We start from the raw sequence: 576,716 nt of genomic DNA, 5'->3' as shown, positions 1-576,716 counted from the left end.
GAGTATACAGAAAGGTAGTCTCTTCTGTCTCTAAAACTAAAATATTCCACTTCTCTCTCAGATTGTTTTTCATTTGACTTAAAAATGGAAACAACTTTCAGTAATAGTTATCCCAGCTGTAAACGTAGAGAATTTCACTCAGTTGCATTCAATGACTTTTCCTGATTTACAGTTCTGTGTTTCTTGATTTTATAAATAAACTTAAAATTTATACAAGTTCTGTGGCACCATATTCCATATTTATACTTTAAAGAATATTTGAAGTCAACTGTCTTTCCCAAAATCTAAGAAGTATAGTAATTCTATTTTAAAAATCCCTGTAGATATAAACTTTCATATATCTGTGATTTTCATTTGCTTGCTTTATTTCTATTCTTGTTAATTTTCTATTTTGTTGGAAAATGAGTTTCTTTTTATGTGCTGAAAATAATTTTTAATAAAAATATTTTCCTGTGTAATAACTTGTAACTGCATTGCAGTTTGCTGCATATTATACCATTCACTCCTTTATTTAATCTTTATCACAGTCATGTGAGATGAGCAGGAAATGATTATATTCCCATTTTAAGTTTTAAAAAACTGGGCCTCAGTCATTAGGGACATAATGTTAAAAACTGAGTTAATTACATATAAAACCAAGGACTTAGAGCTAGGTCTAGTTGGATTCTAACAGACTCATGCTTAATAAAACAGAATATGATACTTGACATATTTTTTCTTTCAGTTTAATTCAACTTAAATAAAATTACTAAATGCTTACTAGGTTAAAGTACTGTGATGAGTAAAACAGTTGTATAAGACAGATTAAAATAAGAGATAGGAAAATACATGATGTTACAAGTTATGAGAACATTACTAACCTGTAAGAAAACAGTTTTAATAGAGAGTAGTGATAGAAACCAGAATTCAGGAATTAAGGAATAAGGGAGATGTGAGGGTGTTGAAGCATCTGGGTGAGGACTGTCCTCTGGAGAGGTTTAGGTTGGGTAAAGATGATGAAGGGACTGAGAATGCATGCACAACCGAAGGACAACATACAAATGAAGGGTGAATTGAACACATTTGCCAAAAAACATGTAAGAACAAGGCAAAAGTGATTGAGAATTAACAGAGTTGAGAGCCTAAGAAAATCAGTAAAGGGGTTAGCCTGGGAAAATATTCAACTCAAGGAAATATGAAAGAAGCAAAACATTCTTTCAGTAACAATAAAAGCTCAGAGTCTTCATTTTGGAAGATGTTCATTTCTTAGCAAGTGATAGAACTTTTGTTTTCCCTGCAGTTTGATAATCCTGAAGTATGGAAAAGAGATTGAGGGAGAATGGGATCAAGTCCTTAAAATGTGAATTTTAAAATTGCCAGAAATCAGTAATAAGAATTTTTGATGGAGTGAGTCAATACAATCTTTCCATATTTTCAAACAACAAGTGGCAGCCCATGAACAGTACACATATATGCAAAGGGTTGCTTGATTATTAGGGCTTGGAAAGACTTGAAAAGCATGAAATACCAAGCTGGACAAAGCTAGTTTCAAGAAGAAGGGTTACTTTACATTTATCGTGCGGTGGGAAAAGAGCTGGAAACACCTGGTTAGAATCTTTGTGCTTGTGGAAATGGCCCTTTTTAGAAAAGAGAGGTGACAGGAGCTAAACCAAGGAAGCAGGCAAACCAGTGGTGCCAGCATCAGCCAGGGCCTTAGAGCTCTTCCAGTGAGCTAACTTAATACTCCTGAGCCTGCTCTCTGCCATGCCTCCAAAGAGAGAAGGGGGAAAGTCACCATGGCCACAGCCACCAGAGGCAGCAGGGAGACAAAAGGCTTGTCTCTCCCTCCTCGCTCAGTGTCAGACAGCTAAACATGGGCAGAACTGGGACTGAATCTGGCAGCCTGGCTCTAGAGTCTGTGCTCTTAATACTGTAATTTTTGCCTTGGTGGAGATCATATGCATTTGTTTTATAAGTACAGTATTAGTTTTTAAAAATCGTAAAGGGTGGCTTGAGAACTATTTTCATTATATTCTAGTTTTTTGCATTGTTTATATATTACTTATCTTTTTTTTTCTCATAAATGAAGACATAAGTTCAAGTTGGCATCTTGCTTTGAACTGGTACAATCCTGTTCGTAAACTCAAATGGTTACCAGAATGTGTGGAAATTGTGCATATCTTATTTTGATTGACTGTTTTCTTAATTTAGAAGTGAGATTCTTCAGTTTTATTTTTATGATACCAGAAATCCAGCAGATTCTCTCAACTCTGTCAGACATTCAGTTAATCACCAATGTTTAATCTACACTTTATCAAATAACCAGATCTAATGCTTAATTTAGCTGACTAAATGCTTTGATACTTTGCATCTCAGTCTTCTAATTCAGATATTTTTAACATGTAAAATTAAAAAATAAGATACAGAGAAGATGTGCATTTATCCTTAACCTTTTCATTATTATTTTGCTTGTTATTCTTTTTTCTTGAAATAAAAGTAAAATAAAGAAAAAAACCAACAAAAAGTTACCATAAAACATAAGAAAACTAACCACTCTTTAAAAATATACAACTTCTTCATTAGAATAAAAATGAAAGAAGTTAATATTTTATCTGGTTAGTTTATACAGTGCTTACAAATTTACAAGATTTTGAAGAGTTCTAAAATGAATTAATTGTGCTAATTATGGGAAGCATAATGGGTCACAATGTGGAAAAAAGAAAAGATAAAGTGATGTCTGAATAATGGATGCAAATCTCTTAGATTTGGATAGACTACAGTTGTGTTGTTTGTTTTACATACTATAACTATGACTTTTGGCACATAACCTCCTTTTTTCTTACATTTTTGGAAAGCAACCAGTACCACTAGGTCACTTTTCTTTCACATAAAATATTAGATTAGAGGAATTGGATTAGTATTAATATCCTATTTCTTACACAGAAGAACAGATGTCTCAAACACTGATGCTTTTGTTAATACATTTTCAAAACCCTTTGGCTATATTTATTGATATTCTTCAAACAAGGTTCTGTGTTATGTGTTAAGTTGATTCTTCTTATTTATAATAATATGGAATAATGAAATAGTCATCCATTTTTCCTGAATATCTTTGATATCTTGACATTACATATAAAAATGAGGACATTTTCCTTCAGATGAGATGAACAAAATCTATTCTTCAGTGATTTTATTTTTTTGAAATCAATACATTGAATAAAAGTGAATACTAACCAAACAAAATATATGAAATCATGACACTGGAAATCTGATGGACTTTGCTTTTCAATTGGTTTAATGTATGTTATATTTTACTTATAGTTTGGTTGTTTAAACTTTGGAATCTATGTTTTTCATAGCTGAAGATTCAGATATGGTGGGCCAGGTTCCAAGCCTAATTCAGATAACCCTGTTTCATACAATTGCTGATTTCATTTCTAAGACTTGTTATTTAACTGTATTAGGGTTCTCCAGAGAAACAGAACCAATAATATATGTGCCATATATGTGTGTGTGTGTGTGTGTGTGATACTATACAATCTGCAGAACCAAGAAAGCCAGTGGTGTAGCTCACAGGCCTGGGAACCCGAGAGCTGATGGTAGATACTAGTCTGAGTCTTAAAGCCTGAGAACAGGGCACAGAGGGCAGGAGAAGGTAAATGTCTCAGCTCAACCAGCCAGGCAGTGAGAGTGGATCTTCCCTTTCTCCACCTTTTTTGTTGTATTCAGGTCCTCAACAAATAGGATGATGTCCATCCACACTGGAGAGGGCAAACAGCTTTACTCAGTCTATAGATTCAGTGGCTGCTCTCTTCCAGAAACACCCTCACAGACACATCCAGAAATAATGCCTAACCAGATATTTGGGTACCCCATGATCCAGTCAAGTTGACACATAAAATTAACTTTCTAGTAGACAACTTGGAAAAAATATAATCAAACACAGTTTTTTTTTTTTTAAAGTGTGTGGTCAACTAGTTTTGATAAATGTATACACCTATGTATAACTACTATCCTAATCGAGATATATAATATTTTCATCCCTCAAAAATGTTCCCTTATACTTCTTTGTGGTTTTTCCTTAAATTGTTTTCTTCCAGTTTTATTAAGATATATTTGACATACAGCACAGTATAAGTTTAAGGCATACAACATAATGATTTGATTTACATACATCATTGATTGTCAGTAATTTTAGTGAACGTTCATCATCTCATACAGATACAAAATTAAAGAAATAGGAAAAAACAATTTTTTTGTGATGAGAACTCAGGATTTTCTCTCTTTTAACAACTTTCATATGTAACATACAGCCGTGTTAATTATATTTATCATGTGTAGTACATCCCTAATACTTATTTATCTTATAACTTGAAGTTTGTATCTTTTGAGCCTTCATAAAAGTTAATTTCTTTCCCTTTTTTGAAAACAGAAGAAATTCCACTTTCCTTCACTTTTGCTCCTGTAAACTCCACTATAATCCAAGGTGTGGACACCTGCTGCAGCCCCAGTTTCCACTTACTTCAGAGCCTTGGAGCATAATATGGGTGATGATAGGACATGAGCTTTACTTGCACTTTTCAGTTAGTGCAAATTATTTAAAATACCATGAATCTGGTGTCACATTTTAGTTTGTTGATGAATAAAAGATGAATATATATTATTGCCTAAGTAGGCATAATTTTGTGTACAGAAAATTTCACCAAAAAACCTTGATTCAAAATATTTCTAAGTTTAACAGATATTAATTTTTCTTTTTTAATAACTCCATCTTCATACAAAATATTACTTTGTTTAATTTGTATTAGTAAAGAGAGAGTTGCCTGATTTTTGGAAGACAGACATTTATCCTTTATCTTACACAAACTATCATTCATGTAACCTCACCCAATTTTGATGCAGAAGCACATATCTACATTGCTGTAAACACCTGGGGAACACTGTTAAAATAAATCAAATCTGTTCATTTGCAATGATACATCAATAGACTAGAAAAGTAATATAGAAGAGTATGATTCAAGAATGAAAAAAAAGTTGTCAAAATTAAGTAACATTTTAAGTCTGTAATTAAAAGTAACATTAAAGAGTATGTCTCCTCCATAATAAATGAGATATTCTACCATGTGAAGCTGAGCCTCTTGCTGCCTCACAGCAGGGTGCAACAAAAAGAAAATCACCCCTAGATTTTACTTGACACTATTCTAATAGACTTCTCTCTCCTGAGTATGAACAAGGAATTTAATATAGTTTATTGGTCAGCACTTGGAACATTCCTTTTCTCGGATGTCTTGCATCTTTTGCTTATGACGCTTGTCGAATGAAGTGTTTGTGAACATCTCCTACTTTTGAATACTTACAGTGGCATGAGCTTTAAAAAAGCTTTAAATATTTGTTTTTGACATATATATTCTTCTGACCAGTTTGTTTTCAGTTTTGTCTTCCATTGACTCACTTTACCTGAGTTTCTAATTCTGTCTGCCTGTAAAATGCTTTCTTATCTTTTTATTTTTTAACTTCCTCCTTGGGAACGAAAAACTGTTATCAAGATCACCAGTCATCTCCATATAACCCTACTTATTTTTATTTATTTATTTATACTTTATTCATCTATACTTTATTTTCTTTTTTTGGAGTATAATTGCTTTACGATGGTGTGATAGTTTCTGCTGTATAACAAAGTGAATCAGCTATATGTATACATATATCCCCATATCCCCTCCCTCTTGCATCTCCCTCCCACCCTCCCTATCCCACCCTTCTAGGTGGTCACAAAGCACGGAGCTGATCTCCCTGTCCTATGCGGCTGCTTCCCACTAGCTATTTTACATTTGGTAGTGTATATATGTCCATGCCACTCTCTCACTTTGTCCCAGCTTACCCTTCGCCCTCCCCGTGTCATCAAGTCCATTCTCTTCATCTGCGTCTTTATTCCCGTCCTGTCCCTAGGTTCTTCAGAACCATCTTTTTTTTTTTTAGATTTCATGTATATGTGTTAGCATATGGTATTTGTTTTTCTCTTTCTGACTTACTTCACTCTGTATGACAGTCTCTAGGTCCATCCATCTCACTACAAATAATTTCGTTTCTTTTTATGTCTGAGTAATATTCCCTTGTATATATGTGCCACATCTTCTTTATCCATTCACCTGTCAGTGGACACTTAGGTGGCTTCCATGTCCTGGTTATTGTAAATAGAGCTGCAATGAACATTGTGGTACATGACTCTTTTTGAATTATGGTTTTCTCAGGCTATGTGCCCAGTAGTGGGATTGCTGGGTCGTATAGTAGTTCTATTTTTAGTTTTTTAAGGACCCTTCATACTGTTCTCCAAGGTGGCTGTATCAATTTATATTCCCACCAACAGTGCAAGAGGGTTCCCTTTTCTCCATACCCTCTCCAGCATTTATTGTTTGTAGATTTTTTGATGATGGCCATTCTGACTGGTTTGAGGTGATACCTCATTGTAGTTTTGATTTGCATTTCTCTAATGATTAGTGATGTTGAGTATCCTTTCATGTGTTTGTTGGCAATCTGTATATCTTCTTTGGAGAAATGTCTGTTTAGGTCTTCTGCCCATTTTTGGATTGGGTTGTTTGTTTTTTTGATTTTGAACTGCATGAGCTGCTTGTAAATTACGGAGATTAATCCTTTGTCAGTTGCTTCTTTTGCAAATATTTTCTTCCATTCTGAGGGTTGTCTTTTCATCTTGTTTATGTTTTTCTTTGCTGTGCAAAAGCTTTTAAGCATATAACCCAATTTAAAACTGCTTCAAAACTTTTGCCCTAATTAGTTGCTGAATATAATATAATGTAATATACTGTAATATCGTATAATATATTGTAATATCATATGATATATTTTCTTATCTGTTTATTATCTGCCCCCGCACACCTAGAATATAAGCAGTTTTCATGGGAAAATAGCAGCTTTGCTCTGTTTATCATGTATTCCCATCTCCAAGAACGCAATGCCTGGCACATGTTAGGTGTTCAATAAATACTTATTGAGTGAACCAATCAAACAATCAATTAATCATCATTAGGAATTATAACAAGCAGTGTGGCTGTGCTGGTACCTGTGTATTATTAAAGAGTAAAAATCAAAATTTCTTTTGAACAAGTCTTTGCTATTTGGCCTAGTATTTTTCGGTGGTCTGGGAAGTGATGGTGTCCATTCTCAGAAATAGAGTGGAAAGGCAAGGAAAAGGAAGCTGTTATCTACTGGATATGAACGTCTACTAAGTGGCAAGTACTGGACTGTCACTTTCATGTATATTTCCTCATTTCCTTCTAACTACAATCTTGTCAGATAGATGTTGCTATTATCTTCATGTTGCAGATGAAGAAAGAGGCAAAAAGAGAGATGAAATAGCTTGTCCAGGTTCACCCAAACATGAATTAAGCATGAGGATCCCATGCTGTTTTACAATTTCTTTACTGCTAGATATTAAGTGCTATAAATTCACAGAAAATTAAAGGAACTGAGCTGATAAATGTCAGTTTCCAAAGTAAAATACATGTTCATCTTAAAATACGTGTGTTGTTTTTATTGTCAAAGGATATCAAAATGTCTCTAAAGTAAATAAAACAACAGAAAGCGATTTTATTGTTTTCTTTTCCATGTATACTCACAAGAGGCTTATAACCATTACTCATAGGACTGTATGAGTAGCTGTAGAGTAGCTGTCGGCCTTGGGGAGCCAGGTAAAATGCAGGATGCATCACAGTAGTGCACATTTTGTGCCTTGAATCACTTTGAAAAGTGTCTCAGAAAACCTGAAGAGTCAGTCCTCTTCTATCTCCACAAGAATTTTATATGTATTTATGAAAATGATTCTGTACCCTAGTAAATCTTTTTCGGTGTGGACTAATTTGTATCTCTTCATAGTCATACCCTGCACGATCTGTATATAATGCATTGAACTTAGAGGTGTGACCTTAAATTTAACTTTTTAAAAAAAACCAGGAGGTCAATAAAATTTAAACTGCATAACAACTATGTATACAAAAAAAAAATGCAGGATGTCCTGCTAAATTTGAATTTCAGATGACACACAAATAGTATTTTATCCTAATTGTGTCTCCAGTATTGTATGGGAGATACTTATTCTTAAAAAAAGTATTTATAGTTTATTTGAAATTCAAAGTTAGTTGTGCCTCTGCGTTATTTGCTAAATCCGGCAAAACTGCATGTGGCCAAGTGCTCCCTAACCCTCCCCATACTTGTCCCATCGCTCTGCCAGATGGGTTTTGTTGAAGAAGTAAGGACAGAGAAAAGAAGGGAAACTTTGAAAAATCTTTCAAATGATAAAAGCCAAACGACTGCTCCTGTGGTTTTTCAGAGTGAGGGGCTGGAACTACTGTAGAACACGGTTCAGGATACACTATAGTTACCTCCAGACCCTTCTGAGCCCCACCCTCTGTCTTTTATGCCTTCTCTCTGATGGTCAGAACTTGAACAACTGTGGACAAATTCCTTACATTCTCTAGCCTCAGTTTCCCCATCTGAGAAGCATAGTATTCTTAAGTGTTAGAAAGAAAACAGGTGATGTGATGTGACTGACTTTTGTAGATATGGTGGTTGGTCAAGACCTCCCTGAGGCTTTCTAACAGAAACTGGAATGATTAGGTGAAAACAGTCTATTGAGAGGGAGGGAGGGAGGGAGGGAGGGAGGGAGATGTGGGGAGAGAGAGAGGAAGAGAATGTTTGTATCTGCAACTACGATAGGGCCAGGTGGCACAGCACATACAGAACGTTTAATGGGGACAGAGGATTCCATACTGACCTGTTTTTCGTTTGTTTGTTTTTTTAAATTTCAGCATTTGCTGAGGTAGAATTGACAAAATTGGTAGATGTTTAAAATATACATCGTGTTGATTTCATATATGTACACATTGTGAACGGATTAATTAATTAATACATCCATCACCTCATATATTTATCTTTTTTTGTGTGTGAGAACATTTAAGTGCTACGCTGTTAGCAAATTTCAATTATAAAATACAGTGTTTTTTGTCTTAATGATCAGGGAAGGCTTTGGGGAGAAGGTAAAGTTAGCAAAACCCCTTCCAGAACAAAGGAGATGAAGTAGAATGCATTCCTTGCAGTGCCTTCATACAAGCAAAAGTCTGATGTGAAAGTACAAGGGATTCACCTTGAAGAAACTAACACCGTGGATACAAGTTGAGGGTGTGCATAGGAATTGGATGAGGTTACAATAAAATTATGCTCTTGGTTCTTAACTGTAGAAGGCCTGGACAACAAACTATGGAGTTTAAATTTTATCTGTTAGATACCAAAGAAAATTAGGAACGGGTTACTGGCATGACCAAACACAGCAGGACCCAAGTACTAAATGGGACTTTTTATAGTAATAGCAGCCTAAATTACAGTGATTGCAGTGAGATAGAAGGGCATATGTGAGAATATTTTGATAGAAAAATCAGTAGGACTATCCTCAGAATTTGGTAAGGCAAGAAAACAGATCAAACATAACTTGAAAGTTTTGAGTCTAGATATCTGGGAAAACAGCACACTCTTAATTGAAATAGAGAAGTCAGAAACAGGTTAGGTTGGAGAATCATGAGATCAGGTTTCACCATTTGAAACAAGACATTCAATGAAGTGTATCAACAAGAAGTTAAATATGTGGACTGAGAAAGCATGAGAGAGGTATAAGGTGAAAATAAAAGCTGGTAGCTGATGTCTTTTTCCTACCATTTTAATTTGTGTTAATGAGTTGTGCAACACCAATTAAATAAATCAACTCATTCTGAAAAGAGCTACTGTGTAAAAAAAAAGACAGTAAAACATTAGCTGACTGAAGTCTGAGCTAATGTGCACAACAGTAATACAACTGAATGACTGCTTCGTTTGGTGTCTTTCCATCCAGATGTTGCCTACTGTGCTTGGCTTGGCATATATAATAGGCAAGGTCACAGGGCCCAAAATAAATGAAATCCATGATCTAATTTCACCAGTGGTTTCATTTCTGTTCATAAGTATCAATACATATTATTTACATGTTTACAGAAATGGCAAAGAAGGCAAGCCCACTAAAGCACCTATATTGATTTGGATAGTAGAGGAATTTTTTGTAAAAGCCATTTTAACTCCCTTTGCCTCAGTTTGCACTCCCTAAAATGGGGATAATTATATTACCTGTTGCAGTCATCGAGTTGTCACCGTAAATAACCCGCCAGATCATAATATGGTTGGAGTTCATTTTTCAAGGTTTAACTGACACTAACGTCATTCTATCATATGCTCTTTCTCTATGTGCTTCTAATCTAACCTAATTTTTATAGTTGTTAAATATGGCCATCATATTTTTGTATTTTTTAATTAGAAGCCGATCTTCTCCTCAAGTAAATAAGGACAATGAGAAAAGTAGAAATCCAAAGAAGCTTCCTTGAACAAATTCATAAACATATTATGTTTACAAGAAGAAAATGAGTATAGTAATAAAATGTCTCTGGATAAGTAGCCTGTGATCATTTAGAAATTAATAAAATATTATGATTTAAAAAGAAGTATTCTTTATATTTATCATGCCCCATGTGGGTCTATTAAAAGACTTAAAGTGAATATGGACTCAACACAAAATTGCATTAATGAAAATATTCACAGAGTATGGGAGAACTTATTATCTTGAATTTGCTCTTTCAGTGCTGGAAATACCTATTTGTGGTTCACTGGGACTCTGGTATTTTTTTTCTTCTCAACCAATTGTTTTGTTATTTTGCCTTAGTAAAATTCACTACATTTTTTTCTATGACTATCTTATTATTATGTACCCCAAACACTTTTTTAGATAAGAAAAAAAAAGACACTTTCTGTAATGTAATGGTTATTAAACATTCCAAAATGTTCTATCTGAAAAATGGAGTTTTTAGCTACATTAATATTACCAAACTGTTGAAACCAATTTCTATGTATTCTTTATTCCGAGATATTTAGCTCTTAAGATGGTTGGTTAGTGACTGAATCTGACTGGCTGCTTGGATTCATTCCTCATTGGGAAGTGAAATAAACTGATACCATTGTAATGATATTAATTTTAAACATCCCCTTGTGTGCTCCTAGTGAGTGTAGCAGAGCAATTTAAAAGTTCAGTTTTAGAAACAGACCTATTAGTCTTTTATCTGCCATATAAACAGCTGGGATCACCTATTTGGCATGCTTCTAACCTAAACCTCAACAGTTCATATGTGATTAAATGAGGTAAATTTGAACAATAGTTGGGGCAGAGTAAATGATCATTATATAGCAGATATTCCTTGAAGAGAAGCCATTTATCACTGGCCATTGCTTTTTTACTATACAGATAGATGCTTTCATTGGCTAACTTTCTTTGTTTTTTAAAATATTTTTTTTGTTACTGTTTCAGAGACATAACACAAGCACAAAATCAGTCCTGATTTTTATCATTTATTTTATTTTTGGAGACTATTAGTTAAGAAGCCTCTACTCATATTTATCTATTTGTTTAAAACAATGACTTCTCACTTCAGTTTTCTGTTTCTTACATAAGCCCTGGAAAATTCTCACAATTGTATTGCCATGTTACCATTTTAGATTAATAAAATTTTATTGTTTTTAGATTAAGGATAGCCCTTAGGTCTGATTCACAAACACCTGTGTTACATCAATAAATATAAAGTTTTATAAGTCCGTGTAGGTAAATATAATCAAACATAAAACATACACAATACAGATATTTATTATAGTATATATTTCTTTAGTGTGTGCTTTAAGATAATCAAAGAAAAATAATTTACTTTTCAACAGGGTTTCTTGGTAGTAAGCCAGGACCTGAGGTTTTCTGTGATTATAATATCTTTTAGTGTGAAATAAAATATGTCAAAATATTTGAAGCACCCACAAATTCCACCTGAACTACTTGAGTTAGAAGTTTGCCTCTCACAAACTAGTCTTGGGAAAATTCTCAGTCTCAGGAAATAGCTATTGTCTGTCATGTTCCCACTAACTTTATACCCTCTCCATTGATAACAATATGTTGCAGTAACCAAATGTATGCATTCATAAGTCTCTCCATGTCATTTGGATAGGTCATAGGTTGAGAATCACTGATACTGCTTGTTGCTCAGGATTCTCAACTTTAACCATGTTAAACATTCTAATACTAGAAGCATATTATTTCATATATATAAAGGCTGTCCTAGAGGTACAGTGGACGTAGGATTTTTATATGTAGAACATTGTCTCAATAATAGGGAAAAATGCACCTTGAGTGCCTTTTGAAACCTGACACTCCCTTTCCCCTGTTAATCAAATAGCTTTTCAATTAATTTCTTTTCATTTTTTCACTTATTCATTAATTCATTAAAAATGATTAAGCACCTACTAGGTACAGATTTTGATAAGAGCAGTCATTGTGGTTAAGGAAGCCATAGGTTATAAAGAGAGTGCTATTGGAGCATGTATTTGTTGTATATTACAGCAGATATGAGAAAGATATATACTATGGAATTCTCAACCAGGGAGTACTTACCAAGCCTAGAGGGAATGTAGGTTCTAAGGAAGATTTCTGGTAGTGGATGAGGCCTGATTTTTGAAATTCATAGGATCTAGCTTAACAAGAAGAAAGTGCATTTCAGATAGAAAGAAGAGCTTGAACTATACCACAGTGTTGAAAAATCTCACTGTGTATAGATGCCTCTAGCATATACCAGATTTAACTCTGGAGAAGTTACTCTCTATTGACTTAAACATTTTCATCTATCAAATAAAGATAAGTTTGTTGTAAGGATTAAATGAGATAATTTGTGTAAATGGTTTGGCTTTATGTTTAATGCATAATAAAAACCTAGCATTTTTTTGAACCCTTACTTTGTGCCTGCAGTTCTAAGTGCTTTGTGTAATTATGCAGTGAGTCTCACTCCACAGTCTTCAAGCTTAATCACTAGATAAATGTTAACTGGTATTGTGTATAGAAGTGATATATTAAAACAAAGTGGATGGTAACATTAAAATGAGTTTTAACATAAGACAAAGTATTTGTACATACTCAAGCTATAACTGTGTTCTTACTGGACAATAATTGGAAGTGAATTACATACTATAGATGAGATTTGTTAACTCAACAAAATTGAATACTGCAAGTATTTTGCCATAATGGTAAGTCTGATTTTTTATTTGTATTAAAAATATTCTATCTATAATATGTGATGTTAATATTTTCATTGATAAAATGAAACAAATTTGTCAGTATATGTATTAGGAAATACCATATTAAAAAATAAACAAAGCACCTCCCTAAATAAAGCTAGGGAATGTTTTCTTGCCTCAATTATATAGCAAAATCAAACAAAAAATATACTTGTTGTATATCATTTTTGACAATTCATTGTTTCCTCCTATAACATTTCACTATTGCTACACTACATAGGATACATATACTGTAAGTTATTTTTTTAAAATTAATCGTCATAGAACTTTTTTGGTATTGTAGGTAGGTCACTAGCTTGTTAATTCCCAAGTGGATCTTTTATGTGCCTTTTAAAAATTGGTAAAAAGCACTCTTTTCTAGTCATCTAAAATTTAACTACTCTCCCACAAGTGTTTATCTATAAAATACTAATTGCAGTGAGAGTTCCTCTTCCAGTTCTTTAGCACTCTCAGGTGGATAGTTTTTCAACTGACCTACAACCATTAAGCTTGCTTAAGTATCCCCAGCTATTTGGTCTCTTTTTCAATTGTCAATTGTTGTACTTTCACCACTTAGGGTAATTCACCAGAATTACCCTAAGTGAATAGAATGCAGTTTAGCAGGGATGACTGCCTTGAAGTGCAATCCAGGTGGAAATAACTATTGTATATATGAAGGTTTAGAAAAAATTGACACCTAGAAGAAACAACAGGGTCATAATTAAATAAATACAGCCTGACTCTGAGAGAGAGATATATATATCTATTGTGTTTAACAGTGCCTGTGAAGATGGCATGTAGAGATAGAGCTTCCCACTGCAAATCAAAGCCCAGATTTAAGACCATTATTGAGAACAAGATATTAGAAATTAAAAAGTGTTCAAAGGGAAAGAGCATAAAATATTTATGATTAGGAAATACTGACTTTAAGGGAGCCTAAAGAGATGTGGACTGTAAAGGTTTTAGAGAAGTTTCAGTGTGATAAAGGAACTGCCTTTAGAGAACTCTTTTACTGTCCTTGGAGCCTAGTGGAGGAGAATGGGCTTTGGAGAAGGTGAGCCTGGGTTAAAATTCTAGCTCTGCACTTAATAGCTGTATGATCCCGTGTACATTTCTAAGTCCCTCAGCCTTTTCATTTATAAAATGAGAAAAACATTATATATGTCATAAGATTATTGTAAAGATTAAAAGAAATAATATATGTCAAGTACTTCATACAGTGCCCAGTTTTTGTTAATTATTAATTTTAATAACTATAACTATTTAAAAACTATTCCTACAGAATAAGTTAATTAGCTACATTCTCCTAAATAGTTTTAAGCAAATAATTTACTCATATTGAGTATCTAGCATTCTTACTTTTATCTGTTTCTCTGTTAGTGGAGAACAAAAATAAAAGACAGTGCCACTGATTTATTCACTGTTCTGTGCCTAGAAAATGAGTGCCTGAGCCTGACCAGATACCTCATAAATATTTGTGGAATTAGCGAAAAAATGAATGATATCATTTGAATGATCTAAGGCTAGATGAGTTTAGGGAAGTGACTGATATGGAGAATTTTGATTTATTTCTTCTCCAGGTGTTATGGGTTATTTTGCATTATTCCACTAAGTTCATCATTTATGATTTTGTTTTGTTTTGTTTAAATAACAATAAATTTCTTTATATGTTGCATGAGAGAATGGCAAAGGGGCCACATATCTCCATTTGTTGTGTTCTGAGTGTGTCCTTTATTTTCAAATAGTAAATTAACTAAGAGAAAGGAAAGGTTTCCCAGTCTTTGTAGTTTCCCAGTATGTCCCAGCATACTGTACGTTGAAAGGTGTCTTTCTTTCATTCAGTCTCTCTTGCTCACTCTCACATTCTCACCCTCTTTCTCTCTCTGTCCTCGGCACTGCATTTGTAATCTGATAAGAGTGAAGATGACAAGTGGTTTTCAGATGTACCTAAGTATAAATTCTAAGTGTCATCTATTTATATATCTTAATTATTTCCTCTTAAAAATGCCCACCCAGTTTTTGTAAGCATTTAAAAATAATATGTGCAAAGTACCTTGGACATAGTAGGTTATCATTAAATATTACTTTATTTTCCTTTACTTTAAATAAATGTTACCTGATAATACTAACATTTTAGGCTTTACAGACAAACATCAAGGTCTCTACACTTATGTGAAAGGTAAGCGAATACACCACATAAAAAGATAACTTTCTAATAAAATTAACTTTTTATGTTACCAAGCCAGACTTGGGTCCTCTTGTCCTCCCACAGTAAAGCCAATCTAATGACCCTGGGTTGTGGTGAAGGAAAGAGCCTTTTGTGAGGCTCTCACCTCTATTGTGAGGTGCTGTGCAAGGAGCCTGGGGCAGCTAGTGCTCAAAAAGCCCTAACTCTGATGGGTGTCAGGAAAGCATTTTTAAAGGCCAGATGAGGGAGGGGAGACTCAGGGTATAGGATCAACTTGTGCACAATTCTCTGGTTGGCTGATGGTGAGGTAACCAGGTAGTGTCACAGGGGTTAACATTATTAATCCTTGAGCTCCAGGAGGCCTGGGGTTAAGTGCTCATGGTCATCAAGTAGTTAAAGTCTTCCATTTGGTGAGGGTTTTAGCATCTGTAAAACAGCTCAGGATATGTGCATCAGATGCTGTTATCTGAATACTTCAGAGAGGAGCTAAAGCAGAGGCTATGGGGGAGGGGTCTGTCTCAGGAAGGTCCAATAGGGTCCTGCTTAGTTACATTTAGACTTAATATTACTTTGAATGTATTAGTCTAAACAAAAAAAGAAATTATTCATCAAGGAATCCTGAACAGAAGCAGAATAAATAGCATAATATATTTTCAACAGTTAACATCCTACTCAAGTTAATCAATACGTGTATACTACCAGACTTATGATAATAAGACAATTCATTCATGTGTTTGTTCTGTCAACAAATAAATATTTATTAAGAACCTACCATGTGCCAGGCATTGTGTTGAAAGTGCTTAGGAAATATGAGTGAACAAAACAGACCTGCACTGAAGAAAGTTATATTCCAGAGAATTCTAGATTCTTTTGAAACATAGGAGCATATTAATTCCAGAATGGGTTTTTTTTTTGGCTTCACCTTTGAGGTGCAGGGCATCAGAATTTTACTCTGTAAAGTTGTAAAAATCACCTAGCTTGATATATGTAGAATTTGGAATGTCTTAACATTTTCTATTAATTCAGGCCCTTTTATTTTTACTTCCTGAGATGATTTTGTATGCATCAGAAAGGAGATTTTTTCTCCTTCTCTGAGAGTGTAGAGGTTGGGAACCTTACTAGCCCTGAAGGGTAAGGATTTGTCACCCTATTTCACTGGTGATCAGATGACCCGTATCATTTTTACTTCAGAATTTGATTAGTTTCCCATGCCAGCCCTCACATCCCAATACATATCATTTATTTAATTCAACATTAGATAAAAACAAAAGCAGAATGGACTAGTAAAGGTCAATGCCACTTTTATTGTCCTATTCTTCCCTCTGGTTGCCCAGGGGAATTTGATTTGCCTATTTCATGAAGGTACATTCCTGCTACTGCTTCAGCTGTTAACTTCTCAATCAGCTTATTTCTACGAAGCAGAAGGAGTCTGGAAGAACTTGACTCAAAGTTGGTTTCTCTATTGTCCATATTAGAATGTCAGTAACTTATTACAGGATCTTATTGGATGGTCTTTGTCCTGCTTTATCACTTTCCCGGCAGAGGTGCAGGTAATAAAAATCTCTATGACTGGGACCTTGGATTTGGATAGTTCAATTAGTTGTGCAGGAAGTCTATCAAAAATGTGACTCCACATCCCTGAACTCCAGCGTTTTCATTATTAGAGTGAAACGTTAGTGACAAACGAGGTATGATCGTCTAGACACCTCATCAGCCTGCTGGCTTGCTGCCTGAAGTGAAGGGCCAGTTCTAAAAAACGCCAGGGCTTTGATGGGGTTCTAAGCGTGTGATTCAAAACCAAAGCCCATGAAAAATTGGGAACATCATACATTTGGAAACAGTAATAAACTTTCATAGTTCTCTGAAATTCCGCAGCCAGAATCAAAGCTGAATATGAGTTTCAGTATGTTGATAGTAAGGTTTAAGATATGAGTTTTCTTATTAGCTATGGTTGTAAATACAAGGATTATTTTAAGAAATGATTGGCAACAGTTTAGGAGTAATGAGAGTAAGAGAACTTATCTTAATGGATTTTATTAAAATTTTATATTTAAAGCAGTGATGAACAAATACTAATATTTACTATTTTAATAAATTTCATGTGTATGGATAGACATCATCAAAGAAAGTTTGTGCTAAAGTATGTGTGATTCATATATTTACACGAGTGGTTCTCCATGGGAATTATACTGCCCTCTAGGGGCAGTTTGGTAATCTGTGGGGTAACTTTTTTTTTTTTTTTGGTACGCGGGCCTCTAGCTGTTGTGGCCTCTCCCGTTGCAGAGCACAGGCTCTGGACGCGCAGGCTCAGCGGCCATGGCTCACGGGCCCAGCCGCTCCGCGGCACGTGGGATCTTCCCGGACCGGGGCACGAACCCGTGTTTCCTGCATCGGCAGGTGGACTCTCAATCACTGCGCCACCAGGGAAGCCGTGGGGTAACTTGATTACCAGGATGTGGAGGGTGCTAAGAGCATGTAGTGGGCAGAGATACAAGACCTACAAAATAAAAAATTCTTCTGCCTACAGACTACATTCCCCTGTTTCAATGCCCACTCATTTAGCAGGAAAATGTGTTTGATTATCTGAGCCTAGACCCTAACTGTATTTTACATGTAAACCCAAAGTGTGTTTTGTATAGTTAAAATACAGACTGACTTTTCTTTAGTTACAACTATTTTCTAAAGTTAGAGAAAATGGTGCTTTATTATGTTTGAAAGTTTACCAACAGCTGTTTTCCATTTTGTAAGATCACATTTCTAACGGCAATGCCAGTCATGGTTTTTAGTCACCAGTTCAACATATTGTATATTTCTTTATTTGGAGCTATTGCATTCATGGAGATTGTTTGTGTATTTACAAACATATGACTGCTTCATTATGGAATACACAGAATTGAAAATTTAAATACTTATTTTTAAGTTAATTTTTCTTAATTCTCCTATATATATGACATAGGAACTCACATTGAAGTCTTGCAGTCAGCTACATTACATTGTCTATAAATTGCATTTCAGATAATAAAAGGAACAATAAAAAGTATGTTGTGAAAAGGATCTGAGTTCACTAGAATTGAGAATTATTGATTTATGTATATGGAACATCTGGCTGGTTGTCCATACAGCCAAATACAAATGCTGGAAGTATCAAAATTGTTGGTAGTTTCTTTGGTGGAAATATGTGGATTTAAAAGAAATTTCTTGGCAAATTCAAACTTATAAATGGGTAGCAAAATTTTGAGATGAAGGCCTGAAAGTAATCCTGAAGTCAGCATAATTAATTCTCTTTAAGAAATTCAACTGTAATATATATATTAAATGCCTCATTATGCAAGACACCTTGCTAAATGCTGGGGAGACAAAGACAAATATGAAATAATTTACTCCTCCAGGGAGTATATATTCTATTGGGAGGGACAGACAGATATCTAAAGAATATTAATGCAATATAAATACTAATAGAGTTATTTTTACAGTTCTATAAAAGACTGAAGGAGGGAACTGAGAGAGAACCTGGTGGGAGACATACTTTGAAAACTGTGTAGGGGCTCATGTTGTGGAAAGCCTTAAATATTGTACTAAAATAATGTCATAAGAACAGAGAGATGAAAATAAAATGCTATTTAGAACAAGCAAATAACATCAAGAAAACTTATCTCAGCTGTTTCTGTCTTTGAAGGTATCTGATCCTGTTGTAAAAGAACACACTTGTTGGTCACTGTTGAGTTTCTTGGAAGAATAAGATGATGAGCTCAGTGAGAAAAAGAGAAATCAAAATTCCTCTCCATAGTTAAATTTTTTTTTGAAATTCCAAGGAGATCACAAGAAAGAAAATATAGGGGGATAAGAACAAATGGAGGAAAATAGGTAGATATGATGTTGGTTATGTAGTGGTGGAAGAGAGAAGACCACAGGAAGTAGATAGACAAAATTTAAGAGATCATGGAATTGGAAAGAAAGGTACCCATGACTATGTAATTCTATAGGAGTCTACAGAAGTTCGGGTAAACACTGTACTTCCCATAGTTTTTGTAAAGAGAATGGAGGCAATTTTATTTAAATTCTAAAGAGAATAATAATTGCCAGTGTAAAGAATTTAGAATATCCAACAAATCAATATAATGATTTTATTGCAGGCTCTAAAAGACTACTTTTTCTTTTAATAAATTTATTTTTATTTATTTATTTATTTATTTTTGGCTGTGTTGGGTCTTCATTGCTGAGCACAGGCTTTCTCTAGTTGTGGTCAGTCGGGGCTACTCTTCATTGTGGTGCGTGGGCTTCTCATTGTGGTGGCTTCTCTTATCGTGGAACATGGGCTCTAGGCGTGCGGGCTTCAGTAGTTGTGGCATGTGGGCTCAGTAGTTGTGGCTTGTGGGCTGTAGAGCACAGGTTCAGTAGTTGTGGCACATGGGCTTAGTGGCTCCGCGGCATGTGGGATCTTCCTGGACCAGGGCTCGAACCCTGCATTGGCAGGTGGATTCTTAACCACTGTGCCACCAGGGAAGTCCCTAAAAGAGTACTTTTTTTGCATAGCTCTGAAAGATTCAGTTTTCCTTTCTCAATCAATCATGGACGAATGCTTTTTTTAAATAAAAAATCATGTGCCTCAATGTCACAGCAATGCAAATATTTCCATGTTTATCTGCTGGTGGGATAGTATTGTCCTGTTTGTAAACCACTGCTGGTTCAGAGGCTATCCTTTGAGTAGCAGTGCTCTGGAATTGAGCAGCACGGGTCTGTATTTTAGCTCTCACATATTATTATGAACTTGTGAAAGACAATCTCTCTCACTTAGTTTTCTAATCTGCAGTAAAAATTGTATCTATTTTGTATTTTTTGGGTAAGAGACATGAGAGAAACTATCACAACATTGGTTCTCCATTTTTTCTTAAATAATAGAATTCCTGATTTTTGGTTGGATACCTGGAATAAAGTCTACTTTTCTCAGACTTCTGTTGCCAAATAACTTGGTTCTGGACAATGTCTTTTAAGAGGAGATGTTTTGTGCAACATCTAGATTGTAACTTCCAATGTTACTTCCTGTACAGATGGAATGAAGATGTGCTATCTGGTGCTTCTTGGGCCATGAGCTAGAACTCATACTGAACTTCATACCATACTGAAGTTGGTTGATCACCAAACTTGAGTCCTTTATGCCATGGATCATTATACTAGCCCTGGAGTGTCTCCCTTCAGGCCCCTTCTAAGACAGAGAGAAGTAAAATTCCATCTTATTTACTTTAGATTTCTGTCACATACAAAACAACCAAACCCAACTGATCGATGGATACATGAGAAAAGACATGTAAAGCAGTGCTTGATACATAGAAAGCACTCAGTAAATAATAATGTCAATTATTGAGTAAGTATAGTGAAAAAAGTTCTTAATTTATTCAGTAAGTATTTAATAACAATCTTTTGTATGCCATTGTGTTTTGTAATGGTGACACAAAGATGGTTACGTTAAATTATTTGCACATAAGAAGTTATTTTCTTGAAGTTACAATGTGATGCTGAATCATTAACAGTTTGTTAATATTTTTCAAATGATTTTCAAAGTGGAGAGTTTGACATATACCACATTAGCATTACCTAATTAAGAGGAAAATTAGGTAAGTTTAAGTGTCTGACAAATATTCTCCTTAATAAAAGTTGCTGATATGAGGTTTTAGGAGAATATTAATGATAAAGAGTTAACTCTGTAGGACTAGTTATCATTATTTGTGATTTCTAACATGTATTCTGTAATTTGCATTTTGCCTGGAGATTCCAAAAGTCAAATACTCAGAGGTAATCCCACTATTAAAGTTTACGACTATACTTTGGTATAATACTTATCATTTATACTTTGTACTATCTGTAAATACAAAGTTATTTGGGGGAATTGCCTAGATAAAGACATTCCATCCTTAAAACTTGTAAATGAAGAATATATTCAGGACTTCTAGAGAAATATTAATGGAAATTCATTCTTAATTGGTTATTAAAGTAAGCTGGCTAAGCAGATTTACCCAGTTAGGCTGGTATTTTTTACTTGGGTTCTCTGCTTAGAATCCCATAAGGCTGAAATCAAGATGTTGTCTGGCTGTGTCCTGATCGGTTGGCTTGACTAAGTAAAGATATACTTACAAACTCCTTCAGGATGTTGACAGAATCTGTTCCTTTGCAATGGAAGGTCTCACCATTTACAGGCCACTTTCACGTCCTTGCTCTGAAGCCCCATCAATTTCAGCAGTGGAGAAACTCCCTCTTAATCAAATTCCTCTCAGTCTTCAAATGTCTGAATTCTTCTACTACCAGCCAGAGAAAACTCTGCTTTTAAAGAGTTCGTATGATTAGGTTAGGTCAACCCAGATAACCTCCTTGAGTTAAATTCAAGTGATTAGTCATTTTAATCACATCTGCAGAATCTCTTTTTCCATATAATGTAACATAGTTACAGGAGTAACAACAGAGGACAGGGGTCATGGGTGCCATCTTATAATTCAGCCTATAAATTAATCTTATCAAAGTGAAAATCAGTTCATAAAGTATACAAAAGTAAGAGGGCTTCTGAGTTGTTTATATTTTAAAAATCCCTTCTTTTGAATGTGGTAAAAATCATATTGGCTATTCTTATTGCTACTTGGCATGCGTATTTTATGTTTATAGAAGGTTATTTTTTAAGGTCATCTTTGAAGGTATTTCTTTCATTTAGTTTTGTTCTATATTATCATTTGTTTAACATATTATTAGTTATTTATCATTTAATGAACAATTAAAAAGCTTAGTTTTATTTTTCCAATAAATTATTAAAGTGGCCTGCTGTGTTGACATTATTATTTCTAAGAATTTGCATTAATACCACATTAGCAATTTTACTAGTTGATGCCATGTTAACATTCCAATTTGATACTTATTATCCTTTATATAAACAGCTATAGTTTTATAATCATAGCCAAATCCACTACATAAGCATCCCCCCATATCCAAATATCGTTTATAGAATATTACATCTTGAAATATATTTGAGATTTTACCTTAGGAAAGATGTTTGGGTATCATATTTACAAATAAATCTTTTAGATAATGCTTCACTCTGTTTACTAATACTGCCATAGTTTACATTATTTTCTTATTATTTTATTTACTATGTTAATATCTTAAATAAAATACATAAATATATCATAATAATGGGCTGACATTATTTATTAATTACTATATATGTGTTTGTTGTAAGTTCCTTTAGGCAATGTGCATAAATATTATATTATTTAGATTCACATTAATAACCACATATTACTCCACTTGAATATTAAAAATAAATTTTAAATGTTCGAGATCCAGCTTCTGTGTGGGATCACTCAGAGATAGAAGTATGCTGAAAATCAAACCCAGAGTTGTTATTGATTACATTTTGATTTGCCCTTGACTTTACTTGTTTTGAAAAATTTTGGATAGGTTTTTTTACATCTTTTTCTCTTTTCATTATGTAAAATAGTATGAGTCCAATGTTCTAACTTACAAGGGGATGGTAAATATTTCACTGTTTATCAAGAATTCTGTCTCTGAGTGGGCTGTAACCAAAAAATGTATATATATTTAGATGCATGGGAACATTTTTTTAGGGTTAACTTACTAGAAATTGGTTCTTGGCTAGCCTACAAAGACACCAATAAATTGAATTTGTAGCTGTAATAAAACAGTTAACTTTTCTGTTTCTGTTCATCTAAATAGTAGATATTGAGAAAGAAATGCGTTTTTGTGGAAACTGGTACAAAATGAAATCTTCTAATGGTTTTCTATTTGAGATGTTTTCTGTCATTAGACATCTCAGCAGAATCAAATGAATCCTTTATAAAATCTTCAACCATTTATTCCCTATCAAAGTGGCAAACACATGTAAATGACATAGTTATTATCATGGGTGAGTAGGTCATAACTCTGCATTTTCACATTAGTGGATTGAGTCACATTTGAATTCACTAAATGAATGCAACACATTTCCTTTCACTAGTCAAAAATCCAATAATGGTTTTTAAGATTGTTCCATGAAAATTAGATTCCTCAATTACTTTCTTCTACCTTACACTTTGCCCTTATACAAAGACATTTATTCTTTTAGCCAATTTACTCACTGAAAAGGACAAGACAGAAGAAGTTTTGAGTTTTGACATGCCCATGATATTATTAGCAGAAATACTGTGCATTAATGCAAAGTTGCCTGGCCCTATAGTGGCCATGTGCCCTGCCTTCAAAGGCTTTGAGATGTTGTAATTATGAAATAAGACATTGAGTGGTAAATTTGTATTGCATATTATAGAGGAATATTGAATGCTTTGATGATATGACCTTCTCTTCACCCTCCTTCTCTTTTTGTTCACTGAATGATCATTTTCTTGGTCATTTATTTCCACAATCTGTTATAAATGAAAGCTTGTTCAGCTCTTTGTGTTTTATTTGGTGTTTCAAACAGCACTAGCACCAGTCTATGTTATCTGACTTTACAGGATTATATAGGAAGCCGCTTCAGTGGTTTGCTCTCATGAGTAAACCCCACTATACATATTGGGTCAGTTCATCCATTATTGCCTCAGAGAAAACAGTTTGTGTTGTTCATATTTATTGACTTAAAAGTTTAAAATTATTCTCAGAGTCTTGGATATTTTTCATACAGGAAGCTCACAGTTTTGCATCTTATTGTGCCTTGTTATTTTCAATTCTGACTTGGTATAGTAATACCAGCATAGCAGTCAGTACCTCCAGAGAAAAAGTGAAAGTGAAGAGATGGGACGAATCCTAAGTGTCCACTACTTTTGTGGTAATTGGCATCATGACTTGGCCCTTAAAACTCCTCACAGGATGCTCTTCTGTTGTGGCTTGGGCACCCGACACGATATCTGGAACACAGTGGACAAGTAATAAGCAGTTGTTGAATGCATGAAACATGAAAGGGGAGAGGGTAAAGGGAAGGAAAGATAGAATATCTATCTTCCTTCTTTAAGGATATTTGAAAGCGCCCTGAGAAAGCCTCACATTCTTATCTTAAAGCAGCATATATGCAAAACTGGGAGGAAAGTAGTCAGCTTCTTCCTGTACCCTAAGGCCACTTGTATTTCAAAGGCAAGATGAAGGCTTTCTAGCCAGAAATTCCTGATAATAGAGCAAAGAAATGTTAAATAATAATGACAGAAAATAGGTATCTTAACATTTTATAGGTAGGTAATAGAGCAGAACAGAGGCTGGCGTGTACCTCTCAAAGTGAGAAAAGTGGTGAGTGATGACATATAAAGCATATTTAATCCACTAACACATTTAATTGAAAGCACCATATGGGCTTTAATGATTTGTTAGACTTTCTTCAATTAATGAATTTTAAAGAAAACCTAGAGTGCGTCTATATGTAAAATAAACGAAGCACAAATTTTGGGGGTAACGTAATAAACTCATTTTGGATCATATGTGTTCATTTAGGCTTGGATGCAACTGTATTAAATTAATATACAATTGTCATTAAAGCAATATATAATAGATTGATCAATTGAACTATAAGAAAATACTGTTTTATTAAGTAACAGCTAATTAAAGCAAGTTAATCTGTAAAATCTCGCAGTTCATTCCTTCACGTATTTCCATGAACTGCTGCCATGTTCCAGACATTACAATTGCTTTCAAGAAAATCAGGACATCCCAAATTATTTATGTGACAAATGATATAAACAGTTTATAAAACATAAAATACAATTAATGATTACATTTTAAAACCAGTAGGTTAAAAATGTATATTAATATAATACTCTTTAAATTGTAACTGATAACTATTATTAATGTTGTTATTAGTTCTTAGTTGAACATTCACAGTAATGAAAATACAAGAATAGAAAGAATATAAAAGTTCATGCTGTATTTTTGAAATGTAAATATTTTTGTGAGTTATTAATGATTAAATATAATGATTTTTTACCACTCTACTAAAAAACATAATAAGTCATATGACTCCTAGCTCTGCACGTGTACTTTTTGGAGGTTGATTCTGTAGTATATTTACAATCAGTGCCATAACTGTAGATAATGAAGAAGACCCTAATAACTGACCCCAACATGACTTTTAGTTTTTAAAAGTTAAAAGAAAAAGTTTTAAAAGTTTAGGGGGCACCCATAATGTTGTAATTAGTTCAGGAACGTGGATTTTATTTAGTCAGGTTAATATACAGGTATTAAGTTGGAATTTAAAATGTTATGTTAAAATATGCTGATTTGAAGTGCTTTTACTTTAAGAAAATTTTCAGTAAATCATTTTTTTGTAGCTTGTACCAGCCACATTTTGAAATGTTGGTGATGAACAGCTAAAATTTGTGCATGTGTCAAACTGTGTTTGGTATTGCATATGTTATAAGAGAGGCCCATGATGTATGAGCATTTGAACAAGAATAATGAAAAACAAAAAGTCTCCATGAAAAGTAGTGTTTCTTTCTGAACCATTCACTTAAACATCTACCTTGTGCCTACATCTCAGAAACTTGACAGAAACGTGTCTCTTTTCATGAAACTTAAAATCACCGTTCCTATCTTTCATATCCAATCAATCTGTACTGAGGCATTCAGTAGCTACTTCTGTATCTTAAAAAGAAACATTAGCCTTTCAGAATTGCTGTTTCTTGTAGAATTACAGTCTATTATAATAACACTGTTCACATAATGAAGAGTGCTCAGGCCACTTTCCATGGTGCTGCTAATGTAAGAAATATGGGAGATGGTCCAAAGTCCTCTACAAACTGCTTGTTTGATTTAGTACCAGTCCCTTAAAAATATCACTATGGCCTATGTACCAGACTTTAAAATCAAGGTAGACAACTTCTCCTTTTATTACTTCATGTTTGTAATCTCAGTTAAATAAGCAGATTCAAAATCACTATTAAAACTGCAATTATGAATATTCATATAAATTGTTTTCTGTATTAAATATCTGTCGAGTCTCTTTTTTTTTCCTACCGTGAATTACATGTATTCTTCATCCCAAACTAGGATCACTCCATTTCAGTGATATAGCAAACATCTTTAAAAGTGTATGAGAGTGTTTCTCACTTAAAATTAATTTGACACTCTAATGATGCATAGAGCTATAATACGTTCTTTTTGAAGAAAGGTTACAAAACATTGTAAAACATAAAATATTATTCAGGGATGTTTTAAAAAGGCAGTGCATTCTGTTGACAAGATAAGGTAAATGGTCATAGAGTATATGCGTTAAGCGGAGTCTGGTCTAAGACAAAATATTTCCATGCTACAAATCTCCTCTTATACCACTCTCTTTGCATCCCTCACCTTCCACTTTCCACTCTCTACCATAGTTACATGCCCCACTTTTATAATTCTAGAGGTCCAGAATGTTCCTGGGTTGGCATATCGCTGCTCTACCTTGTTTACCTCACTCCGATTCTAGGACTGAATGACATTTTAACACCCCACTAAAAAAAATGTAGCTGTTGGACACCACAATCAGAATCTATGCTCCTTAAATGCAGAGGGTTTCCTGAGGGACAGAATTTCTAACCTCCATTCCATGTGTAAAATTGTACGGCTATTGTACTATTTCTGTGTCATTACTGCCTTTGTTGTAGAAGTGTATCATAATGATTAAGAGCACAAATATGGGAGCTACCTCTACGGTTATTAACTGAATGACTTCGGACAAGTTACTTAATCTTTTGTGCCTCAATTTCCTTGTCTGTAAAATGGGGTTAATAATGATTCTGACATCAAGGAGTGTTGTGAAGATTACATAGAATAATGAACATAAAGTGCTTAGAATAGTTAAAATAGTAAGTGCTATATAAATATTAGCTCCCATTATTAATAAATTCATGATTCTAAAATGGAAATTTTAAATAAGTGATAGTATTCAAAGAAAGAAGATTTTAAATTCCAGTTTATTTTGCCAAGATTTTACATGAGTCTATATGTCTTAGCTGGGTATGCTTGCCAGCAGCCAGGGGTTGGTTTGCAAGTATAACCAATGCTTATTAAGAGTAAGAAGTTAGAAGTCTGAATAGGTTGGATAAATTGGATAGAAGAAAAAAGAGTCTAAGTTCCTTATTACTTATTTCAATTATACTAATGGGACTGAGGCGAATAGTGGCATGTAATTCTAAATTGGCAAAGAAGCAAGTTAGATGAAACTGTAAGTGTAAACTATCTAGGTATCTATCTGAAGGCTCATTCTGTTAAAAGCAGATCGTCTGATAATTTTGGCCTCACTGAAAGCTTTACTTTTCAGAGAGTTGAATAAGGCCTGCTATTTTGGATCTTATTCTATCAAGGAAGCATCAGTTGGCAAAGTGGAAGTGACAGGAATCTTGGGAGAAGGTGATGATATCATCTTTTGCAATAAAGCAAAGGAAATGAATGCTTTGTAGAGTCTAATATCTTCCCTAGATTTTAAGCAAATCTGAACAAAACAAGTTCATGGCAAAGATAGGAGTGTTCACATGCTAAAAGCTCTGAAAAATGAAATCTTTATTACAGTCTCACAGATTTTCTAATGAGAAAGAAAGCAAATAGATATCTAATAAACTAATGCATCTGTGTAGAGAAGGAGCTTTCTGTTGGGAATTAGCTTTTTTATTGCAGTATGTGTAAAAGGTGGGAGAAAGCACAAACCGACAAATACATTGTAAGAAAAATGAAACTCTGAAACATGGAAAGAAGGGTAGGGGAAATTTTTGAGTACAAAATATATTGTGCTTATGCATGTTCTAGAAAAACAAGAAAAAGTAAGGTTTACTACTTAGGTCACTGATGAGAGATAAAACAGATCTTCTCAATTTGTATTTTCCTTCCATATTGCCCATTTACAAAAAACTAAGAAATGGCATAAATATAGAAAGAGTTGAAATAGAAATCTAAGATAGGAGAGGAGAAAGTGTTACAAATTAGACAAAATATTTTCCTCTCACAAAGATACTCTTGTCCATGGAATATAAAACCTATGTGCCGACATGAAAACTAAAGCAGTACTTTGTAATGCTCTAGGATTACTGAAGCATAGAATTTAAGGATTTGGAAGAACCTTAGCTGTTGCTTTGACATCTAATGCTTCAATCTTCTGCCCTCTTCTTCTAACAAATTAATACAAACAAACAAATATGTTGATTTTCAAAAGGTGAAATGGTTAGTTAACTAATCTCTAGATCTTGATGTTTATCCTTGGCAAAAAGGGAAAAGTGAAATAGATGAGTAATCAAGTGGTCTGTGAATGATAAGACCAGAAAGAGGCAAGCCCTAGAAGCCTTACAGGTTCACAAGGAAAAAATCCCTTCTAATGTCACTGTAATTTTACAATGTGGCTAAATATGGATAGATTTTGAAAAGTACTATAACCTTAATATGTCTTGATTTAACTGAATTATTTAAATGTCTGTCATTTTCTCTTGTGGACAAGACATAGAAATGTGTGTTTAATGATGGTAGAATTTATGAAATTGTAGCTAGTTGGGAAATCACCTAAGATGGTCTTTTAACGTATGGTTGTTATCTGGAGTAATATCTTTAATGGCATGGATAGGCTCACTACTTATTATTTACTGCACTACATCTTTTCAAGAAGCTTTAGAAAGCATACTAATCCAAAAACAGGCATTAGTATGTATCGACATTTATTTGATGTAGCACTTTATTGTAAATAAATGGAGAAAAGAAGGATTACTCAGAAATGCTGAGAATAATTAATTTTTAGGAATAAAATAAATTATATCCTAACTTCACATACACCAAGATTAATTTATATATGAATTAAAATATTTAATTATTAAAGTTCTATAGAAAATACAATTTGCTAACTAACCTTAAATGTGTTTCTCATACTCAGTGCTCTTAACTGAGCTCTATGCCCCAAAACCCACCTCCGTTGGACATGTCCATTTTGTTGTCTCACACACATAGCAAACTCAACAGACCCAAACTGAATTAATTAGCATGCCTCATATTCTCCTCTTCCTCCTGGAGTTCCATGCTAAGAAATGGAAGCATCATATACCCACGTTTTCAAACCAGAATCCTGCAACTCATCTTTGACCCCCTATAATGTATTCCCTAAATCATATTAGTTATCAAGCCAGATCAGGCGTTTGACCAAAATTCTATTCTAGAAATATTGCTTTGACAGTAAGTAAAAGAAGGAATGAATGTTCTTAAGTTTCTTATTGAGAAACAACACAAATTATAACTGGGTTTCAAGCACAGTAACCCATTTAGTCCTTTATTAAATAAGTATTTATTAGCACCTACTGTAAGTAGAGTGAGAAGAATTTAATTTTCTGTAATATAAGGTACATGTGGTGCCTGACATTAAAAATAGCACAAACCTGAGTGAGTGTTGTAGTATTTTAGATAGGTGGCTTTGGTGGATTAAAAAAAACAACTTGATATTGAACAGATTGGAGTCAGAATCCTAGCTTTGATTCCAGTTGTATACTCCTAGACATGTTACATCTGATCAGGAAATGGGGATAATGAGGTGATGAAAATTAAATGAAATTATACAGATAGTTCGTTTGGTACAATTTCTGGCACATAGTAGCATTCAATAAATAAACATAAGTTACTTCTCCCGTTTTTCTCTCTTCCCCAGAAAAGTTAAGATCATTTCTGGCTAGAGAATCAAAGAATGTGTCATAGTAAGCAAAGTGCTTAATTTGTTCTGTAAATGTGGATAGTACTAGAATAGGAGGAGACAAGAGTGAGAATATTTTTGGAGGTACAAAGAAAGATTTAAGTAAAGATGTATAAGTGGGAAAGGACAGTGTCTCTTTAGGCAGTAGTTAAATATCAATTTAGATGGAACATGGGATACACTTGTCCCAATAAAATAGATAATCCATACAAGAAGGAATCACGTCTGTTTTTGTTTTCAGTTATATACAAAACACCTAACAGTGCTTGACACTTAGCAGCTACTTGACAAAATATTTTTTGAATGAAATAATGAATAAACGATTGTAGAGCAAATGGAAATTATTCTGGAAAATCTTTGCTTACTGCCTCACTTAAAATGCAGGAAATTAGACCAAGAATGCTTCTTTGTTTAAATTCTGGTCTGCTGTAGTGATTGGTGAATAGTTAGGAAATCAGGGAAGAAGCTGGAGAATAAAGAATCCCATTCAGTGATGCATAGCACACCTAAAACTTGATCAAAAAGGTCAAATAGCATCAATTTCAAATGGTCAACCTATGTAATCAACTCACATCTGCTTTTCCAATATCCTACGCAAACTAGAGGCACTGCCCCTTTCTCTTCTTGTCTGAGATGTGATCTGTCTTCAATTTAACATTACCAGCAACAGTAAACGAGTTTCATGTTTATGGTATGTTCTATAGTAGTTTTTGATAACTATTAACTGTCAAGTAATACTTTAGTAAGATATTGAAAGCTGTTTTTCCTCCCATATCTGTTCAGGGAAGCAATCTGATTTTATAGAATTAGAAGGTAAAATTTTCAACCCAATGATATTTTTCTTTTCTTTATACATGAAAATAGCTGCTTTCTTTTTTTTTTTTTTTTTTTTTTTGGACTGCATTGGGTTTTCATTGCAGTGCGCAGGCTTTTTATTCTTCATTATTCTTCTTATTCTTTGTTGCGGTGGCTTCTCTTATTGCGGAGCGTGGGCTCTAGGCACATGGGCTCAGTAGTTGTGGCTCGCGGGCTGTAGAGCGCAGGCTCAGTAGTTGTGGTACATGGGCTTAGTTGCTCTGCCGCATGTGGGATCTTCCCTGGCCAGGGATTGAACCTGTGTCCCCTGCATTGGCAGGCGGATTCTTAACCACTGCACCACCAGGGAGGCCCAGAATGGCTGCTTTCTTAATTGGCATAAAAGAAATGGACATTTTCTTAAAATATCTTTTGTTATGCTGATAAATGCATCATAATGTACAGAGTATAATAATAAAAAATTAGAAAGTATGATACCTAGAATGCATTTCTTTACTTTTGAACTAAAATGAAAAAAAAAATTAGGTGTCATAGATGTGGTTGAGCAAAACTAATTCTTGTAATCACAAAGCAATTTATGTAAACAAGTAGATTGACTCAAATGGCCTGTCTTTTGATGCAGTTGCTAAAGCAGTTAATCCATACTGGTTAAGCTAAAAAAGACTCAGGTTGAAAACCAATTCTACCTACCATAAAGTGGGTTCAGCTCCAGTGAAGTAATTTGGTTGCTCCTGTCTGGGATCACTGAGTATTGATTCTAGAGAGTCAATGAAGTTGCAAGTTCGTTGGATTTCTCAGAGTCTTCAGTGAAAATGTTGATTATAACTGAGACTTGGAGTTTTTCTGGCCCATTGAAGGAAGAGTGAAATAAATTAGCATTGTCTTTGGTAAATAAAACTTTATTTTCTTTCTATAAGAAAATTCAGATTCCCAATATTTAAAATAATAGTCTCAATTATCTACTTATCCAATAACATAACTTAGTTATCAAAAATTTTAGCTGAGTTTCTTTCTAACTAAAGCATAATTTCTGCTTATAAACGCGGATATTTAATCATCAGTATTTATCACTTATTTATTAAATGTGAAGTCATAGGCCATCCAAACACAAGAAAAAGTCAGTATAGAAATAAAAGCATTTGGGCTTCCCTGGTGGCGCAGTGGTTGAGAGTCCGCCTGCCGATGCAGGGAACACGGGTTCGTGTCCTTGTCCGGGAGGATCCCACATGCCGCGGAGCGGCTGGGCCCGTGAGCCATGGCCGCTGAGCCTGTGCGTCTGGAGCCTGTGCTCCACAACGGGAGAGGCCACAGCAGTGAGAGGCCCGTGTACCACAAAAAAAAAAAAAAAAGAAATAAAAGCATTTCACTTTACAAAATGGAGTTGTAAATTGTTTCTGGATTTCTTTGCTAACTGAATAAATCTCAATATGAATTTATGTTAAATGACTTGCTATTAAAAACAAACAAATTAAAACAGAAACAAACAAATAAAAAACCCCTCCAGGAATAGGAAGCCTATCACTTTATGTGACCTATAACACACAAAATAAGTGAACTGAATTTTGATCCCTACATAATAAATATGTATATTGCTGTTTTGGTCAAGTGCCTGCCAAGAAATTCTCCATCCCATTACTAATATCCTTTGGTTTAGCTATCCATTAGAATTTCCCCTTTCAGTATTTCTGTACCCTTGGCCAGATTAATCTGTATAAAATATGACTTCTCCAAGCTACTCTCCTTCAAAATAACCTAAAATGAGTCCCTGTAACCTGGGACCTCAGATCCAAATAAATCATTCATCTTGCTATTCAAGATTCTGCAAAATTTACTCTTAAATTATTAATCTAATCAGTATCTCCTATGATTCCATTTGACTCAGCAAACAATCATAACATTTATTTTATTACCACCACTTGTAGGGAATAGTACTGGGCGAAATGGGTATAAAATGTTCCACAAGATAACATCATGTCCTCAAGAAACTCAGTACCTTGTAAGGATACACATACAGACACACACACACATCACACAACTAACTATATATTTAAGGTGTGTATGTATGTGTATGTGTTGTATGTGTCACATTAATGGTAGACTAGTGATATTTGTACAAATTTGTACACATTGCTATGTGAACATAAATAGAAAAACAATATGAATTCTGACTGGGACTGGGGCAGGGGACTGATGGAGAAGAGAAGAGGAACTTTTATAAAGGAACTACTTTGTACCAGAAACAATTCTTAGATTTTTGCCTACATTCCAATATTTATTTTACAAAGCAATTTATGATTATGTATCCATATCCACATTTTCAAGATGAAGACATTTTGAGTCACTGATACCTGTAGCACCAGCTCTATGTGACTCCAACCCCCTTTTCAAAATACTATTTTAAATTCAGGGTTTAGAGATTAAATGATTTGAGGGAGAGGGAAAGGGCAACAGGTGAGCAAAAATGCAGAAGCAAGAAGTATGGAACATAGGGAGTTTAAATTGCTCTGGTTTGGTTGGTGGTTAGGAGCCATGGAGAGGATGGAGTGACAGGAGACTAGAAAGACAATTTGGGACAGATCACACAAGTCTTTAGATGTTTAAACTGAGCAAGTGATTTGTTTTACTGGTAATGAGAAGCATTGAATACACTTGGTCGAGAGTGTGTTGTGATTGAGCCTCTTATAACCATCCACTCAACTACCTAACACATTTCCACTTGTATTACTCTTCTATTGATGAGTAACAGATTAGCTAAAACTTAGCAGCTAAAAAAACAAAAAACAAAAAGAAACAAACCAAGTATTTATTATATCATCACTCGTTTGAGTGAGGAACCGAGGAGAAGCTTGGCTGGGAGCCTCTGGCTCAAAGTCTCTCCTGAACTTGCAGTCAAGTGGCTTCATCAGAAGGCTTGAAAAGGGATGGGGGCACTGGAGATCCATTTCTTGGCTGACTCAAGTGGTTTTGACAACCCTCAGTCCTTCACCATATGGACCTCTTCATGGGACTGCCTCAGACCCACGCATTTGACTTTTTTCAGGGTGAGGAATCTGAGAGAGAGTGAGACCAAGTAAGAGAGCATGCCAGGACAAAAGCTATAGTCTTTTTGTAACCTAATTTTGGAAGTAGCATTCCATTTTTTATGCTGTATTCTATTTATTAGAAGTGAATCTAAGTCTAGCCCACACTCAAGTGAGGGGAATTAACACAAAGGTGTGAACACCAGCAGACAGGTATCTTTGGAGGCCTTCTTAGAGGCTGCTTACTGTACCATCATGTTTATGTCATTCACCTTCTAGACTATTATTTCTATCTAGACTATCACCTTCTAGACTATTCAAATTCAGTAAAAATATTTCAAGGACTACCTTTTTCTATGATTCATCCTCTGACATAGTGAATTATGCTTTTCTTAACTTTCAGAAATTAAAAAAAAAAAATTGCCTTCACCATGCAGTTGGAGGCATAATTTTTATTTCTTTGGTAAAATCCAGGCCATGTGCTATGCCTGTATCCTCAGAACACTTAGCAAAGTGCTGAGTATAACATATGCCCAGTATAATTATATTGGTCAGAGGAAATCTATTGAAGACATTTCTTCTATGAGTATTATCTTTAAAGGTTCACCCTTACTTTTACTTTCGAACCCCTGATTTTGATTGATATCTGTTTGAGTACTGATTGGGTGGCTTAAAGAGCATTTCCTAAAGTCAGTTATGCAGGATAAGAGATTCATTTCCTTTTTGTTTTTTTTTTTTTTTGCAATTTACTGTTTTGGCATTTCTTGGACTGCTTAATGTGCTAAAGTGTATAAGATTTCAGAAGTTCAGAATTTTCAGAAATTCTATATATGTTAACACTTTTCAAACTAATTTGACCACAAGACCCTTTTGGAAAATGCTAATAGACTTTTCTATACCACAGAAAAAGGCATTAGGTAAACAGTATAAGACCAAAATGATGACTCACCATTCATTCATTTTCAAAATTGATCTGAGAATTTTGCATTTGCCAGACTCTGTTGAGTGTTGTAAAATAAAATGTAAAAACCAAAATGAATAAGACCCTTTATAAAGGGTTTTAATACCCTTAGACTCCTTTGTTATATTCAGTTTCCAATTTACTAAAACCTCAAAACAATCACCACAACAACAATAAAACAAAGCTCTTACTCTTTCAAGCTTATCATAATATTGAAGCATGAAAATATGAGTAATGATAGGATTAGAGCATTTAAATCATTAAACACAGTGAAAATTGGAGATGTGGCATGCAAGTAAATAAAATAATAATTACAACTTTAGGGATTATAACTTACGTACTAGCTTAAGCTTAAAAGAAAAAAAAAGGCTAAGGATTTATACGATCTGAAGAGAAACCAGAATATATAGCTTAAGCTTTTAGATGATGTGTAATTGGATATCCTAGCTTTGCCACATTAAGATGAGCATAAAAGGATATTTTAAGGTCTACTAATAGTTGTGAAAACTATCCTTGAGTTTAGCAAATGATAAAAAAGAAAAAAAAAAGGATGAGAAAAAAAGGATTTTGAAAAGTCCTCTTTGAGGAAAAAAAAGGATGATGTTACATAGAACTTCAATTTTTATTTCCTATTAATGGTTTTCCTTTTTTTCTGTCTTTCAGTAGTACCTGGGATAATACACTCCTCAACAATGTTTGCATCCTATAACACTCCATTTTGTCTGTTGATTATAAACATAATTGCTACATAGAGAAGGTAGGAGGGAAAAGTGTCATAGCAATTGTGGTCTCAGCTACTTTTTTAAGAAGCCTAATTTTTTCTATCCACGGGAAAAGTTATATTGACACCCACCCACTGAACAGTAATATAAAGTTGCATGGATTTTTTCACCACTATGAATGGCATTTCATTGGATTCATCTTTGACTTAGATTAAGCACACAAAAATTAATAGAATTTAATGGAGCTAAATTTACCTTCATTTTGTTGTCATTTTCTTTATGTCTTTACAACATTTTCTCATACTTTTCTTTTATAAATCATTTGCTTTTAAACAGATTTAAACCCATTTTTACTTAGCCCATGCGGAGTGAGTTAAGGTGTTTCTTTGTAAGAGGCGCCAGGCTATTTTAGTGATTGGTATAAAACAAGTGTAAGTAATAGTAACATAGGGTCTTTTAGCAGAACAGAAGAAAATGTTCCCAGTTCAATTTTGATGTTTCTGTAGTCTTGAGGTGCCAATAGAGATGAGCCTTGGATTTGGCGGGTGCAAGTGAATAAACAATCAGTCATATCAAAGCACAAAGATGTTATTTCACGTCTTTGAAACAAATAGTAAATTATTCAGAACCTAGTTCATCTATCTATCAAAAATTTCACTGAATAAAAAGGCGGGTTTGAATACTAATATATTATACAGAAATAGAAAGGATTAGGACATTTAAATCATTTAACACAGTGAAAATTGGAGATGTGGCATGCAAGTAAATAAAATAATTCCAATTTTAGGGATTATAACTTATGTACTAGCTTAAGCGTAAAAAAAAAAAAAAGCAAAGGATTTATACGATCTGAAGAGAAACTAGAGTATATGGCTTAAGCTTTTAGATGATGTGTAATTGGATATCCTAGCTTTGCTGTAAGAAAAAAAAAATCCCAATAAAAGAAAAGCATCTACTGGTGTTTTGTTGACATTTAATACAATTTGCAGTGAATAGAAGCTCTTGAATTTAAACACTAAAATAATACATATAGCTCATTTTAGAGAAGAAATACTTTTATATATATTTTTTTAATCAAGGGCAGCAACTTTGGAAAAACCTGGTGTTAGACTTTGTTGTTAACAATTATTCGTGTTCATAATTAGCAGGAGCTTTATGACTACCCTGTACCTGTGCAACCTAGAAAAAATAATATATTGTATCCAAAAGAAGCAAAAAGTCTAATCAAAATATAAACAATACATTTATTTTCATGTATTTTTTCTATGTGATCTATACATGAATTCATCTTGAGACTGCCTTGCAGTTTGTTGTAGTGTTTTTTCCTAAGTAGGAATCTATTTAATTTTCTACTAATTGTGAATAATTAAAGAGGGTAACTTTAGGAAAGCTAATTTATTATTGAATAAAGGGGGTAACATCAGGAAAATTGATTTTACTTATACACATTTGTTTTCTTGAATAAACGTGAATAAATAGGACACTCTAGACAAATGCTTTTATTCCTAATGGAGCAGTTCTTTTCAGGGCAAGTTTTATATGGAAATTAATAGTCATATTTCAAATTGATTATTTGGTCATCACAGTTTCATAAATTGAAAGGAATGTTTGGGAACACAAAATGGTAGAAGTAGAAATACATTATTTGTAAATTTTTAAAAATAGCACTGTTATAAATATTCTTGGAGTATGTCGTCTTATCCCTTAAGTAGGAGAGGGGGAAATTTGTAAAAATAGAGAAAGTGAGAGAAGTTGAGAATGCTTCTTTGAAAGGATCCAACGGAGTCTGATTTACACTGAAATACATGGAATCAGCAATGTTTAGTATATTGTAGTCAGCATCCCATCCTGTTCACTTTAAATTTGCAAATAATTTCACAAACAGGAGTAAATATTGAAAATGGGCCCTGATAAGTTGAATATAATTTTTTTAGTGTTCTGTCATTTTGTGTATGTTTACATGTGTACTTAATTTTAAAGAATAATAAGTTTAAATGCATATTAAAACAACTTTAAATTGTATGACTACTGATTCAGCAACATGTAGAATATATTCATTAACTTCTCTACCAATCTGTTATTGAATGCGTATTATGTGTGGACATAACTAAGCTAGACTTACATTGATATATATAAGTCCCTGCATTCAAAGAAACCCTAAGTAAATAAGCAATTGTCATGAAAACAAATAGTTTCATAGCAGTGTGATAATTGTGACAACAGAGGCAGGAACTATTCTTGTCTTAGTCTAAAGATACTTAGGCTATATTTTTTTGTGAGTATTAAGTGAATGTAGTTCCCTATATGTTTATTTTAGCTTTTATTATAAACAGATATGACTGCTCAGTTTTAAGCCTTTGAAACAAGATTTCATTGTTGAGGTACTCTTCCATCTAAGAATTAATATGACCATAGTTTTATTCCTTTTATATGAAAAAGAAGAGGGATCATCTGGCTTTTACATATTTGCACGCTAGTCTCCCCACAAACTATAAGCTCTTTTTATTTTTATTTTTTGATATTGTTTTATGTGCTTTTGTGTTTATTGTTTTGCGCCACACCCCAATTTTGTAGCTGTAAGGCCTAGTACAGTGACTGGCATACATCAGGGGCTGATTTGTAACACAAAATACTGAGAAAATCTGTCTTCAATTGTACCTATGGGATTGGTTTCAAAACAGAGACAAAAAAAGTCAGGATATCAACTCTCTTACTCTTCTCTCCTCTCTCTCTCTCTCTCTCTCTCTGTCTCGTGTGTGTGTGTGTGTGTGTGTGTGTGTATTTCTGTCAGATAGGTGATGTATCTGGTATGTGTGAAGCAGACAAGAAAGAGAAAACATTGCTACCACCTCACACTACATTCATTTTAGGTCAATTATGGTTTTTAATTTCCATCCAAATGGGAAATATTGCAAACCATTCATTTCTTCTACTCTTTAGGCTATATTGACTTTCTGACTCTAGCTTGTAACTGATTGACTACAGCTTAAAAGTTCTTTCTGTTCCCTTTATACTGGCCTTGGTCTAGAAGAATCTTGTATGGAATTGTCACTGCACAAGCCAACCTAGGACGGGCTCCCTGTTCAGTGACCCCTGGCCAAGCTAGTTGGTGTAGGGGACAGAGGTTGGGGAGGTAGTCAGGGGACATGACTAAAAGAAGACAAGGAGATGTGTGCAATTGAAAAGGCAGATATCCAATTTAGGAAGTGTCTGGTTTCTGGAGCTGAGGATTCATGGAAATTAGTGTAAACTAGATAATACCCTGCTAGCAAGGATACAAGGACTCAGTAGAATCTGTAATATAATCTTTTTGCTTCCTAAACACTTTCTAAGAGACCAAGTACAATGCAAATGAACCCATCCAATCAAGGTGTTGCAAATGACTTTGCTATCACTAAATCAAACCAAGAGTGTAAGATCCTGAGGGCCTTGGTGCTGGATTTGTCCCTTTAAAAATGGTGTGATTTTTGGTGCAGTCTCTACCAGGATTAAGAATGCTAGAGTCTGGGCTTCTCTGGTGGTGCAGTGGTTGAGAGTCCGCTTGCCAATGCAGGCAGCACGGGTTCGTGCCCCTGTCCGGGAAGATCCCACATGCCACGGAGCCGGTAGGCCCGTGAGCCATGACTGTTGAGCCTGCGTGTCCGGAGCCTGTGCTCGGCCACAGGAGAGGCCACGACAGTGAGAGGCCTGCGTAAAAAAAAAAGAAAAAGAAAGAAAGAAAGAAAAAAAAGAATGCTAGAGTCTGAAAGATGATGGAATAACAGCAATGATTCTTCTGCACACAAAATGATCTATTCCTTCAGATTGTTCAACAGAGCAGAGATCTTGGACCAGGAGAGAAAGTTCTCTAGCACTTTCTCACTTTCAGTTAGGTGGGAAAGCAAAGATCCATTATAAGTTTACGTATCCCAAGGTGAAGCTTTGTCTGGGCCTCAAAACTTGTACTAGTGAGCCAGCCTTGTTGCAGTATTGTTTTTGGTTTTTCTTTTCACAGAAATATGAAAGAAACTGACTTTCTTTGTAATTTATCCTTAGATATTCCTAGCAACCCATAGAAGTTAAAAATCATAGAAATGATAAATTATGTTAACTTTACACTTAAAAATAAATTAGATGGGCTTTAAAGTACTTGACTTTCTTAATTCAGATAATATTTGAAAAGTTAAATGTATAGCAGTTTATTTTTCTTTACTTGATGAAATTCTTTAAAAAAATTTGACATTTGTGTTGGAATGTTGGAATCAAGAATATGAGTTTAAAATGGGCCATTTTGGGCTTCCCTGGTGGCGCAGTGGTTGGGAGTCCACCTGCCGATGCAGGGGACGCGAGTTCGTGCCCGGTCCGGGAGGATCCTGTGTGCCGCGGAGCGGCTGGGCCCGTAGGCCATGGCCGCTGGGCCTGCGCGTCCAGAGCCTGTGCTCCGCAACGGGAGAGGCCCGCGTACAGCAAAAAAAAAAAAAAAAAAAAAAAGGGCCATTTTATTTAGAATATCCTAGATTTTTTCCCCATTCATGTTTCACAATACATTTATTTTAACCATGAATTATTGCACATTAGTGGTTATATTTCATTTACACATTTAGAATGTTAATATTGAACATTTTAACATATAATTAATGTAATTTATCATTAATCCTATTTAATGTTAATCTCATATTCATGTTCCTTAAAAGAGTATATATTGTCTTATAATAGGAAATTAAAAAAAATATAACCTCTTTCACCCACAGATTTATAATCTAGTTGGGAACATTATGTAATTAACATAACTACACTCTTTGAACTTAGAATTTATATTGCTTCCAACTGATATAAGTGCTACTCAAACTCTCTTGATCCATTTTTTTCGATTTTCCTGGAGAACTGTATTTGGAAAAAACCCACTGGTCTCCTTTTCTTATTTTATGTCATTATCCACCTTTCAGATGAATTCCAATGTCTGTTGATTGGCTCACTTGATGATACTTTTTTCTCAACCAATAATTAGTGAAGCTATATCAGTCTGAGTCTTGAAATCAGTTGGAAAGAGAATAGTATTTATAAAATTAAAAGTTAGAAATAAATACTTTGTAAAGAAAAAGTCCTAGCATTGGACTAATTTCAAATGAAGGAAGGCTCATGTGTTAGACAGAATAATGGCTCCCAAATATATCCATTTCTTAATCTCTGAAACCTACAAATATATTACCTTAAATGGCAAAAGTGACTTTATAGATGTAATGTAAAGATATTAAAATGGGGAGATTATCATGGTTTAACTGGGTGTGCCCAGTGTAACCACAGGGTTCTTCTAAGTGAAAGAGGGAGGCAAGAGAGGCAGAATCAGAAAGAGATGGGATAATGGAAGCAGAGATTGGAGTACTTGTTTTGAAGATGGAAAGGGCTGTGAACCAAGGAATGTGAGATGCCTTTATAAGTTGTCAAAGGCAAGGAACAAATTCTGTCCTAGAACCTCCAAAAGAAATGCAGCCCTTTGGGCACCTTGATTTTAGCACCATAAGACCATTTTGGAATTCTGACCTATAGAAGTATAACAGAGTGAATTTATGTTCTTTTAAGGCACTAAATTTGTGAAATTTGTTTCAGCACAGTCACAGTAGGAAACTAACACATTTCTTTAGAAAAAAAAAAAGAGTAGGGAGTGTTGAGCAATTTTACTCTATTGAATATCATTACCAAATATAACAATATGTCCCTCAGTAGCTACAGACATGTACTTAGGCTTTATCCATTTAGGAGTACTGCTCCCAAGTATTTATTTTTCTCTCCATGCTAGACAATAATTCTTGAGGAATGTATTTATGTGTAATTTATTATTACCCTAAACTCTGACCCAGCTTGTAGACCCTGATAATTTCAGCACTTTTTCCTAACAGGCCCAATAGACCACTTTTTGTAAAGATAGTATAATGACAAATATTGAATTATATACAGCAAATTTTATAGAAGGAAATGATTTGTGGAATGGAATGGTCAGGGAGAATTTCTAGAGAATACTGGTCTTGGCAATGCAAGGTATGTAGAGACATAGAGTTGGGGAGGGGAAAGGTAGAGAACATTCCAGGAAGACAAAACATAATATGTTTCGTTGAGAAACTCATAGCTTATATTTTAAATATTTCCGGAGTTGAGAGGTTCAGGTCATGATGGTGGAGTAAGAGGACGTGGAGCTCACCATTTCCCCAACAAACACATCAGAATATATCTACATGTGGGACAATTCTCACTGAAAAGGAACTGGAAACTGGCAGAGGGACTTCTGTACAATCAAGACTGTAAGAAAGATACACACAGAATTGGGTAAGAAGGGAAGAAAAGAGATCAGCTTGGGACCTGTGTCCCTGGGAGGGGACTTGGAGCAAAAGGGAGATTACGTGGGTGGAGACCCTCCCTGGGGAGAGAGTGGTTCAAGCCACAGATTTGGTGTCCCAGTCCTGGGATCCTACATAGGGGAGACAAGCCCCCTTGGCAAGTTGGAGGACTGCTAACAGAAGGGTTGTGGGAAGCCTGGGCCCCTCTTGTGAGGCAAGGCAGAGAGAGTTCTGTTCTAGTAGCTGCCAGATTTCCTGCAGTTACCTCACCATGAGCCCCAGCCCAAGCCAAGCACATGTTTTGGCCCTGGTCACTCCATGTCACAGGTTGGCACTGGAAATGGAGCAGCCACAACCAGGGAAAAGGCTTGACCATGGGATTCAGAGATGACCTGGTCTTGGTGTGGAGCCTGGGTGAGGGGGTGGCAGTTGTTGTTTGCACTTACTCAAGTGGTGCCTCAGAAGCAGCCCAGATCTCTGAAGGCGGCTGCTGTACCACAGCTCACCCCCCAAGATATGGTAAGAGGCCATGTGGGCCGTGCCTGTTCTGTGTAGTGATTCCACAACAGGGCAGGGGTAGTGGAGGCTGAGGGCAGTGATCAGCTGTGAGGAACAAAGGGGATGCAACTGAAGCTGCATCTGAGTGGAGCCACGGGTGTGTGCACAGGCAGCTCATCGGACCTCTGTCTATGGCTGAAACCAGCCAAGAGACCACATGGGCCCCACGTGGGCACCGCTTGCTTCAGCCCTACCCCACTCTGAGACAAAGTTCCTGCTGCCAGTAAAGGGAAAACACACACTCAAAGGGAATAGAGCCAGCTCAGGCCTGATCCTTAAGGCTTCTGCTCCAGCAACTTAGTGTCAGACCTTGCTCCTGATAAGGCAGTGATGGTTACTGAGCAAAGGGGAAGCCCTGCCTTACAACCAATGCCAGCTCTAGCTCCTCCATCTCTAGCTTCATTGCCTGCCAAGGTGATAGTTGCCAGCACGCCATGAGGAAAGACATGACTTGTGTCCATGTCAAATTCAGCTCTCTCACCAAAGGCATTGGTTGCATGTAGTATATTTGGGAACACTTCGACATAAGATCACCCCTTCAAGACCTTCATGGGACCCTATTTCACCTAAATTCATAGAACAGAGAAAGTTAACCAAATTAAAAGGCAGAGGAACTACTCTCAATTGAAAGCAAGAGAAAACCCCTGAAAAATAAATAATGAAATAGAAGTACACAACTTACCAGATAAATAATTCAAATCATTGGTAATAAAAATGATAACTGAATTAGGGAGAATAATTGATGTACACAGTGAACACATTAACAAGGAACTAGAAAATATAAAAAAGATCCAATCAGATATAAAGAATTCAGTAGTTGAAATATAAAATACACTAGAAAGAATGAATAGCAGACTAAGTAATACAGAAGAATGTATAAGTGATCTGGAAGATAGAATAATGGAAATCACCCAATCAGAAAAGCAAAAAGAAAAACATTAAAAAAATAAAAACAGTTTAAAAGATCTCTGAGATAATATTAAGCATACCAACATTTGCATTATAAAGGTCCCTGAAGAAGAAAGAGAGAAGGGGATCAAAAATGTATTTGAGGAAATTATGGCTGAAAACTTCTCAGACTTGAAGAAAGAAACATATATCCAGGTACAGGAAGCACTGAGGTTTCCAAACAAGATGAACCCAAACATATCAACACCAAAACATATCATAATTAAAATGGTAAAATTTAAATAGAGAATTCTTAAAGGCATCAAGAGAAAAACAGAGTCATATATAAGAGTTCTCATAAGGCTATCACCAGATTTCTCTGCAGAAACTTTGCAGGCCAGAATGGGAGTGGCATCATATATTCAAGGCCAGAATGGGAGTGGCATGATATATTCAAAGTGCTGAGAGGGAAAACCCTGCAACCTAGGAATACTCTACCCAATAACATTATCATTTAGAATAGAAAGCAAGATAAAGGACTTCTCAGACAAGCAAAAACTAAAAGAATTAATTAATCAACATCAAACCTACCTTAAGAGAAATGGTAAAAGATATTCTCTAAGTCTAAAAGAAGTAAGAATCTATAGAAAAGGGAAAATTCAGATAGGAAAGGAAAACATATAGTAAGGACTGAGGATCAAGCACTTAAATAAGCCAGTATGAAGATTAAAAGACAAAAAATTGTAAAAGCATATATAACTACAATAAACAGTTAAGAGATAAGCATGAAGATGTAAAATATGACATTGAAAACACAAAATGTGGCTTAAGGGAGTAAAAAATGTAGATCTTTTAGAAAGTGTTTGAACTTAAATGACTACACCCCAAAACAGCAGAATACATATTCTTTTCTGGTGCACATGAAATGATCTCCAGGATAGGTCACATGCTAGGCCACAAAACAAGTCTCAACAAATTTAAGAGGAGAGAAATTACATCAAGCCTTTTTTCTGATCACAGCTGTATGAAACTAGAAATCAATTATGACAAGAAAAATGTGAAAAGAATAAACACATGCTACTAAAACATCAGTGGGTCAATGAAGAAATCAAAGAGGAAATCAGAAAATACCTCGAGACAAATGAAAATGGAAACATAACACTCGAAAATCTATGTGGTGTAGCAAAAGCAGTTCTATCAGGGAAGTTTATAGCTACACAGCCCTTCCTCAAGAAACAAGAAAAATCTCAAATAAACAACCTAACGTACTATTTAAAAGAATTAGAATAAAGAAAAGCAAAGCCCAAAATCAGTAGAAAGAAGGAAATACTAAAGATCAGACAGGAAATAAATAAAATAGAGATTACAAAACAACAGAAAAGATCAGTGAAACCAAGAGCTGGATTTTGAAAACATAAACAAAATTGCTAAACCTTTAGCCAGGCTTACCAAGAAGAAAAGAGAGAGGACCCAAATAAATAAAATAAGAAATGAAAGAGGAGAAATAACAATCAATACCACATAGATGCAAAAAACTCATAAGAGAATACTCTGAACAGTTATATTCCAACAAGTTGGACAACCTAGAAGAAATGGACAAATTTCTAGAAACATACAACCTACCAAGACTGAATCAAGAAGAGGCAGACAATTTGAACAGACTGATTACTAGTAATGAAAATGAATTTGTAATAAAAGCAAACAGAAGTCCAGGACTGGATGGCTTCAAAGAGGAATTCTACCAAACATATAAAAAAGAACTAATATCTATCCTTCTCAAACTATTCCAAAAAGTTAAAGAAGATGCAACACTCTCATATTCTTTCTACAAGGCCACCATTACACTGATACCAAAAACAGACACTACAACAAGGCACTACAAAAAAAAAGAAAATTAGAGGCCAATAACTTCGATGAATATAGATGTAAAAATCCTCAACAAAATATTAGCAAACTCAATGCAACAATATAAAAAAAAGATCATACACCAAGATCACGTTGGATTTATTCCAGCAACCCATGGTTGGTTCAATATTTGCAAATTAATCAATGTGATACACCATATTAACAAAAGGAAGCACAAAAATCAAATGATCATCTCAAATAGATGCAGAAAAATCATGGGACAAAATACAACATGCATTCATAATAAAAACTGTCATCAAAGTTGGTATAGAAGGGACATATCTCCACAAAATAAAGTCCATTTATGACAAACCCACAGCCAATATCTTACTTAATGGTGAAATGCTAAAAGCCTTTCCTCTAAACTAAGGAATAAGACAAGGGTGCCCACTCTCACCTCTTCTATTTAACATACTATTGGAAGTCCTATGTACATCAGTCAGACAAGAACAAGAAATAAAAGGCATCCAAATTTGAAAAGAAGAAATAGAACTGTCATTACTTGCAGATGACATGACACTTTATATAGAACATCCTGAAGTCTCCACCCAGAAACTATTAGAACTAATAAATGAATTCAACAAAGTTGCAGGATATAGGATTAATGTACAGAAATATGTTGCTTTTCTATACACTAATAATGAACTATTATAAAATGAAAGTAAAAAAAGCAATCCTCTTTTATATAATGGAATATTACTCAACCATAAAAAAGAATGAAGTTCTGCATTTGCAGCAACATGGATGGACTTAGAGTATTATGCTTAGTGAAATAATTCAGAAAGAGAAAGACAAATACTGTATGATATAATTTATATGTGGAATTCAAAAAATAATACAATTGAATATATATATCAAAACAGAAACAGACTCAGAGATATAGAAAACAAGCTGGTAGTTACCAGTGGGAAAAGGGATGGGGAAGGAGCAAATTAGGTGCATGGGACTAAGAGATACAAATTACTATGTATAAAATAGATAAGCAACAAATACATATTGTACAGTTCAGGGAATTTTAGCCATTATTTTTTTAATAACTTTAAATGGAGTATAAACTATAAAAATACTGAATCACAGTGCTGTACACCTGAAACTAATATAATATTGTAAATCAACTATACTTTAGAAAAGAAAAAATATTTCCATATTGTTTGTATGATTAAATAAAGAATTTGACATGTTAATATGTAGAAAGCAACCTTATATGACTTCTAGCTCTTAAATCATGATAAATGCGGGTTCTATATGAATATTAACAAATACAATTTGTACCATAGAATTATAAAGTGAAAAATGAGTGAACATTTTGTTACAAATCCTCATTTTAAAAGGGCCTCAGGAGCTTTCCTGGTGGCGCAGTGGTTGAGAGTCCGCCTGCCGATGCAGGGGACACGGGTTCGTGCCCCGGTCCAGGAAGATCCCACGTGCTGCGGAGCGGCTAGGCCCGTGAGCCATGGCCGCTGAGCCTGCGCGTCTGGAGCCTGTGCTCCGCCGCAACGGGAGAGGCCGCAACAGTGAGAGGCCCGCATACCGCAAAAAAAAAAAAAAAGAAGGGCCTCAATATTAACATAATTCAACTTCTTAAGTATGATCTACTTTTTAATCCTGGTCAAGTATGTAAAGGTGAATAGATAGTAGCGTATTTTTAGGTAGACCTCAGTACAGTCATAGAAAAATAAATTGTATATATGTGTTATTTTTTCTGGGATAAATGTCTGCCCATTTCAAATGTTTGTTTTAAATTAAAGGGGTTTGTATACTCGGGTCATAAAATGTAACAAAGTTAGATACTAAGAATACCCATTTATGAAATGAACTACAAGTAATAACTGACGTAAGCATAACTTTATGACTTTATATAGTTCTGTGTTTAAATTCAATCCTATTTCACATACCTTTACTGAATTATAGCTAAGTTATATCTAATAGGAATAGTATGATTTGTATCTCCTATTTACCAGTCTTCCTCTCTTCCATATTTAATTCCAGTCAGCATAATAATGCAAGCATCTGTTCAATCTTTAATAAAATATTCTTAGTGTTTTTGGTTGCATAAAAGTCAGTTACATCTTACTCTTCATTTGGTGCATTTCAAGCATTCTTGTTTTCTGATTTCTAAATTGATACTACAGAAAGCTACACAGTGCTGGGACATAGTTTTCTATCTGTCAGTGTATAATCTCTAAAGTACCAGCTACAGTTGTCAGCTTCCTGGTGAGTTTTTCCTTCTCTAATCTTTGTGATGTTTCTCTCTTATTTCAATTTTACTGTGAAGACATGAAGAACTTTGCAACAAAAATTGACTTCTAGGTTAGTACTCTTGAAAAAGTCTTAAGGTATTCAGAAATCACAAAATTCTAGGCTATTTCCTATGTCAGTGTTCCTAGTTGTAGCAACCTTTCCATTTGCTTCAATATTTCATCCACTAGGTGTTGGCTAAGTAAGGAATGTGAAAGTATATTTAGTTTTAACATTTTTAAGTTACTTTAATTTCAGAAAAGAAACTAGAAACATTGCTAATATTTTTAAACTTTAGCTTCAGTTGATTAGTTGACATAATTATTTTGCTTATGAAAATCAGAGCTTACTAACACAACCCTCTGATTTTCTTTAATAATTCAAGATCACTTATTATCAAACAACAAATGATATTTGAAAGAAGAAACAAGAGTATAGGGATATGAAGGGAAAAGAGTGGGAAATGCCCACCAGATAGTCCTACCTAGTTATCTTGAGGCATTTATATTCAGTGCTATTTCATATCTCCCTTATTGTACTCCAAATCATGTTTTATTCCCACTGTCTTCCTCAAGATACCATAGAACATGAAAATTTCTTTTCATTTCTTCTGCATAGTCTATATCATTTAAGTTAATTAATTTAAATTATTCTAAGATTTCCTGAAATTACATTGGACTCTTAAAAATATCCATGTTTAGACAACTAAAATTCTACACAAGTGATTTGGATTAGACATCTGTGGCTATGATGTCTTTAAACACATTTAAACATAATTTTTTTTTTTAATCAGTGCTGTTATCTAGTCTAGAATCTAGTTTGGGAATTGTGCATATCCCTTGCTGATAATCTTTTTTTTTTAAATTTTATCATCATTGTGGACTTTTACCGTTCATTAACACCTATATTTGGAAGTGAACACAGTAAATAAATTGATCTTGATTTCTCAAACTAGGCCTTCTTGTGATTTCAGTAAAGGGTTTGGTTGGAAGAGCAATTATATGAGATTCTTAGAAAAATCCATGAATTTCGGTTTACAGTATTTGCTTTTTACCCCAGTCTAGGGCAAGGAAAGGAAGGAAGAATTTAATGATAGATATAATAACAGTTAGAAATGGAAAAAGATAATCAGATGAGATAAAAAGAGTTGTAACAGAGAATAGAAGAAAAAAAATTTTCCTGACGTTTTCCTCCTATATAACATTGTAGCATCACTTAGTCTTCTTCTTGATACTATATTTACCAACACTGCAGAGTTACATGTTGAAAGTGATGCTTTCGATATGAGTGTTTGATCCAATTAAGTGTAAAAATTTCCTTCCGGAATAATTTTTTAAATCTGATCTTGAAAATGAATCCATAATCTCATGAAAGAAGAACATCACTACCCTAATAGTCTTTTAAAAGTTGAAAAAGACTTTAGTATAGGATAAAATGTCAAATCAATCCTCTTCCAACTCAGTTTCTATGGCATTTGCATCAGAGATTGTTCTCTTTTGGGGGGATTTTTTTCTCTGCTTTGGGTCATGTTTTTGTCAATGCTCATTTGAAGGCAAAGAACAGATACCTGGTAAGACCAGCTCAAGTAAAAAGAGGTTTATTAAAAGGACACTAGTCAATTTTAAGTAACTTAAGGAAAGAAGACATAACTGTATATCACAAGGACTGGAGATGAGCAATAGAAAGCTGTCAATGACAGATTTTCTCTATGGATCAACATGGATGCTAATCTCTGCTTCTTTGGCCAAGTCAGTGTGATTCTATTCTATCTCTTAAAGCACATCCCCCGGTCATCTCCCTGCAGTGATTTTTGACTTTCTCATAGTCTTGGCATTTCTTTGTAGTGGCACTAATTAACCTTTTGATTTCAGGACTCTCTTGTCACTGACTGAAATCTCTGAAATTTTAGGTCAAAGCTTTACAACAGAGAGAGATTATGCCTCTCTCATATTTAACTACAACTACAGAACCAACTTTATTTTTCTCCCCTCCATTGTAAACTAGCTCTTTCTCTAGTGTTACCAATCTCAGATTGATGATCCTGTAATTAATGTAAGATTTATCTTTACTACTGACCTTCACCACTCCTAGTTTACCAAATAATTTTGATTCTGCATTTATAATTCTTCTGTGATCTACATACCTGCAGTCCTGTACAGGAATTAAGAGTGAGGATTCTGAGCTAGGATGCCTGACTTCAGATTCAAACACCATCTGTTATATTGGGTATGGGACAATAATCCATAACCTCTCTTTGTCACAGTTTCTTTCACTATAAAATTGAGCAAATTATTATATTTATCTCATAGGTTGTTGTGAGATTAAAATAATTAACATTTGTAAAGCAGTGAAACAGTCCCATTTTAAGCACCATCTGGAATTTAGATAGTAGTCGTGATTTTCACTCTAACTACAACTGCTGTGAATTTAATCCCCCTAGTCTGTGGTAGTAACCTACTTATAGTTTTCCCTGTTAGACTTATCTTTCTAAATCATGAGTGGAGTTATAATTTCCATACTAAAACATGTTTGTGTCTCTTCCACGCCATCCAAATCAAAGTACACATTTCGCACATCATTCAAAGCCCTCTTCAGTCCCCCCTGATTTATTTTCCCAGATTCATAGTTTTATTACATCCTTCCACAATCACTTTGCTTTAGTCACATGAGATTTCACATATTTCCAAGTGTGCAAGCCTTTGCTTAGGCTGTCCACCTTCCTCAGTTCCAGCCTTACATTCACTTCAACTCTTGTCTGTCCATTCAGTTTTTTGTAAACAAAAACTTTTGAAATTTTTCCCTCTTAGAATAAAATGATAATTTCTTCCTTTGTTTTCGCACAGCATTTTCTAATTTCTTCTCAGCTATATCGCTGATATCCTGTTAGTAGTTCCTGCTTATATGTTACTGTCCCCTATTGAAAGTAAAGAACATCGACATTTTTTGTATACCTATAATGCATGGCAAAGAGGCTTATGAATAGTAAATAGTCATTTTCAAAATTGATTAATATATGAAAGAACTGAGATACAAGTTTGAGAGTAGAGCTTGGGTTTTGAGTTACTTTGCTGGGTTTTTTTTAGAGTCCTTATATGTGCAAGCTAGGAACATTTATCTTGGAATTGATGTCTTCAGTAACTTCAGTACAGGCAGTAATTTTTCTGCTGTTTTGTCCACTAATAGCTCTTACATTTGTATTAATAGTCTAATTCCATTAAATGAGAAAAATGCTATACAAATAAAAGTCAACATCAACTCTGGCTTGAAAATAGTATCACAGTTTGTGTATACAGATAATATTTCATTGGTGTTACTATAAGGTGCTACCTGTTTTGTAATATATTATGAAGTAATTTAAAATGTCATTTTTTCTTAAAGAAATAATGAATTTATCTCTGACATAATAGAAAAGAATTGTCCAAAATAAATTTAGTTTAAAAGATAACTTTCCAAAACTTTTACAAGCTGGTCATTACTTACAGGGACTTCTTCCTTGATGTCAGCAGAAAGTTAGTGCAATCTCTTAAGGGTGAATTTTAAAATTATTTGAAAAGTTTTTCCTTCTGTTACATTAAAACATTCATAATTTTTCATTAGTATCACTCCATTTGTTGAAACCCATTAAAACTCTGAGTTCTATATATTTCCCATTTATCTTTACTATTTTTAACTTTCTATTTATTTTTTCTTCTAACCCTTCCCCTTCCACTTACAGATAGAAATATGTTTTTTTTTCTACTTTTCTAAATTGTTGACTGGGACCCCTGTAACAAAAGACAGATTAACATGAGAAAGCATATACATTTAATGTAAATTTTACAGGACTTAGGAGCCGCACAAAGAACACAAAGATATGGTTAAACCTGAGTGTTTTTTTGGCTGGACTTGATGAAGAGTGGAAAGTCATGTAAAGATATGATAGAACAAAGTAGTATACTGGGGAAACTTTGGCAAGGTCTGTTTATTCAGATTCCTACCTTTGTTCCTGCATCTTAGGAGATAAGAATGCTCATATCCTCTGGGTATAAGGAAGACACCTTTCACATTAGGTTTTATGACCTATTTCAGGAAGTCACAAATTCCTTCCTGCACATACTGTTTCTTAAATTCTTTCAGCTCGAAATATTCAATATGCGAAGATGCCATATTTTGGGGTAGTGTGTCCTAAACCCCGTCATGCCCTACCTCTCCTCTCTTTCCTTCTCCCTTTCCCCAGTCTGTATCCTACTGTCTTTTTCTTCTACACATCTGTTCTGTATTTCAGGACTTTCCTTTTTCCCACTGACACATTCTGTTGATCTTTATACAATTTTAAAAATTCTTGCAGAGGTTTCTGGAGAGGACAGCAGTGCTATTTCTTTAGTTCAGGAATCAACATTTTAGTTCTGGACAAATACCTCTCTGTGTAAAGTAGATGGTTTGTTATATTTCATTTTTGGACTTGTCTGAACTGTGAATCGACTTTGTCTTCTGTACTGTACCAACACCACACACAGAAAGAGGGTTCATCTTTGTTTTTGGAAGTAACTTTAAATGCTCAATCACCTGAGGAAGTCTCATCCTCACAAAAGCCTTTTTTTCATAAAAGCTTTCTGTGCAATAGTAAGATGAGCTCCAGGAATCTTTCTCCAAGAAAAAAAGAAAAAGGAGAGTTAAGAACCAAGATGTTTCACAGAACAAGGGACCCTGTGTACTGAGAGCCTATTTTATCTTTTATTCTACTGAATATTATCTGTCAAGGTCATTTTATCATCGATCTTATATGTATTTAATACTCTGTAAAAATAGAAAGTATGATCATTTCTCTATTATTGTTATAGGACATCATACAATTTTTTGTGCATTTGTTTTTCCCCATTTCTCTTATACATGAACAGTCATATAGAGTTATGATTTATAGAAACTCTTCACTTCAGATAGTGATAACTAGGTAATAGATTCTATTAAATTTAGAAAGAGAGAGATGGCACTAGTGCCATGTAAAAGTATGAGAGCAAGAAATCTTTCTCTTTTGCTGCATATTTTTAATTTATGCTTATTTTATTGTTTTGAACTTTATTTTATATAAAATATTTGGGGTGTGTTCTGTTATAGTTCAATACCATAAAAACATTTTATCACTTTACTGGATATGCCAGATCACAAACTGAAATAGAATACAAAAGTCATTGTCCGAGTTTTGCAAATAGTAGGATTTTTTTTATGTTTTCTTGTAGTCCCGTTTGATAATGAAACCTGTTGAATTCAAGAACCACTTGTATCCCATCTGCTGTTTTCTTGCTGGTTTACTTTGTTGTTGGGAATGAAACCTTTTAAGAGGAAAATCTCAGCCAAATCGGGTACAGAGTGTTTATAAATAGAACTTGTATTTTGACACCTGTCATAGATGTTCATATCTTATAAAAATACAGACATTCAAGTTGCTGATGTCCAACTGACCAGTTGATATGATGTGCCTAGTTCCTCTCTACTCAAATTGCCATTCATTGACTTCCTCTTGTTTTCATTACCTCGTTCCTGTTTTTTTCTCCTTAATCCAACCTAATAAAGCATTTGTTGTGATATAAAGGAATGAAATGTGATTACCACTGATATTTTCAAATGCATGTTTATTCTGTGTATTTAGAGTCTTCATGAGAAAACAGGGGTGGGAAAGATGAAAGGGAGATAAATGTTTTTAAATCCTTCAGAGAGAGATTCAATATATGAAAAACTATAGAACTCCATGGTAAACGTGGCCCCAACTTTTTCAACCTTTGCCCCTACTTCTTACCCACACTGTCTCTGTTCCAACTAATGTGGTCTGTTTACTGCTCTATCAAGTGTGTTGCACTTTTCCAATGTGTTTCATCCTTTAGTTCTTTTTTTGCCCCATGTTAAAAACCTATCACCTGATGCCCAAGGCAAATACTACCATTCCATGAAATCCTCTCTGAGTACAAAGCAAATGTTTGCAAATCATCATGCATCTCTTTATAATATTTCTTAAATCATTATTTATCTCTTTGTAATGATGCCTTATTCCCCCCTTGGTTTGTGAACTCTCTAAGATGTCTGGCCTTCTGGCTCGGTACAATGCTTTTCACCAAAGGGGACTGCAAATTTAACATTGTTGAGTAATTCACTCTTTTAGGAGACATTTATTTCAAAGTCATAGTTTGAGGTTTGCAGGATCAGAGGAAATTTATACAATAAATTGGGAGGTTCTAGTGCTTAGTCCATTTGTGCCTTCCTCTGAAGTGTCACAGTAAGGGATCAACTTAGATTCAACAGAGAAGAATGAAGCAGAAACACAGGTTGAGTGGAAACTAGTAGCATCCAGATGCCCCACACTGACAATAGGGATTTATTAAATTATGATCACTGTTCTTGATAAAAATTCTTAGAAAAGACAAAGTAAAGTGATACTTATTTATGATTTCAAGCATATGTCTTTTTAAATTACTTGCATTGAGAATATTTGCTTGTTTGATTTAGAGTAGTTTTTTATTGAATTGATCATAACTTGTGAATGCTGCTCAGTGCTTAATATACTGTTTTTCATTGCCTCTTTCCTCCCACAGCTTGTTGTGCACAAACGCACACACACAGTCATACAGGTCTACACTTACACTATTTATTCAGGTGAATACTGCTTACTGCTGTCTTAAAGGACAGACCATTTGTTCTACTTCTGACAGTTTTGGTAAAGCCTAAATATTTAAAAAGGATTGTTTTAATACTAGAGGATGAATCCTTTTGAATTTTGGGTTATTGTATCATTGATATGAAAGAACTATATATTTACCTCTCTACTTATTTTTTAAGAGTTTTACCTGCTATGATTTCCCCAATTTATACAATAAATTGTCAGATGTATTGAGCATATTAGTATATTTGAGCATATACTAATTTTAGAGCAGTATTTTGGAGTTGAGGGTTAGAGTCTCACTCTTGTTCTTTGGTTTCAGTGTAGATATATTAGATTTGGAAGTCCTTAATGTGCTTAAATACTTAAAGACCTTGAAGCAGCTTTCAATGCTACAAGGTAAAATGGGAAGTGAAAAGAAGTGATAAGAAAAAAAAGGAAACATGGTCAGCATGTAAATTTACAATGTAATAGAATTTGGCTGAAAATCAGTTAAATTTTTTTTTCTCCCTTGCTTTCAGGATTTGACTCATGAACAAGTGCCCCAAAGCATTAAATTTTCTCAGTAGTCCTTCATTACATAAATGCAGGAGAATAGAATGCAGTAAATCTGCATCCAGCTACTTTTTAACTATTGTAGATCTAGTGATTAGGTAGTAATTTGCAATAATTTTGCTTTACTCCAAAATATTAGTGCTGTCCCTATATATCTTCCTAAAATTGTCATCAGCTTAGACATATTTCACTCTGCATTGCCTGATAAAGTAGTCTGTGTTATGCTGTGAGTAAACCCATGGTTGAATAAACTCATGAGTAACCTCAAGTATCTGAATTAATATGTAGAAAATGTATGTTATAATAGACATGGAATGTAGCTTTTAAAATATATTTCTTGTGGCAGTTTTTATTATAAAAATGCAAAGCTTTGGAAGAAAATGCCATCTAGTTTTATCCTATGTTAGTGGTGAGAACAATATCAGAGTCAGAATATCTGGAGGTTCCTCCACAGTTTAGTAGCTCCTGTGTAGGCTTTACAGAGGTACTAATTAAGTCACTGTTAATTTACCAATTATTTGATACTTTTACCTGAAGCAAGTTAACCATTTAGTCTTGCTCTTGGAATGCTAAATTGATGGAATAATTATGGTAGAATTTTTGCCCATTTATCAGTTTAAAGAACTCATGAATCTTACTTCATGTGGTCCTTTTAAATATTTACATGTTTCACTGGTGTGCATGACCTTGGTATCTAAAGAACCATTATTTTACTTCTGGTCTGTCCCTTAGTTCCTGTGTCACTTTGAGCAAGTTCCTTTTTTCTGGGCCCTAACATCATCTTTATATTCCCTGGAGATGTAATTTTCTTGGATACTACTGAGATTATATACAACTCTCTCTATAAAAGATAACTTTCCTCTTATCTACCCAATTCATCCTAAGCACAAATTTCTTTCCAGAAGTCTTCGCCAATTAGGCAAGTTATATGTAAAGAAGATGCATTATCTCCAGAGCATCAATGTTGGAAACAGTATTACCTTCCCATTAAGTATTTACCAGACATATAGAGAATCCATGGGATATAAATTATCAAATCCTTGGGAATTTATCACAGTGGGAGATGGATAAATATTAATTCATTTACAGATGAGAAGCTTATATAATTTAACTATAGAGAAATCCAAACATAAAATTAGAGATATTCTAATACAAAATGGTACAGAATGCCTTTTTATAATGGCAAAACAATAAAATAGGTTACCTTTATTTTAATTAAGTATAAGAAAAGTGTGTGGATTTTGCTCTGTTCTGATATTGAAAATTTTCTCACCTCTAGTATTTATATGGTCTTTAGTGCTTTGGTCAGAATAATGTGTGATTTCTCTAGGAATTATATTTATTTAGGTAGAGATGTATATACAAAAAATTCTCCTATAACTTACATGACATTTTCCCTAAAGTTTCAGAAGAAAAAGCAAAAAGTATCTTCAATAAATGCTTCTTGGGACCCTCTTATGCTCAAGGCAGAGTAATAAACAAAGATTCTATTCTTAAGGAAGATATAAGTTGTCAGAACAAAAAAAGTACCATGCTACAATTCTTTTCCATAGTTTTGTTTACCATGTCTTCTTTCTCACACAGCTCTCTTTACGTTTCCCATTACGCTTTATAAATATAAGCCTTTTCCATAACGTATAGGAAAAGGGACCATTACAATCTTCCTGACCTTTCTTCCTTTGCTTACTAAATAGCAACTTAGTCTCACAAAAAATAAGAAGCAAAGAGCATTTTATTTATGCATTTTTGCATAACAATTTTATTTTATTGCTAAACATCCAGTAAGCTTTATTACTTAAACTATTCTCTCAGTAGTGTTGTGGACTTCCACATCAGCTTCAAGATGCAGTTGCTTCAACTCTTGTCTGTTGTAAAATAATCCTCACTCTCCATTGATTGTATGTGGATTCCTGAGGCATAGTCTTACTCCAGACATCAACGATTCAATTTCTTCTTAATGAAATTCCTCCACTTGAGTTTCTGACCCAACAGTTCACAGGACGGTATGATTTCTACTTTTAGTACGTCTCTTCCTAAGGCTAGGCCAATAGTATGCTTTTACTTGGCTCCATCTTTATTTTCTGTTGTCCTGGCCAGCCTCTAGTGACTAGGACTCTGATACTTATGACAATTACCAGCTTGCTTAGATTTCTGAATGTCTCTCTTCTGGGTTTCCCATCAGTATTTAAGGCATAAATTGGAAAACTGTATCAGATAAGATATTTTGTATAGGCAATGCCAGAAAAAACAAGCAAAGAAGCAAACAAACAAAAACCCCTCAAACTGACTTGAATAAATAAAGAAATGTGTTGGCTTAAAAACAGAAAATCAAAAGATAAATCTATTTTCAAGTTTGATGTAGAAATTCAGCAACACCATCATCCCTGGCTTCTCTCATTTTCCTCTGAATTCCAGGATGTTAGCTTTATCCCAGGAGCTCTCATAATCTCACAACCTATTGTCCAAGAGCAGAGAGAGACCCTTTTTCTGAAGCCTCTGCAAAGTCCTGGGATTTACCTCTCTGGTATCAGTTGCATTTGTGTCCATCTCTAAACCAATTATTGATTTTTAAAGCAGGAGATGCACTGAAATTTTAAGCCATTCAGAGTCCTCTGCTGGAGCTAGGGTGGAATCAATTCCACAAAAATTTTAAGATTTTCTTCTAAGGATTACCAGACAAGAAAGAAAGGTGGATGCTGCAAAAGAAGTCAACCAGTGTTCCTTACAGACATTCCCAGGAACCTCATATCCTAACACTGAGCTTCAACTGTTTGCAGAATATGATTAAATCACATGCCTTTCTAGGCACTTCGGCTTGCCCACTGAACTCGATGACTGTTAATATTTCATCCAGCAGGGAATTCACCCCCAAAACAGGTCCTGATATAGGAGGCAAGTCATTATCATCTTCTAACCCTCTTTTGCATCCTGCCTCAGTTACTATAGTTAAGGCATTAGGATCAGTAATGAGTATATGACATTTCAGTACTCATCATGAATGAGGACATTAGTTCAATTCAAAATAATAACAAAACTAGTGAAAGAATATCTCCAGACATTCACATGGACCAAGAAGGAATTCTAGAGATGTGGTGCTAGGAATGATACACTTGCCCTTAATAGGTATTAGTGAATCTAAACCTTAGCTGTTGAAGTGATACTGTGAGAAGTAGCAACTGAATATTTCTTATGGAAGCTGCCTCCAGACTTTGTTTTTGAAAAGTTCAATGCTTATTTTTCAATATTCATCTTTAAGTTTTTGAGAGAACTCCTGCCTTATTTCTCATCCCAACTATTTGTTGGTTTTGAAGTCTCAGTACTTCAATAAGAGAAAGTTGCAGAAGAGCATCCTTTATTTTCCAGTAGCAGCAGTAATTTAAACAGGTATTCAAATACATATTTGAAAATATGTATATTTATTGATAAAATATTCTTAGAGATAAGTGATTTTTTATTTGTAAAACTGAACTTCATATTGTATCAAATTAAATATAAATTATTCAGTAAGTATCTAATATTTGATGCTCACAGAATGTTAATTATAAGAAAATTATTTTTTCATTCGTTTCACTAGAAAAATGGAAAAGTATTTGTTTATTCTTGGCAAACACACCTTTGCATAAGGAATGGACAAAACAAACATATAGACCATATGTACTTCAACTTGCATATATATTTAAGAAAAAAACATAAATATTCAAATATAATAGAAAATATATTGAGAGAATAAAATATGGGTGACATCCTGACCAGGCTTTAAAATAGTTGAGATAAAAACAATTATTAAACTATTTCTACTAACAAAACAAAATGAGACATACGGATTTTAAATCATATAATTTTTTAAGAGTTTAACTTATTCCAAAGCAGTAAAAGAAAACTAGTAGAGAAATTAATTAAATAAAAAACAACCATTCTTCAAACAATGTGAATTAAAAGGCAATAATCAAAATATAAATTCCTATGGAATGTATTTGTATAACTATTCTAAATATACCTCAAGTGAGATTTTTGAATTTTAAAATAGTTAAGGGAATTAGTCCCCCCAGAATAGGCTGCTTCACTTATAAAGTGTAAAACTTCCAAATACTAATAGGAAGTGTTTAGAAATAAACAAGCTGGAATCAATGTTCTCTTTTTCATCTAGCTTTCTTTTCAAAGTTGTTAACTAAAATACATATACTATGACTCAGTTTTGTAGCTCTTTTTGACACTTGTTCTGACCTTTCTTTGCCTTCAGTGTCAGGCATGATACATAGACATGAACAGCTTCTACACTTTCAAATACACACTTACACTGTACTATTATGACTTTTGACATTCATAGCCATTTCAACATTCTGATAACTAAATAGTTCAAAGGTAACAGTCAAAAAGCATGAACAACACTTTGATTAACTATGTCTTGAGGTTCTGAAACCTAATCTGAAATATCCTTCATTATAACCTATATAGGCAGGGGGGAGAGAAACTTCAATAGCCACTAGACAGTTTGGATGACAGCCAGATGAGCCAATGTTCTAGGCGCTGTCAGTGACCTTGGAGTGAATTTTGCACAGGTGCAAATTTCTCTGTCTCAGACAGGCAGCTCTGTGATTAAGTAAGTAAGCACACCCACAAAGCTATAGAGCTTGGCAAACACATGTTACCTGTAAACAATATCCTTTCTCTAAAGGATTTTGAATGGAATGCTGAATATGGAACCAGATTTATAGTATAATATAGTATACTATTATACTATAAATACTACTTACATATGAGGGTTACATATAAACCTCATATGAAAGTAGTGCTCAAATAACTTGAGTGGATTTAAGCAACTTAGATTAAATAGTGAAAAACAAAATCAGACCTTATAGCTTGCCAATCCCTTGAAGCAAGATATAATTCTTTCACTTTTCTTTAGTATCTCTTCTGTTGAGCAATATTCTCTTTTGACTGTATAGAAAAAAAACAAGAGATGGACACAGGAAGCAAGTACATTTGTTTATGTGTTTGTCTAAGAAGAGTTCTCATTTTCCTTGGATATTTGAGGTCTGTGACAAGCATAAAATGTCTTGAGTAGAATACTAAATAAATGCATGAGTGATTCTTAGCCAAAGACATGTTAAAGTGAACAAAGTTAAATTATCTGACAGCTGTATAGTCATGGATATAGGATTTAAAATTCTCATGGGAGTGAGGGGTATTGTGAGTGGGCATTTTAGTATATCTGTGAGGAGAGGTAATAAATGCAGTATATTTTTATTTAAGTGAGTTTTTCATTTGGTTCTTTTTGATACTCTGACAAACGTGCTAGACCACAGCACAATATGGGCTAGATTTTTTAGACCACTGGTGTCTAATGGGATGCTTGTTATTTGATAAGCTTATACTAAAACATATACCAAATATACAGATTATGGCAACTGAATATGTAAAGGGCTTCATTAGGTACAGTGTGTATTGTCTATGTATAATCTCATGTGTGTTCATATGTTGTTGCAGAAATTGGAAGAGTTATGTTTAGAAAAGAGATAGCAAACTTACAACTTTCAGTGGCAACAGTATGAGTTTCATCTATGTCAATTCTCTTTTTAACCAATACATGTTAAAACTGCATTTTAATATTCAGTCTGGTAATGAGCATAGAATAAAGTACACATTAAGTTAGTAATTAAGTAAAGATAGAGAAGATGCTGGAATAAAAACTCATAGCACTTACTCTGACTCCTACAGAGTTATTACTGTTATTGATTGCTATATGAAACTGGTTTGTTACAAATACAACTAACAAACCTACTTTAAAACAATGGCTAGTTAAGTAACTGTTTAGAGAATTGAAGAATTAAATCCAATGAATATCACAATCGGTGGGCATATCAGATATTGCTTTTTAGAGATATGTCCTTAGGCAAAATTTATTCAATTATGTTATCAAAATATGTTCAGTAAGATATAGAATGATACCACTTTGGATGCCACTGCGAAAATCTAGACAGAGAGAGCTAGGATTTCTTGGGACTTTGAAACACTGGAGGAATGTTACATAATCAGTGATTCACAAGGGATAGTGTGAAAATAGCTGACTAGGCACAAATCACCTTGGTCTGAAACCAGTTAATGTGAATAAGCAATGTGATCTTACTGAAAACTCTGAATCATATGCATTCTGTTTCTTTACACAATGGTATTTGTTCAGTCTATAACAAACAACAACAACAAAACACTTGAATGTTCTCCTAGCAGGATGACTGCAAGTATGTATTGGAAAACAAGTCTCAGTTTGAGTAAGAATGAGTGTGCAGTTTAATTCCCACTTTTCAAAACTGATGGGATGGACATGTGTTAGACTCAGAGATGCCAACTAAGATGATTAATGGCCTGGAAACCAGGACCTCTGAAGAAGGGTTCAAAGAGTTACTGTCACTTAGTTTGAGAATAGAAGGTAACTCTCGTATATAAAAGACTATGGTTATAAAAAAGATTCCCCAAATAAAAAACTGTGACAACCAAGACATAGGATTAAGTAAAAATAAGAGAATTTAGACTAGCTGTAAGAATTTTATAACAAGATTTTTTTTAAGGGTGTAATTTTTATTGTTTAACCATAGAAATAGGAAGTCCCTTATCTGTATTGATGCCAGTAATGCCTAAATAATTGACAATATGAAGAAAACTCCTTCATTGCTCATTCTCCATGATTTATCAAAAACAAACAACAATGTTTACATCCTTTATAATGAAGAACCCTCTCTGATGATTCTGTGAAAGTTAACATACAAACTACTTAATGCATCATGGAGTACTTAGTGTCTTTATTTTGCTGCAAAGATCTCTTAATTATTTGCCATACTAAAGGAATATAATGTGTGTTTTGCAAGACTAATGTAACCTGCAGGGTGTGGACGTGTCAGAGTCCTGAGAGTTCTAAGGGCCTTAGTGGCCTTTAATACTATCTTTGAAAGGACAGCTCATGAGTCAGTTTAATGAAGAGTTGGAAAAAGACACAGACCTTTTCATGGCACTGAAAAAGCTCATCGAGTGCACCTTGTGAGAAGCAAGATACCAAGCGACTGGAAGATGGTAGAAGGAGATAGACAACCCTAAAGGATAGGGCCTACCCCTGAGAGGAAATATAAAATATTTATGTGGAACATGTAGTGTAGGGTCAAACTACCTGGGTTCAAACCCAAATCTATCAGTTAATTACATGCTTTATGCTTTATATCTGTGAAATGACAGTGATGATGATATGGACCTCATTGTGTTGTTATGAGAATTAAGTGAAATATTGTTACTAAAACACTTAAACCAGTGGCTGTTACAGTACATAAAAACTATGTAAGGGTCAGTGATTATCATTAAGAATTATTCCTATGAGATTGATATATTTAAATACTCTTCTTGAACCAATGAATTTAGAAATAGTATTTTAATATCCAGACTTAAAATGACCATTTGGGAAAAGGTAGTACTTATTTAGATGAGCTAAGCTTTTTTTTTTTTTTTTTTTTTTAAAGGGAACTTTATTATTTTTATTTATTTATTTTTGGCTGTGTTGGGTCTTCATTGCTGCACGCGGGCTTTCTCTAGTTGCGGCGAGCAGGGGCTACTCTTCGTTTCGGTGTGCAGGCTTCTCATTGCGGTGACTTCTCTTGTTGCGGAGCATGGGCTCTAGGCACACGGGCTTCAGTAGTTGTGGCTCGCGGGCTCTAGAGCACAGGCTCAGTAGTAGTGGCGCACGGGCTTAGTTGCTCCGCGGCATGTGGGATCTTCCAGGGCCAGGGCTAAAACCCATGTCCCCAGCATCGGCAGGCGGACTCTCAAGCACTGCGCCACCAGGGAAGCCCGAGCTAAACGTTTTTTTTTTGGTATGCGGGCCTCTCACTGTTGTGGCCTCTCCCGTTGCGGAGCACAGGCTCCAGACGCACAGGCTCAGTGGCCATGGCTCACGGGCCCAGCTACTCCGCGGCATGTGGGATCTTCCCGGACCGGGGCACGAACCCGTGTCCCCTGCATCGGCAGGCGGACTCTCAACCACTGCACCACCAGGGGAGCCCCCGAGCTAAACTTTTTTAGTTGAAGATTCTAAAAAAGAACAGAGAATTTTTTTCTAATAGTATTCCTTTTTCCTAGAAGTGACCCTTTTCAAAAGTAACTATTTTTACTCCTATGTATATTTTATGTCGTATTTTCTTTTATATCTATTGTGAACAAAAGAAAGGATTTCATTTTCCTGTTAGTGTCACTTCTGTTATTTCCTCCTGTGTGTGTGTGATACTCTTTACTTGGCCTGGTCTGTGCTTTATACTGTAACTAATGGGTATATCCCCTGTGGAGAGGACAACATTATGCAGCCAGAGGCTGTGTCTAAGGCCAGGCCATGAACTGCAGGCAGAGCAGATGATGGCCATCAGCCGTTAGTGCTGGCCTTCCCCTAGGGGTCTAGACCTCAAATACAGGCATCAGACTGGCCTTCTGGCTATTGGCTGAGCTCCAGTAGACATAATATATGCAAATGAATGTTAAACATTGTTCTGCCATTTTGGGGATATTCAATCTATGCCTATTGTCACTCCTAAAAATAAAAAAAAAATTTAATTTCTCCGGCAGACACTGCTCTAAGCACTGGGAATATGGTGAGGAAACAGGTAGAGAAGGTCTCTTGCTTGTATGACGCTACCATTATATAGACAAGTAACTAAGTAACTAGTGACCATAACTTCAAAAATTTTAAATACTGTTACAAAAAAAAAGATAAATAGATAAAGCAATACAGAGTAACTGGGGTGGAGTGTGCTATTTTAGATAAAGCTGTAAGAAAACATCTCTCTGAAGAGACATTTGAACTTGAATTAAGTGAGGGAACCTGCCATGTGAGGATCTGGGTGACAAGTGATGAATGTTCCAGACAGTGTGAAGAAAATGAAAAGACCTTGAGTCAGAAAAGAGCGAGATGTGTTCAAGGAGCAAAAAGAAAACCTGTGTGGATGAAACAAGGGAGTTAAAGGTAAAAGTCTTACAAGAAATTATCATAGAAGTACTCAGGAACCATTCATGTAGTAATCTTACAACATGTAGTATTTAATTTCATTCTAAGTGTAAATCATTGCAAGAATTCAAGTAGTGAAATGGCATTGTCATGTTTACATATTTTTTCATTATTCAGGTTTTGCATGGAGAATGCACTGTAGAAGGCATAGGTTTTTACAAAACTCAATGAGGAGAATACTGGGTTATCTATTCCAAAGATTATGGTGGAGTGAAAAGGATGCTATCTGTGGAGATGGTGAAAGGAAATCAAAATTTCTTTTGAGGATAGACATCTTGATGGACTGGTTGTGAATGTTGAGAAAAATGGAAATATCCTGGATGTCAGGGACTGCTTTTCTCTTTTGTCTTGTCAAAGGAGAGCTGAGAAGAAATCAGTTGTTTATGATTTGAAGCTAAGGTAGAAGTCAGTTCAGAATATGTAAAATTAGAAGTCACAACATACAAATCATGTTTAAAGCCTTGAGAGTAGGTGAAGTCATCTATGAAGAGAGTATAATATAGAAGAGTAGAGGGCCATAGACTTAGCTCAAGGGCCAGTAACACTTAAGAGTTGATTGGAGGAAGAAAAGCCAAGAAATGTTACTCATAAGAAGCAGCCATTGAGGCAGAATGAAAAACAGAAGGCTGTTTTGTCCTGGAAGCCAAAAAGCTATATTTTTGGAAGGAGAGAGTAGTCAACTACGTGAAATCATGCTGAAAAGTTGAATATGTTGATAAAAAGGATTAACCATTGGATTTAAGCAAGATAGAGGTCTGTGGTGACCTTTGCAACAGAATTTTAGTGGGAGTAGCGGGGCAAATTCCCAACAGGAAAGGGCTTGAAAAGAAAAAGGGTTATGTGTATGGCAGGGTGGGGGATTGAGATCAAATGGAATTGACAAATATTGATGATCCCTTTTGGGATTTTTTTTCTGTGAATGGCAGTAGAGAAGCACAAGAGGAACATTATATCAAGAGAAAACTTAAAAGAAAAAAGATACAAATAATGCAAAGGTGAACGCTGATGATATGAGAAAGAGGACACATAACTTCAGGACCTAAAAGGCTCGAGTAGATTAGAGATGATGGGATCCAGAGTACATGTACATTAGATGCTTTTAGATAAATGTACAAATACTTATTAAGTTCAGTAAGGAGGTCAGATGAAAGCTTATAAATATAGGTAGCCTGGCAGACCTGGTGTTGGGAAAAAGATCTGTTCTCTTGATTGCTTCTCTTTTTTTCAAAGTATCTGTCAAAACCATCAGCTGAGAATAGGCGGACAAGTGTTAGAGGTTTGAAGACCAAGATATGATATAATGATCTCAGGGAATGGAAATGAATAATAATGAGTTGGTGATATGCAGAATACACCAGTGCCTCTTTGCTTTTGGTTGGGATTGTGTTCTGTACGTATTTGGAAACTCACATGAGCCATTTTTTTTGTTGTTACAACATCTGTATTTTAATGCTTGTTAAATAAATTTTTATGTGAAACCAGATAGCCTAATAGTTAATAAGTGTGATCTTTTGAGACAAATAGCCCTTACTTCAACAGGATAAATTCCTTAATCCTATAAGCCTCAACTTCTTTATGTACTCAATAGGGATGATATATTTCCGATAAAGAACTTGAGTTCAAATCCTGACTTCACTGATGACTAATGCCTCTGGCAATTCACTTATATGAAAAACTGTCTGAAAAATTAGAATAAAAACAGTTCCTGAGTCATAATATTATGAAGATTAAAGAGGATAAATCCTTTACAAATGTCCAGTCTCTTAATTGGACAATGCTCATTGAAAATCATCTATCAATAACAATGGTAGCAGTATTAGTACTACTCAGAATCCAGTAGTTGATATTTATGGCCTTGGAGGTTTATTTTTACTTACTATATTTTAGTCAAAGTATTTAGTCTTATTCCAATGTTAGTTGAGTCCATAAGTGGTAGACTTAACCTACATAGATTGAAGCGCGGTCCTATACTTCAATCATGTGTGAAATTTAGCATATTATTTTAAAACTCTATGTTGGATAGCAGCAAAAGAATGGGGAAATTTGGTACAAGAACTCCAATCTGAAAACAAATATGGACTATTTAAATTACTCTTTCTAGGAGGACCAATAAAAAATAGTTTTGATTTAATTTAAAAATTTTAGGTCCTTTAAATAACAGCCTGTTAAGAGGCCCACCAGCAAAAGAAAACATTTTGATTGTCTACTCTAGGGACAGCTTTCTAAAAAATACATGGAATTATTGGGAAAGGTCAGTTGCCTATACTAGTTAGAGAAAAGGTCATATCTTAAAATATCGTTCCTTCCATCTATTCATAAACAAACAGGTAGTGATCTTTCAGTGGAGATCATTAAAACCTCCAATAAAACCTATACTTTCAAATGTGCACCAGCTTCCCTTTATAATATTACCTCCACAAATTGTTTTTATATAACCTATATTCTTGTCAGACTGGCCTTGTGGCTCATTCTCTGACAGGTCCCATTTCACATTTACTTGCATGCCTTTGCTAACACTGTTCTTTATTTGTTAATATTTTCCCCTCATTCCCTCATGTTAAAATCCTATTTATTTTTATAGTCCTAAATCAATACAGAGGGATTTTCCCCAATACTTCCCATATGCAGATGGCCTCCTCCTTTCTATATATTATTGTTTTTGATTTTTATCATCTGTCTCTAAATAGTTACTGTTGAGTTAATTAAGTATATTGATATCAATGTACTTAATGTTAAGAGTAATATTATGTATATTCTATATGTGTACATATGTATTGTCTATGCTGTCAAGCTCCTGGAGAGAGGAACTTGTATTAAAAGGCTTGGATTCCTCTACTAATAGTAACTTATACATAGAACGTGTTTAATTAATATTTGAAGAAGCAAGTTTTATGGATGCTGCACTGTACCAGCACAGATCTCTCTTCAGGACTGAAAGAATTCTTCTCCTAGCTGGTGGAAAGATTGTCTAGCCAAAAGCTGTCCTTTTTGGGAAATGCTTAGGGTGAGATAGCACTCATTTAGGGTTATTTCCACATCCAGTGACCAGTCAGCATGGGAGCAGAATGTCAAAGCCCCTTTGCCCCACCCTAGCTAGCCTCAGATCTCCCTGAGGGTTGGCCTAGACCTTGTGACTGCACCACAGCTTTGCCTAGAGCTCTGTCCATTCCTGTTCCTTCTCCTTGTGCACCTGAAATCAGGTACCCTAATAAATCTCCCACATTGACACCTGCATTTCACAGTCTGTTTCCTGGGAGACACCAACCTATGGCAGCCAGGAAGAACTGTTGCAAACTAAAAAGCGCATTTTTATGTTATGCTCTCTTTCAAGCTTTTGAATCACATCTGCTATTAGGCAGTAATATTTTGAGCTTAATTTGTTCTTAAAAAATATACAGATATCTGTGAGTCCACTTGATCATGAGGTTCTAGATGATCAAGTTTTGTTGTGACTAACATTCATTAAAAAGACAGGTTATTACACTAATAGGATGCAGTAGTCTTTAGGTTTCATGATGCTAGGCAATTGATTATATGGAGAAGTGGTTAAATTGTCCTTATTAATTAAATCCACTATATGGCAACTCTACATGAACCTATATTTCATGTATTGAATGAATGCCCATTTTAACTTTATTTTATACTGGATCCATTATTATTTATCGAAGCTTTGATCACTGCAAACCTTAGTGAGAAAGAAAAAGGTTTTCTAGAATTGGTTTTCTGTTTGTCTTACGCTAGAATGTATTCATGTTAAATAAAGATCACATTATTTTCTAGTTTTTATGATATAAATTATGATTATTCTTGTGTGGGTTTTTATAATAGGCAGCACTGATTAGAGTAGGAAAGTAACAACCACCTATTTATGCTGTTTCACTGTATTTTCAGATTTTCATTCTGTGTTCTGGTTTCTTCATAGCTCTGTTTAGTCAGATATAAGAAAGAGAATTGATATTTTTATGATACAGCATTCATGATGAATAGTAGACAATTCCTATGTGGTCTAGCCCATAGCCTCAAGGAGTTATTGAGGTCAAAAGTGACCAAATATTTTGTGTCTAAGTGCTACTAAAATGCAAACTTCCAAGAGTCTGTCATGCTGCATACCTTGACCCTTATTCTGTGTCAGTGGTCCTTGGAGTGTGAGGGACACTATGTGTGCATGTGCTTTGGTGGCAACTGCAGGGCTCACAGGGAAGGTCTCATGAAATATGAATAGACTAATTCCTCCACTACCTGTACCTTCTCCTCCTTCTCTTCTCTCTGTCAAGAATGCACAGCTGGTGAGGAAAGATCAAATATAACTAGGAACTGAAATCAGCCACTTCCTCAGCCAAGGGTCCTAAGAAAGGTATCATGTCATTGAAATCAAGAAAATGCCAAATTCCTGACTATTACTTGAAGAAATAAGATAGAATTTAAGCTTTCTACATAACAAATGCTAAGTTTTAACGGTGCTTCTATGGTACTGTCCAGGCTGAGACGAACACTAATCACTTACTCTGATTAAAAATATTAAAGCCATGTTATAGTGAGTATATTTATATCTTACCTTTCTTCTAAATAGATTGAGCTTTAATGTAGATTCAAATGAATACTCCTTTAAATGCAGTAGAATCTTTAATCTTTCACTTTATCCTAATTCCATTTCCTTGTTTAAATGAAAAGAATATTTTATATCTTTTTATTTTAGAAATTCAGTTTGTCAAAATTGACCTCATTAATATTTTTGCATAAACTTCTTTAGTCATCTGTGTATATTTTCATAACTCAACTTCAGAAGATGAAATATGATGAAATCATAAATCGTAGTGATTTCCTACCTGTGTGATTTTTCCTTGAAAAAGTCATATATCAAGTTCTCTGTCTATTTTGCTCACAATTTACCCTCACTGCCTTGAGATCCATTCATATTTGTTGAATGAATAAAGACTCTCTAAAGAAGTAGGTAAGACAGGGGATACTTAAATTGTAATGCATCTAGGTATGATTGCTATTTTTTTCTGATACCTTAGGGTCTTTTTTAAAACAAGACTAACACTAGGGGATTCTGTCTAGTCTCCAAGACCTTGCTGTTCTCTATTTCTTCCCAATTCTGAAAAATATCTTACCTTGTCTCCATGTCTTCTTCTCACACACTATTTCTCTTTTCTAATGAGCGTTAGTAAGTTCCCTACAGTGTTATTGAGGTATTGTGTTATACAAGTATGGGCTGCTTGGTGCTAGTAGCTGAAAAGTACTCTCAGTAGATTTTGAGTGGATATAAAATTACAAAAGCTTTTTTCCTCCTTAAATCTAGGTAGGTTACGGGAAAGCATCAGCTTTGGTAGGTTACAAGAAAACATCAGCTTTTATTTTAGCTGTTGTAACAATCTGTAACCTGTACTGAACTAGAGTGAACTTTATAAAGGTATTTTATTCTTGTATTCAACAAATGTTTTATATATTATTCTAGGTTCTAGTCATTGTTGTTCTAAGTTTACAATTAATGGTAGAAGAAAGAAATATAAATGACAGAAAGAAGGAAGGAAGAAAAGAAGGAAGTGAGTGATAGGTACTATGAAAAATAAGACAGAAGAGGAAATTTAATAAGGCAGAGTGATATGTTTGTTGTAATTTTGTTTAGAATGGTCACAGAGGCACTTACATTTTCTTTTTTTTAATGAGTAGAGATGTGAATTATGTGAAGGAGTTAGCCATAGGATTATTGAAGGAATAGCTTTTTAAGAGAAGGAATAGCGAGTGCAAAGACCCTGAGGCAGGAGCATGCTTACTCCTGTTTAAGGACTAGAAAGGGGGCTAGTGGGGGTTACAACACAGTGAAAGAGGGAGAGCATTGGTAAATTGGACCAAATTACAAGGGACCTTGAAGGGCTTGAAGCTTTGTATTTTAGTCTGAGGTTAGAAAACATTTTGGGTTCTAAACAGAAAAGAGACATAATGTCATGTAAATTTTAAAAGAGTCACTCTGGTTGCTGAGTGGAGAATGGAAAGTAAGAGATAGAGTAAATTCATGTTGTTCTTATTAAAAAAAAAAAGATTTGAGGCAGTAACTTTAGCATGGTAGGGTGGACACATCAGGGAACCAGGCTCCTTAGATCTTTCTCCCCCAATATCCTCTGCACATGGCATCACCTCAAAGTCCAAGATGGATGCTTGTGCTCCAGCCCTCATGTCCATATTCTAGCCTTTCCTTTAAAGACTCCTTTTGTAATTTATACCTGACAATTTAGCACCACATCACTGGCTAAAATTAAGTCCCACTGTCTTGCCTAGCTGCAGGGAGGCTAACAAATACATTCTTTAACCTGGCCCTTCATTTGCCTCGTCAAAAATTAAAAACAAACAAAATAGGTTTTTAAGTTGTTTTCTTACTGAATGATTAGGGGAGCATCCCAAATTTAAATAGCTGAAGCTCAAGCTCAGTATCTTAGAATTTGTTCTTTGGAAGTCTAGTGCTCCCAAGTTCAGAGTATGGACCCTCTTTCATCCTTATCTAACAGCTCACATTTTCTAGCCAGCCCTACCATGTCACACACATCATTTTTGCAAATTTTAGAGACTCATACACTTCTTCAAAGGAGCCTTCTCTAGCCACAGATTAAATCATTACACCTTGTATTACCCCCAGTTAGCATCTATCTTTTTCTTTATAGAACTTAACACAATTTGTATTTTTATACATGTATAAGTATTTTGTTAATATTTGTACCTCTCACTAGGCTCTAAAAGACATGAAAGGGATCCATGTCTTCTTTGCCCATCATTGTATTCTCGAGTACTAGCACAATACCTGACATGTGATTGTTTGTTAGACATTTGTTGAGTAAATGAACATCTGAATAAAAGAATTCACATAGTAATTGTAGTAGAAATCAAGCCAAAGGAATTGGATTTAAAGGTCTTAATGCTAAAGCCCAGGAGACTGGAAATTCCCTGGGATTATTTTAATAAATATATCAAATCTATTAGAAGAATTTGTACATAATACATGTTGCTTGTGTATGTATAACAACCATTATAATATCTCATTACCTCTTTATAACACTTTTAAAAAATTTGTGAGCTTGGAAAGCTACAGACTAAGTAGCAGAACTTGATATCATTTTATAGACCTAAATAATAATTCTTATAATGTTTGGAAATATATTAAGTAGTCTTCTGAAAACAAAGCACCTGCTCATACTTTCAATCTTACACTAGTTTTCTTGTGGTTTTAAATTTATATAATGAACTAAGATAAAAATAAAGGTAGTGTCAGTCATCAGTATATACACGTTTCTTTGTTAGAGATTTAAAAATTATAGAATACTGGGGACTAATTTCAGATGAAGGTCACAAACGTAAAAGAAAATTACTTGGATAAATTTGAGCATTATTTTTCATTAAAAATCAGTACCCAAGCTCATTGTTACATGCATTGTTAAAAATACATGTTATGAGTAAGAATTAACAAAATGTATTTGGAAGTTTTCACTGATCTTTAAGCAGAGCCGTTGCTACTATTTAATGAAGCAGAGAGCTTTTCTGGTGTGTGAGGCAGAGTATTTTTTTGGAGTCCTGTCAGCCATGCAGACAGCTGATAGCTTCTCACAGCCTGACACTTCTAGGTAGAGGTTTACTGTAGCATACAAGAAACAATGACCTGGGATACAGCCAAATGACTGCTAAAATGATATAAAAAGAGATTTCAACTCTTTATGGCACTACTAATGTACCTGAAAGTTAAAAAGCGCATTTTAGTAGTTGCAAAAGGATCCAGATAGAAAGACCAGCACCCTCACTTTATCCACTTCAGCTCAGCACAGAGAGGCACCCCCGATTGCTATCATCACTTGTAGTGGAAGCTCAAGGGATGTACAAGATTGCTTTATTCTAAATTTAATCTTGGCCCTTTCTGTGTGATCCTTGCCTCTCTGATAAAATTTAAATTTAGTGGGATTCGGGAGAGAACTTTTATTTTCATATGCACTTCTGTAGATACTGACCTGGAAAGAGATTGCCATTATATGCCTAAGTCATCCAGTTTGCATACTGATTCTCTTTCATTGAAAGCTTCAGCAACATTTGACTAGTGAGCTCCAGGAGTTAGGTTTCATTGCCTACTGTCAATGCAGGTAATCCTCGGATTTATAGAGGTACATTCTCCTGGAAAAGCTATTATAACTTGAAATAACATTAGTCAAATTAAATTTTCTCCCAGAAAAGAATCACAAAGAGTGTTCTTTTTAGAGACCTATAGTCAACTTCTTATAGATAGAAAGAAGACACTTTCACAGAGGATCGGGATTCTGTCAATAAAGGGGTTGAATGGAGTGATATATCTGTACAGCACAAAATGTTCTAAAAGTCATATGTATGATTTAAAGAGTAATGCGGGGCTTCCCTGGTGGAGCAGTGGTTGAGAGTCTGCCTGCCAAGGCAGGGGACACGAGTTCGTGCCCCGGTCCAGGAAGATCCCACATGCCGCGGAGCGGCTGGGCCCGTGAGACATGGCCGCTGAGCCTGCGCATCCGGAGCCTGTGCTCCGCAACGGGAGAGGCCACAACAGTGAGAGGCCTGCGTACCGCAAAAAAAACCCAAAACAAAACAAAAAACAAAATAAAGAATAATGCATTGCTAATCAGAGAAAAATGTATTCAATATGATTAAAAATAATTATTGTGTACCAAAGACATGGTTTCATATATTGCAATGGTTCTGAATAGCTGCTGACCCTAAAAAGATAACTTCATCTCTCTTATCATAAGTGACATCTATTAATCTGGTTAAAATACTTATTTCACAGGTTGGTTTTAGGTATAGAATATCAGCTGAGAGTTAAGTAAGATAGAACTGGGTTTGTATCTCAGACCTATTAATTAGTAGATGAGACCCCAGGTGATTGACTAAGATTCTTGAAGTCTGATTGCTAATTGTCCCCAGTATTCATTCTCTTACTCATTTTTGGTAATCATTCACCTTCCCTTGGACCTAGGGAAAGTCGTATGACTAAGTTATGGCCAGTGGGGTTTGAGAGGAAGTGATGTAGGCAGATTCTGGTTCTCACCCTTTTAAAGTACCTCCTTGCCCTCCAGTGCTCTTATATCCTTCCAGTAGATTGGAATGTGGACACTGTGGTGAAGAGCTCACTTCAGTCATACCAATAAAGGCAACACCCCAAGGATGGCAGAACCACTAGATGGAAGGACTCTGGATCCCTGATGATCTTGTGGAGCAAAGTTGCACTCCTTATCTGACTGGAGCTCTGAGATGAGAAACTTATTCAAGCCTTTGTATGTTTGTGTCTCTTTATTATAGCAACTTCGCCTGTAGCCAGACAGTGTTGACTTTGAAGAAAGGAGTAGATTCCCCAAAGCTTCAGTTTCACAATCCATAAAATTGAGATAGTAATAGTACCTATTCATAAGGTTATTTTGAAGACAAAATAGTTACTGTATAAAAATCATTTAAAATAGCAGCTTGCACATAATTAGTATTCAGTGAGTGTTAGATGTTTATTTTATTTTTTGAATTATTAATTTAACTGTTTGTGTACTTAAAAATATTTGAAGTGAAATATTTTTACCTTAGTAAAGCATAATTAGCAATACTAAAAAAAAATTGTGGAAAAGAAGACCTTTAATTTCAACGCCATGAAATCGAATAGTTTTTATTTTTAACTCCAAAGCATTTTCAAGAAAGTTCCTGCAATAAGTTTCTGGCATTTTTGAGAAATTGATACACAGACTTCTGTTTTGCTAGTATTGTATGTGTGTGCATGTGTGTATAGGTGTGTTTTGCATTACAAATTTTCCTCCAGCACATCAAGTGCACAGGCATCCCTCTGCCTTCGAAAAATATATCTTTTGGTTTCCAGAACTGCCATTCCATCAGGACTGGTAGTTATATGTTACCTTAATGCCACATGATTATCCTAAACTGTGGCTCCCTTTTACACTTCACTCTTTTACAAAAAACAAATTTCCATGGCTTCCTCTTGAATGCAGAACATTTTCCAAATTCCTTAGCATGGCATTGAAAATACATTTCCATTTAGCAACTAACTAATTACAGCAGTGAGCATTTATCCTGGTCTGAGTTTTCTTAGGGCATTACATATACAATAGCCATTTTTCTGTATTCATAAGAATCTCTATTCTTTACCTTATGTCACATTTTATTTTCAAGGTGTGTTCTTTAGAATAGTACTCTTGACAGTCCATGAAAATTGCATTCTTTTGTCAAGAAAAAGTATGAAATACTGTGGATTATGTTCCTTTTTTGGAGACATCCAACATACATTAGCTATTAAAGGCTCTAAATAGTTTTAGGAAAACAAAACATATTTAGGTTTAACCCAGTTCCTCCAAACATATTACAGAGATACTTTATTTATAAAGAACCTATTAATCTTGGAGAACTGGTTTTGTGGATCCCATTTTGAGAAACCTTTTCCCCAAAGATTGCAATCACTAGAATCACAAGAAGTGCTATTATACTTCCCTCATCACTACAGACACAATCACTCCCTTTCCTTTGTTCTGTTAGAGCACTCTTACTTCATTGTGATTCCACACTCTGTCTTATATTTAAAATTCTTACGGATGCGTTCCTCCCTATGTAGACTGTGAGCTCATTTAAAGTAGTACTGTATTTTTTCTTCTTGCTATCACAGTACATTGCCTAATATAGCATATATGGTCGGTGATTAGTAACATTTTCTGTATTTCATCCTTTTTGTTTGAGTGAGAACATAATGTTTTATGAAAGAAAAAGTACATTAAGACTTAACCAAATAAGTGGTGTCTTTCACATGGTCTAAGCTGTTGCTTGTCCACATAATTCCTCCATTGGTTACAACTGTCATGGAACTTTATTAGACTCTCCATCTGCATGATTCAGTTTCAGAGAATGGAATCCACTTAACTATTTTAAATAAACAGGGATTTTGGGCAGGTTGTTAAATGCCTTGGTAGAGTTGAAGAAACTGATTGAGCTCTCAAGAATGAATCAAAAAGCCACCCCACTGAACTGAGCTACGCAAGGGAGCTAATGCTTCTTCTCTGATGAGAAGCCACTGGATTAAGAATCACTCCACAGAACCATGATCCACATACACCCCCAGTCAGGCAGCTACTACACTCAAGAGACCTCTACCCTTTAATATTGCTGAATTCAGAACCGTAGAAGACTTAATTCAGAAGTTACCAGACTTCCGGACATTGGGAACTTAGTTAATGCTGTTGAAGAAAAAAATAGATGCCTTCATGACCATGTTTGCAAGTAAAAACAAAAGCACAGCCTCTGCTGCACTTTCTCCTTCCAAACCTTCTTTGATTCTATCTGATTGGAAGACTATAACTATCATCGAAAACCCTAGCAGCAAAGGAGCTTAGCAAGTGAATGATATCCTCTTCCAGCCTCTACTGTACAAAAAGACACACAGAAGGTGGGTGAAATGGGTGTTGGAGCCAGTCCAGTATCTAGCAACAGTACCTGTGCATCTCCTTGTCATTCATATGGAATACTCTCCCGTGTTCTAATGCTTTCTCACCTTTCTGTTTACCCCTCTGTACTTGATTTCCTGTCCCCTCCACTTTTTCTCCCTGCAGTCAATGTAGCTTGAGTCAACAGTGAGAATTCCACCTCCACCTGTATAAAGGAATTTTATACAGCAAAACAAGAGAAGCAGTGGAATGCTTTATCTAATTGTTACATGGTAGGTGAACTAAGAGCCTTTCATGAAAGGATAACATTATCTTAGACACAATATTGCATTTATCCATAAACAATACTCTGTTCCACAACTCTGTGTTGTAGCTATTAATCTCATTTTACTAAGAACAAAACCAAGGTACTTTGAAAAATTATTTATCAAAGATCATGCATCCTGTAAGTTTGGAGCCCGTGGTCTCTTCATAATATTATGTAGTCAGAGATCGCCGGCAATTTGAAGCAAACTGAACTCCATTTTCCCACATTCCACCTGGAAAATAAAAGGAGAGAATTTAAATTTTAGCACAGTGTGCAAAAGCCCGTATTACTGTTTCTGTCATGGGACCTGTTTTATGGTCAGCAGCATAGTCTCACTGATGCATATACATCAATTCTTACCTTATTGAAAGGTGATGCTACATTCTCTGAACCTTAGCATCCACTGCAGCCGTTGCTTTAGTCTCCAAGGCTTCATATTGTTGGTTAATTTACATGCTCTGTCAAGTCATACCAGAAAAATCACCTACTCATTAGTTCAGCACAAAGGAAGTTTATATGATCTGCAAGCAGAATATTCCTTCACTTTTATTCACTTGTGTCACCTTTACTTGTTAAATATCCATTCTGTGTGATAAAAATCCAATCAAATGAAATGACAGCTAGTATAATCTATAATATTATGAATCTGCTTCCATATGTTTCTGAATTATACTAAACACCAATAAGTATGGACATTGAATTGTGGATGTTTAACTGCTTTGTAATTCCCTTTGAAATGCCATTCTGGGGTCAGTTGAAAGAATAACATAGGAGAAATATCTTTTGAAACATCAAATCCATTTCACAGATTATATTATAGTTCCCTAGGTTACTAAGTTTTGGAAGTCATTTAACAAGCCCATTTATATCTTTTCACTTTATCTTATTTTACTTATGGACCCTATGCTCATAATGTAGTAACTGTATCAGAAATATTATCACAAAAATGTAACAAAAATAAACATCTCTTTAAACCAGCATGAACTTTTGGTGAGAGTTAAGCATTTTAAGACACTTGTCTTTGCTAATTAAATGTAAAATATAGTATACCAAGTTTTCTACCCTCTTTTACAGCTCATATTTGTACCTAAAATTGAGTAAATCCCTAATAATAAAAATATATCATGTACTATCAATATTATGTAAATTAAGCGATTAGTTAATATCACGATTTTTAATCATTTTCCGTAAACACAAATTAAAAAGTTACAAGATCCTAATTATCTTAATTTTAATTTAATATGTCTGTTTTAAAGAGGTCACAATGACATTATTATCCATTTAGCAATTACTGAGGAATAAAAGAAAAACCCAGTTTTAGAGGATAAAATTTAAGGTATAATTCAGAGTTTACATATGATGATAAACAAATAATCTTGTCTTAGTTATACGTACAGTTGCACAGGCATTTATTTTTTAAAAATTGCATAAGCCCTGCTACATGTCATATACTTTTAAGTGCTGAAATAACTATATTGAACAAGAAAGTCACGGTCCCTGACTTCTTTGAATTTATAAGCAAGCAATGGAGAGATATATTAAAAATAATAAATATAACTATTAATTTTAATTGCGTTAAGTGCCGTGAAGAGGCAGTACAAGGGCTTTACGAACATGTAAGTGGCCTGGATCCAGCTCAGTCAGGGCAGAGGTAGAAGTAACCACGTAAAGCCTCTCTTTATGCTCTGACAAAAGAATAGGCAGGAGTTAACCAAGATAATTGGCTGTGAGGACAGGGAGAGGGAGGGATGGTGTTGGCTGTGGTGGGAGAGCATCTGAAAACGAAGCGGAATGGCTAAGGCTCCACAAAATGTCAGCAAGCCGTGGTCCTGGGAGAGGAGACTGGCGGGATCTAGATTATATAGAGTCTTGCAAGGTATACTGAGGATTTTGAAGAAACTCATCAGTGAACCTTTTAGTAATCTTTTATTGGGTATACTTTATTTGTAGAGAACTGTGGTATCATTGACAGAGAATGCTACTGTGGTGCCCCTTATTTGTAATGTTCACTGACAATGAAATTATCCCATACACAAAATAGGAATTAAAGAATGCATTGTTTCTCAGGGTGTACACATTTCTTCCAGAATTTTTCAAAATACCCTGGTCTTGTTTGGTCTTGTCAGAAATTCTTATTTGAAAATATCAATTCAGTTTCCTAATCTGTCTGTTATTTAGAGGTAAGCAATGGTTATTTCATGTTCATTCTAGTTTATATGGAGATTGAGCTTGGGAAGACCAATCTTGCCTGTAAGGCTATGGAGAATTTTCTTTCTAAATCCCTCCAAGATCAGTATTATCCTGCTCTATATCACATTTTGGTAAACCCTGAGTTGTCATTAGAATCAGAATTATTAAACTCTCTTCTTCAAATTTCTCAGAATATTTAGGAATTCCTACAGCAGTGGTTCTCAAATTTCTGTGTGAAATTTGATTCTGTACTCTGGGGTAGAGTTCAGGAATCTGTATTATTAGCAATACCTTTGGTGAATTATTTTGCAGGAGATTTATAGATTTGCACTTTGATCATTTCTTTAGAAGCAAAAGGTTTGATCAAGAAAAAGAGTCCCCTGGACTCAGAAAAACTGCCAGGTCTGTGCAAGTAAATTGAGCCTCAGGTTAATCATCTCTAAATGAGAATAGTAAATTCTATGTATCTGCCTTTCCAGAGGTCTATGCTTAAAGTAGACATCCTGATGTAGCAAACTAAAAGTACACGTTCCCACAGTTCATCCTAATTATAACTAAAAACTTGTTGTTGTTGTTTTCCTATTTATCCTTCAGAGGGACTTGAGCCTTTTCAGTATACATGAGCCCAGGAAACTGCCCTGTGATTCTTGTTTCTGCAACCCAGAGTTAGCTAGAATACAGCTAGCAGCAAAATACTTAGACTACTTGGTAGGGTTCTGATAACTTTCATTCTTTTCTGTAACTTGAATTATTTTTTTCACATTAAAATCTTGGACCAGCAAAGGGGCTTAGTAATTGTCAGATTAATCACTGGCCTCAACATATGGCATCCCCTGTCAGAACTGTCAGCCTCCACACTGTTCATTTCTTGTGTCCAAGTCTAGAAAATGATTTATGTCCACTACAAAAACAGAATTCATTTTTTAAAGCTACTAGTGTCATTAGGTGTAAAGGATATTTGTTAATGTATGCACTATGTTTAATAAATGAGTAACTCTGTAGGTAAATTGTCACACTGAAGATAATTGAAGAAAATTAATCCCTGTCATGTTGTAGGAATGCCATATCATCCCATAAAATTAAGAGATATGTCTTTAGAAGCTCAGATTAAAGTTTTTATTCCTTTTAGATTGGCTGAGGGAAAAATAACTGGTATGTATGTGCGTGTGTGTGTGTTTAATATTTTATCACCATAAAGATTAGCTTTCAAAATGTGTTTTAAGAGTACTATGTATGATGTAGGTAGACTCTTTATAAAGTAAATAACTTCTGTGAAATACTGGGTCCTTTTACTCTTACAAGATATCAATATGCTGATATAGGAAGATTAATCACTATATTGTATGTTTTAGGTCAAACCATGAGCCCAAAGTTATGGTACTATATAGTGATATTTGCTCATTATCACTCAAAGAATCTCTAGTAGTTATTTTCCTTTAATACATGAATTAAAGAATTAGTGTGGAATACACACTTCCCACACACACACCACCTTCCCCCCACACCCACATGGGTGAGTGTGTGGGCATAGGTGTGTGCTTATGTGTGTGTTCTAGAAGAGCATTAAGTTATTAAGTTGCATATTAAAATTGTTAGTGTCAATTAGAATTTATTTATTGCTGGTTCTTAGTTTTTATAATTAAATGTCTGCTAAAAACTGCCTGGGGAGAAAATGTGCTAGCAGTAAATGTTAGCACTTCATGTTGAAATATTGCCCCATCCTTCTGTAAGAATCGTTCTTTCTACTTTTATAGAAAGACAATAAAAAGAAAGAGGCTCTGGGACTTCACAGCAGTCCAGTGGTTAATACTCCGTGCTCCCAATGTAGGGGGTGTGGGTTCAATCCCTGGTAAGGGAACTAGATCCCACACATGCCATGTGGCACGGCCGAAAAAAATAAAAATAAAGAGGCTCTGCCACCTACATGTGGGAAAAAACAAAACTTTAGGGTGTTAAAATGAATAATGAGGGCTTCCCTGGTGGTGCAGTGGTTAAGAATCCGCCTGCCAATGCAGGGGACATGGGTTTGAGCCCTGGTCCAGGAAGATCCCACATGCCGCAGAGCAACTAAGCCTGTGCACCACAACTACTGAGCCTGCACAGCTAGAGCCCGTGCTTTGCAACAAGAGGAGCCACCGCAGTGAGAAGCCCGTGCACTGCAATGAAGAGTAGCCCCCGCTCACCTCAACTAGAGAAAACCCATGTGCAGCAACGAAGACCCAATGCAGCCAAAAATAAATAAATGAATAAATAAATAAATAAATCTTTTTAAAAAAATGAATAATGAGCTGAACTCACTGTAGGAGTATGTAAATGAGGGTAGAATATTAGTATATCCCTGAACAGAGCTAAAGAAAAATTTTTTCTGGGTGCTGTAGAATTTAATTATGGAAGACATAGGGAAAAATATGTGTGAAGTTATCTCACATTCTGAGTGGGGAATTATATGTGAAACAATTGCATCACATAATTAAGAAAATGTTTGCAATATTGAAAGTTTGGCTCAACCAGTAACTGTTAAAAATTGGAATAGATTGCTCAGTGTGGACCTGAGAAGTGTTTATGTAAAGACTAGATAAGTCTGTATCAGAGATATTGAAAAAGAGATTCCTGCTTTGCATGGGAGATTCTTACAATTGTGTTGAAATATTTTTCAGTTCTAAGGTTCTGTGTTTCTAAGCATTTATCACATTTGCCAGTACTGTCTTGACTTCTTTTCTTTAAGTTACCTGTTTGATCTAGATGTTAAAAAAAAAAAATCTGGGGCTTCCCTGGTGGCGCAGTGGTTGAGAATCTGCCTGCCAGGGCAGGGGACACGGGTTCGAGCCCTGGTGTGGGAGGATCCCATATGCCGCGGAGCAACTGGGCCCGTGAGCCACAACTACTGAGCCTGTGCGTCTGGAGCCTGTGCTCCGCAACAAGAAAGGCCGCGACAGTGAGAGGCCCGCGCACCACGATGAAGAGTGGCCCCCGCTCGCCGCAACTAGAGGAAGCCCTCGCAGAACAGAAACGAAGACCCAACACAGCCAAAAACAATTTAATTAATTAATTAATTTTTAAAAATCTACTAAATACCTAATTTCCCCCTCTTTTCTATCCCTATTGCCTAAGTTCAGATACTCATTCCTTTTAAATTTTTACTAATGTGAGAACCTCAGTCAGTCACCCCGTCTCCAAGTTTTTCTCATTCAAGTCCAAGTCTGCTTAAAATTGATCAGTGTCTCCCCATATGTTGAAGAGGGAAATATTAGATCATTAGCACAATATTCATGGATCTGATACTGCTTTTCTTGTTAGCCTCCCCTCCTAGTGCATTCCTTTTTAAAGGAGATTTTATGGACTGAATTGTGCCCTCCAAAATTCACATGTCGAAGCCCCAAGGCCCAATGTGACCATATTTGTGGTAGGGCCTTTAAAGGGGTAATTAAGGTTAAATGAGGTCATAAGGGTGGGGCTGTTGTCCAATAGGGCTGGTGTCTTTTTAGAAGAGGAAGAGAAACCAGGGATGTGTATGCACAGAATAAAGGCTATGTGAGGATATAGTGAGAAGGTGGTCATCTGCAAGCCAAGAAGAGAGGCCTCAGAAGAAACCAAACCTTAATCTTGGTTGGACTTCTAGCCTCCAGAACTGTGCAAAAATAAATTTCTGTTGTTTAAGCCACCTAGTCTGTGATATTTTATTACGGCATCCCTAGGAGAGTAATACAAGGAGCCCATTTTATATTCTCCCTGCAAATGTCCAGACAATTTTGTTGTCACAACTCCAGGGATGCTGCTGGCACCTATGGGGCAGAGGTAAGGGATGCTGCTAAACATCCTAAACACGCGACAGCCCCACATGCTTAACCATCTGAAATGCCTCCCCTTCTAATCTACACCCTCATCCCAGTGTTGAATTAACAACACGCAGCTCATGTTCTCTTCTCAATGAAAAGTTTTTCATCACCTCAAAACAAACAAACAAACAAGCAAGCAAACAAAAACCTTTCCTGCTCACTTCTACATTCACTGCTGTTTTATAGTTTTTAAAAAATCTACGATTACATTTTATTTATCAAATTTTCAGTATTAATTATTTGTCTTCCAATGCCTTCTATTCAGAATGTCTGTGAATTTTTTAGTAGTATGTTTTCATGACTTGTTGAAATATATCTTAAAGATATATTTAAAGATCATCTATTATAATAAAGATAATCTATTAAAGATTATTTTAAAGATAATCTATTCTCATCATTTTGTAGGGAATCATAATTCTCAGTGAATTGACCATTTATCCAGCTCTTAATTGTGATACCCAAACTCTTACCTTTCTTTTTTTTTTGGAATTTTATTTTATTTTTTTATACAGCAGGTTCTTATTAGTTATCCATTTTATACATATTAGTGTATATGTGTCAATCCCAGTCTCCCAGTTCATCACACACACACCCCGCCACTTCCCCCCCCCCTTGGTGTCCATACATTTGTTCTCTACATCTGTGTCTCTATTTCTGCCCTGAAAACTGGTTCATCTGTACCGTTTTTCTAGGCTCCACATATATGCGTTAATATACGATATTTGTTTTTCTCTTTCTGACTTACTTCACTCTGTATGACAGTCTCTAGATCCATCCACATCTCTACAAGTGACCCAATTTCATTCCTTTTTATGGCTGAGTAATATTACATTGTATATATGTACCACATCTTCTATATCTATTCGTCTCAAACTCTTACCCTTCTTTCCTATTGATTTCTCCAAAAATCATTTCATTTTACTCACGGAAAATGTTTATTTTATTGTATGTATAAAATGTAAGTTAATATCAAAAATTAAAATGTAACTTACCTTAAGGTGCAATTGTTAGAGATACTTGAGAAAAACTTAGTAAATTTCTATTGGATTAGAAAAAAACATTCTACTTTTTATTATAAATTTAAAATAATAAATATGTGAGTGAGTGAGTGTGTGTGTGTGTGTATGTGTGCATCTTAATCAACGTCCTTTTTGGAACAAAGTCAATGTTGAAGATTAGGTTACATTTGGATGCCTCTATCAAATGACACAAGCCAAGTTTTTTGGCCAAAATATGTTGCCTTCATTATCTTTCATTTTCATATGATCTTTATATGTAAATAATGTTTTGACTGTAAATGGATAAATCCTATATTTCCTTGTTATACTCTATATCAATTAGGAAACTTATGTTACTAACAGAAATTTGGCTGTAAGAGCTTAAATACAGGAGAGTTTATTCTCTTGCATTAAAAAAATCTAGCAGTTAGCAATCCTAAATTGATAAAAGCATCAGGAAACATGGTATCTTATATTCTACTAAGCCATCATTAGTACATGGCTTCTATCCTCAAGGTTGAAGATGGCCTCGATCTCCAGCTATGACATCCTCTTTTTGAACAGGAGATAAGCACTGGGAAAAGGCCAAAAGGGCATCTGCCAGATACCTTCTCTCTCTTAATAAGCTCTTTAATAAGCATCATAATAACATCTACTTTTATCTCACTGGCCACTCCTAGTGTGAAGGGAAGCTTGAAATGTAGTCTTTTTGGTGGAGACCTTGTCATCTTTAATGAAATCAGGTCTTTGTTACTATGTAGAAGAAAGTACGTATTACCTAGTCAGCCATCAGTCTTTGCCAATGTATGCTTTATTATTATTTTGCTTCTCTTTAGCTATTTTCAACTTGTTAAGGAGACATGTTCATAAGGTCTATCTTGGTATAATTAAGGTGTTTTAATCTTTGGTTACATACTGTACTCTTAACTCTAACATTTATTATTGAGCACACTTGGCACTTGTCTCAAGAAAATTAATGGAAAAAATGAAAAATATTCCATTTTATTTCTGAAAAAGGTCATGTAAATCTGAGGGTGATACATAGAATCTTTACATATAAATCAGTGAATATAATACATAAATTCTTGTTTTCATATGTGTAAAATCTAGAACACACAACAATTTAGAAAGTGATTATCATTTGAAGAAATAGTGGTAAAAGTCATTGGTGTATGATTGGCCATAAGGTCAGATTATTTTTTCTGCAGTTAACATTAATCATTATTTTTTTTAGGAGCTTAATTGAATGTTGTGCAAAGGATGTATTGTAGTAATTAATTTTCTTTAAATACAGTTTTCAAATGGACTATGTATAATTTTATCACATGTGACAATTTTAACATATCTAAAAAAAATCTTCAGGTTCCTTCTCAAATGATTTTTTTTTCTCACAGTTATCTGATGTTCAGAGTTGCAAAAGAGTATCCATTTGCAGTGCATGATTTTTGTTCTATGAAGAATACAATTTTGAGTCTTAAGTTACAAAAGCAAAAGGAAAAGGGGATGAAGGAGGCAATGTTTTGAGTGAGGCAGAGATATTTTCATGCTGAAGACCCTTTCACTAAGTCTTAGCCCTTAGTGTTTCAGTCGTAAATAAAGAAAGGTTGAATATGGGCTTCTTTCAGATAAGTAACGCTGGCAAGGTTTATGCCCATCCAAGGTCTGTTAAACCCTCTGTTCAAGGTGGTGAATATTCTATGTGTATTTCTCATTTTGCAGTTAGGCTGTTCATGCATGATAATAGAAAGCTAAAGGGATTAAGACTCCTTTTTATGCCTTCTGATCCTATATTATTGTGTGTCTACCCATCCGTATATTTCATCAAACATTATTCTTTTCTAAGGGCATTGGCAAATGACTAGTATAACTTTTTGTAAGTTTTTTTTTTTGGCATAAACAACAGGAACAAAAATCTTTTACCATGACTATTACACTAATCTAGTAATTTATACTTTCTCAAATAAATAGGTAGACATAATTAGTTGAAGTTATCAAATATTATATATTTGAAATTGATATTGATATAATTTTATAGTTATTTCTCATGCTGTTTAAATATAATTATCTTAAATTTCAAAGTGATGAAAATCTTCAGAGTGATTGAAATTCACATTAAAATTTTCAGCACAACATTGTAAAATAAATGACATTGTAAATTTTTTCTGTATCATGATTTTCTAAATGCACAATTATCTTTCTGCACTCTTATTTTTTAGAATATTTGAAACCAATTTTTCATGTATTTTTCACTGTCTACAATTTTACTATTGGGCTTTTGTTCTTCAAACATAACTTCTACATTTGTCAATAGTATATTAGGATATTTGGATATGTTCTATATATTGATCTAAATGCGTTATACATATTTTTTCGTATTACAATTTCATATATGCTACAAGGGCATATGTAAAATTCATTGAGCCATACACTTAAGATATGTACCTTTTATAGTTGTATATATGAATAAAATTTTAAGATACATAGAGAAGTTATTTTTTGTATCATGTGATAAAATTATCTCATAAAATGAATGATATATTATTATTGCTAATTTTTAATTTTAAGTATAAGGACTTTTATGTATTTAATTTTGGTATTCTTAATGCCTAGTACAGTATAGAAGCTTCATAAATGTTTACTAATTGAACGAATGAAGAATCCATTGTAACAGAAAAGTTGTACTTTTCATTATTATCAGTTTACAGATCTATATATGACAATGAATCATGTTCAGACATGATTATTGTCCTCAAAGGACTTACAATTATACTATATTATTTGTGTAAAGCTCTTATTTTTTTCTTAGTAAATATTTTCGTTAGGAATTTGGGGTTTATTGATACTCAGATCACTCTCCTAATTTTTGTTAGAATGTTACTTTTGAAATAATATTTTTGCAAATTCTCATTCGCTTAGGGTCTTTATTCTCTTATTATCATAAATTTAAATCTGAAAAGGCTTTGTGCTTTGAATGATAATTTTACAAAATCAAGACTATGGAAAACACCTATTTATGTATTATCTATATTTTTATCTCATTTATTTTCATAAATAAGTACTCAACATCTGTTTTCACATATTACCTCATCTATAAAATTACCACCTGAGATTCAAAAATAGGCTTCACAAATTCCCTTATTATTGTGTATACATGTTACTGTTAGTAGAACCCCTAACAATTTTATTCAAAGTTTATTTTCTTTTCAATAATAATTTGAAGATGTTTAATAACTTGGTTATTAAGCCTATGTGATTAGGTAGCATAATCTTGAGGTAGACCTGGAAATGTATGTGGAAAGACACAGTTACAAACTAGAGAGGGCAGTACACATCATATATGATGAAGGGGAAAAAGGAAAAATGAGAAAGTTGGTGACCTGGAGGGTTGAAAGTAGGATTGCTTAGGATGAGGAATTGGTTTTGTGGAGAGATTCAGGTCTTCATCTTCAAAGAGAATGTGGATTAGTGCTAAAAGAAGTGATAGAGAGTGGGGCTGCTTAATTTCATGGAGGAGTTTTTCAGCAGAATAGAAAATAAAGGTCTTCCAAGCGTTTTGTAAAGATAAAATGAGATAATTCTCCAAAGTGTTTTGAAAACTGAAGGTTATATAAATGTCTCTTTTCCTTTTTCTCCTCCCCCTTTTTCTCCTCCCCCTTCTCCTTATCCCCCTCTCCCTTCCCCTGCTCCTCCTTACACTTCATTGGTGAGATTTTGAATTAATATAATATCTTGCTTTTAATATATAAGTAGCTTGAGATATGTTGTGATTGTAAATTTTAATATATTCATGATGACTTTTGCTCATTTTACCGAACTTTTGAATAGTTCCAAAGAAAATGCCATGAAAGCACAATTCGCAATAACTACAGAGTCGGTTTTAAATGCTTCTTTTCTAGAATTTGGATTGACTTAGAAGTATTATTTTAACCTTCAAAAATGGCAATTTTACGTGATTCTATTCAAAAATGGCCATTTAACGTGATTCTGTCTTACAGATCACTCTTAGCAGTTTTGCAAGCATGGGTTTGTCAGACTATCTCAAAATGCTATCAAAGCGCTAACAAACAAGTGAAAAAGAGAATTCTGTATTGTTTCCTTACTAGGTATTTTTATTTAAAAATTTGAACAAAATGACCTATAGACTTAAAAGCCAACTAGTAACAGTCTCTGAATATTGAGGTGAATCATTTCAAAGATTAAGAATAGGAAATACATTGTTTTCATTTAGATGTTTTGACTTCATTTAAAATATTTATTTACGTAATTCCACGTTGTTAAATTAAAAAATCTGCAACTTCAACTTTCCTTCCTCCTATTTGTAATGGTATTGGTAATAGGGGGAAAAATGTTTGTTTCACCACCAAATTAACGTTTTCCCTCATGTTTCTTAATATTAACAAACAACTATCTGGACTTTACCCAGAGTATGACCTTTATTTGATGTGATTTTTTTATGATATCAATTTGTACATCGATGTCACATTTCAACAAACTGAATTTAATTCTGTGGATTTGGATAATAATATGTTTCTAAGATATTCATTTAATTACCTTCAGCTCTATCACTATATTATATGTAAATTTATAGTCTCAAGACATTTTTAAAAGCTTATTTTCAAACTGATATGAAATTCCAACTTGGTTAAACATTTTAAAATGCACGTCCATATATGATTATTATTTACAACTACGTAGGTGACTATCTTTTCTAATTTTAAATGTAATGCATTTTAATATGAATGGCATGTCATCTAGTCAGGCAAGTAACATTCATGAATTTATCCTTTTATTTTTAAAGATTTTAATAAAATTAAGTATATATGTATAAAATTCTGAGATTAACACATTTTTGAATTGATAATGTTATATAATATTTATCATTAAAAATATAAAATGGGACAGTAATGTGAAATATTTGAAATATCTTAGGAAAGTCACACCTTAGTATTTGTTAATAGTCTGACATTACTTAAAAAGTAAGAATTGTGATATATTTGGGCAACTAGAAGTTATGTCTGGAATTCCTTTTACTAATTCAAGTTACTATTGATCCAAATGCAGTGGAAAATAGCAAACCGGGTGCCAAATATGATCCATGTGAAAGCATTTTCCCCTGGAGAAATATTTTTCTCTCTTCAAGGGTAGCAGTAAAGATCTTGATCTGGTGGTCTGAGCTATGTCATCTTTTTTTAAGATAGTTTAAAAGTCATTTGCTTTGCTACAAAAGTGAATTATGTGGTGTTAAGTACTGCAGTAGCACCATTAAACATTATGTCATCAATCTTCTTAAGATGTGGAAAGGTCAGTGTCCAAAAGGCCATTTTTTAATTCCCATTTTAACTCCAAGCTGAAGGCAGTTTTCACTGTCTTCCTTTTTTTCTACAACTGCTATAATCCAGCAAAGAATAAAAGCCTCCCAGCACTACCCAGGCATATTCAGCCAAAATCCAAACATTATGGAGATTGTCTTTAAAATATAGACAGAGATTCTTTATGTTTTTAATTTTTTTAAGATCCACCTTGATTTTCTTCTTCTTCTTTTTTTAAGTTAATTTTTATTGGAGTATAGTTGCTTTACAATGTTGTGTTAGCTTCTACTGCACAGCAAAATGAATCAGCCATACATATACATATATCCCCTCCCTTTTGGATTTCCCGCACATTTAGGACACCACAGTACATTATGTAGAGTTCCCCGTGCTACACAGCATGTTTCCATCAGTTTGTCTTTAAAATATCGACAAGCAGATGGAGCTGTCTCCAAAGTTGAATAGTAATATTAGCATAAGGTAGCTAAGATGCAGCCACAATATTAAAATTTCCTGGAATTCTTTGGATTTGTAATTAGCAGAAATATATTGTGAAGTTGCTTGTTCAAAATAATCTCTCTAATGTAATTTTAGGAATAAACATAATATTGAATTTTGTATTCTCTTATAGAAATTATAATTTTTGTTTGTTTGCCCAGATACCTTTTGGGAGAATTGAGGAGGAGAAAAATAAATAGAAGAAAGAATTTATTTTAGTTCTAAGTCAGTCAGTATTCCAACCAACCGAAAAATAAATTTTCTGCTTTGAGTACTACCTTTAAAAATAGACTATATTTAAAGACATCCTGGTAGAATTGATCTTTTTTCTTCCTATATTGCTTTAATCAGTTAAAGAAACCATGTCACAAAAGAGATATTCCTGGGGTTTTGTTATTTTCAGTGTGTGTGTGTGTGTGTGTGTGTGTGTGTCTGAGCTTTTCCAATTCTTTTTTTCATGTTTGATATAATCCTCTGGTTGAATTTTTTTTTTTTTGAAAAATACTGTCAAACTTACAAAGTAAGAGACAAGAAACAATAGTTAACATAGATTGTTGAATACCTTTTATGTACTTTAGTTTTTTAAAAAACCTGTTTCTAAAAACTCTAAATTGTAAATTGACATTTTAATACCTGATCATAGAAGCATTTCTTGTTTTGAAAATGACAGGGCTGGAACATATAATTTAAATATAGCATTAGGGATGTCAGAACTGGCAATGTCTTGCTAAAAAATTTAAGATATTTAACAAATGCAAAAGTGTTTAAAGAAAAGGGGTAGGTGATGGTGAAATCTAAGAAGTAAAAAGCAGACAACTCTATACAAGCCATATTAATCTATTCACTGTCCTGAAGCTTATTTCTTTCTCTTAAATTCATGATATTATCCCTGCTTAAACTTCCTGTCTTTTATCTAAATATCTATGGACTTCTTGTCTCTTACATATGCCTTCCCTGCTTAAGCCAGCTATTGACTTGGATCTCAGTTTTAATGTAGATAATAAATAATATTATAGATCCTCCTCTTTTTCGGTTGGACAGCTGTAGGTAAGAGGAATTTAGAGACCTATACATTTATAATATATGCTTTGAAAATGAGAGGGTTTGAACAATATTTTGTTCTGAGTTCATATGTTTATCTTAAATATCTATCACTCAAGGTATTTATAAACTCTATATGTTATATTAATTTTATGTTCTTTTTAGTCCCTAGACTAGGGATGTAACCATTGCAAGCACTCAAGGATACTTAAATAAATGGGAAGAAAGGCATGGCATAAATAAGATTAAATTCAAATACTGAGTACCCCTGTCCTATGCAAAAAGGGCAAGATACAATGACGGTAAGGCATCAATATATAAACGTAAAAATGAAGGTAGATTTTAGGCTGCTGACACTGTTAAAAGACATTATTTAAGGGTTTGAATTGGAAAAAGAAAAAGAAAAGAAAAGCTGTCATTTGGTGTTAGTAATCATTATTACATACTTTAAGTGACTAGAGATTCTCTAGTTTTGATATTCTCTAGTTTTGATATTTTGATATTCTCTGGTTTTGATATTCTCTATTTTGATATTTCAACATAGATATTTTGATTTCAGACATATGATATATATGTGAAAATAAGTCATAATTTTTAGATCTTGCCTAATAACTACAGTGATTTAATTTTATGCAGCATTCACTGACAGTTGTGCCTGATGAGCTATTAAAAATGTATAAATCAAACAGGCTTATATTTAGAAGTACTGAAAAAAATGACAGGGCAAACATGTTAACATTGCAAATATGGCTCTAGGATTGAATACTGTTGGTATTAAATTCAATCAGGATTTCCCTTTGTGATGTCTTCCTAGTATTATTACGAATATGCAGGACTTAAAGGGACCGCTGCCAGGAACATGGGATTAAGTTGCATATATACACTCCCTAAGAGACCCTTAGAGATGATTTTCAAGAACAAAGGATTACCTTTGAAAGATTGGTTAGTGTCCATTGAACTTTCCCTCTCAAAATTTATATTCATCAGAAAGAACTTTCTGGGAAGTCTCTCTTCCTTAATAAATCCAGATTCATCAACTACTTTATATAATGTTGTAGTACTCACAGTTGAATTGTTAATTAGTATGTGGGAATACTGTTCCCACCCAATAGATAGGACTGCAAACTAGATGTTCTCCTTTTTTGTACTTGGTCTACAACTAGGATATAGGGTTACCAAGTCAGCAAGGAATATGCACTTTGTATGCAACTTGCATGACCATGAATGAACTGAGATAGTAAACAATAACTTATGTGCACCCAGCTAACTCAGTTGGTAGAGCAGGAGACTCTTAAACAACAATTTATAAGTGTTTGTTAGGGTTGTCATAACAAAATATCACACACTGGGAGACTTAACTAACACATTTTTTTTCACATTTTTGAAGGTTTCAAGTCCAAGATCAATGTCATCAGATTTGTTGTCTTCCGAGGCCTCTTTCCATGGCTTGCAGTTGGCCACCTTCTTGCTGTGGCCTCAAATGTCTTTCTCTATGTGAATGTGCATCCCTAATGTCTCTGTGTCCAAATTTCTTTTTCTTAGGACACCAGTTAGATTGGATTAGGATCCACCCTAATGGGCTATTTTAACATACTTCTTTAAAGACCCTATTTCCAAATATAGTCACATTCTGAGATATTGGAAGTTGGGGCTTCAACATATGAATTTAGGGGAACACAATTCAGCCTATAACAATAGGAAAATGTTTCCCAACAGACTAGGTCAAATTCTTCTGTTATATGCTCTTAAGTGACCTCTAATTCTCTATATAATTAAGTACAATTGTATTTAAACAGTTACACACTTTGGTTCTTAATGTCTATTATGCTTAAACAAACATATTTTTACTGTATCCCTAGCACCTTGTATATACCTTGCACATAGTAAGAGTTCATAAATATTATAGTTGAATGGACAAATTATAATTGCTATAATTAATATAACTTTTATTTGCATTGTATCTTTAACAATACTCTCTCATATGCCATATTATGTGATCTTCAAATAAGACTCTAATTAGGTAATACCAATACCCCATTTATATATATAAAGAAAGAAAAATAATATTCAATAATTGAGTAAGTCAGTTAAGGATATCTGTGAATTAGATATTTGATCCTGAGTCTCTGACCCCTAATACCATATTTTTCTAAAACAGGATTTAAAAATTCTACAGTTATACTAACTAGGGAACTGGCATAGCAAAGGAAATGTCAGTAAGGAAGACAACAAAAATAACAAAAGAAATTAACACAAAAATACTTAAAAAGGAAGAAAGAAACAGAGATAACGTACCTAGTAAAGCAACCTAAGAAAGCACCTGTGGGATGAGAAATAAAAATAATGGAGCAAGGAAATAAAGTTATAAATGAATCAATGTTGTGGATTTACACAACATGCTAAAATAATAGTGTATGCAAATGGGAAATACAGTAGCACATGTATCAATGAGGAGGGCATATAAGTTGAGGAAGAAGTTTACCTTGCATGGGTATGGTTTAGAATTACAATGAAGAATTTTTATATTGCTGCCATTTATAATCTGTTAGAATTAGTGTCATAATCATTTGATACTTGTAAGCATCCATAAACAAAGTATTAGATGTAATGGGAAGACTGTCACCTTCAGTATGTAACAGTGGAGAAAAAAGTCTAGAAAGGCATGAAGCCAGATCAGCTGTTTATGGTACACTGGGCTGTCAGCACTTTGACATGATGCTTGGGTCACTCTAGGCCAGATCTAGACACAAATTATTTCCCAAGCGTTTCCCATGTAATAGCATGATGGTTAAAGTCCTAGGTTGAAGTCTTAAAACACAGAAAAAATGATTTAGATCTGAATAATGGCCCCACTTTTTATTAACTGAAACTGTGCTTGATTACTTAAACTTTCTTAGCTTTGGTTTCCTCATCTGGAAATATAATGGTAACCACAGTGCCCATCTTGAATGGTTGTTCATTGGTTAAAATATATAATGCATATAAAATTCCTAGCTGTCACCTGATTCATTAATTATTGTTACACAAAAGGGAAAAATAAGCATTATTCTTCTAATGCATTACCTATAGCTGTATTACAGTGTTTTTATTTCATGCAGCATTGTGTCTTTAAGAAATAATGTGCCACGTCAGTCATAAGAACTGAGCCCCTGAGAAATGTACACAACACACACTGTTTCATTCAATTATTGGGAGGATTTCCCAACGAATCCTATCTCTGTCAATCGTTTATCTTGTGGATAACTTCTGGTCTTGTAACGCATTGTCTTAAAAGTTTAACATATGTTTATAATATTATGCTAAGTTTATTGCATATTAACCATATGGATAACATTTTGTTATTTCTCTGTGCAAGTAATTGATTTGTACCATAATCTCTGAGCAAAATGTTTCTGCTTCTCTCTTGAATTCTTGAAATCCCACTTCAGTGTAAAAATTGCATATAAATATTTAAAACCTATATTTTACCATGTAGATTTTTGTTTTCTTTTAAATCATGTATTATGTTTTCATAGCCAAGATTTAAACCTGGGCACTCTGTCTCCATGGTCAATGCCAAACATGTATACAATGAAAACCATCTTGTCTCTTTTAGTGCTGCATCATACACTAATTTTTATGCAGTCAAATGTGCCAATATTCTCTTTATAGTTTCTGTTTTACCCGTCTTGACCTAAGGTTAAAATTCTCCTGTTTTTCTTCTACTCACTTTATAGTTGTGCTTCTTAAAAAAACTGACTTTATTTTTTAGAGTAGTTTTAGGTTCATAGCAAAACTACAGTGAAAGTACACAGAGTTCTCATATACCCTCTTGCTACACACACGTACAGCCTCCTCCACTATCAACATTACCTGCCAGAGTGATACATTTGGTACAGATAATGAGCCGACATTGATGTATCACCCAAAACCCGTATTTTACATTAGGGTTCACTCTTGGTATTGTACATTCTGGTGATTTTGACAAAAGTAAGGCAAAGGTGCATTCATCACAGAGTATCAGGTAGAGTTTCACTGTCCTAAAATGTTCTGTGCTCTTGCTATTCATCCTTCTTTCTCCCCTAACCCCTGGCTAGTTTTGATTTCTATGTTATAAAATCTTTACACTATCCAGGATGGTATCATAATCATTGTTCTTGCCAGAAAATCCAATGATGTTCTTTTAGGTGTGTAGTCCATTGCAACAATACCATTTATTGTGTAATTAATTCTATATCTATTGCATTGAAAAACTACAATTTTCAAATTAAGTTCCCAGTAAATACTTGGATCTATTTGTGAGCTCCCTGTTCTTTCCTACATCTTTTTTTTTTTTTATTCTTCTGAGAATGCCATATTGTTTTGGTTATAGTGCCTTTAAAGTAAGTTTTTAAAACAGGTAGAGAAAATGGCTCCATAGTATTCTCTGCTTGTAAAGTAGCTTCAACATTCTTTCTCATTTGTGTTCCCAAGAGAACTTTAAATAATACATTCTAATCCCATCACACACACACATATACACACACAAAGCCATTGATATTTTGTTTGGAATTGATTTAAAATTAAACATCACTTTTGGAGCACTGACATTTAGAGCTTTCTGCTCTGATATTTTGGGTACTGCCACCAACAGTAATGAGATTTAATTCTGATTCTCATTTTTAATGCATATATGTAATAAAATACATATACACTATATGCATAGGTTTATACATACATATACCATATTCATACAAGTGCCATATTTCCGTTTTGTATGTAGGTATCTATGTTTTGGATGTCATTTGAATATTAGAGGTGAATATCATGTCACCATAAAAATGAAATGTAATTTTTATTTCTTCATTATTAATACTTATGCAGCTTGCTTTCTTGAGTTGTTGGATTTGATAAAATTTCCCAGAGTGTTAAACAGTCATTAAAGTCTAGCATTCTTATGTTTGTTATAATTTGTTCGGCAAAGCTTTTAGTATTTTGAAATTTAACATGAATTTTGTGTAAGAATTTAAAAATATATATATAAATATTTTTATATTTTAAAAATCTCTTTTAGAGTTTATTAAAATTATGAATAGCTGCTGAATTTTATCCAATATAAAATATATTTGTACCATTATAGCTTTTTATATTTAAACATTGCTGCAATAAAATATATTCAGGGAATCCTTTAATATGGACATGCCCTTGCATTCGGGGCTTAAATCTATTTGGTTCTGTTGCATTATTCTAATGCACTGCTGGAATGATTTTCTAATATTTTATTTGGAATTTTTAATCTATATATATGACATTAACCTATAAATGTTTTTCCCTCTATTTTATTTGCTGTTTTTCTTAGGGCTTTGCTAGCTTTGTAAAATAATTTAGGAATCTTCCCACCTTTTAAAAAATAATCTGAATAACTTTGACTGCAATGAGGCTCACCTCGTCTGTTTTTTTTTTTTTTAACATCTTTATTGGAGTATACTTGCTTTACAATGGTGTGCTAGTTTCTGCTTTATAACCAAGTGAATCAGCTATATCTATACATATATCCCCATATCTCCTCACTCTTGCGTCTCCCTACCATCACCCCTCTAGGTGGTCACAAAGCACAGAGCTGATCTCCCTATGTTATGTGGCTGCTTCCCACTAGCTATCGGTTTTACATTTGGTAGTGTATATATGTCCATGGCACTCTCTCACTTCATCCCAGCTTACACTTCCCCCTTCCTCCGGTGTCCTCAAGTCCATTCTCTAGGTCTGCATCTTTATTCCTGTCCTGCCCCTAGGTTCATCAGAACCTTTTTTTTTTTTTTTTTTTTAGATTCCATATATATGTGTTAGCATACGATATTTGTTTTTCTCTTTCTGACTTACTTCACTCTATATGACAGACTCTAGGTCCATCCACCTCACCTACAAATAACTCAATTTTGTTTCTTTTTATGGCTGAGTAATATTCCATTGTATATATGTGCCACATCTTCTTTATCCATTCATCTGTCAGTGGACACTTAGGATACTTCCATGTCCTGCCTATTGTAAACAGAGCTGCAGTGAATATTGTGGTACATGACTCTTCTTGAATTATTGTTGTCTCACGGTGTATGCCCAGTAGTGGGATTCCTGGGTTGTTTGGTTGTTCTATTTTTAGTTTTTTAAGGAACCTCCATACTGTTCTCCATAGTGGCTGTATCAATTGACATTCCCACCAACAGTGTAGGAGGGTTCCCTTTTCTCCACATTTAATAAACCCTTTCCAGCATTTATTGTTTTGTAGACTTTTTGATGATGGCCATTCTGACTGGTGTGAGGTGATACCTCATTGTAGTGTTGATTTGCTTTTCTCTAACGATTAGTGATGTTGAGCATCCTTTCATATGTTTGTCGGCAATCTGTGTATCTTCTTTGGAGAGATGTTTATTTAGGTCTTCTGCCCATTTTTGGATTGGGCTGTTTGTTTTCTTGATATTGAGCTGCATGAGCTGCTTGTAAATTTTGCAGATTAATCATTTGTCAGTTGCTTCATTTGCAAATATTTTCTCCCATTCTGAGTGTTGTCTTTTCGTCTTATTTATGTTTTCCTTTGCTGTGCAGAAGGTTTTAAGTTTCATTAGGTCCCATTTGTTTATTTTTGGTTTTATTTCCATTTCTCTAGGAGGTGGGTCAAAAAGGATCTTGGTGTGATTTATGTCATAGTGTGTTCTGCCTATGTTTTCCTCTCAAAGTTTTATAGTATCTGGCCTTACATATGGGTCTTTAATCCATTTTGAGTTTATTTTTGTGTATGGTGTTAGGGAGTGTTCTAATTTCATTCTTTTACATGTATCTTTCCAATTTTCCCAGCACCACTTATTGAAGAGGCTGTCTTTTCTCCTTTGTATATTCTTGCCTCCTTTATCAAAAGTAAGGTGACCATATGTGCATGGGGTTATCTCTGGGCTTTCTCTCCTGTTCCATTGATCTATATTTCTGTTTTTTTGCCAATACCATACTGCCTTGATTACTGTAACTTTGTAGTATAGTCTGAAGTCCCGGAACCTGATTCCTCCAGCTCCGTTTTTCTTTCTCAAGATTGCTGTGGCTCTTCGGAGTCTTTTGTGTTTCCACACAAATTGTCAATTTTTTTGTTCTAGTTCTGTGAAAAATGCCATTGGTAGTTTGATAGGGATTGCATTGAATCTGTAGATTGCTTTGGGCAGTACAGTCATTTGCACAATGTTCATTCTTCCAATCCAAAAACATGGTATATCTCTCCATCTGTTTGTGTCATCTTTAATTTCTTTCATCAGTGTCTTATAGTTTTCTGCATACAGGTCTTTTGTCTCCTTAGATAGGTTTGTTCCTAGGTATTTTCTTCTTTTTGTTGCAGTGGTAAATGGGAGTGTTTCCTTAATTTCTCTTTCAGATTTTTCATCATTAGTGTATGGGAATGCAAGAGATTTCTGTGCATTAATTTTGTAACCTGCTACTTTACCAAATTCATTGATTAGCTCTAGCAGTTTTCTGGTAGCATCTTTAGGATTCTCTGTGTATTATATCATGTCTTCTGCAAACAGTGACAGCTTTATTTCTTCTTTTCTGATTTGGATTCCTTTTCTTTCTTTTTTTTCTCTGATTGCTGTGGCTAAAACTTCCAAAACTATGTTGAAAAATAGTGGTGAGAGTGGATAAGCTTGTCTTGTTCCTGATCTTAGTGGAAATGGTTTCAGTTTTTCACCATTGAAAACGATGTTGGCTGTGGGTTTGTCATATATGACCTTTATTATGTTGAGGTAAGTTCCCTCTATGCCTACTTTCTGGAGGGGTTTTATCATAAATGGGTGTTGAATTTTGTTGAAAGCTTTTACTGCATCTGTTGAGATGATCGTATGGTTTTTCTCCTTCAGTTTCTTAATATGGTGTATCACATTGATTGATTTGTGTATACTGAAGAATCCTTGCATTCCTGGGATAAACCCCACTTGATCATGGTGTATGACCCTTTTAATGTGCTGTTCGAATCTGTTTGCTAGTATATTGTTGAGGATTTTTGCATCTATGTTCATCAGTGATACTGGCCTGTAATTTTCTTTCTTTGTGACATCTTTGTCTGGTTTTGTTATCAAGGTGGTGGGAGGCTCACCGATCCCTTAAACATTAATTAGGACTCTGCCATGAAACCACAGAGAATAATTTTGGCTGTATGCCATTGATAGATTTTTCCTTTTTGTTCACTGTTCCATAGTTTGTAACTTCCATTTTGTTTTACTTCTTCATCTGTTAGAGGCATAATTTTTAATTTGCAAGAGCTTTTTAAATTTATTTTTATTTTATTCCATGATCAAATAATATAACTGAAAGTAGGTAATTTTAGGAATTATTTAAAGTGTGTGTGTGACTAAATAAGCAGTTTTTCTACTAAATGTTTGGTGGTCATAAGGCCATAAAATTCTTAGTCCGTTTTCTGAAAATAGCAATTGAAAGAAGTTTTTAATTATTATTAAAATTCTGTAATTTTACTTTTATTTAAAAAAGTGAAACACCACCTTATATCTGGGTGTTTTTATCTTATGTATTTCATTATTATATTTGAAACAAAACAGTAGTCATTTTTATCTTCTTTTAGAATTATACCTTTTGTTATTACAAACTGCATTATACTTTGTTTTTATTGACTCTGGGCTTATACACCAAATTACCTGACACTAATATCACCACTTCTACTCTCTTTCACACCTTTTTTTTTTCTACAGTTGCCTGATGTCATCATCATGCTTTTATTGTCATTTATCACTTGTATTTTCAGATGTGATTTTACAAATAGTCAATGGCTATATTTTGACTTTGAAAGCAATTTGGGCCTTTATTTTTAATAAGGTTACTTACAAAATTTTATTTAATGAAAAATAATATTTGCTGTATTCCTTTCATCCTACTATCTTTAAGAAAAAAATTGCTTTTTTCCTTTACTTCTTCTGTTGGTTCATCAACTTTGTTTATAATCACTTTCATTCTAACAGTTATATTTGTCTAGATTTCTGTACTTACATATAAAAGTGAAAAAATTCACTTTGCCTATTGCCAAAATATCTGAAATGCTCACTTCCCTCATCAAGATGGAAACATTAGATGCCTCAATCCTGACTTTCTTTTTCTACTTCTGAGTTCTGTTAAATAGATTTAAAATAGAGTTTTACTCTATTATTAAGTCTTCCTAGAAAATTTTAAGGCATGTTTATGATGTTTTATAAATTCTTATTTAATATTTATGTTATGGATCTCAGTCACATTCTCATCAATTTATATGTAACTAGGGATTATATAAAATTTATTGCTCACTCCTCTTCTTGTATTCATCATTTTTCATTATCTTAATCTAATTTTTGTTTCGTGGAAATAGTACTGGATTATTTACCTTAAACACGGTTAGGGATGGTATATTTTTTGTATACATTACACGCAAAAAATGTCCTTTTCCTTTCATGAAAGCGATGTCTTGGCTGGTGTGCTGAATAACTTTCCTTTATGAATACCGCGTACACCTTTTTCTTCTTTGCTCTGTGCCCTGGAAAGCTGTACTATATGGACTACATTAATAGGATTTTGCCCTTTGGCTTCCTGAGGATTTTGCCAAAAGGGAGGAACATGAAATCAGCCTATTTCTTCTCTTAGCTTTATCCCTGTGGGGTCACTGTAGCGTGGCTACATCTTTTGACTGAAGATTATAGCATCGATAATGAGACCCTCTCCACAGGGTTCTCTCTTTCTAGATTCCAGGAACTACTCTCTCGCATTACTCCTTCAGACCTGGGAGGTAACCATGCCCTAGGGTACTGAACTCTGCTTTGTTGTTTTTCTTATATCTGCCCATACTTTTTAAAGTAGTCCCTTCCTCATTTTTCAGCATTTGTACCATTTTTACCACTTAAGTTTACCTTATTATTTTTGCTTGGCCCTTGACTGATAGAGCTGATTCTTCTTGTAGGCCTGGCTGTTAGGGCCTATTGGTGGATTATCAGGCAAGAGAAAATAATGTTGGACTGAGCATGGTAAATAGACTCCCAGGCTGTCAGGAACCTCTGTGTTGAAGTATGAAGGAAGGGAAAACAAGTAATGTTCTGGTTTCTCTAGGTCAGGATATGGAGGGGCAGGTTCAGCCTGGCACCATAATTCCTCTCTAGTGTTACAAAATAAAGTAGGGGAGCAATCCCCATGTGTTGAAGGCATTCATCTGTGTTGTATGTCTTGCTGCTGGCCCCTACATTTGGCCACCATGAGACTGAGGGTTTCACTTTGGGCTCTGCTGGAGTGGCAACCCTCCTCATAGTGTTTCCCACAGTGCCTGTTCCTACCCTGTCTTTCTGAAACCTTAAGTCTCAGTTGTATCCAAAATCTTCTCCAGGTTTCAACAGTAGCCTATGGTTAGCAGAGGCAACAGGGCAGAATATGACCATGTAACCCCACAGTAAGCAATTCCCTTGCATTTATTTGATGACAGAGGAAAAAAAGCTGTAATGTTTTCTAACTACAAGGCAAGCAGATATCGCAAGATATGATGTGTGGGCAAATAAAGAGAACAGATGTCTTCTTCATCTCATTATCTGTGGGGACGTTGCCCTGGTTCTGACACTGTCGTCACCAGGCTCCTTTGTTCCAGTGGGAGAAACTTAGAAATAGAGCCTCAGTATAGTTTTGAATCAATAGATATGGTATTATTGCTGTACATTTCTGCCTTATTAATATGCAAAAGCTTGTGTGAATCCAAAAGAGATAGAAGAATAATTCAAGTAAGAAAACACAAGACTTCCCTCAAAGATCGAAGAGATAGCATAGAACGATTTATTTTTGGCTACCTATTTTGAAGGTAATATTTGTTGGCAAAGAAATATCAGGGTCTTTTTTAGGGACTTTTTCTGCCTTGAAGGATGCTCTGATTTGTTGGTGTTTAAGTCCTCTTAATGTAATGGCATTTTTCCCCTACAAAATTTAAGGGAGAGAAAAACAGAACAAATAATTGGTGGCTGTTAAATAAAGCTGACATTCTGTTTCTGATTTTATAGTGAGAATTACAATTTGGGGAACTCAGTATCACTTTGTAACCAAAATAATGTGATGCAATTCAAGAGTTTTCCTGGAGTCCCTGCTAGATATTACATGTTTTGTTATATCACAGAGTTTTAACACATATATAAATAAAAGCCTAATAATAGATACAATGGTAAACATAGCAAAGATGGGGAAGAAAATCCGTTATTTTGATGTCATTTTTGTTTTATCTTTTCCTAACAGTTGATACTCTTCCTAATAGTAAATAACGCATATGTTATAAGAAAAATTTGTATCTCCAGTAGTTCAGATATGTTTCACACCAACCCCTGTCCTTCTTTGCATCATGACCTTTCCTCTGTCTATGCCATGTTAAATTCAGTGTAAAGACTTTCAGAGCATTTTATTTTTTACTTCCATCTGGAACCCAGTCACCTGTTAGCCTTAAGTTGGCATGAATGAAAATAGTTACTCGTATTCCATGTAATGCTAAAAAATATAGAGCAGTAAGATTTTGGTGTATTCATTTCTTAGGGCTTTGTAACAAAGTAATACAAACTGGGTTGATTAAACAACAGAAATTTATTCTCTCTCAGTTCCGGAGGAAAGAAGTATGAAATAAGAGGTTCACAGGGCTACATTCCTTTGAAGCCTCTGGAGATGGATTCATCTTTTCCTTTTTCACCTTCTGGTAGATCCAGGCATTGCTTGGCTTGTGGCAGCGTCACTCCAATGTCCGCCTCTCTCTGCACTTCCCTGACTTCCTTGTGTCAGTGTCTTCACTTGGTGTCTTCCTCCCTGTGTGTGTTTATGCTTAAATTTCTCTCTTCTTATAAGGACACCAATCAAATTTGATTAGGACCCACCCTAATGACCTTGTCTTAACTTGATAACATCTACAAAGTTTGTTTCCAAAAAGGCTGCATTCATAGACACGAGGGGTTAGGTCTTCAATAAACATTTTGGGGGACACAATTCAACTCGTAATATTGATTCTTAGCTTATCTAGTTTGTTTATTGACAGATAATTTCATTATGCTATTAATGGAAGTAAATCATATGGCAAAATAGTCTTTTTAATTATTTTATTTTTATATAATATTTTTCAGAATGGCTTTGATTTGGAGATAAACGACTTTTGCCCAAGCACAAAATAGTTATAGTTTTAAGGATTAAAAGTATAACAGAGACTAATACTGGCAATTTACAAGCTGAATGCCAAATTGTTTATATCATATTTAAAAGAAAAAAGCTGTAGAGATTACTGTAGTTTAGTTTGGTTATAAAATAAAAAATAAAAGGTTAAATTATTAGATGATTTTTATATGGGTACCTATTAAAACAATAATAGCAAGTTTAGGATATGAATTGTAAGAAGTATTTTTCTTTTGTGTGAGAAATTATTTCTTTGATTAGTATTCTCCTGTAAGACAGCTTTAATTCTGTATTCTCTAGTCCTAGCTAAATTGAGAATTGGGGAAATGAGAAGGCAAAAGTTCCACGTATCATGTAACTTAATTAATACATTAAGATTGCTCTGTGAGTTTGTAAATGCAACTGCAGTTTATTCATAAGTGTCCTAGTTGAAATCTGTTTTGTAAAAACACAGAGCCAAAATTTAATAATTTAATAACAATTTTGGCACTATTGTTACTAGGGCAGCCATTAGCATTTAAGACGAAAAACTTATGGAAATAATAATTTACATTACTCAACTTTATTTGGTCATTTGTTCTTGTCTCCAGTCTATTACTAATACTAATTTTAGCTAATATTTCTTCTGATTTTATTATGTGCCAAAGCTATTCTAAGCTTTACATATATTAACTCATTTATATTCCAGGTAAGTCTGTGAGGTGTGTACTATTATTATCTTCATTTTACACATGATAAAACTGAGAAACAGAGATGTTAAGAAATTTGTTTGTTTATACAGCTTATAAGTACTGGAGTACAGTCTTTTTAAACTATGTTATCATACCTCTTTTACCAGATTGCCATGTGACTTTGGCAAGTCTTTTTATTTCTCTTGACCTTAACTAATTTGTTTATACAAAAATTAAATAAATAAGGAATGGAATAAATTTGCAATTCTCATTTTTTTCTGAGACTAAGGCTTCTCTTTTAGATGTTCATAGGAATGCTAGAAATAATGAACTCTGATCAAATACATTTGGGAAATACAGACATCCTTCTCTTGGAGATTCTCAGAGCATATTTACATTGGCTGTGAGCATTTCTGTAGCAAAAATATTTCTTTCATTTGAAGCAGTTTTCACATATTTATTTGATCAACAGTTTTTTAAAGGAATGCCGTACAACCATACACCTATTAAAATGGCCAGAATCCTGAACACTGACAACAATAAATTGCTGGTGAGAATGTGGAGCAAAAGGAACCCTCATTCATTGCTGGTGGGAGTGCAAAATGATACAAGCCACTTTGGAAGACAGTTTGGTAGTTTCTTACAAAACTAAACACATCTCACCATAATGAGCTCCTTGGTATTTACCAAAATGAGTTGAAAGTTTTTTTGTGTGTGGACAAAACCTGCATCTGGATATTTATAGCAGCTTTTTTCATAATTGCAAAAATTGGAAGCAGCCCAGATGTCTTTCAGTAGGTGAATAGGTAAATACACTGTGACACCTTCAGGCAATGGAATCTTTTTCAGCACTAAAAAGGAAAGAGTTTTCAAGTCATGAAAAACATGGAGGTATCTTAACTCCATATTACTAAGTGAAAGAAGCCAATCTGAAAAGGCCACATACTACATGATTCCAACTATATGACGTTCTGGAAAAGGCAAAACTATGGAGAGAGTAGAAGAATCATAGGCTATCATGGGTTGTGGGGGAGGAGGGATGAATAGGCAGAGCAGAGAGGATAGTTAAGGCAGTGAAAATACTCTGCATGATCGTATAATGGTAGATACATGTCATTACACACTGAGGATATCTAGGGCAGTGAATATACTCTGCATGATCGTATAATGGTAGATACATGTCATTACACGCTGAGGATGTCTAGGGCAGTGAAAATACTCTGCATGATCGTATAATGGTAGATACATGTCATTACACACTGAGGATATCTAGGGCAGTGAATGTACTCCGCATGATCGTATAACTGTAGATACAGGTCATTACACGCTGAGGATATCAAGGGCAGTGAAAATACTCCGCATGATCGTATAATGGTAGATACATGTCATTACTCATTTGTCCAAACTCATTGAATGTACAACACAAGAGTGAACCTTAATGTAAACTGTGGATTTGGGGAGATTATGATGTATCCCTGTAGGTTCATCAGTTATAAGAAATGTTTTACTTTGGTGGGAGAAGTTGATAATGGGGGAGGGTATGCACATGTGTAGGCAGGGACTGTATGGGAAGTCGTTGTGTCATTTGCTCAATTTTGTTGTGAACCTAAAACCGCTCTAAAAATAAAGTCTATTAAAAAGATCACAAAAACCTTATCTTCCCCACGGTGAGTTGGGGCTGTGGGGGGAAGGTGAATGGGAGAAATACCTACTGATAACATGTATTTTGAAGACACAGTCTGGGAAATTCTGAATTTAGATCCTCTAAAATTCTATTAATCTGTAAAAATCCAATTATCTGGTATTTTAAGGAAGGTAATGTCCTCTTAGTGGCTACCTCTAGAGTTTATCCTTATGTAATTTTTTGGGAAGTCTTTTTCTAAGCTTTCAAATTCTCTCTTGTTTTCTTTTCAATTCTGCAAATCATATTTGGGATTCTCTTTCTCTCTCTCTTTCTTACACACACATACTTAAAGAAATCAAAACAAAGTACATTTTCATTATCCGAAGAGATTCCATTTACTCTCTGTAAAACTGAAGGATGATTTAAGATTCAATTTTATATAAAATCTTTATTAAAAGAACTAAAAACCTTCCTCCTACATAAGGAACTTTTTTGTAATATATAACCATTGGAGACTTGTGTTGTCCTTATCTATATTACAGGATTATATTAAGTGAAGCAGTAATAAAATTATTTTCACCTATTGCTCCCAACTTGACTTAAGTGCTCTTCCTCCAAGCTCCGTACTACCTTATGCTGACTTTTTTCCTAGTATTTATCTTGTTTGATAGTTGTATAATATTTAGATAGGCAGAGAGCAAAGGCAGGGTCATTTCAGGAAAGACAATAAATAAACATGGATAAAGGTCCAGAGATGAAAATAACTATGACAAATGTTGTGAGACATAAAGGAATGCAGTTTGGATAGAATATGGTATTTCAAAGCAAAGAGTCAACTATTATCTCTAGAACCAATCATCTTTTTATTCTTGTAGTCACGAGAACTCATTTTTCCTGCATATACACCAAATATAGTTCTAAGTTTCAGGTTATATGATCACCTCCCAATATCTGTAATTGCCTTAAACATTTAAGATCAGAGTTACTTTCATTTCATTTGATTCTGAAGGAGCCAAATTGATTATTATGAGTTTGGCTTACAATGGGAGTTTCTTATCTAATTTTTTTCTGTGTTATCTGTAAACTGTGAATACAGATGATGTGTTTCAATTGCTTATTTTCAGAGGACTTGTAAGGGAAAGAACTATTTGGGCAACATATGTCAGTTAAAGTTGCTATGCATTTATACTTTTACTATATTTTCTTTCAGTGATGACTATCTTAAATGTGATATGCAAAAATTCCAAAATGTATCGAATAAGTATCAGTATCTGCACAAGTAAAGGAGAAAAATTAAATAAGCAGAGGAGACAAGTAGTTGTAACTATAGAATATTCCTGAAATGAAGATTTTATACAAATAGTAAAAAGAATACACTAGCAAAACAGATGGTCATGAGACATGGGACAATTAATTTCTCTTTCTCTCACACACACACTCATTCTCTCTCACAATAAGATATATTGTAAATGAGTGTACAGACAGAAGTAATAAGACAGGAAAAAGAATCTTCATGCATGGGGATTATATCATTACAACTTCAAGTTCTCTCTTAAAGACAGTTTTTCTGCCTTGTACTTTTATCTAAATGTTTACAAATTGTGGTACATGTGTGTGTTTATATTATTGTGTGGACAGCAGCTTTAAATGAACTATCTTAAATACTGTGGTAAGTAGAATAGTGGCCCTGAATATGTCCATATCTTAATCCCTGAAACCTGTGAACATATTACGTACATGCAAAGGAACTTTGCAGATATAATTAAATTAAGGATCTTGCCCAGATTATCTGGAGGGTGGTAATCACAAGGGAGAAAGGGAGGCAAAAGTGTCAGAGCAGGAGAGAAATTTGAATATGCTGCACTGCTGACTTTGAAGATGGAAGAAAAGGCTATGAGCTAGGGAATGTAGTGGTCTAGATACTGGAAAAAGCAAGGAAACAGATTATCCTCTAGAGCTTCCAGAATGAATGCAGCTCTGCTGAAGCATTGGTTTTAGCCCTATAAGACCAATTTTTTATTTCTGGCCTCCAGAACTGCAAAATAATGCATTCATATTATTTTAAGGCACTAGTTTTGTGGTCATTTTTTTACATCAATAGAAAACTAATACAAATATTAAATATTTTATTTGCACCAATGAGATATAAAGTAAAACTGGAATTTCTTCTTTTGCCATAAGGTCAGCATAGACAATTATACTACCTACAAACATTTCACCACAGTAGTGTTAGAGAATAAAGAAACATCTTTAGGGGATAGCAAATTTAAGAAGATAAATGATCTAACTGTGAAAGGCAGTTTCCATCCTGGAAGAAACCTTAAAGTCAAAGAAAAGATAAACCTTTTATCATTTCCTTATTGCTCTATTTTTGTAAAACTTAAGTTTATAACCAGGGCCAGAGGCCTGTATAAATGACTTACAGGATGAATGTATGAGAAATAACTGAAATGTTGGTTTCAGTCTTGGGTCTACATTACGCAGACTATACTTTTGAGTTCACAGACCATGAAAGTACTCTAATGCAGAAAAATGCACACATGCTAATAGAGGTAGAATTTTGCAAATGACTGTGAAATAGTTTTCACTGTTTCACTTCTACATTGGCCAACACCTAGGAACTAATATTCTCAGTTGGATAGAATATAATATTGTTGAGGCAATAATTTATTCTGGATTAGATGATGCAAAAAGTTAGTCACTCAAAGGATGTCCTAGTTGAGAGAATTTTGGTCAAATACACTTATAAATCAGCTAGAATGCCAAAGTGAATTTTCCTTAGTTTCAGCAATTTGGAAGTGTATTCCACGTAGTATAGTTGCGTGAATGATTACATCATTTCAGCAAGAAAACACATTCTTCCAAAATACTACTATAGAATATTGTTCAGTTATCTCCTCAAAACATGGCATTGTGTTAATATATTCTCATTCATTCCCTTTAGGATAAATATTTTGAGAGATAGCATTCCATAGTACTTAGATTTAAGAAGTCTTGTTTTCCATGACTAAAACTTTGAGCCAGTATACAAATTAAAATAAGTATTAATTGGACCATAGAAGTGTAAAATAATCAGCAAAAAATTAGAGCTGCATAAATAATTCTAAGGTAATCTATTCTCAACTAACAATACTGCAAATTTACTAGAAAGGGGTATGGAATAAAGTTTGTTAAAGTCCTCTCTAATCCAAATATCAGTTTAGTGTATATTCATATAATCCATGCAGTAATTAGTGAGATATAGTATTATATATGCATTTCACTTTGTGGGGCTACTTTACGAAAGAACTTGATTAGCCTTCTCAATTATTTCAAGGAATCTTAGATTCTTAGATTTTAAAGGGACCCCCACAATTGACTTATAGTCTAAAGAGCAGCATTTTCTTTGGTTATATTCCTGATAAATGCCTATCCAGCCCCAGATTGAACCATTTTGTGAATAATCTCTTCCTTTATCTCACTGTCCAGAAATAAGATAAAACAAGGTATTATTTTGAACTTTTATTTCAAAAGAGAGATCAAAGGATCAAAGAATGAAGTGAATTTAGGTCAATGGGAGCTAGTACAGGTAACAGGAAATCTTTTTAATTTAGTTAATATCTATAATATTTTTACTCTATAATATATTAATTATACTTAAGTCCTAGAAATGTATATCACTAACGAAATAATTAGAGATGCTAACAGATATTAATATGTAAAGATGCTCATTGCAGACCTTTTAGTAATTAAAAATTAGAAAACAAATATTCAATAATAGAGAGTGATTAAATAAATTAGGGCTTATCTATACCTGGGAATGCTATATATATGTATTTAATTTTTCAGAGAATATGTAATAAAGCAGAGCAAGTTTATGATAAAATAGATTCAGAGTGCTAAAAAACTATCAATCCTTCATGGTGATAACATTAAAAAATAAAATATAGTAAAAATGGCATATATCCTTATTAGTACACACAAGCATAGAGACTGACGCAGTTGTGATACAATGAAACATCGTGAAGGAAATTCAACTAATAACAAAAGAAATAATAGTGCTTATTTGAGTGACAGAATTGTGCACTAGTTTTTAATTTTCTTATTCACCTTTTATTGTTTTTTTCAGAGTGTCTATATTAAGCATGCATCAATTTTTGTTTCTCCTCAGGAAGATACTAACTAAAAAGAAGCAAATCTCTTTTTCTAATAGTAATGTGATGAAACAAACCTGATGGCTCTTCTGCAGAAAATTCTTTGCTATTAGTGAAGGACTAATGGTAATTCCACTGTATCCAACAAAAGAACCTTAAACTAAACCCAGGAGTAGTAAAGCCAAGTACATCAAAACAGTGTGTGTGTGTGTGTGTGTGTGTGTGTGTGTTTTGCTTTGCTTACATTGCCCTTTTGATTTATGCTTGAAAATCAAGTATGAAAAGAAACATTTCTATGTTGACAGTTTTATACTCTATCTTCCTTTACCTCATCTCCTGCCATTTGTTTGTACACTCTATTATTACAGAGTCACATTGATACTGATCAGGGTTCTTGGCCTTCCTCAATCAATAGAAATTGATTAGAAGGGCAGACAAGAAATTCAGGCAAGGCTTTATTGGGGCCCCTGCTCCAGCTGCAGAAGGGAGCAAAAACAAGTAACAGTTTCCCTAGATCGCTCCCCAAGGTGGGGGGCGAGCTCGTTCCTTATAGGGGGTGAGGGTTGGGGTGCATCCAGGGGTCGGGCGGAAGGGTGGCTTAGGTGGTTTGCCCACCCCTTTGTAGTGTTGAGTGCCCGGAGGGCATGCGCAGTGCCCGGCTTTTGCTCCCCTATACCCAGTTTTTGCTCCAGGCACTTCAGAGATGGCAGTAGGGATTTTTTGTCTTTTGTATTTTTTGGGTCCAGAATTTGCCCCAACTGCAGCATGCACAGAGTTATTTATAGTTCCATATAGTTTCTTTGTATTTTGTAGCTCGAGGAGACATGTGTCCAGGTGCAAGCGTTGCAGCACTGCAGCAAAGAGTCCCAGGTTCCAAGCCTGTCTCAACATCAGCTTGCATTTGTAGATAGGTTTGACCCAGTCTCATTTATTATTTCTGTTTCATGCTTTCTTGCATCTATAAATGTGTTGGGCAGTTTATGTTGTAAATATATAATAATGCCTATATCACAAGTTGTAGTGAAGAATCAACTTAATAATATCTATAAATTCCCCAACTGACACATAGCAGATATTCAAAAAATGGTGATTCTGTTCTTTTTTCCCTTGCAAAAATACACACAGTATTTCATCTGATGGAAACAGAATTCTGTTACAATTCCTCAACATTAAACATACTTTAAATCAGTTATAATGCAACTTCATGTTTCCTATAATTGTGAATGATAGCTTAAAGTATTTCATATCAAGTTTAATATTTGCCTTAACAATTGAAATTTGAATGCCACTTATATCTCTAAAAGAGCTTATAATTTTTTGAAAATGTGTTAATTCATGTTATGGTCTTTTTTAACTACAGTTAGGTGTTTTCATTTTCATGAATCACAGCACACTTTAAGAATTTTTAAAATGTCAATCTACAAATGACTTTTTGTCATTTTTCACATTGGCAGTATTTTTGGTACCCCATAGATTATCAAAGTCATGAGACAATTATAGATAAAAAGCTATCTATAAATCAGATTCACAGACAGTCTTGTGCATTCTTACCACAGTAAGAAAAATGGACAGTTGGAGGTATCATAGTAACAGTTTATATTTCTGGCTGAAACCTTATATTCACATAATTTCATATCATAAAATTCTCTGGAGCAGTAATCAAATCTTTTTAGTCCACCTGATACAATATCTAGAATAAATTAAGGTGTAGGTGTACTTAGTTACTTAATCAAAAGTACCTATATTTATGAAGCATTTAACTGCCCCTGAATACCTTTACACAATTTCTGAAAATAGCATTTTAAAATTAGAAATGTAGATTTCTTATGTACATATATCTTTTAAATAATAAAAAAAACAAAAGTTTTTATGTTTTTTCCATATTTATTCCTTTCTTCTGACTCTAGTATACATGAATTAGAAAATGATATTTCTGTGGTTCTGTACATTTCCATGCCCAAATTTCCATGTTTTTTAAAATTTCCATTATTATCAATAAATTAATTCCTTTTACTACTATTCTATTTTGCATTTTGTATGTTTTGCATGCATTTAAACATCATGTAATGGGAAATTTCATTCAATACCAAAACACTGAGGTAAACTGAAACTTATATGGAGCCATTAACTCCCAAATTTACTTATATGATGCCAAATACCAGAGATTTATAACAAGCAAATTGGCTCAGTTTTCTGTTTATCTCTAGAGGTCCAGGATTATATTGACATAGCTAAAACGATTCAGGAAGTTTGACCAATATGATTTTTACCGTGACCCTATACCAATTAAAGTAATTAAATTTTAGAATATCGTTATATTTTGAGTAAGACATAAACTGCTGACAATAAAGAACAATCACATTTAAATAGAACGTATAGGTAAACTTCAGTTGTTTGCTGCCTAGAATATCCTGTATATTAAAAACGATATATATCAACAGATCTTCACCTTGGAACATCTGTATAATCTCCATGTGAACTCTAATAAAATTATTTTTAATAATAGCTTATTAGGTAGGCTTCTTTCAAATGAATATATCTTTATCATATGACTATCAGCATTTTTTATGAAAGAAAAGTATTCATTACCAATGAGTGAAAAACATGTTAGTTTGGACATTTAAAAATGTCAGTTTGATTTACCACTGTAATATAGATTACAAAAACATCCTTACTCAGTGAAAATGATCTGCCAAGGCAGATAAATCAAAACAGTGTAACAGGTTAACTAAAAAAATTCTTTCCACGGGAGGACTGTAGTTTTGGTGGTAGAAACTCTCTTTCCTGAGAAAATAGAAAGGTATTTGGATTCAAGAATTAGAGTAAACAAAATGATATAAACATAGAAATGCAAAGTCAAGTCTATTTTAATTATAGCATTGCTACTGTGATTTTATATGTAATATTTCAATAGCAATCATCAATATAGCATAACATCTTTATTTTAATGAGACAACTTCATGCAGTGATTTTTGCTTTCTTAGCCAAGTGGAATTATATACAGTGATGTTAAGATCACTAGCAGGAGATGAATGAAAACTTGATTTATGCTGTGCAGGTACACAACTCTTTATAAATAATCTTGCAACCTGATACAGAAAGTGACTATAATTCTGGCATGTTTGACATTCCCATTCAGTCCAGCAGCTCGTTGACATATACTTAATTTTCTACTTCTTGAAGGTGTTGCTTGAAGTTCCCTTCTACTTGGCAGGTGCCTGACAGTTCAGCCTCACTTTGAGGCTAACAAAATGGGAAAGGAATGCATTAGCTAAAACCCTGTGGAATATCCATTTTATGTCATTTTATGACTTTGATAATGTTGAAGACTAAGCTCAGTTCCTTTAGATATTGACTAAGGTACACTTTTTTTTTATTGGCTTTTTTAGATATTTGTATATACCTTCAGCTTTCAATTGGACTTTCTTGAACTGGTAAATGCTGTGCCCTACAGTTCTCAAACTATAAGTGATGATTAAAATATGGACATGTGAAAGAAATTAAAAATACCTCCCTTGGCTCCCCACCATTTATATATTTTAGCAAGATGCAAAAATTTTAATATTTACAATACAAATAGTGTTCTTAGTGTCTGGCACCTTTGACAAATGCTTTCAGATGTTTTTGGTTTGAATACATATTTATATCCATGCAGACTTCTCAGATTTCTCCTCATAGTTATTCATTATGATGGATATATATACACACTTTTAAAGACAGGAGCATACGATGCTTCAGGCCACCATATGATTATCAAACTGGATTTCCAAGGGAAACAGACATTCTTTGGTGAAAATCTGTTCAGGTCACCAACATGCATATGATATTGTGATATCCTAGGCATCACAATGAAAGGTTCTTTGTAACGGATCCCACCATATATTTCTAGCCTAATTAATATTCCTCCTATGCCTTGGGACACATTTTGTATTATTATCTTCTTTTATTGCTACTTGACTTTTAGATTAAGTCTTACGTTACTTTTGATGTATGTAATAGAGACCCACTGGGAGGCAGAAACTACACAGTAATTTAAAAAGGGAAAGTTTACAGAATAACTAGATAGAATATTGCAGTAACAAAGGGTTGACTAGTAATAATTAAAGAGGACTCAATAGAATATGGGGATCGCAGATATAAAAAGCAGCCACTCCTTCTAGAGTCGAGGTGTTGTGCCCAAGGAAGAATCTCCACACCTCTTGCAGGACTGATATCCAGACTTTGAGAGGATACAGCCATGGCTCATGGGATAATGGATGAGTCACTGAGGTGCTGCACCAGCAGAATTTGCGAGAAATCTTCCATTTCAGTGCTGAAGAAGCCACTCATAGGGAGGACCCTAATTAGCACCACTCCTCTGCAAAGCCAAGGAGGCGCCAGTTTTCCACTGCTCTGCCATCTGAAGGAGTAATGTGAAAAGCCATCCACAAGATGTTGCATGTTGTTAAACAACCCAGGGGGATGCTGGTGTCAGCTATTTACAGGGAAATGTATGACTGGTATTTACCATTAGATTGCAAAGTCACCGTAGCAGGTTTTCAAGGAAGACTTCTACAGGGAGGTGCCAGGCCTTGGAATTCATTTTTAAGCTACTCAAAAGCCTACCAGAAGGAGTTGCTGGTTGCTGGGTGCTTCAGGCCACCATGTACTATTGAAGCTGGGCACTAGAGAAACTGCAGTGCAGAAGCCTGGTGAGAGGAGCACACTGGGACCAAAAAGGGAAACCTTTCTTCCTCCACTGTCCCTCTAGTACCATCTACTGACAAAGCTTAGAAACATGCAAATTGGCAAAGGAAAAATATTTTTAAAACCCATCTCCATTTTTGGAGAGCAGGCAATGGAGGGTGGATTTGGATCTTACAAGCAGTGTATTTGAAATTAGCACAGTATACTTATTTAGTGACCCTTTGAACAAATGAGAATTTCTTAGAAGAGAGAAATTGCTCCTTATCCTTTGTTTTATGCCCAGGAATAGTTGTTTCCATACAAATGGTAATCAAAAACATCTCAACTAAATTTTACCACTTTCAACCACTACATTCTTGTAAATATGATATAAATTCTCTGACATTTTACATGCAAAAATATGTCTCATCACCATCAAAGTTTTGCATAAGTGTATATTCATTTTGCTTAGTATGTATGGAGGCATGTGTGTACATGTATGGGTATATAAACTTAACATCTAATTAAAAAGTATGACTAATCTCCAAATTAATCAAATGAGCTTGCTGAAAGTTAGAGGAAAACTATTTTGAACCTCAGAAAGATAAATGACAAGTCTTGATATCAGCTAGTTAAAAATATAAATTTCCAACCTTCAAAGAAAAATGCTACACATTGTTTTTCTATTAATTTTGATAAAGGTAAGTATAGGATATTTTTTAAAGTTTTTATATTTAATCACTATAAAATGTTTACTAATATTTTATCAATATACTGATGCCTGAAATATATCAATCTTATACCTAAATAATAATTTTAAAGTTCATTTTATTGAAGATTTAATTGTCTCTAATTTAGTTGCATTAAAAATCTACTACTACTAATACATTAAAGCAGGGTTCCTTGTCAGTTTGTTGACTTACATAGTGATGTCCAAAATCCATCCGGGCAAAATAAATATCAGAATTTAGTAAAAAGCTTCTATAGGGAGAAAGAATGAGTGTTTGGATATGAAGCTTGAATATGCTAAAATTACAAATAATTTATATAAGTATATTCTAAGGAACAATGAATAAATATTTGATACTAAAAGAGCTTAGACACTTGATTCAGGAGTATAGATTGAAATACTATTTTTATTCACCTGCTATCTGGAAAAACAACTTATCTTAAAAGCTTAGATACTTCTTCTGAAAAGTAGAGATTCTACTAATATTACCTTTTGTGGAGTGTCTTTGGATTTAGTGAAATATTGCATAAAACATTTAACTGAGTAACAGCTTACAATGCTCTTTCTTGTGTTTAGAAATGAGGACAAATAACTTTACAATGAATAAATATTAACTATCAAGATAGGTAGAGACATAGTATACCTATATTTTCAAGTTATTTCTCTCTTTTGAGGCCCGTAAGTTTGTATGCAACCTAGCTGTTGGTTATGTACCTTAGAATTGCATTTATTATCTTTCCCCTAAAACCTCCTCACACTTTTTAACCATCTTTGGTCATGTTTCTTACTTTCACCTACTTATACAAGTCAGGGACTTGGGAGTCAAAATGGACCCTACATTTACCCACATTCAACATCTAATTGGTCACTAAATCAATTGAAACTATCTCTTCAGACACAATTTAATATATTTCTTTCTTCCTATTCACTATTCAAACTATTTATTTCTAAATATTAATAATAATGTCTTTTTTGCCATTTCTTAACTGAACTTAATTAATCTCCACAATATACAAACAGCTCATGCAGCTCAATATCAGAAAAACAAACAACCCAATCAAAAAGTGGGCAGAAGATCTAAATAGACATTTCTGCAAAGAAGACATACAGGTGGCCAAAAAGCACATAAAAGATGCTCAACATCGCTAATTATTAGAGAACTGCAAATCAAAACTGCAGTGAGGTATCACCTCACTCTGGTCAAAATCACCAGCAGTCAAAAAGTCTACAATCAGTAAATGCTGGAGAGGGTGTGGAGAAAAGGGAACCCTCCTACACTGTTGGTGGGAATGTCAATTGGTACAACCACTATGGAGAACAGTATGGAGGTTCCTTAAAAAACTAAATATAGAACTACCATAAGATCCAACAGTCCCAATCCTGGAGATATATCAGGAGAAAACCATAATTCAAAAAGATACATGCACCCCAATGTTCATTGCAGCACTATTTACAATAGCCAAGACATGGAAACAACCTAAATGTCCATCGACATAGGAGTGGATAAAAAAGATATGGTACATATATACAATGGAATATTACTCAGTCATAAAAAAGAATGAAATAATGCCATTTGCAGCAACTTGGATGGACCTAGAGATGATCATACTAAGTGAAGTAAGTCAGACAGAGAAAGACGAGTATCACATGATATCACTTATATGTGGAATCTAAAAAGATGATACAAACGAACTAATTTACAAAACAGAAACAGGCTCGCAGACTTAGAAAACAAACTTATGGTTACCAAAGGGGAAAGGGGGTGGGGGGAGGGATAAATCAGGAGTTTGAGATTAACATATAAACACTACTGTATATAAAATAATCAGCAAGGACCTACTGTATAGCACAGGGAACTCTACTCAATATTCTGTGATAACCTATAAGGGAAAAGAATCTGAAACAGAATGGATATATGTATATGTATAAATGAACCACATTTCTGTACACCTGAAACTAACACAACATTGTAAATCAACTGTACCCCAATATAAAATAAAAATTAAATTAAAAAAAATTATAATCTGATCATGTTACTCCTCTCCTGAAAACTTTTTATGCCATTCCCCCAGTAACATCCTTCCTTTCTTGCCCAGAGGGTAAAGTCCATACTCTTTAGGATGATATACAAAGCCCTTGAGTTCTAGCCTCAGCCTCGCTTTCTAGCCATATTTCCCTTTATTCCTCATAAATATCTAATGCTTAATCTCTAATAAATCCTAAAGTTTCCTTGAAATTGCCATGATTTTCATGATTCCATATTTTTGAAAATCCTGTCTTCTATTTAGAATGCTATCATAATAATGTTTGACTTGTATAAAAAAATCTTTTGATTTGTTGATGGCTTATCATATGTTTGATAATCTGCTAAATTCTTCTAATGTATTTTCTAAATTCTGGAGCAATTTGATGAGGAAACAGGTACAGTGAAGTTACATATTATATTCACGTTACAGAATTATAAACAGTAGAGCCTAGTTAAGGATATGATTGACACTAGCATCTGTACAATCAAAAGGTTGTTGCAGAACTACTTTAATCATATTCATCTGTGTGAAATCTTTTCTGACGCATCTACACATGAGACATTGATAATCATGCTGTCTTGTTATAACTAAATCCAAACCTGTTTCTGTTATCTCCAGCATCGCACAGAAATTCAATTTTGTTTTTTGCCTGGCGTTCCCATGAGACTGATGTAGGGCAAGGATTTTGTTATTCTGTGTTATTCCTCCATGTAGAGTTAGTGCTCCATAAGTTATATTTGAATTCATGGGTGAATTAATGATACAAATTCTGCCTTCTATTTTGCATTCTAATTAGCTAATGCAAGAGATACTGGAAGTATCTTTAGTTCTGCCTGTTACCTTTGCATTCATAAAGCATTTTGGAAGGAAAATGGCACCTGAGATAACATGTTAGAAGAAGATGATGAGATTTTGACAGGGGGAGGTACAAGGAGAAAAGGCAATACACACAGAAGGCCCAACCTTAAGAGCCATTTTGTCTATTCTAATGGACAGTTAATCTTGTGATTCAGTGTACTGCTTGCAAATGATCTTGCTCTCAGACTTATTAGCTGTTTACTTAGCTTTTAGGATATGGGCAAGTAGCAAATATATATAGAAGTCAGAGGAACCTTTCTCACCATTAACCTGATCAGATGTTATCCCATCGGAATTCCTCTTTCCACCTAAAACCAAAGAGCCTCCCTGGAAGTACCCGTTCATTCTTTGCATCCCTCCTGACTGTGAGAGGCTCACATGAATCTTATACAAGACACATCTTTAAACATTGAATTTGTTTCTGCCTATGGACAGCTACCATTTTGTAATACATATTTGAAGCATATTTTTTACATAAACGTCTTTGAAGCCACAGCACCTATATATCTGTGGTTTTACATGCATTATTATATCCTTCACAATAATTATGCAAGGTTCATTTTCTTTTTTTTTAATGACGATATTTATGTTGCAAGAGTCTCATTCTCACTATATGTAGCTAATTAGTGTGATACATTGGCTATTCAAAACCATTTATTTCTGTTTTACACCAAAGTCTTTGCTTTTTCAACCAGGGAACTCTATCTCTCAGCTTAAACAAAGGTTCAGAGGGTAGGAAAGCATATTGTGTATTCTGAGAATAATCCACAAAGTGGGCAATTTTGGCCATATCTGAGATTCTCAGTGTTGTTTGTGCATTAGAATCACCTGGGGAGGTTTTAAACTTTCTGCTCAGATTTCACCACAGTCCTCCATCACAGACAAATCAAATCACAATCTCTGAGAGAGGAACCCTGCAATGAGAAGATTTTTTAAGTTCTTGGGTGGTTTTTCTACGTAGCCAATACTGAGAACCACTGCACTGAAATAAAGGGCATGTGTACAGGGGCACAGTGTTTTAAAAAGTGACTATTAGAATCAGGTCTGCAGCTTAGAATCCCAGCTGCCTTATTTAGTAACTCTGTGACCCTAGGCTAATTATTAAATCTCCATTTATTTGCCTGTAAAATGGGAATAAACTAAAATATGTAAAGTGCTTAATATATGGAGTAGGCTTAATTAATGATAATTCTTACTAGTTATAAAGAAATAGCAAATAAATTGGAAAAGTGACACTAAGATTATGTTGGGAAATACCTGACTAAGCACAGGAGAGGATTATCATGAGTGTAGATGACAAAAACAAATTGGATTAGAGATATATTTTTTACTCAGATGCTTATGATTGTTAAACATTTCCTATTTACATATCCTCTGCAGTTAGTAATCCTTGGTATTAATTACATACAGGTTTTAATTGGCATAAGCTTATAAATTCTCCATATCTCATAATGATGAGAAAGGGTAAAAGAGTGTCTGGTTTTGATAATGTATGAATAATGATAATTATGGTGTTCCTTGTTTTACTAAGCATCATATATTTTTCAGATGAATGGAATTTTAGATGTCTCAACTAGTAATTGCATAATACCATTTATAGTCTCCTTTTTTTTAGACATTGCTTGTCTTAAATCACCTAGAGGCAACAAACAACAATGAAAGTTTAGCTGTTTTACATATTAAGACACTGTCACATTCAGTTTTCATTTGGTTCTCACAAGCCCCAAGACAAGAGAATGAAGAACCTATATGTGGTTAAATGGCTTGTAGGGAAAGGGCTACAGAAAGAGCCCTTCCCCTCTAACTCTTAATCTAATGCCTCTTTTATAGCATACACACTTATTTGGGATATGTTGAAAGTCTAGAAGCTAAGAATGTTTTGGCCCAGTTACGAGGACAACCCTATGAACTTGGTGTGACTAGATCAGAGGAATATGGGGCGTCATTCTACTTCTTTGTACGTCTAAGCTGAAAGTCAGAGAATCAGTCAAGATACTAGAAACTTTAAAATCCTCAAAGAATCAAACAGGCAATGCTTACTCAACCAAAGTCCAGATGGTTCAAGACATTGATGCCAGGAAACAGAAATAGAGTGAGGAAATACCACTATGCAACTTCTGGTCTTACTATGTAAGACATAAGTAGTCCGGGCTACAAGGGAATTTATAGAAAGCCTTTGGCTTAAGGAGGTGTCAGAATCCTTATAAATATCCTGGAAATAGTGGATGGTGTGAATCATCTGCAGTTTCCTTTCAGTAGGTAAACTTCTTTAGTTCTGTACAGAATGCACCCTTTATACTATAGTTGATGTTTTAGGAAACAGCAACGTATATTCAAATATTTCAACACTCTATTCAGTTCAGATTCAAGGTTTACTGAAAGTGATATCCATTAAAAGTATTACATTGTAATTAACCATTTTATTGTAAATTGTACAAAACTCTTACTCTCTTATGTTAATCTAGTATCAGTTTATGTGTCTAACGTTTCAAATGAAGAAGATAATCTAGATGCAATACTAAATTAAATTCTCTAATATATACATTAAAGATAAAACAGCTAATTATAGCCAGCTATTATATGTGGAAGTATGCATAAGATAGTCTAAATTTGACTTAACAAAATGACAAAGAAATTGACAGATAAGTTTAAGTACACGTATATGTATGAAAAATTTGAAACTTATATGTCTGCTTTAAAAAATAGGTATTTTTGAATTGATACATTTAAGTGCCTTAGTCCAACAAAATTTAAAGCAGATGTGTTTTTAAATTTTTTTTAAATTTCTAAAGCAGTGGGTATTCCTTGTAAATAATACCAGTGCAGAAGTATATAGAGCAAAATATGACAGTAAGAAGTTCAATACCTCTAGCAATGAGAGAATGGGATTAGAAGTGGGAATAAAGGGGTCAATAACCTTATTTGTAATGCTTAATTTCTTTAACAAAAAGGAAAGGTAAAATGACAAGATGGTTCCATTGACAATTACAGATAATATATACAGAAACGTTAGTTATAGTATTTTTTAATTTCTCAATAATCTTTGAAGATTTAAATTAGACTTTATTACTAGGTAATTGAGCTTAATTTAACTTCTTTAATACCTTAGAGACATGTGAACTGAACTTTAAAATAATTTTTTAAATTCTAGAAGCATTGATTTCTGCATTTGTTAATTTAATACCAAAAAAACAGATCGTTCTACTGTGATCACCTTCCAAAATGTGCTGGATTTCCTTCCTATACACAAAGTCTGAAGACATCCAGAAAGATATTCTGAGTAATGCTTCCTCAAACATAACAAAGCAAAAAAGCAGTGCTTTCATTTTTCATTATCATGTAATTGGTCCTCAAGTTGAAGCAGACCTGCGGCTGAAGCCATGTGGTGATTCATAATATGTACAGCCACTTAAATACTTTCTCCCCATCCCTTACATTTCACTGCTAGGGAAGTTAAGGGTGATTTGAGTTAGAAACAGAGAAAAAGCTAAACTAAGATCCTTATTGCTGAATGACACTTTCCTGATTTATTGCCATTTAGATCTGATGTAAGCCATGCATAAATTAAGAAAATGTCATTAAAGTAGTATACCAATAAAATAAAGTAGAAACCTCAAAAGTATAACAATACCAGTAGAAAAAATATAAAATTAAGAAAAATTAATAGCCTTTTAAGAATTTTATATAGGCAACTTGGAAGGAAATCAAAAATGAAATGTTTGCTTTTTTGTAATTTATAAGCAAAAGCAGGATTAAGACCAAAGTGAGTATAAAGTTTAATGGAGGATATATTTGCTTCTAATAAATAATCAAAAGTAATACCATAAAGCTTATTTATATGCTCTTTATATAATTATAAGCAACTGTAATTTCTATGAGAATTTTTTTTCTAATTAATCTCATTAAAATAAATAAAATGCATGAATTACTTTTCTGTATAGTCTAAATAGTCTATTTAGACTATTTAAACTCTAGTGAGTTTAATGGCAAAATGTAAAATGTAGTAACATGAAAACTTCATGACACCAGTATAACCCTACTACCCATTTCAAAGTCAGGTCAAAATAATCATTACAAATGAATAGATTTGGTTAAATCTTATGGAAATAATAATAAGTTGACTAGACAAATGAAAATTAATACTCTTGATTTATTCCAGTAGAAAGCATAATCTTAGCTAACAGAGAGGAGACAATTTTCAAGGAGAGCCACATGATTTAGAAGAAAAAATCCTAAGGAGGTAAAAGGGAGAAGGGTAGACAATATTAAACTTGTTTGCTCTCTCCTAGTTACTTATGTTTACCTATGTATTTATTCTTTAAAAAATATATTTTTTAATGATGTGGTTATCAGATATTTAGTTAATAATGACTTTATTCCACATATCACTCATCCAAAGTAATATTAGGTAGTTATTTGAACTAAGGTTGAATTTTTAAAAACTTTTAGTTCTAAGTAAGACTCTTTCCACAGGTAATTCTCATGTGTTATTCCAAGTAAGTTACATGGTCAATTTCAGATTAAAGAAAAGGCATGAGATTAAAAAAAAATTAAATTGGTTCTGTGTTGCAGGACTTCTCAGAGACTTTAATAACTTGATGTGCTGTGTTAATCTTTAAAAGGTGCAAGCTGTAAGCAACAATTTATAGAATTGTATTTCTATGGATTCTTTTTTTTCCATATCATCTCTCAAGAGTAGCATTCCTTAGAAAATATTTTGAGAAGTATTGAACTTACTAAAGGGTAACAGAGATAAGTCCAAGAAAGGCAGCTAGTCAGAAATTAGTTTCTGACTGTTTAAGAGGCCAGATACACATCCCCAAGTAGATTCAAGGCCAGTGTACATTCAAGAGGGTGTATTTTAAAGAAACAGGAGAAGGTAGTTTGTTCTCATTATCAATTTAAGCCTTGCTTGTATAAACCACAATGTATTAGGAGTTATAAATTGCATGTTTATTTTCTCTAAATCTGCCAACAAAGCGATAATTATGCCATTTTATAGATGATGAAACTGAGGATCAAAGCACTGAAGCAACTATTTAAAGCCCGTACAGATAGTAAGTGGCAAAGCTAACTCAGATGTGGGTAGGAAACAGATTGTTTTCCATCATACTTTTTCTTTGTACCTAAAACATTTATCACAGGTGGTTAAGATATTGGAGACATATAAAACATAGTTCGGTTATAGTATAAGCTGTAAGAAAATGCAGCATAAAAAATATAACCTAAGGCTCTAGAAACATTACTTATTAGAAAGATAAAACATAAAGGATTAAAAATAATATGACTAAATATAATTTACACTAAGAAAGATGTGGAGGACTTGATTGCTATGAGAATTCTGAAGTTGGTGAAACGATAATAGGTAATTTGTAGGATTTGAAGTATATTCTCACAGGATAGGTTGAACATCAATAACAGGACATTAATAAGTAAAATAGAAAGATTTTAATGCATAAAAGTAAAAAATGTAGGCATGGAGTGGAACAGTTTCACTAATAAAGAGCCTGTGTGTAGGGAAATACTGAGGAAGGTAAGAATTAGGTAGAAAAATATCTGAGAGCAGGTAGAATAAATTTCCCTTTAACCTTTACGAATCATGTGACTTTAAACTCTAAGATAAAGTCTGTTAACAGGAAACAAAATATGAGGAGAACAAAAGAAGTTGTCTATTGCTAATTGGAACACAATGATTAAAGTTAGGAACTGTGAATATTTCATAGAGAAAATTTTAATAATATGTGAAAACAACAACAATAGTGTGGCCTTTCATATGGCTAAAGAATATAAACTCTTGGAGAGCATAACTGTTTTCTTTTGCACTGTCAGTCCCTAGCACCCAGAGCAGTGATTAGATCATAGTTATATACTTGACTTATGGCTCTGAGAAGCAAAATTGGCCATCCACACTCACAGATAGAAAGATTGGAATACAGATAGGAAGACAGGTCTGTTTGACCAGAAAACTCAAATTTATCCTTTTCCCACCAAAGCCATGCTTTATATTTATTAGGAGCAATCACCCAAAAGTTTGGTAGAATATGTCTAGATCATGGTACAATAAACTACATCTTACATCTTGCTTGAATTACACTTAATTTTAGTGTAGCCATCATATGAATAAGATTAATTTATTGTTTGGTGAAGGGTATGAGCCTTATAAACACTGATATCCTTCTAAGCATTTTATTTATTACCTTCCCATGGATACAACAACAAAAAATCCTTGGTTCATAAAAATATATAAAAGTATGTGGCTGTGTTCCTAGGATCAAATATTGTCTATCCCAGTGTTTGACAGGCCATAATTTCTGTGATGACTCCAGGGACATAATAGTGATTCCCACTGACATTGACCATAAAGGTGAGAGTACACACTGGTGGTAGTAAGAACAGAGATTATGTCTATGATGGTGTCTAATAACTAATACTATGGAAAATACTAATAAGAGGGACTTGTTGGTCTTGTTGGTAATTCATGAAAAATCAGATAAAGAGAAATGTCTCTGAAAGGTCTGAGGTAGATAATCAGGGGTAGGCTGTGTAAACAGGAGTTTGAAGAGTGTGACATGTGAACCAAGAAAGACATAGAATGGAGACAGTTTTGTCTTCTTAGGCATCAAGTAATCTGTCTTTTTAAATAGAATGTATAAGCTACTTTAAGTCCTTGACTTTGGTGAAAGTTATTGAAACCTATTATTTTGTGCAAAATATGTGATCTTCTTTATTATACAGAAATGTTTAAGCCTCTGTTGTGTAAGAGCTATGATTTTCTTTTCTGGCTTTTGCATGTTTGTTTCTAGTAATTCTTTTGCCAGGCATTGTTTAATACCTGAGACCCTCTTTTCTGTTAAAAGTCTTCCTGTTTGGGTGCTAGCCTCATGGCAACGATTTTATATTCTGGAAAGAATAAGCTCATTATTAACATAAATTTCTGAAGAGGAGCATTTCATTGTTTTATTCAGTAACTCTCACTAGATCTTTGTATTTGATGCCCTTTAAAGGATGCAAAACAATGTCGGTGCTCAGTGAGTGAAAAAATGAATGAATGAATTGATGTATGAATGGATGGATATAAACATTTTTATTTTTAATTAAAATAAATATCATGCTTCATTTCATGTTCAAAACACTTAACATAGGGTTTTGTATATTGCTGACAGTTTTCATTCCTTGTAAAGCTTTTAGAAGTATGCCATCAAGTCATTTGTTCTGTATAGACCTATGTCTAAGTAACCAAATTTGACAGCAAATTTTGAATGGTGACAATGTCTAGAAATAGTTCCCCAAGTTATCAGATTAACAAATATCTAGAAGTTCCCCTTAAACATTCAGATTTCTGAACTTCATGACAGCTTATTTAACTTGAATCTCCAACTAAGTGACCTAGGTAACTGTATCCCCCATCAGGTAATTTGGTAATGTTGGTCAAGAACTGTATCTTAAATGAAACCCACACTTATTGTATTTGAACTGCTAAAATCAAAATAAGATTATTCTGATTTTTCAGTTAGTTTCCACATCCTCTTTTATTCTGCTACCAAAGGCACTGATAACCAGATTTTATTAATTTTTAATTAAATTTATACAGAATTCATAGTGATTTTACTATAGAATTGTGTGGACTATATTTGCAGGTAGGTAGATAGATGGATAGATACAATTTTGCTTAATAGAATTAGCTAACTAAATTGATAGCTTCACTTGGGTTGGGTGAGGACATACAAAAAAATGTTTAACTTATTTAAGAAAATTCACTTGATTTAAGTATTCTACCAGGGCATTTGCATAGAATATGCTAATTATATGTGTCTCTTATCTGTTCATTGAAGTAGCTCTGTCAGAACAATTATTTAACGTTTGTTTAATAATTTGTGTTACTTTATGGGCCTGAAGGGAATAAATTCACATTTGCTTATGAATACCCTACATTTCAAACTTTTAACTAATTAAGGATGATAACCTTTTCACCCCAATTAACTCCAAATTAATGAAGTTTTACATTATATGTTCTTTTTTCCTTCTTGTTTGATTTTGTAATAGGTAAACAACATAAACGAACATTGTTTTCCAAGATTTACTAGCCTATTGCTGTGCTCTACTTTAGTACATGCTGAAATAGGAAACACTTCCATATTTTCTAATGTAATGCTCATAGTAGCACTTAATTCCTTCTAAGAACAGCAAACTAAGGCTAAGAAATATAAGCTATTTGTCCAAGATCCTGTAGTAAGTAGGACAACTGGGATTTACATTGTCTAGTTCCAAAAATCCTTATTTTTAATTCTATTTTAAAATATTTTTGTGTTACTAATAAACTAACAGAGCTAAGCCTACATTTTACAATGTGTAATCTATATGACATAATTATGATACTTATCAGTCAGTATGATACCACTTTGTTTTATATTCCAATATATTCACTGTCTTGCAGACATTTTATACATTATTAGATAACCAACAAGGACCTGCTGTATAGCACAGAGAATGATGCTCAATATTCTGTAATAACCTAAATGGGAAAAGAATTTGAAAAAGAATAGATACATGTACATGTGTGATGGAATCACTTTGTTGTACACCTGAAACTAACACATAATCAACTATGCTTCAATATAAAATATTTTTTTAATTAAAAAATAATTCCTCTTATTTTAACATACTCTTTGGATAACTTTAGTATTAATAAATAAATCAACTATATAGCTTTAGTATTAATAACCAAACTTTATTTATCAAGACATATTTTTCTTTCTCATTTAAAAAACACCTTGTATCAGCCATAAGTTAAGTATGGGTTCACAGCACAGACTTGTTATGGGCAGACCCTGGGAGGTACCTTCTGCTGAACTTACTAAGAGATCCCTCATAGATTCTTTTGAGTTGTATTTTTTATAATTTTGTGGTTTTATTACACTCATTTAAAATAAAGCAAAAATCTTTCTTCTCGTAGATCTACAATCTCCTTCACTTTAAAAAGAGAACACGGTTATTCAATTTAAAGTAGCATGGATTGCAACGGTTCATTGTGTAGCTACAGAACATATCATACAGCAATCATCTGACCCTTCTTTCAGAGAACCATTTGAGACAGTCTCTTTCTTTCTCAGGCGGAGGTAGAGTGATTAAGCTGTCATTATCTCCTAGTGTCCCTGAAAGGACATGAGTTTCAAAGCTATATTGCCTGATACTTAAACTCATACCTTGAGATACTGAGAAAGAGGATGGATAGGGGAAAGAGAGAGCCAGCTTTAAAATTCTGTTGCCCTATAGGATGATTTTAGAACTTTTGCCCACACTATAATTTAACTTGCATTTCCTGTAACAGAAAAAGACAGAGCACATAAAATGAACATCATTATTTTATGTCTGCTTCTTTACATCACTGCAAAAAGAAAGTAATAGAAATTTACTCAGAGAACCCCAGGGTTGTGAATGACTTTTCAGAGAATGAGTGTGTATGCTTCACAGAAAACCAAAGGGATGTTCTCCTAATTACTAATGGCTGGTCTGAGAGATAAAAAAATGACAGTGGGACTGAAAAGTTAATGTATAACTCAAGAAAAATTGCTGAACTAAGCGCTGGGAAATCCAGCTCCAGTCAGAGGTAAGTACTTTTATTCTCAAGTCAGGAAAGCCTGGGTTCAGATGCTAGCTTCACTATTTACTAGCTTCATGATCTTGGGCAAGTTAACTTGCACAAGCCTTGTTTTCCTTATCTGTAAAATGAACGTAACAACTGTCACCTACATTTTAACGCGGCTGTCACGATTAATAATATAGTGCACAAAAAGAGCATTAGACAATGATTGGTGTATAATAAGACTGCAATAAATATTAATGGTGGCTATTAACTCTCTACATTGTATATATTAAAAAGGATTAAAAATAGGTATTTAGAGAATAAAAATATAAACAGTTATTTATGGAATATTTTGTGGTGATGGTTTCACGAGTGTTTACTTATCTCCAAACTCATCAAGGTGTATATATTAAATATGTAGAGCTTTTTGCATGTCAATCATACCTCAATAAATTGGTTCAAAAATTTTAATAAAAAAAATATAAGCTTAAGAAAATTTGAAAAACAAGGGAAAGAATAGTATGTAAAATTTAATTCTACTTAGTCCTAGAAGTTGGCTGCTCTTTTTCTTTTAGAATCCAAGTGGACAAAGCAATGAGTAAGCATGAGCAGTTGCAATGTTCATAGTGTCCATTGGAAGAAAACAAGCCAAATTAGTTAGATCATAGAGAGATCTCAACTGATTTTAAAAGGGACACTGAAAGATGCAGTGGATATTATCCTAGCAAAATCCCTAGAATAAATTTAATAAGGGATGTCCAATAGCTGTCTCAAAGCATGTGTCAGTGCAAGCCAAAGGCATAAAGATAATTCAACAAAGCAAGTACAGTCCTAAGAGGGCCACAGCAATGCAGGCTAACTAGTCATAGTTCTTTTTTTTCTTCCCAGTTTTACTGAGGTATAATTCACAAGTAAAATTGTAATATATTTAAAGTGTACAACATGATGATTTGATATACATTTTGAAGGAATTCCCACAGTCAAATTAATGAACACATCCATCACCTCACATAGTTACTCTATTTCTTTCTTTTTTCCTTTTATGGTGAGAACAACTAAGATCTACTGTCTTAGTAAATTCCAATTATACAATACAATATTATCAACTGTAGTCACCATGCCATACATCAGATCCTCAAAATTTATTCATCTTGTAATTGAAGGTTTGTACCTTTTACCAACCTCACCCTTTCACCTTCCCAACATTCTACTTTCTGTTTCTATGAGTTCTACTTTTGTTCTTTCCCTTTTCCTTGTTCTCTTTTTTTTTTTTTTTTTTTTTACATTCCACATATAAGTGATACTAGGCAGTATTTGTCTTTCTTTGTACGGCTTATTTCACTTAGCATAATGTTCTCTGGGTTCATTCATGTTGTTGCAAATGGCAGAATTTCCTTCTTTTTAAAAGCTGAGTAATATTCCATATATCTTCATAAATACACACACACACACATACACTTTTTCCATGCATCCATCAACAGACACTTCAATTGTTTCCGTATTTGGCTATCATGAATAATGCTGCAATAAACATAGGAATACAGAAATCTCTTTGATATAGTGATTTTGTTACTTTGGATATATATCCAGAAGTGAGATTGCTGGATCATGTGGTAGTTCTGTTTTTAATCTTTTGAAGAACTTCTGTACTGTTTTCCATAATGGCTGTACCAGTTTACATTCCCACCAACGGTGCACAAGGGTCCCCTTTTCCTTGCAACCTCACCAGTATTTGTTATATCTTGTCTTTTTTTTACCATAGACAGCCTAACAGGTGTGAAGGGATACCTCATTGTGGTTTCGACTTGCATTTCACTGATGATGAGTGATGTTGAGTATGTTTTCATGTATCTGTTGGCATTAGTATGTCTTCTTTGGAAAAATACCTGTTAAGGTTGTTTGCCCATATTAATTGGATTATTTGTGCTTTTGCTATTGAGCTGTATGAGTTCCTTGTATATTTTCAATATTAACCCCTTGTAGGATATGTGGTTTGCAAATATTTTCTCTTATTCCGTAGGTTGTCATTTCATTTTGTGGATGGTTTCTTTTGCTATGCAGAAGCTTTATAGTTTGATGCCAAGCTACTTGTTTATTTTTGCTTTTGTTGTCTTTGCTTTTGATGTCAAATCCCAAAACTCATTGCCAAGAGCAACCTCAAGAAGTTTATGTCCTATGTTTTCTTCTAAGAGCTTTATGGTTTCAGGTCTTACTTTCAAGTCTTTAATCCATTTTGAGTTGATTTTGTGTATGGTGTACGAGGTCCAGTTTCATTCTTTTGCATGTGGCAGTCCAGTTTCCCCAACACCATTTATTGAAGAGACTACCCTTTTCCTGTGGTGTACTCTTAGTACCTTTGCTGCAAATTAATTGACCATATATGTGTGGGTTTATTTTGGGGCTCTCTGTTCTTTTCCATTGATCCATGTGTCTGTTTTTATGCCAACACCATACTTTGTTGATTACTACAGCTTTGTAATATAGCTTAAAATCAGGGAGCCTGATGCCTCCAGCTTTGCTTGTTTTGCTCAAGGTTGCTTTCAATATTCAGGATATTTTGAGGTTTTATAGGAATTTTTAGGGATTCAGTGTAAATCAAGGGCAAAATTTAGAATATCAAGGTATGTCCAGGGGTAAAAAGGTTTAAAATGAGATCTTTTGAGAAACACTTCATATTATACCCTTTCTATTTTTTAAAATAAGCATTAACATATTTACAGGTCTGAGAAGTAGAATTTTTTAAAAAGTCAATTTAATATTTTAGACGTCTCCAAGTGTGTTTGGCTCTAGAACTATTTTTCTTCCATGTGACCTAATGATATCCATGAAACTAGTATTTTCAGAGCGCTAGGAGATACCCATATTAAATCATAGTATTCAAGTATTTATTAAGCATAAATATTGCTTATTAAAAGTCAGATTTTGATAAAAACCTCAGAGTTAAGGTATTACAAGACTCTGGGGTGTATTGACACACATGATTCAACCATAAATCCCACTGAGGGCCTATTAAGAATCAATATTTCTTCTTTTATCCAGTCATATTAGTGGCAGTATTATTAGTAAGCAAATTTACCATTTTTAGCCCTAGAGCCCAGGGAGATTTTTGCCTTTATCTACTTCATATTTGTTCTTTAATTCTGTGTAGCAATTTACCTAGTATTTTTAAAATTCAGATAAGTAACTATACATGCCCTATAACTAATGCAGGTTTTAATCCTCACATAAACCACTGTATATGAAGAATAAAATGTTTCCCAGTTTTAAAGGACTGTCATGATTTACCTTAAGCTAAAATAATAAATATACTGAGGGCAAATTTTAGTATGGATTTTTATTAGCTGCATACTGATAGGGATGTGCTGTTTTGAAATTCTTGGATGTCAAAAAGGAATAGTTTTAGGCACCAGGTTGTTGCTTAGCCTATTGGCAACTGTGGTGACATACTGCTGCAGGGCATTTTCCTCCTAGAATTTTACTCCAGTTACTTTCTATTGGATGATAATCACTGTTGAGAAAAAACCAACACACGTTAACTTCTGCAGGAGCAACCATCATGAAGTGAAAACACCAGTGCTTTTATTTATTTATTTGTTTATTTCACATAGTTTATTGAAGTATAGTTGCTCTACAGTTTTATGTTACAGGTGTAACAGTATAGTGATTCACAAATTTTAAAGGTTATACTCCATTTTTATAGTTATAAAATATTGGTTAAGGTCGCTGTGTTGTACAGTATATCCTTGTAGCTTTATTTTATACCTAATACTTTGTACCTCTTATTCCCCTCCACTTGTATTGCCCCTCCTCCCCATCACTCCCCCCAATGGTAACCACAGTTTGTTCTCTATGTCTGTGAGTCTGCTTCTTTTTCATTATATGCACTAGTTTGTTGTACTTTTTGGATTCCATATATAAGTGATATCATACAGCATTTGTCTTTCTCTGTCTGACTTATTTCACTTAGCATAATGCCCTCCAAGTCCATCCATGTTGCTGCAAATGGCAGAAATCCATTTTTATGGGTGCATAGTATTCTATCGTGTGTGTGTGTGTGTGTGTGTGTGTGTGTGTGCATCACATCTTCTTTATCTATTCATATGTTTCTGGACACTTAGACTGCTTCCATTTCTTGGCAATTGTAAATAATGTTGTTATGAACATTGGGATGCATGTATCTTTTCAAATTAGTGTTGTTGTTTTCAGATATATACCCAGGAATGGAACTGCTGGCTTGTATGGTGGTTCTATTTTTAGTTTTTTGCGAAACCTCCATACCATTTTCTACAGCGACTGCACCAATTTACATCTCCACCAACAGTGTACAAGGGTTTCTTTTTCTCCACATCCTCACTAACATTTATTTTTTTTTGCTTTGTGGAGAAATTTTATTTAATGTCTCACGCAAAGACATAGTAAAGCCAAATTTTTTGACGCCATAAACATTTAAAATCTTTCTGTTTTCATTTGATTTTGTATTTATTTAGGCCTTAAATATTGCCATCATTTGGCATTAGAAAAATGGAACATTGTCTATAGGTGATCTCCACATTCTGGCATAAAGATTAACCATTTTATGAGATGGAGGGTTGAAGGAATGGGGAGTTTTAGTCATTTAATCAGGCAGTATATAAACATCTTTTATGAGCCAACCACTATATTACTGGGGATATGGTAATGAGTAAAACAGACCCTGTTTATACCCTCAAGAAGAAGGTTCCATCAGAGAAGAAAGACATTTAGCAATTCATTTCCAATAACTAAACATATTGTTTCAAATGTACAAAGGGCTTTAGAGAACTACTTGGTTAGAGACAGGTTAGAGAGTACTAATGCATCTTGTATGCTTTCTGGACACTGGATTTTCTCTTAATTAGGTCTGCAATTCCCACTGAGATCTGTGGGGCCTTAGCGATGGTATGGAGAAAAAAAGGAGGGCATGGAAGGACGTGTGCAGAATGTTCTGGGAATGAAATATAATAAAACATAGCACTTGGGAATGTATTAAATAAAACTGCCCTGTCACTTTGCATTGGAAATATGCAATGAAACCACTTCTTTCAAATGAGTTAGCATGGGTTGAAAATCTACAGAGTATCAGAAACTCTAACACAACAAAGATTTAAAGGCCCTACCCTGCTCAGAGCTTGCTTTAATGGAGAGCTAGGTCAAAGAATCACATAATTACAACATGCTAATACGAAAAGGCAGTGCTCAATGACAACTACAGTTGGCTGTGAAGATAAAGAAGAGTGGTTGAGAATAATAAAGAAAAGATTTAAAGAAGAGGTGGCTCACAAGGATAAAATTTAACACGTGAAGATGGGATTGAGGGTAAAGAAAGTATAAAAACAAAGGTAGGAAGATGAGAGATAATCTAAACTTTCTAAGCATGGAGTAATACTTTTTGCAGGCTACACGAGAGAATAAAGAGATTGGGAAAATAAAGTAAGATGAGCTAAAAATATACAGCAAAAGATAAACAGGCCTGTAGGAAGCATTATAAACAGAGGTAGCTGAAGATGCCTAGAGAAATAGGCTTGGAGCTACAGATACATTTAGTGCAGAGGAAATGCTTGTTCAGGAAATTTTGCAGGTAATGCTTAGAGTACTGCTTCTCATACTGACTGTACATTAGCTTTACCCACTGCCTCCTGCATTAGAGTTGTCTTAGATCCTATTGACAAGGCAGATTTCAAGGGCTACTATCTGACATAGGACGACTTTTTAAAGTGAGACTAATTCCCTTTCCCCAACGTCCAAATAACCCTGAGGCTCACTAAAATTTCAAAATAATTGGTTGAAAGGCTGTGGCAATTTCCTTCCAGTACATTTCTTAAAAGTTTGCATACATAGATGTATGCATACATACACATCTGAAGAAAGAGAAAAAGAAATGGTATTGAGTGTACATATTCTTGCACAATTTGTAGAGAGTTTCCATACTATCTTGTTGCTCATCGTCATTCTTTGAAATGACTACATGGTATTCTGTAAAACGGCTGTCCCATTAATAATTTAATTGTTCCTGCATTCATAAACATTTACATTTCTTGGTCTAATTTGTGTAATTGCAAACAATGTTGTAATGGATATTCTTAAGCACAAATCTTTGGAATATGTACTTGTATTTCTGAAAGGTAGATTGGTAGAAGCTGAATATTTTGGTCAATAGAAGGGTTGTGGTGATTGCATTTCATTATATTACCAAAATGGTCATTGTTTTTGTAACTGACACATTATAACCACATGGCTACTAAGGTCACATAAGCCAATTTCAAAATATAACTGGTGTTTGCTAAAACTATTTTTCAAAATAAAAAATGGAAAATATCTTATGTTTGAATCTTTTGTATCATGCAATATACTGAAAACTAACATTAAAGTAACAAGGTAAATTATAAGCATTGATATGATTCCAAATTCAAATAGAATGCCTAAAGATTATAAATAAATAATAAGACCATGACATTAACTATGTATTCCATAGATTAGCATTCTGAAGGATAACATTCTCAAGGATAATGTTACTATCAAAGTCTAGTAAGACTTAATAAAACTATGGAAATATGTAAAATCCTTCCTATTCAACCAGGATTTGTATCCATAAAAAATGTCTCTATTCCTATATGAGGACAAGATTCTATACAGATAAAAAATGGTTCTAATTCAGTCTGCTTAGAGTCTATAACCCTCTCATAGAAGTCATGATTTGGAATTTAACATCAGAGATCCTAGCGTTTGCTGTCCAGAGACTCAGGCCAAGTTAATGAATCCAAGTACTTTGAAATTGAAGTGAAAATACATTCCACCTTTAGAATCTCTGACTATGAGATAAGTAATAAATTAGCGGAACATAATAGAATTTACGATGGACTAGCAAATTACTTCTTTTAAAAATTACTTCTTTTAAAAATGGGGGGGGAAGACTTTACTCAAGATTCATGATTTTTAAAAATTTAACAATTAAAATAAACAATTTAGATAACACAGATCAATTTTGGCAAAAATTCACTTTATTTTACTTTAAAGCACAAATACACAAAGTTTTTCTAAGCATTATTTTATGCTTTGATTTACGTATAGTACAGAAAAGAGAACTCTGTAGCCCAAAATGGCTTTCCCCATCTTGACTATGTACCGGAAAATATAGATATTATTTCTTTATACTGTGTTCCGTGATAGTACCGAGGCCCTCCTCCTGGATTGAATGCAGTAGTTCCCCTTCCCACTTCATATCATCTTTCACTGGTTGCCAGTATAACAGGGATCCCAATGTACTATGTCTGGTTTTCCCTTTAGATGACTCCTTGAAAATAGCATCCCAAGGGTTCATTTGAGTTCAGGAGCCTTCCACAGTGGTTTTTAAATTCATATACTCAGAACCACTTTTACACCCTTAAAAAATTAGTGAGGACCCAAAGACCAAAGAGGTTGACAAAGTGTGGCCTGCCGGCCAAATCCAGCCCATCTCCTGTTTTTGTGAATAAGTATTATTTGAGCAGAGCTACCCCTGTTTATTTTTATATTGTTTATGTCTATTTTCTCTCTGTAATTGCAGCGTTGAGTAATGTGACAGATGCCATATGGCTTGCCAAGCATAAACTATTTACTATCTTTTCCTTTACAGAAAACATTTGCCAGCCTCTGGTTTATGTGGATTATAGCTAGTGATTTTTACCACATGAAAAATTAAGCTTAGATAATTTTAAAATTGAGAAATACATCACAAGCACACTCTTCATGAGCCACCAGAGCTAATAGTCATGCAGCCTTTGGGAAATCACTGTACATTCATGAGAAAATGGGAATGAAAAAGGCAAATAACACCTTAGTATTACCATGAAAGTAGTTTTAATCTTCTTTGAGACCCTAAATGTGTATAAGGAATGCAAGAGGTCCTCAGACCATATTTGAGAGATGCTGGAATACTATATGGCAAATAGTAATAGCTACTGAATAAATACATGGATGAATAAGCAATAGCAACAAAAGAGATCAAATATTTCCATAGTGCCTTACAATTTACAGAGAACTTTTATGTCCATTTCTATTTTAAGAAAATTTAAGGGGGCAAAAGTATTAAAAGGGTTTTTGTGTAGGAGATATTAGAGGATATTTGCAAGCTGAGGAGAAAGAGGGACTTATAGCCTATTGAACATGATTAAGGACATGATTCTGTATATAACAGACAGAAATAATTAATTTAAACTGGACCATATAAAGGAACTTAAATAATTTATTTGAATTTTTGATATGGTGCAGAAAATGGTATAATATAGTCCTACAGTGAGAAAAATGAATATGTTGTACTAAAGTAATATGTGGGGAAATAGAAGCGGAATCTTAGAAAGAGCGAAGCACAAATCATCTTCAAAAGAAAATCTTCAAAGGAGGGTTGCTTTAGGAAACTTTACAATGGAAGACAGACTGCCTTAAAGTTACAGAAGTTCTCAGTGTTAGAGTCTTTCTTAACTTATCCTGTATCTGTACCCTTCACGTAAATTTTTAAAAACATTTTAAATTTATTCTGTGACCTCCTGTGTAAGAAAAATTAAAAACAAAAAACTTCAAGAAGAAATTTAAATTTATCTTGGGAGGAGTCAGAAATAGCCAAAGAATATTTCAACACCTCTTTGAAGGTAATTTAAGAATCCGGTACACATACCAGATACCAGAAGTGGCTTTGCCTTTACATGCTCTGTTCTGTGAAAGTAGTGGGATTTGGACTGGCATCTAGTTATTCTCATCACCTAGGTAACTGCACTCAAACGTACTCTCCATTATATATTAATTACAATCCAGTTGTTGTGGTTAAACAATGTGTGATAGATATTTGAGTCACATAAGTGAATTAGGATCTTTATTCAAGTTTTTGTGGGAAATGGCTTCTTTTATGTATATTGCTTAACTATACACTTTATTCCTAGGGAAGATATCAAAATGCTGCACAGTATTCAACCATTCTATTGAGAGAATGTTTAAAAGAAAAAGAGAGATCAGCAATTATGAGCCTAAACCCATCTAGAAACAGTTTGTTCTATTATGTTATTGAAAACAAACTTCAGTAAGCCGTAGTGTTTTACCTCCTTCAATAGTATATTTACATTATTTGCACAGCAGGATGAGAAAGTAATCCCTGAGGAGATATTAAGGAAATCATTTATTTTTCTGTTAAATACACAAATGTGTTACTGTATATTATACCATACACATAATAGCTTTTAATTGGGAGACATGAAAATTGAATATCACTACCATGTGTGACATGTGAATTATGATGTGATATTTATAAATATTTTAGTAGTTACCGTTTACCAGATGGAAGTAATGTGTGTTTTTGCAAGTCTGAAACATCTTTTTTATGATAATAGTCCACACTTGAGGTAATTTATTCTGTCCTTGCAGTATGGATGTAAGTTCTCTTCACTTTACGTAGTATTCTAAGCTTTTAGCAAATCAAACAATCCTAAGCATGAATACACATCAAGATGAATAACAATTCATTTGACTAATGATTGTTAGATTGAAATGTTTTCTCTCTGTACGTGCTATAATTTGAAATAAAAGGGCTGAACAAATTTCCCATGTGCATTTTTGCTCATCACATGTAACCTTGGAAAAATAACTCTAAAGGTGATATTTCAACATGGAGGAAATGACATTAAAGTCTACATTCTATTAGACATAAAACTTTATTCCCAAACATTAGAATGTTATTGCCTATTTTCAGATGGTAAATTAATGTCATTTTCCTTTATCCGTATTTTGTAATCCAGAAGAAACACCTGCTAGAGATTGCAATTTCTGTGGAAGAAGCTTTCCCTCCTCCATTTTTCTTTCTCTTTATAGGTTCCTTTCCTCTACTCTCAGACTTCTATCCCCTCTATCACCACCCTTTTAAAGTACTGTGGATTTTTTTTAAAGCCACGTAGACTGGGCTTGATGTGAGTTCTGTAGTTACCAGTACTAACAATAGAAATAAAGCATTGTATTGTCACTCTTTCCTTTCCTACTGATTGACTCCATGGCTTACCTTGGCTGGCACCCTGCACATCAATTGGTGTGTCTAGGAAAGCTATGGCAGTCAAATTGTGAGCCTTTCAAGCAAGCATGTGTAGCATTTGATGCATGCTTGAAGAGATGCTTTTCGAAGCTTTCAATCATTTTAATGAGGTATCTTAGTTTGATTTACAAATTTGGTAAGCACAACTTGGTGTTGTTATGTTTAGACTTTGGTTATTTCATAATGTGTGTTCTGAGAGTCCTTGATGCGATAGAAGGATAAAGAATCTTCATCTTTTTCCTCCTAGTATATCTACAAACAGAACAGAAAAGAAGATAAAGCAGAATTAGAAATGACTTTTTGGGTATCAAATAAGATTAAAAGGTTTCAAGTCTCTTAGGATAGAATATTGATCATAGCAAGGTACACACACACACTCACCACAAACACACAACTCTGAAACAAAATAACATTGTTTATTAACCAGTGGTTAACAGGATTGTGGTTAAATCTGAGACTTAAAATAATCTCCTCACATTTGAATCCATTTGAAGCTCTACATGAGATCTTACAGTTTTAAAGTGTCCCAGGGAAACATATATCTTTAAGTAATGTGATGGAATTATTAAAGTGCTATGAACACTTGCAAGGGAAGCTAAATTAAAGGCACAAAATTTAAAAGGATATATTATTTCATACATAAATTGCCAGCATCTACTTTATAAATGGGAATTAGATTTGTAGTCTATAAAAATCCTTAGGTAGCTGTGATTTACATTTTTCTGTTGGTTGTTACGGTTTAATAATTCTGCTAATGCACTGAAATTTGTTCATGCCACTTTTTGAGAGGCTAAAATGAAAATGTTACAAACAGGAATACATTAATGAAAATGTTACAAACAGGAATACAGCAAGAGACATAATCAGGTAGCTCAGCATCTTTGCAAGACTGCAATAGTGGGGAGCTTAAGGTATTTGGAATTAATAGCTTCTCTCCCTTTTCTAGGTGGCCGTTTGCCTGAAATAGAAGAATCGGGGGAATAGATTATGAATATTCAGTTACTCTTAGATTATGTTATTCTTGGCATTAGATCTAAAGGAGCTCTATTTGGTGGAATGCTGCATAGGGTCAGTAAGGTATAATTAGTGAATAATGATTTAAAATTAGGAGACCTAGTTTTTCATTTCACTTTAGTCCTTAATAAACTCAATGATCTTTTACAAATTATTGCTTTTGTGGTATCAATCTGTTGCTATCTGTGAAAATAATTAATTCCTGATCTTCTATACTGACACAAATTATTTCCTGAAAAAAATACAGTGTTTTCAAATTGTACTGTGCCAATAATAGTCTAGCTGGTTGTGAAAAAGTTATATCCCCAGCTGCCATTTCAGAGCTCCTAACTCAGTAAGTCTTGGGTAGTTTCCAGGAATTTGACGTTCTCATTTGTACCCATGGCAGGTAGACCACATGCCACATGTGTACCACATGTTGCAGATGGGGGCACATTTTTTGGGCAACCTTAAAGTGGTTGGCTAAGCCCTTACTTACTCCCAGATTCCAGTTGGGACAGTTTTTATGAAAGCCAATGACTTACACTAATTCTTCCTAGTAAGTACTAGAGGCAAAATGTTACTTAGAGAGATACTATTTGGATATGTATAATTCTTTTCCTTAAGGAGTTGTATGTGCTAAAAGCCTTCAGTGAGCAACTCCTTCACTGAGTTATGTATATCTTCTCTTATTTTATTCTACAAAGCAAAATAATTGATACTAAAGCCTTATGCAGCCTCATAAGTAGTATCTCTTCAAGTGAAAATCACGGAAGTAGTTTAAAGAAATGTTTGGAAATCTGTTGCTCCTACTGTACCATTCCTACATTTGAAAAACAATGAAAGTAATATTTTTGCTTGTCTTTGCACACTGCTTCTCTAAATGAGTAATCTAAACAGGCTACTCTTTCTTGCCATAGGGCCTCAGATTTTGTTCTTCATAACCAATCCAAATGGGAAATGAAACTGAAACCCCAATACAACTAGTTTCCCAACTAATCCTGATTCCAAGGTCTGCTCTTATCTAATCAAGTAGAATTAAAGTATGGATGCTTTATATGGGTTGACACATGGTCAGCTTGTAATCTTCCTACCAACTCCTCTCATTAATCTAGGCTGTACTTAATAATTGCTTTTCCCACATAATGGAACAAGTTAATTGCAAAATTATGCTTCCACTAGAACTGTCAGGTAAACTTTTCTGGATTAAAGCCAACTGAAATTTTCCTGTCAGAAATGTACTCACCTGTTTTTCAAAACATGTAAACTGCACATTTTAAAATATTACAAAATATATAGTTTTTCAACAGACATCATATATTTTTCAAGATAATGAGATAGCTGATGACCTGTGTTATCTTTCCACAGTTATAATCTCACATACGCAGAAATAGAGGATAGGAGCTCATTTGGTAAGCTGTTTATGTCTCTCAGTTTGCATCTGATATTATTAGATTGTTTCATTTTCAGATCATAGGACTCATTACTATATACTCCACACTTAGAATGAGGATTAGTTTATAAGCACGTAAGTAGTAAATAATATTAGTTTACCTACAAAAAGTATGGCGTTCCAGATGCATTCTTTTCTATACAAAAAAGTACAGGATTGCAAATAAGCTAGATTTGGATGCCTGATTTCCCAAAGATTTTCTCTATGGCAGTACAGGTCAATTGAAAACCAGAAGTTAGCCCAAAGGAACCATTTGTAGTTCTCACTTCATTTTTGTACCTTATCACTTACATAATATGGTACTCAAACAAACATGTGTGTGTGTGTGTGTGTGTGTATATATATATATATATATAAATTTTTCCTTTAGCAATTTTGACAACTGTGAGTTTTCCTCTTGAGGAAATACATAAGAATATCATCTTTAATTTTATTTTCCTTTTATCTTCTTTCTTTCATACAAGCCAAGGACTGTGAAGAAAAAGTCAAAGTGCAAATAGGCAGGGCCGCAGTAAAATGAATAAAGCTCCTTAGCTGGCAGTAATGAGATGCTTCTGGAGAAGTTGCTACCAAATTACAATGTTTGCAACTTTATAGAAACTCTTAGGAAGAACCTAGGGGTCATCTCGCTAAATATCATGGTTGGATTTTTAAGAAGGCTGCCTCATGTTATGCTCATAAACTCGTTAGAGTGCTGTAGCCTAGACTTTCTCTAGGGATCATTAATAACATGCTTTAGGTGTTTGGCCCTACTGGACAAAAGGTCTTACCCTGCTTGCCCACAGGTTATTTGTTTTACTTAAAAGGGCTTATGATACTTGGGACCATAAAAAATTTGAGGTATAATGATCACAAAGAAAATGTGGCACACCTGCAATTCTTATGGTCGAATAAAAGGATCCAAAAACCAGTAAGCAGCTTTTTATGTAACAGTTTCTTAGACCATTCATATTAATAAATGATATTTTCTGGGTGCTGATCTCAAGTATCTTAGTTGTATATGAGGAAATTCCCCATGCTTAATAAGGGAAAGTTTATGTACTCGTATTAGGTCATAATTTAGAAATGTTACTAAAATTTGGGGAGACGATGTAATAAAAATCATTAAATTGCAGCTACCACTCAGCAATCTAGGTCAAATTGTACATCATCTTGTAGATAACAGACATGTGGGCAGGTGCTGAGCAGTAGTATCTTCTGTGCTGGGCTAGAGGAGCCATCTAGAAGCTGATGATCTGCAAAACAAAGAGCAAACTGAAGCCAATGCCAGGAGTCACAAAACTACATTCGAGAGCCAACATCAAGTATCAGGGGCAGTGAGAGATCTAGCAGAGGGAGACATTTAAGGCATATGTGTTAGGAAAGATGAAGCTATAGATAAGAAATCAGAACCTGAAGGGAGTAAAACCAAGTGAAGAAGCTGAGCATGACATAAGATAAAGCAAAGATTTCATAAAGTCAGCCATCAATAGCACAGGTCCAGTTACTGATTCTTCTTGGTTGGCAGTTACATATATTAGAGGAGTTGTTCTCAAGATTTTTGAAATTAGGGACCCTTTGCACTTATAAAATTAGTGAGGGCCCCACAAGCTATTTTCTGCATGAGTTATATCTATTGATGTCTGCTATATCAGAAATATAACTTAGAAAATATTAAAATATTTATTTAAAAACCATACTATTAAATAATAAATACATTGCATGTTAACATAACATGTTTAATGAAAATAGCTATTTTTCAAAAAGAAAACAATTTCTTCAGAAAATATTGTTTTACATTTGTACAAGTCTATTTTATGTTTATCTCATTGGAAGATTCTGTATTCAACTTGTTTCAGTATTTTGTTTATGTTGAAATGTATGAGGAAAATCTAGCCTCACACAGATATATAATTGGGAAAGGAAGGTGTTTTTAGTAGTTCTTCCAGTTAATTGTGTATATTTTTCTTTGATACTACACGAAACTCAACAAATGGGAGTTTCTCAAGTGCTAGTTTCAGTGTGGAATCTTGAAATCATATCAATGAACTTTTTTACTCTTCTAAATTAAAATCCATAGGTCTAGTGTGCTCTTTGAATTCATATTTATCCATAAATGATCTTGTAAAATGCATTGGTTATTTGGAAAATACTGGCTCACTGAGTTACACAGATTTCCCAAATGTTGACGTATGTCATTATATAATATCAAAACATCACATTTATTAATATTTCCACTGATTTCATCCTAAAACCATTTAAGTATTGGCACCCAGTCAAGTTCAGCATGGTCGATACAAGTTTTTCAAAGTTCTAATTTTGCTTTGAAATTTTAAGTTACCAAGTAATATGATTTGTTCTCCTTGAAGTGACAAACTCATGTCATTCATTTTTGCGAAAATGTTTGTCAGGCACTGAAATCTGAATTACCATTTTTTTTGTCAGTCATTCTTCCAAGTACAGATGTTTGATGAAAACACATGGCTAGTTCAGCTCATATCTTAAACAATAGCACAAATGCTTTATGCAGATATCTCATTTTGCCATATAAGACATTAAAAAGGTCCTCAAGAGTTAAGATTCAATAACATTTGTATTATTTTTACTGCTTTATCAAGGACATTCTTAAGTGAAACTGGATTTGTACATTCATTTGTTCATTCATTCATTTACCCTATCTATCTACCTACATACTTATTAATAGTGAGTTTGTGGCTGTTACCCACTAACTAGTACAGTGCAGTGTCACTGACTTAATTAAATCTAAGGCACCAACAGTTTTACCCAGCATTACTTTAACAACATCACTGCAAATGTCAATACAATGAAAAAGGGAAATAATATCTCTGATAATATTATGAAAATTGTTTTGATTTAGATGACTCCCTAAAAAGGCCTAGGGGACTCCCAGGGATCTTATACCACACTTTGAAAGCTGCTGGTTTAGAGGCAGTTTGATTGTTTTTTAAAAATGCCATGTCTTGAACCTCTTTTTATTTTCTTGATTTTTTTTTTGGTTTGTTTTTCTTGATCATTTTCATTAACAGAAAAAGCAGCAACTCTGTAATAATTTCCTGTCCTTCCCTACGTAACTGAGATTTAGCCTAAATCAAATTTTAAGTCACTCGATCATTCAACAAATATTTATTAATGGTTTACTGTGTCCTGAGTATTGTTTTAGGAACCAGACACCCCCTTTTTGTAAACATGACATGAGGGTAGAAATTGTTTTTCTTCTCTCCACCACTTTTGCACATGTAGGCAAAACTTGGTAAACATGTTGCCCAGCTGGCTTTCTGCCCACTGCTTCTCCTCCCTGTCTTGTCTCCCCATCTCCTTATTATAATCTGTATCAGTGCATTAAATATCAGGTTCAACTTGGCAGTAGCCACCCAAATAAAAGGGAATTTTTTTTGGTTGTAGGTGTTTGTTTTTCTTTACAGCTAATCCTTTGGACAGTATTTCCCATTTTATGGAAACTTTTGAACTTTGATCCCTTCTTCCACCTAACAGTCCATTTCTACTTCTCAACCCCAGAGCTGTTAATGTTCTTTACCTCCTTTTTAGTCACTAGAGAAATCTATTCCTTCTTAGAGTGTTAAATCCATCCCCTTTTAATATCTAGTTAAACTTACTGACTGCATAGCCACCACCTTTACCAGTTTGGCCTTCATTCCTCCAGTGGGGAGGGAGGGATGCCTCTAGTGTTCTTCTTTTCTTACTGTTTGATTTTTTTAGACCTTTCTTTTGGTTGTACATCAAGCCTCTTACTCTGGTTTACATTAGTACCATCTTGGACTCCCATGCCCCTATTTTTTTCTAACCTCCTGCTGCATCCCATTCTCTATCCTACTTATTCATAATTCTTCCACTTGGGTAGATGAGGTGAAATGAATTCTGTATTCACCCTTTTGGCCTAGGTTGCTCTCCAGTTCAAAATATTTCATTCAGCTATCCACACAAAAATACTTGAAATAAAGATATCTAAATTTATTGTGTGCCTTACATGTATTTAATCATCAGAGTAATCCAAGATGTAGGCACTATTACCAGTTCTATTTACAGATAAAGAAACTGAGTCATAGAAGTTTCCTGTGTTCCCAACAATGAGGCCTGGGTCCCAAGCAGATAATTTGTCTTCGGTGCCAGCACGCTTTAGTACACAGTACTACTTCCCACCAATCTGAGGGACTCTCCATGGTCTCTTTTCAACATTTAAAATGTCTGGACACCACGTTTCCATTTTCTCTCAATATTATCTTACCTTTTCTGTCATCTACCAATCCATGGCCATTTTAAAGGAATAAAATATTTTGCTGAATATATGTAAACTCTTGCTACTTGTCTCAGAACTTAGATTTTAGCCATTGCCAGGGTCTCTAATAGACAACCTTCTCCTTTCCTAATGATGCTAATGCCACTGCTTCCCTTGGAGCCTAGCCTAAATTTTTGCTGAAGCATCAGGTAGACACAACCAGGTCAAACTCTGCAAAATCTTGACCTCCAGAACTTCTGCTCCTGGAATTTCCCATGGCTCAGTCATTCACATTTGCTTATAGAATGGCAGATCTCTGCCACAGTTTTCTCCTGGGTCAGTTCTGCATGCCACGCTTCAAGAGCTGCTGCATGATTTAGGTCGTATCTTCCTGTCCTTCTCTTCCTTTTCCTTTCCTTTCTAATCTTCCTAGGCTGCATTTGTACCTTTAAATAATAAAATTCATTACTTTGAAATATTAAAATGCCTGTTATCAATAACATAATGTGATGTCTTATACTTCAGATCTCTTTGATTTTAAATTTAACTGTGTTCTTCTAACCATAGCTATACTGATGAGTTTATTCATATGAACTTTATAAGATATATCCCATCTCATATTTATTTATTTTTTTAAATGATTGTTGCCATTTTATTTATTTATTTATTTTACTATTTATTTGGTTGCACTGGGTCTTAGTTGCGGCACACGGGCTCCTTAGTTGTGGCATTTGAACTCTTAGTTGCAGCATGCATGTGGGATCTAGTTCCCTGACCAGGGTTTGAACCCAGGCCTCCTGCATTGGGAGCATGGAGTCTTATCCACTGCACCACCAGGGAAGTCCCCCAACATATTTAGCCCTTTGTCAAAAACAGAATGATTTCCCATGGAATGATTGTTTTAGGGAATGGAATTGAACAGAATGTTCTGTTGTATGATAGAGGGCAGCCAAATGGTAAATGAAAGAACAGTGTTTCAATTATTTTCTTTTTTGAAATTAAAATAAACTAATACTCATGTATAAAAGTTATCTATTGATTTCTACCTGTTGGACACAATTAGCTTCATGTGCATTAATGCATTCAGTGTATGTTTGATAAATATATGTCTTTAGGAAGGATCTTTTTGTCTCCATATCAGTGGTCAAAGAACAAGGTAAATAAATCAAAGATTATCACTTTCTATTTATCTTACTAGATTTTACTATTATCTGTCCTCTTGAAGTAATTTACATCTGTATTGTTTGTGAATGGTGGAAATAATGATGTGCTATTGTTCATCTCTTCCCAGTTCTGCTTTCATTGATGTAATAATAAAAACAACTTGAAATCAGCCTTGACAGAAGTATTTACACCACAGAAATGAACAAACACTTTGAATCAGGATGGTGTTTTTTTTCTTTCTTCATGGAGAGCCAGTGTTAAATTTTTCCAGCACATAACTTGTTTTAGGCCTGATGTAATCTACAGATACAAATTAGGCTTTCAGTTCTCTCTTCTCTCCCTTTCCATCCTTCTTTCCTGCTACCCTTTCATGACTCACTTACTCTACACCCCTTTCTCTCTCTCGTTCCATCCTTTCTTCTTTATCTCATTCCCTATGTGTGAGTGGTACTTATTTCCTCCTGCCAAAGACAGATTTTCTCCATGTAGCAAGAGAAATCCAAGCAATGAATCATTATCCTTAGAGTTCCATGATCCCCAAAGTAAAGCTCCTTCTCTAACTCCATTTTGCAAAATACATATCAGAGGATTTGGAGTAGATTGTAATGGGTCATATGTTTACACCTAGAAAAATCCCTATGGCAAAGTTAATGGGTAACTAGGATGGTAGATCTGCATCATTACCACCTAAGAGTTTAATTTAATGAAGAGGGCCACTGGGATTTGGAGTCACACCAGAATCATTTGATTTGGAGATATAGGACAGTTCCACAAAAGGAGTTGGGAGTATTAGATAGACAGAAGCAAAAAAAAATGTTTTAATTCTAAGTCCCAGTATGTTAGAAACAGAGTAAATTATTGCTTGAAATTAATAATTATGAATTCTTTATCAGGGGTTCTCATACTATTTATCTTTATTTGCTATACTTCCTTATTAAAATGATAAATATAGATAGATAAATATAGTTTCTTAGCAATCATTGTCATCTTTTGTTTTATTCATGATTAACTCAGCAGGAATATGGGGAGAAAATGAGATTTAAATTATAGCATTTTAAACATTATTTAATACATACAAAGCATTTAGTTCAATGCCTAGTAATAGTTGTCATTGCCAATATTATCACAATTGTTATAGTCAGTACTCTGTGCTCATTTGAAAGAATGAGACACATGGAGGGTATATTCATATTTTTGTTAAATGCATTCATATACATGTTTATGTATATATATGTACATAAATAAATGTGGAATTATATACTTGTGTATGCACATATTTTTATATTAAATGAAGAAATCTGTATCGCTTTACTTTAGAGTTAATGATTATCTGTAGGAATTTTAGATTTTGGCAAACTTCTTTTTGCGCTGCACCCTTTTCAATATTGTTTAAGTATTATAATGAGTTTGCTTTTCTTTATTGTCAGAAATATACATATATAATATCTTTTTGGAGATGGAATTATTTTGTGTGCTTATGATAATCTTTTTATAAGTATCTGCATTTTATAATGATTCTTCATTTTAATATATTTAAAACATAAAAATATTAATTAGTTGTACCATAAACAATTAATTATAGATACAGACACAGTCATACATTTTTAGTTCAATTATTATTTAAAGCTTAACCATTTCTTTCAAATGTTTACCATGACATTTAAGCCTAAATTTGTTTTATTGTGTCATCACAAATCCTTATAAAAATATCCCCTATCTGTCTTGTTGAGAAATTCGTTATTATTTCCAGAAGAATCCCCAGTGCTTTACCTTCCTGAAAAGACAGAGTTATGAGAACATTGCGCTGGCGTGACCAGCCCACTGGGACCTGAAGAGCTAGTAGGCAGGTATTTTCTCTGTTGTTCCATGAGGCTACATAATCTCTTCATTGGGATTTGACTATTTAATCTTCTCCTATTGTTTCCACTTTCGAATGGATTTATTTTTTCATGGTGATAAAGGCATATTAATTAGAGTTCAGTTAAAATGCCTTTTACCATTTAACTATACTATGTCTTTGATCAGCTGTTGGATTGTCATGTTCCAATGCAGACTTTCAGGGCAGGGCATGTGTTTAAAACAGTGACTGCTGGGCTTCCCTGGGGGTGCAGTCGTTGGGAGTCCGCCTGCCGATGCGGGGGACGCGGGTTCGTGCCCTGGTCCGGGAGGATCCCGCATGCCGCGGAGCGGCTGGGCCCGTGGGCCATGGCCGCAGAGCCTGCGCGTCTGGAGCCTGTGCTCCGCAACGGGAGAGGCCACAACAGTGAGAGGCCCGCGTACCGCAAAACAAAAACAAAAACAAAACAGTGACTGCTAGTATGTACTTTAAGAAGTGGGCATGAGCAGAGCAGGGGAGTGGACTAAAAGAAAATGTAAACACAGGTCTGATGGCACTTTATATAAAAATATATAAGAGAAAAAGCCCAGGCCTTACCAAAAACAGAACCAAAAGCACAAGGAAAATGAGGGGAAAAAAACCTCAGCTTAATGTCATCCGACATAAAGGTATCTAGTAACCCCCCCACCTAATTTTGTAAGTTGAAATCTTAATACCCAGTACCTCAGAATGTGGCTTGTTTGGAACTACAGCCCTTAAAGAGGCAGTTAAGTTTAAATGAAGTCATTATGGTGGGCCCTAATCGAATTTGACTGTTCGTCCTCATAAGCTGAAGAAATTTGGACACACAGATAGAAACCAGGAATGTTATGTACACAGAAGAAAGACCATGTGAGGGCATAAAAAAGGTGGCCATCTGCAAGCCAAGGAGAGAGGCCTTTGAAGACACCATATATGCTGACAACATGATCTCAAACTTAGAGCCCCTAGAACTATGACAAAATACATTTCTGTTGTTTAAGCCACTCAGAATGGTACTCTGTTACAGCAGCCCTAGCAAACTAATATACTAATAGCTTTTGCTTTCTAGGGTAGAGAGAATTATAAGAATCTACCTACCTCAGGCATTTGGTTGAAACTGAGTGATGTAATCGATGAAGAAGGAAAGGAGGTGTTTCTAATTTTATATTAAAATGTGATATCAAGCTTGAAAATGAGTGCTACACTTTACTTGTCAAACGGCAGACATCAGCAGATACATCCTTCCTCAATACCTGCCTTCATCTATGTGGACCAGTTCTTCCTATCTTGGTAGATGTGGCATCCATTCTTTTAGGTGGCGTGTAACAATTGGAGCAGTGTTCTGCCTGCACTGCACTCTATTTCCAAAGAAGAAAGTTTGAGACCTTGTTTTGAGGGAGTGGGGGGGAAAGTAGTTGTCAACAGAAGGTAAAGGTTGTGCGTTGGCTAAAATATGGAGGCAACTGGTCCTGTAACAAAAAAATTAATTTCAATAAATAGTTGTGGCTTTTCTTGTGTCTGTTAGCCTTTGGTCTACTCTTCCCATTTTCAGCTTCTAGCCACTCCTACCACTCTCATTTGCTTAGCCCTTCAGCTCCACCATTCTCTACCTTCTAAAATCTCCCTACTTTCCTATAGTTTAATAAGTAATCTCCATTTCAGTCTAAAAGTGACTTCTATTTTCTTTGATATTACCAAGCCATTATAGTCTTTACCTACTTTATTCTCCATTGTACTGTACATAATTGGCTTCTAACGTGAAGCCAGATAATCTTTTCAATATTGTAGAGAACTAACACTTTGGGATAGCTATTTACTTCAATATTCATCTTTTATAATATTTGTACTTTTTTTCTGGATTCATGGTGATGTTGCTTTAATGATTGAAATTTCCAGAAATCTATTTGATAGTGGGTTATTACATGTAAATTTAATTGCAAAAAGTAACAAAATAAAGCAAAGCAAATAAAACAGGGATTGTAGTATTTTTTATATATTTCTGCTTGAAAAAAGGGAATTGATCACATGATATGCCAAAAGTCCTAAATCTTATAGAAACAATTATATATATATTTCTCAGAACATTTTGTGCTTTTCAAAAATGCATTGTTTAAACTTCAAATATTCAAATTGCAAGCTCACTGCAGACGATTAAACTATTGAAAGAGCTGTAAAGTTTATAAGCATTAAGTGATCATTTTTCTAATAATTTATTTACTTGATGTGTTTTTTAGATTATTACAATATAATTATTTGAATAAATCCATATAATACACATTGGTGTTATTTATATATCTGTTGAAAGTAAAGACTTTTTAATAACCTATATTGTATTCTAAAAATGATTATACTTCAGAACAAATATTATAGTAATAAATATATAAATATTACTATAGTAATAAATATGCTTTATTTCAGATGTTATTATTTGTAAAACTTTTTATTTGTAACATTCATTTCTTGGTGATAGTTGGGCATTTTTCACAAATTATAACAACTAATTTTGGTTTAGCAAACACAGATAGGATACATTGATATAGATATGGTTTTATTTGCAATATTTATACATAAACTTGCAAGATTCCAGACATTAATTATCAGTATTTTATAAACCCAGATTGTACCTATAATATCTTATCTCCTGCCCATGTATTTCAGTATTTTTCCTCTGAATGAGCTAGCCACTTGTGGGAAATTCAAGAAAAGTGAATCTGAATTCTCAAATGATACAAACAGGTCAGTTATTTTATTACAATATAGCAAAGTGTTACAGATGTCAGTGGCCAGTTGAAAAGGTTGAAATGCGGAGTTGTTGAATTGAGACCCACAGTAACCCAAGAGCAAACTACTTCCTTCAGATACCTGAGATGTGTTCAAAATACCATTTGAGGTATTAATTTCTGAAGTTCCAGAGACTTGAAAGACTGAATTATTTTTTGAAAATTTTTCATGCACTGGCTTTGTTTTGGGCCCCAATAGGAAGACATTACAAATATTTCATCTAGCAACCATTTCTTTGCTACAGGTATCTGCCCAAAAGTCAAAAGAAGGGAGAGGCAGATGACATGATAATTTAAAAATAGTCAAATGATTTTAATTAATGTCATTGACATATTTTAAATCTGCAGAAAACTCAACTGTTACTGCAATAGCAAATATCCTTAATGATATCAGATCAGGTTTCATGATCTTTTAATATGATGTGATAGTAACTGGAGCATATACTTGTGAATTACTAGAAGACCTAAAATACTAGCAAAGCAGCCAAAATAGTTTACGTAAAACTTCGGCAGCTCAAAACACTTGCTCTTGAGAATGTATGTTTTTTTTTCTCATCATGGTTGCTGGAATAAATTTAACCTAGTAATTTATCCATTACTATTTCACCAGGAAAATATTTCCATTAAACAAATTGGACGAATAAAGTGAAGATAAATGTAACCCATCCAAAATTCGTAGTAAACCACTGAGAGGGTTCAGTTTATATTTTTATCGTAGTTATTTAATTTTTGTTTAGTGTTACAGAATTATTTAGAATAACGTGTCTAGTTTGAAGTTTAATAACATGAACCATAATTTTAAACAGTTTTTCCTTCTGTATAATCAGATATTATTTAAGAATCTAAAAATGTGATTAAGAGATAATTACTCAGGTAATGTTTAATATGCAATAGGTGCACATCAAACATTAGTAAACCTACACTTTAGTCAATAAAAGAAAATTTGTGCTGCATAGAACTTAAAATATGCATCCAAACTTTCTAGTGAATCAGTAGAATAAGTAGAACTAGGACCAAGTTCATAATTTCATGCTTTCCATCATAGGTCATGGGAGCACATGAAATGGCCAGATGAGTAGCTATTAAGGTGAGGCCAAGGTGAGGTCTGAAGTTCCCACCTGCAGAGAAATGTGTGTGGAAACGTGCATAGACTTTGTAATGATCATTTACAAAACAGGAATGGGTTACAAAATCAGTATTTTTTTTGCAAAAGAATGCAGAAATGCTCATGAGGTCACCTACAAATTTTTGAAAGGCATCAATTTCTAAAGATATGGAGTCTTTCATGTAAGAATTTGTAAAGGGTAGTAAGTATTTAAGGCAGTTAGGTCTGTGCAGATGAGGAAGATCCAGGCTTTCATTTACATCCTTAGTTGCATGAAAAATATTATTAAAATATTCAGTGCAGGCACAATGATAAGCAAAGTAAAGATTGAATGTTTAATAAGAGAGGGACACTTATGTTCTGTGTTTGTGTGTGTGTGTGTGTGTGTGTGTGTGTGTTTGTCCCTTAAGGCAGGAGAGAGATGTGTAAGAAAGATTTGTCAATCAAAAAATCATATTGAACAGAATTATTCATATGTATCATGAGTATGAATTTGGTCTATAACAATTGGAAAGAAGAAATATCCTATTTTATTTTTCATAAGCAGATAAATTTGGCCCTAGTTCTATTCCAAATTCCATCTCATGTACACATATGAGTTCTTTCTCTCTCTAGGATATACAAGATTCTGAGGAGGGATTTATATGGTATATGGAGGGGAGTTTTTAGTCTATCGTGACCACTGCTAAGATGTGCATTGTCCAAGCTCTGTTAGCCTTTTTTGGGGGAGGTAAACTCCTTTCATTCAGTGCTAAATATGGCATTAGGAACTGTCTTTAAAGTCACACTATTTGTGTTTTCCTACTCCTTTCTCTCTCTCTCTCTCACACACACACATACACACACACACACACACACACGCTCTAATTATTCATAAACCAAGAGGTCCTATGCTTTGACTAGCTCTGCTTTCACTGGTGCAGGTTCCAGTCTGCAGTTGAAATGTCCACTGCTCTTCCTCTCCCTGCATTCTTCCTCAGTATTGGATTCGCACTTTTCTCTATCTTTGGGTGGCTTTGGTTCCACCTAGTCCACTTGTAGCACCAACCTTTCATAATCACCCTATCTACCCACAAAAGTCTGCATGCTCGTACTTTATAGTACCTTCCCGTATGGTGGACCTCATAGAATATGATTGTCTTTGCCATGCAGAGGAGGAAACTCTCTACTCTTCCTGCTCACCTTAAGACTGAGGGGGCGCACATCTTTGTACTCTTACACACCATTGTAAGCACACACTCAGCATCTTTTCTTCCAGATTCTAGCGTCTGTCTTTGGAACGGCAACACAGGAGCTACGAGTGGTAAAGTCTGTACTCAGAATAAAAAGCTTTGTTGTATCGAAGTCAGTGGGAAAAAAAAAAATCCTTTTACTCATTATCTCAACAGTGAAAACAAAGACCACATTATTGTTTAAGTCAACTAACATTCCATATTAGTATATTTGCCCAACAGAGTTTTTGTACAATAATATATTTATTTATTTATTTATTTAGGTTGTGTTGGGTCTTCGTTGCTGTGTGCAGGCTTTCTCTAGCTGTGGTGAGCGGGGGCTACTCTTCGTTGTGCGCGGGCTTCTCCTTGCAGCGGCTTCTCTTGTTGTGGAGCGCGGGCTCTAGGCATGCGGGCTTCAGTAGTTGTGGCACATGGGCTCGGTAGTTGTGGCTCGCGGGCTCTAGAGCGCAGGCTCAGTAGTTGTAGCGCACATGGGCTTAGTTGCTCCACGGCATGTGGGATCTTCCCGGACCAGGGCTCGAACCCGTGTTCCCTGCATTGGCAGGTGGATTCTTAACCACTGTGCCACCAGGGAAGCCCTGACATCATTTTTTCTCACAAAATTTTTTAATTCTATGAAATAAATGACATGGCATGACTCCCTTTTTTTTTTTTTTTAAAGCAGTGACTACCCTGACACATAGTAGCTACTTATTATTATCATCTATTTCAATTGTAGCATGGTACTGAACCAGTTACAGTTAGGTTTGAGAGAATATAACTCCTACCCCTCCCACACATACAAAATATTAACAGTGGCTTAAGTAATATATAAGACTGTAAGTGGGCAGATCTGGGGTGGTGTGATGGCTCAGTGGTGTCAGGGGTCAAGATTCTTCTTTCTCCTCTTTTCTCATCATGCGGCTTCACCTCATGGTTTAAGATATGCTGGGGCTCTAGACATCACACCTTCATTCCAGCCAGCGAAAAGGATGGAGCAGGAAGAAAGGTCAGCTTGGCCTTTAAAGTTGCACACAACACTTACCTAGCAGTCACACTCAATACTTATGCTTATATCTCAATGGGGGGAAATTATTATTATGGTCATACTTAACTACAAGGAAAGGTTGAGGATGTAGACTTTATTTTGAGTGGCCACACACTAAAGAACACAGGGAAACACATGCAAGGGTAGAAAACTAGGAGTACTTGCCAACATGTAAATAACAACAAAATAATTATATTATTATGCTGCATTTCCCAGGTGCCCACAAGGACAGTTAGCCCAATGGAAGACTTATTACTACTTCTTTATATTTAGGACAAACTGTGTAACTGTCTCCTTCTTCCCTTCCCTGAGTTTTATGGTATAGAACTATGAAAAGATAACTCTAAGGGCAGAGATATCTACAGAGAGAGCCATCAGAATTTTTGCTTATCTATGCCTAAGAACCATGGAGTGATATTCTTATACCTCAATGAAAATAGCTAATTTAATGATAAGTGTTTAGAGCATTTAAACTTCTGGAGAGAAGTTTTGCATGAGTGTGTGTGTGTGTGTGTGTGTGTACTAAGGTAAATAATTTTTATCAAGTTAGAATCTAAGTAAACAAAATGATATAGAATTCAGGTAAATAAAATCGAAATAAATTTTTAAAAACTAATCTCAAAAGAGCAAATATTTATAAACAAGGAGGTAAAAATAGGCTTCTAAAGTATTTCCTAAGTAAAATACATGAGTTTTGAAAATTAATATCAATAATAAAATAAACTGGAAGTAAACAACTAAATCCAAAGATTGAAACTTTGTACTTCATGGAATATCTTACTTTTTGCTGCTTTGTGTGCCATAAAGAAACTGCGTTTTTGGCTTAGCACTTGCTTGGAATACCCATTCTGGAAAAGCAAATTTTTTTGTGTGTATGCTACATCTTGCTTAAAAGATAAAAATTCAAATAAAAATTACACTCATCAAACCTAGTTTCAGTCAATAAAACTTCTGGCATGTCTATTATTTCCACTTTTAAGCTATTCTTTATAAGAAGCCATTTTGAAACTATAACCATACAGGATTGACTATAAGCTTTTTGTATGTCCCAAATCTAGCACTGTGAAACTACTTCTTAACAGCTACTTAGTGACAGAATGACAAATGAATGTCCTCTTCATTGTAGTGAAAGATGACTGACTTAATGAGTCACATCTTACTTGTCAATTAGGTTTCTTCCTCTGTATGTATGTCTCTTTATAGATAAAGCAATTCCTTGAAACCACAGTTATAGGTAAGATAAAGAAATATATGATCCCTTTCTTGCCTTCAAGGAGAATAGCCCTCCACATCAGATTTAAAAATATTGAGTGTTCAAAATTACTGTTTTATTATTAAAAGTATTTATGTATGCCATATGAGTGTATATTATACACTAATGTGTTCATTAACTTCCCTTGACCATGGTTTTCTATGTTCCCTTTATTATTTTATGAATCAGCATCTGACATGTTTTACTTAATTGCAGTCATTTGGAATCTATCATAAATATTGTAATTCTGTTTTCCACAAATAAAACAAAATCCATGTTAGAAATATCCACACTTCAAGTTAGTATAATGGTCTTGGGGATACAGATCACAGAATGGTGGTCAGTTAGTGGAAATTGAAAAAACACTGTTCTTATTGTTTTAGGTCTATTATAAAGTTTATTAACACATACTTTTTTCTTAATAACTGATTGATATGTTCACAAACATAATTTTTTTTTTATTCTGGAGAGAATTTCTTGTTTGGACATATTTATCATCATAGAGATGGATGGAGTGCAAGATGGTACATAAAATAAACCACTTTTTAATTTTAAGTACAGAAAATATAAAGTGATTATTTTTACTCATTATATATTGATAGTCTACGCTTTTAAGATCATATCTTACCGCATGAAGTTTCAAACTTACTGCATTTGAAATATATTTAAATATCACAAAGGAAAGCCTCAAGTAAAAATGATATTTTAAAACTCCTACTAGAAAAAATTAGAGGAGTCTTTTCCCAATTTACATTTTCCTCCACTGACCTTCAGCTGGTAATATACACCTCCATTCCTATGTCGATTTCTTTGGATGGCATTAGATCTTCAGAGAGTTCTAGGCTCAGAAACAAGCACTAGATTTGGTTCTTTCTTCTTCCTTACTTTTTTCATCAAATATCTAACTGTAATTTTTTTCTATGATCATATCTTCATTCCTGTCCTTCTCATCCTCTGAATTCTTATATCTTCTATTTCATATCAGGCCATTATTTCCCACAACTCCTACCTTTCTTCCCAGAGCTTCCTCTTACCATTGTGTTTGATCTTTCAGTCGTTAAAAGCTTTGTTGAGAGTCTGTGCGACTGAGGCCATAGCTATTGTGGTAAATGCACATTATGGAAGAATTATCGGGAGAAAAATAAAGTAAAGCTGTGTGTATGTTGCTCTTGCACTCTTGAATACTATTTTTTCCTACAAGGATTAGTTCTAGGATCATAGTTGATAAAGTCAATCGGTAACAATCAGGTTACTAATTTACTTAAATAATTCTGTGCTATTGGTATCAATGAAGGTTTTTCTACTGGAGTTTAAAGGATATCATCATTAAGAAGCAGAAATTTTCTTACCAGAATCATCTTTACCAAATTGGAGATATCTAGAAAGATCAGCTTTTCTTCTTCAACATTTTGTAGAGTAGAGAGCTATGTTTGTGTACAGAAATTATTAACTTCTTACGTGTATTCCATTCTTTTAAAGAATTAACCCAGAGTTCCAAAATGCACCTCCCTTCTTCTTTCCACTCATCCCCTAGAACTGAAAATTACAACCTGAGATTCATTTCTTAGCTCTCTATTTGCAGGTTCACTTTGTAAAATTTTAAACAATTGTAGGAGACAACTATACACAAATAAGATTGAATGACACGTTAACTGGATATTGTGTATCTTTACAAAGGGAACAGAGCTTTGTGAGGAACAGTTCCAGGCATTTAAAACAAACATTTCTGCAGATAGCAGCCATGTGCCTGCCTAGACCAGAGTTTCTCAATCTTGACTCCATTGACATTCTTGGCCAGAAAATTCTTTCCTGTGGGGATTTGCTCTCTGCATTATCACAGCTTTAGTAGTATCCCTGGCTTCTACCCACTAGATGCCAGTAGCACCTCGCCATTCATGGCTAACAAAAATGTGTCCTACCTTGCGATACGTCTCTTGAAGGCAAAATTTCCCTCAGTTGAGAACCACTGGCAAAATAATGGATGGAGTAATAATCATATCAAGTACTTTATAAATATCATCTCATTTAGTTCCTGAAACGAACCAAAGAGATGACATTATTTGCTGAACTAAGATCTAGGGAAGGTTTTTTTAAATTTAGGGTTACAGACCTAACAAGTGGCAGAACCCAGAAATCAGCCTTAAAATTTACACTCAGCAGCTGTGCAAGTTGAATGGAAGGAAAGGAGGTGACAAACATGCCCACCTAACAGTTTTGCTGAGGGCCAGTACTGGTCAGTTTTCTCCTCCTTACTGTCAGTTTTTAGGATACATTGCTTACTCAAGTTATTGGTCCATGTATAGGATTTTAACAGTGATTTAACTTTATTTCCTATTCTGTGCTCAGAGCTTGGATTATGGTTGTTAGATTAGGATTTGTGAAAGTGCTTTGAAGCCAGGAAAAAGAGTCTTACTGTTACAGTGATTGATTTGATGGCATTTCAAAGTAAACATTGCCTATAAAGAGAGTAAGAGCATGCCAAACCTGGGAGATCAGCTATAAACTGTCAGCATTTTTTTACCTTTTCTCCCAAAATTTATCTATGAAGTGCTAACTTCTAAAACCTTCAGTTAAGGAGTTGCAAGTGAAAACGTGATTAGTCCATTTACCCATTCATTTATTCATTCATTCTGTCAACAAATATGTAATCTTCATGAGGGTAGGACCTTCATTTTGTCCCTATTTCTCCCTATTTTGATGGCTGTTTTCTCTGAAACTTGTATCTGGAAGATGGTTGACAATATTAAATATTTATCAAATGAAAAACAATAGCAATGAATACAAGTTTTTCTTATGCTTAGTATATGTATCAGAAAATGATCTAAGTACAATGACTTCTTTAAAAAACTGTTAGTCTGGGCTTCCCTGGTGGTGCAGTGGTTGGGAGCCCGCCTGCCGATGCAGGGGACGCGGGTTCGTGCCCCGGTCCGGGAGGATCCCACGTGCCGCGGAGCGGCTGGGCCCGTGGGCCATGGCCGCTGAGCCTGCGCGTCCGGAGCCTGTGCTCCGCAGCGGGAGAGGCCACAGCAGTGAGAGGCCCACATACCGTAAAAAAAAAAAAAACAAAAAACTGTTAGTCTAAGAAGGTGTGTGTGGCAGAGTAGATGAGGAATGCATGTATATATAACAAGCAATATAGACTTACTTAGACTTGCTTACTGCACTTATGAATTTATGAGAGTACAAAGCATTTTAAGGCTAAGTAAATAAATTTTTCTTACTTATCACTTCTACCTATTTCAAGCCAAAAAATAGCCTAAATTATTAAAATATGACCCTACCCAATCTTAATTGAGCAGGGTTTATCTTTACTATCCACAATGGTATTGGTTTTCTGTTGCTGATAACAAATTATAGCACATTTAACAACTTAAAACAACACCCATATATTAGCTCGCAATTTTGTAGGTCAGAACTTAAGAGTAACTTATTACAAATCAAACCATATTACAAATTGAAGTGTCAGTCAGGCTGAGTTCTTATCTGTAGTCTCTGGGGGAGAAATCCACTTCTAAGCTCATTTTTTGTTGTTGTCAGAATTCAGTTCCTTGTGATTATAGAAATGAAGTCTCTGCTTGCTGGCTGGCCATCTCCTGGAAGCCACTCAGCTCCTAGAGGCCGTCCACAATCTTTGATTCCTGGTCCCCTTCCTTTCGAAGCAAGCAATAGGGTGTCAAATCCTTCTCATCCATCCAAGCTCAGACTTCTTCTGCAACCAGCTAGAAAAAAGCTTTCTTTTTAAAGGGTCGTGTCAGGTCCATCCAGGTAACCTCCCTGTTTTAAAGCCAGCTCCGCCATATGCATAAACTAAGCACAGGAGTAAAATCCATTAAGTATACAGTCCTGTGGATTATGTAGGGCATACATGGGGGTGGGAAATTTGCAGGGCCATTTTAGGATTCCGTCTACCAAAACAACCTTCCTTTTTTTTTTTTTAATACCTTTTATTTGACAATGCTTCCTGTGTAATATAATATACCAAATACACCAAATATGCATCATTAAGTATCTCTCTTTGAGATGCTTCAGGACAATATCACTTCATTTTCCCTTAATAAAATCCATTTCCTTTCCTCATAATTTTTTTTTACATCTTTATTGGAGTATAATTACTTTAAAATGGTGTGTTAGTTTCTGCTTTATAACAAAGTGAATCAGTTATACATATACATATGTCCCCATATCTCTTCCCTCTTGCACCTCCCTCCCTCCCACCCTCCCAATCCCACCCATCCAGGTGGTCACAAAGCACTGAGCTGATCTCCCTGTGCTATGCGGCTGCTTCCCACTAGCTATTTTACATTTGGTAGTGTATATATGTCCATGCCACTCCCGCCCTTTGTCACAGCTTACCCTGCCCCCTCCCCATATCCTCAAGTCCATTCTCTAGTAGGTCTGTGTCTTTATTCCCGTCTTACCCCTAGGTTCTTCATGACATTTTTTTTTCTTAGATTCCATATATATGTGTTAGCATATGATATTTGTCTTTCTCTTTCTGACTTACTTCACTCTGTATGACAGACTCTAGGTCCATCCACCTCACTACAAATAACTCAATTTCGTTTCTTTTTATGGCTGAGTAATATTCCATTGTATATATGTGCCACATCTTCTTTATCCATTCATCTGATGATGGACACTTAGGTTGTTTCCATCTCCTGGCTATTGTAAATAGAGCTGCAATGAACATTTTGGTACATGACTCTTTTTGAATTATGGTTTTCTCAGGGTATATGCCCAGTAGTGGGATTGCTGGGTCATATGGTAGTTCTATTTGTAGTTTTTTAAGGAACCTCCATACTGTTCTCCATAGTGGCTGAACCAATTCACATTCCCACCAGCAGTGCAAGAGGGTTCCCGTTTCTCCACTCCCTCTCCAGCATTTATTGTTTCTAGATTTTTTGATGATGGCCATTCTGACTGGTGTGAGCTGATATCTCATTGTAGTTTTGATTTGCATTTCTCTAATGATTAATGATGTTGAGCATTCTTTCATGTGTTTGTTGGCAATCTGTATATCTTCTTTGGAGAAATTTCTATTTAGGTCTTCTGCCCATTTTGGGATTGGGTTGTTTGTTTTTTTGTTATTGAGCTGCATGAGCTGCTTGTAAATTTTGGAGATTAATCCTTTGTCAGTTGCTTCATTTGCAAATATTTTCTCCCATTCTGAGGGTTGTCTCTTGGTCTTGTTTATGGTTTCCTTTGCTGTGCAAAAGCTTTGAAATTTCATTAGGTCCCCTTTGTTTATTTTTGTTTTTATTTCCATTTCTCTAGGAGGTGGGTCAAAAAGGATCTTGCTGTGATTTATGTCATAGAGTGTTCTGCCTATGTTTTCCTCTAAGAGTTTGATAGTTTCTGGCCTTACATTTAGGTCTTTAATCCACTTTGAGCTTATTTTTGTGTATAGTGTTAGGGATTGTTCTAATCTCATACTTTTACATGTATCTTTCCAATTTTCCCAGCACCACTTATTGAAGAGGCTGTCCTTTCTCCACTGTACATTCCTGCCTCCTATATCAAAGATAAGGTGACCATATGTGCGTGGGTTTTTCTCTGGGCTTTCTATCCTGTTCCATTGATCTGTCTTTCTGTTTTTGTGTCAGTACCATATTGTCTTGATTACTGTACCTTTGTAGTGTAGCCTGAAGTCAGGGAGCCTGATTCCTCCAGCTCCGTTTGTCGCTCTCAAGATTGCTTTGGCTATTCGGGGTCTTTTGTGTTTCCATACAAATTGTGAAAAATTTTTTGTTATAGTTCTGTGAAAAATGCCAGTGGTAGTTTGATAGGGATTGCAATGAATCTGTAGATTGCTTTGGGTAGTAGAGTCATTTTCACAATATTGATTCTTCCAATCCAAGAACATGGTATATCTCTCCATCTATTTGTATCATCTTTAATTTCTTTCATCAGTGTCTTATAATTTTCTGCATACAGGTCTTTTTTCTCCTTAGGTAGGTTTATTCCTAGATATTTTATTCTGTTTCTTGAAATGGTAAATGGGAGTGTTTTCTTGATTTCACTTTCAGATTTTTCATCATTAGTATATAGGAATGCCAGAGATTTCTGTGCATTAATTTTGTATCCTGCTACTTTACCAAATTCATTGATTAGCTCTAGTAGTTTTCTGGTAGCATTTTTAGGATTCTCTATGTATAGTATCATGTCATCTGCAAACAGTGACAGCTTTACTTCTTCTTTTCCAATTTGGATTCCTTTTATTTCCTTTTCTTCTCTAATTGCTGTGGCTAAAACTTCCAAAACTATGTTGAATAAGAGTGGTGAGAGTGGGCAACCTTGTCTTGTTCCTGTTCTTAGTGAAATGCTTTCAGTTTTTCACCATTGAGGATGATACAACCTTCCTTCTTTTTTTACATTTGTTTCTTATATGGTGCTCATTGGCCACTGGACTAGGTTAGTCAGTGTTGTCAGAGTACTTAATATGGCCTTGATCTTAATAATCACCATCTTTATTATTGTTGCTCTTTTACATTTTCTGCCTTCCTTTTTAAACTCTAGATATGGTAATGGCAAGGCCTGATCTGACTTCATTGCAACTGCATGTTGACTATTTCTGGTACCTAATCCTTTCCAGATGACACAAAATAGATGCTCAATAAATGAGTTGAAGGAGGAAACAAAAGCAAACACAAGAGAAATAATATTACATGAGAGTCTTCCAATCAGCCTACTCTGATCCTTATTCTCATTCTTCAAGTGTCAGGTCAGATGTTACCTTTCCAGCTAATTGCTACATTGCAGGTGGCCTCCCCTACAATGTCATTAACCTCTTTATTTACTTCCCATCTCATCATTTTCTATAATGATGTTTTTTACTTTTTTGCTTACCTGTTTATTGTCTGGTTCCCACTAGAACAGAAGATTCCAGAAGATAGTTAATTTATCTTTCATTCATCATTGTATCTCCAGAGTCTAAACTAGTACCTGGTTCATATTGGATACTCAGTAAATACTGAAAGAATGAATTATGGCCTGGCAGAATTGTCCTACAGAGCTTGGATATAATTTTTCATAGCACAAATGATAACTTGAACATTTAAAACTCTTAAAATGCATTGCAGAAGTTTTCCAACATTTTTTGATAATGATTTCAAACTTAGCCAAGCTACAATCTATAGTCTTCACTCTAATTACACAGTACATTTACCTTTTGCACTTTGCTACCCGTCAAATCAGGAATGTTTTATGCAAATTAACTTAGCAATTCAAGGTGAATATGGGTAAAAATTAATTAGGGATTTAAAAAATTTGTTCCAATAACAGCTATCCTCAAAAGGGGGAAGGTAATAGTTACACCAAGAATTTCAAATAATCAAAGTGCTAATTTATGATGTAAATTTACTTCATCTGGACATACATACTTCAATGTAAATTGCATTCATTTGGACATAATCATTTTTCACAAAGTCCTTGTGTTTGGCCTCTAATAGTTGCCTGTGTTTTAATTTTCAAACTTAGATTAGTCAGCATCTTTCTGTGTTCCTCCTTACGTTGTGCTGAAGTCCAGAGTAAAAACAATATGATATGTATCACTATTTAAAAAGCTTTTTGTGCTTCCCAGAGCTTCCTGTGCCATCATCAATTATAACTCCAAACATGTTCTCCTATTTCCATTGTCACAGGGAAAGTGACAGTTTCTGGTACTTTATAGCTTGATAAACTGTCTCCTAGACAATATCTTAATCAGCATAAATTTAGGTTGCTGTGGGTTCATTTTTTATAAGCTAAATATCCTGATGTAATTTTAGGTATCCTAAAATGTAATTATTTAGATAGGAATGCCAAGTAAATAAATCCTTGATTCATTTTCTTTTAAATCCTGAAAGCTCAGTGCCCTAAATACTAGTTTGGTAGGAAAATCATTGACAGCTACAGACTGCTGCCACTTGAGACAGATTGATAACAACAACTTAAAAAAAAAATCGCCTTTCGTTATTTACCAGTAATTATCTTCTACTGGCTCTTCTGTCAACACTTACTCATTTAGTCTATCAAATTAACTGATTAATGCTAAATAACTTTCTAAGGCTTTTGCTTAAAATAGTAAAATTTTAGATACTATTGTGGAAATATATGTTATGCAGAATCTTGGAGTTTTCCTATCTTATGAAAAATGGCTGAATTTTCATTTATCTTTTGATTTAGGCCTTTGTTTTCTTCCAGCATGTACACTTCTACATCTTTCCTCCACCCTCATCATTTGCCCATGGTGAGATAATTGTCTTTTAAATGCCACTGTCTCAAGAATGATCTCGTACTGTCCTCTTTGTGCCTCTTCTCTACACTGTATTACCTTTTATTATAGTCCCTATAAAGTTTTAGAATAATCACTTCCTCACATGTCTGTCTAATCCAGCCTATCCTTTTCCTCTAGTTTATAAATTCAGGCAGTTAGAATGACCACGCTAGACCTCAGTAAGTAATAAAGGCAAATTGGCCAACCAAGAGTAAATCACAGCAATCTTCTCTTCTATTATCCAGATACTCTTTAGCCCTTATTCTGAATTTCATATTAGCTTTTAACCAATAGAGTGAGCACTTTTTGAGAGGCTCTCTCTATAAGAATATTTAATGGATGTCTTCACTTTAACCATTGTAACTATGCTATGAAAACTATATCTTCATTTTATGGCTCTGACATATGTTGGGAAGTGCAGGTGGAAATCCAATGTCTAAGGGCTTTAGAGTGGATGTTTCTAATGGTTTTGCTATTGCTACGTCACCATGGAAGGAAGACTTTTGAAGCCAGTCAATGTAGCTATGGTACCCTGAAATCACTGCACTCTGGATGTTATATAACAAAGATCTATGACCCCAGTCATAGTAGAAATGACTCACCTTCTCTCAATTTCATAAGCGTAGCGAAGTCTCAGTCTTTCAGTTCAAATGATCAAAGAACATATATAAGATGGTTAGTATTGAGACTCGTAAATACTTGTTTCTAAATGGAGACTGTTGAGATGAGCCTCAAGATGTTTCCAACTAATGAGACAAATATTGTTGACCAGCTGCATAACATTTCTATTCACAAATTATCGAATTCAAAACTAAAGTATCAGACAACCAGTGTTTTACAGTAACAGGCATAGCTGCCATTCAACATAAATCTAGGTTGACTCTGAGCCCAGCCAAAGATCAATGTATTGAAGATCTTTTTTAAAAGTCTGATGAAAGGAAGTTGGGCTGTTGACCAAAACTTCTTGGTAACTTCCCATGGGAAAAGAAGTTCTTTTGGAGGACAGTGCTGAAAAGCTTGGCATGTGCTGACACTTTGTTACAGTCTTTTCAATAGCAGAATCATTTCCAGGCCACCAGACACAGTGAATAATTCCTGAATATGCTACATGTGGTGTGGCCAAGATGACAGTACTGCCATCTGGAATAATAACAAAATTTCCTGAAAACAGACATCCTTTATGGACAGATAACTCATGCAGAACATGTGTCAAGGGCTTGATTTCTTCAGACATTTCCCCGCTGGACTTTGCAGTCACAGGCAGAAGTACATTTATAGCAACAGAACATTACAGATAAGAACTACATAAATCACACTCCATTGCCTATTTATATTTACAAGTATTAGGAACGGCACAGCATCCACTCGTATTTAGAAAGAGGTATTTACTTTTTCCATTAAATATGAAGAGGTCACATTGTATTTTGGCATGGAAAAAGAGAAAGTTCACCAGTGATTGGGACAGCACATACTACAGAGAAGACAATGGTAATAACCTGGAGGAACTAAGAAATCTTATCTAAACCTGTGTCACCAAACATGAATACAGCAGTTAGTTCAGCACAAATCCTGAATTAATTCCACTTACAACAGCATTATTTTATTGTCTCATAACTAGTTTACCTCTCCTCCTGCAACCCTCAAGTTTAATTTATATCCCCCAATTGATTTTTCTTTCATATTCTCTTTATTAATTAATTCATTATTTAGTGATTTTTGAGCATTTTGCTAAATTAACATGGTTTCTTTATATTCAATTATCATAGAAGTTAAAGGATCAAAATATATAAAATATCTGGTTGATTAAATCAAGAGTGAGAGGCATGGTTCTCTGACAGGTTGGAATGGTTATTATCATTCCTCAGATTATCTCCACAGCATCCTTAGAGCTCCAGCTAGCCATTTTCAAGAACTTCTGCCTTTGCTGTGATGATATTTATTGAGTTACTTCTTTTTCTCTAGTGAAAGAAAGAAATCCTGTCATAAAATTTAATTCCTTCGATGATGTTCAGAGACAGTATTTAACATGGATGTTTTGAACTGGGCTATTGAAATAATAGAATACAAAGTTTGTTTCCTATTTATAATCAATTAAAATGAAACAAAAGTTGAATGAAAGAAAATGTGCAGAAGCCTACATGAAGGAAAAATGTGAAATTTAGTAATATTCTTCAAGTTGTCAACAAGTATCTTTGGCTGTACCTTGCCCAGTTTATATATATGTTAAATATATGTGTGAAATCTGGCCTTTAGACATACATGTCTGATCCTTTCATACTCTCTTTTATAGAAGTGGTCTTTAATATTGTGTCTAGATTGAATATGTTGTGACTCTGTTAGTACACAGTTTCATTCTTTGACCTACTTGATGTACCAGAAAAAAATAGGATGCTATATGTTTTTCTGGCTGATGGAAACTTATCTTGAGAGCATTTATGAGCTGAATATTCAACCACCATCCCTTTTCCCTGTGGCAAAGGTCTCACTGATAATGAGGAATTCGATCTAAACAAAGTTGTGAAAAGTTCTGAACAGCATTAGTTTATATAGAAAACATTGTGCATTAGCATATAAAGAATATATATAATAAAAGAATGATAAATTTCCACTTATTAACAATTAACAATATACTAGTTGATCTCTATTTCAATAACTAGTTACTTGATACAATAATGTGAACTTATACATGATTATATATTATAAATTATCATAAAATAGTAGTAATTTGTTATATTAACTTTAATAATATGTAATAAATATTTATTAAATGCTTTGGCTGCTAAGTTTTGAATTCGTACAGATTGATAGAAAGCACATGACAAACTGTCACTGTATTAAACGAATTCTGAAGGAGTTATATATATATCTGCTTTAGTATTGGAGAAATGGCATTTCATTCATTGAATTTCATATAAAATACAAACGCATTATCATGTACCGTAAGTCCTACGTGATCTGGCTTCTTCCCAGACTCTGATTTCACCTCATGATTTTCTCATTTATTTCTCAGGTTTTAGCCATCCTACCTATCTTTACATTTCTTGGACAAGTAAAGCTTGATTTTTCCTTCTCTATAGATATAACTTCCCAGTCCAGATCTCCATATGGTAGGTCTGAAATTAAATTTTACCGTTGCCATTTGGTCTTCACTGAAAAATCAGTAATTTAGTCTTTCCTAGAACTCATTTCTATCCCATTCTTATATTTTTATTATTTTGGAAATTACTAGTTATTTTATATTTTCTTGTTTATTTTTTTCCCTCCCACCAGCATGTAATTTCCACAAAGGCAAGAACTTTATGTGTCTTATTCAACACTCTGTTTACCCTTATGCCAAGAATAGTATTGGTAGAAAGAAGACATTCAGTATATTTCTCTTGAAAAAACTGAGTAAATAACTGAATGAATAAACACATTTTGGGGCCATAAGCCATCAAAAAAGGACAGGCCAAAAATATTCTTGCTTGAAAATATGCAGTACACACTGTGAGACTAACAAGACAATCTGCAAAAATAAAACATCATTATCATACACTAATGTTAATTTGTTACTTCAAATTAAGAAAAGAAAAATTATAAGTTCAAAACAGCATTAGTGGTAAATTGATTAAAAAATGATAGTAAATGTAAGCTGTTATTCATCCATAGAATCAGAGACAAGATATGCTTGAAGGACTCTCTTTGTCTGCCAAATTTTGAGGAATACTGCACTTGTGTTTAGGGGGTTGGGGGTGGGATAGTGAAATATCCTGAGGAAGTATTGGCAGAGCTTCAGTGGGGTTTTACAGTCCATCATCACTTGAGTTGCTGATACAGACATGGATGGTCTTACTTGGCTCTCTGACACACTCTTACCCATCAAGCTGTTGCTTCTTATTCTCTCATCCCAACATCACTTTCTACAAATTTTAGATATTTACATATTGCATTTAGTGTATCTGTTTACATATCAGCCTCTCCCCCTCCATCGGGATCTATCTAAAAGTAAGAATTTTTCCATCATTTTTCTTGCCCTGCTCCATGCCTAGGAACTAAGTGCCCTATAGGCTTCAGTAAACTAAGTACTTAGTTTTTTATAAAGACAATTTTAAGAACCAAATGGCGTTAGGAATCCCTCAACGTCTTCCTTTCTTTGATAGCTAATTCACATACTGTTGTGCATGTTACCATACCACGTCAACATCTAGAGATTCTGTTTTTTAAAAGCTGTAACTAATGGCTCCTTCAATTAACCTTTGATGTACATCATGTTATCATATGTTCCCTCAGTGTTCCTGTAGATATTTCTTGATATCTTAGAGAAGTAATGCAAATGGCTTCTGATTACATTTTAAGAAATTTTTAAATATTGTATTTCCTTACTTAAATAGGAAAAGCATCATGGGTAGTTAAATTTTTGATTAATGAGGGATGAATTTTTGAGCTCAAGTGGTTTAGCCCATTGTGTCTTATAATTCTTCAGAGTAATAACCTTCCTGAGTGGTAGTGGAACAGTTTATCAATGCAAAATCATTGATGAAGAGGGCTATTGATTCTCCTTATCTGCAGTTAATGAAATGCTTTGTTCACTAGCGTCAATGAGGAAAACTGGAGTTAAATATGTCAGAAGTCAGCAAGAGCAGTGAGCTCGGCTGCCGCATCTAAAGACAATATACTATAAGCAGAGAAGACAGTATAGTCCCATACATTAAAAACTAAGAGTGCTGATGCTAATTTAGCCCTCTTACTCCTGTCACTCAAAAACGGGAATCATGAACATATATTTGAGTAAGTGATTCTTGAACTCCTGAATGGAAAGAAGTTTAATTGAATTATTTTTTGAATCCTAAGGCCTTAGAGAAGAATAGTAGTTAATATATTGGTAAAACGCTATCAATAAAATGGATTTTTAAGGCTTTATAACTGAATAGAACTTCCAAAACTCCCCATGGTCTGGAATCTGGGGTTTCTGTCCTACTCCATTTGTTATTATTCAGCTTGTTGAAGCTCCATTTGTACAAAACTAACTAAATGTCTTGCTAGATATGTGCAGGAAGTACTCAAAAATGTTTAGAATAATCTTCATATAAAATAGACAAGCCATAATATGTTATGTTAATCACTAGAATGATTTAACAGATAAGGAAATTGTAACCCAAGGGATAGTGATTCTCAAAATTCAGTGTATATCAGACTCCTAGGCCGCATTCTCACTGTTGGTTGAGAAGGCTGATTGGAAGTTGGACCAGATGATTTGATGTAGGTGGTAGGGAGATGATACTTGGAGGTATATGTTTAATGTGCAGAATGTAAGTCAACTATTAACTAGTTCAATGTAATTCTGTTACTGCATAAATTTTGAATATAAGACATTTACAATCTGTTAGCTCCACTACTACTTTCAATAGAACTATTATAAAAGAGTGTTAATTTTGAATCATGGGGCTCAGGTACATAGAATTTTTATTGATCAAAGTCATTTGGAAAAACAAAATACCCCTGCCCACCCTTACACACCAATGCCACAACAAACCTAGCGCCCATTAAGTTACATAACAGTTGGTTCCCTGCCAGCTTCAGCTATTAGAGAATTTGGTTATTTGGCTCCTACATCTATTTACTACAAAACACTTATTCTCTAAAGATTTCATTCTTCTGCCAATTTAAAATTCTAGTAAAATAGATGAGTGGAAGGTTAAAATAGAAACAACTAAGCTATTCTTTCTCCTTTAAAACATCAAAGGCAATCAGTTAGTTGATATAATTTGTGACTCGCTTCTAAAATGTGTCATCTTTACAGTAGTTTGTATTTTATCATTTGATAAATTATGTTTGACACGTAGATGTAAGAGCAGAGGAAAGCTACATTTTACTTAGTGTGTGCATGTGTGTGTGCATGTCTCTGTGTGTGTGTGTGTGTGTGTGTGTGTGTGTGTGTGTGTGGTGTATTTTAGAACAGAGACTCCACTTCACGATGGAGTCTGGTGAAACATCCTGCTAATTTTATGAACTACCTTCTAAAAAACATGTCAAAAATAGATTGTCAGGTACATCTTAACATTTATCAAGAGCAATGTTGCTGGAATATCTTTCCTTTTATATTGCTTGAAAGATGTATCAAAGTTGTTTTTCAAATGGGGAAATGTAAATCACAAATTCCAAATTATTTAACTTTTTTCTAGGTTCCTGTATGACATCTAAATTAAATATTAGGATGATAGGTATGCACTTTTCTGTGGCCTCTGAAGAAAAGAAATTATTTTTAAATTTTATATAAGTGTGAGAGCAATATGTGTAGGTTTTCTTCCCTCTCTCTTTCTCTTTTTCTCTGTAGAGGAAAAATTTTCATCTGACAGATTAAAAACATTAGATTACATTCTAGTTACACTAATTACAGCTTACTGGTGACACTGTCATTAGCAGAGCACTCGTAATGCCTAATTTATAGCAGTGTCATGAATGATTAATTCAAGATGAACTTGATCGAGTGTAATGATGAAATGGGTTTGTATTCACGATAGAACCTTTTGGCAGCCATTAAACATGAGGCTGTACTTAAAACAATTTAAATAGTTTTGGTTAAAAAAAACCCCAGCAGATTGTGGTTTAAGCAGATGCTAAGTAAACTGATTGAAGTTCTCTATCAGAAATGATCAAAGAAACTAATACTTTGAGGGTTCCTGTATGCCTTCAGTCTGAAAAGGGCAGGGGTCTAGCCCATCTTTGTGTTCTTAGTGTCCAAAACATGAGAGGTCTAAACTGTTTATTTTTAAATGAATACATGGAGGAATGAATAAATGATAATTGAGTTACCCTGCCTTCCAAGTCTCGGTAATATCTCACCCTGACAATTTGTGACTTTCTCTCGAGTCATTGCTCATCTCAACCGAACTCCAGCCATGCCAGTCAGCTTTCCTTTCCTTGGATATGCCAAGTTCCTTGCCATCTTTCATATGTCCAATTTTCTCTCCCCAGATATTCTGAACATGGTCGATTCTCATTATTAATTCTCTCCTACTCAGAAAGACATCCTAACTTCAACTATCATCTGAAATGTGTGTGCATTATATATTGATTATATATTGTATATTTACTACATACACACACACGCGCGCGCACACACACACACAGAGTTTATTACCTTCCTCTTCCATCATGCCCAAAGTCCTTGAGAGCAGGAACCTTGCATCATATTCACTCTTTATGTAGAACAGGGCTTGGCTTATGTATGCAGGTGCTTCATAAGAATGTAGTGAATAGATAAATGCTACAAAAGTATTTCATAAATACTTTCTTGAGTGCTTCTGATAGGTTACTTTTACAGAGAAAAATTAAACATTATGAGTTTGATATATATTTATCTTAGTTTATTATTTTTAATAAGGAAGAAGCAAAGTTAACAGGAATGGTTTAAAAAGAGAATTAACAGAGGGCATTCCCTTTAAAAATAATATTTCATCTTTGATAGTGGGGAAATAAATGAAGTCTTTTAATGCTTGGAAATTGTATATATTACATATGATGAAAGGAAAAAAAAATAGTAACACCAAGGAGAGGGGAAGGTAATCTGCAGTGGATTTTGCAGTTTATTACAGGGTACCTAAACATATGTGTTGAAAGGTGTATGTGTATAATTGTGCTCAGCTTATCACTTTAAATTGTGAGAGGAAACAATTTAAAATCATAGGACAAACTTGTGATAACATCAGCTGCAAATAATCCCCAGTGTTTTTTGACAATTTAGAAGTACTGAATAAAAAATCCTTTTAAACTTTTACCCCCTCTTGCAGTATTTGGTGAACAGACAGTATTTAGATAGGAAGAAATAGAAATAAAAAGCATTCTGCCCTGGCATTTTGATGTTTGGCTTCTCATCCTGTCTTAATCATTATTTGTTACTTAACCTTCAGACATAAGGGTTTTTTTACATGTAAAATAAGAAGCTTGACCTGGATGATCCCTAATATGATAAAATCATATGATTCTATTATTAAATATAGTTGTGTTCATTGATGAAAATTTATTTCAAGTTAGTTTTCAGAAGTTTCAAAACCATGTTCTAATATTTAATTTCTGCCAACTGTACCCTTGGGCTCCTTTTTGTCTGTTCTGTGAATGTGGAGTACTGACCCCAGTGAATCAGAGGGGCATGCTTTATATAGCCTGGGGAAGCTGATATAAGAAGCCAATAATTTAGAGGATTTGATTATTTATACTCTCCTTTAGATAGTGACAAACATGAAAGTTTTATTTTTTAATTTAACTCTCCAAGGAAATACTTTTCAGGTTACAGACTCCAATGGTTTAGAGAAACACTGCAACAAAATGTATGAAAGTGGTCCTGGTTTCATTCTGTAAAAGACTCAGGGGGAATAATATTGCCTAATGTTTACTATGGATAAAATGGTTGCTTAGTTGAAATGCAAAATGCATTTGACTGCCATGAGAGGCACTTTCTCTTTTGATTTTCTCTGCTATTTTGGGGAGAGAAGATATGTAATATTAAATTAAATTTGTAGTGGGATTTTTGTGTAAAAGAAATGCTTCAAGAAATCCATGGTCAATGGGGTTGCACTGTGTGTGTGTGTGTGTGTGTATGTGTGTGTGTGAATATTAACTTTTGCATTTTGGTTCTTAAGAAAGCAAGATTCTGAAAATCGATCTCAAAGGAATTTTCACTTGTATTAACTTATTTTTCAATAGAGAAATTACACATGATTCCTTACCATAATTATGTTGAATAATTTATTAGGATGAAATGAAAATGTATGTGAAGTTCCAATATTGCTTTCTCCTTATTAGTATTAATTTTTTAATATACTTAGGAATATATTTAAAAAGTAAGAAGAATGTATAGAAGGCTGTTTGTTTAAATGTAATATTAAAGAAGACATAAAAGACAGTTTAGTAAATCAATGAAACTTTTAGATCTCATCTTAAAAAGAAATTAGCAACATGAAAGAAACAAAAAGTAGATTTATTTATGTGAGTCTCCATAAAGGAGGAACAATTCATAATTTCATGGTTTATCTGTGGTAAGGAGAAATCTTTTTAAAAATTTTATCTAAAAATTATTCAGAATTGTGGAATTGCATGATAGAAACTCAGAATTAATTAGTTGAAAGTTTAAAAAGAAACATGTTTTTCTAAAATTTGAAAAAATATTAATATGGCACCAAAAAGAGTGACTATAATATTGAAACAGTATTGGATATACACAAAAATAAAGAAAAGTCTTCTTTATGGGATATGATAGAGAGCTCAAATTTCATAAAATGAAATTTTGTTTGGTTTGGTTTGATTTTGCTTCTTTGGGTTGTATGTCCTGGATTATTTTCATTATTTCATTTTTTGTAATAATAATTATAATACAGAATCATTTAGATTTTCAACTTATTAAGCTCTTTAATCCTATTATATAATGCAGTTTTCACACTCAGTGAGGGAGCCATAGATTTTATTTACTTTACGTTAAGGATAAAGTGTTTGAAACTTAGAGAAATCAAGCATCTTAGGGAACCTAGTAAATTGAAATGCCAAGGGTCAACCCAACTCTTTTTATTCTAAGTCCAATTTTTTTACATAACCACAATTTTCAAAAAATAATTTAACTGTCATATTAATTATTAAAAATTTGATTTGAATTCTAATCTTATTCTAGTTTATACTCAACATTCAATTCTAATTTTTACCTCTAGGTTTGTATTAGATATATAGAAGATAAGAATTTAAATACATTTCCATTGTCAAATGTCTTATTTACCTGGGGCTGAAATTACTTCTGATTATCTGCAGACAAAAGAGAAGCGTAGAAAGAATTGTTGTTGAATCTGATACTAATTTACCTTCCTCTAGTTCTTTTTATTAAACAGACCTGCCTTAAAACTTCTACCACCCCCCTATTCCTCTTATATCTGGGAAGTGGAAGGAGCAGGAATTGACAAAATGGGAGAAGCTGTTCTCAACTGGGAATTTTCAATCTTTGTCTAGATTTCCTGCTGCATTTATCATTGATATTGTCACAAAATTTGTCACTTTTGTAGCAGTCTGTGACCGATTTAGTCTAGGTTGCCTTATTTATTGTGGCTTCAAATATTGCAGAGTCTCGCAATTAGACTGCAACCTTTTCATGAACATGAGATTGAGGGAGTTTCCTTAGTATTAATCAGAAGCCATGTACTCAAACTTGTAGATTAAATCAACCAGGCTAAAACGGGATGATTAAGAAAGCATCCTACTCATTAATATTTAGTTCATGTGAAATAAAATACAATATCTTCTGTGTTTTTAAATATGAGTGTCATGTCTATTTCAATAATAGTAAAAAAATAGTAAAAAAAAAAAAGTTAAAATAGGTTCAGTATGACTTTTATGACACCATTTTAAACATCCAAAATTTATTCAGTTCATTTCATACTTTCAGTTATTTTTGAAAGCAGATTTGTAATATCAGAAAACTTTAAAAAATAATTATAGCACCTGTGTATATGAATAATGGCTAGAATTTAAATATAGAAGCTACAGATAATATGTCTCTTTTTTCCCATATGAAAAGGTTCTAGACCGATCTCCTGCACATCATGAGGATTTGGGGGACTTTGCTTGAGATGCTGACTTGCAGATGTAGAAAAATCTAATTAGAGTTGCTGTCAATTGAGTTACAGTGTTACTCAGAAAATTTCATACATCTTTAAACATTTTTTTCTAAACACTGATTTATATATTTCAAACCTTTTTTCAAAAGCTTTCTGGTATATACTTGAGGCTTTTTTAAAATTGATGCTTATAAACATGGAAATAATTTTTAAAACATTTGGCTTCAGGCAAAATTCAAATGTATATCCAAAAAATGGACAGCATTTTTAAATTGTAAAATAATTGGACTTTATGAGTTGTAAAACGTTGTTCAAAATTAAGGTAAAATTTTGTATATGCCAAGAAACTAAGTGTACTAAAAAAAGATAATTCATAACACCGAACATTCATTCAAAAAGCATTTTTTCACAAACAAGCTTGTAAAACAAAGATTGAGTATAACCTGATATTTGGTAGTGCAAAAGTGAGGATTTGAAAAAGTTTAATAAATGTGTGTTAATTTTACTGAATTTTAGAAATATATAGCTAGCACTTTGAAATATTATTTTGAAAAAATGTTCAGAATAATATAGGTGGCATACATATATGTCACAATATATGTAGGTGGGCTGAATTTTGACAGACACGTTTTGAGTACAACATATTTATTTTATAGATGAGGAAATTGAAATCTAGAGAAGTTCAGTGAATTACCTCAAATCAAATAATTTCAGGATAGATATTTAAATAATGTAAAAAACAAAGAACATATCTATGTAGAATAAATGAAAATGACACTTTCGGACAGTAATCATTAAGCATTTACTGAGGACTTAACATGTGTTGTGGCGTGTTATGATGGATACAAAAAAAAGATCACCTTCTAGGGCTTCCCTGGTGGCGCAGTGGTTGAGAGTCCGCCTGCCGATGCAGGGGACACGGGTTCGTGACCCGGCCCGGGAAGATCCCACATGCCGCGGAGCGGCTGGGCCCGTGAGCCATGGCCGCTGAGCCTGTGCGTCTGGAGCCTGTGATCCGCAACGGGAGAGGCCGCAACAGTGAGAGGCCCGCGTACCGCAAAAAAAAAGATCACCTTCTAACCGTCCAGTCCTGTTACAGACAGTTCTTGCCGTAAAGGCATTTGAAATAGTAGAGAGTACCTTTACTGGGGCAAGGGACCGTTTGGTACGCTGAAATTGCGTCCGCGTATGTACAGTGTTCTCTTACCAATATACCCTGTAGTACTTTAACTTTCATTCATCCTCCTTTGCATCTAACACTATAAAACGGAAATTCTAATACGTTTGGCTTGTTGCTTGAAAGTCATTTAACCCTGTCAACTTGCAAAGGAATCCCTTTGAAAGGTTTAATGCTTATCACCACGTGTTAAAATTATGCTTTTTGGCAAGATATGGATTCTCTGTTTTGGACACTTTACAAACTATCAAAACCAATTTTTTTCTTGGTTATTGTTTACAGATCAACCATATCAAGGCACACTATATCTACTAGGAAAATCTGGTAAAATGCATATTCCAGTATATTTATCACCTGAGATTCTGATTCATTACGTTTTATTTTTTCAAGCAGGATGGGGACTCTATAGCAAGTAATTCCAGTGTTGGTGGAGTGCTTTGAGAAATATTGATAATAAGTTATTAAATATGGAGGCAAAAGTGGACATTGTTGAATTAATCCGTTGAAAACATGTTTGTGAACTTTATTCAGTGCTATTCTTATTGCATTTTTCCAGGTAAAAGAGAACATCTTATTTCAACATCCATCAAGAATGAATTTTTTTTTTGCATTTGAAATATCTTGAGTATGCTCATTTATAAGAAACAAAGCAAAACAATTTTTTTTAAATTCTCCATTAGAATACATCCATGCTGAACTCCAGCAACTCAATCTAAGTATAGAGTCATATATATGTATATATATATATATAGAGAGAGAGAGAGAGAGAGACACAGAGACAGAGAGACAGAGAGAGAGACAGAGAGAGAGAGACAGAGAGAGACAGAGCGCTTAAATTTGGAGGAAATTAGAAACAATTTTGTCTTCTTATTCCTTGTTACACAGTCCAAGGTTAGTATACTCTATCTAAGGTAGGGAGTTGCATATGCAGTTTTCAAAGGTTCATTCTACTTCCAGGTGATGCTTTTCTATTTGAAAGGAATAAGAGTAGCCAAGAGCAAAAATATTCATCATTCTGTTTTCTCTAGAAAGAGAAAATCTCAGTATTTTCTGTCTCCTTTATTGAATGTGGAAAATTTTCTGTCTCCTTTACTGTATGTGGAGAACATGTAGCATTGAAGTAACTTTGCAACTGTGCTGAGTGGGTGAAAAATGTACACCAGTTGAATAATGAGGATGAGCAAAGCATCATTTATTAAAGAAAAAAAAAAACTTCAAAATCTTGTCTTACTTCACACACACATTTTTATGTAGAACAAGGTAAAGAGGATTAATAAGTTATCCAGTTCAGCACCTGCCCAAATTATTCTTTTATTGTCGCTACCTCTCGTCCTTATCAGAATTTCCCTAAGAAATCCATTAGTGTGTCCTATCACTCTGAAAACTTATTTAGACCTGCAAAGTGGCTCTAAGTTCATGTTGATAGATTTATGCCACACCTTCAGGGACAAGGATCAGACGTCCTTAGCTACCTCATAATTTGGAGAATGACTTAAGATTTAAAGATTGGAAAAGCTTTTTATATTTTGCTCTCCTTAAGCTTTTAATCCTTTGCTCAATATAGTCACTTCTTTTCAGATGAATTTCATAGACTTGGAGAACAGAAAACAAAACCATCTGGTGCTTCGTGCTCCTCAGATATTTCTAAAAAGCTCAATAGTTTGGGTACAAATACTTTATTTTTATTATTCAAAATAAAGACTTAACATTTAGAAATTGGAGGAGAAATATAGAGACAACATGGCAGTCTTGATTGACGTAACTGGGTTAAATTCTTCCACAGGGAAGAGTTTTTTAAGAAGCAGCTAGATACCTGGTTGCACAACTTGATTTTAACTGGGTTGTCACTCAAACAAAGAAAAATTTTCTTCCTACTCTTTCTACAAGACATTAATTTTTCTAATAAAAATGTTTATTAGTTTGGTATTAAGAGGTCGTTTTACTCAGTCATCTTTCAAATATTTGCATCACACATGTCCTCCAAAGGACTGTGATGGTAGGTTGCAAGAATCCAAAAAAGCAAATATTTTGGAATGATTTAAATATAGCTCTGCAGTACACTTTATTTATTTCAGTAAGTTTAGTTTCATTGTTTGTTTAAATAATATTGGTGTCCATTGTTCATACTCTGACTGTGGGGGTAGGGGAAAAGAGAGAATACCTGGACACTGGTTTGAACTTTAACATTCCCTATTATTAAGATGAGCTCTAGGATGTTTTTACTTCTGTAGGATGTGTTGTTTAATGTGTTAATATTTCCTAGTGGTTTTTCTTTAAAGCAAAACAGGCACATTGATTTTGTCTGCACATTAATAAATCTCTTATACGGAATTGCACTTGTTTTTCTACTTTTAATATTCATGTATTCATTTTTAGCAGATATTTATTGAATTCTTAATTTATATATGATATAGTGATGTAGGAAACACTCCTTAAGCTCAACTTTATAATCTAGTTAGAGAGATGACACGCATATAAATAAAGCAGAAGGAGATAACATATCCTTTGAGTTCATCAAATGAGGATGAACTCACTTTAGGCAAAATTCCATTATTATAAGCTCGTGTGGCTATCCAAATTCTGTTGGTGTACTTAATGTTGTTTGGTGCTTTGCTGCTCACCAAGCTCTGGGGGAAATGGCATTATATTAAATTAATTACCCTTAAAATTAGTATAACGATTCTCTGGCTTTCTAGCACTTTATCTTATTTTGACATCAAATTATTAAAAGGATACAGAACTGTCTGTATGTACATTGCATTTGCAGTTTTGTTTAATATAAATGTGTAGGGACAAAGACTGGAAGGAAGGATATAAAATATCATTTAAATTTCAAAATTGTCAAAGATGTTGTATTTCTAGGTATATATATGTATATATATACATACATATATTTAAGTAGAGAATGTAAGTGTTTGCTATCTTGGTTTCTCAATCAGATAAGACAGAATGATTACTGACATGACCCATTTTGTGGTTACTTGACACAAATAAAATGACATCCATAGCAGTACTTCTTCATAATACTGAGAATTAAAGGGAAAAAATGCAGAAAATAGCACCACACCTGGTACAGTATAAGCCCACAATAAATCTTAGCCTTAATAATTATTATTGATTTTATTAGGTCCATAGCATTCTACAGACTAAGTGAAAGGGCAAAGTTCAGCTTGTTTTCTGTTTTGTTTTCTGCCATGAAAAATAGTGGGACAAATCTCAAATATAACAGTTAAATTTGTATATTAAAATTAACTGCATCATTGTAAGGAGGGGAAATGCAACTACACTCAGTAGAGATCCTCTGAGTCTTGATGGTAATGGAAAGCCTGGCTGCTTCTTTCTGTTCTTTTCAGTGCATAAGCAGATTAATCCCTAGTTGCTAGCACATACTACCACATTCTCTCTATGGAGATCCTGGAATATTTTCCCTAATCATAAGGCTTTGGAAACTAAGCTGGATCATTTTCTTAAAGCTAACTGTGTCCTTATATTTACCTTATGGCTTGACCGAATTTCTCTACCTGCATACTCACATTTCTATACCCACTTGGTCTTCAAGGCGCTAAGCAACCTTTTCAGTGTACAGACAGATAGACTAGTAGTGGTGTACATCCATACAGTTGAACCCAGAGATTTTCAAATCTTCTTTGTGCTGGAAGTGTTATCTCCCTCCAGAAATCTATCATATGCTAGCTTTTAAGGATAAGGAACAATGTCAGTCTTATTTATAATGATATTCCCCAGGTCTAACTCTGTATTTGGCACAAAGAGAACTTTAATCATTGTCAGATCAACCACTTACTTAATTGTTAATTTTAAAACCTCAATCATAAAAAGAAAAAAAGCTTTAGTTATATCTGGATGTACAGATTCAATCTGAAAGAACAATTAAGTAAACATTGTGCCCTATTTCTCAGTGTCAACCTGTTCTATGTGGGTCTGTACTGAAATACCTTCTTACAGAGAGTAAAGCATGCAACTGACCTTCAGCCGTTGCTTTTGTATCTCACAATACAATGAACTAAGCAATCCAATAGAAATACTGTAGGTAACAGCTTAAATATAATAATAAAATAAATTTATATATCCTTTATATTTAATAAAAAATTTTCTAAAACAGTTTTACATGTAAGAAAATCCAAGGACTGATTTTTAAACATTTTATGTTCAGTTTACTGGTCCAGAAATTGCTTAGAGAACTCATAATTCCAGACTGTAGTCAAGGAATCAGGATCTCAAGTCAGGCCAAATTCCCAAGTTGTGATTATCCCCATTCAGTGATACTGCTACCTTCCCAAAGCAACTCAAGATTACTGGCTCAGTATTGGATTCTTGAGCAGTGAGCAGCCTAACCTGAGTTCAGTAACACTATCACAGATGTTCCACCAAAAACATTTTGTTTTCATCCTGGTCTATCCACTTATAAACTAACACAATATTGTAAAGCAACTATACTCCAATTTTAAAAAATAAATAAAATAACAAAGATTTTAATTGAAAAAAAAAAGAAGCCAATACTGAGAGACACATGTTGTGTAAAACGATAGATAGTTGTATTGAGGAAGCTGGCAGTCTTGGGGAGAAGGTGGACTCATGTCCCAAAGAACAAATTCTTCACTTCCCAGGTTTTGCTTGGAGATTATATAGGGCAAAGAAGAAAGGGCTACATGCTGAGGAGGGGGTAAACATCTATTTTCAGAGATGACTGCCTCTATCGCGTGATTCCTAGTAGCTGTCTTGTCTCGCTTGTGATTGGAGCATTATCTGAGCCATAAATCTCTGATCAGTTAGTTCTTCTGGCTCCAACCAGTCTGGGGTTGTCATGCTTGTGGTCAGCATACAGTTGACTTCTTCCACCTGGTGGGAGTTGCAGTATCTTCAAAATGGTTTGAAAGATACGGCTCAAAATATTATCTATAGCCCTTGAGGAAGAACTGAATGTCCTTGATTTTGTTTAATGGCTAAACTATTATTTTGTCTGCTTGACTGTTTTCCTTTGCTTCTGTATTTTATCATTTCTCTGATTAAATTTATTCTTTGGAACTCGGGGAAGGCCTAGGAGATTAAAGTTTTTCTATGAACAAGAAGCAGGCAGAGGACATATTTGTGGGCGGGGGGGTGGTCTGTCCCAGGAAAGCCCCATAGGGTTTTGCTTGGTTACAGTAGCATTAAGAACCTTTTGTACTTGGTTACCTATTACTGCTCTTTGAGGGCTGTAGGTTTGGGTTCCTATAAAGTTGATGCAAATGTTTAATCTGTTTCATTTTAAGTATCTTTAAGAGACAATTTAAACCATAAACATTCTAGATCATAATATTTTTCTCAAAGAGTAACTTCCTCTAACCTCCTGACTGGTTTAGATTTCAAACACTAAAGCTTAATTTCCACTTTTATTATCACAAAGGATGAATAATGAGCGATTATAATTATCTGATTTTATCTACTGCTGCACTTAAGGCAACTGAATTTTGAAATTTTGTCATTTAACTATATCTCATGGAAAATGCTTTTCCATTTCAATATATTTAAAATTCATTTCTAAGGTTAACAGTTAATACAAATGTATTTCAGGATGTTAATATGCCTGTTTAGTACTCTTTAGCCATGGAGATCTGCTTCCCACTTTATTCTCTTCCTTCCTTTCTTTTTTTTCAACAGTAAAAACTCACTCACTCACTCGCACTCAGTCACCATTATGATGAAATAATCCTCAGAGTTCTCTCCCTGTGTGCTACTAAACAATCAGCAAATGATTATTTTCCTGTGTCCTTTCTTTCATGATATAGTTGTCTCCTCTTGATAATGCCTGTATTACTTTTAGTTTTCACTTTCAAGTCAAGAAGCTATGTATATGTCAATCAAATTATACACTGAGCTACCAGAGGGCTCTGAATGTACCCACAAGATAGGAAAAACTAGTGCAATATATAAAACTGAGGAAAATTTTAGTCTGCTTTTTTTTTCTGAACCCATAGTTGATTTGCTTTACAACATAGGTCGAAGTGTGAAATCCTGTATTTCTGATTCCTTTCCCCACTTATTTCATTGAGATATAATTGACATGTAACATTGTATTGGTTGTAGATGTACAACATTATGATTTGATATATGTATATATTGCAAAATGATTAACACAATGAGTTCAGTCAACATCCATCACCTCACATAGTTATAATTTTTTTCTTGTGATTAGAATGTTTAAGATCTACTCTCATAGCAACTTTAATATATACAACACAGTATTGGTTTTCAAAATTATTTTAATAGTTTTTATTGAAGTATAATTGACATATAACATTGTATTAGTTTCAGGTACACAACATATTGATTTGATATCTGTATATAATGCAAAATGATCACCATAATGAGTCTAGTTAACATTCATCCCCATATATAGTTACACTTTTTTACTTTTTTTTTTTTCTCCTCATGAGGATTCTGGTATTTTTAACTATAGTCACCATGCTGTACATTACATCCCCAGAGCTAATTTGTCTTATAAGTGGAGGTTTGTACCTTTTGGCCACTCTCACCCATTTCACCCTCCCCCTACGTCTGGCAGTTATCAATCTGTTCTATCTATAAGTGTGATTTCTTTAAATTCTACATGTAAGTGAGATAATGCAATATTTATCTTTCTCTGTCTGACTTATTTCACTTAGCATAATGCCCTCAAAGTCCATGTTGTCTCAAATGGCAAGATTTCCTTATTTTTTAATGACAGAGTAATATTCCACCTTTTCTTCATTCATTTATCTCTCAATGAATACTAAGGTTGTTTCCATGTCTGGGCTATTGTAAATAATGCTGCAGTGAACATGGGAGTGTAGGTATTTTTTCCAGAGAGTAATTTTGTTTCCTTTAGGTAATAGAGGAAGACAAGAAGATGATATCTGACTGCCTCCCTGGTCTTTGGAGAGGACTGTAGTCAGCCCTTAGATGTGTGTTAAAGAAACCTGACTCTCAGGTCCCATCTTTTAAGACATACAGATGGTCAGAAAGCACATGAAAAGATGCTCAGCATCACTAATTATTAGAGAAATGCAAATCACACCTACAGTGAGGTATCACCTCACACCAGTCAGAATGGCCATCACCAAAAAGTCTATAAACAGTAAATGCTGGAGAGGGTGTGGAGAAAAGGGAACTCTCCTACACTGTTGGTGGGAATATAAATTGGGGCAGCCACTATGGAGACCAGTATGGGGGTTGCTTAAAAAACTAAAAACAGAGCTACTATATGAACCAGCAATCCCATTCCTGGGCATATATACAGAAAAAACCATAATTCAAAATGATACATGTACCCCAGTGTTCATTGCAGCACTATTTTCAATAGCCAGGACAGGGAAGCAGCCTAAATGTCCATCAAGAGAGGAATGGATAAAGAAGATATGGTACATATATACAATGGAATATTACTCAGCCATAAAAAAGAACAAAATAATGCCATTTGCAGTGACATGGGTAGACCTAGAGATTGTCAGACTGTATGAAGTAAGACAGAGAAAGACAAATATCATATAATATCATCTATATGTGGAATCTAAAAAAAATGGTTCAAATGAACTTATTTACAAAACAGAAATAGAGTTACAGGTATAGAAAACAAACATGGTTACCAGGGAGTAAGGGGGTTGGGAAGGGATAAATTGGGAGATTGGGATTGACATATACACACTACTATGTATAAAATAGATAACTAATAAGAACCTGCTGTATAGCACAGGGAATTCTATTCAATACTCTGTAATGACCTATATAGGAAAAGAATCTAAAAAAAGAGTAGATATATGTATATGTATAACCAATTCTCTTTGCTGTACAGCAGAAACCTACAACAGTATAAATCAACTATACCCTAATAAAAGTTTTTTTTAAAAAGACCTGTGCATTCACCATATATAAATTATACTTTAATAAACAGACCTATTTATCAATTTTTTAAAAAAATATGCAAATAGGCCCCTTGGGGCGGAGGGGGGTGTGTCCCCTGCATAACAACCACAAAAGCCAGAGCACCAGGTGTGTGCCCAAGCTCTTTCCAGGGAGATACCAATGACCTGGAGTACGGCAGGAGGAGAGTACAAAGATGACACCTGCGAACCTCCTGGAGAGGACTCCGGAGAGGACTGCAGTAAACCTCTAGAAGTGTGTTAAATTAGAAGCCTGATCCTCAGGCTGCAGCTTTTAAGAGATGCAAATAGGCCTCTTTCAGGAAAGCACTGGGTATTTCAATCTGCTGCCTGTTCATCTGAGACCTGGGAGGATAGCCTTGAGCTGTTAAGAGCTGGGTTTTGTTTGTTTGTTTTTGTTTTTATATATTTACTATAGTATTGTGGGTCTCCTGGATGCAAGCCTTGTTGGCTTTGAGAGCTAGGTGTTTGGGGTCTTGTCTCTCAGGTGGAAGACTTAAAAGTTGGAGTACTAGATGTTGGGTCCAAACCCTTCACTCCTTGGAGCCTTTACTATATTTCTAATTCTATCTCTGTAAATAGTTAATAGGACTAGATCTCGATTATAAAAATAAAAGGTTGCAGTGCTTAATTAGACAGTCTGAAACGGCTGTTAAAACTGTTGTTGTAATTATTATGCAAATGACATTATTTTCTAGGTGGTGTTTTGTTTTTAAATAGGAAAAGAGTGCTGGGAACAACCCTGCCTCTCAAATAATGAGATGGAGAGACAGAATTCACATGTCGTTGAAATGTTTTCTGAAATAAAAGTTTTGATGTGATGTGCTAAAACGTGTAGGATCATAAGCAATCACCTTTTTAAAGTCCTTACAAAATATTGTTTCAAAGATTGGAGAGGTGGTTTAAATAACATGGCTAGATAGTGTGCAGGAATGAGATTCATATACATTTCTTGAAAACAGGCATTAGTATTATTTATATACTGGTCTCTTAAAAAGTCCATATGTCTATTATATTTTCGGTTTTCACCCTATGCTGCTAATATTCTTAGGAGACATATTATTTACTAAGAATTAATGCCTGCAGAGGTGGGTGATGGCTCTTAAGAAGTGCCCAGATTCAACTATTCTTTTTTTTTTTTTAACATCTTTATTGGAGTATACTTGCTTTACAGTGGTGTGCTAGTTTCTGCTTTATAACAAAGTGAATCAGTTATACATATACATGTATCCCCATATCCCCTCCCTCTTGCGTCTCCCTCCCTCTCACCCTCCCTATCCCACCCCTCTAGGTGGTCACAAAGCACAGAGCTGATCTCCCTGTGCTATGAGGCTGCTTCCCACTAGCTACCTATTTGACATTTGGTAGTGTCTATATGTCCATGCCACTCTCTCACTTTGTCCCAGCTTACCCTTCTCCCTCCCCATATCCTCAAGTCCATTATCTACATCTGCATCTTTAGGACAGAGTTTTGGTAGGACAGAGTTTTATTTTATAAGCAAGGTGAAATTTTTCATCTTTAGTTCTGCTCTTGAAATAGTCTGCCAGATTGATGGAGCCTCATTTAGGGCTCACCAGAAACCGTGAACACTGCACTATGATTTGATTATAGTGCTAAATATCAAGCAACACAGACAAGAATACCATTTAGCCAGGTGTGGTTTATGCATACGGTGAATAAAAAATATTTTATTCAAAATTTAAGAGAATTCGTTTTGCACAGAAAGCATAGTATATGGGTCTTAGACAGCAAAAAAAACAATATATCATTGTAAATTATTCTGGTAAAATATTTTTTTATTAAAGAGACATTAGTAACAACTCCCTTAGAAATAAGACAATACTGGATAGTTAGTTGCTCTCACATTTTCTTATTTCAAATGCCCAGAGCTGTTTCAGGAGTCTTAAGTTAGAAAAATGCTTTGTTAAATAAAAATAAGCCATTTAATTTCAGGTGAGGCTTATGAGAGCCTTCACCATGCTATACACCTGTGTCCAATGACTACCGAGAAAGAAATCTACATTTGATCAGAGAACCTTTAAATTTGAAATATCTCACCCACTATTATGTGAAGGTTAAAAATACCTAGGAGTCACTAATCCATGGATTACTGCTTCCATTTTACAATTGTCCCATGTCTTCACTCCTTTGCTATATTTAAAGTAAATAAGCACATATGTGACCATTGTAAAGAGTAATATAAACCTTTGGTACTGTTATGATAGCATTTTTTTCCCCTATTGTTATCACTGTTGCTGGTTCCCAGTGCTATTTCCCATCCTGGAGGTCTAATATCTCCTGAGTGGTGGTGTAGAGAGAAAGCCCAGCTGCACAATGTTGGGATGGCTCTGAATCCTTAAATAGAAGACTCTGAGAGCAAGTTTCCTCCTTTTTCCAACTCAAGGTACCTAATTTCTGAAGTTTCTTTTCACCGAGCTATGTGCCTGATGAGTTGCACAAGCAAGACAACAGAGCTTTGCATGTCTGAGTGTTTTGTTTAGTTTTTACTTATTCTGGATTGATGGAAGATGGTAGAGGAAGCAGCAGGTCAGAGTTCTCTTGAGAGTTCAGTCTCTTAACACATATATGTAGAAGTCATGTTCTTCCTCTTCATCATGCCATTCATCTTCAGTGGCGCAAACCCCTCTCAAACTCTTCAAAACATTTTCTCTCTGGTTGGAATCAACTAGATTCTGACAGACTCTGCCTCAAATTGCATGATGGTTTTCCTGTTACAGTGCCATCGTAAGGTGGGGTTTCTGGGGCTAAGGCCACTGTGAGTGGGATATAAGCAGTGCAGTTTGGGCTAAGATCTTTAACTATGTCCTTAGATTTCTCCTGTGTTTTTGTCTGCTCTTACTTTTGCAGGAAGGGAAAATATTGAATAAACCTTTCCAAAGCATTCCCTGTGTTATTTTGTCTCTCTTTTTCCCCCTAAGATCTGACTCTGTCCTCAAGGTCTGGCTAACCTAGACATTTTCGAATTTTCTAACTTATTGTCCTTATTCCTTTCTGTCTGACTAAATACCACATTCTCCCATTGATCAGTACTTCCCATTTGATGCACACACTATTTCTGTCCATCTATCTCCCAATGCTTCTCACGAAGAATAGTACCTAGACCCTTTTATACATGGTTGAATGAATAAACAAATCAATGAGTAAATGAATGAATGTGATAGCATCTATGGAACCTAGGGTTCTAAGGAATATGATGCAGCTTATACAGTGTATGATGAACCATCCAGGGTAACTCTTTACAGAAGGAGTTATATGAAAAGAATTGAGTTATTTCCACTTCAGTTTTAACTATAATCAGAATTTTATCAAAGACAATTATTTTTAATTGATATAGTGATACTTTTGAATGCATTTTATTCTACATTTTACTCTGAATAATCACCTATGATTTTGTGGCTTCATAAGCTTTCTCTACTGACTTTGCATATCTGATAATAAGATAATCATCTCTAAGTTATATATCACATGCACTGTATACCTGTATTGTGGAGATTATATAAGATATAAGTAGATTTTGGAATTGGAATCATAGATAGTTCACATTAATTTGGTGGTTGTTTGACTGTATAAAAGTTGCTGATAAAACTTTTTTATGTGAGTTAATCCTAATGCATTGTACAAAATGCTACTGAATGAGTATAGTGTAAGTATTGATTGATGAGTTTCAAGCATAGTATAGCTAATCCGTTTTAAGAGGAGCTTATAGTCTTTGGGAAACCCAATTTCTGGCTCAGGTTTTAAAGAACTGCAAATGCAATTTTAAAATGAAGCAAATTAAAAGACATACTGGAATTAAACAAAAAACATTAGCATTGTGGAAAGAATGCCTCGCTCTCATTTTTTGATGTTATCTACAAAATTCTGTATGTTCATAAATGTTAAATAGAAAGGTCTTTCCAGTTTTATTTTCGTTTTGTTTTACTTCACTTTTGTCTAAAGGGCAGAGAGAGGGGCATTCTTGTTGTATGATTCTGTAGAGATGCTGTGTGCATTTACAGCCTTTGCACTTCAAGTCTCCATTATATTCTCTATCTAGGATGTAGCATCCCCACTGCCTCTGCTTTCCTAAAACAGTCTTCAATGGCGACAGAGAGACACAGTGAATAGAAGAGCTATGGGAAATAATTTGTTAACTTGACAGCCACACTGTGCTCCTTTATATCACTACAGTGCTAATGAAGTGAGTTGGTTATAAGAACACTCTCTTCAAAGCACTTTTTCTCATTTTAAAAGACAATTTGTAAAATGTGTTTTCATTTATGGATTTATGGCATTTTTAGGATCTTAAATACATCTCTACCTTTTACTAGTCATAAAAAAGATTTACATTTCTTAACATTTATTTTTGTCTAAGATTTTTACATCGACTTTAGTCACTGCTTTATATATTTTTAAAAAGTAAAAAATAGGAAAGTGGAAATAAGTAGTTTTAAATACATAGACTATTTTGTCTTTTTATATCTTAGTTGAGGTTTAGTTTGAAATGAAATGTTCTTTTATAAAAAATATCGTTCTAGAGAAATATAGGAAAGATATTTTAATGTTACATATAACTCAACTTTCTGGTATCAAACAATCTAGATAATATCTATAGTTTAAAACTGCCATTTTTTTCAAATGATTGACTCAAGAACATATATTGAATTTACATATTAGAGATCCAACATCTTAGGGTAGAATGAGGAGTTAAGATTTCAGGGGGGGAAAATTTACTAAATTGAGGATCTAGTTAGAAAATAATTTTTCGGGCTTCCCTGGTGGCACAGTGGTTAGGAATCCACCTGCCAATGCAGGGGACATGGGTTCGAGCCCTGGTCGGGGAAGATCCCATGTACCGCTGAGCAGCTAAGCCCGTGCACCACAACTACTGAGCCTGTGCTCTAGAGCCCATGAGCCACAACTACTGAAGCCCACATGCCTGGAGCCCGTGCTCCACAAGAGAAGCCACTGCAATGAGAAGCCCATGCACCACAACGAGGAGTAGCCCCTGCTTGCCGCAACTAGAGAAAGCCCGCACACAGCAACGAAGACCCAAAACACCCTAAAGTAAATAAATAAATTTAAAATAAAGAAAAGAAAATAATTTTTCATCGAATTATTTGGCTATTCTTGAAGTTCATGGTCTTCTGGATTTTGCTAGCCAAGCTCAAATAAACATATTTTTGCTGACAATCATGCATGCTAAACATTGATTTGCTTAAAAGTATAATTGAGGATGAGTATATGATACTATCAGTGTTTTGTGGTGATATTCCCGGGGGAAAAACAACTAAACCTCTCTTTCAGTAGACACATGTTTAATTTCACACACCATTTAAACATTTGTACTATTCCAGGTGCATGGAAATTATGTAGAAAAATAGAATGTGTATATTTAATGTAATAGAATTAACTTTAAAATATAGTATTTTTATTTGATGGTGGTTTGATGAAGTATTTTCATTTGAATTTTTATGCTTCAAACATTTTTATAACATATTTTTCTTGTACCTTATCTAGCTTCTGTCAACCATATAGTCGTCCATTTATCAGTTATTTGTTATGCAAATGAGTAAACACTTCTTACTTACTAGCTTACTTGGAATGAAAAGAATGAAAATTTATATTCCATGATATGCATTATCTGCATACAGGCTGATACATACATTTTAAGTGTCAATTTTATTGTATTTTGAAAAATGCTGATTTTTTTTTCATTTTTTTCTCTACCTTAGCCTTTTGTTTGTTACCACTTTAGAATCAAACCTGGATTGCTTTACTGCATATTAATGCAGGGCAGGCAAACCAACATGTTAGTAGATGGCTTGAACAGATTCTTTATCACTCCCTTGGGGAAACTATATTGCTGATCTCACTGAAATAAACTTTTAAGCATAGAAAAAGGTTCTAAAGAAAGTCCCTTTGACCATTTAAGTGGTAAACTTTACCGCTTATGTTTATGTGAATCTCAGCAAATACGTTCCCCATCATAAAGAAGCAGAAGTAATAATAGTATTGCACATTCATTTTCAATTCTAAAAATGTGTGAGCACCTATTATGTTCCAGGAACTGTATTAGACACTCATGATACAGAATAAGTTGGAAATTAGACATGATCTCTAGACTCAAATAGCAGACTCAAAGCACAGAGAAAAGTCCTGGGTGAACCACATGACTGTTTAATCTATTATCTGAATAAGAAATGTGAAGTGTTTTGGGAAAGAAAGGGAAAAGTGCCACCTTTTTCACTAGGCATCTGGTTGTCATCTGGGACTGAACAGCAAAAAATTTTTACGTTAGCAAATGTACTAGGTGAAAACAGCCTATTTTCTATTTCAGTAAGCTAGAACATAGAAAGGAAGGATGTAAAATTTTTCTACAGTAGGTTCAGTGTAAGCTGTAATTTTTACAGTCCGAATCTGGGACAGATATGCCTATCTGAGAAGAGATTGTTCCATCAGAATCGTAAGAGTCATAATTATCAAGGGTGCAGAGTACAGAGCCCACTTCTTAAGTCACACTTGCAGACATAATGATTTTCAGTTTCTAATATATATAATATAAAAATGCCCATTGAACTCAGATTTTCAAGAGCAGTTTTGTCCTGTCTTTTGAATATTGTATAAAGTATCTGAAGATGCCCATCATTTTGCCTTTCAAAGTATACCTCTTACATTTTGTTTTACATGCAAAAGTAGCATTACACACACACACACATGCTCACTTTGATCATATTTGATTAAGAGTACATAATCATAACAGTTTCATGCTGGTTACAAACTGTTCTTTTAAAAGACTGGGCAAGTTTATTCAAAAAGGTAAAACAAGTTGTTTTAAGATAGAGTCTTCTCTTTAAAAAATTGTTCTTAAATATATGTTTTCCTTATTATATTAGAAATTCATTGTGCAAGCTATATGATTATATTGTGGTAATAAGAAATGTATTTTCTCTAAAAATGTGACAGCTCATTCTTCATTCACAGTGCTGGTTAGAAATGTTAGGCCACAAATATTATATACCACGTTCATTAATAGCGTCAAATTGCCAGTTCATGACCCTGAAACTGGAGAAATTAATAAGAAAGACATAAAAAATTTAAAAAATAATTAATAAGAAGGCCATTTTGGGGAACAGCTACCATGTTTAAGTTCTAACCTCACTTGATCAAGAAATTCAAGGATAAGGACTTGCCAAATGATCTGTTCTTTTACTGTAAAAACAATAGATTATTACAGATTTGTAAAGTTGTTGAATTGACACTTTAAAAGTAATTTCATTTAGTAAAGAGAACAGAAATTTACTGGCTGATATAAACTATTAAGCATAGGGTAAAACAGTATCTATAGTATTTCATTTACAGTAGGCAAGAAATATAAATTCCAAAGTAAGAAAATATGAGAAAAATGTATTCCTTCTATTGCCTGAGAAGGCATATTAATTAAAAGTATCAGTATATTTGAAAATAATGAAGGAGACCAGATACTTAAAAAGGGATGTGTGTCCCCCCTTGGACTTTGAACTACTTTTATTAAAAATGTTCAGAAGTTACCGTGTGAATATTATGTCCCAGTAAATTCTGAATGTAGACCTTTTTCTGATTTTGGTCCCTGTATTACTCATCTCTAAATGCCATTGAGTTTAAAGTAGTGACTAGCAGAAGTGAAGGCTCAGTGACTGGAAATAAAACAAATACATGGTTGGATGGATAAATACAGTTAACCATCTCCTTCTTCTTCACTCCCTCAGAACTTGTTATTCTGTATTTATTGGGATATAACCTTTCAATCAAGGAGTGGAGTGGCAAGTTAGCAAGGGATCTGAGTTGACAGAAATCCTGAGTGCCATGTGCTGCCTCTGATACTTTCTAGCTATTGGCCATTAGACAAATCACTGAACTTCCCTGAGCCTATTTCTGTAACTGCAAAATGAGGAGTTGAAATAGAATGACCCCCAAATTATGGTTCTTTGGTGTCATAACAGTATACTGGCCCATGTGGAACTTTTCTTTCTCTTATTCTTTAAAGTCTAACAGATTTCAGCTTTGTGCTTTTCTTGGGTTTAGAGAGATAATTCATTATTACTGATTAAAAGATTTCCTACTGTGCCACAGCTGGTATACATGAAAGAAATGAAGAGAGCAGTGGCACTATAAGACTCCATCACCTACTCTGCTTAATTATAGAAGTCAGAACTTGAAAATGAGATTTACGAAGATAAGGTGAAATGCAGATAGTATGTTTCAGGATAATGTAGGGTTGATGATGTGCTATTTTGGAATATTAAGTTTTCCAGTTCGGCATATGTGAAGAAGGATAGTATCATAAATCTAAAAGGGAAAATGGATCCTCCAGTCTCTAGACCAATGAGTTTGATGTTGAGTCGATCAAAATTCTAAATTTGTTGATTAATTACCTAGAATGTGTGCAATGAGAAAATGAATTACTAGGGCTAACACGAGCATTTTAAACAACTGTACCAGCTCAAGGGACTGTGTAAAAATAATGGACTTTAATTTATACAAAGACATTTATTGTATTTTTTTCCGTATGGTGGAGAATATGGACTAATATACGTTTGTAACTGGTTGATCAGACCTACCCAGGCAGTGTTAATTAATACATCAGTATAAATCTAGAAGGAGGGTCTCCTTTACTGTGTGTGGCCTTCTTTAAAAAAAAAAATAGGTTTCAATGATTGAATGGTTATTTGTTTATTAGATTCTGGATGGATATGATATTTTCAAGTTTCTAGACGATGACTTACTGCTTAAATTTATGTAAAATGTTTAGTATTATCTTGACTAACAAGAAGGATACATTCAACTAAGTAAGATTAAATTTTACAAGGCTGAGAGTTTTACATTACTTTTAACTTTAGAAAACAAGCTATATAAGTACGGAATGCTGAGGAACTTAGCTTGGTAGTGTTTCAAATGAAGAATATCAAATTGGTTAAAGAAATCTTGGATTTCATTAATAGAAATACAGATTTTAGACAAAAACAGGTAATATTCCTGCTCTACACTATTGATCAGACTTCATGCCAAGCATTAATTAAAGAGAGTATGTTTAGTAGAACAATTGTTTAACTGAAATTAATCCAGCAAAGTAATTAAATTTGTGGAAGTTCTCAAAACCATACGTAGTAGACCATGGTTGTTTTTAGCACCCAACATTACTCACCTTTCTACTGGTAACCATAATTCTGTCTTCCTCCTGGGAATCTAGACTCCTTCCATTCTCATTCCTTACTTTCAGGGTGAAGTTAACTCTACAGTCTGCTCCGGGGGCAGGTCAGGGAAAATATTTGAAATAGAATTAAGGTCAGCACAAATACACTCTGCAGCCATAATTGTTGTTTATGGCCCATGTCTATTCTGATTGATGGGCGTTAATGTTCATTCTGATTAGCTTATACCCAGTGTGCATGTGTGTGTATGTGTGTGTGTGTGTGTGTGTGTGTGTGTGTGTGTGTGTGTGTATATATATATATATATCTCCCATATGCAAGTTAATCTGTTTGCCCTGCCCACATTAATTTCATGATTAATGAGAACTAGGCTGAGGTTATTTTCCCTTTTCTACTAGACTCAAAGTTGTGAAAACCTCTCTGGAACTATTTTAACATTAAATTGGGAAAATCTGTGAAGCCAGTATGGTGTAGGTGAGGCAAGTTTTGAAGATGGCAAAACAAGGTTTGACATAATTTGAGCCCCTGGATCATTTTAAACCTGAACTAAATCTACTTCAGTACCTGGGTCCAAAAATTAGTCAAGTTTTGCTTTAGCCAGAGCCAAAAGAGCCCTAACTGATTCATCATGTAGGAAACAAACCCTCAAACCGAAACCTGAAGATGTTTACCTTATAAGAGAGAAAGGGAAATATGTATGTATATGATATATGTATATGATTGATCTGTTGTCAGATATCTCTTCATTACTTAGAGAGCATCAAAGGGTACACAGAGATAGAAGTTCCAGGTAGACTAATTTGGCATCAATGAAAGGAAGAACATCTTCGCAATTTGAGTTATCCAGTAATGAAATAAGCTGTTGTCTGTAGTAATAAGGACTAAAATAGAGTCTAGATTATAAAGAATATTATATTTAGCTGAAGGATCTACTAGCTGTTACTAAAATCCTTAAAATTTATTGAATAATTACTGTGCTGGACACTGTATTAGCCACGTCCTATACATTGCCTGAAAAGTCTGCACTGTAACTAAATGAAGAAACTAGGGAGCAATGAAGTTGAATAACTTGCACAAGGAAAAAAAGCTAGGAAGAAGCAATGATGGGAAGGAAACCCAATGTATCTGACCTTAAAACTGCGTCTCTCCACTAACATTATAACAGTGCCTGGATTTTTATGGATTCAAAACAATTATAAAACCCTGCATTTTGCCAGTATTTTAGCAATGGTTTACATAAAAAGAAAAATGTACTAATGTAGTTTGAAAATGAATTATCTTTGATTTATGGACAATAAGGTTTTATGGACTTTCTAAAAATACACTAAAAGCACTTTAGTATGTAAATTTCATGCTGACTAAAAGGTGCCATACCTATGTAAGTGTAATTGGAATGTGAGCTTACATAAATCCATAAATGCTAAAAGAAAAAAGTCAAAACACATTTAGTTATAAAAATGTAAAAGCAAATATGTTATAATTTCTGAGAAGGCCTAACAAAGGTCAGGCAATATGTATTCAAGGACTAAATAGCCACATATTCTGCCAAGGGCTGTAATTCAACGCTAATTCTCTGAGAATTAAGATATAATACACAGAAGAAAAACTTTCTGCTCTAAAATGAGGCCCTGATAGAAAGTGTACCAAGGAATTTTTGTTGATAATTACATTGCTAATTTATTGCCTCTCACCACATCTCTAAAAATAAAGAAAATATCATTGCATGGTCACTCAAAATTTTTTAATAGTGCAGGTAATCTGATTTTTTACTAGTGCAGGTAATTTGGTAGCAAGATTATATAAGCATCATTGTAAGACCTCTGTTGTTTGAAGTCGTATCTTATAATATGAGAAATATTATCTACTATAGATTGTAGGACTGGTATAGTCATGAAAGCACTTTACCTGATGTAACTGCTGAACCTGAATTCATTTTCAGCATAATAATATCTCAATTCTTTAAAAAGCAGAGGTTTAAAAGCAGATTCATTATGTAGTTTATTAGTTCGAATGTTGTGGTCAAACAGACTCAGCTTTTAATTATGACCCTGCTATCTGTTGGGCAAATTTCTTAACCTTTACAAGTGTCTGTTTTTTCATCTGATATTGGGAATGCTAATGTTTACCTACTTCAGAGATTATTAGTGGAATTAAATAATGTAATCTTAAACTTATCTGCCTGCCTAGAAGGGTGCTGAATGGACAATACCTACCTTCCCGGCTATTTCACTCCAAACCCGCCCCCTGCTTCTCTAACCTACCTTCAGTAATCTCAAAATTAATGAAAAACAACTATCTCCTGAACACAAGTCAGTTTATAGGCCTATGTTTTGGTGTACAAGCTATAATAGGAAGAGTATATTTATGGGGAAAAGGCGGAGGTTGCTTAATAAAGAAATTTAGAATGAATGGGAGTCCATTTTAAAATCAAATTCTATTTCTTCTTTTTACCATCCCACTTTATTTCAGAATCTTCCTATGCTCCTTCCAGAGTAGTCATATTATCTGGGTGCCACAGCTTTTCTTAGTTATATTACAGAGTAGTTATTTTTTATACACAAAGTTTTTCACTGCTAAATTTGAACTGGGAGTATTCAGTCTTCCCTAATTTGGAAAAGACACTCAAGTGCATAATTACACAGGAAACATATTACCTCCTAGGTATAGGGTGCCTTGGAACTGTCACTGGGACACAAGGAAAAAAGGAAATTAAACCAAACCTCATTAGCTCAGGCCCTAAATATTTTGTAAGCAGATAGCAGTTCCCTTGAAATGGGAAACTGAGAAAAAGGCCACAAAGAAATTAAATGACTATTTTTCTAAGATCATATAGAGATAAAGTGAAACAGTCATGAGCAGGACCTGAGAAGATTTAGGATGTCAAAATTTTGGCTAAGCAAGCATACGTACTTTTCCAGCTTAGGAAGAGCTTTCTTATAGAGCTACACTTTCTATTGATTTTGGTATCCACTGCATCTAAAAGTTTTGTAGAGTAGAAGAATAAAATTTGTAGGACATATATATGAAAACACAAAATAATTTAAGTCCACATATTTATTTTTATATGCTTTCATTATTACCCATTGATTATATATGTTGAGTACACAGGGGATGAATCAGTGCCCTGGTGACATAAGAAAAAAAAATCAGATCAACAGATCAAAAAAAAACCAGATCAATCAGATCAAATAAAAAGATGCATATCCATCCTCCTTTCCCCATCCCCAACAAAATGAGAACATAAACATTTAATTCCTGAAAGTTTCAAAGTATAAGGAAAGCAAAGGAATAAAGTTATACACCTTTTTGTTTTTGTAACCATGTATGGGATCTACCTGTGTGACACTTGAAATGGAAAACACTAATTTTTATCGATGTTTTCTAGCAGTAAACCATGAAATACAATTTCATTTTGCTATAATGCCGATAGAAGATATTGCATGTCACCACCAAGCATACAGTGTATATGCTAGTGTCTTCAAAGTCTATTTTCTTAGCTTAAACCCTGAGCTGTTAAATGTAGCATAAAACTTCTGTGAAGTTCCACTGCTCTGCAGTAGGGGGAAAAATTCTTTTAATTGGATGATTGCAGAGAGGGAGAGGAAAAAGGAGAGAGCTTTTAAAAGTTTGGGTAGTTCAAATAAGAAAAATTCTGGATGCTTCAGCAAAATTGCCAGTCCTCTGAGATTCAGCTTTGACTATTATTACTAATGTAATGCTTTCAGTGTACAGCAAATTAGATCTTGAACACATTATGCGCCAAATACTATTCTTTTATACTCATTTATAACCCTTAACAGGTTTCAACGGGAGATGTGGATGGTTAGTGGAAAGCGGCTTTCACATTAATTTTTTACCCTGAATCTGATACATTGAAGGCAATTGGGAAGAAATATGTGTAAAAAATTTAATAGTAATAATCCCTTTAATTTGTATAACGCTTTGCCAGTTACAAAGATTTATACCACGTATCATTTTATTATATCGGTATAATGAAATAAATTTAATTATATATATAAAAGTGTATTAGAGAGTCTTCACAATCAAAATTTAATATCAGAGTTTCAAAGAAAAATGACTGCTTGGATTTATGTTTAACACAGCAGCATGTTGGAAAAACTAAAATTTTGAATTCAATTGTGTCAAATGTCTAACAGGCTAATACTAATAACAGGAGTAATTTATTCTCTATAAAATCTGTAGACACTATTATAATTGTAAATTACTTTTTATTCACTTCTTTTCACATTTATAAACTTTTCTTTTTGCTTGTTTACAGGTCTCATTTTTAGTTTTATTTACTTCAGTTTGTTTTCATTTTTTGGTTCATTATCTTGGAAAGTATTCACCAGGATCCAGGCTTCCAACAAGGGATACTCAGAGGTGGAGTCGTGAGTCACTGTCATGGGTGGTTGAATTTCTGAGAACTCACATCAGTCTTGAGCTTCTTCTATCATGCAAGCTAGGCTAACCCTCCTGCTTTCCAGCTACTAAGTAGGACTTCAGGTTTCCTAAACCTCTGTGAGGATACATTTACTGATTTAATAGAGTTCACTACATGCTTGTTATTTTGTTTTATTTATTTATTTATTTGTGGCAAAGGCAGATTACTGTGATCGTCAAACCAAACAACAAAAGGGATTTTTAAAAAATTGGATGCTACTGTGCAAAATGTAAGCCATCAATAGAATATTTGGAAAAGGGATCTCATTCATTCTTTTATTCAGCAGAATATTTATCGAACTCATACTCTTGTGTCTGAGATGGTGCTCAGTGCTGGGAGTATATAAGTAAAAAACAACAGTAACAACAAAACAAAAACAAGAATGACCCCTACCTTTGTGGAGGAAAGTGAAAGAGAGAACAATAATAACAAAACATAATGAATAGGTAAACTTTATAAGCTGTTGGAAGATGGTAAAAGCCATGGAGAAATAAGAACAGGGTCAGACAGGTCAGGAACATGTGGGAAAGGGGAGTACCATTATTCCTAATGAGGTAGGTGTATTTAAACTAAAATTTGAAGCAGGTGAGGGAATTAGGCAAAAAGCTATCTGTGAGAGGAGTGTTTTAGAGATTCCGTGCAAGGGACCTAAATTTGGGACTATGCCTGATGACTTTCAGGAAGAGTAAACCAGGAAGAATGTAGAAGGAAGTGAGATCAGAGAGAGAAGGGCAGGGATAGGGGATTATAGGTCATTGACAACTTTAGTTCTGCATTAGATGGGAAGCTGTAACAGGTTTTGAGCAGAGGAATGACACAAAATGACTTATTTTAACAGGATTACTCTGGTGGCTCTTGTTGAGACTAGGAACCAAGCGCAGGGGCAATTACTTAACATTTTAAGAGAATAAAAAGAAGGAACTTCCCTGGTGGTCCAGTGGTTAAGACTCTTCCCTCCCAATACAGGGGGTGCAGGTTCGATCCCTGGTCAGGGAACCAAGATCCCACAGGCTGCATGGCATAGCCAAACAATTAAAAAAAAAATTGAACAAATAAAAAGAAGATTGAAATAGGAGCATGCACTCAGGGAGATACTTTGGGTTCTTAGCCTTATGTAGAATTGTGAAGCAGGTAAATTAATCTTCAGTATTCCTAGATTTTCTTTGTATCACCTTTTTCTTCTCCTCTGCACCTTTCTCCTCATCAAACTTGATCTCAGCAAAAGATCCCATGACCATACATTAAGGTAAGGATTTCTGTTTGCCCCTTCAGTGAATTACCTACATTTTAACCAGGACTAACCTCCGGGAACAAATTTCAAATGGTTAAATTTCAAGCCTTCAACAGTAGGAAAAGATATTTTTGGTTGGGGAGGAAATTTAGACCTGTAGCCTAACCTCAGTCAATTCTGGCTCTTGATTTGCCATAAAAGTTTCTCTTCTTCACCAGACAACTAAATGTAAAAAATTTTAAATGCCCTACTTTTTATTTGAGGCAGATTGCTGAATCTATATTAATTTCTCTGGAAATGTTCATTGAATTATTATAGAGAAAAAAATTAAGTACCAGGCAAGAGTCAAAGCCCTAGAAATAAGATCTGAATGAGACACTGCACCTGCCTTCCCTCAAAGTGCTCAGAGTATGAAGCAAGGACACTAGAAGTGTAAACAGTGACAGGTGGTGGTGAACAAGCTGTTGCAGAGGAAAGTGCCTGTGTCTATGAAGCTTATGCAAAAGTCCTTCTCCTCTGCTACTTCTTTTCAATCCTCACCACCATTTACCTCAATCCAATTTCTTTTCTTATCTCCATGAACAGCACCATATTTTCTGAGTCACATAGGTTCTTAAACTTGGAGTTGTCACTCACTTTTTCTTTTCCTTCACCTTTAATATTCTTTCATGTAGGGCTGTGTCCTACAGATGCGGGTCCACAATGTCTCTAACATCCTTTCAAACTTCCATGCACCCATTTGCATTCCTGAGTGCCCCTCCTTGCAGACTCTTAAATTTATTATTAATTGGACTCCATATCTTCAGCCACTACCTGTTTCATTGTGTTCAAATAAAGCTACAGCATATCTGTGATCATACCAACCTCATGTCAAACTAGTAATTAATGTAACAATAACAATAGAAGCTTCCTGTTTACAATATCATTAGGTACAAACTGCTGTGTCTGACATTCATGATCTTCTGTGACTGACCCTAACCTACTCTTTTAAGCCACATCATTTATTATTTTCTCACATGTCCTGTGAGCTATCTAGATCAGCTTATTGGCTGTTCCCCCAACATGCTGTGCACTTTGCACTCTTTGTGTCTTTTCCTATATGCTCCCTCTGCTGAAAAGAAGTTTCCCCCTTCAACTGTAAAAGCCCTACCATCCTTCAAAATCTCTTCCTCATAAAATCTTTCTTCAAACGTGTATCTTTTTCTCATTAACTCCATGATAACAACGACTGTGGCGTCATCATTTTTTGGATTTTAGAATTATTCCTTGGACTTGAATAAATATATATTCAATTAAATTGAACATAATATTAATGTTATAATGTTACCTTTTTCAAAAAATTTTCACATATTATTCTGATTACTTCTTTATATTCATGTTAAGTTTCAGTACATTACTTTGTAATTTTGTACAGGTGTATACCCAAAGATGGAAATATTTCTAATATCTTTTTACACTAAATGTAAATATTGCCTTGACATTTGTTTTGCACTCACAGTTACTATTGATTTAATGACTTAATGTAGAGCATCCTTGCTTTCAGCAGTGGTTTGGATATTAGTGCTTCTTTTTGCCACAAAAGAGTACATGTGCATTTACCAACCAGAGCATACAACATGTGGAGTGACTACAACAGTCTGTCTTCTAATATAAAGTAGATGTGACAGTATACAGGGAAGAAGGAGAAAGCAATACAGGGAAAAATATAATTAGGCAAAATCTCAAAAATAATGCTCAGTATAAATTAGTTGTGACAAAGTGACAGGTAATAAAACTTCAAGAGGCAAACAAATTAGGAAGTGAAAATTATAGGTATAAAATAGAATCAGCTCAGAGGAGTGGTGACAATGGACAGAGTGAAATAAAGAGGATATTTATGAATTGCAGAAAAGGAATTTTAGAGTAATGAAGGTAGACAGGCTTCATCTTGTAAGCATATGAATTGAGAGGAGTGGTCTGTAAAGCTTTATGACTTTAGCGTGAATTCTGGTGGAAAGAAATACTATAGTAGATCATGTTAATTTAATGTTACTATGTAAAAATGTAATGGCTTTGAACTTGTTGACTGAACAATACAAAGTGATGTTTTTTTAATCAACATAGGCACTCTGTTGTGATCATTTTTGAATATTGAGCTAAGAACTGGTGATACTTATTTGAAAAAACTGTGATATAGAGCTTTTTCTAATTTTCCAACATACTTAAGGAATTATATTTATTTTATCTAAAGGTTCAATTTTCCCATTGTGTAGTAAATCTTATATTAGATGATGAAGTGGACTACTGAAAGCTAATGCCACTCAAATTCATAACTTAGTCCATTCCCACCCAAGACAAAGGTAGGTACTGAATTTCAATTCCCACGGAATAAACTGATTCCACCAGTTGCACAGATTAACTCCAAGACCTTTAATAACAGTTTAGCTATAAAAAAAACCCAGTGTGGCCCTTCTTTATAAAATACAGTAACATTAACTTCCATATTTTTCAAGTGATGGTTCTGAGAATAAAATTAGGTAATGTATTGAACGGTTTAAAAATTAGCAAATGCTAGGCGATCTGTCAACATTAAAATAGGATTGAATTTTTCAACAAAATTTTCTGTGACTTTGGGAATGTTTATAAAGAATAGTTTGCTGCCCAATATGGTAGCCACAAGGCACATATGGCTACTGAACACTTGAAATGTGGCTCATGTGCTTAAAGAAATGAATTTTTCTTGTATTTAATTTAATTTATTAATGTAAATTAAAATAGGCAACTGGGGTTAGTGGCTACAATGTTGCACAGTACAGATGTAGAACTATCCTCTTAAATTTGACTTGATCATTTAGTAGCTCAAGCTTGTAATTCGTATAGCTGCTGCAAGGTTTCACAGTTTATGCAATCAGATTTTTTCCCCAGGGTTTACCATAGAGATTTCCGATAAGCCATAAGCCAGTCTTTTTTAATGATAAATTATTAATTAACATATTACTTTGACTATCAACCTAGCTCTACAACTAAGTTTTATTTATTTGTGTTACTTTATTAAAATCATAAACACTAATTCTTAGTTTTTTCAATTACAATTGGTTAGAAACAGTAGATGAAGATTTTAAAAAGTTAATTCATCTACAAGTCTTACAATGACAGGTGAATAGTATGTGTTCATTACATATTAGCTACTTTTAATCAAAGCAAACATTATAGAAAAATAAACATAGTTAGGCCTTATTCCGAGCAAGGAAGTATTTCTTAATGGCAATATGATTTTACATGGGGATTGGACAATATAGAGAGCTAGGGCTTCCCTTGAATCAGGATTGAATCAGGATTAATTAAGGACAAATCCATTCCTAGTATTCTTGCTATGCTTTGATGTTTGTGCTCTTGGCAAGGTTTTTACTAGTTGACTCATCCCTAAGCTTATTTTTAAGCCTTCCCAAGAATTCTGCCACTTCTGAGTTGAGCTCAGGGCCAGGGGAGAAACTGGGTCTTAGTCACCTTGCTTGAAAGAGCCTTTCATGCCTCTCAGACCGACAGTTAAATCTTCCTTAACTCTGTATGGTATTAGAGAATGTTCTAATTTCATTCTTTTACATGTAGCTGTCCAGTTTTCCCAGGACCACTTATTGAATAGACTGTCTTTTCTCCATGGTATACTCTTGCCTCCTTTGTTGTAGATTAGTTGACCATAGGTGCATGGATTTATTTCTGGGCTATCCGTCCTATTCCATTGAACTATATTTCTGTTTTTGTGCCAGTACCATACTGTTTGGATTACTGTAGCTTTGTAGTATAGTCTGAGGTCAGGGAGTCTGCTTCCTCCAGCTCTGTTTTCTTTCTCAGGATTGCTTTGGCCATTTGGGGTCTTTTGTGTTTCCATACAAATTTTAAAAGATTTTGTTCTAGTTCTGTGAAAAATGCCATTGGTAATTTGATAGGGATTGCATTGAATCTGTAGATTGCCTTGGGTAGTATAGTCATTTTGACAATATTGATTCTTCCAATCTAAGAACATGGTATATCCTTCCATCTGTTTGTGTCATCTCAAGTTTCTTTCATCAGCGTCTTATAATTTTCAGAGTGGAGGTCTTTTGTCTCCTTAGGTAGGTTTTCCCTAGGTGTTTTATTCTTTTCAAAGACCTAAATGTAAGACTAGATACTATAAATCTTATAGAGGAAAACATAGGCAGAACACTGACATAAATTGCAGCAATATCTTTTTGGATCCACCTCCTAGAGAAATGAAAGTAAAAACAGAAATAAACAAATGGGACCTAATTAAACTTAAAAGATTTTGCACAGCACAGGAAACCATAAACAAATCAAAAAGACAACCCACAGAATGGGTGAAAATATTTGCAAATGCAGCAACCAACAAGGGATTAATCTCCAAAATAAACAAACAGCTCGTGCCGCTCATTATCAAAAAAACCCCAAACAACCCAACCATGAAAATTGGCAGAATATCTAAATAGACATTTCTCCAAAGAAGACATACTGATGGCCATAAAGCAGATGCTCAGCATCGCTAATTATTAGAGAAACACAAATCAAAACTACAATGAGGGATCACCTCACACAGGTTAGAATGGTCATCATCAAAATGTCTACAAATAATAAATGCTGCAGAGGGTGTGGAGAAAAAGGAACCCTCCTACACTGTTGATGGGAATGTCAGTTTTGGTACAACCACTAGAGAGAACAGTATGGAGGTTCCTTAAAAAACTAAAAATAGAGCTGTCATATGATCCAGCAATCCCACTCCTGGGCCTATATCCAGAGAAAACCATAATTCAGAAAGACAAATGCACCCCAACGTTCATTGCAGTACTATTTACAATAGCCAGGTCATGGAAACAATCTAAATGTCCATCGATAGATGAATGGATAAAGAAGATATGGTACATATATACAATGGAATATTACTCAGCCATAAAAAGGAATGAAATTGGGTCATTTGTAGAGATGTGGATGGACCTAGAGTCTGTCATATGGAGTGAAGTAAGGCAGAAAGGGAAAAAACAAATATGTTAATGCATATATGTGGAATCTAGAAAAATGGTACAGATGAACCAGTTTGCAAGGCAGAAATAGAGACACAGATGTAGAGAACAAACATATGGACACCAAGGAGGGAAGGGCAGTGGGATGAATTGGAAGATTGGGATTAACATATATACACTATTATGTATAAAATAGATAACTAATGAGAACCTGCTTTATAGCACAGGGAACTCCACTGTACAGTAGAAACAAACACAACATTGTAAAACAACTATACGCCAATTAAAAAAAGAAGAAGAAGATATGGCACATATATACAATGGAATATTACTCAGCCATGAAAAAGAATGAAATAATGCCATTTGCAGCAGTGTGGATGGACCTAGAGATTATCATATTAAGTGAAGTAAGTCAGACAAAGACAAATAATATATGATATCACTTATATGTGGAATCTTAAAGAATGATACAAATGAACTTATTTACAAAACAGAAACAGACTTCAAAAACAAACTTACGGTTACCAAAGGAGAAAGGTGGGGGGAGAGATAAATTCAGAGTTTGGGATTAACATACACACACTGCTATATATAAAATTGATAAGCAACAAGGATCTACTGAATAGCAAAGGGAACTCTACTCAATACTCTTTAATAACCTATATGGGAAAAGAATCTGAAAAAGAATGGATATATGTATATGTATAACTGAATCACTTTACTGTACACCTGAAATTAATACAATATTGTAAGTCAACTGTACTCCAATATAAAATAAAAATTAAATTTAAAAAAATCTTCCTTAATTCTGGTGGCTTGATAAAGCTCTCTTGATCTGTGTGTCCTTTGACTTTCTAAACTATATAGACACTTACTACTCCCAACCTCAGAAAAGAAATTTCTGGGACTTTAAATCTTACTCCAGACAAAATTCCCTGGCATTTTCATCTGTCTTCTTTATGATTTAGATTAACCTTAATTTTACAGCTTTACTACTTAAAAAGTCTTGGCCTTGAACTAGTAGCATGGCTTCCCCTTGGAGCTTGTTAGAAGTGCAGTATGTCAGGCCCCACCCAGAATCTGCATGATATGATTCCTGGGTAGTTCACCAATGGGTACATAAAGAGTAAGTATTCTTTCATAGCACACTCTCTCTCGTTTGCTCTGAAAAAACAGGGAGTTGTTTTATTAATTGAACTCGTCTTTAAACCACTTCCTTCAGTGAGCCAAACTTCATTATCCTCAGCTGACCTATGCCCCATTTTTCCATGTATAGCCTCTATATTTACCTTAACCTCAAGCAAAAAGCATAGGATAAAAGGATAGTTTGTTCTTTTCTTTTGTTGGAATCCTAACCCTCTTATATCTGTTAAATAAAATAAAATAGTTTAATTAAATTAAAAAGACATAAAAATAAGGCACTAGCCATGCTCATTGATAAAAATCTTGTATTATTCACCTTGGATACCTCATATTATAGTTTAAGCCTTTTTCATTTAATGCTGTCTTTTGTGGACCAGTGTGAATAATTGAACAACAAAAATCTTAGTCAAAATCTGGCTTAAAGAAAAGAAAAGCCCTTTTCCCAGCATTTCTCATTTTGATTTATCTACTTCAAAAACAACTGCCATCATAGATTAGCAATTGTTTTATTTAAATAACAAAATTTTAAAATTAAAGAATAAAACAGTAAATTAAAAAAATAAATTTTACATTTATTTTCCCACTTAAGTTAGTGTTCTGTGTCTCCATAATATCATTTCTGCTTTGATTTACAATTGCTTTTTTTGACATTAGTTGTTGATCTTTTCTCATATTTCTGAAAGTTTCTCTAATATGTCTGAAATAAACGTCTCAAAAAGCAGCAAGTAAAAAGGTACACATTACATTTAAATTTATTAATAATGATAGTGATTTTATTTGTTGTTTCTTTAATTGGCATTTCTGATAAACATATTTTGGCTTAGTTTTGCTCAGAAAATGGATTGCTGAATAGATTTTAACTCTGATATTGAGAAAAATTTTATTATTCTATGTAGAACTATATATTGAACGCCAAAAGAAAAGAATAAGGGAGATGAGAAAGTAAAGCGTAGAAGAACAAAACTACTATTATATTTTTCTTTATTATTGTGATATTCATCAAAGAAACATTCTAAGCACTGTTTAAGTTTATGTATAAGTAAGCTTCTCATAAGCTCAAATGTGTTATATTCTAATATACTAAATATATTTGGCAATTGACTATTGATTAGTCAATTTAATGTAACTCATTATACTTTAGTATAGCTCATGAAGCGTCAGATGCTTGTCCTATATGATGGACTCAGAGAAAACAGAATATGAAATAGTGAATTTAATTTTGAGAAACAGTCTACTTCACACAGGTTATATGAAGGGAACTTTGCATTGAACACATTGAATTATCTTAAAGTCCAAAGGGAAGCTGTTTCTTAGCCCATTCCATATGATTTTGTGGATTTGTTCTGAGTCCTGTATTTGAATTGTATGATTTTATTTAAATTCTTAAAAATAATTCTGGAAGTTCTGTGTAGAATCAGTAGACAACCCAGATTTCTTTGAAGGGTGTGGGTAAGAGATAGCGGACTGTGCTAAGGCTTTGTCAAGGAAGAAAGGTGTGGTGTTGCAGAGAAATTTCAAAAATTGGGGACAGTCTACTCTGTCAGACGCTGCGAGTATGTGTTTTGTGAATACCTGTTTGACCAATTCGTTTTATACCAGTTTCTGATATAGTCAGTACAGTACAAATAGAGTACAAACACTGCCTTTGGAATATTAATCTGTAACATGCCAAATAATGAGGCTATTCTTTCTCTTGTATTTTCCTTTAGGTGTAAGTTTATTTTTTTCTTTCACTATTGTATTTATTCATTCACTTAACAAATACTTTTTGAATGCCCGCAATATGCCAAATAGTGCTAACTAGATGCAGTGCCCATTTGTAATAAAAATGGTGTATTTTGGAAAGGACCATACATTTCATACAGGTATTTTAATTAAATTGCTCTCCCTATCCTCACTGCTAAGAATTTAGAAGGCATTTACTGTTTCTGGAGGACAAGTTAACTGTAGGTGTCAAAAACATTTAAAGTGTGCAACACATAATGGTTATTTATTTCTACAAGTAGTTAGGTATTGCTGTGGTTGCTGAAGTAGTATTCATACCTTGTGTATTTTGTATTGCTAGATAACCCCTATAAAGCAAATGCTATGGCAATATTGAATGTATATCTCTTTTTTCAGTAGAACAAGTTTATACAGATATTCTTGGACTGCAAAATAACTGCTAGTATGTCATGGGGGAAATATATTGCACAACTAATATATTCCAGCCAAGGATCCTTTATCAAACTTACTACCTTTTATACACAACTGTATCTCTAAATCAAATAACCTTGGTCAATAAATAGAGGCCTGCTTTTGTAAGTATTGGCAAAGAAATACCTTTTTTACAAAAAACTATTCTTTTTAGTTTATGTGCATTTAGAATAAAAATGCACAGCAACGATAAACCACTTGTGGTACTAATTCTTAGGGATTATAACATAGTATTAAAAATAACCAAATGACTTTACACAGGCTTCTTATTATTCCTCTTTATGAATGCATACCAATTTAGGGTATAAAGATATCTAGTTTTACCAACATGTTACTGGCCCAGATTTTATATTAGTGAAACAGTAATAATAAACTTTTATCATAAACAATGAAAGACAGTATTTTTTTCATGTTTGCTATACACTTTACCATATCACTGCTAAAAGTAAAATGCTTTCCTGAAGAAGTTTCACTTAGTATATAGAGGATGTTCTATTTAATCTCCTTGGCGTTTTTCACAGTAAAATCTGAAATCACTTTACATTTTTAAAAGGATATATAGTTTTAAGTTCATAGAAGAGAAGAATATACTACACATGGTGTTTTGCTGCTCAGCAGCTAAAAGGTCAAGAAGCTAAATGAATATGCCCTCAAGTCTACGAGTGAAAAATAGATCTTGTAAGCAAGAGAGACAATATTAAATTTGAAACAGGTAGCATTTTGGAACCTCAGTTGCAACACACCATTTGTAAAATGCATTTTCCATATGGTCTGTTGGTAATTTTTATGCATTTTAGTTACATAGGTAGTGGATTGATATATACAGAAAGGATGTATATTATTTTAAATGGACCTCAGTCTAGAAAATAAACAAAATGAGATGTTATAGTCATTACTGGGTATAGTGAAACAAACAAACAGAAAAAAAAAACATTTATGTCAGTAGAGTTAATCAACTAATCCTTGAATATGAAATATCTTCATATTATTTCTGATTTTTAAAAATTGATGATTTTTTAAAATTGGAGTATAGTTGCTTTACGCTGCTGTGTCAGTTTCTCCTGTACAGCAGAGTGAATCAGCCATAGGTATACATATCTCCCCTCTTTTTTGGATTTCCTTCCTATTTTGGTCACCACAGAGCACCGAGTAGAGTTCCCTGTGCTATACAGTAGGTTCCCATTAGTTATACACATAGCAGTGTATATATGTCAATCCCAATCTCATTGAGTGGTGTTTAAATTTGACATTATTTCTTTAATTGTAAAGCCATTGAATTGCAGAGACATTGAATACAAACTCCTTTAGAATTACAAATATAGAACTATGATTTCTTAAACTTTGAAAAACAATGAGTATTTCCTCCAGAAAACTGTACATACTCATATTCATATAAAAATTAACAATTTAGTGAGAATCAAAGACTAGTTTTACCTACACACAATACCCGTAGCTGTTTTTGGAACCTAGAATAGAAACTCCTATGGAAGTACAGGAGATTTGGTTTGCTTCCTTATGTACAAATAGAATATTGATTCTTACTTAGATTCATTGAAGAGGATGACTTTGTGACTTAAGACTATATATTGATAGTGAATAGTTATAAACATTAATAAAATATATGAAAATTACACCCCGACTTTAAAATTTCTATTGATTTCTTCATTCGTAGCACAGTAAAAATAATATTCCACTTGAATGTATATGAAAATATTTTGTTTCCTCAGAATACGTTTTATAAGAATCAAGTTTGAAACAATTCATAGACATTTACTGCTTACCCTATCACTTTGGTTCTATGAACAGAATCGTCTGGAAAATACGTTGCAAATTTGACTTGCGTAGTACAAAGGGAAAAAATAAAATATGACGATTAGGGGACTTGAGTTTTAGTGCTACCCTGGGCTCTTCCTCCTCCGCTTTTATTTCTTCTTCTTCTTCTTCTTCGTGTTATTATTATTATCAACTTTTTTTGGCCTTATTTCAACTCACATTTTCCAGGTCTCAGTATGTTCACCAAATGGCATGCACATCTAAAAACAATACAGTAAATGTTGGTTTTATCTAAACTCCCTTATGCTTTATTTTGCTTTCATCTTTCTGGGAGCTCCATGAACTCGTCCTGTTCTTTTTCTCTGGGTTTTCATTTCATCCATGTTCTTTTTCTCTGGGTTTAAGTTGTGTAGTTTGCTATTACTTCGTGTGTGTCCCTACCAAAATTGTAATACTTGAAAACAGAATCGTGTTTGACACAGTTTTGGACCCATAGTAGAAATTTAGCCCATGATGAATCACTTACAGATTGAGAGAGGTAATTCTCTGAATTAAAAAAAAAAAAAAAAAAAACAGCAAAAACAGAATGAATAATTGTTTCATTAAAAAGTCACTCCAGGGCTTCACTGGTGGCGCAGTGGTTGAGAGTCCGCCTGCCGATGCAGGGGACATGGGTTCGTGCCCCGGTTCAGGAAGATCCCACATGCCGCGGAGCGGCTGGGCCTGTGAGCCATGGCCGCTGAGCCTGCGCGTCCGGAGCCTGTGCTCCGCAGCGGGAGAGGCCACAACAGTGAGAAGCCCACGTACAGAAAAAAAAAAAAAAAGTCACTTCATATCCCAAAGTTAGTAAATAAAATAACTCATATTCTGTAAAAGGAAATTTCTCCCCCAACACAAATAAATAATTATCCCTATTTAGCCACACTTTCATCAGAAATTGATGCTGAGTTATGCTTATGAATGTAGAATTATTTTTTAAATTATCATTAGCAAGTCTACTCATCATCCATAGCATACTGAACTAGAATGGCATTTTAGAAGTAGAAAAGTGTTGACCCCAAAATATATATAGTTAATATGGATTAAATTAGTTTTCTTAAAATACAATGAGCAAATATTTACAGATTTTATATCTACATTCTGTTAGAATCTGAATATGTGCTGCGTTTTCTTTCCACTATGCATTAAATAATAAAATTCTGGATATTTAATAATATGTACTTACAAAGTTAAAAAATGTCAACAGTATTTTTCCTTATGTGAAACTGTCATGTGTTACAGTAGATTATATAAGGAAATTTTTACTAAATAGTCTACTGGGCAAAATACTTAGTAGTAACTTCCCTTGCTGTGTGCGTAATTTGTAAAAGTGTAAGTTTCCCTTCTTATACCATGTCTTTATTTAATACTTGGAAAATATTTCTATTTTCTTCAAATGTCACCTTTATTCTTTGGAAATATGATTCATCATTTTATTCTCAGCTGATGATTCTGAAGCTTAGAAAGTATCTTTTGTCTCTGTGTTTCTAGAGAATATAACAAATTTTAGGCCCCTTTAATGCAAAATTGACTGCTGTGCCCTGATTTGCTATTTAAAAATAAAATATACTTTTCATAGAAACATTACAAGAATATTCTCAGATACCGTCTATGAGATAGCCAAAAATCTAATAACAACACAATTGTACCTCAACAGGAGAATAAATATATTACTTGTAGCGTATTGGTATAGTGGAATACCACAAATCAATGAAAATGAATCACAACTACAAGAACATGGATGAATCTCACAAACATATAAGTGGAAGAAGCCAGACACCAGACAATGCATTCTTTATGATTCCATTTGAAAAAAAATTAAATGGCAAATTACTCTCTGGTGTTAGACATAAGAATAGTGGTTTCTCTGGGAGGAGTATAATGACTAGAAGGGGGTACAAAGGATTCTCTGGGGTGGTGGTATGTTCTATTTTTGATCTAGGTGTTGCTTATGTAGATACTTACTTGTAAAAATATCATTGAACTTTACAACATGAATTTCGTACTTCTTTTGCGTGTATATACTACTTTCTTTAAAAGTTTTCTTAAAAACGAATATATCAAAAAAAAGGAATGTATCACCATTTTTGTACTTTGCATTTAAGCTTAATATTAATGCAATATAATAGTGTTATATATTTAATTACTGAGTATTAATCTTAATGTATGTTAAATCATATTTATATATAGAGAGATATAGTCTATTTTTACTTTCTCCAATGGAACACTCTCAGTGTTTAATGACTATTATTGCCCTTTTTAAACAAAAAAAAATTGAGAATTAGTTATATTTGATATATCATGAAATTATAGAATAGCTTATCAGTGATGTTTATGTTTTTGGTCTTTTCCTGTTAATGAAGAACTAACAGGTTTATTCTGATAGTTTAATAAACTTTTTCAATACCAAATGTATTTTCAGAAAATTCTGTAAGATATTCCACCCATAATTTTTAAAACATTGCTTTCATTTTTGCTATTTTTTGAAGTTGCAAAACAGTCGGCCTCAGATATTTTGAGAAAGATGAAAATTCAAGCGAATTCTGCTAATACCACATTTTGTTAGAACTCAGCAAAAAAATCATTGCTTTATTCCTTAGAAATAATTTAGAATGCTGATTTCTCTTCTGCCATTTTTTCTGTAACAAAAGTCAATAAAAATGGCAAAATATATTAGGAAAAATACCCCAAGACATAGCTGCAAAGTTAAATAGGTTCTGTAACTACTAAAATACTTCGGCAATACAAAAATAGTAGATGATCTGTAATTATGGATAGCCACTTGGATATTTACCACTGTAGCAGTTAATGAGCACTTCTGCAGCAGTATTAAGGAGACTGTAACACTAAAATAAACTTAACCAATCCACTAGAATGACATAGAATGACAGTGTGCTGATTTTACTGTGGATATGGAAGGAATTGTCACAGTTTCCAAAATCTTAAATGTGTGTGTTGAAGGGAAAGTATCTCACATTTTTAACATTTAAGAAAATTCATCTTCCAGAACACGGCCACATGGGCGAGACTTAGAGCACTAGATTTTGAAGATAGATATGTTCACGCCATGTTGTTGCATGAAGTTATACTTTCCTAGCTACACTCATTGCATTAAAGCCCTGAGGGGGGAAAAGAAGACAAACGCAGTGTGACAAAGTGTGCCATCTCTCTGAAACATGTATCTCTGGGATTCTGAAGAATTTAAGAGGTTCTTCACCTACCCTCCTTTCTAGCCTTTCTTTTTCACACTTATTAAAATATTCTTCATGTGGCTTCCCTGGTGGCACAGTGGTTAAGAATCCACCTGCCAATGCAGGCGACATGGGTTGGAGCCCTGGTCCAGGAAGATCCCACATGCCGCAGAGCAACAAAGCCCGTGCATCACACTACTGAGCCTGCGCTCTAGAGCCCACGAGCCACAACTACTGAGCCTGCGTGCCACAACTACTGAAGCATGTGCCCCTAGAGCCCACGCTCCGCAACAAGAGAAACCACGGCAGTGAGAAGCCTGCACACGGCAGTGAGAAGCCTGCACACCGCAGTGAAGAGTAGCCCCCGCCCGCGGCAACTAGAGAAAGCCCACGTGCAGCAACGAAGACCCAGTGCAGCCAAAAGTAAATAAATAAAACATAAAAAATAAATAAATAAAAGAAAAGAAGATAGTCTGCATGGCTTATTACAGCACATTTTTGCCTGTTATTATCACAGCTTTGAAATAAGATCCTTTGTTGGGGCTTCATCATATTAGTGTGAAAGCTTCTTATTGAAGCTGGCATTCTACATTCTGTGTTGCTCCTGAGCTGCTTTACTGATTTCCTTTTTCTCGTGTCTGAGCTAGATAATGTAGAACAGCCTTCCCCCAAATTTAAGGAGCTCTTTCTTTTAGGCAGGAGTCTTTCCACATTTTTAACATATGACTTTATTTTACTAAAGATTCAAAATTAATTACCAAGCATGCAGAGTAAACAATAGACACATTGTCTCTATTCAAATTAAAGTTTCCTACCCATTCTTGAAGCATTGTGAGTAGAATCCATACATACAAAGAAATGACCTCACAATTAAAAGTGACTTTGAGTAAAATCTGATTTATTGTTTAATCCAGGCACATGATTCATATTCCCTATCTTCCGTGTCCCTCTCTTTCTGCATCTCACTTTGCTCTTGCTCTCACACTCCCTATCTTTCACCTCTCTCTCTCCCTCCCTCCCTCCCTCCCTCCCTCCCTCCCTCCTTCCTTCTCTCTCTCTCTCTCTCTCTCTCTCTCTCTCTCTCTCTCTCTCTCTCTCCCCCTCCCCTCCCACCCCAACCAGGGAACTTTAAAAAAGTAAACTGTAATGCTGAGATTTCTGTGTCAAGGTTAAAAGGAATCACTTTAGAAATCAGAAGTGTCACTCATGTTGCAAAACTTTATAAGAGATCTCTGGAGGCATGCACCAACATATTAGCTTAGTACATAGAAAAATAAATTGAAAAAGAAAAGCCCTGCAGTAATGAAGCCTGACTATATCTTCAAAGCAACTGCCATTTTTAGAACATAATTTCCTTTATCCACAAATAGAAGGTAAAAACTGGATGTGTAACAATATGTTACTTTCTTTATTATATTTCCACATAGTTTGTGCAATCCAAAGTAGATCAAATAACTAAAAAATAATATTTGAGTAAATTCTTTGCAAATAATATGTAGCTTTTTATTTGTTTTGTTTGTTTTGCTTTGTGGCTAGAAACTAGGTGTTGATTCCTAGGTATAGATTAAGAAGTCAACATATACTAACTTGGAATTCCTATCCGTACATCCACTTGAAAAGCACTCATATTTTTATTTGATAGCAACATGTCAGGAACTTGTTCTTTATTTTAACTTGGGAAGTTCTGCTTTCTGTTTAGACTGATTTCTTTCCACATCACTCCAAGACACCCTCAAACTTCTTCATTTGAGTTATGACATTGTTTTTATTTCATTAATTTCACTAGCACAGGTTCAAAGAGTTGAGTCAGTTTTAGATATAAGCTATCAAAAAGCTCTGTTTTTTGTGTCTTTATAACATCAGTGTAAATAGTGTAGACGTTTTTCTTACTATGAAATTAGAGTTGCAACATCAACTGTTGTCTGAGAGTATATTTAATTATGAACAAGGAAAACAGCAGAATAAGATTTTAATATTTCAGATGGTGATATTAAAAGGCTTTAGTTTATTAATTGACGTTTTTAAAACAGGTTTTAATGATGTAGATTAATTGTGCCCCTCAGGTATTTTTGTGCAAGTAAATTAGAAATGATTGATGTTCCCTCTAAACAAAGTAACTATAAGGAAAATGCAGTGGTTTCTTTTATCTTGTTAATGAATATTTTGAAGAAGGTTAATTTGTGGCTAGAAATATAAGACATTCTGCAATACCTGGAGGTTAAGTAACATGTTTTATACCTATGAAAGCTACTGTTTTATAGTGATGATGTTGGGTTAAGTAACAGTAGTAGTTACTAGACAATAGAATGGCTAGTAGTAGTTCATCATGGCAATTATCTGTTGCTGTAAGAGATTTCACATATTCTTTGTTTGCTAATGATTTCTAAACAAGGCCTATAGATTTGCAATATATCATATCACATTATTAAGGACATCCAATATACGTGATGAAAAGAGTCCATTGAATAAAATAGTAAATGGATGATTATCAACTTACAAGGCTTTTTCTTTTTTTTTTTTTTTTTTTTTTTGGTTAAAATTTATCTATTTATTTTTGGCTGTGTTGCGTCTTCGTTGCTTCATGGGCTTTCTCTAGTTGCGGCGAGCGGGGGCTACTCTTCGTTGCAGTGCACGGGCTTCTCATTGCGGTGGCTTCTCTTGTTGCGGAGCACGAGCTCCAGGCACGCGGGCTCAGTAGTTGTGGCACGCGGGCTCGGTAGTTGTGGCACGCGGGCTCGGTAGTTGTGGCACGCGGGCTAAGTTGCTCCGTGGCATGTGGGACCTTCCCAGACCAGGGCTCGAACCCTTGCACTGGCAGGTGGATTCTTAACCACTGCGCCACCAAGGAAGCCCCACAAGGCTTTTTCTACCACAGAGTTGTTTATCTGATGAATTTCAATGGTTTGGTATTGTGACTGTATCCCAGCTCAGCCCCCACCTCAGCCCCCAAATCTAATACCTACCTTATAGGACATTTGAAATAATAAAATGAGATAATGCATTTAAAACATCTTTTCATTTCACTTGGAAATAAATCAACACAATCCAAGTTGATTAGAGCTCATGTTCAGGAACCATCCTATGCCTTGCATTAAGGCAAGCATTTCTTTATAGTTCCAAAGAAGTTTCTTAGCAAAAGAGAAATACAAAGAATACTACCCCTATTGTAGCTGTTTGGGGAACCTGTAAAGAATTGTGAAGAGTCTGAGGTTTTATCCTACTTGCTAGCTTACAACCTCCCCTGCCAGTTTCATGGATGCTAGCAGAAGATATGAGACTCCTGGGACAGAAACAAAGCACTTTATTATTTACAGGAATCATAGCCAGAGTATAAGCATTTTCTTGTATGAGTTCCCAAGCTCCAAATCTCACAGGATAGGTTGCATTTCAGGAGAGGAACCTTGACTGTAGGGACATAAATCTCTTACAATCAGGAAACATGCCTACCCTTGGCCCTGAAGAGAGACATTATGTTTATTGTTCTGCACAGTAAGCATGGCTGCACTTTGCTCCAGAGGGAGACAGTGTTTCTATCGTCCAGTGTTGTTATACATTTGAAAAGATATTTCAGAAGAGAAGGGCAATCAGTGCTTTACTTGCAAGACAGGCAGAAATGTAAGAGGTCCACAGAGCATTGTCTTTCGACAGAACCCATGCAGATGCAGTATGAATGCCACCTATCTCACTACCCGCATCAATTCAAACCAACTATAACCATTTAGGACAATCACTTCAGCAGCAGGTAACTATAAATGGAAACTTAACTAAGGAGTAAAAAAATAGAGGATTGAATTATGTGCATGCATCAGTACAATCATTATATAATCTTTGATTTAGAAAGTTTTAAGTCAATTTTTGATGTTTAGAAGTGAATGTTTAAGAGGATTTGGTCAACTCAAAAATAATCCGATAGATATATTGTACTGAGTTTCCCATGCATATTTTAGGTTCTCATACATGAAGAATTAAACACAAAGAAATAAAAAGTGAGTACAAAGTTTGCAGAAAATATGCTGAGCCAATGTTATGCAGTTTCATATATCTCTAAATTTTCTTGCCTTTATTGGATGTATGTAAATTATCCTATCTAACATTTACTTGAAATTCTTGTGATTTAATTAAAAGAATGGTATTTGTGGCAGAGAATTGGAAAGCAATATTTAGCTTTAGTAGATAATTAGCCACTGATCTAAAGGTCTGATCATTTTTCCGATTTCACACTAAAATGAAAACACTGAACAAAACAACATAACAGGAAGAGATTATTTCCATTTCATGGTAGTAAAGTTTCTAATGATTTTGTCATTTACAAAATTCTCCTATGGTTTGTGCAGACATTCAAAATGCAAAGTATTTGATGCAGTTAATTCTTGAGAATCATCTATGGCAACATATAGCAATGTTTCACTTTTACCATCTAGAAATAGCAATAAACCAAAATAAATTCACCCCCCACCCCCTAAATAAAGCTCAAGTTAAATTGTTCCCTCTACATTAGGCATCGTACTGAAACGTATCTGTTTTGCTTAGGCTTAATTTTGAATACTAAATCAATGTGATCAAGATATCTTTCTATTTCTTAATCAACAGAAACAGAAAAAGCATACTCCATATAAAGCCTTAATCTTTAAAGAAGCTATAAAAATATCAGCTTTAAAGAACACTTTTATTTTAATAAAGTAGTACTTATTAATATTATTTTATAATGAATACAACTGTCACATCATACTCCTTGTCTAAAAAGTTTTTGATTTGAATGAAGATTGATAAACATTCTTTGGATACCTATTTTCTTACTTCCTTTCTTCATACATTCATAATTTTCTTCCACTTTATTCCTTTTACATAACACTGAGCTTTTGGTTTTTTAAAAAAAGGAATTCTTACTCAATAAACAATGCATTCTACTTAAAAATAAAACCACTAATTTATAACAAGAAGAACAAGTAATTTTTCTAGTTGTTCAGTTATAATATTTTACCTATAGTACTTGTATGATCAGCATGGCTGCATTTTTTTGTACCACGGAGTTGACAAAAAAAACATAGTGATGAGAGAATAGGTTGTGTGGTATAATGTAATTTATGGACTAAATCAGTGTGTAAAAATCATGCTAACATTTATCTATTTGATAAAATATTTTTGAAGAACTTTGAAAGCATTGAGAGTACAGGTAAAATTCACAGTTTAAAATTGAGGTGGTTTCTTATCTAATGAAGATATGCACTTGCAGTCCAAAAACGTAGGTTAAAATCTTGCCTTTGCCACTTCCTATGTGAAATTTTTGAAGTCTCTTAACCTTACTTTTACACAATTCATAGGTTTTACTTGTTAAATAAGGTTAATGTGTAAAAGCATTTGGTACATACCAGTTGTTTAATAAATATCTGTTAAATATAAGGTACTTCTTTTTACTTGAATCTGGGTTTTACAGAACCATAGTATCTTACATTTGAAATGAACTTTAGTGTTCTTGTTTAACTCAATAATTCTGAGAATTCTATTTCAGTATTTGTAAAGAATGAGTAGATAGAAATTTTCTACTGAGAGAAACTATTTGTATTGAAAAATGTTACACAAAAGAAATGTAGTTGTAAAATTACAAAATGTGTTTTCTGTTTTCTTCTGATTGTGACTTCTGTTTTATGATCTTCACAAATGAATTGTTATGAAACACTTTTGATACCAGTATGTTCTGTTTTCATAATAGTTCAAGTAAATAATAACCAAGTGAGACCTCATTGACTTACAAATTGATTAAACATTTGTATAGTTTAAAAATAGAAAATAAATAAATAAATAAAAATAGAAATATTTTACACTAAGGCATCATCTGAGATTCACTTATAAACATGAGTTATGCCATTAATTATGCTGTTTCCTGATAATAGAATTAAGGGTCATTTTTTATTTGTATTATTATCAGATATTTGCAACATGAAAACAAATAACCCAGAAGAAAAAACAGCAACAAATTTTCCCATTGTGAAAAAGTTTGCATGAAACTACTGTCTAGTACCTGATAATATAAAATTAGTAGATTGTGATTTCTCATCTTTCTGAGGTAATTACTTCCTCTTTTTCCAACAAACTTCAAAATTGACTTTGTAAGTCTTTTTTCTGCCATTTGAGAGGACAGTTCATTCAGGATTATAGTTCTGTCTTAATGTCATAGTATCATAATATCTTGAATTATGAGATTTAAATATATATATTTGAGCAGAAAGGACAGATTTTTCTCATATACCTCCTGTTCCCATACACGAATCGGCAGACTCCCACATTATTAACATCCCCCACCAGAATGATGCACTTGTTAAAATTGGTGAACCTACGTTGACACATTATAATCACACAAAATCCATAGTTTACATTAGGGTTCACTCTTGGTGTTGTGCATCCTATAGTTTTGGAAAATTAAGAGATTTTTTTGAACACTACTTTATCCATTTTTCTGCCTCTGGTCATGATTGTACATAAACCTTTGAAGATACATTGTTTTATCCTCTGTCTTCATTGAAACTTAGCCAAAAATATGTGTGTTTTGTTTTTTTGTTACAGTTGTCTTAGAGTATGTGAAGTGGTATCTCATGTTGTTTTAATTTGCATTTTCGAAATAACTAAGGATGTTGAGTATCTTTTCATATGTTTGTTTATCACTTGTATATCTCATTTGGAGAAATTTCTACTCAAGTTCTTTGCCCATTTTGAAATTGTTTCTGTGTCGTTGAGTTGCAAGTGTTCTTTATATATTCTGCGTAGGAGACCCTTATCAGATATATGATATGGAAATATTTTCCTTCATTCCATGAGTTGCCTTCCACTTTCTTGAGATATAATCCAACTTATCTATTTTTCTTCTGTTGGTTGTGCTTTTGGTATCATATCTAAGAAACCATCACCAAGTCAAAGGTCACAAAGATTTTCCCCGTGTTATCTTCTAAACGTTTTATGGTTTCCTTGCTTATATGTAGATCTTCTATCCATTGTATGTTAACTTTTTAAATGGTGTGAAATAGGATCCAACCTCATTCTTTTGCATGTGGCTATCCAGCACCATTTGTTGAAGAGACTGTTCTTGCACTATTGAATGATCTTGGCACCTTTGTTGACAGTCAGTTGACCATAGACACTTGGGTTTATTTTTGGACTCTCAATTGTATTCTATAGATCCCTGTGTTTATAATTATTCCAATATCACATTGTTTTGATTACTATGGTTTTTAATAAGTTTTGAAATCAGGAAGTGTGGACCTTTTTTTCAAGATTCTGTTGCTTTGGGGTCTCTTGCATTCCATATAAATTTTGTGAACAGCTTTTACATTTTTGCAAAAGAACCACTGGGATTTTGATAGGGTTTGCATTGTGTTTCTAGACTGCCTTTGATGGTATTGCCATCTTAACAATATTAATTCTTTTAATCCATGAACATGGGATGTCTGTCCATTTATTAGGTCCTCTTTAGTTTCATTCTGCAGTATTTTGTAATTTTCACTGTATAAGTCTTGCATCTCCTTGGTTAAATTTATTCCTAAATGATTTATTTTTTTCATGCTCTTATAAATGTAATTATTTTCTTAATTTATTTTTTGGATTATTCATTGAAGGTGTACAGAAGTAAAACTGATTTTTGTGTTTTGATCTTGTACCCTACGAGTTTCCTGACTTTGCTTATTAGCTCTAATAATTTGGGGGGATTCCTTATAATTTTCTGTATGGAGTATCATGTCATCTGCGAACAGATATAGTTTTACATCTTCCTTTCCAATTTCATGCCTTTGACTTCTCTTTTCCAGCTTAATTACTCTAACCAGAACTTCTAGTACATTGTTAAATTACAGTGGCAAAAGTGGACAACTTTGTCTTGTTCCACATCTAAAGAAAAAGCTTTTCATTTTCACCATTAAACATGATGGTGGCTGTGGGTTTTTCATAAATGCCTTTTATCATGCTGAGGAACTTCTTTCCAATCTTATATTTCTAAGTGTTTTTGGATGAAAAACTGTTAGATTTTGTTCAGATGCTTTTTCAGCATCAAATGAAAAAATTATGTTCTATTTTCTGCTTCATTTTATTAGTGTGGTATGTAAATTACATTGATTTTTGAATGTTGAGCCAGCCTTGCATTGCTGGAATAAATCCTACATGGTCGTGGTAAATAATCCTTTTAATATGCTTCTCTGGATTCAATTTACTAGTAATTTAGGAGGATTCATAAGTTCCTTTTTATTGTTTTTTTTTCTTATTGATAACCAAAATCTTTTTTGTTGTCAATTTCTCTGGTTTTTGTTTCCCAGGAATTTCAAAAGAATCCTTATAAATAATCTTTCTTTTCCATGAAGTCAATTTCACATACATTTGGATTATTTTTCATAAGAGAAATAATTATTTTCCTGGTACTACCTATTAGTTCTATTTCCAAATCTCTTTTAAATTGAGATGGCTAAAGCACAGTACAATAATCATCCAATATTTCATAATAACTATAAATGGATTATAACCTTTAAAAATTGTGAATCATTGTATAAGCATAATTCATATAATATTATACATCAACTATACTTCATTTTAAAAAAATAATCATCCTAGTTATTTGGTGTCAAGAGTAGTGGGAGGAATATTGTCAGTCTTTCTGATATAATCCATTAGGTTTTTTTATCTATATCAGTGCATAGACTTTGACAGTTGTTTTATTTGTAAATCACATGTTTTTTCTAGAAGTCATGAACTAATCAGAATGTAGAACATACAAAACTTAACCCTTTGGAGGTTACTGTCAATTTGCAGGTACTAATGCATTGATTATAAAACACTTATACATGGGAGTCAGGTACTTGAAGAATTTCTCTTTGAAAGATGTCATATTTGCCTCTATTCATAGACTGTATTAAAACTATGAGTAATTGATTTTGTTTATATTGATTCTTCAGTTTCACTTATCAATGAGGAATAGTTGAAAATTTTTCTAATTAACTTGAAATTAGAGTCTAACTTCTTCTATTAAGTCATTAATTCATTAAACATGTTTTCTAATATTATTCTTTGGCTAGTGTACATCCTCAAGTAATTTCCCATGTGATTATCCATATGAGATATAATTTTGGGTCCTTACATATGTGAACAATATATGAAAATTGTCCCAGGCCTTTTTAAAAGAAAGAATGCTTCGTTTTTTTGTTTTATTTTTCTGTTTTGAAAAAGAGGATCTGAACTGACTGCCGTTAATTCTGTTAAGGATAGTGGAGGACTGCAGTTGATGGGAATATTTTCAGTTGATCATCTTGTTTTCAGCCTTTTTACTGCTTGCCATTCTTTGATTCATCAAGTCTGCTTCCCAACCCTCTGAAGAATATTTTAGGAAAGATTTGTGCCTCCTTAACTTCAGTCCTCTCCAGAAATATTTTTGGCTGCAACTACCTGCACTGTGCTTTATGAATCAATACCTTTCCACCTGCCATCTAGAAATGTGTTGAAATGTCTAGTTTGCTGATGACCTACCACTTGTTCTCTTCATTTTTATGCTTTATGACTATTAAAAATGCATTTAGTATCATAGTTTAGGTCTCTCAGAGGGGAGAAAAATAATTACATTTTCCCAGTCCATTTTCTTCAATCAAAAGTTTTCTTATAGCAATTCACTGACACATGATATTTGGGTATATGAATAGATTTTATTGAAGCTTTGGAAAATGGGAGGTCCTGCTGCTTGCAATTTATTCTTATTTTGCCATATTCTTGTTCCCAAAAGACATTTGACTGTTTTTTCTATTACTTATGCCTGCATTCTTAACTATTCACTCCTCTTTTTCCTATTCCATTGCCTAAAATTTCTTTATATTTTCATACAGATTATTTTATCTATTTTTTCTTGTCTCTTTCAGAATATATCCTCAGGATTTCATCTTCTTCTCAAGTAACTTATCCAAGTGTTTTCCTAAATCCTTTTTTTCAAAAAGAGAATTCTAGTGATACCTGTTATTTAAGTTGTTTGTTTTAACACTGTTTGATATAAACTCCAATGCTTTGCTTATACTACTATGCAAATTCTACTATATAAGACTCAGTAATATTGGCTTTAACTAGTTGTATCCAACACTGGATACTCTCTCATCTTCGACACATAAACTACTATCTGCAAAGGAAAGACCATACATGAGTTGGACATAGTAAATCCCACAACTTTGTATACTTTAGAGCTAAGGTTCTCAAAATTGAACACTCATCAGAATCACCTGAAAGACCTGCAGAATCATCTGAAGGATAGGTTTCTGGGTCACATCCCATCATTTTTGAAACAATATGTCTGTATGGAGCCCAATAATTTCCATTTCTATTAAGCTCACAGTACTACTGATCTGGGGACTATAATATGAGAACCATTGCCTGGAGACTCACTATTCCACTGAAAAATAGTATAGCTCAAACATTGTGAATGTCAGAGATAGAAGGATTTAGAGACACCAAAATATATCAGTAGTTTTTGAAACTATTACCTTGTATAATTGTAACATTTTAATACTTTCAGTAGGTATTCAATAGCACAGAAAGATGTTTGAGGAGGACATAGCAAAAAAATTAGGTGTTTTCTGTGATTAGTAGTTTCACACTCTGGTAAAATGAGTCAAAATGCACATAAGTTTTAAACTCCAGCTAATTGTTGCAAATATGGGAACTATACAAAAAAAAAGAAATTAAAATGGACGTCATCCTCTTGTCAGCATTTGTCTTTTATATGTAAGCCCAATATTTATGAGTTTTTGTGTACTAATATGAAAGAAATATTTATTAAAGGTAGGGTTTTTAACAAAGTATGAAATGCTCCTCCTTACCTAGAAATCATGAAGTGTGTGATAATGGCTGAAATAAAATCGGAATTGCTAGTTTCCCATTTTGTAGAGCAATAACGTGAATGTTCCCTGTGGAATAGTAAAGCTACAATATGAAAGGATTTGTACTATTAAAAAGTGAACTTCCAAAGTCTCAGATTTATATTTTTTCAACAACTGAATATATCTCATGATTTAACTTTAAGATAAGTTAGAAAGTATGAACAAATGTCACTTTCTGAGAAGATATATAAACTTATGAAAAACTGCTTTATGAATGTACAGAGACTTCAGGTATTCTTTAGGGTGTGTGTGTGTGTGTGTGTGTGTGTGTGTGTGTGTGTGTGATGTAGTCAATGCAGAACATTTTCCAAGACTACTAACACTATAAAGGATGCATTAGAAAGTCTGTCTTCTACATCATATTTATCAGCAAACTTTTACAATTTTATCGGATGAGCTATGTTTTTGGTTGATTACTTCCAGTGTGATAATAAAATGAAACTCATGCTCTTTGTTCAGTTTAATTACCTTTTGTAAAAAAATCATTTAACATTATATTGTCAGTATTTTTCCATGCCATCAAACATGCTTCTGAAACATGATTTTTAAATCTTCAAATAGCATTACACCATATAGATGTGTCATAAATTGAGCATGTCTCTCTATTGTTGGGAATTTCCTTAAAATTGTTTCCTGAGAGTGGAATTGCTGAGTTAGTGTATAAATACATTCATGACTCTTAATAAATTTTTTGCAGAAAGAATGCAGCAACTAATACACCTACCTGCAGTGAAAATGTATGTTTTACAGCACCCTTGTAAATAAATACTGCATTTTATCATTTTTCTTTTTGCCAATTTGGTAGGTAAAATCATGTGTCAGTATAGTTTTAATATGCACTTTTGTAACTTTGTGTGTAATAGATGGTTTCTAATATGCTTTAATCCAAGTATCTTCTTCATTTTAAAATACAGCTATATTTTAGTGAGTATAATATATTATATAAATGCAGGACAAGGATTACTAAGATTATGGAAAGATTACTTTTATACTATTTTTCTATTTTAAATCTGGAATTCTAAGGTAAATATATGTATGATTTCTATAGCTGATTTTAGAATATAAGAATTACAGATTTTTTTTCTCTTTTTTTTTTCCTTTTTTCCCCTCTACTTTTTATGTATAAGAAAGTTTTATTTAAACTCATTTATCACATCCAGAATTAGGGTATAGCTTTATGGTGAAGAAAAACTACAGCTCATATGTGGTCCAAAGGGTGATATATGAAAGATATATTGCCTAGAGTTAACACTTTTAATTTTTTAGGTAATAAAAAACATTATAGGGGCTTCCCTGGTGGCGCAGTGGTTGGGAGTCCGCCTGCCGATGCAGGGGACACGGGTTCGTGCCCCGGTCCGGGACGATCCCACATGTCACAGGGCGGCTGGGCCTGTGAGCCATGGCCGCTGAGCCTGCACGTCCAGAGCCTGTGCTCCGCAACGGGAGAGACCACAACAGTGAGAGGCCCGCGTACCACACACACACACACACACAAAATATATATATAGACTATATGAGCATGTTTTTTTCTTTGACAGTTACCCAAATCAAAATAATTTCTTTTGCAAATTGAACTATGATGAATTAATAAAACCTTTAAGAACACAAAGGGAGCTATCACAAGAGAATGAAACCTGCCGGATTTAACCTTCAGATTTATTCTGTCACTTATTCTAGGTGTATATGAATCAGCTGGAAAATAAATGACTACTTTCTAATCTGGAACTGATATGAGATTTTATATATACATATAAATACGTTTTCCAGGAAGGAATGCATTCATTCCAAACAACTCATTACTAAACATGCTGTGTGGGTGTTTGTGTGTGGCAGGGGGAGGACGTGTGAGTTTGATATGCCTTTTCTCAGCTAACAATATCAGTCCTGTGAGCACGTGACATATGAGAGGACCACTGGAAAGATCTGGAGATATCATTGTTATATAGTTAGACAAAGAAAATAGTGGTGTGTGTGAAAGAGGGAGGGGATTTGTGGAGTAACTTAAATACTTTGGATGGGCTCCATTAAATAAAACTAATTTTTGAATTAATAATTATTGAATATCTATCTAAATATTAGGCACAAATTTAAAAATGAAAATAGAGCATAACATTTTAGCAAAATGATTACTGAATGAGAAGGTAAAATAGGCTTTACTACTTCAGAGGTGACTGAATTTTAGTTTATGATTGGCTCTTTTCCAGCAGGAGAATTGACAGAGTTCTGATAGGGAGCTAAATGCGACTCTGCTAAGAAATTGGAAAAAATAGAAAAAGTAATTGCTTTAGCAATGATCTAGTTTGGAAGTGATGGATTCTTTTAGGTAGAATTGGTAACCTTTCTGTCCCTGGCACACTCTTCTGAGCACTCTACTGAGGTCAAATATCTCTGTCTAGGAAGGTGGAAACTATTCAGAAACCTGCTAGCATCCAAAATATTGCAGCTGAACTAATTAATGTTAGTGTAGTTGTGCACTAAGGCTTGTTATTCTTTGTGTCCGTGAGCATGAAGTGAAGAGGAACTATCTCCTAAAGGTTTTTCTATCTGATACTCTTCAGGATCTAATGAGATCAGTCAACTTCAGATAAACATCCTAATGCTGAACCTACAACTGGCCATCTCCCTCCACTAACCCATTTGTCTTGAGCTGTTCTCACAGAGGGAATGGCAATGTATGTTTAGGGCAAAAGAAATGCCTATTTTTGTATGACGATTTGAGAAAGGAAAGACAAGTCAATAAAGATTTAGCAGAGGTTGGCTTTTGGATTTGTTCTCTTTTGCTCTGACCAGCTGCACATGTTTGGGAAACTAATCATTTATTTTGAAAGACTTATTCTGCATCGCACCTTCTACTGAGTTTTCTGAAAAAGCAAAAAAGTGTTTTGTCCTCTGGCATTCACACACCAGGTGGTCTAATTTTTGACTGTTGGCTCACAATAGGTATTTGGAGGTTTTCTCCCTGACCTGAATCGATTCTCCAACTGACAGAGCAAAGTAAATCTTGGACAAAAACAACAAAGAATATGTTTCCACTAGCAAGGTCAGTGTAAATTATGGAGGATTTATGTACTAAGGTGATATACTAGAATCCTATGAGTGCTTTCGTTTGAAGAGAAATATCAAAATATCAAGGCATGTTGACTTAGATACGTGATTCTTTTCAGTCCAGTTTTGATAATTAGTATTTCTTCACTCTCCTGGTGCTTCATTAGTTGCACAACTGGGACATGGGCAGTTTTCCTGCTCCAGTCCCTGAAGAAACAGGGTTAGTCGCAGATAATTTTTCCTAGCATGCTTCCTGTGAAAGTGGCACCAAGCAAGCATGGCAGTAAAATATGTTTGTCTTCCTAATCATTGGCCTCAAAAGTTGGTCCTTGATTTTGGTTCTGATTTCCTCTGTTTATATAAACCTTTGATAATTTACTTAAGTTTTATAATTTTGACATCATTTGAAGTAATGTATACTAGTAAAACATTGCCTTCTGGGTAAATTATACTGTTTTTCTTTTCTTTTTTTAAACTCTGGTACCTAATTGTATTTCAATTAAGGAATGCCCCCATTCTACTGTTTTGAGAATTACTTGGCAAATCCATATTCAGTTATTTAAACTGATCATGTTTTTATAGATTTTGTTCCTATTCACTTGGAATTTTTTCATTTCATAGTATAAAAACCTAAGTATTTTTCTCTATTCTTCTAAAATGAACTGTTTTACTGTTTAAACCATTGTCTCTGGATGCTCCCTCATTTTCTTACCTCTTTTTGCAGATAAAAACTAGAACCGCATTATTAGAGGTATAGATATTCTATGGATTTTACCATTATGGAGATAGGTTAATGTTTTCCAATGTTTTCGGTACTCTTTTGATTATTCCCATGGTTTTCATCACTGGAACAGAATTATTATTAAGTTTTTAAACTGTTAGATATCTAAGCTCACCAAGTGAAAGGAAACTTACAGCTATAGATTTTATGGTGTGCCTTGTAAAATACTTCTCCAAAAAATAGAAACAGAAAAATGTGTTTTATCTTTTAAATATATAATGTATTCGCATATTCATATTTTAAAAAGCATGAAGCCCAGTGATTTGTTTTCTACCTACCGCTGCAGCCAAATCATCCACTTCTTTTTGTAGAGATAGGCAAGCAAATCCTAATCTCCTATACCTTTTATTCAAACTGATTCATACTACACATATTATATTGCACTTTGCTTCAAGTACTTAGTGTGTTTTGGATAACATTCCTTTATTCTTGAAGAGCTCCATAGTCTCTTTATGGCTGCATACTATTCCATTGTATGGGTAATTTATTTAACCTTCGCACTATTGATAGACAAATAAGATTTACCCAGTCTTTTTCTACTGAAAACAGTGATTAAGTGAAATGTTGTGTGCATATGTCCTTTCACGTATGTTCAGCAAAGTAGAGGATAAACTTTTAAAAGTGGGATTCCTGGATCAAGGGTAAATGCATTCATATCATTGACCTATTGACAAATTGCCCTCCAGAGGGGTTGTACCAATGTGTACTTAACCCAGCAATCTTTGACAACACTTGTTTTCCTACATATTCATTAAGAACAACAAATGTTTAGATCTTTATCAACCCGGTAACTGAAAATGTTTCTGTTTTAAATGGTGCTGAGTATCTATGTATTGTATTTTCTATGAACAATTCATGTTCTTTACTCATATATTTCATTGTGTTCCTTTTCTTGTGATTTGTAAACAAACTTTCTTCACTAGGGAGAGTAGATCTCTATGATTTACAAATATCTGATCCTATGTGATCTTTCCCTTTATCTTTATTATGATGAGTTTTACCATTCAAGAATTTTTGAAAATTTGTTTGGCATTTTGTGTTATACTTACAAGGCTTAACGTATTCCAAAAATAATGATCAATTTTGCTAATTCTGTTCAATTTTTCACTTTAAAATTTTTTATTTTTAACATTTAAATATTTTATCAATTTGGAATTTGTTCATATAAACTGTGAATGACAGATAGTATTTGTCTTTATTTCCAGATGACAATGAAAGTGTTCCAGCATAATTTATTGACTACGCTAACTTTTCCTTAACTTTATCATTTATTAAATTCCCAAAGGTTATGTGGAGTTTCTGTAATTTTCCATCATAAACTTGAAATTAGTTTGTTTACCTCAAAAAATAAGAATGCTATTGACATTAAAATTGCATCAAATTTATATAGATTTAGGGAAATTTCATATCTTTATAAACTTGATTGTTCAAACCCAAAAAGAGGGTACACCTTGGCATTTACTAGTCTTCTTCTGAGCATTTCAACTTTCTCTAGTATAGATATTGAAATTTTCAGGTATTTTATTTATAACAAATAAAATGTTTGTGATGGTTGCTGGCATTGCTATTGTAATTGTTTTGTCATATATATATATATATATATATATATATATATATACTGCTTGTTTTTCATATTCTGTGAAAATTATAGTTTGATAATTTTGATAAATCTTGTACCATTCAACCCTACTGATTTGCTAATTGTCTAGAGTAGGTTTTCAGTGAATCTTTTGTGATTTCCAGGTTTTTGAACACATCATTTATGAATAATCCTGTTATCTCCTACTTACCAATTTTCACATCTCTTATTTTGGTTTCTAACTGGCCAGTGCCTTTAGATGAAAATGGATTGCTAGTGGTTAGAGTACTTATTTCTTCCTGTTTTGAGGAATAATGTTTCTCTTTCCCCACTAAGCATAATGTTGACTTTTAGGTTGAGACAGATATATTTTCCTGTGTTGATAATGTATCCATCTAATTTTATTTTATTTATAAATTTAATCCAGAAGGATGGTAATTTTTGGTAGATGCCTTTACAATCTGAAGAGATGGCCATATTTGTTTGTTTGTTTTATATGATGATGAGTTTTAGCAAGCAGTCTTCTACTACAAAACTGTCCTTGCCTATTTGGAATAAACCCCATTTGTTCATCTATTTAATGAGTTACTGATTTATGTTTGCCAATGTTTGATTTGGGATTTTTGAATAATACTCATAATTTAGAATCCTTATTATTTATCTTTATGTGCATTCTTTATCAGTTGATGGTATTAATATTGTGCCTGTTTAATAAAATTAACTTTGGTGAATAAAAAGAAATTAAAGATATTAAAATGTAACATTTTCATAAGTAGTTGAATTGTCATTAAATGATCTCTTTATTAAATTTTTAGTGAATTCCCATATGGAATTTTCTGGACCTGATCAATTACTGTTGTTATTGTTATTGTAGTTTTGAGGGTGGGGGAGAAAATCTCAAAGTTTTCTGTTTCTTCACTGGTAATTAGTGCTTAGAATTTTCTGTATATCCTAATGTTTGTTCTGTTTTTCTAGAAATGTCTTGTTTCTCCTAAGTTTTCAAATGTATTTTCATGAATTTGAACAAAACACATTTTACTATTTTTATAATTTTCTTTGTATGTGCTTACTTCCTCATTACTATTTCTTTTCTTTGAACTGAGATAGAATTGATATATAACATTATATTAGTTTCAGGTGTACAACAATATGATTCAATATTTTTATATATTGTGAAATGATCACCACAATAAGATTAGTTAATGTCCATCACCACATGTAGTTACACTATTTTTCTTCTTAAAATTTCTCATTACTATTTCTTATTTTGTTTATTTGTGCTTTCTCTATATTTTTATTAAGTTAGCTGTCAGTATTTAGAATTTTATGGGTTTTTGTTTTTAAAAATTAGCTTCGAATTTATTCTGCTAGTTTTCTGATTTCTAAGTTATCAATGTGCTTTATCTTTACTAATTCATTTATTTTATGTATATTTGTCATGTTTTCATTTTGAATGGACAACCTAATTTCCTTATTTGTATTTTTCTTATTAATATACATAAGATTTTGGTTTATCTCTAAGCACTGCTTTAGCTGTACCCTAGAGGTTCTGAGATGTGATGTTTAGATTGCTGTTATCATTGTTATTTATCAAAAAGTCTGCAGCATTTAATTTCCTCTTTGAAAACTTCCCTTAGAGTATTTCCTTCTTTTTTTAAAATTTATTTTATTGAAGTGTAATTGATCTACTGTATAGTGTTAATTTCTGCTGTATAGCAAAGTGATTCAGTTATACATATGTATAAATTCTTCTTATTCTTTTCCATTATGGTTTATCACAGGATATTGAATAGAGTTCCCTGTGCTATACAGTAGGACCTTGTTGTTTATCCATTCTATATATAATAGGTTGTATCTGCTAATCCCAAACTCCTAATCCATCCCTACCCACCCCACCCCCTTGGCAACCACACTTCTGTTCTCTTAGAGTATTTCTTAATACCCAGGTTGTAGGAGCTCTTTGTTTTCCAGTTCTGTCAATTTCTAATTGTATTGAATTGTGCTTAGGTAATTTAAAAAAATAGTAATTTATTGGAGTTTTTTGTAGCCTAATATATGGCCTTTTTTGTGATTATTTCAGGGACCCTTGAGAAGAAAAGTTTTTATATATGTCCTATAATTATAATTTTATTTTAATTTATATTCCTATTTTTATATTCTTTATATTCTCATTTACTTAAGTATATGCAGTGACTTATATTATACATACTTACTTTTATCAATTTCATCTGTTATGTACTTCCTCTTCTATGTACTTCTTCATTCATTGGTGACAATATATCATAATTATTATTCTATATTCTTCTTGAATCTTCTGAAATTTATGCTATTAGAGCTCTATTATGTCTTACACATTTTTACATTAAAACTATATTTTTGCTTCATTTAATACCATTCGTTATAAATTGGAAATTATTTGCAACTGATATTATAATTCCTTTCTTTCCTATTTGCCTTTGCCCATTCTTTTAATAGTTCTTTTTTGCTATTTACTTTTTATATATCATAGACTTTAGTTTTACTTTGTGATCCCATTTAAAGTTTTTGCTTTAATAGGTAAATTACCAATTTACATTTATTTAGGGGGCAGATATGCTTCTGGAAATGCCATATTATTGATTTAAAAATTATTCCTTAGGTTTGTGATCTTAGGATTTTCAGGAGAGTTAATGTACCTTTCTCAATTACATTATTCTACTTTCTTAAACATGTTCAGAAATTACAATCCAAACACGAATGATTTTAGATTATTACACTAACTCACATTATTTATGCATAAACATATTATACTGTATTCGTGCTTCTTGACTCTGTAGTCATCTCTTTTTTCTGCTTCTGCAAGAAAGTTCCATAGTCATGTACAATTTTATTAAGATGTGATTGGTACATTTTTGAAGAAAGTTGTGGATAATTATGAAATCAGTGATGGCAAAGACTAGCTAAGCATAACTCGATGTCATACTCTGTGTATAGTACAATCTTCGAACAAACCAAGCAGGATTCTCTCTCTCTCTCTCCTGCCCATTTTGGACTCCTCGTGTTTTGGGCTGTTCTTGCCATTGTGTTTTATTTTCTAATTCAGTAAATCCTGCACTTGAGTGTATTCATTTTCTAAGACTGCTGTAATGGAGTACCGCACGTTGGGTTGCTTGAAACAACAAAAATTGATTGTCTTATAGTTCTGGAGGCTAAAAGTAAAAAATCAAGATGTAAGCAGGGCTATGCTCCCTCTGAAACACGTTGGAGAGAATTCTTTCCTCTTCCTAGTTTCTGGTGGTAGTCATCAATCCTTAGCATTCCTTGGCTTTCAGCTGTCTCACTCCAATTCCCTACCAGTCATATTGGATCCTTAAGAAAATCATATGGTAAGAGTATGTTTTGTTTTGAGGAGACTACCAAACTGTCTTCCAATATGGCTATACTATTTTGCATTCCCACCAACAATGAATGAGTGTTCCTCTTGCTCTGCATCCTCGCCAGCATTTATTGTTGTCAGTGTTATGAATTTTGGCTATTCTAATAGATGTGTCATGATAGCTCGTTGTTTTAGTTTGCATTTCTCTGATGACATATGATCTCATGTGCTTATTTACTGTTTGTATAACTTCTTTGCTGAGGTGTCCATTAAGGTCTTTCACTCATTTTTGAGTCAGGTTGTTCATTTTCTTATTGTTGAGTTTTAATCATTCATTGTGTATTTTGGATACAAGTCCTTTATCAGATTTGTCCTTTGCAAATATTTTCTCCCATACTGCAGCTTTTCTACTCATTTGCTTGACAATGTCTTTCTTGAAGCTGAAATTTTAAATTTTAATTAAATCCAGTTTATCAATTATTTCTTTCATGTATCATGACTTTGGTGTTGTACGTTTGAAAGTCATTGCTATAGCCAAGGTCATCTAGTTTCTTTTTTTTATGTTTTCTTCTAGGAATTTATAGTTTTGCATTTTACATTTAGGTCTGTGATCCATTTTGAGTTAATTTTTGTGAAGGGTGTTAAGTCTTTGTGTAGATTTATTATTTCTTTTCTGCATGGGTATGTCCAGTAGATTCAGCACCATTTATTGAAAACACAGTCATTGCTGTATTGTACTGCATCTGTTCCTTTGTCAAAGATCAGTTGATTGTATTCATGTGAGTCTTTTTCTGGGCTCTCTATTCTGTTACACTGATCAATTTTCTATTTTTTCACCAATACCACACTGTCTTGATTTGTGTAGCTTTATAGTATATCTTGAAGTGTGTAGCATCAGTCCTCCAACTTTGTCCTTGTCCTTCAATATTGTGTTGGCCATTCCGGGTCTTTTGTCTCTCCATATACACTTTAGAATCAGTTTGTTTATGGTCATAAAATAACTTCTTGGAGTTTTGATTGGGATTGCATTAAAACTTGAGATAAAAGTGGGAGAAACTGATGTCTTGACAATATTGAGTCTCTCTGTCCATGAACATGGAGTATCTCCATTTATTTAGTTTTTATCAGATTTTCATCAGATTTTTATAGTTCTCCTCATATAGATGTACATATTTTGTTAGATATGTATAAGTATTTCATTTGGCACGTGCTAATTTTAATGGTATTGTATTATTAATTTCAAATTCCACTTGTTCATTGTGGGTATATAAGAACGTGATTGATTTCTACATAATAATCTTTTACTCTGCAATATTGCTATAATCACTTATAATTCCAGAAGTTTCTTTGGTTCATTCTTTGTGATTTTCTATATGTATGATCATGTCATCTGCAAATAAAGAGTTTTATTTCTTCCTTCCCAATCTATATACCTTTCATTTTCTTTTCCTGTCCTATTGCATTAGCTAGAACTTTCAATACACTGTTGAAAATGACTGGTGAAAGAGGACATCCTTGCCTTGTACCTGGTCGTAGTGGGAGAGCTTCAAGTTTTGCACCATTAAGTTTGATGTTAACTGTAGGATTTTGTAGATAATCTTTATCAAGTTGAAGAAGTTCCCCTTTATTCCTAGTTTACTGAGAGTTTTTATCATGAATGAGTGACGGATTTTGTCAAATGCTTTTTTCTGTATCTACTGATATTGATCATGCCATTTTTTTCTTTTTTAGCCTAATGATATCTTGAATTATGTTTATTGAATATTGAATCATCCTTACATAACTGGCATAAATCATACTTGATCATATGTATAATTCTCTTTATACATTTGTAGATTCAATTTGCTAATATTTTGTTGAGGATTTCTGCATCTATGTTCATGAGAGATACCGGTCTGTAGTTTTCTTGTAATGACTTTGTCTAGATTTGGTATTAGGATAATTCTGGCCTCACAGAATGAGTTTGGAAGCATTCCCTCTGCTTCTATCCTCTGAAAGAGATTGTAGAGCATTGGTATAAATTCTTCCTTAATTGTTTGGTAGAATTCACCAGTGAAACCCATCTAGGCCTGGTGCTGTTTTGGAGGTTATTAATTACTGACTCAATTTCTTTAATAGGTACAGCCCTATTCAGATTGTCTCTTTCTTCTTGTGTAAGTTTTGGCAAATTTTATCTTTCAAGGAATTGAACCATTATCTAGTTATCCAATTTGTTGGCATAGAGTTGACATAGTAGCTTGATATAGTATTCCTTTTTTATCCTTTTAACATCTATGGACTCTATAGTGATAGTTCTCCCTGCTTTCATTTTTGACATCAGTCATATTTGTCCCTCTTTCATTTTTATTAGCTATCATATCTAGAGGTAGCACTTTTATTGATCTTTTCAAAGAACCAACTTTTGGTTTTGTTGATTTTTTTCAACTGATTTCCTGTTTTAAATTTCACTGAGTTCTACTGTAAGTCTTATTATTTTTCTCCTGCTTACTTTGGACTTAATTTGCTCTCTTTTTCTACTTTCCTAAGGTGGAAACTTAAATTATTGATTTCAGATCTTCTTTTCTAACATACAATCAATGTTGTATATTTCCCTCTAAGTAATGCTTTTGTTTTTCCCACAAATTTTGAAAAGTTGTGTTTTTATTTTCATTTAGTTCTAAATACCTTAAAATTTCTCTTGAAATTTCTTCTTTGACCCATGTGGTATGTAGAGGTATGTCATTTAATTCCCACATATTTTGAGGTTTTCCAGTTTTCTCTCTGTTATTGGTTTGTAGTTTAATTTCATTGTATTCTGAGAGAAGACATTGTATTTTTTTTTATAAATTTACTGAAATATGCTTTATGGCTCAGAATGTGATCTCTCTTGGAGTATTTCCATGTGAGTTTGAAAAGAATGAATATTTTGCTATTGGTGGATGAAATAGTCCAAGGAGGTGAATTATAGCCAGTTAATTGATGGTGTTGTTGAGTTCAACTTTGACCTTACTGATTTTCTGACTTCTAGATTTTATTTCTGAGGGAAGGGTGATGAAGTCTTCAGTTATGATAGTGGATTCATCTATTCCTCCATGCAATTCTTAGTTTTTTCTTCACATAGTTTCACACTCTATTGTTAGATTTACGCATGTTAAGGATTGTTATGTCTTCTTGAACTGTTGTCCACTTTATCATTATGAATGCCTGTCTTTATCCCTTACAAATTTCCTTGCTTTGAAGTTGGCTCTGTATAAAATGAATATAGCTATTTGTGCTTTGTTTTGATTAGTGTTACCATTTAACTCTTCATCTATATGTATTTTTGTATTTTAATTGTGTTACTTGTAGACAGTGTAGAGTTGGGTTTGGTTTTTAAATCCACTCTTGGCATACCTATCTATCTTTTAATTGATGCTTTTAGACCATTGATGTTTAAAGTAACTATTGATATAGTTGGATTAATATCTACTACATTCATTACTGTTTTCTGTTTGTACCCTTTTTCTTTGTTCTTATTTTTGTCTCCACACTTTTTCTACCATTTGTGGTTTTAACTGAGTATTTCATATGATTCCATTTTTGCTCCTTGCTTATCAGCATATCATTATGTTTATTTTTTACTTTTTTTAATGGTTGCCTTAGAGTTTGCAGTATACATTTACAGCTAATCCAAGTCCACTTTTAAGTAACACTATTCCACTTTACAGTAATGTAAATATCTTACAATAACCAAATAATCCTAATTTCTCCCTTCTGTCTCTTGTATCATTACTGTTATTCATTTTTACATACATATACACACAAGTGTGCATTTATATTAATACATTGTTGCTATTATTATTTTGAACAAAGTGTTATCTGTTAAATCAATTAAGAATAAGAAAAGTAAACGGTTTTCATTTTACCTTCACTTAGTCCTTCTTCACTGTTCTTTCTTTCTTTATGTAGATCCAACTTTCTGACCTATTTCATTTTCCTTTTCTGTTAGGATCTTCTTTTAACATCTTTTGCATGGCAGGTCTATAGGCAACACATTTCCTAGATTTTTGTTTGTCTAACAAGGCTTTATTTCTCCTTTATTTTTGAAGGGTAATTTCTCAGGGTAGAAATTCCATGTCTGTTTTTTCTCTCAGCACTTTAAATATTTTACTCCCCTCTTTTCTTCTCATTTGTAAGATTTCTGAGGAAAAGTTGTATATAATTCTTATCTTTTTGCCTCTATAGGTGGGGTATTTTTTCCTCTGGCTTCTTTCAAGTTTTTTCTTTATCTTTGATTTTTCTACAGTTTGAAAATGATATGCCTAGGTGTAGTGTGTTTGACATGTATCCTTTCTGTAGTCCTGGATCTGAGTTTCCTGGATCTCTGGTATTCTGTTCTTTTGTTTCCCCCCTCCCCACCCCACCTTTTTCAGTTTTTGTTCTCTTTGCTTTTGGTTTTTGAGGATTCTATTGATATATCCTCAAGTTCAGACAGTTCTTTTCAGCCGTGTCAAATCTACTAAAAAGCCCATCAAAGGCATTCTTCATTTCTGTTATAGTATTTTTTTTTCTCTACCATCTCACTTTGGTTCTTTTGTAGGTTTTCCATTTCTTTGCTTATATTGCCCATGTATTCTTGCATGTTACCTACTTTATCCATTAGACCCCTTAGCATATTGGTCATAGTAGTTTTAAAACCCAGTGTAACAGTTCCAGCATCCCTGGTGCTGATGCCTGCTTTGTCTCTTCAGATTGTGTTTTATGCCTTTCTTTATATCTTGTCATTTTTTTCCTGATAGTCAAACATGATGCACTACATTGAAGGTACCTGCTTCTTGTTTCACAAAGGCTTTTATTTGACCTTAGTCCCCCCCAAAAAGATGTTAGAAAAAATGTATTATTGCTCCACAGTTTCAAAAGTGAAAAAAAAAAGTATGCATGTATACAAATGCTAAGGTGCCTACACAAACATGATAATGACACTTCAAAGTATTATATTACATGGAGTTGTTTTTAGTACAAAAATGGAAATTATTTTTATTTATATATAAAATAAATGTTTATTAATCACTCAATATGCACCAATTAATTTATTCTAGGCACTTCTAGCATACAGAAAATAGTCAAAATTGCTATTCATAAGACATTTACATTCTAGTTATTTACTGTAATTTTTTTCAAGTTTTTATGCAAATAAAAGACGTTATATTTGTAATGTTAATTTAATATGTAAATAATTTGTCTAAATTTACACTATTTCTGAATACGTAATATATATGGAAGTAGACTAGTAGCTTCACAAGCTCAAGAACTGCATATCATCACATTCAAACCAAGTTGGTTCAAACCAACCTGGAGCACCACTGGAGGAGCAGTGCAGTGTTTGGAAACTGGCTCTGCTACTTGTCTGTTTGGCAAGTTATTTCAACTTCTTACAACCTCAGTTTTCTATATGTAAAACGTACATAATAGTAGAATCTACTTCACAATGTAATGTGAATTATTTAGTCTATTTAAAACATAGAGAACAGTGCCTGGCATGTGGTAAGCACTATGTGTATGCTTGTTATAATCATTCTATGTGTGGGGACAGAACTGCACACCAGACTCTGGGCCAATGGTTATTTAGCTTGCTTTGAAAATTGTGTCGATAGCAAGGCATGGCACTTGTTAATGACATAATACTAAATGGATTAGGAGAGTTTAGAAAAGACATTAGCATATCCTGGATATAGCTTGTGTGTATGGGTTTTATACATATATAGTCTGTGTTCTCTTTGGAGTGAAATGGGATAGGGCATATATCCTCCTTTATGACTGTTTGGTTTCTCAATTTCTCTCAACTCTCAACTTATTACCATGCCACCTACCTCATTTTGGCTTTGGCAAAGGCAGTTTCAAAGAGGGAAGCTGAACAACCACAATATTTAATGACTAACAGTTATTCCTACTCCATTTGGACATACAAATGGCACATATAATTTGTGCTTTTCTGCATTCATAAGAAAGATTAGAACTGTGGATAGAAAATTTTTGTTAAGCCATTCATGAAGCAGAAAACATTGCCAAATATTTAACTTTCATAGTAAGTTTTACTGGTGGCATCACAATTCCAATTTTTTAAATCAGTGAAATTGTACATAGTAATTACAATGTAATGTAGATGAATGTATTGGTGATGATAACGGATTTTATTTTCTTATAATGCTTGACTAATTAAACATTATTAGAGACATTTTTTAGACATTCTTCATGATAGGAATTTATTTTCTGTAACGTTGAAATTAAATTTCTTTTAAGAAGATTGTTTCTTTAACCTCTTTATTGATATAAAACTTGCATAATACAAAATTCACTTGTTTGAAGTACATAATTTAATGGTTTTACTAGATTCCCACGGGTGTGCAATCATTGCCACATTCTAATTTTAGACCACCCTCATCACCCCCAAAAGAAACTCCATGATCATTAACAGTCACTCTTTATCTCCCCCTACATCAGTACCCCAGCTCCGGACAGCAACTAGTCTACTTTCTGTCTATATAGATTTTCCTATGATGCATTTTTCATATAAATGGAATCATACAATATGTGGTCTTTTTGGCTGCCTTTTTTAACTTAGCATTAGAAGGAACTTCTGGGATTAAAAAAACGTTTGTTCTTATAAAGGAAAAACATGTTCTTAAATATATATATATTATATGAATTGTATATAATATATATGTATGTATATATATATTCAATCAAATGCCATTATCTGAAGAAAACAATTAATTTTTATTGTTTGGCCATATCATATTTTGATCCTTTTCCGTGTGTTACAAGTATAAAGCTATATTGGCTATAAAACCAGTTTTTTATTACACTGAACACTTGATTATTCAGACTAATAGTGGGCAAAGGTAGCATAGCTAATATACATTTACCTTTGGAATGTACTTTGTGTGTTTTCAACAGCGTGTTTGCTTGAACAACAGGGTTCACTGGAGTAATTTCAAAATTACTTAGAATTCCCCTAGAATATGCCAACTAGAAGCAGATAGAGATGGATGTGAAGTGTCATGTCAAGCAGAAGTCAGCCTGAGATTAAAGCCTCCTTATCATCCACAGTGTGATTATTCCAACTATAGATAAATAATTTTGACTGCATGTTGTATAACTGCTTTATTAGACATAGAAAAACACAGACAGTAACACCAACTTGGATGGAAATTTTAATCTTGAATTAGTGATAAGTAATGATTTTTATGGTGATTTTGTAATTAAGAGAATGTTCTTTTTGGGATCTGTGTTATATAATGAGGTCTTTGTGGAAAAACATAAAATTAATTATCCAGATGGAATTAATAATAGTAATGATGATGATGATAATAATAATGATATAGCTAACATTTACTGAGTACTTACATGTCCCACGCACTGCTCTAAGAGATTTATATACATTCATTAATATATTGCTCACCACAACGCTATGAGGCTCAAAGAGAAGAAAGTGTATTGCCTATGGAACCCCACAGGCATTGATAGCTGTACCATTTTTCTTATTTTAATTCTATACTTTGGCTTTCAGTGTGTTTTTGACATAGGAAGATTGAATTATTAACAATTATTTTCACCAGTGAAAAATGCTACTTTTCCTTGCGCCCGTAGAACTCTTTATTTCCTTTTGAAAGAAATATGGATTTCATGAGGAAAAGATCAGAAGAGTGGACAGTTCTATTCCAATAAAGATACTTATTGAAACATAAAATACTTTTGAAACTCTCTTAATGTAGAAAATGTAATCTCAGTCAGATATTTTTAATCCTGATTTCTATTAATCCTAGATTTTCAGAGCTAGAAAAAAAAATTTTTTTTCTTAAATTTCTAGTCAAATGCTTTCATTTTCAGCAGAGTTGGGGTTGGTTTGAAATCTTTTTTTTTTTAATGGCTCAGTATTGCTCAATCAAATAAAAAATGTATGACTAAGAAATATATTTGACCTTGAATAAGAATGCCATGGAGTGCAAAGATGTGGTGGCAGCTGAGATTCCACTTACCCACAAAGTTATGGATCACCTAACACAAATTGTATGTCTGTCAGAAGATTTTCACACTTAGCAAGAAGTGCTCCCATTCAGTCTATCCTTATTCAGTTCTTGTGTCACCAAAACAAAATAGAAGAATATATGTATCTTTTAATAAATATTTGATTTACTATGTATATATTAATTTAGGTAGAATACAATACATTTATTTAATAATAATTCATATATTTTATGATAGCTGTGAAAATAGAACACCTGAAACTAAATTTAAACTAATTAGTCTATACATCCACATCAAGCCTGTTTTTTTGTTTAACATATAAGTACTGAGAGCAAATCTTTAGAATATGATATCATAATGACCTAAATTTTGAAAATTACTTGACATTGATATTATTCTCTAAAATTACTAATTAGTGAGAGACAATAGTTAGAAATAATTTTGTTGAATTCTATTGGAGCAATGGTATAGAGCTAGCTGAAAGAATTATTTCCAAATATTTCTCTTTAACCAGAATCTGAGTTACAATTCAATAACAGACAAGGAATCATTGGTAATGAGAAAATATTTACCAATGAATACCATTTCATAATATTGCAGTGCATGTGAAATTGATAAAGTACCCATTTTATATTTATGTGTTTCTTATGACATATAAGTAGCATAAAAAATTAATTAATTCATATATATGTATGTGTTATATGTGTGTGTGTGTGATGTTTGTGTATCGGTAAAGGTTTTAAATAAGTAGCACAGAAATTACGAGTTTTAGGACATATTAGTTCAGTTGCTTCACAATCAAATCCTAGATAACAGCATGGAGTCATAAGGATATGGTTAAGTAACTTGAAATTACCAGCTTTTTAAATTGATAAGGAAAAGATACATTTTAATAACATTTAGAGAAATATAGAAACAAGGAGTAAATATTTTATTAATTTGGAAAATACAAATTAAATATATAAAATATGGTTTATGAATAACATGGATAAACATTATTATAACGTGAGTTTGTCTCTTGTCAATGAAAATATGTCTGTATCCAACAGTAACTTAGGAATGAATATGCCTACTACACTCGTGTTTAGGAATATCATATAGGGATATACTTAGGATAAATTTTCTAGTTCTCTTAGGAAAAAAAGTTATTCTCTCCCATGGAGATAGAGGGGCACTCTTCCCTGGGTTTCCCTGTATACCATGATATTTGGGTAGAAAAGAAACAATAAGAATGTATCAGGAAGCAGCTGGATTTGGATCCCAGACACGCACTTATAAAACAGGATAAATAACATTATGATTGACATTTTTAAAATGACAACTATGTACAAAACATTTTGCTCATTGCTTTAAATACCTTAAATCAAAAGTCAACCTCACTGAAGAGAATCCAATTTCATAACAGATGGGTTAATTCTATTCTAGCTTCATTATTTATTAATCAATAAAGAAGAAGGAATTAGCTTATATGGCCGTGAATTAAGTTTTGACTGGATCAGAGTATAGGAAGATTAAATGTATTAGAACGGTATGCGGGCCTCTCACTGCTGTGGCCTCCCCCGCTGCGGAGCACAGGCTCCGGACACGCAGGCCCAGCGGCCATGGCTCACGGGCCCCGATGCTCCGCGGCATGTGGGATCTTCCCGGACCGGGGCAGGAACCCGTGTCCCCCGCATTGGCAGGCGGACTCTCAACCACTGCGCCACCAGGGAAGCCCAGATACTTTGCTTTTAACACGTTAATAACTGGTTCATAATATGTATATAGTCTGATGTATTGAGGCAATGGAATAAAACATTTCTGTAATGTGAAACATCATACTCCAATACAGCCTTTCCTTTCAAACCAGTTTTGAGAATTTAATCATAGCAGAAAGCTCCTGGCAGGCAGCATTCAATTTTTTAACTTACTGGAATAGACCAGATAACTTTGGGTCAAAATTGACTTGAAGAGGGTGTCTAATAATGTGTAATGACCACAATATCAGTATCATTACTTGTAGGTGGCAGATGAGTAGTGATCAATTATTTCTGTCATCTCACCTTTCATTTTGTCATGTGAGGAAATTTCTATGGACTTATTTTACAAAGTAAATACCTTTCACAATCAGTATACTATTATTAGTAACAATTTGCTTGCAATCAGTTTCACAAGTGAGGACGACACAGCAGCATATCAAGAGAGCTGAACCCAGCTATTCTGATGTATGCATCTAGGTTACAAATTATTGTTAACAAAATTGGATAATATCTAGATTACACGAAGTTAATATTTATTTAACAGAGAACTGTGGAGTGTTCTGATAGCAGAGACTTGAACTTCCTGTCCTGCTCCCTGAGGCGTAGATGGCCTAGTTACAAACTGAGGAGAAGTAAATTTCCATGACAATATAAAATGTTTATGTCTTTACTCGTGAACCACATACAACTGCTCTTTCTTAAGCCAAACTTTACTAAACTAATGCATTACCTGATTAAATGATCAAACTACACATATATAAATAGAGTATTCTTTCAGTTACTATCATTTGACTATTTAAGTAGTGATTTGATAAAGTGAAAATAAAAAAGTTAACTGACAGCAAATCTCTCTATAAACATAAAGAATAGACATGGATTAAAATACAGATTTGTAAAGCATGAGCATAAACAAAAGATGGCACTTTTTAAAAAAGGAATGCACACTATGAATTTAAATGTTCTTTTATAGTAACATAAGATACATATGTAAGACATTTCTGCCTTTACCTATCATTTCATGGATAGTGAGCTACAGAACTAGAAGTACACCTGAACTTCAGTATAACTGATCCTTGTTGTTGTGTCTATAACAATATTGTATTATCTGAATGTATTTAACCCTTGATTTTATATATACATATATATATATATATATATATATATACCTTTTCATGATCAATTTTAAGTTTCATTCTTGGATATTTTGCCCTAAACATGGAGTACATTTCTGGCATGCTTATCATCATTTCCTGACTTGCCTAGGCGCAGAGACTACAAGGCAATTCAATATTGTCAAAGCAAAGCACAATTACAAAAGTGCAAAATCTGCCATTCGGTATTATCTCTATATTCCTCCCTACATTAGCAGACAAAACTGAATTGATGTCTATTGCTGACTCTTCCAGAATTGTGGTTTCAGCATAACTGAGTGATTTCATAGATATATTAGCCAGTTGGCATGAATGTTTTATAGTAAATAAATATTACTTTTGTCATTATCCATTCTCTTACCCAATAAAAATCAGAAACTCTTACATGAAACTCTCATGTGAAAGTGGGAACCCATGATATGATGCATATTTACCTCATGAAGAAACTGAAACTCACAGGCTAGCATCCATGACTGACTTAAGTACAGTTTGTAAGTAGCAGATCTAAGAATAGAACTCAGTTCTTTCCACACTCAGGCAAATCATTCAATAATCAATCAATATAGCAAGTCTAATATGTGCCAGGCTCTGGGAAACCTATTTGCCTATTATGAGAGTCAGAGAACTAAAAAGTAAGCGAATAAATAAAGAAGATAACTACATATTGAAATATTGATCTGTGAAAGTGTAATTGACAGGAGAGGTAGTCGTAATACTGATCTAAATAAAATGACAAGAGTTTTCTCTAAAGAGATGACATTTGATGTGAAAGCTGAATGACAAAAAGGAGTCAGCCATGAAAAGAACGTGGAGAGAAACATTCTACAGAAAAGGAACAGGAAATGCAAGGGCTCAAGGTTAAGAAAAAACTTTGTGATTTCTAGAAACAGAAAAGCCATTAACATAACTGGTGTATTGTGATGGGGGCATAGTAGGAGATGAAATGAAGAGGTAGGCAGGGGCCAGATGTTTATAGCACTTTACGCTTTAGTAAAAAAAATATTAGATTTCATTCTAAGTGAAGTGGGGATCCTCTAAAGAATCTTAAGCATACATTATCCAATTTAACTTTCATAGAGAACATTCTGACTGCAATATGAAGAATCCACTGTAGAGAAACAGGAATCAAAACCATTGCTATAGTTTAGGTGTGAAACTATTATGATTTGGACTAAAGTGTTTGTAATGGAATTGAAGAGAAGTGGACACATTCAAAATATATGTTTGGATTTAGAATCAATGGAATTTGCTGATGGGTTGGATAGGGATAGAAAAAGAAATGTGGAAATCAAGGATGATACCCACATTTCTAGTCTGAGCAGTTTTATAGACTATGATGCTATTTATTAGGATAGAAAAGGCTAGGCAAGAAATAGAAGTAGGAAGAGTAATTAATAAAGAATGCTTTTCACAGTATGTGAAGTTTGAGATGCCAAATATATAGTCAAGAGGAAATTTCACTTAGTCACCAGGAAGATCAGAGAGAGAGGGAAATCTTGGCATAAGTTATAAATTTGGTGGCATTTCTGGACATAGGCATCAGCAAGATAGCCAAAGGAGATTCTACATAGAGAAGAGAAGAAGGTTCAGAATCAATCCGTGGGCGCTTTAATTAGAGTCTGGCTGTAGAAAGAGGGCAGAGGAGAGGAAAGTAAGAAGGAGTAGCTAGAGATGTGTAGGAGGAAACCAAGGAGCATGACTTTCATGGTAACCAAAAGAGAGAAACATTTGCTAAAAGAAGAAAGGGCAATGATGTAGACCACTGCTACTGGTTAGAAAACCTCTATTATAAGTAAGGGGGACCTAGTAATTTGAGGGGAATAATATATGTTTTAAAATATTCAAACTCAGTGCCTGCCATGGACCTCAATAGTGCTAGAGACTTAGGGTGCTTTCTTTTTAAAATGAAAACTTATAATAGCTGAGTTCATTATCAACATCTCTGTACATAAAGTCAAACCTGTCTTTTTTTTCTAATGCCATGATCATCAAAAACTTTGATTTGCTCAGTTTATAGACTTCAGCATAAAACTATTATGTCACTGAGCTCTGACATACCCATTTCATAATGCCAGATGCTCTAAATGGTTTCCTTCGTTGACTTTCCCTCATTGGCCTAGAACAGTTATTTATGCATAAACTTCTACCACAGTTTATTTCCAACCCCCATCCCTTTCTTTCTGTTCAGTCTCTGCAAGAGCCCTGATAACAGGAAGTACAAATTATTCTTGCTCATTGTCCTAATTCCTCTGCCAGCCAGTGTCTGGAACATAATAGATGCTCAAAAACAAAAAAAGCAAAAAAAAACTTGGTGAAGGAACTTATTTCCATTCCTACTTGGCGCTTTTACTCCCACTTTGCTGTTTTCTCTGATTATCCTGTTTCGAGATCTCCAGTGGTCTAGGCTTCAAGGGCCCCCTCTGGATTATCTCATTTCCTTAGCAGGGATAAAATAAATTATGGCTGCTATTATTTTAGGACTACACTTCAACAGTAGCACCTAGAGTCCATTTTTAAAAAGAAGGGAGGGATTTAGAAGAGAACACAGCCCATCATTACACCACTAAAATGTTAATCATTGTTCTTCTTTCTAACACATAAATTACTTTATAACTGTGCTGTCCAACATGATAGTTGCTAGCCACATGTAGCTACTGAGCATTTGAAATGCGGTTAGTACAAATTGTGACGCTCCATAAGTATAAAATACACCAGATTTGAAGACAGTATTAACAAAAGAATGTAAAATACATCATTTTTCAATGGTATATTGATTTTATGGCTGAAATGGTAATACTTTGGATATATTCGTTTTAATAAAATAAATTACTAAAATTGTATCTTTGAAAAAGATTAAGTGCATATTAGAAAATGGTAAATCATATATGTGGCTCCCATTATATTTCCTTGGACAGTGCTGTTCTATAATTTTGATACACAAAGCAAGGACCTTAGACCATGGCATAGATATCACTAAGGATATTGGTAGACACGCAGAATCTCAGGCCCCTTTTCAGACCTATGAATCAAAATCTGCTTTTTAACAAGATCCCCAGGTAATTTGTATGCATGCTAAAGTCTGAAAAATGCTGCTGTATTTATTGTTGCTGTGTCCAAAGAGCAAGGTATGATTGTGCCATTGAATAATGACACATCCAACCTCATTTCCTATGTAATTCAGACTGAAATCTAAAAACTGCAAATCCTACAGTGATGCACAGAAAGGTTAATATCAAGTGTGAACCCAGCTTGCAAACCATAAGTTTTGCATTTTCCACTAAAAAGTTTCACGTGCCACACTTTGAAATTAGTGCAAGCAAAAGCCAGCTCACTGTGCTTCTGCATTTTGTTACCTAGAGAGATTTGCATTTAGGAAATATAGCTCAGCTGGTACTCATTCTGGTACCATTGCCAGAGTGCCTAAGAAATTTAGTCCTTTATACAATACACAGAGTGGTCAGCAGGAATGCTAGCAGGCAACATCCCATTTCTAGAGTTAATATGCTTTATAACAACAGTGTAATTTAAAAGAGCTTTGTCTAGCAGGAATCTGTTTTTGTTTGTTGGGGCTGTGATTTTTTTCAGGTTATATGTTACTCCCATACCAATTCTTACCTTAAATATATTATGTTGACTTTGATAAAAATATGATTTTCTCAGCATGTTAATTACAATACTGTTATGATAACAACTAGAACCCAATTTTTTGACTACTTGATCTTTACATTTTATTTAGTATTTTTTTATAGACTCTTGATTCAGATAGGGTTGGGGAGAGTAGTAGCTTTTTAAAAATTTTAAATGGTCTGTGGACATAGGTCATTTAAGTATTTGCACTTTGTAGAGGTTCAGAAAATCTTTATTTAATAAACAGTTTAAAATTACATAGTTAATTAATTAATTGGTGTAATACTGTTTCTCTAGAAAAGCACTGAAAGTAATTTTTTTATTATATAGACCATATATTCCCATTTAAAATCATGCAGTACTTAGGCAACAAAAGCAGCATTTACATACCTCCTTATTTTCAAATTGAATTATATTGAAATAAATGAAAAAAGTTATAAACACAACTCCTAGAATATGCACCAATTATATATTTGTTATCATGCTGGAGAGCTTTGCATTCATCAAACACCCTCTTTAAGAATCAGAACTAGGGCTTCCCTGGTGGCGCGGTGGTTGGGAGTCCGCCTGCCGATGCACGGGACACGGGTTCGTGCCCCGGTCCGGGAAGATCCCACAAGCCACGGAGCGGCTGGGCCCGTAAGCCATGGCCGCTGAGCCTGCGCGTCCGGAGCCTGTGCTACACAACGGGAGGGGCCACAGCGATGAGAGGCCCGCGTACCGCGAGAAAAAAAAAAAAAAGAATCAGAACTAGTTTTTAAGAGTCAAAGATTTATTTGCTTTGTTTTTCACAGTATCACCAATGTGCAGAACAACTTCAAACTCCTAGAAAAATAAAATCTTACTTTTCATTCATACTGTATCAATGATAATATAAACACTGAAAGTATCAGAATTTGTGCAATTAGAAAAGGGTCAAAATATTTCAAACATAAATTTAATCAAAACACTATTAAGGAAGGACAAATAATGTTGTATTTGAAAATGAGGTCATTTATCCCAAAATACATAGGTGGTCATCCAGTTTGTGTTCTTTGCCTCCAAACAAGCAAGACACTGTTCCCACCTTATTTTACTTACTTTTTTTTTTTAACATCTTTATTGGAGTATAATTGCTTTACAATGGTGTGTTAGTTTCTGCTTTATAGCAAAGTGAATCAGTTATACATATACATATATCCCCATATCTCTTCCCTCTTGCATCTCCCTCCCTCCCACCCTCCCTATCCCACCCCTCTAGGTGGTCACAAAGCACCGAGTTGATCTCCCTGTGCTATGCGGCTGCTTCCCACTAGCTATCTATTTTACGTTTGGTAGTGTATATATGTCCATGTCACTCTCTCACTTTGTCACAGCTTACCCTTCCCCTCCCCATATCCTCAAGTCCATTCTCTAGTAGGTCTCTGTCTTTATTCCCATCTTACCCATAGGTTCTTCATGACATTTCTTTTTCTTAGATTCCATATATATGTGATAGCATAAGGTATTTGTCTTTCTCTGTGTTAGCATACAGTATTTGTCTTTCTCTTTCTGACTTACTTCACTCTGTATGACAGACTCTAGGTCCATCCACCTCACTACAAATAACTCAATTTCGTTTCTTTTTATGGCTGAGTAATATTCCATTGTATATATGTGCCACATCTTCTTTATCCATTCATCCGATGATGGACACTTAGGTTGTTTCCATCTCCTAGCTATTGTAAATAGAGCTGCAGTGAACATTTTGATACATGACTCTTTTTGAATTATGGTTTTCTCAGGGTATATGCCCAGTAGTGGGATTGCTGGGTCATATGGTAGTTTTATTTGTAGTTTTTTAAGGAACCTCCATACTGTTCTCCTTAGTGGCTGTACCAGTTCACATTCCCACCAGCAGTGCAAAAGTGTTCCCGTTTCTCCACTCCCTCTTCAGCATTTATTGTTTCTAGATTTTTTGATGATGGCCATTCTGACCGGTGTGAGATGATATCTCATTGTAGTTTTGATTTGCATTTCTCTAATGATTAATGATGTTGAACATTCTTTCATGTGTTTGTTATCAATCTGTACATCTTCTTTGGAGAAATGTCTATTTAGGTCTTCTGCTATTTTTGGATTGGGTTGTTTGTTTTTTTGTAATTGAGCTGCATGAGCTGCTTGTAAATTTTGGAGATTAATCCTTTGTCAGTTGCTTCATTTGCAAATATTTTCTCCCATTCTGAGGGTTGTCTTTTGGTCTTGTTTATGGTTTCCTTTGCTGGGCAAAAGCTTTGAGGTTTCACTAGGTCCCATTTGTTTATTTTTGTTTTTATTTCCATTTCTCTAGGAGGTGGGTCAAAAAGGATCTTGCTGTGATTTATGTCATAGAGTGTTCTGCCTATGTTTTCCTCTAAGAGTTTGATAGTTTCTGGCCTTACATTTAGGTCTTTAATGCATTTTTAGCTTATTTTTGTGTATGGTGTTAGGGAGTGATCTAATCTCATACTTTTATATGTACCTGTCCAGTTTTCCCAGCACCACTTATTGAAGAGGCTGTCCTTTCTCCACTGTACATTCCTGCCTCCTTTATCAAAGATAAGGTGACCATATGTGCATGGGTTTATCTCTGGGCTTTCTATCCTGTTCCATTGATCTATATTTGTTTTTGTGCCAGTACCATACTGTCTTGATTACTGTAGCTTTGTAGTATAGTCTGATCAGGGAGCCTGATTCCTCCAGCTCAGTTTTTCATTCTCAAGATTGCTTTGGCTATTCGGGGTCTTTTGTGTTTCCATACAAATTGTGAAATTTTTTGTTATATTTCTGTAAAATGTGCCAGTGGTAGTTTGATAGGGATTGCATTGAATCTGTAGATTGCTTTGGGTAGTAGAGTCATTTTCACAATGTTGATTCTTCCAATCCAAGAACATGGTCTGTCTCTCCATCTATTTGTATCATCTTTAATTTCTTTCATCAGTGTCTTATAATTTTCTGCATACAGGTCTTTTGTCTCCTTAGGTAGGTTTATTCCTAGATATTTTATTCTGTTTCTTGCAATGGTAAATGGGAATATTTTCTTAATTTCACTTTCAGATTTTTCATCATTAGTGTATAGGAATGCCAGAGATTTCTGTGCATTAATTTTTTATCCTGCAGCTTTACCAAATTCATTGATTACCTCTAGTAGTTTTCTGGTAGCATCTTTAGGATTCTCTATGTATAGTATCATGTCATCTGCAAACAGTGACAACTTTACTTCTTCTTTTCCGATTTGGATTCCTTTTATTTCCTTCCTTCTCTGATTGCTGTGGCAAAACCTTCCAAAACTATGTTGAAGAAGTGTGGTGAGAGTGGGCAATCTTGTCTTGTTCCTGATCTTAGTGGAAATTGTTTCAGTTTTTCACCATTGAGGACAATGTTAGCTGTGGGTTTGTCACATGTGGCTTTTATTATGTTGAGGAAAGTTCCCTCTATGCCTACTCTCTGCAAGGTTTTTATCAAAAATGGGCGTTGAATTTTGTCAAAAGCTTTCTCTGCATCTATTGAGATTATCATATGGTTTTTCTCCTTCAGTTTTTTAATATGGTGTATCACGTTGTTTGATTTGCATATACTGAAGAATCCTTGCATTCCAGGAATAAACCCCACTTGATCATGGTATATGATCCTTTTAATGTGCTGTTGGATTCTGTTTGCTAGTATTTTGTTGAGGATTTCTGCATCTATGTTCATCAGTGATATTGGCCTGTAGTTTTCTTTCTTTGTGACATCCTTGTCTGGTTTTGGTATCAGGGTGATGGTGGCCTCGTAGAATGAGTTTGGGAGTGTTCCTCCCTCTGCTATATTTTGGAAGAGTTTGAGAAGGATAGGTGTTAGCTCTTCTCTAAATGTTTGATAGAATTCACCTGTGAAGCCATCTGGTCCTGGGCTTTTGTTTGTTGGAAGATTTTTAATCACAGTTTCAATTTCAGTGCTTGTGATTGGTCTGTTCATATTTTCTATTTCTTCCTGATTCAGTCTTGGCAGGTTTTGCATTTCTAACAATTTGTCCATTTCTTCCAGGTTGTCCATTTTATTGGCATAGAGTTGCTTGTAGTAATCTCTCATGATCTTTTGTATTTCTGCAGTGTCAGTTGTTACTTCTCCTTGTTCATTTGTAATTCTATTGATTTGAGTCTTCTCCCTTTTTTTCTTGATGAGTCTGGCTAATGGCTTATCAATTTTGTTTATCTTCTCAAAGAACCAGCTTTTAGTTTTATTGATCTTTGCTATCGTTTCCTTCATTTCTTTTTCATTTATTTCTGATCTGATCTTTCTGATTTCCTTCCTTCTGCTAACTTTAGGGTATTTCTGTTCTTATTTCTCTAATTGCTTTAGGTGCAAGGTTAGGTTGTTTATTCAAGATGTTTCCTGTTTCTTAAGGTAGGATTGTATTGCTATAAACTTCCCTCTTAGAACTGCTTTTGCTGCATCCCATAGGTTTTGGGTCATCGTGTCTCCATTGTCATTTGTTTCTAGGTATTTTTTTATTTCCTCTTTGATTTCTTTAGTGATCACTTCATTATTAAGTAGTGTATTATCTAGCCTCCATGTGTTTGTATTTTTTACAGATCTTTTCCTGTAATTGATATCTAGTCTTGTAGCGTTGTGGTCGGAAAAGATACTTGATACAATTTCAATTTTCGTAAATATACCAAGACTTGATTTGTGACCCAAGATATGATCTATCCTGGAGAGTGTTCCATGAGCACTTGAGAAAAATGTGTATTCTGTTGTTTTTGGATGGAATGTCCTATAAATATCAATTAAGTCCATTTTGTTTAATGTATCATTTAAAGCTGGTGTTTCCTTATTTATTTTCATATTGGATGATCTGTCCATTGGTGAAAGTGGGATGTTAAAGTCCTCTACTATGAATGTGTTACTGTTGGTTTCCCCTATTATGGCTGTTAGTATTTGCCTTATGTATTGAGATGCTCCTATTTGGGTGCATAAATATTTACAATTGTTATATCTTCTTCTTGGATCGATCCCTTGATCATTATGTAGTGTCCTACTTTGTCTCTTGTAATAGTCTTTATTTTTAAAGTCTATTTTGTCTGATATGAGAATTGCTACTCCAGCTTTCTTTTGGTTTCCATTTGCATGGAATATCTTTTTCCATCCCCTCACTTTCAGTCTGTTTGTGTCCCTAGGTCTGAAGTGGGTCTCTTGTAGACAGCATATATATGGGTCTTGTTTTTGTATCCATTCAGCCAGTCTGTGTCTTTTGGTGGGAGTATTTAATCTATTTACATTTAAGGTAATTATCGATATGTATGTTCCTATTACCATTTTCTTAATTGTTTTGGGTTTGTTATTGTAGGTCTTTTCCTTCACTTGTGTTTCTTGCTTAGAGAAGTTCCTTTAGCATTTATTGTAAAGCTCATTTGGTGGTGCTGAACTCTCTCAGCTTTTGTTTGTAAAGTTTTTAATTTCTCCATCAAATCTGAATGAGATCCTTGCTGGGTTGAGTAATCGTGGTTGTAGGTTTTTGTCCTTCATCACTTTAAATACATCCTGCCAGTCCCTTCTGGCTTGCAGAGTTTCTGCTGAAAGATGAGCTGTTAACCTTATGGGGATTCCCTTGTGTGTTATTTGTTGTTTTTTCCTTGCTGCTTTTAATATGTTTTCTTTGTATTTAATTTTTGACAGTGTGATTAATATGTGTCTTGGAGTGTTTCTCCTTGGATTTATCCTGTATGGGACTCTCTGTGCTTCCTGGACTTGATTAACTATTTCCTTTCCCATATTAGGGAGATTTTCAACTATAATGTCTTCAAATACTTTCTCAGTCCCCTTCTTTTTTCTTCTTCTTCTGGGACCCCTATAATTCGAATGTTGTTGTGTTTAATGTTGTCCCAGAGGTCTCTGAGACTGTCCTCAGTTCTTTTATTCTTTTTTCTTTATTCTGCTCTGCAGTAGTTATTTCCACTATTTTATCTTCCAGGTCACTTATCTGTTCTTCTGCCTCAGTTATTCTGCTATTGATCCCTTCTAGAGTATTTTTTATTTCATTTATTGTGTTGTTCATCGTTGCTTGTTTCCTCTTTATTTCTTCTAGGTCCTTGTTAAATGTTTGTTGCATTTTGTCTATTCTGTTTCCAAGATTTTGGATCCTCTTTACTCTCATTACTCTGAATTCTTTTTCAGGTAGACTGCCTATTTCCTCTTCATTTGTTAGGCCTGGTGGGTATTTATCTTGCTCCTTCATGTGCTGTGTGTTTTTCTGTCTTCTCATTTTGCTTATCTTACTGTGTTTGGGGTCTCCTTTTTGCAGGCTGCAGGTTCATAGTTCCCCTTGTTTTTGGTGTCTGTCCCCAGTGGCTAAGGTTGGTTCAGTGGGTTGTGTAGGCTTCCTGGTGGAGGGGACTAGTGCCTGTGTTCTGGTGGATGAGGCTGGATCTTGTCTTTCTGCTGGGGAGGTCCACGTCTGGTGGTGTGTTTTGGGGTGTCTGTGGCCTTATTATGATTTTAGGCAGACTCTTTGCTAATGGGTGGGGTTGTGTTCCTGTCTTGCTAGTTGTTTGGCATAGGGTGTCCAGCACTGTAGCTTGTTGGTCGTTGAGTGAAGCTGGGTGTTGGTGTTGAGATAGAGATCTCTGGGAGATTTTTCGCCGTTTGATATTATGTGGAGCTGGGAGGTCTCTTGTGGACCAGTGTCCTGAAGTTGGCTCTCCCACCTCAGAGGCACAAAACTGACTCCTGGCTCTAGCACCAAGAGCCTTTCATCCACACGGCTCAGAATAAAAGGGAGAAAAAGTAGAAAGAAAGAAAGAAAGAGGATAAAATAAAATAAAGTTATTAAAAGAAGAAATAATTATTAAGAAAAAAATTTAAGTAAAAAAAAAAACAAAACGGACAGATAGAACCCTAGGACAAATGGTGGAAGCAAAGCTATACAGACAGAATCTCACACAGAAGCATACACATACACTCTCACAAAAAGAGGAAAAGGGGAAAAAATAATAAATCTTGCTCTCAAAGTCCACCTCCTCAATTTGGGATGATTATTCAGGTATTCCACAGATGCAGGGTACATCAAGTTGATTGTGGAGCTTTAATCCGCTGCTTCTGAGGCTGCTGGGAGAGATTTCCCTTTCTCTTCTTTGTTCGCACAGCTCCCGGGGCTCAGCTTTGGATTTGGCCCTGCCTCTGCGTGTAGGTCGCCTGAGGGCATCTGTTTTTACGCTCAGACAGGACGGGGTTAAAGGAGCAGCAGATACGGGGACTGTGGCTCACTCAGGCTGGGGGGTGGGGGTGGGGGTGGGGCACGGAGTGCGGGGCGGGCCTGCGGCGTCAGAGGCGGCGTGACGTTGCACCAGCCTGAGGCGCCGGCCGGCGTGACGTTGCACCAGCCTGAGGCGCGCCGTGTGTTCTTCCGGGAAGTTGTTCCTGGATCCCGGGACCCTGGCAGTGGCGGGCAGCACAGGCTCCCCGGATGGGAGGTGTGGAGAGTGACCTGTGCTCGCACACAGGCTTCTTGGTGGCGGCAGCAGCAGCCTTAGCGTCTCATGCCCGTCTCTGGGGTCCGCACTCTTAGCCGCGGCTCGCGACCGTCTCTGGAGCTCCTTTAAGCAGCGCTCTTAATCCCCTCTCCTCGTGCAACAGGTACGTGGAGAGTTTCTTGCCTTTTGTGAGGTCTGAGGTCTTCTGCCAGCGTTCAGTAGGTGTTCTGTAGGAGTTTTTCCACATGTGGATGTATTTCTGGTGTATATGTGGGGAGGAAGGTGATCTCCGCGTCTTACTCTTCCGCCATCTTCCTAGTTGTCCTACTTACTTTTTGTAATGTCTCCAAAAGAAGTATTTTTATCTCTGTATGAAAGCTGAATTTCAGAGAAGTCAAGTAAATTACAGGCAACTTAAACAAAATATACTTAATGTCTGTCTGATTCCAAGTTTTATGATTGGTCCATTAACAGTGCCTCAGTGACGTTCAAAGCTCAGTATTTCTTTAGCTTTAGCATCATTTTCTTAATCCTTCAAGTGAACAGTTTTAATTCAGCAACTTTTTTCCATGGTTTTGTCTGAGCATGTATGTATGTACATGTTTTATATTACTGAGAATACCAATGGCATAATAATTATTTAGTTCATTTTTCATAAAATGTGAAAATCATAGCCCAAGTCATTGATTGATGTAAACACCTTGTGTTCTCATAACCACTGGATCCCACATACATTCAAGTTAATATCTATGTATCATTGATAATTATTTCATTGTAACACTAAGAGCCATTGTTCATTTGTGAAATTATAATGAGATGTATTCTGTTTATAAGTATGGAAAGAATCGATAATCCAAAAGTTTTAATCGAGGGCAGAAAGATTAAATCTATAGCTAACCCTCATTCCCAGGGGCTTTTTCTCTTTATGTTGTATCTTTATGGATTAAAATTTAATGCAGTTTCTCAGTGTCTGCAGCAAAAATAAGTAATACAAAGTGAGCTGAAGTTGGATTTATAGGAACAATTACTGTTGCTTATATTTGGTATATAAATACATATGATAATTGCCAAGAGTTCTGAAGAGTCATGGTCTTAATGATTCAGGAAATTATTGGGAATATATTCTCTAAAAACACACCTAATCAATACAATGCATAGACTAATAAAATGAGAAACTTGTTTTCATTATTCTCACTTTAACTCTTTGTTCAGCTGTGAAAACACACATACATGCAAATCGACAGCTGTAAATTGTTTAAATTGTGCAGTTTGGAAGTAAGCTTTGCTGACTTTGTCTAGCCCAGACAATGCTGATATTGGGAAAGTTTAGTTTATTTCAGTTTTTACATAAAAGTATATTCACAGTGTAAAGTACTGTTGAAAAAGGTGACACAGGAATCAACACCTCTAGGTGGTAAGTAGGAGTCTCATTTTTACTCTATTGGCCTTTCCTCTGTTGGATGTCATAATGAACTGTGAAATGGTCAAAATGAGAGAGAGAAAGAAGAATGTGGCTAATTCCCAAACTAGATAGTCTCAAATTCAGATTTTCTACAGTAACATCAGCTGTGTTAACATTTAGTGATGAATGTCTGATATTGCAAAATATATAATACTCTCATTTCTATGAATGTACTAATATAAAGATTACATATCAATTTCTTATAAAGGTTTAGGTTGAAAAATTTGAGGTGAGTTCAAATTAATCTACGAATATGTAATTTTAGCAGTTATTATGTGAGTGATTAGGAAATTACTCAAATTCCTTTGAGTAACTTAAGGGCTACAAACTTCGGAATCATTCTTGACACTCCCATTTTATTATTATTCACATCTGCTTTGCTCCCACATCCAGGTTCTCTTGTCATTCTCACCCTCAATGCCTTATTTCAGTTTATCATCTGTTACTTGACGTTCTGCTATAGCCTTCTGCCTGCTTTCACATTTTCTTTCCTCATTCAGTTCTTCACATTGCCTCCATGGTTATTTCTATTCCATGTATTGTAAAGTTTGCTATATCATAGTTCTTTGGCCAAAGTCTTGTGTAGAGGAATAAAGTAATAATAGATGTTAAGGAGAGCCTTGTAACAAGGCAGCAGATAATCGAAAAACAAATGCCTTCAGTTTTCAATTTGACAAAGGCTCATTAATTAAGACTCTTTAGTTAAGACTCATTAACCTTTTAGGAATACAAAATGTTATAGTATACGTCCTCTTCTGAACACCTCAAAGCAGACAAGAAGCATGTATTCTCAGTTCTAGGAAATGTAGGCTATGGGGTCAGCCCGGTTCATCTCTGAGAATGGAAAGCAAAGCATCTCCTCAGAGATAGGAAGTGAAATCTCCCATCTGTGAAAAGTAAAGGTGGTTTCAGGTTTTATACAAGAGTCCACGGAGAGGAGTATATGAATGGAATAAAGTGATTTATTTAACACGCAAAATAAAGCCGTGCTGACATGAATAACTTGCTGTGACAAAGGAAACTCAAAGTAGTACTCCATTTAGTTCTGATTTTGTAAAGGTAACCTCACAGTGCATTTACATTGTTTGCTATGTCTTATCAATATTTTTTTATTGAGAATCATCAAATAGTTTTTTTTATATAGGGCAGGGTTACTTATGAAAATTTCTTATTTTATAATCAAATATAGTCTTGCAAGCAAGAAGGGATAATTTAATCCAAAATAAGAGGGAAAATATTTTATATGGTCTTCTTGATCTACATTCAACCTTTTTCACTCCTCTTTTTTCCTAGAAGCATGCCCCATGACCAGAAAGAGATATACTTGTCTTATTTTTATTTCCAAAATGAATAAAGGCAATGTTTCTTGAAAACTTTTATCTTCCATGTAAGTGTTTTCAATATCCAAAGTTGAACTGCAACATTCCAACATATTTGATAAATATTCCACTTATGAGTGACTCAGTTGTTGTCAACCATGTTGTCTTATAGAGTTTGAACTTCCTATAGAAGTAATCTGTCAATTATAGAAGTTTAGTGAAATAGTACCATAGATTATATATGTGATAATTTCTACATCTGAGAAGGAAAGCACCCATAATGTATTTTCATTAAAGGCTCAAAATACCATCTGCTTAATCCTTACATCCATGCAGATGACTTATGCACAGTTTTCAAAGTATGAAAGAAAAGTAAAAATGTAGCACAGCCAAGGCGTGCATTGATGAAGCAGGTAAAACTGATTTTTATATTTGCCTGGGGATGTGGTTCACTTCCCTGAATCTGGTTTGCATTGATCAGTGTTGATGGACTATGGATTAAATGTCATATCTAAGCCCCAATTTTCAAATCTCTTATCCTCAGGGGAAAAGACTATGTTTATAATCCATGCCAATATCAAGATGGAATTTGACACATTCCAAAGTAAGGAACCCTAAGGAGAATACTATTTACATTAATAAGAGATAAAACTCTTTCAGATCAGAGTCTCATAGAGGTATATGTTGGGGATTAATTCAGCCAGTAATTCAAGTAGTTAAAGATATGTATTGAGGGTGTACTTTATGCCTGTCTTTCTGGGTATTGAGATACCGCAGTTAACCAGACAGAGTCCCTATACTCAAGTATTAATTAAGTACTAATTGTGTTATGGTGGCAGAAGAACAATATAATAGAGGAACAATATGAGTTTCCAGTGATTTAGAAAGAAAAACAAGTACATGTGAGAGAAATGGAAGGATAACGATGTTTGTATATGTGATTTAAACTGGTTTATTGTGAAAGTAAATTATCACACTAAATTTTGGTCCATTATGGAAAAAAAATATTCACAACACTTTCATTAACTAGAAAGAGACCTTATAGAATATCTAATTAAAGTTTCTTATTTTGTAGATGAAAACCCTGAGACTCAAAGAGGTTATATGCCTTGCCCAAAGTCGCATGTTGAGTTATCAGAAGATAACTCCAGTCTATGTCATCCCCAGTGATTGCTCCCTTCTTCACATCTAGTTTTGTTTTCTGAAAGGCCACAAAAAGACCTCTCTTATCATTGACATAAACAGAGGTCTAGTGGAAAAGCCTTTCTACCCCATTTTTAGTGTGCCTTTCTAGCACAGAGACTAATTGGCCAATATGAGTTTCAATAGAGAACAAGGCTTGTCTCATTTCTACTTAATTTATCTATATAGACACTAACCAGAGAAATATTTCAATGTTAAAAAGGCATAGTTGAAATAAATATAGAAGAAAGTATTATCATTAGCATATACCACTGTAATAATTGTTGCAGATAAAATCTAATGGATGCTGACATTAGTGGGCAAACATTTGAGGAGAAAGAGGATATGAAGATATTAGTAGAATCTCAAAGTATCCACCCCCCAGATATATATCAGGTAGAAAAAGAAGAACAGTAGTGTCACAGTGGAGAAACCTGTCAAAGAGTTGGTCAAGGTTAATACCATTAGTAATAAAACATATTGATATCATCTACCCTTGAGAACACAACATCACTTCTGTGGTATTTTCTTGCCAAAACTGCATAATCTCAGTTTAATTGTGAGCAACTAAAATTGAGATAGATTCTATGAAACAGCGAACCACTACTTATCAAGTGTCAAGATCATGAAAGAAAAGGGGAGGCTGAGGAATTGTCATGGGTCCTGGAACAGAAAAAGGACATATGGTGAAAAATAGGTGAAATTCAAGTAAGGTCTGTAGTTTAGCTAGTAGCAGTGGTATACTGGGGCAAACTTGAACCAGTGAGCGGGAGCTGATTCTGTGCAACTTCATGTCTAGTAAAATTTTGTTGGTAGGTTGAAGTAGGCCATGGTAGAAGTAGAAGCACAAGGAAATTGGCAAAGGCTGTAAATCAGGGCTTCCCTCGTCCCATTCCTGGAACCCTGCTTTAGCAGCACACCACTGGTTAATGGTGGTGTGCCAGTGTTCATTTCCTGGTTTCCAAAATTGTGCTAAGATTATATAAGTTAACATTGAGGGAACTGAATGAGGAGTGTATATGAATTCTTTGTACTATATTTGCAGTTTTCTGTAAGTCTAAAACTATTTTAAGGTAAAAATTTTAAAGAAAGTAATAGAGCAAGCTAAGTATTGTGAATACTGTAAAAGAGTAAAATAATCTGCATGTCTAAAGCCCTTATAGATAAGATAGAAATATAAAGATAAATAGAGTCCCTGTCTTCAAAGATGCACTGTTTAATGTAGTATAGAGTTCTTAGAAGATCTGGGGAACCTGGTGAATTGACAGAAACTTTGAGTGGTGTTGGGTTCTTTTTTTCTACTTCCTTCCTCCTCCTTTTCCTTCTTTTTTTTTTTTTTTTTTTTGTCATGAATCAAGCCCTAGAACCTGAGATTTTCCAGGAGTTAATCATAAAATAATATATGCCTTTGAACAGACTTAACTGAGTAAAGCTTCAAACTAGAGTCTGCAAAGAATGAAACCTTTGCGAAGATATTTTCATGTCTATTTAGAATTGATTTATTTTAGTTAACATTAATCACTGATTGTGTGCCAGCTCTCCTGGTTCTGAAAAGAGAGCATTATTATATTTTATAAATGAGGAATCTGAATCTCTGAAATATTGAAATTTATCCAAGTTTTTGGTAATAGAAAATGACCTAAGACTTGAGCTTTCTCGTTATTAGAAAAGGCATAGCCAATGTTAATAGTCACAGCACAAGACATGGAGGTAACTCCGCATATAGTGTCTTCATTGAGAAATTATAGTCTAGCCTTAGTTCTGTGCACTTAATGGAATTGACAGAACTGTGAGGTTCCCCTCCCTCCACAGTTGTTGTTAATAATAAATCCTATTGCTATTTTATATATGTATATATACATATTATATATGTATATGTATGTATGTGTATGTATACATGTGTGTATGTATATACATGTTTATTAATGATTGAATTTAGACTTAGATATGAAATGGGTTTTTTCCCCAAAAATTAAAAAAAAAAATACTTCTAGAACTTGGAGAATTCCAACTCCCTTTAATTGAAACTGTGTTAAAAATCCAAATACTGTATGGTACTAAGAAAGACAGTTATAAGAGAAGGCCATGTTTAATGTCATACTTGCTAATATCACATAAAGCTTACGATTTGTTCTTCATCTTGAGATGATTAAGATATTTCTGCAATGAGATGTTTGTTTTGGAGTGCATATTGTGTTACAGACTTAAAATTTTACATTAATTGGCAACTCAGTTCATTTGCTGAGCAAATATTTTTATTGGTTATCCATGGTAGTATAACACATTACTCCAGATGCAGCAACTTAAAACAATGAACACTTATTCTCTCACAGGTTTTGCGGGTCAGGAATCAGGAGTGGCTTAGCTGGGTGCCTCTGGATCAGGGTTTGACCGAAGGCTACAATCAAGGTGTCAGTTAGGGCTACAGTCATCCCAAGGCTCCATTGGGAAAAGATCTACTTCCAGGCTCACTTAGGTAGCTGTGGGCAGGTTTGGTTTCTCATGGACTGTTGAACTAAAAGCTTCAGATCTTGCTGACTGGTGGCTGAAGACCAATGAGGGCCTCTCCATAGGGCAGTTCACAACATAGCAACTGGTTTCCATCAGAGCGAGCAAGTGAGACATCAAGAAAGGGCAAGCAAGACATAAGCCAGAGTTTTCTTATAACCTAATCTCAGAAGTGGCATCCTATTACTTCTGCTATATTCTGTTTATTAGTAGCAAGTCACTAGATCTAGCCTTCCCCTGAGTAGAGGATATTATAGAAACAGAAATCAGGTATCATTGGGAGTTATTGTAGAAGATGCCTGTCACAGTATTTATTAAATTAAACTGCATAATCCAATTTTTAAATAACACCAGAAATAAAAGTAATCATTTTATCTAACAGCTTATGTTATGCTCCCTATTCTAGATATAGTCAAAATCTCTGGACGGTATAGAAAAGTAAAATGACCAATTGTAGCAATAATGTGATAAATAGTATAGCTGTAGAATGAACAAAAGGTCACAAAGAGCCCATAAGGCATTCACTCTACTTGAGAGCTGTAAAAATGTTTATAGTGAAAATGTATAACTAATATATGAAGAGAAAGCCTCATAATTAACATCTAGCTATTTTGCAATTAGCCTGAATAATAACATTATTAAATATAACATTTATCTCTACATCGATTTGTAAACAATTAGCTTAAAGTACATATAAAATTCCCATAGCTATTTTATATGTGTAGATATGTATGTAGGTATGTATGTAAGCATATGTGTGTATGTGTATACACATAAAATATCACACAAAAGAGAATGAGAGGGATGTGAGGATAATGCAGCCTTTATGAATCATATTGTGACAACTTTACTGTGATGGCCTAACACATAAATTAGACTTTCTCAAGGCTTTCAAATTTCAAAAAAAAAAAATTTGATGGATGTTAAGCTATGGAAGTTAATGCATAGTTGGTATTTAATGTCTTTTTAATAATTATCAACATGGCTGCTCTGGTCTGAAATTTTGATCTCATGTCAGAGCTGATTTTAATAGGAGGTGACCATTTTATGATTCCCAAATAATTTACACACCAGTGTCAGCACCTGCTGTGCAAGAGTACCATAATATGAACCTGATAACCTTTGAGCCAGAGTCTTTCACACAATTCATCATAATTTATTTTGGTGACATATACTTGACTTACAGGTGCTACATCTTTGTACTGAATAATATATTGTTTTATCAGTTGAGCTAAAACAAAATAAACATTCTATGTATTTTATTCAGTTTATATTAAAGAAATATAGAACATGCTTCAAGATTACAGCTGCATTTATGAAAAAGTTTTACTTTATTAAAGAATATGCATCAGGAACTAAAAGATGAAAAACGTAGATGACAGAAATTTACTGAAATCTCCCTGTGCAGAGAGAATGTAGTACTTGTTTGGCTTTGGAAAATACTTGCACAGTAACCAACCAAAATAGACATTTGATAATAAACACCTGGGAGTGGAAATAGGCTAAGTTCTTACTTTAATCTTTTCAAAAGTAACCTTCTTAATGGTGTACAGCAAAGATATGTAAATCCAAAATTCAGTGTAGAAATGATCTTAAAAATGTTTTTCTGTTATATTAAACAGAAATAATGAATCTCAAGTATGAATATATTCACATCTCAAATATTACACTCCAAATCATGATAATTTGAAACTACAAAATAAAACTAAATGACGGCGAATTATAGTACAGACTCAGAGTGTATGTAAATGTCTGTGGCTTAACTGAAAGAATAGTAGCTGACAGTCCTAGAAATGGGTTTGATTATGGATACTAAAAATATACAAACATTGTTTTCACTGCCTTCCATAGACATAAAAAATAAGACAGAGCAACAACTCTCAAAAAGACAAGTCTGAATACATTTCAGTTCAAATTATTCCAGCAAAAATTAAGGAATACTGTAATAAAATGACTATTATGAAGAAAAGGGTAATAATGATGATAATGATAACCATACTGGATGTCTATTCTGTGCTGGAATTATGCTAAAATTTTATATATTTTTCATTACTGATAACAACTTTGAAATTTGAGTATTATCTTATTTTTATAGTTTAAGAACATCTGAGACTCATAAATAATAAGCAGTAAGCCCAAGTCACACAGGGTGGGGGGGAACCCCAGCTGTCTAAATTTAAAGGTCAGAATCTTTCAGTACTCTTAGAATCATAGTTTGTAATACTAATGACTGTATTTGAAGAGATAAGAAACATTTTTGTAGAAATATGCAAATTATCAAGACTCTCTAGGTAAAAGAAAAAGTAGGCAAAAATTACTATATGCTATATTTGTGAATCTTAGATAAACCTATATAGTAAGCTATTAAACTGACAATAAACATGAAATCAAGAACTGGAATAAATGTGGTGTAAATTAGATATCATTAACTTATGAATCCACACCATGGAAATTAAGAGAATCATCTCCATGCAAATGATTAATGCTGTTTAACCACCCAAGGGGTAAATAGAATAAGGTTCTAATTGCTCAGGTTGGTTTTATTTATGAGCAGTAAACAAAATTAAAGGATGTTGCTAAGTATAGGGTAGGCAACAATTATAAAATAGATGAAATGCTTTTCTTAGATTTGCTACACATTTGTGGATCTGGGATTCTTAAAAGGAATTTTAGAGCTTGGCAAAGGTGGTAGAAAGTGAATAAAACTTAATTCAAAACAACCAGAATGTATCAGGAAAATGAGAGATGCACCTGCAAGTAATTTAGGTCTGAGTACAAATACCCAAAAGTTAGAAATTAAATCTAAATGACATTAAAAAATACACTCTTAGAAACAAACAGAAAACCTTTATATTAGAGGGTATGTAGACTATTATGTTTTTGAGGATCTTTGTTAAAATATAAAAATGTACTTTTCCAATATTCTATACCAAAATCTTCTGTGAAGGGAATAGGAGGTATGTTGGCAATGGTAAGTTGTATTCTAGTCTCCTAGTCTTATACATTTATAAGGATAAGGAAGACTCATCTGGGATGCCCAGTTATGATGACTCCTTTCCTGTACAAATGTATTAGGTAGAAGAGAATAAACTCAGTTTAAAGAACTGATTACTTTTAGACCAAGTATCTTTACATTTTTATAATTTATCAAAGGATGAGCCTGTCTCCTAAGGTAAATGTGGAACTTTTCTGAACCAGTTTTGTGAGTGGTACAACTGTTAGCTACAAAATGATTTAGGACATTTCCAGTGGCACCTCTGAGAGTGGATGATAACCACTGCTTCATGACAGCTTCATATTCGCTTGCCATACCTTCTCATCATTTCTAGATGCACAAATAATGTGACTGTCCAACTATGACCACTTGGGTCCCAAATGTGTTGATTCTTCATATAACAATTAAGCACTCATTTTTTTATGGTTTAGTGGTAGTATCTGGAATGTGTTTTATTTCCTTTGTGGTATTATAAAATGAAATCTATCTTTGCTACTTTTTCTCATTTTCAGTACCACATTTTGCAACTACATTTTGTGATTTCTGTATAGAAAGGAGTAATTAATGCACATTAGTGAAACTCATCTTTATTGTCAAAATTTTTATTTAAGCTTGGATTGAACATGCTTATGCATGACTGCTTATGATTTTACCTGCAAAATGATGATTTTTGTGGTCCAGTGAGCAATAAATGCTTTCTACCTCTCTTCCGTATTTACCAGTAGGTAATAACAAAATGTCACAGATTTGAAGATCATTAAACTTATATTTGAGATCCCTTTCAGAATGTGTCACCTTTCCTGCTGCTGTGTGCCTTTTCTCCTCTTTGTTGTACCTCATAAATTTTTATGACCTTTTTGCGTTAGAAATCTGTAATTTTCCCCAGAGCTTCACTAGGTATCTTCTAGCAGTAATAAAACTCTTGTCACGTTCCATTGCACCTACTTTTAGAGTAAGGCCTACTGGCTTCACTCTGCAGCATATTAGATAGAATAATCAATATGCTCAGGTTGAAAAATTAAATGTAGCATTTGTGTAGCCATTGAATTACTGTGCTTTGAACTTGGAACAGTTGGATTTTTAGGAGATTTGCTGAGTTTCTTGAGAGTGGGTATTCTTTTCCCTCTTTTTGTATCTTCTTGATTTTGCATCTTAAAAAAAAAAAATTACCCAAGACAGTTGGCTCATCTCAAAAAACAAAACATTGTAACTACTGAAAAACAGTTGTAGCATTTTCAAAAAATTTCCTTAGAAATTGCCTTTACCTTTTGAGAAAATTCTGGGTTTTTTTTTTTATTTTTTATAGTTGTGACCTTTATATGTATGCTCATCTCTACTCACCTCTGTTTCTTAGTCTATATGGACTTACAGCGTGGTTGTAAGATTTCTACTACAAAACTACATTGCCTATTGAGAATGTAATGGAATTTTAATATTATGAAGGGACGTCCATGTCCTTTTTTTCTTACCCAATACCAGTTAAAGTTGACATTGAACTCCATCTCTGTCCCCACATTTCTCCTACAGCCTGATGCTTTTCTAGAATGAGAAAAATATTTCTTAACTATCCCAGTTCAGTGTGAATAATATATAGTCTCTAGAGTACATTCTTTACTTAGGCAATTTGGAAAAGACTTGTTAGGCATTTAAGAAAATGATTGCCTCATTGTTTCCTCATGGATCTCAGTTCTTGATTATTCTGTGAAATTTTTACAACCCCAAAGACCATAGAACATGGAATTAATTCATTTATTCAACAAATATTTGTTGAGCGTCACTGTGAACTAGGTAGGCATTGTGCTGGATCCTAGATATAAAGTACTTTATAAGATATGCAAGAACTTGCTAATCATAGTTTTGTTATGATTTAAATATGTTGTGCATTAAATGTAGGTTTTCTTGTTTCAAAGTAATTTTCCCAAGGTAGCCCCAGTAAGGATCTTTAAGCTGTAAACAGTAGGAAATTTAACTGATTTGATTGTCCAATCAACATGTTATTTTAGGGCCTGGTAGAAGGAAATCTCTGCTCTTTTCCCAAATGTCTGAGGACACAATGAGGTTGTACTTGTAACTTGAGGATGGTTGAAGACACATCCTTTGCAGTTTAAAGGCCATGGAAAACAATCCAGAATTGCATTTAAAATAAGGAAATCAGAGTATATGCACAAAGAGAAGGAGAAGAAAGCAAATTGGAACCTGGCCAGTAATGCATCACAAAGGAAAGTGTAGCTGGATAAATAGATTTTTAATCTTAAATTCCACTTTGATTTATAAATTCAGTAATTTTATTATCAGATAATAATGCCTAAGAAGAATGCAAGTTATGTTTCACACTTTAAATTTTCATTATTAGTAATTTTTATATTTTATTGGAAATGCCAGCTCTCATCTGATCTTCAAAAAGTGTAACATATGGGACTGGGACCCAAAATTGATTAATAACTCAAGTTGATTAAAGGCTGTGTTGTAAAGCCAAATGGCACACAACATTTCACATTGGTGCCCACAAACCATTTTGGTATATCCCCTGGATGCAGCCAAGTTCTATGGTTAGAATCCACTGAATGGTTCCTGGCACAGTGTATGCTGGAGCAAGCCGCTCTTGCAGGCTCAGGAGTGCATTTCTCCCAACTCTACTATTGGTGAGTTCACAGTGACAGCCAGCCATGGTGGGAGTATTTACACCATAGACATTGGCAAATGCTGCAATCAGTTTATTTCTCCCAGAAAGTCAGTCATTAAACATTATCCAGACACAACTGGCCCTGGAGGAATGAAAGATCCTGGAGGAATGGCCCTTTTGCATCCTCTGTAGGTTCCTCATAGGAATTGCAGCCAAGCTTAGCATCTCAGCACTCAAGTCTGAGCATCGCCTCTGGACCAGAGAGCTCTTATCCCTCCCAATATAAGCAAATTCTATGTTTATCAATAGAGGTGAGAAAATTGTTCACTCACTTTTCCTCATAGGGAGTGAAATCTCTTCCTCTTTATCTCTCTCCCTTTTCTACCTTTCCCCTTTCATATATGTACATACAAAATGCGTATGTGTATTTTTACTTATTTTTTGAAACTCAGACCACATCATTGTGAGAATAGCTGACTTCCAAGAAAAAGAGGTTTAATTTATTAACATTTGTCTATTTAAAGTTGGAGAAGTGATTTTAACAGAAGTGAAGTAATAAGGCAGGTTCTTGTGTAAGCAAGATTTATATAATACCAAAATTCATATAATACTATAGTAATATACAGTTATATGTAATACTAATAAAAGTTTAATACATTAAATTGCTTGGTTCTCTGAATGATATATGACGTTTGCTTTGGTATCATTTCATGTCACCTAGAAATTATTCTGCTATATGCTACAATATGCAAAAATATCTCTGTATAATGAACAATTCTAGCATTTTCCCTCTCTTTTAGATTTCTGGCACAATGCTACAATAAGCAAAAATATATGGGTATTGGACGATTCTGGCATTTCTCCTGTCAGATTTCTTGCTTTTGGAAAACTTAACGGTCCACTGATATCATTGCTGTTAAAATGTAATAACATTGACTTTGTCATTAAGAAACATTAATCTTACTTCAGTGTTTGCTATTAAAACATGTATTCAGTTATTTCTTTCATATAATATATCGTGTCATAATATCACAGAAGACCATGAAGCTCAAATCTGAGTATGGGTCTGGCACCTGGGGAAACAAGTTAACCGTACACTGCAGTGTACATTCCCACTGCATTGTACATTCTCCAAGTGTCTGGAGGCTCATCCCACAAGTTGGAGATGGGGAATGAGAAGCCAGGAAGTCTCAAATTCTTTTAGATCACTCTCATTCCATCTAGTAAATTACCTTTCTCTGAGATATTTTCAAGGTCAGAAATGATAATGTACTTACAAGAGGTCATTGTGACTTTTGTCCACTCATCAGAGTAGGTCTAATGTAGTGTAGCTAACATGAAAGTCTAAATGCATTTCTGTGAGTGTCAAGCTGGTAGTAAATGCACTCTGCCTCTCCAGCTGACCATTTCTGCTCCTGTCTCTCACATTCTTACCAGATGGACAGTCAGTGAACAGGTTATTCTCTCCAGAGGATTATCTTATAACAGATGTGACTATTTTAAAAAGCCATGCTGCAAAGATCTTAAAGATTTGAAAGAGGCTTATCCATCATACCTTAGCTAGCATTACTGTCTTGGTAATTATAAACTAGCCCCCCCCCTTGTGTTTGATATCTTATCTCTTTGAAATAATACTTCTATGTTCTTTTAGGTGCTATGCCTTTTAATATTGGGATGTACTGTATGACACAACAGGAATTGTGTAGCAACAGTTAGACTTAACAGTATCACAATAAAACCATTATGTATCAAGGCAGTGAAAGAGCTCGTGTGTTAGGAAGCATTATCCCCCAAGTGAGAGGAGTTAATAACAATCTACTCGTAATGTGTTAGCTGAAAGTTTGGTATACTCAAAAGAGTAAAATACAGGGGCCCAAAGATCTGGGCCCTGATCCTAAGGCCATACCTATGTCTATGTAACCATGTGTGAGAAAATTACTTGTGATGGAGAGGGAGGTTAGAAGGGGGCTTCCCAGTTAGGTCAGAAACCCTATTGTAGAGATCCTTAAAATTATAAATTGTTCACTCATAAAAAGCAAGGAGACTTATTATTTTATCCTGATACTGTTGAAAAGAAACAGCTTTATGGAAGAAGTTGTTATATGTAGCACATTTTTAAACCTCAGGTAGCTGAGGGAAGTTGGAGAGATTATTAATTGTGGCTCAATTGTCTGAATGAAAGCAGTGGTCTGACCTCCGGAGTGAAGGCTTGAGGGTTTGGGGAAATACTTTGTCACTCTGGCTATCAGTTTCTTTTTCTATAACATTGTGGATTTGAAATAATTTTATAGGTTCCAGAATCAGAAGACCTGCATTGAAATTTCAGCTCTGTCACTTACTAGTCATGTGATATTAGCACAGTAGTTAAGACCCTTTCTGTTGACAAATAGCAGGAAATCTAACTCTCACGGGCTCAAAGAAAAAAAAAAAAAGGCAAAAGACCAAAATAATGGAATTTATTTATTGCTCACATATTATGGACTCCAGGAGAAACTTGTCAAACCATATCGCTAGACTTCCCTTCCTTTGTCGTGGTGGCTACTAGCAGCTATGACATTACTTTGAGTTCATATACTTTGGAAGAATTAGACCAACTTGAGTCACATACTCCCCTGAGTGAATCCTTATAGTTAGGTAGATTCGCTGGGCTGACAGATCATATTCTAGTCTAATACTCTATACCTTACTCCCTTGAAATTAATGGAGTTGGGCAACAACTGCAGTTACTTTTTAATTTCTTGTAATGAAATCAATTATTTAAAATGATATGTTACATTAAAAGTATTTAGTAATCATGATAACAATCATGCCTTGATTTTCTCTCACTGGCAAACAATACTGCTTAATTGTATTTTGAACTGTTTTCATCCAATGTAAGGAGAAAAGAGTCTTATTCTTTACGTCAAAGTGAAGTAAAAAGTCTGAACATGTTATTTCTGTATTTCCCTTGTGTTTCGAATTAAAGCATAGTGCTTTGAAATTTAATTGAGACCCTTGGGACCAGAGGGTCTTTGCATTAAGAAAGTTAGGTTTCCACATGTGTGCAGTTTCAGTTCATTGCAGTGTTGTATGAAATATGTGTGATGATACATTCAGAAGAAATTTAATTTTCTTTGGCATGTTTCTGGCAAACATTTTCAGTATTATTGTTCAATAGCTGAAATTATTTACAGAATTTATATATATAATATATATAACAATATATATTTAACAATATTACAGTGATTAAGAATTAAAGTATGAAATGATTTCTTTCTTTTAAAATTTCAACTTTTTGCATATAAGTGGCAAATAAAATTGTAAGATACTTAAAGTGTACATCATGGTGATATGATATATGTATACACTGTGAGAGTACTCCCTTCATCTAGTTAATTAACACATCCATCACCTCAGATATTTATCTTTTTTGGGGGGGGTGGGGTGAGAACATTTAAGTTCTACTTTTTTAGCAAATACAACACCACTTTATCAACTATAGTCACCATGTTAAACATTAGATCTTCACATCTTACTCATCTTATAACTGAAAATTTGTACCCTTTTACCCTATTTCCCCCACTCCTGAAATTTCTTTTTCTTCTAATAACTTATGAACTCATCTTAGAAGATATTTAATGGCATTGCATTTATATGAAAAGTGAACATCTTTTTTTAACTAGCTGAAATATTCTTTTACATAAGTTTTCATTACAATCACAATCATTTTATGGTAGAGCAGTGCCTAGATTTAAAATTTCCCTCTTAGAATTTACTTTTCAGACTCACTCTTATATAGTGATGAATTACAAAATATTATAATCGAGCTTGACATCCTTATTTTAAATGTTCTTTGTGACAGAATACTTGGCTGGTCATTATTTTATTGGTGTCAATTCTTGTTCAAAATTCCAGTGTCTTTTTAATGTATTTTTCCCATAGAAAATGAAAGTTCATTATATAAATTTTTAATATATAGAAAAGTAAAAAAGAGGAAAAACAACTTCCTTATTTTAAACACAACCTCTTTCAAAATTTGTGTACATTACTCTTATGCATATGTCTATGCAATAAAAACATGTATGATATTTTAATTTTACCATGTTTAGAAAATTGTCTTCATTTATTAATTAATTTGTCAAACATTTGTGAAGTTTCTACAAAGTAGGGTGACCAAAAATTCCAGTTTGCCTGGGATCTTCCTGCCTTTATCAATGGAAGTCTCAAATACTGGGAGATCTGACAGTCCCTGACAAACTAGCATGATTAGTCACCCTACTATGAAGAGATAAATGAATAACAATAGACTAAGATAACATTGAGTTTAGTGTGGAAATGATAGGATATATTCTGAAGTTGCTATATCTTAAACTCTTCATTTATTAGTATTTTTTGTGTTGCTGAATAATTTTTCAGTTGTACTTTTATAGCAAACTTCTGTTGTGTGGATGTAAAATAATTTTAGAAATCTGTTCCTTTAGCTTAGCCTTTTGAATCATTTCTCAGTTTTGTTGTTGTAGACAACAGTGATGTGAACATTTCTGATTACAACTCTTTTATGTTTATGATGATGTCTTAAAGATAGAGTCTAAGATATGGAATTGCTGAGATGAAGAGTATAAATTTTTTAGGTCTCTGATACATGCTGCCAAGTTGTTCTCCAAAAATATTTTAACAATTTACATTTCCATTTATATTTCTCATCCAAACACTAAATTTATTCATCTGGAATAATTTTCCTATAGTTTATTGGTCAAACAATATTCACCATGGTTTCCTGAAAGATAACTCTAAAGGGCAGTAAAAGGAAGTATGCTTACATTGCCATCTGCAAGTTTTAATTAAATGTAACAGTCTTATTGAGACCCCAAAAATCTTTATGTCCTTAGGCTCCAAAAAATGGATTTCCACTTGGGATTTTAACAGGTAGTCGTATTAGAAAAATTATCAAAGTTAGAAGGGTTAATAACACTGTTAAGATTTAGAAACCCTTTACCTTACTTTAGGAGATGATACATGAATGAGTGACAACAGTAACTCATTTCCTTTTTGACTGGAGGCTCTGTTAGTCAAGGTCGTGAATCCATCGTCACATAAAAACTTTTTTAAAAGATCTGATATCAAATTTTCAAACTAAGTTTAAAACTTGTCTGAGAATTATTTAATACTGTGTGTGGAGCTGTAGGATAAGGATTCTGATAGAACTCTCATTTTCCCAGGAGAGAGAAGACTCTAGTGATCAAATACAGATATTATCCTTTGGCTCAAAGTAGCTTAGTAACTTAGAAAAAATAATTTATTAAGATGTTCTTTAACACAGTTCTTTAGCACAGAAGAATAAACTTTTTTTTTTGAGAAAAAAAAATTTTTAACATCTTTATTGGAGTATAATTCCTTTACAATGGTGTGTTAGTTTCTGCTTTGTAAGAAGAATATTTGTTTCCTTTCTTGTTAAACCATAATAAATATTGCCAACTAGTTTTTAATTTTCATAAACTAAATATTCAATTAACTTTGAAAATGCAAGACCAAAATGGTTTTACTAGTAATTAAACACTTAACACAGGATGAAAACATATTTACTTTGGTTTAGTAGTTTTATGCTAGCAAGTGTATGTTTAATATTACATAACTATTACAAATTTTTGCCTCTATATTCAGCATACACTTTAACACTAAATTAAAATTGACTCATCATGAGAATGTGAGGCCAGGACAAAAGCTATTTTAAAAAATAAAAATTTTATGGGTTAGACATACAAGTGTATTAATTGTCTTTATTCTTTTATAATATAAAACCACAATAAGCCTCATTTTGACATAAGCTCTCCTTTCTTATTAACGATTGATGGTACAAGCATATGATAGAGCAAGTAAAGGGGAACCAAATGATTCAACAGAGCTAAAGAAATTTAGATAGAATTCATATGTAAAATGAATTGTCATATAAGAATCAGAGTTTTACTATCTGCTAAGTAACATCTGTAAGAATAAATAGGATGTTAAAAGCCTTTGCATAGTAGTGAACATGTTAATTGTTGAAATTGCGTAAATGCAACATTAAAAGTTTCCTGTATTTAATTGATACTTTAGAAACTATATTTAGTAAGGATTCAAATTATTTGAAAAAGAACATCGTCTCCAAATGAATGAAAGTCATACTAAAGGAAAGAGGAAACTTTCTGAGAATCTATCATATTCTACTGTGTGTTGTCAGTAAATTTACTCAATAATTCTATGAAGTGTCACTAATCCCAATTCATTGACAAGAAAACAAAAATTCAGAGGGGTTATGCAACTTTTCCAAATTTACATGGCCAATAAATGGTAGAACCTCTCTTTAAATTGATGTCTATCTCCAAATCCATAATTTCATCCACTGGATCACACAAATATTAATGGTAGACACTAGGATACTTATTTTTAGAATGTTTATGAATTTTTCCATCTTTCAAATAGTGCTCATTTAAAAATCTTTGCACACATGTTTTTGTGCAAGTATGTAATTAATTCTGTAGGATAGATTCTAGGAGTTAAAACTGAACAAAGTGAATATTTTAACTCGATATATCTGGTACTGCCAAATTATTTTTTCCACAGTTTTAGAAATTTTCAATACACAGTGTAGGAGAGTAACTGTTTTCCTCAACCTTGCCACCAATGGAAATTATGATATTTTTTATAATGATTTTCTCTAGTATATGTGAAAAATAGTATATAATCCAAGAAGGTAATCTCATTAAGCATTTTAAGGAGAATTATTTTTTTTAATATTTATTTATTTGGTTGCATTGGGTCTTAGCTGCAGCAAGCGGGCTCCTTAGTTGTGGCACACGGGCTCCTTAGCTGTGTCATGCAAACTCTTAGTTGTGGCATGCATGTGAGATCTAGTTCCCTGACCAGGGATCGAACCCCGAGCCCCCTGCATTGGGAGCATGGAGTCTTAACCACTGCATCACCAGGGAAGTCCTAGGAGAATTATTTGTAGTATACCAAAAAATTTTTTTTAATTTATTTTTACTCCAGCGGACAAAATTAAGTTTAACCATGGTGTTCCATGATGATTTAATCAAAAAGCATTAGACTGAATTACTTAGAGACAAAGACATAGTGTACAATAGCCCCCTAAAAGCTAACATTAACATAGTTGTTGGAACCAATGACTTCCTTACAGCCATGATTTTTCTGTTTTTTTAGCTATCTATCATTGACATTAAATATTTGCAGAGCTAACCCTTCTTGATTTCATAAATTCCTGGAAATCAGGAAGTAGTTTTTTCCATCTTCAAAGAGTAAGCTTGGTCAAAAGAGAAAATATCCCATTAAGCAGATGGAGACAATTCAAGGTAATCTCTCCATCTCAAGCAGCTTAACTTAATCACATTTGTAAATTCCCTTTTGCCGTATAAGATAACATTCACAGGTTTCAGGGAATAGGATATCTTCTGGGGAAAATTATTCAGCCTATCATAAAGATACAAATCACCAATCATTAGTATTATTTATTGTGCATTTTTATTCATTGTTTTTATGCTCAACTGAAGTGCACACTTTACAAGATAATTCTTTCAAGAAGAGTAAAACTTGTGAATTCCTTAATTGATTCATTACTCTTTTCAGCCATTTATTCAGAGATGCATAGTCATTTGAACCTTTAGATTTCTTTAATGTAGTATGGTATTATATAACTGTATAGCAGACTAACGCAAATGGTCCTACTGAGTTCTCTTTGTTACCTACTTCTATCTAAATTAAGAAATATACAAAACACGATTAAGTACATTCAATTTCCATGGCTGTGGTCACACAATTACTGGATGCATTTTATCTGGGAAAAGCTTGCATATATTTGCGCAGTCGCTTCCTTTTCTAATCTGTCTTCCCTATTTTGAGCAATCTCCATCATGCTCTTCAACCCTCATGTATGGAAAAATTAATCTGGACATGGTAATAGTGGTGCTAGGGGAAATACAAAACAAACTTGAAAAAACATTTCTTTAAGAGTTAAAGATAAATAGCTGTGTCTTCTCGGAGTACTTATGCTAATGTACATTAGTAATCTCCAAGAAAGTAATTTTAGTATGTGATATTTCCGTAACTTTAATTAATCACAGACATTTTTTGTACTTGGAACCTCAATTAACATCTTCAGCAACTAATGAATTATGGAAATACTATACATTTAAGTATCCACAGGCCTTTATTTACAATGGAGAAATCTGAAAAGCTCTAAAAACTAAAAGATAGTTCTTAACTCATTTGGAATCAAAACTAAATGAGAATGATGAGGAGTCTTCTTTGTGTGTTTGTATGTCTTTTCATCACATATATTGTGGCTCTTGATACCTTTGCTACAGAAATATGAATCAGCTTGATTTTGAGGTGCTGCTGCAGACCCCCCTGGCAATGTTATATAAAACATGGTATATGCACGATATTGCCTCCTGGCAGTGTCATTTAAAACATGGTCTAGGGCTTCCTGGTGGTGCAGTGGTTGAGAGTCCGCCTGCCGATGCAAGGGACACGGGTTCGTGCCCCGGTCCGGGAAGATCCCACATGCTGCGGAGCAGCTGGGCCCATGAGCCATGGCCGCTGAGCCTGCGTGTGCGGAGAGGCCACAACAGTGAGAGGCCCGCGTACCGCAAAAAAACAAACAAACAAAAACAAAAAAAAAAACATGGTCTATGTACAATATTGCCTTTCTAAATCCCCATTCTCGATATTTAGATGTATCACATTCAGGGGTTGCTGATAAAGAGTTATAGACCTGTATTTTTTTTAAACTGCATTATTTCACAGATGGCAAAAAAAAGTCTTTTTTTCTTTAAGTTGGTAACCTCAGATCTCAAATGCATCCACATCCCCACCCAAGAATGCTACTATAGTTTTTTAGAGTTCTTTGGAAATAGAAGCAATCAGTAGAGGCTTGCCAAATTTTCCCATCACTGACACTACTAACCTAGCTGCATGAGTACCATGCACACTCTGTTTAACTTCTGGGGCAGAACTTGAACTGTCTTCATGCTTACTTAAGGCCACTCTGTGATCTCATCTGCTCACTGCTTCCGCAGTCCTCCCAACAACAAGCAAGTACAGTAAGTCCCCTATATATGAACCTTCAAGTTGCATACTTTCAAAGATGCGAACGTGCATCTGGTTCCAACAAGGAACCACCAGAATCTGTGCCATCAACGTCAGGTGTGAGTGAAATTGCAGCTTGCCTTCCGTCTCCTATTGCTGACAATCCTTCAGCTCTACCATCTCCCACTTCCTCTCCCTCCTCCAGTCAGTAACTCTTCTTGCCTGTTCACTCGATGCCAGCCCCTGTATGCCAGCTGTTGTACTGGACTACTGTACTTTTCAAGGGACTGTACTGTAAGATTAAAAGTGTTTTCTTCATTTTTTGTGTTTGTTTTTTTAGTGTATTATTTGTGTGAAAAGTATTATAAACCCATTAGAGTACAGTACTATATAGCTGATTGTACTAGTAGGGTGCCTAGGATAACTTTGTTGGACTCATGAACACGCTCTCAGAATGGAACCTGTTAGTATGTAGGGGACTTATTGTATGTGAATGTGCACACACCCATGAATCTTCAGTTTCTCCCTTTCTGTGTCCTCCTTCCCAACAGGAGGCAAACATGCTGTGGTACATTACATTGCTGTAGTACAGTACATCTTCTATTACATACAACACTCTTAACTCTCTAAATACCATGCACTCCCTTCCATCCTCTCCCCTTTAGAGCAAAACTCCCAAGTAAGCTGTCCAAACTCACACTCTCTACTCCTCCATTTGCTTTTCTCTTTTCAACCCTGTCCACTCCTGTCCATTGAAATTTCTCTTACTAAGTTACTAATAATCTCCATTGTTACAATTCAGTGGTCAGTTCTCTGTCCCCGTATTACATCATACTTTGACCCAGCCAATTTGTTACTCAGTTTCAAAGGTAATTTTTTACTTTGCTTCCAATTTTAGTAGCTTTATTTTTTACTTTCTGTCTACTTCAAGGCACTTTCACCGGTATCTCTTCCAGACCTCTAAATGATCTAGTGGCCCAGTATTTAGTTTGAGGACTTTGTCTCTTCTCTGCAGTAACTGCATGTGATTCCATCTATCCCGTGGCTTCCAAATTTGTAAATTTACCACAGTGTCTCTGCTGTGCTCCAGACTAGTTTATTTATTGTCTATCTCCAAGGGAATGTCTAACAAGAATTTCCAAGATTGATGTTTCCAAAACAAGAACTGTTGATTTTCCTTTACAAACCTATTGCTTTCCTACTTTTAAAATAATTTTTAACATCAGTAAATTATGTCATTCATCAAAATGCTTAGTCCATAAACTTAAGGGTCATTCTTGAAAGATAATTTTTCTTATACCTTCAAAACATTTGTCCAATTCTGTCACTTTTCACCATGATTCCTTCCACTGTCCTAGTCAAAGTTACTGGAATATCTCAGATTACCCCCAAAGCCCCTATCTCCCTACTTTCTATCTTTTTTAGCAGCAGCAAACCTGAGATTTTCAAAATGTAAGTTAGTTCATGCCTCTTTTATCAAAACCTTCAAATACCTTCTCACCACATTCAAGTAAAAAAATTCTTACACCCAATAGAATTGAAAACAGGTATTCAAATACTTGTACATGCATATTCATAGCAGCATGATTCACAATAACCAAAAGTGGAAACAACTCAAATCTCCATCAACTGATGAATGATAAGCAAACCATGGTATGTACATACAATATAATATTATTCAATCATTAAAAAATGAAGTGCTGATTCATGCTACAACATGGATGATCCTCAAAAACATTATGTCAAGTGAAAGAAGCCAGTCACAAAAGGCAACATGTTATATGATTATATTTATATGAAATATTCAGAATAGGTAAATCCATAGATACAGATAACAAGACCCCTAATTAGCCCTTCAACCTCATCCCTACCACTCTCTCTTTATATCCTCTGTTCTAGCTACTCTGGTCCCGCTTATTCTGTTTCTTAGCATATTCTCACTCAGTTTCTTTGTGATTGCTTTTTTCTCTGGTTGAATATCTCTTTAGTCAAATCCTGAAATGGCTTATTCTGGTATCTTCTTAAAATATCACTTCCTTACAAAATATCACCTCCACAATAGCTCATCCAAAATTCCCATAGGATAATAGTTGCTTCCTAAATTCAGATCTCCCCAAACATCTTCCAAAACCCATGTAGATTGTAAGTAGCATAACTAGCCACACACAAAAAAATCTCTAATGTAACTAGTATACAGGAAATACAACAAACTTAAAATTACCTGAATGTAAGGAAATAAATTCCTGTAGCAGCAGAGTCTGGCTTTGGAGCCCACACTGAATTAGGGAGACAGACAGAGACTGTGAAACAAAAGAGAGGAAGTGGAGGCCTAGCAGTGGCTGACCACAGATAAAATAACCCCCAGAAAGAGAGGTACTGAAAACAAATCCAAGGAAATACTGAGAACAGGTCTAAGAACAGGTGAGGAAAAAATGGTGCTTGAAATTATGTGGGACTAAATGTAACAGTCTTGGGAAGATACTATTTCTGAGCAAGAAAGGGCAGATTAGAGGGTGTGGAACGTTCCTTGGAAGCTCTGTACTTAAGAGAAAAACAAGGAATCAAAAAGTTGAAATTAAAAAAAGAAAACCTACAGAAACAGAAGAGAATCAGTATCAGAGAACCCCAATGCATTAAGAAGAGATACCCTCAATAAAGAAATTTCTTTTCACTTTAACTGTACAACACAGTGTTCATCAACATAGAAATGTGTAAACCACTAAAATTCTCTTTGACCTCTCACCAGCTATTGCTTGTTTAGGAAAAAAAAGAGTTATTTCAAAATTAACAGAAAATTATTGACAACATTTATACCAATCTACTATAAAAAGAAAAGAGATATTGAGTATCAAAAAATTTTAACTGATGAAAATTCTCCCCACCCTCTCACTTACACATACACAAAAACATCCAAGAAACAAAGGAAAACTGAAACAAACACCAACACCTTAATTAAATCTTTTAAAAAATCACTTGCAGATATGAAAAAATACATTTTGAATAAGTGACTCTCAAAAATAGAAATGGACAAAATATAAAAGGATGTGAAATCAGAGTTGAGTAGATCAGAAATGAAAGAGAAGAGATGGGAGAAAAAGACCTCAATAATAAAGATTCAACAGAAAGTTGCTTAAGGAAGAATAGATTCTCAAGGGTATTTGTTTTTTAAATAAGTGCATTGATGAAGCGAACGTGTGGAGAGCAATGAAAGAGTCCAAAAGACAAAAACAAAGTGAAGAGCTAAAAATAATTGTTGAAAAACATGGTAGATAATATCTAAGAAGATACAGATTTCTTAAAATTGGAATCCCTAAAGAAGAAAACCCAAACATTAGGAACAGAAAAAAAAAACAAAAAACTTAAGCCTTAACTCAAGAGAGCTTTTCAGAAATAAAAGATCTTCAGTTACATATTGAAAGAGCACATTTCATTAATTCCTAAATAAACCCTAAAAAAACTTTTAGCCCTTATGGATATTTTTTGAAAGTCTTCTGCGTTTCCAGGCAAAGAGATGAAGTTACTTCCAAAAAAAGAGAAATCACGTTGGCATCAAACTTCTCCACAACAATATTCAAAACAACAGTGGAACCCTGTTTTCAAAAAAATACAAAGGAAAGACTATGTGAGCCAAGCTGTCTTTCATGTGTCAAGGTTATTAAACAATAGTATCAAACCTGAAAGAATTTAGAGAATTCTGTACTCACTAGGAGCTGAGCTTTTTCCATCTTAGTGGTTATTAAATTCTGACAAAATGATGGACAGTAATCACTGAATATATTTAATTGTAGACTAAGACTAAAACAGAGATGTGAAAAGGGATAGAATAATAGTGGTAAATATGGTCTAACAAATTAGGAATCTTGCAACTTCAAATAAATGGAGGATAAAGAAGAGAAAAATGGAAAAGAAGGTAATAATTTTCATAAAGGAGACAGACATGGGACAAAAGGTAACATTTAAAGCTTAATTAGTAGCCTAAATAAAGAAAAAAAATGGACTAAGCTTCATTAATGCTTAACTCTGTCTCTCAAAGAGCTCAAAATTTTTCTAGGAAAGGTGGAACATATACATTCATGATTTCTCTTACAGCTAATTTCTGAAAAAGTTTTTTAAAAATAACATTTAAAAAAGTATGTCTAGATGCTAGGAAGGAATTTCTAAATAATGAAAATTCTATTTTGAATTTAGAAATGTGAATTTATAAGTCTGCTGTTTGTTGGTTAAAATGTACAGAAATATAAAGATGCCTTTGCAAATGAAGTAGCAGCCTTTGAAATATCCTTAGTTTAATTCTTATTCTGTTTGGAATAAGCCAAAATTTCTTTCTTTCCCTTCCTTCCTCCCTCTCTCCATCCCTTCTTTCCTTCCTTTCTTTGCTCCTTTTCCTTTTTTTCTTCTGAAAATGAATATATTTTTGAAACTATTCTTGTAGATTGTATGTGTGGGTGGGTTTTATATTTTAGCTTTTATTTTTTTCTCTTTTTGTTCTTGTTTGTGTGTTTTGGTGGTGATCATGGCAGCAGTGGTACTGATATGTCATGTAAATCATCTACTTCCAAATGCATTTTGAAACATAGTCTGTAGCAATTTTTGCTTTTGTGTTCTTTTGCATCAACTATAGCTAGCTGTTTTCAATATTTTTGCTTAATGAGGTCAAAAGCAATATAAACAGAATTTCTCCTTGCAAATGAATCTCATACAGCTGCATTCAACTATGAAAGAGCTCTCAGAAAAGACTACCCATTAATTTTCATTTCAAAAATATTTTGTAAAGTGGTTCCTGGGCCTTTGTTAATGGCTTGCCTAATGTCCTCCGGATCACCATATGCTGTCATCACAAAATATCAGGTCTATAGAGAAATGGCCCTCTGATTTTTTTTGGAAGTTGGGAAAATAACACCAAGTCAAATCAGATAATTCCATTTCCTTAATCAAGTACTTCTGTGATTTTATGGCATAAAAACAGAATTTTTTAAATTCCTTATACAACTTCTAGAACTTGCAGTAGATGAATAAGACAATGTCTGAGTGGACATGAGTGAACTAAAGGAATCTACTGAATGAACTGGGTGACCTTCCACATTTCCTACTCCAGGAGAAAACAATATGTAACTAGTAAGCAGGATGATGTCTTAGTGGACCATCGTCACCCTTGTTTAAGCTGGAGCAAATGGCTGCTCTGTACAGGGGGAAAAATAATCAGGGTTTGGTGAAACGATAGACAGAGGGATGCTAAACACCAAGGACTTCATCTTCAGTAAGGAGAGCACAGTCATTCCTCTTATAATGAACCTTATAATGAAAGAATAAAGCCAAAGCTGGATAAAACCAAAGGGCTGTTCCAGGAGAAAAGTCTGTCTTATTCTCTTTAATATGTGCTGTTTGTATAATCATCTTGCTATTTCATTCTTCTTTGTCAGGGAGAAATCGGTAGCTTGAATTAGATCTTTTATTTTTTGTAACGTAAGGAGGTAAATTCTGTTTGATTCCCTTTCCCACAACAGCTGAATTTGGTTCTTTTTTATTACCATCTTGAGTCAGAGAGCTTGGTTTCTCTGCTTTTGTTTACAATTATTTCTGGAAAATATATACTCTGTTCTCACTTCTGAGATACTGTTAATTGTCATGTATTAGAATTTACTCTTGTGGTGGGATACTCAAAGCCTTTGCAGCCATTCCCTGAGTTCAGCATGGTGCCCTGTAAATCTGTGAGGTTCTCCTTCCTTGCTAAGGTCTCTCATTTCAAGGATTTACCTTTAGTTTTAGCCAGTGCTCCTTGTTCATTCCTCTGCACCCCTTCTTTCTAGTTTAGACGATATTAGTAAGAATTATTCCACACATATTATTCCACATTTTTGGGGGGTTAGGGAGTTTTAATAGTTCCCTAGTGCAACTTTTATAATTTCTTTTCATTCCATTTTTTCTTTTTTATATAAGGGTAAGGCAATTAGAACACCACTTACTTTTGCATTTTCCTGTTTGTCTTCTCTTCCTTTGTCTGTCCTTCAAACTCGAGAAAGGCAGAAATGTGCTTTTAGTCAAAACTATAGTTTCACATACATAACTCGTATACAGACATACACACATATGTTGCTAAGCAACATATGTTGCTAAGATCTCTATTTATATTTTGATCATCCACACAAAAGTCAGAGCAATGAAAATAGCTGAAAAAAAAACATGGTTAGTCTACTTAGGCCTAATGGAACATGGTTCAAATCTACCTACATTTGGTAAGTGCAATAACTTATTGCCACATGATGATCCATACATGTATCATCCAGGGCTTGAATTTGGAATTGTTTCTGTATCAGATTAACTAGTAAGGCAAGATGGCTGTTGTCTCTGAAGAAAAATATACTTATTATTAAAAACTGAAAAGGCTACTGTAGTAATTTAAAAAATCTTTTCGCTTTTGACATTTCTAAAAATATATAGTTGTGTTCAAATATGAGAATTGTATGAGACTGCCTTAAAATAGCTGGCTTTTTTGATGTGCTTATCCAAGATTATACTTATTATGGAGAAATAAAAACTTTTTTCTGAAGAAATGAGAATGTTATAGCTGAGCCAGACCTTACATACGTATGTGTGCATATGTGATTATATATATATATATATTCATAAATCTATATCACATTATTGTTAAGCGTGAAATTGAAATAATTAGATAGAAGTTAGAAGTAAAGAAAGCACCTTTAACAGTTAATATTCTGACAACTTTGCTGAAATTCAAATGGAAAATTTTGTATATAATTGCTTATCTGGCAGGATTGATGTGAGGATTACTATTCATGTGACAGAAACATTTGTAAACCATCTTGACCTTCGCAAAGAAAGGTTGTAGCAGTGATTAGAGAATAACATCTGCTTTCCTTTTCACCCCTATCTGAAATCAGATTACGTTTCACAATGATAGAGAAAGTTAGTACAATGAAATGGATTCTAATAAGTAAGCAGATGGTGTTGAGAGATGGTGTGGGTGATCATGAAAAGAGTTTTATAGCCTTCTTTGGTTTGTTGAGATTTTTTTTAAATCTGTATTTATTATGGATAACTTTGTTTATTGGCACCATATGCTAATACTAGGTAAATACAGGATGTCTACATATTTAGTTAATATTCCATACATTGAACTTCTCAGTGAGTTAAAAGATTTTAAATAAGTCATCCTACATCATCCATATATTGCTCATATTTGAGATTTTCAGCAAGGGTGCTAAAAATGTAATGGTTTTGACTTGCCATTTGAAGAAATATATATATATATATATACACATACATATATAGTTAAATATACTTGTTATATGTGTGTGTGTCACATATTAAAGACTTTCTGTATTGGAGGTTTTTGCTTGTTTTCAGTCAATGTTTTTCAGTGTATATGTATGTATTCCCTTTACTATCACTAGAAATTCATATTTTGTGGCTGCCTATAAGTAGGAGATGTTGTATAGCCTACCTGTTCAATCTGTATCAGCACAAAGGTTACTAGATATTTTGATTACTTCTTAATCATTCTTAATCATAAATTATTTAATTCATCCATTTTTGATATTTAAAAGTGGAGGATAAATACCGTGTAATCATTTATTTTATGCTTTTTATTGAATTGTAATTGACATACAATATTATATTAGTTTCAGTTGTACAACATAGTGATTCAATATTTTTATACTTTGTGAAATGGTCACCATGATAAGTCTAATTACATCTGTCACCATACAGTTATTACAATACCATTGACTATATTGCCTATGCTGTACATTACATCCCCATGATATTTATTTTATAGCTAGAAGTTCTTACCTCTTAATCTCCTTCAGCTATTTCTCCCATCCCCCCACCCCCCTCCACTCTGATAACCACCAGTTTGTTCTCTGTATCTGAGTCTCTTTCTGTTTTGTTTTGTTTGTTCGCTCGCTTTGTTTTTTAGATTCCATATATAAATGAAATCATACAGTATTTGTATTTCTCTCTCTGACTTACTTCACTTAGAATAATACCCTCTAGGTCCATCCATTATTTGAAGGGTAATTATGAGCCAGCATTTTATAAAGCATATGGTGAGTCTAGGGGGAAGAAGTGGAAGGGAGAGTCAAAAGATGAGTAAATATTGACAAATCTTGATACAGCTCCCCAGAAGATCAAATTCCATGGTAAAGACTGGATCCAAGATAAATCATTATAAAATAATATATACCATAATAGAAATATACATAATGAAAATGTTTGAGCACTTTGTGAAAAGAAGTGGGATAAATTAATTCTGCTAATGTATCAATTGAAAGGCATATGGGTTTTCTACATGCCAGAGGTAACTGGGCATTCTAAGCAGAGGGAGTTGTATAGAAATAATAATACAAATAACACAAAATTATTTGAAGGTAAAAGCAAATCGTTTTTAGGGACAGAAGCTAGAACTTCAAAAACCAGGACAGTAGATTGAGGCCATTGTATGAATAATTATTACATCAGGACAAAATAAGCCCCTTATAGAATTTCAGCTAGAGTAGTCACATGAGAAACTTGTGTTTTAGAAAGGTCAGTTCTGTAGACAATATAGAGGATGTTCTGAGAGATTAGTAAGGGAGAGTTTATGTGATAGCCAGTATACTCTTAATTAGCTTTCTATGGAAAACAATTTGTGGTCAAACGTAATTGGGAAATCCTCAGTCAACATATATAAGCATTTTCAAAAGACTGACTAATGGATTACTTGTTATTTTAATATGTTAATGTTCACTGTGAAGCATATACACATAACACACACCTATGAACTTAATTATGCCTCCATCATTAACTTATTCAGCTATAGGAAAAATATACATAAGTTGCTCAAAGACACACAGCTAATTAAATAATGGAGCTGGGAGTCTGGTCCGTATCTGTTTAACTCCAGAGCTTTTAATCACTACGCTAGACTCATTTCACTGCGAAAAAAATGCTGTTTTAATGGCTATTCATAGGCAATGGCAGAGGGATGGGAAGGGGGAGACAACTTCAAGAGTGATGGGAATATAATACCAACAGAATCGTTTATATGCAGAATATTGGGTTCTTAACAAATAGGCTTCACAAGGTAAATTAATCTCTCTGCCTCCATAGTTATGTATCACCATATTACCACGAATCAAGGTGGGTTTTCCCTGCTTACTTCCTGCTGAGAATTCCTTGCTGCTAACTCCATCTATTGAAAAGAATAAATACAGTATTTACTGTTAATATGGAAATTAAAACCAAAAACCAAGTAGTTATTAGAAAATGGCACACCCTACGTGCACCCAGACATGACACTCGGCTGCTTTTTTCCTACTCTTTCAGTCCCTTAGCAGTTTTATAGAACATTTTCTTAACTGTTAGTTAGCAAATGAGTTATAGAAGTTGTGTAGGATAGGGCTTTTTTAGGGATTATAATCTAACTACATAACAGGCAGAGGACACTAACAAAATTTTATTAAACATCCTACAGTTTTCACTGTTCAGTATAAATTATTATTTTCTTGAAGAAAGACATATAATCATTGGCTATGAAATGTTGGAGAATACTAAAGGATGTTTCACCATTTTATTGAGAATAATTATTTCATATTATTTTAAAATACCAATGTGCTTTGTTAAAAAAAAACTACAAGAAAGTTTCTGTTACTCAGGGATTAATTAGTTAGCTGGTCATTTGTCTAGATAATACTTTATTCTAGGTTTGCTTTTAGCTTTCACTATAGTGGTGTCATTGCTCACTATCGTTTCATCTTGAGTAGAAATAGAAAGAAAAATGAAACTAGTTAATATTAGCTTGTTTAGCTCTGTGTTTGGTGAGAGAAAATGTTGACACTGGATTAAAGTAAAGCTGTTATTTATTTTGAGTTGTTATTTATCCATCACGAGTTTTCAGTAATGAAAAGTTAGCTGTGGTTTACCCATCAAGAGATAATTCCATTTTAAGAGCTATTTATAAAGCTTGGAGACAACCATGAATATAAAATAGTACAATTCATCAGGCCTTAACAATGGACAACCAAAATGGACTAATCAAAATTTAATTTCACCACTGACCCAAAAAGAAAGTTAAGATTTCCCAGATCCTCTTTTTGTTGGATTAGGTCCCTGCCCTTCTTACTATTCTTTGTTTTCCTCTATTGTGTCTAGCACAGTGGTATAATGTCAAGGGAAAGCTAAAAATTCTAGTAAATTGTAGGAGAGCATTGACATGAAGAAGCTCAGGTAAAGGACAGACTCCAACTCTATACAAAACTTGCATCAAAGGTAAAAAATCTAAACAACATTCCTGTAAGTTCTTATCCCCAAAGCAGAAAATGCATATTTAATTTTGTTTTGTTTCACAATATATGAGTTACCCAGCTCAAGAAGGAGTTAAGTGTATATCAAGTAATATCGGAGAATGTGGAGAAAGCCCTACAGTGTCCATCGTGAAATTCTTTATATTGATCATTGATTTCCAGACTGAGTTCCAATGTATATGTTCAGGGATATACCGGGCTCCATGAGATTTTACTTTTAATTATTTCAGTGAGTACACACATATTCATATAGACTCAAATGTATATACATACACATACTGGAAGGACAAGAACTCAATTTTTTAGCTAAGTACTTTCATGCATTTTTTTAACCTACATTTGCTTTTGTGCTGGCACCAAGTGAATAATAAGTGTTTTTGTTTATTTATCCGTTTGAGTTTCTCAGACTGGCATCCCAGAACATATTCTTGGGACCTGAAGCTTTTTAACTTCAAGAAATACTGGCATAGATGACCCTTAATTAACCAATTGCTGCCATAATTTCTGTGATGGTAGTAAAAACTGGGTGAACTGCTGAACATAAAACAGCAGGAAAATGATCGGCATTTGGGTTATCATCATACTCTCCATGTTCATATCCTTCTCCTTTCATAAGATATAGTCTTAAAAATAACTTAAAATGGCAGAGCACAGCCAGCCAAGCTGGACTTGACCTGGCTTTCCTAGCCTCATGCACACTGCAGCTGCCTCTTCCCAAATGGCCAGGAATACAAGCTCAAAGCCTGAGAGAATTCTCTCAAATGGTTCCATTGTCTTTACCTCCCCTTCCTCTTATCAGCTCCAGATGGTCTCTTTTCTTGTATAAAATCCAAAACTTGGTCATTGTTTCAAGAGAGACATTAAAGGGTAGTAAACATAGTGTAGGGTATATAATTAAGAGCATGAATTCTGGAGCCAGCTTGCCTGTGTTCACATTCTTTGCTCTGCCATTTAATTGTGTGACATTAGATTTACAGAACATATTATTAATAATTTAAAGTGTTAAATATTAATCATATTTAATATTTACCAATAATTTAATTTGAAACCAAAATTAAAATTTTCTTAAGGTGAAGTTTGAGTGCAATGTCATATTACAATTATGACCATGTCCTCATGATAAAAGTAATGGTATGAGGTTAACTAGGCTAAATGGATGGTCTGATCTAATATCCCCATGACATTTTTTCCTTTCAAGCCGACATGTGACTTTTAATTCTATTAGGCATAAAGTGAAACCTTAAAATTCTATTTAAAATACAAGAGAATCCTCCCGTTTGCATAAAGATATTAATCAACAACATCATTTTACCTCAAGATCATTAAAAGTGCTCATGCATATGCTTTTGTACCACATGGATTCTCATTACCAGGGGAAAAAAAACAAACTAATAAATGATCAGGAATTTAGTTTTGTATAACTTTGCTGATAATGATAGTTAAAGATGTCACTGTCAAATGTGGGTTTAAAAATGGAATTGAGGGCTTCCCTGGTGGCGCAGTGGTTGAGTCCGCCTGCCGATGCAGGGGACGCGGGTTCGTGCCCCAGCCCGGGAAGATCCCACATGCTGCGGAGCGGCTGGGCCCGTGAGCTGTGGCCGCTGAGCCTGCGCGGCCGGAGCCTGTGCTTCGCAACGGGAGAGGCCACAGCAGTGAGAGGCCCATGTACTGCAAAAAAAAAGGAATCGAATGTATTACTACCAAAAGAAATCTAAAGCCGTATGCAGCTAACCTTTTATATTCAGGGAAAAACTCATAAAACATACGTTTTGTGATAACTTTTTTATTATACATTTTTATTTAAATTGTTTGTTTTTAAAAGAAAAAGTTTAATAGAAAATAAATCATTAATAATCCTGTATTTAAATACAGGCCCATTAACTATATTTGAGGTATTTTTGTAGTCTTTTATACTTTTAATTTTACACATAAAACATGAAATTTTGAAAAATAAGGTTTACATTTTTATTAGTAAAAATTACTAGAGCATCCTTTTAAAACCTTCTTATATAATGTTAAAAGTCCTATTGGAAATTTCACGGATGCTTGTCTAAAACTATTTCACTAGACAATGGAATGAATATCTTAAAAGGGAATTCAAATTCAAAGAACATGTTAGTAATTGAAAACATCACAAATTTAACAGGATTATTTAATATTTCTATTTCTATTATAAAGAAGATAGATATGTAATAAAAAGTATTTATGAAAGAACTGAGGTTTACTTCTTTTTAAAAATAAATAAATTTATTTATTTATTTCTGGCTGTGCCACCCGGGAAGTCCGAGGTTTACTTTTGATAGCCATTTGCAAAATAGAAAAGAATTAGGAAACTTGGTTGGTTCTTTTTTCTTAAAAAAAAAAATCTTTAAAAAGTTTCTGTGTTTTCAACTTTGGATGAAGGTATTTTGTTTACATAAATTTTATACTTCAGAATTTAAATTTACAAGCAGGAAATAAATGAAATATATTAAATGGATGACATCCTAATTATTCTCTTTGGCTATAAGGTTTTTATACAAAAGAAGAATAATCCTACGGACAATATACATAGCATTGTTTTATCCCCTTCTGTTTTCTTCTGAGAGATGAATTTTTTTTCTGAAAGTACGAAGGCAATAAAAGATAATAGTAAGGGCTCAAAGTTAAGGAATATTGGCTCAGGCTATGCCAAGTAGTTAATTAAATTAATGCAGTGACATAAAAAGCGAAATGTAATTTATTATCAAAAAAATTAAAGCAACCTGTTGATGATGATTTTTACCTTATTAGAATGGCTTTTGAAGGTTTATCATCCAGCAATGTTTAGTTCTTTCCCTTAAATTAAAACTAGAATGAGAATTAATTGTAAATTAAGATACCAGTTATCAGACTTAAATGAGTACATCTCTTTATTTTGAATGAAGCACTGTCTTTTGAGATTATTATTAAAACTCTCTTTTTAAAAAAGAGATGAAAGAAAATTACCTGTTTTGCTGTTATTTTGGTAGAAGAAAAATACCTACAGTTTGCAAGATAAGTGGAAGAGCAAAACCTGAACTTTTTTTGCAGAAGATACTATGAGTGTGTGTGTGTGTGTGTGTGTGTAAATTGACACAATCTAAAAATGATTTAAATCAAAGATACTTACTTGTAATAAGAAGAGACATATAGATATATGTAACCTAACATGAGTATAATTTCCAGATCAGCTATAATGACATTTGTGGCTTAAACACCAATAATGACTTAAAAAACAAAATTAAAAGTGATTTTTACATCAGAAGACAAGTGAACTTTTCATGAAATGTTGCATTCAGGCTTGTAAATGAATCATTTAGCTTTTGGGAAAGTTCAGATGATTTATCTTACTTAATGAAATTAGCTCATAGTGTTTTTCAACTGGCTCTAAGGAAAACTTTCTTTAGCTAATTTTTCCTTTCTTTTATTTTTTTAACCCTTCATTTCTTGGTCCAGTGTTATGAAACCATGACATCTGCTTTTACTTTGTTTACTACAGGAAGATTCTATAAACTTCCTTATCTTAGGCATTACATCCAAGATATTTGGTCATTGTTTGCTTTATATTGTGTTCTTTGATATAATAATACTTATATTTTTAAATTACTAGCAGCACAGAAATATAGAGAGCATTCCTTCACTGCAACATCATCATTCCTTCTCTGCAGAAATTTATGCATCTTCACATAAATTTTATGTGAATGCCACAGCAAATGAAAAAAGTGTATGCGTATTTGTGTGTATGTATGTGGGCATGTGTGTATATGTGTATAGATAGATATAGATATGTATATGTTTGCTTAAATATATGCTTGTGCATGTATATATGAATTCATATATATGCTTATATGTTTGCTTAAATATTCATATATGGACATATAGAAAGTCAGTTCTTTCTTTTTAATACACCAAACATATGATTTTAAAATTTTCTTTCATAACAACTCTAATAGATCCTTATCCTTCTATAAATTTAGTCCCTTGTATATATGCTCCATAATTTATTTTTCCAGTCATGTATTGCTGAACATTTAGGGTTTTTTTTTTTTTGGATTGTCTTGGCTTGCATTCTTGCTATTATGAACAATGTTGTATTGAATGGGTTAGACCAAAAATCTTAGCAAAATTTTCCTGTAATACATTTTTAGTCAAGAAATACCTAGTTAAAGAAATTGTGCCTTTAAAATTAGACATATTTTGCCAAATTACCCTCTAAAATTTTTTAATCAAAATGCTTTCACAACCTTGTGTTGAAATTTACACTTTGTCAACATGACCATTTCAAAAATTTTAACTTGTCTTAATCTGCCTTTCTTTAATTGAATAGGTTGCTAAGAACAATTATTATTTCCTTTTTCATTAGCTGTTGCCCCAAGTCTTCTATTCATTTTTCTTATTTTGTGCAACTCTACTTAACTGATTTTAAAAGCTATTTATACGGTAATGAATTTTTTCTTTGCTTGCTATGTGTTTTGCAAATATTTCCTCCAACTGGTCATTTAAATTATTTTTCCTTTCCGGTGTATTTTTCAACTGGGAATTTAACATTTTGAAAACATATTTTTAATACTCAGTATTATGTCATCACACAACTACAGTCAAACACAAAAGCTAACAGATATGCTGATACTATTTAGGCGTAAATAATGAAACAGTGCCTCTTTTTAAGAACATTTAATTAAGAAATTAAATTGTATGTCTCAGAATCGTACGTATGTGTGAAAGTGTGTGTGTATTGTATCTTTGGAAAGCAGCAATTAGTTAGTAGGTAGAAATAGCTGTTTTAACATCTCTATTGGTATATTGTTGCTTACAGTTTCTTTAATGATGTTTTGTATGAAGGAGTTTCTCCAAATGTTAATAACTATTCCTAGAAAAAGAGAAGTCAGTAACGAAAATATTTAGGAGAAAACTGCATAACATACTCATCTGTTAGAGGTTCACAATTGGCCATCAAAGACCTGTAGAAGGCTGACAGTGAGGAAATGTGTTTCATTTCATGTTTCTCATGTCATTCACCCACATACCCTTTCCCTGTAGAACACTTCTAACAATTCTCTGAGTGGAAATTCTAGCAGTGCTAATAGTGTGGTCTTTTCTGACAAAGGTGTTAAAATCTGAAATTTTTAAAAGAGAAGTAAACAGCATACCAAATATGAACCATAATTTTTAATAGATTATCCTAAGGCTTAAAAAGCAGTGGTATATGCCTTTAAAGGGGGATTAAGACAGTGATATAATAGCCCAAATATATTAAACTGAGATACTTTTACTCTTCCTTAAGTCAAATAAGCTAAAGTATATGAGAATATGAAGTATGGTACTTTTGCTTCTTGGATGTGGAGAAGTAAAGGGTAAAATGAAATTTAAAAAAATTCAAATATATTTACCTTATTCTAAACAAAGGAATAATACTCTATTGTTGTGTTTCTATAGCACTCAGAAAGCTTTAACTGTTATACTTCACTGAAACAGAATAAAATCCTAAAAAGCATTAATCTGTTTTTTTTCCTCTGAGTTTCTTCCACCAGCTCATTTTCTAGTGGGAAAAAGAAAAAGGAAAAACTTTCTATCAGAAACAATTTACAAACCATTTCAATTAAGTCTCTTACTTTAAGTAATCCTATTGGCACAAAACAGAATAAAAAGCCTGGCTCAGAATTATATTCTTTGCCTCATTAATTCAAAACCTGCCATTTCTTTTTATAAATGCCATAATTTCAACACCTACTAAGATCATTTTAGTTCCCTAAGTCATCTTTAGTGAGACTCCAAAACATGTTAAGCAAACATGGTCTAATCAAATGAGACCTGAATCTTTCTAGGAGACAAATATATGCCAATTTGTGTTTATGGGTATGCAGTAGATTTACAGAGATTTTAAGGTCAAGGAATGCTCTTGATTCTTAGCTGTCTTAAAATATAGCCCTAAAGACATTAGTTATATACTTATATCGTACACTTTATTATAGAACTTAAAAAAATACATAAGGTTACTTAGCTATAAATTTCTTGACTTCTAAGGATTTAAAATTCCCTTCTGAAGTTAAGAAAATTTGTCTATATAATTTATTACAAATTTAAAGTTTATAGTTTAGCATAAAACATGAAGATTTTCAGAAGACAGGTTTTAACCATTGCAAAATTCACAATACAATGGTATTTCACACTATTTTATGTTTTTTAAAGTTCCTTAATTCTATAGTTTGATTGGAGTGGTGACTTCACTGGCAGAGGCAATTGTCAAATTAATAAACTAAACACGTAAGGGTTCTGTATATTGTTGTATATAAATTAAGCCTCAATTTAAGCCTCAATATTAAGCCTCAATTAAGCCTCAATATTTCTTACTCAGTATAGAATGAAAAGTAAGGAAAATAAATAAAATTCATTCAAAAACTCCATTCTGAAATCTTACTGCCTTTCACGAATAGAAGCAGTGTATTAGCAAGAAAATACATGTATTTTTGACTGACAAACTGTAAAAAAAAAGTAGCTTTTCTTCCATTTTTCCATAATTACTATCTTCCCTTTCATCAGTTACAATCAATTAGGATTTAACAGGGATTTATGATCCTAGTTATAATCTGTTTCTGCTTTATTCAAATGCTTTCTGAGATTTGCTTTGTAGCTTACTGTTATGTTTTTACACATAAACTCATTATGAAATGATTTATAGGGCACATTTGGCCTCATAGTCTACTTTAAGCATAGGACAACATATAGATCATCAGGAAATAGCTATTCTATTTGAAGATAAACATGTCTCATATATATAGAATCAAGGACATATACTTTGCACATGAAATATCCCTGTATCCCTGGCTTGGCTTTATTTCTTAACACCATGAATATTTGCCATTTCATAATGTATGTCCAACGTGGCTAAGTATATTTTAAAGTTTGAAAATCAGTTACATTGTACTCTAGTCCACAAGCACTTTGAGATTTACTTTGATAGTACAGAAGTAGAATGGTGTAGAAAAGGGTATTCAGAATAGAGTTACAGTGGTTTTGTGTATATGTTTGAGTGTGTGTGTGTGTGTGTGTGTGTGTATATCTGTTTTCCAGAATTCTAATCCTTTGAAACTTATCCTCCAGCCATTGCTTGTCCTTGCCTGCTCGGCATCTTGAGTTTTTGATACTGGTTGAAGCTTATTTATGAATACCTGAGGGCTTCCCTGGTGGTGCAGTGGTTGAGAGTCCGCCTGCCAACGCAGGGGACACGGGTTCGTGCCCCGGTCCGGGAAGATCCCACATGCCGCAGAGCGGCTGAGCCCGTGAGCCATGGCCGCTGAGCCTGCGCGTCTGGAGCCTGTGCTCTGCAACAGGAGAGGCCACAACAGTGAGAGGCCTGCGTACCGCAAAAAAAAAAAAAAAAAAAAAAAAAAGTATGCATACCTGAATTTAAGAATGGGTTTTCTAAAAGTTTTTATAGGAAATAACATTCAAAATTTTATATCTGGTACTAGTTGCTAAGACCAAATGAAATTTGTAAATTTTTTCATTCATTTATAATTTTACACTTGAACGTGCACATTTTAACTTGCCTACTATTTGGAAATACAAAGAAAAGACAATGACCTGAAACCATCCCATTTTTACTAGGTAACACCAAGAATAGGCAGGCCATGAAAATGGAAAGGATATTTGTACAGATGTGAAGTGCAGATGTTACTCAGAATTGAAAGGAAGAAATGGGGAGAGTGAGAAAATTGCCTCTTGAATGCACCCTGGCAAATCAACTGAGGAATGCAACCAACGATTTTTTTTGTTCTACATATAAACTCATTTCTTTTCAGTTCTTCTGAAATTTTATATATATGGCAGCAGTGCTTTTGTTGTAAGGGTGATTTCTTTGTTTCCATTAGGCTACTATTTATTTGGGATGACATTATTAGCTATTTGTCAGTGGTTAGAACAGTCATAAAAATTCTTAGGGTCAGTGTGCCCAATGTCTTAGTTTGATTCACTAATGCATAGCAGTTAGACACTCTATTTTTCACATTTTAGTACTAACTCCAACATTCACAAAGGAAGCATTGAAGAGAAAATTGAGGTGGGATAGTACAATTTCATAGCATGCTTAGAAAATAAAAATCAAAATAAGTACTAAGTATCATTGGGCAAAGGATGAGTATACCAATGGTCGTATATGTACTGAACAACTCTCTTTTTCCTGGACTCTACAGAGGATATCCACTGGCATGTTTTATTACTCTTTCCTACTAGTGTTGTATTTTCACAATGATAATGCTCAGCAATTCAAAGCAAGTCCATATATTATTGTCTTATTTCTGGAGATGAGGGGAAGATTAGATAAATACTAAAACATGCAGTGTTTTTACAATGAAATTCAGAGTTTAATAAACATTTTTCTGTCTTCAAGTTCTTTTTATTGAGGTTATATAACAAAATACTTAAACATACATGATAACTTGTATTATTTTGTTAAAAGAAAGAACTAAAGAACACATTTTAAAACTTAGGGCACAGTTTTTATTTTTCCATGGCAGATTGTTAATGCAAAAATTTCAGGAGCACAACACATACCTATTCATAAGAATGGAAAATTCTGGGCTTCCCTGGTGGTGCAGTGGATAGGAGTCTGCCTGCCAATGCAGGGGACACAGGTTCAATCCCTGGTCAGGGAAGATCCCACATGCCGCAGAGCAACTAGGCCCGTGCGCCACAGCTACTGAGCCTGCCCTCTAGAGCCCACGAGCCACAGCTACTGAGCCTGCTCTCTAGTACCCGCAAGCCACTACTACTGAGCCCGTGTGCCACAACTGCTGAGGCCTGCATGCCTGGAGCCCATGCTCCACAGCAGGAGAGGCCACTGCAGTGAGCAGCCCGCGCACCGCAATGAAGAATGGCCCCCACTCGCTGCAACGAGAGAAAGCCCGTGTGCAGCAACGAAGACCCACCGCAGCCAAAAAAAAAAAAAGAATGGAAAATTCTAATCCAGATCTAAGTCATGTAAGTTACTATTTGATTGGTAAGATTAAAATAATAATATTGATAAATGTTTTTAAGTTTGGTTATCTCCGTTCCTCATTTTTTTTTTTTTTTTTTTTGTGGTACGTGGGCCTCTCACTGTTGTGGTCTCTCCCGTTGGGGAGCATAGGCTCCGGACACGCAGGTTCAGCGGCCATGGCTCACGGGCCCAGCTGCTCTGTGGCATGTGGGATCTTCCCGGACCGGGGCACGAACCCATGTCCCCTGCATCGGCAGGCGGACTCTCAACCACTGCGCCACCAGGGAAGCCCCTCCGTTCTTCATTTTGCAACTAGGAAATTAGAGGGACACAAAGCCAGTGTAGTACCGAATTCACACTTAGAAAGATTTCTGTTGCATACTTTCTTTAGAAAGAAGAGAATCAGGCTCTTCCTTAATTTATTTATCCAACAAATATTCATTTAGTACCTATAATTTACCAAGTACTATTCTGAGCATGAGAACAATGAATGAATTTGACAAAGCCCATAGACTCATGATGATTATAATGTGTTAAGGAAGATAGAGTACACCAACAGACGCATAAATATATCAGAGATCATACCAGGTAGTGACAGGCAGTGCTGGTTTTGCTAGAGTCTTTAAAAGAGAAGGCCTTTGGAGCAGAATCTTGAAAGAACTAAAAGTGAATTCCTCCAGAAGGGTTGAGGATAACACAGGAGACAACGGAGTGCTTAGCGTGCCCATGAAACAGCAACTCTCGCACTGCTGGAAGACAGTGAGTGCCAGGGCAGTAAGACATGAGATTGGAGAGGGTTGCCAAAGATGATAGATCACTCCTCCTTTTTCAGGAGGAATGACATGGTGAATCATATTTTGTAAGACAGAACATGGCACCTTGGAGTACTGTGATAGCAGTGGATATGCAAAGAAAATCTGATTTGGGAATTAGTTTGAAAGCAGAACCAGCTGTATTTGCTGATGGATTGAGTGTGACTATGAGATAAAGATAATTTTCTCTGATGATTTCTAAGGTTTAGGACTTGAGCAACCCGTGGGGTAAATGGAAGTATAAGGTTTGTCAGAGTGAGGAATAGGAAATCGAGTCCTATTTTTTCTTTTTTGGTTGGTTATATTTTGATTTTTTTTTAAAGAACCATAATTGTAATAGACTAAGAAGGCAATTGAATTTGGAAGTCAGGGAGACATTTTTACAAGAAAAATTATGCCAGACTGAGTTAAACAGGCAAGGAAGATTTTATTGAAGCCTTTTACAATTGGGGTCAAGACTATTGCAACAGGAAAGAGACACTGAGCTCAACTCCGTTGAAACAAAAGGATGAAGAATTTTTAAACATTGGGTGAATAGTGGAAAAGTAATGGAGGACATTAGCTGGGAAGTTGGTCAGTGTGATTAGGTCACCTGTGTTTGCTAATTGGTGCTCATGGAAGCTAGTCTCCAACTGGGAGAAGATTAACATCTCAATGGTGCAGAGAAGAATTTACAAGTGTTCTAAAGTAAATGCTCTAAGAAAAGGGAGATCAAGGGCTTATGGTTGGGAAGAAACCTATCTAAAGTTTAGTCTAGCTGAAGGGAACATTAGGGTGCCATTTTGGTCACATCCCAATCTTATGATTATACCATATTGTGACAATGTTTGGTTTTGGTGACCCATTCAATTAAAACAAAACAAACAAAAAAAAAAAAACCCTGCAAACTCCAAAGAAAGAGAAACTTTTATCAGAGGAATTTTGAATTACAGGCATCTTTCAAACCTTTTCTTAACTTCATATCTCTCTCCAGCTACCGTTCTACTTCTCTTTCCTTTTTACATCTATTCCAGTTCTTTTTATTTTCCCTTCTATCATCTTACAAACCCACTTCAATCACACTTCCACACACCCTATCATCAAAGCTAATCATTCCAAGTCATCAGTGTTTTTATATTATTAAATGTAGTGATCAATTTGCAGTCCTCATCTTAATTACCTGAAATATTTGAACTGATTTATATCTTCCTCCTTCATATCTCCCCTCTTTTTTTTTTTTTAATTGGCATCTGTGGGCCACTCTCTCCCAGTTTTCCTCTACCTGATTCCCCATTCTCATCACCTTTGCTTGTTTCCCCTCTACTCCTTAACCTCTGAACACTGGAGTGTTTTCTACCTAGACTCATCTCTAAGTCGAATTTGCTTTCACAGCTTTCAGCACTATCATATACTGATGAGTCTTATGTTTATAATGCCAGTCTCAGCCACGCCCCCCAAATTCCATACTCATATGTCTAATTGCCTATTCTAAATCTCCACATGCCTACTCTAAATCTAAACTGTTGAAGTCCTAAACTGAACATCTGATCTACACCCTCTAAACTTGGTCCTCTCAGATGAATTTCAGCAAAGGTAACTACTTACTACTGCTTGCTTAGATTAAAATTCATAAAGTCATCCCAGACTTTTCCTTTTCTTTACATTACGCATCCAAATATCATGGTATTTTAAAAATCTCAACCAGAATCTGGTTATTTCCCAAACCTTCACTACTAATTCCCTGATCCAAGACTCCATCTTCTTCCTGGATGAAGACAGCAGCCTCTTAACTGTTCTTTTTTTTCCCCCACATCTTTATTGGAGTATAAATGCTTTACAATGTTTTGTTAGTTTCTGTACAAGTGAATCAGCTATATGCATACATATATCCCCATATCCCCTCCTTCTGGAGCCTCCCTCCCACCCTCCCTATCCCATCCCTCTAGGTCATTACAAAGCACCGAGCTGATCTCCCTGTGCTATGCAGCTGCTTCCCACTAGCTATCTATTTTACATTTGGTAGTGCATATATGTCCATGCTACTCTCTCACTTCATCCCAGCTTCCCCTTCCCCCCGTGCCCTCAAGTCTGTTCTCTACGTCTGGGTCTTTATTCCTGCCCTTCCACTAGGTTCATCAGTACTGCTTTTTTAAATTCCACATATATGTGTTAGCATACGGTATTTGTTTTTCTCTTTCTGACTTACTTCACTCTCTGTGACAGATTCTAGGTCCATCCACCTCACTACAAATAACTCAGTTTCATTCCTTTTTATGGCTGAATAATATTCTATTGTATATATGTTCTTTTTCAATCTATCCTTGTCCTCCTAGTCTATGAAAAAACATGAGAGCCAGAACAAACTTTGTAAGATATGAGTCAGGTCTCTGTCATCTGCCCTAAGTCCTCCAATGGCTTCACTTTTCACTCTAACAGCCAAAATTTATAAAATGCCTTCAAGATGCCTTCAAAATCACATAAGTAATTTCTTCTGTAGCTTTCTGGTCTTTTATCACCCAGTGCTCTCTCATTTGATCCATAACATTCTAGCCATAGCAGCTTCCTAGTGGTTCCTCCAGCAAGCCAAGTACTGTCCTGTCCCAGAGACCTTTAAACTTTCTCTTCTACTTGGTTTGCTTCCAGCTATCCACACAGCTGTCCTCTCCTCCTTCAGGACTCTGCTTCAGTGGGGTCTGTAAGTGAGACCCTCCTTAGTACCTATGTAAAATAAAAATTCCCACCTGACTCCAGAAATTCCTTTTCTTAACATACTTTCTTTTTCTCTATAATACTTTCACCACCTGGCAAACACTCTACTTATTTATTTGTTAATTGTCTCCTACTTTGCGCCCTTCCCACTAGGGTATATGATTCATGACAGCAACAGTATGAATCTCTTTTGTTCATTGTAGTATCCCCAACATTTAGAATAGGGAGGGACTAGTATTTAGTGGTTGCTTGAATGTACTTGTAGAATGACTGAAGAGAATGCATAGAAGTTGTGCTTTATGTTGGATGAATAATCTTATTCTCATTATATTACATTTAATATTTTCTGTCATCATCTTTGTTTCTTCTTTCTATATGAAATTGTATCCTAACCCTAGCTCAAACATTCTTCCCTTCCATTTTGAGTGATATGTTATTCTCTTGGACTCCTGAAATGTTTCAGCCTGAACTACCAACTAAAGAGTATATGCTAGGCAACTGTCAAGTGGCTGGTATTGTTGATATACACAAAGTCCTTATTAGTAAGTCATTTATAAATAATAGGGGAAAACACCTAAATCCATTTAAAATTTCACAGTTCCGTCATATAATTTGTGAATAGAACACCCATTCATATAATCATTTCAGCTATTAAATAACATCTTGCAGTCCATGTGAGAGTTGTATGATATGATCCCTTGTCTCCCAGCTATCCGTTTCTCTCCTCCTTTACTCTCTGCCATGGCTGGTTTCAGGTGTGTGTGAGACCTGTGCAGTCTCACTGAATCCCACATTTAGGAGGCCCCGTGTTTGATTTAGTGCTCTACTGTTACTGCTTGAAATTCTTAATAGTCTTTGCTCTAGAGGCCCTCATTTTTATTTTAAAGTAGCCCTTAAAATTATGCAGTCGGTCCTGCTCTCAGCTCCCACTTAGAGAATCTCCAGCAACAATAACACATGTAAATGATGCAGTTAAAAAAGAGTGACTATCAGTTTCTGAAGCCCAGAAAAATTATGAAGCCATTATTTAAGGAAGAATTTCATGCACGTAAATATAATTAGAGCAGGGAGAATAATGAGCTAATACAGTGATCTTATGTTGTGAAGAGATTTACTGAGATGAGTGGAATTTCTCAAAATTTTAGATTAACGTTGTGTTATTAATCTTCATAAATATCACATCCTGAGTTCCCATCAGGTGGAGAAGGAAGCATTTACAGATGATTAAAATGAGGCATAGAGCAAATAAATTATGAACTCTACAAGGAAGCACCAACTCATAATTTTAAACTAAGAGAGAGCAAATAGAAATAAAAAGAAACTTCGTTGTTCTTTAAACTTCAAGATATAATTCAAGATTTACTACCTTCAGTTTTTTCTCGAATTAGAGCCTACACTTCTCTCTATGAGTTATATACTTTATAAATACGTTTTTACTAATATGTTAATATAGTAGACTCATTAATACATGTTGATTTTGAAGTGAGCGTATACTGAACATTTCAAATGTGGCTTTTTAGTTAACATGAATATTTTTTTCTCTTCTGTTGGTACTATACGGTAATCATATATTTTAATACTACATGTAATTATTATACTGTGATTGTGGTAATATTAAGCAGTGTTTGTTTTTAAAATAAGTCATCTTTTAAAAGATTCAATGTTTATATTTCAAGATGAGAAACTAGGATTAATGAAAGCTGTTTTATTAGAAAAACAAGAAAAATAGGAATACAAACCATGAATAATTATTTTACAAAAGAGACCATTGTTTGTCAATGTTTTCAAGTGTTTAATTGAAGTTATCAGATTACTTTCATGACAAAAAGTGAGTTATTCGAAACGTTATTTTATAAAAATTACCTTACTCCTTCTGCCCACTCTTAAAAAACATTAACTATAAGTAGCTTACAAGGAGGGTATGATAAAGGAGAAACATGTCTTATTCATGTACAAGGCTGCTCTTCCTTAGAGATGCAAATAAAACTGCATGTGAACTAACATCTGCTCTTAGAGCACTGCATGTCCCAGTCTGCTAAGGGAACACAGCTGCAGAAATGTGTAGAGCATTGTCATCTTTAAATCAAACACAAAATAGGAAGGCATTTAGTACTACCTATGTAATACCATTGCTATTGACAAAGAAGAGTTTCTGTTCTCTCTCCATTTTCTGGCACCCATTTTAAGCTATGGCTCAATGTTCTTCAAATGAAAGGTTATAAAATACATAACTATTTTGTGGCATTTAATCATGAATTTTTTGTAATTCAGACTTTTATTTTCTTCCTTATTTTTCTTCTTCCCTTCCTCCTTCCCTCCCTTTGTTCCTAATAGTGTTTCTTTAGCATTTATCAAGTTTTACGCCCTGTTCTGGATCTTAGGGACAATGTGGTGAATGGTTGAAGACACTGCTCTCATGGAGCTGACAGTCTAGTGGCCAAACGCTTTATAATTCAGGGTCATCATACATGTACAAACTGACATTTTAATGATAGACATATGAAAATTCATAAGATGAAAAAACTGCAGCACGAATGAGAGAGAGGACAGGGAGAAAGACAGGATAAGAGAGAGTTAGGAGAGGAGAAGGGTGGAGAGAGGGAGAGAACTAATTTATTTTACACCTCTTATACATTTGGGGGAGATGGAAAGGCAGTTGTGGAATTCCCCATTATGAACACTCGTTGTCATGGAATTTTAATGACTTAAAAAATCCTGCTTCCAAATGATTTATGTGATCCACTCTCCTATGGATATAATTTAGGATCTACAATCCTGAGAACTTCAGCACTCAACATGTCTTCCCTTGGGAGCTGTAGTCAGCAGCTGACACCATGGATATCCTGGTTCTAAGTAGACTAAGGTTGTACTCACTTTAGGGAGAAAAATACTGACCTCTTCTAACTATATAAATCTTTGTGTACCATTTAGAGAGTTGTTATATAAAATTTGCAAGCAGATTCTGTGGCTTTCAATCTAGGCATAATTCAAGAGTAGCAAGTTTTATAAAGAGGTTACCCTAAAGCAATATGAGGAATTCCAAGAGTTCCAGTAGTCTATAATTCAATAAGGACGTAAGGAAAGCACAATCTCATAGAGATAAGAGAACTGCCTACAACACCTCGGTAAAATTCAACCTACCTCACAAGTCCTGTCATAACTGTAGCTTATGATTATGAATGTGGGGCTATTTTCAGCTACAGAGTAGCCCTGATAATTTCAACTCATTTATAAGTTATACTTGGAACATTAAAATAGGAAGATTCAGAGGTCAGGGCCAAAACTAAAGGATGATTTTGAACTAGTTTACAGGAGTCTTTGCAAAAGAGAGACGATAGAGCTAAACCAGTCCTGCAGGTTTATCATGGGCAGGATCACATACTTGAATATTAAAACACTATTGTAAGGGTACATTTCTGTGGACATTCATATTAATAGCAGATATTTAAAGAATTGAAAAACATGACTTCGAAACAAATTTTTGCAGAGCAACCTCAAAGCATTTTCACACATTGTTCTTAAGTAATTATCTCTTGCCTCTTATTATCCTAATGGAAAAAATAGATATTTCTCAACTATTACTCATACTGGCTAACTTTGCTTGGGAACTGTGTTTCTGTGAAGCAATCTGGTGCAACACTACATTTAATGTTTGCTTTTTTTTTTTTTTTGTATAGGTACAATACTAGTTTTGTTTTCTCTTATTAAGGAGATATCCATAGAAGGAAAATGTTTTATAATATTTAGGCTAAAATATAGAATAGATACTTCATGTAATTTGGAAATAGAATACCACTTCTCAGAAATGACCAAAAAATTAAGCCAAAAAGTAGGCTAGCACCCATGGATTGAGGAACAGCTGCTATAGCCACACTTTCTATTAAAGAACAAAATCTTCCAGAGTTCAGCAGCTCTTGTGGGTCATTCTGTTCTGAAGGCCACTACAAGTCTTATTTTTGTTATAAAATATGACATTTATATTAATTACAAAATCCTTGGGACTTGTGTGAAATGAACAAAAAAAAGTTATGTGGCACTGAAATATTTTCACCCAAGTATCTGTACACAATATCACACACATACTAATTTGCCCTTGTGGAGAGCTATAGCCAACTGTGAAGTTAAAGGGAAGCACCGTCCACATAAGACCATCCTCACTTCTGAAATCAACTTCAAATTCAGGATATTCCCCAAACCATCTCAGGTTTGATAATTTGCTATAAGGACTCCAGGAAGTGGTTTACTCATGGTTATGGTTTATTACAGGGAAATGATACAGATAAAATCCTCCAAAGGAAGAAAGTTTTAGGGCAGCGTCTAAGTACCAGACATTGAGCTTCTGTTGTCCTTTCTCTGTGAAATCTGGGCAGCCTTACATTTTTGGCATTGATATGAGGTAATGTACTCAGAGAATTCTTATCCAGAAAAGCTCACTGAAGGCTTAATGTCCAGAATTTGTATTAGGGCTTTATTGTGCAGGCATGATTGATTGTCCCTGTCGTTGATCACAGGAGGTCTAGTTGCATGGACCAAAGCTCTGGCTCTAAATCATATTATTTCTGGCACGGTCAGTCCCCACCTTAAAACTATCTGACATGGCCAACACTCACTCTAAATCATATTGTCAGTCTATACAGCGTGACCCAGAGTCCCCCAGGAAATCAAAGACATTCTAATCAGTTATCGCATTCCCGAGTCCTAGTGATCACTTCCACTAACTGGGGGCAAAGGCCATACTTCACTTTAGGAAAGGATAAATTCTTTATTATAATGGCCCCAAATATCAATTTCAGCCAACAGGGTAAGTACCTTGACTGCTAGTTTAAAAAGATTCACAAAATATTAGACTGCATTAATTGAAGTAATGTTCACTCTAATATGGTTGATAAGACCATATCTGGAGCTGTAGTTGCCATACCTTAGGAAGAGAGAATCAAAGGATTTGGGGAAGAGTCTAGAAGTTTTATGTCATTTATTTATTCATTCATTTGACATTGACTCAGCCAACATGTTTGGGGAAAATTACTGTGTGCCAATACCTCTGCTTATTGTGATTAATATTGAACATAGACTGACACAGTCACAGAATATGGTCAGTAGTGTAATGGGAATATGTACAAAGTACCTATGCAAGATAAGTGATCAGTTCTGCCTTGAGGGCTTGGCTTCACAGGGGAGAAAACCTTTGAGCTGCCTTTGAGCAGTCTTAAAAGAATGTCTAGCCGTCTGCACCACTGATGCTGTGTGGGAAGGTGTATAGGGATGCCCACGCAGGGGAACAGTAGAGGAAAAGAAAAATGAAGCAACATGACACATTTTTTTTTAACATTTACCATCAAAGCAGATTTAGACAGATAAAGAAAAAAAGAACTCTAAAGCCAAAAAAAAAGAAAAAAAGGAAGTAGTTTTCAAATAATAGAAGGCAATAATAGGCATGGCAGTCAGTCTGTCCTGTGTTGTTTCAAAGTTGTTTATACTTAAACTCTGTGTGTCAACACTGTATTTTTCTAAAATCAATCTTCGGTGCTACACACTTGAGGGATTAAAAACTGAGAATAAACAAGCCAGCAATAGTAATAACCCAATCCTTGGTATAGAGTAGAACAGTATTTCACTCTGCCTGTGAAAGCTTTCACAGTTGTTGCATTGCTCATTGAGAACAACTTTTATACTGCATGACTGTTGGGCTTGAACTGTTTTCTGTCCTAACAATGCTCCCTTATATACTCACCAAAAGTATCCTGGTAAATATGTGACCTTTATTTAGTGCAGGCTTAACATTGTATTACATTTCTTATTTCCTCTATGGGCAAACTCTGTCCCACTGAACACCAAGGCATATAACTCAGTCCAATATTTCAACAGAAAAGATCTCCAGAACAATGCATACAGAGTATATTAAACAAACTCAACTAAGAACATAAGGAAAAATGTATCTTTATTCTGGTGTCAGAGTCTCTCTATAAAATTTATTCAGTTGAGTTTATCTTCCCTGCCCTTCCATGAAAATATGGCAGCCTCCATGCTTTCCAGTTTATCTTTAGATAGTATACATTCTTGCAGTCATTTTAAGAACTAATAGAGACACCATTCATTTAAAAAATTCCCAGTACAAAACTAGATATAATGTACAATATTTTTCCTTTCCCCATCTCAGATCTAGGTGTGAAAGGAATCCTAAGTTCTTCCCCCCTTCTTCTCATCCCATCTCTTTAGGTCTCCTGGGCATGGGGACAGTGGAAGACAGTATAAGACAAGTTACTTGAACTAGTTTCCCATAATTTGTTTTTATCCCTGCATTATTTATCTATTATTATGTAACATGTTACCCCAAACTTTAGCAGGTTAAAACAACAAAAATTAATTATCTCATAGTTCCTGTGGCTTAGAAAATTGGGCGTGGCTTCCCTTGGTCCTCTAGCTCAGGATCTCTCCCAAGTCTGCAATCAAGGTATCTATTGGCTGAGCTACTGCCATCTCAAGGGAATTATGGGGATAATTCCCTTCCATACTCACTACCACAACTGTTGATAGACTTCAAATACTCACTGGATGAAACCAAAAGCAGTTCCTTGCCACATGGGCCTCTCTGTGGAACAGCTCATAAAGTGGCCTCGGGCTTCTTTCACAGCAAGTAAATGAGAGAGGGGAGTCTGAAACAGATGCCATCCTCTCTTTGTAAATTAATCTCAAGAATGACATCCCAGGGACTTCCCTGGTGGTCCAATGGCTAAGACTCTATGTTCCTAATGCAGGCGTTCCCGGGTTCGATCCCTGGCCAGGGAACTAGACCCCACATGCCCCAACTAAGAGTTTGCATGTTGCAACTAAAAGACCTTGCATGCCACAACTAAAGATCCTGCATGCAGCAATGAAGATCCCCATGCTGCAACTAAGACCCAGCACAGCCAAATAAATAAATAAATAAATATTTTTGAAAAGTGACCTCCCAACAATCAGTATTCTATTTATTAGAAACAAGTTGTTAGGTCCAGCACTTTCTCAAGGGGAAGGGATAACAAACGAGCATGAATACTAGGACATGAGGATAATTGGGGGCCATATTAGAGGCTACCTACCATAACCCTTCTGGCCTAGGAATCTTTTAAAGGATGATTCTTTGCCTTCTTGGGGATCTTTGCGGGCTTTTGGGAGATTCCTGTAACTAGAGACCTTTTACCCGTGGTTACTTTGACCAAGCAACACATCTCTATTTCAGGTGGTCCTGACAGGCTCCTTTAGCCTCTTAGTCAAGATGGCCTTAATAGCCTTCTTAGGATCTAAAACACTTTCTCTCCTCCTAGTGATGTATATCTGGTATACCAAAAAAATCTTCTATATCTTTACAAATAGTCGGAGTGCAGATGATGCACGTTTACATACAGCACCACATAATTCAGTCTCCTGCTGTCCTGTCACCTACTTGTGTCGTGTCTATTCTTATGTCTCTTGGTAAAACAATCCTTATTTAAAAAACAAAAAACTGATGTATTTTACTATAGAAACAAATACCCTAGGAAAATTCAGTTATATACTTAATTAATGGAAATCAAAATCATTTATAATACAATCACTGTCTTCAGGGAAAACTATTATCCTTTATTATTTTCCAAATAGTCATAAAGGGATAAGGAAATTAGCCAATAAAGACAATAAATTAACCAAAATATATAGCATACATAGCTTTTAGATGCCCTTAGTTATCACCAAAACCAAGCACAATTTACTTTCTTTTATTTATTACTAGCAATACTTCTTTCATATTTCTCTCTGGTTTCATATTATTGGGGAATTTCTACATTCCATTAGGCTCTGATTATTGTGTAGTGGTGTTATAGTTTAACACTTTCGTAGTATGGGCATGAAATTATACTAAATAGTAGTGGAAAACTGAAAAGGACATAGCTCTTCTTCTGTAAGAAATAAGCAACTTGGTATTTGTTTTACCTAAACACTTGATAAAATAGGATAAAATTTGCCAATTTAAATAACTAAAGCTTGTAATGAGTAAAGAATTCACAGTAGGAAAGGTACAAAGCACTACGTCTATAATTGTTGGTCCTAAAGTATATAGCTCTTCTACTTTTTGCATAACTCTTGAGGATTCCTTAGTTTTTCAGAACAGTTTATAAAGAGAATATAGATAAGCATTATGATTTTATTTTAATTTGAATATCAGTATTTATTTGAGCATCTGCAAAACACCAACTTTCTCAGCAACTTAATTTCCCTATTTATATAAGGGAAAGATAGAATTTGATGACCTCCCAAGCCCCTACTACCTCTAGAATTCCAAAATTGTATTAAAAGTGCTGGAATTGTCAATTCTTGGGAAAGGAGAAAGAACAAAAGAAGTGCATTCATGAACCCTCTCCATTTAGGTTAAGGCATTAAAGAAAATATCACTAACAATGAAAGCAGTAACTAAGGAACATAAGGAGTTTTGAATGGTACAATCTAAGATTTGAAAGATAATTATGGGCCAAGATGGTGACAGTTATTTGGGGACATGAATTTGGCTTTGAAGTTTCACAAGATTCTAATAAACAGAAGTACATCTTAGAGATAGTGCTTTTTCCAATTCCTCTCCTCCACACCATAACAATGTAAAGCGTACCCAATTATTATTAGCAGGAGCAATTAGACCAGAACTCATCAGAATGGATATAGTTTTCATTCTGTCCTGACTTACTGTGATAACTTAAACTTTTTGTATATTTTCACTTGATTGATGAGCCAATTTATGTATTTTAACAAAATGTCAAAATAGTGTTATGTTGAGAATGAGTACTTTAGAAATATTACACATATAAAGTCGTTATGGTTATTAAGTTCAGTTGTTTATTTCTCTTTAGAAAGCTGCACTGTATCTGTTATGAAATTTTAAGTAATTTTTGAGGTTGGTATAGTTACAAGTGACTACATGTATGGTATCTTTGTGTGTCCTATTTTCACATTAAATTTTTCTGGCTAAGTTTATTAGGATCTCCAGCAGGAGTCAGAAGCATTGTAAGAAATCATATGAAAAATCTGATATGTGAAATAAGGGTAGAAAACTAAAAATAGAGATTGTAAAATTAGGAACAAAAATCAGGCTTCACACAATTGAATTTAAAAGTTTGAAATAATAATTTTCAGTTTTGAATAAATGAATGAGTTATTATTAGTGAAGAAAGTTAAGAGTTTGACATTACCTTGATGAATTCAAGGTAGTTTAAATTAGCAGTCAGATTTTGTCAGTACACTGAAAGTGTATCATTCAGTAGGAGACTCAAGTTATCTCAACTCTTAAGAGAATGACGTGTAAATCAAATTGTAAAAAATGCTGCTTTGGATAACTTGTAAAGCACTGCTTAGGTATTTTCTCATGATTCTCCCTTAACCACATTTTTCAGAATGACAAACCTCTCATCCTTTTGACTAAAATATTCCTTCTTTGTACATGTGAGTATCATTAATTAAATTAGTGTCAAATATCACTGGTATAGGAGTCATTCCATCTCTAGAAATTAACATTGCACATTTATGACTTAAACCATTGGTTTTTAGTTTAAATTACACAAGGGAAACTTTATCTTTAATTCTTAGAAGGAACCTCCCAGATGTCAGTCGCCATGTATAAATTACAAAAACAGATTCATGCTTTAAATGACGGAAAAGTGAATGACCTAAGACTGCTTTGGCATATGTTTTCATAAAAACTGTTATTGTTTTCAAAACTCATGAGGAAAGATCTTATTTTACATAGTCAATAATGAACTAAGTTGATGTTTGTATTATCAAATATTCTAATATGTTAAGAATTGAGCTCAACAGAGCCTTACCTTCTGTATGGAATTGTGGGGTAGACAGTCATTCATCTAGAGAAACTCTACCTTTATATATTTTTCATAATTTAAAATTTTGATTTGTCTAACTCTACCACACATTTCTAAGATTATTTTCATAGTTAAAATATAACTGAAGTGGAAAAAAACCTAGATGTTTATATGGCCAAGTTTACAGATGCAAAAAAATTTAGTTTACCAAATCTGATAATTCTATGATTTCAATTTGAAACTTTAAACAGGGAGATTCTAGAAAACCCTCGAGAAATATATATCCAATAAATGATGAAAAGTTTGATTAGATTATAGGAACAATAATATATTCAAGAGAATGTAAGAACATGTATTCAAGGGAATTTAAGAAACAAGTATAAATAAGGTAAAAATGATAGTTAATTAAAAGGCAAATTAGAAATCTGTTTCTTCAGAGATGAGAGAAATACATGGAATTATTTGTGCTTATGTCCCTTTCTTACTTTTACCTGAATCTTTTACATACCTTGTTCCCCTGTTGGACATATAAGATAACTTTATAGAATTTTCCATTTACAGAAATACGTCATCAGTTTATTAGGGAAAACATGACTTGTGTTTAGCTAACAAGTTGTTTGCAATGTCTTATATAATTTTGTCATGAGGAAAAGATACATATATATAAAGTAGGAGAAATCGCATTCTGAGCAACTATTTTAGCCCATCAAGATCCTTCATGAACAAACCATTGATGCTTTTGTTCCCACTGAAAGAGATCATGGCATAACTTTGCTTCACATTTATCCTAAGAGTACAGGAGACATCAGGCCAAGTAGCCACTCTTGGAGGGAGAGCAAGTAGGCAAGAAAGAGACCTTTCTTACTTATTGTTGCATAATACTGGGATGGCATTATGAGGTCCTGTGCTATAGTCCTCTAACATATTTTAGAGGAGTGAGACAAGAAATACAATGCTTCTGAGAGTCTGATTACAAAAGGTAATAATAATTATCCATCCCAGAAGACAGTTCCTTTTTCTTTGCTGGCCAGGATGTCAAAGCCTGTTAATGAATAGCTTAGCTGGAGTAATAGATTCAAGTATAATGACTCAGCTTTTTAGACTAATTTATTATAAATGATTATGGATTTGACAATTACGTGTCAGGTAACATTCAAAATTATTCAAAAATCAAACTGCAGATTCTGTAGGCCACAGTAAAATGATTTTTAAAATTCAATATTTACTTATTAAACTTCTACCATGTGCTAATTAAAGTTATACAGATTAAAAGACTCTGTGTCCTCAGTAAACTTACAGATCATAGGAGAGAGACAGACAGACACACAGATGGTCTAATGCCTCATACAAATTCATTACACAAAAGGTGGAAAGGTAACAAAGAGTTAGTAGCACATAAGCCACTGTGAGAAGATAGGGGCTTCACAGGCTGTGATTGGGCCCCCTCTGAAAGAAAGAAATACTGCTCAAATTTACTGCTCAAATAAGGGGTGGAGGAGTGTTTATTCCAGGAAGGGTAACAGCATGTTCGTAGAACATGTGAGAGGCTCACGTAAAAGAGCGTGGTTTGTTTTCTTGGGAGATGAAGTTTAAAATGAGGAATGATGTGGAAAAAAAAAAAATCAGATCATAGGTGTGTGAATGCTAAAAAGGCTGTTGTCACTACTCTTAAGTAACTTATTTTAGAAGAAAAGAAAACCTTGCATGAAAAAGTGATTTAAAAAAATGATAGCATGAGAAGACTATTCTTTTACTTTCGAGAGTTACTTAGATAACTCCAGAAAACCAATAGGTCACTTTCTGTCTTACACTTCTGTCCTCAGGAAGTGTCTCCCCAAATGATCCTTTGTTTTGACATGGGAAAAAGCTTCCTTGAGTTCAGATAAAATGTCTGAACTCAACCTCTTCAGTTTATCTACTAGTAAGCATTGCACAATTTTCAAGAACAGAAACTTAGAAATAAATGTTGGTATATCTATTGATAATATCTAGCAACTGGATATTTGAAAAGAAAGAGATGTAGATGAGGTGCAATCTTGTAAGAAATCATCATTTTTCTTACCAAAAACACTTAAGCTTAAGGTCACTATTGTCCTTGGACTTAGAAAAGAGACCTTGCAAAGAACCTCTTTCAAATATAGGAATGAAGAAATCTTTTGAAAATCATGTTCAATAGGCATTATAGGGAATAAACGTTCAAGTCAGTCTTTAGTGAATCTAAAATGATATTTGGTTTTGCATTATCATGTTAATGTTGAAAAATCAAAGAGAACATTGAAGTTTTGTTGTTGTGGTTGTTACTTAAGCATCCTGGTTAATTAACTCATTATTTCTTGTATATACCTTACTTTCTGAGATAACCTGGGCATGTTTACAAGGCACATTAGTGATCATTTAAATATATTCAAGCCATAATCATGTATATGATAAACTTGTGGCTTGAAAGAGCTTCTGTCAACTTTGTGTGTGCTCCAGGGCATTTCTGATCACTGCAAGGTATCATTAGTGTCACAGGAAGTTAGAACATGCTGCATGTATCCTAAAGACGTACATTAGTAGCTTCCTGGGCATCTTTAGGACACTAAGAAAACAATTTTAATTAAAGAAGTGCTAATGAAGATTGAAAGAAAATAATAATTTAAGTAACTGCACTTCCGTATTTATAGTTATTGAAAGACTGTATTTGCTGTTTCTAGTTTCATGCATTGAATTTGTCTGTAGGCCATGTAGCTGGTACAGTAGTGATATTTCTGTGATGCTGTTGCTGCTCATAAGGCAATATACACAAGCTAAAGAAGATCTGAGACATTGCAGATTTTGACTGTGTTTAACTCTTCTGCATGTTTATAGGTATCTGTCATAACTCTAAGGCCTCACACACAGCCCCACAGAAACACACAAAACCAACAAGGTGATTGTGATGCTCCAAAGTTATATCTAGTTAACCTTGTCTATATGTCTTCTTTGTCTTTCTCTATCTTTTTCTTCCTAGTGCCTCTAGCTTTGACATGCTGTTAAATCTGCTCCTATGGTATCTCTCTTGGTTCCCCCAAGTTCATGGCTTGACACCGCCATTATATCACAGGGATTCAAAACTTCAATTAACTAACTTCACTTTGTACTTAGAATCATTTATTGTGCACTATGCACCATCCTGGGTCTTTCTCATTTCTCACTCCAACTTTAAAAATCAGGAGACAATTCTATGAATGGTTTCTGCCTACCAATTTATTATCTAAAATGTTATTCTCTTTGGTTCTCCACATTCAATATATATGTATTGATATAGACTTTATGAATAAATGAAGACCATACCATGAACTTCATGTTATGAATAGATATTTCATAAGCCAGAAAGTTCTGGGCACTGCATAATGCCACAGTGTTTTAGAATTTATTATGATAGCAGTAAAATAAAATATTTGCTTTAGTAGAACAGGCTTATTTCCTCAGTGCCTTAGAAAAGTATCTGTTATTTTATTTTTTTTGAGTTGAATATTCTTTTTTTTAAAACAACTTTATTGGAGTATAATTGCTTTAAAATGGTGTGTTACTTTCTCCTTTATAACAAAGTGAATCAGCTATACGTATACATATATCCCCATATCTCCTCCCTCTTGTATCTCCCTCCCTCCCACCCTTCCTATCCTACCCCTCTAGGTGGTCACAGAGCACCGAGCTGATCTCCCTGTGCTATGCGGCTGCTTCCCACTAGCTATCTAGTTTACATTTGGTAGTGTATATATGTCCATGCCACGCTCTCACTTTGTCACAGCTAACCCTTCACCCTCCCTGTGTCCTTAACTGCATTCTATACATCTGCGTGTTTATTACTGTCCTACCCCAGGTTCTTCAGAATCATTTTTTTTTTTTTAGATGTCATATATATGTGTTAGCATACGGTATTTGTTTTTCTATTTCTGACTTACTTCACTGTGTATGACAGGCTCTAGGTCCATGCATCACACTACAAATAACAGAATTTCGTTTCTTTTAATGGCTGAGTAAAATTCCATTGTATATATGTACACGTCTTCTTTATCCATTCATCTGTCGATGGAAACTTAGGTTGCTTCCATGTCCTGGCTATTGTAAATAGAGCTGCAGTGAACATTGTGGTACATGACTCTTTCTGAACTATGGTTTTCTCAGGGTATATGCCCAGTAGTGGGATTGCTGGGTCGTATGGTAGTTCTATTTTTAGTTTTCTAAGGAACCTCCATACTGTTCTCCATAGTAGCTGTATCAATTTACATACCCACCAACAGTGCAAAAGGGTTCCCTTTTCTCTACACCCTCTCCAGCATTTATTGTTTGCAGATTTCTTGATCATGGCCATTCGGACTGGTGTGAGGTGACACCGCATTGTAGTTTTTATTTGCATTTCTCTAATGATTAGTGATGTTGAGCATCCTTTCATGTGTTTGTTGGCAATCTGTATATCTTCTTTGCAGAAATGTCTATTTAGGTCTTCTGCCTATTTTTGGATTGGGTTGTTTGCTTTTTTTATATTGAATTGCATGGGCTGCTTGTAAATTTTGGAGATTAATCCTTTTCAGTTGCTTCATTTGCAAATATTATCTCCCATTCTGAAGGTTGTGTTTTCGTCTTTTTTATGTTTTCCTATGCTGTGCAAAACCCTTAAATTTCATTAGGTCCCATTTGTTTTTGTTTTAATTTCCATTTCTCTAGGAGGTGGGTCAAAAAGGATCCTGCTGTGATTTATGTCATACAGTGTTATGCCTTTGTTTTCCTCTAAGAATTTTACAGTATCTGGCCTTACATTTAGGCCTTTAATCCATTTTAAGTTTATTTTTTGAGTATCGTGTTAGGGAGTGTGCTAATTTCATTATTTTACATGTAGCTGTCCAGTATTGCCAGCACCACTTATTGAAGAGGCTGTCTTTTCTCCATTGTATATTCTTGCCTCCTTTAACAAAAGTAAGTTGACCATATGTGCATGGGTTTAGCTCTGGGCTTTTTATCATCTTCCATTGATCTATATTTCTGTTTTTGTGCCAGTAGCATACTGTCTTGATTACTGTAGCTTTGTAGTATAGTCTGAAGTCCAGGAGCCTGATTCCTCCAGCTCCCTTTTTCCTTCTAAAGATTGCTTTGGCTATTCGGGGTCTTTTGTGTTTCCATACAAATTGTGAAATTTTTGTTCTAGTTCTGTGAAAAATGCCATTGCTACTTTGATAAGGACTGCATTGAATCTGTAGATTGCTCTGGGTGGTATAGTCATTTTCACAATGTTGATTCTTCCAATCCAAGAACATGGTATATCTCTCCATCTGTTTGTATCATCTTTAATTTCTTTCATCAGTGTTTTATAGTTTTCTGCATACATGTCTTTTGTCTTCTTAGGTAGGTTTATTCCTAGGGATTTTATTCTTTTTGTTGCAGTGGTGAATGGGAGTGTTTCCTTAATTTCTTTCAGATTTTTCATGATTAGTGTATAGGAATGTAAGAGATTTCTGTGCATTAATTTTGTATCCTGCAGCTTTACCAAATTCATTGATTAGCTCTAGTAGTTTTCTGGTAGAGTCTATAGGATTCTCTATGTATAGTATCATGTCATCTGTAAACAGTGATACCTTTACTTCTTCTTTTCCAATTTGTATTCCTTTTATTTCTTTTTCTTCCCTGATTGCTGTGGCTAGGACTTCCAAAACTATGTTGAATAAGAGTGGTGAGAGTGGGCAACCTTGTCTTGTTCCTGATCTTAGTGGAAATTGTTTCAGGTTTTCACCATTGAGAATGATGTTAGCTGTGGGTTTGTCATATGTGGCCTGTATTATGTTGAGGTAATTTCCTGTATGCCTACTTTTTGGAGGATTTTTATCATAAATGGGTGTGAATTTTGCCAAAAGCTTTTTCTGCATCAATTGAGATGATCATACGGTTTTTCTCCTTCAATTTGTTAATATGGTGTATCACATTGATTGATTTGAATATATTGAAGAATCTGCGTTCCTGGGATAAACCCCACTTGATCATGGTATATGATCCTTTTAATGTGCTGTTGGTTTCTGTTTGCTAGTATTTTGTTGAGGATTTTTGCGTATACGTTCGTCAGTGATATTGGCCTGTAGTTCTCTTTCTTTGTGACATCTTTGTCCGGTTTTGGTATCAGGGTGATAGTGCCCTCATAGACTGAGTTTGGGAACGTTCCTCCCTCTGCTATATTTTGGAAGAGTTTGAGAAGGATAGGTGTTAGCTCATCTCTAAATATTTGATAGGATTCGCCTGTGAAGCCATCTGGTCCTGGGTTTTTGTTTGTTGGAAGATTTTTAATCACAGTCTCAATTTCAGTGCTTGTGATTGGTCTGTTCATATTTTCTATTTCTTTCCAGTTCAGTCTCGGAAGGTTGTGCTTTTCTAAGAATTTATCCATTTCTTCCAGGTTGTCCATTTTATTGCCATATAATTGCTTGTAGTAATCTCTCTTGATCCTTTGTATTTCTGCAGTGTCACTTGTTACTTCTCCTTTTCATTTCTAATTCTATTGATGTGAGTCTTCTCCATTTTTTTCTTGATGAGTCTGGCTAATGGTTTATCAATTTTGTTTTTCTCAAAGAACAAGCTTTTAGTTTTCTTGATCTTCGCTATTGTTTCCTTCATTTCTTTTGCATTTATTTCTGATCTGATCTTTTTGCTTTCTTTCATTCTGCTAAATTTGGGTTTTTTTTGTTTTTCTTTCTCTATTTGCTTTAGGTGTAAAATTAGGTTGTTTATTTGAGGTGTTTCTTGTTTCTTGAGGTAGGATTTTATTGCTATAAACTACCCTCTTAGAACTGCTTTTGATGTATCACATAGGTATTGGGTCATCGTGTTTTCATTGTCACTTGTTCCTGGGTATTTTTTAATTTCCTCTTTCATTTCTTCAGTGATCTCTTGGTTATTTAGTAGCATATTGTTTAGCCTCCATGTATTTGTATTTTTTACACATTTTTCACGTAATTGATGTCTAGTTTCATAGTGTTGTAGTCAGAAAAGATACTTGATATGGTTTCAGTATTCTTAAATTTACCAAGGCTTGATTTATGACTCAAGGTATGATCTATCCTGGAGAATGTTCCATGAGCACTTGAGAAGAAAGTGTATTCTGTTGTTTTTGGATGGAATGTCCTATAAATATCAATTAAGTCCATCTTACTTAATGTGTCATTAAAAGCTTATGTTACCTTATTTATTTTCATTTTGGATGATCTGTCCATTGGTAAAAGTGGGGTGTTAAAGTGCCCAACTAGGATTGTGTTACTGTCAATTTCCCCTTTTATGGCTCCTAGCATTTCCCTTATGTATTTAAGTGCTCCTGTGTTGGGTACATAAATGTTTACAATTGTTATATCTTCTTCTTGAATTGATCTCTTGATCATTCTGTAGTGTCCTTCTTTGTCTCTTGTAATAGTCTTTATTTTAAAGTCTATTGTGTCTGATATGAGGATTGCTACTCCAGCTTTCTTTGGATTTCCATTTTCATGGAATATCTCTTTCAATCCCCTCACTTTCAGTCTGTATGTGTCCCTAGGTTTGATGTGGGTCTCTTGTAGACAGCATATATACACGTCTTGTTTTTGTATCCATTCAGCCAGTGTATGTCTTTTGGTTGGAGCATTTAATCCATTTACATTTAAGGTAGTTATCGGTATGTATGTTCCCATTACCATTGTCTGAATTGTTTTGATTTTGTTATTGTTGGTCTTTTCCTTCTCTTGTGTTTCTTGCCTAGAGAAGTTCCTTTAGCATTTGTTGTAAAGCTGGTTTGGTGGTGCTGAATTCTCTTAGCTCTTGCTTGTCTGTAAAAGTTTTAATTTCTCTGTTGAATGTGAATGAGATCCTTTCTGGGTAGAGTAATCTTGGTTTTAGGTTTTTCCCTTTGATCACTTTAAATATGTCCTGCCATTCCCTTCTGGCTTGCAGAGTTTCTGCTGAATGATCAGCTGTTAACCTTATGGGGATTCCCTTGTATGTTATTTGTTGTTCTTCCCTTGCTGCGTTTAATATTTTTTCTTTGTATTTAATTTTTGATGGTTTGATTAATATGTGTCTTGGCATTTTTCTCGTTGGATTTATCCTGTATGGGACTCTCTGTGCTTCCTGGACTTGATTGACTATTTCCTTTCCCATATTAGGAAAATATTCAATGATAATCTCTTCAAATATTTTCTCAGACCCTTTCTTTTTCTCTTCTTCTTCTGGGATGCCTATAATTCAAATTTTGGTGTGTTTATTCTTGTCCCAGGGGTCTCTGAGACTGTCCTCACTTCTTTTCATTGTATTTTCTTTATTCTGCTCTGTGGTAGTTATTTCCACTATTTTATATTCCAGGTCACTTATCCATTTTTCTGCCTCAGTTATTCTGCTATTGATTCCTTCTAGAGAAGTTTCAATTTCATTTATTGTGTTATTCATCATTGTTTGTTTTCTCTTTAGTTCTTCTAGGTCCTTGTTAAACATTTCTTGTACTTTCTCCATTGTATTTCCAGGATTTTGGATCATCTTTACTATCATTACTCTGAATTCTTTTTCAGGTAGACTTCCTATTTCCTCCTCCTTTGTTTGTTCTGGTGGGTTTTTACCTTGCTCCTTCATCTGCTCTGTGTTTCTCTGTTTTCTCATTTTGCTTAACTTACTGTGTTTGAGGTCCCCTTTTCACAGGCTGCATGTTCATAGTTCCTGTTGTTTTTGGTGTCTGCCCCCAGTGGCTAAGGTTGGTTCAATGTGTTGTGTATGCTTCCTGGTGGAGGGGACTGGTGCCTGTGTCCTGGTGGATGAGGCTGGATCTTGTCTTTCCAGTGGGCAGGACCTTATCCGGTGGTGTGTTTTGGGGTGTCTGTGACCTTATTATGATTTTAGGCAACCTCTCTGCTAATGGGTGGTGTTGTGTTCCTGTCTTGCTAGTTGATTGGCATAGGGTGTCCAGCACTGCAGCTTGCTCATCGTTGAGTGGAGCTGGGTCTTAGATTTGAGATGGAGATCTCTGGTAGAGCTTTCGCTATTTGATGTTCCATAGATCCAGGAGGTCTTTGTTGAACCAATGTCCTGAACTCGACTCTCCCACCTCAGAGGCACAGGTGTGATACTTGGCCAGAGCACGAAGACACTGTCAGCCAAATGGCTCAGAAGAAAAGGGAGAAATAAATAAATAAATAAATAAATAAAGTTGTTAAAATAAAAAACAAAAAATTATTGAAAATTTAAAAATTAAAAGTAATAGTAAAAAAGAAAGAAAGAAGAGAGCAACCAAACCAAAAAGCAAATTCACCAATGATAACAAGTGCTAAAAACTACTTTAAAAAACCCCAGAAAAACAACAAAAAAAATGGCAAAGACAGAACCCTAGGACAAATGGTAAAAGCAGAGCTATACAGAGAAGATCACACAAAGAAGCATACACATACACACTCACAAAAAGAGAAAAAGGAAAAAAATATATTTGTTTATATATTTTAAAAATTAAAAAAGAAAGAGCAACCAAATCAATAAACAAACATACCAATGATAATAAACTCTAAATACTAAACTAAGATAAACATAAAACCAGAAACAAATTAGGTGCAGAAAGCACACCTCAAGTCTACAGTTGCTCCCAAAATCCACTGCCTCAGTTTTGGGTTGATTTATTGTCCATTCAGTTCTTCCAGAGATGCAGGGTACATCAAATTGATTGTGGAGATTTAATCCGCTGCTCCTGAGGCTACTGGGAGAGATTTCCCTTTCTCTTCTTTGTTCACACAGCTCCTGGGGTTTACCTTTGGATTGACCCCACCTCTGCTTGTAGGTCACCTGAGGGCGTCTGTTCTTCACTCAGATAGGACGGGGTTAAAGGAGCAGCTGATTCAGGGGCTCTGGCTCACTGAGGCTGGGGAGAGGTAGGGATACGGAATGCGGGGCGAGCCTGCGGCAGCAGAGGCTGGCATGACATTTCACCAGCCTGAGGCACGCCGTGCATTCTCCCAGGGAAGTTGTCCCTGGATCACAGGACCCTGGCAGTGGCGGGCTGCACAGGCTCCTGGGAGAGGAGGTGTGGATAGTGACCTGTGCTTGCACAGAGGCTTCTTGGTGGCGGCAGCAGCAGCCTTAACATCTCATGCCCGCCTCTTGGGTCCACGCTGATAGCCGCGGCTCGCACCCACCTCTGGAGCTCATTTAGGCGGTGCTCTGAATCCCCTCTGCTAGCGCACCCCGAAACAATTGTCTCTTGCCTCTTAGGCTGTTCCAGACTTTTTTCCGGACTCCCTCCCAGCTAGCTGTGGCACACTAGCCCCCTTCAGGCTGTGTTTACGCAGACAACCCCAGTCCTCTCCCTGGGATCTGACCTCCTAAAAAGCCGGAGCCTCAGCTCCCAGCCCCCGCCCGCCCCGGTGGGCGAGCAGACAAGCTTCTCAGGCTGGTGAGTGCTGGTTGGCACTGATCCTCTGTGTGGGAGTCTCTCTGCTTTGCCCTCTGCACCCCTGTTGCTGCACTGTCCTCCACGGCCCCGAAGCTTCCCCCCCTGCCACCCACAGTCTCCTCCCACGAAGGGGCTCCTAGTGTGTGGAAACCTTTCCTCCTTCACAGCTCCCTCCCACTGGTGCAGGTCCCGTCTCTATCCTTTTGTCTCTTTTTTTTCTTTTTTCTTTTGCCCTACCCAGGTACGTGGGGAGTTTCTTGCCTTTTGGGAAGTCTGAGGTCTTCTGCCATCGTTCAGTAGGTGTTCTGTAGGAGTTGTTCCTCATGTAGGTGTATTTCTGATGTATTTGTGGGGAGGAAGGTCGTCTCCATGTCTTATTCCTACACCATCTTGAAGGTCTCCGTCTCGAGAAATATGTTTTAATTGATAAAAGTTGGCAAACAAAGATACAAACACATGTAGCATGCTTGGAAGTCTTATAGAATATAATGTAGGCAATAGAATGGGCACTGACATTTGTTGTACAATATATTTGAAGCCATGTAATAAACAGTCACTGTCATGAACGTTACATAGGTAAATAAGATTATCCTGTAACTGTCAAATTCTCTTCTAGTATTTGAAGTTTCATACTTTTCTCTTTCTTTCCCTCACAGTATTACATCTTTTACACATTTAAGCCATGACCAATGATGACCAATAACAATCTCTGTTAGTCATTCTTTAGGTATACAACTTTTGTAATAAAAATGCCAGGATTCTCCACTGAGTTTCTCTTAAAGTTCACATCTTTCTTTCACCTAAAGGGCAATGTAGAGTAAGAGAAATAGTGAAAGGTTCCAAGATAAAAAATGAATGCTGAAGCAATTTCAACATTTGAGATTCTCATAACTATTTTAGCCACCTTCCTTTTATATTTTATATATATATATATACATATACACATGTATATGTATATATATATTTAGCAAGTTTATAGAAACTGATTTAATTATTTATTTTAAAAATTTATAAATTGTGTTCAAGATTTCTTTTCATTCTGAAAGAGTATTCTGAGGAGTACTCTATATTATTATTTTATTTAGAGCAGTTTTCAGTAAGAACAATCCATTGATTTTCCTCACTCTTTCTATGAGGAAACACCTGCTCATCTCCCAAGTCCATCCTTCAGGGACATGTGGTATTTCTGAATCAGATTCATTTAGAATGCACCATGCAAGCATTTTCATACCAAGTTAAGTCATTTAGCTCTGTCTGTTTGCCTTAAGTCTTGTAATGGAATCTATTAAAACTTTGTTGCCCAAATTTAAAATAAATACCTATGAGTCCATTCTGTTAAATAAATTGTTGAATAAACTAATGGAAGAGGAGAGACAAATTTCTGAAACAGAAGAATCCTAAATAATTTTGTTGCTACTCCACCCTCAAGCAGAGAGTATAACTCCCCGATCCTGAAGTGTGTGCGGTACATAGTGTCTTCCTTCCAAAGTCTAAAGTATGGAAAAGAGTAACTTTACTGTAGAGAACTTGACAGACACTGTCTCAATCAGGTGATCAAGGCCAATATTAGCAAGTCATAAATTTCATTAATAGTGTGTACACTTGGTATGATAATATGATGTGATGGAAATGACACTTTACTTCTGGTCTCCCTTCATATCCAATAGTCTTATCATGAAAAAAACCCACCAAATTCCAGTAATGAGGCATCTTACAAAATACCTAATCAGTACCCTCAAAACTGTCAAGGTTATCAAAAATAAGGAATGTCTGGAAAGTTGGCAAAGCCAAGAGAAGATGAAAGAGACATGGCAACTAAATGTAATGTGGTATCCTGGTTGGAATCCCGATACAGAAAAAGACATTAAGCAGAAACTAAGAAAATTTAAGTTAACTGTGGACTTTAGTTAATAAAAATGGGTCAGTATTTGTTCATTAAGTATTATAACAAATGTGTCATGCTAACCCAAGATGTTAATAATAGCGGAAACTAAGTGTGGGACGTATGGGAACTCTCTATACTATCTCCTTAAAATTGCTGTAAATCTAAGTTCTAAAAATATAGTCTTTTAAAAAGAAAAGATATGTAGTTGCTTATGTAGCTATATATTTGAACTGCAGTGGTTTTGTACCATTGCTGACAATAATTCACTATATCTTCACCCCCCAGCTCAGAAACAATCAGCATTACTGTACTCACCAGAGTTTTAGTAAAATTTTAATCAATACAAAACAATATTTAAAGACATTAGTTCCGTGTCATTACAGGAAACAAGCAAGTTCACTTTTTCCCAGATGGCCAAATCCTTATTTAAATCCTCTTGATAACTAAAAAAAAAATCTTTTCCAATGATTTTTACTACCAAACTTTATGGATGACCCCAGTTGACTATTCTAATTTCTTCCCTGGAGTATTCAGATGTATCTTTTAGAAAAACTAAAAATTCATCTGTCTTAAGGAGAAAATGATTCTGGGACCAAAAGACTTCTCCAATTCAGCTCAGAGGTGAAGTTCTGGGAAAGAAATGGAGTAAAATTTTTTTAACTGGAAATCAAAGTCTACACATATATGCTGATATAGGCTAATAGGTTAAACAATATGTGCTTTCCAATAAGGGGTGTTTGCTGCATATGTTAGGTGACCCACTTAGGATGATGGTGCCCCTTGTCGTTTTCAGTAAGTCACCTGTGTACCACTCTCAGCTGGCTAGAAGACCATGTCAAGATTCAGTATCTGTGTGCCAGCCAGTCTCTAGTCTGAATTTTTGGCCCATACAGGAAACACTTATCATCATTTCACAAGCAGGAGAGAAGTTCCTGTCCCTCTTGTATGCAGCACTTTTCTGCTTTCTAGTGTACCTGTGCCTTTTCAGTTTTAAGAGTTTCCCTCATGACCCCTTTCAGAAATGCTTCCGGCACCCGCCAAAATACATGTGTGTGTGTGTGTGTGTGTGTGTTTGAAAATCTTTAGAAAAATTTCTTGGCCACTTATTATAAACCTTTCCAACTGAGAGGAATATAGGGGAGATGAGATACTCTTCAGCATGGTAGTTAAGGGAAGAGAAAGCAAAGTCCTTTTTTTTTTGAAGGAGACTTACACTCTGCAGTCTTTGTTATGGAGAAAGACAGTTATGAATTGGAGGAAGCCTTGACATTTTCTTTTGTGAAGGATAGTTTCATCTGAAAGCAATTAAGAAAGAAATAGGAAGAAAATTTTGATCCACTAGCATCTGGTATGATGGAGAAAATTTAAACTTATTTCGAGAAATTTTAAATATGGCCCTTGGGTCTATTAAAAGGCCTTGATTTCCTTGACGGCTGCTGGCTAAAGCAGAGCACAGCATCTGGGTAGAGACCTCTGTATTACAAGGACAAGTTAAACAGGGCAACATCTCTAATGATAGTGATGTATTGCAACACTAAAATAGTGGGAACTAAAGGCTTACAAAGTAACTGTGGAGTGAGACTTTTCTTTAAATCCCGGATTAAAGTAGCATAGTGTGTAACATTATGATTGTTTTACAATGAGTTATATTTTTGTTATGTGGGAAACTTAAAACTACAGGGGATTTCAGAATAATATATGAGTAACTTGATTTTGCCTCCAGCAACTTTCTCATTTAGCTCTAGAACCAGTAAAAACATAAAACCCTCATAAGGCAATTACATCAAATTATCTAGGGTGTATACGTATAATTCAGTCTTGTTAAAAATAGCAAAAGATCACAAATTATATATATTTTATTTTGATTCCCTGTTTTCCTTGGCCTTTTCATTAATTGCAATTCAAAACATTATTTTGTTGACTTCTACTTTGTTAGTATCAAATTAACAAACGAGAATCTCAAAATCGTCTCTAAAAAACATTAATGCCTTAATATGACCTTTAGAGCACAAAATTTGTCCAAAGACAAAAGCCCCCAGCAGAATAAAATAAATATTTATTTTATTTATTTTTTAAATAATAGTGTTTATTACTATTACATAGAAAACAAAGTATTTATCTTTTTAGAATTATATCAAGGGAACTGAGGGAAATGAAAAATATTATGACTTTTAAGTGATATAATTCAAAATATTTTCTTCCAGTATTTCTTTGCTCACTAATATAAACATATATGATTCTTTTAGTTCTTTTACATTTTCTTAAATAGTAGGACAACACACATGCCCAAAGTTGGTCAAAATTGTACAGTCTTACCCGGTAGAGTTCCATGTTTCCACAGAGTTTTTGTCTTTCTATTTATGCTCTGGTAATCACTAGTAATTATTGTACTTTCTCTTTCTATATTACAATTGGTAGAATAAATCCATGTGAACTTAAAAAGGCCAAGGATAAGTGACATTTAATTTCAAAGAGCATCCTTCCTGAAAGTACATTGCATGATTTCAACAAATTATACTGCACTAAATATTTTTATTCTTTTATCTTAATCCAGTCCTGGAACAGAAATATGCATTTATTATTTTTTGAAAGCGGGGACATCATTACTAGAAAATAAAAATTGTCTATATAGTCTTTGTAGTTAATAGTGTACAGCCTTGCAAATTGCAGAAGTTCAAGATGGTAGCGGCATTTTCATTTAATATTGTTGCAATAGCCAGTCAACCATTAAATAAAAGTTTCTGAAATCCTGGTATATCCCCTTATTCTTTTATTTTTAATTAAAGCTACAAAGAATCATTGATTGAAATGTCTTTTATCTTCTTATTGCTTTAAAAAATTTTTTTAACCTCAGTCTTTTATACTCCTCCTTAATCATGAATGCAAATAAAATTCACAGTGTAATCAGCAGCTGCTGAAAGAGAGCACTGAGCCCACTGGGTTGCCATGGTAACCGTGAAGTCAGCCCTTGACCAAAGGATAATACCTGGCGTGTGTGTGTGCCGATGCTTAACAACAATTCACAAAGAAACACTGAAAATATGTCAAGGTTTTTTCCCCCAGCTAAATTGTTCATTTTTAGATATTTAGGTTAAAGGTGAATGAATTCAACTATTGCATTAAATTAGACGTTATTTCTCATTTGAGACTGGATAGTCCTATCTTGGATGAAGCTACAGGTATGAAAGTGGTACTATTAGACAAGAACTAAACATGGTAAATATTGAATGCCTTCAGTTGCAAACAAATACACAATTAACATAATTATTTGGCCTATTATTGCTGTCAGTATTCTTGCCTTCATTTCTCCAACAGGTGTTGCAGCATTTTAATTTTTTTTTTCTCTAGGGAAAGAATTATCTCCTACTCTAAGCTGCTGGGGGAAAGTATTGTTAAGCTTTTTAAATGTTGAATATAAAGGTCATACCACTGAGGGATTTTTCAGTTGTGAGTAAACACATTCAGAAAAAATAATGTTCCAAGTCACTGTTAATGCAGCAAATGTAGTTTTAAACTGACAGCCTCAATGTTTGAGTATCTTAATTTGGCGTGAGTAATGACCATTGCTGGAAATAATATCATTAGACTCCAAATGTTAGAAGGACTTTATTAAAACTTATTAATAAGTCTGTGTAAAAACTAAGGATAGTTGAATTATGTGGCTTTAGATTTATTCTACATTGTCAATACCTTGGGGAAGAAACATATTCCTGATTAATAAGAAATGAAAGCAGTTATCTTTGCTGGTGGAGAACCTGAATTTAAGTTTGGGATGCTTAGACCATATACCACTTGCCAAAGGCATTGGGAAGTTTGTTTTATATTTCCTCTCTATCCTCTTTGCCAAAAGGCAAAGATGCTACCATTCTTTTTGTACATATCACCTCCTGCCTGGACGGTGCCTCTTTTTCATCTGGTGTGCTCTTCATCAATCCTCAGCATGGGTCATTGTGATTCTCTCAGCTTTACACCTGAGAAACCATAAGCATAGAAGGTTCAGTGACTTGTCTAAGATGACTGAGCAAGTTATTGACATGGGAGAAATTAGAATTTACTTCTGAATGGAGTGACTTGGTGACTTTCAAAGAAGGTTTTACTTTTTTCCTGACTTGATAAATTTGGAATTAGTGTAGGGGTTGGCAAGAAGACTACCAACTGAAGTTAGTAGAATATAGAAAAATCATTGCTATCTTGTTGTAACCGAAAATGCTTCAGAATCATATCAACTTGAATGTTAAAAGAAATGTCATTCTATATTGCATTACATATCAATTAAAGAGTAAGTGCACTACCAACAGTTGCCCTCTTCATGAAGCAGATACAGTGATAAATAGAATTTTAAATATTTAATAATATTTTTAGCATAATGATGTAATTCCAAAGAGATTAAACTATCCTACAAACAATAAGGCATTAAAAAATTTATCATAGTCTATTGAAATCTAGAAGAGAAGTCTAGTAAGAAATGAAATTGCCTGAAAAAATCAAAAGAAATAAAAAGTTTAAATTCCAAAATCATAGAAGAAAAAAAAACTTTGCTTTTATCTTAAAACCAGAACTTTCTAAAAGTTTTTTAATAGAATGATTTGACATTTTCTCCTTCATTCTCTCATTTTTAGCCTCTTATACACACATTGAGACAAGTAATATATCTTTTTAACTTTTCAATATTTCCAAGAGTGTGGTTGGACATTATTTATTTTGTTAATTTCCTCTTTCTTAGGGTGTAATTGACATATAAAAATTGTAAGATATTTAAAGTATACATTGTAGTGACTGGATACACATATACACAGTGAAAGGATTTTTCTCATGTAGTTAAATAACACATTCATCTCCTCACATTTATCTTTTTTTATGAGAACAGTTAAGTTCTACTCTCTTAACAAATTACAGTTATACTACACAGTGTATAGTATAGTCATCCTATTTTACATTGATCCTCAGACTTTATCCATCATATAGCTGAAATTTTGTACCATTTTACCATCCTCTTTCCCTATTTCTCCCAACTCCCTGCCCCTCACCACCACTTTTCTACTCTCTGTTTCTGTGAGTTTTGACTTTTTTTTTTAAAGGTTCTGCTTATAAGCAATACCATACAGTATTTGCCTTTATCTGTCTAGCTTATTTCACTTAGCATAATGTTCTCAAAGTCTATCCATGTTGTTACAAATGGCAGGATTTTCTTTTTCTCTTGATTAAATATTATATTGTATATGGTATATCTATATCTATACCTCCTCTATCTATTCATCCACAGACAGACACTTGGGTTGTTTACATATCTTGGCTATTGTGAATAATGCTGCAATGAACATGGGAGTACAGATATCACTTCAGTATCATGTTTTCATTTCCTTTGAATAAACATACCCCAAAGTAGAATTGCTGGATCAAGTGCTGGTTCTATTTTTAATTTTTTGAGGCACCTCCATACTGTTTTCCATACTGGCTGCACCAATTTACATTCCTACCAAGAGTGCACAGGGTTTCCCTTTTCTCCACATTTTCCCCAACACATGTTATCTCTTGTAATTTTGATGACAGCTGTTCTAACAGGTATGAGGTGATATCTCATTGTGGCTTTGATTTGCATTTCTTTGATGCTTAGTGATGTTGAACACCTTTTCATGTAGCTGTTGGTCATTTGTACGTCTTCTTTAGAAAAATGTCTATTTAAATCCTCTTAGAAAAATGTCTATTTAAATCCTCTTCCCTTTTCTTTAAATCAGATTGGTTCAGCCTCTGAACCAAGTCCTGAGGGTATAGCCACAGCAAGTCTTCATGAGCCAGTTAAGAGCTGTTTCTTTGTTACATTCTTACTGGCCTCATGGATGCAAGCTTCATTGTCTTTCAGAGCTTGGCTTTTTGGGGGTTTGCCCCATACGTGGAAGTCTTAAAAGTCGGGTTGCCAGTTGTTGAGTTCAAACCCTTCACTCTTCAGGGAAAAGCTGGGAATTCTGATTGTATGTCATTGTGCCAGGTGTGGGATTTATGGTGAGAGTGTGTCTCAGCCTTTCCTACCCATTTCAACATGGCTATTTTCTTGTTTGCTTGTTTCTTGTTTGCTGAGGAGTTGCTCAGCAAGTTTCTTTATTTCTTTCAGAGGGAATTGTTCCACGTGTAGCTGTAGATTTGGTGTACCTGTGGGAAGGGTGAGCGTAGTTACTCTCTTTGTTGCCACGTTGGAATGAAATACCCACTATGTCTCTGATTGTTACTTAATATTGGGTTAATGTTCCTTGCTCTGTGTTATGATCCATGTAGCTAAAAACAGTTCGATATTACATTCTTATGGTTCGATATGTTAATGAGTTTTGAGATATACTTTAATAGTTTATTTTCATTTAAGATGTAGATTTATCATTCCTTTTTGTTTTTATTTTTTGGCTATTTCTGTGAAATAGAAGAAGAGTTTTGTGAACCATAGTCAAAAGAGTTACATGGAATCATAATACCTTTATCACACAAGGTTCTACCCCTCTCTCCATGGTCTTGCATTGCTGAGATTATTAGTGTTGATAACACAGTTCTGGATTTTCCACACTATGATTTTCTATTCATAGGTCCTTCACTTACCCTCAGAATTGTAAGAAAAGCTTAGAAAAAATGATGATAAATTGGATACCTTACCCAATTTCAAACTTAGTATTTCTTGTACCTTTTTCCCCACACAGAAAAATATAATGCATTTGACTTAAAACAACTGACAGCCTTGAATGGTTCACTCTAAATTTTAAATAATTTTACTAAAAGAATTAAATTCTAAGTGTTATATTTGTCCTAGGGAGTTAATAAACAACAATCAAAGACTTTCTTTGGGATAATAAAGTTTTAAGACTTTTTGATTTCAAAAGAAGATAAATGTCATATGTATTCACTGAAGTTTCTTGCTTGTGTTAGCTACAGGCTGCCCTTGTAACTCATTTGCAGTATAAACTCCTTTCAGATAGGATCATGAAAGAGCCCTGTTTATGCTTCTCTCATCTACAGCAGTCACCTTTTGAATTCACATTCTTAATTTACAACATGCTGCTTCTTTTAATCCTTTGTTGCTATAATGATGCCATCATCTTCTGAGCTCATTAAGGTCCCACATAGGTTTATATGTGTTGCAGTGACATCTTTATCTTTCAGAGCAGTTTGGAAACCTGCAGGGGTGTGGAATTACTACAGGTGGACCGTTATGCAAATATATCAAGCCTTCCCCAAACTGAAAAGGGAAAGTATTCTGGAATGTAAAAGAGACATATGTTCCAGCCAGAGATGTTGGTCTATGGAGGTCAGATCTGCACATTAATTGCTTTCTGTTAACAGCTTAGAGGTGGCTGACCATAAGGACTTATTTATGACTTTAAGAGGTCTCAAAGAAGAACTGTGCTGGTAATTTACTTGATTATAAACCTTCTATTCTTGAAGGAGGTAACACAGAGATCAGAATCAGCCAATGCTTGATTGAAATTGGAATATAAATGAAAGAAAATGGATAATTATAATACTGAGCAGACTGGAAAACAAACCATCAAATCAAAGAGTAGCACATCCAAAGAAACCACTAACCCTGAATCATGATTTTCTAAATGGAATAATCTGATCTTTCAAAGTAAACAATGAGGAAAGTGACCTAGATTCCACAACTCTCAATTTATAAATACCCTTTCCAACTATAACTATCTTTTTTATTCTTAGTATATTATTCATTAAAAAGTTTATTTATTTTCAGAAGTTCTAACTTATAGGATTAACTGAATCGGGAACTGAAAAGTGGAAATGTCACCCATGACTAGTATATAGTTTACAATGGAGCATGAAGACTCAAGTATATAAACAGCTCAAAAGTAATTAGGGGAAATAATGGCAGGACAGAAAGAAGATTGAGCTTCATGGCGCCATACTAGTAGTTCTAGTACTAATTCATTAGATAAGCCAATAATAAAACATTCTTTTTATTATCACTGACACATCCATTTTAACAAACATAGTACAGCAAGCAAAAAACACAGAGTAGGTGTGCAAAGGAGCCCAGAGAGAAGAAATGTTCAATCTTACAAAAATTATATTTGTGTCTGTGTATTTGTCATTGATGTCTAACTTACTGGGCAAATTACTTTTCCAGGGTCAAATAAGGAAATTATAAAGGAAGCACAGAATTTATTGCCCTCAAATTTCCCATCTGTTGCCTAGCTACTGAATCTTTTTGTATTTGTAATAGCTTAAATTCAAGTATTCTATAGTGTAAAAATTAGAATTGGAGCATTTCTTTCTTTTAAATTCTGTGAGATAAAACACAGGTATCTGCTACCAGGATTGATTTTTGTAATAGAAAGTTGTTCTGGGGTTAACATATTAGACATAATTTGTTAAATCCTAAGAAAAAAGATATTTCTTAGTTTTGTGAAATGTTGGTGGCAATATTAAGAATGTAAATAAAAACAAGAAGGAATTAAAGGAGGTTAGTTCTGTATAACTCAAGAAGACCTTGAGAAGATACCAAAGGACACTGGGAAAGTAAATACATATAGAAAGAAGTTTGTGTGTGTGTGTGTGTGTGTGTGTGTGTGTGTGTGAGAGAGAGAGAGAGAGAGAGAGAGAAACATCTCTGTGCATGCCTTATTTCTTTTACTAACCTTCTAGAAGGCTTCTTTCAGTCTCATTGACTAGAATTTTGTCAGTGAACTCCCATAGCTTCAGAGTAGTCTGGGAAGAAGAGTATCTGTTTTTTTTTTATATCTCAAATGTGGAAGATGCGTAAGGAAGAAGAGTTGTTGGGAAGGCACCTTAGTGTCCAATGAACAGGATCTGCCATAAATCTTACCTGCATTTAATATAAATTTTGCACTTCACCTATGCACAGAACTCACAAAGGATTGCTAGGCAAGGCCATTAAAGTTTACTTCTTGTCAGATAGGCATGTTCAGAGTTGAGTTTTATTCCATTCACTTTCTCCTCTATTTTTAGGAAATAAAATTACACTGAAAGTTGATGTGTATAGCCATGTTGTAAAATTCAGATTTTGCTGATTTCTTCTTTCTCTTTAATTTTGCATATTCCGCCTTCAGTTTTATTCTTTAGAGTATTCTCTCCCCAAAGAAAGAAGGTTGTTAGTGTGTTGCAGTGAAGCTAGTGCATTGAACTGCCAGACAATGGGCTCTCAAATAAAGATTACATGAAATTTTAAATTTCATAATATGAATAACTGAGTAAAAGCTAACAACAAAGCTAGGTTTAATGATCTCTTCTCAGGCCTATGTTTTCATAATCAGAAGCCAATTTTTTAAGCATTTGCTGACCATTGTTATGAATAAATTAGTAAGGACCATATCTACACTTCAAGTAAAGTGGATACATTTTTTACACTTTTCTCAGCAATAACCTTCATGGGAATATTTTACATTAATTTTTTTCCTACTCGTCCACTATTCACTACTTTCCTACTCATTCAACTTTAAAGTTGGGCAATGTCTATATTTGTCAATATTTGTTTTTATTTGGACTTAGAATAATGCAACTACTAAGATTTGCCAATAAAATCTTGCCTCTTTTTTTGAAGAGTAGTTCTTCAGATCTGTTGGATTGGTAACCAGCAAGCTGTCCACTTTGTGTGCCATTACATTTGGCTCCACGGATTCAACCAACTGTGCATCGAAAATATTTGCGGGAAAAAAACCCTCTAGAAAGTTCAAAAAGCAAAACTTGAATTTGTTACAACTATTTACATGTACGTAGCATTTACATTGCATTTACAACTATTTACATAACACTTACACTGTATTAGGTGTTATAAGTAACCTAGAGATGACTTCAAGTACCTGGTAGGATGACCAAACCAAGGCTTAATACCTAGCCTAATTGAAGCTTCAGCCTCCCTTAGAAGGGGAGCCTTAACCAGTCAGTCGGGAATTTGCTGGTCAGCACCAATGAGGTAATCTGTCACTTAGGCCCTCTCCAACCCCCAAAGGAAGATGAAGTCATCTGCCACAAAGACCCCTTTCTTCCCCCATAGGTAGGCATCTAAGCCTGAAATAATCTTTTTTTGTTTTTTGATAACTTCCTTGTCCTACTATTAAAAACCTCTCCCTTTCTGTAGCCCTTTGGAGTTCCTCTCTACTTGCTAGATGGGATGCTGCCAGATTCATGAATTGTTGAATAAAGCCAATTAGAGCTTTAAATTTTTTTTTAAAGTATGTGGTAGGATGTACAGTAGGTTGGTTACATGCAAATACTACACCATTTTATATAAGGGACTTGAGCATTCGTGGATTTGGTATCTGCTGGGATCCTAGAACCAATCTCCTGAAGATACTGATCATATTGCTTAAATCATGATCCAAGTTAGAATCTTGTTTAGTTTAAGAAAATAGAAAAGTTCCCTGAATCTCTCAACTTCTATATTGTACAAATTTTTCTTGCTAGTACATACTGAGTTTTCTTAAAGTCCATTGTATATGTACAGTTTAATACCTAAAATTATTTTAAAATATCCTAGTTAAAGGTATCTTTCATTTGGCTCATTTCAAATATGTGTTTCTCTTCATCCATGAATTTAATGCAAGGTTAATATATTAAAATAATTCTATTATAAAAGAGATTTCTAGTGCTCAGTTCACTTTGGTATCAGAATGTTAGCAATGCTCTTGCAGCAAAAAAGGCAGTGTATTCAATCTGTCCTGACACCATATAATCATTTGTATTGCACTTAATCACACTGTAGAAAGACAGTCATCTTGCAAAATCTCACCAAAAAATACATTCTATCTCTAGAAACACTAGGAGCTCTCTGTAATTTGAGCTTGCTAAGTGGCAAGTACATATAACGCAAGTACATCAGTCAGGTTAATGAAAGGAATACACTTCCATTTGATAACATTTGAAATGCATGTCTGAGATGCAGAAACAATTAAGGCAAATGAGTATAGCATGTTAATCTTCCGATCTAGAATAGAAAAAGGTATGTAGATTTCTCCAACTTTTACTAATGATTGAAATGAAAGTCAAATTATCTGGAAAAATGAGTTGTTTCATTTCATACTAAGATGGGGTTGCTTAAATTAAGCACAATTCACATCTAGACTGGAGGCTCAGTTGTTGTGCGTGTGTTGAGAGGACGTCATGTGTAGGATATTGAACAGCGTCTTTAGCATATTCTCTTGCTGCCGGGAACATCCCCCGCATCCTGATGTTAAAAAGAAATGTCTACAAACACTGCCAGATGTCACCTGGCGTTCAGAGCTGCCCCTAGTTAAGAACCACTGGACTAATGGCTGAATCAAATTATTTCAATTTTATGTTGTCCAGTTTGGACATTTGAATGTTATGGAACATATTAAGAATAGTACGTTTTTGGTACTATGGATGTAGCAAATATTAGTTTGGTTAACATTCGTCTGTCAAGAAAAATAATTAAATACATATTTTATGCCACATACAAAGATAAATGAGAGAAACTGTTCTGTTGCTCACAGAGTTCTTAAACTTTCCTCATTCTGTTTTACAAATAAAAGAATTTAAAAAGTATTTTTAAATTAATTAATTTAATGTTTGTTAGTTTCTGCTGTACAGCAAAGTGAATCAGTTATACATATACATATAGCCACTCTTTTAGATTCTATTCCCATTTTGGTCATTACGGAGTATTGAGTAGAGTTCCCTGTGCTATACAGTATGTTCTTATTACTTATCTATTTTATATATAGTAGTGTGAATGGATAAAGAAGATTGCATATATACAATGGAATATTACTCAGCCATAAAAAAGAATGAAATAACACCATTTGCGGTGACATGGATGGACCTAGAGATTGTCATACTGAGTGAAGTAAGTCAGAGAAAGACAAATATCATATGATATCGCTTCTATGTGGAATCTAAAAAATTGGTACAAATGAACCTATTTACAAAACAGAAATAGAGTCACAGATGTAGAAAACAAATTTAGGTTACTAAGGGGTAAGTGGGGGAGGGATAAGTTGGGAGATTGGGATTGACATATACAGACTACTATAAAAACTATTCTTATAAGCGTGTTTCTAAACTATTTTCTTATCATTACAAAACAAGATCACTAATGTATAAACCTGCTACTTCTACCTATTATATTGATAGCTCATTTTTTCAAATTATCTAGACGACTGTCATCTTTAATATTTTCCATGTAGAATTCAAAGTGCCCACAAACTGGCACTTTGTAAGTAAACTTTTTTTAATTTACTCTTTTCTCAGAGATCTGTTTCTTTGTCTGCCTGTAGTTTAAATTAAGACCAATAGGGAGTCTATGTTTAGTCAAAGCACAGCTAGATATTTTGATGGAGAGTTTGCTTTGGCATGAAATGCTGCTGTTTATTTGTAAACCTCTCTGTGTATGTAATTTGACAGAATTTTAGATTCCCCAGTTAATGAGGCTAGCAGCAGCCTCTATCCCCTGGGCCCAGTCAATTTGATACCGTCTCCGTGTAGTTTGTCATAGCTATGTTGACTTCATTTCCTGTATTGAGAAAATAAAAATCAGATTCTTCAAGTTGTAGGAAATAAAATTTCTTACTTATCTTCCTCTGATTTCTCACACCCTTATAGAGAGTAGATTTCTGACTACTTGCTACGTACATCTCTAGAGAGTAATGTGTTGAATAGATGAAAATATTAATCAGTATTTCTTTTTGAATGATCTATATATTTCAATAGATATATTTCTTTCCAAAAGTCACATATTTTCAGTGCTAGTATCAACCTCTCTATATAAGCATGATTACATAATGAAATGGAGCAGTATTTATGTTAACTTGATGACAATTGTAATTGCACGAGATCGTAAGTGCTGATCAGATGAACCAGAATAGGCAGGAAGGATTCGATCATTGTAAATTCTCAATATATGTTTGTTCAACAAACGTGTTTTTACCCATGCCATCATTTTTTAAATGTCTTTAAGTTATTTTGTTTGTTCAAGAGTAAATTTACAGAATTTATAGAAGCCAGTTGGCTAGTTAATTGAATGCAAGTTTGAAGATTTAATTGTACAGTACCGACAGAGTGAAATGCCATTTTAGAAATATTTATTTTAATGCTTTGTGTTTGTCAGATTTCTCCTATTTTTGATGAAGTCTAACAAATATCTCAAAATTTTAGGGGCTTACAACGAAAGCATTTTTCTCACTCAGGTCTGTGAGTGGACTGGAGGGACTCCAATTCAGGCTGTATGTAAGGCTCTTTTTATGATGGATACAGGAAGCACCATAGACCAGGCCCAAAGCATAGCTACTAGCATTCCATTGACTTTGACAAATCACATGGCCAAGCCCACGTCAATGGGCAGGGAAATAAACTCTGGCAATTCCAGTGATGGACGCTGCAACATCAGTGGTAGGGATGTGCAATTCTATTAAGGAAAAGAGTGAAGAATTGGGAACTGCTTGTACCACAAAGGACTGAATTGTCAAAGCAGACAACCGTCTCACAAGTATTACTCAACACCGACCCTTACTAATGATTGGCAAAGAATACAACCAAAAACTAGGGACAGATATAGGAGTCCTCTCTGGAATGGTCCCCCAACCTGTCAGACGCAACTTCTGAAAGTACCTTTTTCTACACTGGAACACAGTTTGGTTTCAAAGGAATAGGTAAGCACCCACGATTTGTATGGCTTCTTAGATACTTAGATATCACACTGAGGTAGAGAGACAATATGTTTTATTGATTTTAGATCTCTCTTTTCTAATATATACATTCAATGCTATAAATCTCCAAGCACTGCTTTCACTCCTTCTCACAAATTTTGGTAAGCTGTGTTTTTATTTTCTTTTAGCTCAAAGTATTTTTAAATTTCTCTTGAGATTTCTTCTTTGACCCAACTGTTCTTTAGAAGTGTGTTGTTTAATCTCCACATATTTGGGGATTTCCCAGTCATCTTCCTGTTACTGATTTCTAGTTTAATTCTTCCTGTTATTGATTTCTAGTTTGAGAGCAAAATTGTGTGATTTCTTTTTTTTTTAAATTTGTTAAGATGTGTTTCGTGGTCTATCTTGGTGAATGTTTCATGGGAGCTTGATCAGAATGTGTATTCTGCTCTTGTTATATAAAGTAGTCTACAGATGTCAATTATATCCAGTTGATTGATGGTGTTGTTGAGTTCAGCTATATTCTTAATGACTTTCTGTCTGCTCGATCTGTCCATTTCTGGTGGACAGATGGTGTTGAAGTCTACAACCGTGATAGTGTATTCATCTATTTATCCATGTAGTTCTGTCAGTTTTTGCCTCATGTAGTTTGGCGCTCTGTTGTTAGGTCCATACACAGTAAGGGTTGTTATGACTTCTTGGAGAATTGACCCCTTAATCATTATGTAATGCCCTTCTTATCCCTAAAACTTTTCTTACTTTGATGCCTGCTCTGTTCAAAATTAATATAACTACTCCTGCTTTCTTTTAATTAGTATTAGCATGGTATAATTTTCTCTAACCGTTTACTTTTAATCTATATGACTTTATATTTAAAGTGAGTTTCTTGTATACAACATACAGTTGGGTTGTGCTTTTCAATACACTCTGACAGTCTCTATCTTTTAATTGGTAAATTTAGTCCATTGACATTCAAAGTGATTATTGATATAGTTGGGTTGATGTCTACCATATTTGTTACTGTTATCTGTTGTTACCCTTATTCTTTGTTCCAATTTTTGTCTTTCAGTCTTTCTCTGCTTTTTCTGGTTTTTCTGCGAGCATTCTGTGTAATTCAGTTTTCTGTCTTAGCAGATACATTATATTTATTTTTTTACTTTTTTTTAGTGATTGCCTTAGATTTTAGAATCCATTTACATCTAATCCAACTTCACTTTCAAATAGTACTCTACCACTTCATGGGTAGTGTGAGTACCTTATAATACCAAAATAATCTTTATTCTTTCCCCCATCTCTGTATCATTAGGGTCATTAATTTCACTTATATATAAACAAATATATATATATATAATAAACATACATAATCATATACTGTTGTTATTATTTTGAAAAGAATAAAAATAAAAAGTTTTGATTTTATTTTCATATGTTGCTTCTTTGATGCTTTTACTGTTTTTATATAGATCTGAGCTTCTGACCTCTGTTATTTTATTTCTCTCTAAAGGACTTCTTTCATAATAAATCTATTGGCAACAAATTTCCTCAATTTTTGATTGTCTGATAAAGTCTTTATTTACCTTTCACTTTTGAAAGATAATTTCTCACAGTACAGAATTCTAGGTTGCTGGGGTTTTTTTCTCACAATACTTTAAATATTTCACTCTACTCTTTACTGGAGTGCATGATTTCTGAGAAGTCAGATGTAATTCTTATCTTCGTTCGTCTATAGGTAAGGTATTTTTGCCCTCTGGCTTCTTTCAGAATTTTTTCTTTATTTTTTTGTAACTTAAAAATGATATGTCTGGTTGTAGTGTTTTGGGCATTTATCCTCTGGTGCTTTATAAGCTCTCTGGATCTGTGATTTAGTATTTGACATTAATTTGGGGAAATTCTCAGTCATTGTTTCGAATATTTCTTCTATTTCTTTCTCTTTCTTCCTCTTCTAGTATTCCCATTACACTTATCTTATACCATTTGTAGTTCCCCTACAGTCCTTGGATAGTCCATTCTATTTTTGTTTGTTTTTATTTTGTTTTGTTCAGTTTTTGTTCTCTTTGCTTTTTGGTTTTTGAGGGTTCTATTGATATATTCTCTAGTTCAGGGATGTTTCCTCAGTCATGTCCAATCTACTAATAAGCACATCAAAGGCATCCTTCATTTTGATTACAATGTTTCTCAATCTCTAGCATTGCATTTTGGCTTTTTCTTAGGATTTCTGATACTCTGCTTACATTGTCCATCTTTTTTTGCAGGCTATCTGCTTTATCCATTGGATCCCTTATCATACAAATCAGTAGTTTTAAATTCCTGGTCTGATGATGCTAACATACCTGCCATGTCATATTCTGATGCTTGCTCTGTCTCTTCAAATTGTGTTTTTGCCTTCTTGTATGACTAGTAATTTTACCTTGATAACCAGACATGATATCCTGGGTAAAAAGAACTGCTGTAAGTAGGCCTTTAGTAATGTGATGATGGTATAGGAGGAGGGGAAGCATTCTATAGTCCTATGATCAGGTATCCATCTTTTAGTGAACTTATATCTCTGCATTGTGAACTTCACAAGTGTTTCTCAGTTTTTCTCCCCACAAAAATGGGAGAGGATGGCTAGAGCAGGCTAGAATTGGGTATTTCCCTTCCTCAGGTAAGTTAGGCAATGATAATACCCCAGAAAGTTAGGCTCTGGTTAAGTAGTATCCCTTAATGATAGGCCTTGTTAAGAGGAACAGAGTGCTGTGGTATATTTCAAAATGGGTCCTTTTCTTGTCCCCCTGCCAAAACTCAAAAGGATTTTTCTCTGACATTTACTGCAGGAATGTGGTCAAGCTCCTGGAAGCAAGTCTCACAATACTGTGGCATCCCTCCCATGACTGGGACTCCTTGGAGTTTTTAACTCTCAAAGTTGTCTGCCATGACCCTCCAGCAATTAATCAATTACAATTCAGTTTAGTCTACTCAGGCACTGGTTTCTGGTGGTTTCCCTAGTGAATCCTGCTCTGGTAAGCTGGTCAGCTGTGATGACCTATATTTGTCTGTCTTTCTCTCCATATCGGAGGCAGTGGTTTGCCCTCTTTCCTCCTATCTTATGGAACCAAGAAAGTTTGTTGACTTTTCAGTCTCTTCAGTTTTTTACTCATTGTTAGGACAGCATGGCCACCCCCAAGCTCCTTACCTGCAAAACCAGAAACCAGAAGTCCAATAGTATTCTTTAATGCAGTTTTGGCTTATGGTCTTCTCATTTATATAATATCCAAATCTCATAATTCTATCTTTAATTTAGGAATGAGATTGGATAATATGTTCAATTAAAGGTGGGAATTGGGGTGAGTGTTATTTTCTTTTCACACTTTATATTTACCAAAATTAAAGTAAGGGAAGGAGGAAGAAGAAAAGGAGGAATAATATACCAATTACAGATGAAGTTATCCTTGGATCCATACACAGATCTAAAAAATATTATACATTTCTACTTCTTGTGTAATGTCTTTCTGGCTAGAAGCTGAAGATAACAGTTGACATATTCACCAAAGATAATTTCTTAACATAAATATGAGATGTTCTCCAACATCTCATACTGAACACAGTATAAACACAAATATCACACATCCTCTTGGACTCTAATTCCTCCTGATATTTTACTCATTGGTCTAATCCCTTCATTCATACTCTTCAGAAAATGCAACTAGAGTCTGTCAGGGTCACTTCAGGACTAAAAAGAGATGTCCATTACACATTTTTAAAAAATAAACCTTTAGGTGGTTTCAGACTCAGTTCAGTACTTTTGTACTCTTTCAAGGGAACAAAGGTAGACTTGATGCTATAAAAATATTTTCCCTTTTCAGAAAAGGAAGCAGTTTCCATATCAGTGCTCATATTAGGGGAGTGGTTGTTTCTGACTTACATTATTTGCATCGAGGTCATCACTGTCTTTAAAAGAGCAGATTAAAATTCCATGTATCTATCATGAAACAGGTTGCTGGAAAAGAGTTTACCCTAATACAACAGTATCTGTCATGTTGGATACGTTATTATTCAAAATGAGCAAGCCCCCAATTTATTGTACTAAGATAACTGCATTGTATTTTAAGGCTTTTATTTATCAGCAGTGATATTCTGATATTCCCTTCACTTTTCTTGTAAGGCAGAAAAAATGGAAAAATAGTACAGTAAAATTCAACATTTGAAAATCATTTGCAATTTGGAATTATGATGATCTCATTTACCTTTAATTAAAAGAGATTGAGGGACTTACCTGGTGGTCTAGTGGTTAGAATTCTGTGCTTCCACTTCAGGGGATGGGGGTTGGGGACTGGGATCCCACATGCTGTGTGGCATGGCGAAATAAATTTAAAAAAAAGAGGTTAGCACCAAGAGTGTATATGTTTTCACTCATATCTATTAATTAATATTATATACCAAGGATTCTGTTTCAGTGCACAATTTGATCCACTTTAGCCTAATCCTTAATGGATATTCCATAAAGAATTATGCGCAGAAGATACATACTTGATAACAATCGAATTTTACAACAAACTTTAGTTTTACTCAGGGCAGCAAATCTGTAATTAATTCCTCCTAACTCTTTGTAAACAAATCTCATTTTCTACCCATTTAGGCAGCCTAAACATTACTGTATTCAAATTTATAGAGTGAAACATAAGAAATGATCTTGAATGATGCTGAGGATATGGCTGTTGGTTTTCTGTGAGTTGTGAAAATTGCAGATGCTAAGGTTCATTTTTCTAAAATGTATTTTTCTGTTTGGGAACAAATACAATTTCATTTTATACAGTTTTGCATTTCTGAAACCAATGCATAACTATCAATTAATAGCTGCAATAATAGCTTACATTGTTCACATATTATACTATTTCCAAACTTAATGCCTATAAGCATTAGTACCCTCATTTTGCAGGTGAATAAACTGAGACTTGAAAATTTTATTTCAGAAGTTACATATCAAAGCTGCGTTTATCCCTTCATAAGATGTTTATATAGAAGAATTGTATTTTATTCACCAAAGTCCATAGTACAGCTTCTTAATATATATTTGCTTCAATCAAATTGAATTGTCTTTTCTCAGTGTCCCATGGTATCAAAGGTTAAATAATATAAGTAGTACATATGTGTGTATATATAATATAGAGTATATATTATACATTTAATATATTAAACACAACAGTATACAGTATATAAGAATATAATATTATAGCACTCATAATATTATAATACTACTTATTCATATATAAGTAGTATATATACTTCTTATATTTTTTCCATCACCAGTTACAGAGAATAAAATCAAAAATAACATTTTTCTACATAATTCTCCTGTATGCATTTATTTTTCTGCTTTGAAATAGTAATGTAAGAATGCAACCATAATGCTTTGGGCTTTGGAAATAGAAGCTAATTTTATAATTTTATAAATTATAATGATAGAATTGTAATTTTAGAAATATAAGCTAATTTTATATCAGCATTCACTAGCTCCTTAGGACATATACTAGTTAAATTCAAGAGCTCCAAGAACTATGGATTGTTGTATTTCTCTCTCAATGCCCAGCTGCATTTGTCTAAGCTGTTTCTCCCAAGTGTAGTCTCCCTAATAAGCAAATACAAAGCCTGTATAGACTAGCTGGCCCTAGATTGGGTTGATCAAGGTAGAACTTACTGCTGAGAATCACTATTTAAAGAATGGGTTTACCCAAACTTCCAGGCCTTTTCCCCTGAGCCAAAGATTGTTGTCCTTTACATCCAAAACTTGAAAAGAAATGAAGTCAACACCATTTCCCATTTTCTGTTGCATCCCAAGTCTTTGGTGTCAGTCTCCTAAATACATTTGCATACATTTAAAGACATTTCACTTTAATGATTTAGTTTAGTTTGTTTTAGTCTAGTGATCATTGTTCTTAAAATTTCTACGATGAATCAATGGAACAATAAGTTTATCCCAAGTTGATTTGCTACTTATTTCTATTATACATTTGGCAAATCATTGTGTTCTTGTTTTATAAATGGAAATGATGATCCCTTAAGCTAATTGAATGTTTAAAGAATGGTAATTGAATAAGATATAGATTATCACATGTTAGCGTTTTTCAATACAAAGTTAAGAAAGAGGGAATATAGGCCAAAAAAATGTGTCAAACTTTTTTAAAAGATTTTTTAAGATAATAGTACATTTTATTTGCATTTTTCATTTAACTTTTGGGTAGAGAAAGAATGCTGTGAGTTCTAAGAATCATAAGAGCATCTAAACCTAGTTTTAAAATGATGTAAACCAAGACATTATATTTAAAGGAAGATGTCATTTAAATTCTGATAAAAAACTAGTCACTGTGGGTCATTGACATTGGTTTCTTTTCAGCACAATTATACTGTCTTAGCAAGATGTTTCGGGGACATATGCATTTTGTACAAGTTTATTTACTCACAATGAGAGAACATTTCAAGCTGATAGCTTTAATTATTTTAGCTGATTTCTATGATTGCATTCATGGAAGGGCCAAAAGAGGTGACTGTCTGTGGGTAATCACTACCAGTCATAACGTATGTGTAGCTCTAAGGCATGCCCAGCTTGGAAAACTGGTTTGATCTCCTACAGAAAATTCTAGTAAAAGAAACCACGTAAGAAATATAGGATGGGAACATTTCCAGAATAGTTAAAAAACTAAAATTCAGAACTGTAGCTTGAAATGCAAGAAGGAATTTCATGGAATCTATAATATTCTTGAATTATAATATTCAAACACAGCTTTGCACATAATAGGAATCCAGTAGTCATTTGCTGCATGGATAGTGACTTGAAATTTTCTCTACTACCTTACTTCATTTTCCTTTGTTTTTTAAGCTCCTGTCTAGCTATATCCTATCTGCCCTTCCTAATAGACTAGTTTATAGCATCCCTTCCTGAAGTCTAGTCTGTTAAAAATTCAAATTTAAAACCATTGTCTAACTTTTACTGAGCACTCACTGTGTATCAGGCACTGCCCTAAAATATATTAACTAATTTAATTCTTACTAGTATATATTCATATCATTTCCACTTTAGTGTTAAGGAAATATGACCCTTACAGGTTAAATAACTTCCCTAAAGTCTTACAGATAAAAAGCACAGGTCCTGGAATGAAAACCCAGGCACTCTAGTTTCAGAGTACACATGTAACCAGTGCATTTGAGTTTAGATTTTATTTTGCCCTAAATATCTTTCAGATGGTATTTGTGCTATCTCTGTATTATACATTCCATAGAAAATCAGCATGTACTGGTACCAAGATATATGGAGAAGAGCAACATAGTGACTTGACTACATTTGTTTCTTCTCATTACTATGAAAGCTTTACTCAGTAAACAGGGCATTATCTGAAGACGATGAGAGTGATTACTATTGCTATTCTTGGGTAAACACGTGCCTGGAAAAATCGTTACCTAATCAGCAGTTCTCTCTGCCTGACACATACATGACTACTCCTCTATGGCATTTACAAGTCCTAGTACTCTAAAGTTTCTCCTCTTAGGCTAACACTTGGACAAACCACTCTGATTGCTGCACTATAAGTTGAATTATTCTCAGTGAGGTTGCCCAGGAGTCTAGAGATGGTATACATGTTTTGAAATTAGAGTTCTGTTGCTTCTTGAATTATCTCTTTTGCCATATTACTTATGAACCTTCAAATAAGAGGAAGATTGTGTCACAGTGGTCTGGTATTGCTTTTCCCAAAGGAAAAAGAACCTCATTATTTAGATCTTTCCTCCCTCCACATTCCAGGATACCATTCTCCTGCTTCCTCAGTTATCAAGATCAAACTCTCCTTCAAGATCCATCTTATTTTTGGTTCATCAAGTATTTCTTAAGCATGAACTCTGTGCTAATAGAAAAATGAATAAGAACATGGTACCCTTTTATGGGCCTTAAGAGTTATTGTTCTACTTTAGCAAAAAAATTAACCAACTAGTTCAGGCAAAATTGATGCAGCTCATAATAAAATGTGTGGCCTATTTGAACCCAAATAATATTTGCATACTTAGTAATATGGTTTTTTTAATTTATTTTTTAACGTTTTTATTGGAGTATAATTGCTTTACAATGGTGTGTTAGTTTCTGCTTTATAACAAAGTGAATCAGTTATATATATATATATATATATATATATATATCCCTATATCTCTTCCCTCTTGCTTCTCCCTCCCTCCCACCCTCACTATCCCACCCCTCTAGCTGATCACGAAGCACTGAGCTGATCTCACTGTGCTATATGACTGCTTCCCACTAGCTATCTATTCCACATTTGGTAGTATATGTATGTCCATATATACACTACCATCTCTCACTTTGTCCCAGCTTACCCTTCCCCCTCCCCGTGTCCTCAAGTCCATTCTCTAGTAGGTCTGTGTATTTATTTCTGTCTTCCCCCTAGTTTCACCATGACCTTTTTTTTTTTAGATTCCAGATATATGTGTTAGCATATGGTATTTGTTTTTCTCTTGCTTACTTCACTCTGTATGACAGGCTCTAGGTCCATCCACCTCACTACAAATAACACAATTTCATTTCTTTTTATAGCTGAGTAATATTCCATTGTATATATGTGCACGTCTTCTTTATCCATTCATCTGTCAATGGACACTTACCTTGCTTCCATATCCTGGTTATTGTAAGTAGAGCTGCAGTGAACATTGTGGTACATGACTCGTTTTGAATTATGGTTTTCTCAGGGTATATGCCCAGTAGTGGGATTGCTGGGTTGTATGGTAATTTCATCTTTAGTTTTTTAAGGAACCTCCATACTGTTCACCATAGTGGCTGTATCAGTTTACTTTCCCACCAACAATGTATGAGGGTTCCCTTATCTCCACACCCTCTCCAGCATTAAATGTTTATAGATTTTTTTGATGATGGCGATTCTGACCGGTGTGAGATGATATCGCATTGTAGTTTTCATTTGTATTTCACTAATGATTAATGATGTTGAACATTCTTTCATGTGTTTGTTGGCAATCTGCATATCTTCTTTGGAGAAATGTCTACTTATGTCTTCTGCCCATTTTTGGATTGGGTTGTTTGTTTTTTTGATATTGAGCTGCATGAGCTGCTTGTAAATTTTGGAGATTAATCCTTTTTCAATTGCTTCATTTGCAAATACTTTCTCCCATTCTGAGGGTTGTCTTTTAATCTTGTTTATGGTTTCCTTTGCTGTGTAAAAGCTTTTAAGTTTCATGAGGTCCCATTTGTTTATTTCTGTTTTTAGTTCCATTTCTCTAGGAGGTGGGTCAAAAAGGATCTTGTGCTGTGATTTATGTCATAGAGTGTTCTGCCTATGTTTTCCTTTAAGAATTTGATAATGTCTGACCTTACATTTAGGTCTTTAATCCATTTTGAGTTTATTTTTGTGTATGGTGTTAGGGAATGTTCTAATTTCATTCTTTTACAAATAGCTGTTCAATTTTCCCAGCACCACTTATTGAAGAGGCTGTCTTTTCTCCATTGTATATTCTTGTCTCCTTTATCAAAGATAAGGTGACCATATGTGCATGGGTTTATCTCTGGGCTTTCTCTCCTGTTCCATTGATCTATATTTCTGTTTTTGTGTCAGTACCATACTGTCTTGATTACTGTAGCTTTGTAGTGTAGTCTGAAGTCAGGGAGCCTGATTCCTCCAGCTCCGTATTTCTTTCTCAAGATTGCTTTGGCTATTTGGGGTCTTTTGTGTTTCCATACAAATTGTGAACTTTTTTGTTCTAGTTCTGTGAAAAATGCCAGTGGTAGTTTGATAGGGATTGCATTGAATCTGTAGATTGCTTTGGGTAGTAGAGTCATTTTCACAGTGTTGATTTTTCCAACCCAAGATCATGGTATATCTCTGCATCTATTTGTATCATCTTTAATTTCTTTCATCAGTGTCTTATCATTTTCTGCATACAGGTCTTTTGTCTCCTTAGGTAGGTTTATTCCTAGGTATTTTATTCTTTTTGTTGCAATGGTAAATGGGAGTGTTTTCTTAATTTCACTTTCAGATTTTTCATCATTAGTGTATAGGAATGCCAGAGATTTCTGTGCATTAATTTTGTATCCTGCTACTTTACCAAATTCATTGATTAGCTCTAGTAGTTTTCTGGTAGCATCTAGGATTCTCTATGTATAGTATCATGTCATCTGCAAACAGTGACAACGTTGCTGCTTCTTTTCCAAATTGAATTCTTTTATTTCTTTTTCTTCTCTGATTGCTGTGGCTAAAACTTCCAAAAATATGTTGAATAAGAGTGGTGATAGTGGGCAGCCTTGTCTTGTTCCTGGTGTTAGTGGAAATGGTTTCAATTTTTCACATTTGAGGACAATGATGGCTGTGGGTTTGTCATATATGGCCTTTATTATGTTGAGGTAAATTCCCTCTTTGCCTACTTTCTGGATGGCTTTTTTCATAAATTGGTGTTGAATTTTATCTAAAGCTTTCTCTGCATCTATTGAGATGATCATATGGTTTTTCTCCTTCAATTTGTTAATATGGTATATTACATTGATTGATTTGCATATATTGAAGAATTCTTGCATTCCTGGAGTAAACCCCACTTGATCATGGTGCATGATCCTTTAAGTGTGCTGGTGGGCTCTGTTTACTAGTATTTTGTTGAAGATTTTTGCATCTATGTTCATCAGTGGTATTGGTCTGTAGTTTTATTTCTTTGTGACATCTTTGTCTGTTTTTGGTATCAGGGTGATGGTGGCCTCGTAGAATGAGTTTGGGAGTGTTCCTCCCTCTGCTATATTTTGGAAGAGTTTGAGAAGGATAGGTGTTAGCTCTTCTCTAAATGTTTGATAGAATTTTCCTGTGAAGCAATCTGGTCCTGGGCTTTTGTTTGTTGGAAGATTTTAAATTACAGTTTCAATTTCAGTGCTTGTGATTGGTCTGTTCATATTTTCTATTTCTTCCTGGTTCAGTCTCGGAAGGTTGTGCATTTCTAAGAATTTGTCCATTTCTTCCAGATTGTCCATTTTATTGGCATAGAGTTGCTTGTAGAAATCTCCCATGATCCTTTGTATTTCTGCAGTGCCAGTTGTTACTTCCCCTTTACATTTCTAATTCTATTGATTTGAGTTTCTCCCTTTCTTTCTTGATGAGTCTGGCTAATGATTTTTCAAATTTGTTTATCTTCTCAAAGAACCAGGTTTTAGTTTTATTGATATTTGCTATCGTTTCCTTCATTCCTTTTTCATTTATTTCTGATCTCATCTTTATGATTGATTTCCTTCTGTTAAATTTTGGGGTTTTTCTGTTCTCTTTATCTAATTGTTTTAGGTGTAGGTTTAGGTTGTTTATTTGAGATGTTTCTTGTTTCTTAAGGTAAGATTGTATTGCTATAAATTTCCCTCTTGGAACTGCTTTTGCTGCATCCCATAGTTTTGGGGTTGTCGTGTTTTCATTGTCATTTATTTCTAGGTATTTTTTGATTTCCTCTTTGATTTTTCAGTGATCTCTTGGTTATTAAGTAGTATATTGTTTAGGCACCATGTGTTTGTATTTTTTACAGATTTTTTCCTGTAATTGATAACTAGTCTCACAGCATTGTAGTCAGAAAAGACACTTGATACAGTTTCAGTATTTTTAATTTTAGCAAGGCTTGACTTGTGACCCAGTATATGATCTCTCCTGGAGAATGTTCCATGAGCACTTGAGAAGAAAGTGTATTCTGTTGTTTTTGGATGAAATGTCCTATAAATATTAATTAAGTCCATCTTGTTTAATGTGTCATTTAAAGCTGGTGTTTCCTTATTTATTTTCATTTTGGATGATCTGTCCATTGGTGAAAGTGGGGTGTTAAAGTCCCCTACTATGATTGTGTTACTGTTGATTTCCCCTTTTATGGCTGTTAGTATTTTCCTTATGTATTGATGTGCTCCTATGTTGGGTGCATAAATATTTGCAATTGTTATATCTTCTTCTTGGTTTGATCCCTTCATCATTATGTTGTGTCCTTCTTTGTCTCTTGTAGTAGTCTTTATTTTAAAGTCTGTTTTGTCTGATATGAGAATTGTTACTCCAGCTTTCTTTTGATTTCCATTTGCATGGAATATCTTTCTTCATCCCCTCACTGTCAGTCTGTATGTGTCCCTAGGTCTGAAGTGGGTCTCTTGTAGGCAGCATATATACGGTCTTGTTTTTGTATCCATTTAGCCATTGTATGTCTTTTGGTTGGAGCATTTAATCCATTTACATTTAAGGTAATTATCGGTATGTATGTTCCTGTTACCATTTTTTAATTGTTTTGGGTTTTTTATTATAGGTCTTTCCCTTCTCTTGTGTTTCCTGCCTAGAGAAGTTCCTTTAGCATTCGTTATAAAGTTGGTTTGGTAGTGCTGAGTTTCTTAGCTTTTGCTTTTCTGTAAAAGTTTTAATTTCTCAGTCAAATCTGAATGAGATCCTTGCTGGGTAGAGTAATCTTGGTTGTAGCTTTTTCACTTTTATCACTTTAAATATGTCCTGCCATATTTAATGGCAGAGTTTCTGCTGAAAGATCAGCTGTTAACCTTATGGGGAATCCCTTGTATGTTTTTTGTTGTTTTTCCCTTTCTGCTTTTAATATTTTTTCTTTGTATTTAATTTTTGACAGTTTGATTAATATGTGTCTTAGCGTGTTTCTCATTGGTTTCATCCTGTTTGGAACTCTCTGTGCTTCCTGTACTTGATTGACTTGTTCCTTACCCATATTAGGAAAGTTTTCAACTATAATCTCTTCAAATATTTTCTCAGTCCCTTTCTTTGTCTCTTCTTCTTCTGAGATGCCTATAATTCGAATGTTGGTTTATTTAATATTGTCCCAGAAGTGTCTGAAACTGTCCTCAATTCTTTTCATTCTTTTTTCTTTATTCTGCTCTGCAGTAGTTATTTCTACTATTTTATCTTCCAGGTCACTTATCCATTCTTCTGCCTCTGTTATTCTGCTACTGATCCCTTCTAGAGAATTTTTAATTTCATTTATTGTGTTGTTCATGATTGTTTGCTCTTTAGTTCTTCTAGTTCCTTGTTAAACGTTTCTTGTATTTTCTTCATTCTATTTCCAAGATTTTGGATCATCTTTGCTATCATTATTTTGAATTCTTTTTCAGGTAGACTGCCTATTTCCTCTTCATTTGTTAGGTCTGGTGGGTTTTTACCTTGCTCCTTCATGTGCTGTGTGTTTCTCTGTCTTCTCATTTTGCTTAACTTATTGTGTTTGTGGTCTCCTTTTCTCAGGCTGCTGGTTTGTGGTTCCCATTGTTTTTGGTGTCTGCCCCCAGTGGCTAAGTTTGGTTCAGTGGGTTGTGTAGGCTTCCTTGTAGAGGGGATTGGTGCCTATGTTCTGGTGGATGAGGCAGGATCTTGTCTTTCTGGTGGGCATGTCCACGTCTGGTGGTGTGTTTTGGGGTGTTTGTGACCTTATTATGATTTTAGGCAGCCTCTCTTCTAATGGGTGGGGTTCTGTTCCCTTCTTGCTAGTTGTTTGGCATAGGGTGTCCGGTACTGTAGCTTGCTGGTCGTTGAGTGGAGCTGGGTCTTGGCGTTGAGATGGAGATCTCTGGGTGATTTTCATTGTTTGATATTACGTGGAGCTGGGAGGTCTCTGGTGGACCAATGTTCTGACCTTGGCTCTCCCACCTCAGAGGCAAAGCCCTGACGTGTGACTGGAGCACCAAGAGTGTGTCATCCACACAGCTCAGAATAAAAAGGAGAAGAAAAGAAAGAAAGAAAGAAAAAGATAAAGTAAAATTATATAAAGTAAAATAAAATTAAAAAGTCATTAAAATAAAAAACAAAAAATCAATAGTAGGAAAAGTTTTTTAAGTGATTACTATATAGTTTCTTTTAAGTAAACATCTTGCCTACTGTTGATTAATATTGGGTGGCTTAGACTATTTAAGGCAACCATAAGCTTCCAAGGAGTGTGGACACATTGTATTACACTGCTGTTGTATTCCTTTGGGCATGTCCTTAATAGGTGATTGAATCAATGATTATAGACATTCGTCTCTAAGTAATTATAATCTTTAGTAATCTGTTACCTCAAACTATACTTCAGGTTACTTCAAGTAAAAGAGTAGGGTCCTGTGAATAAGTGTGATACAAATTATAGTACTGCATTACTTTGCTGTTAAAAAACGACTTTCATGGTCAGTCCTGGTGTCTGAGTGATACCCTGGGCCCAGCACAGGGACCAACTTTCCAGATCAGTGACATTGGATGCCTTCCCTCCTCCTCTGTGAGTGGTGGCTTGGCATGAGAGCCCTGAAGACAAGGGGTAACACCCCAAAATATGGACTCGTTTTCCACTCTACCTTCATTGGCCAAGCAGCTGCCAAGAACAAAGGCTGCATCTCCTGATACCTGGCAAACAAATGCAGTGTTGCCTCACGAATTGATTGCTTCTCTAAGGTACCTACCAGTGTATTTGGAGAGAAGCTTCGAGAAAAAGTTGAGGAGCAGCTGTCCTTCTATGAGACTGGAGAGATTCCACGAAAGAAACTGGATGTCATGAAGGAGGCAATAGTTCAGGCAGAGGAAGCAGCGGCTGAGATTACTAGGAAGCTGGAGAAACAGGAGAAGAAACGCTTGAAGAAGGAAAAGAAAGGTCTGGCTGCGATTGCCCTGGTGTTTTCAGAAAACAGCGGTAGTACCCCGGAGGAATGTGAGGAGACAAGTGAAAGACCCAAAAAGAAGAAAAAGCAAAAGCCCCACGAGGCTCCTCAGGAGAATGGAATGGAAGACCCATCTGTCTCCTCCAAACCCCCAAAAAAGAAATCTTTTTCTAAGGAGGAGCTGGTTAGTGATCTTGAAGAGACAGCTGGCAGTGGAACTCTTACCAAGAGGAAGAAATCTTTCCCCAAAGAGGAACCAGATAGTGACCCTGAAGAGTCAGGAAACAAGAGGGTCCCCAAGAAAAAGAGGAAATTCTCTTCCAAGAAGGAGCCTCTCAGCAGTGGACCTGAAGAGGCTGCTGCCAGCAAAAGCAGCAGCTCCAAGAAAAAGAAAAAGCTCTGAAAGCTCCTCCCAGGAAGATTAGAATGGACATTTCCCTAGTAGGGCATAACTTACAGAGATATTTCCCAACCCATCCCCTATAGCCCAATAAAAATAAAAACAAGTTCACGAGTCAAAAAAAAAAAAAAAGAAAGAAAAAAGAAAAGGACTTTCACATACATGTTTTCATTTGTGATTAGCAAAAGCTATATGAGGCAAATTGGGTATACTGATCACCATTTGCTTTATAGGTATTTCTGAAGGTAAAAAGAGATTTAAAAACAATGGCTTTGAAATGAAATCTCTAACATTATGGGAAATATCATTATATTATTACCAATGTGGATAAAACATTTGTTTGCAGTTGGAGCCCCAAAGTCTCATTAAAATAATCTCCCTGGATATCATTTGTGGGAATAGTTCAGGGTGGTATGACAGAGAAGGTGCTATGAAGTATAAAACACTGCAGTGTTTCATGGAAAGACATAGGAAGGAGACTGTCATCATAAGAAATGGTATTTCTAGAGATTTCTTCTTTGATATAAATCCAAATGAATCCTAATATCTTAGTCTGTTTTGTCTCTGAAAAATGGAAAATTGTCCGTAATCACAATATTATGTTAGAACATTCCCTTTTCTCCTTTTTTTTTTTTTTTAAACATCTTTATTGGGGTATAATTTCTTTCCTTTTCTCCTTTTTTTATGGGGGGACAGGGGGAAGAGGGAAGAGAAGGTGTTAAATTTAGTGCTCTGTCTCTATGTATATATGTTAGATTCAGAAGAAAATGGTTCTGTTACAAATAGTTAAACCTTTCTTTGAAAGAGTTGTAAACCCTTACACAGTGGAAAAAAATTTTTTAATGCTGGGGCAGTTTAAACAGGCATATGTAAATAAAAGCCATTATACTCTTGTCATTTTAAGCTTGTAAGAGTATTCGGTTTACAAAAGCTCCCAACCCCAACATGGAAACAGGAAAACAAACATGGACTTAAAATGAATCAAAACAGAGGTATGTAAAGCCAACTTTAAGAAACAGAAAACCATTTTCTATTTCTAGGTCAAAATGCAACCAATTAAGTTAGAATGTGCCAACTAGAGGGAAGATTGATCAGTAATAGAAGCAAGGAGAGAGAGAGAGAGAAATATTGGTGTGATGTCTCTTGGGAAACCATCTAGTCTAATCACCACCTTTAATGCAAAAAGAAACTGAAACCCAGAAAGAAAAAGTGATTCTTGTCCAAGGCCGATCACTGATTCATATTTGAACCAGAACTAAAAATCAGGATTCTTCACATATACCCTAGGTTTCTAAATTATAGAGCCAACACGTTTCCCCTCTCTGAAAGCAACAGTTTCTAGGCAATAGCAGAAATGCAGCTGGCTGGGCTTCCCTGGTGGCACAGTGGTTAAGAATCTGCCTGCCAATGAAGGGGACATGGGTTCTAGCCCTGGTCTGGGAAGATCCCACATGCTGCGGAGCAACTAAGCCTGTGCACCACAACTACTGAGCCTGCACTCTAGAGCCGGTGAGCCACAACTACTGAGCCCATGTGCCACAACTACTGAAGCCCACGTGCCTAGAGCCTGTGCTCCAAGAAAAGCCACCGCAATGAGAAGCCTGCGCACCACAACAAAGAGTAGCCCCGGCTTGCTGCAACTAGAGAAAGCCCACGCACAGCAACGAAGACCCAACACAGCCAAAAATAAATAAAATAAATAATAAATTTAAAAAAGAAATAAATACAGGATGCTTATTTGGTTGTTTTTGTTGTTGTTGTTATTTTTTCATGCTGGTATCAATGATTAGGAAGATTGTCAGGCCAGCCTAGTGTTTTGATTTTGTATCTTCCCTTGGAAGAAACATTATCTTTGTATGTTTAAGTAACTTGCACACAAAAATTATCATCAAAAATTTAAATACAGGCCTTTCCAATAACTTTCACAGTGCTGCTTAAAAAAAAAAACAAAACAAAAAAAACAGAACAAAAAACCTTATAAAAGAGGCCATATGACTTAGTGAGAAGCTGTCTTTTGAAAAAGTTGCCACACATTTTATTCCATGCTTTTCAGGAGTTATCTCCTTTCACTTCATAATTGCTGCTAGCAGTGGCCAAGCTAACTATTAAATAGTGTTTTTGACCTTATGAACTGTTTCATAGTTCTGTAAAGTACATAGACATTTTTTCCCCAGGAATAGAAATGCTTCTGATACTATGTTGAAAGGCATTATTAGTGAAATTAGAATATGATAACAAACTGCAGATGGTAAAAGATTACTTCCTGGCAGAGAATAAATCCAAGTGCATTTTATGCTAAGTGACATGTGATTATCCATAAATTGTAATAGTGGTGATAGATTCACAAATGGAAAACTGCGATCTAGCTGCTGTTGCCAAATATATGTCTGAATCAGATCAAGATAAAATCACATATTAAAGATTGAGAAGAAAATTAGTTTTGCAATTAATTGGAATACATTACATTAGAAAATTATGAATTTTCATATTTGCTACAATAAAGCATACAATTAGCCATTTTAGTTCACTTAAAAACCATAGGTTCTGTTTAGTTTAAAATCATCTGAAACATACACATTATTAAAATATTATTTTAGTCATATTAAATTTTTAAATGAATGTTTATACACTAAAGAGGTAACAGACTGGATTTGATGTATTACTGCTACAGAAGCATCCATGGAGAATATTGTTTTTAAAGACATATTAAATGTTCTAATCTATTACATATTGTATTGTATTCATGCTTTTAAGAAGTATTTACTGAGGTAAATATCTACTGAGGTTCCCTATATGCCAAGAACATCTGAGTAAAAAAAAAAAAAAAGTCACAACATCTCTGCTTTCATGGAACTTATTTATGCTAGTCCTATTACAAAGGAATATTGATGTTTCTAAATAGTGCATGTAGGGAATGCTAAACAACACCTTTGTTATGAAGGACAACTTCTTCTCACTTTTCCCCTGCTACTTTTGTCAACTCCATTTAGGATTCTTCTTTATCAGCAAGAGTAGACTGTTTCCATGAAACAGTCAGACTTTGAGTAACATTAATGTGCTATGAAGACTAAAAGTAGTAGTGTAATTTGTAGTGTAAGTAAGCTACCTTATTTTATATCCACTTTGGAGATCAGACTGCAACTATACCATTCATTCAATTATTCATTCATGCAATTCATTCATGCAATTCATTCAATGCCTATGTAGACTAATCTTTGTTCTAGGTTTTGTGCAAAGGAGACAAAGCTCCTGCTCTGTTGTAGCTTATATTTTCTTGGGAAGAAAGACTGAAAATATAGAAACAAATAGGTGTGTAGTAAGATGATGAAAAATGTTAAGGAAAAATTAGAGTCATGAGATAGAGAGTAACAGGGATGCTATTGAAAGAGAGGCTGCAATAGCATAGGCTTAGCATGAGGGAATAAGATGAAAGAATATATGAGTAAAAAGCACCCAGGCAAAAGAAACAGAGTGAAAAGAGGCTGCACTGAAGAGAAAAAAAGCCCTGTGTGGATAAAGTAGAATGAGCAAGGCTGAATGTAATAGGGTTAGGTTCAGAGTTGTGACCAGGCGTGAGCTTATACAGGGCCTAGGGGCCTTAGAAAGTTCCCTTAAGAGGAGTGATTTATTTTTTATTCATACAGTTAGTGTGCCTGAATGTCACTGCTGTCAAGGAATAAAATATTAGTAAAAGAAATAAAATTATTCCTAGGGATAGTCAAAGCAATGCACTCTTTCTAATCCTTAAACTCTGTCTAAATGTAATTAACAAACTATGATTGAATTTACAAGATTCTAGGAACTGGGTTTCAAACAAACATTGGAGAAGACAGTGTCTAAACCCAGAAGACTGGCACACAAATAGGTAATTACCCCAGATGTTGGAACTGTCAGAAAGAAGCAACAAAAATAACTGTACTTAATATGCGAACAGGAAAGGTGAATAACATAAATGAATAATAGGGGAAATTTAGCAGAAAAAGTTTAGACGAAAGCAGTACATTAAAAAAAATGTAAAGGACTAAATACCTATATTAGAACAAAAGAAAGGTCTAAAATTTGTGATCACAGATTCTACCCTGGAAAAAGAAGAGCAAAGTAAACTCAAATTAAGCAGAAAAAAAGGAAATTATAAACATCAGAGTGGAAATCAATGATATAGAAAACAATAACAAAAAAGCAACAGAGAAAAATCAACAAAACCAAAAGCTATTTAAGAAAATTAATAAAAGTAATAGTCCTCAACCAGTCCCTCCCATCGGGAAACTTGCAGAAGCCTCTTAGATAGCCTAATCCACCAGAGGGCAGACAGCAGAAGCAAGAAGAACTACAGTCCTGCAGCCTGTGGAACAAAAAACACATTCACAGAAAGATAGACAAGATGAAAAGGCAGAGAGCTATGTACCAGATGAAGGAGCAAGATGAAACCCCAGAAAAACAACTAAATGAAGTGGAGATAGGGAACCTTCCAGAAAAAGAATTCAGATTAATGATAGTGAAGATGATCCAGGACCTCGGAAAAAGAATGGAGACAAAGATCGAGCAGATGCAAGAAATGTTTAACACAGACCTAGAAGGATTAAAGAACAAACAGAGATGAACAATACAATAAATGAAATGAAAACTACACTAGAAGGATTCAAGAGCAGAATAACTGAGGCAGAAGAATGAATAAGTGATCTGGAAGACAGAATGGTGGAATTCACTGCTGCCGAACAGAATAAAGAAAAAAGAATGAAAAGACATGAAGACAGCCTAAGAGACATCTGGGACAACATTAAGTGTAACTACATTCACATTATAGGGGTCCCAGAAGGAGAAGAGAGAGAGAAAGGACCTGAGAAAATATTTGAAGAGATTATAGTCGAAAACTTCCCTAATATGGGAAAGGAAATAGCCACCCATGTCCAGGAAGTGCAGAGAGTCCCATTCAGTATAAACTCAAGGAGAAACACGCCGAGACACATAGTAAACAAATTGGCAAAAATTCAAGACAAAGAAAAATTATTGAAAGCAGCAAAGGAAAAATGACAAATAACATAAAAGGGAACTCCCATAAAGTTAACAGCTGATTTCTCAGCAGAAACTCTACAAACCAGAAGGGAGTGGCATGACATATTTAAAGTGATGAAAGGGAAGAGCCTACAGTCAAGATTACTCTACCACGCAAGGATCTCATTCAGATTCGACGGAGAAATCAAAAGCTTTACACACAAACAAAAGCTAAGAGGATTCAACACCACCAAACCAGCTCTACAACAAATGCTAAAGGAACTTCTCTAAGTGGGAAACACAAGACAAGAAAAGCACCTTCAAAAACAAACCCAAAACAATTAAGAAAATGGTAATAGGAACATACATATCAATAAGTACCTTAAATATGAATGGACTAAATGCTCCAACCAAAAGACGCAGGATTGCTGAATGGATACAAAAACAAAACCCATATATATGCTGTCTACAAGAGACCCCCTTCAGACCTAGAGACACATACAGACTGAAAGTGAGGGGATGGAAAAAGATATTCCATGCAAATGGAAACCAAAAGAAAGCTGGAGTAACAATACTCATAACACATAAAATAGACTTTAAAATAAAGACTATTACAAAAGACAAGGATGGACACTACATAATGATCAAGAGATCAACCCAAGTGGAAGATATAACAATTATAAATATATATGCACCCAACATAGGAGCACCTCAATACATAAGGCAACCGCTAACAGCTATAAAAGAGGAAATCAACAGTAACAATAGTAGTGGGGGATTTTAACACCTCACTTACACCAACAGACAGGTCACCCAAACAAAATAAGGAAATACAAGCTTTAAATAACACAATAGATCAGATTTAATTGATATTTATAGGACATTACATCCCAAACCAGCAGATTACACTTTCTGCTCCAGTGCACACAGAATGTTCTCCAGGATAAGTCACATCTTGGGTCACAAATCAAGCCTCAGTAAATTTAAGAAAATTGAAATCATATCAAGCATCTTTTCTGACCACAGCACTATGAGATTAGAAATCAATTACAGGGAATAAAACGTAAAAAACACAGACACATGGAGGCTAACCAATACGTTACTAAATAACCAAGAGATCACTGAAGAAATCAAAGAGGAAATCAAAAAATACCTAGAGACAAATGCCAATGAAAACACGACAATCCAAAACCTATGGGATGCAGCAAAAAGAGTTGTAAGAGGGAAGTTTATAGCAATACAAGCCTACCTCAAAAAACAAGAAAAATCTTAAATAAACAATCTAACCTTACACCTTAAAGGAACTAGAGAAAGAAGAACAAACACAGCCCAAAGTTATAAGAAGGAAAGAAATCATAAAGATCAGAGCAGAAATAAATGAAACAAAGAAAACAATAGCAAAGATCAATAAAACTAAAAGCTGAGTCTTGGAGAAGATAAACAAAATTGATAAAGCATTAGCCAAACTCATCAAGAAAAAGAGGGAGAGGACTCAAATCAATAAAATTAGAAATGTAAAAGGAGAAGTTACAACAGACACCACAGAAATACAAAGCATCCTAAGAGACTACTACAAGAAACTCTATGCCAATAAAATGGACAACCTGGAAGAGATGGACCAATTCTTAGAAAGGTATAACCTTCCAAGACAGAACCAGGAAGAAATGGAAAATATGAACAGACCAATCACAAGTAATGAAATTGAAACTGTGATTAAAAATCTCCCAACAAAGTCCAGCACCAGATGCTTCACAGGTGAATTCTATCAAACATTTAGAGAAGAGCTAACACCCATTCTTCTCAGACTCTTCCAAAACATTGTAGAGGAAGGAACACTCCCAAACTCATTCTATGAGGCCACCATCACCCTGATACCCAAACCAGACAAAGATAGTACAAAAAAGGAAAATTACAGACCAATATCACTGATGAATATAGATGCAGAAATTCTCAACAAAATACTAGCAAACAGAATCTAACAACACATTAAAAAGATCATACACCATGATCAAGTGGGATTTATCCCAGGGATGCAAGAATTCTTCAATATATGCAATCAGTCAATGTGATACACCATATTAACAAATTGAAGAATAAAAACCATTTGATCATCTCAATAGATGCAGAAAAAGCTTTTGACAAAATTCAACACCGATTTATGATAAAAACTCTCCAGAAGGTAGTCATACAGGGAAGCTGCCTCAACATAATAAAGGCCATATACGACAAACCCACAGCAAACATCATTCTCAATGGTGAAAAACTGAAACCATTTCCTCTAAGATCAGGAACAAGACAAGGATGTCCACTCTCACCACTATTATTCAACATAGTTTTGGAAGTCCTAGCCATGGCAATCAGAGAAGAAAAAGAAATAAAAGGGATACAAATTGGAAAAGAAGGAGTAAAACTGTCACTGTTTGCAGATGACATGATACTATGCATAGAGAATCCTAAAGATGCCATCAGAAAACTACTAGAGCTAATCAATGAATTTGGTAAGGTAGCAGGATACAAAATTAATGCACAGAAACTTCTTGCATTCCTATACAATAACGATGAAAAATCTGAAGGAGAACTTATGGAAACACTCCCATTTACCATTGCAACAAAAAGAATAAAATACCTAGGAATAAACCTAACTAGGGAGACAAAAGACCTGTATGCAGAAAACTATAAGACACTGTTGAAAGAAATTAAAGGTGATACCAACAGATGGAGATATATACCATGTTCTTGGATTAGAAGAATCAGTATTGTGAAGATGACTATACTACCCAAAGCAATCTACAGATTCAATGCAATCCTTATCAAACTACCAGTGGCATTTTTTACAGAACTAGAACAAAAAATCTTAAAATTTGTATGGAGACACAAAAGACCCCGAATAGCCAAAGCAGTCTTGAGGGAAAAAAAGGGAGCCGGAGGAATCAGACTCCCTGACTACAGACTATACCACAAAGCTACAGTAATGAAGACAATATGGTAGTGGCACAAAAACAGAAATATAGGTCAATGGAATAGGGTAGAAAGCCCAGAGATAAACCCACTCACCTATGGTCAACTAACCTATGACAAAGGAGGCAAGGATATACAATGGAGAAAAGACAGTCTCTTCAATAAGTAGTGCTGGGAAAACTGGACAGCTACATGTAAAAGAATGAAATTAGAACACTCCCTAACACTATACACAAAAATAAACTCAAAATGGATTAGAGACCTAAATGTAAGACCGGACACTATAAAACTTTTTGAGGAAAACATAGGAAAATCACTCTTTGACATAAATCACAGCAAGATCTTTTTTGATACACCTCTTTGAGTAATGGAAATAAAACCAAAAATAAACAAATGAGACCTAATGAAACTTAAAAGCTTTTGCACAGCAAAGGAAACCATAAACAAGATGAAAAGACAGCCCTCAGAATGGGAGAAAATATTTGCAAATGAATCAACAGACAAAAGATTTATCTCCAAAATATATAAACAGCTCATGCAGCTCAATATTACAAAAACAAACCACCCAATCCAAAAATGGGCAGAAGACCTAAATAGACATTTCTCCAAAGAAGACATACAGATGGCCAAGAAGCACATGAAAAGCTGCTCAACATCACTAATTATTAGAGAAATGCAAATCAAAACTACAATGAGGTATCACCTCACACCAGTTAGAGTGGGCATCATCAGAAAATCTACAAACAACAAATGCTGGAGAGGATGTGGAGAAAAGGGAACCCTCTTGCACTGTTGGTGGGAATTAAATTGATACAGCTACTATGGAGAACAGTATGGAGGTTCCTTAAAAAACTAAAAATAGAATTGCCATATGACCCAGCAATGCCACTACTGGGAATATACCCATCAAAAACCATAATTCAAAAAGACACATGCACCCCAATGTTCACTGCAGCACTATTTACAATAGCCAGGTCATGGAAGCAACCTAAATGCCCATCAACAGATGAATGGATAAAGAAGATGTGGTACATATATACCATGGAGTATTACTCAGCCATAAAAAGGAACGAAACTGGGTGATTTGTAGAGATGTGGATGAATCTAGAGACTGTCATACAGAGTGTAGTAAGTCAGAAAGAGAAAAACAAATATCATATATTAACACATATATGTGGAACCTAGAAAAATGGTACAGATGAACCGTTTTGCAGGGCAGAAATTGAGACACAGGCATAGAGAACAAACGTATGGACGCCAGGGGGGAAAAGTTGCACGGGGGTAGTGTTTTGATGAACTGGAGTCTGGGATTGACACATATACACCAATATGTATAAAATGGATAGCTATAAGAACCTGCTGTATAAAAAAATAAATAAATAAAATTCAGAAATTCAAAAAAAAAAAAAAAGAAAGAAACACCTGAGAACCTTGTTAAAAAAAAAAAAATTCTCTAGCCAGACTGATCAGGAGCAAAAGAGAGATGATACAAATTACAATATCATGAGTGAGAAAGGCAGCATCACTACAGATTCTGTAGATATTAAAAGGATTGCATTATAATATTATGAACACCTTTATGCCAATAAATTTGACAACTTAGATGAAAAGGGCAAATTCCTTAAAAGACACAGACTGCCGAGGCTCACTCAAAAGGAAATAAATAAGCTGAACATCCCCATATCTGTTTTAAAAATAGATTTTACAGTTTCAAAACTTTCTCGAAAACAAAACTCCACTTCCAGAAAGTTTTTCTCTTGAGTTCTACCAAACATTAAAGAATAAATAACACTAATTAAACACAGATTCTTCCAGAAACTAAATAGTTGTTACTACATTCCAACTCATTTACTGAGGCCAACATTATCCTTGCAAAGCTGGTTTAACATTCAGAAATCAGTCAATGTACTTATCCATATTAAGAGACTAAGGAGAAAAGTGTAATTATCTCAATGGATGCAGAAAAAGCTTTTGACAGAATATAACATCCATTGCTGATAAAAACTCTCAGCAAGCTAGTAATAAAAGGGAACTTCCTCAGCTTCAGAGAGATCATGGTCAAAAAAATGTTACAGTTTACATCATATTTAATTATCAAAGACCAAATGTTTTTCTCCTAAGATCATGAACAAGGAAAAAGTGGCTGTTCTTACCATGTATATTCAACATTGTACTGGTACTAGCCAGTGCAATAGGCATAAAAAGGAAATAAAAAGGTACACAGATTAGAAAGGAAGAAGTACAAATGCCTTTATTTGAAGATTACATGACTATCTGAATCTACAGAAAAAGGAAACTAAAACTAATAAGTGAGTTTAATATGATTCTGTAATGCAAGATCAGTATGCAGCAATCTGTTGTATTTCTGTACTCTAGACATGAAAAATTAAATTAAAATTTAAAAGTTTATTTTTCTGTCTAGGTAATAAGTATTTTTATTGAAGTACAGTTTCATTTACAATAGAGTATAAATATAAAAAATACTTAGCAGCAAATATGTCAAAGGAAAGGAAGACCTATTTACTGAATACTACAAAATATTGCTTATAAAAAATTTGACTGAATTAAATGAAGATATATACCATGGTAATAAATCAGAAGACTCAGTATTGTTAATATGTCAAAAAAATTATTTGTATAGGCTCCTAGACTGCTGGAAAAATAATAGAAATCATAGTATAAATAGCATGGCAGTAGGAGAATGTGTGGAATGGCAGGCAGATGTGATGACAAAGAACAGGAGAGAGGTAAACATGCAACTGTAGACTGGGGCCAGATCTTGAAGGGCTTTGTACACCACGCCAAGAGCTTAAGCTTTCCTTAAAGAAGTTGGAAGTCACTGGCTGTTTTATCTGTGTTTTTTAACTTTCAAGTAGTTTTAGATTTATAGAAAAATTGCAAAAATAGTGCAAAGAGTTCCTTTGCATTTCTCACCCCCTTCCCCTGATATTAATGTCTTACCTAGCCATAGTACAATTATCAAGAACAGGCAGTCAACACTAATACAATATTACTGAGTGAGCTACAGACCTTACTCAAAATTCATCAATTTCCTTAATAAGTTTTTTCTGTTCTAGAATTTTATTCAGGATCCCATATTGCATTTAGTTGTCATTTCTCCTTAGTTCCTCCAGTCTGTAATAGTTCCTCAGTCTTTTATTGATGGCCTTTAAGACACAGAAATGACTTAGTGAGATCCAGAAAAAATAGATAATACTTGTTTACAATGTGGATGATTGGAGAAAGGTTAAGCTGAAGGCTATGAAATCACACCAGCTTGGAGATAGTTTTAGTAATTGTGTTAGTGGTGATATAGATTGGACTGAACACATAGTTCATCATATTTTTTACCAAGATCTTATTCTTTTAATGTTTAATTTGCTGGAGTATATTAATATTCTGTCACTTGTCTTGAAAGAATCAGTTCTAAATCCAAGATGTGCCATATTATAAAAGAATAATAATTTTAATAACTAGAATATAAAATGATGGAAAAAGTTTCAAAGACAGACATATAGTATAATATGGATTATTATTCTTGTCACAATTGTGTTTAATCCTCACTCTTTGTTAGCTGGGATTATGCAGACAAAGATCAAATTTTACCTGTATCAACTAAATATAACATTCTGCACTCATGTAGTTTCTTAAAGCCCTATAGCTCTCTTTCCGGGAGTCCTAACTTCTGTCAACTGGTGATCAGTCATAGGGTATAGGATGGTGAAAATATTGTTTTAGATAAATTTATCATTTTATAAGTCCATAGGCTGTGGGAAGAAGGCCTTTCTACACGTGATATTAAGCAAAATATTCCCAAAAGTCAAAGATTGACCAATTTGATTGTATAATAATCTTAAATCTTCTAAACTGTACATAGATTTAAAATACAGGAAGAGTAAAGAGAGGTATTTTAACATATAAATAACAGATAAAAGGCTGATACTGAAAATATGTGACGCTTTCCTTCAGATTAATGACAAAAAGACAAACCCATTCAAAGGTCACATTTGTTGCCTATCCTTCCATCCTCATCTTATACCACTCTCCATTGTGGTCTCTGTACTCTAGCTACCTGCTTCTTCTTTCTGCCTCTTAGGTAATACATGGTCTTTCTACCACAGCATCTTTCTGTGGCAGAAAGCATCTACCACATTATATTTCTTCTAGTTGGAAATATTTTCTTCACCCCTTTTCATCAAGGTAACTCCTTTTCACTACTTATTCTTCATATTCCCAACTCATAGTCTAGGAAAAATGCTTTTGAGCTACTATAGACTAATGACTCCTTTTGATCTAACCGCTACTTACCACATCATTATACATTCATGTGAACATCTTATGTCTCTCCCATTATACACTTACCTATTTTTGACCCTTTCATCCTGAGTAACTGACACTTGCCTGGTATAGTGTATACATTTGACATATGCAACGTATAGATGTCTATGTACATAAACTTGTGTTCATTGCATAATTACCAAACTAACATTAAAAGGAGAGGGGACTAATCTGCATTTTTATAAAATTTTTATAAAATAGGAGGTTATGGAAATACATAATTGAAAGGTTGTAAAGTACATATTAATATCATAAAATCCAGGTTCCAGCCTTTTCTCCACTACTTACTGAAAACGTAAGAATAAGACTCAATTTAGTGTTCAGTAAATGAGGATAGGAATTTATTCAATATAATCATATCGATAAAATGGTAAAATGAATATTAAAACATTTTGTAAGTTCCAAACATATATACATAGATAAAGTAATATTTAGTCAATATTTTTTGTCATTTTTATCACATCATTGTTGGTAAAACCACTGTAGGACTTGACTGGAATTATACTTAATATTTCATTGTTGCTTCTCAGTAGCTTTTCTCATCCTTGGCCAAACATTTTGTATATAATCTGCATATTTGGAGCTGAAAGTATAGAGGTAATGCCCTAATCCCAAATCCAAAAGGAAAAAAGAAAAGAGAATGTTATCAAAATCATTATACTTTCTCTTTTACATCTGGGAGGCTGACATTTTCTGAATCTTGTAGTAAGACAGAGTTACGTGTCTTCCAGTTATTTATATGGGCCTTTACCTTTAAAAACAGCTATTTTCTACTTCTTATGGCCCAGGCATTGAAGTCTGTGCCAGGTCTGAATCCCAGCTCTGCCATTTACTAATGGTATGAATTTGGACCATGTATTTAACTTCATACATTCAAACTGAGTCAGTTTATTTACTTCAAAATGAGAAAAATAAAACTCTTCTATACAGGGTTGTTACGAACAGTAAATGGAAAAATAAAATGACTTATAGGAGGTCCTAGGTTAAATGTTTAGTCCATCTCAGGCTTAGATTATGAATTATAACTAAAGGTTCGTGATGGCAATAGATGACTGAAAAAATAGTTGACTGAAAATTGTTCAGCTGAGTTCATTTGATGACTGGTAATCGACCATTTTAGCCATTTATATTCTTTGTAAGAAAAAATTGTCTTAATGCTTTTTAATTATAATTAAATGAATTTTTCCATATTCTCTCTTCCTAAGTAGATAATTATGATTAAATTGGACCTTGTAACACTATATATATAAAGACCATCTTTACTTAGAAGAATCTGTTTCAAATAATTGTATTTTTAGCAAACTACATTAATCATATGTCAAATTAATCCCACCTTTAATATGTTGCCTATCCTTCCATTCTCATCTTATACCAGTCTCCATCGTGGTCTCCGTACTCTAGCTAAATTTAGATAAATTTATCATTTTATAAGTCCATAGGCTGTGGGAAGAAGGCCTTTCTACACGTGATATTAAGCAAAATGTTCCCAAAAGTCAGTATTCCCAAAAGTCCCAGATGGTTGCTGAAAATCGTAATTTACGAAGAATGCTAAATATCTGGACAGGCTGAAACTGGTGTGTGTTACTATACTCTTACAACTATAAAAGCAAAGGTCAGGTGTGTTTTGGTAGATGAAAAAGGAAATAAGCAATTATAAATACTATGCTTGTGATTCATTAATGAATGAAATAGAGAAAAAAGTTAAATTAAATTCAGCTCTTGTAGAAAGAGTACAAATCTTGCTTATCTGCCATGGAAGCTTACATTATTTTCTCATCTATAAGAGCTTACTTATTATAAAATTCAATATTGATTAATGATTTTTCAAGAAAAATAATCCATCATATTAAATGCATTGATCAATTATGAAATATGTCCTGATTTCAGATATTATAAAACATATCTGAGAAACTGCATACATTTTAGTTTTTTAATTAATTTTTATTGGAGTAGAGTTTCTTTACAATGTTGTGTTATGTTCTGCTGTACAGCAAAATGAATCAGCTATACATACACATATATCCCCTCTTTTTTGGATTTCCTTCCCATTTAGGTCACCACAGTGCATTAAGTAGAGCTCCCTGTGCTATACTGTATATTCTCATTAGTTGTCTATCTTATACATAGTATCAATAGTGTATATGTGTCAATCCCAATCTACCAGTTCCTCCCATTCCCCCCTTCCCCCTTGGTATCCATACATTTGTTTTCTACGTCTGTGTCTCTATTTTTCCTTTGCAAATAAGATCATTTATAACATTTTTCTAGATTCCACATATATGCGTTAATATATGATATTTGTTTTTCTCTTTCTGACTTACTTGGCTCTGTATGACAGTCCACCCACGCCTCTACCAATGACCCAATTTCCTTCCTTTTTATGGCTGAGTAATATTCCATGGTATATATGTGCCACATCTTCTTTATCCATTCCTCTGTTGATGGACATTTAGGTTGCTTCCATGTCCTGGCTATTGTAAATAATACTGCAGTGAACATTGGGGTGCATGTATCTTTTTGAATTATAGCTTTCTTAGGGTATATGCCCAGTAGTGGCATTGCTGGGTCATATGGTAGTTCTATTTTTAGTTTTTTAAGGAACTTCCATACTGCTTTCCATAGTGGCTGTATTAATTTACATTCCCAGCAACAGTGTAGGAGGGTTCTCTTTTCTCCACACCCTCTCCAGCAATTACTGTTTGTAGATTTTTTGATGATGGCCATTCTGACCACTGTGAGGTGATACCTCATTGTAATTTGCATTTCTCTAATAATTAGGGATGTTGAGCATCTTTTCATGTGTTTGTAGCCATCTGTATGTCTTCTTTAGAGAAATGTCTATTTAGGTCTTCCACCCATTTTTTGTTTGTTTTTTTTTTTTTTTTGATATTGAGCTGCATGAGCTGTTTGTATATTTTGGAGATTAATCCTTTGTCAACTGCTTCATTTGAAAATATTTTCTCCCATTTTGAGAGTTGTCTTTTCATCTTGTTTATGGTCTCCTTTGCTGTGCAAAAGCTTTTAAGTCTAATTAGGTCCCATTTGTTTATTTTTGTTTTTATTTTCATTACTGTAGGAGGTGGCCCAAAAAAGATCTTGCTGAGGTTTATGTCAAAGAGTGTTTTTCCTATGTTTTCCTCTAAGAGTTTTATAGTGTCAGACCTTACATTTAGGTCTTTAATCCATTTTGAGTTTATTTTCTTGTATGGTGTTCGGGAGTGTTCTAATTTTATTCTTTTACAGGTAGCTATCCAGTTTTCCCAGCACAACTTATTGAAGAGGCTCTCTTTTCTCCATTGTGTATTTTTGCCTCCTTTGTCATAGATTAGGTGACCATAGGTGCATGCTTTTATCTCTGGGCTTTCTATGCTGTTCCATTGATCTATATTTCTGTTTTGTGCCAGTACCATATTGTCTTGATTACTGTAGCTTTGTAGTATTGTCTGAAGTCAGGGAGCCTGATTCCTCCACCTCCATTTTTCTTTCTCAAGATTGCTTTGCTGTTTGGAGTCTTTTGTGTCTCCATACAAATTTTAAGATTTTTGGTTCCAGTTCTGTGAAGAATGCCATTGGTAATTTGATAGGGTTTGCATTGAATCTGTAGTTTGCTTTGGGTAGTATAGTCATTTTCACAATATTGATTCTTCCAATCTAAGAACATGGTATATCTCTCCATGTGTTTGTGTCATCTTTGATTTCTTTCACCAGTATCTTACAGTTTTCTGCATACAGTTGTTTTGCCTCCTTAGGTAGGTTTATTCCTAGGTATTTTATTCTTTTTGTTGAATTGTGTAAATATTATATGTTACGTCTGAGTCGGAGAAACGTGAAAGAATGAAATCTTCTTAGTTTATTGTAAATAGAAAGAAGATAACGGTCACTTTTTGAGATACTTTTATTCTTATTAACTCTGTGTATCCTCTTTTCCTATACCTCATCCCCACTCACAAACTAAGAAAATTAGAAAAATAGGGAAGTTCTGCTCTCCAGTTATGGTTATATTGTCAACAATGTTATTGGGAAAAAGTAAAGGAAAGTCAACGAATATTAGATGTTCTGCAACAGTCACCTCAAAGAGCATTGCAGTTACAATCCACTAGACTTATGTGTTCCAGAAAGGGTTACACATCGGAACTACTCAGATAACATATCATAATGCAAATACATGACTACCAGTAGAACCTCTAGGAGTGAAGTTAGTCATCTGTGTTAAATCTCTACCTTGAATTCTGTTGCAAGAGAGATTTTGGAAACAATATGGTAAGTAGATTGGGAGCTCTTTGAGGATAGAACCTGCCATATATATTATCTAGCCTCCAAAGAAGTTCCTGGCCCATTGTTGAAAGTTGATAATTAAGTGTTGAAGAATAAGTCTATGAATTGAATGTGCAAAAGTCCTGATGTGACTTAAAATCATTAGAAGATGTTATATCAGGACAAATTGGTCAATATAAATAAGTCAGAAGAAATATCATAGAGGATAAGTGTATTCAAGAAGGATGGTGCTATCCAAAATTATTTACTGAGTTCTCATTGAATATTGAATAACATATAATCAGTTTCAAAACCCTTGATAGATTTTATTTTAATCTTATTTTACTTAATAAAAAAATAAGACAAACTGATTAGCTTCAGAAATGAAAAAATAGTGCACATGAACATCATTTAACTTAAATTTATATATTTAGACAGAGAACTTCATTTCCATAACTGCCGAATGACAGAAAAGGGTGAAAGTGTTGCTAATTGCAGTTGCTATTAGAAAGAAAGAAAAAAAGAAAGCAAAAAAAGGGAAGAAAAGAGAAGGAAAACAAGAAAGAAAGAAGGAAGGGAGAGGGAGGGAGAGAAGGAAGGAGGGAAGGAAGGAAGGGAGGGAGGGAGGGAGGAAAGAAAGAAAAGATAAAGAAAAAAGGTATGCTTTCAACAATTAATACAGGCTACAAACATCTTTGATAGTGTTACAATTTCAGACAGCTGGAGTCACAAAACCAGCAAGCTGTTCAGTATCCTCTATATGTTCGGAGGTGTGTGAGTACATGCATGCATAATTTAAGTAAATCACAGGGCTTGAAGTAATCAGTGGGAAAGCAGCATGCCATTGAGAAATCCTTGGCTTGGATTCTTCTAATAAAACAGTGGTGGATACACACATAAACATGCTGATATTTCAAATTCAGTTTCCACCCTGTATGTAATGAATTAATGTGTGCATTGTATGTAACTAAAACTCTAAATATTGCAGTCCTCTGACAGTCAAGACATGGAATTCTTATACTAGAAGATAGACTGCTTCACTAAGCTTTGCTTCTGTTCTTGGTATAGCCCTTTATTTCCTCAAATCTGTCTTCTGCTGTCATGAGTCTCTTTTTTTATACTAACTTTTATATAGGGCCCTAGGAAGGGTCGATGCCCAGAGGAAATAAATTTGTTATCTTCTCTGCTTCAACCAACATTTTATATTGGTAAAATGGACAAAATGGGCATCATATATAGCTCTGACAGGTTGCCTTGCAGACCTATTCTTAATGTGTCCAACTGTCAACAAGTACCAATCTATTTTAGATGTGTGAGCTCTTTTTTTTTCTCTGTATATTGGGACTACTTCTTTTTACAAACATGAGGATAGGCAATCTCCATTGAGCTTTCCCCGATGGACAGCTCTGTCTTTTCTTTGCCATGTAAAAATTTAAGTTTGTTAAATATCCCTTGCTTGCTATAGTGAAAAGGCTATTGAACAATGAGTTAGAGACCTGCTTCTTTTTTTTTTCTTTTTTTTGAAGCGTGGTGTGTGTGTGTGTTCTTAACGACTGTAAACCATTGAAGGTTGGGGGCACTATAAGAGGGATGCATGTCTATGACTTGTAGGCTACTACTCTCCCAGTCTCTTCCTATGAGAAATCTAACACGATGATATTGCTACTCTTTTTGAGTCTCCGAATCCTTCTCCAAACAGTGTTCTAGGATGCGAACATACTGACAGTCATGGTTGGCATTGCAGTTAAAGCTGATTTTCCATTCTGGACTACATGATCTCTAAATTACCTTTCAGATCTAATATTATATGGTTTTCTGATTGCAAATTTGATGATTCTTACTTTGATTTTTTGGGGAAAATTCAGTTATTCTTGCTAGTATGTGTAGCAGGATGGATAATACCAAATAGCACATGATCTTAAAATAACACATTTTGCTTATATAATTGTTTTCAGTATTTGCTCAGTTTGTGTTCTCACTAACAGAGGTTAATAGAACTAACATAGGTGATAGGAGTAAATCACAAATTATACACTAAAGCAAATTTGTCTGTTAAAGAATGATGAATATATGACTCTTCAGAGTTTATCTTTCTAAATCTGAAGATTAAAATAGATAATTTTCATGTATTATTATATGTGACAGAATATAATACTGAAACTGATTTTTTCATCTCAAACCTCTATTTATAACTAACTTTTGTGGTAAATTTATATAAAATATTACATTCATTTGATCACTTTAAATTATTGTCATCTAAAGATTGAGTTCAGCTGTGTGTACCTTAAGGCACTTTTCTTATTTTGATATTAAATGCTAAATGAGCCAAGTTTTTAAGCAAAAACTTTTTGAAAAAGTGAATTTCTACTTGCTTATATAAACAAGCGATAGTCTTGTTTACCTCTGTAGTGAAACAAACTTTTGACCAGCGTTTTTGCATAAATTCATTGAAAGTATAACTATAAATCTGTATTGCTTCCTATAAATGTTGAATTCATGAACATGAATAGGTTCTATGTGTGATTTTTACTGAAACTTCACCTGCAATCTGTTATGGTCTAAGAAGCATTGATCCCTGATGCTATCTTTCACGATTATTTGAAATCATATTACCTCACTCATGCTTGAAAATTATGTCCCTAGTAATTATTAATTTATTTTGTATGTGTTGGTTGGCTTAACATTAATCATAATAAATTTATTTGATATTTATATGTGTGTCACTAGTATAGTACTTCTAAACTTTCATTTTGCCAGCTTTCATTAACTGGCCAATTTATCACATGGAGGTACTTATCGTCTAAATTTTCTTTCAAATTTTCCAAGAATTATGTGCAATCTATAATAAAGTTTGAATCCTGAGAATGTTATATCTAGAATGCATCAAATCGAGAATTAATACTGGAACAATTATGTTGTCTTATCTTCTCAAATGGAATTAATTTTGCCTTGACTCTTTCTAAATTTACTTTTGATTTTATTTCTAAACTCTTGACTTTACAGATTGGCATTCTGAGATATCACTTCTGAACTCTTTTTTTCTATATATGCGACGTCTTTATGTTTACTTATAATTTATATTTTTTCTAGTTTTAAATAGGTTTTGAAGTAAGAGTATATGCATACACAGAATAGTTAAAATGAAATTAAAACAGAGATCATAAACCGTATAGTAGAAATTAGAAATTCTTCAGTTGGAAACCAGAATGAGATAGTTTCTGAAATGTACACCATGAGTTTTCCCTTTTGATTTCACCATGTTTTCTTTTTTCTTTTCTTTTTAAAGATTTTTTTTTCTGATGTGGACCATTTTAAAGTCTTTACTGAATTTGTTACAATATTGCTTCTGTTTTATGTTTTGGTTTTTGGCTTCGAGGCATGTGGGATCTTAACTCCCTGACCAGGGATTGAACCCACACCCCCTGCACTGGAAGGCGAAGTCTTAGCCACTGGACTGCCAAAGAAATCCCATGAGTTTTCTGATAAACAAGGAAAAGAACAAAAATATTTTCATTTCTCCAGTTTAGTAGGAGAGACAAGTGTCATCAAAGTTTTAGATACCAGAATGGCTCTGTTTTCTGTGGCTAGAAATTCCTTCCTCAGACTCTTCATCTCCCCCTTCATTTATTTACCAGTTTGCATATTGTCTCTTTTCTTAAAACCTTGTATTATATACTCAGTAAAGAATACCTTTTCCCTGAATGATACACTGAAAATTATAAAAGTATAGCTATCACTCTAATTGGATGCCTATCACTCGAGAGACAAGTAACAGACACTGAATTATCTCTCATCCACACAATAATCCTGAAAGATTCATGCTATTTTACCCTCTTTACAGGTGATGAAAGTGAGACCAAAAAAAGCTGAGAGATTTGCACGAGGTCAAATAGCTAATTAGGATAGAATTCTTGATCTGTATTCCAACAGCACTTTGTAATGGGAGGATCTCCTCATGTAGAATATTCCTTTAAAAAAAAAGGTTTCCATAGTTGTAGAATAGCTGTGTAAGCTTTATTCACTGTTCCTCAAAAAGAGAAAATATATGAAACCTGTTGACATTTGAATATTACTGTGCTTTCTTTCAGCCTGTGAACTCATGAATCAAGGCATCTTGGCCCTGGTCAGCTCCATTGGCTGCACATCAGCTGGGTCCCTCCAGTCTCTGGCAGATGCCATGCACATCCCCCACCTCTTCATTCAGCGCTCAACAGCTGGGACCCCAAGGAGTGGCTGTGGAGTCACCCGGAGCAACAGGAATGATGACTACACTCTCTCTGTTAGGCCACCTGTCTACTTAAATGACGTTATCCTGAGAGTGGTCACAGAATATGCCTGGCAGAAGTTAATTATATTCTATGATAGTGAATATGGTGAGTGTTTGTTGCTGGTATGAGTTTTGTAAGCTGGTATTTGCATGGCAGGTAACTTTGGTTAAAATCTTGAAAAATTGAAGGAGCTTACTTATTATTATTTGTGGTTTTCATGTCCTGTCACATTCTTCTTACAAATCTAGCGGCAACAACAGAAAACTTTGTTAACACCTCAAGTTCAATCTTTTGTACATATCTCGATCTTTGAAATAATGGAAAGTCATAAAAACAATACTGTCTTTCTCCTCTTTCAGAAAGATTTATATCTCTATCTGATAAGAAAAAATCATTTTGGACAGATCCTGGAACACTTAAAAAATTGCCCATTTCTATTTTTTGGTTCAAAAAAAAATCTGAAGTATCTTGCCTACACCCTCGTTGTAGACTTTAGTATCTACTTAGTACTTAACTCTTTGAAGGTCACTGAAATTATATCACTTTATATTTATCCTGGCATATTGTCTACAAAATGAAATCTCACACAAATACTGAGTAGTATAAAAATACTTATTTTATTTAACTTTCTAAAGTAGAACACAAAGCGTTTTACCTAAATTTGCCATACTTTGAGAAGACACTTTCTCTCAATATATTTACCTAGTTACATTAAGAAAACTAAGCAAAAATAATATTATTTTTGTATAAGTATTTTTTCCTGAATTAATCTACCTGCTTTCTAGCTGACTGATCCCAGAGATTTTCAAATATAGTTTCTCTCTTTTTTTGTCATTAGGAAGACAGGAAATGGAGTAGAGATCTATACGTTCAAATGAGAGGAAATAAGCAAGATTCTGATAAAGAACATATATTTTGAAACGTGTTTCCTTAGAGATTTGCCTTAAGAAGGAGTCTTAGAAAAAAATTTCTATTCAGTATGGATGGGCCTAGTTTTTACATTTTTATTTTAAAAAGTTAAGAAGATTTACACTCTACAGTGCAACTTATTTTTCTTGCAAATAAATAGCTATTTAAAAATGAGTTCTCTTGTCCTAATCTACTCAGCATTTTGAACTATATTAGAGAACAGTTAACACAGGAGTGGGCCAGAAAGTGGCATCAATAGAACTGAGCACAAACAGGTTGGCAGAAATCTGGGGAGCAGCAAATAAGAGTTCCTGTGGACTCCCAGGGAGGGAGAGCGAGTGACAGTTACATTAGCCCTAAATATTCAAAGGTCACATGGGGTTTTGGAGGCTGAGTTCCGTTAAACTTGATGGGTAGGCTTCAGACAAAAGTCTGTGGCACTCTCTAAAAGCACAGTCCTTTGTCCCCAGGACGGAAATCCTTATTTTGTTGCTTAATTCATATTATTTAGGGGTCACAGAACAAAGACCAAGAGACTGAAATGAATAAAATAAACAAAAAGGAAATAAAAATAATTGGCTCATCAGTAAAAGTAAAGATGGAACACAAATCTGATAGTCACTGATAGGATTATTTAGTGAATATAGTAAACTCTAGCTCTGGAATCAACATACTGAGTGTGCCTTTGTCAATTTTTTCTAGTCAGATTATCTGTGGTTTTTATAACCATAATGATATTCTTATGACTTCTGCCCAACATACCTTGAAATAATGAATTTTTAAACACTACATCTTTCTTTAAAGGGAGAAAACACGTTTTAGTTAGTCCTATCAAGATAGTCTTGTAAAATAAAGAACAGAAAAGTGACTTTTGATGAAGATGTTTTTACAACATTAAAATGAGAACTTTACTCTTTGATTATAAATGTCCATGAGGAAAGAAAATTCCTTGTTAGCTTGTTTCCAAGTCCTACATGGATTACAGTTAGGAAATTCTTGTAAGAGAAGAATTTTAATTACTGATGAAGTAAAGATTTTTTAATGTACACTAAATTCATAGTCACACACTCATTTACATACATTTGAAATTCCTCATTCTCTTTTCTTTTGTTTTCCTTTGACTAAATAAGATGCTATAATCACAGTATTTGTATCCTCTGTTAGAAGCAGTGTTTGTTTTAGGAATAATGAAAAACATTTTCCTTTACTCTGATGATAAACTTGACTTTAATTCATTATTTAATTTAATAATTCATGAAAAAGTACCCTGCTTGTACTTTTTAAATTATTTCCAGTAATACTCTTGTTCAATGAAAGAAAATTTTCCTTTGATACTTACAATAAATCTTGCTAGTAAAGAACTGGGCTAGAGTCCAAAGTAAACATCAAGCTATCCAAATACCTTGTGCCTTGAAGAGGGCTACATGTATTTACATATCCATTCATCAATGTCCTCATTTTAAGTTCAAACATCAGAATTATACTTGACTTTTATCTTGGTTATCAGGAATTACTTTCATTAAGGAATGGATTAAGCATCATCCATGGATGGAATCAGGCAGCCTGCTGGAGCCAAATGTTATTGAAGATGTATTTTGCTTAGAAAAATATACTTAAAGAAAAAGATTAGGCTTCTTATCCAGTTTATTAGAGAAACACTTATTTCCAAAGCAGTTAATTATGATTAAGAGCACAGTGTAAAAGTCTACTTTAAATTCCTTAACAAAGAAAATTCAAGCCTTTGATTCTAAGTAAATGGATAAAAAGAGGGGGAAAAAATGAAACTTTATTTGAATGGATTGATGCAATACTTTTTTTAAAGGCTTGAAAAGAGGAAGTGTTGAACTTTTAAAAATATGTCATTCAGGAAACGTTCATAGCTCACTTGCTTAGTGCAGATACAAAACATGAGATAAAAAGTTTTACAGAATGTAGTCTTTACTTTTAAGAAGCTTACAATTAACGAAAGAGAAATATTTATATGACTCTCTTAATAGAGAAAATAGTGTGTTGTGTCATGAATGATGCAAACTGAGTGCTAGTGGTGTGCAATGAAGAAAGTGTTTAATTTAGGCAGCAGTGATCAAAGAAGGCTTCACGGGTGGACTTTGATCTTGATTATTGCCTCTCAGAATCCTACCTAACTTTAAGTGTGTGAGAGACGGCCATTCCAATAGACAGTGTGAGCAAGTCTTGCAGCAATAAAAATATTAAAAAACTAGTAGCTCTGATCATTTTCATTCAGGCAGTAGAATAAATATTTTACATTGTATCATTGAATTTTCTCAACAGCTATGTGAGGTAGATAATATTTACAATTTTACAAATAGGAAAACAGAAACAATTGATGGGTAACTTGTTCACAAAACATAGCTAAGAAGCATCAAAACTGAGATTTAAAGTCTGATCAGAGCCTATCTATACTCCTAACCATGTATAATGAGTATAAAGAGGTTGCAGTGAGCTATCACCCAAGAATATAGCAAGGGATAATCTTAAAGAGAACATGTATTGTATCCCAAGCTCTGTTCTAAATGCTTTACATGTATCATCTCATTTAATCCTCACAGCAGCTCTGTAAGGTAGATGATGGTGATGATGCTGGTGATGGCCATGATTATATCACAAATGAAAAAAGCTAAAGTAGTAAGAGGTCAGGTGACTCAAAAGTAAGTCCAAGAAGCCTGAATTCAAACACTAATATTCTCCCCCATAGTCCCTGCTCTCAACAACTGGACTCTTTTGATACAATAGAAAAAGCATAAGAGTAATTTCTGACACTGAAAATTTTTTAAAAGTTTACAAATGACATGTATAGAATCATTTTTGTTAAAGAGAGATAATGTCTGACTTTAAGCTTGCAGATCTTCAACATGTTAACATCATTCAAGGAAAAATACTGTATGTCAATTCGGATGGTTTTGTTATCGTTAGAAACGTGGAAACAGGGCAGTCACTGACTCAAAGTAGGCTGACCCCTCAGCAGAAATAGCCGCTTGCCTAGGCAATATATGTTCTCCCTTCTAAATTGAGAGAGCAATAGTTCCAGTTGAAAAACTATATTCCCTAGTATTGCTTACAGCTGGGGGTTGTAATATGATACTGTCAAGAACTGTGAAGGGTCTGAGATTTTACCCTACTTGCAAGCTAGCGAGTTTGCCTGCCTCAATTTCATAGATGCTGGCAGAAAACACTACGCTCCTGAATTAGAGAGAGAGATCTTCAATACTCAGGGTGCAGCAAGCAGCGCGGGCCTTGTATTAATTAAAATTTTCTGCTCATAAAAGACACCATTTAGAAAATAAATAGGCAAACTACAACCTGGGGAATAAATTCCAATACCTATATCTGAAAAACCTATGTAAATACATAGGCTATATAAAGAGCTCAGAGAGTTAAACAAAACTCCAGCAAAGCAACAAGACACCAATAAAAGTACACAATTGAAAGTGCGCAAAAAGTTTGTGCAGACAATTCATATAAGAAGATATATAAATGGCCAATAAACACAAGAAGAAGTGCTGAACATAGTCCACAGGTGTGTGCAAATTAAAACTAGATACTGGGGAATTCCCTGGTGGCCTAGTGGTTAGGATTTCAGGCTTTCGCTGCCGTGGCCTGGGTTCAATCCCTGGTCAGGAAACTGAGATCCTGCAAGCGGAGTGGTGTGGCAAAAACAAAACAAAAAACAAAAACAAGCAACGAGGTATTAATCGGTACCCACTAGACTGGCTAAAGTCCAATACTACACATAGACAAGAATGTGGCAAACTGAAACTCTCCTACTTTGTGGCTGGATGTAAAAATGTACAACCAGTATGGAAAGCTCTTTGGCAGTTTGTTACAAATTTACGTATGCATCTACCACGTGACTTACTCATTTCACTCCCAGGTATTTACCAAGATAAATGAGAATGGATATCCTCACAAAATCTTATGTAAGAATGCTAGTATTGGCATTATTCATTATGTCCAAAACTGGAAACAACCCAAACGCCCATCATTTTGAAAATGGTTCAAGGAATTGTGGCAGGTCCCTACAATGGAATACTATTAAGCAATAAGAAGAAATGAACCACTGAAATACTCAACAACAAAATTTTGAGTGAAATAAGCCTGAAAGAAAAGAAGGACATGCTGTATTATTCCTTTTATATGAAGTCCAGTAACATACAGAACTAATCTTGGTGATCCAAATCAGAAAGTGGTTGCATCTCTGGACCAGAAGTGGACTGTCTGGAAAAGGACACAAGAGAAACTTCTGTGGTAACAGAAATATTCAGTATCTCATTTTGAGTGGTAGTTATAGTGGAACACAATAAATGTTCTTTAAACTACACATGTAAGGTCTCTTTATTTTATTGTAGGTAAATTATATCTCAATAAAAATTTAGAAGACAGAACAACCTATTAGATATCTGAAAAGTAAAAAGAAGTAAAGAGAAAGAAAAAAAGGAAAAAATCAATTTGCCTATCAGAATTGTAAACTAAATATCATCATTGAATCATGATCACTTAGCGATTATTGAGTCATAGACAAAAGGTTAGAATTGAGTGTAGTGGACACCTAGAACCCAAATTTGGTAGTAGATCAGAATTACTAGAAGAGCTTTTTAATCATCATCCTACCTCAGCTCTATCACAGACCCCTGGAATCAGAATTATTGCAAGGTAGGCCCTAGCAACATACATATTTTAACACCCCCCAGTGTTTCTGTTAAGGCCAGCTTTGTTCCTAGATAAGGCATTTGGAAACAAGAGATTTCAGCAGGTATCTCCTTCAACATCTTTGATTGGTAGCATTGTTTCCCCTGACAGAATCCTCCAAGCAAGAGAGAACTCACTGTACTCTGAAGGAGCCTGTCTCATATAAGGATACCGGACATTTCTAATTGGCAGAAAGCTCTTCTCTATATGAAACTTAAAATATATTGGACAAAATGATCTATTTCTAGAATAATATAAAATAAGTAATGCTTTTGCTTGTAACCATTTATCAATAAGTAAAGAAATGATTACACCCCATGAACTCAGTCTTCTACTGCCTAAGAATTTACCATTTTCAACCCGATACGTATGCTTCTTAGATAATCCACCTTTCTAAATGCCTTTATCCCTATCTATTTTACTTTTTCAATATTTCTGTATACAGTCTGACACATTTATTGGTTACACAGTACATCTCATGCTATCTTATTGCCTTAGAGAGGTGAGACCTTTACCTCTTTTTAGCAAAACAAAAGCCACTTGTATCTTATTGTGTTTTCTCATAATTTATGCCTTTTAAAAATTTTATGTTAAATCTTTATCATATTACTCATTATATTGCCCTACCCTTCCAGTTTCGCATCATCCTCAGTTTGCTTAGCCTGCTGTCTATGCTTTCAACCAAGTCTCTGAGAGGAAGTTCGGTCAAGTAGGTGGAATACAATATCCAGGAAGGCTCATTAGAAGCAGCTGATAGTAGTCCAGGCAGGCTCACTATCAGAGAGGTCTAAGCAAGGAATTAGTTGGGCGTAACAGCCAGCCACTAGATTCCAGAATCAGGGCGTCTTGGCACTGACAATATACAGAAGCCAGAAAGTTATAGAAGTGGGTGATCTTTAAAATAGAATAAAAACATATAGATTTCTTTAATGGGAGGTTTCTGTTCTGAGAATACTGAAAGAAAAGTTGAATTTCAGGGATGGATGGGCTGAATAGAACTGATTTACAAGAGTGACATAAGCAGAAAAGTTGATGTGCATTTCACCTAAAGAGCTATTGGGGTTATTTAATTTCCTTTGCCTAAACAAATATTGGTTCCACAGCTTAATATTGGAATGAACCTATTTGTAGATTTATTCTATGGGTGCAGTTATGGAGCCTGGAGGGGTAATTTGATGATAGGGATCTAAGCAGCTTGTAACAGTAATGACATAGAGACAAGAACTAATTGAAAGTAGTCAAATATACCCTCTTACCATAGCCTCATCTCTACTTCAGTTCATGTATGTGCTTCATTCTCAAGCTAGACAGATGGCATTGGTGACTTCAAGCATATTTTTACAGATTATTATACTAGAAAAAGGCCCTTTCCCTTCTTTGTCCATACATCAATATCAGACATATGGCTATTTATCCACAAATAAAATCTCAGGCTCTCTTTGGGTCCTGTGCTTATTCTGGAACCAAATAATTTGTTCAGGGGCATGGTGGGCTCTCTGGCACCAGCCTGAGTTACATGATGACCCTCTGGGTGAAGGGTAGGCATACGTGGACACATGTGCTTTCCTTGTCAGCTCGAAAGAAACTTTGCTTATAAGAAAAAAATATGGATTAGATTATTTTAATCTTATTAATTTAATTTTTAAATTTAATAGTATTAAATTATAATTTAGATGTTTAAAATTATAAATATTTGTCTATAATTCACCATTTTAAACTGCTTTTAAAATATACTCTTCATTAGTTCAATTTGTTTGTTTTTGTTTGCTTTGGTCAATTTAGACTTATTTTATGTTCTTAGCCTTTCTGACATTTTTCTTAAGATTTCAGAATAGTCTTTTCTATTTTACAATAAGACTTTTGGCCATATGTAAATATCAACTATAATTTGTTAAACTAGGTATTTCTGAAAATCAGAGACCTAAACATACATAACAGGTTTTGATAGAATATCTTAGCATGGAAAAGACTAAATGAAAATATATTTCTCTTTATATACAGAAATATTTACTTTTTGACATCCATATTCACGAAAACAAAGAAATAAATTTAAGGATTAATGAATGGATTATATATGGAATCCATTGCATTCTGCAAGCACTGATTTAATGATCCCAAATTAAGTGTCAGTACATAGTTGAATGACCTGAAGTACTTAAGCACTACCCTTCAGTACATCACCCTTTCCTTACAATTAAATTGTCATATGGTAGAACTCTTTGAAATGAATATTGGATGGACATCAGCATGAATGCATTCCTAGGAATCACAGTATTTATTCCATGCAGACTTGATGTAGGTTTAATAAAATGGACACATTCCTCTTAATTTATTGCAAATGTTTATAATTACCCTGAGGGTGTTTTCAAATGTCTGATGACTATAATATTATTAACTGCCTCTCTAGATAGTCTTAAAGTGATTTATTCCTCATTTGGCTACTTTCCAGCTTTCAGTTATCTCATTCACTTCAATGTACATCAGTAAGCATATAATTAATCCAAGCATCTTATTGAACTATTTTGTTTTCATTAGTATATATTATGTCAGTAGGTAAAAATGCTATATTCTACTATTTTGGATTTGTTCATCAGTAAAATGTTCTAAAAATATTGATTAGCATTACTGTAAAAATGACTTTCATGATGTAACATTATGATCTAATGTTAAAATCACAAGTTCTTATCAAATGGAAAATCTCAGTGGATCCCTATTGCTGGACTGTGTCACCTTAAAATCTCATACAACACATTATTATCATTATTTTCTAAATACATCACAAATGTCAAGGAAATAATTAACGACTCAAATCCCTTTAGAAGTAAGGGTTCTTCTGCACAAAAATTTTTAAATCACTCCATGGTTAAAAGCCTTTTTTCCCCTGAGGAAACAAGGCAATTGTAGATTATGCTTTGCCATTCATATGTTGGGAAAGTCCATTCAACTTCATGATGTATCTCATGCGTCCAGTAGTGTGATGTATTTCTTTTTACCTAAAAAAAATTCACAAGATTCTAAATATTAATTTAAAGCTTAGCATTCTGTCATAATTTCAGAAACACCAAGATTGACTGAATGAAGTACTGAGGTCTCCTGCTAAGTGAGGTTTTCAATGCATTAAGTGATCAAAAATGATTAAATGTGCCTGATCTACTCAAATGAGGGAGAGAGATGAGTAGAAGGAAAAAAACTAATCAGACCTACAAAGCCTCAGTGACAAATCTTTTTTCCTACCAAATTCAACATTTTAAAAGTGTCATTCAAATACAATGATCAGACTGAGAATTACTGTTTGATGTATTCCAGAGAATGCCACTAAATTTAAGTTGCAACGACAGTTTGGAAAATGAGTAGTATTGTAAGATTCTTCTATCTGTAATAGGGTCTATGTTATCACCATATGTGTAGATAACAAGCTCATTGAGGGCAGGGATTGTTTTGCTCATGCTTGGCACATAGTAAGCAGAGACTAGATTCCAAAGAGATCTATTTAGATGCTGACTACTGATTTAGGATGAACAGTAAAATATCACATGTCTGGTTTGGGGTCTGTTTAGAAACGTGCTTATGCATTAGATCCTAATATCGCCTAGGAGTTTTCTACCTTAATCTATTTACATTATAAGCCATTTTCAGTAGAGATATTAAATTTAGTCTTACATTAGTGATCATAATAAAGTCATTATTCTACACAATTTAATAAAATGAATCATTGTGTTTCAATCAGCCATTACCTCTTGGGAGAGCAGTTGCAGGAAGTTGGTCTAACTATGTAACACAAATCAGATATCACAAAAATTGATGGTTGCTAGAATATCAATTTATAAAGGTAGTACCTAGATCAACTTTTAGTCCTTATTGTGACTTTTGTCTGTTTGTTTTCCATTTTTCCATAGAAAAAGAGAACAGAAGAAAATTAAGAACAAGTGGGACAATTGACTGGGTTAATAAAGTCTTGATAATGAAAATGCACATTGCATAGAAATTTGCAGTTTACAAACTGCTTTAATATTTCACACCCCTTATTTCCTTTTATTAGAACAACCCAGTAATTAGGTGATATAATTTTCTTTTTGCATTGATAAAGTGTGATTAGCTGTTTTCCTAAGCTTCCATTCCTTTGTTACATTTCTTTCATTGGCATTAATCACATTAAAACAATTACTTGTTTAAATTGTTATTCCCTCCACTAAACTGGATGTACTTCAAGAACAGGAACTGTGCCTTCACCTTCATTCCCAAACTACCAGATGTTTATTCAAAGACTATGTATTAGTCAATACCCTTTCTCTTGTGAGTGACAGAAGCTCATTTCAAACTAGGTAAGCAAAAAAAGAAAAAATGGTTTTTCGATTGACTCATGTAGTTGGGAAGTCTAAGAAATAGCTGCCTGGCCTTTGTTTCACTTCATTTGTTGGCTACGTTCTTAGCTTCTCACTAGACACACTGGCTCTCTCAATTCCAAAACTGCATCATTACAACTTGTGATACAAAAGAATAACCATGTCTTTTTCATTTTCCATATATCAAATTTCAGTCTTTCTTTGAATCCTGTGACTATCTGTGAACTAATTACTTAGGCCAAAGATATGGAGAGCTCACATTTAACTGTCCTGGGACACATGACCATCCGGTAATGAATATAGAAGGCTGTGCACATGTAGAACACAGAGAGGGCTCCAGGTTTGTTTCTTAAATGAAAAATGAGGTTTTGTTATTTGAATAAAGGAGAAAAAATACTGGGAAGGTAAAAACGACAGACATCACCTATGAAATTGATTCTAAGTTCACACGGCTATGTGGGTAGCAAAGTAAGGATCCAAACCTGGTTCTCTGACATCAAGTGTAGTATGTTTTCCCCTAGATAAAAAGTTGTTTTAAAAAAGAAAGATGCCCCCAATAATAAAAATAAAATAATTTTAAAAATAAAAAAAATAAAGATGAGATATTGACTAGAAATGACTTATAAGACTTTTCATGTCAAATTACCCTGAAAATCAAAACAATAACCTTTGACTCCATAAATGTAAGGAAAATTTCCAGTGCATTCTGTCTTGTGCCACCCAAATTCCCTCAGCTGAAGAGAGCCATGGACCAAAGTGCAGGTTTATAAAACCCCTCCTTCCACTAGCCCTAACTTGGGATAACACTTCCAGAGCTCTGTGCAGTCCTCTGTTAAGATATGCATCACAGCTCCCTCTCTGCTGACCCTTGTTCCCTTCCCTTTGTTGCACAAGTGTTGTTTCTTAGAGTAGTCCCTAATAAACTTCCTATTCTCCAGTCTCTAACTTAGACTCCACTTCCCTGGGAACCCAGTCTTCTACAGTTTACGATATTTTTCTTGGGCCTGAAAGGCAGCTAGAGTTAGTCTAAATAATAGCTGAAAGTACTTAAAGGTTATCAAGGAAGGTATTTATAAGTTTCTTAATATTTTTATTTTAAATGTTTCTCTATTTAAATAAGATGTAATACACACTACTAGTTAACATGTTGAGTATCTATACTCTACCTTCTTATATAGAATGGATAGAAAAACAACCATTACGGGCAGTGACTATACTACTTCAGGTTTTCCAATAACACCCTTAAGGGAAGCAAACAGATTAGACCATAATCTAGGCAGTGTGCAGAATGTTTTGGGTATGTACATTTACTGGAGAGAAAAGGGATCCATAATGTTCATGATTTTCTCAGAGGACACTGTGACAGAAAGGTTAAGAAATTGGAGCCTTGGTTCCCAAACTGATCTCTTAAAAATTATTAGGTGCTAAAATCTCTGGGTCTTATCATGAGAATTTCTGATTCCATAGGAATGGGATGAGGCTAAGAAATCTTCCTTTTGGACAAGTTCTCCAAATGATTCTAAAATAAAATTCAGTAGACAATACTTTGAAAAATGCCAGCCTAAGGACTAAACTGTACTTCTCTATTAGTTTTCTATTGCTGGTATAATGAGTGACCACAAAGTTAGAGGCTTAAACAGTACAAATTATTACTTTACAATTCTGTAAATCAGAAGTCTGACATGGGATTGCAGTGGGCTAAAGTCAAGAAGTAAGCAAGGCTGTGTTCCTTTCTGAAGGTTCTTGGGGAGAACCCATTTTCTTGCCTTTTCTAGGGACCATCCACGTTTCTTCATTCAAGGTCTCCTTCTTTCATCCACAAAGCCAGCAATAGTCATCTCTGAAGTTTCCCAAAAGGCTCAGCACATTCTTCAGTAGTCAGCTCTCCCTTCGACTCTCCTCTTGTGCCTCCCTCTTTTAAGTTTAAGGACGCTGTGATTACACTAGTCCCACCAAAGTAATAGGAGATGTCTCCGTGTCTTAAGGTCAAGCGATTGACAGCCTTAATGTCATCTGGAGCATTAATTCCTCTCTGCTTTGTAACCCTAACCTATTCATAAACTCCAGGGATTAGGACTTGGGCACCTTTGGGAGGTTGTATTCTGCTACCACAAGTTCCTTTATAGAGCCCAGGGGAAAAAAAGACTTCTGCTTTTTGTCCTAATCTTGTGTTTAATAACTTAGTTAATGAGTTAACTTGCTGTTATTATAATTATCTGGTCAGTAGAATTCATAATCACTGGGAACAACTGAAACTTCTATTTAACTTTCTGTTACCAATGAGTAACATCTAGTAACACCCACAGGCCTGGAAGATTTATGATGTCAGGTATCATCCCTTATCTTTTTACTTTCTGTAACCTGTGGCATTTTACTCATTTTTTCCAACTAACAGTTAAGCAGGTAATGTAGCTGAATAATTGTGATAGTTGATCATACTCATGAACTGACAAAGCCAAAGACCCACTCTCTCTTTTAATGACTTTTCCACAGTGCAGCTAATAGCATGATTCAGATCCTTTTCACATCAAACTTAAAATTGCTGTATATCATGAGTGTTTGGTGTTATTCACAAATAAGCAAAACTATTATTGTTTATTTAACTCCTGCATTCCAAGAGCCTAAAACATTATGCTTGCTATTTTGGGTAACTGTCCATCAGTAAATTTTAGGCAATTCTGTCCTATTGGTGGGGGGAGGAGTGGGTGGACCCTTAACAGGCAATTGTGCACTATTATTAACAATAATAGCACCTACCATGTGTTAGACTCTACAATGGATTTCCCATGCAGACACACACACCATCACCCTCACTAATTAATCTTTCAAGACATCTATAAGATAAATATTTCTTCATTTGTAGATCAGAAAAATTTTCAATAATCACTTATCTAGGCAGTGATAACCAGAACTGCAGACTAAGGAAGCAAAGACATAATAGCAATCTTTTATCACATCACTTTTCTGGCCAAGTAACAATACATATAGTACTTAATTTCTGGTCAAATATAAAAGCTAAAAAAGTCATGCTGTTTTAAATGAAGGGAAAATCAGTTACAAGCTCAATTTGAATGATCACATAGCCCATCATCTACTTAGTCAGATCCTCTACTTAAAACTTTCAAGAGATTAAAACTGTATTTAGGATAAAATCAAAACCTATTTCTGTGTCTCACCAGGATCCACATGATCTGAAGTTTCTCCACACAGCTTCACCTAACTCTGCCCTCCCCCTGGCTAGCTGGACTACAGCCACACAGAAATCCTTTAGGTACTTCAAACACAAGCTCTTCACTGCCTCGGGGCATCTTCCCTAGCTGTTGTCCTCTCATCCTATCCCCTTTCCTGGGCAATGTCTCCTTATCCTTTAGATCACACTTTAAATGCCAGTTTTCCAGAGGAAACCTCCTTAAGTATTCTAACTAAAATACGTCCTTCCTCCCACCCTGATATTCTCGAGGAGCACACCCTTGTTTCCTTTCCAGCACTTAGTGTGAATTGTATGTGTTACTTTGTTTACCTGTTTATTGCCTTTCTCAATGTGGGGAAGGGTATTCACTGTTGAATTCTGAGCATATAGCATTGGTGACAGGCAATAATTTCAATAATTTGTTTCAACAATTTTTTTTGAAACAGTTTCTTTTTTTTCTCAAAGTTAAGAGTGTAAGTAATTTGGAGTCTTATGCTCTGGTCACACTGTGTTTTCTGAACATCTCTATTTCAATTTATTTTTGTTTTTTTCTGTCATATTTAGCTGCACTTTTAAGTGACTCATACTAAAGAAACAACAGCTTACAATTCAAAATCAAGGATCTGCTCTGACACATAGTTTAAAGGCATACTGGTTCTGGGGCAGGGTCCAGGCTTCTGCATTTTTCATACGATTTCCAAGCTATTCTGATTCACAGCAAAGTTTGAGAAGGCATGCTTGAGTGCGAACATAGTCCTGTTATATGTCTACCTGTATCTGCTAAATTTCATCAGATCTAAACCTTTGTTTAATGCATGCTTGAATACCTTACATCCTTAGGAACTCTCTGACCTGGATATTTAATGAGTACATAATACCTTTATTATTCCAGCTCTTTTATCTCTTGTTCTGCTCTAGATGAGTCTTTGTTCTTTTAAGCTACTGTGATGCTGACATCCTGGGTTTATAATTTAATTAGGAATAAGGAATATAAGGTAGAATTATACAGTTATCTATTCTGAAGAGTTTGAGCATCATCAGATAACTAGACATATAGTGTTCATAGTAATTGTTTTAGAATAAAACAGATCATAAGAAGAAAGCAAATTTTAAAATTATTAGTATTAATTTATAAACTTTGGTTATGAGCAAATGTTAATTTCTAAATTTGTGACTTTCTTACTCTATTGGCTTATATATTGCTTGAAAAACACATGACCTTGTTATTGTCCTTGAGAGGTAAATTTTACATGCCTGCGGTCTTGCACATTAAGGAATTTTGAGATATAGTCCATTCATAATAAGCAACCTACAATTTCATTCACTCCTTATCTTTCACTAGTATTTTCCCTTTTAACGTTTTATGACATGAGCATATACAGAAAAATAAACAGTACTTTATAGTCAAAGCAATCTGCTATATTAAGATTGTATTGTGCCGGGTACATCTTCCAATCATATTTATCAATGTTTAGATCCCTTCTTCTATAAACAGCCAATGTGGCGCTAGGAAAAATATTTGTAACATTTCAGGCACTTATTGTTACTTAAATATACATCAAAATACAAGTTTATAAACATTTTATTTAGACTGTATTTTACCATCCTTATTTAGATGTGAAATGGACACAATTTTTTATTTGATAATCTTTCAGAAATTTTTTTATTTTGGAATGGGTGTGTGAATATTTTATTAAAATTTATGTTTTACACACAAAGTACATTCCCATACTCCTGGAAAAAAGCCAATCTCTACCAAGTTGGCCAGATTTGAGCTAAGGAGGTAGTACTCATAAAACAGGCAAAAATGTAGCTGTTTTATTTGTGGTCTAAGTGACCTGAGACCCTTCAAAAATAACCTCTCAAAACCATCTTTCAAGTAAGATTGAAAATGTCAAGTTTAGTGATATCGTTGCCTATTTTAAGAAATGGTAGTAATCTTGATTCAGATTCATCAGCCATAATGACATTCATGTTTTGCCTGAGGTTAATATCACTCTTTAATACTGAGGAAAAATAAGGAATGTACTTTCTTATGTCACATTTGCTTTAGGGAAGTGAGGATCTTCCCCATCACTTCTCTCTACTCTGTTCTAACATCTTCCAGAGGTGAGATAATTTAGAATGCTCAGTGGAGAAAAATTAATTTAAAAAATAACAATCCCTACATTTTTCGCATAAACACCTTAAATCGTCTTTTCTCAACCTTAAACATATTTGAGAGTTCCATCAGCTCCTCAATTAGAAGTTTTAACAGCCTACAATGTAGAACAATAAACTATTATGATGTAAGTGAAATAGCTTTTCTCTCCCTTCTGTGCTGTAATTCACATTTTGATGGGCTTTTGATGTTCCTAGATATCCGTGGAATACAGGAGTTTTTGGACAAAGTGTCTCAGCAGGGGATGGATGTTGCACTTCAGAAGGTAGAAAACAACATCAATAAAATGATCACCACTCTCTTTGATACCATGAGAATAGAGGAATTGAATCGCTATCGAGACACTCTTAGGCGAGCCATCCTTGTTATGAATCCTGCCACAGCCAAAGCCTTCATTACTGAGGTAAGTAAAAATTGTCATGGGCTGGGAATAGGGTGTAAAATTTAAATGTTTTGGAGTAGACTCCACAGAGGAGATGAAAATTGAGAGCAGCGTGAGGGAATTAACTACACAACTCTCATTAGCACTAATTGAGGTAGCACAGTGAATTCCTTGCTCATCACATTTACCCCGTACTGTCCAGTTAATTGCTAAGAATGCTTTGTATTTATATGTATTTAGTCACATAGCCAGGATGATTTTAAGAAATCTTATGGGGATTTAAAAGTGCTGTTTACCTGAGTGGATTTAACAAGTTGTCTAACTAATACTTAAAATTTTTATGCAAGTTAAAATTTTACTTCTGAGAAAAGATTTACTTCAATTAAGCTATTGTTGCCTAAACATGATTCCTTTTACAAAAACATATAGCATATTTACTTCTGCTCTGTGAACTCTGTACCAAGACAAATAATTAAAATTGTCTGAAACTCTGCAAAGTGATGACCACTGTACATTTTATGATGCTGGATCCTCAAAATTTTAATTGTATCTGTTCATTTGGCCAGAAGCTCTGAAACTTTGTGAAAATACAATTAAGACTTTTTAATCTCTATATTCTAAAATCTTTGGTGCTGCCTTACAAAAGATTATTGTTAAGTAAGTTTGCCTTACTTCAAATTTTTAATTTTATGTAGTGCTAGAACTGATCATGACATTACATACTTTCACATGGGTTTTATTATTAGTTTTAAAATTTTTCATGACTTCATTTCACTAATACTTTTTTCTTCACCTCTCCATTATGCTTTCTTTAGCTCGCAAAGTACTGCTGTAAAGCTTCCAAATTAGGAATGTGTTAAAAATTCTTTGACACTCTATAATATAATTGGTATCAGGGACATTGAAGCAGAATATAAATCACTAATAAGAATAAAACTTTGGAAAATATCAATGATACATTTTTAAAATTTTAATTGAAAACTTTGTTATGCAGTTTAGGGACAAATATAGAACTTTGACCTTTCTAAGTCTAGCAAATAACTCAGAGAATCTCATTGAACCACTGGATTTTTCCACAATAGAAAGAATATTTTCAATTCTACAGGAGCTTGTTCTTTCCTTTCAAGAAACACAAAATCTGCTGGAAGATTGAAGGCAAATATACAAAGAAATGTAATATAAGTTGGAATCTTAAAATTACAAGAAATAAAGTTGAAGCATCTATAGTCATTTTTGGTTGGAAAGATCAGAGAAGGCTTCATTGAGAAGGCACATTTGAACCAGACTTAGTATCATGAGTAGGAATTCACAAAATAAATGGTATTTAACAGACAAGTACAAGTCCATCTCAGCCACTTTCTGATCACATGATGTCAGCCAATTACTTAACATTTTTGAGCCTCCATTTTGTCACCAGTAAAATGGGAATAATTATTGATTTCAGCTTATTATATTTGTAACACAGAATAATGAGATATAAAAAGGCTTAAAGGGGTGGCTGGGGGACTATCACCTAGTAGATGTTTAAGAAACAGTAACTTCTGGATCATTTTTTCTAGTGCATAGTGTATACCTGACACATAGCACATGCTGTGGCCCCCATCCTTGACTCTGAACTTTGATACTTGTAACAATCTACTGCTTCCACTTTGTTCTCAAACACATAAATCTATCTTTGTGATTTTCCTGAGAGACTTATCTCCCTTCCTCTACCAAGCCACCATTTTTTCCCCCATTCACTTTGTCTTTCTGATTTTCTGTCTTTAAACTATGGACTAAGTTTATTTTATGGTCTCAAGCGGCGAGGAGGAATGACAGAAAGAATGTGAACCCACCTGCCTTCCCTATCCTAAGCTGGCTATCCTCTTCTCTGACCTGTGTAGTGGTTCCTGTTGCTCCATTAGCTGTTCTCAAATACTTCCCAGCTTGCTTCTGCTCTCCCATGAGTTCTAGGAACATTTCCCCACTTAGAGAATAGGCTGACCGCTTAAGTCCTAGGTGCAGTTCATTCAAAGGCAAGCAGCAGCAAATCCAAAAGACAGACAGCACCGGAGGTCTGGAGACGTGGAGTAGTTCCTGACTTAGAGGATCACTTAGTTTAGTGGAGGAGGCAAGCATGTAACTAAATAATAAAATATGAAAGAAAAATAGTATGATAATGACAGGCGGATGATGCTCTGGAATCCCATAGGAGAACTGACTAACTCTGCAGGAGTTTGGCTGGCGTCAGGAAAACTTTCACAGAAAGTTTGCTTTACCAGAATCATGAAAAATGAATAAGACTGTATTAGGCAGACAATGATAGGCAAATAAAAATTCACTGTGTGTGCACATGTGTGTGTGTGAGAGAGAGATGGACATAGTTTTAAAAATCAAATACAACCGAGGGTTTTATAATGAAAAGCAAGAGTCCCTTGGTCCACCTATTTCTCCCTCCAGTTATTCTTTTCAAAAATAATTACTTTTTTTTAAAGGGAATTCCTTTATTTTTATTATTTATCTATTTATTTATTTATTTTTGGCTGTGTTGGGTCTTCATTTCTGTGCAAGGGCTTTCTGTAGTTGCGGCAAGCGGGGGCCACTCTTCATGGCGGTGAGCGGGCCTCTCACTGTTGTGGCCTCTCCCGTTGTGGAGCATGGGCTCCAGACGCGCAGATTCAGTAGTTGTGGCTCACGGGCCCAGCTGCTCCGCGGCATGTGGGATCTTCCTGGACCGGGGCACGAACCCGTGTCCCCTGCATCGGCAGGCGGACTCTCAACCACTGCGCCACCAGGGAAGCCCTAATGTTTAAAATTTAATTGGTATTTAGAATACACTATGCATTCACATGATTCAAGATTTAAAAGGTTCAGAAGGATAACCTCCTGTTATTGTTCCTTAAGCACCTGATTTTCTTCTCAGGAGGCAATGTGTCTTGTGTGGCATTCCAGGTATACACCTACACATATACATGTACATGTACATGTACATATACATCTTAGCTCCCCGACCAGGGATTGAACCTGCACCCCTGCATTGGAAGGCAAAGTCTTAACCACTGGACTGCCAGGGAAGTCCCTCAGTAATTTATTTTAAAACACTTTTCTGATGGCTTCTGTCCCTTTTTCCTCATGGTCGTTGGTTTATATATCTGTTCATTCCCTTATATTGTATTGGGGTTTTGGAGATGATCCCGTTTGACTTTTTTCAGTTGGAAGTTCCAGGATGTTCTTTCAGATTTTTAGAGATTAACAGACAAAAGATACTTTAAAGAATGATTGTTATAGTTTTGAAGAAATAATATATCGAACCATGACATTTTAGATTTGGAAAGTACAACGTATAACATTTTGTCTGAATTCCAAATTTACAATTGAGAAAATTAAAAGCCTCCCTAGCTCTAATCAGTATTATTCCCTAACTTCCTCCAGCCACGTTCAATATCTTTGCAGCTAGTGCTGATAGTGGACGGTAGAGGACGCTCAAAGTTTGAAACTGATAAAGTAAGTTGGCAGCCGGTCAAAGGGGTACGTGATTGTCAGGTCCTAAGATATATAGAAATGACTTACAGTGGATTACATGATGGATAGAAAGACAAATGAAGCTAGAAAAGAACTGATGGATTGGGATAATGGGAAAGAGAGAGGAACTAAAGATTATGATGAGGTCAAAGAGACAGGTTCTGTAAGCACCGAAGAGAGGGAGAGGAGGAAGGGAGAAATTCTGCTCAAAGAGAGGGAATAGCAGAATTCCCAGCTTCACTGCTTCCTACATTTTATAAGTTGGCATGGAAAGTTTTTAAAATATTCGAGGGAAATATTAAGTCAAAAGAATGAGTCTTAAAAAAGAAATTGCTCACTTAGCATTGTTATTTAATTGCTAAGGGGAAAAAAGGGGCATGTCAATTCTGTTTGCCTCTTTTTTTCTGTCCCTGGAGCAATTATGTGGCATTGAGTTAATTATGTTCCCTTTCAAGTCTTAGAAATTTAATATATTACATGTCTACAGTTAGTTCTCCGCCCCTCATTCAAGATTTCAAAGCTTTAAGAAAAATACTGCAGTTATGTGCAACTGAGTAAATCAACCTGCTGTGATATCGGTGGAAAATTGTTATCACAATGTACCCATAAGTGTCCTTGAAATGAATACGATGAAAAAAGAGTGCTCACATGGTTTGATTTAAATATGGATTAGGATGATATTTTGGAAAACAATATTTTTTGTATAGGAAAATGTTGCATTGGATGCTATGTCAGTTAAACCATTTCCAGAAAGGCTATATGCATTAGAACTTTTGGGTCTTAACTTTTAGTTTTCCAGTTCGATAAGAAAAATCAATTCTTTGAAAATGGCAAGTTTTATTACTTATATGATAATAAATATTATTGCCTATTTACATTTTTTCAAATTTTCAGAAAGGAACCCTACTGTTACATGAAATCCTTTTATTCTGCAATAAGAAAAGGGTATTATCTTTTATTCCTTAAAACATACTTTATGAAATAGCTTTCATTCCATTGTACTATATCCCAGAGAACTTTGATCCTGTCAAACAACAAAAAGGCAAAGTACTTCAAATATGTAAGCAGCTTACCAGAAATAAGCCTTTAGGAAGGTTTAGAAAACAAGTGAAGTTATCTTGTCTCAAGGGATATAGAAAGGTTCCTAGTCATCAAAAGAGAACTTTGAATATTCAAATTACTATGATAGTTATCAAGTAGCTATCCAAATAACCCAATTTTTACCAAAATAAAAGAAATTATTTGGAGACATTATGCAATGTACAGTTGTTTTTGTTTGTTTGTTTGTTTTTGCGGTACGCGGGCCTCTTACTGTTGTGGCCTTTCCCGCTCCACGGCATGTGGGATCTTCCCGGACAGGGGCACGAACCCGCGTCCCCTGCATCAGCAGGTGGACTCTCAACCACTGCGCCACCAGGGAAGCCCTGCAATGTACAGTTTTTAAGATGAGGATAATGTAATAATACTAGACAAAGGAACATATGACTATAATTTTTTCCAAAATATATTCATTGCATGAAAGTCTCTCTAATAATACTGTGTTCATAGATGATTGATATGCATTTTAAAGTACACTTTTTATTGAAATGTAATGTACATAATTATAATGCACATAACTGTACAACGCAACAAATTTCCATGCATCCAGATCAAGAGACAGAACATAACTAGCGTTCCCAGAGTCCCCTTCCAGGCAACACCCAGTTGTAACCTCCTTGAAGGTATAGCCATTATCTTGACTTCTAACACAATAAACTAGTTCTGATTCATATTAAACTTTATGTGAATAGAAGCATACTGTGTATACTCAGATCCAACTCACCTCTTTCCAGTGACCCCTGACTTGGGTATTGATATTGGTGAACAGTTTGCTACTAATTTCTCCTAATAATCTAAAGGTCATTTAACAGTGTTTGCCTTTGAAATGTCTAATTTGCTAGTTTTCCTTTTCTATCAGGTTTTTGATGGGTTCAGCATTTTCATTCTATTCTATTTATTTAAATGAAGTTAAACAAGGAAATAACCTGAACATAAGTGAAGGTTATACTCATATTTGAAATCTAAAATCACAGTTGCTTCAACCTTCAAGACAAGGGAATTGAAATTCTTCTCTAATCCAGTAGTCATTTATTCATTCATTCAGACAATATGTTTAAAGCTATTCTGTGCAAGACAATGTGGCTAATGTTGCTAGGAATACAATCATGAAAGATATATGGGTCTAGCCTCAAAGAACAAACAGATTAATAAGGGGAATGTTGTAAACATAGAATGTACAAAATAATAAAACCACAAGAAAATAAACAGGAAAGTTACTCTTCTCAACTCCCAAATGGAATTGAAAATCAAGAAAACAAAGTTCCTATCCAAAACTTAATCAAATGAAGTTTGTAGATAATGCATAAGATTACACAGACCTAAAAATAAAACAACATTTCTTTTGTTATCAGGTACTGAGAAGTCTTAGCTACTTCAAGAAATTCTTTCCATAATTTACTATAGTCTTATCAAAGCACGTCTGGAATGTGATTGAATCCAAGAGTGATTAAATTTATATTGAGTTTTCCCTCCATGAAGTAATATGGACAAAACAAAAACAAAGAGATTAGTTAAAATAGACCTAATGATAAATTTGAGGATTAGAATTTGGCGGTGTTTTTCTATTACTGCTTAGAAAAGAAAGACATCAGACCTAGAAGGCAAGGACTTGCCAACATATAAAAGTATTCTCTATAGTATGCCGGGCACAATTTACCACGCCGTACTGTGGTCTGAGTGAAATAATTTCAAAATTATGCGCCTCCTTGTTTCTGTTCCCATTCTCAACATCATCTTTGGAAGCTAGGAGAATGGTGAGCCCCTGAATTTAATCACTAGAGAGATATGTTTGTGGCAAACAAATAAATTAGCAGTTTAATCAATATGCCAGTTTTTAGTCAATTTGCGTAGTATATAAATGGCAAAATATTGCGGCAGTACATGTTACAAGTACCATTATTTTCCATTTCCAGACCAAAACATAGATCACTGCACTCTGCTCTGCTGCTCTGGGCAGCCGTGGCAAATGCATCTTAGTTAGCACTGGAGTCTAAATCTATTTGCCAACCTGGGTTAGTGTGAATCACTTTCCCAGAACTTAGTCAATTCCTTAAGTGCTTACTGACAAAATCAGTAATTTAGGTTTGCACAGGATCAGATTTGAAGGTGTAGCCACCCTATGGAGCTTTGTTGAAAAGTAAGCAGGTACCCCTAAGTTACAATTCTGTTCAGACTTTTTCTCACTTTAATACAGATAAATAGGAGGGAAATAAACTGTTTAGGTAGAGAACATTAAGATTCTAGCAAACTCTATTTTTTAATAGAATACACAAAACTGTAGCATAAGAGGATTCAAATATTAAACTTATGTGTGTCCACCCAACACAACACTAAAGTTATATGAACATGGGTCCATTAATTTCAAATATGAAATACTTTAAATATGTATATTACTTGATGAGGCAACATCTAAGTCAATACTTGAAACCTATATTTAGGATTTGGATTTAAGGCAATTTGGTAGACAGGCATCCTTCCATGATGAAGAAAAGCATGCATAAAGATACTGAGAAGGAAAATTAAAAGGAGCTGAATGGGACAGGGGACATGGGCTAAAGGTAGTAGAATTTTAGGATGCAAAATCGGGAAGTAAGGTTGTACTAGACTGGTAAGTGAAAAATTTTGAATGTCACACCTAAAGAAGGGGGCAGGCTACAAAGGCAGCATGAACATGGAATTTGGATTCAGTTTTTGCTTAACTAGCTGTGTATCCCTGGCCAAGCCACTTAAAATCATTTAGCTTTATTTTCCTCACCTATAAAATGGAGTAATTCCTGAATCACAGAGTTATTTTGAAGGCTATATTTGGTGTAATGTATATACAATGTGTAGAACAATGTTCACATCTAGTAGAAAGTTTGTAAAGCAGGATAAAGAAGAAAATGCAAATGATGTTAATAGACTTGGGAATTGATTAGGTGTGTGAAATGAGGTTGAGATACGGGAACAGAGATGGACCCTGTTTCAAGTCTGAGTTTCAATGATGTTAATGTTATGAAATCAGAAACATAAGAAAATGAACAGGTTTTGAGATAATACAATAAATAAAATTACAGTCATAAATTTGATGTTATTCTGGAACATCTAGATTGAGACATGCCTGTGTTTGGTGGAAATGAAAGAATGGAACCCAGTAGTCCTAAGGAAAAGCTATCGTATTTGTCAATGTGATGATCATTGGTGAACTTTGAAAAAACATTTTTATTAAAGTAGTGTGAGGAATAAAAAAGGTTGTAAGGAAATAATGAAGGGGTTGTTAGCAAATAAACAGAGTAAGAGTAGATGGGGGCATTAAAATCATCCCTGGTTGACAATCACTGATATAGAACTATTCAGTGTTGGAAAACTAAATTTTGTTCTCATGGAATTTTTATTGCTGGCAGATGACACCTGCTTTTTACTTTTCCCCTAATAATAGCTAGTCAACATTTACTGGACTCTTTTCAGGTGTCTGACACTGTGCTGATCACTCTATACGTTATCTTGTATAATCCTCAAAAAATCGATTGAGATGGGTATAATAGTTTCTTCATTCTACAGATAAAAAATTAAAGGAATGACGTATAGTCATTTGTCCATCTAGATTAAGTAGATTATTTGCATTTTATTTTCTGTTAACTTAGTCATCATTTTTTACATTTTTACTGTTTTCTAATAGTGTTCATCATTAATTCCTTTTGGGGAAGAGTATAATTGGTTTTCAAGTAATACCTCTCTAGTCTTCAACTGGTAAGTTTATATTATAGTCTTTGGACATGCCATCAGAGAGGCAAATCAGTTTGCCCAAAATTTTTAGCACAGAATAAATGAAAACACAAAAAAGCAATTAATTGTATACATAAATGATAAGGCATAACTAATTGGAGGCAAGAAATCCGAGTTTGTTCTGAACATTGTAAAGTAGTTGCCATCAGCAGTAATTAACATTTATTGAGTTTTTCTTATGTGCCAGACACTGCTCTAAGCATGTTTTACATATTAACACATTTAATCCTCATACCAAATGTAACAGGTAGATGCAAGTGTTTGGCTTCATTTTACAAAAAAGGAAAATGAGATACAAAAGAGATTGTGAAAGTAGCCCCAGGTCACACAGCAAGGAAGAGCAAAGCCAGGTCTAGACCATTCTTAAGGAGTGGGCTATGCTATATTACCTCTCCAGGCACACAATACATGTGAAAAAAATCATCCTATTTTTGTTTATGACAGAGAAGTAATTGGTATGCCTAACTCCCATTAAATCATTTTTAAAGAGATTTTGCACTGGGGTGAGCTAGGGAAGAGTACTGGAGGACAAGGTGGGGAGTTCGGTCAATGTGATTAGGCCATCTGTGTTTGGTAATTGGTCTTTACCAAAGTTACACTCCTACCTAACCACAGAGATCTGGAGATAGAGACTCTATCTTCCTTGATCATTACATCTCAAAGGGATGGCTCCCAGGTCCTTGAGAAAGACATTCTTGGGTTGTAAAACTAGCTAGAGGCTGGAAGAAGATTTACATCTTAAGGGAGCAGAGAAAGAATTTACAATTGCAAATGTTCTAAAGTAAATGCTCTAAGAAAAGGGAGCTCAAAGGCCTAGAGTCAGAAAGAAAAGTGTTTAAAGCTTAGTGAAGCTGAGGAGAATGTTAAGGTTGTCTTGGGTCAAGCATAGACGGGATATTTGGACTAACTAGATTTAGTTTTACTGTGTGTGCTTATGATAGATATAATATATATATTGAATAATATATATATATTTAATAATCATTGAATACATATTCAAATGTATAGGTTGCAGAAATGTATTATCATTATCATGTAAAGGAATGTTTGGAATGAAAGGAATTGTTAGAACTCCAGTGACTCACAAGATAGTATTTAATTACTGATATGACAAGACCACTAGATATGCTGAATGTGAACTTTCAGAACAAAAGAGTAATGCTGATTTAATCTAAGAGGTTCAGGTGGTCAACCTCATATGGGACTTGTGGAGGAAACGGATGGCAATAATGACTACCCATTGCCAAATTTCATCAAGCAGGGCTAAAAGGGGTCAGGATTAGAAGGCTGGGAAACATGGGGTCCAGAAAGGGGCATGGACCTGACTATATTTCATAACAATACAGGTTGGCCTTTGCTGAGGGTCCTGGAATAAATTTTCAGCATGATCCAAACCCCTTCTTGGTGCATCTGACCTGAGCTCCCTATAGCTACAAACAAAAACTTCACAAACTTTCAGTACAAATGAAATCACAATTTCCAGAGACACAGATTTTGATGGGTAAAGTGCATGTTTTACATCTCTATGACTGTTTTTAGAATTGTAAGCCTTAGAGTATTTCTAAATTCTCTAGCCCCTATTCTATGAAGGTTGCTCTATTTCAAGATAAATTGGTTTGAAAACAAAGACCATAAAATAAACCCATCATCCTAGCATTTTGAAAATGTATGTATGCGTTTAAAAATAAGATGAAATTTTTGGATATTTCACTAAATTCCAGATCCACCGACTCCTTGAACTCAGGTTCACTTGACTCCCTGAAAATAAATTGTTTTTCATGAAAGTGCTTAAATTGATAAAAAGTTACTCTTACCGTCCTAAGCCCAAATAAAATTTGAGAAGTACTGGGCCTGGGCCTATCTCTACAGTTCTCAATAATATTTCCATCTTGTAAGTGCCAGAATTGCCATTGACTAAGACATATGTGATCAATGACCAGCACTAAACATACAATTGTGCACTTTTATATAAATGATGTTAATTATATTTTTAGATTGTGACGTACTGTGGCTGGTTAAAAACATGCATATTTCTGAAGAGCTATTTGTCCATCCATATTCAATGTTAAATGCATGCAACTTTTATATCTATGGATATATGGATCTGTCTATGGGGAATTTCAAAAATACCTTTACCTAGATCCCATCCCAGAACCCTAAATCATAACTTCTGCGGTGGAGTGCAGGCACTGGTGTTTTTAAAAACCTCCTTGGGTAACTGGCACACAAAAGTCTGTGGAAGTAGAGAACTGCTCTTGACTACTGCTTCTCAAGCTTTAATGTGCACACTAGCCTCCTGGAGACTTTTGTTAGAATGAAAATTCTGTTTCTGTGGGTATGAGCCTGAGATTTTATATTTCTATCAGACTCCCAGAAAACATTGGACAGAGCATATGTAGAGTATTTCCATCATCACAGAAAGTTTTGTTGACCAGACCTTGAACTTATATTAAATATAAATCTAAAAAACATTTGTCTGAAATTCAGAATAATAGCCATTAGGAGAATATAGAAATTTGTTAACAGACGTTCCCTAACAATATAAATAATTTTCCAGTGTAAGTAGCCGAGAATTTTAGTAATTAATCCATATACCTAATTGCATTTCAAACTGTAACATGTTTCTTGGCCCACCTGCCTGAGGCACATTAGTTGTTGAAAATAATAAAAGTTATTTTCTTGCAAGCCCCACCAGTTAAACTATTGGAACACTGGTTCCCTCTAAACTGATAGTGCAAGATCCCAGGGTCTCTCAAAACTCACCATTTCCTCTCACCTTTCCACAAGTTTCTGGTATCAAGGTGTGTATGTTGATGACCCAGTTGCTCAAAATGTAAGTTGGAGACTTGTTGCTGAAATTCAGCCTCTGTATACCAGTGCCAGATTAAATCTCAGAGACAGAGTTTTGGGTGAAGTAGAAAGAAATAGCTTTATTGCTTTGCCAGGCAAAGGGGGCCACAGCGGGCTGATGCCCTCAAGACCGTATGTCCCGCCCTCGAGGCTGTAGTGAGGAGTCTTACAGCGTTCAAGGAGCAGGGCATGATCAGCTCGTGGACAGTCTTCTGATTGGTTGGTGGTGAGGTAATCGGGGGGAGCCAGCATCATTGACCTTCTGTTTCCAGCCAGTCTGGGGTCTATGTGCTTGTGGGCAGCATATAGTTAACTTCTTCCACCTGGTGGGAGCTTCAGTATCTGCAGAACAGCTCAAAGGACATGGCTCGAAATATTATCTATAATCCTTGAGGAAGAACTAAAGGTCCTTGACTTTGTTTAATGGCTAAAGTATTATTATTTTGTCTTGCTTGACTGTTTTTCTTTCTTTCTGCTTTTCTCACACTTCTCTGATTAAATTTCTTCTTTGACTAAAGTTTTCTACAAACAAAAGGCAAGCGGAGGACATGGGTGGACGTCTGTTCTGGGAAGGCCTCCTAGGGTCCTGCTCAGTTATAGACTAATGCTACTACCAGGAAAATTCACAAATCACTGTCACACTAGGCTTTTGCTAGCATCATTGTCCAAGGTCTTGCCACAGCAAAATATCTCCTCCAGCCCAACAGCAGGATCCCACACTAAACCTTACTCCCCTGAGGACTGAGCTCTCAGTTGAGTCAAGAGTGGTAGTATATTCTGTTCTCTTAGTAAAAACTGTGGTGACCTCGTATTTATTTTATCTATTTTTATTACATCTCCTTCCTCTGTGGTGTTTAGCACTCAGACACATGGACCATAGCAGAATGTCTCTCAGAGCAGTAATGCCTGCAATTAGACTTAAGGGCTAGAAACACCAAATCCGGGTGCTCCATTTTACTGTCCATTGAGGTTGGAGGTTGGACCATATCCCCCAGAGAACGAGAGGATCTAACTAGGGCATCTAGCCGTCAGTCCCTAAATGTCCAGGTGTCTTCCCTTATAATTAAGGAGCTTAAGCAAATAGACCACTGTGTTCCCACCTTGTCAGCCTTTCAGACATAAAATGAAAGCTAAGATGGCTGAAGCTAAGCCATGCTGGGGACCCCAGTACAAGACAAAATTGCTCCTTAAAATATAAATGCACTCGGGCTTCCCTGGTGGCACAGTGGTTGAGAGTCCGCCTGCCGATGCAGGGGACACGGGTTCGTGCCCTGGTCCAGGAAGATCCCACATGCCGCGGAGCAGCTGGGCCCGTGAGCCATGGCCGTGGGGCCTGTGAGTCTGGAGCCTGTGCCCCACAACGGGAGAGGCCACAACAGTGAGAGGCCCGCATACCGCAAAAAAAATAAATAAAATAAAAAAATATATATATATATAAATGCACTCAACACAATAATCACTTCATATTTACTCTGAAAAATAAGAATTCTGATAACAGAAGAAACAAAAAAATAAACAACTAAAAGCAGCCCTTTAAATTTCCCTATAGACTAACTTCGAGGTTTTTTCAAGCTTTGTTTAAGGGACACATATCTTTGTGAATTTTGGATCTTTTAAAACATTCACCAGCATTCTCATTATTATTGTTCTCCTTCTTTAGATTGTAAGCTTCATGCGTTTAAGGTTTTTTATTTATTTAACTTTAAATCTCACATCGTATGCTAATATATTGCATATAGCAAGCTCAAAATAAATGGTAAATTTTTGAGATGAAATTTGATTTTGGTTTTGAGGGTTTTAGACATCATATAACTGATTTAAATAAGAACTAAGTACTATGTACCAGGATGAACCAAACATTTTCCTTCTTATCTAATTGCATTCTTTCCCCCTTCCAAATGTATATATGTGTGTTTGCCTCATGTTGAATTCAATCTTCAAGTCCCTACATTCTAACTAACCAATAATTTCTTGAAACATAACTGAAAGTAAGTATTTCTTTTCAGCAATGACCCCTCCCCTCCTTAGACTATCTTTTATCACTTCTGAGTGGATTACTAGAATTTCTATGAAGAGATCAAATTAAACAATATTCAAAATTCAGTCTAATCCCTTTTTTTTATAATTGGGGGAGGTTAAAATAGCTGGTAAAACATGGGTATATTTATGTATGTATGTATGTATTTATTTTACGGTACGCAGGCCTCTCACTGTTGTGGCCTCTCCTGTTGCGGAGCACAGGCTCCAGACGCACGGGTTCAGCGGCCATGCCTCACTGGCCCAGCCGCTCCGTGGCATGTGGGATCTTCCCGGACCGGGGCGCGAACCCGCGTCCCCTGCATCGGCAGGCGGACTCCCAACCACTGCGCCACCAGGGAAGCCCCTTTATTTTTAATATTGTTGTTTTAATTATCCAGGTTGAAAACTAGCCTGGTTTAAAATTAGCATAGGATATAAGATTTGAGACAGCCAGTTCTCATCTCTGAATAAGTAATCCTTGTTTTGTTCTATAGGGGAGAAAAACAATCTCTTCCTCTACCCACCTGACGTCCCAAGAATCAAACTGATAAAAGAGATTAACAACAGGAAAAAAAACAAAAACAAAAACAGACTTAGTCACAAACTTTAGGGGAAGAAAAAAATTTTTTTCCTTCTATTCTTGTAGGTTCTTGGCTGGGGCCCTGTAAGAAAAACAGGTTAACAAGAAAAACAAACAAACAAGTTTATTAATATGTATATCTCATGTATACATAGGAGAAATTCAGGGATGAGTAACTCAAAGAATTGCCTAGAACTTGTGCTTAAATGCCATCTTCACCTAATACGAAGAAAGAAGGGTATGGGGGAGGCAAGTTATAAGGAGGTGACCAGAAAAAGTACAGTCAACAAGGGTAAGGTTTGTTATGCAGATTTAAATTGGTACCGTCTCCAATGATAAGAGGCTCTTGTGATTTAGTCATCCCTCTCTTTTTATACAGAGATGTGACTCAAGGAGAATTTTAGGATGTAAATGCCATCTAACAAAGTGTGGAGAAGAGGCTAGACAAAGGAAAAGGGGTTGGGGGCTGCTGAGAGGGGAGGTGGCAAGTACGGGAAGCTGACTAGAAAAAGTATGGTACATAAGGAGTGTTTAGTAAGGTTAGTTTTGCACATTCAAGTCAGTGTCTCGTCCATTGAGAAGATCTGTTAAGTGTCATCTTCATTTCACTGGTACAGGAGAGAGAGACACCTTTACAAATGAAAATTTTCTTCATAAGTGTAAATTTACTTTACAAAAGGGAAACTTATGTTCTGTTTTTAGTATTTCCTGTATCTGCTGTTCCTCAGTTGCCTTCAGCTCAGAATAATCCTTATGCCAAAGTGGTGTATTTGGGGGTAGCATATTCTGTTCCTCTAGTTCTGTTTCCTCTGTGTGCAACTAGCGTTAGAGAGCTGCAATCTAGGAAGGTCAGCTGTTTGCTTGGACAGGGCGTCCTAGAATGGCATTTCTCAGTATTGTTATATTCAGTATCTGATTCCAGGCACTTGCTGTTTAGTTATTTATGACCACCTCCTTCTAAACTTAACTGTGACCACCACAAAATTGACTGGAAACTGATACCCAACAAAATGGTAAAATATAATTTAAATATCAAGACTAAGGAAAGGATAAATTAGAAAAAAAGGTTACATTTTAGAAGAGAAATTACCACATCAAAATATAGATCAGCATGTTGCATAATTTCTCCCAGTAAAATGGTTAAATCCTTGAGGTCAGGGGCTATTATACATTTCATATTCTCATCAGTATTTGACATAGCACATACACGTAGTTGATGCTCAATAAATACTTAATGGTTTGTTTTATTTCATTTATTTGTGAAAAGGCAAAGCAGAAAAAAAAACTGTGCCTTACATATCATGAAAACAGTTTCTTTTTTATTGATGAGAGCCTGCCCGAATGAGAACCTTAACACAATGGTAAAGAGCTAGGGAATTCTCAGATTGCATCACTCCCTCGCCAATTGTAAACACCTGGAGGAGTAGACAGTTGAAAATCCTTTGTGGTGTCTGCAGCTAAGTTTGAGCACACAGTCTCACAGCTCTCAGCGTGGACACTAATTTCCAAAATTTAACTTGAGGCCTTGAGGGATGAAACTGGCTCAACTGCTACCTCTTTAGAGGAAGGGAACTTCAGGCTAACATATATTCACTAATTATTATTATTTCTTAATTATCTCAAAACATAAAAGAGGAAAGTCTAAAACGTAATTCTAGTTGGCAAAGGAATTTCATACCAGGAAGGCACCACTTGATTAGCAGCTATGTAGGCAGAGGGAGGGTTTGGGGGTATGGAAATCTGGCTAAGAATTCACATGGACAAGTGCTCAGGGTGTTTAGGAATAGCTCAGTCAGTACTCAGCTTGCTGTGAAAGCGCTCAACTTCCGCATATTTAAATGAGTTGAGAGCTTACATTTTAAAAGTGCTCAATCGGGAGTGCTCAAGCTGCGGGATCTATTAGTTGAATGCTAATTAACTTCTTTACATATGGTTCACTTCTCAATTAAGCAGACAGACAGTTTTGCTGGTCACCTTTTCAGGTTGAACCTGGACTTTCCAGGAGACATTGAGAGATCTGCGTTTCTTGGGGAGAAAGCAAGGATCCCACCAACCATTCCCATGGCTTTCTTTGGCTCAATTATATTGTCTCTCTCTCTCATGTGTCCACGTTATCCTCCTCACTATTTCTGGGCTTTATTGTCTTGGTTTGAAGCTATTTTGAAAAGACTAAAATAGCAGAGCTTGCTGTGTTATTTTATCTGATATCTTTTTATTCCTGATGAATGGGTTTGGTTTTTCCCAAGGGCCTTTTCAATCATTTTGATAACATTTGCTTCTCAGAAATGGTTTTGAGCCTTGAGTTGAAGGAATTGGATAGTTTTGTATAGTTCCATAATGTCCACTTTTACTTTTGGTTAACTTATTAGTATCTTTTTAAGTAGGAAAGATGAGTCCCATAATATGTTCTGTATTAAATAAATACCTCCATTAAATAATTTGCTTAAGATCAAACTTGAGCTATATATTTTAAGAATGCACTTTGGGAAGAAGATGCTATGTCTTTTAATCATTTCACTATTGCTATAAACTGAGATGAATACTTAAATGGAATTCTGTTTTCTGTGATGACTTCAAAATATCACAGGATGATGCACTGATGTGTGAGTACATTTTTTTAAACACATTCAAATGATGTCATGTATTCATTTTGCAAGTACTTCATTATGCATTAAAAAAAAACCTTTGAAGTATATATATTTATGTGGTTACTGTTACCAAACCAAACTTAGGTTCACTTGCCCATAAGAAGTAGCCAATCTACTGACATTTTGAGGCAAGTAAAATAACATTTTAATTAGCGTCTAATGCAGGATTAATACATTAGCCTCCTAACACATCTCCCAGCCAACCTCCCCAAGGCAAAAGCACCTTCCATCTATAAATGTCATTGGAAAGGCAATGGGTTTTGGTGGAGATATCAAGACTTCTTAGGCTGCAGCCATTGAAAGTGTGGATCATCAAACTCCCCCAAGGTTCTCCAAGCAATCTTCTGATTTTAATTGGCTTCTGTATTGGCTCACTGTGTAGAAAGACTAAGTTGGTCAGACTAATACATTGTTCAGAGAATGAGTTAGTCAATATAAAGTTTTATGTCAATTATAACTCAATTTAAAAAAGAAAGAAAATGTGTTACTCATCTTCCTATATGTGTGAAAGGGATATGAATCTCACTGGAAATTAATACATCAGGGCTTTCTATCACAATCTGAATTTCGCTAATGTGATTCTGGACTGAGTGATGGGATAGTGCCCAGTGTTCTCTTAATAGCCACTTTCTGAGTCTGCAGTGCTAATGGCCTGACCTTGGATGGTGATGAATTTTCTAAGGTAATGACTATCACACCTTGAAGCCTCTTTTGAGAAAACTTGCTGGATGTCAAAATCACATTTAGAGTTTTTTCTCTTTGAATTTCTATTGAATTTATGTGATGTTTCCACAATAATGCCATGCTCAGTTTTGTGAGCACAATGAACATTATTTTTTTTACCATTAACCTGGTATTCAAAACTACAAAACTTAGGCATTCCAATGAAAATTAAATTTGGATAATTTTAGCAACCTGGGGTAGCTTATAATGATAATACCCAGTTAGGAATATCTTTTTCATAAAAAAAAAAATGAAGGAATTTGGATAACAGAGATTTCTTCACAAATTCTGCCCAGTGGCTACTAAGAGGCAGCACCGTGTTATTGCTTTGCTCTAAAATGAAGTTAGAAACCTATGCCCTGTTGCCCCTTGCTGTTTGGCATATTGAAACTTGTCTATTAAGTTACCCTTTACATTGTTTCACAATGTTCTCTCTCTTTCTCTCTGAAAATAAAAGGTAATTCAGCTTTCTTATCTTTATGATAGAAAAAATAATGTCTAGAGTGGGGGAGTTCACCATGCAATGATATATTCAAGTGATGTACTTACTTTAATAAACCAAGAAGGTATTTAGGTGGTTTGCATCAATTTTAAACAATTATCTTTTTGTATTTACTTGACCTAGTTAGATAATGATTTGCAAACAGATTTGATTCAACAAAACGTTAAAATGTTCAGTGAAGTCTTAAAACAACTGCTTTTAATATTCCTGAACAATACGAAGCTCGAGGCTCGAGGTTCAGCCTGCTGTGAGGTGCGGGGGGGGGGGCTTGTTTGCAATCAGCTCTGACATTTTCAGATATTTCCACTACAAAGTTCTGTTTTGAAAACACTTATTAGAGAGCAGCTGAATGTGTGTCCTCCATTGAGCGCTACTTCTTTTTGTTGTTGTTTTTGTAGTTTTCAGTTGTTGTTGGCCAAGATTAAGAAATGATTGAGACGGCATCAGGGTGTGTCATTTGATTGCTATACAAGATAATATTTTTTTTTACTTTTTAATATTATCTTTTCCAAATTAGGATTTTGTAATGCCTTATTACTGTGCAAATGCTTGTTATGACTGTGTTTTTCCTCTACTGTATGAACTGCTTTCCAACTGAAAATTAATAAGGGCTCTCAACTGGTCCTAAAGTTTTCCTCAGTATGAGCAGATATAACTATTGTTTGTTTGACTGGCGCATTTACTTTGAAAGATACCATCTGAGTTTGAAAATAAACTAAGCCCTAGTCTTGTTTTCATACAATAGTATCAGGAAACTATTTTGTTTTGTTTTGATTTCAGTGGTAAACCAACGGTAGTTATCTGATCATTTTTAAGGATGTGAATTTCAAAAAAAAAAAGGAAGTCATGCTTGTTTTTTGTCATATCAGTGTCCAATCAACAAGAGCAAAATGCTTGTTAAATGGGGGTCAAATGACAATGCATCTATAACAGTACATTTTAAAACCATGTGGTATGCTAAAATTTCAATCATTTTATCCATTTTGTGAAAATTGAATCACTGCTCAATTTTTCAACAGTGCCACTGTTCAAACCAATTACAAGTTCTTTTGAACATCATAATACCCCTATAGGATAGATACTATTATTATCCCCATTTTACAGATGAAGAAGGCAAGGTACAAGAAGATACGTAGCTTTTCCAATGTCACACTGTGGGTTATAACCCAGGCAACCTGCCTCCACATTTTGTGCTCGTAATTGCTATACTATGCACTGTTAAAAATTCCAAATGTTTTCATTATTCCCCTCTGAATGCTAGCCTCTGGATGTTTATGAGTAAGCCCTTGCCTTAATGGTAAGAAAGTGGACTTTCCAACAGTAGTCTTGTTATTCTTCAACTGAAAGTGTAGTCCAAGCTTCTGAAGGACATACATCCAAAAGAGAGGGAGGAGGAAGAAAGCGAGAGGCTCACAGGTTAGCTATTGTCACACCAGTTCTGAAGATCAGTGGGAAGAAAATGTCATGTTAGCCAATTTATTTCATTTAATCCTAAGGTTAAAAAATTTCAATGGAAACGAATCATTTAAAAATCTTAACATATGGTGTAAACACTGATTGCAATATTCTTGTTTATCTTACGCATAGCAGAATAAATTATTTGAATAGATCATGCATAAAAGTTGTATGCCATTATAAATGCAAGACAAATGGAATTCTAAAGGAAAAAAACTGGGAGAATCTGCTTGAGGAAAATTTACTTGTTTAAAGATATTTTATTTTTCTATAACCAACTATAGTACTAAATGAATAAGAGTTCATTAAATTTATAAGCTGTTTCCATCAACTGACCAAGACTTCAAGGAGTTTAAAGGACCAGTGATTTCCAGGGTATAGAATACTGTATGAATCTTAAAGGCAAAGTAGCTGCTTTTATAACATCACCAAAAACAATAAAGTCTTTAAAAAATGGTAGATAGACGCTAGATAGATAGATAGATGACAATAGATAGGTAGATAGATAGACGATAGATGATAGATGATAGATAGATAGATAGATAGACAATAGATGATAGATAGATGGATAGATAGACAATAGATAGATAGATAGATGAGGATAGGTAGATAGACAATAGATAGACGATAGATAGATAATAGTAAAGGAAGGACGATATGTCCTCTTCTGCTGGATGGTTTATAACCTAAGGCTGATAACACAGACAAAAATTAATATAAGAATGTAAATACATGCAGAGAAAATGAAATGTGTAATTGTTTAAAATCTCAGACTACACACCCATTACTTGAAATTCTCAGCGGTGAGATTTATAAGTGGCTGATAAATGTTGCCACTATAGCCACTGATACTTGGCAGAGCGCGCTTAGCCCTTCTAAAGTTTCCACAGGGAACTGACATTTTGTAGTTTGTTCATTATAGGCAGATGGCTATAGCAAAACTCCAGCCTGAGTTTATTTGTCCCTTGAACTCCTTGAGGAAGGTGCAACAAAAACTAAATGCAAAATAAAATAAACCTTCGAATTATTGGAAAACACTTTTATAGGCATTATGATCATTACTATGCAGAATTATGCCTTGCCCTTGAGAAATTTGCATTTTACATTAAGCAAACTGCCAATTTACAAGACTGCTGCTTGAGCAGACACAAATATACTACAGACACTTTGTCCTCTAGGCCCAGAAGGAACCCACAGAACTGCTCTGTCAGTATCATTCCTGCAAGTGACAAATAATGTCAAACCTGTTTAGTGAAGCAAGTAAACAGAGTAAAGAGGGTTTGATGACAAAGAAATAGTAAATGGATGCACAGATGAGGCTGGGATATGGTTTGAGATGACAGTGAGACATGCAATTTAGGCTATCTTGCTCTGTTTTGTATATTATCTAATAGTTATGAAATATACTTGAAACAAATGAGTTTCATCTCTATGACAAAAAATGTCATATGGATGTTTTAATTATATCATCTTTAATAACATTTTATCATGAAACCAAAACATATGGGACCACTGAAGAGTCACTCTGTTTTATATTTATTTACCTCAAGAGTAACATTTTAAAAATTAAAACACAAATTTAATATAATTAGAAAAATAAGTGCTTTCTGAAGCCATTCACCTACTTTATAATTCACATAAAGTTAGCTTTCTGATATTGAACATGAAGCATACCAAGAATTTCTTCTTAATCTAGCATATAAAGGCATTTGAGTTTTGTTTTTGTACCACATTTATATCATAATCCACACACTCAATAATATTATGCCTAGATGTAGAATATTTATGAATAGTCGTGCACATATTTGAGGAATAGGTAGGATGAACTCAAAATTGGAAAAACATTAACAGTGCTGGCCATGAAGACTTGCAAGAAAGGTAAGATAGAGGGGAATAAAAGGGAACCATTAAGAAGAGTTATTATAAGGTCCCTTTTTATGGAAGAGGAATCTAAACTCAGGTTAGGTTGCTAACACAAAAATCACATGGCTAGTAAATGAGTGAACAACCACTTCAAATCATCTCACTGAATACACACACACACACACACACACACACACACACACACACACCCCTAAGTTGTGCCTGACATCATTCTCAGCATTGAGGATACTATAGTAGTAAAGAAGAGAGACACTTAATTCTTTCATTTATTTTATTTTCTAATGCATGACAGCAGATATAAACAAGGTAATAAAAGATTTGATATTAGTAAATGCTCTAATGAAATAAGATAATGGGGAATTTCTTTCAAAGAAGGTGATTTACTTTTGTAACCCAATAAGTATCAATATTCTATAATGTTCCTCTTTGCTATTAGGAACACTTTGCGAAAATAGTCCCTATGTTATTTATTGTGCTGTAGTCAGACTTCCTGGGCTCTACATACATTTTATGTGTGACCTTGAGCCTGTCTGAGCCTCAGTTTCCTCACAGGCAAAATGGAGTTAATAATAATACTTACCAACATCTTATAATTGTTAACAGGAATAAAGAATTAAATCTGTGTAAAACACAACATAATGCCTGATACCTAAAAACTCGAATATGTGCTATTCTTGTTTTTTTCCCTGTGTTTGCTTGTGATTATTATTAACCACAGTTTAAAATACTGTTAAGCCATAATAGGTTTTCATGTTGGTGGACTCTTGGTGCAGTGTCACAAACACTAGGTAAATTAGGGTTTCAGCACCTCTAAGAATATCTCAAGTGAACCTATTCACTGCAACTGAAGGTTCTCTCTGGATTTGATATGCTTGAACTTTAATGGATAACACTTTTATACATCTTAGTCTTATTTGCTTTCCAATGAACTCTTATTGATACATTATGCCCTTCATGCTCTATTACTTATGTTTACCACTTCTAATTGAACCAGTAATACTTCTTCAAATCTCTATATTGCTACATTACAGAATGTCCAGCCAAAATATTTAACCCAGTAAACTGCTTCTTATATCCTAACCTGAAAGCTACTCTGACATGTTATGGTCAAATTGACTCATGAATCTTCACTTTGGATGCTATTCTATCTACTTTCTCAGTTAATTAATTACACTCTACTCATTCAGTTATCTAAGCCAGACAACTGGGAGTCAACTTCCCCTCACACCTCACAGACTTTGCTGTTCTCCGAGCTCTCTTCTTCTCTCCATCACCATTGTCATCACCCTTCTTAAGATATATGTTAACCCTCAGTTTCTCTTGCTGGCTTGTTACTTTAGTTCTAAATTTATTGGCATCACATATAGAATATAAAATTTCACAAATCATTTATATGATGGAAAACCAAGCATTAGGAGAAAATAGTGTTATGAAAATGGAAGTACATAACAGATCCTTGCTCTCTAATAAAGTATAAATTTGAACTATGCAGACAAACTTATGAAACAGAAGTTACGACAAGAAAAATGTCAGGCGGGGGCTTGATGAGCTCTGTGGTCCCTTAATCTCCATAAGATTCCATGCGATATTTGACACGGGCAATTGACATTTGCTCAATTTTATGTAAACGCAATAAAAAAGCAACCTCATATATCTCCTCAATCCATATTACCAGCCCTTACCTTCATGTACCTTCTGTCAGGTAAATTCTGAAGCTACCATTAGAAATGTAACTGATATATTACCAAAATAAATCTGGATACAATGAAGATAAATACACTAGAATTTTGTATAGTCATGGATGTTATAAAATATGTCTTCTCTGAGCCAAATTTCCCAGTACTTGAAGAAAATTTCAAAATACTGAAATTTAAAGGTCTAAGTCACTTAACACATTTCATTTAAATAGAGCAAGATCATGCTCTAGATTCCCAGAGTAGGTAAAATTTTATGGCTAAAAATTTTAGAGAATATTAAGGTAGTGTTGGTTTTGCGCTGAAACACCTTTCTACTTCTAGGGATTCTGGGTGTTTCAGTAAGGTCACAGAAAAACCTCAACTCAAATATAAAATTATATCCATGTCACATTTTGACAAATTGCTTTCATCTCTGGAGAACTGTCTGCTTGTTTCATTTACAAAGTTTTAGTGCTTCTACTGGGGAAATTGCATTTAAATGTTCCTATTTCCACAATTCAGTTTATTTGAAGCAAAGTTTAATTTTATATTCAGATTTCTATATTGATAGGTTTCTGTTATTTCTTGCTGTCTGTAGTTCTATTTATTTTCTATTCTTTTTTTCTTTCCTTTGTATTTTCAAATTTATTTTTCATTCTGTTTTAATTAATAGGTATCTGAGACTGATTTTAGATTTAAAACTACACATGCAGTCTTTCAATTTCTTTTTTAATCTTGAGATGAAATTTATACACGTTGCATATGAGCTACTCATGAACAAAAGACCTTTAGTTATGTGCAGTGGCCTGGAAGCCAGCTACACTAGGTCCTAGATCCTGATATCCTGGTAGTTACTTGAACTCAGATAATGAGCAAATATGACCAACGTGTAATGTCAAGCAGAAATTACAGAAGAGATTCTTAAAGGTTTTTGCAAACAAATGAGTTCTGTTTTATTTGAAATATGTGTTTAAATTATTACAAAAATTATTTATTTACAAAAATAATTTATTTTTGTAATAATTGAAACAATACATAAATGTCAAGTTAACACAGGCCTGGTTATAAAAACAGTGGTTTTGGCAAACTTCTGTGCAATGGAGATTTAAAAGGTGTTTCGTTGCATTGTATTATATCATGAATAGAGTTAGTGTTTCCTACAAGTTTCAAGAAGCCTCCTTTGAATTTTATGCCTATAACAAGGAATTTAGACAGTTGGTAAGCAATATTTGTGATTCAATATTTTAAGCAAAATATCCACTGCTTCTTTTTTCAATTTTCCCTATCAGTTCTTTGAGAGATGTTTATTCATTTATTTATTTTTGGCTGCGTTAGGTCTTTGTTGCTGCACACGGGCTTTCTCTACTTGCGGCAAGCGGGGGCTACTCTTCGTTGTGGTGCACAGGCTTCTTATTGCGGTGGCTTCTCTTGTTGCAGAGCACGGGATGTGGGATCTTCCTGGACCAGGGCTTAAACCCATGTCTCCTGCATTGGCAGGCAGATTCTTAAACACTGCACAACCAGGGAAGCCCCTGTATATTGGGTTTTTGTTTTTTTTTTTTGCAGTACGCGGGCCTCTCACTGTTGTGGCCTCTCCCGTTGCGGAGCACAGGCTCCGGACACACAGGCCCAGCGGCCATGGCTCACGGGCCCAGCCGCTCCGCGGCATGTGGGATCTTCCCGGACCAGGGCATGAACCCGTGTCCCCTGCATCGGTAGGCGGAATCTCAAGCACTGCTCCACCAGGGAAGCCCTATGTTGGTTTTTAATGTTTACTTTTTAAAAATTTTTATTGGAGTATAGTTGATTTACAGTGTTAGTTTCAGGTGTACAGCAAAGTGAACCAGTTATACATATACATATACCCACTCTTTTTTTTTAGATTATTTTCCCATGTAGGCCCTTACAGAATATTGAGTAGAGTTCCCTGTGCTATACAGCAGGTTGTTATTAGTTATCTATTTTGTATATAGTAGTGTGTATATGTCAGTCCCAATCTCCCAATTTATCCCTTCCCTCCCCCTTATCTCCTGGTAACCATAAGTTTGTTTTCTACATTCGTGACTCTAATTGTTTTTTTAAATAAGTTCATTTGTACATTTTTTTTAGATTACACATATAAGCAATATATATGATATTTGTCTTTCTGTGTCTGAGTTACTTCAATCAGTATGACAATCTCTGGGTCCATCCATGTTGCTGCAAATGGCATTATTTTGTTCATTTTTATGGCTGGGTAATATTCTGTTGTTTATATGTACCACATCTTCTTTATCCATTTGTCTGGTGATGGACATTTAGGTTGCTTCCATGCCCTGGCTATTGTAAATAGGGCTGCAATGAACATTGGGGTGCACGTATCTTTTTGAATTATGCTTTTCAGTGGGTATGTGCCCAGTAGTGGGATTGCTGAGTCATATGGTAGTTCTATTTTCAGTTTTTTAAGTAACCTCCATACTGTTCTCCATAGTGGTTGTACCAATTTACATTCCCCCCAACAGTATAGGAGGGTTCCCTTTTCTCTACACCCTCTCCAGCATTTACTGTTTATAGATTTTTTGGTGATGGCCATTGAGAAATATTTAAATTGCTATGGGAGTTATTATAATAGTCAATCCTGACAGATATGTACCTGTGTAAATCAGATTCATTTTAAAAAAATATTCAACTACATCAAAATACAGAAACAGATTGAAAGAGTTGTGAGGCTCAAATATGACTGTGTTTGTCAAATGTGTATCAAGAACTGTGAAGGATCTGTACGCAAGCTGAAAATTTAACCTGAGACTATTTCATGGGCAAAAGCAGAAGATACAGCTTTCCTGGGTCAAAACCAGAAGATTTTATTACTCACAGTAATGGCAATAGGCTATTAGCATTTGCATTGGTCCTATGTGTCCCCCAGGTTACACAGGGCAATGTGGAAGACTCATAGAAACTGTACACACAATAGGCTTGCATCATAGCTGAGGAACCCACACTTAGGGAGCCCAGATCTTTTATAATAGGCTGCAAGAAGGCATGCCCTTTGCCCCAGAGGGTGGCTTTATCTTTGTTATATTGATAGTAAACAAATATGCCCTTTGCTCTGGAGGCAGACATTACCTCTGTCTCCCAAGGCTGTTTGCTATACAAACATCCTTGCAAAGATAAGCAAAAGGACAGTTGGTGTCTTTCTCATAAGATGTGCAAAAATGCAAGCAACCCGTGAAGAATTGTCTCTGACAATGTGATATTCAGTTTCAACTTTTTCATTTTTATCCAAGGAAACGTAATTCCCTTTGATTGAATTTAAAGTAAGAATAGATATGCATTTGAACTGTAAGTGATATAAATTTATGCTAATATTGGTTGAATCAATCTTGCATACTTTTGTTGCTTGCGAGATTGCATTAGGTAAAAAATGTTCTGCTAAAAAAATATGTTAAAACCACTGGTTTAGAACAGGACACAAGGACAAGCTACTTAGATCAATTTATCCTGCATTACAACTGCAGATTTTACTCTAAATTGTCACATCTCTTGTTAATCATTTCATGAATATACCAGACTTTGCACAAAAATCAAATATTCTAGTGATATACCCAGATGTGAATATGTTCTGCTGATGCAGCTTATGTTACCATCCTTATATAGGAAGCCAATATGGCATGGAATAGAGGATGTAAACTACACGTATCAAGTGCAATTGTAAAAAAAGGCTTCTACCATGTTTCATGTAAATCCTAGTTGCTCCTTCAGCCCAAATTTTGAGCTTTGATAAAGATGACAGTTTCATATATTTACTATTGCATTGCACTTTAAAGTGGTATATCTGATTTCTGAGTTTATAAAAAAAATCCTGTATATAATTAAGTTCTACTATTTCATTTTATGGCTAAGTTTTCATGTTCATAAGACTTGAATCCAGTGTGAAAACTTTGTAGGAGCAACTATGCCTTTGACTGCTCTGAGAGTTTTCAGAAGATTATTCTAACATCTGGATACAGCTAGAGTTATCTCTGGGAGAAAAAAATGCATTTTGTTTTCTGTTATTTACATTGCATATGAGCTTTGTCTTAAACATAAGTAATTTTGTTTAAAATAACTGTCTAGGAATTTTTTAAAGGATATTACAAATTTCTGAGCTACTCACTCCAGTACAACCGAGGAATTTAATTATGAACAATTAGGGACAAACATAATAATGTAATAACATATTTCCTCTAATGCTACATTAGCATGTGTCCAAATCACCAGGATGGTTTGGAAAAACATAAATTCCTGGGTCTCACCCCAGAGTTTCTGATTCAGTAATGCCAGATAATTTTCATTCATCAGGAGATGCTCACTGCTGGTCCAGGGACCATACTTTGAGAATCATTGCTCAAAAAAATAAAGGTATGTAGATGATGGAAATGAAAATGATAAAGATGAGGGTAGCAGGTAATGAATACTACATGTTGTCCTGGTGCTTAGAAATCTGCTAAATTCTTTACATATATAAACTCATTATGGCTTATGATTAATTTTCCTTAATGAGAAAACTGAAGCTTAAGGAAGTTAAATGGCCCAGGATCACAACATTGAAAAGTACAAGAGCCAGTCCTTATACTAAAGCCTTTCTGACTCTAACTCCTTCACAAAGAGTAGAAAATGTGCCCACAGAAGAGATATAAATTTTCACACAGGAGGAGAAATAACTGTAGAGTTTGTGAAGGCCTTTGGAACTAAAAAGTAGATGTGAGAAAGGCACTGTGACTCAGGAGAGCCAGATACAACCCGTGCCTTCTGGTAAGGGGTGAGGAGAAGTTTCTTGTGTGGGAATTAGCACTTGGGATCTAACCCCTTTAATGAGTCAGAGACTGCTCAAGGTCGTGAGAAGTCCAGAAGCAACCTGTAAATGACAAGGGGGAAAATAAACACCAAATGAGGTCAAACCAGGGTTCTTCCATAGTTTTCATATTCATAAATAAATGGCTTCTGTTACTTAGAGTAAATAACAATATTTCTTCATCAAAATACTGGAGGGCTTCCCTGGTGGAGCAGTGGTTGAGAGTCCGCCTGCCAATGCAGGGGACACGGGTTCGTGCCCCGGTCCGGGAAGATCCCACATGCTGCGGAGCGGCTGGGCCCGTGAGCCATGGCCGCTGAGCCTGCGCTTCCGGAGCCTGTGCTCTGCCACGGGAGAGGCCACAGCGGTGAGAGGCCCGTGTACCGCAAAAAAAAAAAAAAAAAAAAATACTGGAGACTGAAATGGCATACTCTCTGTGCTTCGTGCCCAATAAAAGTCTGAAATGATGTATGTGTTAGAGTACCCATAAAAAGCACCATTAATCGTTGCAGTGACAATGGTGAAGGCAGAGTATCGGGGGAAGTGGGAACTTGGTGGATAAGCCTTAAAATCTGAACGATAGGCTAAAACAAAAATATCAGAGCCTCTCCTACCTTTACTTTACTGACCTTATTTCTGTTCCTTGAACACACCAAGCTTGTTTCTCACTTACAGATATTGCAATAGCTGTTTCCCCTTCCCAGAATGCTTATTATTCTAATTTCCATAATGGCTGGGTCCTTCTTGCTATTCAGATCTCACATGTTTCAACCTCAGGGGGATCCATCCCCAATCACCCACATCCCATAACACTTATCCACATGTGTTGCGGCATATATTTTAGTTATTTATTTGCAAATTATCTTTCTTTCCAGTCACTATAATGAAAGCTTTGTTAAAAAGGGAATTTCTGCCTGTTTTTACTACTATGTTTCTAGCATATAAACAGTGTCTAGCACATATTAAGTTTTCAATAATTGTTAATTTTTTGAATAAATGAATGAAGAAGGGAAGGAGGAAAGAGAGAAATAAGGAAAGTATAGAAATTGGAGTACTTGAACTTGAATGGATTAGTCACCAGATTTTCATGCCTTAAATCTGCACTGAATTCCTAAGCTAGCAGCTCTCCACACTCTTCCCTTTATGGTCTTCTGTGTGCAATGATGAGCGAATGTAATGTAGTTATGTGATTATAGGCTCTTTGATTTCTACCTCCCCCCTTTTCCCTCAACACTCAAGATAGATAAAGGGGTATATATATGCATAATAACTTTGAAAACTGCAAACAAATTCCCAGTTCAAAATCTGATCAATTTTTTAATTAATCACTTGAAAAATAATTCACTCAGCTCCAGAAGTAGTATGAATTATGTAGGAGACTTAAGACTAAATATTTTAATTCTACTTTTCCCCTCTGTCAGGAAAACCCCTTAAAAGCCCAACTGCATGCTTATATTCTTGTAATCAACTGCAAACTAATTTTATTCATGAAGTCATATTTAAACTAATAGTGACATGAGAGTTAACTCTGTTTGGTAATGTATTTAGATTTTCATTTGTTATGGAATTTAAATCAAGGGATTTGGAAATAAAGTAGACAGCAATTCAATTCTGATAAAAATTGAGTCAAGGAAGAAAGCAGCATCCTGTAAGCTCTAATGTAAACCCAGTCTTTGAAAAATAACATGTGCTGGGAAAGAAAACTTTTTCTTCTCCCCTTCTAGGTTCTTTGGCTGGTCTGATAGAAACACAAATTTAATTTCATACATATAGGAGCTCCATAAATATATGAGACACAAGGGCAAGTCAGGTAGTTGAGGCTTATATGCCATCCTGAGCTAAGGAATGGGGTAGGGACCTGGGGTTTCAAAGGGAAGGAAAGTAATTCACAGGATAATAATAACAACAGCTATTTGGTAATTAGATGTTTGCCCAGCCATACAGATAGGTCCTTCAGATAAAGATTATCTCTGGTAATAGCTCTGTCTCTCTTAGCCAGGCTCCATATATAAATTATTTTAGGTAGTTAAAGGAAAGCCAAAAGTTTTTCTTCAATCTGCTAGGTCTGATTGCCTTCAGCTCAAAATAATCTACATACCAATGTGGCATATTTTGGAGTCACATATTCTGCTCCCATTCACATGCATGGTACTTGAAGATGCTCTGAAGAGTGAAAAATTTTCATGTGTGATCTCCTTAAAACAGAATTTATGTTCAAATTTTATGGATCATTGTGCATAAAGAGTGGTAATGAATCCCAAGATTATTTCTAGATTGTTGAGTGTGTGTGTGTGTGTGTGTGTGTGTGTGTGTGTGTGTGTGTGTGTGAGAGAGAGAGACTAAGTCAGAATAAGAGAGAGGTTGAGACAGAAAGAGAGAGACAGAGAGAGGAAGGGAACTACCAAGAAAAGACCCACTAGGGCTTCCCTGGTGGCGCAGTGGTTGAGAGTCCGCCTGCCGATGTGGGGTACACGGGTTCGTGCCCCGGTCCGGGAGGATCCCACATGCCTCGAAGCGGCTGGGCCCGTGAGCCATGGCTGCTGGGCCTGCGCGTCCGGAGCCTGTGCTCCGCAAGGCGAGAGGCCACAGCAGTGAGGGGCCCGCGTACCGCAAAATAAACAAAAAAAAAAAAGAAAAGACCCACTACACATAGCTAAGAGATGGTATCTTTTAAGAAACAATTGCAGATTTATAAATATTATACTATAGACTTATTATATAAATAGAATGTTTTGTAAAACTTGCTTAGCCACTATGATTTTTCATTCGTAAGAAGGAGGGAATAATACAATAAGTTTCATTTATGGCTTTTAACTCATTTATTCACACTATTAAAAATATTTATTGAGTATCTACTATGTGCTAGTTGCTATTCTGGATTCTGGGAATGCTGTAAAGCATTTAGTTTTCTAACCCATATAACTTTCTAAGCTACAAAGAAGAGCAACTTGTTCTTAGGTGTAGAATGATTGAACACACAAAGAGATTGACTACAAATGTATTCTGTAAAGGTCTATGCCGTATCTCTTCAGTTTAGCATTTTATTATAATGAAATTTGACGACTTTCAAAAAACAAAAAACAGTCAATTATGATTTTTTTAATATAATTTAGAAAAACAGCCTTGGACTAAAGATAGAGTTATAAGAAAAGTGATCAGAGGCTTGCACATTTATATTGAGACCTATAGATATTATCAGTGTGACAGGAGATGAAGTTTATAACCTTCATATGGAGATGTATTGCTAGTAACATACTTTTTACTTGTAGGAAAAAATGTAATCTAAAAGTGAGCTATAGATGTAATGCCTTCCATTCTAGAAAAATGGCTAATGGATGCTATATAAAGTGTAAGAAAGCCTTTTTCTGATACAGGGAATATACACATTCTGAAAGATTACCTGTGGAGTAATTTATGCTCATCAAATATTTTCTCTTCTACCTACATGATACTTGACACTTGCTATGAGAAAAATTTGTACCCAGATCAAACATAATCTCAGAACAATCCTTTTAATGTCAGAGTTTTGGAAAAGCAAATGTAATTCATTTTGCAATTTAATGCTTATGGAAAAACAGAAACAGTGAAACTAGAAATGCTGATCACTTCTTGAGGCACTGCTGCTAGGACGTGTGGGGAGAGAAGAGGACATTAAAACTGCCTGCTTCATGCTGGGAGCCATTAGCTGACTGCTTCAGGCTCTGCTACCCACAGTGGAGCAGAAAGGGGGGTGGCCTGGATGCAGGGGAGGAAAGACAAAAGACAGATTTATTGTCTTCTCTATAGGATCTTATTTCCATTCTACTCTTGCGCTCTTTTATAAAGACATTAAATAAGTTTCTTAACCTTTTACTATTTGTACTCTTTGCAATCTGAAAAAAATGCAAGGCTATTTATATTTTGACTTGAAAAATCATTTTAAAATGCTTTAAGTGTTCATCACTTTATACTTATGAATTTTAAGTATAGCTTCCTAAAGACAAAGTCCTGGGAACTGGATTTCTCTAAAGAGTGATTTTATGAGTTTGCTTCACACTGAATGCATTTCTAGTGCTTAGATCATGTACCATGTACCATGTGCTTAAGTGCTCAGCAGATATGTTACCTGAATGAAGAGCTGTAATATGGAAGGATGGAAGCCACTTTATGCAGAATATTGTGCAGAGTACTAAGTGAGGGGTGTAATTGCCCAAGGTCCGAATGCTTAACTCATATCCATGCATACCATGGTTTTAAACCCAAGCTCTGACACTTACTGTCATGTGCCTCTGATAAGTGAGTTAACTTCTCTAAATGTAAGTTTTATCTATTGCAAAGTAGAAATAACACTGCTTACCAACTTCACAAATTGCACATAAAACAATGCCAGTCACACATTAAGCCCTCAATATATGTCTTATATGTCAGTATAATTATTTTCAGTGATAGAACATACATACAAAGAAAAGAAAAAAAATAATGAAATGAAAGTGGAAGAGACCTGGTAGGAAACAAAAATCAAAATGCTTTACATATAATAATCAGCTTACAAACCTTATTCTTCTTTATATATTTTATGAAAGTAACTTCTACATTCTCAATTATAGCATATTGATGTATTTCCAGATTTAGTATATTATTGAGGTGTGACTTTAAGTGAAGAATATTTAAAATGCACCAAGAAGCATTCCCGTAAGTGTGTTTAGTTGACCTAATGTGAACATAAATGGGCTAGTTTCATTTGTCAATATCTGTAGTTATAAATAAACTTACATATAATGGCTTGAATGTAAACTCCGCAAGGGCAGGGATTTTTGTCTGTTTTGTTCACTGCTAGTCACCAAGTTTTCTAGGGTACATCCTAAATATGGTCCAGATATAATAAATATTTGTTGACTAAAGCAGTAAATGTGGTAGCATTATATATATTTAGATCTTTTGAAATAATGTTGACACTGCTGTTCTAAATCAACCTCATGCAATCCCATGATGAAAGAATGTTCTGTATCTTTTGCTTGGGCAAATGGCACCATCAGTTTATATCTTAGTAAGAAGTAGAGGAAGCAGTTTTTCTTTTCAGTGCTGCATTCCCTTGGTTGCCAATTCTATACAGACCTGAGGAAATGATGCCACTGGCTTGCAGCTCCTCAGCACCAGACCCTGTATGACATCCCTGTGCACACAGAGGAGTACACACACAGTACTTAGGCAAAGCTTTTGGATCAACAATGCATATGAAATTCAAAATCTTCATTTCCTCCCATGGGTACATAACAGCCAAAAGGGAAGCTAGGATACCAAAGAATCTGAAGATTGTCTTATAAGTAGCAACCTGGATGTTTAGCTCAGAGAAGGCTTTTATAGATGTAATAATATTCTTCAGATAGTGATACCCTGTCATGAGAAATGTCAATTAGATAATTTTGCACTGTTACAGAGGGCAGAACCAGGATTATGGGTAAAATTCCTAAAGAAGCCATTTTTAATTCAGTACCAGAAAAATATTTTTAAGAGCTAGTGTTGCCCCAAATTGAATAACTTACCTGGTTAGTTAATGTGCTAGTTAATTCTCTGTGTGAAAGTTTTCAGGAAGAGACAATTGCACATACTCAAATGTTGTGGAGGGTTTTGAGTGGAAAATTGACGGTGATGACGTTAAGATTACTTTTTTAAAAGGGCTATGGTATCTGGCTATAGTACACAAAAAAATTAACCTACATATATCAATTATTTATTAGTGGAGTTGCAAACATTTTCACACCATACTAAAATACACAAAACAGAGGCAATAATTATGTAATTAATGTAATCTTTTTAGCAAGAATACATCATATAAGGTAGGAGTAGGAAAAAGATGGGGAGGGAGTCTCTCTAAATTTGCCATTACAGTGCTTCTGGTTGAAATAGTCTCTTTCCTTATAAATACTCACTACCACCACCTCCAACCCCTCTGAAGGGCACCACATAACAGCATGGGCTTACTCATTGTTTTTGACACTTGGGGAGAGCTAAGGGGCCAAATGTCTGGCCATTCTGCCCTTAGAGACCACAGAGATGCAACTGGTTCCATCTGGCTTTTTCTTATTGTTTGTCCATGACTCTGAAGTTTGTGCTCATTTGCCCTTATTTGGGAAGTCCCTGCAAATGGCGGTCTCTTTGTCTTGAACCTTGGGCCTCTGGCTTTCTCAGAAGCTTTGTGTCTTGTTAAGGGACCTATAGAAACTTTCGAACCCCTGAGTGTTACCCGTAGAAGATGGCCAGAAGCATTGCCTCAGGCTCATCTTGATTTCTGCCCTCTGTGCCACCATCAGGGTACTTAAAGTTTAAGAGGTGGATATAGAGCTTTACATAGAGGCTTGAATCTGAGGTCTAGTATGCCTGGAAAGAGTGCCTCGAGAAACTCAGATCCAACATACGAATACAGCTGTTCCTCTTGGCTTGCCCATCCTTTCCCACTTTCTTAGCCTCAGGTTTCCACCTCAAGAGGAGAAATATGAAGACACGTAACTTTGATATCACTTCCTACAGTGGTCTCAATCTTCTCACCAGCAACCAACGCAGAAACTGGACACTGCCTTATTTACTTTAAAACCCTGTGATCAAGTCATCCAGTTCCTGATCGTAACAAGGTTAACAAAAATTATATTAAAACAACATCCCCCGAGTATTATAGTTATGATACCCAGGAACTATGAATAGAACAAAAGATTAGAACAAGTGTGATATAAAACACATTTAATTTCATAATCTGAGCCCTTTGAAATATGTCACTGTTAAAAAATGAAGAAACATCTCACTTCTATATTTTCTATATAAAACTACAATGCCAGGGGACAATACTAGCTCTGGAGAAGGAAGAGTTTTCATCTCAAGATGATATTTCAATCTGATAATCACATTAAATGGGCTTGTTTTATATGCCTCAGTGTACATTAAAATAAAAATTTGTGTTTGAGTTTTGAAACTCTTGATTTAAGTTTGATAAAGTATGCATCAGATTTTAATAGATATGAATCACCCTCAGTGTAAACAGATTTCATATAGAATTCAGGCTGTTTAATGTATTTTGGAATGCTCAAGTTTTACCTGGTAAAATAGAAAGATGAATACTAATCTCTAAAGTGTGAAAGGTACAATAGTTCAAGGAATAGCACAAAGGACTTCAAAAAAGCAATTCTCTTTGTTTCAGTTTACAGATTTGGAGTGAAAATACATCCAAAATAACAAGATAATTAAGTCCTCACAATTTAATCGTAAAACCGTAAGATGCTATCTTTAAACCTAAGCATTTTTCATATGAACTAATTTTTTCTTTGCCATTTTTTGTTTGTTTGTTGTTGTTGTTGTTTTTGCGGTACGAGGGCCTCTCACTGTTGTGGCCTCTTCTGTTGCGGAGCACAGGCTCCGGACGCACAGGCCCAGCGGCCATGGCTCACGGGCCCAGCCGCTTCGAGGCATGTGGGATCCTCCCAGACCGGGGCACGAACCTGTGTCCCCTGCATCGGCAGGCGGACTCTCAACCACTGCGCCACCAGGGAAGCCCTGTTTGCCAGTTTTAAAGTAGACTTTCATCAGGTTTGATATTTTACTTTATGAACTAGAATGGAAAAATAAGCAGGGCAAAAAAAAAGAAAGAGAAGGAGAAACCTACTTTAAAAAATATTTGGCGATGATAAGCAAAGGTAGTTGTTTACCCTTGATTAAAAAAGCTGAAGACAAAAATTACAGAATTGCCTTTCCAAGAAAAGCATGAGATGAAACAAACTTGAGATATAATTTCACTAAAAATGAAAAAAGGATAGAATATTTATAATTATCCACAGCTCTATTGAACAGGTGGACACATACTGGTTGGCATGTGAGCTCATTATATATTTCAAGTTTGCTAAGCTATTTGTTGCTGCTTCAGGCCTGCTTCTAGAACAAAATGGTGTTCGATATCAGCTATTCATTGTCACCAGCCGTGATAGTAGCAGATTGAGAACTCCCTTTGTGTGGGTTATTCTGGTAGAAGAAATGCTGCCTCAAAATGAACAATAGTAAAGATCTAATCAGATGTATGACCTATAGTTTAGAAAATATTTTACATGTTTCAGAGAAGGAGAAGGGATGATTTACGGACAGGGAGTAAATGACTCAAGAATGTTGGGCAGTTGTAAAATATAACTCTGAAAGTGTAGTTGGAAATATCTCGATGAAGATAAAAAGAGTAACATGATCAAAGAAACCAACAGTTGTCCACATTTTTGAACATTTACCTGGTGAAAAACTGCTGGGAAAGACAGTCTCACATGCAGTCTTTCAACCTCCTCTCTGCCACGTAAGAGCGCACCTTGGATCTGAACACTCCCTTACCAAGAGATAAAGAGCCCACTGCCTGTGTGAAGCTGATCGCCTTGGGTGGGAAAATCTTTTCCTGTTTCAGTCTTAATAAGCATTTGTACTACTTTTTTCTGCTTAAGCCAACTCTCGGTATGTCAGACTCCACAGGTTGGAGTCCTTCTGCTACGTCACAAGAGGTGTGCATGCAGGCTGTTGGGATTCAGGAGTGGGGACCCACTGGCCTTGGGGGATCAACACACACCACTGGAGTTGATCTTGCTCTTCTCTATGTGGATAAAAGCATTGTTCCATCCAGTGCTCGACCGCACTGTGTTTTCCTTGGTGACTCTAATACCAAGATGCAGTGGGCAGAAGTGTTTGAACTTGTATTCCCGGTCGTTGGCACAGTGGTGATCTTTGCTATCCTCCACGTAGGTGGCATTGGGAACTGATGCCGGGTGTTCTGCTCTACAAAGGTTCTATAATGTTATTTTATTCTGAATCTGTCCCGTTGAACATTTTTATAGATAATTTTGATGAAAGAGAAGAAAGCCTAAATATGAAATTAGGAAACAGTGCCTGAAAATGATTGAATGCACTTTGAATAGTAATCAATGTCTAATTTATTAAGGTAGATTGAAATTAAAGATTCAAAAAGGACTAGAGGTAAAATTAACAAAAATAAATATAAAATTCTGGACTCCTGTTTCCTACAGCATGATGTATCAGAGAACTGGAGTGATATTCCACTTAAAATAGCTAAAAATGGTATGTAAATTGTTGAAAATATCTTCATAAATGCTTGTATAAGCTGGCAAAACCACCCAGACCAAAAGCAGGTGGGTCGCTGAATCTAGCTTTCATTTTGAGGGCATATGTCAAGCCAAGTAAACCTGAACATTGGTTTTTACAAGTTTTCAGGCCTGAGGGGATAAGGAAAAAAACCCAGAACCTGCTTTTCCTACTAGAAAAGTGACAGAGCTGAGCTATTTGCTCACCAATTTAGTTTCTTTTTTAAAACACAATGGAAGACAATATTTCCCCACCTCTCTTGAGTTAGGTAAAAGTCATGCAGCTGAATTCTGGCCAATGTGATGTGAATGAAAGTGTCATATATTCTTTGTAGGCCAGACTGTAACATGGTCTTCTCCTTTCAACAGGCACTGTGGCTATGTGTTCAAGATATCAGTGTCCCAGTTTTGAATGTAATTGGATCACTGACTCAATGCACAGGCAAGAGCCACCCAGGAGAGTTGTGATTCTCCTTAATACATCCTTAAATATCTGATTTTAATGCTCTCACTTTCCATGTGAAGTAATTGTGATTCAGGTCCCCTAAGACTCTTCTAGACCTAAAGTTTTATGATTTTTTTTTCTAAATGCATTATGAAGAATTGGAAGATAGGAATGATGTTTTCTTTCATACTAATGTGGAAACTACCTTGTATGACATCTGGCATAAGATGGGCACTTATTTTGAATGAATTAGTGAACAAATGATTCCAAAACTGCTTTTCCTGGCAAAAGTGTCCTCTGTAGCAACTATCCTTACTTTTAGTCAAAATTTGATTCTTTCAGTGTTGCCATCTCATTTAGGCACAAGTTTTTAGAAAAATAATCATTGAACAAATTTACACTCAGGAATAATGATATGAAAGCTACAGGAGGATTGATATTCAGATGCTTTGCACTGGTATCATCTACACAAGTTGTTGAAGTATTGAAAATTCCTATAACATTTCATAAATATCTGAAGCTCCAAAAACCCTCCAGAATGCCCACCCTCATAACCTATTGGCCATCTTTGCCTAGGTTTCTACAGGTTCCAAAAATTTTACCGTTCTTATTTTTCATTATTTCTCAATACCTGTGTAGTCTCAGGGATGGGCCTAATGATCTACCTCTTAGACGAAACTTGAATTTGTATATTCATGGTCAACTTCTTTTCTCTCTGACTTACTTTATTCAGTTATTCACCAAAGCGTCTTAATTCCTTTTCCTAAATATCTCTTGAATTGGTTCTCTTTCTTCATTCGCACTGTCACACATAGGATGATTCAGCTATTCTGAACTGTATAAAATTCCCCAGCACGTCCTGTTTTCTCATGCCCTTGCATATTCTATTTCTCCCCAGAGGATGCCTTTATTAGCTTCAACACTCTCTTCTGTCTTACAGATGCCCCCTACTTATCATTTTATGCTCCATTCATCAGTCACCCTTTTGTGGATCTGTCCTGACTCCTGCTTTCCCCTGGAGAGTCACTACGTCTCTATTATTGCACTTAACACATTTTACTGTAATACATTCTGAACAGAGCTAAAATATCCCAGACTTCAAACCAGTCTATCAAGAAGGCTTACTGTAATGATAGTGCAACTGAACAGTTTGCCAACGATTCATTCAGGTATTCAAATAGCCCAGTAAGGTGACATAGGGATTAGCCTGAATAGTGATAGCTAGAAAAATACTGGAGATGTGTGTACAAACAATAGAGAAGAGAGCGGTGAGCAAGTTTAGGAAATTTAAATAGCTTCATTTATCCTAGGCTTAGGTCAGAGCCTAGGATACAAAGGGGAAAGGCAAAATGTAAGTGTGGAGAACAACACAAGAGACTTCACCTGAAGATACTTGTAAGAAAAAGATGCTGGACGTTTTTAATTGTGTCTGAAAGAGGTAAGGAATTATTAATATGTTTTGTTAGCAGGGAAGTGATAAGATCCAATCTGCCTTCTAGAAGTATTACTCAGGCAGCAAGTATAGTGTTGGGATAAATTGAAGGGGCATGATAACAGGAGCAAAGAACAATAATCCAGGTCAAATAGATGGGTGAGTGCTCAAAAATCGTGGAGGATAGAAAGGAGAAGACTCGAAGGATTTTAGGAGGTAACATTGACAGAACATGGTGTTTGATTGGATGTGGAGAGTGAAATAGAGGAAGGGATTAGGATAAGCTGGAGATTCTGCTTGGATGATTGGATCTAACAGAGCTATTAACTAAAATGGGAGAAACAGAGAAAAATATTTTGACAAGGCTGGGTGTGGGTAGTTAATTATTTTGATTTAGATCTAGTAATTTTGAGAGGTATACAGGGGATGCAAGAGGAGATTTGCAGCAGTTAGTTGAATGTATGAACTTAAAACATAGACAAGGGTTCTTGGTCTGGGTAGATAGGTTTGAATCTCCTCAGCCTATCAGCCATAGTTAAAGCAACACTCTACCTTTGCCTTACTGATTACTAAGGATGGATGAAAGCAAAAGGAACTATGGTCACCCTACTTTTACCCTTTGTTTCTATGTCATAATTTTCAGCACAAGTAGTTAGCTAATAGAAGGAAGTAACACAAGTAAGAAAGCTATGATAGGGTTCCTCAGTCATCCTCTGTCATCTGTGTTTCTTAGGATGCTTTCTATCTGCATTTGAAGCAAATTCTGGTTCAAATGGAAAGCCTTTCAGGGCTGTCGGTACCCCTGCTTATTCAGTCATGGATGTAATACACTTACCTTGTACTCACTTTGCAACTTGCTGAATTCCCATGTTCCATGAGTACACCAGAATTACCATGTTCATGGGGTATGGCAAATGTTACATGAGAACAGGGCAACAAGGAATGATGGATACATATATCACATGTTTATGCTTTGCTCAAGCTCATGCTTCATTGTCTCCCATCAGATGTCATTTATAAAACCCAAGTTCAAACATAAAATTATTAAAATTTCAAGACAGCGACAGCAGAGTATTAAACTAAACACAGGGCCTTTCTGAGAATGGGGGCACATGAGACCGCACAGTTTGTATGCCCGTGAAGCTGGCCCTGTGTATAATCTCTTATCACATGGCTTCAGCCTATAACACGGTGTCTCAACTTGGAGGTCATTTGGCTGACCAGTGTTTACCAGTAGGAGAAATGGCAATGATTATAAAGATACGTGGTAATAATAGTGTGGAAAAAATGTCACCCCTCTTTCTTGTCTCTTCAGTTGTGTTCTTAGTGTTATCTTTGGCCATAAAGAAAACTATATATTAATAAATATAGTCACCCTCTGTTACAAACCTTTATCATTCATCAAGAATTTTCTTTAACATGGGATTGAAGGATGTCAGTTTTGTCTTGATTTTGTTTTTTTACCTTTGACTCACACTTTGTGAGTCACATTCCTTCTATGGGCTTTTCTGCCACTAGAGGGAAAAATAATTTGTGTTCTGTGCAATTCATTATGCAGGGGCCAGGGAAAGGTAGAGAATAATGTGTGTTTGTATAGAGAGATGAAGGAGCAAGTGATCCTTCATGAGATGTTTTATCATTTTAGATTTATCCCTGATATGTGCCTCTTTATACGTGGAAATTTTTTGAAATAGATGAAGGCTTCAACAATACCATTATCTAAATCTGTATTTGCTTCTGTCATTGTCACATAATAGTTTTTCATTTACTGGGATGCTGAGGAAAAAGAAAGGAGAAGGTTGAATCAGTTTACTAGGGCCAGATGCATATGTGGCTTTTATAAATCTTTCAGAGTTCCTACTGTACTATCTTACATTGCAGAAAAGATATTTCCATATCTAAGTCATATTTGCATTTTTTTTGTAATTCTGAACTTCTATTCCCTGTTAAATAAACATCTATGCATATAGCCATCTACAGTCTACCAGCTCTAGATTTATAATTCGGAAAAGCAAATATTTGTCCCCCCATCTTTGGCAGAATGTAGGGATATAGGTAGTTTATTTTATAAAGTGTAAAAATTTCTTACTCTGTGTCTTAGACTAGACATAAATTTGGTATAAACTGAATAAAGAGTTTTGAACACACAGATTTGCCAACCAACAGATGACTTGAAAAGGCTATATGTGAATTAAATTTAAGAAATGAATATGAGCAATTTTTATACTATCAATATAATATTAGCGAATGAGACCTAAATACATATGTTTTTGAAAAATATCATTAAGTATTTTCGTTTTTTATTCCCTAATGAGGCATAAAGACATTCTTTCATACTGCAACTCTTTCTAGTTGCATTTTATATAACTACTTTTTGGTAATTAATATAAATATAGATGAGCACACACACTCACTCACATTTTAGTGACCTTCCTGAAAACATCGAATTAAAACAGAAGTGAGCACTTCAAATGATAACTGCAGATTTCTTTCATTCCAAGACTTTTTCAAAAGAATAATTTTCTCTGAAATTGGAATAAATTTTACATATTTGTATATATTTAAGATAGTATATTTCCTTGAAAAGCTTTTATTAAATGGATAATGTGTTTTACAAGCAAAGGTTCCTTAAAACTGAGGGAATACAAAAATAGCTAAGACCTAAAGGTGAATTTACATGATCCAGGCATTGTGTGTGATATATTTTTCAGAAATTATCTCATTTGATTTTCAGATATTATGAGGTAGGAATTATTTTTATCACCACTTCCACTATGAGAAAACTGAGACTTACAGGAATGTCCAAGATAATGGTGCTATTAAGTTGAGCTTAGGCATCATTCCAGACTGACTTCATATATTCAAAAACCACTCTCCTGTTTTGCTTTCGTACAAAGATTAATTGGCTGTTATTGTCTCCTGAAAGAATTGCACTATATAATTACTTGGCAACAATATTTTAACGATACCACCTGTTTCTGGGTGTTTTTCCCCCCCAGCTAGTGGCTGAGCCCATGTCTAAATAAAATCACTCCCTGCAAGCTGTGTTTCATTCTCTGGCAGTTGCTTGTTCTCCACTTGTGCAGTAGAAAAGAGTGAAATGGCTGGAGGAAATGGATAATTGCACTTGAACTGGTCAAATTACTAAAGAATCGATAAGGCTGTCTCTGTAAGATTATTGACTAGGAGGCTCATCTAAGCCCACAACTTTACTTCTTGCCAATATTTCAAGGAATACTAGATGCAGGACTATCTGCAGAACCTAAGGATCTTTGTAGCGGTGAGGAAAGTAACACAGGATTATTCTATTACAGTTGATTGTTTTCGAACACTCTGGTCATTTTATTGTATTAAAGGTATGATACTCCTTCATCATATCTTTTCTGTCTCTACTGCTTTTGGAAAGGAATCCAGTATGAGCAATTTGCCCTTTCCTGTACACTTTAATTTATCTTACTTACCAATTTTATAGCAGGTTGCTATGGTAAAAAAAAGACTATTAATACCAAAGAGGATTAGCCACTTTGAGACTTGGAGAAGACTAATTTTTTAATTTCATATTTTTTATTCTAAACACTTAAGTATTTGTTTTGTTTTCTGTGTTTAACACACTACCAGGGATTAAATTCTTATCACAGGCATCTTCTATTTGGCATCACCAGTACAAAAAATTAGGTGCTGCTGATAAAATTGAATTTCGAGTTACAAAAACAAAATGACCTGTAAGGAAAAATAGGATAATTGTACAAAAATAAGTAGAATTAATTATATTATTACTTTAAATTATATAGTGATTTATATAATATAGCGCTATACTATATAATAATATAAATGCTATAAATAATATAAATATAAATAATATATAAATGCTATAGCCATTTTATTATTAGAAAGTTAAAAAAATTGTACAATTTGATATGTATTCTCATTCTCATAGTAACTAGTCACAATTCAGTTGTTATCCCAGTTAACAGAATGTGTTTGAGCTTAGTTATTCAGTGTGGAATGAGAATAGAATGAGTGTTCTGTAGCTAAGAGGATATACAGATAATCTTTGACACATTTTGCCAAAATTAATCACTGCTAGATAAAATACATCTTCTTTTTCTACATGGGAAAACTGTATGATCATTGTTATTTGGGTTGACAAGTAGGGAAACATAAAGTATAATACAAGTCATTTTGTTTAATAATTAATATTAATGAGGTAAAAATCATTGAATACGTAAGGCAAAATTGCATTTGAAAAATCCCAAGTGAAAAATACAAAAAAGAAAGCTCTTTAGGTTGTATTGTCTTTAAAAAAAAAGTTTGTTTACTTTAAAAGACAAAAAAAAACAAAACAACAATAGCCGAGTCTACTGTAATTTTGTGTTCCCTTTACCATCCTGAATCCAATTTCTCTGAATGATGACAATGCTAGAAAATTGTGCTGTCAGGGAAGTTAGTGTTTTATGACCGTAGACTCTCCTTTTTTACCCCTGGATTTTGGTAAGGATACTCCACCTCTCCTCCAGGAATCCATAGCCCTCATAAAGATTCCAGGACACCACTTTAGGGTGACTCCATTTTATTGTCTCCAATTAGGATATTTATCAGCCCTCTTTAATGGAATAAAATATCATGGACTTATTCTGGATCCTGTAGGGATCTCTTCTCTGATAGAAGCTGTTAATAAACTGTGTGCTCATAACTTAATGTGCGTTAGTGTGGGCCATGGCCCAGATATCAGCCTCACCTGGGAACTTGCTAGATATGCACATCCTTGGGCCCCAGCTTGATCTATTGAACCTGAATCTTCAGTTTAACAAGATCCCTAGGTGATGTCTATACACATTAAAATTTGAGAAATACTGTTGGGCTACACCAAAATGGTAACACTGCTAGATGGCCAAGAAGAAAATCCCCCAGCTGTAAAAACCGTCTCAGTCAAAAGAAAGGACTCATATGCTAGCAGTATCAGGTGCCATGGCGGGACAGCCTGTGAGGGAAATATTATGGGGCAGGTAAGGCTAATGGCTATTTTGGGAACAGCAGCACTAGTATATTGAATAGTTACCATGTTCTTAGTCTTTACAAAACTTTCTCCTTATTTTACTGGGAAAAGTTCACATGGCAAGGCAAAAGTTAAAAGAAGAGTTACAACCATTTTGCAATTGAGGGAGGGAGGGAGGCAATGAGAGAGAGAGACATTTTTTTAAGCACAGCAGAACTTTTGACCTCTTAGAAATAATATAATATAGGTACGTCTTTGCCTTTAACTTCTGAGGTTAGAGCAGAAACCTAATTTTTCACCTTTAGTCATGTATTTGACATTTCCTGAATTTCTTCACATCCTTCATCATTATTGGAGTTGAGAAATGAGCATAGCTCACTGCTTTCTGAGGGAAGACTTTGCCCTATGGAAGAAATTTGAGTTCCCAATTACTAAATTCTTTTTATGCCTTATTTTTTATTATAGCTGTGTCCTAACTATGTAGTTGTTAAATACTTAGCTACACATGGGAATTTATATGTTTAACAACTTACTGGGTGATTAGGACTTAACGTGGTCCTTGGTCTATACACTTTGTAACGCTGTGAAGACTAATCACTAGATTCACTCCTAAGATTTTGGAGGTAAAAAACAAAACAAAAAAAATGTGTAAATCATGTTTTTTATGTTACTGAAACTTTGTTGTCTATCTGAAACTCCAGTTTACATTATAGGTTTTGTTTTTAAAGTTGTAGAAATAAATTCCTCCTTTTTGCAATGTTAGTAGGGTAAATTGTACTTACTAAGGCTGAAAAATGTTTGTCTTCACCAATTCTTCCCTTCCTTCCTTCAAGTTTTTCGCATTTATGCCTATAGTTATTTGTAATTCTTTTAAAATTATTTTTTAAAAACTGCCTTAATATTAGCTTTTAAGACATTTCTATTTTTATTTTGCCTATGACAGCAATTTAACTAACTTCTAATATATTTTGGTAGAATAATCTTCCTAGCATTTCTAGGGAAGATTTACAATACTTTTAAGTTTTCTTTGCAACAGGTTTGTTGGTATTTTTCTCATGATGACTACATTAGCACCCTCATAATAGAAAATAACTCATTTCAAGTAAGCCCTCCTTATTTTTTGTTGATTTTAAAAATTTGGTCTCTAAATATTCCAGAAAAAACAAAAAAACAAAACCTTAGGCAGACTGATAAAGGAACAATTTTATCAGAACTGTAAAGTAATCATTTTATCATGTATATACACTGAATATAAAGGCAGTATTTCATGAAATTTTATTTATTTACATATATTTCTTTTGGAAGTATTGGTTAACTAAATTAGTAACAACTTTGGATCCTTTCTCTTGGTGACATAGAAACTCCTTTAAAATATAAGAAACATGCCAGCTTACCAAACAGTAGTTTCTTCAACGTGTTGAAATTTAAACACGTGTTAGAAGAATAGAAATTCTGTGCTTCAGCTTATGAACTTTCTGCTTGTGTTTGTAGATTCCTTTTAACTTATTTTTATGGTCTTTAAAAATACTGCCTGTAGACGTAGAAACCCGTAGTTTATTATTATGCAGCTGGACTAATGAATTTATTTAATGGGTGCACCCTCAACCTTGTATTATTTTGCCTGTTACACATAAGCCTCGCCTTTAGAATTCCTTAAAATGTTCTAACATTTAACATTCGCTGTCTGGAAAAGGCTACACTAGAAAGAATGATGACTTTACCAGTAATTAGGAAGATGAAAGAATTTGAAAGGAAATATGAGGAGTTCCATCTTCATCATGGTCAGATAAGAAAGCTGATGGAATAGCCAAAAGGCAATATGAGACAGCTCAAGACACTAATATTGAACTCTGGGCAAAGATTAAACGAAGAGAAGAGAGAAGGGCTAGGATTCATTCACACCGGCCCACACAGGGATAAAACTACTTATTGCATTCTCCGGAACACAAGACTTTTAGCAGCTCTTTTGAAGCTGGTGCTTTCTGTTTAATAAATTCACTTTAAAATCATCTGGGAGGGATTCTTTCATCAAAAATATCCAATTTTTGAAAAATATATATACTCTTTTGACTTCTGTGTTGTAAACAAATGTTTTAGGATTAATGTTAACACTTTTCAATCAAGATGTATAATCTAAATTTGTACACAGAGTATATGTGAATTTATATGCTCAACAGTGTGATTCCATTTTCTCTGTTAAATTTTTTACATGTATTCATCTAAAAATATGCTGGAAGCATATAGACCAAAATAGCGACAGTGGTTATCTCAAGGTGGTAAGATTAGGAATGACGTTTTTATTTTCCTCTTTTGCTTTACTTAAAAAAGTATTTAATAAAGAAAAAAAATTCAATATGAGATATTTTGAAAAAGGGAAATAGAAGCAATTCAAAATAAATATTTCTTATGACTTTATAGTTTTGATGAGAGGGGCTGTCCATTAAATTTTTGGCCAAAAGAAGTAAAACCATATGACATTTTAATTGCCTGAAAGGTTATCACGCTAACTTCACTAGTAGTAGCTATCTACTCCTCTGGAGTAGCTCTGGAAAATAAATTTGGGCGGAGAGAGTAGACTGTGACTAAATATCTAGGCTATCTGCCAGTGTGCCTTTAACATTTCTGGTACTGGAAATAATGTAAGACTTGAGTTGAGGTGATCAGCAAGGACACACAAAGTGAATGATGCAGATTGGCAGATTGAGCTCGATATTATGCCAATAAGGATCCCTACTTACATAATTGCCTCTTTGCTACTCCTCACCACACACTGTCTTGTAATTACTTAGTTATCTGTATTTACCTATAGACTATAAGTTCATCAGGTGGAAATTTGGGTTTGTCTACTGTACCTGGCATATAGTAGGGCCTCAATATATTCTGGCTAAATGAGAGGTGAGTGAGAGATGAAAAACCAAGCTCAGATCAAGGAGGGCAATTTAGGAAAGAAAGTAAATGGGAAAAAATTAGAGAACATGGATGGCTCAACAGAAATTATAATGAGGCAGCATAAACAGTTTTTAAGGGCATGATTTTTAGACAGAGATAACCCAGATATGATTCTACTCCTTGTGAGAGAGAAGAGCAAATCTAATAGGTTAAGATGACTAAGAACTGCAGCACTGAGTAGTGGCGTGAGAAAAGTCTCTAAGCTTTATTACAAGGCAAATTAAACTCACAATATAACAAATCTTATTCTTGGGAATAATTTTTTAAAAGTACAGCTGAGATAATCATAAAATATGCAGTTTTTTTTTCCTTTAATTTAGGAGCAAACCTAGAACCTTTAAAAATTTATGCTTCTCTGATTTTACCCTCCCTAAATTAGTCTAGAAATAAGGTTAGAGACAAGTTAGATTTTATTATACTCTATGTTGACTTTAATAATGTCAAAAGGATTGTAGGGAAAAAAGAAAATATTGGTTATCCTTGATTGAGGAATCTAGCTTTGGGACAAAGTGATGAAGTCTAGCTTTGGGAGGAAAGTGATTGAGTTTTCAGTTTTAGTTTTAGAAAAACCGAAAAGACAGAGTGATTTTTGTTTCCATTGCCAGAACACAAAGACTTCCATGACAATTGGAGTAGATAAAGGTAGCTTCAACTGCTGTGCTCTAATTCACATGTGCCTCTGATATTGATGTGTTCAGGAAAGTAACTATCTAGAAAGTAGATGTAGAACTTTTTTCTTGAGAGGCAACATGACATGAGTTGAGAGTGTGGGCAGTGTTATTTCACATACTATTGTTCAAATCCTTGCTTAGCAGAAGACCCTGGACAAGTTTTTTTTGAAACTTCTCTGAAGGCTGTTTCTTCATCTGGAAGATAGAGATAATAACTTCCTCATATAATTGTTGGGATGACTAAATGAGGTAATTCCTAGAAAAGGGCTTCACTCAGTGCCTGATACATAGCAAGTACAAAGAAATAAAAGCTATTTTGTTTTTGTTATTTTTTTAAATTATTATCTTGGAAGATACTGATCATGCAGATCTGCATTAACTGTTAGTCCTGACAACTTACTACAGTCAGAGGAAGCAGAGAGGAAAATGAGAGGGCCACATCTTAGTAGGTTGTGGTCTTTTCCTATAAATTCTTATTGCAAAGAGAAGGTAAGACCAGGAACATGGGAAGAAACACTGAATATAATCAATGACAGGCTTTTTAAGAAGAGTGAAGGGCCTCTAAGGCCCTTCTAAGACTAAGGGTATGAATCTAAGACTAAGGGTAGAAGAGATCCTGGAATCTTCATCATTTACCTCTCCCCACTTTTCTTTTAAGTGTCTTACAGTAGTGAAACTGGGGTAAATGACAAAGAAGGAACTGTTGATGGCAGAGAAACAGAACTGGGAAACGTGGTGTGCCTGTTAAATGATTTCCAAACGAGCTTGCCTAAGAGCACAGCCCCAGTGAAGAAAGCATAAAGCAGATTATTTTAGTTTTGTGCAAATCCCCTCTGGGTGTCTGCTCTTTCCTCTCAGAGCTGAGCCCTATTAACAAGTGGTAGCAGCCTAACATGAATGGAAATTCTACAATTAAAATTACCATCTTTAATTAAAAATATTGTGTAGACAGGAGGCAGTTGTTAAAACTTGGAAGACTGATGGATACTCAAAACCACCTATTAGAACCACACATAGGAGGCAGAACCTTAAACACTTAAAATTAGAGGAATGCCATTTGCATTTGCTCAACAAATATTGTATTGAATGTCTATACTCATAATACTGGAAGTGGAGTATACCAGCAAACTAAAGGTGTTTTTATCGAAAAGTATTAAAACATATGGTATAGGCAATTACAAAATAGGACAATATGCAGCAAAATGCTAATTGTAGGTTTTAGATGAAAGGAGGAGATGAAAGGTAAGATGCATACAGGCTACTGCCTTCATGATTGTTCACATTGAAGGAGATAGAATTGGAGCTTTAAACACTAACATAGATGAATAAAGATAAACAAAAAATTTATAGTAGAGTGTAATTTGTTAGCTAAACATTTCAATCTACTGTGTTTCTTTTAAAAACTTTTTTTGTTATTTTTATTGGGGTATAGGTGATATACAATATTATATAAGTTTTAGGTGTACAACATAGTGATTCACAGTACTTAAAGGTTATACTCCATTTATAGTTATTATAAAATATTGGCTATATTCCTGGTGCTGTATATCCTTATAGCTTATTTATTTTATTCATAGTAGTTTGTACCTCTTAATACCCAACCTGCATTGTGCTCCTACCCCCTTCCCTCTTCCCCCTGGTAAACACTAATTTGTTTTCTACATCTGTGAGTCTGTTTCTTTTTTGTTATATAAATTTGTTTGTTTTATTTTTTAGATTCCACATATAACTGATGACATACAATATTTCTCTTTCTCTGATTTATTTCACTAAGCATAATACCCTCCAAGTTCATCCATGTTGTTACAAATGGCAAGAGTTCATTCTTTTTTATGGCTGAGTAGTATTCCATTGTGTGTGCATATGTGTGTGTGTGTGTGTATATATATATATATATATATATATATATATATACACCACATCTTCTTTATACATTCATCTGTTGATGGACACTTAGGTTGCTTCTATATCTTGGTTATGGTAAATAATGCTGCTATGAACATTCATGTACATATATATTTTCAAATTAATGTTTTTGTTTTCTTCAGATATATACCAGGAATGGAATTGTTGGATCATATGGTAGTTCTATTTTTAGCTTTTTGAGGACCCACCATACTGTTTGTTTTCTACAGTGGCTGCACTAATTTACATTCCCACCAGCAGTACCCAGGTCTCCCTTTTCTCCACATCCTTGCCAACGTTTGTTATTTGTGGCATTTTTGACGATAGCCATTCTGATAGGTGTGAGGTGGTATCTCATCGTGGTTTTGATATGCCTTTCTGTGATGATTAGTGATGCAGGCACATGAAAAGATGCTCAATCTACTGTGTTTCTTATGCTGCAAACACCGGAAAGCTAAAAATATACATTTCCCCCAACCCCCTACAGCTAAGGTGGGAGGAAGGGGTTTGCTATCCTTTCACTCCCTTCACTAGAAGAATACACTTGGGAGAAAGAAAAGGCAGGTGACCTGCATGTATTCTCCTTGCCACATGGGCCTCCAGGTAAACAGACTAAGGATATGTGCTAGGAATAATAGGAAGAAACCTCACCTCTCAAATGCTCTCAGCATGATGTCCTGGCTAAGGATCCTATAACTCTAGTAAATATAAACCTGCATCTGTACAGCATGACAATCTGTAAGGAATAGAACTATCTGGGGTATAAAAAGAAGATGTTTCAGAACTTATACACTCACTGCTGTGTGTGGACCTGCAAGCCTTTACTTAAAGACCTTATCTATTTTGACCAGAGGTGCTTGTCTGACATGGGAAGGAAAGACCTGGACAGTGGCCCTTGATGTCCAGTTCTCTCTCTGCATGGTCTCAGGCTTTTCATTGCCCGTTTCCTTAAAATTATACTAGTTTACTACTGAGTAATGTCTCTGATTCACGTGAGTCTGATTTGACAATCCAATCCATTGTGTTAAATCATAGGGTGCTAGATAATTTGGATTCCACTAATCAGATGTTCTTTCACGAGACTTGAATTTGGAATTCAAATAAATTGAGAGAGGGGCAGAGCTTTGACAACATCCATTTACCACTGCAACTAATCTGACCAAGGTGTGCTTATGTATATGCATAGTGGGAGCGTAAATCATGGATGCATTTCATAAAAGACACAATAAAAGTAAAAGCAAGAAGAGAAAATAACATTAAGGAGGGAACATAAAGTTTGCCTGAGTTCTTTTTCTGAGACGCAGCCAGCAATTATTGCTTTTCATTATTTTAAAAGAAATTCTGTGGCATACTTGAACTGCTTCCATGACAAAGATTCGTACTTCAGAGGCACCTGATTCCTCTTTTGATGGCTATAATTATTAAACAGTTATATTGATTTAGATCAGTCTCCAAACGAATTCCATCCATCACCCTGCTCCTTGGTACTAATTTTTATTTTGAATTTAAAGTGTTTGAAGACAGCCATCAAATCCATCTGAGTCTGCTGATCTTTTGTTTTTTGGGTTTTTTTTAAAGTTTTTCAGTCATTCTCCATAACATTGTCTAAAATTCCATTTTCCAACCTTAGTGCTCTTCTCTGAATATGTTTCAGTTAGTGTAGGCTCCTCTTTGAAAATAGATCCAGGTTTTTATACCACCACCGCCACCAACAGTGAATGCACGGGAAGGGAATAAACAATAGAGAGTTGGAGGACAAGCCTGTAGATTAAAAGAGATTTTAAAAAATCTAACACAGAGCAAAGCATGTACCTTATTTGGGTACTGATTCAAACGAATTCAAAGAGTCAAATGAACTCTAACAGTTAACTTATGTGTCTTAGGAGTTATCTGAAAATTTGAACATTTACTCAAAATTTGATGATATGAAGAAATTATTATTAATTATTTCTAGGTATGATTTTGGTATTGGGATTATTTTTAGAAGTCCTAATGTTTTAGAAATGCATTTTGATTGTAAGTAGCACAAAACATCTAGCCAACAGCTAATTTTGTAAATAATTTAATGCCATATTATAGTCATATCACCTGGGAATAACTTGCCTCTAATCTGAATTTTGGCATATCCGTAATGTGGTTTCATGTACCAACATAATGCAAACTAATTTGACCTCATGATTACTTTTTCGCCAAAAAAAAAAAGAAAAGAAATGCATTTTGAAAAAATTATGAATGAAATGATACGATGTCTGGGCTTTGTTTCATGTAGTTCATGGTGGTGAGTGCATGAGTATACTCACATGATCAAGACTGCCATGAGTAGATATTTGGTGAAGCTGAGTGCGGGATATGTGAGGGCTTAGTTAATATATAGTCAACTTTTGTAAGTGTTTGAAATTCACCATAATAAAAAGCATCATTCAAAAGTTTCAAATTAAATTTAGTTTCATAAGGACAGTTTTCTTCAGTTGATTTTATCATCCCGCAAATATGTGTATGTGTATGTATTTAGCCAGCCAAAAGAGTAAACCAACAGATAAGTAAAATGTGATTACTAACAGCAGGATGCACTACTGATGGTGAATCACGGAATTCAATGAGTTAATTTATTTTCATAAATAATACATAACAAACATCTCTTTTAAAAATTAACCTTAAATATAGGCAATTAGAGTGACTGTTTTAACTATTTCTTTGCTATTTGTGAAGAAAAATAGATTCTTCAGCTTCAACTTAGGGTCTTATAGAGAAAGTAGAGGGGAGGAGGAGAGAAAGATATGACTGGATGTACTCATCTTTTAAGAAGTCAAATTTTATGTGCAAATATGATCACCATGGCTGTTTCTTAAGTCTACACATTTTATGGTATAAATGTGGTTTGTTGTACCCTGTGAAAGCTGCTTTGATTTGGCTCTGAGTAAAAGGACACTGGAGGGTAACAAGAAAATAAAAAGCCCATATTATTTCATTTACCTTTTTTAGTTCTAGGTCAGTTTTCAAACTATAAAAACCAGAGTACTACATAAATATTCCTGAAGATGACTGGGGGATCATCTATAAGGACTATTTTCTGAAAAATACCCAAGTGAATACAAAGAACATGTAGTGTATTCATTCTTTGCAAGTGATATTGTTTCCCCAAGTGGTTTTCTTCATTACAAGGAAAAACACACACAGACACGCACACCCCCCTAAAATTTGCCGTGCCTGTAAAAAATATAGAAAAGATTTACTGTCTGCTTTTTGAGCACACTAACAAGAAATGTACGTCTTTATTGTAATTTTACCCCCGGTTGAAATATGTCAATTATTTTGAAAAATATTTCTAATACTACCAATATTCCTCTGAAATGCATGTAAAGATGTCTGTGTATAACTTAACAATTGGACAACTGGCTCATAAATATGATATTCAGTCTTATCAAGATTGTATTTTAGTGTCGAGTGATTTCCTAAGTTCCTTATTTATATAATAAATTAACCTCAATGTATCCAATATTTAATTACTTTATATTTTCTCAGTAAGAATCAGGTATAGGCAAGTGCTAAATGTAGGGATGTTATAGACTATAGCACTCTAAAAATGTAATGTTACTTCACATGATAAAATTTTTCAATAGGCTTTTATATCACTAATATAATTTTTTTCAATAATTTATGCCTAAAAAGAATATTTTATCAGCATGTGTATATTGTCTATATAAAGAGCAAGCCTCTCTTAAAGCATCTTGTGTATCACAGAAGTAGAGGAGGTGTTATTTTTCAGTGGTTGGATGTATAGTCAATACATTACAAGATTTAAGTTGATAAAACCTTTTATATGCTAAAAGCTCAATGTGCCCACTTGTACATAGGTTCACTGTGGCTTGAGCTTCTTGTACATTTTCAAAGGAAAATGGGTTCTGTTACTCTTCATCTACAGGCAAATTTCAGCTAAATATAATCACAGGGATCAAGAAAACAATCCAATCTGTTCCTGAGTTAACTGTAATAATTCTCACTGAAGGAATCAAATGATTTTGAATGTTTTTTGTAAATACATAATATCTCACCATATTTAAGTGTGTTTAAGTCTGTATTATAACAGATTAAACATGAAAAGGAAAACAGTGAAATTCTGTTCCTTTATTTTAAGTGGTATATAGAATCCTGCAAGCCAGTTTTACTTCTCGGCATTTTTCAACTACTTTTAAATATTATACCTTACAAGTTCATGGTTTTTAAAAGTTTAGAGTTTTTAGCATGTATTGTCTAATTTAATCCTCATGGCAACCTTGTATAGTGCTATGTTTATCTGCAATAATTTGGTTTAAAGGAAAGGAAGCTTCACATAACCTACTTATTATTATCATGAGTCATGGAATCTAATTACAAGAAAGTCAGTCAGATCCCTGGTCATCTGGTGTTCCTCTGGGCTTGGGTTTGCATCACACTTATGCATCTGTCTCATTCTTCTTTCTGTTGGTACTTAGATAGGTATCCCTATAAGACACTTGACTCCAGCTTCACTATAATAGCAACTTCTTTTAGTTTTGTGTTTTGGAGGCACTGACCCTGTCCCAAACTCTACATGTCAAACTCTAGTGTCAACTAGGATCAGTTCCTGTATCATAAATCCAGTTCCCAGGAGAGAGAACCTGATTGGCTCAGCTTTGGGCAATTATCTTCAGCTTACATTCCTCCTCTGAATTAGTCTTACACGTTCAATTGCCAATTGCACACCTCCACTTTGATGTCTAATAAGCTTAAAAATGTAAAATGTCCATAGTCAAATGCCTGGTTTTTCTTGGGGTCATGTTTGATTTATCTCTGTTCCCGACACATGTTTTTGACGGCCATCTCCAACCATCTCCTTCCTACGCACCCATATCCAGTCCAATAACAAATCCATTTAGCTTTACTGCTCAATAACATCCAAATGTGATGGCTGCTCAGTCATTCAATCACTATCATCCAAGTCAAACCGCCATGTTCTCTTGCCTGGATTATTCACGCTCTGCCTCTGTCCATGCTTCCTACAGTCTATACTCCATAAAGAAAGCAGGATCATCTTTTAAAAATTTGTCAGATCATGTCATTTCTCTGGTCAGGTTTCCTGTCTCACTTCTATTAAAATCAAAATTATTCACAGTGTTCTACAAGGTTCTGTATTATCTGTACCCCACCTATTACCTTTCTGACCATAAAACCTTTTACCTTGTTTACTTGGCTCCAGCCACACTAACTGTATGCTGTTCCTCACACATGTCGGGTACACTCTCAACTGTGTGGTTCTTCCTCCTGACTTAAATGTTCTTCCCTGAGATGTCTGTGTGACTTACTCTCTTGCTTCCTTCAAGTCTTTACTTAAATGTCATCTTCTCAGTGAGGACTTTCCTGACCACCATATTTAAAACTGCAATATGGAGGTTCCTTAAAAAATTAAAAATAGAACTACCATACGACCCAGCAATCCCACTATTGGGCATATACCCTGAGGAAACCGTAATTCAAAAAGAGACATGTACCACAATGTTCATTGCAGCTCTTTTTACAGAGCCAGAATATGGAAGCAACCTAAGTGTCCGAATGGATAAAGATGTGGCACATATATACAATGCAATATTACTCAGCCATAAAAAGGAATGAAATTGAGCTATTTGTAGTGAGGTGGTTGGACCTAGAGTCTATCATACAGAGTGAAGTAGGTCAGAAAGAGAAAAACAAATACTATATGCTAGCACATATATATGGAATCTAAAAAAAAAAAAAGGTTCTGAAGAACCTAGGGGCAGGACAGGAATAAAGATTCAGACACAGAGAATGGACTTGAGGATGCGGGGAGGGGGAAGGGTAAGCTGGGACGAAGTGAGAGAGTGGCATGGACATAAATACACTACCAAACGTAAAATAGATAGCTAGTGGGAAGCAGTCGCATAGCACAGGGAGATCAGCTCGGTGCTTTGTGACCACCTAGAGGGGTGGGATAGGGAGGGTGGGAGGGAGACACAAGAGGGAGGAGATATGGGGATATATGTGTATACGTATAGCTGATTCACTTTGTTATACAGCAGCAACTAACACACCACTGTAAAGCAATTATACTCCAATAAAGATGTTAAAAAAAAAAACCCAAACTGCAATTTCTCTCCCAACATTCCTAACCTTGCTTCATGCTTTAAATTTCTCCATAGCACTTATCCTTATCTGACATTGTATATATTTTTCTATGTGATTATTTTCTCTATCTTCTTGACACCTCACTAGACTGTAAGCTCTGTGAACACATGTATCTTTGCCAGCTTTGTGTTAAAATATTGCCTGGTAAATAAATGTTTGTTGAATGGTTATACTGGCCACCTCAGATCCCATCAATGGAGACTTACACAGTGGGAGACTATGGTAAGAGCAGGTTTACAATGATGGGGGTGTCAGGGCAGAAGAAAATAATTAGTATCTCTCATAAAGGCATACAATGTTACCTTTTTCCAAAATAAAAGAAGCAATGCTCAATACTGCTCGGTGACTTGCTCAGGGTTATATACCTAATTAGTGGTAGGAAGAGAATTAAGTACTGCATAATCTAGTTTGTAACTCTGTCAGTGGTCACATAGCCAAGCTTCACATGACCTGAGGTATGTTAGTAAAGAGTTCCAAGTTATCTCATTATATATAGTTCGAAATTGATTTGGTAATTGGAAAATTACTGGATTCTCATTCAATTATGTCTTGGTGACTTACCTCCCAGCGGACTATTTAAGGTCATATACATTATCTCTCTGCTTAATGACACTATTACACAAATTTGGGCCAAATTGAGCCATGATATGTCTTCATGACCTCAGGTCTGTAGTTTTTCTCTTCATTTTAGAAGTTTAAAAACATACACCATATGAGCCTTTCAACTTAAATTCTCCTGAAGTTTCAATTTCAGCTGCCATGTTTTTAAATTTTGTGGTATTCAAAGAGCCTATTTCATGTCTGGTGCTCTGTTGTCATTGATATTGATAGGGTGAGGCTGTCAGGTTGGGGACATTTACTACAGGGGGCATTTCTCATGAAAATAATGAGAGTTACTTTTGGAAAACTATATATAATTAAAAAAAATCTATAATACCAGTGGACTCACAGACTTGTGAATGGATTAATCCCAGAACAAATTTTTAAAAAATATTTATAGCTGTATTACAGAAAGCAGACTGACACTTTAAAGAAACTAAGTTAAGATAAAAGGAAACTTTAATTGCACCAGGACCAAATGAGTCCCAGAAGAATTGATCCAAACTGCTAAAGTTTAGGGAAAATAAAGTTAACTGAAAATTAGATTGAAGATTTGAATTATATCTTAAAAAATACACTGTCTTATGCTCAGTTTTTTCAGTTCAGTGATTCACAACTGCTCTGCCAAATTTCTCTCTCATAAGAAAACATCACTAATATAAATGAGCCATATTTCAGGCAGAAAATATTATTTTTCTATTCTTAAGAACATATTTTATTTTTATATCAATGGCTCTATCAAAGAGTTAGAAGGAAAATTGTATTGCCCTAAAAATGAAGGCATAATTTTTTTATATATGTATAGATAGGTATGCTGGTTAGAGCCATTGATTTTCATAACGTATTGAGGAAACTACTTATAAACTTTCCTTTACCAAATTTCAAGGGCAGATTCAAGAGAGGCTTGTCAATTTATATTACAGTGAAAAAAAGTCTCTGTTCTCATTTTAAAGCACATACTATGTGTTTCAAACAGAATTTATTACAGAACATATTTGGGACAGTAGTAGATTAAAAGTTAAGGTATCTTTCTCTTCTTTCTTAGGAGCTGAAATTTAATTTCCCAGCTCATTTTATCTTAATTTTCTTTCTTCCTTCCAATCCTCACCCCAGGAAGAAAGGAAGGAAGAAGGGAAGAGAAAGACATGGTAATCAAGAAAGGCAGAGCCCATGCTTACTTATAGATTTTAAACTTTGAGAAGCTTAGAACTGATGATAAAATATAGAACTACCATGTTAATATCTTACATAAAACAGCAACTATCCTATTGTCATGCCTTGACTTATATAAAATTGGTCTTATTAGATTTTTTCTAGGAATTTTTTGAATAAAGTTTTTATTTTGAGGTAATTAAATATTCACCTGTAGGGCTTCCCTGGTGACGCAGTGGTTGAGAGTCTGCCTGCCGATGCAGGGGACGCGGGTTCGTGCCCCAGTCTGGGAGGATCCCACATGCCGTGGGGTGGCTGGGCCCGTGAGCCATGGCCGCTGGGCCTGTGCGTCCAGAGCCTGTGCTCCGCAACGGGAGAGGCCACAACAGTGAAAGGCCCGCGTACCGCAAAAAAAAACAACAACAACAAAAAAAATTCACCCGTAATGGTGAGAAATAATACAGGTAATATAGTATACCCTCCACCCAGTTTCCCCCAGTGGTAACATCTTGCATAACTATAGTACAATATTACAACTAAAATATTGATATTGATACAATCCATCAGCCTTATTCATATTTCACCAGTTTTACATGCACTCATTTGTATGTGTGTCTATGTGTGTATATTTAATCAGAGCATTTATCACATGCATAGATTCATGTGACCACCAAGATAGCCAAGAGAGAACAGTTCTTTAAAAGGATCCTTTGTGCCACCCTATTATAGCCAGCCATTTCCCTCTTGCACACCACCCTAACTCTTGGCAAATACTAATTTGTTCTCCATCTCTATAATTTTATCATTTCAAGAATATTATATAAATGGAATCATATAGTATGTAATCTTTTGAAATTGGCTTTTTCTTTATTCAGCATAATTATCTGAAGAACCATCCAAGTTGTTCTATGGCCAAGTAGAATCCATGGTGCTATGGACTGAATTGTGTCCCCCACCAAATTTTTATGTTGAAGCTCTAACCCCAGGGTGACTATAAATATGGTCTTTATGAGAGCATTAAGGTTAAATTAGGTTATGATGGTAGGGCTGTAATTCAGTAGGTCTGTGGCCTTATAAGAAAAGGAAGGGACAGAGAGATCTCTTTTTGTTTCTGCCATGTGAGGACACAGTGAGAAGGCAGCCAGGAAGAGAGGTCTCACCAGAACCAACCAGGCGGGGACCCTGAGCACAGCCTTCAGAATTGTGAGAAAATAATTTCTGTTGTTTAAGCCACTCAGCCTGCAGTGTTTTGTTATGGCAGCCCAAGCTGCTTAATGCACATGGTATGGATATATCAGATTGTTTAACCCAGGGCCTCTGGTTGCTTCCAGTTTCCTAATGGCTAATGATGCTGAATATCTTTTCACGTGGGCCTTACTAGATTTTTTAAAACCATATTGAGCTATATTTAAAAAGCCTTATGGATTTTTTTTCAAAGACATGCACTCAACAACTAAAATTTTTACTCCTTAAAGTTCATTTTTTTATCCATGAAACTCCGTGAAATTAAAATCTAAATTTTTTAGGCTCATAGAAAATAGAATAGATACTTGAAATTATTAATGTCATCAATCATTTTTATTTGGCTTTGGAATCACTTTTTATATGTTTTTGAAAATATGTTATCAGTATAAGAGTTTAGCTCAAGCATTTGCCATTCTGTAAAGTTTTCTCCTTAGGAGGTGGCAAACTGCCCAGCACCCCCTCCGATCCTGCAAAGGGAAAATAGCTTTTTAGGCTGACACTCAGCATCTGCATTAGGAACGGACCTTTTTCTCAGACAGTCCCAAGAAATCTTGGCTTTTAAATTATGGCTTTGACTTTCAAATGTCTTCCTAGCCACCTGAAAAGTAAGTGTTAATAGCAGCCATAATAATTAGTTGCATAGAAGTAAGCTGTAATTAATTATTAAATAATCAACAATTAATAAGCAAATGAGTATTCAAGTAGAATATATGCTGCCAATAAGGGAAATTGATAACCGCAACCTTAATTAAAGAGAATAATCTAAATACTGTCAACTTCAAAGAAATACTTTCCAAATAAGCTGCACACTGGATAATTAGGAGTTGGTAATGATAAGAGATTTTCCCTCACTAATCTCATTTTGCTTACCTCCTTTTATGTGCTAAGCCTAATGTAAAACAATGTCCTAGAACATAAGTGGAAAGAACTGCTTTTCTTCAGTTTTGGGGGGAATGCTATTTCATTCTGACTCAGAAGCAAAGTCTTATCAGATGAAAATAAAACATAAATTTAAAGTCTACCATTTCATATTTCTAATAGTAACGTAGGGGAATGGTGCATGTTCTCTCTAGCAGTATAGACTTCTAGAGGCAGGAATTAAGGCAGCAAGTCCATTAAAGTTTCTAATACATTTAGGGTGTAACCATAGTATATCTACCACAGTCACTGATATTTTAAAGGTAACATTTCATAGAAGAATTGAGCATTTCTGAGCACTGTTTTTGATATCTGAGGGACAGTGGTACATATTTTAAATATTACTGTCCCTTGTTTATTGTGCTCTGTATACTCTCTTGGAAGAAGCCCAATCTAACCCAGAATTCTCCATCCCATTTTAATTTTGCCTCGATGTTTATGTTATCTCAGAATTGGAAATATCTCATTTGTGTGTGAATTAACTAAACAATGACAACAACAAAATAACTAATACTTATGGATAGCCTAACATGGCCCTGGGGTCTGCTTTTAGTCCTTTTCACATGGTAGATTAATCCTTTGATCCTCAGAGCCACCTTTGAGAAACATTCTGTGGATGTAGAAATTGAGGCTTAGAGTCTTTGCTGAAGGTCACAGAGTAAAGATGTCAAGATTTAAACCCAAGCTTATCTGATTCTAGAGCAAAGGTGTTCCTCATTTTGTCATATTAGTTCTTCACAGTACTTCAGAAACAAGACTCTAAATTAAATATTAATAGGAAAGTATTCATTGAGTACTGTAGATTCAGCATATAAATAACCTCAGGGAGAAATTAATTCTAGAGCATATTTCATCACCAACCAGTAGGTACATAGAGTCTGTCAAATTAAAACTAAGTGGTCAAATTACTTTTCTTTTGAAGTTTTATCATGTTATCCATTTAAAATTGTCCTTGTTGCTTTATAATAAAAAGGGACTTTTTTCTTCTCAACAACAATTAACCTATAGTTTTAGCAGCTGCCAGCACTTTAAATGTCCAGCTGTTTGTAGTGATTTATTAAATTTTTTTACAAGTGACTGCAGTATCAGTCATTTTCCTTAAAGTGTTTATAAAAGACCATAATCTTACTTTAAAAATGTTTGTTATTTCAAATACCAAATTTTCTATTACGAAGTCATTTAACAGTGCTATCCATTTTCAATCAATTCAGTATGCTCTTTTGACTTAGCTTTCAAATTGGAAAGGATTCCTTTTAAATATCCTTCTCTGTTCTTTAGACAAAAGTCGCTATTTAGTTAACAGATATGTGGGGGTTTTGCCAAAATAGTCTATAGAGCCCTAAAATATAAAGTGAGCTACTACTCATTTTTAAACCTTGGTTATTCAGTTCTTTACTCTCAGCTAGTACCTTTAATTCTCTCTCTCTGTTGGCTCCTTTAAGTGTATAGATATATTCAGGTTTTACTCATCTTGAAAAATAAAAATATAAATAAATGGACGAATAACCCTTCCTTAAAGCTATGTCCTTCCAAAGCTTCTATCATAGCTCCCTCATTGCTAATTAGCCTTAAAGGGAAAGTTACTTCTCCTCCTTGTCAATCCCCATTCATTTTTCAAGCCCTTGCAGTCTGGCTCTGCTCCCTGACCCCGAGGCCACCTCAGTATCGCCATGGTCAGTGGACAATTTAAGTCCTCATCTTACCCAACATTCTCTAGTAATCAGTACTGAGGACTGTTTTCTATACTTGATACTGGCATCTTTTCCCTTTTAAAAATTTCAAGCTGAAAATTTATTTTAATTTCTATTTGTGGAAAGAGAGGGAGAGAGAAAGAGACACAGTCATGCGTGTGTGTGTCTGTGTGTTGGGGTCATTATATGAAATAGGTTTTTTTTAATCTTCATGTTATTAACTAGTAAACACTATCTGCATAGGACTTTATTACATCATTTTTGATTCTTAAGTTCTTATTTCTATAAAGTGGCTATGAGGGTTTGTGCGGGTAACCCAAAGTAACAAATAATCTACTTACTAATTTAAAGAGGCTGAATACCACTTGATGTGTAAGTCAAGATTGCTTGCCCTTTTATTTAAACACATGTCAATAGTTTTGCTCTTTAGATATACGAAATTAAGTTGAGGTCAGAGCACTCTATAAAACAGAACAGGAAGAAAGACTGAAGGGTTTAGTAAAATTTAGCACTTTAACAAGGGCTTGGGAAGAGCCAGATCTGAGCTGGGAATGCTGTTGAGGCAGATAGTAAAGAGGAAGCAAATCTTTTGTTCAATTTTAAATTTCTGGATTTGTAACACTTTTTTGGCATAAATCAATTTGATATCTAATTCACAGATACTGTTGGACAGCACAAAAATTGAAGCCAGGGTAGATGGAAATTAAATCTAGTATTTCTTTTTTTCTTCATAGTAACTGTATCTTTTTTACAAAGGTCAGTAATAGCAATTTCATTTTGAGACTATAATACAGAAGGTAAAAAACTCAAATGAAATCTACAAATGTCACTTTCCCTGTTCATGTTTTGCCTCAACGTCTTGGAAAGTCAGAAATATTATGGTTTTTGAAAATCATTTGGATGATTGTGGTCTAATGGTGTCCAGTATATTTAAGCACCCACTGGTGAATTATTTATCTCAAAGAAAATCATAGTCAGAACTCTAGTACGTGAAATAAATATAAAAACTATTCCATTACATGTATAGTAAATGTGGACTGTCCTAAGTGCTTTGTACATATTATCACATTTAATCATCAAAACAACCTAATATGGTAAGAATTATTATGATGCCTAACTAACAGGCTAGAAATTTGAAGCTTAAAGGAATTAAGCATGTAATAACGAAGGATCCATAGATAATAAGTAGTAGATTTAGGTTTAATTCCAAACAATACTGCTAATGTAAGAAGATAAATGTACGTATCCTTGCAATGATGAGGGAACTGAAGCAAGACCTTGGATGCCACTGGCCAGATCTGCCTTTTGACCCTCACAGTATTTCCTAAGGAAATTCTAAGGACCCTCATCTCTAGCGTATTAAAAAAAATCTGAATTTTCCATTCCACATGGTTGACTAAGTACTCCTCTCCCTACCGAACATCAATTAAAATTATTTTAAAGGAAGACAAAAGACATAAACATACCACAACCATCATTCACCCACTTGCTCAGACCACAACTAAAAGAGCATCTTTGCTGCTCCTTTTGCCTTTACACGGTCATATCTGATCCATCAACAAGTTCAGTGTTTTTCTATCATCACATATATCCTGAGTATTATAACTGCTTATAACATTCCCTGCTACCACCTTAGGCTAAACCACAGTAATGTTTTTCACAAGCTGTTTCAGTGACCTCCTGAATGGTATTCCTGCTTTTAACTCTTGCCTCCTCTAGTTAATTCTTTAAACCTAGAATGGTCTTTAAAAAAATATGTCTTAACATTTCTTTCTCCTGCTCGAAACAGTCCAATGGTTTTTCGTCACATTGAGAGTAAAATTTTTCAGTCTCTACACGATCTGACACCAACTTGACCTTACCTCCTACCTTCTTCCTTTTATTCACTCTATTCCAAGTATCCTGGCCTGCTCTCTGTTCCACACAAGCCTATCCTATCCTCACAAGCCTTTGCACTTGACATTCCTTCTTTCTGGAACATCTGCATAGCTCACTTCGTCACTTCTTTCAGGCTTCTGCTCAATTATTTCCTCCTCAGAAGGTTTTCCTGACTCTTTTCTCTAATGTAGCTCAGCTCCCTTGCCAACCCCTTGTTCTCTCTCTCTCTTTTTTTTCTATAGCACTTCTGTGCTAGTAATTTTCTTCGCTTCCTCCTCCCCTAAATCCATTTTCTGATCTCTTCTGCCGATTCTGTGTCTCTTGAGGCTGACCTTTGTGGAGGCATTGCCTCCTCTGGGTTTCATTGCCCCTTGGCCACTGGTTGAGATTGGCCAAGGAGAGCACTGGCAGATCAGAGGGTAGAAAAAGAGACCAGGGTGTTTGCTATTCCCTTGCTTCCTTTTTTTTTTGTGTGGTACGCGGGCCTCTTACTGTTGTGGCCTCTCCCATTGGGGAGCACAGGCTCCGGACGCACAGGCTCAGCGGCCATGGCTCACGGGCCCAGCCACTCCGCGGCATGTGGGATCTTCGCGGACCGGGGCACGAACCCGCGTCCCCTGCGTCGGCAGGCGGACTCTCAACCACTGCACCACCAGGGAAGCCCCCCTTGCTTCCTTTATGTCTCGAGTCTGTTGTGGCCATGGTGCCTTTCCTCTGGGGCCACAGATCCTATTGGGGGGTACCCTCCCTACAACTCCAGCTCTTGTTCTCTTCTAGGAAAACGGTTCTTTTTATTTGCTTATCAGGCTTAGAATGGTTATAGTTTCCCACTATTGCTAGTTTCTGGGTGTTTCATCATCCTTCGTTGGTTTCGTTAGCCCTGTCCATCTCTCTGTATAAATTCCCTTTATTAACTGGCTTCAATTAAACCCATTTCCATCTGTATCCTGCCTGAAATCCAGATGATTCAACACTCCTCCCCATTACTTGAAACTTCACATTTATTTGTTTTTATTGTCTAACTTTGCCAACAGAATATGCCTTATGAGGTATAGTAAACAGAATAATACCCCTCACCCCATTCCAAGATGTATATGCCCTAATCCTCTGAACCTGTGAATATGTTAATTACAAGACAGACTTTGCAGGTGTGATTAAGGATATGGACGTTGAGATGGGGAGATTATCCTGGATTGTCTGCATGGGCTCAGTGTAATCTTATGAAGCCTTAAAAGCAGAGAAACTTTCTTGGCTGGGTCAGAGAGATGAGACAGAAAAAGACAGAGATAAAAAGCTAGAGAGAATTCTGATTTGTCATTGCTGACTGAAAATGCAAGAAGGGAGCTACAGGCCAAAGAGTGCAGTCAGCCTGGAGAAGCTGGAAACAGTGTTCAGCTGACAGCCAGCAAGAAAATGAGGCTGTCAGTCCTAAAACCACAAGGAACTGAATTTACCAATAATTGGGAGGAGCAGGAGACTGACCCTCCCTAGCACCCTACCAACTTCTTCATTTTATCCTTGTGAGAACTGTGTTGGATTTTCAACCTACAGAATTATAAGACTTTTGCTATTTAAGCCACTGAATCTGTGGGTACTTTGTTAGGACAGCAGTGGAAAACTAATGCATGAGTTTTTTTGTTTTTTGGGTTTTTTTTTTGCGGTACAGAGGCCTCTCACTGTTGTGGCCTCTCCCGTTGCGGAGCACAGGCTCCAGACACGCAGGCTCAGCGGCCATGGCTCATGGGCCCAGCCGCTCCGCGGCATGTGGGATCTTCCCGGACCGGGGCACAAACCGGTGTCCCCTGCATCGGCAGGCGGACTCTCAACCACTGCGCCACCAGGGAAGCCCGAGGTTTTAATTTATCTGAACTTTTGTTGTATATACAGTGCCTAGAATAATACTTGTACATTTGAAGATGCTCAGTGAGTATCTGGGGAATCAATGAATTGATTTGTTGATATATTTCAAGAAATCCTTGTTCATCTTAACAAAGCCTGTGAAAGAACATAGTTATTTCCAATATTTACAAAACACGATTGCCCATGAGGCTATCAAGAAGCTTAGAGAAAAGGGGCTTAATGAATTTTACCACAGGTATTTCAAACCTTGTCAAAATAAATTTTCTATTTGATCTGTCATTTTGGAGTTCAAATGGCAAATCAATTCCCATTCAAGTTCAAAGTGAACTTTATATTTTCTATGTTTAAGATGTCGTGTACCTGGTATCTAAAGTGTGGTTTTAAAAAATGTAGATTAATTAAACCACCTCATGTACGTTCCTTTTGAATTGTCAAAAATCTGTTTTTTAATTAAACTTGCTGTGTAGATCACTTTAACAGCTTTTTTTCTGAAAATATCTAATGATGTTGTACCTCTATTGCACACCCCATGAACTTAAAAAAAATCTAATTTAAAACTCTAAATGTGTGATTTTTATGTGTGAAAAGATTCTTACTTAGGCAAACGATATTCTATTATCCTTAAAATAGACTGCATTATTAATTCAAATGTATAACTGATCAAATTAGAAGAGGGCAATTAAAAATAGTCATCTAGGCAACTATTAATTAGCTTTAAATTTAACTTTCTCTGTACTCCACTTATGTAGAAAGAAACAGGAGTTTGGAGCTAATGCTACGTTATTAGAAGTCAAAACAGTTTTAAAAATATGCCTGAAGGCGTATTTTTCAAGTTTAGTCTGAGTATTCTGGGGAAATGATTACTTAAATATGGATCTTCAAATATTCGAATTAGCAGAAACTCCAAGTTTCTCCATCTAGATGTCACTGTCCTTATAAACAGTTTTGCACTTTAGAATTGTCGCCAAAATGTAACCCCTTCTAGAGAAGAAGGTTTGTTTTTATCTTCATCTTTATCTTTAATTACAGTGGTTCTCAAAGTGTGGTTCCTGAATCAGCAACATCAGCGTCACCTGGGAGAGCATTAGAAATGCAGATTCTTGGGCCCCACTCAGCTCTACTGAATCAGACACTCTGGGCCTGGGGCCCTACAGTAGGTGTTTGCTAAGCCCTCCAGGTGACTCTGAAGCATGCTTAAGTTCAAAGAGCACTACACTAGCCCAGTGAATTGCCTACATTTCACAGTATCTTCTACTCATTAACTGAGCAGAATTAAACCAAAATGAGAAATGAGGAAAATCAGGTAAACTGAGTGTCTTTCTGAAAGTTAGTTGCCTGAGATATAGCTGCATATTTTTAAAGTATCTAAATTTCCACAGATTTCCAATTTACTAATAAGGAAACTGGGTAATAGGGTGCTTCATTTGGGGAAAATTAGTAAAGGAGAATCTCTAACCTGGCAAAATGTTTGCACATTCAATTTACAGTTTTGTTCTTCCTTTTTATCTGTGTCTATCAAGTTTATATTGAACATAGTACCAAACAGTGTATCATGAGGTCAAAATAATGATTTTATTGCCCCTTTTAAAGACATAAATATGTTTTCCTCAATACTGAAAAAATAGTACTGACCCTCAATCAATAGATGTTTTCTTTATGATGGATTTGTTCTCATCCATCTAAAGAGTCCCTGTAGCTGCTGAGAGCGCTCAATCAAAGACCTATTAGGGATTCCTCAGGGCACCCAGCTGATACCTTCATTCAAATAAGTACTTAGTACGTGCCCACAAGGTACTTAATTACTGCCAGATACTGAACAGGATACAAAGGAAAGCAAGGCAATTCTCTGTCCTCCAGGATTTTATAATTTAGCCAGGAATTAAAAGGAAAGGAAAGGGACTAAACATTCATCTCATACTATGACGTGCCAGGCACTGAACAGAGCAGGAGACATAAACTATATCAGTTAGTCCATGTAACCGCTCAGGGAAGTGGCATTATTCTCAGTTTACAAAAAAGAACACATTAGTCTGAGGGATGCTGAAAATCTGTTCAAATTCATCAGATAAGGAAGTGATGGAGGTGAAATATAAAATCAAAACTGATTTTTAAGACCATGTCGTTTCCCCTGTACCACTTTTCATATAAAATATAAGCAGCAGTCCCTAGATGTATACAATAAGTGCCTAAATGCATGATGTACATTACTTGCCAGGGGTAGAATTACAAAAGGAGTAGTCGTTGTGGTTGGGGAAGTGAAGACTTCCCAATAAAAGTGCAACACAGATGTTCATTGAAAGAAAAAGGGTCGTGGCTTGAATAGGAGAAAAAAGGGTTAAAAGTGTTCCAGAAGGGAGACACTGTTAAACAGAAATGAATAGTCAGGAATGAAAAACGCAAGTTCTGATAGAGTGAGGAAATCAGCCCAGCACGTTTTAGGTGCCCAGTAAAAGGTATAGAATGGCTTTGCCTTGGCTCCAGCTGTGTATGAAAGCACACACTGTAACAATTAAAGGATAGGACTGAACAGCCTCACTTAGATTCACTTAAGTGGTATATCTGCTATGTCCTTGTACATTTGGCCAAGGGTTTGAGGTCCCTACTTCTTTTGGCTTTAACTTTCGGTATGCATTATCTTTCATCATGTAAGTGATAATTATTCTCTTCTCTGTAGCCAACAGGATCCATTCACCTTAGTCATATTATCTCGCAAAGAAAACCCCACAGGTACATTTCCATAATTTTCTCAAGTCCTTGGAGCTGAACGTATTCCTAAAAATATCAAGTCTCCTAGGTACTTGCTTGCAGATACATATGCCAGAAAAACTCAGTTTTACCTTGAGAAATATAGTTTTCATTCAACTTAGTGTTAAAGAAATATTCTTAGATAATTATAGGAAGTAAAGCATTTCTGAAGAAAAGATTCATTTGATTGTCTATCCTATTAACTTCAGTAGATTTCTGTATGCCTCTGTATTTATTTTGAATCAAAGTCCCCATGTAGAAGTAGGAGATTTCAAGGAGAAATTTCAAAAGAGTCTTTGTTTTGCCCTTTATAAAGCCCTGTCTGTGTAAGAAATATTTTTGTCATTTGGTCACTGTGAGTTTCAAAAGATCTCCTTTGACAGAATTGTCAAAGTTCCTCAAAGATCTTTGATCTACTATTGGGAATGTCATTGTCCCCAAAGAAGGTAATAAAAGCAGCAAGAAGATAATAAACATTCTGTTTAGGATATCACAGTTATAATTGACTACAGACACTCAAGTCAACTTTTAATCTACAGACACATGACAAGGTCAGCCACAGAAGACTTGATAATGCTTTACTTTCATATAATGAGAGATATAGTTAAGATTTGGAATACAAACATGATGTATGGTACTTTGAAAAGATTGGAATGTAAATATGAAGTATGGTACTTTGAAAAGTTAACAGATAAGAAGTGATGTCAGCATCATGGTGGCATGAGTGGTTCCCTTTCTCTCTCCTCTTTGATTTACAGCAAAGTGGACATCCATAAGCAAAAAAAAAGAAAAAAAAAAAAAAGTTCTCTGCCCAGCATACCAGAACACCTGAAAGATTCATCCATCTATGCACCCAAAAGTGGGTAGATTGGACCCCACGGAGGTTGCTTCAGAGAAAGGGAGGTGTTGGCAGAGGCAGTGATGGTGGAGGAGGTAGAAGCCAGTCCAGCAGTGAGCCAGCATGACCTTTCTGGCAGAGGAGGTGGAGGGTGAAGTGTAGATCTGCCTGGCCACTTGTGCTGCAGCTGGAGGACCAGTTTCTCTGAAGAGAGACTTCACTGACTAAGGGGAAGGAAAGGAAAGGAAAATGGGCAGAAAAAGGGAACTGAAGGAAAGTGTTTCCTGTTGTCTGGCCTAGGCAGGTGAGAAAACTGCCCATGGACCTCTGGGAGCCACCCCCCACCAACTTGAAGATTCCCCTACAGGGGTGTGAGCAAACCCAAAGCCCCAAGTGTGAAGTGCACACATCCCCCTACTCTGCCTCCACCCTTTGCTTGTTTGTTTCTTTTCTTTTCTTTTTTGCATTTATTTATTTATTTTTTAACATCTTTATTGGAGTATAATTGCTTTACAATGTTGTGTTAGTTTCTGCTGTATAACAAAGGGAATCAGTTACACGTATACATATATCCCCATATCCCCTCCCTCTTGCGTCTCCCCCCACCCCACCCTCCCTATCCCACTCCTCTAGGTGGTCACAGAGCACTGAGCTGATCTCCCTGTGATATGTGGCTGCTTCCCACTAGCTATCTATTTTACGTTTGGTAGTGTATATATGTCCATGCCACTCCCTCACTTCGTCCCAGCTTCCCCTTCTCCTTCCCCTTCCCAGTGTCCTCAAGTCCATTCTCTATGTCTGCATCTTTATTCCTCTCTTGCCCCTAGGTTCATCAGAACCATTTTTTTTTTTAGATTCCATATATATGTGTTAGCATATGGTATTTATTTTTCCCTTTCTGACTTACTTCACTTGTATGACAGACTCTAGGTCCATCCACCTCACTGCAAATAGCTCAATTTCATTTCTTTTTATGGCTGAGTAATATTCCATTGTATATATGTGCCACATTTTCTTATCCATTCATCTGTCAATGGACATTTAGTTTGCTTCCATGTCCTGACTATTGTAAATAGAGCTGCAATGAACATTTTGGTACTTGACTCTTTTTGAATTATGGTTTTCTCAGGGTATATGCCCAGTAGTGGGATTGCTGGGTCTATTTTTAGTTTTTTAAGGAACCTCCATACTGTTCTCCATAGTGGCTGTATCAATTTACATTCCCACCAACAGTGCAAGAGGGTTCCCTTTTCTCCACACCCTCTCCAGCATTTATTGTTTGTAGATTTTTTGATGATGGCCATTCTGACCAGTGTGTGGTGATACCTCATTTTAGTTTTGATTTGCATTTCTCTAATGATTAGTGATGTAGAGCATCCTTTCATGTGTTTGTTGGCCATCTGTATGTCTTCTTTGGAGAAATATCTATTTAGGTCTTCTGCCCATTTTTGGATTGGGTTGTTTGTTTTTTTGTTTTTTTTGTTTTTTAAACATCTTTATTGGGGTATAATTGCTTTACAATGGTGTGTTAGTTTCTGCTTTATAACAAAGTGAATCAGTTATACATATACGTATGTTCCCATATGTCTTCCCTCTTGCGTCTCCCTCCCTCCCACTCTCCGTATCCCACCCCTCCAGGCTGTCACAAAGCACCGAGTTGATCTCCCTGTGCTACGCGGCTGCTTCCCCCTAGCTATCTACCTTACTACGTTTGTTAGTGTGTATATGTCCATGACTCTCTCTCGCCCTGTCAAAGCTCACCCTTCCCCCTTCCCATATCCTCAAGTCCGTTCTCCAGTAGGTCTGCGTCTTTATTCCTGTCTTACCCCTAGGTTCTTCATGACATTTTTTTTCCCTTAAATTCCATATATATGTGTTAGCATACGGTATTTGTCTTTTTCTTTCTGACTTACTTCACTCTGTATGACAGACTCTAGGTCTATCCATCTCATTACAAATAGCTCAATTTCATTTCTTTTTAAGGCTGAGTAATATTCCATTGTATATATGTGCCACATCTTCTTTATCCATTCATCCGATGATGGGCACTTAGGTTGTTTCCATCTCCGGGCTATTGTAAATAGAGCTGCAGTGAACATTTTGGTACATGACTCTTTTTGAATTTTGGTTTTCTCAGGGTATATGCCCAGTAGTGGGATTGCTGGGTCATATGGTAATTCTATTTGTAGTTTTTTAAGGAACCTCCATACTGTTCTCCATAGTGGCTGAACCAATTCACATTCCCACCAGCAGTGCAAGAGGGTTCCCTTTTCTCCACACCCTCTCCAGCATTTATTGTTTCTAGATTTTTTGATGATGGCCATTCTGACTGGTGTGAGCTGATATCTCATTGTAGTTTTGATTTGCATTTCTCTAATGATTAATGATGTTGAGCATTCTTTCATGTGTTTGTTGGCATTCTGTATATCTTCTTTGGAGAAATGTCTATTTAGGTCTTCTGCCCATTTTTGGATTGGGTTGTTTGTTTTTTTGATATTGACCTGCATGAGCTGTTTGTGTGCACTCCCAACCTTAGTGGTGAGTCAGGTAGGAGAAACCAAAAACTTGTGCTATAGTGCCACCTTCTGGAAAAGGAAAGGAAGGCTATCAACTACCAACCTGTTGAATTGCTAGAATCAAATTAATCCAAGACCTGCCTAAATAAGAAAGGTGTTCACTATTTCAAATAAAGCAGCAGAGACACTTTTCATCAAACACCATGAAAAAGTCACGCTAACATGGTATCACAAAAAAGGATAATTTTACAGCAACTAAACCCAAAGACATGAAATATTGGAATCTAACTGATAAAGAATTTAAAATAGCTGTCATGAAAAAGTTCAGAGAGCTACAAGAAAACTCAGAAAGGCAATACAGTGATCTCAGGAATAAAATTAATTAACTGAAGGAGTACTTTACCAAAGGGATTAAAATTCTAAAAACAAAAATACGAAAAATAACAGACACACACACACACAAACAAACCAAAAAAAAAAAAAAAAAAAACCAAATTCCTGGAGCTGAAGAACTCAATAAATGTGATGAAGAATGCATTAGAAAGTACTGGAAATAGAACAGGTCAGATAAAAGAGAGGATAAGCAAGCTCAGGGATAGAAATGTAGAAATGATTCACGTGGAAGAGGAAAGAGAACTAAGATTTTTAAAAAGTGAAGAAATGCCGCAAGAACAATCTGACTGCATTAGAAAAGCCACAAAAAGCATAATGGGTATAAAAGAAGGAGAAAAGAGAAAAAAGGGAGCAGAAAACGTACTTAAAGAAATAAGAGCTGAGAACTTTCCAAACCTAGGGAAGGAACTGGAATATACAAGTCCACAAAGCTAAGAGAACATCTTATTATCTCAATGCACAAACCCTCTTCAAGACATATTACATTAAAACTGTTAAAAGTCAATGATAAAGAATTTTAAAGGCAGCCAGGGAAAAAAGGACAATGACCTATGCAAGGACCCCCAGTAGACTTCCAGCAGATTTCTCAGCAGAAACTCTACAGGCTAGGAGAGAGTGGAATGACATTCAAAATATCGGAAGATAAAAACCACTGCCCAGGAATACTCTATCTGGCAAAATTATCCTTCAGATATGAAGAAGAAATAAAGACTTTCTCAGACAAACAAAAGCTGAGTGAGTTTATCACCACTAGACCTGCCTTACAAGAAATGTTGAAAAGATCTCTTTGAGCTGAAACAAAAAGAACTACAACAAACTCTGATTAATATGATAAATAGTCAGAATTAGAATATCGTAACTCTTTTTTACAGTAGTAAACTTAACTATGGCATAAGGGTTAAAGGAAAAGAACATTAAAAACTATAGCTACTATAACTTGTAACAAAATCACATGATAAAAAGCGATAATTTGTGACATTGAAAACATAAAAGGGGAAGAGTAAAAGGATGGGATCTTTATAGGTGAATGAAGAGAAATTGCTACCAGCAGAAAAAAGACTGTTTAATCTATGAAAGGTTTTATGTAAACCTCATGGTAATCACAAAGCAAAAATTTAAAACATAAAGGGAAGACTGAGCAAATCACCATGGAAAACCAACAACTATAAAGTATACAGAAACATAATGAAAAAGAAACAATGGAGAGACCAATAAGCAGAAGGCAAAAGATAAAATGGCAGTAGTAAATCCTTACATATCCATAATCTCTCTAAATATAAATGGATTGAACTCACCAATCAAAAGGCATAGAGCGACTGGACAGATTAAAAAAAAAACAAAAACCACAAGACCCAACTATACGTTGTCTATAGGATACTCATTTCAGTTCTAAAGACACATGTAGGCTCAAAGTGAAAGAATGGAAAATGATATTCCAAGCAAATAGAAACAAAAAGAAAGTGGGCATAGTCATACTTATATAAGACAAAATAGACTTCAAGCCAAAAATGATAACAAGAGACAAAAAAGGTCACTATATAATGATTAAGTGGGCAATATATCAAGAAGGTATAACAATCATAAATATATATGCTCTCAACACCTGAGCAGTGAAATATATTAAGCAATAACTGATCTTAAGAGAGAAATACACAACAATACAATAATTGTAGAGGACTTCAGTACCCCACCAGCAATGAATAGATCTTTCAGAAAGAAAATCAACAAGGAAACATTGGAATTGAACAACACTTTAGAACAAATTGACTTAATAGACATATATAGAACATTCCATCCAACAGCAGCAGAATACACATTCTTCTCAAGTTCATATGGAACATTTTCCAGGATAGATTGTGTGGTAGACCACAAAACAAAACTTAGCAAATTTAAGAAGATTGAAATACCAGCTATCTTCTCTGACCATGGTGGTATGAAACTAGAAATCAACAAGAGGAACTTGAGAAGATCTACACATATATGGAAACTGAACAACACACTTCAAAACAACTTTGGGTCAGAGAAGAAATCAAAAGGTAAATAAAATGTATCTTGAAACAAATTAAAATGAAAACACAACATATCAAATATTGTGGAGTGCAGTAAAAGCTGTTCTTAGAGGAAAGTTTCTAGTAATAAACACATATATTAATAAATTAGAAAGATCTCAAATAAACAACTTTACACCTCAAGGATCTAGAAAAAGAAGAACATGTTAAGCCCAAAGTTAGTACAAGGAAGGAAATGATAAGGATCAGAGCAGAAATAAATGAAATAGAGGCAGAAAAACAATAGGATTAACAAAATGAAGAAATTGTTCTTTGAAAAGAAAAACAAAATTGATAAACCTTTAGCTAGAAAAAAAGAGACAGGATTCAAATAAATAAAATTAGAAATGAAAGAGGAAAGATTGCAACTGATACTACAGAAATCCATAGAATTATGAGACTACTATGAAAAACCATATGCCAACAAATTACATAACCTAAAAGAAATGGATTTATTTCTAGAAACACACAACCTACCAAGATTGATTCAGGAAGAAATAGAAAATAAGAACAGACCAATAACAAATAAAGAGATTGAATCAAAAAAAAAAACTTAGAAAGAATTCAGTCCTATTTAAACATCAGTTGGTAAGAAATACTGCTTATTTGCTTCTCCCCACTCTGTACACCAGAATCTTAACTGTGTTAGTAAGCTGTCTTCCTAGTAGCCTGTATACCTACTTCTCAGATGTTGAGAGAGATTTTTTACCATAGCCTTTGTAATTAGAAACATCAATTTGTTGAATATAATTGAGCCCATGTGATTATTTTTAATATGTAATTTTAAATTTTTAACAAATTCTCCTTAAATGTAAGTATGAATTTTTTTACAAATCATAAATTGTACATATGGTATTACTCTAAATCTTCAATTTGTCAACTTTAAAGATTGTTTAAAAATCTTATTTTAAAAATAACTGTAAAAACATTATTCATATTTTTCTTTTTGTCACATCCATATTTGGCTTGTTGTCCTCTGTGTGTCACCAACTGTTTCTAAGTCCAATATGTCCTGGCATATCAATTCCTTGTGTCAAGGAATATGTAACAATTTGCATAAAAGTATCAATCTCAGCTTTCCATTTCTTCACAGTTCATTTTAGGTATATTTTATTTATTAATAATATTTCGCTAAAAGTTTATTTCCATCCACTATATTCTGGAAAATGTCAACCAGAATTTGCTCATTATACTCAGAATGTCTTCTATCCATTTCTGCATGACCATTCAACATTTTTTTTAATGCTTTCCCAATATCCTTCTATAATAGCAATATTAGCCATCTACATTCCACATTCAAAGGCTCAATGGTGATAGGGTACTGTTCAGTTATTTTTGTTGGAGCTAGTGTCTTATGGATATAACCATGATTTTGGAAGAAAGGAATAGTAATTTACCTACACAGGAGCTGGACCCAGAACTTTATTAGCATTGAGCTAATCATACTACAAGTCAGAGTGAACTCGTGTCTATAGGAACGAGCATACTAAACTAAACTACCATAGGCTCTTTCTCTTTTTTTTTTTTAGGCTCTTTCTTCATTAGACAATAATGACTTAGTCTGTAGTGGGAGCATATATATGTATATATTTTAAAACTCTGTGTTATACCAGTGTCTGTAAAATAAAACAATCATACACGTTAAAACCATATCATTCCATTTCAACAATTGTGGTGACCAGATCAGAGAATGATATTTACTTCAACTATGTCCTTGTCCTCAATTCTCACAAGAATAAGTACTGTCAGAATACTCAAAGAAAGTCTTCAAGGCATCTTGGAAGAAATGCTTTTGAAGCTTGTCAATCACCCTGCATTATGACTGTTTTCAAATTTCTCTAGAGAGGAAAACAGGTAGCCTTCAAATTGCAGCCATTAGCGCATCTCTTGGGTCTGAGGGAGACCAGGGAATTATTATCTAATAATAATATCCTGTGAAACAGTGCTAAGTATTTAAGTAAACTATGAAACATATGGGAGATTCTAAATCAGTTTGTAACTCTTTAATATGGACCAGGAAGGTCCTGGCACATATTCCCAAGCCACTCCTTGAATTATGAACCACAGTTGTGACATGCAGCATTTGTGGCCTCAATGCTAGTGACAGAAACACAGCTTAGTCCCATTGTATAATTCCCAATAAAAATGAATTCTCAAAAACTAAAACTGACTAAAGAGAAGAAATACATACAGTAATCTTCAGAACATTTTTTTTTCTTTTCTCTTTATCTGCCTGGAGTTAGTTAAAGCAAATCTTGACCCATCATTTATTTAACAACTTAGCAAAACTGATTCTCACAGTTGAACCTGGAATGGCATACAAAAAAAAAGAATAGGCAAATCTAATGATGTATTTCAGGATATAATTGGTAGCCTGTACTCAAGGCTGACCTTATCACTTGGGGATGAAAAAAAAAAAAAACATGGTAGTAAAATAAAAACAATGTTTATGGTTACCAATCTCCTAAATTTAATTCTTTTAAATAATAACCCATCACTCCAAATGGAAAATTGTGTGATCAGAATAATTTGTGTAAGGATATGATTTATGCCACAATGAATGGGGTGTAAATAGCAATATTTTAATATGTTTACAGAAGTTTACTTCAAATAAGAAGCTATTTTTAGACAATAGACTTAAAATGACTATATTCTTTCATCTTTTCTCCTATGCAAAGATGTATGGATTTAGTTATTTCTTTTAGAATATTACATGTACACTGGCAGGCAATATTATATTTTTTCATATTCCTAATAAGTATCCAGTGGAGCTAAGCTGAAAGCTCACTTACAACAAAGACCAAGTCTGTCTTGGTCAGTGGAACAACTCCAGTCCCAGCCCTGTGGCTAGTATATGTCAGGTGCTCGAAAAGGTTGAATGATATTGTTAAATTAATTGAATGGATATAGAATCAATGCCAAGTCATCACACTCAGTACCTGACCAGGGCTTTTTATAAAGCAGTGGATCTCAAAATAATTCACTAAACCTGCAACATGGGCATCAACTTGTTAGAAATGTAAATTATTAGACTCCATGACAGATCTTCAAAATCAGAGACTCCTGGGGTGGGCCCAGCAATTTGTGTTTAAAAAGCCCTCCAGGTAATTCTAGTGTGTGCTAAAACTGAGGATCACCAAGGTAAAGAAGCCTCAAATACAGTCTACAAAGTGACATCAAAGCTTTTCAGAATTATGAGAGTGTCTCAGTGATCTGTTTTAGAAAGACAACTCCTATGGACAGATTGTGCATTATTTTAATTTGTCAAGAACTTTTATTTCTCGAGAATTCATTTTAACTAGAGGAGCTATTCCCTATTCATGTGTAGTAAATTATGTGTTTTGTGTAGGAAGGCTGACTTAGTTGGAGTTACTGGTACAGATCCTGAGACAAGGACTTGGGTGCAGATGGTTTATTAGGGAATTGGTCCCAAAAAGCACAAGTGAGGAAATGATGAGCATGAGAGAGTAAAGATAAAAGCCAGTCAAGAATGTGTTACAAAAATGCCTGTTGGTGGGAATGTAAGTTGGTGCAGCCACTATGGAAAACAGTATGGAGGTTCCTCAGAAAAATAAAATTAACATATGATCCAGCAATCCCACCTCTGGGAACATACCTGGACAAAACTATAATTCAAAAAGATACATGCACCCCTATATTCATAACAGCACTATTCACAATAGCCAAAACATGGAAACACCTAAATGTCCATAGACAGATGAATGGATAAAGAAGATGTGGTACATATATACAATGGAATACTACTCAGCCATAAAAAAGAATGAAATAATGGCATTTTCAGCAACGTGGATGAAACTAGAGATTATCATACTAAATGAAGTAAGTCAGAAAGAGAAAGACAAGTACCATATGATATCACTCATATGTGGAATCTAAAATATGGCACAAATGAACCTATCTACAAAACAGAAACAGATTCATAGACATAGAGAACAGACTTGTGGTTGCCAAGGAGGAGGAGAGAGGGAGAGGGATGGACTGGGAGTTTGTGGTTGGTAAATGCATACGATTACATTTAGAATGAATAAACAACAAAGTCTTAATGTATAGCATAAGGAACTAAATACATTCAATGTCCTGTGATAAACCATAATGGAAGAGAATATAAAAAGAGAATGTATATATGTGTATAACTGAGTCACATTGCTGTACAACAGAGACTGATACAACATTGTAAATCATCTATACTTCAATTAAAAATTTGAAAAAAAATGTGTTACAGAAATGGATTACAAATGTGGACAAACAGGGCTTAATCCTATGGTGAACCTTCTTAGAAACTGTGTGTGGAATATACCTCAGAATCATCCCACTGGAGGGTGGGGAGACTGAAGCCTTTATCTACTTTCTCCCATCCCCAGTGGTTGAGAGTTGACCTGCAGTGATGCTAACATACCCCTACATCTAGGTTATATTTGCATATAGCCAAATAAGCTGGAGAAGGTCCTCAGGTAGAGAAGATAAGAGACATAGACTCTTGAGATGGAACATGATGATATGCTGGAAACTGTTTTCACCTGCAGTTGCAGGCAATTCACACAGGCTGAGGGGCTATGAGGCAAAGAAACCCTCTAATGTGATAATTCTCACCCAGTTCACAATAAGCATTTAATGTCTGTTATGAGACAGGTTCAGAGTTAGTAGTTGGGAATATAAAAATAGATGAAACACCATTCCTGCCTCAAGAAGATTTTGGTGTAGTGGAGAAGTAGACAAATAAAAAAGGTAATTAAAATATAATTAGATATGTTCAGTGACAGTGGTATATGTCTACACTTAGAAGAGGAATTTGTGGGGGAGAGGGGGTAGTGATCATGGAAGACTTCTTAGAGGTGATGATGATAATCGTGGTGAAGGGGGATCCTGAAGACACTTAGAGGCTGGCCAAATGAAAGAGGCTTTGGGGGTGGTGATGGGGTTTGTGTTTGTGGACAGAAGCCAGAATGATTGAGATGTGGACGGGATGTGTAAAAAAAAGAGAAAACAGTCATAGGCAATATTTGAGAAGATTGTCTGTACAAGTCGGTTGAGAGATCATGTGTTAGGTGGAAGGAAATCTAGCATCTCATAGGTGATAAAAGGAGAGATATGGAAGACACAAGAGTGTGTAGGTAACTGATGCTGCAGATTCCCTAAGGAGGAAAGAATAAAGAGGCCTAAAGTTCTGTTGAAAAGATTAGGCCCTTTTTAGGAGAAAGAGTGCCTATTTTCACTGTGGAGTGAAGAGAGGGGATGAATGAAGTTAAGACGGTGTGTATTTATTTGTAAAATAGAGAAAATAATAGTGACTACCTTCAAAGGGTTGTTAGGAGACCTAACTGATGAAAGACACTAAAATCTTTTGTTTTTTTTACATCTTTATTGGAGTATAATTGCTTTACAATGGTGTGTTAGTTTCTGCTTTATAACAAAGTGAATCAGTTATACATATACATATGTTACCGTTGCTTCTCACAGGTAGTACAAACTCCAAAATGTTAGCTAGTATTATTCAAATAAGGATTTTGTTTATTTGCTTGCTTTGCTTCAGATTTTAGAGGGACAGAAATTTGAGGGCTTAAATCTATGTCTACCCATTGATCATTACTTTAGGAAATAGTTACTCGTGAAGTTGTTAGGAAATGGGCTAGGGGAGCTGGTTGAAGGTTGATTGTTACTGTCATGGGAAATAGGAAGGAGCAAAACTGACAATACATACACGGAGAATTGCTAGTTGGAATCAAGTATCCAGTAAAGGTTGGAAGCCATATTTTTGCAGTGACACTAAACCACATAGTTGTGTGATCCATTTCTAGGAAAGGTGCAGCAGTGTATTCTAAGGTATGTAAACAACATTCAGGGCAATAACACTAATCATTTTGTAGAAATTGTGTACTATAAACACTGGCAGATAAGCATATATATAAACAGTTTTCTAAAACTTGAAAAAATTTATCAAGATGTTTAAGATCAATGAAAATTCTAAAATGTATAAGATGATTTTGAATATTCTTATATCATGCGATCATAGCCCGGGTTCCTTTGTCAAACTCTGAATTCTGTTCTACAAATGACATTTAATTTGAGCATTCAGCAGTTGGTGCCTCAGTTTCAACTGACATTTTGTTACTAAACACAGTTCTAACACCATAAGGTGATTTGTCAGTGGTAAGAAAAAGATGGTTTATATTTCACTATAGTGAAATAGCACAGACGGGAGAGTCAATTGCTTGGAATTTTGGAAAGTGTCCAGGCCGTCAAGTCCAACATTATTGAAAACATTTTTTACACTAGGCTACAAGGCATACTTTTTATGGAAAAAACTATGAAAGAAACTTGGAAACATCAGAAAGCTTGACAGCGCTGTTTTAATTCTGTAAAAGGTTCAAGGATCATACCTCCAATGAGCTTAAATATCTTGAGAATGACCAACACTGTCACTTTAGGAGTATGGCCATGGAAGTTCACAATTTTCATTTCTTTGTTTTTCTTTTGGATACTTTATTTTCTTTTGGATAAGACCTTTTGAAAGACTTTTTTTCCCCCATGAAGTCTTTTGATTCTAGAATTATCAGCATTTTATACTATTCTTGATATTTTAGAAAGCAGAGTCCTTGTGAAATACTGGAAGAGCCCAGGGATAACAGAAATATCCAACTAGGAATGTCTTTTAATAAGTAATAGCCAGCTTCCATAGTGGCTTCATCAGTGATGCGCTATTGGAAACCCAGAATATGGCCAAGTTACACAAGAACAGTAGTAAACTGATTAACTAACAGCAAAAGCTAGATGCTAATGCCTTATTGCCACAATACCCAAGACTCATTTTCCATTTTTTCTTCTAGAAGCTCTTGGCCCTTTAGCCTGACAATCAATCAGACTAAGATAGATAGATAGATAGATAGATAGATAGATAGATAGATAGATTTGATCAGTTAATCAGTATAGCAAGTTACATTCTGAAAAGAATGTGGGAACTAAGACTCACTGAAAGAAAAGCAGATTTTCTTACACCACTTTAAGAGAAATGGCCGTGGAACAAAATCGTGAATGAAATCATCTGCATTTCTCAAATTCTTCAATGGATCATTCTTTCTCTCAAAGGTGTATAGTAGATGCAATAATAAGTTCAATGGAGTTCAGATCCATAAAACTCCAGTGTATATCACACAATGTTCTGTAACATTGTTTATAAGTATTTATATATTATATAATATTCAATTGTAAGTATTTTAATTTTTAAGAAAGCATAATAGTTTCTGAAACTTGGGGAAGGAGGGCTATGAAAATATTATATAGAAAAGATATTTACTAATTATTGACTCCAGCTTCCACCCCTGGCTTTATGATTTGGGTACTTTACTTCAGCTTTTTCATATGCAAGTTGGACATAAATGTAGTGCTCACGTCATAAGGATATTGTGAGCACTAAATAAGTTATAAAAGCACTAAGTGCCTGGCACATAGTAACCACTCAATTAATATTAGCTTTATTATTATCATTGATGTTCTACAAATGATATTCAATAAACACTAAGTTGAATAAATACATTCATAGTCTCCTGTAAGTACTGTCAAAATTACTGCAGCAACCTGAGTAAAGAAGGGAAAGAGGGTTAATGAAAGAAAGAGACCAACATTTTCAACGCATATTGTTACAGGTGCTTTAGATACATTCATCCGTTTAATCCTCACTATACATCTGTGAAAAAACTGTTATTCAGATAATCAGGGAACTGAGACTCAGAGTAAGTAACATATCTGACTGTCAATAAAAAGACCCAGCATTTAAACTCAAGCCTCGTTATTCAAATTTTATGTTCTTTTTCTAATATCACATAGCCTCCAAGTTCTGAGGTATTTGACTTTGGAGATTTGAAATATTGTATTTCTATACTTCATTACCATGAAAATAATCAAGATCACCTCAGTTGATAAAGTGTAAGTTGGGTTACTTTCTGATTATTTAAGTTTTTGAAATTAAATTCCAGCTAATGACTTCCTGTCAATACAAGTTTATCGAATGGTTTGGTTCTAGGTGAAGTTGGGATCCACAGAAGTATAAACATGAGTTAGGGCTATATAACTACCTTTTCCCCACAGACAATATTTAGTGAAAATCTGCCTCGTGCCTGGCAACAAGTTTTATTGAAACCTTATCTGCTTATGATTATTCTAAGGATATGGACCAGTAATCTAAATGAAATTCTCACTTCTGTGACGCTTATATTTTGGTGCACAAAAAGAGACAGTAAATGTGTGTGTGTGTTTGTGTGTGTGTGTGTGTGTGTCTCATGTGGGATAAGTGCATAGGGAGAGCAAGGATGGGTATCATGGAAGGCATGCCTGATGGAGTGATATTTAGACAGAAAGCTAGATGAAGGGAAGGAGGAGACAAGTGCAAGTCTTGGTTGCTGAGGACCAGCAAGAAAGCGGTCCAGCGGAAGCACAGGGAGTAAGTGGGATATAAAACACAAGACGCCCTCACAGCCAGTTACATAACTACACACTATTTAATTAAGGCTGGAATAAAGGCACAGTGTTAGAGAGTGCAAGAAGGGGAACAATACTGCTTGGGGTTAGGGAGGTAGGGGTGGGAAAGGATTTGACATTTGTTTCAGTCTTTGAATTTTGAGAAGTACTTTGTCAGGGAGAGAGAAAAGAGAACAGATAAAAAGGAACAGAGCAAAAGCATCAAAGTTCACAGTTGTGAAGGGCCTGTATGTTGCCTTTTGATGTGATCAGTAGACTTCTCTGTAAGATTTTTTTTCTTTATTTGCTTCAAGATACCAAGAAAGCCTTATTTCATAAAACCTAGCAATTAAGTGCCAGGGTGTCCCCAGATCGTCATTTTAAGCTCTGATCAACATCCAAATAAGAACATATTTATTTTTTTGGCCACTTATACTTAAGAACTAATTTACTCTGCCAAGGGTCACTCAGCTTTCAAAAAATAAAGTAAAATAAGTATTTTAATGTAATTCCTGTGTTGTGCTAAAAGTTAACATATTAGAATATGATAAAACAGACACGGCAAGAGATGAGTGGTCCTTCAACAAACACTGCTTTTCTTAATTGTTTTGGGATAATGTACCTTTAATCACTACAGCTGACGTCTAAAAGAATCCCAATGCAAGCAGAAACAGAGTTAAAACAGTAACACAATGGTCCCCACACTGGAGATAATTGTCAAGTGTTTATTTATAGCTTCATCAGGCAAAGTATTGAAATCATGACTTCACTTTTAATCACTGTTCAATAATTTAGGACACAGGAATGTGGTCTATGCCGTATGATGAACACAGATTCTCTGTTTTCTTATGTTAGTGCCCATCCTTCGGCATTAAGAAGCATAGCAGGTAGCATACTGTTGGCCAAATCTCAGTGGTGGCATATTTCCACCTCCCAGGGGGTGTGGGAAGACCCATCCGCACAGCAGTAACAATAATTCTAGCATATCCGTTTATGAAATAACTTTGGCAGTAATGGCAAGAGAATTTGGATGAAAGTGTATTTGTGGTCTTCCAGCTGGAAGATCAGAGCAGAGATTCTAAAGCAAAAGGCACAGAGTGGGATGGCAGATAGTGGCTGCTTGGATAAGAACAGAAGAGAGTTGGGGATCCATGCTGAGCTCCAGGGGAAATGCAAACAAGACAGTCTTTTCGGAATATCCTCTTGCTGCCCACTGTCAGCGCAAGAGATTACTGATGCCATCTGCTGGATATTCTTCGGATTCAGAAATGGAATCTACACAAATGATACACTAGTGTCTCTTTATACTGTGGCTTCAGTTCTTCTAGTGAGAAGAAAAACAAAAACCAAATAAGCTAAAAACAAAAACAAAGCAAAGCAAAGTCTCGTACATGCTTAGTGTACCTTAAGGTTGGAGCTTTGTGTTGTCAGTCTGCATTTCAGAGAATTATAGTATTTAATTGTATTGTGTTTTCTAGCAGAAGTCTGTGGTAGTGCAGTATATATATGACACTCAGGCAACCGGATGTTGAGTTTGTACTATAAATCCATGAATCTATTGCTAAAAATCTGCTATGCAATATTAATTTTATACATGATATACACCCTTTCTGTATTTTATTGGAAAAGAGGATAGTGGTTTGGTTTGGTTTTGTCTTATTTTAATTAGAAATGGAGAAAAAGAATAAAAAGAAAGAAGAATAAGTATCACTATTTTGTCAGAACTATTACATATGTGTTTGGGTTTTACATAAAATATGGTAATTCAGAATTTTTTAATATATGTTTTTGTTTTGTGAAAAATATCCCTTGTTACTTGGACTCTCTGTAGGATTATTGTAAGGCCATGTTTTTAAAATTACAAAATTCCTCACAGTGCTTCAATAAAATTTTAGAATTCTTAGAAATGTGTAGCTAAGTAACATCGATTCTGGTCTACATCAACGCAAAAGTACTAATGCCATCAGATCTGTAGTGGGAAAAATGGTTTCTGTGGTCAAAATCATTTGGAATTTGCTAAATTCCAAATATCTTACCTTGGAGATCCATAAAGCACATTCATTAAAATATGATGAGTTGGTATTTATTGAGAGTTTACTATGTGCTATTATTGCATTTAATCTTTGTCATGATTCTATCACATGGGCACTATCATTAACCCTAGTGACAAATTAGGAAACTGAGGCTTACAGAATTGGTAATTTGTTCAAAGTCACACTGTAAGAAAATAGAGAAAACTCTCTGACTTTAGAGCTCATAAGTCTGAATTCATATGCTCAAAATAATATTATATGAAACAATATTATGCATTAATATGATTTTTGTATTCGTTATATTTCAGTGTTGATATTAACCTGTTAAAAGCTTGGAGGATTAATGCAGTAATGACATCTGTTTAACTTAGCTGAACTTGGCATTTCTAGATCTATTTGGTTTCTGAATGCTTACAAAGTTTAGTGGAAATAGTGTCCCACAGAATACAGTTCTAGAAGTGCTGAGATAAGCTATAGTATTGCAGTAAGTGAGGAGCCAGGAAGGGAGTAGCTCTTTAGTATGTCTCCGGCCACTTGCTCCAAATAACTGCGGTGTCTTTCCCCAGGCAGGCCACTGAATCAGAGGATTCCACTTGGTGATTTGGAACGGGCAGGGATAGGAAGCAGACACCTGATATCTTTGCTGCTGCAGATGTACAGAGCACAGGAACCCTTTGCATAAATGTGTAATATGTAGTATATCCTGCAAAGGGAGTGAGCTTAATTTGGTTAAGCTACAAGGTTGAGTGGAAAACAGCACGCTGCTGTTATTGTTGAGTCAATTAAGTTGTCCTCTGTGCTCGGAGGAACTGTTCCACATTTATTATCAGTGAGATACACGCTCTGGCAGTTTCTTTGCTTCAGATTGTCTTATATTTAGCACATCTCAAGATTTGAGAATGGATGATGGAAGACATGGTGATAAATTGTCGGGCTTTTCTAAAGATTCAGAAGTTCTAAAGTTCCTGCCAGTGACAGATGGTCTGTCCTTACTCATCACTTGTCTTCCTGACAGGACTTGATTTTATTTTTCCCCCTTTTTTGTTCAGTTCTCTTAAAGTAAGCTCAGCGTCTTGGGGGGTAGGGTAGTCACATTTGTTATAACTATGTTACTCTAGATTGATGTGGTAGCAACCCTATATGAATATGCACCAAGCTCCCTCTACATGTGTAGTGATAAGAGAGGAGCATGGGGCAAGAGGGGAGAGAAACAGATGACCAAGCAAAATCCATACTTCCTTTCTTACTGTTATTTTGTAACCAAACCTACTAGAGTCCTCATTGGCTAGTTTTTTCTTACTGACCTGCCACTTTCTTTTGATAGCCCAAGCATAATGTGATCTTTTGGGCAGTGCTTACTATTATAATGGTAATAAAATATACATTATTTTTTAGGACCATCATTATTTCATAGCAGTCAAAAATATTTTTGGAATTTTCTGTTAAATAGTACAATTAGGATGTACTAACTTGCTAGACATTTATAAGAATCCACAGAGTGAGACCAAGCAACTGTAACAGTAATGGACTTAGATATAAAATAGGTTGCCGCTGGGAAAAAAAGGAAATATTTCAATCCAATTGCTTAATCTTTTTCATTGACTTCAAATATGTTTACTGTTGAAACAGGAGATGTGCTACTTAGGTAAGGAAGACAAGAAAAAAACAATTTTCCCTGTTTGAGTTCTAGTACAACTGAAGATAAGTATGAAGGCTTAAAATATTCTAGGATGTCTTACAATTGCTTCTTAATCCTTTATCCAAACGTAATTCAGTCCTTCAAGTTGGTAATGCAATTAGTTTGCAATAACATTACTTAAGCTAAAGTATATCAAATGGAAGTGATTAATATTAATAAAAAATTTAAAAATTATCAGATGAATTGATTTCAGATTTATACTAGTTGTTTGACATTTGTTATCTACACAAATACTGAGAATTTCTTTTTATGTAAATATGTCTTTCCTAAGAATGTTCACCACATGTTAGCTCTATTTGATTAGATGGGATAAACAATATTACAATAATAATAAACAATATTATCACTCCTGTTTACCTTTTCTTTTAACTCTACTGTAAATTTTACTTCTCTGGATATATACATACATACATATATGTTACATACCTGTATAGATATAGTAGTAGATTATATATAGATATCAATATAATATATATAAATATACACCTAATGTAAATAGATATATAGTAGGTTTCCAAGGTCTAGGCTATTGAAGTCCCCATCATCTTTTTATGTCCCTTACTAAATACTCCTTCCATTACAGATATCAGATACCTTTTTAATTAGTGGCTTTTTATATTGCTCACTTTTAATAACATTCAGTTATAAAAAATCAGAGAAGTCATGCCAGATCATTTGTTGTGCATGAAGATATTAACCTAAACCTAAGGAAATTATATTCCTCTTTTAGTGGACAGCTCCTGAGACAGGTAATGGAAGCATTAACTTTCTGTGTACAACATAGCAATAAAAAAGTTTCAGAGCTTCTTTATAACATGGTGTTGCAGTAATACATCGATTTTAGTTGTGTATACATGTATATTTTGTTATATAATTAAAGGGACAATACTACTTTTTCATTGTTAAGTACTTTTCTGATGTAACTTGTTTTCCTTCCCCAAAGAAAAATGGGCTCATAAAAAAGTCCTGAGCATTCAGTATTTATGAAGAGGCCAACAAACATTGCACAGTTTTGAAATCATGCCTTTATAAAATCACAGAATTTAAAATTACTCTAATAAGTGTGTTTATTAAAATGTATTAAGGTTAGAAGAAGGTGCCTAGCTAAGATTAGTAAAAATGTATTGCAGTAAAGAGATAGGCTAAGTTACTCTAATCAGTAAACCCAAAATGCAATGTCTGAACATAACGGGTTTATTGCAGTGTTAGCACAGTACCACATCAGGGAGTAGGGGAGTGGGGTCTGCTCCATGAACTCGAGCTACTATGATAAATGATTTATTTCTGTATCTGTAGTAATGTGATCATATTTTCCCCTCATCTCAAATGTGTACTGCAAAGTGTCTTATATTTTAGTTTTTTTAAAATTTATTTGTTTATTTTTGGCTGTGTTAGGTCTGCGTTGCTGCGCACGGGCTTCTCTAGTTGTGGCGAGCGGGGGCTACTCTTCATTGCGGTGTGCAGGCTTCTTATTGTGGTGGCTTCTCTTGTTGCGGAGCACGGGCTCTAGGCACTCGGGCTTAAGTAGTTGTGGCACGTGGGCCCTAGAGCGCAGGCTCAGTAGCTGTGGCGCATGGGCTTAGTCGCTCCGCGGCATGTGGGATCTTCCCGGACCATGGCTCGAACCCGTGTCCCCTGCATTGGCAGGCAGATTCTTAACCACTGTGCCACCAGGGAAACCCACATTTTAGTATTCGTGAGTAAAACCAAAGGGAAGAGTAAGAGATTGTTTCCCTGCCAACCCTAAGCAAAGGAGGGTGGTATCGTTAGTAGAATCATGGCCTCAGATGAAATATTTGCCTTTCTCCTTTGCTGAAACACAAGATTGAGCCTACACCTATAGACTGTTTCATGCTTTTGCCTGAAAGTTTATTTCAAGGCAGAGAGTGTGAAAGATGAATAAATTTTATGGTCTAGACAAACGGTCAGTGTTACTATTGTAACTCTTAACTTCCACTTATTTCATAAATGCTGTTGCACAAAACAGCTTTTCACTTAAAAAGTTCCACAGGTTGATGCAGAATTCTCATAGACTAAATTTTGCTTAATCTTGCCGCATGGTACAGATAATCTAAATGGGGACAATTTAAGCTAAATTGAGTCGTCTCTTCACTCTACTGCTAATATTGCTTCAGAAGTACTTTCAACCTATATCTTAGCTTTCACTTCTCTTTTCTCTGAATTCTTCCTATTTCCGTGTTTCAGTCATACGTTTTTTTCCCATATATATATATATATATATATATATATATATAAAACTTTCTTTTTTATCCATAGAACTGTTTTCCGTATATCTGAGTCTCCAGTTTGTATCCCTTTAAATTCTTATGGAGGTCCCATTTGGTTTTTAACGCTTTTTATTACTAATAAATTACTGATGGCTTGTCTAAGATTATTAAAGAAAATAATTATAAAATTAGAAATAAGGGATGCCATTACTGGTTTAAAGTGATTTTTTTTTTAGCTAAAACTGAAAACTGCCATGGGTCATATTTTCTACATTGTTTCATCTAAAATTTGAACATGCGTGTATATAAAAAAAATAGATAATAATTTTATGACTTAAAAATAGATAACGTGTCCTCACTTCTATGATAATATGTTATCTGTGCACCTTAGTAAGGTCATAAGAATCTATTTGATGTATATGGAAATAATATAAAATTTATACCAAAATTTAAAAAAGTATTCTGCAAATAAGTATGTACTTTGAGAAAGTATTGAATCGCACAGATGTATTTCCTATTGTGTTTCTCGTGTTCAATGCGTCTTTCAGTGGACATTTCTCAGTAGGACAGAGACTAACGCCCAAAAGTAATTCTCACTTTATAACAATTCCTTGCTAGTTTTTAGAAAGCATCTTCACTTAAAACTCAAGCTTTTGGTATTATTGCTGAAAATAACACAGTAATCTCTTATAAAACAGTCTAACCTAACATATATCTATATGTTCCATGACATGAATCACAAGAACATGTCTTAGAATATGTACGATAAAATTGGATAGAATGGAAACTTTGATACAAAAGCTACCTCTGTACACACACATACACACACACACACACACGTGGACAAGCACCTGTACAAGGGTTGCCTTTTTTGGCCTAAGCGAAGGATCATTTCGAATCAATTTATCCCAAGTTATTCAGTCAGTATTGCTACCTATATATAGTTTATTTTTCTTTTACATAAGTTTTCTTTCTGTTCATATTATTAGCAAAACTACTGAACTTACCCAACTATAACTTGTGCTAATATAATGTCCATTACTTTTAGTCTTTACATTCAGATAATTTTATGATTGGATCTCCTTAGAATACACAATAGAATTCAATAACACATACACAAAACTTTTCAGAACATAGAGCATTTTACTTTGTTAAGACAATGGCAAATGTATACACAGGGAAGTAGCAGATAAGAATGTTAAGTTAGAGCCAGATTATGGAGAGATATGTACTTAGATATTTATTAGGTAGATTATAGAAGTTCATCAAAGTTTATTTGGACTAGGAAATGTGTTTGGAACTCCACTCTCGGTTGAATCACTAAACATTATTATTTATATTATTTTTCAGTTGAAACCTTTGTTTTTCTGGGTTTTTAATTAATTATACTTTCAAACTTAATTAGAAAGTCTACAATGCACTTACAAGATGAACACAAATGCTTCTACCATGTTTTAGTATAACGGTTTTCCATCTTCAATTGAGTAACAAAGACCTTTCTAACCTGTGATACATTTTTGCCATTTGCCAAGTATATCTATTTAGTTTGATTTGTTTTTCACAATTATTGCTGACTGGTGGCTGGCTTGTTTTCTATTCCAGGTTGTGGAGACGAATTTGGTTGCTTTTGACTGTCACTGGATCATTATAAATGAGGTAAAGCCAACTAAACCTTACTATCAACTCTGGGTCCTGTTTTCATATGTATAGTCACAGCATTTCCTATGGCCTTGAATTTCTAACAGAAAACATAACACAAAGTATACTTTCAGCTTACTGAATGGATGCTGTTAAGTAAAAATAGAATAAGGAGTTTTTGAAAATTATAAAGGGCTTTGTATGAACAAAATAAATGGAGAACGTCTTCCCCACTGAATATCTTTCAGTCTTTTCCGTTGGCACACACTGCCTACATCAGGAGATCATCTTTATAAAAAGTACAGTTCTTCTTTGTAAGCAAAGTGAATTCCTCCCAGTGGAGGGCTTGTGTTCCATTTGTGTTTTACTATTGTTTCTAGAACTTTTGTACCCCACCCCCTTACAAGTGGATTAAATAGTTCAGCACATGAATATGAATAAACAAGAGCAGATTGTTTTTCTTTTCATAAAGAAATATAACTGTTTTACAATTCACCAACTTGTCAAATTCCTTGTGAAAGTTTTTTTTTTGTTTTTTTTCTGTAAGGACAGTGCATAAGATTAAAAGTACAGTATTGCAACATGAGAGCTTAGTGAAATAAGTTGTTCCATTAGCACCTGCCAGTCAGAGTTGGAAAGGGCGATGAGCAGATCAGTCTGGGACAAATAATGGATCAACAAGATCTAGTATTCAACATATCTATTACTTATGAATAAAAATAATGTGCTATTTGTCAACAGATACCAAATATTGAATTATAGAATAATAAGTTTTGTCTCAGGAACAAAGTAGCATTTTGGGCAAGAATTCTGGTTTTGCAGTCAGCAAGATAGGTTCAATCCTGGCTATGAGATTGGTTAGCTGTGTTACTATGGATATATAATATAATCATCCTGTGCTCAGGTTTTATTTTGTTTGCACGGTATGTATAATAACATTTACTTTACAAGTTCGTAATGAAAAGTAAGTGAAATATTATCTAATGCTCTTAACACGGTGCCTGACAAATGACACTCAACAAACGGTACTGCAATAATGATCAGAGCATATTAAAGTTCACAGATCACTTTCTCACATATTATTTTGTTGAATACTAAATAGTATTATGAAGTGTTGAGGGAATGGGGTCCATAGAGGGTATATGACTTGCCTCTCCTTACACAGAAAAATAAAAATGATTCTTAGTTTCAAGTTGTTTCTCCTACACCACACTTCATTGATGGAATTTTAGCTCCCTTGATGACTCTTTTTAGTTCAGTTTAAAGTCACTGGAAACATCTTACAAGTCTGTTTTCAGTCTGACAGACTTTAGGTCTACATGATTTGTCAGTGTATTTCTTATGTCAAATTAAGCTGTGTTTTTCTGAGATCCTGACAGATGTGTATATGTGAGATCTACTTTTCAATGAAGTTTTTAAGTCAATCTAAAATGACTAAACATCAGGACAGAGTAAAGGGAAAAGGGAAACTTAACAAACCATCTAATAACTTTTCAAATTAGGTAATTTCATCTCTGATTTTCTGCAAAGAGTCTGAGGTTCAAATAAATTAAGCAGTTTGTAAAATATTACACAACTATGAAGAGGTGATAATGGGATTTAAAACAAGTCTTTTTTATTCTAAAGCTTTGGTTGTTGTTGCTTTGTTTTCTTTTTTGTTAATTTTTCTTATAGGTTACATTTTTGAAATTTCTGCCATCTGAATTTCAATCTTATAGGAGCTATTACTCTATTACCTTTTGTCTTTAGCTTATTATTTTCTAGATTACTAGTTTTTGAAATAGAGAATCTTCTTAATTCCTTGTTTTTATCTCACACCCACCTTCTGATGGGGAAGAGACCACACAGATTTTCTGATATAAAACAAACTGGAGCCATTTTACTTGTTTACATCAATATTGATGACTAGGGGGAAAAAGTGACTTCTTGCCTCCTTAGAGACATGGATTAATCAAACCAATTAATACTTATAGTTGATAAATGGAAATGCCCATTCCTTTCTATTCTTTGGTAAGATTGCAGAAGGGACCCCTGAATTATTTTTTTTTTCCATATTCAACTTAACTTCTAAAGCTATACTTGAATGTTAGAAGTGTGAACCGAGGTAGAGAGAGCTTCCCAGAACACCAGTGTCCGTCTGTCTACTGCTTATTTGTCAGTTTGTGCTGTGCAAGAAATCGCTCCTTCATATCATAAAGAGGAAGTGTGACTGAGTAGCATGTATTTCATTGATGATGTATATCATGGAAAGAATAATAGCTTCTATTTTACTATATCTTTCATAAACATTACAACTCATTTTGTTGAACTTCTCATTAAATTTTATTTCATAAAATATTAGGAGGGCAAATGATGTCTTTAAGTGAGTGTTCCACTATATTGCAAGAAAAATAAAAGCATCCACACAAACAAAGCAATCTAACTGGCAAATAACTCTGAAATGTTAGAATTATAGAACACAGTATAGAAAACCTCAGTTCTTTTCTCCTCCTTCACACTTTAGTTTCCTACTGTAAACGGTCATAACTATAACTTCACCTTTACCATTACTGAACCCCTTATCTCTTTTTTACCCATAGCCCTCCTTGCTAGTCCTTGAGCAAAGCTGTAATTTTAAGTGGGGCAGGTCAATACCACTTAGCCTTTGAAAAATCTTACGTTCACAGCCCACACCGTTTATATTGGTTATTATTATTATTTTCTAAACTGGGTTAAAACTCAGAGATCAAGCATATTTTCTGTATTTTCATCCCTAAGAAAAACCATCTGTCCATGTATCTGTGGTTAGCACTCTTACTTCTACATGATTCTATTCAGCCACCTCATTCTTTCTGAAATATGCCTCAAGAAACTTGAGTCTTGCTACCTTTATTTCATTTACAGGCCTGTTTATAATGGATGAATCACAATTTACCTGAGTTTCCGTAAAATAAGAAACATGGATTTCTCGAATTTGCTAGGAAGATAATAAACTCTAAAAGGAGCAATGACAACAACAAAACCCAACAACATGCACATGCCCATTTTGATTGAACATGGAAATCGTGAATCTCACTAGTTTGGTTTGTGTAGCTACTATTTTGTTGCTAATTTTAAAATGGGTTGCAAACATTTATTTAATCTTATTGCACCAGTAGTTTCTCAGAGAGAAACTATAAATCAAAGTTGGCATTGTGCATCATCATACAAATTGATGTCAAAACTTGAGAACAATATATTTTTTTTGCTTGCATTGTGTGCTATAATAATGAGAGGCTATGCTAGTTCATATGGTATAATCAATCATATGTTAGTAGCTGGTAATGGTATTTATCTTTTCCCTGCAATCAGTCGATCCAGCACAGAACAGCCTTTCCATATAAGTACTGTCATCCCTTCAGGGTCCTGAAGGAGATGGTCTAGCACTTTATTTAAGTTTTACAAAAGTTAGAAATTCAGGTAGGAAGATACATACACTGTTTAGAGCGGCCAGAAACATGATGCTATAGTCACCCTTCTATTCCCTGATGATACTGAACCTGACCTTTGGCATCCTGAATTCTTATTTAAACAGTTTAAGCTCCTGTTCTCTGCTAATGACTGCTTAGTTCTGCAGTTAAGGAGAAGGGGGTTGTTGTTGAGATTTGAAAAGCCTATATGTATAATGAATATTTTTTTATTTTTTTTAGTTTAGTGATTAATTGAAATGCTCACTACTAATCTGTCAAGCAGAAAGCTGCCATTCTGCTCCCCTTCCTGCTGCTATAGTCTACAGTTGGTTTTGTTCCATATTTCATAATATATGTTTAATTATTTCATGTTAATATTAAACTTTATGGAAGCATTAAAGGATCATCTTTGCTAAAGCATGAAGAATGTAAACATACCAGCAATGCAACAACAGCAATAAGCATACTCTTTTCAAATTATACCACATAGTACACTGCTTAATATCATTACTAAAATCTGCTTTATTTAGAATGGGTAAAGTTATTAAAGCACCGCCAAGTCTATACTCAAAGTTTCAGGTATCTATCTTTAGAAGACGTTTTGGTGAAATCTTGCCATTCATTCAGTTTTTCATTTATCAACCTTTAATGAATACCCCACTGTGAGCCAAGAACTTTGTTCAATGTTAAGAGATAAAAGAATGGGAAAAGGAGGAAGGCGTCCCTTCTCTGAAATAGTTTATATAATATAGATTGGCATCCAACCTAATAGATTTTGAGAGTCTTTCCTTCCCTAGAATTCTATTAACTTAAGCCTAAAGCTGATATCCTACAAGGATTCAGGAGCAATCCAATTCTCCTAAAAGATTTGTTCTGGAAAGTGGCTGTTTCTGGCGGAGTTGTATCCCTATCAGATATTTTCGCTTTCCTCTTCCTTGGCTCTTACAGTTCAGAGTTTGCCCTACATTAAACTATCACAGTAAAGTGATAAAAATCTTTCCTCGGATATATTCATTTGATTCTTAATAATTTTTGATTATCCATGTAAATTATTTTGGGGGTAAAAGACTATATGCCTTGCTCTTAATGAAAAAAAATTGAGAAAAATTAGGTATACTAAAACATATTTGTTCATTTTTCATTGCAATATTCTTATTTCATAAATGTACTCATTCAAATCAAGAATACAAAAAGGACAAATAATTTTATAATTTACCTTCTTTAAATTCTTTCAAACTCAGGACATTTCTGTATCTTTCTAAAGAGTAGCATATTTGGGTAGTACAGGTGGCTTGGTAGAGTATGTACTGAACTGGTTCTTCATATGATTATTTTAAAAAATCAGATATTTAACATTTTAAAAATTCAGCACATTAGAATAATGTAGATTCCAAAAGATTATACAATAGTTTCATATTTTAATGAAAGCAGTTTATTTACAGATTTATTTTTCATTTAAAAGTATCTCTTGATAGATTAAATATTCACTTGGCTTCCGGTGTTTATATAACATTGCATCTGTCACTCTTGAAATGCACCTTTTGGAATGCAGAAGTAAAGTTCTTTAACTATAAAATAGCTGTCTGATCACGTTTTCATATCACTATCAAACTAATTTTGAGATCAGGTGTCAAAACTAAAACTGCAAGTGAATTTTTTGAGACAGACTGTCTGTTAGCTTCATTCAGAATGGCATATTCTTTCCTCCCAGAATATTACTTTCTTTTCCCTTCCCCAAATAATAATAGGCAAAATATATTCAATTCAAATTGACGTTTTCTCAAATATAGCTTAGTCGCTAAGACACCTGTGAACTTCAGCTTTTAGAACCTGTTAAAGGTAACCATCCTCTTTTGTGCGTTTAAAAATAGTCCTCTTAAAGACTGTGGCTCATGATAGATGACTTTATCATTTCTTATAGAATCATCAGACTATTAAATGCTGGAATAATATATCTTTATAGTTTTAATTCCTATCACTTATGCATATTAATCTAAATAATTTCTGTAAGGAAAAATGGATTTCTTGTGTAATTACTTCAGAGAGTGTCTCTTTTGATGACATTTATAAATTCATACTATGAGTAAAGGATATTTTGAATGAAGAGCTTGGAATCTCCTTGGTTCCTTATTTATAAATGAGAATGACAGTATCTGAATCAGAATGTAGTTTTTAGCAGAAAATGAGATAACAGGTTAAGTACTTAGTATTTTGACCAAAATATAGTAGGGTCTTAATAAATGTAAGTTTTTATTCTAATGTGCTGATTTGTAGCTCACCATGGTTGGAGCATATAGAAATGGTGCTGTTTGACAAAATGTTGATAAATCTTAGTATCGCTAAAGAAAAAAAGACCATGTATATAACACAACTTAGTCAATATTATGCGAAGAGTGGTAGAATTTTTTCACTGCCTTTGTAAATGAAAATTCCCATCTGCACAATAAGAACTTTTTAAAAATGTAAAGACATTGAATAGCAATAATAATTAATTTTGAAAGTTTTCTAGTTAAATTTCAGGCTTAAAATGAAGTTGACAGACACCGTTTATTTTTATTTTGTGAGTAGATGACAGAGACTTAAAAAGTGACCTGCTTTTTGCCAGACAGAAATTTTGGGGGCCAGTGAAATGACACACACTAAAGAAAAAGATGGCATTTTAAACTGAGAAAAATAATTTTTTATGGTACATTAAGGATTAATCGACTGGAAATCCAGGATATTACACTGGATATAGTTGATGGCAGGTGTTATTTTATTTTTAGAGAAATCTATATTTCATAAAGATCATAAATAAAAGATGAATTTTAAAGCTAATATATGCTATAAGAAAGAATAATATGTGATTAGCGTGGTAAGGAAAGAAGAAAATTTACACTTGTAAATCATCTTTTTCTCTTTCATTATTCTGTAATAATTCTTTGAAACAAAACTGAGAAATGCTCACTGTATTCCAAAATGTATCATGTGTCAAATTTTTTACTTCAGGTGCCATAAGAATCTGTTGAAACCAATAATATGTTAATTACAAAGCTTTCATTGATTTAAAAGGTTCCAAATGGGCACCATGGAGCACAAACTACCTAAGTAAAGACTACATTAAAGCTAAAATTTATTCTGATCAGTCCTATTCTAATTCCAATTAGAATAATGTTCAATTAGAACAGATGTATGTTATGAAAATATTATGTTATTTTTATTACTTTTACATCCATGATTGAGTCAAATCTTAAAATTTAAGTGTGGAATTGGGAGGTGGCAGGGAGAAAGAAGTAGAAAATGCTTTTCTTTGAGTTCGGCACATGCTTATATACAAACTAGCATTAATTTGGATAAACATCACTGGAGTTCACACTTCATTAATCAACAGAATTTTTCATCTTTATGTTAAGAACACAATTACATACTAACTTATCCATTCAGCAGTTAGTGAACACTTTGTTTTATCTATTCTTTACCAAGAGAAATGTATGAGTTAACACCAGTAGTTCTAAGACATAATTGGGAAAAAGTCTTAAAAAATAATATCTCCTCATTCTCTCTCTACTTGTGTTATTTAACAACCTCATTTTTCATTGCTAAGAACAATATATATTATTCTTATATTATAACTATCTTCCTAGGTAGTCAAAGTACCTTGAAATCCATTAATGAATAATTAAGTGTAATAGCAAGTTATTTGCGACGTTTTCCCATGTTTAAACAACACATATTTTTCTGAAGTGTTCAACATATTATAAACTTACTATTAATAAAATGTGTTTAAGTCATTTGCTCCATTTGAAATTATTTAGGTATTAATAAATTATATACATAAATGCATATAATTTAAAGCACAGACAGCAACTACGAATGAGTCAATTATTTGAACGAACATGTGTTGTTGCTTTCATTTGGATGTGGGCTAAGCATTATGCAAATGTATTACAGTAATGGAATCTCTTAGCATTTCCAGATAACAACTCATTAATAGTTTTGTGTTTCTGTTACTGTATTAAAGCATTTCTAATTCTTCCATTTCTTATCTTATAGGAAATAAATGATGTGGACGTACAGGAACTTGTAAGAAGGTCAATTGGAAGGTTAACCATCATTCGTCAGACATTTCCAGTCCCCCAAAATATAAGTCACCGATGTTTCCGTGGCAACCATCGAATATCTTCAACGTTGTGTGATCCAAAGGATCCATTTGCTCAGAATATGGAGGTATATTCTAAGTCCCTGGATATTCCTTCAAGGATGTTTTGTTGGGCAGTTGTAGAGAGAGCTTTTCCAGTGGCATTGCACTCAGAATTGTACACATTTCCATTTTCTGAACTATTCTCCTCTTCCAGCAATTTCATAAGTCTGATGGGGAGAGTGCTAAGAACCTGTCTTTGATCATTTTGACCTCATTACAGCAAAATATCTACTTGTTTAATAAAAATATAATAAATAAACTTTTTTTTTCTTTTCAGCAAGTAAATCGATAGCATTTCTCATGGTGAATTTGTGATTGATACTCCTTAATGCCAAACTCCAAATTATTAAGCTAATAAATTTGCTTGCCTTTTCTGGCATAACAAGGATATAGAAGTTTATTCTTTTTTAAAGATTAATTTCCAATTGGAAGAACTTCACCAAAAAAAATTTAGAAATCCAAAAAATGCTGTAGTGTTATAAAGTTATATCCAACTCAGAGGGGATAAAGCTGAAACCTTTGCTATTCAGAATACAACAAAGAATTTGAAAATAGATGAATACAATCTCTGAGCAGCAAAATAAAGAACACCAAGTCCCTGAAGCTTATTCATAAGAATGTCCTTTTAATACTCACCTGGAGCCTATTTCTTTTTCTTAAGGAAAATCCTATCAGATTTTTTTTGTTTTATTTCTCTTTGCACTGGAGTTCTCAATGTCAGTCTGATGGAGGTTTAACAAAGGCAGGCACATCAACAATAGGGCTCCATAAGAAGCACTCGAGCTAGGCAAGAGACAGGAAAAGAGAAATCAAACAGATACACTAGGGCTTCCCTGGTGGCGCAGTGGTTGAGAGTCCGCCTGCCGATGCAGGGGACACGGGTTCGTGCCCCGGTCTGGGAAGATCAAACATGCTGCGGAGCGGCTGGGCCCGTGAGCCATGGCCGCTGAGCCTGCGCGTTCGGAGCCTGTGCTCCACAACGGGAGAGGCCACGACAGTGAGAGGCCTGCGTACCGCAAAAAAAACCAACAACAACAACAAAAAAAACAGATACACTAATTCAGATATCCTATCAGAGCAGGACTTTCCCTGTAAAACAACTCTATATCATAAAGCAGTTCCTAAGAGTACCACTGTAGAATATTGCTAGTATATTAGTTAATTTTTAAACAGTATCGCTGAGATATCAACAAAGATTAAAGTCATGATCAATTTCATAGGTTAAAAAAATGATATATTTTAGAAACCTATTCCTTCAAAATGTTTAATATCAAAAACATTTTAGTACTTAGAGATGTTTAGTTTGAAAAGCTTGGGAAAATAATCCTAGGAGAACTAGTTCATTCCCAATAATACTGGATAAATAAGTCGACTTGGCAAAACTACTTCTTTGTTTGAAAGTTAACTCCACAGCTTCCCTATTTTTAGTCAGCTTTGAATTTTTTTAGATAAATTACCATTTATCTAACCATTTCTTCATACTTATTACCATTGTAATGAGCCATGTGTATTTACCAGGCAGCTGGCTCTGGGATCATTGCCCATAGAACTTTCCTACTAAATTTTAAGCTCTTTTAGAATAGGTTCTCTCCAGAACCAGGCATCATAAAATCACATTAACTACTTGTCTATTTTTCTTTCTCCCATCATATCTACCATGGTGCTTGGTACCTTTGTAAATATTTGTGGATTTGAATGTAATTGATAAGAAGGCAAGGGTCAAATTAAGCTACTCAAGCCTAAACAAGGTTTAAGTTTCATACTTCCAGTGACCCATCTTTTCATATTAATTGGTCATGAATATAATTCATGTGGAAATGATAGAATTTTAAATAGAGAAAAACGCAAAAGAACTTTGATTTAGAAAATCATGAGATATTAAAGCCTGTTCCTGTCAAAAGAGGTAGTAGGAAATGGACAGATTGGGAAAGCAGAAAGTCATTGTATAGTATTTTAAAGCACATTCACCTAACAGCACAATCCTTCTGATTCAATTAATGAATTCCTTGAAATCAGGGAACAAATATTTTATTTATCTTTATATTCCCAGACCTATCTGATGAATTAAGGATGTACTGGAAGCACCACTCCTCCTTCCCTATACCTTCATCATACTCCCCTCAAACCCACAGATAGAAGAAAACAGGATGATTACTTTTTCTTTGTGCATGTATTACATTTAATATCCCTAGTATATTTAATAGAATTTGACTGAATGTTTATAAAAGGAAAACTGACAGAAACTTTTATATGTGAAGATTTATATAATGAAGTGTCTAAATGCAGGGCTCTTGAATTTAAAGTGTCCCACTAAAAGCAGAGCATTTGATATAGAGACTTGCCTTGGTGCATATTTTATCTCACTGAAGTTAAAGGAAACAACAAGAAAAGTACTTATTAAAAATTTGAACCCCCCCCCAAGGTTCCCTAGGAAAAGCAGCCCTCTCAACTTGGAGTCCATAAAAACAGTGCAGATAAAAATGATCACAGACATATCTTATCAGCAGGGTACAGTTAAAAAACAAACTAAGAAAAAAGCTATGAAAATATGATTCAAGTCAGCTCTAAAAATAGAAACCTAGCTATAAAATCACAATAATCACTACAACAGAGGAGAAGAGGGTACAGTGAGCCCATGTAGAGATCTCCAGGTTGTTACATATTTCAGTATACGTAGAAAGGGGAGTAAGATTTAGAAAGAACAAAAAACATGTTTCCTCAATCTTTAAATTAGTGCCAGAAAGACTAAAATCCAGGATTAGCTGAAGCTGCAAAATAAATGTTAAAGATACCTTTTAGCTAGAAACAGAGTTTTTAGCAATATATGAAGCAAGAAAGAAGTGAACCATTTACTGTTTGGTGAAACTAATGTTAGCTTGGCTGCCAATGGAGGGAAAATAGAAATATTCAAATCCTTTTGCTTCTGTTTTCTCCATCTAGGAAAAAAATGTCCTCAAATTGGAAAGATTAAAGTCATTAAAAGAAAAGTAAACCACTGGTTTAGAAGGAGCAGGGGTTTGCAGATAGTTAGAATATACCTTGCTCCTCTAAAATGAGGCCTGAGAAATAATTGCTCAGAGCAGTAAATAAACCAGTAGATATGATCACAATATTGCAACCTAGAAAAGTACTTGAGAAGAGAACCCAAGTACAAGACATTGGTAATTGTCCCAATTTTCAAAAGGAAGGAAAAAAGATCTGACAACCAGAGTTTAACATACTAAAATTAATATTTGGATAAATTGTAGACTATATTATTAAATATATGGTTTGGGGACCTTCAAATAAGATAATAGGACTTCCTTAAGAGCAAGCACTGCCAGACTAAGTCCTACTTAATATTTTTTTTAGATTGGGAGAATGTCATAAATCTATTTATTGTATATTGATTTTAATGCAGTGTTTGACAAATTTCCTTATGAAATCCTTATGGGAAGACATTAAAAAGTCTAAATAAGTTGATGTCATTCAAACATTTTCACCAAAGCCTCCTAAGAACAGAAGATGGTAAGCACTCTGGCTTCAGATTTTTTTAAAAGTTCAAAATGTATTAAAGTTTCATTATTATCTTTAAAAGTTATAAAACATATGAGTTTCTTTGAAATTAAAAGTAATATTTCAAATATATTATCAGTTAAATTACTTTGTTTTCTCTCCAAATTGATAAGCAAAATTGATAAGCATAGAACATGCCCCAGATGTATTCTGTAGCTTTGGGTATCTTTAATACCTACAACTTTTCACCAGAGCTTCTCTTACCCTCAATTTGAGAAGTATGGAACTAGAGGAATATTCAAACCATGCTGATAAATATTCTACTCTTGAAGTGCAAGGAATTCTCTGTGGTCACCCAAAGAGTCTGTCCTTGGACCTAATATTTTCAAAATGTTTATAACTACACAAATGAAAATGAATAAAGTATGCCTCTCAGATTTTTAAATGACATAAAGCTAGGAGAGAAAGCTTACATTGTGTTACATCATCAAGATTCAAGTTGTTAATATTCACTGAGTAATATGCCTAAAAATTGAAATATGACAGAGATAAAGTATAGGTTCAAAGTCGATTACAGACAGTCTAGATGGTTGAGAACTGGTTTGACAGTTTAAGGCTGTTAAGACAAAGGCAAACTTGACTTGAGTATAGCAGAAGTCATATTTGCTCCAAGCCACTCTAATGTAATCTTGGTCTCTATGTCAGAAGCATTTTGCTAAGATCAAGAGAGATAGCATCTTATACTACTTTCTCCTAGTCACCTCACATCTGCAATAATGTGTTAGCTCTGGGTACTAAACTTTCGACAGAAACACTGAAAAATAAGAGAAGGACAGAGGAAGAATGTGGAGATGATGAGCAGCCTAGAAATAATACCAGATGATAAACAACTGAAGGAAAGAGGATGTTTCAGGGCAAGACAAAGGAGGTGTCAGATATCAAAAGGCTGGCATGTAGAGGAGGTTGGTGCCCATGGTCAGTGAAGTCAGAAAACAAGTGTAGTAACAGTAGGTAGAGAAAAATGATTGGTCGACTGGTGGGATACTGGAGTTTAAGATGTTAGAGGAGTTGTTTATTTGGGTCTAGTAAATAGGCATTTGTGTTGGTCATGGCCAGAGTAGAAGTGAAGGTCATCTGTGTAGAAATTGAAGTGACCTCTTTTAAATATAAGGAGGCAATTTGGGATCACTGTGAGGGAGGAGTCGTGAATAAAGAGTGACCAAGAGGTCAGTAGGTGCTGGCAGAAAGGGGCTGTAACGTGTGGCATAGAAACGAACACGAACCCCAAAAGAGAATAGGTACTTGCCTGAGAAAGAAGTAAAAGAAGGGGTAATAGAAAGCTCAGAGAATGTCATCACTCCCTTTTGATCCCGCAGTTTAGGTAGTGGGGAAATGAGGAGAGGTAGTCATTTGTTGAATACACCTGTCACATACCAAGTACAAGGCACTCAGCTTTAAGTCCATCATGGATGCTAAAGCGCGTGCTTTATGGTGTGCAAAGGAGACTGTGCCACAAGAAGTGTCAGGTTTGGATGGAAGCCAGGTTGGCAGGTCTCTCTTATCTTGACTTCTGTTAAACCTACCTGATGTTAAACTTGGCTTTCTTTGACTTCTTTACCTTGACAACAGTGTATGAAAAACCAAATATATGCTAGGCTCTAGGCTAAGTCAAGAGGAAATAAAAAATAAGGGAAACAAAAGTACAAAGGGGAAACAATATGAGCCCTTGTCCAGAAAGCACCCATATTCTAGTGTGAAAAGCAGAGTTTAAAATATCTTAGCATTATGATATGCTTCAATAGAGGTATGCACCAAGTGGTATGGGAGATAAAATGAGGACTGCCCACCTAGACTGGGAGTGGGGAGAATCCTGAGAAGTTGTCAGGATAGGATTCACCCAGCTTGTGACCCATGAATTGAATACGAGAGGAAGTTAACTAGCTGGAGAAAGATAAAGAGACATCAAAGGACGCTCCCACAACTGTCTCATCTACACACTTAAAGAAATCAGTCAGAGGGTGAAACAAAGCTAGGTTGCTAAGAACAAGCGAGTTGGAGGCAGTGGTGCAGGAGAGGTCAGAAAAGGCCAGATTATTGCATATTATTGAGAAATCATCAAAAGATTTGCTCTGGATTTTTGGGTACAGCTCACTCATCCATCATGTTTCATCTAGGTTTACCTTCGGGGTCTTCATAGTCTAATTCAGATGAAGTTTGATTCATCAGATACTTTTAACATCAAGTCTCACTCTTCGTTCATTGCCAATCGCACCATCCCTCCTAGTCCCTCTAGTAATTACCTGGTGGCTGGGTAGGGGGGTAGGGGTTGGTGAGAATGAGAATATCCTATCCTAATATTTCCTTATAAAGAACAAACTGGGATTTCACTTAGTGCATAAGAGTGTTCAAAGTGTGTTTAAAGAAAGGTCTACAAGCACGAGTGGATTTACCTAATTTTGAAAGAAAACTCAAAAGGCACTGTTAGGAACTGCTTATTAACAGTTGTTCCTAGTATCAAACTTTCAGCATCCTATAGTTGAAGCTTAGTACCATGCTGTATTGTGGACAGAAAATTTCATAAGATTCCTTCATGATTAATTATAAGGAAAGGGTAATCAAAGTACTGTCCCCTTTATTTGCAGGAAAAAATTGGATAACAAGACTTAAAAATCTGAGAAAATTTCTTAAAATGGATTTAATTTTTATAGCTGAGTTCTTATTTTTTAATTTTATATTAGAGTTTTCCTTCAAAGAGGAAATAATATAACATTGTTATATTATTTAACCTCTGTTATTGACCTTGGATATCTCTTGGTGTCTGTATTTTTAAAATATTATTTCTAATTTATTTGAAAAATAAACACCATCGGTAATTAACAGTGAGGATACTGGTTCTGGCAAGACTTAAGTGTAAGAGTGCAATACAGCTTATCAAACGTGTATAATTCATTTTAAATCTATATAGAGGGAAGATAACATGATTACATTAGAAGAAGAAAGAGTTCACAGTGAATAGCTTATGATATTTGTCATGTTAATTAATTGCAATGCACATGTATATTATTTTGTATAGACCCTTGATCATTGTAATGTTTATGAATGGTGCTGTTTCCTCTCACTTTTTTCATTACTTTATCTCCAGAGGCACAAATGTACAGGCAGGTGTCTGCTTCCTTTTTTTTTTTTGCACCTATGACACTCATCTTCTATGTAAGATCAAGTTGATATTTCTCTGTCTGAATAACCAGAATGCAAAAACTTGACATATTCAGAAAACGTATTGTTCAGTTTGCCCTTCCAGTCTTAAGCCCTTAGATCCTTACCTCCTCAGAAAGAAATAAGGACTACTGATTTTCTAAGGTCTGACACTAACAGCCTGGCTCTGTCGAAACTTCTCTTTTTTATCTTCTCTTTCACAACTAAATAAGCTGAAAAAGCAACTGGGGCATACAATCAGACAAGACTTCATTCTCAATAACAAAATTGCCCAGGAAATGAAAAAAGAAACCTTCTGCTTAATAATAACCCAGTAAACCAACTATCTGTGAACGGAAGCAACTGAGCTGATGACTCTCTCCTTGTTCTTGACGGTTGGCATCCATGATTCTAATGATTACTGTCTAATGTCTTTGCAGATTTCAAACCTTTACATATATGACACGGTGCTTCTGCTTGCTAATGCTTTTCATAAGAAGCTGGAGGACAGAAAGTGGCACAGTATGGCTAGTTTGTCATGTATCAGAAAGAACTCCAAGCCCTGGCAGGGAGGGCGTTCAATGCTGGAGACCATCAAGAAGGTAATTTCTGACTAGCATTTCTTTCATTTTTTATTTATTCATCCATTAGTTTTTTGTGTTGTTGTTGTTAATTTTATTTTTTAATGAAGTATAGTTGATTTACAGTATTGTACCAGTCTCTGCTGTACAGCAAGGTGACTCTTATACACATATAGACATTCTTTTTTAATATTCTTTTCCATTATGGTTTATCACAGGATATTGAATATAGTTCCCTATGCTAAACAATAGCATCTTACTGTTTACCCATCCTATATATAATAGTTTACACCTGCTAATCCCAAACTCCCAATCCATCCCTCCACCACACCCCCTCCCCCTTGGCAACCACAAGTCTGACTAGCATTTCACTCTTCCTAATTTTTATGCAAGGAAGAACAAGAAGCAATTGTTTGATGAGATATCTTTTAGTAGGATTTTTTTTCACTAATGTTGCTGCCTATTCAAAGCACAAAACGCTGTAATAGGTAAATGAAATATTTAAAAAATCAAGGTCAGAAAATCATATACGTCTATGAAACAGGGAGCCCTTATTTATTTATAAGGAAATTTTATGCAGGTAAAAAATTAGTTGTTGAAATATTTTAATGCACTTTCATTATATCATTAGGGTCAGAGATGCTCAAATTATTTTGGTACCTGTCACAAAATACAAAAAGTTATTTATTTATTTTTCTTTAAACTACACCATCCACTGAAAAAAATAAACACTAGACCTAGGTGTTTTTCAGTTAGATGATGCATGGTAAGACATTGGATGTGATGATCTTTAATTTACCTGACAACAAAAATATACATAAACAGTTAATCTTTTACAGCATTTGTGAGCTATTTGGGGTGCTTGATGGCATTCTTCTTCTTCACTTTCAATGTGGTATTTAGCCTGGCTGTGACCTGCTTTGGCTCAGCTACCTGCTCCATTCCCATAATGTTGTTTAGCTCCTCTCAAAGGTATAAGCATCCTGCAGTTTATTAGCCTCTTTGTCATGTCATCCTTGCTGGCATTTTCCATTTGTCTCGCACAGCTTCTTGGATTTAAAATGAAATGATTAATAAAACAAACAAATTTCTCCTGTACCCTTTACACAAAGGAGACAGCCATTTGGAAGTTCATATTCTTCATTTTATGCATCCTTTTTCTTTCTGCATGTGTTTGCCTTTTTCTCCTGAAATAGTTAGAGAAATAGCTAGTCAAATGAAATATGAAGTATTTAGAAATGCCAGAGAAAAATCTAAAAATTAAAATTAAAAGGGAGCTAGATGTACAAAAACCAGGAAGTAGAGGGAAAAATGTTTCAAGTAGAGAAAAGTCTGGATCTTCCTCTTGATACTGTATCCTCTTTGCAGAAGAATCACTTTAATGAGAATTTAGGCTCTTATCAACAGAGGTGCTTGAGAATTAAATGTATTGAATATATTGTCAAAGGAGGATTTTTCAACTGAAAAATGAGTAAGTCAAATCTAAGCTCAAGGTGTTGCCAAAATCCCCCAGCTCTACCTATGTAGAGAGTTGGCAGGTATGAATCCAAGGGAGATTGTTGAACATGGTTCTGATCCTGCCAGTTTATTAATTCATGGTGTGTCTAGGATGCAGGAACCTGAATATATTCATTCTTCGGAAGCTGTCTCACAAAGACAGAATAATTGTTTGGGAGGTTGCTTAGGAGATACTTATTTAGTGAAAGTATCAGTAGGAGGGAAAGAGAGACACTATAATATGTAGGTATTTCTTATGGAGCAATTCAATGTGTAAAATGTTGTTAAATTTATAATCAAAACAATGATTTCATATGATAATTATGAAATTTTATTTTGGGAGAATATTTGCATATTTTTCTCCTGTAAACTTTCAACCCGGTGGCACTTTTTAAAGGAATATATCCATTCTGTGTATCTAGAGACAATGTTTGAATGCTATGCTTGATTGCAAATGTTCTATTTCATTATTTTTTTCTCACATTTCAAATTGCCCTTAAAAACGGAGTTAAGCTTTTCCCATCATATTACTTTGCCTCCTCTGAGTGTCTTGGTTATCCCATTTGGATGTCCAGGCTGATGACACTTCACAAAACAAGAGAATTTGAGAAAAAGTTTACTACTCACACAGGGACTCCTGGGGAAAGCAGAGTGGGCCCATGCAGGCCCAGGCTGGCGTGAGCAAAGCACTGTGAATGGGCTGGGCATTTGCAGTGGTTAGGGATGGGACTAAGAAAAGTTCCCATTTATGTGGGCTGGAGATTTTTGAGGCTTAAATTTCCCAGGGGTGTTAAAGAAGGAGGTGCAGGATGGGCTTTCTTAATCAGCCTGTCCGTATGTGGAGCCAAATAAGAAAGGAAAAGCAAGGCTTAAAAAGAAGTCAGGGCCTTCCCTGGTGGCGCAGTGGTTGAGAGTCCACCTGCCGATGCAGGGGACATGGGTTCGTGCCCCGGTCCGGGAAGATCCCACATGCCACGGAGCGGCTGGGCCCGTAAGCCATGGCCGCTGAGCCTGCGCGTCCAGAGCCTGCGCTCCGCAACGGGAGAGGCCACAGCACTGAGAGGCCCGCGTACCGCAAAAAAAAAAAAGTCAGCAGCCAGACCTCACAAATGAGGTCAGGCTCTTTATTACAATGTGAATATTCTAGTGATAAAATTCTTAATTACATTCAAGTAACCACTGCATGCCTATATTCTGAGCATGCTCTATACACTTTACAAAGCCTATGTACTAATTCAAGGAGTACAAAGAATTGATGTCCATGAATGGACATGATATCTATCTATATAGTTATCTTTTTATAGCCCTCAGAAAAGATTTAGAGTATTCTTCATACATGTTTTCATTGTATTTATTCCTGAAATTTTGTAGGGTTTTGAGTATGCGCATCTGTGCGTGTATACATGTGTTTGTGCACACTATCATGAATAGGATATGTTTCCACTATATTTTTGAACTAGTCATTGTAGGTACATGAGGAAGTTATTGGTGTTTGATACATTTTGTGACTGACCTAATCAACTTGTTACTAAACTCCAGATTCTTACTTCTTTCTTGGTAGTTTATTCCCGTGTGTTTTTCAAGTAGATATTGATATCATCTTCAAAAAATTGTCATCACTTAATTGTAATACTTTATATCTTTTTAAACCTTTAAAAATTTTTTCTTGGGGCATCTGGGAGCACAACCTGCCAGGTGCACCTGGAGCCCTGTGGGCTTTGGAGGTGGCCAACTTCCCCTGTTGCAAGTGAGAAAGCCAGGGCATCTCCATGTCAGAGACGATGAGGCCAGGACTCTACCTCTACAGGAAAGCTGCAGAAAGCTCTACGGGGACCTGCAGAGCCCCGCTGCACAGGACATCTTATTATCCAGCTCTCCTGTGACGCATTCTTCAGTGATTCCTCTTGATTTTGTTGTCAGTTCACCACTGACATGTGGCACTCTCAGCTCTTGGATAGAGAGAACTCCAAGCAGTGCTGTTAGGGGCACACCCATGAGGCAGAGGCCTGACCTGGGTTCTGCACAAAACGGTCTGCAGGTGGATTTCCAGTATGGGCCAGCAATAGAAGATAGAGTGGCCAGTGAGCAGTTTCTAGGCCAAAAACTTCTGATTTGAGGAACAGATGTAAATATGGAAACCTGCAAAACAAATTTGCAGAGATTTTATTGACTCTCTGGCTTAAAGAAGAAGAAAATACCGCTGTAGATATTGCTGAGCCTCTGTACATGTCGTTACTTGGAAAAACTAATATTATTGGGAAGCCATTTTTAAATGTAAACTGTGAACACATAAAATCATTTGACAAAAATCTGAATAGACAGTTCATCCGCTTCCCACTGGAAGTTATCCTGACTTTTAATATGACTCTCGATGAGATCTTTGACAGTTACCTGACTCAATCTTAGAACATCAGATACGATAGGACCATTCAGTGTATTGGAGATGAAGAATATGAGAAACCTGAATCCAGAAGACGTCAGTCAGCTCATCACCATCAACGTGATGATGATCAGGGTGTCCCAGCTGATTCCAGAGATGCATGGGGCCTTCTTCCAGTGCCAGGTGTGCCCTCCTAGTGGAGATGGACCTTGTCAGAGTATGGGCATGCTGCCATACCACCCACAGTGTGGTGCTGACCCAGGACTGCTTGTCCTGTTCTCTGACAAACAGATGATCAAACTCCAAGAGTCTCCTGAAAATATGCCTGCAGGGCAGATGCCTCATGCTGTCATCCTTTTGCTCACAATGACATTGTTGACAAGATTCATCTTGGGGACAGAGTGAATATCACAGGCATTTATCCAGCTGTTCCTATTGAATCAGCCCAAGGGTGAGAAATGTGAAGTCTGTCTACAGAACCCTCATTGATATCATTCATTATCAGAAAATGGATGCAAAACATCTGCACAAAGGAGATGAAGAAGTAAAACAAACTTTTTTTCAGAGAAGCATGTGGAATTACTTAAGAAACTTTCCAGAAAACCAGACATTTATGAGAGACTTGCTTCAGCCTCAGGTCCAAGCACTTAAGAACAGGAAGATTTCAAAAAGGGAAACTTGCTTCAGCTTTTCTGGGGAACAGGGAAGGATTTTAGTCAAACAGGAAAAGGCAGATTTCATGCTGAGATCAACATCCTGCTGTGCAGTGACCCTGGGACCAGCAAGTCCCAGCTCCTGCAATGTGTATACAACCTGGTACCCTGGGACCAGTATGCACCTGGGAAGGGCTTCAGTGCAGTCAGCCTAACAGTATATGTGAAAGACCCCAAGAGGAGGCAGCTGGTCCTGCAGACTGGTGCCCTTATCCTTAGTGACAGTGGCATCTACTGTATTGATACTTGAAAAGATGAATCAGAGTACAAGACCAGTGTTGCTTGAAGCCAGGGAACAGCTAACTCTCCTTACCACAATGGCTGGGGTTATTTGCAAGCTCAATGCGTGCACATGTGTCCTGACAGCAGCAAATTCTATTGAGTCTTAGTGTAACGCTAATAAATACCACCTTTGAAAATATCCAGCGACTTCACACCTTATTACCCAGGTTCGGTTCCATCTTCCTCATGCTCGACCTCAGGATGAAACCTGTGGCAGGCATCTGGCTCACCACCTCGTGGCTCTGTACCGCTGGAGCAGGGAGCATGTGAAAGAGGAGTTCATGGATACGGCAGTGCTAAAGGACTGTGCTGTCACAGCACTGGATGCCTAGGTTGAGTCAGGAAGCCAGCCAGGCTGTCACCAAAGCTCAAGTAGAGGAGGAATGGTTTCTGCATACCCTCCAAAGCTGGAATCGTTAAAATGGCTTAGCAGAAGCCCATGCTAAAGTATGATATTCAAATAAAGTTGAAGCAAAGATACAGACCTCTATAGAGAGGCTGTAAGCAGTCTGCTACTAACCCCCAGACTGGCATTGTAGACATATCTATTCTTACTACAGGAATGAGTGCCATCTCTCCTAAATGGAAAGAAGAGTTAGCTGAAGCACTGAAAAAAACTTATTTTGTCTAAGAGTAAGACATCAGCCCTAAAGCGCCCACAACTTTTTGAAGATGTTTGGGAACAATCTGACATAGCCATTACCAAAGATATATTTGACAGAGCACCATGTGCCTTGGCTGAAGATGACTTTTTGACAGTGATTGGAAAAACTGCTCGCTTGCTCTGAAGCTCTGAGTTTTCAGCTCTTGTGTTCTGCACTTGGGCACTGACTTTGCTTCCATATATGTGTACGGCATATGGGCCAATAGAAAGAAATTCTTTCTTTTTTTTTAACATCTTTATTGGAGTATAATTACTGTACAATGTTGTGTTAGTTTCTGCTGTAAAACAAAGTGAATCAGCTATATGTATACATACATCCCCACATCTCCTCCCTGTTGCATCTCCCTCCCACCCTCCCTATGCCAGCCCTCTAGGTGGTCACAAAGCACCAGCTGATCTCCCTGTGTGATGCAGCTGCTTCCCACTAGCTAGCTATTTTACATTTGGTAGTGTATATATGTCCATGCCACTCTCTCACTTTGTCCCAGCTTACCCTTCCCCCTCCCCATGTCCTCAAGTCCATTCTCTGTGTCTTTATTCCTGTCCTGCCCCTAGGTTTATCAGAACCATTTTTTTTTATTCCATATATATATGTTAGCATAAGGTATTAGTTTTTCTCTTTCTGACTTACTTCACTCTGTAGGACAGCCTCTAGGTCCAAACACCTCACTACAAATAAATCAGTTTCGTTTCTTTTTATGTCTCAGTAATATTCCATTGTATATATGTACCACATCTTCTTTATCCATTCACCTGTCGATGGACACTTAGGTGGCTTCCATGTCCTGGCTATTGTAAATAGAGCTGCAATGAACATTGTGGTACATGACTCTTTTTGAATTATGGTTTTCTCAGGGTATATGCCCAGTAGTGGGATTGCTGGGTCCTATGGTAGTTCTATTTTTAGCTCTTTAAGAAACCTCCATACTGTTCTCCATAGTGGCTGTATCAATTTACATTCCCACCAACAGTGCAAGAGGGTTCCCTTTTCTCTACACCCTCTCCAGCATTTATTGTTTGTAGATTTTTTGAGGATGGCCATTCTGACTGGTGTGAGGTGATACCTCATTGTAGTTTTGATTTGCATTTCTCTATTGATTAGGGATGTTGAACATCCTTTTATCTGTTTGTTGGCAATCTGTATATCTCCTTTGGAGAAATGTCTGTTTAGGTCTATTTAGGTCACAGGCTCCCGGGAGGGGAGGTGTGGAGAGTGACCTGTGCTTGCACACAGGCTTCTTGGTGGCGGCAGCAGCAGCCTTAGCATCTCATGCCCGTCTCTGGTTTCCGCGCTGTTATCCCGGCTCTCGCCCGTCTCTGGAGCTCCTTTAAGCGGCGCTCTGAATCCCCTCATCTCGCGCACCAGGAAACAAAGAGGGAAGAAAAAGTCTCTTGCCTCTTCGGCAGGTCCAGACTTTTCCCCGGACTCCCTCCCTCCTAGCCGTGGCGCACTAACCCCCTTCAGGCTGTGTTCACGCAGCCAACCCCAGTCCTCTCCCTGGGATCTGACCTTCGAAGCCCGAGCCTCAGCTCCCAGCCCCGCCCGCCCTGGCGGGTGAGCAGACAAGCCTCTCGGCCTGGTGAGTGCCGGTCGGCACCGATCCTCTGTGCGGGAATCTCCCCTTTGCCCTCCGCACCCCTATTGCTGCGCTCTCCTCCGCGGCTCCGAAGCTTCCCCCTCTGCCACCCGCCATCTCCACCCGCGAAGGGGCTTCCTAGTGTGTGGATACCTTTCCTCCTTCACAGCTCCCTCCCACTGGTGCAGGTCGCGTCCCTATTCTTTTGTCTCTGTTTATTCTTTTTTCTTTTGCCCTACCCAGGTACGTGGGGACTTTCTTGCCTTTTGGGAGGTCTGAGGTCTTCTGCCAGCGTTCAGTAGGTGTTCTATAGGAGCTGTTCCACATGTAGATGTATTTCTGATGTATCTTTGGGGAGGAAGGTGATCTCCGCGTCTTACTCCTCTGCCACCTTGAAGGTGTCCCTCCAGCACTTTAAATATATCATGCCACTCCCTTCTGGCCTGCAACATTTCTGTAGAAAAATCAGCTGATAGCCTTATGGGGGTTCCATTGTATATGCCTCATTGTTTTTCTCTTTCTGTCTTTAAAATTCTCTGTTTAAGTTTTCCCATTTTAATGACGGTATGTCTTGGTATGCGTCTGTTTGGATACATCTTATTCAGTACGCTCTGTTCTTCCTATACCTGGATATCTGTTTCTTTCTTCAGGTTTGGAAAGTTTTCAGCCATAGTTTCGTCGAATACATTTTCAACCCCCTTCTCTTTCTCTTCTTCTGGGACCTCTATAATGCAAATGTTGGTACACTCAATGTTATCTCAGAGATCTCTTAAACTATTCTAATTTTTAAATTTGTTTTTCTTTTGGCTGTTCTGATCAAATGATTTCCATTATCTATCTTCCAGAGTACTTATACTTTCTTCTGTATTACTTAGTCTTGTATTCATTCCTTTTAGTGTGGTTTTCATTTCTGTTATTTTATTCTTCAGTTCGGATTGGTTCATTTTTATATTTTCTAGTTCCTTATTAAAATTCTGTGTTCTACTCTTTTCCCTAATTCAGTTAGCATTCTTGTCATTAATGCTTTAAATACTTTATCTGGTAAATTGTTTATTTCTGTTTTATTATGTATTTTTGAGGGGTTTTCTCTTGCTCTTTCAATTGAGACCAATTCCTCTGTCTTCTCATTTGCTTAACTTTCTCTGTCTCTATGAATTTAGGGGCAACAGTTACCTATTGCAGTCTTCAAGGAGTGTCCTTACATGGGAGCATCCATGTATAGTCAGTGTGTGCCCAGTGCCTTTGGTGGGAGAGCTGGATTTGACATGAATGCAAGTCACATTTTTCCTCATGGTGTGCTGGTAGCTATCAGCTGCCAGTGACTATTGCCTACCGATTGGGGATGGGGTCAGATCCCAAGTTGCTGGAACAGAAGCCCTGAAATGTGGGTACAAGGTGGCTCCATTCCCTTCAAGTATGTGGTCTCCCCTCTCTCAGCTTTGGCACCCCTGCCCCAGAGGAGAGCAGTGCTGGAGCAATAGGGCCCCATATGGGCTCTCAGCTCATGATGGGGCGTGGGCTGCAGAAGGTTGTCTGTAGACAGAGGTCCAGGCTGTCTCTGGTGTGCTGCCTGTGTAGTGCCAGCAATGGCTGCCCCCTCCCTGCCCAGATGCTGCCCCAGATCTGAGTCGCCTCTGTGTTCCAAGGTCTACCACTTTCCTCAGTCTTGGCAGCCATATATCCAGTGCAGAGCTGTGACATGAAATAAGCAAGGCTGGAACAATCGAGAGGCTCAGCCTGGGGCAGATGCTAGGTTGGTCGCAGAAAACCCGGCAGCCACTAGTGCAGTCTCACTCTACCCTCTCCACGCTGCCTCAGGAGCAAGCCAGAGGATGCACACTCTTCACGAGCTGAGTTCAGGCTTCCCACAGCCCCTCTGTTAGTCTCAGTAGCCCTCCAACCAGCCAAGGGGGCTTTTCTGCCCTTTGTCAAACCTCAGGCCTGTGGAACACAATATGTGACTTGAACTGCCCATGCCCCAGGGAGGATGTCTGCCCATGTAACCTCCCTTTTCCTCTGAGTCCCCTCCCACGGTCACAGGTCCTAACCTGATAATTTCTCTGCTCTCCTACCCAATTACATGTGAAATCTTTCTTATAGCCTTGGTTGTATCGGAGTCTTTCTACCATTTTCCAGTTAGTTTTCAGTGAGAATAGTCCCACATGTAAATGTATTTTTGATGTGTTTGTGGGGAGAGGTGACTTCTATATCTTCTTATTCCTTTGTCTTGATTGATCTCCCCTTGTTGATTTTTTTTTTAAATTGTATACTTAGAATAATATAAATATATTACTTTGCTTTTTGTGTTAAGCACTATGTACCATTTAGAATTATAAACCTGAAGGCCAGAGTGAACATTTAGGAAAACATAATGTGTCTTACTAGAAACAGTATTGACTTGGAATATAAGATAGCCTTTTGACAAAAATGTGTGCAAATAAACTTTTTGCCACAAGAGCTTTGAAAATATAGTCAGTGACCTTGGAATAGTCTTCTTGTGGACTCTTCAGTGTATCCTCAAATTCAGGGTATTTGAATCATAAAGTGGGTAAAATGGTGTCAATTTTAATTTAATTTAGTTCCACATACATTTTTTGAGCAATCACTGTGATATGCATGTGTTATATTGGACACGCAGCTTACGTCGTCTAGAGGAAAATGTATGAGGCACAAGAAGGAGGCTTCAATTCAGGTTCCTCAAATAACTAGTTGTCTGGGCCTCAGTTTCTTATTCTCTGAGATGTAGACAGCATGACCAAAATGTTAGTAGTTTCTTATTTCCTGCTCAGTTTGCTTCAAATTTCTATTATGAATGAATATTTGAGTATATATGTATATTTGTAAATATGTATGTATATATCTGTATGCACACATATAAATGTTATATGGCAACTCAAGTTTTCCTAAACATTTTACACAAATTAAGTTTTATGTTTTTATTCTTTTTTTATTTTTTGGCATAGTGTATTCTAGTATTTATCTACAAATTATATTTCTTTTCTGGGTATAAAATGTAGTATCTTCTTTCTCTCAGGGATTTTTCTCACTGAAATTAACTTATGAAACATGAGGGCATCAGGGCACACTGCTGAGTCAGGCATCTCCCAGTGTGTTCACAGTCTTGCTGGGCTTATGTTTATTTAACAGGGTATCCTTAGTTACCAAGCATGTTTGCAGGTTGCAAGGAACCTAGGAATATGTATAAGGAAATTAGACAAGTGTCATTAATATTTGATGTTCTATATGATCTTCCAAAAGTATCTCTCAGTTACTTTGCAGTTTCAAATATAGGGATAAATACTTCTGCTTCATAAAGAGAGTGAAACTAATACTTAGGAAATTTTCTTTCTTCTTTTTTCCAACTTAGCCTATCCATAAAGGAACATTCAAACTTCTGCCTTTTCAGGAACTGATTATCCAGTGGTAAATTATTCTTGACCTTTGATCTACTCTTTTTATTTTTCTTCTCTTCTTCTTTTCATATTTGATACCCACTGGTATTTCTATACAGAGTGTGCAGGATGAAATCTAAACCAAGTTACATGGTATTTTTCAAAAGGTTTACTCTGGAGGCAATTATTACTGTCAGTTTAATGGACATTTAAAAACTATATGTGTTATTCATACTATCAATGTCCCATTAGCTTATTTTGTTTAGAATGGGCTGTATCAAGAGATTTTTTAAAAAACTGCAACTATGCATGCACAAAGATAATGACTGCTCATCACCACCTGGCCAGCACACATTTTTACCAAGGCTCTGATTTCAATGTTGAGCTAAGGATAGATGAAAACAAAAAAAAGCTCAAACACATGGGAATATTTTTAGGCAAGCAAATATCAGAGAGGTTAAGTCTGAGACAGATAAGAAGGGGCTTCAGTTAAAGGGTTTAGTTGCTTGAAATACTGACCTCTCAAGCACCCTTTATATCCACGTGAGAGAAGATTTTACTAATTACACAGGCTAACAGCTCATTAAGAATACAGCATAGGGGGAGATCTTCAAGATGGCAGAAGAGTAAGACGTGGAGATCACCTTCCTCCCCACAAATACATCAGAAATACATCTACACGTGGAACAACTCCTACAGAACACCTACTGAACGCTGGCAGAAGACCTCAGACCTCCCAAAAGGCAAGAAACTCCCCACGTACCTGTGTAGGGCAAAAGAAAAAAGAATAAACACAGACAAAAGAATAGGGACGGGACCTGCACCAGTGGGAGGGAGCTGTGAAGGAGGAAACGTTTCCACACACTAGGAAGCCCCTTCGCGGGCGGAGTCGGCGGGTGGCAGAGGGGGGAAGCTTCGGAGCCGCGGAGGAGGGCGCAGCCACAGACAGGGGTGCGGAGGGGAAAGCGGAGAGATTCCCGCACAGAGGATCAGGGCCGACCGGCACTCACCAGGCCTAGAGGCTTGTCTGCTCACCGGCCGGGGCGGACGGGGCTGGGAGCTGAGGCTCAGGCTTTGGTCGGAGCACAGGGAGAGGACTGGGGTTGGCGGCGTGAACACAGCCTGCAGGGGGTTAGTGCGCCACGGCTAGCCGGGAGGGAGTCGGAAGTCTGGACCTGCCAGAGGCAGAACTTTTTCTTGCCTCTTTGTTTCCTGGTGCGGGAGGAGAGGGGATTCAGAGCACCGCTTAAAGGAGCTCCAGAGACGGGCGTGAGCTGCGGCTATCAGTGTGGACACCAGAGACGGGCATGAGACGCTAAGGCTGCTGCTGCCGCCACCAAGAAGCCTGTGTGCGAGCACAGATCACTACCCACACCTCCCCTCCTGGGAGCCTGTGCAGCCCGCCACTGCCAGGGTCCCGGGATCCAGGGACAACTTCCCCTGGAGAACGCACGGTGCGCCTCAAGCTGGTGCAACGTCACGCTGGCCTCTGCCGCCGCAGGCTTGCCCAGCAATCCGTGCCCCTCCCTTCACCCCGGCCTGAGTGAGCCAGAGCCCTCGAATCAGCGGCTCCTCTAACCCCATCCTGTCTGAGCCAAGAACAGACGCCCTCAGGCGACCTACACGCAGAGATGGGGCCATATCCAAAGCTGAACCCCGGGAGCTGTGAGAACAAAGAAGAGAAAGGGAAATCTCTCCCAGCAGCCTCAGGAGCAGCGGAGAAAATCTCCACAATCAACTTGATGTACCTGCAAGTGTGGAATACCTGAATAGACAACGAATCAGACCAAATTGAGGAGGTGGACTGTGGGAGCAGCGATATATATATTTTTTTCCTCTTTCTCTTTTTGTGAGTGTGTATATGTATGCTTTGTGTGATTTTCTCTGTGTAGCTTTGCTTTTACCATTTGTCCTATGGATCTGTTTATTTATTATTATTTTTTTTAGTATAGTTTTAACGCTTGTTATCATTGGTGGATTCATTTTTTGGTTTGGTTGCTCTCCTTTTTCTTTTTTTCTTGTCTTTACTAGTTTTTAATTTTTTTATTTTTAATAATTATTTTTTATTTTAATAACTTTATTTTATTTTATTTTTCTTTCTTTCTTTTTATTTTCTCCCTTTTATTCTGAACCGTGTTGCTGACAGGGTCTTGGTGCTCCAGCTGGGTGTCAGACCTGTGCCTCTGAGGTAGGAGAGCCGAGTTCCAGACATTGGTCCACCAGAGACTTCCCGGCTCCACATAATATCAAACGACGAAAGCTCTTCCAGAGATCTCCATCTCAACGCTAAGACCCAGCTCCACTCAATGACCAGCAAGCTACAGTGCTGGACACCCTGTGCCAAACAACTAGCAAGACAGGACAAAAAAAACACCCATTAGCGGAGAGGCTGCCTAAAATCATAATAAGGTCACAGACACCCCAAAACACAACACCAGATGTGGTCCTGCCCACCAGAAAGACAAGATCCAGCCTCATCCACCAGAATGAAATCCAAATGAAAATAAGGAAACACAAGCTTTAAATGATACATTAAACAAGATGGACTTAATTGATATTTATAGGACATTCCATCCAAAAACAACAGAATACACTTTGTTCTCAAGTGGTCATGGAACATTCTCCAGGATAGATCATATCTTGGGTCACAAATCAAGTGCTGGTAAATTTAAGAAAATTGAAATTGTATCAAGTATCTTTTCCAACCACAACACTATGAGACTAGATATCAATTACAGGAAATAATCTGTAAAAAATACAAACACATGGAGGCTAAACAATACACTACTTAATAACCAAGAGATCATTGAAGAAATCAAAGAGGAAATAAAAAACTACCTAGAAACAAATGACAATGAAAGCGCGACGACCCAAACCCTATGGGATGCAGCAAAAGCAGTTCTCAGAGGGAAGTATATAGGAATACCATCCTACCTCAAGAAACATCTCAAAAAAGCAACCTAACTTTACATAGAAAGCAGTTAGAGAAAGAAGAACCAAAAAACCCCCAGAGTTAGCAGCAGGAAAGAAATCATAAGATCAGATCAGAAATTAATGACAAAGAAATGAAGGAAACAGTAGCAAAGATCAGTAAAACTAAAAGCTGGTTCTTTGAGAAGATAAACAAAATCTCATCAAGAAAAAAAGGGAGGAGACGCAAATCAATAGAATTAGAAATGAAAAGTAACAACTGACACTGCAGAAATAAAAAGGATCCTGAGAGATTACTACAAGCAACTAAATGCCAATAAAATGGACAACCTTGGGGCTTCCCTGGTGGCGCAGTGCTTGAGAGTCCGCCTGCCGATGCAGGGGATACGGGTTCGTGCCCCGGTCTGGGGGGATCCCGCATGCCGCGGAGCGGCTGGGCCCATGGCCGCTGAGCCTGCGCGAACAGAGCCTGCAGCCTGCGCGAACGGAGCCTGTGCTCCGCAACGGGAGAGGCCGCAGCGGTGAGAGGCCCGCGTACCAGAAAAAAAAAAAAAAAAGGACAACCTTGAAGAAATGGACAAATTCTTAGAAAAGCACAACCTTCTGAGACAGAACCAGGAAGAAATAGAAAATATGAACAGACCAATCACGAGCCCTGAAATTGAAACTGTTTAAAAATATTGTAGCAAACAAAAGCCCAGGACCAGATTGCTTCACAGGTGAATTCTGTCAACATTTAGAGAAGAGCTAACATCTGTCCTTCTCAAGCTCTTCCAAAATAGAGCAGAGGGAGGAACACTCCCAAACTCATTCTACAAGGCCACCATCACCCTGATACCAAAACCAGACAAGGATGTCACAAAAAACAGAAAACTACAGACCAATATCACTGTTAAGCATAGATGGAAAAATCCTCAACAAAATACTAGCAAACAGAATCAAACAGTACACTAAAAGGATCATACACCATGATCTAGTGGGTTTTATCCCAGGAATGCAAGGATTCTTCAATATACTCAAATCAATCAATGTAATACACCATATTAACAAATTGAAGAATAAAAAGCATATGATCATCTCAATTGATGCAGAAAAAGTTTTCAAAAAATTCAACACCAATTTATGATAAAAACCCTCCAGAAAGTAGGCATAGAGGGAACTTACCTCAAAATAAAGTCTGTATATGACAAACCCACAGCCAACATTGTTCTCAATGGTGAAAAACTGAAACCATTTCCTCTAAGATCAGGAACGAGACAAGGTTGCCCACTCTCACCACTATTATTCAACATAGTTTTTGAAGTTTTAGCCACAGCAATCAGGGAAGAAAAAGAAATAAAAGAATCCAAATCGGAAAAGAAGTAAAACTGTCACTGTTTGCAGATGACATTATACTATACATAGAGAATCTACCAGCATAAAGATGCTACCAGAAAACTACTAGAGCTAATCAATGAATTTGGTAAAGTAGCAGGATACAAAATTAATGCACAGAAATGTCTTGCCTTCCTCTATAATAATGATGAAAAATCTGAAATAGAAATTAAGGAAACACTCCCATTTACCATTGCAACAAAAAGAATAAAATACCTAGGAATAAACCTACCTAAGGAAACCAAAGATGTGTATGCAGAAAACTATAAGATACTGATGAAAGAAATTAAAGACGATACAAAAAGATGGAGAGATATACCCTGTTCTTAGATTGGAAGAATCAACATTGTGAAAATGACTATATAACCCAAAGCAACCTACAGATTCAGTGCAATCCCTATCAAACTACCAATGGCATTTTTCACAGAACTAGAACAAAAAATTTCACAATTTGTGTGGAAACACAAAAGACCCTGAATAGCAAAAGCAATCTTGAGTAAGAAAAACAGAGCTGGAAGAATCAGGCTCCCTGACTTCAGACTATACTACAAAGCTACAGTAATCAAGACAGTATGGTACTGGCACAAAAACAGAAATATAGATCAATGGAACAGGATAGAAAGCCCAGAGATAAACCCACACACATATGGTCACCTTATTTTTGATAAAGGAGGCAAGAATATACAATGGAGAAAAGACAGCCTCTTCAATAAGTGATGCTAGGAAAACTGGACAGCTACATGTAAAAGAATCAAATTAGAACACTCCCTAACACCATACACGAAATTAAACTCAAAATGGATTAAAGACCTAAATGTAAGGCCAGACACTCTAAAACTCTTAGAGGAAAACATAGGAAGAACACTCTATAACATAAATCACAGCAAGATCCTTTTAGACCCACCTCCTAGAGAAAGGGAAATAAAAACAAAAATAAACAAATGGGACCTAATGAAACTTAAAACCTTTTGCACAGCAAAGGAAATCATAAGATGAAAAGGAAACCTTCAGAATGGGAGAAAATATTTGTAAATGAAGCAACTGACAAAGGATTAATCTCCAAAATATACAAGCAGCTCATGCAGCTCAATATCAAAAACACAAACAACCCAGTCCAAAAATGGGGAGAAGACCAAAAGTGTCATTTCTCCAAAGAAGATATACATATTGCCAACAAACACATGAAAGGATGCTCAACATCACTAATCATTATAGAAATGCAAATCAAAACTACAATGAGGTATCACCTCACACTGGTGAGAGAGTGGCATGGACATGTATACACTGCCAAATGTAAATAGGCAGTGGGAAGCAGCTGCATAGCACAGGGAGATCAGCTGGGTGCTTTGTGACCACCTAGAGGGGTGGGATAGGGAGGGTGGGAGGGAGACGCAAGAGGGAGGAGATATGGGGATATATGTATATGTATAGCTGATTCACTTTGTTATAAAGCAGAAACTAACACACCATTGTAAAGCAATTATACTCCAATAAAGATGTTAAAAAATAAGAAATAGTACTAACACCTTGCAAAAAGAAAAAATACAGCATAAAGAAGATCAATTATGAAGTCAAAAAGGTGAAAAAGAGAAGTGGAGCCACAGTAAACTAAATGCAGGTTCCCTGATTTATGGGTTTTTTTTTATCATGTGCAATATGGATTAAGTGGACTGAGTTGCTAGGTACCAGATATAAGCCAAAGAAAAGACACTGGCCATATGAGTATTGATGGGGAACAATAATAATAATACAGTGCCAGGCAGTCTAGTGGTTAAAGTTTAAAATTTTCAGGAGTATAGCATTTTTGCAATGTAGCAATCATATTGATACACAATATCTTTCCTCTTTTTCCTAGAAATAAAGTACTGAGTCAGAAATGTAAGATTCTGATATAATTGGAGATATTACTGAGGTAAATGTGTAATTTTGAGGACAAGAAAAGTGCTTCTAAAAGGATTTCTTAATACCAGTAGTTTGAACTATGTGTAGTAATATAAGCTATATTTGTCAAATTCCTACAGAATTTGCCATTTAAACATATTTATGATAATAAGATCCACTGTACTTAACCCAGTCTTTAAAATCTTAAGTGAAAATTGGGTTCCTTGAGATATTAGTACTGAGTGAACGTTCAGGATCAGATTCATGTACAAGAATGAGATAGCTAACCCATATCAGACACAGGCAATTAAGAAGCACAAAGGAGAAAGAGATTATTGGAAATTCTGTATGCTCCCCCACCCCCCAAGCCCTTTCTTCCCACATTGGACATACATGCACATTCTGTCTCCAAAAAAGATTTTGTAGGCTTACCTACAAAACAGAGAGAGCATTTACATTATGAAATATCTCCATTTTTGCCCTAGAAAGTGTAAAGCTTTAGGACATTTTCCAGGGAGCCATAAACCATTAATCCATAGATTCGGGAGTTTGTTTACTACTCCAATTAATGACTACTAATAATAATTCTTCAGGCTGGGACAAACTGCTAAGGGCTTTTATAGATAAGACTCTTCTTCCTAGTAAACATTACTAATCTCTTTACCTGGGATTCCAGTTGACAAGGGCATTAGACTCATTTACCTCCTTTTTTTTTTCTCCCCCTGGGCTGCTCCCTCTACCACACACACACACACACACACACACACACACACACACATCAGAAAATGGGGGAATAGATCCTAGACCAGCTGCTTTAATAAATCTTTTTCTCCCCAAATACTAATCAATGAAATATAATTGAGTCAAATTTACAAAAACATTTTCCAAAGCCTGTAAATATTCAAGCATATAATGAAATTGTGCAACCCTTGTAAACTTTAGTTAAAAAAAAAAAACAAAAAACAGAGAAGCATGCCTATAATTTCTAGTAGAACTAGAAACCTTCCAAAATTAAAGAATGAAATAATCATGGAGATGATGATGGTGATAGTAATTAAGCTCTCATAATTTATCAAACACTCTTCTATATTTACTTGTATTATAAGACATAATTATTTTCTGGGGTAGAGACTATTATTTTTGCCATTTAACAGATGTAAAATTGGGGCATAGAGAAATTAAATGACTTAGCCAGGTTTGTACAGCTAGTAGATTCTGATGCCATTGATCAAATCCAGGAAGTCTGACTTCAAAATCCATGCATTGACTGTTTAATCACATATGAGAAGAGCACAGATATTTCAAATTCAATATATTTTTATTAATAAAACTGGATAATAAAAGAGAAGCTATCTTATTAGAAAATAACAGTAGAGGATCAGTTTTGTTGATTATTATTGTTGCAAAAATGAAATAGATTAAATATTGACATTAATGAATAAGGACTAATTTGTTTGAATGGCTGTTAGGAACTCAGTGTCTTGTGATGGGCTATAAGACACAGATGAAGTAGGAGATATAGCAGACAGCATAATACCTGCCAAAAAAGACTAGAGGTTGAGTTACAGGTTATGGCAAATGAGATATATTTAAGTATCAACATCACAGAGGTGATAATGGAAGCAATTTACAAACTGAGGTAATTTGTCCAAATATATGTGATTATCATGCCAAAATTCTAAGTTAGAAATACTTTAGTAGAGCATGACTCACAATGTTATTTTCATTTGTAAAATCCTAAATAATGTGAAGCCTGATAAACTAAACTGAGAAAAGAATGGTAAACAAGAAAGAGAGAAGTATTACCTATATTGCCATCTGTTGGGGAAATGAACATCTGTCATGTTGAATGAAAGATGACGCTTGGAAATTCCCAAGGAATCACAACAGCTAGAACTACTATTTAAGATCAAAAACAGACTTCAAGACTAATTTAGATATTTTAATTTGAAAAAGATATTTAAAGGAGGAAAAACAAACCTCCAATAAGTTAAAAACTATGGCTTTTAAGATTTCCAGACATAATTTTAGATTAAATTAGAAGAGAATTGTGCTGGAGAAAGAGTATTGTCAAAACTTGTTTCCAGAGTACGTTCTATGGTCTCTGGAAGTATCTTGTTTTTTGACTAATAGATCCATGCATGTCACAACATAGGTAGGCAAAAATCCTAGCCTGGATTTAGTCTCAGCTCATACATGGCATTTTGAGTACAATTTGCTTCTTTGCGTCAAAATTTCATTCTCTGTAGAGTGGATGGGATTGGATTAAGTGATACTCAAGGCTACTTTCAATTGTACTCCTATTAATGCTGTGTATCTATTAAAAATATCCTGTTAATAATTGCATGCTTGAAAAAATATTTATTTTATAGATGAAAATTGTGTTCCTAGAACTTCCTATTATTATTATTTTACATCTTCAAAAATCTTACATCAGTATCTTTTCTCTCCTTTAGGGTGGAGTTAGTGGGTTGACTGGAGAGCTAGAATTTGGAGAAAATGGAGGCAATCCCAATGTCCACTTTGAAATTCTTGGAACCAACTATGGAGAAGAGCTTGGCCGAGGTGTTCGCAAAGTAAGACCAGACACATTGATAAAATTTCTTTTTCCTATAGTAATATGGTTTTGTTTGATTGTTCTCCATGCAATACAATCACGGTATGCATTAAAGTCTGTACTGTAGTTTGAGAGAGAAGAAGAGCAGGAAGAATTAGACATTTAGATGACCTTACATACTTATCAGAAGTATTAATCAATAAATTGTATCTGTGCCTTAGAATAAAGGGAAAAAATTAAACCGATCATCGCCTAGGGAGCTAGCATAATCTTCCATTCATTATAATACTAATTTTTATAAAGTAGTGAATTTAATATTTATGCAATGCATAGCTACTTGGTTTTTAGCTTGTAACACGCACAAAATCAGAATAAGAGCTTTGATAAATTTTATATATTAAGAGGGAAAGTGTACTATAAAATGTGACATTACAGTATTTCAGCATCTATGCCGTGTAATAAGTAGAAAAAAATGGTTTGCAGGACATGGACTCTTGTTTTATACTACAGATCACATGTAAGAAGTTGAGCGCCAATAAAGGATATTTCATGAAATACTGGGCCAATAACTTTCTTAAGGAGAAATGTAAAAACCCTGGAGAAATGACTTTTCTACAGTTCTGATTTGCCATTTTTATATATTTTGGGTAGGGAAAAACCTAAGTTAATTGAGTGTGCATACAGAGTTCATAGCTATAAATCTGTAACTGTATAAAGTTGGCTGCATTGAAAGTAAAGTCTTCAGTAGATGTTTCTTTCCAGTGCTGAGGTGTAGGATGCAGAAAAGTTTATATAAATTGAAATTTAGAGTTATTCTAATGAGCAGTAAAAACCTCTTGGTAAATTTATGCTAGAGAAGTTGAAACTATCTTAATGTGTTTTTAATTGTTTTATAGTGAAACATAGCAAACATAACGAAAACTACATAAAGCACAAGGATAGTTTAGTGAATTATTGTAAAGGAAACACCCACTACTATGGTAAAGAATTAGAACATATCAAGCATCCTAAAACCCCCATTATACTTCTTGTTGACATCCCTGACTTCCCTTCTCAGAAGTATCACTGTTAGTCTGAATTTTATGATATTAATTTGTTTACATTTTAGTATAATTTTATCACCTAAGTGTGTATCATTAAATATTTGTTTTTCTGATATTTCAGTTTATCAATGGACACAATATAGTATATATTCTTTCTTCTTGCTTTTTATATTCCTCGTTGTGTTTGTGTTATGCATTCTTGTTGTTACATGAAGTTGTTTAATCATTTATATTGCTGTATCATTTTTTTATGTATAAATGTGTCACAACTTGCTGTGGTCTGTTTCTGCTTTTAGGCTATCATAAGCAATGATATTATGAATATTCTTAGATGTATATCTTGGATATATTCTCTTGTACTTGTGCATGTATTTCTGTAGGATTTGTATCCAGGAGTAGAATTGCTGCAATACAAGAAAACATACACTGAACTTTACTAGATAATCTCAAACCTATTTTCATAGATATTTACCAATTTATGTACCTCCATCAGTGCTACAAATTCAAATTGCACTAAATGTTGGTTTTGTTACACTTTTAAATTTGTATTAAGTTATTCAGTGTATAATGGTATATCTTTTTATTTCAATTTGCATTTCCATTATTATAAAAAGATTCTGCATCTTCTGCATTTGTTTGCTCCTCGGGTTTCTTTTTGAGTTAATTGCCCATTCAGGTCCTTTGGCCATTTTCCTATTGGGTTATATTTTGTGTGTGTGTGTTTTTTTTAACACCTTTATTGGAGTATAATTGCTTTACATTGCTGTTTTAGTTTCTGCTTTATAACAAAGGGAATCAGCTATACATATACATAGATCCCCATATCTCCTCCCTCTTGTGTCTCCCTACGATCCTCCCTATCCCACCTCTCTAGGTGGTCACAAAGCACTGAGCTAATCTCCCTGTGCTGTGCGGCTGCTTCCCACTAGCTATCTATTTTACATTTGGTAGTATATATATGTCCATGCCACTCTCTCACTTTGTCACAGCTTACCCTTCCCCCTCCCCATGACCTCAACTCCATTCTCTGCATCTGTGTCTTTATTCCTGTCCTGCCACTAGGTTCTTCAGTAACGTTTTGTGTTTTTTTTTTTAGATTCCACATATATGTGTTAGCATACAGTATTTGTTTTTCTCTTTCTGACTTAGTTCACTCCGTATAACAGACTCTAGGTCCATCTACCTCACTACAAATAACTGAATTTTGTTTCTTTTCATGGCTGAGTAATATTCCATTGTATATATGTGCCACATCTTCTTTATCCATTTTTCTGTCAATGTAAACTTAGGTTGCTTCCATGTCCTGGCTATTGTAAATAGTGCTGCAGTGGACATTGTGGTACATGTCTTTTTCTGAATTATGGTTTTCTCAGGATATATGCCCAGTAGTGGGATTGCTGGGTCATATGATAGTTCTACTTTTAGATTTTTAAGGAACCTCCATTACTGTTCTCCGTAGTGGCTGTATCAACTAACGTTCCCACCAACAGTGCAAGAGGGTTCCCTCTCCTCCACACCCTCTTCAACATTCATTGTTTGTAGACTTTTTGATGATGGCCATTCTGACCAGTGTGAGGTGATACCTCATTGTAGTTTTGAGTTGCATTTCTCTAATGATTAGTGATGCTGAGCATCCTTTCATGTATTTCTTGGCAATCTGTATACCTTCTTTGGAGAAATATCTATTTAGGTCTTCTGCCAATTTTTGGATTGGATTGTTTGTTTTTTTGATACTGAGCTGCATGAGCTGCTTGTATGTTTTGGAGATTAATCCTTTGTCAGTTGTCTCATTTGCAAATATTTTCTCCCATCCTGAAGGTTGTCCGTTCATCTTGTTTATGGTCTCCTTTGCTGGGCAGAAGCTTTTAAGTTTCATTAGGCCATTTGTTCATTTTTGTTTTTATTTCCCTTTCTCTAGGAGGTGGGTCAAAAAGGATCTTCCTGTGACTTATGCCATAGAGTGTTCTTCCTATGTTTTCCTCTAAGAGTTTTATAGTGTCTGGCCTTACATTTAGGTCTTTAATCCATTTTTAGTTTATTTTTGTGTATGGTGTTAGAGAGTGTTCTAATTGCATTCTTCTACATGTAACTGTCCAGTTTTCCCAGCACCACTTATTGAAGAGGCTGTCTTTTCTCCATTGTATTCTCTTGCCTCCTTTATCAAAGGTAAGGTGAACATATTTGCATGGCTTTATCTCTGGGGTTTCTAAATGTTCCATTGATCTATATTTCTGTTTTTGTGCCAGTACCATACTGTCTTGATTACTGTAGCTTTGTAGTATAGTCTAAAGTAAGGGAGCCTGATACCTCCAGCTCCGTTTTTCTTTCTCAAGATTGCTTTGGCTATTCAGGGTCTTTTGTGTTCCCATACAAACCATGAATTTTTTTGTCCTAGTTCTCTGAAAAATGCCATTGGTAGTTTGATAGTGATTGCGCTGAATCTGTAGATTGCCTTGGGTTATATAGTCATTTTCACAATATTGATTCTTCCAATCCAAGAACATGGTATATCTCTCCATTTGTTTGTATCATCTTTAATTTTTTTTCTTTTTCTTGCGGTACACGGGCCTCTCACTGTTGTGGCCTCTCCCATTGCGGAGCACAGGCTCCAGACACACAGGCTCAGTGGCCATGGCTCACGGGCCCAGCCGCTCCACGGCATGTGGTATCTTCCCAGACCGGGGCATGAACCCATGTCCCCAACCTCAGCAGGCAGACTCTCAACCACTGCGCCACCAGGGAAATCCAATCTTTAATTTTTTCATCAGTGTCTTATAGTTTTCTGCATACATGTCTTTTGTCTCCTTAGGTAGGTTTATTCCTAGGTATTTTATTATTTTTGTTGCAGTGGTAAATGGAGTGTTTCCTTAATTTCTCTTTCAGATTTTTCATCATTATTGTATAGGAGTGCAAGAGATTTCTGTGCATTAATTCTGTATCCTGCTGCTTTACCAAACTAATTGATTAGCTCTAGTAGTTTCCTGGTAGCATCTTTAGGATCTCTATGTATAGTGATATGTCATCTGCAAACAGTGACAGTTTTACTTCTTCTTTTCCGAATTGGATTCCTTTTATTTCTTTTTCTTCTCTGATTGCTGTGGCTAAATCTTCAAAAACTATGTTGAATAATAGTGGTGAGAGTGGGCAACCTTGTCTTGTTCCTGATCTTAGAGGAAATGCTTTCAGTTTTTCACCATTGAGAATGAAGTTGGCTCTGTGTTTGTCATATATGGCCATATATTATGTTGAGATAGGTCCCCTCTATGCCTTCTTTCTGGAGAGTTTTTATCATACATCTGTACTGAAATTTTTCAAAAGCTTTTTCTGCATCTACTGAGATGATCAAATTGTTTTTATTCTTCAATTTGTTAATATGGTGTATCACATTGATTGATTTGCATATATTGAAGAATCCTTGCGTTCCTAGGATAAACCGCACTTGATTATGGCATATGATCCTTTTAGTGTGCTGTTGAATTCTGTTTACTAGTATTTTGTTGAGGATTTTTGCATATATGTTTATCAGTGATATTGGTCTGTAGTTTTCTTTTTCTGTGACATCTTGTCTGGTTTTGGTATCAGGGTGATGGTGGCCTCGTAGAATGAGTTTGGGAGTGTTCCTCCCTCTGCTATATTCTGGAAAAGTTTGAATAGGATAGGTGTTAGCTCTTCTTAAGTGTTTGATAGAATTCGCCTGTGAAGCCATCTGGTCCTGGGCTTTTGTTTTTTGAAGGTTTTAAATTAGAGTTTCAATTTCAGTGCTTGTGATTGGTCTGTTCATATTTTCTATTTCTTCCTGATTGAATCTTGGAAGGTTGTACTTTTCTAAGAATTTGTCCATTCCTTCCAGGTTGTCCATTTTATTGGCATATAGTTGCTTGTAGTAGTCTCTCATGATCTTTTATATTTCTGCAGTGTCAATTGTTACTTTTCCTTTTTCATTTTAATTCTGTTAATTTGAGCCTTCTCCCTTTTTTTCCTGATGAGTCTGGCTTATGTTTTATCAATTTTGTTTATCTTCTCAAAGAACCAGGTTTTAGTTTTATTGATCTTTGCTATTGTTTCCTTCATCTCTTAATTTCAGTTATTTCTGATCTGATCTTTATGATTCCTTTCCTTCCGCCCACCTTAGTATTTTTGGTTGTTGTTCTTATTTTTCTATTTGCTTTAGGTGTAAGGTTAAATTGTTTATTTGAGAATTCTTTTCTTTCTTGAGATAGGATTGTATTGCTATAAACTTTCTTCCTCGAACTGCTTTTGCTGCATCCCATAGGTTTTGGGTCATCATGCTTTCATTGTCATTTGTTTCTACGTATTTTTTAATGTCCTCTTTGATTTCTTCAGTGATCTCTTAGTTATTAAGTAGTGTATTGTTTAGGCTCCATGTGTTTCTAGTTTTTACAGATTTTTTCCTGTAATTGATACCTAGCCTCATAGCGTTGCGGTCAGAAAATACACTTGATACGATTTCAATTTTCTTAAATTTACTGAGGCTTGCTTTGCATCCAAAGATGTGATCTGTCCTGGAGAATGTTCCATGACCACTTGAGAGGAAAGTATATTCTGTTGTTTTTGGATGGAATGTCCTATAAATATCAATTAAGTCCATCTTGTTTAATGTGTCATTTAAAGCCTGTGTTTTCTTATTTATTTTCTGTTTGGATGGTCTGTCCATTGGTGAAAGTGGGGTGTTAAAGTCCCTTACTATTATTGTTTTACTGTTGATTTCCCCTTTCATGGTTGGTAGCATTTGCCTTATGTATTGAGGTATTCCTATGTTGGGTGCATAAATATTTATAATTGTTATATCTTCTTGGATTGATCCCTTGATCATTATGTAGTGTCCTTTTTTGTCTCTTGTAATAGTCTTTGTTTTAACGTCCGTTTTGTCTGATATGATTACTGCTACTCCAGCTTCCTTTTGATTTCCATTTTCATGGAATATCTTTTTCCATTCCCTCACTTTCAGTGTGTATGTGTCCCTAGTTCTGAAGTGTGTCTCTTGTAGACAGCATATATATGTGTCTTGTTTTTGTTTCTGTTCAGCCAGTCTGTGTCTTTTGCTTGGAGCCTTTAATCCCCCACATTTAAGGTAATTATCAACAAGTATGTTCCTATTTCCATTTTCCTAAGTTTTGGGTTTGTTTTTGTAGGTCCCTTTCTTCTATTGTGCTTCCCACTTAGAGAAGTGCCTTTAGCATTTGTTGTAGAGCTGATTTGGTGGTGCTTATTCTCTTACCTTTTGCTTCTCTGTAGAGCTTTTGACTTATCCGTAGAATCTGCATGAGATACTTGCTGGGTAGAGTAATCTTGGTTGTGGGTTTTTCCCTTTCATTGTTTTAAGTATATCCTGCCACTTCCTTCTGGCCTGCAGAGCTTCTGCTGAAAAGTCAGCTGATAAGTTTATGGGGATTCCCTTGTATTTTATTTGTTGTTTTTCCCTTGCTGCTTTTAATATTTTTTCTTTGTATTTAATTTTTGATTGTTTGATTAATATGTGTCTCGGCATGTTTCTTCTTGGGTTTATCCTGTATGGGACTCTCTGCACTTCCTGGGCTTGATTGACTGTTTCCTTTCCCATGTTCAGGAAGTTTTCAACTATAATCTCTTCAAAAATTTTCTCAGACCCCTTCTTTTTCTCTTCTTCTTCAGGGACCCCTATAATTCAAATGTTTGTGCATTTAATGTTGTCCCAGATGTCTCTGAGACTGTCTTCAATTCTTTTCATTTTTTTTCTTTATTCTGCTCCATGATAGTTATTTCCACCATTCTATCTTCCAGCTCACTTATCCGTTCTTCTGCCTCAGTTATTCTGCTACTGATTCCTTCTAGTGTATATTTTATTTCAGTTATTTTGTTGTTCATCACTGTTTGTTTGTTCTTTAGTTCTGCTAGGTCCTTGTTAAACATTTCTTGTGTTTTCTCCATTCTATTTCTGAGATTTTGGATCATGTTTACTGTCATTTCTCTGAATTCTTTTTCAGGTAGACTGCCTGTCTCCTCTTCATTTGTTTGGTCTTGTGGGTTTTTACCTTCTTCATCTGCTGTGTGCTTCTCTGTCTTCTCATTTCTTTTAACTTACTGTGTTTGGGTTCTCCTTTCTACAGGCTGCAGGGTCGTAGATCCTCTTACTTCTCTTGTCTGTCCCCAGTGTGTGAGGTTAATCCTGTGGCTTGTGTTGGCTTCCTGGTGGGGTGGGTGCTGGTACCTGCTTTCTGGTGTGTGGAGCTAGATCTTGTCCCTCTGGAGGGCAGGGCCTTGTCTGGTGGTGTGTTTTGGGTTTCTGTGAGCTTAGTATGACTTTAGGCAGCCTGTCTGCTAATAGGTGGGTTTGTGTTCCTGTCTTTCTAGTTGTTTAGCATGAGGCATCCAGCACTGGAGCTTGCTGGCCATTGGGTGGAGCTGGGTGTTAGTGTTGAGACAGAGATCCATGGGAGAACTCTCACTGATTAATAATCCATGAGGCTGGGAGTTTTCCGTTGGTCCAATGTCCTGGACTTAGCTCTTCCACCTCAGAGGCTCAGGTCCAACTGTCGGCCGGAGCACCAAGCCCCTTCATTCAGTAGTTGTTCTGTAGCTGCTGGTCCACAAGTAGAAGTATTCTTGCTATATTTGTGGGGAGGAAGGTGATCTCCACATCTTAATCCTCCTCCATCTTGCAGGTCTCCTCCTTTTTCATACTAATCTGGTTACCCTTCTTCATCACCCAAACCTACCCCAGGGTGCAGTGTGGAAGCAGCTCCACTCTTTAATTCTGATAATTTATCTGTAAATTCTGGTGAGTTCTCTGCATATCATCTGTGATTAATGATTTCATCTCTTCTTTTCTAATTTTTACACCTTTTATTTCTACTTGCTTAGTGTACTGACTAGGGCCTCTAGCACAATGTTGAATGAAAGTAATAGTAATAAGCATCCTTGGATTATTATCAATATCAGAGAAAAAGATGGCAGTATTACACTACTAAATATAATGTTTTCCTGTTTCTTTTTTATTAACTTTGATCAGATATAGGAAACTTCATGTATTCCTAGGATAAACCTAATTTTTATACTTATATAAAATTATGTTAATGTTTACATAATTTTTTTTTGATTTGCTACCACTTTGCTTAAGGTTTTTACATTAATGTTCATGATTAAGGTTACCTGAAATTTTCCTCTGTTGGATTTTGATACTAAGATTATGTTGGCCTCATAAAATGTGGTGGAGAGCGTTTCCTCTTTTTCTATTCTCTATGAGTTATGTAAGATTGGAAGAATTTCTTCCTTGAGTGTTTGGTAGATGACCTTATGAAGCCAACTTGGACTAGAATTTTCTTTGTGGGAATATTTTTTATTACTGATTCTAGTTTTTCATAGTAAATAAAAATCATATTTTCTAATTCTTCTTGTAAAGCCAAGAAACTTTATTTTTATGATGTTTTAAAGTTTTTTTTTCTTTTCTGTATGTATTGGCATAAAACTGCTAATAATATCCTTTTGAATATCTGAAACATTTCAAGATCTGAACTTATTTTTATTTCTGAATAGTTTTCTTTATAAATAGCACTCTTAAATTGTTATTATAAGGCTTCTACTTCTGATAATGCTTTCTTCTATAAATAATATCTTTGTCTGCTATGAATAGAGCTAAAGCAATTTCCCTTCCATTGATATTTGGATGACATTTCTTTTTACTATCCTTTACTTTTAACTTTTCCTGTATCCTTTTGTTCCACACATAACTCTTGAAAAAAACTATATAATTGATTATATGATACCAGTTTGACTATTTATGCCTAAAAACAAGAGCATTACATGTATTTAAATGAAATATATTTAGTAATACATTTAGAGTTAAGTCTACCATCTTGTACATTCTACCATTTTGTACATTCTATTTGACTTGCCTAATGTAGGTTCCTTTTTTATCCTTTCTTGCCTTCTTTTGGATTGTTAATATATATTTTTAAATTTCCTCTTTCCTCTATTAATTTACAAGTTATATACTCTGTTTTTATTTATTTAATAGTTCCTCTAGAATTTACAACATGCATACTTTATTTATCAACATCTAAAGTTAACCAATATCATCCTCCTCCTCTCAGATAACAAACATACTTACAACATTTTAACTGCATTTACTTAATGTATCTACCTCTCACATAAATAGATTATTATTCTTCATGTTTTTAATGTTACCTTTTTGTATTCCAAAAAGTCTTGCCCTTACTATTTTGTGCAATAAACATTTATTTATATGTACCCACATATTTTCTACTTTCTTTGCTTGTTTTTCCTTCCTGCATCTGTATCTAGAATTGCTTTTCTTCTGCCTGAAGTATAGCTTTTAAATTTTCCTCTTTTGATGGTTTTCTTGTGGCCCTATTTCTCAGTTTTTGTTTACCTGAACGTGTCTTTATTTCATCTTCTTCCTTTAAACATACTTTCCCTAGACACAGAATTTCAAAATGCTAGTTTTATTCTTTCAGCACGTTCATGATATCACGGTACTGGTTCTGGCTTCAGTGTTGTGGTTGATAACTCTGCTGTCTGTCTCACTGCCAGTCATCTTCTCTTACCTCTCTGGCTGAGTTTAAGATTTGTCTTTGTTTTTATATTTCGGCATTTTTGCTATTGAGTGTCTCAGTGTGGACCTCACTCTAATGTGCATGGGTGTAGCAGGTTTATGATGGCAAAACCTGTGGTTATCAACATAGGATTTATGGTGAGTGAACAACTCATGCTAAGTATCTGGTGTTAGAGCTAAATTCATGAATCAGGAAGGACTTAGAGAGCATCAAAGATTACCATTAAGTCATAGAGAATTTCAGAACTATTGGCAAAAATCTGTCTTAGAGCCAATTCTCTGCCTTCAAATTTATTTATTTGGTAATAAGAAATGAGTTATATTTATCTAGAGTCAGGTGGAAACAAAATAATTAAACTAGAATCATAAAATAAATTTAGTATAAATATAACTGAAGGTTCAGAAAATGAAATTTTCACAATTTTTTAGCAGAAAGTAATGTATCTTTCTTTGGAGTTTTTGTCACTTAATTACTTGTGGAAGATAGCAGAAAACATTTTTAGACCTTATTATAATTGTGAAATCAGGATTAGTATATAACATTACCTATTTTGAAAAAAAGACTTTTTGTACACATTAAGTTATACATACAGAAATGATTTCATTTGCAGTAGAACCTATGCAGATACAAGTAAAAGGTCTTTATATGAATATTACTTAATTCCTCATAAAAACTTTATGTCTTTTCCTTCCTCCCTACTCCCTATTATTATTCCTAAGTTTATGTATAATCATTTTGCATCAGGTTTCTTCTTGGGATTGGGATTTCATTAGACTGCTTTTGTTTTGTTTTATTGTTTCTGATAGCGGTACAATGAGGCAGTGAGGGTAAAGATATTGTCAGGAGAAGGGCTGAGGTGGTGAAGCATGAAGTCTCACTTGGATATTTATGCTACTGAAGGCAGGAGGAGTCTCAACAACAGGGAGAAAGCATGGCTTAAGAGGATAGAGCCCTCAGCAAGTGTGAAGAAACTGATATTGCTTGGATTAAGTGAGGGAGCTGTGTTCGAAGAGAGAGACGTGTAAATTCATGATTGGAAGGGTGGATGGCTTCTAGACAATGAAAAATTCATAATTTTAAGGGTGGAAGAAGCAGACTTCATTTAGCCTTCTAAGATTAGTGTAGTTCCAAGATCAGTGTAGTTGCTTTGCCTTGCTCTGAATTCAAAGCCTATAATGTGTTATCATTGCCATTCAGTTAAAATGAATCATTTACTTCAAATTATGCCTACTTTATTCTTAAATAATATTAAAGAACTCCTGTAATCATTTGTTTATGTTTCTATACTCTGATTCCCAAATTGTATTGAAACATTCCAGTGCACTGGCATAAGAGACCATAAATATTTACAGTGCCTTTTACATTGTTGACACTCAAAAAAATATTAAGCATTGTTAATTTTTAAATATTATTTGTTTTTATAACTCAAATATTTTTCTATCAAACTGCAATTTTAATTAATTACTGAATTTATAAAGTTTCAAATCTAGCTCTCAAATAATTTTAAGAGTATTATGAATTAGTTTGTAGATTTCTAGCTCCATTTATAACTGGGGCAGTTCCTTCACATGGACATTAATACATGTATAATATCTTCAGAGATACTTATCAAGGGAAAGCTTTGCCATGCAAATAATTATAGTATAGATTTACCTGACCTGTGTCTAATTAAGTTTCCATTCCCAGTATCTCTAGGTCTCAAAAAGAGTGAATGGCTTTCTAATTGATGAACTGTCAAGTTGTCAGTGTTTATTCTGCTGCCAGTGGCTAAGTGTATACAATGCCTGCAGCCTTATCACCTTGAGCAGGGGCACTGTCAGCTCTCATAAGCTAAGCAAGGTTATTTCTGTATAGGATTTGAATGTGAGATTGACCAAGTCCCAGATTTTGGACTAGTCTCAGCCCCCTTGGCATTGTATGAGTGGAGATTTCATTTTTTTTTTAATTTGGTGAGAATATGAAAAGGATTATTTAGTTTTCACTGATGCTGATAAAACAAAGGTTTTTCTTGTTTTGATATTTTTTACATGTTGTTTTACTTTGATGTAAGGTGGTGACTCATTCAGTAGATGCTGTATTCAAGGTGTTAGACACTGTGTATCCTTGAAGATAAATTAGGTAAGCCAAATTTTGAAATCATCAAGGTTTTCTATATCCTTAAACTTTCTCCAAGAGTATGGTTGTTCCTGTTTCTTTTCAGCACAATATAAAATTTCCAAGAAGAATAATTTAAGTAATAATATCTTATTCAATCTTCTAAAACTAAATTTATTAGTAGATATTAAAGTAAAGATTAAATTAAATAGTTAATTTAAAGGATCACTTTGTGTTTTTTTCTTAGAAGAGGAATTGACACGATAGGTTTTCTGCTTGTTTGTCTGAAGTCTTCTTTGTTTGGTTTGGTTTTACTAATGCTACACACTTTTTATTGTGAAGACTGAGCTTCAACATTAAAATTTAATACTCTAGATTTAATGTCTTTGAACTTTATCACAAACAGGAAAATAAGGCCAGGGAAAATAGATTAAAACTGGTTTCACAACCAATCTTAATTGCACAGTAATGCTTAGTATCTTCATAAAATTGTTTTCTCATGTAAGTGGATGAAATAAAATGGTACAGCAGTGATATTCTAGCTCCTAGGTATAATCTTTTTTTTTTTTTTTTTTTTTTTTTTCGGTACGCGGGCCTCTCACTGTTGTGGTCTCTCCCGTTGCGGAGCACTGGCTTCGGACGCGTAGGCTCCGCGGCCATGGCTCAAGGGCCTAGCCGCTCCGCGGCATGTGGGAGCCTCCGGGACCGGGGCACGAACCCGCGCCCCCTGCATCGGCAGGCGGACTCTCAACCACTGCGCCACCAGGGAAGCCCGGTACAATCATTTTTTAGGTAGGTTTAGAATCTTTACTCAGGTCTCCAACATTAAATCCACAAATATAAAACGTACAGCTCTGTATTCTTGGGAAAAATTTACTGTTTTTGCAAAGGGTATTATATAGATTGCCATTGGTCCATTTTTAATGAATTGAAATGTTTTACTGCCTAGTGCTTAGGAAGAGGAAATAACAGCCTTGCCTTCAAATGGCCAATTATTAAATAGAGTACTGTTATTCTTCAGTGTTGTATTCTGATTCTGCAGTATCTAAAATAACATTTTCCTTTTCATATTACCCTGCTTTGTTTCTCTCTAGCACTTTTTGCAAACTGAAATTATATACATACATGTAATTATATATACAATCCTCATATATGTGCATATATAATTTATATACACACAGGTAAATATAATAAATTTACTTGTTTATAGTCTGTCTTTCCCATTACAATGTGACTTCATGAGACAAGAATGTTTCTTTATTTTTGCTATATCCCCCAATGCATGGCATATAGTAGATGTTCATTAAGTATTTAATGAGTGAACTAATGAACACATGTGCATACTGACATAAGAATCTATAAGATTCTTCTCTGCATCTAAAAGTGTAACAGCCATGTTTTTCCTTTATTCAAATGAAAAATAATAAGTATGTGCACATGAATCATTGTTGATATGCCACACTAGAAAGTGTTTATGTGATTACACCATTTCCATCATTGTATTCTTAATGCCTAGCAGAGTTGGCCCCTTGGGCACCAAAAATATAGTCATTTATTTTAGTGGTTATTAAGAAAGATTTTGTGTAATTTGTTGGCAGGGAACCATTGCGAGTAGGGAAATAGTGGATTGATTATTTTAGCAAATAGATTGGTTATTCTAAGCAAAATGGAAGGGCCCACAGAAGTGCAGGCTTGTTGCGAATTATTGGTATTTGTAATTCAAGATCACTTTCAACTAAGCTAGATTTAATATTTTTTATAATGGGGAAAACTACATAGCCTTTGCTGACAGAGACACCTGGGTTGAAATTCTGTCACTGACTGTGATTTTAGGACTACTAAACCCAGTGAGTCTCAATTTCTTTATCTGTAAAATTTGAATAATAATATTTATCCCTTAATATTGTAAGGATTAAGGGAAATTATGTTTGTAGGTTACATAATGAGAGATAATTAAAATAATGCCAATTTGAAGATGGACAGTAATCTATGTAATTCATTTTTAAGCCAATACAAGAAATGCAGAGTCTAGTTGCTCTTCTGACAAGAAATTGCTATGTGAGGCAGGGGAATAATTTCATTTTCGGTGTGATTGACAGAGCATTATGCATGGCAATCACAGTGATAACATGAAAAATTAACATTTTTGTTTTGTTTATTGTCCTTTCTGAATCTAAAATTCTGCACGTCTGTTAATCAAACTTGTGAGGGCTACAGTTCAATGGGAAGCTAATATTGGAGAATCTAGTAGCCAACATAGCCTGCATAAACCCAGTGTTTATAATTAAACTCATTCTTGGAAAATCTGCCATCCTTATTTACTGTCATATTTCCAACAATAAATTTATATCTTGGAAGGCATATATAATGGAGAGAATCTAGAAATTGCTGTGAATTGGCAATGTATTGTGAACTCTCCAGCCTTTTTTGTCCTCCCACCCTGCTTTACATATAATATACATGATAAACTTAGCTCTGTGAGTTTTTATTTTGATGCATCTTCAAGAAAATATTTTGTACCCCAAGGTCATGTGATATTCAATCTAGTATCTTATAAAATTTCTAATATGTTAGACCTTCAAAATTATTGATCATGGCAGTTTCCTGATGGTTAAAGAGAATGCTGCACTCTTGAAAAATCTATACTGTGGACGGGATCATTTCTGATTCAAAGGGAACCCATCTCCTATTACTACATAGAAGAGAGAATCCAATGATGTATCTTATGATGTATCCAATGATGTTTAGAGTTACTGTGACCTCTCTGGAAGAGTTAGCTGTTGTTTGGATTGAGATGACTTCTGAGAGAGTCCTGCTTCAGGCAGGACTAGCTGCTATTGGCATGCAGACTCTTAGTAAATGTTTACAGACATGTATGTGCTCACAAAGAAACCCAGAGAGTCTGATTCATCAGTTCACATGCTGAAGACTGACTCAGTTGAGTTCAGTGCCATACCTGATACAAAGGAGGCAAGGTTCAGTTTCCTTCCTAGTCTATTGGACAGCACCCACAGTAAGACACACTGGAATATGCCTCACCCAACCTCTGACACACACACATGCACACACACCACCACCACCGATGAAACTTCAGTTCAGCTCAAACTCACCTACGCAATGTGATTTCAGCCACAATTGGTGATTAAGGACCCACTATGAGAGCAATAATCATGAAAGCAATCTAAGCTAAGAATACACAGAATTGAGAGACATCTGCTCATATGTTCTCCTTTGGCAAGGTCTCATTGTTGTGATTGAACTGTAAGTGACAGATATCAAAGATTCATTTCAAAGAGGTTGCACGAGTGGGCAAACAGTGCCAAGAAGTGGTCACACAGCATGTGAGTCATTTGTTCACATATGTTGGAAATTCACAACAGACTAAGTTGTTATACAGTGACATTCCTGGTATGGTAGGTTCTGTTGAAGCATAATCCCAGGGGTTTGTCATTGTGCCTCAAATTACCTGCTTTCTTTCACTTCTGAATTTCTCATTAGTCTATTAAAATGTTTAATTATATATCTCTCTTATTCTCCCAGGCCTGTCTTGACTCTTTCAGGGGATTATAAATTCTCCTTCAACAGGAACTGGATTTTATACATTGGAGTGATTATAAAATTTTAATAGTCTGGGTACATAATCTCACCATATTTGCTAATAGAACTTCCAACACCTCATTTGTTTGGGGACTCTTCATTCAAACTAGTGAAATACTGTGTTCATATCAGTGATGAATAATTGAAATTGTAGTCATGGCTTTTGGTCACTGCTGACTGCATTACCTCCTTCCTGCCTTTTTCCCCCCCCAGTAATTTTATTTTCCTTTGTGACCAGGAGATTTGACACATTAAAGCTAGTCAGACACCATTAAGACTTTCATCCCAATTAAGCTCTTCTAAGGTAACTGGAAAATGAAGGAATTGATATTTGCTATTTGTTTTGATTAGAAACTATGATATTAGAAAACCTTTTTTAAGACTTTGGGATGGCTTGGATGTATGAACTATTGCCCCTTTTAAAGTTTCTGCTATTAATTTGGATTCTGTTTCTTCCAAGGTTTCCTTCTTGATAAACAGGTGGTGTATTGCAATAAAAAGAAGTAACACAATTTATTGCACTTTCAAAGGGTTGAAACAAGTGATTTGTATGCTAAAAGCAATATATTGACTTTGCTAAAGACAGGAATTTGCTGTTTGACAACTGATCTTCATCCCCAACAGCATGGAGACTATTAACATATGGTTGTGAACAAACAGCATGCTCCTCACTCTATTCTTGGTCTTTGAGGAGAGGATATTCAAATGCATAGTACTGTTACTGAGACCTTGAGCTAATACCACCTATTATTAGTTTCTTATATTTTCCAGATTTTCTGCAAATAAAAGTTTTGTTTTAGAAGTTAAAAGTATTTTAAAATTCTCTTTGTATTTAGAGGAACGAAACTATTTCTGAAAGTTCGTCAGAAGTATCAAGTAATTTAGAATTTGAGGGCAAAAGTTTTCTTGCTTGCAATTTGAAATTGAGTTTGCTCTCTAGACATAGCATTCTGTGATTCTTTCATTCCAATACCATCTTGCATTCATAAAACATTCTGAAGTGCTATTTTTAAAATGGCAAAACAATTCATTTTATTTATTTCCAGATAACTTTCTATGACGCTAGAAGATACAGTTTATATCTCATATTATTTGAAGCAGGACTATACTATGTTGAATTAATTTGTAGCCTTATTTATTAAACACTCTAATTTTAGATTAAGATAAAAATATCGAATGTAGTTTTACAGTATGGCAATTTTACGTATAATAATAAACCTCAAAAATTTTGCCATAACCAACATTATTTTTAATATATGAAATATGTCTTCACATGATTTCCTTTAGTGAAGATTTGAAAGTATAAGAACTATAAAAAAGAATCCCTAAGAATTATAGATATATTTGTTTTAACTTAAAAATTAATATTTGATACTTTTTTCTATAAAATTTAGGTTACTTAGATTTTATGAAAAGATATTAATGTAAAGTAGTTTATAGTTAAAGACTTTCATATTTACTGTAAGTTCTTACTCAAATATATAAATGTCCACATTGTTTCTTTTATATAGTGAAACTAGTAGTCCATGCTGAATCCCATTTACTAACCGTTAAAAAAGTATATAAATGATTGAAGAAATAATAAAGAAAGATTTTTAAAAGCTAAAAAATAAGCCATATCTTATTTTTACCCTGGTCTGCAGTTTCCATAGGAGCTTAAATTATCAAATATGTATCATCTAAAATTTTGTCATACTTGAAAGAATTCTGATGGATAGTTTTTTAAGGTGATGGTTAAATGTTTTTATTCAAAAATAAAGCCTTATTGTTCAGATGCATAGTATTATTATTATTAGTTATTAAGTTCATGCAACTTAGATGTTGCTGATATATGTTCCACTTCTTGTTGAGGCTACAAATGTTATTTTGAGGAACTGTTGTTTTTGTTTTGTTTTGTTTCATTTTTGCTATAAATTGTAAACATTTTCACCAGGGCCTTAAATATCTTTCCAGTAAATTCTCTATGGATTTAGTAAAGAATTTATTGAAGTTGTGTAGAAAGCTAAGTTTGCATAGTATTCTTTCCAATATGGGAAGTAAATATGTTTGGAAATGGAAATGCTCTTTTAGTAATTAGAGGCACTTTTATTAATCACAGTAATTCAGGTGCATTAAGGGACGTTTACATTTATTGGCAATGAACTTTGATTTTAAATTATTTAATAAATGTCATGGTTCGAATGCGGGTTAGAAAAGGATTTCCAGACACAAGGCAGAATGTAAAGAAGATAGAATTTCTTAGAGGGAAGGGTCTCTGCCAGAACAGTGGGCCAACTTCCTAGTAGTCTGGGAGAGTCGAGTCCAAACATGTGCTATTGATCAGTTTTTATAGCCAGAAAACAAAGGAATGGTCCAAGTGAAAATTTCGTTTACTGACTGGTCGAGGCACATATACCTTCCTTCTATAGGGTGGGAGTGGGACAGGCCAGATGCCTTTCCTTATTTGGGACAGATCCCGGTGCCCAGGTGGGCTCAGGAGTTTCGTAACCATCGCAACGTGGTGGTGAGGGCGATTAAGAGTCTGGTAGAGGGTGAAAGGCTGAAACTTTTTCAGGCCGGGTCATCCTTTGTCCTTGAAGCACCATTGTCCTCAGAGCACCACAATAAATACACTTTATCAGGTTTATTAAACTCCATTATAACAGTAAAATAGCATTTCTGGAATTCTTTTTTGTAAGCAAAAGTGAGAAATGAATCTCAGTTTAAAAAATAATTTTAAAATATCTTGGATTAATATAGGTCAGACCTTGAAATGTCTAATTAATAAAATGAATGCATCTAGCTGAATATAATCACTCTGAGAAAGTCACTTGATTCCCATGAGGAGAAAAGTACTTATCTACTGAAAATGTTTTCAAGCAATTCTTAATCAGAAGCTATAGAAAGCTTTATTACCCTGGAGTGCTTGAATAAAAGTAGTTTTGTGGGTTTAAATGGAAAAGCATTTGAAACGCTGTGCTTGAGAATTTCTTCTTTTGATTCATTCAAGTTTGATATGAATCTGTATCCCAAACTGAGATGAGAAATCTTTCAGAGTCAGACTCATGCATTTCCCAATGTCTGATTGTTGCCATTTGGAGCAATAATACAATCTGAATAAGCATATTTTCATTAAACAGGAGACAATGTCTTTTAGAATTGAGAAAAAAAATGTCATATTTCTGTCTCTCATATAGGAACTGTTGTACTAATGGATAATTTTCCTCCCAAAGAAAACTGGAAACTGGAGAATTATTCTTGGGACAAACAATATAATTACAATTCAGGAACTGAGTTCTCATCCATTCTTAAAACTACTCAAGTTTTTCCAAGTAGGCATATTTTTTGGTCCATCCCAAACACTTCTGAGGAATCACAAAATTAGGGAAAAAATAGTCATTTAGTGAAACATCTCCATCTTACATATGTAGTCCTGAGTTTTGTGTGTTGGAGACCTTCCTAAATATCATTAGTTTGTTATAAAAACCAAGCTTAGACTTCTAGTTCAATGTTTTTTCCACTACATTAAGAGTTCTTTCCATAATTTCAAACCCTATACCTGTTAGAGGTAAACAGTAAAGGTGAAATCTGTTCTTTTTTTTCTCTCATTGTTAAGTATGGAACGAGTCTTTGAATACATTCATAGTTATTTTATAGTTATAAATCTCAAGGAGAAAAATCTACTGTATTTAAAATCTCACTAATAAAAATTCTCACGTTTTTCTAGAAAATAACATGAATTATCATGCTTTTCTCTTGAAACGCCTGATTGTTAAAATATGGAAATATTTTTGTATATATTCTACTCTTGTAACTTTATTCTACAATGTTTTATGTAATATTTAATTTTTAGTCTTGTCTTTTTTCTTTTGCTGTTCAAATTTTATTTGTGATAGCAGAAATATTTCCACTCATTTGTTGAGAATCTTATTTTTCTTTTTTTCAATGACAGCCACAATTTGCCTCACTATGAATTGACATTCAGTTTTATCTTGTTGTTAACAGAAGCACATTTTGATTAAAAATAAATGAGTGCAGGGCTTCCCTGGTGGCGCAGTGGCTGAGGGTCTGCCTGCCGACGCAGAGGGCACGGGTTCGTGCCCCGGTCTGGGAGGATCCCGCATGCCGCGGAGCGGCTGGGCCCGTGGGCCATGGCTGCTGAGCCTGCGCGTCCGGAGCCTGTGCTCCGCAACGGGAGAGGCCACAACAGTGAGAGGCCCACGTACCGAAAAAACAAAACAAAACAAAAATTAGTGCAGAGGAGGGTGAGTTGACATTTCTGACAAAATTTTTTCACAAATCATTTTTAGTTAAATATATAATCCAAAGTAGAGTTTTCCAGCCAAAGTAGTTTTTTGCCACAATATAGTCAGACAAAAACATACTGGGGCTATTACACCAACCACCTTTATCAAGATGAGGTTTAGGTGAAGCATGTCATAGCAAAGATAGCCCTATATTGAAGGGTAGAATCACAGGCCTCTGCAAGACCATATAATATCAGCAAGCAGTTATGAGTGCTTACTATTGGTAGAGTTATCTTTTTAGTGAGAATATAGATAGAGATGATAGATAGATAATAGATGATAGACACATAATAGAAATATGATACATGGTATGGATGTGGATATCTAAATAAACATAAAAAGCAACATAGACCAAAGACATACTGTATTAATACATATACAGAGAGAGAAACAGGACCAAAGACTTACTGTATTAATACATATGCAGAGAGAGAAACAGGTAAGATATTTTGTGAGTTACACTGTATGTTATAGGTTCATAACAGATTTACATACAAATAGTTCTGATGCTGCTTTGGATCTTATACTCAAGTAGTATGGTAGCATAAGATATAGAAATCGAAAGTCATTCAGAACATTAGAGATTGTGCCATGCTTACATGTTGATTGTATAACTATATTAAAACAACTGACTTGAAAATAATTTGCTTATTTGCCAGGGGCGGGGGGTGGTGATGCATGTAGAACAAAAAAGAAAAAGTAGTAGCAGAAGATCTGCAACTAACTTAACAACTTAATATTCAAGTCAATAATAAGTAGAAAAAAAAAGGAAGTTCATTCTGGATGATTTGAAACATAGAAAATAACACTGTATATGTAGTGAGTGCCTAGCATTCTAATCTGATTTATCTGATCTACTTAATATCAACAATGGAAATTATTTCCAAATATACGAGATATAAAGAAACTAACAAAAGTTTTGAGTGTCTGATGTACTAACTTGGTTATAATTAATTAAATTTAGAGATTACTGATGAAAAGGAATTACATAGCCTCATTACATTTTAATCAGTGATGCAATTCAATGCAATGAAATTCCATTGTGTTTAAGGGTAGTGTTCAGTAGGAAATGAATCAGTAATTTATTGATTAGTCTACTAATAATAATTTTTAATGTTATAATTTAGGAAATATTCTAATCACTTTTATTTATAGAATACTAATTTTACAAATACTAAATTTTACTATCCTTCCAAGGATAGAAGGACGTTATACCTGTACGGAATAAACTAAGAACGTATTTCATATTTTTATCTTTAGTTAAGCATTCTGTTAATATTAACCACTTACTAAAAAGAAGTGTCAAAGTTTTTTAAGGCATTTTGTATTTTTAATGTTAAAGCCTGTCTTTAATTTTGATAGTATTTTATGAATTATCTTTTCTGCATTATATAACAAAAATACACATTTTGAATGATAACATGGTGTGTGAGTGCCCCTAACTGGTAATATCCGGTCATTATTTTCCTGCTTCCCAATTTTTTTCTTAACTTTAGCATGGCATAAGAACAAAATATAATATTATTTATTGCTGGGAAAATCATATAAAAATATTATAATTTTATTGAATTATTATAAAAAATATATAAACATAATTACAGTAATACTATAATTAATTACAGACTATACTTTGTAAAAATATTGTTCTCACAGAAGCACATAATTCTTGATTTAAAAGATAAAATTTGACTGTGTTTGAATAGTGAAGTCTCTGTTTTTAAAAGGACAGCTAATGGGCCTTAACTAACAAAAAGAACCTGGACAGAGATAAAGGCCAAACTTGTCACCTGCAATAAGAAAAAATGGCAATGATAAAAATTTGCAGAGATTTTTCTTAAGAGAAGTTTAGGTGAAAATGAACCAAAGATTTTAGTTGACCACAAGGTCAACTGAAACAATAATGTTATGAATCTGCCAAAAAGCTAGTAAGATTTACAGAAGTCTTTAAGAAAGCTATGTTGCAGGAGAAACCCATGAAGGAATTAAAGATCTTAAATATAAATATAAGGCACATCAATACTATTTTCATGTATTTAATGGCAGCCACGTGCAAAGAGAAATGATGATGTTTTATATTAATTCAGGTTCATGTTTTGAATGAAAGGCTCAGTTATAGGCAGACAAATATGGCTTTGTTCATGTTCCATTGATCTATACGGTTTCCTTTCCTTCGTGGTAAATTTGAAAAGCAGTAGGATGATGCTTATCTTCACTCAAAATATCTTTAATCATCCGTGAAGGTGCCAATAGTTTGCTGTTAATTATGCAGTGCAACACGTAGACACCCGCTTTTAAAATGAATTGAACAGAGGGGATAACCACTTTAAGCTGTACATAACCTGTAACTAGAACATGGATTTACTTATTGTCCTCTCTCTTCATAAACAGAATGTGTGTGGAAATAGGGTAGGAGGGAAGAATTAGATCTTAGAACTCTGCTGGAGGAAGTTAGCCTAGGTGAGGAATATTCCTAAGGGCTGATGCACTAACTAGAGTAACAGTAAGGCAGTGGAGCCAGGGAAGGTACATTTTCAGAGAGAGCGAGAGAAGAACAAAGGGAGAAGCATACAACAGGTAAGTTTTGCCTAGTTTACCCTTCTGTTTAAAGTTGAATTTGGTTACATTCTCAGATTGTAAATATCTGCTCAATTAATGTTGAGTCAAATGAAAAACTGGATGATGATAGGGACAGGTAACTGGAAATCAAGTCAGTTGGCTTTATAGGGCTTAATATCACCATGCAGAATTAAGGTACAAAACTGTGAATGTATTTAGCTTCTCAATAGATTATCAATTAATGATATTGCTATTAATATATAGACAGCTTCATATTAATCATAATTAGGCACTGAGACTCCCAAAGTCTGATTTCTCACCAGCTAGATTTCTAGTACTCTAAAGAAGAAATCAGTATTCCTTTTTTTTTTAACATCTTTATTGGAGTAGAATTGCTTTACAATGGTGTGTTACTTTCTGCTTTATAACAAAGTGAATCAGCTATACATATACATATATCCCCATATCTCCTCCCTCTTGCATCTCTCTCCCACCCTCCCTATCCCACCACCCTAGGTGGTCACAGAGCACTGAGCTGATCTCCCTGTGCTATGCAGCTGCTTCCCACTAGCTATCTACTTTACATTTGGTAGTGTATATATGTCCGTGCCACTCTCTCACTTCGTCCCAGCTTACCCTTCCCCCTCCCCGTATCCTCAAGTCCATTCTCTACGTCTGCGTCTTTATTCATGTCCTGCCACTAGGTTCTTCAGAACATTTTTTTTTTTTTTTAGATTCCATATATATGTGTTAGCATACGGTATTTGTTTTTCCCTTTCTGACTTACTTCACTCTATATGACAGACTCTAGGTCCATCCTCCTCACTACAAATAACTCAGTTTAATTTCTTTTAATGACTGAGTAATACTCCATTGTATATATGTGCCAAATGTTCTTTATCCATTCATCTGTCAGTGGACACTTAGGTTGCTTCCATATCCTGGCTACTATAAATAGTGCTGCAATGAGCATTGTGGTACATGACTCTTTTTGAATTATGGTTTTCTCTGAGTCATGCCCAGTAGTGGGATTGCTGGGTCATATGGTAGTTCTAGTTTTAGTTTTTTAAGGAATCTCCATACTCTTCTCCATAGTGGCTGTATCAAACTACATTCCCACCAACAGTGCAAGAGGGTTTCCTTTTCTCCACACCCTGTCCAGCATTTATTGTTTGTAGATTTTTTGATGATGGCCAGCCACTATGACTGGTGTGAGGTGATACCTCATTTTAGTTTTGATTTACATTTCTCTAATGATTAGTGATGTTGAGCATTCTTTCATGTGTTTGTTGGCAATCTGTATATCTTCTTTGGAGAAATGTCTATTTAGGTCTTCTGCCCATTTTCGGATTGAGTTCTTTGTTTTTTGATATTGACCTGCATGAGCTGCTTGTAAATTTTGGAGGTTAATCCTTTGTCAGTTTCTTCATTTGCAAATATTTCCTCCCATTCTGAGGTTGTCTTTTTGTCTTGTATATGGTTTCCTTTGCCGTGCAAAAGCTTTTAAGTTTCATTAGGTCCCATTTGTTCATTTTTGTTTTTACTTCCATTTATCTAGGAGGTGGGTCAAAAAGGATCTTGCTGTGATTTATATCATAGAGCATTCTGCCAATGTTTTCCTTTAAGAGTTTTATAGTGTCTGGCCTTACATATAAGTCCTTAATCCATTTTGAGTTTATTTTTGTGTATGGTTTTAGGGAGTGTTCTAATATCGTTCTTTTACATGTAGCTGTCCAGTTTTCCCAGCACTATTTTTGAAGAGACTGTCTTTTTTCCATTTTATATTCTTGCCCGCTTTATCAAAGATAAGGTGACCTGGGCTTCCCTGGTGGCACAGTGGTTGAGAGTCCGCCTTCCGATGCAAGGGACACGGGTTCATGCCCTGGTCCAGGAAGATCCCACATGCTGCGAAACAGCTGAGCCCGTGAGCCATGGCCGCTGAGGCTGTGAGTCCGGAGCCTGTGCTCCACAACGGGAGAGGCCACAGCACTGACAGGCCCGTGTACCGCAAAAAAAAAAAAAAAAAAAAAAAAGAGATAAGGTGACCTTATGTGCATGGGTTTATCTCTGGGCTTTCTATCCTGTTCCATTGATCTATATTTCTGTTTTTCTTCCAGTACCATACTGTCTTGATTACTGTAGCTTTGTAGTATAGTCTAAAGTCAGGGAGCCTGATACCTCCAGCTCTGTTTTTCTTTCTCAAGATTGCTATATCTATTCAGGGTCTTTGGTGCTCCCATACAAATTGTGAAATTTTTTGTTCTAGTTTTGGTATCAGGGTGATGGTGGCCTTGCAGAATGAGTTTGGCAGTGTTCTTCCCTCTGCTATATGTTGGAAGAGTTTGAGAAGGATAGATGTTAGCTCTTTTCTAAATGTTTGATAGAATTCACCTGTGAAGCCATTGGTCCTGGGCTTTTGTTTGTTGGAATTTTTTAAATCACAGTTTCAAATTCAATGCTTGTGAGTGTCTATTTATATTTTCTATTCCTTCCTGGTTCCATCTCAGAAGGTTGTGCTTTTCTAAGAATTTGTCCATTTCTTCCAGGTTGTCCATTTTATTGGCATATAGTTGCTTGTAGTAATCTCTCATGATCCCTTGTATTTCTGCGGTGTCTGTTGTAACGTCTCCTTTTTCATTTCTAATTTTATTGATTTGAGTCCTCTCCCTCTCTTTCTTGATGAGTTTGGCTAATTATTTATCAATTTTGTTTATCTTCTCAAAGAATCAGCTTTTAGTTTTACTGATATTTGCTATTGTTTCCTTCATTTCTTTTTCATTTATTTTTGATCTGATCTTTATGATGTCTTTCCTTCTGCTAAATTTGGGGTTTTGTTGTTCTTCTTTCTCTAATTGCTTTAGGTGTAAGGTTAGGTTGTTTATTTGAGATGTTTCTTGAGGTAAGATTGTATTGCTATAAACTTCCCTCTTAGAACTGCTTTTGCTGCATCCCAAAGGTTTTGGTTTGTCGTGTTTTCATTGTCCTTTGTTTCTAGGTATTTTTTTATTTCCTTTTTGATTTCTTCAGTGATCTCTTAGTTATTAAGTAGTGTATTGTTTAGGCTCCATGTGTTTCTACTTTTTACAGATTTTTTCCTGTAATTGATACCTAGCCTCATAGTGTTGTGGTCAGAAAATACACTTGATACGATTTCAATTTTCTTAAATTTACCAGAGCTTGATTTGTGACCCAAGATATGATCTATCCTGGAGAATGTTCCTTGAGCACTTGAGAAGAAAATGTATTCTGTTGTTTTTGGATGGAATGTCTTATAAATATCAATTAAGTCCATCTTGTTTAATGTTTCATTAAAAGCTTGTGTTTCCTTATTTACTTTCATTTTGGATGATCTGTCCTTTGGTGAAAGTGGGGTGTTAAAGTCCCCTACTATGATTGTGTTACTGTAGATTTCCCCTTTCATGGCTGTTAGCATTTGCCTTATGTATTTAAGTGCTCCTATGTTGGGTGCATAAATGTTTACAATTGTTATATCTTCTTCTTGGATTGATCCCTTGATCATTCTGTAGTGTCCTTCTTTGTCTCTTGCAATAGTCTTTATTTTAAAGTGTATTGTGTCTGATATGAGAATTGCTGCTCCAGCTTTCTTTTGATTTCCATTTTCATGGAATATCTCTTTCCATCCCCTCCCTTTCAGTCTGTATGTGTCCCTAGGTCTGAAGTGGGTCTCTTGTAGACAGTGTATATGCGGGTCTTGTTTTTGTATCCATTCAGCCTGTCTGTGTCTTTTGGTTGGAGCATTTAGTCCATTTACATTTAAGGTAATTATCGATATGTATGTTCCTATTACCATTTTCTTAATTGTTTTGAGTTTGTTATTGTAGGTTTTTTCTTTCCCTTGTGTTTCCTGTCTAGAGAAGTTCCTTTAGCATTTGTTGTAAAGCTGGTTTGGTGGTGCTGAACTCTCTCAGCTTTTGCTTGTCTGTAAAGGTTTTAATTTCTCTGTCGAATCTGAATGATATCCTTGTTGGGCAGAGTAATCTTAGTTGTAGGTTTTTCCCTTCCATCACTTTAAATATGTCCTGCCACTCCCTTCTGGCTTGCAGAATTTCTGCTGAAGGATCAGCTGTTGACCTTACGGGGATTCCTTTGTATGTTATTTGTTGTTTTTCCCTTGCTCCTTTTCATATTTTTTCTTTGTATTTAATTTTTGATAGCTTGATTAATGTGTGTCTTGTTGTGTTTCTCCTTGGATTTATCCTGTATGGCACTCTCTGGGCTTCCTGGACTTGATTGACTCTTTCCTTTCCCATATTAGTGAAGTTTTCACCTATAATCTCTTCAAATATTTTCTCAGTTCATTTTTTTTTCTCTTCTTCTTCTGGGAACCCTATAAGTTGAAAGTTGGTGTATTTAATGTTGTCCCAGAGGTCTCTAAGACTGTCCTCATTTCTTTTCATTCTTTTTTCTTTATTCTCCTCTGCAGTAGTTATTTCTACTATTTTATCTTCCTGGTCACCTCTCCGTTCTTCTGCCTCAGTTATTCTGCTATTGATTCCTTCTAAAGAATTTTTAAATCCATTTATTGTGTTGTTCATCATTGTTTGTTTGCTCTTTAGTTCTTCTAGGTCCTTGTTAAACATTTCTTGTATTTTCTCCATTCTATTTCAAAGATTTTGGATCAACTTTACTGTCATTACTCTGAATTCTTTTTAGGTAGACTGCCTAGTTCCTCTTCATTTGTTTGGTCTACTGGGTTTTTACCTTGGTCCTTCATTTGCTGTGTATTTCTCTGTCTTCTCATTTTGCGTAACTTACCATGTTTGGGGTCTCCTTTTTCACAGGCTGCAGGTATGTAGTTCCTGTTGTTTTTGGTGTCTGCCCCCACTGGGTAAACTTGGTTCAGTGGCTTGTGCAGGCTTCCTGGTGGAGGGGACTCGTGCCTGTGTTCTGGTGGATGAGGCTGGATCTTGTCTTTCTGTTGGGCAGGATCGCATCTGGTGGTGTGTTTTGGTGTGTCTGTGACCTTATTATGATTTTTGGCAGCCTCTCTGCTAACGGGTGGGGTTGTGTTCCTGTCTTGCTAGTTGTTTGGCATAGGGTGTTCAGCACTGTAGCTTGCTGGTGGTTGAGTGGAGCTGGGGCTTAGTGTTAAGATGGAGATCTCTGGGAGAGCTTTTGCTGTTTGATATTACCTGGAGCTGGGAGGTCTCTGGTGGACCAATGTCCTAAACTCAGCTCTCCCAACTCAGAGGCACAGGCCTGACACTCAGCCAGAGCACCAAGACCCTGTCAGCCACACAGCTCTAAAATCAGGAACAAGACAAGGATGCCTGCTCTTGCAACTTCTATTTAATATAGTATTGGACGTCCTCATAGAATTTATTGGATAAAGTGAAAGCAGTGCTCAGAGGGAAATTTTTGGTTGTAAACACCTTGGATGAGCTCAACCGTAGACTGGTCGCAGCTGAGGAAAGAGTCAGTGAGCTTGAATACAGGTCAGAATTTCCCAGACTGTAGAGGACCAATGGTAACCACTATCCGATAAACAGCCGACTTCTCCCAGAAACCAGCAAGCATTTATTTATTCCTGTACTGCGGGGTCGCCTGCAGGCCCTGGATGGGGCCTGGCCTGGGTGCATGGAGCAGGGTTTCCCAGGTGGGCACACAGGGCATGGCTGGAGTTTTGGGGGCTGCTAACTGGCCTCGGGTGTGTAGGGGCAGTAACTGGGGTCTTGGGGAGCCGCTGGGAGAGGATGGGCTGGGAATCTGCAAGCACTGTGGACAGCTCATGGAACTGTGAACTCAGGCCTGAGGCTCTGCTGCTGCAACCTCTCTTCCCAGTATTCCTTTTGAAAATAGCTTTGAATATGTTCATTTTCTTGATTTTTGAAATAGTTTCACATATGCATATAGATGTCAAAATTTATCAAAAGATACATTTTAAATATATGAAATTTATACTGTCAGTAATACTTTAATGAATATAGAAAAGCCCATTACAGAGCTAATTAAATTAATAGATGAAATTCGTTGATCATCAAAACTTGTATTTGTAATTTTTAGGCAAAGTCTTTGATTATCCAGATGTGTATAAATATATGAAGGAGCTAAGACAGTCAGTTATATGTTTTACCTATTTCACAAAAAAAGGGAATATAATGATCATATGTGATGTTCAAAACTTTGTCAGTTTATTTTATAGTGGAAATTAGGCTAGTTCTTTTAACTGTACACATCATCACTGTCCTGGGCTTCTAGTTTTCTGAATTCTCTGAAAATGGCCATATTTAATGTTGTTTAAGTAATTTGGAATGTGTTTTTAAAATATGTACATTTCTGCTGCCATTTTCATTAGTAGAGTACAGTTAAATAAATAGGGACAATAGATTTTTTGCAAACATAACACATTGCCCATGAAATATTTAAGTTTATGGTTCTCAATATAGGTTTATGTGGGAAGATTTAGGTGAATTGATTTTTTTATGCAGGATTATCTGTACAAACTGTAAGTTAGCTATTAAATTATTCTAGCTTTAATTCTCATTTTCTTACATATAATGTAGAGTACTTTAGAATTATGTTACAAAAAGTATCAATACTTTGCCACACTTGAGAGGATGATTCTCGCTAGCATATCTGATCAACTACAAATGCATGGGTTTATTACAAAATCAATTTTGTATTACTTTATTTTGGAAACAAAAAGATTTATATTTTAAATTGCTTTTTTATTCTATATATTATCTGTATAAGAGGAACTGATGAAATCTAATATATGATATCAAATTTTAATAAGCAGAATATATCTTTTGAGCACATGGGCTATAATATTTTTCAAAAAGACAAGGAAACCCTGTAATGAATAGAAACAATAGAATATTAAATGACATAAGAAAAATTATCTAGATAGTTCTTTCTTTATTAGATAATGTGCAGCTTAAAATAGTGACAGACTTTGCATACCACTGCATTGAAACAGTTTAAATAAATTTAAGTAAAGCAAAAGTAAAGAGGAATTGGAGCATCAACTGTTATTTATACTAAAAATCTGACTGTTTTATTTTATTTGGTCATTGCAAAACACTCAAAATATAAATCACTGTTCTATAACCTAATAGCCTTATACTGTGGTAGTTATGAATACTGGTTTGTACTTGAGGTTAAGAGACCCTACTGTACAGGATTATAATACGGTTTTTGTTTAAGTTGTGGTATAGACTTGGGTGAATTAGAATATAAACCATACTCCCTGAAATCCTCTCAATATAAATATTTAAATACAAGAGACATGGGTAGAAGGAACTGCACTTGCAGAAATCTTAACTACACTCAGTGGTTGACATCCCAACTGGTCCTAAATGAAATGTCCCGTAGAAGCAAAATTATAACTGCCAAGGCCTAACCAGCACAACGTTCTGTCACTTAAGACATTGCTCCTGAGAGTAATGCATGATCAGTGTTAGAATCTGTATTTTGAAAAACATGGTGTCTACAGACCCACCGCACTTTAAAAACCACTGTTTTATAGGAAGCTTGCCAAGTATTGGGTTATATTAGGGAATACAAAAAGAATTAAATGTGATCCCTGCACCTAACTGATTTTCAGCCTCTATTTGGGACAATACATGTGCACAAGTCAGCGTTGGTAAGAGGGTCCTGTAAATGTCATATTACAGGGTGTGATTTCTATTTGAAACTCTATAATTTAGCAATCAGTACATCTGGAATTGCCAAGGGTATCACGAAATAATGGAAGAAAGGGTAAAGAATATTCCAAATGGAATAGCCTATATACTCAGAGTAAAAAATAAGAGGAGTCAAGTCTTGAATAGGTGTTTGAATAGATTGAATGGATTGATTATAATACTTATATTAACAGAGGAGCTTAAACAGGAGTATGTATTCCTACTGTGAAGGATTTTAAAAGACCCTCTAAAGATGTAGCTGATTAGTCACCTAGACATCTGTCTAATGCAGGGGTTGGCAAACATTTTCTGTAAATATTTTAGGCTTTTATTTAGAATTTTTGAATTTTATTTTATTTATTTTTTTATACAGCAGGTTCTTATTAATTATCCATTTTATACATATTAGTGTATATATGGCAATCCCAATCTCCCAATTCATCCCACCACCGCTCCCCCACCACTTTCTACCCTTGGTGTCCATACATTTGTTCTCTACATCTGTGTCTCTATCTCTGCCCTGCAAACCGGTTCATCTGTACCATTTTTCTAGTTCCACATATATGCTTTAATATACGATATTTGTTTTTCTCTTTCTGACTTACTTCACTCTGTATGGCAGTCTCTAGAACCATCCATGTGTCTACGTATGACCCAATTTCATTCCTTTTTATGGCTGAGTAATATTCCATTGTATATATATACACCACATCTTTATCCATTCATCTGTTGATGGGCATTTAGGTTGCTTCCATGACCTGGCTATTGTAAATAGTGCTGCAATGAACATTGGGGTGCATGTGTCTTTTTGAATTATGGTTTTCTCTGTGTATATGCCCAGTAGTGGAATTGCTGGGTCATATGGTAATTATAGTTTTAGTTTTTGTGTGTTTTTTTTGTGGTACGCGGGCCTCTCACTTATGTGGCCTCTCCCGTTGCAGAGCACAGGCTTCGGGCGCACAGGCTCAGTGGCCGTGGCTCAGGGCCTAGCCGCTCCGTGGCATGTGGGATCTTCCCGGACCAGGACACGAACCCATGTCCCCTGAATCAGCAGGTGGACTCTCAACCACTGCGCCACCAGGGAAGCCCTATAGTTTTAGTTTTTTAAGAAACGTCTATACTGTTCTCCATAGTGGCTGTATCAATTTACATTCCCACCAACATTGCAAGAGGGTTCCCTTTTCTCCACACCCTCTCCAGCATTTGTTGTGTGTAGATTTTCTGATGATGCCCATTCTAACTGGTGTGAGGTGATACCTCATTGTAGTTTTGATTTGCATTTCTCTAATAATTAGTGATGTTGAGCAGCTTTTCATCTGTTTCTTGGCCATCTATATGTCTTCTGTGGAGAAATATCTATTTAGGTCTTCTGCCCATTTTTGGATTGGGTTGTTTGTTTTTTTAATATTGAGCTGCATGAGCTGTTTATATATTTTGGAGATTAACCCTTTGTCCATTGATTTGTTTGCAAATATTTTCTCCCATTCTGAGGGTTGTCTTTTCATCTTGTTTGTAATTTCCTTTGCTTTGCAAAAGCTTTTAACTTTCATTAGGTCCCATTTGTTTATTTTTGTTTTTAGTTCCATTACTGTAGGAGGTGGCCCAAAAAAGATCTTGCTGTGATTTATGTCAAATAGTGTTATTCCTATGTTTTCCTCTAAGAATTTTATAGTATCCCGTCTTACATTTAGGCCTCTAATCCATTTTGAGTTTATTTTTGTGTATGGTGTTAGGGAGTGTTCTAATTTCATTCTTTTATATGTAGCTGTCCAGTTTTTCCAGCACCACTTATTGAAGAGACTGTCTTTTCTCCATCATATATACTTGCCTCCTTTGTCATAGATTAGTTGACCATAGGTACATGGGTTTATCTTGGGCTTTCTATCCTGTTCCATTGATCTATATTTCTGTTTTTGTGCCAGTACCATATTGTCTTGATTACTGTAGCTTTGTAGTATAGTCTGAGGTCAGGGAGTCTGATTCCTCCAACTCCATTTTTTTCCCTCAAGACTGCTTTGGCTATTCGGGGTCTTCTGTGTCTCCATACACATTTTAAGATCTTTGTTCTAGTTCTCTAGAAGATGCCATTGGTAATATGATAGGGATTGGACTGAATCTGTAGATTGCTTTGGGTAGTATAGTCATTTTCACAATATTGATTCTACCAATCTGAGAACATGATATATCTCTCCATCTGTTGGTATCATCTTTAATTTCTTTCAAGGGTGTCTTATAGTTTTCTGCATACAGGTCTTTTGTCTCCGTAGGTAGGTTTATTCCTAGGTAGTTTTTTCTTTTTGTTGCAATGTTAAATGAGAGAGTTTCCTTAATTTCTTTTTTAGATTTTTCATCATTAGTGTATAGGAATGCAAGAGATTACTGTGCATTAATTTTGTATCCTGAAACTTTACCAAATACATTGATTAGCTCTAGTAGTTTACTGGTGGCATCTTTAGGATTCTCTGTGTATAGTATCATGTCATCTGCAAATAGTGACATCTTTACTTCTTCTTTTCCAACTTGGATTGCTTTTATTTCTTTATCTTCTCTGATTGCCATGGCTAGGACTTCCAAAACTATGTTGAATAATAGTGGCGAGAGTGGACATCCTTGTCTTGTTCCTGATCTTAGAGGAAATGCTTTCAGCTTTTCACAATTTAGAATGATGTTTTCTGTGGGTTTGTCATATATGGCCTTTATTATGTTGAGATAGGTTTCCTCTATGCCCACTTTCTGGATATTTTTTATCATAAGTAACTGTTGAATTTTGTCAATAGCTTTTTCTTCATCTATTGTGATGATCATATGGTTTTTATTCTTCAATTTGTTAATTTGGTGTATCCCATTGATTGATTTGTGTATAGTGAAGAATCTTTGCATCCCAGGGATAAATCCCACTTGATCATGGTATATGATCCTTTTAATGTGTTGTTGGATTCTGTTGCTAGTATTTTGTTGCAGATTTTTGCATCCATATTCATCAGTGTTATTGGTCTGTAATTTTCTTTTTTTGTAGTACCTTTGTCTGGTTTTGATGTCAGGGTGATGGTGGCCTCATAGAATGAGTTTGGGAGTGTTCCTTCCTCTGCAATTTTTTGGAAGAGTTTGAGAAGGCTGCACAGGCTTCACAGGCTTCACCTGTGAAGCCATCTGGTCCTGGACTTTTGTTTGTTGGAAGATTTTTAATCACAATTTCAACTGTGATTTCAATTAAAACTCATAGTTTTACTTGTGATTGGTCTGTTCATATTTTCTTTCTTCCTGGTTCAGTCTTGGAAGGTTATACTTTTCTAAGAATCTGTCCATTTCCTCGAGGTTGTCCATTTTATTGGCATAGAGTTGCTTGTAGTAGTCTGTCAGGATGCTTTGTATCTCTGCAGTGTCCGTTGTAAGCTCTCCTTTTTCATTTCTAGATCTATTGATCTGAGTCCTCTCCCTCTGTTTCTTGATGAGTCTGGCTAATGGTTTATCGATTTTATCTTCTCAAAGAACCAGCTTTTAGTTTTACTGATCTTTGCTATTGCTTTCTTTGTTTTTTATTTCATTTATTTCTGCTCTGATCTTTATGATTTCTTTCCTTCTATTAAATTTGGGTTTTGTTTTTTCTTCTTTCTCTAGTTCCTTTAGGTGTAAGGTTAGATTGCTTATTTGAGATTTTTCTTGTTTCTTGAAGTGGGCTTGTATTGCTATAAACTTTCCTCTTAGAACTGCTTTTGCTGCATCCCATAGGTTTTGGATCATCGTGTTTTCATTGTAATTTGTTTCCAGGTATTTTTTGTTTTCCTGTTTGATTTCTTCAGTGACCTCTTGTTTCTTTAGTAACGTACTGTTTAGTCTCCATGTGTTTGTGGTTTTAACGTTTTTTTCCCTGTAATTCCTAATCATATAGTGTTGTGGTCAGAAGAGATGATTGTTATGATTTCAATTTTCTTAAATATACTCAGGCTTGATTTGTGACACATGATGTGATCTATCATGGAGAGTGTTCCATGCACACTTGAGAAGAAAGTGTAATCTGCTGTTTTTGGATGGAATGTCCTATAAATATCAATTAAATCTATCTGGTGTATTGTGTCATTTAAAGCTTGTGTTTCCTTATTCATTTTCTGTTTGGATGATCTGTCCATTGGTGTAAGTGAGTTGTTAAAGTCCCCCACTATTTTTGCGTTACTGTCAATTTCCTCTTTTATAGCTGTTAGCAGTAGCCTTGTGTATCGAGGCGCCCCTATGTTGGGTGCACATATATTTATAATCGTTGTGTCTTCTCCTTAGATTGATACCTTGATCATTATATAGTGTCCTTCCTTGTCTCTTTTAACATTCTTTATTTTAAAGTCTATTTTATCTGATATGAGTACTGCTACTCCAGCTTTCTTTTGATTTCCATTTGCATGGAATATCTTTTTCCATCCCCACACTTTCAGTCTGTACATGTCCCTAGGTCTGAAGTGGGTGTCTTATAGACAGCATATATATGGGTCTTGTTTTTGTAACCATTCAGCGAGCCTTTGTCTTTTGGTTTGGATCATTTAATCCATTCTCGTCTAGTGTAGTTATCAATATCTATGTTCCTATTACCATTTTCTTAATTGTTATGGGTTTGTTTTTGTAGGTTCTTTTCTTCTCTTGTGTTTCCCACTTAGAGAAGTTCCTTTAGGGTTGTTGTAGAGCTGGTTTGGTGGTGCTGAATTCTCTTAGCTTTGCTTGTCTGTAAAGCATTTGATTTCTCTGCCGAATCTGAATGAGATCCTTGCTGAGTAGAGTAATCTTGGTTGTAGGTTCTTCCCTTTCATCATTTAAATTATATCATGCCACTTCCTTCTGGCTTGTAGAGGTTCTGCTGAGAAATCAGCTGTTAACCTTTTGGGAGTTCCCTTGTATGTTATTTGTCATTTTTCCCTTGTTGCTTTCAATAATTTTTCTTTGTCTTTAATTTTTGTCAATTTTATTACTATGTGTCTTGGTGTGTTTCTCCTTGGGTTTATTCTTCCTGGGACTCTCTGCACTTCCTGGACTTGGGTGGCTATTTCCTTTCACATGTTAGGGAAGTTTTCGGCTATAATCTCTTTAAATATTTTCCTCGGGTCATTTCTCTCTCTCTTCTCCTTCTGGGACCCCTATAATGTGAATGTTGTTGCATTTAATTTTGTCCCAGGGGTCTCTTAGGCTGTCTTCATTTCTTTTTATTCTTTTTTCTTTATTCTGTTCTGCGGCAGTGAATTCCACCATTCTGTCTTCCAGGTCACTTATCCATTCTTCTGCCTCAGTTATTCTGCTATTGATTCCTTCTAGTGTATTTTTCAATTCAGTTATTGTATTGTTCATCTCTGTTTGTTGTTTAATTCTTCTAGGTATTTGTTAAACATTTCTTGCACCTTCTCCATCTTTGCCTCCATTCTTTTTCTGATGTCCTGGATCATCTTCACTCTCATTATTCTGAATTCTTTTTCTGGAAGGTTGCCTATCTCCACTTCATTTCATTGTTTTTCTGGGGTTTTATCTTGTTCCTTCATCTGGTACATAGCCCTCTGCCTTTTCATCTTGTCTGTCTTTCTGTTAATGTGGTTTTTGTTTCACAGAGTGCAGAATTGTCGTTCTTTTTGCTTCTGCTGTCTGCCGTCTGGGGGATGAGGCTATCTAAAAAGCTTGTGCAAGTTTCCTTTTGGGAGGAACTGGTGGTGGGTAGAGCTGGCCCATTTTTTAATCAGATTGTTTGTTTTTGATACTGAGTTGAGTTGAGTGAGTTCTTTATATTTGGGACATTCATCTCTTATCAGATTTATCATTTGCAAATATATTCTCCCATTCAGTAGGTTGCCTTTTCATTTTGTTGATGGTTTCCTTTGGTGTGCAAAAGCTTTTTAGTTTGGTTTAGTCCCATTTGTTTATTTTTGCTTTTGTTGCCCTTACCTAAGGAGACAGATCCAAAAAAATACTCCTAAGACTGATGTCAGAGAGCATACTGCCTATGTTTGCTTCTAGAAGCTTTATGATTTTAGATCTTACATTTAAGTCTTGAACTCATTTTGAATTAATTTTTGTATATTGTGTAAGAAAGGGGTCCAGTTTGATTGTTTTTCATGTAGCTGTCCAGTTTTCCTAATGCCTTTTTTTGAAGAGACTGCCTTTACCCTACTATGTATTCTTGACTCTGTTGTAGATTAATTGACCACATAAGTATGGGTTCATTCCTGGCTCTCTGTTCTGTTTCATTGATCTATGTGTCTGTTTTTTGTGCCAGTACTATATACAGTTTTGATTACTATAGCTTTGTAGTATAGTTTGAAATCAGGGCCTGTGATACCTCTAGCTTTGTTCTCCTTTCTTAATATTGCTTTAACTATCAAGGGGTCTTCTGTGGTTCCATACAAATTTTAGGATTATCAACCACATACAATATTGAATGCAATACCTCTAGTTGTTCTTCATTAAATATTGCACTAAGATATTTAGGCACTAATATTAGCTTTTAAACAGTGGCAAAATCGTCTTTATTTTTATTTGAACTTAAGCTTTCTAATGAAACAAGCTATAGAGGAGATATTTTTAAACTTTAGACTGAAAACTATCTTGTGTATATCAGATTTAAATCATTTACCTTAAGCATGACACCTGGGAGAAATAAGCTTCATGATTTCTATGTCATACAGTTTATCTTCCTAGAGATATGCCTAGGTTTATTCTGATTAATTTTTCTGAGTCCCACACAAGGAGTTATGTTTAAGATTGAATACTATAAAAATTCTTTAATAAAATTAAAATTACATAAATTCTTGGTAGTCTGTTCAGAATTCCGTTTTGCCAGTTCTCTTACGCAGCTCTTCAAATCTCATTTGGGTTTTAGGTATCATTGTCAAATCAGAAACTAGAAAACTAAGGTGCACATCTGCCTACAGTTGGTACATATAGAAACAAGTTTCAATTTACAAAAAAAAAAAAAATCAATTTACAGCACTTAGAGGCCAGGTGCTCTCTTCTTCTTATAAGATTTAGGAAAACTCTTCATTTAATTATTCTTAACTTTCTAATCTCATCTATCAAACTATGCTGTGAATATGCTGAAGAACAACTTTATCAAGTGAGTGGGAAGTGATTAAATTAGAAACTGTGGGACTTCCCTGGTGGTCCAGTGGTTAAGACTTCGCCTTCCAATGCAGGGGTGGTGGGTTCGATCCCTGGTCGGGGAGCTGGGATCCCACATGCCTCATGGTGAAGAAGCCAAAACATAAAACAGAAGCAATATTGTAACAAATTCAATAAAGACTTTAAAAATGGTCCACATCAAAAAAAAATCTTAAAAAAAAAATTAGAAACTGTGCAAGGTACCCATTCCATAGAAGGCTAACTAAAATGTAGTCTGTAACACTGTTGGCTATAGGAGAGAAAAAAAACAATATCATCTCTAGTAACACTTCATAAGCCATCTGTGTTCTTTTATATATCCAGAACAATACCACCATTATCTTTCATATCTTTGATACACACACACACTCCACACCCTGAAGGGTTGGGCTATGGCCAAAGCTGTACCAAACCTGGCATCTCTCATATCAATCCCATAGACTCCATGGTCCAATAATGGACATGTCACCCAAGGTATATCAACCAAAGTCCTTTCTCAGGGTTTTTATAAGGGAAACTTGTAGGAAAGTTTCCTCTTGGTCCTAGGGTTAAAGAATAAGAAGTCCAGAGATGCCTGCAGTCCTGGTTCTTGGAGATAACCAGACTGACAGAATAACGCCAATACTCAAATGGAAAGTAAGAGGCATAGAGAGATTGCAGACAGTGTTTTGAATTCTTGAAGGATCCAATTCTCCCTAGTTAGAATTGGGTTTTCCGTAGTCTGCAACTAATAGTCTTGACTACCACCTTATCATATAATGCTATTTAATTCATTTGGCAGGAAGTTTGTAATTTAATCTAGTATGGATAAAAGGAGTTCTTTTAAATCCATTTCCAGGAACGGCCCTGGAAATTCTACCATTATAAGTGATGTTTAGATCTCAAACGTTCCATCAATCAATTATAATAACTATAATATTAGGAAAGTTTATTAAGCTCTAACTAGGTATTCTTGACTGTTGTAATTCTCACAAAAACTATATGAGGTAGATGGCTTTAATGTATGTATAGTTCACACATATGAAATACAGAGTTTAATTAACTTCCCTGTAAAAGTAATAGGCTTAGTGACCAAACTTAAATCTGTTTGTGTGTTCTTAACTCCTCCACTACCTTGCCTCTCTTCTGGCATACCAACTGTGTGCCAGTAATGGTCTAAATAGTATAGATGCGGGGAGAACAAGACATAGTCTCTGCTTCACAAAGTGTATAGTTTAACATATGGTCTGGTGGGGGATATAGGTAAATCATAGACAGTCTTCAACACTGTCTCAGTTTTCTCAGGCTATCATAACAAAATAACATAGGCTATGTGGCTTAAATAACATAAATTTATTTTTTCACAGTTCTGGAGGCTGAGAAGATCAAGGTGCCAACAGGGTTGGTGTCTGGCCCGAGCTCTCCTCTTTGGTTGCAGATGACTGACTTCTCATTGATTGAGAAATGAGATAGAGGAGAGATGTTCCTGTCATACAGCATTCACATCTGTTCAAGCTGGTTGCTAGCTTATTCTCCAATCCCTGAGAATCTAGTGGTATCTCTAGATTTTTCTGTAGTGAGGTCTGTTGGTTACTGTCTGTGGCCTTTAAAGTGGGATCTAAGATAACCCCAGGCAAGAGGCATTCTGTCTTCTATGTGGCTTATATCTAATCCATAGAACTCTTCTTTGTGGAGAGAGAAAGAGAGCTCTCCGGTGTCTCTTCTTATAAGGACATTAATACTGTCAGATCAGGGCCCCACTCTGATTTCACTTAACCTTTATCAACTCCTCCCAGAATCTATCTCAAAATACAGTCACATTGGGACTTGGGGGTTTACCATATGAATTTTGGGGGGATACAACATTCAGTTTATTTAAAAAGGGGGGAAGCTAAATTCACTAAAGGGTAGGGTAAACCCAAGACTTTATAGGAACTACATCATAAGCTCAAATAAGGCCTCCCACAATGATTTTGGTTAAATGAAAATAGATTTTGATAAAGCATAGATTTCATACATTTCTGCCACCTCTTGCATGTTGTATTTTACTTAGCTTAGGCTAGGAGGATCACAGAAGATGTAACTATGCAAATGAATACATAGAATAAGTAAGGGTCAACGACTTACTAAACTATAGCCAGATACCTAAATTTATTTTTATTTATTTATTTATTTATTTGCGGTATGCGGGCCTCTCACTGTTGTGGCCTCTCCCGTTGCAGAGCACAGGCTCCGGACGTGCAGGCTCAACGGCCATGGCTCACGGGCCCAGCCGCTCCGCGGCATGTGGGATCTTCCCGGACTGGGGCACGAACCCGTGTCGCCTGCATCGGCAGGTGGACTCTCAACCACTGCGCCACCAGGGAAGCCCAAACGACTTATTTTATTTTATTTTTTTGCGGTACGCGGGCCTCTCACTGTTGAGGCCTCTCCCGTTGCGGAGCACAGGCTCCGGATGTGCAGGCTCAGCGGCCATGGCTCACGGGCCCAGCCGCTCCGCGGCATGTGGGATCTTCCCAGACTGGGGCACAAACCCGTGTCCCCTGCATCGGCAGGTGGACACTCAACCACTGCGCCACCAGGGAAGCCCCAGATACCTAAATTGATGTTGGTACCTTGGCTGGAAAAATATAAAATCAATGAGCCAAAGCACACCCATCTCAGACAGCTGAATTAGAACAAGAAGAAAGAAAGGCCTTTTGTATGATTCTGGGAGCCTGTGCTGTGTTAAATTGATGGAGAGCTGAATGACTGGTTTTCCCTTTCCTGCACCTATTTTCAACTGATGAGGGGAAATACAAGTTTTATGCCTGAACATCATAAAATTATGATAATGGTGGAATCAATTTCCTGAAATCATATCTCTACAGATATATAATTTTGAAATCAAGAAGAAAAATTATCATGTCAGTATCTTTGAATTCTGGGTCCAGACATAATTCAGGATAATTTTAGTCAATGCTAGGAAGCCTCTAGAATACCCATGTGTAGAATAAAATTATGGTCAGCCGAATTCAGGAGTTCTTAAGCGTTTTGCACAGTACATTCACCTGAGGAGCTGGTAACAATACCTGGTTCCTGCTTCCTGCCCCAAATCAAATAAATCAGAGTTTCTGGGGATAGGACCTGGCATTTTAAAAAGCTTCCTAAAATATTTTACTGTGCAGAGGACTACTAGCCTAATGTTGAGAAGCCACAACCTAAGGTAGCAACCAGCTAAATGCCTTGCTCTAAAATTAGAAGGCCCAGCCTGTGTAGACTAAAGTATTCTTATTAACCAATGCTTGAGTATAGAAATTTCATCTAAAGGTGGTCAAAGCTCACTGAAGAGTCATCACAGCCAATCATTAGTCAAATGGAATCAAACATTGTTGAGTGACAACTGAAGATCGAAGACCACAGTTGGGGAGTGGCTTAGGGAAGTGTCATTTTCTGAGACCAGATGGTGATTAAAGACATTCAACCTGGATTTCTGTTTGTAAGCTCCACTGAGGTGATAAATTTTTCTATGTCTTCCTTGAAAAACTAATTGGGGGAACTTGGTCGTAAGCAGCACTCAGGTAGGAAATTTAACTGCAATTTAGAAACTTTAGAATCAAGTATCCCTTCAGGGACTCAAGTCTGTATAAAAGGAAGTCCTCTTCTCTCTTGGACACATGGGCAGTGATGAAGAGGACCACATCCCAGGCTGCCTGTCAGCACACTGCCAAGTAGGGAGGAAAATTTGTTGTTATCATTTGATGTGGATGACTCATTTTCTTTTCCAAGCATTGAGATTTGCATATAACTTCTATAACCCTTTAGGAATGACTCTGCCATCATCAGCTTCTGTCCAATAACAAGGTAGCACAGTAGGACACTCAAGTGTTCAGATTTTGTTTGTTTGTTTTTGCCAGTAAGCAAGTAGAGCCATTAAATCCCTCTGAGCAAGCAAGTTACATGCATACAGTAGTATCTAAGGAACTTCCCTCTATAGAAAGATGTAGTTGGAGAAGGAGAAAGAATAGGCAAAGAGATCAGCTAGAAAACCTGGTAATAACTATTCTGAGGCAGTGAGGACCTAAACTATCTATCTAAAAACACACACGCACACAATGGAGGCTGCAGGGTTTGTGTTTTTTTTTAATAGAAATGTAACAGGATGGTAAATTGAAAAGTTTTTTGTGGTATCATGATACAATACATATGACACTCCAAAATGGATACAATGCCAAAATGAAAAATTGTCAAAGGAAGGTACAATCAATGCTTATACTCTTCTTAAATGCCCACTCACATAGAAGATAAAAGCATGCTGGAAGTTAGAGACATTTTGGAGAAGATTTCTTTGGATAGAGCTGTTGCTGTTCTATGAGTCCTTCTACTGCACATCCCACCCACCCTACTCCCAAGGAGAAGAGTTGAAGAAGTTTTCAGCCTTCACATCAGCCGAGAGAGAGGGTAAGGAAGGAAAGAGGGAAGGAAGTCTAATTAGAAAATGTAATATGTATTTCCTGCAGGATGGAAGACATGGAGGCCTAGTGGCTGATTCGTGCCACTTAAACATGAGTAACTATTTAACATTTAGAGCTGATTGAAGTAGAAATTGATGCTACAATGTGTAATTTGAATCCTCAGTGTTTATAAGGCAAATTATACATGTGCCCTGTGTAGTAGATATAAGCCAGACAGAAGATAGAATATCTCTTGTCTGAGTCATCTTAGGTCCCACTCTAAAGGCCAATTATAGGAACAAACAAACCTCACTAGAGAGAATTCTCTAGCAAATCTGGAAGTACCACTGGATTCCAGGGATCGGGGAAGAAGCTAGCAACCAGCTAGAGTAGATATGAAATCTATGACAGGAACACCCATGAAAATGCATGTGTTAGGAGGAGAAAGGATAAGTGCCATGGTTCCTAAAGATCCATGAAAGTTGCAAATGCAGGACCAAGAATAATAATACCCTTTTCTTTCTCTTCTGCTCTTCTGTGCTCCGACTCTGAGGGAGCCAGAAATCCCAGTTAGAAAACTAAGAGAGCAGAAATCACAGAACAGCTGGTCTGGGAAGGAGAAAAAATCAACTATATTTCCCCAGCTAAAAATTCCCCACCTGCAAGATGGGGGAGGAGAGAAGCCCCAATATCTAACCAGGGTCAGAGTTTGAATTTTTACTAAGGCTAGAGATATTTAAATCACTGAATTAAGAATGTGACCAATGTTCCTTTATTGCTTAAGAATAAACACAAGAGTCATAGGGCCTGTCCGAATTTTTATCCAAGAATAAGGGAAAATTAAGCCTGCAGAATAAATTTTAAAGGATTGTGAGACACAAAAAAATAAGGTTATTTTTAATTGTATTTTATGAGTGTTGCCAATGTAATCTAATATTTATAAAACTCGAAGTTAAGAATGACCGAGAAAGGCACAGAGTAATAATCACATTTCATACCTTTGCAGTATCTATATTTAATAATTTCATATATATTCTCTTATCTGATCCTAAATATCCTGAAGATAGGACAGAAATATATATATTTTTCCATTTTACAGAAGAATAACCTGAAGATCATGTTAACAAGTGGTTTATCTAAGGTATTAACACATGTTAGAGTAGGTTTTGAAGTTAAGACCAGAATCCAGATATACTGTCTCTAAATCTTACCCGAGGGCACAGCTCCTTAAGTAAGAAGTAACCTTTGAAATTTCCCTAAAAGCTGTTTCCATTAATTCACTGAGTAAAAGTTACTGATCATCTTCCATGTACCAGGCATTGTTGGGGATTCATTATGGAAGAAATCAGAAAATTCCACTGCTCTCATAGAACTTCCATCCTAATACAGGGAAACAGACAATAAACAAATAGAACAAACAAATAAAATGTTATGTCAGGTGGCAAATTCTGTGAAAATATTCATAAAGCAGGGTATGAAGGATAGCAAGGGTTAAGAGTGGGAGTTCCTGTATGTTTCGTAGGCCATAAGGCCTGAGAGAGGAGTGCACTTACAAATAACCAAAGACACTATGGCAAGAGCAGGGTCAGCAAAGGAGGATGGTAGGAGATGATGCTCTAGCAGTGCAAGGAGGCGGTGGGGGGGGGGGCGGCGGGAAGAGGGGTGAGGTTTGAGAAGACCATATAGTACCTTCTAAGACCTGGTAAGTAATTTGATTTCATTATGAATACAGTGGGAAGCCACTCAAATGGCTTCAACAGAGGACTAATTTTGCCTAACTCACCTTTTTTTTGTTTTGCTTTGTTTTTTCAAAAAACAGACATTCTGGCTTATATGTAAAAAATAGACTCTAACAGGCAATGGTGGGGATAGGAAGACCAGTATGGGTGCTACTAATAGTCCAGGCAACAGCTAGGGTGGTGGTGGAGGTGTCGGGAAGTGTTGACTCTCTACAGTTTTGATTTGGCAGGCAGTCCTCAGGCAGCCTCAACGTGTATTTCCTTAGGTTATGTTTGTGCAATTTATAACAAAAGATGCCCATAACAAAAACGTTTACTCTCCATGCCCAAGGGTTCTTCACTTCATTTGTTGGGAAACATGAAATCCTTCAGATCATTGCCATTTAAAATAATCCTTGACCATCCGATGTAGCTTGCCTTCACCCGTAGCAGAGTCCTCTGTCACTAAATGCTACTCTATACTATTTATGCTGTTTTCTTTATACTACTTACTGTAAGTTGTGATTGTAGATTTATTTATGTGTTTATGTGGCCATTGCTCATTTCTCTCACTAGACTTTAAGCCCTCAGAAGGCAAGGTCTATTTGTGTTTTGTTCATTTTTGCATACTGAGGGCCTAGTCTACAACTTATACAAAGTAGTTACTCAAAAATATATTTTGAATTGATGAATAAAAATAATATCACCTTATATTTTCCTTGTTAGGTATCCCAGTCATCTTTTTCTTTCTCTATTTATATCAAAAAGCTAAGGAAAATATCTGATTTCAATTTTAAAAATTCCTTTTTTTTAAGAAAAAAGAGACCATCTTGCCCCTCCCCCCTACTAATTAACAACTACATTGATTATATACTGTGGTAGGCAGAATGGTGGCCCCTCAAACATGTCCGCACCCTAATCCTCAGTATTTTGAATATGTTACATTGCATGAGGAATGTGATAGGGAAAGGAGAATTATACAGAAAAGGGAAACTAATGTAGCAGATGGAATTAGGGCCGCTAATCAGCTGACTTTACAGTGGGGAGATTATCCTGGATTATCCAGGTGGACCCAGTGTAACCACCTGAGCTCTAAAAGGGGAAGAGAGAGAGTAGACCATGAACTAAGAACTGTGGATGCCAGTCTCAGTTTAAAGCCTGCAAGAGAGTGCGGACCCGAGTCCTACAACTGCAAGAAGCTCAGTTCTGCCAACAACTCATATGAGCAGGAAACAAATTCTCCCCTACACTCCCAAGGAATTACAGAGATATAGACACCTTGGTTTTCTCTCATGAGAAACATACTGGACTTCTGACCTAGAGAACTATAAAATTAATTCATGTTATTTTACACAACTAAATTAGCGGTAATTCATTATGCCAGCAGTAAAAACTAATAGAATTTCTTGTGTAAGTATTCATTTAGCTGTCTCGCTTGTTAGTTTTTTGACTTCATGTATTTTTTATAATTATTTTGTAACATAATGGCTGATATTATTGGAATATATTTTTACTTTGAAAACTTTCCTCATATTCTTATAAGAACACTGATGTTCTTAAAACCTTGAGTAACACTGATAGTGAATTTTCAAAATCAAAATTTAAAGAATGTTCTATATACAGTTAAATCTTAATTATGCCATTTGTTTACTAACATGACATTTTCTAACACGTCCTATTGCTTTCTTGGTGTTTTTATTGTTGTCTTATTGTTATGGCCTTATTTTATGTTTTCAGTCCTATAATTATTACTCAGAGCTATAAGACTGGATATGAGGAAATGAGAAAAGTTGAAAGGCAACTTGAATCTGTTTATTACTATAACTACTCAGAAGGATTACTAGCAGATTTAAGAGAAAAGAAGTAAACAATCTTTACAAAAATGAGAATTAGGATAATCCATGAATTTCACTTCACATCACTTCTCATTTTTTATAAGGTTTTAAGTACAATGTAGAATTTTAGGAATGGTCAGAGACAAGCTAACATTCCCCTGAGTGACAGAGACTAGCACCTTAGCTCTTCTGTGTACCAGTAGGAACTAGGGAACTTTGAAGCATATTCAAAGAATTATATTTCTTGGGGAGGAAGTCTGGCCATGCATTCCTGAGGCAGGGTTAACAGAACCTGGAGAAATAAGTTAGCTTTACAGAAAGAGACATTGCCACAAAATCTAGTCTTGAAATTTTATTTTGTTAGTTATTTTTTGTTGAGTTTTTTTTTTTTTACATCTTTATTGGAGTATAATTGCTTTACAATGGTGTTTAGTTTCTGCTTTATAACAAAGTGACTCAGTTATACATATACATATGTTCCCATATCTCTTCCCTCTTGTGTCTCCCTCCCTCCCACCCTCCCTATCCCACCCCTCTAGGTGGTCACAAAGCACTCAGTTGATCTCCCTGTGCTATGCGGCTGCTTCCCACTAGCTATCTATTTTACATTTGGTAGTGTATATCTGTCCATGCCACTCTCTCACTTTGTCACAGCTTACCCTTCCTCCTCCCCGTATCCTCAAGTCCATTCTCTAGTAGGTCTGTGTCTCTATTCCTGTCTTACCCCTAGGTTCTTCATGACATTTTTTTTTCTTAGATTCCATATATATGTGTTAGCATATGGTATTTGTCATTCTCTTTCTGACTTACTTCACTCTGTATGACAGACTGTAGGTCCCTCCACCTCACTACAAATAACTCAATTTTGTTTCTTTTTATGGCTGAGTAATATTCCATTGTATATATGTGCCACATCTTCTTTATCCATTCATCCAATGATAGACACTTAGGTTGTTTCCATCTTCTGGCTATTGTAAATAGAGCTGCAATGAACATTTTGGTACATGACTCTTTTTGAATTATGGTTTTCTCAGGGTATATGACCAGTAGTGGGATTGCTGGGTCATATGGTAGTTCTATTTGTAGTTTTTTAAGGTAACTCCATACTGTTCTCCATAGTGGCTGTACCAATTCACATTCCCACTAGCAGTGCAAGAGTGTTCCCTTTTCTCTACACCCTCTCCAGCATTTATTGTTTCTAGATTTTTTGATGATGGCCATTCTGACCGGTGTGAGATGATATCTCACTGTAGTTTTGATTTGCATTTCTCTAATGATTAATGATGTTAAAAATATGGAACGCTTCACGAATTTGCATGTTATCCTTGTGCAGGGGCCATGCTAATCTTCTCTGTATCATTCCAATTTTAGTATATGTGCTGCCGAAGCGAGCACTTGTTAGTTATTTTTTGAAAGAGAAGCCTATTTCACTTCCTGATGCAAGTGCAGATTGAAAAAATATAATAGCTTTATTGAATTATAAGTCAAGTACCATAATATTTACCCTTTTAAAGTACAAAATTCAGTGGTTTTAGTATATTCACAGTTATTCAACCCTCACCATTATCTATTTTAAGAATATCACCCGAAAAATAAACTCTGTACCCAATAGTAGTCACTCCTCATTTCTCCATTCTCCCAGGCTTTGGCAACCGTTAATCTGTTTTCTCTTTCTGTGGATTTGCCTCTTCTGGACATTTAACATAAATGGAAATATACAATATAAGGACTTTTGTGACTGACGTCTTTCACTTAGCGTTATGTTCTCAATATTCATCCCTATTGTAGCATGGATTGGTACTTTGGTACTTCATTCATTTTTATTGGTAAACAGTATTCCATTGTCTGGATATACCACATTTGTTTATCCATTATACAGTTTATGGGCATTTGTGTTGTTTCCACTTTTTGGCTATTATGAATAATGATGCTATTAATTTCTATGTACAAGCTTTTATGTGATCATATTTTTTTCGTTGCTATTCACATATATCTTGAAGTGGAATTGATCATTCATATGATAACTCTATGTTTAACGTTTTGAGGATTACTGAACTGCTTTCCAATGTGACTGTACCACTTAGCATCCTCACCAGCAATGCGTGAGGGTTCCAGTTTCTTCACATCCTTAACAACACTTGTTATTTTCTAATTTTATTAATATTAATATTATTATAGCAATCCTAGTGGCTGTGAGGTGATATCTGATTATGGTTTTGATTTACATTTTTCTAGTGACTAATGATGACCATCTTTTCATGTGCTTATTGGCCATTTGTACATACTTGAAGACATATCTATTCAAATTCTTTCACCATTTTTAATTGGGTTTTCTTTTTATTGTTAGGTTGTAAAAGTTCTTTGTGTATACTGAATACAAGTCGCTTATCAGATATAGGATTTGCACATATTTTCCACCAACTGTGGGTTGTCTGTTTACTATCTTGATGGTATCGTTTGTAGCACAAAAGTTTTTAATTTTCATGAAGTCCAGCTTATCTATTTTTTTTTTTTTTGGTAGCTGGGTAACTTTACCTAACCCAATGTTACTAAGATTTACTCTTAAGATTTCTTCTAATACTTTTATAGTTCAGCTCTTACATTTTAAACAGTGATTCATTTTGATTTAATTTTTGTGTATGTTGTGAAGTAGGGGCCCAATTTTACTCTTTTGCATGTGGATATACACTTGTTCCAACACCAATTGTACCCATTGAATGGTCACGCCATCTTTGTCAAAGTACAATTGACTATAAATGAGGATGCTTACTTCTGGACCCTCAGTTCTATTCTATTGATCTGTATGTCTGTTCTCATCCTAATCCCACAGTATGTTGATTATTGTACGTTTGTAATCAGAGTATGTAAGTCATTCAATTTTGTTCTTCTCAAGATCATTTTGACTACTCTGGGTTCCTTTAATTTCCATGTGAGTTTTAAAGTCAACCTGTCAAATTCTGCAAGACTGGCAGCTAGGATTTTTATAGAGATTATACTGAATCTGTAGATCAAATTGGGGAGTATTCCCATCTTAAAAGTATTAAATCTTCCAATCAATGAACATGAGATTTCTGTCAATTTATTTAGCTCTTCTTTAATTTCTTTCAACTATGTTTTGTAGTGTTCAGTGTACAAGTCTTACTCTTCTTTCATTGAATGTATTCATGAATATTTTATTCTTTTTGAAGCTATTATAAATGGGATTGTTTTATTATTTTACTTTGGATTGTTTGTTGATTAGATATGAAATATAATTGATTTTTGTATATTGATCTTATATCCTGCAACCTTGCTGAAGCAGATACAGTTTTTTATATGTACTGTATTTGCTGATTTTAAATCAAATATGGGATATTTAATAAAACTTTTACTCCTATGTTTTTTAAAAAGTTTAGACCTTATAATAGTTTCTTTAAGGAACAAAATATTTATTTCATATCTTCTGCTTCCATAACTATGAACAAATATTTTCAGTAAGATACTGTATGAAGCAAAATGGATACAAAAACATACCCCATATGATCCTTGCTCTCCATAAACTTATTATCTGTTAGAAAAGATGATATACACACATAACTGTTTTTATGCAACAGGCCCTATACTTAAGGCATACAAAAAAGTAAGCTATTTTGTTTTTAAGATACATCTACTTGCCCTTCTCTGCATAAAAAGAAACCTCTTATGTTTAGTTTGGCTTCATTTTAACTCAAATTTTTCATTAAATAAGTATCTTATTTTTATATTATTTTTACACATTATTTGATGTGTCTAATAATTTTACTTGCAAAACAGCAATATGACATCACAGTGATACATAAGTAGAGACATGGCACTAGCAATGTTAGCATGGTTATAAATAGAGGATTAACAATGGATATACTTTATCTTTCTTTTCACTATATTGATTTTTTAAGTAGGTTTTAAACTTTAACATATGAAACATAGTTCAATATAATATTATGATAGAAACTGCAAGACATTTAAGCTTAAAACCTTCAGTTGGCTTATTTTTTTAAATAATATCACTTATGGTTCATTGATATTTTAAGTGCTTACTAGCCATTTGTTATGAAAACTTTAAAATATAGTTAGTTTTAAAATATAGTAGTAATTTAAAAATATGTCTATATTGTAGTGATTGTTTATTACTGTTCTCTAAATTCAGGTATAAATTGAATGTCTTAGCCAAGAATAAATGTGATACTCATATTTTCATTACATGTATTAAAGTGAAGTCACTGCAACTTACCACCACTCCCATCCCCACCTGCACCCCCTTCACACAAGACTTGCCATTCCTCCAGTATCTGCTCATCTTTATAACTTTAGTCCCTGTAATAGCTTCTGACATGTGAGTGTTTCCTAAGTGTTTAAGTGAATGAAAAAACAAAGAAAGGGGACATCTACTGAAGTTTTAAGAAAAAAATGGATCACTGTGAAATTGAGGATTAAAAGAAGTTTCCAAAGAGAGTATTAGGCATATAGAGATTCATAAGACTTCCATGATCAGAAAAGAAAAGAGGGGGCCTTTGAATTGTGAAAGAGTCTATGGAAGTGAGATGGTGATTACATCTGAAGGAAAAGAGCAGATAAATGTGATTGGATTAGACACAGGTGTGGGCTCTATATGGCCCTCCAGCTCAATCTAGTCTCCCCACCACCTGTTTTGTTTTATAAAGTTTTATTGGAACATAGCCACACCCATTTCTTTATGTGTTATCTATGGCTGCTTCTGTGCTATAATGCATGGTTGGGACAGATACCATAGACTGTATGACCCACAAAGCCTAAAATGTTTATGATCTGACCCTTTACAGAAAAGTTTACCAGCCCTTGGATTAGAGCATCCATGAAAGGAAAGTATGGGAAATAACATTAGGGAGTTATTATGATGCTAGAACACAGAGCATTTAAATGTATAGCTAAAGAATTTGGACCCTATTCGAGGACTGATGTGTATCAGGTTGGTAGATCACCCTGGCAGCAGCACATGAGGTAGATTATAATGAGAGACAACACTCAGGAAGAACAGTCAGCCAACTGCTAAATGTGGGAGATGGTCTGGACATGAACTATGGTGGCAGAAACCAGGACGATGGGGTGATGGTGGTAGAGAGAATGGTAGAAAAGGGCAGATACATAGAGAAATAAATCCTCAAGGAGACTCACTGAGAATGGGAGGAAATGTATTGAAAGCGGGAAATGCCAATAACGATTCCAAGTTTTCAGTAGTAGGTAACTGGAAAAATAATGTTGCTCCTGCTAGAAAGTGAGAAAACCACAGACTATGCTGGCTTTGAAGAAATTCTTTTGACATTTTTAAAGCCATGTTATTTGCTGAGATGAGAAATCTTAATGTCTGGCAGGTAATCATAAACATGGCGCTGGAGCTCAAAGGCAATTGCCAAAGTACCCGTACTGATTTGAGAAGGAGTGGTTAAAACTGAGAATAGATGCGCTCTCTGGGGGAGAACTGGTGATGATAAGGTACAGCGTGGGGGAATAGGTATTAGCCTTAGGGAATGCTTACTCCTAATGGGTATGAGGAAGAAATAGCGACACAGCAAATGTAGCAAGAGTTTTATAGACAGAGCATAGCATCACCTTATCCAGAAAATTGTTCAAAGAGGAAGGATGCACTTAATTTAGTAATATTTTGTTTGAGGATGTAATGAATGTACAGAGCAGACTATAAGCAGCTCGTAGTCCACTGAAGAAAACAGAATTTTAAATAGAAAAAGAGAAGGATTCTGACAGGTATTGTAAAAACCTTATTATAAGTCATAGGAAAAGAGAAATAACTTTGCATTAAGAGGTTAACGATTGGTTCATAATGACTCGTTGGTGTCTTTAAGGGTGGTTTTTGTGAGCAGAAAAGACCATGTAGGAGTTGATTTGGTTTTAAAATAAATGTACAATTTATTAAGGTTACAAATTTAAAAATCTACTCTCTTATTAAGACTTTAACTTTTTAAGTCTTTAGTCAGTCAGCCTCTCTCTGCTCATTCTTCACCCCCTCCTTCTGTTTTAACAATTACTTTTTTTTGCGGTACGCGGGCCTGTCACTGTTGTGGCCTCTCCCGTTGCGGAGCACAGGCTCCGGACGCGCAGGCCCAGCGGCCATGGCTCACGGGCCCAGCCGCTCTGCGGCACGTGGGATCCTCCCGGACCGGGCCACGAACCCGTGTCCTCTGCATCGGCAGGCGGACTCTCAACCACTGCGCCACCAGGGAAGCCCAACAATTATTTTTAAATATTCGAAAAATATTTGGTGTCCCTTAAAAAGTTAATGAAACACCTTTGAATATTATAAACTGCAGTTGTAAGTTAAGTACATTTGTTCACCTTTTTAAAGTACTCTACTTCGGTTATATCATTAACAAAATATCCCAGTATTTGAGTATTCTAATAAATGTATAATTATATGACATCTTAAGTTTGTTTATAATCTCCAATACTATATAACAACTTAATAAAATTTCCACTTTAACATCTAAATTATTCAATTATGTATTACCTCAATTAGGCACGTTATAAGTATACAAATATTGAACTTTACTAGTTCATACATCTAACATTAATAATATTAATATATGATTTTATTCTCTTAAAAATTTTTGTTATTAATTTGATCTCTCTCTAGATTTGAAAAAATCTTATCCATTAAAGTAATAATAAGGTAATTCTAACCAATTTGGGGAATACTGAGCCAAGATAGTAACAGGCTTTTGTTTAGGATTGTATTAAATATACTGAGGTCTAGAAATGATCTTTAACATAACTTTATAAACTGGAAGAACTCATGTGTATAGGTCCCCAATCTAATTATATTGTTTGTAAACCTCCCACACTTTTATAGGACTTGATTGGATTTTAGATAATTTTTTGACACCTAAGATATATAAATATTTTTTTCCATTTAACTTTAAAGACCTTTGAACTTGATGGAATCCTTTATTTTTTCATATCTTCTAAGTCCACATAATTACTCTTATTAATACTTATTATGTATTAAGTTAATTCTGAATATACCTCATTGAAACTGTATATTCAGAAAATGTAGAGTCACACTAGAGTCACACTAGATCCAGGGCTCTGTGAGACTTTCTGGGTCAGGACCTTCATATGAGTAAGGCAAGAGTGGAAGATATGACAGAAAAATTAGCTCACATTTTGAAAGGACATTGTATACCAAAGTGCGGAGTTTGGATTTTATCTCATGTGACAGGTTTTGGGGTGTGTGCGTGTGTGTGTGTGTGTGTGTGTGTGTGTGTGTGTGTATGGTTGCTAAGATATATATATTTTGTAAAACATATATTTCAAATACAGTTGACCCTTGAACAATGAGGGTTTGAACTGTGCTGGTCCTCTTAACACGCAGATATTTTTCAGTAGTAAATACTGCAGTACTACATGGTCTAAAGTTGGTTGAATCGGAGGATGTGAAGGAACCACAGATATGGGGCTACCTATAAATTATATTCGGATTAACCCCTGAGTTTTCAAGGGTCGACTGTATACACATCAGAAATAGTTCCTCACATATGAGTCCAATCTCTGTTACTTTCTGTCTTAAAGAATTCTGTTGAATTATGAAACTGATAGGCTGTAAAATAGTGAACTTAACATTAAATAAATTTCCCAAGGAAAATTTCTCTATCTCTTCTTTAAGAGTCTGTATTCTCTTGGTTAAATATACCCCAGTGGTTATAGCCACTGAGGTCTGATGTGGCCAAAAAAAGTCCCTTTCTGATCAATGGTACTTTATTTATACAAAATGATACTTTTTCTCTGGAAACAGACACTGTTTGTATATAATTGGAACTCTCAAGACTTGCCCCAAGTCTCTGCTCAAAATGAGTTACCAATGTCTAACATATCATAATCACCCAGAATTTTATGAAAATTACAAAGCCCTGAACATACAATCAAGATTTCTGAGAATGAAGCCTAGGGGTATATATTTTAATAATGTTAAATTTCTCTAAACTTTGAGACCTATCAGCTTGGGAGATGTGTAAGGGTAGTTAATTCTCGTGGCCTCTGGGAATTGACATAGGGACCCTAGGAGGTCAGTTCATGCTCTGTGATGGTTCACTGTGTGCATTGGGAAGAATTTATATACTACATCTGACTTTCCTGCCTATTGCCTACTTTTTCAAAGTAAGTAAAGCCCCACAAGTAGCTAAATAAGCAGCTTCAGACAATTTAGAAAACACTGAACTGGGAGTTTAGTTACCACTCATCCTTACTGTGCTTTCAGAGGACAGATGAACTCCAGTGGGTTCACAGAATTCATGATCATTTCAGAATTTAATCTCAGGTCATACTTTATACACTGGAAGCACCTAACTCAATCTCTATAATATTTCATGTCATAGAAGTATATTAATGGGTACACTCTGTAGTTTCAAGCATTAAACATTTTATAGTTAGGTTTCACTGTTCATTACTTTTGCACCAGCAGTCATTTTTTTCGTATCTAGTATGATTTTCCATTCCTTAGAGGATGTCAAATTGTCTACTTTTTCATACTTTCTTCCTGGCAGCTTCTTATCTCCTTTTATTAGTGTTGAAGTCTTCAATTTGTTGCCCTAATGTACCCATATAACAATAGCTTGATTCATTTGTATCAAAGGGAGGACGTGAAAACACAGTAATGCTTCTTGCCTATTTTTACTTTCTATTTCTTTAAGTGCAAATTGAAAATATTAGAAGACATAGGGTTAACCACTCAAGTTTTTCATCATAGTCTAAAAGAAATGAATGCAATAGAAGGGCTATATTTTTCAATTGCCTCACCACATTTTTTTAAAGGTGGGGCAAGATCTTAGTGCATATGTATATCTGTTTATTTTTTTGCAGAATTACAACAAATTTTATACACATAATTATATAGTTATATTATCTTGAAGAAATAGTGTAATTGTATTTTTTCTGAAATCTATGAATAAAAATACAGTTAGAATATTAGAATATAAAGAACATATTTTGTTACTCTTTGGTACAGTTTTGCATTTTTAAGAGGTCTTGTTCCTTAAAACTGAAGGTATATCAGTCATTATGTCTATAACACCTGGCCCACATAGTAGATGCTCAGTAAATATTGGGTGAATGAGGGAGGAAGGGAATGGGTACGTGATTAAATGAATCGATGTCATACACATTATTTCTTCTAACTTAACTGCATAACAGAAAAGAGAATGACTTAGCATTGTTTGAGTTTTCTTAAACCACAGAAACTTTTCAATTTCTTAGTATGTCATCTGACTTCATATACTATACCAGCAATCACAGGCACACTTGTATAATTAAAAACACTCTATAAAAATTGTATATCCAATATGTAATACCTACTTCCCGAGAAAGCAAATTGTATTACAAATATTGCCCAAGTAAATTTATGTGGTTGAACCATGGTATTTTTATGTTACTGAATGAGTCTGAGCACTTCAAATGCCTTAAAAGATCCTCTCAGTCATAGGATATTAGAATTCTTCATGGCTGAGAAATCCTGTCTGTCCTGATACTTCTCCTTTGGCCAAACGTGTCTAGATGTTGCTTATTATTGTACATTTTTATATAAGAAAGATAGTTAATCTTCTATATGTAAACTTCTATCATGTAAAGAAGAAAAATAAAACATATAAGACAAGAAATATCAGGAACTGTACGTCTCAGGTCAACACAAATTTGCCTTTTTAGTTGACATTGCAAAATTCCAATGATATTTAAAACATGAATGATTTTATATACATATATTTTTTTCTGTATTTACTATTTTTATAAAATATTTTGTGGAAGGGAAGGAAATTAAGTATAAGCTCCTATATGCTTAAGACCAAATATGTAAGTTAATGGGAAAATAAAGGCTTTGAAATTTTGTTTAAGTTTAGCAAAATCATTATACTGCAAATGCTAAAATATAAATTAAATTCATACTTTTTAAACAAGCATTTGGAGTGCTATGAAAGTCAAGAGATGATTGTGACAGTATAATTCTTCCTACTGCTGTAGGAATAAGATTGCAGAATTGGTAATCAAGGCAATTTATGTTGTTCTAAAATAAAATTCTGCACACTGAATCGGATCTACAAAGACTAAACTTTTTTTTCTAAATCCAGGAAAAATGATTTTAAGTCTATCTAAATTATTTTGTGTTAAGACTTTAACAGTCTTTGGATGTCAGTAAACTGTGTAGTTTCTTTGGAGTGAAACTGTAATTTATGCCTAGATGTATCTAAACTTCAAATAACAATATATGTCAGAAGAAAAACCTTTTTTTCCGTGCCTATTGTGAATATGCCCTTGAATTTACATAAAATACTGCAATAAATTGTGACTGATGTGAAAAACAAAACAGAACTATTATATAAGCGAAAGGCTTATAAAAATAGACTATAAAATAGATTCTGAGCACCATACAAGTTGAAGCCATCTCTTGTAAGTCAGGGTTACTGGAATGTTGGCTTGATGATAATGAATGAGTTGCAGCACCCAGTGTAGTCTATTAGGAGGATGGATGAACCAAAAATCTTCAAATACGCCAGTGAAATCTATACTACTAGGGACTATCTCCCAGAAGTACCTGCGACCTAATTTTTTTTCCCATGTCCAAACTTGGTACTATTTTCAAATTTGTCTGCCTCCTTTTTGTAGCCTAAATCTACTTTCCAGTTTTTGAGAACTACATGCTCTCCTTTAGTTCATACACCTTGTCTGTGCTTGTGCCATTAACTTCACCTGGTAGTTTCCTTAAAACTCCTTCCCCCAGCCTCAACCTCCAATACACACACCTTACAAAAATCTATCATTCAAGACCTATCTCAAAGACCATCTCCTTGGAACTCTTCTGATCACTTCAGTCAGGAAACACTTTCCTATTTTTTTTTCTGTTTCTGTTTGTTTTGTTTTGTCTTAACAAAGGACTTTGTACATTGGTTGTGGAATTTATCTTAATCTAACCAGTGTTATATACAGTGTTTAGATGAGTCCCTCCCACAAGATTATGCTTTGCTTTCTGAAACAAATTATATTCCAAATTATAATTCCTTTGCGTAAAGTTGATCATTCCTCTGAAATTAATAGAGAACTAAATTCTATGAAGTAAAAGTTGATATAATAGAAAATCAACATTTCCCTAAGACTTAACTCTAGGAGAAGTTTCTTTACTCTTAAGGTGAGCAAAATAGTGATAGGATTATTGTGAGGCTAAAATAAGAAAAAATAAAATAGAATACCCAGCACTAGATAGTTGGCAAAAAACATTAGGTCTTTTCTCTATATATTATATATAATCTAAGTGAGAGAAGAATTAAAAGAAGTGAACTGGTATTGTAGTTTAGACACCCAAGTAATCAATCACCTTATTGAAAAAAAAATCACCATGAAATTGAATAAGGCTTACAAAGATGCTGGGAAATATATGTTGTTTTTTCCTGCATCATTACTGTTCTGTTTATGAGAGAAAAGACTCTGGAATAGAGTGTAGGAAGGAGGAAGTATCGGACTTTACCTGAATTACCTGTTTATTCAGAGATGAACTGCAATTGTCACCAGGGTGACAGTGAGAGAAGAACCGGGTGCTTCACTTCAAGCAGGCAGGAAACTGCAGAGAAGGAAGTCTTTACAGTGCTGTCCTAAGGCAAGGCAGGTGGAACCTCAAAAACTGGTTTCAAACACCACTCAGTAACTTCCAGTTGCTTCATAGCCTCTGAAAGGAGAGAATATGCCTTCAGAGCATTTCTCATGGCAAAGAGGAATTCAGAATAGTTACAATGAATTAAGAAGAAATTGAGTTTAACTTAACTGAAAGACATTTACTTCTTTTTATTTTGCTTCAAATGGCATTTAAAAATATTTCACTACCATATAAATACGTGATATCAGCATATTACCTAACTGGATGTGTCAATATATTTTTGTTGTATTAAAAGAGGCAAAATTCATTTAATGAAATGAATATATTCACTGTAGTCCATGATAATTGGTCTGCTATTGTATGGCCAATTCTGGAAGCAAAACCCAGTTGAAATTTCTTCATTACACTAGTTTCATCAATAGCAGTCTGTCAGGATTACAGGCATAAAATCTCATGTGTTTTCAGTGAACGGTTGAAGGTCTGAATGGATGAATTAGAGGACACATCCTCCCCTCCTATCTCAACTTTACCATCTCTAATAGTTGCACTTAAATGACATGACTAAAGTTATTTAACCCTGATAAAGTGTCTCTACATAATAAAATTTACCCAAATGTATTTTTAACATATGTCTTGTGCCAAGAAATGTATTTTTCATATAGATTTGGTACTTTTTCCCATCATATTTTATTGACAATATCCTCAAATGATGTTACACTTTTCATTGAATGCTTCTCATATTGCAGACAGGGATTCAGGCATCATGAATGTACTCAATGGCTTAATTTTAACATTGTTTCCAGTACAGTATTGCTGAGATGATGCAGCAATTGTGTTGATATGAACATCAGAAAATTTCAAAACAATAAAAATGTAGTCAAAATTATTGTTAGACTCAGGGATCTACTGTGTACTTGAGCCCCCTTTAAATGGTGTACTTCTCTTCATACCAAGTATCAGCTGCAGAGGGCCCAAGACTTTAGAACTTGTGCTAAATGCATGCATTGCCTGGGGGATTCCCAGTGCTGTTGGCGATAGACAGGTGGTATCCTGCCCCTTGTGCAGCACCAACATTGCCCTTAGATGGCCACCATCTTGCAGGAGAAATGGAGTCTAACTGCCTCAGGTGCACCATCTGTCCAAAGGGAGTTGGTTACCACATAATTCTGAGCTTCCTTATCTACATCATGTTTTTATTACATACATTAAAAATGAGACTGTCCTTTCACATATTCTGTTAGAATTGAACTGTGTCAAAGTAAACATCTGTGTTTATAGTAAAAATTTTTGTGTCAAAGTAAAAGTTTGTGTTGATAGTAAAAATTTTGACTTATTCTTGTGAAGGTTTAAAGATGTCTTTTCACATGAGGTTCCCAAATTTATTTGTTCTCTTGAATTTCTCCTAGTAATTATGTTTCCTATGCTTAATTTTTATTTTTTTCCCATGCTGTGTGAATAACAGACTTGTTAAAATGAGAAGTAGTTTTGCTTTCTTAAAATATTACGTTGATTTTCTATAACTTGACTGAATCATTCTTAGTGATCTAAGTTCTTTCCTATAATTTTCTTTCAAGACAGATATAGTATTTGTTTGATTAAGTGTGAAACAACATACATTCTTTTGCCAAAAAGGCTGTAATATAACAAGAAACCTTTTAGGAAGTTAAGTAAATCTATTTTTTAAATGATACATTCATTGTATGTATATGTCAGTTATAAATGATCATTTATGATCCTCTAAAGTTTTGTACAAAACTGTGGTAAATTTTGTGCAAAGAAAAGAAGCTCCATAGGTAGATGATTAACTATTAGTCATTTTGTTTGAATGAGAGCATAATGAACCTTTTTGGCTTCTATTATCATGCTGACACAATCAAATAAGCTTATAGAAGAAAAATGTTAGCTGAAAGAAAGAAAATAGGGGTAATTGTTCCACCTGTACTTTTTTTTTAAGTGACTGGATTCAATGCAATTTCAAAAAATCTGGTAACTTATACATCCATTGTTCTATAAAGTAACTTACTGGAATACTTTGAAACATATGGCAAAACCAGAGATTGTTAGGTTTCCACAGAGAGAATTCTTTAAGGGATACTACTGGTCACCTAATTTTACCCACTCTTTAATAGTCAGTTTGGCTTCCTGAAGTTCAGGTATCCACACATGTTGTGCACATATATTTTAGAGATTCTTTATTTTGAGCACTTAAAAATACAAGAATTGGATTTGTTTCTATAACATCTACATATACATATATTTAGTTTCTTTTAGGTAAAGATATTCAACTAATATAACATGCGTTATGATATCAATTTAAAATTCCCCCTTGTCAAGGAAGAGTAGTCACCCTTGGTCTGTGTTGCTAAGACCTATTTCTTCTGTATTCCACACAAGGCAGTGTTGGAGTGTCTGCTTTTTTCAGGGCCCTTATTGTTATTTGTGTATATGTATGCATAACCTACATTGATCCTAAAACATTCAATATGGCTTTAAAATATTGCCATGTTAAAACAACTAAACATAAGTGAGAAAATTAGAGTAAAGAGCCAATAAGGTAATAAAAATATGTGAAACTAGGAGTAAAGTTTAACACCACTCTTTCTAGAGGCCCAGATAACAAGTCTAGATCAGTTATGCAGTTTTCAGCATATGTTAAAGTGCTTAGGGACACAGTTATTCTTGGCACTGAGAGAAATGTGTTCCTTTTTATCTTCATAAAAGAAATATTGTGTAAGGCATTGACTCAAAGGTTTAAAAGCTAACAAAACTGCCCAATAGTTCATAAAAATGGCAATAGCTTTGTAATTTGTTAACAATAAATTTCATGTTAAAGTTTCTCAAAGTTGCTTATGGTCTGATACTAAAGTCTGGTTTTGCAGGAGCAATTCTATGGCATGTGACTGCTTGTGAGTTTGTGTTTGTGAGTGTGAGTGTGTGATAAGGAGAGATGGAATAGGGGAGAGGTATCCTCAAGGCAAAGAGACATTACAAACCTAGTCCAGTAACAAAGATTTCTGTGGTGTAATTAGAAAAATAGTAACTATCGTATCTAGAGAACATGAAAAATCTTAGTCGTCACTTAACACATATGTTCATATTTAATCTTTACTGACAGGCATCAACGTCAACTGATTTATTTTTTTTTCTTTTTGTATTGTTGACTTTGCTCTTATATTTCTTTAACACTTTATTAACAGTCATCTATGCATGCATTTTGGGGAACTATAATATTTTAATTTTATTTTATATCGGAGTATAGTTGATTTACATGTTGTGTTAGTTTCAGGTGTACAGCAAAGTGATTCAGTTATACATATATCTATTCTTTTTCAGATTCTTTTCCCATACAGGTTATTACAGAGTACTGAGTAGAGTTCTCTGTACTATACAGTAGGTCCGTGTTGATTATCTATTTTATATATAGCAGTTTGTATATTTCATTCCCAAACTCCCAATCTATCCCTCTCCCCCCTACCCTTCCCCCCGGTAAATATAAGTTCATTCTCTAAGTCTGTGAGTGTGTTTCTGTTTTGTAAATAAGTTTATATGTATATTTTTTTTATATTCTGCATATAAGCGATATCATATGATATTTGTCTTTCTCTGTCTGACTTACTTCACTTAGTATGATAATCTCTAGGTCTATCCATGTTGCTGCAAATGGCATTATTTCATTCTTTTTATGGCTGAATAATATCCCATTGTTTATATATACCACATCTTCTTTATCCATTAATCTACTGATGGACATTTAGGTTGCTTCCATGTCTTCGCTATTGTAAATAGTGCTGCAGTGAACGTTGGGGGGCATGTATCTTTTTGAAGTCTTGTTTTCTCCAGATATATGCCAAGGAGTGAGATTGCTGGATCATATGGTAGCTCTATTTTTAGTTTTTTAAGGAACCTCCATACTATTCTCTATAGTGGCTGTACAAATTTACATTCCCACCAACAGAGTAGGAGGGTTCCCTTTTCTCTACACTTTCTCCAGCATTTATTGTTTGTAGACTTTTGATGATGGCCACTCTAACCGGTGTGAAGTGATACCTCATTGTAGTTTTGATTTGCATTTCTCTAATAATTAGTGATGTTGAACATTTTTTCATGTGCTTTTGGCCATCTTCTTTGGAGAAATGTCTATTTAGATCTTCTGCCCATTTTTTCATTGGGTTTTTTTCTTTTTTGATACTGAGCTGCATGAGCTGTTTGTATATTTGGAGATTAATCCCTTGTCGGTCACATTGTTACCAAATATTTTCTCCCGTTCTGTGGGTTGTATTTTCGTTTATGGTTTCCTTTTATGCAACCATTTTTCTATTCTTTATCCTCCCCCTCTCTTTCACACAGACATACAAATTTACATAAATAAGACCAAAAATTACTTGTTTTTATTGTGGATATTTTTGTCCTTTTTTCTCCTTCCATCCCATCAACATCCTGCCCCTCATTCTTGCCTTTTCATTTAACATATTAATAGCCTAGTGTTATTCATTCCATATTTTTCTCTATACTCATATAACCACGTACATATACCACATATACACACGTACTTTCATGTATATGCAAACACACACCTATACATACCTAAATATACATATGTACAACATTTTGGTCATTATTTATCTTATCCAAAATGGTATCTTACTATATACACATTTTCAATATCTTGCTTTTCTCACTCAGAATTTCCTCATGGAAATCTCTTTACCACTCTAAGTCATCAGGCATAGGTCTAATTCAGTCTTTGAAATGACTGTATAATAAAGTCATGGAAGGAATTTTTCACATTGTGTTCACTCACTCCCCTATCAGTAGGCCATGACCTTATTTACAATTCTTGGTTACTTTAAAAATGCTGCAGTAAATATCATTTACCTTTAATACTGGAATAAGTTAAAATAGATTCCCCAACATGAAATTGCTCAGCCAAAGATATGCATAATTTTAATTTTAGTAGATATTGATAATCACATGCCTAAAGGCTGTAACACTCCACATTTCCACTAAAAATGTATAATATTACCTTTTATTCCTCCAGCAGAAATTTCTAATTCCTGATAAGACACTACTGTGATTTTTATTCAAATTACATTAAATATATATATATAAATTTTAAGAGCTATTAATTGATTTTACTAAAGATTTACTAAATATGCTATACAAGCTACTGACTCTGACTCTCTGGATTAGTGGCAATTTGATGAATATTAGATGGTAGAAATAATATAAATAGAAATTTAGTTAAAAGCAAATATCCCAAACGACATTTGCACTTTTTTCCAACTCCTTCAGTTAATTACGGAACATTATAGGTAGCTCCCAGCTTTGAATGCATCTTTAAGTGTTGTTTCTTACTCCTAATTTTTGGTGAGATTATTTTCTATTCCTTTATAATTGACCCTTAGTTTATTTCTTAGTTTAGCTCTTTATATTTGTAAGAAGTTGGAATAATGTATCTCATAATTGGTGGTTAGTATATACTTATTTGATAAAGAGTGTTTTCCCATTAAGTTGTAAGGTCCACTGAGGCAAGGATTATGTAAAATTTTCTTGTCATTTTTTTCCTCCAGATCATAGTGGAGTGCCTACAGTAGAAAATGTTCTATAAGTAAATGTTGAATTTATGAATGAATTAAATGTTTGACATTAGAATTGTAACAAAACTTTAAAATTCCCTTTTGCACAGATATAAAGCTGCCATACTTCCTGTATGATAATACTAAGCCAGTGTTTTTCAAATGTTTTGGGCCATAATTACATTAAGAAATACACTTCACACACAACTGAGAATACATATATGTATTTGTTCCACAAAATATTGAATAATATTTATCTATACTGTGTGCATTGAGTTCTAATGTTATTTATTTATTCTATTTTACATGATTATATTTCAGTTTTTATGCAAAGCAAGAAAATTAAACTAATTTCATGATCTACTAAAGGGATAAAATAGTTTGAAAAACACTTCCTTGAATATTATCTTTTTCACAACTAAGAAAGGTAATATTAGTAATAATATAATAATACTAGCACTCACATATGTCAGATACTGTTTCAGATGCTTTATATGCGTTGACTTACTTAATCCTTATGACAAAGTATGGAGTTGTTACAGGGGTACAGGGCAGTACTGAGAGATAAAGAAATTTGCCCAAGGCACAGCAAGCAGCAGAGGTGGGATTGGAGCTAGATAATGTCGTTCTAGCCTCAGTGCCCCTAACCACACTAGTCTGCTGCCTCTTCATTAACAAAATTCCCAATTTCATTCTACTGGCTACAATGACCTGGAGGGCAGGGTGTGGATAGTTTATGAAGGTGGGAAATGGATGTGATCCAAAGAAACCAAAGTTCTGATGCAACTGATTGTTACTAATTCTCATTTCTAGCTATGGTTTTGAATACCAAGTATTCATACTTGGAACATTCCAAGTTAAAAGTTGGCCAAGCATTAGTAGTCATTTCTGCTCTGCCTAGCCATGATTCCAGGCTTGCCTGATGCACTCTAGTGCCCTGGAGAGATCAGTGATGTTTAACTAGAACAAGTAGCAGCTCCAGGCCTTAGAAGGCATCAGGAATCTGTCACATTTGGTATTTCTGGTATCACGATTGCTGTGATATTTGATAGTGTCTTCAAAATAAGCATATGCTCACATGTGTATAATGCTATAGTATTGATGAAGGTGGATTATGTGGTCATTTTAAGGAAATTCAACCAAGATGAGTAGTCAGTAAAACTGACCTTACAGTCATTTCTGCTCATGGTAACATTTTCAAATCATACGCCGATTATGCTTTTACAGTTCTGTATACTCTGAACACAAACTAAGATACTTCATTTACATCTTACCATAGAAGAATTCAAGAGTATACAAGTCACTTTTTAATTACTTTGTACATATACAGCTGAAAGCTCTAAGGTACTGAATTGTTTCATCTTTCTTGTTTCCCATTTTATCTCATGTCAGAAAGCATCAGGCCAGTGGTTAAAGAGCACGGGCTTGAAGGTCAAGGGGCCATGGTCATAATTTTGGGTCTGCCATGTAATAAGCAAGTTAGTTTGGGCAAGTTGTTTAACATGACACTCTGTAATCTATAAACTGAGGAAAACAGTAGGACTTTGTGGTAGGTTTTTCTTAAGATTAAGTGGTCCTCACAGTGTTTGGTATACCATGAACACTGAATTAAATATTAATCATATTATAATTTCCAAAAACTAGACTCAGAAGATAACAAACAGCAAACATATAATTTCGTGGTAACTAAGGTAAACTTCTGGTAGGCTTTTCAACACTAATAATAATTTGAATTTTTAGATGATTTAGAGATGTTAAGACTGAAAAGCACATAAAATATTGAATGTAAACTATTATTTGCTCCTCTCTTTTCAAAGAATATGTTCATTTTATTAATGTGACAGATCCATGGAATTTGTCCATTCTCTCCTTTATCAAGACGGGCTTTGTAAATTTTCATTCTCATTCATAGGATGGAGTACCATCTGACATGATCATGACAGGGCCTTTCACAAGATGGCCCTCATAAATTTCTTTGCTTTAGTAATTAACATACTAATTTTATCTAATTTTAATTTACTATTAACATAGTAATTTTAGAGGAAAATAAGAATGAAACCTATTTCACAACTTATATAGTTTTCTTGCTGTAGTGGATATTTCTAGAGGAATAGCTATGGTCCTTCTCCCCTTATCTTTGAGACAAAAGTGTAAGGAGCAGAAGCATGGCCTTTTCCACAGCGCATACCCCTGCATCTTGCACCCTATCCATGCTCTGTAAATATGATTTCACTCACCAGGCACTGACTGAGGATGTGCTATATACTTAGTGTGGTGCTTGACACCGAAGACAAGTCAAAAGCTGGGGGAAAAATTAAGGGTAAGTTAATGGAAGAAGATATGGGCTATGAACAGACCTAGGAAGTAATGAGTCACAGAAGGTAAACCATTACTCCTGTTATTGCTGAAAAGAACAACTATTCTTTCAGGCCCTTTCCTTTCCCGTGTAGTCATCTGAAGTCACAACAAAGTTGGGGTTAATTTTTGAACTCAGATATATTTGTGCCAGCAACTAGCAAGTTTTGAAATCCAAGCAGAAAATGCCACAGTCACTTTAGCCTTACCACCAAATTTGAACTTAGTTGGATATCTAAAGACTTAAGTTACAAATTTTTAAAATGATGGTCTTTATGTTAAAATATTTTTGTCCTCTCTGAGATTCAAAACTGCCACATTGTTGAGAAAGAGACCATTATTGAAACATGAAGTTTCTCTTGCAAGTTCACAAGTGCCTTCCCTGCTTCCTTTTCCTTCTACAAATAGGTCTCCTGAGCTACAATGAAAGGCATATACTTCTCTCTTAGAACTGTATATATACAGTGAGCCCCAGTAAAAGCAGATGGTGGGTGTGATCATTTTTAACAGCCCTGGAAGTGTCCATATGCTATTCAATAATGGGACATCTGCATGGCCCTTTAGCTCTGGAGTGTAGTTTAAACATAAGCAATTTTTAAGCAACAAGGTGTCACACTATTCATCCATGCGAGGTAAATCAGGGCTTCTGCACTCCTGAGTATACTCAGTGAAAACCCTTCGAGTACTCTTAACCATCCCTCCTTCCCAGGCGCATGGCATGTTCTTCTAATACAGTTACATTATTGTGCCACCAAGTCAAAAAATTTTGTGAGGTAAAATAGTCATTCAGTTAGCACTGGAGTCACTAAGTCACTGCTGTACTGTTGTTTCCCAACAGTGACGCATGGGAGCATTCATCTGGCTATGGGCAGTTGCCTCTACATCCTGCTCTCAAACAGCTATATACTGCCAAGTCTAATTGAGGCACATTCCATACAGATCAGTAAAAATAAACTTTATAGAATAAGGGAGCTTCAATTAAGTTAATTCTGACACACCTAGAGTAGCTCCTGATTTTTTTGTCTTGAATCTCTAACTAAAACCATGTGTTGTATTATTTTTCTAAGCCCTATGTCCTTTCTTTTTTTTTAAAAAAAATCCTCTTCCATCCTTGAACCTTTAACTTCAAGCAAATTAAAAACAGATCGAATAGGTAATAATTACATCCTGACAGATACATTACTGAAAAAAGTTAGCACACAAAATAATTTCCACCGAAGTAATCTGGGGGGCAATCAAGCCAATAAGCAACGTTACAAAAATAAGATAGAAAATGGCTGCGTCTGATAAAGATTTTGTGATTGTCCTGTTAAATGTTCTTATATTTGTTCACATTGGTTTATGGATCTACCCAGTCATAAGCAGAAGTACATTTAGTCATTTACTCATGAAGTATTTATTAAATACTTACTATGTGCCAAGCACTGTATTAACCACCCCCCCCCCAGATATGGCAGTGAACAAAACAAAGATGCTTGACCTTAAGGAACTTATATTCTAGTGGTAGGAGACAGAAACTAAATAAACATGTAAAATATATATCGTACATCAAATGCTGATCAGTGCTGGGGAGGAAAATAAAGAAGGGACAAGGGATAGAGTATAGATACAGGAAAGAGATTGTAATTTTGCCTGGGATTAACATGAATGATGTTGCTAGTGAAGTGACATTTGAGCAGATGACTGAGATGGAGGTAATGGAGCAAGCCATGTGAGCACAGGACAAGAACACATAGAGCAAAGGATGCCCAAATTTAAAAAATCCTGAGGCAGAAGCTTTCCCTGTTTGTTCAAGGAAATTGAAAAGACTAATGTGGTTGGATCCAAGGAAAGGAGAAAAATAGTAGTGGGAGTTGACCCATATGAAGCCTGATAAGCCATTGAAAGAACTTTGGCTTTTATTCTGAATCATAAAGCTATCAGAGGGTTTGGAACAGAGAAGTGATGTGATTTGATTTCTACTTTAGAATATTTTAGATTGCTAGCTTATCTATTGAGAATAGTGTGTGTGTGTATGTGTGTGTGTGTGTCTGTGTCTGTGTTTGTGTGTATACACATGGTAACAAGGACAGAAGAAAAGAGACCATTTAGGAGCTTAATGCAATAATACAGGCAAAACATTATGGTATTTTGGAGCAAGTCAAGAGAGAGAGGACCTGTTTGGGATATTTTCAAAGGTAGAGTCCGCTTTATTTGTTAATATATTGGGCATGCATGTGAAAGAAAGTGAGCTGTCAAGTATGATTTCAAAGTTCTGGTCTGAGCAACAGGAAAGATTGGTGATATTTACTGGTAAGGGAAGACAACAGGAGGAGTAAGTTTCGTGGAGAAACTGAGAAATTCAGATTTAGAAATGTAATGTTAAAATGCCTGTTAGAAACCTGTGGAGGAGATGTGAGATGGGTGTTTAAGACTAGGGTTTAGGGAAGAGGTCCAGGCTGTAGAGTAAAATAAACACAAGGGATCAGCACATAGATAATATTTAAAATCATTTACTGAGTGAGTGAAATAGAGAAAAGAGATCCAAACACTGAGCCATGGGCTTCCAAACAGTAAGCAGTAAGAAATATGAGGAAAGAGCAAAGGAGACTAAAAGAAGCAGCTGGTGAAATAGGAGTGAAACCAGGAGAGTGTGATACCTTTGAAATCAAGTGTATCGATCAGAGCTGAACCCAGGAAATAGAACCAGTAGGAAATATATATAATGATATTTATTGCAAGGAACTGGCTTACATGGTGTGGGAGCTGTCTTGGCAAGTCTGAAATCTGCAGGGCAGGCTGGCACCGAAGATGTGGTCCACAGCTGGAACTATTTCTCCTCCTTTCTTTTCTTCTGCAAAGCCTCAGTTTTCATTTTAAGGCCTTTCAACTTATTGAACCAGGCCCACTCAGATGATCTGGATAATCTTCCTCATTTAATGTCAGCTTATTTTAGACTTTAATCACATCTTAAAAAAAGAGAAAAACCTATATTAGTGTTTGATTGAATAACTGGGACTATATCCTAGCCAAGTTAACACATAAAACTGACCATTGCACCGACTAAAGAATAAAAAGGAGGGAGTGATCAACTGTGTCACACACATAGTGCGGGCAACTTGAGTACATTGACTGTTGCATTTAGGGGGTCATTTGTGAATTTAACTGCTGCAGATTTGTTTTTTGGAACGGAGCTGTATTTGTTACTATGGTTACTATAATAAATCAACACAAACTGGATGGCTTAAAATAACAGAAATGTTTTCTTTTGGAGTTTTGGAGCCAGAAGTTCAACACTGGCCTCACTAGACTAAGGTGTTAAAAGGCCACGCTGGCTCTGGATCTCTGAATTGCTTCTTCTGGTAGCTGGCGTTCATTTGCTTGTGGTGGCACCACTCCCATCTCTGCCTCTGTCTCTGCACTGCTTTCTCTTCTGTGTGTATCAGATCCCCCTTCTCCTCACTGGTAAGGAAATGTGACTGGATTTAGATCCCCCCTCCCCAGTTAATCCAGCATAATCTCTGCACCTCAGGATCCTTATTTTTTATCACATCTGCAAAGACCCTTTTTCCTTGTAAGGTAACTTCTACAGGTTTCAGCTGGTTCCTTTGGGTGGCTATTATTCAGCCTACTACAGAGGCAGAGTCTGATTGGAGTGGACCAGGGAAGTGATCTATTTCAGAATGTTTCTGTAAAGGGGAGTAAAGAAGTGGGGTGATGGCTGAGGGAAAGGTAGAAATTGTACCCCTCCCCCAGTCATACTCACAGACCTTTCTTTCTTGGCACACACATATCTTCCAGACAAACACAAGTGATTCCAATTTCATGTATTTCACACTCTAATCATGTGTGTCTATTCATCTCTCCTACATGTTTAACCAAAGCTCCTATGGTAGGTTAATATCATTATTGATTGCACATTGAAAAACACTTGGAGCACTTGATGGACAAGAGATAGCTTTCATGAGCCTAAATTATATTTTACAACCTTTGCAGTTTTTTTTAGTTTTGCCTTCCAAAGGTAGATCTCTGTTCTTGAAAATTGCAGTTAGTACATTTTGAAAGTATTGCATATTTTTGTCCCGTTTAGCCTGTAAGTCAGATCTCTTATCATATCTGAATATGATTGCTCTATACTGTATTCCAAAACTTTGAATTACTTTACTTTTAAATTTTAAAAATAGGTATACTGGAGTTGCCAATTGAAAAATGAATTCCCATGTGCTTATCTCTTTATTTGCCTTCCAAATCACTTGAACCCTGTCTTATCTGTGGCATAAGGATATCTGGAGGAAAAGGGAATCAATATGAAAAGAAGGTCTTACTATTTTTTTCATAATTCACAAGGTCCAGGAAACTTTAATTTATTCTGAATGCCTATTTCTATTATGCATGGACTGTCTAGCATATAGCACTCAAGAACAGTTCCTAATACAAGTGCTTAATAAATACTGATGAATGAATGAGTGAATAAACAGCAAAATTATATGTAAGAAATTTTATATTATGTTTATTATTCTGTTACTATTAAAGGCTTTTATAAGCAACATAGTTTTTAACTGGTGTGTATACATTTAGAAATACATGCCTTTTTAGGTGAGAAAACAAAGTGTAATTACTCATGTGATTGATAATGTTTTTTTTTCTTTTTTTAAGAGTGATTCATTTCTTTTTTTTCATATATGTATTTTATTTATACAGCAGGCTCTTATTAGTTATCTATTTTATACATATTTGTGTATCCATGTCAATCCCAATCTCCCAATTCATCACACGACCACCACCAACACCTCCGCTTTCCCCCTTGGTGTCCATAGGTTTGTTCTCTACATCTGTGTCTCTATTTCTGATATGGTTTAATAACTTAAAAAAGAATATTTCTTTTGAGGAAAGCATTTGGCTACACAATGTTATACTCAGAAACAGTACAATATAGTAGTGAAGAAAGAATTTAGTCTCTAAAATGAAACAGACCTACTCATTTTAAGTATCCTTAATTTGTTCTTTTTCAGATTTGTGACCTTGGCTAAATGTTTTATGTATGTATTTCTTAGTTTCCTCATCTGGAAAACTGGAATGTCTATCTCATATGGTTTTAAAAAATTAATTAGAGTAATACATATAAATAACCTAATATTTTGCCAGACATATAGTATTGACTAATATTTTTGTTGTGGTCAGTCATCATCATCATTGATAGCTAATCTTTTACTCAGGTTTAATAGCACAACTAGTCTTTTTAAACTTTTTATAATATGAATATACTTCACTTGACCAATTTTCTGCACATAATTTATTGGAAAGCCCCTTGAAATTCCTCTATGAAATCATAGAGAGTGTGAATACCAAATAAATGAATATAATATTGTCAAACTCTGTTAACATTTTTTGCTTTTTTCCCTAAACTTTTCCATACCTAGACGACATGTAAATTGCTGTTTAAGTCCTAGACTTTGCCTCTGAAATCCAGATCCCCATATTCAGTTGCCTTCTTGGCTTTTAGCTCTTGGATACTTCAAAAGCAGCGTGTGTAATAACACATTCGTGATCTTCCCGCACTGTCTTTGCCAAACTCTGGTCATCTTTAGTCTTCTCTTTTCAGCAGATACCACCATTGTCCATCCAGTTGGGCAAACCCTGAATCTAGCAGTTGTTTTTAATATCTCCCTCTCCCTCACCCTCCATATCCATCCTCTCACAAAGACCCCTGATATTCTCCCTAAATAACCCCCCTCAAGTTTTACTCAACCCTTCCTCAAATCTCAGCTCAGTCATCACCTCCTGAGGAGACCTCCCTTGCTGTTCTCTCTTCCCTTCCCCAATACCAGTGCAGATGTTCCTGGCATACACCCTTCTTCATTCCATGTATCTTTACTTTGCAGCGATTACAATGTTAATTTTTACATTTAAAAAATTATTTAAGTTTATCAAAGATATTTCAAGGAAATATGGTGTCTGTTTAGCTCATCATTTTACCTTTAGAATCTAGTGTTTTTCAAAGTGTCAGTTGTAACCTTTTACTGAGTAGTAAAATCAGATTAATGAGAATCGTGAAGTGTTTCTTAATAAAATAGGGTAGAATAAAAGAAGGTTTTTCAGAGTGAATAAGATGTGGTAAACATACATATTGTATGCTGAAGCCTTTTTTTTTAGTTTTAAGCATATCTATGTGTTCATACATTATATGTTTGTGTGTATGTCTTGAGGTAAAATATATTTCCTATTGTAGGTTGCAGCCAAAAATTAGAAAGCCATGGATGTAGGGAATTGACTGACACCTAGTAGACATTCAATAGATATTTGTTCCATCAATCAATTAATGCCTTTTTCTTCTCCTTTTATTGTTGAATTTGGTCACTTTAGGCTATAGACTTGTGAATAGAGTTTGCAAGTAAGGTGGCATACTTCTGAATACATTTTTGAAAAAAATATTAGTAATTCACAAGATTCTCAAGCAAAAGTTTCTACTTCAACTTAATGCTAGTCCAGTCAATGAATATGAATATGGTTATTTAGTAGCTAAACAGTTCACCTTTGTTATTAATAATTTGTGTAATGTTGCATTGGATTTAAGGTTTATTCAGTTCTCACTGTTGCCTTAATCAGTATTAATGTATTCTTTATTAGTAGTCAGGTAGAGTGTTTCTTTTATAAACAATACTGGCAACTTTATGCACTCGTATATTCCAAAACATTAATTGGGTGCCTACTTTACGCCAGGCATTCTGCCAGGACCTGGGTATATGATCAGTTCAACTTCAAATAATTTGAGAGGTGATCCCAGAAAACACTGACAGGAAGTGGGGAAGGAAGATAAGGAAAAGAAAGCACCCAATAAGGAATTGGTTTTCAAGCAAGCTACCTCTATAAAGAACTGGAAGCTTATCCTGCTGGGAACTCTGGGAACCAGCATAGAAGTGACCTCAGTTATCCTACCTGATAATTGCCACTTTCTTGTTGGCTGTTCCGGACAGTGTAATTCTCTCAGACACTTGTGTCGTGTCCTGCAGGTGGTTAAGGTCCTGATGTAGATTTGCAGATACTGGCACTACGCTCATCTAAGTACGTTAGAAAGGTAAAGCCTGGGGAGGGGGTGGGTATAGGTAGAGCAGCAGCCTCAGAAGACTTGGTGAACAATGAGTGTCCTAGACTTCATATATTAATTCATTTTAAATGAATGTGTGAGTATATTATACTATTGTTTGAAATTGAAAAACATAAGTGTCTTCATTGACTGATGATCTCCTTTTAGTTGTCTTTCTCCAATATGGGAATTAAATGTCTACTTCTTTTTTTTTTTTTTTAAAGATGTTGGGGGTAGGAG

At 34.9% G+C, this 576,716-nt stretch overlaps 1 non-coding gene and 1 pseudogene across 1 annotated transcript; one reads left to right on the top strand and one right to left on the bottom strand.

Annotated features, from left to right (window-relative positions):
- Positions 1–485,711: 485,711 nt before the first annotated feature.
- LOC111179072 (DNA replication licensing factor MCM4 pseudogene) lies at positions 485,712–491,611 on the top strand (annotated as a pseudogene).
- A 59,518-nt stretch (positions 491,612–551,129) lies between these two features.
- Positions 551,130–551,236, bottom strand: LOC115802552 (U6 spliceosomal RNA). Its single transcript, XR_004023019.1, has one exon. It is a non-coding gene; the product is annotated as a U6 spliceosomal RNA (small nuclear RNA).
- Between the last annotated feature and the right edge of the window lie 25,480 nt (positions 551,237–576,716).

Source organism: Delphinapterus leucas, chromosome 5, assembly GCF_059928025.1.
Source record: "Delphinapterus leucas isolate spDelLeu-1000000601 "Yukka" chromosome 5, BTC_Dleu_Yukka2, whole genome shotgun sequence".
Taxonomy (NCBI): Eukaryota; Metazoa; Chordata; class Mammalia; order Artiodactyla; family Monodontidae; genus Delphinapterus; species Delphinapterus leucas.
Note: the sequence above shows the minus strand (reverse complement) of the source record. Positions and strands in the feature narration are given on the sequence as shown.